The sequence below is a fragment of the Capra hircus genome, chromosome 13 (genome assembly GCF_001704415.2).
Source record: "Capra hircus breed San Clemente chromosome 13, ASM170441v1, whole genome shotgun sequence".
NCBI classification, from domain to species: Eukaryota; Metazoa; Chordata; class Mammalia; order Artiodactyla; family Bovidae; genus Capra; species Capra hircus.
In genome coordinates, this window is record NC_030820.1 from 6,760,241 (window position 1) to 7,204,591 (window position 444,351).

General features: G+C 40.5%; 3 protein-coding genes across 9 annotated transcripts; 1 reads left to right on the forward strand and 2 right to left on the reverse strand.

Annotated features, from left to right (window-relative positions):
- Positions 17,311–282,052, reverse strand: TASP1 (taspase 1). Of its 4 annotated transcripts, none has more exons than XM_018056930.1 (15): positions 282,005–282,047; positions 268,629–268,847; positions 264,194–264,261; positions 262,252–262,320; positions 256,826–257,092; positions 236,454–236,574; positions 227,748–227,832; positions 214,652–214,731; positions 193,741–193,847; positions 170,187–170,306; positions 162,760–162,838; positions 117,934–118,044; positions 65,576–65,686; positions 47,043–47,116; positions 17,311–18,350 (listed from the first exon to the last, which is right to left on the reverse strand). In XM_018056930.1, exons 6-15 carry the CDS (start codon positions 236,548–236,550, stop codon positions 18,258–18,260), a joined length of 957 nt encoding a protein of 318 aa, XP_017912419.1. In that variant the 5' UTR covers positions 236,551–236,574; positions 256,826–257,092; positions 262,252–262,320; positions 264,194–264,261; positions 268,629–268,847; positions 282,005–282,047; the 3' UTR covers positions 17,311–18,257. The 4 variants fall into 4 exon arrangements, 2 of the variants coding, with proteins under 2 accessions (XP_017912419.1, XP_005687876.1); XR_001918985.1 differs by lacking the exon at positions 256,826–257,092 and adding an exon at positions 39,629–39,696 and having other exon boundaries at positions 18,275–18,350; positions 282,005–282,052; XR_310467.3 differs by lacking the exon at positions 256,826–257,092 and having other exon boundaries at positions 162,773–162,838; positions 282,005–282,052.
- Positions 347,900–410,621, reverse strand: ESF1 (ESF1 nucleolar pre-rRNA processing protein homolog). 3 transcript variants are annotated; one of them, XM_005687820.3, is made up of 14 exons: positions 410,493–410,621; positions 408,787–409,471; positions 404,692–405,104; positions 404,005–404,118; positions 400,965–401,065; positions 399,810–399,962; positions 397,150–397,264; positions 395,368–395,512; positions 391,991–392,152; positions 370,218–370,339; positions 362,957–363,044; positions 353,478–353,560; positions 351,922–352,068; positions 347,900–350,004 (listed from the first exon to the last, which is right to left on the reverse strand). In XM_005687820.3, exons 2-14 carry the CDS (start codon positions 409,427–409,429, stop codon positions 349,711–349,713), a joined length of 2,580 nt encoding a protein of 859 aa, XP_005687877.2. In that variant the 5' UTR covers positions 409,430–409,471; positions 410,493–410,621; the 3' UTR covers positions 347,900–349,710. The 3 variants fall into 3 exon arrangements, with proteins under 3 accessions (XP_005687877.2, XP_005687879.2, XP_005687878.2); XM_005687822.3 differs by having other exon boundaries at positions 410,451–410,536; XM_005687821.3 differs by having other exon boundaries at positions 410,268–410,514.
- Positions 410,621–443,337, forward strand: NDUFAF5 (NADH:ubiquinone oxidoreductase complex assembly factor 5). 2 transcript variants are annotated; one of them, XM_005687824.2, is made up of 11 exons: positions 410,624–410,907; positions 413,712–413,752; positions 417,390–417,453; positions 419,339–419,386; positions 420,701–420,804; positions 421,464–421,503; positions 432,045–432,242; positions 435,741–435,801; positions 442,560–442,643; positions 442,979–443,061; positions 443,226–443,337. In XM_005687824.2, the coding sequence occupies exons 1-11, from the start codon at positions 410,686–410,688 to the stop codon at positions 443,316–443,318; spliced, it is 1,038 nt and encodes a 345-aa protein (XP_005687881.1). In that variant the 5' UTR covers positions 410,624–410,685; the 3' UTR covers positions 443,319–443,337. The 2 variants fall into 2 exon arrangements, with proteins under 2 accessions (XP_013823867.1, XP_005687881.1); XM_013968413.2 differs by lacking the exon at positions 442,979–443,061 and having other exon boundaries at positions 410,621–410,907.

Below are 444,351 nucleotides of genomic sequence, written 5' to 3' on the forward strand. Positions count from 1 at the left end.
TTTAAAAAATAATTTATCACAAATGCCAATTTCTTCTTATGAGAAGTTGTGCATATAATAACCCTCAAAAAACTTCCATTCCAGATAAGATTTGGGACAATATTTTATTTTAAATACAAATGCACTAAAAGTGATAGAGGGGAAAAAATGTTATGAATATTTCTCAGTGATGGGACTGTAAGGAAATTTAACTTTCTTTGTGTTTTTAAAATTTTCTAGTATATCAGTGCATTACTTTTGGAGTTCCTTTCATAAGAAAGAGATGCTTTCCCACTATCAATTAAACAAGGAATTCCATTTCTTCATTGTAAAATGTTTGATTATGAAAAATGAAGTAAGAAATATGAAAGTGTGGTCTGGGAGTCTGTGGAGGACAAGCTATGTCTTCTCAACAGCAATGAGCTGAAGAGTGAAGTGAGGTTAATAAAGGGAGACAATTCTTTGGGAGGAAAAGATGCCAGAGAATAAGGTGAATAGTGCCATGGCCCCTGGGGAAGGGTGAGTGCTGCTTCGGTCTCAGTAACGCTCCTACATCTTTTGTGCCCGCAATAAGCAAAGATGGGCAGATAGCAAAAGTCCACTTGAACGTACAACAGCCTGCCCTGTGAGCTTACATGACCTAGACTGACGCTCCTGGTCTTGAAAACAAAGACTCAGGATTTGAAGTCTACACATCTGAGCCCCAGGATGCGCCAATTTGCTGAAATACACTTTTGCTGAACACTCTTTTGAAGAGTGTTCTTCAAAAGAAAAAGGAATGTGGAGTGACCTAGCGTAGTCTGCGGTTCATCAGGTGCCCTAACTACTTCTTCTCCCAAGATCAAATTAGAATGCATCTTTCTAAGTCAGCCTACTCCTTATGCTGTGGTTCAGAACATATTTTGTGGAGGTAAGAAAAATAAGAAAAAAACAGACAACTTCTAGATTTTTAACATAGCAACTGAGAGTAAATGAGAACAGCATCAACTAACACGGTGGATTTTGAGGGAGGAGCAGGCTGAGGTCAGGGGACAGAGACATAGAAACTAAGGTTTGGCATGTTATGAAAATGCTTTATTGGATGTCACCATGGAGATGCAAGTCAACAGTCTGGAGTTCAGGTGCAGTTCAAGCCATCAGACTCAGTAAGATTGTCCATGGAGACAAGAGGGCTGGGAACCAAGCCCCAAGACCACCAGTGTTCAGAGGGTGGGAAGCAGAGAGAAACCATGAAAAGATATGGGGAAAGAGAAGCCGGGGAGGTCTGAAGAAAACCTTAAGGGTGAGCTGTGTCAGACTTTGAGTGAAGAAAGCTTTTAATTCTAAGTCTTCTGCTGCTCCAGCTTATCTTTAAACAATTCTTTAAGGAATGGCTACACTATTCTAGCCCTACAACCTACCTCTCCCAGAACTACTGAAAAGATATTCACCATGATTAAGTCTTTGGATCATGGCCCAATGTCCTCCCAGCCACCTATATGGTTGATTGTTTTCCTCCTGCTGCCCACAGAAAGGTCAGCCAAAACAAAGTCCCCCTGCAGGAGAGATTTATTCTCTGGCCTTTATGATATGAAATGAGTCTTCCTTCATTTAACCCACCATTGACTGCCCTGTGCTAAAAAACAGTGTGCCTTTAATAGACATTTTCTCCCCTCGAGAGATGGCTCCGAAGAGCATTCTTCTCCTGGGTGTGTACCAAAAAGCATTTTCCCTTTCCTTGCAGACTCAGAACTGCTCTTAGCGCCAGGAAGGTAGTGTCTTACTTGGCTCCACACACACAAAATGATCTAACTCAGATCAGGGATCAAAAACAGTGAGCAGCTCAGGAATTGGTTTTAGGAGCCGAAGTACCAACATTACCGCCACCTCAGTCTCACTGAGCCCTGGGCGTTGTAGCTAATCAGTTGGTAACATTGAAAGACTCCTTTTATGGAGGCTTCTCCACCATCAATGAACTCATTTTATATAAATATTTAGCCAGGCAATAAACTGGACAGCCTATATTACTCAACATCAGCCTCAAAAGACCCTCCCGATTTATATACACAAGCATCTTGGTGGAGCAATACATTTTACACGCATGACATGGTCAGCGATAAATATACCAGGGTAGGTCAAACCCTATTTGGTTCTCTGCTTTTAACTGTCTCGGGCTTTGTGTGTTTCTTTAATCAGTTGGATGATTTAGATAAACAATGTGTATTAGTCTTTGTAAGTATAACATGCCTTGAACTTTCTCCAGATATTCATTCCCATTCATCATCATAATAGTTGTTCCCCCTTGGCCATCATTAAGATTAGAAATGCCCTTGAACCATTTAATGATATTCCACAAGACTGGACAGACTTTTCATGCCTTGATGAATTGCGATCACTCAGCTTAGACCAATGAAATTGGATATCCTTTAATGCGCCTGATGACTCTAAGGAGTTTAGGGAAAGCAGTGCCTGGGAATCAAATGGTTTCAACAGAATAACCATTCATTTGAGGGAACATGCATGAATCGAGTAAAATTTGATTAATGAGTTAGTATCTAATTCATAGCTAACTACAATGGAGATTTTTTTTCTTTGTTTCTACTCCTGAATATGATTTTACCTGCAAATGTCCCTTTATTACAGAACTCATTAGAATGCACAAATTAGGTACAAAATGATTTTTTTAAGCCCAAATTAGAGTGTTAAAGAATGAGGTTCCTCCAAAGTGACAACCTAAGGGCTGGAGTAGGGAGGGAGTTTAGAGGGAGTTTCAAAAAGGAGGGGATATATGTATACCCATGGCTGGTTCATGTTAAGGTTTGACAGAAAACAGCAAAATTCTGTAAAGCAATTATCTTTAATAAAAAATAAATTAATTAAAAAAAGAAAGAATGAGGTTCCTCCAAGCAAAGTGACTTTAAGATGTTCACATTGCTGATGAGAAAAGCATAAAAACAAAGCTGGGCTAGGAGTGCTTTAACTAACTTGCAGCCAAAAAAGACTACTTGCCTCTATTTTATGGGGCCAGGCTGCTCCAGATGGTCACTACGGGAATGTGATCCCCAATGTCTGTGTGATACAAACAAACAGACTTGGCCATTCAAGTCATAAATGTCTTTAATACTTTTACTAACAGAGCAGTTCCACCAGTCCTGAAACCATTGACATCACTGTGGTTTAGAACTGGCCAATGATACTGGCATGCTTAAATTAACTATATATTCTTCCACAAACCACAATCTGAGACAAGAGGGTTGGGAACAGGACCCTGAGTGGAAAGTGGAGAGAGTACTGTGTTTGGAGTCCTGGTTCTCTCACTGGCAATTGGACCAAAGTACTTAAAGGAGCATCAGTTTCTTCCTTTATTCATCAATTATTTATTAAGCATCTATAGTATGCCAGGTGCTATTCTTGGGATACAGTTAAAAAAAAAAACAGAATATGGGGCCCACATTCCTTCACAGTTCTTGATTAATATAACTTTCTACCTTCCAGAATTGTTGTATGGGTCAAATGAGGTGTAATAAGTAAAAGTACTCTGAAATACTTTTCTTCCAGAAGTAAACCCTGAGATGAGAATTTGAGTGCAAGGATTTTCTTTGGGAGGTACAAGAAACGCTGAGAGTGGAAACACGTGGCAAGAAGGGAAATGCAGTCAATAAAGGATGAATTAGTGAGGAAGTCATCTCCATGGGAAACTGGAAATACCACATGAACATCCTGGGCAATGGTGCAAACACAGGCCTCATCGAAATCCCATTCCAAAGTGAGGCTAAAAACCTCAGCTCCTGAGGATCATGAGTTGAGGACTGCTCCAGGAAGTGTTCATTCCTTAGCACTCCTGGCCTGTCACAGGTCATTCTGGAGAGAACCCTTGGGCAGGGAGACGCAGATGCTGGTAGTAGGAAACCAGCTGGATCGTACTGGAAATGGTGGTGTCCAGGGACATGATGTGCAAAGAATAAACTTCTCATCATTCCTCCACTGGTCAGATGGTGCCCGCTGGTCCCTTTCCCCCATTCATGTGCCCCAGTGTTTAACAGACCTGCAGGCTAGCTTACACTACATTAAAAACTCCTCTCATTAACCAACTAGATTTGGAAATAGTAAGCCCTGAGTTTCTCAAACTGGAGTGTGTGGGCTCCTGTAAGTTTATAGATATTGCCTCCAGAACCCATGAATTCAAAGAATTTTGTAGTTAGAAATGTTTTCATTTTGATGACAAACAAAAATAAATTAAAACAAACATATTCAGGGTCACTTTGTAACTAACACACAAAAGGCAATTTTATTTGCATTTGCATTTGAAGTTGTAGTAATGGTGATGCCAGACAAAGATTTCAGGTAGCTGGAGAAGAAAGGCATGACCAGGCAAGTTGCATGGAAACAATAGCCTGAGTGGTATTATTTTCATTGTTCAGGGTTGACCAGAGATAGTACATATAGCAGTCTGTGTACCAATCTTTGTCAGTAGTAAGTGCAGAGGTCAACACTCAATTAGGAATTTTTCATGAAACAGCTGCATCACAATTTCCCAGGGTGTCTTTAAAGTGGATTGGCTAGAAAACTAATGGGTAGGTAGTTAAAGACTAGTTTATTATCCAAAAGGAAGTGTAACGCCAATCATGTCAGATGATGGCTATCAAGAGCAAAAGCAGGAGTCAAGTCAATGAGTTCAGTTTCCACATAACTACTTCTATAATAACAATCTGCCTCTGGAAAGATGGAGTAGTACTTTCCCCTATTCCTTCCACTAAGCACAGCTGAAAAAACATGGGACGTTATCTATAAAAAATAAGAAGAAAAGCTGGAAAGGTGGAGCAAAGAAGTCAGAACAGTTGGGCCCCTGAACAGGGCATGAGCAGGCTGAGTGTTCACTTCACCTTATGTGTCCAGACTGGGTGCTGCAGAAGCTAGTAGCCCAGGGACACCATCGGGCACAGACAAAACAAGCCCCAGAGAAAGACTACTCTCTCCATTCCAATGGACAGACAAGGGGCAGCCGAGCAAAACCAGAAACTTTTAGATAATAAGTACTCTATGTCAGCCAAACTTCACAGGCTAAAAGTGCATCTCCATCCCACCCCTTCTAGTGAAGGTCAAGGGGACAGCCTAGACTTCTCCCCACATCAGGTTGTGACAGGTGTCCCACACCATCTCTGCCAAGTGATGTCAGAGAAGGCCAAGTGGGTGCTAGAAACTTCCATCTCTTCTAGGGAGTAGAGACAACATGTCCTCCTCATGACCCCCAGCTGGCATGTTGTCCGCAAAAACTTTGTGGGATCCCACACTCACACCCCCACCAAGCAGTAATAAGAAGCCATTCCTCCATGAGTGTCAGTACAGCTGAGTGGGGCATGTTTTCCACTTTCATCTGGCAGGTAGTAAGGGAGCATTCCCCTTCTCCCACCAGAGTGTTTTCAGAAGAGTTCTGCTGAAAGATAAGGTTTAAATAAGATCCAGAGACTTCAAACACAATATCCTAAATATCCAAGTTTCAAACACCACTCATACCAAGAATCAGGAAGATCTCAACTTGAACGACAAATCAACAAGTGCCAACACCAAGATGTCAGGGCTGTCTGACAACGATTTTAAAGATGTCGTTATAAACATGCTTCAACAAACACTTAGGAACACACTTGAAACAAATAAAAAACAGAAAGTCTCAGCAAAGAAATATGAGATATAAAGAAAAACATATGGAAACTTTAGAACTATTAATAAAAAGCATAATGGCCAAAACTAAATGATGATTTGAGATAAAACAATAACAAAAATAATGTAATTATAATCCATGCTCTTATATCATTGTTAAAATGAACTTTATTAATTTTGGATTCTGTTGTATTCACTTGCAAATCTACTGGGATTACGACTATAAAAGAGCTATACACGTAAGACGTTTCTACCTAGTTTTATGTTTATACAAGTGGCATTATTTTTAAATAACTTATGTTAACACTTGGGAACTATGAATTTTTGTTTCCTTTACAAGGGGTCCTGATTCAAACAAGCAAATGTTTATTTATAAAATCTTATGTGTTGAATTAGGGACTTCTGTGGTGACTCGGATGGTAAAGAATTCACCTGCAATGCAGGAGACTGGGTTTGATCCCTGGGTCAAGAAGGTTCCCTGGAGAAGGGAATGGCCACCCACTCCAATATTCTTGCCTTGAGAATCCCATGGACAGAGGAGTCTGGTGGGCTACAGTCCATGGGGTTGCAAGGAGTTGAACATGGCTGAGTAACTAACACCTTCGCTTTTTTTTTTCACTTCGCATAGGTTGACTTGTTCCCCACAACATTCATACATATGTTGGAGCCTTTAACCCCAGTACCTCAGAAAGTGACCATATTTGGAGATATGGCCTTTAAAGAGTTGATTAAGGTAAAATGACATCATGTGGGAGGAGCTTCAGTTCAGTTCAGTTCAGTCATTCAGTCGTGTCAGACTCTTTGCGACCCCATGAATTGCAGCACGCCAGGCCTCCCTGTCCATCACCAACTCCTGGAGTTCACTCAGACTCATGTCCATCGAATCAGTGATGCCATCCAGCCATCTCATCCTCTGTCATCCCCTTCTCCTCTTGCAGCCAATCCCTCCCAGCATCAGAGTCTTTTCCAATGAGTCAACTCTTCACATGAGGTGGCCAAAGTACTGGAGCTTTAGCTTCAGCATCATTCCTTCCAAAGAAATCCCAGGGCTGATCTCCTTCAGAATGGACTGGTTGGATCTCCTTGTAGTCCAAGGGACTCTCAAGAGTCTTATCCAACACCTATAGATATTATTAATATTTTTCCTTATGTATACTTCCAGAATTTATGTATGCCTACAAGAAGATATTTGTACATAGTCATCCTCATCCTTATCCCAAAGACAGAATGTTATACACACCAATCTTTACTTTGCCCTTTTTGTCTAATATAGCCTAAAGATCTTTCCACATCATCAAAAAGATAAATGCATCTTCCTTTTCAGCAGCCTAACACTATTCCATTCCACGGATAAACTATAGTTCCTCTGACACCTTTGTCATAAGTGAGGGTTATTGCTAATGTGTGCCCTTAATTGTGCCCAACTCTTGTGCAATTCCATGGACTGTAGCCTACCAGGCTCCTCTGCCCATGGAAATTTCCAGGAAAGAATACAGTTTGCCATTTCCTACTCAAGGGCTTTTTCCTGACCCAGGGATTGAGCCCTTGTCTCTTCTATCTCCTGCACTGGCAGGTGGATTCTTTCCCACTACCACCACCTGAAAAGCCCTTCTGATTCCCAATAATCTGCCATTATAAACATGCTACAACAAATTTTCCTTGCACATTTGTCATTTTGGTATGTGTACAGATGTATCAATAAGATAGATTCCCAGAAGTATGGTTCTCTCTTAGAAGGCAAATGCATGTGCAATTTCGATAGATATTGCCAAACTGTCCTCAGAAGTGCTACATTACATACTTCTACCATCGATATTTGAGACTATTTCTATATGGTGTGCCAAAGTTTTGGACATTTGCTTAACAAACCAGCAGACAAAAACACAGTATTCAGAGTAGGTCATATAAAGGTGTGAAGGGGGCTGGAGGAACTGTGGCATCATAGGTCCACAATTTTTAAAAATATTTATTTACTTGACTGTGCCAAGTCTTAGTCACAGCATGGGAGATCTTTAGTTGTGATGTGTGAACTCTTAGTTGCAGCATGTGGGATCTAGTTCCCCAACCAGGGATCAAATCAAGGCCCCCTGCTTTGGGAGTGCAGAGTCTGAGCCACTATTGTTTTGTTTTTTTTTTGTTTTTTTTTTTGTTTTTTTCAATTGAAGGATAATTGCTTTACAGTATTGTGTTGGTTTCTGTCAAACCTCAACATGAATCATCCATAGGTACACCTACGTCCCCTCCCTCTTGAACCTGGCTCCCACCCCTCTAGTTTATCATAGAGCCTGTTTGAGTTCCCTGAGTCATACAGCAAATTCCCATTGGCTATCTATTCTACAAACAGTAACGTATGTTTCCATGTTCCTCTCTCCATAAATCCCACCCTCTCCTTCCTTCCCCCCAAATGGCCCATAAGTCTTTTATCTATGTCCATGTCTCCATTGCTGCCCTGCAAATAATTTCATCAGTACCGTCACTCTGGATTCCACATACGTGTGTCAGTATACAATATTTCTCTTTCTGACCTACCTCACTCTGTATAACCATGAGTCACTATTTTTAAGGAAGCTGAACTCTTATGGATCTTTAACTTCATTCAATTACCTTAGTTTAGCACAGGAGGAAATTGTGACCTCCAAGAACCTAAGCCACTTGTTCAAGATCACATAGGAGGTTAGCCTGGCAGGGCCAGCCTGTGTTCTCGTGACTCAGTTCACTGCACTACTGACGCTTCTGTAAGGGACAATAATGGCCCTCAAAGACGCCCAGGTCCCCACAACCTATAACATGCTTCTTGCATGGCAAAAGAGGCTTTGCAGATGTGATTACAGTATGGACCTTGAGATGGGGAGATTATCCCTGGCTTGATCAGCTGGGCCCAATCTAATCAGAAGAGCTCTTAAAAGTGGAGAACATTTCTTCGCAGTGGCCAAAAGAGATCTGTTGGAAAGGAGATTAGTCAGGGATTCAAAGCATGAGAGGGACTCAACCCAGCTGTCACTGGCTTTGAAGTAAGACAAAAGGGGCCAGGAACCAAGGAGTGTCAGTGAAAGCTGAAAATAATCCCCAGCCAGCAGCCAGCAGGGACATGGGAATCTCATTCTTACAGCCTCATGGAACAGAATCCTGCTCACAGCCTGAAAGAGCTAGAAGAACATTTTCCCATGGTACCTCTCACAAGGAATACAGCCCTGCCACCATCTTGATTATGACCCACAGGAGATGGAGAAGGCACCAGCCAGGGACTTGTGACTTACAGGACTGAGGGTGATAATCTTGTGTTGTTTCAAGCGGATAAGTTTGTGCTAATTTCCTAGGGGAGTACTACACCACTGCATACTGGCTCTTCCATGTCATCATGAGGAGCCTTCATTTACCCATTTAACAATATTTGTTGAAGACCTATTACATGCCAGGCAGTGTCTCAGGTGCTGGAGGGATAACATGAGTGACACAGAGATGCCCCATTTCCAGGGAGCTTACTTTCACACAGAGGGAGGCCTCTAAACCAAAGATGTCAGTTAGATGGTAGATTAGAAAGTGGTAAGTGCCAGAGGCAAATAAATAATGCAGAAAGATGATGGAGCAGGCTGGGGGGCGGGGAGTGTGGTGAAGAGGGTGCTCACTGAGAAGGTAATATTTGAACAAAGAGTTGAAGGAGCTGAGGAAGAAAGAAGCCATGTGAATCTATCTGGAAAGTGTTTTCCAAGGAGAGGTAAAGGCAGGCGCAGTGGTTCTGAGATAGGAGTGTGTCTACGCTGCTCCAAGAACAGCAAGGAGGCCGGGACGGTCAGAGCAGAGTGAGCAAGGGCAGGCAGCATGCTGGAGAACAACAGGGAGCAGAGCCTCGGGTCTCCTAAGGGCTCTGGGACAAGAGGTACTGGAAGGATTTGAGAAGAGGAGCACCCTGATTGCATTTCACCTGGCTGCCAGGTAGACAAGTACCTGAGGGGCAAGTGCAGACACAGGGGGCCAGTGCAGGGCCCTGCTGTGATGAGTCAGGTCAGAGATGATCTGGATGGCTGCAGTGGGCTGGTGAGAAGTGGTTGGCTTCCAGATATACTTTAAAGGAGCAGCAACAGGAGGGACTTTCTTAGTGGTCCGGTGGCTAAAACTCTGCACTACCAAGGCAAGGGGCCTGAGTTCGATTCCTGGTCAGGAAACTAGATCCCACATGCTGAAATTAAGAATTCACATGCCACAGCTTAAAAAAGATAACAAATGCAGCGATGAAGATTAAAGATCTTGTGTCCAGCAACTGAGTGCAGCCAAATAAATGTTTGAAAAAAAAAAAAAAGGAGGGCCAATAGAATTTTTTAATGGATTCACTGTAAAATAGGAGAGAAAGTAGATTCAAGGATGTTGGGTGAGTGGCCCCTGTACATTTTGACTCTGGATTCATGCCCTTATGCAGTCCCTTCCTCTTGAATCTGGACTGAGCCGGGGGACTTGGTGTAAGCAATAAATGTAGCAAATGTTGGGCCAGTCCTGGACTTAATCTTAAAAAGGCATGGCAAGCAAATTCCCTGGCAGTCCTGAGGTTAAGAATCCACCTTCCAATGCAGGGGACAAGGGCTCATCCCTTGGTTGGGGAAGCAAGATTCCCACATTCCACAGGCAGCAGCTTCTGTTTTTGTGTTGCTGGGAACCTGAAGGCACCACATCTTGTAGGAGAGATGGTGTGAAAGGACCATGTCAAGAAGCCTCGAACAGAGGGAGAGGCCCTGAGCCTTCATGGATTAAGGCTGCTCCATCAGCGCAGCCTCTATCTCACCCTCCAGCTCAGCTGAGCACCAGTGACTACCAGTGAAAGCACTGGAAAGCCACTGAGAGAGGCTGAGTCTCACTGACAGAGCTATGAGCAAATAAAAAAGCCACTGTCAAAGCTACTAGGGTTTGGGGGCAGTTTACTGTGCTGTGAAACATGAAAAAAAAAACAAACAAACACAAGGATTTGGGTCTGACCATCCAGAAGAATGGTGGGAGCATTAACCAGATGGAGTGGCAGCTAGTTAACAGGCTTAGGGGGAAATCTTGGGTGGAAAGATTCAAATCTTACTGCTTCTAAATGCAAAAGAAACATTCATTTCCCTTAATACAGTGGAAGAACGAGATCTTCTGTTAAGCACTGCTGGATTTCCCAAGCCCAGGAATGGCCGTTTTAGGAGCAACCCTTTGTATCTTCAGCATAATAGAGAAGCAGATGGTAAAAGAACTGTTTAGACTTTTTTCTTGGCAGCTTCTGAAGCTCTGTTGAGAATCAGCCAACCCTCCACAGCAGTTTCAGGCAGAGAGACCCTCACCCAGTTTTTTCCTCACTGACACTGTGGTTTCAGGGCTCTGGGGACACCAGCACCTAAAGGAGCATCCACCATGCTCGCTCTCCCTCTGGCTTCCACAGCTGGTCAGGAAGAATCATCCCGGGCTTGGTGGATGGGCTTCTGGAAGCTGAGTGTGCAGCCTTGGAGCAAGGGCCCTGCCAGTTCCCCCGTTAACCCTTCCTGCGGCCGTCCACCTCAGAGCTGGGTGGGGGGAAAAGAAACATGGCTTGGGCAATTCGGTCAGCCTGTGGGGCTCTGATGGCAGACATCTGGGTGGGTACATTGTTCAGTTCCCCCATATAAGTTTTGGGGAGAGGCGATGTGTTGCTTAAGAATTCTAACACCCCAGAATAAATATTAATATGAAAGGACTACTTTCTGTTGCCCACCACCACTCACTCACTCCCACCTGTAGCCCCAGAGGTGTGCCCACCCACACCTCCTTCCCCAGCTCATCCAGCTGTGGGGAAAGAGTTTCAGTTCAGTTCAGTTCGGTCGCTCAGTCATGTCTGACTCTTTTTAACTTCATGAATTGCAGCACACTAGGCCTCCCTGTCCATCACCAACTCCCAAAGTCCACCAAAACTCCTGTTCATTGAGTCAGTGATGCCATCCAACCATCTCATCCTCTGTCATCCCCTTCTCCTCCTGCTCTCAATCTTTCCCAGCATCAGGGTCTTTTCAAATGAATCAGCTCTTTGCCTCAGGTGGCCAAAGTATTGGAGTTTCAGCTTCAGCATCAGTCCTTAGAACACAGCTAAAGGCAAATGAAGTCATCGTCCACACAAAGGCTCATCTTCTGGGTTCAACTTTTTCTTGAACCAGTTAGCAGGGGACTTCCATTTATGGTCCCTCTGGAGATCCACACCCCACCACACCCCGCCATCACCTACCACTGCAGCCCTAAGTAGGGCAAAAAGACTGGGCTTCAGGGCACAGAGGGGTTCACACTGTTGAGCAATTAGAGGGCTTATTTCAGAGGAAAGTTGATGGGTTTGACTCAAGAAATATATTTTTTGTTGAAGATAAGATGTCCATAGGTGTGTGGATTTATCTCTGGGCTTTCTATTTTGTTCCATTGATCTAGATTTCTGTCTTTGTGCCAGTACCATACTGTCTTGATGACTGTGACTTTGTAGTAGAGCCTGAAGTCAGGCAGGTTGATTCTTCCAGTTCCATTCTGCTTTCTCAAGATTGCTTTGGCTATTCAAGTTTTTGTATTTCCATACAAATTGCAAAATTATTTGTTCTAGCTCTGTGAAAAATACCACTGGTAGCTTGATAGGGATTGCATTGAATCTATAAATTGCTTTGGGTAGTATACTCATTTTCACTATATTGATTCTTCTGATCCATGAACATGGTATATATATTTCTCCATCTATTAGTGTCCTCTTTTATTTCTTTCACCAGTGTTTTACAGTTTTCTATATATAGGTCTTTAGTTTCTTTAGGTAGATATATTCCTAAGTATTTTATTCTTTTCATTGCAATGGTGAATGGAATTGTTTCCTTAATTTCTCTATTTTCTCATTATTAGTGTATAGGAATGCAAGGGATTTCTGTGTGCTGATTTTATATCCTGCAACTTTACTGTATTCATTGATCAGCTCTAGTAATTTTCTGGTGGAGTCTTTAGGGTTTTCTGTGTAGAGGATCATGTCATATGCAAACAGTGAGAGTTTTACTTCTTCTTTTCCAATTTGGATTCCTTTTAATTCTTTTTCTGCTCTGATTGCTGTGGCCAAAACTTCCAGAACTATGTTGAATAGTAGTGGTGAAAGTGGGCACCCTTGTCTTGTTCCTGACTTTAGGGGAAATGCTTTCAATTTTTCACCACTGAGGATAATGTTTGCTGTGGGTTTGTCATATATAGCTTTTATTATGTTGAGGTATGTTCCTTCTATTCCTGCTTTCTGGAGAGTTTTTATCATAAATGGATGTTGAATTTTGTCAAAGGCTTTCTCTGTATCTATTAAGATAATCATATGGCTTTTATTTTTCAATTTGTTAATGCGATGTATTACATTGATTGATTTGCAGATATTGAAGAATCCTTGCATCCCTGGGATAAAGCCCACTTGGTCGTGGTGTATGATCTTTAAGGAGGCAAGAATATACAATGGATTAAAGACAATCTCTTTAATAAGTGGTGCTGGGAAAACTGGTCAACCACTTGTAAAAGAATGAAACTAGATCACCTTCTAACACCATACACAAAAATAAACTCAAAATGGATTAAAGATATAAACGTAAGACCAGAAACTATAAAACTCCTAGAGGAGAATATAGGCAAAACACTCTCTGACATAAATCACAGCAGGATCCTCTATGACCCACCTCCCAGAATACTGGAAATAAAAGCAAAAATAAACAAATGGGACCTAATTAAACTTAAAAGCTTCTGCACAGCAATGGAAACTATAAGCAAGGTGAAAAGACAGCCTTTGGAATGGGAGAAAATAATAGCAAATGAAGCAACTGACAAACAACTAATCTCAAAAATATACAAGCAACTCCTGCAGCTCAATTCCAGAAAAATAAACGACCCAATCAAAAAATGGGCCAAAGAACTAAACAGACATTTCTCCAAAGAGGACACACAGATGGCTAACAAACACATGAAAAGATGCTCAACATCACTCATTATCAGAGAAATGCAATTCAAAACCACAGTGAGGTACCATTTCACACCAGTCAGAATGGCTGAGATCCAAAAATCTACAAGCAATAAATGCTGGAGAAGGTGTGGAGAAAAGGGAACCCTCTTACACTGTTGGTGGGAATGCAAACAACTACAGCCACTATGGAGAACACTGTGGAGATTCTTAAAAAAAACTGGAAATATAACTGCCTTATGACCCAACAATACCACTGCTGGGCATACACACCAAGGAAACCAGAATTGAAAGAGACACGTGTACCCCAATGTTCATCACAGCACTGTTTATAATAGCCAGGACATGGAAGCAACCTAGATGTCCATCAGCAGATGAATGGATAAGAAAGCTGTGGTACATATACACAATGGAGTATTACTCAGCCATTAAAAAGAATACATTTGAATCAGTTCTAATGAGGTGGATGAAACTGGAGCCTATTATACAGAGTGAAGTAAGCCAGAAAGAAAAATACCAATACAGTATACTAACACATATATATGGAATTTAGAAAGATGGTAATGATAACCCTGTATGCAAGACAGCAAAAGAGACACAGATGTATAGAACAATCTTTTGGACTCTGTGGGAGAGGGAGAGGGTGAGATGATTTGGGAGAATGGCATTGAAACATGTATAATATCATATAAGAAACGAATTGCCAGTCTAGGTTCAATGCAGGATACAGGATGCTTGGGGCTGGTGCACTGGGATGACCCAGAGGGATGGTATGGGGAGGGAGGTGGGAGAGGGGTTCAGGATTGGGAACACGTGTACACCCGTGGTGGATTCATGTTAAAGTATGGCAAAACCAATACAATATTATAAAGTAAAAAATAATAATAATAATAATTAAAAAAAATAAATAAAAGATCCTTCAAATACTAAAAAGAAAAAGAAAGAAATATATATTTTTTAATGTTAGAAGGCATTGTTTAAGAATTTAACCATATACTAAAGGGAAAAGGAAGAGGAGGATTAACTGATACACTATATAAAATACAGATAACCAACAAGGACCTACTATACAGCAAATGAACTATACTCAATATTTTGCAATAATCTATAAGGGAAAATAATACCTTTTTAGCTAATACTTTATAGTACTTTATAGTACTTTTTCAGATTTTATCTTTATATATAATGGTCTCCAAGGGTATATAACAGTTTTCATATAAAATATATGTATTCATATACCTATGTGAATTAGCCAAATCAGCCTTGTTGTGGGGAAGTGGGTAATGAGGTATATGAGGTTTGGACAGCTTTCCATAATATTCAGTTCAGTTCAGTTCAGTCGCTCAGTCGTGTCCAACTCTTTGCGATCCCATGAATCGCAGCACACCAGGCCTCCCTGTTCATCACCATCTCCCGGAGATCACTCAGACTCACGTCCATTGAGTCCGTGATGCCATCCAGCCATCTCATCCTCGGTCGTCCCCTTCTCCTCCGGCCCCCAATTCCTCCCAGCATCAGAGTCTTTTCCAATGAATCAACTCTTCTCATGAGGTGGCAAAAGTACTGGAGTTTCAGCTTTAGCAACATTCCTTCCAAAGAAATCCCAGGGTTGATTATGGTGAAAACTGAAGGCTATATAACCCCATTTAGGGGTTTAATATAATCTGACTTCTGTGTTAAAAGCACAGGAAATTCATGATAAGAAGAATCTTTAAGAATAGAAACTAAAGGATATAAGCTAAAGTGTTATAAACCGTTGTCTCTAGGGAAATGGGGTTATGATTTAATTTTTTTCTTGCTTTTCTTTATTTTTATTATAGTAAGCATAGATCGCTTTTGTAACAATGATCAGATTTTTTTAAATTTCACAATAATTAATAATTCTAGCACTTTTCTAAATCTTCCCTTCTTCACTCCCTACTCCCCTCTCTCACACCCTCCATCTGTTACAACAGAGTAACCTTGTTCATCTCAGGTACCCGGCATGAACATCACCACTCTCGAACATGGGGCAAGATGACAAAAGGCTTCTGAGCAACCAAGAGATGTCCCCATGTCAATAAACTAAAACACATCAATTCCGCTCACAGACAAGCATCTCAGACTAGTACTGATGACTTGTTTACGTATACTTAATACACAGTTCTAATAGACACTGGTATCTGAGTTCAAGTGCACATTTAGAAGAGGCAGTTAGATGATGAGAAGGTACCCACTGCAGGCAGACACACAGGAAGCAGAGAGAGCTGGCAGAGGTGACACGCGAGGACAGAGCCCAGACAAGACTTCCACGTGGGTAGGTCCACACAAGGACTCCTCAGGATACAGTGCACACCCTCTGCCTCCTTGCCAAGGGCAGAAGAAATCCCAGTTTCTAAACTCAGAGAGGATCACAGGGATGGCTATATCCAAGAGAACCATTCATCAAATGCCCAGGCCTTAAAAAGACATAGAAAACAGGCCTGTAGTTAGGATCATCCACATTAAAAGTGGGCACCTTCAAACACAGCTTCAGAGTCTTGGTGACAGAGGCCAAACTTGGGAATGAGGTTATATTCTTGTTCATTTCTACCTTTCCTGCTTTTGAGTGAATCGATGTTGATCTTATATCTGTCAGAGTCTTCTTGTGCCACCATCTTTTCTTCAATATCTGATCTTATAATTAAGGCAGTTATACTACCCCCATTACTTTTTGCCTCCATGATCCTTGGTATCATTTTCCCCCCTCTTGGTTTCACCATAGTCCTTATATTAAAAAAAAACAACAACTAGAAAAACAGTCTTAATGAACTGTTTTTGGAGGGGCTGTGCCCTTTTATACTGACCAGTTTTTAAACTCTTCATAAAAATGGTGTTTAACAAGCCCAAACTTTCAAATGTGAATGGGATAAAGTCAAAAGGAGATGAAAGAAATGGCATTCCTGGTGAAATAGGTCAGATGATTTTCAGATTCCAAAGTGTCCTGATAGTTTTATGTGATCCAATCCAGTTCCTGAAAAAAACCCTGCCAACAGGTAACAGGTCTTTGAAAGCTTTTGAAGCCAAAGGCTCCCTACCAGCCAGCCGATCTCTTACAAAGTTCTTGGCCTCATTAAGAATGAGAAACAGATACCACGGCACCAACCTGTCTACAAGAACACAATGAGACAAATGTAATTGCTTGTATGAGGGATATAAGTCAGCAACTCCCAAATCATTCATATTTACACCCACTCCATTTTGGTTATCTTTCCTTTATAATTTGGCCATACATCGATGTCAAGTGTATAATTTCATCTGGGGCTTTATCAGTTACCACCCAGAGCCATGATTATATGGTGGGAACTTCCTCAGCAGGAGCAAGTCTATCTTTAGTATCTTCTTGATAGTTACCTCTTACATGTAAAATCAAAAGGAAAGTCTTGGTTTTCTTATGTGGCTCCAGAATCACTAAATATAACATTTAGGAGCAATTTATCAACTGAAACCATTGACTTTTCAGCTACCACTACCATTTCTCAAAGCAAAGTGTTCCTATTCCTTTCCTTCATTATATATATTTTTTTAATCAAATTACAGTGGAAATTTTAGGGACTTCTACATTGACCACACAATCATGCACTAAGTTCATCTTTCATCTTGCTGGTGTCAGAGTCATAGAGATAAACATAGAGATAAAACTGGATTTTGAACAATTAGAAGCACAGCTAGAGGCATACAGGTATGATTTCTGGAAAAAGTAACTTTTTACAAAAATAAAAAACAACTCTCCACTCTAGGATTCAAAAGATAATTTATTAGTCAGAGGAGAATCACACACTATATCCAGTAATATGCTTCTTTTATTTTTGTGCCTTTTATCTTAAAAATATATTTAAACAAGAAACAAAGATAATATTGAATTTTCCCATAAATTTTGCTTTCTTATTTACAGTGTTACATTGTAAATAACATTCCATTATACACAGATTAAGGACTGCATTACTGTATGTTCTCTTTAAATATTCTTTCATAATACAGTACACACAGCTCGAAACTATGCAGGATTTAAGCTTAGAAAAGCTTGAGGAAGGAAGTACAAACTTTATCAATAAGACTATTATTTAAAAAGGTTCTGACCTTAATTCTCTGCTAGATTGTTTCACTGAAACCATTCTTTGTTAAAGAAAAATGCCCCATATGAGGGATGAGAACAACAGTTTAAGTCACCACAGGATCCACTTAAACTGGCTAACAAATAAAAATACTTTGTTACTAGCACTGTTATCAGGAGCACTGCCACTGTCAATCATTGCAACACGTAGATTTACTCTGCAGTTTCAGACACATTACATGTTACAGCAACACAGTTGGTACTGCTTTGTGAAAGCAACCACTTCCTGCAACTTTAGGTTTTACCTGTAAACAGTTAAAGCACACATTTTGGGAAGATGATTTAATCATTCCTGGTCTGAGGTTACAGAGTCAGGAGGAGTTTCTAATTCATTGAAGAAGCGAGCACACACACACACACACACACACACACACACACACACACTCACACACACAGCATCCCGCTCCCCCGCCCAAGACCCGCGTGTTGCCAAGCGCTAACTACAGCGGCACTAGTGTGGCGAGGGACGCGCGAGGGACACGCGCGGCTGCGACAGAAGTTATGAAACGAGGAAGGTAAAACATCCCACTTCCGTTCGAACCCCGTGGAGCCTGGATTCCGCTGGAAGGCTCAGCTCACCGGGCTCTCCAGGCGGCAGACGCCTCCTTCAATCGCCACGGACTGTCCAGCCACCGCGCCGGGAGGGAGTCTGGAAATATGAGTCTGCGGAGGAGGAGACGAAGACCGTTAGAGCACCAGCTGTGTTCCCTCCCCTCCACATGCGACGAAGGGGTAGAGAACACCAGAGAATCTTAGAGAACACCAGAGAATCTTGGCTTCTCTTTGCTTCTGAGAATCTCCAGGCTGTGCTCGTGGGTAACTCAGGGGCAGACAGATCTTGTTTGTTCAAATCTTAGAGGATGTTAACTGAACACCTACTACATGCCAAGCACAGCACTGGCAGCGAGAAGATTCCGAGATCAGGACAGCACGGAGCTTAGGGTTTAGTCATACTCAGAACAAGAATGGTTTTCAGTCCAACTATACTGCGCATATTCCAGTTACCCAAAATTGGCAATATACATTATACATCTTGTCCTCTAAACATTCAAAAGTGAGGACACCTGATTCATGTTTATCCCCTCAGTTTACTTCTTAAAATAATTAAGCAGCTTACAAAAATCAGACCACTCAACAACCTCACCTCAGCGAGGGGATGAAAAAGAGAAAAAGACCTTACAAAATAAGTTAAAGACAGGCAGGAGTTCACACAAAATCGAGCCTGAGCTCTGCCCCCACACTGGAGGCAGAGGGCTGCCTGGTCTCTGAGCTTCACGGGGGCAACGAGCAGACAGGGGTCCATGCGGTAGAATGGGATCACACGGACCAACCACTCAAAGGAGAAAACTTCCTGGCATGGAGTCCAGGGAGCCACTCCTCTTGCAGGCTTTACACACAGCAGGTACCGCATACAGCGGATGGGTGAAGATAGCAACTGGAGAACAAGGAGCTTTGTAAGGCTGTGTATTACAGCATCACCAAAAGGAGGTCAGCAGGCAAATTTCTTCCATGAGGGGTCAGCCAGGAATTCCATTTTTTTTTTTAAAATGATCTCTCTTAATCCAGGGATAGATAAATGTCAGAGTTTCTAAGAAGAACAGAGGGATTGTATATCCTTCAGATAATCCTCTCTGATTCTGCTTCTCTACACAAGATTTTCCTAAGGACTGAACACAGGGGAGCTCAAGTCCCAGAGTGCAGTCACTCGATGCAGCTGGGGAGGTGGCCAAGCCTGGGGTAGGGGTGACATCCTCTTGTGCAACCAAAGATGATGCAAGCATGCGCGTTAGCTCGAACAACACGGAGGCTAACTGATTTTAATTCTTAGGTATCATTGCACAAGTCCTATGACAGCAACTGACATAGTCAGTAATTTGTAAAGTTCTGGAAAATAGAAAACCTAGTGTTTCTGTGTGCAAGGCAGGAAGCCACCTGTAACCTGCAGGACAGAGGTCTGTTAGCTCTTGGGTGGAGATCTGGGCACAGCAGGCCCTGTGGCATCTCCTGAGAGTGGGGTATCACTGAGCTCACCTGCCAGACCCATGCCTCTGGCACCATGTCCCAGAGTCTGGCCTCATTATTGCTTGCATCTGAGGGTCGTACCTGGAGGTATCTAATAAGCACGGATGTTTTATACTGGGAAGTCCACAGTAAGACACACTCATGGATCGTTGTTTCTTGTGACATCTCATTAACCTCAAGGGAGGAGTTTGAAGACAATGTGTCGTTTGAGTCTGCTGCCCAGCAGCCCTCATCACATCCAGCCGCCTAAGGCTCAAATCCACAATTCCCAGAGCTCCGTGTTGTGGGGCCTTTTATTCTTTTAGGAATTCATTAGCATGAAGTCAAATAATTTTTTCCTCAGGCATCATTCATCAATTAAAAAGAACATTCTAACCAAAAACAATCCCTGAGAGAGCAGAGGCCCCTTAGGCCCCTTCATCCTTCATCTCACCCTCTTCAGCTAGGAAATGGTCACGTGATTACAACAGGGATCAAGAAGGTGGAAAACTATACAGTGGTTCCTCAATAAATTAAACATAGAATTACCATATGATTTAACAATTCCACATCGCAGTATATACCCAAAACAAGTAAAAGCAGGGACTCAGATATTTGTACACAAAGCTCATAGCAGCTTTATTCACAATAGCCAAAGTGTAGAAGCAAGCAACCCAATGTCCATCAAGATATCAATGAGCAAAACATGGTCTTCACATACAATGGAATATTCAGCTTTAAAAAGAATTGACATTCTGACACATGGCACAACATGGGTCAGCTCTGAAGACACAAAGCTCCGTGAAATAAGCCAGACACAAAAGGACAATTATTGCACGATTCCACTTGTATGAGGCCCCTAGAAGTCAAAATTCAGAGACGGGGAGCAAGATGGTGGCTGCCAGGGGCTGGAGGGAGGCAGAATTTGGGAGTCATTACTTAATGGGCACAGAGTTTCAGTTTGAGAAGGTGAAAAGTTCTGGAGATGGAGGGGGGTGATGGTTGCACAACAAAGTAAACGTTCTAAGTGCCACTGCATAGTACACCTGAAATGGTTACAATGGTAAATTTTATGCTGTGTATGCATATGTGTGTGTGTGTGTTAAGTTGCTTCAGTCATGTCCAACTCTTTGCAACCCTATGAATGTTGTATATATTTTAGCATAATTTTAGCAAAAGAAGAAAGCAGAAATGATAATTTTCTTCCTGGTCTAGAACTGTATTTTATAAGATGGCATTAAAAGAAGGGATTAGCCGGAATGAATCCACAGTGCAGATCTCAAAGGAGAAATATTAACACCGCAGCCATGAAATTAAAAGACGCTTACTCCTTGGAAGAAAAGTTATGACCAACCTAGATAGCATATTCAAAAGCAGAGACATTACTTTACCAACAAAGGTCCGTCTAGTCAAGGCTATGGTTTTTCCAGTAGTCATGTATGGATATGAGAGTTGGACTGTGAAGAAAGCTGAGTGCCAAAGAATTGATGCTTTTTAACTGTGGTGTTGGAGAAGACTCTTGAGAGTCCCTTGGACTGCAAGGAGATCCAACCAGTCCATTCTAAAGGAGATCAGTCCTGGGTGTTCTTTGGAAGGACTGATGCTAAAGCTGAAACTCCAGTACTTTGGCTACTTCATGCGAAGAGTTGACTCATTGGAAAAGACTCTGACACTGGGAGGGATTGACGGCAGGAGGAGAAGGGGACGACAGAGGATGAGATGGCTGGATGGCATCACCGACTTGATGGACATGAATTTGGGTGAACTCCAGGAGATGGTGATGGACAGGGAGGCCTGGCGTGCTGCAATTCATGGGGTCGCAAAGAGTCGGACATGACTGAGCGACTGAACTGAACTGAACTGTTCACAAATAGGTTGAAAATTTCCAATCACATTACTTATGATATCTGTCCCAAAAAGAGAAGTCCAGAGGAAAATTTCTCCTCATGTTTCCTGGAGATACAGAGAGAATCCAATGAGACTTCCTGGCAGTCCAGGCACCAGAGGCAACAGAGAATAAATTAATTTTTAAAAGATCAAAGAGTGACCGTGTGTCCAACCAGACAGCCTGTAACTTGACCAATGGGATGTCTGTCTTAAAGCAATTGATTTTCTTTTGAGCACGAAAAAGACCCAGAATTAGAAGCAAGAAACCAGGAGGCCAGGGGACTTGATAACAATCCCTTGAGATCTACAAAAACACAAATGGCCAATCCAAACTCACTTCTAACACTTCCAGCCCCACCAAGTTTACGACAGAAAAGCATCTAAATAAACTGAACTAAACCACAAAGTATCAAGGAGAGTTAGGGAGGAAGATAAAAAAGAATCTGAAATGACAATGGTCTTGAGATATTTATTAATGGTACATGGGCAAAATACTTCAAAAATACATTGAGATTTGTATAAATTGAGCTGTATGCCTAACAGAGAAATGCTCACTCAGACAAACAAGTTGTTAAGATTAACTTTTCAGGATTATCTCTTCCCTAAATTATCACTGAGCCAATTACAAAACACACTGGGTATGATTTTGGTGTTGAGAGGAATAAAATGATTTATCGTCCAAATGTATGTCAACACTTCACCAGTTTCATCCATCAACATGATCTTCAAACTCATCAGAAAATATGACCTTGGCCTGGAAAAGTTTGAACCAAGATGTATTTGATGCTTTCTGTGGAGATTTCAACAGAGCATCAAATCATATTATAAACAGTGGGGGCTGTTTAAGAGAATATTTTATATGAGTGTTTATCTCTTAAGAGTTCTTCTGGAGAAGTGGGCTTGAATTCCGCGAGCCTAAAAATAGACCACCGTCTACAATGAACCTGCATGTCAGCATTTTAAAGTGCAATGAAGTGTTTCCACTGAGTGTATAAGGGCTGTGCAGATTCGAGCATGCCCTACAAGTGTAAGAACTTAACACGGTATCTTTAAAACCACAGTAGCAAAGTAGTGCACTGGAACTCAGAACTACGAGAAATAACACGTGAACACAGCAGATGCCAAAGCTGCAGCGTTTGGGGTCTTCTCCCACCATTCCCTGGGAACGTCCCACTCATACACCACTCTAACAAGGAGTCCGTGACTCATCGCTGCTTCGGTTCTTTCTCCAGGAAAGAGCACCTTTACTGGACCCTCCCCGCAGTCTAGCAGCTCTTCTTCTAGCTCCTACAACTCCCAGCTGAGCATTTCACGGTTTTCGATGCAACTGTTCAGGTTTTGGTTTGTTTGGAACTTTTGAGTCTCTGTAGTTGAAAACCCAGTGAAGGCAAAAGTTCATCATGCACACACTCCTCTGTGTTCCCTGCACTTGTCAGAGTGTCTGACACAAGCATATTCTAGAAATGCTCACTGAGTGGAGAAGTGACTAGAACAAACCCTTCGGGGCTACATTTATGTACAAAGAATCTCAAGCGTTTTCACTCATGTGACCAGTCAGTTTGGTTAAAAAGTCAATCATGCTAATTTGTTACAGTGAAGATTGTTTTTAAATAGATTTTTTAAGAAGCATGGACTGGTTCCATTTCCCCACTTTGCAAGTGATTATGGTGTTAGAATGGAGATAGAACCTTAGATTCTGAAGACGCTAATGTCTCCACACCAATGGAACCCAACGGCCTTGGAGTTAGAATTCTCTGCTTTCTTAATAATTCCCTGAATGACTAGACAGATCCTTGAGGTTAACACTCCTATAAGAACTATCACTTTATAAATTAAACTGTTTATTCAAAGCCAATAATCTTAGGTTTGTATTTTTTTTCTATTAAAACCAAAAGCATTGTATAATAACATATTTAGCCTGAAGACTTCAAAATGAGAAAAAGAAAAATATAATACAGAAATTATATAACTGTTTGATGTCCTAAGCACAATCTAAGTAGTAGCTGAGACTTCCTATCATTCATACTCATGTCTTTAAATCTTTTAAGACCACCTTAGGACTGCTTTTTTGTGGTTTCCAGGAAAACTACAAGCACACAATTTAATTTTGAAAGTCCCAAAGCCTTTATTTAGTGGTTATATTTTAATCCATCTTCCCACTTGCCAGAGAGTTGCTTGAGATCTGCCACAACAGTCAAGGGAGGAAGATTCTCTTAGACAAGTTATTATCCTCCTTTGGTGGGGTCAGGAATATAAAATATAGACAGACATATTAACAGCTTAAAAAAATAAAGCTCTTTGTAAATGTTTTATTCATGGGTTTCATAACTCTGAGAGTTTGGTTTGTTTTTTTTTTTTTTTAAGAAAACAAAACCAAGTTTTCTTCATCAATCACTGACTAGGAATCCAGAGCACCTTGGCTTCTGGGCCACTCTTCCACCTGGACACAATGCTGGACCACATTTCCCAGCCTTCTTTTGCAACTTCGTGTGTGGCTTCATGATTGCAATCAGGCTTATAAACCAATCAGGCTTCATCAATCTTATAAACCATTCCCTTGTGCTTTCTCTGATGACCTGAGGCCTACGTGAGGTAAGGAACCTGGGACCCTGAATTATAGTTTGGAAGAGAGACCTCTGCTAATCAGAAACTCCAAACTGTATTTTATGTGAATGAGAAACATGCTTCTCATTGCGTTTAAACAATTATACATATATATTCTGGGGTTTCTTGTTATAGCAGCTGGAGCCATCTTAACCAACAATGATTCTACCCAGGCTTCGGCACTTACATGCTGTGCAACTTCTGCTGGTCACTTAACTTCTTGGGCCCCCATCTCTAGAATGGGGGTAGTAACAGCTGCCATCAGGTCGACCAGGACTGAGTGAGACACTGACGCAATGAGAGCACATGCCAGTAGCTGTTAGGTTCTTATTATTCCAACACACACAGCACTGTCAGACACAAAACACCACGCAGGACAATCTGACAGGCTGTTTGACATCCCAGAATTAGGAAATTCTATTTGAAATGTTTGATATTCTTTAAAAACAGGATGAGATACTTTAGTGAAAAGTTAGCTGCATGATAAAAGGTAACACTGAAGAAAACGGACACTGTTTGGCCAACATTCTGATGCTGCTGTTATGCTGCCACCGATACAACAATTAAAAATTGCTGAGTATTTACTAACTACTCAAGGCTGTGTCTTGTCACCCTGCTTGTTTAACTTCTGTGCAGAGCACATCATGAGAAACGCTGGGCTGGAGGAGGCACAAGCTGGAATCAAGATTGCCGGGAGAAATATCAAGAACCTCAGATATGCAGATAATACCACCCTTATGGCAGAAAGTGAAGAGGAACTAAAAAGCCTCTTGATGAAAGTGAAAGAGGAGAGCGAAAAAGTTGGCTTAAAGCTCAACATTCAGAAAATGAAGATCATGGCATCCGGTCCCATCACTTCATGGGAAATAGATGGGGAAACATTGGAAACAGTGTCAGACTTTATTTTTTCGGGCTCCAAAATCACTGCAGATGGTGGTTGCAGCCATGAAATTAAAAGAAGCTTACTCCTTGGAAGAAAAGTTATGACCAACCTAGACAGCATATTCAAAAGCAGAGACGTTACTTTGCCAACAAAGGTCCGTCTAGTCAAGGCTATGGTTTTTCCAGTGGTCATGTATAGATGTGAGAGTTGGACTGTGAAGAAACCTGGGCGCCAAAGAATTGATGCTTTTGAACTGCTGTGTTGGAGAAGACTCTTGAGAGTCCCTTGGACTGCAAGGAGATCCAACAAGTCCATTCTAAAGGAGATCAGTCCTGGGATTTCTTTGGAAGGACTGATGCTAAAGCTGAAACTCCAATACTTTGGCTACCTTATGCAAAGAGTTGACTCACTGGAAAAGACTCTGATGCTGGGAGGGATTGGAGGCAGGAGAAGAAGGGGATGACAGAGGATGAGATGGCTGGATGGCATCACCGACTTGATGGACATGAGTTTGAGTGAACTCCAGGAGATGGTGATGGACAGGGAGGCCTGGTGTGCTGCGATTCATGGGGTCGCAAAGAGTCAGACACAACTGAGCAACTGAACTGAACTGAACTGAAGGGCTTTGTTATATACCAGTCTGCTGTATCACTAATCTTCTAAGGCTCAAAAACAATCAGCTCAACATGCTTGGGAGATACAGAGGAAACCAAAGTGATAGAATACTGAAAAGTTTCCTTTTATGAACATGCTATATTGTTGGGAAGACAAGTAAGGCCATATGAAATGATCAGAAAACCATTAACAAAGGCACATGATCATACAACAAGAGTTTACAATACTCCACTGTGCGTTTTGCAACACCAGCAAGCAATTAACTCAAGTCTGAGGATACTGGGGGCTTCCCAGGTGTTGAGAGGCTTCCCTGACAGCTCAGTTGGTAAAGAATATGCCTGCAATGCAGGAGACCCCAGTTCAGTTCCTAGGTCAAGAAGATCTGCTGGAGAAGGGATAGGCTATCCAGCAGATAGCTTGTTGGGCTTCCCTTGTAACTCAGCTGGTAAAGAATCCACCTGCATTGCAGGATACCAGGGTTCAATCCCTGGGTTGCAAAGATCCCCTGAAGAGGGAACAGCTACCCACTCCAGTATTATGGCCTGGAGAATTTCATGGACTGTATAGTCCATGGGGTCGCAAAGAGTCAGACACGACTGAGTGACTCTAACTTTCAGGTGGCGAGAGTGGTAAAGAATCTGTCTGCCAATGCAGGAGATGTAAAAGACACAGGTTCAATTCCTGGGTCGGGAAGATCCCCTGGAGGAGGGCATGGCTACCCACTTCAGTATTCTTGCCAGAGCCTGCTGGGCAACAGTCCATAGGGTTGCAAAGAGTTGGACACACCTGAAGTGACTTAGCACACATGCAAACTGTGGAAACTGTCTCAATCTTGACACTGCCTACCAGGAGATAATCAGTCCCCATGGGTTAAGAACTCAGTCACACAAGACTGCCTCCCCACAAGTCCAGATGCCAATACCAGGTCCAGATTATCACCTGCACTTCTGGCTCCCAGCTATAAATTGGCTATAAGTAGGAGATTCCCACCGCCCTATCCTCGGGTCTGATTAACCTGCTAGAGCAGTTGACAAAATTCAGGAAAATAGTTTACATTATTGCAAAAGGATATAATTCAGAAACAGCCAGATAAAAGAGATGCATAGGTAAGGAAGGTAGGCAGAGGCTTGGAGCCCCCATGCCTTCTCTAAAGACACCAGTCTCCCCAAATCTCCACATTCATATTCTCAGAAGCCCTGGGAACCTTGAAATTCTGGGATTTTTATGGAGACATCATTACATAGGTACGGTTAATTGAATTATTGGTCACTTGTGACTGAAGTCAACCTCCAGCCCCTCTCCTCTCCCCATAGGTCAGGGGGTGGGGCTGAAATTTCCAACTCTCTACCTATATGGTTGGTTCCCTTGGTAACTAGATCCCAATCTTAGGTTATCTTGGTGTTTTCCAAAAGTCACCTCATTAAAATAAACTCAGGTGTGGTTGAAAGGGTCTTGCTATGAATAACAAGATGCTAATTTCACCTTTATGTCTCTGAAGTGGGACTGAAGACTAAAGATCAAATATATATAACAAAAGATACTCCTATCACTGTTTTCACTTAGAAATTCCAAGGGTTTGGGGAGCTGTGAGTCAGGAACCACGGAGGAAGAACAAATATGTACTTTTTACAATAAATCACAGTATGACAGATATCCTGCCACAAACACCACACGAGGTGGAGAGAGGGGACGGATGTGGATCAAGGAGGTGGGGCAGACTCTCCAGAGGCCACGGCACAGAAGGCAAACAGGACAGGACAGCAGTAGGACATGAAAATGATGTCTTCTGCAGAAAGGACAGCTGACACATGTGTCTGGCTTGAGCCACGTGGTATTTCCAACTTTTTAAAACTTAATAGAAAATATTTTAAAATAGGGAAGTTACACACAAGCATCTTGATTTCTAGCTATTCTTGAAAACCTGGGCGACCCTTGCATTTCCTCACCAGAGTAAAGTCACAGCTACCTTCTTTAGAAGGACATTTCTGGTCGTAGTTTTCTGCTGTGTTCTGCCTATGGCGTGTGCTCAGATGGCCTGAACGTCTGTGGCTGTCTCTCAGCAAGCTTACTACTATTGGTCCACTGGGGTCAGACAGTGGCAGCCTGATCCTTCCATCATACGGCTCTCCCTTCAACCTTTGTCTAATGGTTTTACAACCACAGAACCAGCCCCAAACTGGCCCTGTCCTGCTTCTAACAAGATACAGAGTTATTTTCCAGGGACAACAGAATGAAACCTCAAGTCATGCAGCAGAAGCGTGCAGGAGATTTTTGATCTCAGACAACTTGGAACCAAAGTTGTCCCCGCTTCCCGATTCCATCCAAATGACCCAACCTGGTGAACTCTAGAGCCCTCTGAGAAGCGGAGGGTCTGCCGTCCAGGAAGATCCGGTCCTGAAGCCCCCCTCCCACCCCCTACCACAAATGGCCAGGTCCCAGAGCCCTCTTGATCACAACCTGCCCCACCAGGGCTTCTGCACACCAACCTCCTCCCCTCCCTAATAAAAGTGTGACCACATCCCAGATTGGGGGACAAATTTAAACCATGTTTTCTGGCCCCTTGCCTGTCAACCTTGCAACAAGCTTTTCTTTTCTCAGAGCTGGTGCCATAGCATTGACTTCTATGTGCTTCAGCAGTGAGTCCATTGCTTAGCCCATTTGAGTAGCCACTAACAATCACTGCCTAGGCTCCGTTATTTTGAGAGTTGCTAACAGGTGGTTTCCTGATTCTGTTACTGTCAATATAGAAATAGCTGGAATTCTTCTGTAAAGAACTTTCTCAACTTTTGGTATTCTAAAACAAAGTGCATGTAAGAAAGGGAGGATAAACACTAGATTCTTTTACTTCCTTTTCAGGGTTCAGAATAATAAACCTCCAGAAGCAGCCAAATATCGCCTCCTCCTCATGTCTGTGAATTTAAGAAGGCAGTTTGGTAAAGAAATACAGAAAGAGATTATAGCGGGAGGATGTCTTTGGGTGGGGGAAAAGGGAGGGAAATAGAAGGAACAGCATTTTCTCCATTCACACCAGCCAAAGGTCAACTCTTCTATGTTAGAGAAGAAAAAATCGGAGAATTGTAAGAGCTGCTTTTAAACTGTCAACGAGAATAAGACTGGCTGGACTGACTTGATAGTTGAGTTTCGGATGACTAACGTTTAGGTTCACCGGTTTTAGGTCAAAGATGGGATCTGCAGAATGAGTTAGCTCCTTCAGGGCTGACACAAAATGAATATTGTTGTCAGTTAACCTAGTAAAGTTTGCTCAAGATCAGTTTTACGGTTTAGCAGAATGTTCTCTTCATATAGATAACTGAGGGTGAGGACAGCGTATTAGTCTGCCAGGGCTTCTGTAACAAAATTACTTTCCTACAGTTCTGAAGGCTGGAAGCCCAAGACCAAGGCATCAGTAGGGCAGGTTTCCTCCGAGGCCTCTCTGCGTGGCTCACAAGGAGCTGTCTTCTCTCAGCATCGTCACCTGGCCTGTTCTCTGTGTGTGCAAATCTCTGGTATTTGTGCTTCTTATGAAGACATCCTGTTGGATTAGGGCCCCATCCTTAAAACTATGTTTGAGCTTAATCACTTCTTTAAAGGCCCTGTCTCCATGTATAATTGCAGTGGGGGGTAGAGCTTTCAGATAAGAATCTGGTGGGGACAGAATTCAATCCATAACAGACACAGACTAAATGAAACGATGCCCCATATGTTGCAGGCTGCATTTGTTCTCTGAGCTGAAATCCTCCTGCCCTTCCCTTGGCTCATCCTCTCTGTCTCCACTTGCCTCCTTGCTGTTCCTCAACCACACAGCATGTTTGTGCCCCGAGGTCACTGCATGTGCAGTTCTCACTACCCAGAAGGCTCTTCCCCCTAGTGCCCAAGTGGCTCCCTTGCTCACTTCTGCCAGATCTGTACTCAAAGCTGCCTTTTCAAGAAGGGTTACACTGGCCACTCATCAGCATTTCATGACCAACACCATCTCTGCCTCATGTTTCCTGTATTCTTACCATATATCTACACTTCCCTGATAGCTCAGCTGGTAAAGAATCCACCTGCAATTCAGGAGACTCCGGTTCGATTTCTGGGTTGGGAAGATCCGCTGGAGAAGGGAAAGGCTACCTACTCCCCAGTATTCTTGGGCTTCCCTGTTGGGTTAGCTGGTTAAAAATCTGCCTGCAATGCAGGATCCCTGGGTTGGGAAGATTCCTGGGAGAAGGAAAAGGCTACCCACTCCAGTATTCTGGCCTGGAGAATTCCATGGACTGTATAGTCCATGGGATCACAAAGAGTTGGACACGACTGAGTGACCCTCACTTTCACTTTACCATATCTACCTAGCCATCCACTTTGCTCCTCCATCTCGTTCATTGCCTGTCTCCTCCTTTGGAACAAAATCTCAGAAGGGCAAGGAGTTTTATCCGATCACTGCTCTTCCCTCAGGACCTAAAAGACAGCCAGGCTCATGGAGGGGGCTCTGTATATTTGCTAAGCAAATAGAGGATCTTTTTTTTTTTTTTAATGAGGATTTGGGAAATGAAAGAGAGCAAAGTGCAAATTAGACATTTTAAAGTTCTTAATTTTATGTTTTGTAGTTTTTGATTATAGCTTATAAGTTTGTTATACATTTTTTTGCAGAGATGTGCTAAGGGCTTTTGATTATAGCTTGTAAGTTTGTTACAGACATTTTGAAGAGATACATGTAAATAAAATGATCAAAATGACATTGAAGTTGTGAACCTTAAAAGTCTGAAAAGAAAAAAGTCTCTTTCAATTCTGGTTTCCTCAGTGTATATGCCCAGCAGTGGGATTGCTGGGTCATAAGGTAGTTCTATTTGCAATTTTTTAAGGAATCTCCACACTGTTCTCCATAGTGGCTGTACTAGTTTGCATTCCCACCAACAGTGTAGGAGGGTTCCCTTTTCTCCACACCCTCTCCAGCATTTATTGCTTGCAGATTTTTGGATCGCAGCCATTCTGACTGGTGTGAAGTGGTACCTCATTGTGGTTTTGATTTGCATTTCTCTAATAATGAGTGATGTTGAGCATCTTTTCATGTGTTTGTTAGCCATCCGTATGTCTTCTTTGGAGAAATGTCTATTTAGTTCTTTGGCCCATTTTTTGATTGGGTCGTTTATTTTTCTGGAATTGAGCTGCAGAAGTTGTTTGTATATTTTTGAGATTAGTTGTTTGTCAGTTGCTTCATTTGCTATTATTTTCTCCCATTCAGAAGGCTGTCTTTTCACCTTGCTTATATTTTCCTTTGTTGTGCAGAAGCTTTTAATTTTAATTAGATCCCATTTGTTTATTTTTGCTTTTATTTCCAGAATTCTGGGAGGTGGATCATAGAGGATCCTGCTGTGATTTATGTCTGAGAGTGTTTTGCCTATGTTCTCCTCTACGAGTTTTATAGTTTCTGGTCTTACATTTAGATCTTTAATCCATTTTGAGTTTATTTTTGTGTGGGGTGTTAGAAAGTGATATGTACCCCAATGTTCATCGCAGCACTGTTTATAATAGCTAGGACATGGAAACAACCTAGATGCCCATCAGCAGATGAATGGATAAGAAAGCTGTGGTACATATACACAATGGAGTATTACTCGGCCGTTAAAAAGAATTCATTTGAATCAGTTCTGATGAGATGGATGAAACTGGAGCCAATTATACAGAGTGAAGTAAGCCAGAAAGAAAAACACCAATACAGTATACTAACACATATATATGGAATTTAGGAAGATGGCAATGACGACCCTGTATGCAAGACAGGGAAAGAGACACAGATGTGTATAATGGACTTTTGGACTCAGAGGGAGAGGGAGAGGGTGGGATGATTTGGGAGAATGACATTCTAACATGTATACTATCATGTAAGAATTGAATCGCCAGTCTATGTCTGATGCAGGATACAGCATGCTTGGAGCTGGTGCATGGGGATGACCCAGAGAGATGTTATGGGGAGGGAGGTGGGAGGGGGGTTCATGTTTGGGAACGCATGTAAGAATTAAAGATTTTAAAATTAAAAAAAAAAAAGAAAAGAAAAGAAAAGAAAAAAGTCTATGTACTTCCCAAGATAGATACGGAATGTAGAAGTCACATGCCCTGACACCATCTGCACGCTCATCTTACACAACAACTGCACACACACCATCCTCTCCGGGAGAGAGGGCGGAGGCGGCGGCACCACAGTTGGGCGCGGGCTGCGGGCCTGGTGGGCCTGTCACGCCTGCTGCCCGAATGATACTAAGCAATTCAGCAGATGGTAGGAGGGCTACCTTGTTTGCAGGGCATTTTCCCTCCTCAAGGGCAGGACAAGGGTGTCTCACGTTCAATTTTATAACTTATCATGAAAATTTGAAGAGCCCGATATAACTTTCCCGCCCATTTTCCCTTACTAATTCTGCCTTATTTTTCAAATTGTTGAGTCCTAGGTAAAATATATTTTTCATTCTATTAACAGCATCACATGAACTTCCTTCATACAACCCAGGACAATGTGTATATTGTGTAGAATACACGATGGCTTAACTGCAGGCCCAGCCTGTCTTCTGCATCATCACCAGGCTACCAGGATGCGGGGAGCTGCGGCAGGAGCCGGCACACTGGCTGGGCACACCTTGTGCCCTTACACAGAGAATTCTTACCTGAGGTGATAATAGTCGCCTTTTGCTTCTTTTACTGGCACGAACGTGGCAGACCTTAAATGACCGATGCCCGGGAGGACAGCTGAGGAAGTGTGTTTGGTTGATTTTTGGTTTTTATTGCTTTGTTTCTATTATGGGCTTTTTTATTCCCCCCGTTAATGAGTAGAGTCAGGAGACGCTACTCCCACCCCTGTCCTTTTTCCCAGAAGTGCCCTCCCCATCGCTTTCAAGAGCTGTCTTTCAAGGAGCCACAATTTGTGAATAAGAATATTCTGTCTGAGCACTCTTTGTGTGAGGCATCAAAGCTTGGAATGTAGTTTAAGGCTCTAAAAATAGAGTTTGGTCTTCAGACTTCATCCTGAAAGCAGATGTACTCAACTAGTTGACAGTTTCACGTGAAACTGCCTAATGTAATCCAGAATAACGCGTATATTTTATAGAATAAAACCCCATGTAACTACAGGGCAAAAGATCTGGGTGCTCACTTCCCTAACCCATCTGATATCAGGAAAACCAGTGAAAATCTCAGGGCTGTAAAACAAGGACTCTGGGTTGGACAGTCTCTAGAGAAACCTTGCAAAGTTTTCACATTCTCTGACACTGACGTCCTTTAGGTCTTGTATACACTGTGAATGAATCTAAAAACAATGAATCCAATCACTCACTGTCTTAAACTAAAAGTAAGAAATATGCCAGAGCAATTTGAAGATGTAATTCTTAAGTTCAACCTAATCAGAAATATCGACAGATGGAGGAACCGATGCCATATGTTAATCATTTTAGTGTATGTTGCCCCCTACCTCATTTTCTATTTAGAACAAGGACGCCATAAAAGACCACTGACAAACATGGACAAAGCACAAAGACAGCATTATGGTAAATGTCATCATCAGTCCTGAGACGAGGCCACATAATGGGAAATGTTCTATTGTTCTCACATAGAAATATCATGTTCAAGGAACCTCCAAATAAGATGAAAATGCAGTCTTATGAAAACAGCATGTTGTTTCAGGCTCCTGGCAAAGTGTGTTACTTCTTTTACCACCGCCCGTCAGTGGCAACAGCACACAACACTGCCCCTTATGTTTAGCTTAAAAGCCCTGTGAAGGCATCCACATAAACACGGTAAGCCCATAGGACCTATCATATCACCACTCACATGGAGAATTATCATGGATATTCCATTCTGCTAAAGGTGATAAAAGCTCTACACTATATCACAAATATTTATTCTGTACTTATTAGGAGGGGACAGAAGAATGAAACACACATGGACCTCACTCTGAAGGCAATTAGGTCTTTGTAGGATGTGGAAGCTAGTTCCTTATGAAACTAGTTTCTTGTAAAATCTTAATAAAAATATGAAGTCCCTAGATTTGCATAATGCTTTAGTTTCCATAGTGCCTTTGCACTGATGAGACCACCTCAAAATAGGCTCTCAGGTAGAAAGATGTATAATATACATAATTTTCAGGTGGAAAGAAAGCTAGGCTCAGAATGGCTATGTGGTTTGCTTACGGTCCCAGAGGAAGTGGAAAAACTGAGCCTTGAATGAAAGCCTTTGGACTCCAAATTTAGGGCTCTCTTTACTCCCACAAAGTCTTACCATGAAGGATTCTAAATTAGGCTCTGTGAAGAGACACAAGTCTCACTACTTGAGGTTTATGACTAAGTAGTTTTTCAGGGTGAAATAGGGCTTGCTCAGAAAAGCTACTGCCACGCATTTTACCTACAAATTTCAGTTTGATTCTGGGATTCAGAGAACTGGATTTGAGCCTTAATTCTGCTGAGGATGGACTGGGGTAGGGGGTAGGCTCACTAGATCTCTGGGTTTCAGTATCTTTGTAGCCCAAAATGAAAATTTTTACTCAATTACATCGGGGGTTCTTTCTGATTTGAACATTTTAGACAGTTTTGCATTAGAACATCCCTCTAAAGGCTGTTTAATTTTTTTTTTTTTTTTTTTCAAAAAACCCACATGTTTAAATTTTCTTAGAATTTGGTTATCGTTTTTTTTTTTTTTTTTTTTTTTTAAACAGCGCTTTTAAGAAGTAATTGAAATCCCGATTGGTCCCAGGACTTGTATCACCTTTCTTTCAGACACAGCCTAACTTAAGAGTGGACCTCTTAGACAGTGGTGCTGGGCCATCTACATCAGAATATCTGCGGGTGGGGGCCAGGAAGCTAGATTTCCACACCTAGGGTTTGAACCCCCAAGTTTTCAGGAACAAAGCCTGCCTTAGGTTACCTCTTGGATAAAGGGAAGGCGGTCAGGGAAAAGGGACAGTAGACACATCATACAGACAACATGAAACCACTGCTGACACCATCATGTTAATCGTGCATTCTGAGACTCTAGAGACCTCTACTCTGATTTTTAAAATAGTCTTCATTCTTCTTTAAATGTTCAAATAGGAACATGACTACTTTTCTGTTAAAAATTCATTTTTAAAAAAGAAGAAATCAGAACGTATCATTCCAAGTAGTCCAAACGATCACAACTGTGTAAAAAAACACAATCACAGCTGCGGAAGCTGAAGGCAATATGCGAACACGCTGACAGTGGTTGATGTGGGGCAGCGCACTGCGCTCCAGGACTCACTCAGGGCCAGGGTCGCCTTGCTTTTTCTTCTGTCATTCTGTATTTTCTCAGTTATGTAGCAGAGTGATTTAGTTGGCGTTTAATACGGCAGCATAACCTATTGAGGAATTAATCTGTGTCCTTTCTTACTGTTGGAGACCCACTGCAGGAGGCATGACTGTGTCCCCAGTCCACTCCTGAGCATTGCCGAGAAAGAACGAACAAAATAACTGTGCTGTCCACACAGGACCCATCGACAGCATCTTCTCCTTGATATACCCCTCTCTCTGGTTTCCAGGACCCCAAACTCACCTGCTCTCCTCAGCCTCTGTGGCCACAACTTCTCAGCCTCCTTTGCAGGCCCCCCATGTCCCCGAGCTAACGGCACAGGAGCTCCCGAGGACTCAGGCCCCTTCTCTCCCATCTGTGCTCACTCCCTTAGTGATCTCATCCAGTCCTTCGTTCTATGAAAGCATTTCTATGCTGAGATTCCCAAATATACATCTCCAGCTTCGGCCTCTCCTGACAGTGACCTGTTTAGAAGCTTTGGTTCTGGGGTTCAGACCACCTGGCCTGAATCTTGGCTCGACCTCTGGTAGCTCTGTGGCCTCATATGAGTAACTTCGTATTTCAGATACTTCTTCCTGAAGGAAGAGGAGGAGGAGGTATTGAGCTGAGCTGAGGAGATGCAGCCACGCCTGACAGGCCCCTGGGCAGCATGGGGGCGGGGGGTTACCTCTGCTTCTGTCAGAGGAATCTCTGGGCCACCATTTCCTCGGTAAAAACCAGCAGGTGGCCTCTTCTTGGAGACCCTGAGGAGGAAGCCTCAGCACCTGAATGACATGTAGTGAGTGAAAGCCCAGAATGGCAGTTACAGTCTTCTGCTTGGTAAGCTGACAGATAACATGGATTTTTTTTTTTTTTTTTAACTATAGCTTGAAAAGACTATCTTGTATTTGAAAAGAAATGAAAGGCTAATGTTGAAACTATCATAAAGAGCGAAACTACTGTTTGTCTCATGGAACTATTTCCTGAGAATTTCAGTTGATCTGTCAGTGAGGAATTAGGGAGTGGCAAAAATAAAAACCACCAACAGACTTTTTGAAGAAAATTCTCCTCATCGAAACCATCTGCTCCCTGACTTATTGATCTGACCCATGTGACACCAAAGAACTGTGAAAATGTTGGAATGAGAGAGGGCAAGGCTTCCTGCACTGGCTTCTGCTGGTCCCAGGAGAGGCTCTCTGGAAAAAAGGGAGCCTGGCCGAATGTCAGCCCAGTCCATGCTTCTCAGAGTCGGGCAGGCACCTGAGCATGTGAAGGTCAGATACTCGCCAATAAAGGAAACTGTGGACGCCATAAACCAGCTCATCCTAGATGTCAATGGAAGCCACCCTTCAATTCCGGCTTCAATTCCTCCCTTCTCTTCTGCCCTAACACTGAGACCTCAGTTCCCTTTGCTGGTTGTCCCTCACCTCCCCAAACCACTCAGTGTTGGGGTACCCCACTTCTCAACTCATTCTGTAGAGAAACATCTGTGAAGTGCTCTGGACATGAAGTGAAGTCCCTGGTTACACTGGAGAAAGAGGACAGAGAATAATTCTCCAGACCCAACTCACCCTCCAGCTGCCACTTCATTTCTTTTCATTCACAGCAAAGCGGGGTTTTTGCCTTGACGACTGCACTGAAATGGCTTTTTCCCAAGGTGAGCCATGCCTTCCAAATGCTAAATCCAACGGTCTGTCCTCAGACCTAACTTCATGGGCCCAGACTGCAGGATCGGATAAAGCTGGAACGCTCTCTTCACCTTGAAATGTTGAGACTCTCCCTCCTTGGTTTCTGTGACACTGCCCTAGTTCTCCACCAATCTGTACAGCCATTCCTGTCTCCTGCGCTAGGTCCTTCACTCCTCTGACTTATGACCACGGGAACTCCTCAGAAGTCTTTTCTCCGACTCTGGTCTCTCTTAGTGATCTCGTCTATCCCTGCAGTTTTTTGTGTGTGTGTTTTTAGCATTTATATGCTGAGATTTCAGAGAGGCACCTCCAGTTTGGCCCTCGCTCCGGACACCCTCAGGCCTGCTTCCTCGCTCCTCACCGTCCTCCTCACCTTGGTAAACGGCAGCCCTATTCTCAGGGCTGTCTCCTCCGGTTCCCTCACACCTCCACCCAGCCCCGTGGCTGACCCTGCTGGCTTCACCTTAAAATGGGTGCAGAAGCCAGCTGGCGCTCAGCAACTGTGCACGGCTTATGTTCTAGCCCAGCTCATCACTCTTGCTCACACAAGTGGCAACAGGCTCCCCTGCTGGCTCCCTTTCAGAAAGCAGCGGGAGCCACCTCCTCCAACGTAGTCAGACACTTTCAGTCCTCCGCTCCCCAGCCTCCAGTGGCTCCCATCTCAGGGGAAGAGCCCAAATCCTAACTACGACCGATCACAACCCACAAGGTCTAGTCCCCCACTTTTCACTGTGACCCACTAAGACTGAGCTAGCCACTGTGCCTCCATCACATTGGGAACGCTCACTCCTGCCTGAAGGCCTCTGCTCTTGCTGCCCTTCATATCTGGAATGTTCTTGTCTTGCTCCCATAAACCTCCCAAGACTTTATTCAACTGACACTTTGTCAATGAGACCCACCTCACACTGGAAACCTCATACTTCTTAAAATCCTCCCAGCTTGACATGTCTTTCTAGCACTTACCACAAACATAGTCTGTGCCTTATTTATCTTGTTTAATATTTTCCCCACTCGTGTGTAAGTCCAGGAGTACAAGGATTCCTGGCTTTTTTGTTCACTACTATGTTCTCAGGAAAGAACCTGAATCTAATGGGCACTCGACAGTATTTGTTTAATAAATATTTCATTTTAAAAAATGAGCTGCTATATTTCATCAAAACTCTACTCCTAAGTAAACTGAGTTTTTTAATAGTTAAAATCTCAAAGCCAAAGAATCAAGGCTTCTTTCCTAGTTAATCATTATTAAATATGGTAATAAATCCCAGATTAGCTCTACTACTGGTTAACTGAGGTTAAGAAGGAATGGATTTTTGTCATCTTTCATGGTGAAAACCTTATAGATTGTATTTATTTCTTTTCTTCCCCAATTATGTATGGCCTAATGAACAAAAACATAAACTGCAAGACTCAGGAACTTGTACATAAGAGGTTATCACATTAAAGACCAGGTCCTTCCTGTCTGAACTGGCTTTGCAAGTTTATAGGAATTTGGGTTGGAAGCATGTTTTATTCAGGGGCTACTGGGGCTTATTACTAATGGCCTAGTAAGAGCTTGTTTTGCCAAGATCTTCCATTTTCAACAGAGCAGGTTCTAACTATTGGCAGGTTCTAACTGTTCAGAATTTTACCATAATATACAAAAGACCTATCAGTGGAAGAAGTCGGGGGATTATTGGGCTTTTCATCCCTTATAGGAAGCACGTTTAAAATATAATTAATTTTCAAGTGAAGAAAAAGCTGTTTCCAAGTACTTTGAGCATCTCCTAATAACAAAGCGTTAATACAACCCGCATTCTACATTTCGTTTCATCTCTTCAACACTGCAGCAGGAAGGGCAGCCCAAACATGCACAGCGCAGTGCTGACAGCTCATGAGCATGAGAGAAAGCCGCCATATGTGCCACAGAAGCGTCCGAAAGGAATGCAAACAGAAAGAGCAGCTCGACCATATCCAAATGTCTCAATGAGTTAGTACTAAAATGGTAAAATGTCACCAATTTACAGCACTGCTTTCCTTACAAGACATAAAAAATTAGACATAATAATCAGCAAAGAAGAATTTTAATCCTTAGAATTAGACAGAATGGACACTCCAAGTTGAAGACTTTAAAAAAAAAGACAGAAACTATATTATTTGAATGGATGGTACTAAAATAAAAATGTATTCTAGCAGTTAGACTTCACTTAGGGTTCAAAATCTACAGTACGGGTCAGTTTCCGATGTCTGTGAGTGAAGCAGGCCAGGCATAGGACTGGCAGAGTGGAATGTCCAGGCCCCACCAAATAGGAGGCCACCACTTGGGACCAGCTAATCATGGCTATGCAGGGAGTGGGTCCCAGTGTAGCCAAACGTACTCTTATGAGAAAACAAGTCAGGAGGAAGAAAACTGTGCTTTCACAGAAAACGTAAAACATTTAAATCTTGTATAAAATTTTATACAAAATTTCTATTTTGTATAAGTTCAAAAAAATTTTAGGTAATATTTTCAACTTTTTTTAAAAAGGGATGTGTTGCTGAAGCCAGCTTTTGAGCTCAACTCTGCAGGTTAAGGGGAAGGAGGGACAGTGAGGATAAAAAGTATATCCAAACAACCATCTGGCCTCAAAATTTCACCCTCAACTTCAACGTGGAGCCACTCACAGAAGACACCTCCTATGGAGTGAATGCCCATGTATGCAGGGCCCTGCAGGGCTGTTAGAAGCTCCAAGCACACTGCATGCCTGTAAATTCAGTTCCTCTCGCTACTCACCTTCTGAATAAAATAATGCAATGAGAGTTCTTACAACATCAAACCAATGGGTGACACTGAATGTTTACAATCAAAGAAACCAATGCCACGCTTTAAGTTAGGAAGGTGACATGAAATAAGAATGGCTTGACCAAAATTATGGCCTTTTTTGTTTTAGGCTAAAAAAAAACAGGAAAGGATTTCTTTCCTCATTTGTCCACTGCTTTCGAACCAAGAGAAAAAGACCATCCTGTAATCACTTCTTACTCACTGTGAGTAATCAGGCCAATAGTTCTCGTGAATGCCTGTTTCAGCTCCATCTCACAGGTGTGTGTTGTCCTGTGGGTAAACAGTAGGCATGTCTCTGCTTTCGGAAGGTACCCATTTACCTAAAATGTTGGGTACTAGAGGGTAACAAGGTGACATTCCAATGCTGCGTTCACACTTAATGTGAACTATGTAAGCTGATGACTATGCACGCACATAGAGGCAGGGAAATTAATGTTTTCATTATTTTCCATGCTGCTACAATAAAAAACAAAAAAGGTTTACTCACCACCTTGCAACTAACATAGAGTGTCTACAAGTCCAAGCAATAGACATATTTATCTTTGCAGAGATCCAACCCTACACCACGATTAAAATGAGATTTATTTGGATAAATATGGTTAATAACTCTGAGAAGATTTATGCTCTTGCCAACATGGTGAATTCCCTCTTTGTGTTTATTCTATTTATTGCTTTGGAGCTTTGTCAAATGAATCATTTGGAAGAAACTGATGGCATAAGGCTAATTAGGCAAGAAAAATAAAGCTAACAACAACTCTGAGAAGCAAACTTGAGGCTGAGGAAACTTCTGATTAAAGTTTGTTTTTCACATATTCAACCTTCTACAGTCTTCTCCTGTTTGTCTAAAGGACTTTCTAAATAGACCCAATGGGATCCTCCTGGCAGTCCTAAGAGCATGGAAAAGAAATACAACTTTCTATATTTGAAATTCTGGGCAAGCTCAGAAAGTACAAGTAAAATCACTGATTAGCCACTTTTCCTTCTGCTCCGTAAGCACACTTGCCAAATGTAGCTGTCTGGGATGTTTCCCTAGTACAGAGCTTGCTGGCGGCGCCTAACACCATCCCAGGGCAGATGGCCTCCTGCCAGGGATCAGACTCCTTCAGCTGTTGAGTAATATAGGGACTGGACTATCAAAAGAAGCTAATATTTGGCTTAGACCAAGGCCAACTTGTATCTAAGTGGTTCTTCATAAATCTAAAATATGGTCCAATAAATCCACCTAGTGGCTGAATGTCACTGGCCACTACCATGGAACTGAAGTCCCTTTTAAGAATTCATGGTCAACCCACCTAAAGACGCTCCACTGTCTAGAGCTCAAGGGAATCTGAGAAGGTTGCCTGTGCTGGCCCGAGATACACTCAACAGTAGCCAGTAAATAATCTTCTTCTCTCTTACTTTTAAAAGTAGAATTATTCAGTTAGGGGAGCTTAGCTGGAATGCTGCAGGCAACTTAGGTTCCATTTCAAAACCTGTTTGTAAGGCTGTCAAACTGGCAGACGTCCAGTCAGAAAGCTTTGTAAAAGGGCTCCATTACCACCATACTGGCCTGAATGGCAGAGCTGAGTGTGTGTGTACGTGTGTGTCCATTCTTGTAGCCTCAAACAAGTTTCTTTTTCCTCTTCTGGAATCTCTGAATTCACTTGTCAGTTGGTTTATAATAGACTTACGTTTTGGCAAAAAGGAATAAGCCTGACCATCTCCACCAGGGGATCAGCATGAAAACCTAGGAGGTGTCAGTCTTGTGGATGGTACCTTTGGAAGCACAGTTCGTGTGAACGAGGCTCCGGAGCTGCAAGGCGCTAGCCCTGAGAGACTCTCACTGCTTCTGCTATCACATGACCCTCCCAGCACCACCATTACCCATCACAACACATGTATAAACAGCTCTGTTATATGCCCTGTGGTTGTATTTTCGATTAATATTCAGAATACTATGAAAACATCAGTAATAGTCCCATTTTAAGGAAACCAACGGTTAGTGTTGTAACCTGTCCCAGGTTATAAAGCAGGAGGCTCAGGAGTGAAATTCGCCTCTGGCTAACTCCGAAGCCTGTTCTCTTATTATATCAGGTCACCTCTTTATACACAACCTTGCTGACATCTTTTAAAATCCCTCCTATTGCTCTGCCAGGAATGAAGCAGTCAGAATTTTTTTCTCTCCTAGGAAAAGTCTTATCTTTTTCTGAAGTTTAGTTCATTTAAGTTTTTCTACTAGATTCAGCTCTTTGGATAGTTTTTAAAATCCATGACTTTATAGTATATCCAGCTCACTCTCATTATTGGGAAGAGGGGCAACAGTCTCCTCTGCCTTTCTTCATCCTAACTGGAAGTGGAAGTCTCTTTCTCACTTCTCTTGGTAACTCCCTCTTGTGTTGTTTGGTCTTTAAGTCCTGTCTGACTATTGCAACCCTACAGACTGTAGCCCACCAAGCCCCTCTGTTCATGGGATTTCCCAGGCGAGAACACCGGAGTAGGTTGCCATTTCCTTCTCCAGAGGGTCTTCCTGACTCAGGGATCAAACCCGTGTCTCCTGCATTGGCAGGTGGATTCTTCACCACTGAGCCACCTAGAAGCCCCCCCTCTTGAGTACCTCACGTTTATATTTAAGTCTTCCTCCATACCTTTCCTTGAGAGGCAAGTTAAGCCTAGTAAAAAACTCTCAGAAACCTTATCTGTTCTATCCCTTCTACACAGACATTTACTGAGATTTTTTTAAAGGACTCAGAAACTATCTTCATAAAAACAAATCATAGTAGATACTACAGTTGGGGTTGCAAAAATCCTACCAAAAACTGAATAGCAACATATATGCTAATTAATCTGGAATGTAGAATTTAGAGTTTTGCAGATGGCAAACAAGTATCTAGGAATGAAGGGCCGTAATAAATACAACATCCATAATATACGAAGGACTTAACTCATCTGTATTCAGACATCAGATTTTGTTTCCTTGCTCCTATCAAGTCTGACCCAGGAAGGACTTAGGGCAGAGTCAGGTTTTCTTGCTCTCACTTCACTCGTGAGGCCTCTGAAATCCAGAGAGAGACAGTGGCCACGCAGAGTCATACAGCCTGCAGGAAGGGGAGGTGGACGCAGGCTCCGGCAGCCCAGTGCTGCACCCATTTCGATGCTTGCTCAACTGCAACACCAGGCGAATGTGCCATAATAGCCAAGGGTGATATTTTTTAAAAAACTTTTTATTTGAAAATAATCTCAAAAATATACAGACTAGTTCAAGGAGCACCCACACCTCCTTCACGCAGGGTCGCCCATTGCTAACATTTCACTTCATTTGCTTTGTGATCTACTACTGTCTGTCTGTTCAGGGCTTCCCAGGCGGCGCAGTGGTGAAGAACCCACCTGCTAGTACAAGAGATGTGCGTTTGACCCCTGCGTGGGGAAGATACCCTGGAGAAAGAAATGGCAATCCACTCCTGTATTCCTGCCTGGAAAAAGTCCCATGGACAGAGGGACCTAGTGAGCTGCAGTCAAGGGATCACATAAGAGTCGGAAACGACTGAGCGACGGAGCAACATACACACATCTGTCTGTCCAACCATCCACATAACAATATTTTCTGAGCCACTGAGAAGACATTGTATAATTATGGCCCTTTACCCTTAAATACTTGAATTTATATTCCCTAAGAGTAAGAATATTTCCCTACATACTACAGTACAAAGATATTTTAAAAAGATAACGTCTTCTACTACCTATATGCCCTTTTATTCACTGACCTAAGAATACATTTTTAGCATTTTCCCCCTACCATCCAGGGTCCAGCATGGGATCAGTTACCACATATGCTAGTGGTCACTGCCCTTTAAGAGTATTTAATCTGGAACATTTCCTCAGCCTTTGTCTTTTATGACGTTGACATTTTTGAAGAATATAATCCCCTTTTCTTTCTTCCAAGACTGATCTTCATTTTTTATTTCTCTAATGTTTCCTTGTGATTAGGTTCAGACGGTACGCTTCCAGACGGGATACTGCAAAAGAGATGCTGTGTCTTTCTCGGGTTCTCACATCCAGAGGCACATGATGTCCATCTGTCCCTCGCAGTGACATTAATTTTGATCACGTGGTCAAGTTGTTGCCTGGTTTTTCCATTATATACTTATTATTTTTCCCTGAAACTAATAAGAACCCTGGGGCAACACCTTAAGACCATAAAATAGCTTGCTCCTCCTCAAGGATGAATTTTTATAACAGTATTTTCACTATGTTATAAAAAAAAAATGACCTCTACATCGTAAAAGAAACCTAGGTTTTACTTATTATTCTTGAATAAGTTCCATGCCAATTTTAACATCTGTTTTTATTACAGTAGTCCATGTACACTGGGTGTTTATTAAAAACCATTCATTAACTGTCTGCTATCTTGGGTAGGATACTGGCAATTTGATTTTTAAACTTAGCTCGTATCAATGCCCTAATTTTGGTTCAATTAAAAAGAAATCTCTTTAACTTATGCAACAGTAGGGATTTAGAAATTAAATTAAGGTATATCACTGCAAAAACATTCTATTAAAAAAAGAAACTTATAAAAGAACTTACTCCTATTTGTTCAAATTACATACGGATTCTGGTTATAATGGTATTAGTTATTATCCAGCCTTTTCTAAATAGTACTATTTTGGGTGAACTTTAATTCAAGGTCTTAACTTGGATTAAATATAATTAGCTTATATAAAATGTTTGAATGGCCAAGTGATTTTAGTTTCTGAGTTTGGTAACAAGCAGAAAGGAGGCAATTTTTGGAAGGCAGAGTAAATTAAAAAAAAAAAAAAGTTTGTTTTTTTTTTTTTTCAGAAGTTGCTTTTAAATTAAAAAAAAAATACTATGGCTATTGTTTTAGTTTTTAAAGATGCCTCCTTTCTCATTTTGCAACCACAGTTTGCAACATACATGAGAGCATGTTTCACAAACTGTCATCATGCTGAGTGGGTATGCCACTAAGTCAATAATTCTTTCATAGAAATAAGGAAACCAGGGCCGGTAGGCCAAAAGCTTTCTCTCTTAAAAAGAATATAAACTTTGCTATAGCCCCTCTTTTCTCTTTTGAGCTCAATCTCTCATCTATAATTCTGCCATACTTGTAATACAATAAAATTCCAGGCTTTATGACAGAAGAGATATTTTTTGGTTTTGTTGGTTTCTTTCTTTGTTTTTTTGCTTCTTTTTTTTTTTTTTTTTAATCAATAGAATTCAACAACCAAAGCTTTAGTGTTTCGGGGATTTTTTGTTTGTTTGTTTTTCGCTCGGGGGTTGAGGGGAAGCATTTGTAGCCACGAGAGGAAGAAAGGGAGAGGCCTGAACTCTTAGCAAGGAAGCTCAAACCCACGACTGACAAGTGAGGCGAAAGCAGCAGCCCTGTCTGTTGGCCCATTGATACCACCAGAGGCAGAATTTACCAACATTATGGAAACCACGCCCACCAGAGGTCACGCAATACAACTGGAAGCCAAATATCTCTGGGCTCGAGGCACGAGTCTCCACGCTCTTTCCTCCTATGTTTCATGTTAAATAGCAAGGTGTCTTCAGGGGGCCACCAGCAGGGACAACAGGGACCTTATAACAGGATAACAGTCCAAGTACAGGGCTTAATGACATGATCGTCCCCACCAGACAGGCTTCAGTACTGAGGTCCACTTCTTCCAGGTCTTTTTGTTGATGTTGTTAAGAAGCGATCTTAGCTCAGATTCTGTGTCAGGGGCAGGAGAAACTTAACTGGCCGCAAGCCAGTTAAGGATTTTTGTGGCTTACCAGGCTTATTATAAAATAATAATAACAACTGTTTTTGCCATTGGGAAGAAAAGAATGTTTTCTTTTTGAATGTTTGAAAATATTTAAAGTCACTTTTCCACTCATTATTCTTTCCTTTATTTTTAATTGGAAGAGAACTGCTTTACAATGTTGTGCTAATTTCCACTCATTCTTTATACCCATTCTATTCAATATGGTAGCCACTAGCCACACATAGCTATTTACATAAAATTTTAAATTCTGTTCCTCAAGCACACCAGCCACATTCAAGTGCTCAAGGGCATCTGTATCTAGTGACTATCCTATTGGACAGCGCAATATAAATACAAAACATTTCCATCAACACAGAAAATTATTTTAGTGTTGCTCTAAACTCATTATCTTTTTTAAATGAGCCATTATAATTCAATTCTCCTTATACTATGGAACAAAACAATCTTCCTGCATACTCATACGAAATAAATATATGGATACAATACAAATACTGTATTAGGCAGGGATGAGACAAAGTTGTTCATTGGAAGGACTGATGCTGAAGCTGAAACTCCAATACTTTGGCCACCTCATGCAAAGAGTTGACTCATTGGAAAAGACTCTGATGCTGGGAGGGATTGGGGGCAGGAGGAGAAGGAGACAACAGAGGATGAGATGGCTGGATGGCATCACCAACTCGATGGACATGAGCTTGGGAAAACTCCGGGAGTTGGTGATGGACAGGGAGGCCTGGCATGCTGCGATTCATGGGGCTGCAAAGAGTTGGACACAACTGAGCGACTGAACTGAACTGAGACAAAGGTGGGGGTGATCTCTATAATACTGTCACAAACACACGCTGTCCTCACAAAGCCCTGTGATGCTACCAACTTGCTGGATAATATTCAAAGGCCTGCCTGGTATTCCATGACAAAGAAGCAAGAAACTATTCTTTCTTACGCGTCACCTTAATTTGTTAACGATGCCACCTATATCAAACAATTTACATCAGAAGTTTCCTTACTTGCATTTCCAAATGTGTAAAATAAATCATGTCCTTTGGAAAAGGGGCTGCCCAGCTTTGCAGCTTTGTAACTGAGGTACTTTAATGCCAAGTAACGCAAAGAGTCGGACACGACTGAATGCCAAGTAAACATCGGAGGCCACAGCTGTTTCTAAAAAATTTTATGAACAAGAACAGGGGGCCAGTATAATATAAATCCACAAATGATGTTCTGATTCCCAGGCTCACCCGCTATGAGGGCAGGGAGGCCGGGCAACTCAAGAGGAGTCGCATGGGCTTCTTTGCCATGCTGTAACCCCTGGGGGATGGCAGGGCACAGGGCACACGGGGTGCAGACCTTTGGCCCTGCCCTGAGGATGCCGTGTCAGACCACCCAGAGCACGAGACAGGCAGCCCTTGCACACACGTGGGTGCCTCTGCCCTCACACGTGCAGGGTGTGTCCAGGTGCTGGGCTAACTCTGCCTCAGCTTCCTTGAGGTCTTCCCATCCTCCCCGCAAAACCACCCCCAGCCCCGTCAACCCATTACCCACTTTCTCTTCCCCAGTCCCAGTTTCTTATTCATAACAGACAAAGAACAAGGTGAAAAAAAAAAAAAAAAAAGAAAAGGTTTTTTCTAATTTCCTCTGCTCCATCATCAAAAGCAAAAAAAGATCTGCTATTTTTCTTTGGGATTGGTAACTGTTCTTTATCAGATTCTCATAAAGATCACAGAGCTACCACCTAAGAGAAGCCAAAAAGAATTCCCTGTGTCCACCTAGCCAGTTAGAGGTTCCTGTGCTGTCTGTAAGACTCTGCTCATTCCCTTCCTGCCCCCTCCTACCCTCACCCACCCAGCTCTCCCCACGTACCTTGGCCTTCCCATCCTGGGCGGACATGTATCCAACACACATGCTCTCGGTCGTGTGGCTCCACAGAAATTCCACTGCCAGGGAAGGGAATACAAATAGGCACATTCAGATCACAGATGGAAAATAAATCTCTGCTTTTTAATAGAACAGTTAAAGATAGCTTTATATTTAACACACTCGGCTCCCGACTTTCCATTCGCTCCTTCATAAATGTCAAGATGATTTAGTACTCAAAACTGTGTAATGCCATTTACTGTGAAATGAAAAATGTATTTCTTTCTTGTCAAAACTTATGATTATTACATGTAAAATAAATGCTCCTCTGTTTGAAACTTGTAACATTAAACACACACACATGCACACACACTCATGCACACAGTATACAATGATTTAGTAAACGTAATATTCCATAACGTAGTTTCCTTTAAAACACACACACACACTCCGTAGGTCAAGGTTTTTTAAATACCATTCTCTATGAAAAGGAACCAGGGTTCCTTGGAGAAATGTTGATTCCAGGGCCTGGGCAGAGAAAATTTTAAATGAATCTGGAACATCTTTTTGTGCCAGAAGATGAGGAAGTCCTCGAAGAATGAGGAAAGCTTGGGAAAGGGCCCACGGATCAGCCTGAAGAGACCCCAACTGGCCATATCTGTGTCAATCTAAGTGTCAGAATAAATAATAACAGTAAAGAATTATCATCCCTGAACAAAATTAAAATCAACGAGCCCATACAAGACCTAGGTCCCAGGTCCCAGCCTGTCTAATACAAACAAATAGGAATAAGTAAAATGGGGGAGAAGAGAAAGCACTTCCTTGCAGCTGAATGCCAACAAATAAATACAGAAGAAATAATAGATGCTTTTCTTTTTTTAGAAAAGCATCACACTTTCAAAAACTAGGAAAATTTGGAAAGGAGTGTGCTTTTTACGCAGTCTCAATGGAATCTCTCCAGAAAATTCTTATGAAATACAAAGGGGCAAAGGGTAAGTTCACTGTGGAGAAATGCAACGGACCCCACTTTAATCAAGTGATGGAGCTAACATCACTGAGTAAGGGGCAAATCAACACAACGCGTCTCTGGATCAGACACCCTGAGACTCACTGCCACTTCTGCAGCGTTCCCACCAAAAACACAGACTCAGAATTGCAGGAGGAAACGCCACACAAATCTGACATAGGAATACTAAGAAATAACTGACTTGAACTCTTCAAAAGATGTCAAAGTCAAAAAATATAAAGAAAGTTGAGAAACTGTTCCCATGTAAAGGCAACAAATGCATCCCAGGGAATTTCCTGGTGGCCCAGGGGTTAAGACTCCGTGCTTTCACTGCTAAGGGCCCAGGTTCAATCCTGGTCAGGGAACAAAGATCCCATGAGCTGCGCAGCATGTCCAAAAAGTAAATAAAGAAAGAAAGAAGACAAAGACGATATGACAACTAGAGGTAATGTGTCCTTCTGGTATGGAGCCTGGGTAGGGGTGGGGGGTGTTTGAAGGGACATTCCTGAGATAAGTAATGGACTTTGAAAATGGACTATGGATTGGATAATAGTGTGATATCAACATTAAACTCTGTGATTTTGTTAACTATACTATGATTACTTAGAAGAACCTTGTTCTTAAGAAATATGCACTGAAGTATTTAGAGTAAAGACTCGATCTCTTCACCTTGCTCTCAAGTCATTCAGAAAAAAAGAGTACACATTTAAATGTGTATGTGTGTAAAGGGAAGAGGGATGAAAGGAAGAAGTAAAAATGGAAAAACAAACAGGGGAAATAAAAACAAAGAGCAAATGCACGTAAAGAAATCACAGGTGTCCCCTGTTCTGTTCTCAAAACATCTGCATAAATTTGAAATTATATCTAAAAGTTATAGAAAGAAAAATCCTGAGATACACACAAAACTCTGTCACCTTCAGGTACTTACTTGCAAAACTCTATGCTGTTTTAAATGCATTTTTAAAGCTTTGATGCACTTTTACAAAAATTTCACAAGTCCCGGGTAATAAAACTGCCTTGCTCAACTCCAAGCCTCCGGGTCCTGAGCCATCCATCTCTCTCTGAGCTAATTAGGCCTGAAGACAGTGTGTGGGCTGAGACACAGCTCTGGGCTCTGCCGTCCTGACTCTGAAGCCCTTGCCAGACACGTGGGGAAGGCAGAGGCCTGAGAGGCAGCTCTGCGCTCCTCACAGAGCAGCTCACTCTCTCATCATTAACTCATTTGCAAATGGGCGACCTGTTCTGTAGTGCTCTGCCTAGACTGCAAGAAAACAGCGTCAGGCAGTGAAGCAAGCTCTCTCCACCAGATGCTTTTTCTTCCTCACACATCTGCTTTGAACTTCAAAAAGCCTGACGTCCAGAGCAAGGTCTGGGATATTCTAAATTGCCTAATAGAGCAAAGGCATTCAAGTCTTACCAAACTTCCCTAGTGTGGTGCCAATGCAATTATATTTAAATACAAAATTCAGGTTATTTCCAACACTGTGACCTCTCTTTATTCCCCAAACGTTAAGGTGGTAACTGCTCATGAATTAGCCAAGAAAAAAATACATGGAAATATAGTCAATTTAATCATGAAAGTAAAGGATAAAAATACTGCGTGTTGTTTTTAAGGCAAAATTTTGATTATTTCAAACTGCATTATTCACCCTGAAAATATAGCCTGCTTTCAGGAAATATAACACACAAAAAAATTGAGACTTACAAAGCAAGATAAACTGGGTATAATGATTGACCACATTAAATATTTTTCTATTGAACAGTTATCAATAAAGTGTCTAGAGTTTGCTGCTGCTGGCTGCTAAGTCACTTCAGTCGTGTCCGACTCTGTGCGACCCCATAGACGGCAGCCCACCAGGCTCCGCCATCCCTGGGATTTTCCAGGCAAGAACACTGGAGTGGGTTGCCGTTTCCTTCTCCAATGCATAAAAGTGAAAAGTGAAAGTGAAGTCTCTCAGTCGTGTCTGACTCCTAGCGACCCCATGGACTGCAGCCCACCAGGCTCCTCCGTCCATGGGATTTTCCAGGCAAGAGTACTGGAGTGGGTTGCCATTGCCTTCTCCGAGATATAGAGTTTTGGAGTTCTTAAAGTAACTCAATGTCTAGAAATTCAGTCTTCCTTTACTCTTTTCACAAATAAACAAAAAAAGGAGGTGCATTTACTGACACTTTTTTTTTTTTTTGCCCAAACTCATGGCATATGGGATCTTAGTTACCCGACCAGGGATGGAATCTGTGCCCCATGCAGCAGGAGCATGGAGTCTTAACCACTGGACTGCCAGAGAAGCCCCTGACACACTCTTCTTAATAACAATTCAAATCAGTTATTAGTTCAGGATAGCTTGAGACACTCAGCAGGAATTGTCTACTATTTAAATTATAAAATGCTTTTGAAAAGAAATCTTATTTATTTTAGTGTATATCTTAACTCAGTAATTTAATACACTATTAATAATAATTTAACAAATTATTTCTTGTTGGAGGACTTCAGGGAGGCAGGAGAAAAACTCACAGTGGTAATTTTTCATCTGCCAAGCATTGCATTTCACGGCGGAATTCAGCAAAGCCTGGATGGGGATCTGGGGCTCAGAGAAGGGAGGTAACACTCTCATAATGGTGGGAGTATGACCATTTGGAAATACACTGCTGTAATTTGTGGTAGTTATGGTCTGCAAGTTTGCCATGAACACTGAATTAGCAAACACTGAGCCATTGCTCCCAAGGGAAATACAAGGTTAAGGTCCTGCAAGCCTCTGGTCACAAAATTTTCAAGAAGTAACCTTATTTGATGTGTATTTTCTGTTTAGAGACACCTTATATAACATACGGCGGTTTAGTCGCTAAGTCATGTCTGACTCTTGGGACCCCATGGACTGTAGCCTGCCAGGCTCCTCTGTCCATGGGATTCTCCAAGCAAGAATCTGGAGTGGGTTGCCATGCCCTCCTCCAGAGGATCCTCCGGACCCAGGAATCAAACCCGGCTCTCCTGCACTGCCGGCCGATTCCTGCACTGCAGGCATGTGCTTTACCAACTGAGCTATGAGTGAAGCCCCTGTAACATATATTTCTTATAGATAATTAACTTTGTCCAATATGCCTTTATAATAATATACTAGCCAAGAAGAGCTCAATACTTTCTTGACCCTGGATGACCTGGCCACAAGCTTCTTTGGCTTTCAGCCTCACAGCAACGCTTTCCCTTATGCTCTTTTTATCATTTGTCATCTACTGACTCCATGAGTTCTGCTACTTTTCCAGCTCAAATTTCCCCCCACTCTGCTCATGCCCACAAATGACTGGGAAAGTGCTGGGAGTCCTGGTCTTTCAATTACAAGTAAATTTCATCAAGCAAGAAGAGTCACAAATTTTCACAACTCTGAAAATAATGAGGATAGACTCCTTTTATCAAAATGACATACACTTTGACCTAGCAATTCTACTTTTAGGTAGAGTGTACAGATATGCCTTTGTATGTATAAAATAACAACTTTACACAGATATTCACTGAAGTAATTTTAATTAGGAAGAAACTGGAAATATTAACAGCACAGTTGCCTTTTGGTGGGAGCATATATGAACAACTATGGTACCCTATTCAGTGGAATACTATGCAGTAATTAAAAAAGAGAAAGCTCTATGGGGATGATATGGAACCATCCACACTAAGTGTTTTTTCAAACGTTTTGCCAGGAACCACAGTAAAACTAAAGCAAAACAAAAAAGCCCCCTACACTGTCACTGAGTATGTGGGTTCTTTCTATTCTGTGGGCTCTTTATAATCTATGTGCTACAGTGAAAAGATTCTGCTCTTGACTCACTAAATTAGACCTCATTAATGTGACATGCTACAGTTTGGAAAAAAACACTAATCTACAAAATACACAGTTTATCTAAAACAAAAGACAAGGTGAAGAAAGATGGAAAAAAATGACGCTGCTCATTTCTGTGAAGGAAAATAAAAGGGCACCATGGATGACTCATGTTTGTAAATACATGGGATCTCTCTGGAAGAACATCAGAGGAACCAGCAACAGTGGTTATCATGAGAGAGGCAACTGGTGATTTAGGAAGCTGAGTGGGGGGCAACCTACTTTTCACCACACATCCAGCAGCTAAGATGCTGCCTTCCAAGGCAGGCGGAGCAGGTTCGATCCCTGGTCAGGGAAATAAGATCCCACTTGCCTCGCAGCCAGAAGACCAAAACCTAAGACTGAAGCAGTATTGTAACAAACTCAATTACATAGAAGAAAAGCAAAGATGTAAGTCCTACTCAGTAAAGGAGCTGTATTTCTTACCACTTGGTGACACCAAGAAGTCTATAACGTATTTCTGGATTTTAGGGACTAAAATGTCTTCCATACTAAAAAATTGCATTTTATGGTAATAGTATTAAAATGATTCTAATAATAATACAATTAATTGGGCAGATGCTATATCCAAGTACCAGGAGTTTTCCATGTGTAATTATTACATGTAGGGGACCGCGAACTCCAGTAACATTCAGGGTTAATGAGTGGCCTAGAGTGGCGTATCTGAGCCTGAGAACGTGTTGTCTGAAACAGCATTTTGGTGTGGTCAAGCTCAAGCTGATTTCCATTTAAAGAAGCCTCTGGCCTCTTAGTAAGGATCATGCTCCTGTGGTTTTATACCTCAACTACTGATTTGAAAAAAGCTTTTGTGTTTTAGAAGGCCAAAGCCCAAGGGATGGTGGTGGTGTTCAGTCACTCAGCCACGTCTGACTCTTTGCAACCCCATGAACTGCAGCATGCCAGGATTCCCTGTCCTTCAGTATTTCCCAGAGTTTGCTCAAACTCACGTCCATTGAGTCGGTTATGCCATCCAACCATCTCATCCTCTGACGCCCCCTTTTCCTCCTGCCCCAAACCTTTCCCAGCATCAGGGTCCTATCCAGTGAGTCAGCTCTTCATATCCGAAGACTACTGGAAATGCCTAGGTGATGAAAAGACCTTCATGAGAAAACGCTAAGAACACCTAAAGCCAAGCTACCTTTCTGAAAGGGTTTAAGTTATGAAAGATGGACACAGGGATTCAGTAGGACTCTTCTCCACCAAATGACTTTAAACACATCCCAGCAAAGCAGCACGATGTGAAATAAGGTCAACACTACTGATCCTGTTCCAGTGCTGGAGAACGGATGAGGTTGGGATGTCCTGCTCACGTGTTCCTCAAGGAAGACAAACTAATGGCCTTCTGGGGACAGCTGGAATGGATTTGTACATAATCTCAGTGGCCAGACTATCTGAAAAGTTGTTCTGAATGCATTGGAACAGATGAATTCACCTGTGGTATAACATCCCAGAGCAGCTGGCCTACAGCTTAGGGCCCTCCACTGCATGAGACAGCCTTCAGCCCCGGTGCAGGACCTGCCTTCTAGTGACGGTTAAGTCAGCACCTTCCCTGGTTAATACAAGGAATATAAACCACCCCTTAAATGATGCTCCCCCTAGGATACCTCCTTCTCTTTCAAAATGATTCACATGTCATCCTGTTTAAGTAAAACGAAGTTTCCTTACCAGGGTTGCAAGCAAGTTTTTTCTATTCAAACAGATTCTCTTTTCTGACCAGAAAGAAGCCCTCAGCTACCTTTTTTTTTTTTAAGTTGTTCTCCAATTGTTGTTAACAACCCCCAGCTGCACTGGCTCCCACACCTACTTAAAACCCCTCTGCCTGGCTTCATATCCCAGACTTTCTTGCAAAGGAAACAGAACTCTAAAATCAGAACCGTCTTGGGCTGGGCAGTTGCCAAGTCAGCTGCCGCTCCTTAGCCTTAGGTCAAACGGCTTACCCCTAGGACATTTTGCACAGTGTTTAAGTTACTCCTTATTGAATAAAGATAAACTCATTTTTTTAAATGGGAAGGAAGAGGAACTGTAAATGGAATAATAATTTCCCCCCGGGTAGTGAGGTTCTTTATAACCTAGTCCGGAGTTCATTCAAGGATGCGTTCCTGTCCTGACACGGAATCCTTAAGATTCATAAAATGGATGTCCCATGATTACCATGAAGTAGCCTTGAGTTGGCTTGCTTCCTTGAAAACCTTTCACCACTGAACTGTCTTGGGAACTATGGGGCTGGAGTTCTATAGAACTCCCTCTACGCCAAGCCAAGAAAATAATTCCTCTCTCTTTTCCAGGCTCACTCCATTTGTTCAAGACTAAAGAAAGATGTTGACTGAAAAAGGAAGAGAAGGATGTGGGTCAAAGAGTAAAACAAGCCCTGAAGGATATTCTTCAATTCTCTTCCTGTTTTATCATTTTATTGTGTTAGAAACTACCAGAAATAAGGGGCCAATGGCTGGAACTTGGAAGTTCTCTGCTGAAAAGGAAAGAATTTGGCGAAACAAGTTATACTGAAACATGATTTCATTCATTCAACAAATATTTTTTTAGGCTTTATTTCATGCTAAAGGTGATCTCTATTACCCTGTGAGCGGATAAAAACTGACTATAAAAATCTTTCAGAATGTTTTTCTGAGAGTTTAAGGAGAACCAAAGTAATAAGAATTATATATTCACTAAAATTTTAAGTCTTTGTATTCTTTATTTCAGATGGAAAATTTTTGGTCAAAAGGAAAGACACTATATGTTTAGATTATAGCTAGAAGCACACTACTCATGATGGAGGAGAATATAACAGATGCAAATAAGTCTATTTGCACTTTTTTAAAGTAAATCAGCAATATTTAACCGTAGAAAAGTTCTGTGATAAAGCAAATGATAGCTATTGATGGTCAACATATCTGTCCTTTAAAAATGAAAGCCAGTTCTGAAAAAATACAAACTGTGGAGCACTACCTCCATAGATTAACGCAACTCAGTTGCTGAAGAGTTTTTAATATCATGTCTGCTTTATTCACTTTGCATATAGGAATAAGTTATTTAATTTTCTCCTTTCCATATGATCCTTAAATAAGACCCCAAATGCCAGCCTATCTCTTAAGACTACAGTGAAGATGAAATAATCCCCAAACATTGCGGAGGTGCCCAAGAAATAAGTTTCCAACCATGATACTGGACTTGCTTACAGAACAAAGTTTCAGTTACATTTTTAAGACAAGGTATTAACATCAGATAACCAGCCATAAGCACTTCTTTCCCCACTACCGGTCTAATAACTAATTTGCCTTCTTTTTGAGGGCTGTTTTTATGATCGCGTGAGCCCAGCAGACTGCCTGGTCACGAGTGCTCGTGGTGGCATGTGCCATGAAATGGAAATAAGTGACTCTGCCGGGCCCTGAGAATGAAGGTCCTTTGAAGTACGTGTGTTTATATGTGCTCACCAAAATTTTAATGCCAGTAAAACCAAAAGGCAGTTGGAATTTTAATTTACAGTAAAATGACCTTTTATCTTTTTAATGTTCCAGGAAGCATCAATCTAACATTTTTTAAGTCATGGCAAGCTTTCGTAACAGTGACAAGAAGAGTACTCAATAAAGAACATGGCCTGTTTTGGAAAGAAAGTGGGAGAGAATACCACATTTCAGTTCTAATTGGGAGCTGAAGCACAGTTGATTTCAGAGAGCAAAGTCTAAAGTGATAAAGCAACTCATTACCCTTTCAAGTAATCAGGTAAGAAACTTCAGAAATTCTCAGAGGAGAAAACACCTGCTGCACCATTATATAAAGTTCATATAGGCCCATTTGGGGGCTTCAAAGATAAGGGTAAATGGGCAGTTTCTTAGGCTGGGCGGTGGGTCCACAGGTGTTCATTTTATTATAATCTTTATAACTTACAAAGTTATTACATTCTTCTTTTAAAAATACGTAAAACATTTCACAATAAAGATGAAAAACAAGGGGGAAAAGTAGCTGGTCAAGCAGAAATAATATGTACAAAATTTAATCATCAGCACCATGAACATACTCTGGGACAGCAGAGAACCTGAAGTTATTACTCTCTGGGTAAGGCGAAGGCGACTTGATGGGAAAGGAACAATTATCACAGGTGCTCATCAGACGGCCAGCCTTACACTGAGCTGTGGGCCTTCCATCTGTTTAGGAAGAGGAACTCCAACAGATAGGCTTGGTGAAAAGATTGCTGGCTGAACAGGCAGCTTTTTCACCCCTACTAGCCCCTGTGCCTACTATCCTGAATTGCTTAAGGTTTTCCTCAAATATAAGGAGATTGCTTCACACTGTTCCTCACACTACTGCTTCCTATTAACTACTCTAAGGTAAGACCCCTGAACTCCACAGGATCTGCCAGGTTCCCATCAGCATGGAGAGGGTAGGCTACAAGGGAAAAAATGCACCCAAACAGTGTGATTGGTTGTTCAATTATATACTTGCATATATTCTAATTACTTCTATTGACTCAAGCTTAAAATGGAAAAGAACTAGTATTTTCCATTGGAAGGTTGATGTGCCTTTGTTTATACAATTATTAACCATATTATACTATACACAGCAGCCTCAATAAAGTATTTCTGTAGAGGCCTGGAAAACACATGGAATTGTACATTAGCAGGTAAAAATACATTGGTTTTTTTCCTCTAAAAGCAGAGAGAAAATTAATTATTCTCAGCTGTTTCATTCCAGGGACAAGCATTTGCTTTGTGTTAAAGCAGTGATTTGTAGGCTGGGCTTTGCCAGCATCTCCTGATCTGGGGGGTGGGAGGTGGTGGGATGGGTGTTGCAAACACATTCACGTCCAAACTGTCCTTTTACAAGGCTGTTTGCAGAGGCTGTCTTCTGGGATCCAATTAAACTGTCTCCAAATATCCTTGTTCCTGGACACTCGTCATTATCCAACATTTCCGACCCATCTTGTTTGGTTTTTAAGAGCATGGGAGGATGTTTTCTGTGACATTTCATTTTTCTGGAGGAGTGGTCAACTTCTTTAAAAATTTCTGCTATAGAATCAGTAAAGAAATTCCATGCGGCACTTAATTTATTCCTCCAATAGTTACTTGGAGCCTACAATGCAGGGTGGGTACAAAGCTGGATTTGACACAGTCCTTGTGACACTGTACAGGAGACAGAGATCAAGACCATCCCCATGGAAAAGAAATGCAAAAAAGCAAAATGGCTGTCTGGGGAGGCCTTACAAATAGCTGTGAAAAAAAGACAAGCAAAAAGTAAAGGATAAAAGGAAACATATAAGCATCTGAATGCAGAGTTCCAAAGAATAGCAAGAAGAGATAAGAAAGCCTTCCTCAGAGATCAATGCAAAGAAATAGAGGAAAACAACAGAATGGGAAAGACTAGAGAGCTCTTCAAGAAAATTAGAGATACCAAGGGAACATTTCATGCAAAGATGGGCTCGATAAAGGACAGAAATGGTATGGACCTAACAGAAGCAGAAGATATTCAGAAGAGGTGGCAAGCATACACAGAAGAACTATACAAAAAAGATCTTCACGACCAAGATAATCACGATGGTGTGATCACTCACCTAGAGCCAGACATCCTGGACTGTGAAGGCAAGTGGGCCTTAGAAAGCATCACTATGAACAAAGCTAGTGGAAGTGATGGAATTCCAGTTGAGCTATTTCTAATACTGGCATATGATGTTGTGAAAGTGCAGCACTCAATATGCCAGCAAATTTGGAAAACTCAGCAGTGGCCACAGGGCTGGAAAAGGTCAGTTTTCATTCCAATCCCAAAGAAAGGCAATGCCAAAGAATGCTCAATCTACCACACAATTGCACTCATCTCACAGGGTAGTAAAGTAATGGTCAAAATTCCCCAAGCCAGGCTTCAGCAATACGTGAACCATGAACTTCCAGATGTTCAAGCTGGTTTTAGAAAAGGCAGAGGAACCAGAGATCAAATTGCCAACATCCGCTGGATCATGGAAAAAGCAAGAGAGTTCCAGAAAAACATCTATTTCTGTTTTATTGACTATGCCAAAGCCTTTGACTGTGTGGATCACAATAAACTGTGGAAAATTCTGAAAGAGATGGGAATACCACACTAACCTGACCTGCCTTTTGAGAAACGTATACGCAGGTCAGGAAGCAACAGTTAGAACTGGACATGGAACAACAGACTGGTTCCAAATAGGAAAAGGAGTACGTCAAGGCTGTATATTGTCACCCTGCTTATTTAACTTATATGCAGAGTACATCATGAGAAAGGCTGGGCTGGAAGAAGCACAAGCTGGAATCAAGATTGCCAGGAGAAATATTAAGAACCTCAGATATGCAGATGACACCACCCTTATGGCAGAAAGTGAAGAACTAAAGAGCCTCTTGATGAAAGTGAAAGAGGAGAGTGAAAAAGTTGGCTTCAAGCTCAACATTCAGAAAACTAAGATCATGGCATCTGGTCCCATCACTTCATGGGAAATAGATGGGAAAACAGTGGAAACAGTGTTAGACTTTATTCCCTGCAGATGGTGACTGCAGCCATGAAATTAAAAGACACCTACTCCTTGGAAGAAAAGTTATGACCAACCTAGATAGCGTATTAAAAAGCAGAGACATTACTTTGTCATCCAAGGTCTGTCTAGTCAAGGCTTTGGTTTTTCCGGTGGTCATGTATGGATGTGAGAGTTGGACTGTGAAGAAAGCTGAGTGCCGAAGAATTGATGCTTTTGAGCTGTGGTGTTGGAGAAGACTCTTGAGAGTCCCTTGGACTGCAAGGAGATCCAACCAGTCCATACTATAGGAGATCAGTCCTGGGTGTTCTTTGGAAGGACCGATGCTAAAGCTGAAACTCCAATATTTTGGCCACCTCATGCAAAGAGGTGTCTCATTGGAAAAGACTCTGATGCTGGGAAGGATTGGGGCAGGTGGAAAAGGGGATGACAGAGGATGGGATGGCTGGATGGCATCACCGACTCGATGGACATGAGTTTGGGTGAGCCCCGGTAGTTGGTGATGGACAGGGAGGCCTGGCGTGCTGCAATTCATTGGGTCGCAAAGAGTCGGACATGACTGAGCAACTGGACTGAACTGAACTGAACTGAACTTGTCCTCAAACGACTCACAGTCTGGTGGTGTGATACTCATGTTAGGGGAAACACAGACCTAAACTTCCCATCCTGGCCAGGCAAGATAGTCACCACAAGCAGGAGTTGTCTTACTGGTAAGGAACATGAAACTAACAAGCGACCACCAACCAGAAGAATTCAGGAAAGGTAAGGAGAGAGGAGACCCAGTCCATTTGTCCTGCCATTCTTCCAGAACCCTCCTCACTGGAATCCATCTTGGCTGAGCGATGCACCTGCCACCAGGAAGGACCCTGAGTCAGAGCGACTGGCCAAAGACAACCTGGAAACTAACTCAACTGTCATAAAACCCAAGACTGCAAGCCACGTGGCAAAAGCAGTTCTCCTGGGTTCCCTTTCCTGCTGCTCTCCACCCTGGCGCCCTTTCCCAGTAAAGTCTCTTCTTTGTCAGCGCATGTCTCCTCAGACGATTCATTTCAGGAGTTAGACAAGAGCCCACTCAGGCCCTGGAAGGCGTCTCAGATGCAGTGGAACCTTCTTTAAGCTATTTCCAAGCCCTGTACCCTCCACATGAACCACTGGGGCTCAAAGACCTGTGCTCGATTCCACTCAAATAACTGAATTTAGAAAAAAAGATTAAGAAATGCTGGCCAAGCAGGAACGGCAGGCATTCCAGTACGTGTCTAGAATGTCACGGTGACTGCTACAAAGGTTGGAGATTACACACTGCAAAAAGCACACAGAGAAGGGACAAATCACCTGGGGAGAGGGCTTCCAAAAGATTCCAGGAGGTTCCTCTCTGGGCCGGGTTTTAAAGAAGGAGTTTCCTAACACAGGTAAGAACAGCATGTGAAAATTAATGGCAGAAAGATACGACCCTTGGAAGAAGACCAAGCAATCTTCAGTTGCCAGAACTGAGGTCAGTGGAGATGAGCAGAGGAGGAGGAGTGCGAGTAGGAGGTGACACTGAAAGCTGCTCCAGCACCAGATCAGGCTGGGCTTTCCCTGTCAAGTTACTTTCCATTTCCCATCTATCTTCTCAGGAAAGAGGATGGAGTGGGTGTGAGTGTGTGTGTCCTCATTTTGAAGAATTAAAAGTAGGAGCATGGGAGTAAGAGACACAGGTTTTGCTTTATTTTAGGATACATAGAAAGTTATTATATAACACAAAAAGTTATTTGAATGTTAAGCTTAAAACAAGCAGTACACCAGTCCCATATACTTCTGCGGTTCTTTTTTGACCACCATCTCTCTAATGCTGGAGTTGGTGTGGCTCTCTAAGACACAATTCAGTCAAGGTCTCATTTTTGCCCTTTCTGCTTCAGCACAGTCAGCTTCTGTGTTTCTGAGCCATGGTAAGGTTCCCTGTGTCATAGAGGGACAGAGGTCTAGAGGCAGGATGGAGGTGGGAGATGGATAGAGGTGGGGAGCCTAGAGGTTGCGGAGGCTTAAGAAACAGTCTGGGAAAGAGGGATTTGGGCATGCAAAGTAAGGGGGCACTGATCACCTTTATCCGAGCAGAGAAGTGGGATCCACTGATGCCCCTGGAAGTCCTGTGGCCTGAGCTGCCTAAAGACGCCACAGAACACCTGATTCATCCCTGTAGTTCTTTAGACAAACCAGAGGACCATTTGGCAGGGAGAGCATTTCAGAGGTTGATTTGTTATCTATCACTGCATAAATAGGGGCTTCCCTGGTGGCTCAGAGGTTAAAGCGTCTGCCTCCAATGCGGGAGACCCGGGTTCGATCCCTGGGTCGGGAAGGTCCCCTGGAGAAGGAAATGGTAACCCACTCCAGTATTCTTGCCTGGAGAATCCCATGGACAGAGAAGCCTGGTAGGCTACATGCACGGGGTCACAAAGAGTCGGACACGACTGACCGACTTCACTACTCACTGCATAAATTACCCCCAAATCTAGTGGTTTAAAATGACAAACATTTTATTATCTAAGTTTCTGCAGACTAGGAGTTCAGGAGTGTCTGTGCTGGGTGGTTCTTTTTCAGCATCTTTCATGAAAAGACCCTGATCCTGGGAAAGATTGGGGGCAAGAGGAGAATAGGGGACAACAGAAGATGAGATGGCTGGATATCATCACTGACTCAATGGACATGAGTTTGAGCAAACTCCAGGAGATGGTGAAGGACAGGGAAGACTGGCTTGCTGCAATCCATAGGGTCACAAAGTGTCGCACACGACTGAGCGACTGGACAACAACAACAACAACAACATGAGATTTCAGTCCAGAAACCTGCTAAGATCCTGTCATCTGCAGGCTCCCCCGGGACCAAGGCTGTTGGCGCGGAGCCCCAGTGCCTTGCTGGTAGTTGGAAGGCGGTCACAGTTTTTTTGCCACAGGGACCTTTCCGTGGTGCTGCTTGAGTGTCCTTGTGACATGGTAGCTGGTCTTTCCTGGAGTGAGTGAACAGCGCCTTTTCTGACTTCGCCTTGGAAGTCACAGACTGTCATCCTGACATATTCTTATGCATTGGAGAGAGTCACTGGGGAGGGAATTAAACTCCCTTTCTCTCAAACAGTTTATGGACAAAGCACACATAACAAAGTCATGCAAGAGGACTTTGAAAGTTACTCTATAGCTGGGATTTTCCAACTGTATTCCTGAATCAGTAACAAAGGCCAAACCTTGAAAGGGCCTGTTCTTTTTTTTTTTTTTTTTTTTTTTAATTTTTAAATTTTTTTTTATTTTTTAAATTTTAAAATCTTTAATTCTTACATGCGTTCCCAAACATGAACCCCCCTCCCACCTCCCTCCCCACAACATCTCTCTGGGTCATCCCCATGCACCAGCCCCAAGCATGCTGCACCCTACGTCAGACATGGACTGGCGATTCAATTCTTACATGACAGTATACATGTTAGAAAAAGGGCCTGTTCTTGAGCCATCCCACCCTTGAAGCAGCCCCTGGGGCTCTTGTAATTGATGCATTTGTCAAGAGGGGAAGCTGGGTAATGGCTTCCTGGAAACTCCATCAGGTGGCAATGGGGTTTGATTGAAATTGCGTTTGTGGTGTAAGGGAAATGCTATTGATGATTTTCAGAAAAGAGAGTCAATATGGAAAAAGCTGAAGTTTGAGATTATTTTGATTGTACTATAATCAAAAAATTATATATATTAGTATACAAATATACTAAAAAGTATATATATTATGCAAAATAATATATTGTATATATATTATACAAAAAAGTATATGTATATTGTATATAATCATATAAAAAAGTGATACATACAGCAGTTAAGTGGATTTTTTTTTTTAAATTTGGGTAATTGTTTTGTTTTGTTTGGATGTATAGGAAAGAAAGACTTCTGAGCCTTCCTGGTTACTTGATATTACCAAACATTAAGGAGCCATGAGTTGATGAAGTTATATTTTCATGAGAATTTTATAAAGTGACAAATGAGAAGTCATGGGCCAAACATGAAGCAAATTATGTTGCAGCCTGATCTGGAGCAATTAACGTGGTAAAGCATAGAAGAACCCACTTGAGTTTGATGTTTGAAACATTCTCCTTTTACAGGCAGGGGCTTATGGCAGATACTTCCTTTCTGATGGGTCTAATCTTCTACTCCTGGGATCTGCAGTGAATAATATTCACATAATCATGACACTACCAATGCTGGTTATTAATTGTCACTGTTTGGAATCAAATTCTAATCAGAGTGTAGAAAGCAAGTTGGCTGTAGAACAGAATGCAATGTTACTATGAGAACAATGGTGTGGTTGCTAGAGATTGAGGTGAGGGTTGGGAATCGTGGAGGAAGAAGAAAGAAGCTTACATAGTCCAAGGGGTGAGGGATGGTTGGAAGAGATGATAAAAGCTGATGAGTCAGGAAGTAGAGCATTAAAGTTGCAATAAAATTAAATATACAGCTTCAGATTAGAGTTCTCACAAAAGTCATGAGGAAAGGTGACGGGGAGTGGTACGAGCTCTGCTCTTAATTTCTTCCCCCAAGGGAGTCACAAGTTACTGACTAACGGAGAAACAGAACAGGAGCACATTCTACAGAATGAAGGTGAATCCCACGAGAACAACCAGAATCAGGGGCTGGCACTCTGGGAACTGGGTAGCAAAGGTGACCTTCACATCTTCTTTCTATCCTTCAGTACACATTTACTTTCTCACCACATACTGAACACATGTAAGTTTCTTAAAGCAAAATATGTAAAAACCCACATCACTGGTAGAAGCTGATAGGAGCCTACGTTCACCAGGTTTTAAACTTCACAAACAAATGGCAAGACTTCACTCATTCCATAAAGCAACACTTTACATTTTATTCTTCTCCTTGACATGGAGAGTAGGAACCAGTGTACGAATGACTACTTTAGTGATAAAAATCAACATGAGCTAAAATTCTATGACTTATCTTTAAATATACCTTTAACTCCAAAAATGAAAGGACAAGTAAAAAAATAAAATTCTTACAATTTCCAGAATTAACTTGAATGGGTGAAAGCCCAGGCTCAGTGAAGAACAGAAACTCCATTCTAGCAGCAGGCTATGAAACAGTTTCAATAACTGTCCCCTACCCTGCCTCCCAGGACTAAAGACTTATTCTGAGTTTTTATGGAATGCTCAGGAACATCCTCTGCATATTTTATTTGATCTTTTTAAAGGTCATTTTTAAATATTTACTTTTATTTATGTATTTATTTGGCTGCGCCAGGTCTTAGCTGTTGCACATCGGATCTCTGATCTTTGTTTCAGCATGTGGGATCTTTAGATGCAGCATGTGAACTCTTTAGCTGGGCCATGCCAACTCTTAGTTGCAGCATGTGGGATCTAGCTCCCCAACCAGGGCTGCAACCTGGACCCCCCTCCCCCCCTGCATTGTGAGCTCAGAGTCTTAGCCACTGGACCACCAGGGAAGTCTCTCTGTGCATATTGTAAAGACAAACTCCCTGCTACCTAACTGTGGAAGATATTCAAAGGTTTCAAAAATGATTAGGATACCAAAGAAGCAAGTAACTATTTGCCTCGGTTTAAATTTTTTTTTTTTGGCTAGGAACAACCTGGGTACTAAGTATAGTGGGTGGAAACAGGAAGAAAATAAATATAGCAAGAAAAATTATGAAGTTGGTGATCAGGTGGAGAAAGAATCATTTTCTATAAAAGTGTAGTGTTTCCCCACCCCCCACCTTTGGCAAATGAGAGGAAAGATTTTTATGGAAGTTCTTCAGGCTTCTAAAGAAAAAATAATTTTTATCCTCATAAGAAATGCTAGTTTTTCTATTTTATAGACTCATAAAACTTCAAAATAGGAAGGGACTTGTACTACAGCAATTCACAACAATCATACGATACAGATCAGGTGTCAACCATACTTGATAAAAGGAATTTTATACAAAGAGCTGAACTGCCACAGCCCTGAGAATGACTTGTAGTGCTTATTTAAAAAATTTTAAAAAACTTACAGAAGAATGGATAACCACTGAGTAGTATCACCATACATGACGGACTACTGTATAGCAATGAGAGTGAACAAGCCACCGTCACAAGTAACATGGATGAAGTTAACAGGCGTAACATTCACTGAAGACATCAGACACCTAGGAAACATATTCTATGATCCTACTTATACAAAATACAAAACCAAATAGAACTAATCAAGGTGTTGGAAGTTTGAATGGTTATTAACTTTGAAGGGGTAGAGACTGGGGAGGGTTACAAGGGAGCTTCTGGATTACAGCAAAGTTCTACTTTTTATCTACATGCTGGTCACATGGGTGGGCTCAGTTTGTAATATTTTCCAAGCAGTTGCAGTTACAATGATTTGTGCACTTTTCTGAATGAGCACACAATTCGATTAAAAAGTCAATTAAAGAAAAATAAGATATAGGAGCCCCTGCTAGCTTACGTGGCACATTCATGCAGACTTTTTAAATGCCCCTCACTCTGGATAAATGACTTAGGAAAAGGCACCTCTATGGGTAGAGGCTCCCCCACAAATCTGTGCCTTGTCAAATGGAGGGTGGGCTGGGCTCCATCCCCACTGGTGCACTTTGTTAGAGACAAAGCCACACATGTGGGTGGACATCTGCAAATCTGCAAAATATTCATGGGACCCTTCCTCACCACAGTATTATGAGCAGGCAGGGCGGATATCCTTCTAATGTGGAGGAGGAGGTGGCACAGAACAGTGAGACTGATGCGTGAAGGCATCACAGCTAATAAGCCATGAAGCCAGGGTGAACTAGGCCAGTACGTCTTCACATGATTCTGATTCCTTTCGGGGAGAAGAGGAAGAAGCTTCTCTCTGTGTTACTGTGTTTACTGCTATGGGTCATCTCAAATGCTATGTCAAATAAGGCAGGGGATAAATACAAGGTCCAATATTCTTAATATTGGGCTTTAGTAAAGGTGCTAGGTTCTCAGTCCATTTGGAAAACATGCTATAATCATATACCCTGAAATGAATATTCACCTTGTAGACGTTAACCTAGGCAGAGAGGTCAGTGGAATAGTGATATGTATACCTATCATTGGAACATCCTGGCCCACCCACAGGTTAAAATGATCAACATAAGGATATAAGTTTGTCCCTGGCTCGGAAAAAAAGGAAAGAGAAAGACACCCACATGATGTGTAAGTTAAACTTACCCAGAAGTGTCTGCTTATTTTGGGAGGCGTTAGGCTCTGCAGAGCATCGGCAGGACCGGAGGACAATCACCCCTCCGAGCACGCCGTCTTCACTGGCCAGGAAAGGCGAGCCTAGGCACAAACGACCGGTGGTCAGTTTTAGTTCATTTTACTCTTTTCACTCCCAATTTTCATTTGATTATGGGAACAAATGTGTGGGATGGGTAAGATTTTGAAAGATGCCTATTTTTTGATGCTCGCTGTTGTTCATATCTTGTCCAGGCTGGATTGTGAAGGCAGGCTTGAACCCTAACAGACAGAGACAGTACCAGATGCTGCCAAGGAGACATGAGCAGGGGTGGAGTGTGCATGACCATATTCAGAATGGAATTGGAAACACTGCCAGATTAAAGGCCCAAAACACAAATGCAGCAAAAAATGTTCAGCAGCTCCCTTTGATCAACTCTTCGGGATCACTTACCAGACTCTCCCTGCTGTCAGGGGCATGCCACCAAAAGCTTTCATTTACTACCTTAAATTCAATTTTCAACAAAAAGCCACAAAGTTTATGACAAACGTTTAAAAATGCTCCTGATGGTTTACACAAATAAGGGTGAAACTGTATTTCTATTATGAGAGTCTGGTGGTTAGGAACGACCGTGCTTCGGAGAGATCTCACACACTGAACCATTGTGAGCATTTCAGCAACACTGCGTTTTAAGGCCCCTCCTTTTTCCTCCCCAAGGACATCTTCTTCGAACATCTGGCACAGCAAGTGAGCACGTGGGGAACAAATGCAAAATTAACCCAAGTGCTATCAAAGAAAGTCATAAAAATAAAACCCAGCCAAATTGGATTTGGGGGGAGCTTCTGGTTAAACTTAGTAGATTAAATACATGCATTTATCTCCACTCCTTTCTCAAATCCCAGTAAACTGGGGGAAAGGGAAGGGGGAGAAAAAAAAGAGCCATGGCCCAATAAGGACAGAGAAAGAGACGAGGGAAAAACAGGAAAACAGACCTTCAGAAAAGAGAAAGAAGACAGACAAGTAGTTGCTCACCCAGCGGACCTGGGAAAGCCGCCATGGGGTGGAGCCGGGGAGGAGGCAGGAAAAAAGGCTGTTTGGAGTTGGGGGACACCTATAAGAGGCTGTTTGGAGTTGGGGGACACCCAGTTTTGTCATAAAATCAAAAAAGGACCAGAAATTGGAGGCTTCAAGTTCTGGAGGCAGGAATGCAGGGTGCACCTGAAATAAAAGTGGTTGGTTGAGAGTGTCCAAAAGGATCTTCTAGCCTAGGGTGGGTAAACTATGACCTGTCTAGTTTACAGTCTATTTTTGTACTGTCTGTAAGCAAAGAACGTTTATTTTATATTTTAAAGGTTTTTTTTTTATTTGTTTGCTTTGCTTTTTTAAGAGAGGAGAAGGAAGAGGAAGAGAAGAATCTGTGGTAGAGACCAAAGTGTTGCCCACAAAGTCTAAAATCTACTCTTTGGCCCTTTACAGAAAGTCTGCTGACACTTGATCTCAAGTCCCACATTCCTATCTAGAGAGGAAGTTACTTCTCCCCAGCCCTAGAGGAAGCAGGATATTTACTCTCTAGAAAGGCTGAACCAGAGGGACTGGAGGCTCGGGTCACTGGGCTCAGCCCAGGGCAGGAGGGAGGCTCCACACTGAAGTTAGGGGCTTTAGGGGAGCCTTTATGTGAAACAACCAGCTCCCTTCACCCACAGGCTCCACGGACACGAGAAGGCTGATACCTTCCAAGCAAGAGACTGGATCACTCCTTTTCAGTCTCAAGAGTATTTCCATTCTCAATTCAAACCAATTCAAGACTAAGAACCTACTTGAGAGAACCTAAAAACATCACTCGTCCTTACTTTATGGGGATGGCTTCAAGATGACAAGTGTGACTCACATACAAAGGGTTTTCAGCTCAGATTCTTGGTACTTAAAGAGCATAGCTCAGCTCAGCTCAGTTCAGTCGCTGAGTCGTGCCTAACTCTTTGAAACCCCATGGGCCACCACAAACCAGGCCTTCCTGTCCGTCACCAACTGCCAGAGCTTGCTCAAACTCATGTCCATTGAGTCAGTGATGCCATCCAACCATCTCATCCTCTGTCATCCCCTTCTCCTACTGCCTTCAATCTTTCCCAGCATCAGGGTCTTTTCCAATGAGTCAGCTCTTCCCATCAGGTGGCCAAAGTACTGGAGTTTCAGCTTCAGCATCAGTCCTTCCAATGAACACCTAGGACTGATCTCCTTTAGGATGGACTGGTTGGATCTCCTTGCAGTCCAGGGACTCTCAAGAGTCTTCTCCAACACCACAGTTCAAAAGCATCAATTCTTTAGCACTCGGCTTTCTTTATAGTCCAACTCTCACATCCATACATGACTACTGGAAAAACCACACCCTTGACTAGATGGACCTTTGTTGACAAAGTAATGTCTCTGCTTTTGAATATGCTGTCTAGGTTGGTCATAACTTTTCTTCCAAGGAGTAAGCGTCTTTGTATTTCATGGCTGCATTCATCATCTCCAGTGATTTTGGAGCCCCCAAAAATAAAGTCTACCATTGTTTCCACTGTTTCGTCATCTATTGCCATGAAGTGATGGGACTGGATGCCATGATCTTAGTTTTCTGAATGTTGAGCTTTAAGCCAGCTTTTTCACTCTCTTCTTTCACTTTCATCAAGAGGCTCTTTAGTTCTTCTTCGTTTTCTGCCATAAGGGTGGTATCATCTGCATATCTGAGGTTATTGATATTTCTCCCGGCAATCTTGATTCCAGCTTGTGCTTCATCCAGCCCAGCATTTCTCATGATGTACTCTGCATATACGCTAAATAAGCAGGGTGACAATTTACAGCTTTGATGTACTCCTTTTCTTATTGGGAACCAGTCTGTTGTTCCATGTCCAGTTCTAACTGTTGCTTCCCGACCTGCATAGAGATTTCTCAAGAGGCAGGACAGATGGTCTGGTATTCCCACCTCTTTCAGAATTTTCCAGTTTGTTGTGTTCCACACAGTCAAAGGCTTTGGCATAGTCAATAAAGCAGAAATAGATATTTTTCTGGAACTCTCTTGCTTTTTTGATGATCCAGTTCAGTTCAGTTGCTCAGTCGTGTCCGACTCATTGCGACCCCATGAATCACAGCACACCAAGCCTCCCCATCCATCACCAACTCCCAGAGTTCACTCAGACTTGCGTTCATCAAGTCAGTGATGCCATCCAGCCACCTCATCCTCGGTCGTCCCCTTCTTCTCCTGCCCTCAATCCCTCCCAGCATCAAAGTCTTTTCCAATGAGTCAACTCTTCGCATGAGGTGGCCAAAGTACTAGAGTTTCAGCTTTAGCATCAATCCTTCCAAAGAAATCCCAGGATTGATCTCCTTCAGAATGGACTGGTGGGATCTCCTTGCAGTCCAAGGGACTCTCAAGAGTCTTCTCCAACACCACAGTTCAAAAGCATCAATTCTTTGGCGCTCAGCTTTCTTCACAGTCCAACTCTCACATCCATACATGACTACTGGAAAAACCATAGCCTTGACTAGATGGACCTTAGTCAGCAAAGTAATGTCTCTGCTTTTGAATATACTATCTAGGTTGGTCATAACTTTTCTTCCAAGGAGTAAGCGTCTTTTAATTTCATGGCTGCAATCACCATCTGCAGTGATTTTGGAGCCCAAAAAAATAAAGTCTGACACTGTTTCCACTGTTTCTCCATCTATATCCCATGGAGTGATGGGACCGGATGCCATGATCTTCGTTTTCTGAATACTGACCTTTAAGCCAACCTTTTCTCTCTCCTCTTAGTGGATGTTGGCAATTTGATCTCTGGTTCCTCTGCCTTTTCTAAAACCAGCTTGAACATCTGGAATTTCATGGTTCACATACTGTTGAAGCCTGGCTTAGAGAATTTTGAGCATTACTTTACTAGTGTGTGAGATGAGTGCAATTGTGTGGTAGTTTGAGCATTCTTTCACATTGCCTTTCTTTGGGAATGAGTGACAATTGACCTTTTCCAGTCCTGTGGCCACTGCTGAGTTTTCCAAATTTGCTGCATACTGAGTGCAGCACTTTCAAAGCATCATCTTTTAGGATTTGAAAGAGCTCAACTGGAATTCCATCACTTCCACTAGCTTTGTTCGTAGTGATGCTTTCTAAGGCCCACTTGAATTCACACTCCAGGATGTCTGGCTCTAGGTGAGTGATCATATCATCATGATTATCTGGGTCATGAAGATCTTTTTTGTACAGTTCTGTGTATTCTTGCCACCTCTTCTTAATATCTTCCACTTCTTTAGGTCCATACCATTCCTGTCCTTTATTGAGCCCATCTTTGCATGAAATATTCCCTTGGTATCTAATGTTCTTGAAGAGATCTCTAGTCTTTCCCATTCTATTGTTTTCCTCTGTTTCTTTGCACTGATCTCTGAGGAGGGCTTTCTTATCTCTTCTTGCTGTTCTTGGAACTCTGCATTCAAATGGGTATATCTTTCCTTTTCTCCTCACAGACAACCTAGAATCACTAGCTGTTTCCATTAGGCCTCTGGGAAACACAGAGAGCAAAAAAGCAAAAAGGTAACAGAGGGAAAACTTAGGCAAATACTTTGAGCAGAAGAAAAAAAAAAAATTTAAAGGTGGGGGAAGGGGAAAGAGTCCCTGGCATTCCAGTGGTTAGGACTTGGCACTTTAACTGGGAGGGCCCAGGTTCAACCCCTGGTTGAAGAACCTTAGTTCTTCCTGTAAGTTGCAACCCCCAGAAACACAAGGAAAGAAAGACTGAGGTAAGACATGAGAGAGAAAAAAAAATTTTTAATCAGAACAGGCCAGAAGATCCAATAGTTGATTAAAAGGAGTTTCAAAGAGAACAAATTTTAAAAAATGAAAGGGAATAAATTTCAAAAGAAACAAAAAACAGTTCCAAGAATTGACGTATGAGCGTTCAGACTGAAAAGGCTCATAAACCTCCCAGCATAATTCATGGCGGGGGGGGGGGGGGAGATGTATCACTATGAAATATCAAAATACTGAGAAAAGAAAGGTCTAAAAAATTTCCAAATGGGAAAAAATGATCACCGAGAAGGCAAGGGGATTATAATGGCATTGGATTTCTCAACAGCAACTCTGGGATCTAGGTGATTAGGAGGTAATATTTTCAAAATGCAGAGAGAAAACTATTTCCAACCTAGAATTCTATCCTTGGCCAAAATGTCAATCAAGCATGAAAGGAGACTGAAGCTGGACAAAGTCTCAAAGAATTCACCTCCCGTGCACTCTTTCTCAGAAAGTTGTAGGACAAATGTACCTTGGCAAAATTAGGGAATAAGGGAAATAATGAGAAAGAAATGAAGATCTGGGAACAGGGGCTTCAAGACAAGAGAAAACAAAAGTATTCCTGGGTGACGCACAGGTACAAAACAGGGTTGGAGAGCCAATGAACCAAAACGACAAAGAGCCAGAGGAAGCTGGAATGGTATTTCCAAATGGGAAAAAATTTAAACTTATAAGGTACATGCTGAGTTTTAAATTATTGAGAGGAAATGTCTCACATTTTGAGGGAAGACAGAATAAAAGAGTGGTTTAAAAAAAAAAAGTGAGGCAGATATTAACTGCAGACAAAATACAAATTTCTACAGAAAATGAAACGAAACACAGCATACTATGTAGCTCAGATGTCAATGGCTGGAGTAAAAAATATAAACTTGTCCATATGGATGAACTAAAAAACAAGAATATAATACGTTAAGAAGAGAAAAAGCCTATGTGGGTGAGTGTAGGCTGGAAGCTGGAAATATAAAGGAACTAAATCCTTGCCTTCCCTGATCTGAAGATGATAACATCTTAATTTGATATCCAAATAGTATTTAAGATTGAAAAATCAAGAAATAGTAGTATAGACATGTTATGTTGAATTATAGATGTAAATTTTAGAAAAAATTAGTTAAGAGAGTTAAAAATAGGAGCTTCCGGGGAGAGAAACTCAGTGGGGTATGGAGGGTCAGGACAAGGAACTACCTATTTTCAGGATAAGCCTAGGGGCATCGCTTGTCTTTTTAATTCATGTGTGTGTGCCCATGCGTGTGCGTGTGCGTATGCGCGCACACGCGTGCACACACACACACACACATACACACACAGGTTTGCAATGAAAAGCAACACATATTTAAACTGCAGAACCAGAGTACAGTTTTTTCTCCTCAGCCCCTCAGAGAAGAGGGAAAGGAGATAGGGCATTCACAGCCACCAAGAAGGCATCCTAAGGCCCTAGATCCATACTGTCATGTTCTGTAGTTTTATTTCCAGAACCACCATGAGAAGGCTTTTTATGATCATTTTACAGATGAAGAACCTGAGGTTCAGAGTGGTTCCATGATGTGTTACGGCCATGCCAGAGCTGGGGAGGAAGGCTTCCTCCCGTGTTTCTCTGAGCTCATGATCGTGCCTGCTTTGCAGTAGAGCCTCTCAGGGAACAGGAAACTCGGGATAAGATTACATCCCACCACACCTGCCTGAAGGTTCTCGGCACCTCTACAGCTGTTCCTTTCTCAGCATATCCAGGAACTTCTCCTAGGGTCCCCATAACTTGTCTGTGTGTTTAGTCACTCAGTCATGTCCGACTGTTTGTGACCCCATGGGCCATAGCCTGCCAGCCTCCTCTGTCCATGGGATTTCCCAGGCAAGAATACTGCAATGGGTTTCCATGTCTTCCTCCAGGGGATCTACCTGACCCAGGGATGGAACCTGTGTCTTCTGCATCTCCTCATTGCAGGCAGATTCTTTACCACTTAAACACCAGGGAAGGTCCATCGCTTACCCAAGCATAAAACCTTCTACCTCTTCCCTCTCCAAGGACTCAACTCTTCAAACCACATCAAGTCCTGTGAGTTCCTTGTGGTTGCACCTGCTCCTGCCATGTCCTTCCCACCAACAGGACCCTTGTTCACTCTCCTTGTCCTTCCTGCTCCAATCATGCACCCCTTAATTAATCAATGAATGTGTATGATGTGCCAGGACTCATAGGGCACTGGGGATACCACAGTGAACAAACGAGGCTCCCTTTCGATATCCAGTTGAGCAGGTTGGGAGACAAGTAATAAACTCATACATCAACAAGGAACCATCCCAGTTGGTAGGAAGTGCTGTGAAGAAAATGTATCCTGGCAAATGTTGACAGGTATGATTGGGCTAACACTTTAAATCAAATGTCAGAGGAGGCATCTTTGATAAGGCACCAACCATGTGAAGGTCTGTCGAAAGAACATTCCAGGAGGATGAACCAGCAAACGCAGATACCCTGAGGTGGGGAGGAGCATGGATGTTCAGGAAATAAAAGGAGGCTGGAGTGGCCAAACTAGATGATGGAGGGGAAGGGAGGGCAGAAAGGCAAGGCCACCTCACATAAGGTTAAAGGGGTCTTGTGAGCCCAGCAAGAAGTTTGGATTTTACTCAAAGTGTGGTCAAAGATGACAAAGGGCTTTAACCAGGTCAGTTGTAGTTATCATTTACATTTGTATAAGGTTAGCTGCTGTGCAGAATAGATCAGCAGGGCAAGTGTGGAAGCAGGAAACCACTGAAAGAGCTTGGTTATGAGTTTCCAGAGGCTTGGGTGAGCCTGGTGGCAGTGGAGACAGTCAGCAGAGGGTGGGTCCAGGGTACATTCTGCAGGCGGAACCAATAGGGTTGTTCATAGAATAGATGTTGGCATGGAAAACAGACATCAAAGTTTACTCTAATAAGAAATATGCACCCCAGCTGTGATTACACCAGTAAACCATTCAGAAATGTTCAATGACTCCCAAGTGCTCTGGAATAATGTCTAAACTCCTTAGCCCAGACCTGCCTTCCAATCTCTTCCCAACCTTACATCCCTATTTATTTTCATACATCACTCCAGCCAAATTGGACTTCCTATATTCCATTTCTTCAAGATTTCCCCCTGGGCCCATTGTTATGAACTGTGCTTTCCAGCTCCTTTACCCCCATAAACTGAAATCTATTATTTTTTATTTCTTTCTTTTTAAATTTTGTTTACTTCTTGGCCAGGTCATGTGGCATGTGGGAATTTTAGTTCCCTGACCAGGGATCAAACGTGTGCCCTTGCAGTGGAAGTATGGAGTCCCCACCATGAGACCACCATGGAAGTCCCTGAAGCTTATTCTTTAGCTCCAATGCCGTTTATACAGAAGGTGAGTATACTCTCACCACTTTAGGGTGAGAGTATCTGACTCACCTTTGAGGCCCTCTTAGTGACTAACAAAGTATAAGAACTTATTCACCGCCTTCCCCTATCCCTAGCTCCCTGCCACACATACACACACGCCTGCCCACAGCACTGCCATGTGCCACGGGTGCTCGGAAAGAGTATTGGGTCCCCTGTGCACCATGGAAGCTCAAATCAGGGCTCCTCACCCTCAATGTGCATTCATTCAATGATTTAATGAAATAATGATTGAAGTGCTATATTTGAAGATTCTAAAATTTTTATGGAAGTACTCAGATTTCATATAATCACTGTGGTGTTTTAAAAAACAAAGCAAACCAATATTGACTCAGACAGAAGACCCTGTTTTGACTCTCAAGGTAGTAACTATGTGGTCTTAAGCAAGACATTTTTTTTTTTTTTTAATTCATATGCTTCAGTTTCTTCATCTGTAAATCATGGATATTATAAAACCCCTTTCTGAGTTGTGGTGAGGGTTGAATTTACATATATGAACTTTGTAACCCCAGAGGTGCTACTTAAACATTTGGTGGTAGAAATCTTAATGGTAAGAACAGACTTCAACATTTCGCTCATCCTCAAAGATTACCATGTTGAACAAGATCTATTTCCATACCTTCCTGATTAACCTTCTGCAACAGCTGCAACTAGTGCTCAACTGACATTCAGTGACTGTATGGTGGTGGTGACAGGGTATCGATTTTCCAAGCTAAAATATTAAACACTGTTGTATAAAAGGTAACAACATTCTTATCCTTCCCAGTAAGAAAAATTCACTTCAAGTGAATGTTGGGCTCTGTGATATGCTTTCTATAATCAAATAGGGAATTGGGAGGCAAAAATTAGCTAAGACAATTCAAAGTTCCATATGCAAGTAGCTGCATAAATTAAAGAAGATTAAAAGAAACAAAGAAATAATAAAAATTAAGATTCATTTACACGACTTAAATATCTCAAACACCCAAATCTATAACTACTATGTAATGAAATTATAATTACAGATGCTAAGAAAAACATTCACTCTGATCAAATGTGTATAATCTGTATATTCATTAAAGTTGTAAATCCAGACTGGACACAAATGAGACACCTGCTGATTGTATTTGTGCCATATCTTTAAGGATGAAAAATTTGAAGAAACTTGAGGAGAAAATCCCTGTAAATATGAAGGCAGAGAAGTTAACGGGAATGTAAATCCATATTCTTTTCACTGCTAGTGCCAGAATCCCAATTAGAATGATTTTAAGTAAAAAGGTGGGTTCACTGGCTCATAAAATCCAAGAGGAAGAACAAACAAACTCCTGGAAGTATAGGGATGTGAGAGGTGTCAGGGACAGCTGGAAACAGCTTCTCCTGTGCAGATGCAGTGGCCAGCTACAGAGAGCTCCAGAGCAGTATGCCTGACACTACCCTCGCCACCAGAGAGATCCCTCTCCTTGTCAGGTTTCCCATTCTCAGACACCACCAACCAGACCTCAGAAGACAGGAAATCCAACAGGCCTGGGTTGGTTAGGCAGTAAGCCTAGAGGAGTGGAGTCATGGACGGACAGACAAATCCACAGGCGTGCACAAAACACACATGGATAGAAGACTGGGCTACCAGGAGCCCAGCGCTGTCTACTTGAACTTGGACAAGCCACTTTATCTCTCTGAACCCTGCTTTCTTCCCTCATCAAAACACTGAGAGACTAGACTTGTAAGTCTAATGTCTTCATCAGTTCTAACAGACAGGAGTATTTTCGGTTTTAAAGATTCGTGTCTCCTCACCAGCAGCAACCAGGCATTATCTGAGATCAGTAAGCCAAAGCATTAGACCTCCTTTTGCAAAACTTGATATAACACTTCCTCTCCAACAGGTGAGAACTGATCAAGAGTCTATTCTGTAGCCAGAAGGCAGCTCCTAGTGTTCCACTCTCCTGTCGCATTTAACAAAGAAACCCCATCTTTTCAATACAATTCTGTGCATTGCTTTCTTCTTTTTAAAGTCTAGATGACAAACCACTTGAATGGCATTTTCTTTTCCAGGAATTACACATATATCAAGAAAAAGAGATATATTGATAAGGGTGCAGGGTGGTGGGGGTGAGCGAGAGGGTGAGAGAGAGGGAAGAATGAAGATGATGATTTGTTTGGCGGTCCAGTGAACAAGAAAATGGACTTGGAAATAAGCAATGCTCCCTACTGAAAACACACACCTCTAACTTAAAAGAACAAGAGAGATTATAAATACTCTCTAGACACAAAAACAGGCTGATAGTTCATACTTCCTGAAAGACCAAGGACTTCTCCTCTAAAGATGCATTTAAGTTAGTCAACATAACTTTCACAGATGTGAAGTATAGCTGAATGACACGAAGACCACATAACATAATGAGAGGATCTGGTCACTAAGTTCGGAGATGACAGCTCCATTCATGAAGAGCCATTCTATTCTTCTACCTTTGAGATGTCTTCAAGATTGCTGCCATCACCCTGAGACAGACAGTAACTGCCTTCTCACCTTTCCTGCTCCCACAAAAATCCCAATGGGAGGATCATTACTATGTTTGTTAGGCAGGCGAGAAACTGAAGGAAAGCAAGGCACAGGAAGGAAAGCGACCCACGGAAGCACTGAGTGGGGGGAGGCGAGCAAGGCACCGCATGACTGGTCCAGACCCTCTCATGTGCACCCTGGGGACACGCCTGCTCCTCAGAACCCCACCTCCACCACAGCTCCGCAGCGGCATCCTGATGTGTGGCTTTGTGGTGATAAGCATAGTTTTAGAGACTGCAACTGAACTCCTTAGAGAGGAGAGTCACAATGAGTCAGGTTGAGTTGAGCTGAGCTGAGTTGGGAGAGCTGATCTGGGTGGGGCGAAAGACTCTTCAAATCCTTTATCTAACAAAATTTGAAATACAGGAGAAGTCAATTTATATTACAACAGAAAACTCTACAATCAAAACAAAAATGTATCAGAGAGACATTCAATCTTTGGATGAATTTACTGATTCTGCCACAAAGATTAAGAGCAAGAAACCAAATTAAGGTTTCCACTAAAGCCTCTTTCTTGCCTTAACCAAACATTGAATGTATGTACCTGATACTATTCTAGAAATGACAGGAGACTTTTTTTAAAAATTGACAGAGGGCTTCTGACTATACCAGCCCAACATGCTACCTGCATGTGGGGGGATCCAGGATTCCACAAACTCACCCTAAAGCAATGACAACAGGATGAGAACGTGAATCCCTAACAGAGAACACTTCATGCAAGGATGGGTACAAAAAAGGACAGAAATGGTATGGACCTAACAGAAAAAGAAGATATTAAGAAGAGGTGGCAAGAATACACAGAAGAACTATACAAAAAAGATCTTAATGACCTAGATAACCACAATGGTGTGATCACTCACCTAGAGCCAGACATCCTGGAGTGTGAAGTCAAGTGGGCCTTAGGAAGCATCACTATGAACAAAGCTAGTGGAGGTGATGGAGTTCCAGCTGAGCTATTTCAAATCTTCAAAGATGATGCTGTGAAAGTGCAGCACTCAATATGCCAGCAAATTTCGAAAACTCAGCAGTGGCCACAGGACTGGAAAAGGTCAGCTATTGTCACTCCAATCTCAAAGAAGGGCAATGCCAAAGAATGTTCAAACTACCACACAATTGTACTCATTTCACATGCTAGCAAGTTCATGCTAAAAATCCTCCTAGCTAGCCATCAACAATACATGAACCAAGAACTTCCAGATGTTCAAACCGGATTTAGAAAAGGCAGAGGAATGAGAGATCAAATTGCCAACTTCCACTGGATCATCGAAAAAGCAAGAGAGTTCCAGAAAAGCATCTACTTCTGCTTCATTGACTATGCTAAAATGTTTGATTGTGTGGATCACAATAAACTGTGGAAAATTCTTAAAAGAGATGGGAATACCAGACCACCTTACCTACCTCCTGAGAAAGCTGTGTGCAAGTCAACAAGCAACAGTTAGAACTGAACACAGAACAACAGACTGGTTCAAAATGGGAAAGGAGTGTGTCAAGGCTGTATACTGTCACCCTGTTTATTTAACTTATACTCACAGTACATTGTGCCAAATGTTGGACTGGATGAATCACAAGCTGGAATCAAGACTGCCAGGAAAAATATCAATAACCTCAGATACACAGATGATACCACCTTTATGGCATAAAGTGAAGAGGAACTAAAGAGCCTATTGATGAAGGTGAAAGAGGAGTGAAAAAGCTGGCTTAAAACTCAGCACTTAAAATACTAAGATTATGGCATCTGATCCCATCACTTCATGGCGTATAGATGGGGAAACAATGGAAACACTTCAAGACTTTATTTTCCTAGGTCCCCAAATCACTGTAGACAGTGACTACAGACATGAAATTAAAGATGCTTGCTCACTGGAAGAAAAGCTCTGACAAACCTAGGCAGTGTATTAAAAAGCAAACACATCACTTTGCTGACAAAGGTCTGTATAGTCAAAGCTATGGTTTTTCCAGTAGTCATGTATGGATGTGAGAGTTGGATCATAAAGAAGGCTGACCACTGAAGAACTGATGCTTTTGAACTGTGGTATTTGAGAAGACTTTGAGAGTCCCCTGGACTGCAAGGAGATCAAACCAGTCAAAACAAAAGGAAATCAACCCTGAATATTCATTGGAAGGACTGATGCTGAAGTTGAAGCTCCAATACTGTTGCCACCTGATGCAAAGAGCTGACTCATTGGAAAAGATCCTGATGCTGGGAAAGACTGAAATCAGGAGGAGAAGGCAGCAACTGAGGATGAGATGGTTGGATGGCATCACTGACTAAATGGACATGAGTTTCAGCAAGCTCCAGGAGAAGATGAAGGACAGGGAAGCCTGTTGTGCTGTAGTCCATGGGTCACAAAGAGTCAGGCATGACTGAGTGACTGAACAACAACAACAGAGAAGAAGGTGAGAGTCACCTGTAGAGAACTGAAGACTCACTAGAGGGAAAGCCAAGGGGCCAGTTTTCCAGCCTTGGTCCTGGAACTTCCCATGTTCACTTTAACAGGTAAGACAAAGGTCTTCTGCCCTCAGACTCTGCAGGATCAGGGTTTGGGGAGAACACTGCATCTCCCATGACAACTGCCAGAACTTCTATCTCCAGGAGTGTCACAAGTCTGAAATGATGACATAACCTCAAGACACGGTCCAGAGTAGGGAAAACATCCTAGTAGGGTAGGATGGGTGTCACAGATTCATACTTCCCTACTAATGCTGGACTAACACCCATGAATTTGAAAAGTACAACATCCATTCAACAGTGGTTTCATATTTTATAAACATTCACTTTAAGATATTTAAGAATCAACTTTGTATCAAGCACTGTTTGGGGCCTTTGGTGGTGGTTGTTGTTCAGTCACTAAGTCCTGTCTGACTCTTTGAGACCCCATGGACTTCAGCACAGCAAGCTTCCCTGTCCTTCACTATCTCCCAGAATTTGCTCAAATTCATGTCCATTGAGTGAGTGATGCCATCAAACCATCTCACCCTCTGTTGCCCCCTTCTCCTCTTGCCCTCAATCTTTCCCTGCATCGGGGTTCAGCTCTTCATCAGGAGGCCAAAGTATTGGAGCTTCAGCATCAGTCCTTCCAATGCATATTCAGGACTGATTTCCTTTAGGATGGACTGGTTGGATCTCCTTGCAGTCCAAGGGACTCTCAAGAGCCTTTTCCAGCACCACAGTTCGAAAGCATCAATTATTCGGTGCTCAGCCTTCTTTATGATTCAACTCTCACATCCATACATGACTACGGCGAAAACCACAGCTTTGACTATATGGACCTTTGTTGGCAAAGTGATGTCTCTGCTTTTGAATACACTGTCTAGGTTTGTCATAGCTTTTCTTCCAAGGAGCAAGCATTTTTTAATTTTTCAGCTGCAGTCACCATCCACAGTGATTTTGGAGCCCAAGAAAATAAAATGTGTCATTTCCACTTTTTCCCCATCTATTTGCCATGAAGGCAAAATCGACATCCAACATGATCTGAACGTTGAAACTTTAATGCCTAAAGTAACGGCACTAGAAAGTGAGGCCTTTGGGGGATTTGCCGAAGATGGCAGAGGAATACGACAGGGAGACCACTTTCTCCCCAACAAATTCATCAAAAGAACATTTGAACACTGAGTAAATTCCACAAAATAACTTCTGAATGCCAGCAGAAGACATCAGGCACCCAGAAAAGCAGCCCATTCGAAAGGAGGTAGGAAAAAATATAAAAGATAAAAAGAGAGACAAAAGAGGTAGGGACAGAGATCCGTCCCAGGAAGGGAGTCTTAAAAAAGAGAGAAGTTTCCACACACCAGGAAACACTCTCCCTGGCGAGTCTGTGGTGAGCCTTGGAACCTCAGAGGACAACATAACTGGGAGGACAAATAAGCAAATAATTAAAACCCACAGATTCTGTGCCCAACGGTAACTCCCCCAGTGGAGAAGCAGCACAGACGCCTGCATCCGCCACTAGCAAGTGGCGGCTGGGCAGGGAGGCTTGGGCTGCATTGCTTAGAGTAAGGACTGGGCCTCAATGCCCCAAGGGCAATCAGAGGGAACTAACTTGAGATAGCACACCAGACTGTGAGATAGCTACCCCACGAAAAGCCTAACCCAAGACACCGCCAGACCCATTAACAGAACAAAGGACTAACTAGAGCTAGCTGCGGACTGGCCCATCCCCCTCCGGTGACAGGCAGGAGAGGACAGCCAAAGCCGAAAGGGGGCAATCGTGGCCCCAGAGAGGCATCATCTACCAAACTGCAAGCAGGCTTTGTTGCTAACCAAGACTTCTTGGGATTCTGGACGGTCACCATCCGCCTGAGAAGGTGCGCTGGTTGTACACCCAGAAAACTGAGCGGCAGGGACGGGGGAGGCGATAAGTCGCAGAGACCATGCTCGCCAAACACCTGCTCACCTGAGCTGCTTGGACCTGGGAAGGGCACAAAACACAGGCCCAACCGAGTCTGCACCTTTGAGAACTACCCGAGTGCCTGAACCTGAGCGGCTTAGACCTGGGAGGTACATGCAGCCCAGGGCCAGCCTCAGACAGTTCCCGGCAGAGCAACCTAGAGCCTAAGCAGTATATACAGGAAAGCACACATGCCGAGAGCGGGGGCAAACCCAGTGTGGCCGAGACACTGGGAGCACGTGCCAGCGTTATTTGTTTGCAGCGTCCGTCCCTCCCCACAGCACGACTGAACAAGTGAGCCTAAAAAAGTGTCCACCACTGCCCCCTTGGGTCAGGGTGGAAATCAGACACTGAAGGGAGCAGCAAACACAAGAAGCTAAAACAGAGGGAACCGCCTTGGAAGTGACAGGTGCAATAGATTAAACCCCTGTAGTTAGTACTGGCTACAGAGGAAGGGGCCTATAGATCTTGAGAAGTATAAGCTGGATCAAGGAACTATCTGAAAGTGAAGTACAGATGGAGAAGTCTTGAGGTTACTGTAAGAATAAGACTGAAAACCAGTAGCAGGAGGCTTAAGTCCAAATCCTGAAAACACCAGAGAACTCCTGACTCCAGGGAACATTAATTGATAGTAGCTCATCAAACGCCTCCATACCTGCACTGAAACAAAGCACCACCCAAGGGCCAACAAGTTCCAGAGCAACACATACCACGCAAATTCTCCAGAAACACAGGAACATAGCCCTAAGTTTCAATATACAGGCTGCCCAAAGTCACTCCAAACCCACTGACATCTCATAACCCATTACTGGACACTTCCTTGCACTCCAGAGAGAAGAAATCCAGCTCCACACACCAGAACACCAACACAAGCTTCCCTAAACAGGAAACCTTGACAAGCCACCTGTACAACTCCACCCACAGCGAGGAAACTCCACTGCCAGAACTAAAGAGAACTCCATAAACTGCGAGAATATGGAAAGGCCACGCCAAACACAGCAATATAAATAAGATGAAGAGGCAGAGAAATACCCAGCAGGTACAGGAACAGGATAAATGCCCACCAAACCAAACAAAAGAGGAAGAGATAGGGAATCTACCTGATAAAGAATTCCAAATAATGATAGTGAAAATGATCCAAAATCTTGAAATCAAAATGGAATCACAGATAAATAGCCTGGAGACAAGGATTGAGAGGATGCAAGAAAGGTTTAACAAGGACCTAGAAGAAATAAAAAAGAGTCAATATAAAATGAATAATGCAATAAAGGAGATCAAAGACACTCTGGAGGGAACCAACAGTAGAACAGAGGCAGAAGATAGGATTAGTGAAGTAGAAGATAGAATGGTAAAATAAATGAAACAGAGAAGAAAAAAGAAAAATGAATTAAAAGAAATGAGGACAATCTCAGGGACCTCTGGGACAATGTTAAATGCCCCAACATTCAAATCATAGGAGTCCCAGAAGAAGAAGACAAAAAGAAAGACTATGAGAAAATACTTGAGGAGATAATAGTTGAAAACTTCCCTAAAATGGGGAAGGAAATAATCACCCAAGTCCAAGAAACCCAGAGAGTCCCAAACAGGATAAACCCAACGCGAAACATCCCAAGACACATATTAATCAAATTAACAAAGATCAAACACAAAGAACAAATATTAAAAGCAGCAAGGGAAAAACAACAAATAACACACAAGGGGATTCCCATAAAGATAACAGCTGATCTTTCAATAGAAACTCTTCAGGCCAGGAGGGAATGGCAGGACATACTTAAATTGATGAAAGAAAATAACCTACAGCCCAGATTACTGTACCCAGTGAAGATCTCATTCAAATATGAAGGAGAAATCAAAAGCTTTACAGACAAGCAAAAGCTGAGAGAATTCAGCATCACCAAACCAGCTCTCCCACAAATGTGCTAAAGGATCTTCTCTAGACAGGAAACACAGAAAGGGTGTATAAACTCGAACCCAAAACAATAAAGTAAATGGCAACGGGATCATCCTTATCAATAATTACCTTAAATGTAAATGGGTTGAATGCCCCAACCAAAAGACAAAGACTGGCTGAATGGATACAAAAACAAGACTCATATATATGTTGTCTTTAAGAGACCCACCTCGAAACAAGGGACACATACAGACTGAAAGTGAAGGGCTGGAAAAAGATATTCCACGCAAACAGAGACCAAAAGAAAGCTGGAGTAGCAATACTCATATCAGATTAAGTAGACTTTAAAACAAAGGCTGTGAAAAGAGACAAAGAAGGCCACTACATAATGATCAAAGGATCAATCCAAGAAGATATAACAATTATAAAAATATATGCACCCAACATAGGAGCACTGCAATATGTAAGACAAATCCTAACAAGTATGAAAAGGGAAATTGACAATAACACAATAATAGTGGGAGACTTTAATACCCCAATCACACCTATGGATAGACCAACTAAACAGAAAATCAACAAGGAAACACAAACTTTAAATGATACAATAGATCAGTTAGACCTAATTGATATCTATAGGACATTTCACCCCAAAACAATGAATTTCACTTTTTTCTCAAGTGCACATGGAACCTTCTCCAGGATAGAGCACATCCTGGGCCATAAATCTAGCCTTGGTAAACTCAAAAAAAAAACCTGAAATCATTCCAAGCATCTTTTCTGACCACAATGCAGTAAGATTAGATCTCAATTACAGGAGAAAAACCATTAAAAATTCCAACATATGGAGGCTGAACACGCTACTGAATAACTAACAAATCACAGAAGAAATCAAAAAAGAAATCAAAAAATGCATAGAAATGAATGAAAATGAAAACACAACAACCCAAAACCTGTGGGACACTGTAAAACCAGTGCTAAGGGGAAGGATCATAGCACTACAGGCATACCTCAAGAAACAAGAAAAAAGTCAAATAAATAACCTAACTCTACACCTAAAGCAACTAGAAAAGGAAGAAATGAAGAACCCTAGGGTTAGTAGAAGGAAAGAAATCTTAAAAATTAGGGCAGAAATAAATGCAAAAGAAACGAACAAGACCATAGCAAAATTCAACAAAACCAAAAGCTGGTTCTTTGAGAGGATAAATAAAATTGACAAACCATTAGCCAGACTCACCAAGAAACAAAGGGAGAAAAATCAAATGAATAAAATTAGAAATGAAAATGGAGAGATCACAACAGACAACACAGAAATACAGAGGATCATGAGAGTACACTCAGCAATTATATGCCAATAAAATGGACAACTTGGAAGAAATGGACAAATTCTTAGAAAAGTACAACTTTCCAAAACTGAACCAGGAAGAAATAGAAAATCTTAACAGACCCATCACAAGCACGGAAATTGAAACTGTAATCAGAAATCTTCCAGGAAACAAAAGCCCAGGTCCAGATGGCTTCACAGCTGAATTCTACCAAAAATTCAGAGAAGAGCTAACACCTATCCTACTCAAACTCTTCCAGAAAACTGCAGAGGAAGGTAAACTTCCAAACTCATTCTATGAGGCCACCATCACCCTAATACCAAAACCTGACAAAGATGCCACAAAAAAAGAAAACTACTAGCCAATATCCCTGATGAACATAGATGTAAAAAATCCTTGAGAAAATTCTAGTGATCAGGATCCAACAACACATTAAAAAGATCATACATCATGACCAAGCGGGCTTTATCCCAGGGATGCAAGGATACTTCAATATCCGCAAATCAATCAATGTAATACACCATATTAACAAATTGAAAAATAAAAACCATATGATTATCTCAGATGCAGAGAAAGCCTTTGACAAAATTCAGCATCCATTTATGATAAAAACCCTCCAGAAAGCATGAATAGATAGAACATACCTCAACATAATAAAAACTATATATGACAAACCCACAGCAGACATTATCCTCAATGGTGAAAAATTGAAAGCATTTCCCCTAAAATCAGGAACAAGACAAGGGTGCCCACTCTCACCACTGCTATTCAACATAGCTTTGGATATTTTGGCCACAGCAATCAGAGCAGAAAAAGAAATAAAAGGAATCCAAATGGGAAAAGAAGTAAACCTCTCACTATTTGCAGATGACATGATCCTCTACATAAAAAACTGTAAAGACTCCAGAAGAAAATTACTAGAGCTAATCAATGAATATAGTAAAGTTGCAGGATATAAAATCAACACACAGAAGTCCTTTGCATTCCTGTACACTAATAATGAGAATATAGAAAGAGAAATTAAGGAAACAATTCCATTCACCATTGCAACAAAAAGAATAAAATACTTAGGAATATATCTAACTAAAGAAACAAAGGAGATCCAACCAGTCCATTCTAAAGGAGATCAGTCCTGGGTGTTCTTTGGGGGGGACTGATGCTAAAGCTGAAACTCCAGTACTTTGGCCACCTCATGCGAAGAGTTGACTCATTGGAAAAGACCCTGATGCTGGGAGGGACTGGGGGCAGGAGGAGAAGGGGATGGCAGAGAATGAGATGGCTGGATGGCATCACCGACTTGATGGACATGAGTCTGAGTGAACTCTGGGAGTTGGTGATGGACAGGGAGGCCTGGTGTGCTGCAATTCATGGGGTCGCAGAGTTCAGACATGACTGAACGACTGAACTGAACTGAACTCAAAGAAACAAAAGACATATATATAGAAGACTATAAAACAGTGGTGAAAGAAATCAAAGAGGACACTAATAGGTGGAGAAATATAAAATGTTCATGGATTGGAAGAATCAATATAGTGAAAATGAGTATACTACCCAAAGCAATTTATACATTCAATGCAATCCCTATCAAACTACCAATGGTATTTTTCACAGAGCTAGAACAAATAATTTCACAATTTGTATGGAAATACAAAAGACCTCGAATAGCCAAAGCAATCTTGAGAAAGAAGAATGGAACTGGAGGAATCAACCTGCCTGACTTCAGGCTCTACTACAAAGCCACAGTCATCAAGACACTATGGTACTGGCACAAAGACAGAAATCTAGATCAATGGAACAAAATAGAAAGCCCAGAGATAAATCCACACACCTATGGACACCTTATCTTTGACAAAGGAGGCAAGAATATACAATGGAAAAAAGACAATCTGTTTAACAAGTGGTGCTGGGAAAACTGGTCAACCACTTGTACAAGAATTAAACTAGAACGCTTTCTAACACCATACACAAAAATAAACTCAAAATGGATTAAAGATCTAAACGTAAGACCAGAAACTATAAAACTCCTAGAGGAGAACATAGGCAAAACAGTCTCTGACATAAATCACAGCAGGATCCTCTATGACACACCTCCCAGAATATTGGAAACAAAAGCAAAAATAAACAAATGGGACCTAATTACACTTAAAAGCTTCTGCACAACAAAGGAAACTATAAGCAAGGTGAAAAGACAGCCTTCAGAATGGGAGAAAAAAAGAGCAAATGAAGCAACTGACAAACAACTAACCTCAAAGATGTACAAGCAACTCCTGCAGCTCAATTCCAGAAAAATAAAAGACCCAATCAAAAAATGGGCCAAAGAACTAAACAGACATTTCTCCAAAGAAGACACACAGATGGCTAACAAACACATGAAAAGATGCTCAACATCACTCATTATCAGAGAAATGCAAATCAAAACCACAATGAGGTGCCATTTCATGCCAGTCAGAATGGCTGCCATGCAAAAGTCTACAAGCAATAAATGCTGGAGGGTGTGGAGAAAAGGGAACCCTCTTACACTGTTGGTGGGAATGCAAATTACTACAGCCACTATGGAGAACTGCGTGGAGATTCCTTCAAAAACTGGAAATAGAACTGCCTTATGACCCAGCAATCCCACTGCTGGGCATACACACCGAGGAAACCAGAACTGAAAGAGACACGTGTACCCCAATGTTCACTGCAGCACTGTTTATGATTGCCAGGACATGGAAGCAACCCAGATGTCCACCAGCAGATGAATGGATAAGAAAGCTGTGGTACATATACACAATGGAGTATTACTCAGCCATTAAAAAGAATACATTTGAATCAGTTCTAATGGGGTGGATGAAACTGGAGCCGATTATACAGAGTGAAGTAAGCCAGAAAGAAAAACACCAATACAGCATATATATGGAATTTAGAAAGATGGTAATGATAACCCTGTATGCGAGACTGCAAAAGAGACACAGATGTATAGAACAGTCTTTTGGACTCTGTGGGCGAGGGCGAGGGTGAGATGATTTGGGAGAATGGCATTGAAACATGTATATTATCATATGTGAAACAAATCGCCAGTCCAGGTTCGATGCAGGATACAGGATGCTTGGGGCTGGTGCACTGGGATGACCCAGAGGGATGGTACGGGGAGGGAGGTGGGAGGGGCTTCAGCATGGGGAACACATGTACTCCCGTGGCGGATTCATGTTGATGTATAGCAAAGCCAATGCAATATTGTAAAGTAAAAAAAATTAAAATATATAAATAAATAAATAATTTTTAAAGAAAATAAATAAATAAATTTTTTAATATTTAAAATGAAAAAAAATAAAATCAATGGATTAAAAAAAAAAAAAGAAAGAAAGTGAGGCCTTTGGGAGGTGAGCAGGACACAGCAGAGTTCTCATGAAGGTGATTAGTGTTCTTATAAAATAGGCCCAAGAAAGTTCTCTGTTCCTTCTGGCCATGTGAGGACACAATGAGATGTCTGCAACCTGGAAAAGGAACTTCACACGATAGTGCAGGCCACCCAATCTTCAACTCCCAACCTCCAGAACTGCAAGAAATAAATTCCTTTTGCTTATAAACCACTTAGACATTTTGTTAGAGCAGCACACCTGGACTAAGACATCAAGTCATCTATAACATAACAAACGATAGAAGCGGTAGAAAGGGAAACCAGGCAGCGTAGGGGAGACAGAGTAACGTGGGTGACACACAGTTTTAACCATGACGGTCAGGGATAGATTTTCTGCCCTATGATAATGATAAGTAAATGACAAATGAGACATTTGAGGGGGAAAAAAACCCAAGTAAGTGAGATAACAGCAATGCAGCTACTGGGGTCTGGGGGCAATGATGTTTCCAATGTAGTAAATAAACCCATCCCCACATAAAATCCTGCCTAACCACCGGGGTATTCCTCATCCCAAGTCAAGAGAAGGAACGGCTAGTATTCAGCTGATTGTTAATGGCTGGTGTCCCTACTGCTTTTTAACTCTCTTGACTCTCCCTCGACAAAAGGCACATTTTCATTACTGTACTTTTAAAACACGTACTATAAAAACCATACATACAGACCCTAAATACTAAAAAAAAAAAAAAAAAAAAAAACCCAAATAATAAACAGTCAGCTCTCTGTAGCTACAAGTCTCATATCCACAGATTCAACCCTCAATCAAAAGTATTTGAAAAAAATTCCAATAATTCAAAAAGCAAAACTTGAACTTGCTGTAACTCCAGCATTTATTTATATAGCATTTACACTATATCATGTATTATAAGTGATCTAGAGATGATTTAAAGTATATAGGAAGATGTGCATGAGCTTATATGCAAATACTAAAGGAAATCAGTCTTGAATATTCATTGAAAGGACTGAGCTGAAGCTAAAATTCCAATACTTTGGCTACCTGATGCAAAGAACTGACTCATTTCAAATGACCCTGATGCTGGGCAAGATTGAAGGTGGGAGGAGAAGGGGACGACAGAGGATAAGATGGTTGGATGGCATCACCGACTCAATGGACATGAGTTTGAGTAAACTCTGGGAGTTGGTGATGGACAGGGAGGCTTGGCATGGTGTAGTCCAGGGGGTCGCAAAGAGTTGGACACCACTGAGCGACAGAAATGAACTGAAATGGATAAGTAATAATTAATGTGTGTATTAGTTTTCTCTTGCTGCTATAACAAATCACCACAACATAGCCCCAGAAAAGAATACAAATTTATTATCTCAGTTTCTGTAGGTCAGAAGTCCAAGAACGACGGGGCTCAGCTGCTTCTTTGCTAAGAATCACCAAGGCTAAAATCTAGTAACTTGCTATCACTTCTTTAACTAGTTCCCTAGTGGTGCACATTTAGGTCATTTCTAGTTTTATTTGCTGCCATTACAAATAATGCTATAGTGGACATCTGGACATTTACCTTTGCATTTATTTAATTATGAATAACGTCAAATGTCTATGAGCCGTTTTTATTTCTTTCTATGCGAGTTGCCTCCATATCTGTGACACACACAACTTGTTTGCCTCCCCATCAGGCATTCTCCCTTTCAGGCAAACCTCGAATTCTGTTTCAACAGAAATTTGCCCAGCTTCCCAAACTCCTTTGCAACTGGCAGGCCAAATGGCAGTTTCTAGCAGAGCTTGTTAAGGGCAGACCTGATTAGCATGTATCTTACTGACTGCTGCCATGTGCCTAGAATGTGGTGCCTGGAAGTGGAGCAGTCGTTTTGTGGCCTCAAAGAATGAAGCCACCCATAAAGACAGCCAAACAGGAAGAGTAGAGACACCCCCGCCCCCCAGTGCACTGTGACATCACTTTGGGCTGTTAGACTTCTTAGGTGAGAAAAGGAAAGCCCTCCTTTTGTTAAGCCCCTGTAGTTGGGTTTCTGGCATATGAAACAAACAAAATCTCAAACTGAAAATTTGCTTTATCCATTTCTCAACTGGGTTCTTGGATTTTTTTTTCTTACTAATTTGCTGAACTTGGTCACATGTAGTATAAATATTTTTCCCTGGTTTGTCATGTATCTTTTGATTTTGTCTATATCTTTCTTTTTTGTATAGACAAGTTTTTAATGTTTATGTGGTCAAACCTATCAATCATTCTCCTTTATGGCTTCTGTGTTGGGAATTTTGCAGAACAGACTTAAGTCACCCAAAATTATGAAAATAAGTTATCCATGTTTTCTGTCAGTGCTTTTGTAATTTCAGTTTTTACATTTAAAACTTCAGTCTACCTGGAATTAATTTCAATGCAGTAGAGATCCTGCTTTACTAATATAAATTTTTTATAAAATTCATCTCTCACCCACTGATTTGAAATGCACTTGATCACATGTTACATTCTCATATGTATGTGCAAATAGATGGGAAAACAGTGGCTGACTTTATTTTTCTGGGCTCCAAAATCACTGCAGATGGTGATTGCAGCCATGAAATTAAAAGATGCTTACTCCTTGGTAGGAAAGTTATGACCAACCTAGATAGCATATTCAAAAGCAGAGACACTACTTTGTCAACAAAGGTCCATCTAGTCAAGGCTATGGTTTTTCCAGTGGTCATGTATGGATGTGACAGTGGGACTGTGAAGAAAGCTGAGCGCCGAAGAATTGATGCTTTTGAACTATGGTGTTGGAGAAGACTCTTGAGAGTCCCTTGGACTGCAAGGAGATCCAACCAGTCCATCCTAAAGGAGATCAGTCCTGGGTGTTTATTGAAAGGACTGATGTTAAAGCTGCAACTCCAATACTTTGGCCACCTGATGCAAAGAACTGACTCACTTGAAAAGATCCTGATGCTGGGAAAGATTGAGGGCAGGAGGAAAAGGGGATGACAGAGGACGAGCTGGTTGGATGACATCACCGACTCACTGGACATGGGTTTGGGTGGACTCCAGGAGTTGGTGATAGACAGGGAGGCCTGGCGTGCTATAGTCCATGGGGTTGCAAAGAGTTGGACACGACTGAGCGACTGAACTGAACTGAATATAATGATTCATGATTTTTAAAGTTTATACTCCATTCCTAGTTATTTTAAAATATTGGCTATATTCCCTGTGCTGTACAATATATCCTTGTAGCTTATTTATTTTTTACATATTAATGTACCTATTAATCTCCTGCTCCTATACTGTCCCTCCTCCCTTCCCACTCAGTAACCACTAGTTTATTCTCTATATCTGTGCGTCTGGGATTTTGACATTGTTGTTGTTACACTTACTAGTTTGTTTTATTTTTTAGATTCCACATATAAGTGATATCAAGATATTATCTCTCTCTGTCTTACTTATTTCAGTAGGCATAAAGCCTTCCAAGTCTATCCATGTTATTACAAATAGCAAAATTTTATTCTTCTTTATGGCTGATTAGTACTTGACTATGTGTTTATCATATCCTCTTCATCCATTTACCTACTAATGGACACTTAGGGTGCTTCTATATCTTGGCTGGTGTAAGTAATGCTGCTATGAACATTGGGGTGCATATATTTTTAATTAGTGTTCTCATTTTCTTTAGATATATACCCAGGAGAGAAACTGTTGGATCATATGGCAACCCTATTTTTAGTTTTTTGAGAAACCTCTATACTGTCTTCCTCAGCAGCTGTACCAATTTACACCCCCACCAGCAGTGTACAAGGGTTCCCTTTTCTCCACATACACACCAACATGTGTCATTTGTGATCTTTTTTGATAGTCATTCTGGCAGGTATGAAGTGACATCTCATGGTTTTGAGTTGCATTTCTCTTATGATTAACAATGTTGAGTATCTTTCCATGTGTCTGTTGGATATCTGCATGTCTTTTTAAGAAAAATATCTGTTCCGGTCTTTGCCCATTTTTTAATTTGGTTGTATGCTTTTTTGAAGTTGAATTGTATGAGCTATTCATATATTTAGGATATTAGCCCCTTACTGGTCATATCATTAGCAAATACTATTGTTTCCTCCCATTCAGTAGGCTGTCTTTTTGTTTGGTTGATGGTTTCCTTTGACATGCAAAAGCTTTTAAGTTTAATTAGATCCCATTTGCTTATTTTTGCTTTTGTTTCCTTTGCTTGAGGGATAAGATCCAAAAAAAAAAAAAAAACACTACAATTTATGTCAGAGAGTGTTCTGTTCTCTTCTATGAGTTTTATGGTTTCTGGTCTTATATTTAGGTCTTTAATTCATTTTGAATTTATTTTTGTATATGGTGTTAGAAAATATTCTAACTTGATTCTTTATGTGCAGCTGTTCAGTTTTCCCAGCACCACTTATAGAAGAGAGTATCTTTTCTTCCCTGTATATTCTTGCTTCCTCTGTCCTAGACTGTAAGTGTATGGGTTTATTTCTGGGCTTTCTATTCTGTATCATTGATTTTTGTGCCTTTTCTTGTGTCAGGAACATACTGTTTTGATTACTGTAACTTTGTAGTATAGTCAGAAGTCAGGGAATGTGATACTTCTAGCTCTGTTCCTCTTCCTAATGGTTGTTTTGGCTATTCAGGGTCTTCTGCGTTTCCATACAAATTTTTAATTTATCTGTTGTTGTTCTATGAAAAATACTACTGGTATTTTGATATGGTTGCACTGAATCTATAGATTGCCTTGGGTAGAACTGTTCATTTCAAGAATATTAATTCTTCCATTCCATGAAATGGTATACCTTTCCATCTTTTTGTGTCATCTTCAATTTTGTTCATCAGTGTCTTACAGTTTTCCAAATATCCCCACTTGATTTGGTAAACAAGTTCAGTTCAGTTCAGTCGCTCAGTCGTGTCCAACTCTTTGCGACCCCATGAATTGCAGCACGCCAGGCCTCCCTGTCCATCACCAACTCCCAGAGTTCACTCAGATTCACATCCATCAAGTCAGTGATGCCATCCAGCCATCTCATCCTCTGTTGAGGAGTTGACTCATTGCGAAGAGTTGACTCATTGGTAAACAAACACATGATCAAATAATGCAGATATTCATAGTGCAGATATGCACCTAGGAGTTTAGGGGACTGTCTCCACCGATTATCAGACACAGTTTAACAAAGTACAACAGACCTTTACAACTTTGCTTACTTTTATTCTGTAAGGTCAGATCTTGCTCACTGACTGTGCTGAGGCATATGACATTGAGGCTTCTGATCATGCTTCTGACTCAATCTCAGAGTTAGTTTAATGTAGCAACTACTTGCTGTGCTCTAGTCAACTTTACTTTTAAGGAAAGAAATCTGTCTTTTTGTGACAGAATGGCTTCATACAGTCTTTGTCTGGAAAGCTTGTAAAATGCTGATATTGTGATATAATAAGAAATATATATTTTGGTCTTTATTCAGGATTCCTGGCACAGAATTCCTAAAACCTTTGTGGTTTCCTATATAAGACCAATAGGTGCATCTTAATATTTAGTTTTGTTCCCAGTTCCTGAAAGAGCTCCAGAGCAATAAAAGTGAAATGAATGTCTCTGGTTAATCACAATAAATCCCTTTCAACCACACCAGAGTTTATGTTAATGTGGTGACTCTTGGAAAACCCCTAGGTAACCTAAGAATTGGGGGGGGGGGGGCCTGGTTGCCAGGGGGACCAACCATGTGATTAGAGGGTTGAAACTTTCAGCCCCATACCTTTCATCTCAGGGCAGGGAGAAGAGTTAGAGGTTGAACTAATCACCAATTGGCAATGATTTCATCTATCTTGCTTATGTAACAAGGTCTCCATAAAAAAACAAAAGGATGGTGTGTGGAGAACTTCCAGGTTGGCAAACACGTGGGGTGACTGGGAGAGCAGTGAAGCCAGAGAAGACGCAGACGTTCTACACCCTTTGCTCTCTCTCTCTCTCTTCCACCTGGCCGTTTATGAGTTATATCTTTTTATATATCAGAAGGTATGTCTAGTAACTGAGTAAGTAAACTGTTTTCTTGAGTTCCATGAGCCACACTATTAAATTAATAGATCCCAAGGAGGCAGTGTTAAGAACCTCAGAATTTTCAGCTGTGGGTCAGAAACTCAGGTGACAGTCTGGACTTGGATTAGCATGTGGGGGCGGGGGTTGATCTCATGGGACTGAACCCTTAACCTGTGGGATGAGATGTTATCTCCTGGTAGAGAGTGTCAACTGCGTCCTGAGAATCAGAGAATTGCCTGGTGTGGGAACCAACCCCCCAGTACATATGGAGATGAGAAGTGTTAAAAGTGAAGTCCTGAGAGCGGAGTAGACACACAGGAGGGTTTTTCCTTCATGGTGACGACTGACACTGAAGTTCCTATCAAGTTTCTGGATGCCCCAGTATTTTTTACATTTGTTACTGTATTAAGAGGGCATACAGTTAGATAATTATGAATGCATTTTATCAATATCATCTGTTAGTGCTTGGGTTCACAACTGCAGATCTAGAAACACTGCAGTGTTTATGCTGTGAACTCTAAGTGAAGTTGTCATGTATCCATAAACACTGAGTTACTACAGTTTGCACCCATAACAGGGAGACACTGGTTAATGCAGAGGGCATTTACAGAAAGGGCTAGACCACAATTAGAAACTGTACCAATGTAATCATGCAGGAGACTTTATATCCTGAAAATATTTGTCTGTGTATTACATTTTTAGTGAAGTCAACAAACGTTCTAAATACTAACTCTGTACTCAGCATTCACCCAAGCAATGTGGTACACAAAACAGTAAAAAATGAAAGCAGCTTCTGAAAAACTTACAATCCTGATGGCAAGATACAATTTATTTAGATAAGAGCTAGAGAACAACATGTATATATTAAATTTTATACACAGACTCATATATACAAATACACATACTATACTATATGCATACTATATATTTATTACCAATAGTGAAGTGAAGTCACTTAGTCGTGTCCGACTCTTTGCGACCCCATGGGCAGTAGCCTGCACCAGGCTCCTCCATCCATGGGATTTTCTAGGCAAGAGTACTGGAGTGGGTTGCCATTTCCTTCTCCAGGGAATCTTCCTGACCCAGGGATCGAACCAGGTCTCCCACATATATTACCAATATATGTGTATATATAGAAAATATACTATATAAAGTATATATATAATATATATTATATATAGTATATATATATATAAAGTATACTATATACATACTATAAATATGCACATCTGTCTACTAGAATGCAATGGCAACTAGAATATCTTGTTCACCACCCATGACTTAGAATAGTGCCTGACATAAAACAGGTGATCAATAAATACTTGTTAGATGGATGAATGAATAGTCCAGTAGAGGACCTCTTGTTAAATAGTTTAGAACTTGATAAGGGCACACTCACTATATTAGGGGAGGGCCTCAGGGTGGAGGAAAGAGGGGAAAATCTGGATTGAACTTGGACAATGGATTGAATCAGTATCATGTCACCAAGCAGGCGCTAGAATGAGCGGTCATAGCTCTTCACTAATTGGGCCTGATGAACCTTGAGAAAGGCCACAAGAACACAGAATATTCAGAAAATGGCAGGTCCTTGATATCTGCTAGATTTTCGAGGCCCAGAGAAAGGCTGAACGGCTGCCTGGCCGTGAGTTCGAGGCGGGATGCTGCCCTGCACAGGCCATATGCAGGAAGGGCAACTGAGTCTGGACACAGAGAGTGGTTCTGTCACACTAAATAGTTGAGGGCTTGTGAGAGGAGCAAAGAAAAGGACAGGAGCGGGGCCTGGTGATCCAAGGGACAATGTGCAGAGAAGGTCGAGGTGGGAGAACGACAGAGAAGAAACAAACCGAACTGGCTAAACTGAAGCAATGGGCAGGGTAGTGGGGGGAATGCCAAGGAACCAGCATCCAAAACTGGTCAACTTGCTGAAATGGGAACAGCAGAGGAAGAGAACGATCTGGGGGGTGGGCAACAAAAGAGAAGGCTGAAGCAACGCCTGTAAGAGTCAGCAGTGGGTCCCCAAGAATGTCAAGAAGCTGGTGTCATCTCTAAGAGCTTCAAGTTGATGACAGTGGTCACTACAGACAGAACTTTCACAGAACAGAGCCCTAATTATATTTTGGTTGTTGTTGTTCAGCAGCTAAGTTGCATCCGACTCTTTGCAACTCCATGGATCACAGCCCACCAGGCGGCTCTGTCCATGGGATTTCCCAGGCAAGAATACTGGAGTGGGTTGTCATTTCCTTCTCCAGAGGATCTTCCCAATCCAAGAATTGAACTCAGGTCTCCTGCACTGGCACACAAATTCTTGACCACTGAGCCACCAGGGAAGCAAAAATACTATTTTATTAATTGTTTCAAAAAGTCAAGCAAGCACTGCTCCATCCAGAGTTCCCACATCAAGAGCTGAGTAAGTGTTCCTTTTCTGCCGAGAGTGTTGCACATGGGAACAGACTTAAGGAAAAATTTTTAAATGCTCTACTGAAAAAGTGGGCTTCCCAGGTGATGCTAAGTGGTAAAGAACCCATCTGGCAACGAAGGAGACTTAAGAGATGTGGGTTCCATCCCTGGATCGGGAAGATGCCCTGGAGTAGGAAATGGCAACCCACTCCGGTATTCTTGCCTGGAGAAGCCCCTGGACAGAGGAGCCTGGTAGGCCACAGACTATAGGGTCACAAAGAGCTGGACACAACTGCAGCAACGTAGCATGCACACATACTGAAAAACAGGTGGGGGAGCAACAAAAAGGTGACCCATCATCTGTAAGGGTGTGTGGACACCACAGTGGCTTTACCTTCATTTGTCAACAAGGACCATGTACCCGTGAGTTATGTACTTGACCCTGTTCCGCTTGCTGGGTGTACACTGGGAAACAAGACTGACTTGGTCAAGGCTACGTGCTATAGCAGGAGGTGGTCAAACAAGGAAATAGACACCTGATATTACAGCCGCCACAGAGGAAACAGAGGAGACCAATGAGGACTAATGGGGACTGATGTTCAGGCCTTTCTCAGCAAGTGGCATTTTAATTCAGACTAAAAGTTGATGAGAAAGGAATCAGTTAAAGCTTGCCAATCCAGGAGACATAAGAGGTGCATGTAAGAGACATGGGTTCCATCCCTGGGTCGGGAAGATCCCCTAGAGGAGGGCGTGGCAACCCTCTCCAGTATTCTTGCCTGGAGAATCCCATGGACAGAGGAGCCTGGCGGCTACAGTCCCTAGGGTCACAAAGAGAAGGACCCGACTGAAGCACGCGCCTTAGCACACAAAGACAGGAAAGAGGAATAATCAAGAGGAGGAAACATTGTATGCGAAGGTCCTGGGGTATGAAAGAATGTGGAAAATCAGAAAAACAGAAAGAAAACAAAGGAGGGTAGCATAATGAGCAAGGGAGGAGAGTGAGTGGGCAGGCAGGACGCAAGAGGACAGGCAGGAGTCACATCGCAAGGCCATGAGGTCCTGTCTGCATTTTACCCTCTTTACTGCGGAGGACCGTCAAAGGGCTAGAGAAGAAACCAGAACAGGCTGCTCTGTGGAGCACAGACAGGCTTCGGGGAGGGTCAGGAGGAGAGGCAGGAATGTGTGGAGGACACTCGTGTGGTCCAGGTGAGAGCTCCTCCCTGTGTGTGCAGAGGCTCCTTGGCCGCTGGACCCAGAGAGGCAGCTGAGCGGACCACCGCCTCCCCGGCACATCGAGCACACGCTGCTCAGAGAAGCGGGACAGGAGGAAACGGTGCTGGGGACGGAAGGCGGGTGTCTGCCAAGGAGAGCATCCCGGTCACTGCTCCTGGGTGGGGCCCAGGTACCGCATCGGCACACGTGCCAGGGGTCCCCGTCCCTGATCTGTCGTTCCAGTCAGGTCATTCACCTGTCCTTTCATCATCACGCAGGATCCACAGCAGTGCCCTGAGGACAGCTGGCAGGGAACCCTGGGCACAGCGCAGTCAGCGCTTCCCTGGTCCAAGGCTCTGAGTCCTGCCCTAGGTTCGTCCATCACGGTCTTGTTCATCTGGGAGCGCCCTCCCTAGCGCCACTCAGCACAGCTCCCATGTGTTAACCTTAGTGGCTGGCAGGATCTATTTCTCAGCTTGTCTTTCTTTACTAAATAAACCCCTGAACATTTTTGTTTTCACCTTCAGTGTGGAGTTTGAGCTGCCCTGCTTGATTTAATTGTGAATTTTTACAGTCTACACATGCCTAGAAGCCGTGGGCTGTGGGTAACCTTTTACTAGAAGTCTAATAAATAAAACAAAAAAAGGGACTGCAGAAGTAAACCATAAATGGCCCAAAGACTGACTGACAGGCAAAAATGAGAGCTGTCAATTTTTTAATCTTTTAAAACAGTTTTTGGAGAGTGAGATCTTATCATAATAGAACAGCTAGAAAGAAAAAAAAGAAGGTAATGAAAAAACTTAACTCCTTTCCTTAATTTTTGTTTGTGAAAGTATCTCTACTGGAATTCATATGAAATCAATGGCATTGAAAGACCAAATTAATCTGTCAGTCACCTTTGTTTTAATTTATAGAAGGATGGCAGGAGACCATCAAACCCAAGAAACTCTTCAGGAAAAAAAAATACTTTTAATAAATAACAAAATAAGATTTAAAATTTTTTAAAGCTTTGTAATGAGACAAGGGCTAGAAACAAAAGTTAAGTACTTAGTAGGAAGAAATGAGCAACATAACCCATAAGGAAAACTTGTATTTTTGTCCTTAACATATGAGAAGAGGGATAAAAATTTAAAATGGAGTTCCATAAGTTTCTATCAAGAAATCGCACAATCTAAATAAATAAAATTTGAAAAACAGAATGGTGTATATATAATAGAATGGGTTTAGGAAATTATCAATCAATAAAAAAACTCTGTGTTCAAAAATGAGTTTTTAGTAAAACTTTTGTAAGGGGAAAAAAAACACATTGTGAGTCTACTTGAAGGGTTTAAACTAAAATTAAGAAAATGGTTTTTATATAATTTTTCTGTATAAATATACATAGATGAATATATAAAACTATCAACACTTCATAAACAGCCAATAATAATCTGGGATAAAGAGGAGATATTTTTCTTAAGGCTACTGGGAACTCCATCTACAGATCAGCAAGTTTGTCCAGAGCCACAGATACATGCTTATCTTTTCACAAAGACATTATGTTAATAAGCTGAGATAAATATGGAAATGTCACTCTAAGAATTGGGGGAATTCTACAGAACCAAGGTCTATTCTGGGCCTGTCTCTCAGAAGGAGAGCATTACTAAACAGGAAAAAGATCCTCTGCTCAAAAATTGTCCAACAACATGGAAATGGAGTGAAGCACCACCGTGAGACTCACGCAAAAAACGCTAAATTTACAGAGAGGCTCCAGGGATGTTTTCATTTGTACATTTTCAGTTAGGCATCTCCACCAAGACAGACAACTGAAGACAGCCTGGCCAGTGGTGGCACAAAACCTTCATCTAGCTGTACAGCCAAGAGGCTAATGTGGGAAACAGTGGTCAACCCAAGACACTGCAAAGCGGCACACCTATCTTAGAGCCGCTTTCAGCAGAGCACGATCTACGCCCACAGCTGAGTGAACAATGTTGTTTTGATGGTGAACACCCTAAAGGAAAGAAGGCAAAGCCAGTCATTCAGACTGTTCATTCCATAGCTAAGTTTGCACATCGAGTTCTGGGCCAAAGAGGAGACCTTAGCGCTGTGCCCACACAGCGGGGCTCCGACCCAGGACTCCTGAGCCCCATGGCTGTTTCATAGCCCTGTCAGTTGGTACCACAGCTCAGCAAAGAAACACCAGACCTGAGCATGTGCAGGTGGACTTGCCGACATACAACGCTCACGCTTGTGGATTCAGAGAACAGTGCATTTCTCGTCCTCTTTCCATCGTGACAAACAGCTGGCATTTCTCCACTTCTTAGGGGAATACAAGGTCTGAAATGGATGCGAATGTAAATGAGCTTCATGAAAAGAATCAAATATCATGCCGTGCCCAGACCGGCGGGGTGGGGTTGGGGGTCATCTTCCTTCGGGCTGTCCCTAGACCCTGAATTGGATGAGGTTCCTGTCATCAGATTCGCCCATGCAGCAGTTCATCTACTGGCCCCTAGAGGGCACTCCCCATCACTGCTCTAAGACTGATGTCCTGGGATCAGTGTTTCTCCGACATCCGTCCTGCCATGATTCCTAGTGACTTCATGGTGTGGAGGGTATGCCTCCAACTCCTTGGCCTCTCAATTCCTTGACCTGTTCTCGCCAGAGAATCTCGTCCTGCACTTGACGGCAGTCACCCACTCTTCCTGTCATACCCTCGTCCTTGTGACTGCCAAGCGAGCATGTCCCTAACCACTGCCCCTGACTTTCCAGCATGCACCCTCTAGTTCCCAGACTCCAGCGGTCTCTCAACCTGTCCCTGGCACCTCAATCTTCACTTTGCTTCCTAAGTGGGCTAACATCTGTGGTCTGCCACGATCATGAATTCCCTGCAGAATCTGCCAGCTCTTGTGGCTTACTCATGTCCAATACCAAATGCCAACCATAATTAAACCCTACCCTGTGCCTGCACCATAAGCTGAATTTGGCTGAAGAATCACATAATCATGTCAAGCGTTCTCTGTAAATTCATAAGCACTAACCAATTTGGGCTTTCCATGCTGCCCTGCAATCATCATACATTTCCTAAGCACAGACTTATACTTTCTCATTTCTCCTCCAATTTCTAATACTCCTTCTCCATCCTAACTCTGCAGCTGACCTGGCTTCCTAATTTCCTAGGAAACATGGGAACAACCAGAAAGAGCCTTGGCAAGCTCGCACAGCCCCTTGATCTGGCCACATGGACTTCTTCCTGGTCGCCACAGATAAACTGCTCATTGTTCTTTCAAGGTCATCAGCTCTGCCTATTCACAGGTCCCTTCCTTCTCACTCACCCCTGGATGCCACAATAGAGATTCACCACACCCTCCACCGTCACCCCTCTCCAAACACACGCAGCATTCTTTTGTCTATTAGATCATTCTCCTAGATCTCTTGCTCTTAATTTCTCCTATATAGAACAACAAAACGTGGACAAAATGAAACAAAACCCACCTTCCTCTATAGCTGCTACTCCATTCTCGTCTTCCTTTTCAGAAAGGAAGGATTTCTTCAAAGATTTGTCTGTGCTCACTGTCTTCTACCTCTCTCTCATTCTCTTTCCTTACCCGCTCAAATTGGGACTTTTATCCCCATCAGAGCACCCAAACCCTCCTTGCAAGGCCACCCACAACCTTCACAGGGGGCTACAGTCAAAGATCAATCCCTCAGCCTTCATGTTACTGACTACTCGTCAGCAGCATTTAACCTGCTGATCACTCTTTGCTGCTTGAAAGTTTTTAGTTCTTAGATTTCACAAACTACTAGACTTTCTCCAGGAAGAGCATCAGCTGCGCCTCCTCAATTTCCCTGCTGGCTCCTCTTCATCTTCTTGGCTTTAATTCTGGAAGGTTCCAGAGCCATTCATATTCATTCCTCTGGTGATCCGGTATTGTCCACCACTTTAACATATCATCAGCACACTCTTGATTCTCACGTTTATTTGAGCCCATGCCTCCCCCGCCAGCCTCTGAAATTGAGATTCAAATATGCAGCTGCCTAATCTACACTTCCACTTGCACGTTCAGTAAGTGTTAGAGGAAACACACTGACTGAAATCACCCACCCTGGCCAGGCACCATAGTAACTATTTGTGTGAATTATTTTACAACAGGAGGTCCTAGTAAGGAACAGGGAACTAATAAGCCACCACCAACTGGACGAGTTCAGGAAAGGTCAAAAGGTGATGCCAAGTGGTCTGCTGACCTCCCAGAATCCTCCTCATTGGAATCTATCTTGGCTGAGTAATGCATGCACCACCACCACGAAGGACTCTGAGTTAGAGTGATCGGCCAGAGAAAACCCAGAAACTAATCCCATCACCATAAAACCTGAGACTGTGAGCCACATGGCACAGCAGTCCTCCTGGGTTCCCTCAACCTCCCACTCTCTGCCCAGGCACCTTTTCCCACTAAAGTCTCTTGCTTTGTTAGCACGTGTGTCTCCTGGGACAGTTCGTTTCTAAGTATTAGACAAGAACTCCTTTTGGGGCCCTGGAAAGGGTCCCCCTTCCTGCAACATAAGCACCACCTGAAACTCTTGGTCTTTCCCCCAAGACTTCATCCTCCTAGAGGCATCCCCCACATTGACAAACAACAACTCCATTCCTTCAGTTGCCCAGGTCAAAACCCAAGTCATCTTTGACCCTCTTTATCCCTCGCCCTGTATCAACTGATTAGCAAATCATGTTCGCTCTGCCTATGAAAGCTACCAACACTCACCCTCTGCTTTCTCTTTGACCAGCATCATTCTAGTCTCAGCCACTACTGTCTGTTATTACTCAGGCCAGCCTCATAGCACCCAAGTGGTCTCCCACGTTCCACTCCTGCCCCCGCAGTCTACTGTCAGCACTGTGGCCAGAACGACGTGATAGAATGTCAATCAAGCCGTGCTGTTCCTCTTCTCAACACTCTCCATGGCTCCCATCTTACAGTGGCTTGTAAGTCCCAACAAGCTGGCCCAGGCCACCTCTGAGCTCATCCCCAACCCTTCTTCCCCTCGGCCACTCTGCTCAGATCACCCTGCTCCTCTCAACCTCTCCAGACATACTGTGGCCTCCTTTTCACCTGCTGTTTTGGAATGTTCTTCCCTTCATTTGCCACTCAGTTCTGTTCCTCACCTTTGGATTTTTGTTCAAAAGTCTCTTTAGAAACCACAAGCTCCTTTGCTGCACTTACTACCCACCTTTCCTACCTCATTGTCTCTGTAGCTCAGATTACTATAGTATACACTATATTTTTAACTATTTATTTGTCTGCCTGACATGATAAAATGGAAGTTCCATGACTGTATGGATTTTGTTTTATTCATTGCTATATGCCACACACCCAGAGCCTGGTCTAATGTCTAAAATGTCATGTATGCTCAAATATTCACTGAATATTCATTCATTAATAAATTAATGTCTTTAACTACCAAGATGGAAGGTCTCTTCTGAATCATCTAGGCCAGGGATTGGCAAACTTTCTCTATAAAAAGCCAGACAGTAAACAGTAAAAGCAGTCATAGACAGTATGGAAACCAATCAATGGGGCTGTGTTACAATAAAATTTTCTTTACAAAATCATGTAGCTAGCAAGATTTGACCTGTGAACCACAGTCTGCCAAACTTCGATCTAGGTTATTAGATCTGCTGCTGTGCATTAAAGTTTTAATCATCAATTCTCCCAGAATTTATTAAACAGACTTTATAACTACAAGAGCTAGAAAGGACCATCTAGACCAAGAATCATCTAATCCAACCCCTGTGGCAGACAGTAGATGTATACCTAGTATCCATTCTTTCTTTCCAACTAAAACAAGTCCAATTTTATTGAAGGGACAGCTCAGAAATTTCTCAGTCTCTCTGAAGCTAGAAGTGACCATAGGACACAGTTCTGACCAAAAAGACTCAAAGAGAAGTTGAGTGGGAGGCCTTTTTAGGAAAAGTCCTTTAAAAAGGTTTCACAGTTACCATATGATCCTGCAGTCCCACTCCTGATCATATATATGGAGAAAATTCTAATCTGAAAAGAAACATGCACTCCAAAGTTCACACTCAGTTCAGTTCAGTTGCTCAGTCATGTCTGACTCATTGTGACCCCATGAATCACAGCACGCCAGGCCTCCCTGTCCATCACCATCTCCCGGAGTTCACTTAAACTCATGTCCATCGAGACGATGATGCCATCCAGCCATCTCATCCTCTGTCATCCCCTTCTCTTCCTGCCCTCAATCCCTCCCAGCATCAGGGTCTTTTCCAATGAGCCAACTCTTCACATGAAGTGGCCAAAGTACTGGAGTTTCAGCTTTAGCATCATTCCTTCCAAAGAAATCCCAGGGCTGATCTCCTTCAGAATGGACTGGTTGGATCTCCTTGCAATCTAAGGGACTCTCAAGAGTCTTCTCCAACACCACAGTTCAAAAGCATCAATTCTTCAGCGCTCAGCCTTCTTCACAGTCCAACTCTCACATCCATACATGACCACAGGAAAAACCACAGCCTTCACTAGACAGACCTTTGTTGGCAAAGTAATGTCTCTGCTTTTGAATATGCTATCTAGGTTGGTCATAACATTTCTTCCAAGGAGTAAGCATCTTTTAATTTCATAGCTGCAGTCCCCATCTGCAGTGATTTTGGGGCCCAAAAAAATAAAGTCTGACACTGTTTCCACTGTTTCCACTGTTTCCCCATCTATTTCTCATGAAGTGATGGGACCAGATGCCATGATTGTCATTTTCTGAATGTTGAGCTTTAAGCCAACATTTTCACTCTCCTCTTTCACTTTCATCAAGAGGCTTTTTAGTTCCTCTTCACTTTCTGCCATAAGGGTGGTGTCATCTGCATATCTGAGGTTCTGGATATTTCTCCCGGCAATCTTGATTCCAGCTTGTGCTTCTTCCAGTCCAGCGTTTCTCATGATGTACTCTGCATAGAAGTTAAATAAGCAGGGTGACAATATACAGCCTTGACGTACTCCTTTTCCTCTTTGGAACCAGTCTGTTGTTCCATGTCCAGTTCTAACTGTTGCTTCCTGACCTGCATATAGGTTTCTCAAGAGGCAGGTCAGGTGGTGTGGTATTCCCATCTCTCTCAGAATTTTCCACAGTTTATTGTGGTCCACACAGTCAAAGGCTTTGGCATAGTCAATAAAGCAGAAATAGATGTTTTTCTGGAACTCTCTTGCTTTTTCCATGATCCAGTTGGCAATTTGATCTCTGGTTCCTCTCTGCCTTTTCTAAAACACTGGCCCTATTCAAAACAGCCAAGACATGGAAGCAACCTAGATGCCCATGGACAGATGAATGGATAAAGATGTGGTACATGCATACAGTGGAGTACTACTCAGTCATAAAAAAGAACAAAATAATGCCACTTGCAGCAACACAGACAGACCTAGAGTTTGTCATACTGAGCGTAGTAAGTCAGACAGCGAAAGACAAATGTCACATGACATCACTTACATGTGAAATCTTTAAAAAATGATACAGATGAACTTATTCACAAAAGAGAAATAGAATCAGAGACATAGGAAACAAGTTTGTGTTTACCAAGGAGGGTACGAGGGAGTGGGGAAGAAGAGATTAATTAGGAGTTTGGGGCTAACATATATACACTGGGAACTATACTCAGTATCTTATAATAACCTATAAGCAAAAGAATCTGAAAAAGAATGTATAACTGAATCACTTTGCTGTACACTTGAAACTAACACAACACTGTAAATTAACTATACTTCAACTTGAAAAGAAAAACTTTCTAAAAAGAAAAAGTGATTCACAGGTGGCACACTACTTTTGCTGTGACCTCGGGGAATGGTAAGAGCCATATGCTATGCGCAGCAGAGCCAGAGGAGAGGGCCAGGAACGGGGAGGAACTGTGGGGCTGGCACACAGGTTCTCTGGACGTCTTCTTAGGAGAGGAAAAATTAGTCTCCTGATAAGCCATGGTAAGTGGCTTTTAAAGAAGGAAGATAAGTCCTTGGTTAAGCCACTATAAGTAACTTTTAAAGAGAGAAAATGAATCATCAAAGATCCTAAAAGAGACTAGAGACTTGAACTGACCCTTTCACTTCAGTAGCCTTCCTCTCGCGCAGGTCCCTTCAGAGTAAATGCCTCCCACCACGAAAGACACAAAGTGCAACAACTGATGGAAACCCAGACCTGCTGTGACTTCAACAGCTTGGGGTTTACTTTTCCCACCAAACAAGCGGTCTAGAGCAAAGTGGATTTCACATTTGAGGCAACAGGTTTACAGTGTCAAGGCCATGATTTCTGAGTCTCCCATTTCCTCATGGCTACAACATGGTTGCTCTTACTCCACGTATCACATTCACATTCAGGACAGGAAGAGAGGAAAAGAGGTGATGTCAGTCCTTCTTATCAAGAAGACAAAAAGCTCACCCAGAAAACTTCAAGCAGACACTTGCTTGTATCTTGTTGGTGTGATGCATACTGTATGGCCTCCCAGCTGCCAGGGAGTCTTAAAATGTGAACAGTTTTTATAGTCTAAGGAGTAGAGGCATGGGAGGGCAAAGGACGTTGAGAACAACTACAGGACAGTCCAGCTCACAGTGTGTGCCTCTGTGTGTACACTCGGATACGGTGCAAAAGTTAGTATGCAGAAGCGATGAATAAAATGTGACCCCTGACAGTTTACATTTTTTTACTGCCTGCCTTAAGAATATTTTTAAATGTGACAATATAACGGATTTTAGATTTGAAGCATAAGCTGAAAAGCAGAAACACTGAGAGCTTTTCCCAATTCCAAAAATAAAGCATTAACCAAGTAGCTATATATTTATGTTTATATGCTTCCTATTAAAATTTAATCCTCCTGTCAAATAAATGCACATCCAAAACTTTAAAATATTTATTTCTTGTATATTTCTCCTTAAATATAAGTTTTCAACTGCTTAGCAAACTACATTACAATTTTAATTAATTTCTCAGGATCTACAAACCAGTTCTGTTCCCTCAGTTTTGCTAAATAGTAAACAGTTCAGTTATAACTTAAGTCTCAAAGATTTGCTACTTTTTTATCATAAGCTTTCCTACAAAGAAAGTCAATTGCCCTATAGAGTCACCATAAGCCTTCAGTGCAAAAGCATTACATTCACAAATACTTTTATCTGAGCCATTGGAATATGTGTTAAACATTAAAACTCTTCATCTTAAATACTCAGAAGATACCTCCTAAGAGCAAGGATATCTTCTTCCCTAACCACAATATATTATCATGTCTTTCTAAACAGAACTAGAGCAAATAATCCTAAAATTTAAAATGTATATGGAACCATAAAAGACCCAGAATTGCCAAAGTGATTCTGAGAGGAAAAAAGTAAAGCTGGAGGCATAATCTTTCCAGCCTTCAGACAATATTATAAAGCTATAGTAACCAAAACAGTGTGGTAATGGCACAAAAACAGACATATGAATTAATGGAACAGAACAGAGAGCCCAGAAATAAACCCCTACACGTATGGTCAATTAATCTAGGACAAAGGAGGCAAGAATGCATCAATACAATGGAGAAAAGACAATCTCTTTAGGAAGTGACATTGGGAAAGCTGAAGAGACACATGTAAATCAAAGAAGTCAGAACACATCCTCACTTCATACACAAACATGAACTCAAAATGGACTTAAAACATAAGAGATGAAACTCCTAGAAGAGAACATAGGCAAAACATTTTCTGACATAAACTGTACCAATGTTGTCTTAGGTCAGAGTCTCCCAAGGCAGTAGAAGTATAACCAAAAGTAAACAAATGGGACCTAATCAAATTTATCAGCTTTTTCAGAGAAAAGGAAACCATAAACAGAACAAAAAGACAGCCTACAGACTGGGAGAAAATATTTGCGAATGGGGAGACCAACAAGGGCTTTGTTGTTGTGGTTCAGTCACCAAGTTGTATCTGACTCTTTTGCAAATCCACGAACTGTAGCCTGGTAGGCTCCTCTGTCCATGAGATCTTCCAGGCAAGAATACTGGAGCGGGTTGCTATTTCCTTCTCCAGGGATCTTCCTGATTCAGGGATCAAAATCTCCTGCACAGGCAGGTGGATTCTTTACTGCTGAGCCACCAGGGAAGCCCACAGTCTGAGCTTAGCCTCACCTGAAACTGAAAAATCAACCCAGAAGTGAAGATAAATACCAGAAAGTCATCAGTGTCATTGAGCCTCAGATGGACCGTTTGAGAAGCTGCCAGTGTGAGCCGCCCACGATTAATGCTAATGAATGGACTGGGCTTTACCGCACTCACAGGAGGTTCAGAATATTGTTGTTTACACGTACTTCGGTCTTCACAAATATGTGGTTTCCACAGGCTCAAAAATCATGGTTACTCTCAAATATCTAATGGCTTTTAAAGAAAAATTAGGTTACGATGAGGAGAAGCAACTTCACAACCGTAAAAACAATTCTAAAATCTATTGTAAATATTATAATAATTATGGATTTCCTTATTTTACTCATATCCACCAAATGTAACTTAAGGCCTATTCAAACTAATCAGTCAGTTATGTGTACAAGTCAGCCTTCCGCTTCATATGACTGAACTTTCCTTTCCTTCTTGCAACATTACAATTATGTGCTCCAAGTTTACTGTAACTATTAATATTAGTGGCTTTTCTCCACACGCTCACAATGAAAGGAACAGACAAAACCCTTTTTTGGTCACCTAATCAGTATCCTTTGGAGGAAAAGAAAACAAAAGCTCTTAGTATGGAAACAAAAGCTCTTTATTTTTCTTTCTTTTTCAGCATGGGATGAAACACATTCTTTGAGTGGTTTTAATTAAATCCTAATACTTCACAAACATCTTTTAACAAAAATTCAAAATAAAGTACCTATTGTGAATGCTCAGCAGCTCTCAGTTCTGTGATGGCACCAATCTTTATAATCAAGTCCATGGTGCCTAAATCTGGCTAACTTTGAAAAGAAATATACCAGCAACAAAACTGGTAGGTTTTTTTTTTTTTAGAGTAACATGACACTGTTTACAGAGCTGTTTTGCTCTTTTCCTTTTTCAGTACTGTGCTTATTACTTGCTTTCTAACCAAATACTATTACCAAATTATTTCCAGTTATCAAAATGTGGTAGGAAATTTAAATGGTCTTTTGTTTTCCAAAAGGCTTGAGTAAGAACACATTTGCTGTTGTTGACATCGTCATCCTCTGCTATTTAAAAAGCACCAAGTGTCCAAAATAAATGGGGTTTCCAGGCTCTAAGAGAAGGCTAGAGCTCTTGTGTAAACAAGAAACCTAGGACACAGGGAAAAAACCAAGTTGGGTTGTGAATGCACAAAGCTCAACCAAGTCACAGCTCTGTTGCCAAATACCCACTTCCACTCATTCCAATAAGTTCATTTTGCTAATGTGCTGCTGTTCAATTGTTAGTAATTTAATGCAATCACAAGTTTTTCTTTTTTACTTATTTGTAACAGGAGAGGAAGAAGAGGAAAATGACTGAGCTCCCCAGGACAGGACGACCCAGCTTTCTCCAAGACTCCCCTTCAAGAGCAGCACATCAGCCACACCACAGGAAGCAACCTCTGGGCTTCCTGGAAATTGTGATGATATTGTTTCTGACTCTCAACATGCACTAAAAAAAAAACAAATCTGGGTGCTAATTTCAATTTAATAAGCAGATGAGCTATTTATTTTCAAATGATGATTACCTGGGTCAATAAATAGGCATTTTAACCACCCGCTCTAGCCACAGAAAGAAAGTACTGTGTCAAATTCTCACAACTTCCAACAATCCCACCGAGTATAATCTAACCAATCACGGTTCCTATTCCCCTTCCTCTCAGCCTTACAGCACGCGCTTTCTGCATCTTGTTTTAAGTGAGATATATGATTACTACTTAAGCCTCTTTCAATTCTGCCATCAGCTTCCTAAAGAATATTCCTGAAGGCCCTGAGAAAACCATATTAATTTCTAAAGTGACTGTCAATCTTGTAGTCACTTGCTATCTTTCTTCTGTTTTCCTTTGTCCCTATCCACCCGCTCACTTAAATTTATCCTGATTTGTAAAATTCCTATACACTTAAAGATATTCTGGGATTCTATATATGTATCTAAGGTCACTTGGGAAGACTAATCTGACTGATTTTGCAGCTCACTGATCCTCCATGAGATACACTCTAGTTAAAGGAGAAAGAAGATGAAAGGCCCTTGCCTTACTATTGAAGAGCATCACTCTTCAGTAAGTTTGTGGGCTACTGGTGCACAGCTGAAGTGCAAAGCTGTAGGCGGCAGTCCTCTACAGAACTCAACCATCCAGCTTATCACCAGACCTCGGCTGGAAGACCACCGTTTCTGGTCCTCTCGCTCTCCCACCTGTTGAGAGACATGTTTTTCTTACCCTGCCACTGCACATGCTTGAAAGTTGACTCATACCCTCCTACTGCCTTGGCCTACCAGCTTTTTCTTGATATATCTCTAAACACATGGAAACTCCTTGGTTATCTCAAAAAGTTAATGTCTCTGGCTTTAAGATGAGTGTCCTCCTTGTCATATCTTTGCTCCCTCTCTTTCCTGTCTCCTCACAGGTCACTCTTTCCACCCACTCTGAAGGCAGACACCTTAAAGGTTTTCACCCTCTGCTTCATCATTCCACAGATGTTCTCTTTGCTAGACACTCTTCTGGCTGCTGGGGAGACTGCAGTGCAGGAGGTGGGGGTAGAATAACTGTCAAAATCTTTGCTCTCAGAGTCTGTGCCATGCTTAAGAGAGACAATAATAATAAAGTACAGGATAAAGTGAGTGTCAAGAAGAAACACAAACCACAGTAGGAGGAGTTAAAATTGTAGCCAGGGTGGTTAGGAAAGACCTCTTTGAGGAAAGTACATACAAGCAGATCTGGCCTCCTCAGCTGATCATCCATTCTATGGAAGATGCCATAAATTCCCTAAATTCCAAGGACAAGTCCAGAGTCTCAACTTCCCTTGCAAGCTCCAGGCCCACATATCCAACTGACTGTCTTGTCTACAAACACCTCTATGCCAATACAACGGTCAAAATCAACCCCATTCTCTCTACATGTTCAATGTTCCAGGCATGACATTCTTATAATCTCTTGTTGCCCTTGTAAGTCCAAGTCCAAGAGGATCAAAACTCTAGTTACTTCGATGGTTCTTTCACTGCTTTTGTCCCATTCAGTCATCCATCAAGAATCTCACGGATTCTCTCGCTGAGAGTCTCTGGCTCCTGACTCTCCTTTCTATCCACTCGAGCTCTGTTTCTCTACTTGCCATGACGTTCACATTAGTAGTTTCACCTACAGAGCCTCCCTCCTCCAATCCATCCCACATCCTACCATCGCACTCCATTGCCAAAGCCTTATGTGGCTCTCTCCAATACAGTAAGTCCAATTTGGGGGCGTTCTTTTCCATTTGTAGTTACACCACTCTCCCTAATATACCCTAACCACTTGTTAAGTTAGATTACTTGCTGTTCACAAACCCAGTCCAAGAATCTCCCTCCTGAAGGAACCTCATTCATGACACTCCCCTAGATCTACTAGATATGACACCTCTTCCTCTGCTTCTTTTGAACTCTGCTTTTCCTACTTAACGTATTAAGCGTTTAATTATGAAGTTTTCCATAAAACATAAAAAGATACATGCAGCATATTAACAGAACACATTAAATAGAACAAATGTTGATTGATATACCAAACAACTAGAAAAATCCAACATTATTAATACTGTTTAGACTCCCCAGGTCTTCTCTTCCAAAGGAAACCACCATCCTGAATTATTTTTCCATAACTTCTTGCTCTTGTACATAGTTTTACCATGCATGCATGTCTTAATAGTGTCTGGTTTTGCAAAGTTATATTCATGGTGGCAACACTGACTGCAGTCCTTGGAAAACTGCATTTTTAACTTAGTATTATGATTTTAAGGTTCTTTCATAAGGATGTGTGTCTCTGAGATTCATTCATTTTCACTGCCACACAGCATCCTTCTGTTGATGGACACTGGCGTGGTTTCCATTTACTGCTGTTAAAAAAAAAAAAAATCCTATACATATTGCTGTGCGTGTCACCCAGGGCATGTGAATACAGGACTAGAATTTCTGGGTTGTGGGACACGCACATGTTCCACTTTTTATAAGACTGATAAATATGTTTCTAAAAATGACTGTATCTATTGAAAAACAGCAATGTCTAAAACTTTTACTTATTTCATATTTTCTACCTAGTGGCTCTAATACCTAAAGTCTTTGGAGGTCTGGTTAAAGTTTTTGTTAACATACTTTCTCTCTAGTAACTCTCCATCATGTGTGTTTCATTTTAATTTTACCTCTTATTTTGAATTCACAGTTGAGCACTTCTTTGAGACCTGAATAGAAAGAGCACTGCTTCAGGAAGGATTTTCATTTACTTCTGTTAAGCCCCTGGAAGCTTCATATAACTAGGAATATCTTAAACAAAGATTCTAACCCATTCATTTGAAAGTGTGATTTTGTCATTAATATTTTGTCCAACATTATTAGATTATTTGCAATCAAAATTTCTAGGATCTCCACTTGACAAAATTGCCAGGAATGAAGTCCCTATATTTCCTCTACTTTAGTATGAAACTTACATTTCACATTTAAACTGCATCTTACATTTTATTTACTGCACATTTGACTTTTTTCTCCTCTTAGAATGCAAGTTCCTTGACAGTAAGGCTGATCTGTTGTATTTATCTGTGAATCTTTCACAGTTTTCACAGCAGCCAGCAAAGTATATTCATGGCTTTGAATGAATATTTATTAAACAAAAATATGCCCCAAATTCTGCAGTATAAAAACCTAGGGCCCAACAATTAGTGGTAAATAATGCATTCAAAAAACTAAGATCATGGCATCCAGTCCCATCACTTCATGGCAAATAGATGGGGAAACAGAGGAAACAGTGTCAGACTTTATTTTGGGGGGATCCAAAATCACTGCAGATGGTGATTGCAGCCACGAAATTAAAAGACGCTTACTCCTTGGAAGGAAAGTTATGACCAACCTAGACAGCATATTGAAAAGCAGAGACATTACTTTGCCAAAAAAGGTCCGTCTAGTCAAGGCTATGGTTTTTCCTGTGGTCATGTATGGATGCGAGAGTTGGACTGTGAAGAAGGCTGAGTTCAAAGAATTGATGCTTTTGAACTGTGGTGTTGCAGAAGACTCTTGAGAGTCCCTTGGACTGCAAAGAGATCCAACCAGTCCATTCTGAAGGAGATCAGCCCTGGGTGTTCTTTGGAAGGAATGATGCTGAAGCTGAAGCTCCAGCACTTTGGCCACCTCATGCGAAGAGTTGAATCATTGGAAAAGACTCCGATGCTGGGAAAGATTGGGGGCAGGAGGAAAAGGGGACGACAGAGGATGAGATGGCTGGATGGCATCACTGACTCGATGGACGTGAGTCTGAGTGAACTCTGGGAGTTGGTGATGGACAGGGAGGCCTGGTGTGCTGCAATTCATGGGGTCGCAAAGAGTCGGACACAACTGAGCAACTGAACTGAGCTGAACTGAATGCTTTGGGGATGCCTAATTTATTGTTTTCTTTATTTTACAATTTGGACATGACAGTACAACAGGCTATATATCACAATGTTTATGACAATGAAGGAAAAACATCTTTTTAAATAGATTTCAAAAAATAAGTTCTCTGAGGAAGAAGATTTTAGGGCTTGAAAAGAAGAAACATGCATGAAGAATATGGAGAAAAGTCTTCTAAGAATCCAAAGATGCACTGGTAAAGAGACCAGTATATACTTTAAGTTTTCTAAATTATAAAGAAACTCATGAAATATCATATATGACCTCGGATAAGAAGTTAAAATGTATAATGACAATATACTTTTGCTCCTCCTATGAAAGCTACTGCTTATAAATTATCAAGGTTTTACCTAAGAAGCTGGTCATTAAAAGAAAATATATATCAAATATAATTTCTCGAGGTGGCAGAAAAATCACAAAAGTGGACTCCCTTCAAACCCAGTTATTGATGGCATTCTGGCATTATCATAGGGTGACAGCAAGCCTATGATGTCAAAAAGAGTGCAAGCACATTCCCCAAAGGAATAAAATAAAGGAACACAGAGCAAAACCCCTTCTTTAAAAAAAAATCATAATACTATACATCACATAGAATTTTTCAGTAATAAGTCACCTAGTCTGTATTTTTATGATATCAACAATTTAGCTTAGAAATTCAGAGAGAAATTTGATTCTTATAGATAACATTTTATCAATGATCATATTTAGCAGAGAGCCAAACCAACTAAAAAATGTACTATGACATTACTTAGGGCTTCCCTGATAGCTCAGTCGGTAAAGGATCCACCTGCAATGCAGGAGACTCCGGTTTGATTTCTGGGTCGGGAAGATCTCCTGGAGAAGGGATAGGCTACCCACTCCAGTATCCTTGGGCTTCCCTTGTGGCTCAGCTGGTAAAGAATCTGCCTGCAATGCGGGAGACCTGGGTTTGATCCCTGGGTTGACAAGATCCCCTGGAGAAAGGAAAGGCTACCCACTCCAGTATTTTGGCCCAGAGAATTTCATGAACTGTATAATTCATGGGGTTGCAAAGAGCTGAACACAACTGAGGGACTTTCACTTCACTTCATGACATCACTTGCAGAGAAATGGGCAGGAAGTTACAATGCCACCCTGAAGTTCACATACCACATGTGCAGCCGGAGTTTGCATGAAAAAAGAACAATTCATAAAATCAAGTTTGTTCAAAAATAACCATGAATAGGAAAAGTCACATCCAAACATTGTAAGAGTTTGTGTGTGTGTGTGTGTGTGTGTGTATGTGTGTGTGTATAATTTAAAAAGCACAACTAAAAAGGAAATCTATTTATTTCTTTTCCCTACTTAACTAAGCATTCAGTCTATAATCAACTGGTTAGTATGAAGTATTATTAAGGCACTATTTTTACAGCACCTTTTTTATGGGAGTATGTTATACAAACAGTGGTTTTTTGAAAAAGGGCACAAATTGGTTATTCTCTTTTATGTTTCCTATATTAAGTCAAACCAAAGCTCTGGATCTTTGCATTAAAGGTAACGTAAGTGGAAACAAAAACATTTTAATATTCAAAATGTCTTTTGATTTTACTCTATTCATTCTATCACAGTAAAAGTTTTATTTATCAAAAATCAATTTTCAAAGAACCCTACATTTTAAATAATTTCAGAGGTTTCACCTTGCAAAAAAGAAGGGGGTGGAGAATCTTTTAATAAGTTACTGACTTCTTGAGAAAAAATACATAAAAACAAATTATTTAATCATAATGTAAAATTACTTTTTAAAAAAATTCCTTATTATTTTGGAGGATCACAGATATCAAACATACCACTACTCAAAAAGACAGGGTTATTTTAAAATTCTGCACAGATGATTATTACTGTGTCATTTTAGAATATTTTATTTAAGGCAATTTTACCATTAATAAAAGTTAAATGTCAACTGAAAGAAAATCATCCAAACAGTACAACAGAAAAGTGGTCTAAAGTTGTGAGCAGATAATTCATAGACTAACATAAAAGGCCAAGCTATATTTAAAAATTTACTCATCAGAAAAGAGATAAATTAAAACTGGAAACCATCTTTTTAATCCATGATTATAGGGAAAAAAATTTTTTTTAATGTGATAATAACCATTGGGAAAAGAGTATGGAGGAGATGTCCAGTTTCTGGTCCAATATATACAGAGCTTAGAGGTCATCACTCTACACTAACAAGTAAAAAGCTGAACAAACTGAAAAACCAACAGCTCTTCTTAGATCCATCAGAAGAGTGAGGTCACACGATAAACAGCTACCTCTACAATTGGATAAACAGTCACATAGAAAGAACCATGGACTGGGGCAGCCCCATGAGCAGAAAGGGCCACAGAAACCAGTGCCTGGGTAGGAAGATCTGAACTGTAACTGAAGAACTACTGGGGTCTTAGACAAATGTGTCCTGAGCACTATATAAAATATTCCTATGTATACATTGTCATGAGAATCTCTAGATATATTATTTATGAAAAAAAAAATTTTTTTTAAGAGAAAACAAAGGAAGCAAGAAAGGAAGAGTATCACAATGCCTTTCCACAAAACCAAGTGGTGTCAAGCTTGCCACAAACATCACTAGAGTGGATTTTGACCAAATCACCTTGGACAGAAAGTTGCAACCCACCTATAATGGTTTCAATTTATAGTTTCAACTAAAGACTAAATTGACTTTCACACACACAGTTTAGGTTGGTTGGTGAACAAACCAGGAACCAAACAGAAATTTGGACCTAGGAAGGACTTTGGGGACCACTGAGCTAGACCCTTTTACACATGCGGAAACTAAGGACAAAGAGACTTATTTTAAAACAAACAACAAATTTCATAAAACAGTTAAGAACCTGACCCCCTTGCTTCTCATCCAGGCTTCTGGATATATATAACAATTTACTTTGTTATAACATTTCGTAAATATCATCTATGCATCTTGAAAATTCTCCAGTGGTCCTGGAAATTTTTTATTTTCCAATCCCATTTCCAACTCCAAATAAACTGATTAAAATTCATATTAAAATATGATTACACCTCATATTTACAAGTGTAATCTAGTAGAGAATTCATAAAATTTAGCATGGTGGAGGAATTTAGAAATTGTCTCTTGTTTAACTTTTTTTTCCCCTATAAGAAAACAAAACAGAACCTAAATAACTTGCTAGATCCAGTGAGTCAGACACACCGTTAAGAGCACAACCCAGCTGTCCTAACGCTAGGAATAGTCTTCTGTATTCCACATTATGTTTTACTTATAAAAGGAAGGGGCAGCATGTTTGCAAAACAAACACCCACTAACTAACCAGCTGAGCTTGGGCAAGTCACCAAACTCTTGTAAAACAGGTGCTTCAACGATTTAGTGAGCACAGGTGATAAACTGGGCTCTAAAGTTTCTTACTCCTTTCCAAGAGTCAGGAATTTTTAAGATGGAGTTCAATAGGCATGAGGTCATGGGATGAAATGGGAAAACAGAGTACTGCAACCTAACTCTCTGAGTAGTTTCAAAAGTTATACAAAAGGTGAGGGTAACAAAGTATCAGAAGAGAAAGGAGGGGAGCTCAAACCTGGAGATGGACAACTAGCTAGTGAATCTGTGGTTTCAGATGCAGTAAAGGGCTTCAGGTCACTCTCAACAGGGAGAAAATTGACATGCGCCATAACCACAGGGTTTCCAGGATGTGAACTTCTCCTAAGGACTGACTTTTCACCTCTTACCACTCCTTCCCATTGTTCTAAGAACACATCTGGTATAGCTGGACAACTAATAGCAAATTACATAAATTATATATGTTGTTAAGGCCAAGAATTTGGTTTTCTTTAAACCCAGCATTCCATGATGGTAACCGTTAAAGCAAAAGAACAAAAAGACGAGTCTGATGCTGATACATTTGAGGATGGAGTAACATGAGTATCATCAGCCTTTTTCTGAAAAATAAGGCAGACCTCAAAGGCCGTTGCTAACACATTCCTCAGCTCACAATTTGTTATCAGATGATTCTTACCAGCATGCATGTAGTTCATACCATTATTTACATTTTCATAACCTCAGGTCATATGACTGGAAGAAAGCACCTGTTACAAAATCTCTTCAAATTGAATTTTTTTCCCTATAGTTATTCATTCTCTTCTTCCTTCAGATAAATCCAGTTCTTTTTTGCCTATAATCTGTTTTTCTTTCTCTCTCTACCCTAAAATCTTCCCTAAAAGGGCATGATACTTACTAAGGGCTGAGCGACAATGCTTATAAATCTGAGGAAGTAATTCAGTTTTATCCCCATCCCTGGAACCCCTCATCTAGTGCATCAGTTGCATGCTTATATTATAAAACTTATATTTGGTCCTTTGAATGGACTTTCATAAATTCTAAGCGGAGATCGCTTTGAGATGAAAAGTGTTTTGAGTAGGTAAAGCCTAAATTCTGACAAGATAGCTCGGGGCAACCCTTGCTAGCCAGACCCACACCAGCACCCTAAAGGTAGGGCTGGGGAAGGGGTGTGACTAGACACTGGACACTGTATGCAAACTGGAAAAAAAGCCCTGAACCCTGGCTGATCCAGCCCTGCTGCCCATTGGGAACACGTTGCTCCACATAAGAGTTATGTAGGTGCCGAGCCCTCACCATGCCAACCCCACGGTCATATCTCTGTCTCTGTGCCCACATTCCCATCTTTCCCTCTTTTCTGGCTTCCTGGGGCCAGTTCTAGGAGTCTGCCATCAGTGAGTCCTTTCACAATGATTTTTTTTCCTAGACACTTGTCTGTGTTGTCCCCACCATACAATTCGCACCTCATATTATCCTCTTAATTCTCTACTTGGAGATACCCTCCAGATTAAACCCTGTGCTAGTCTTTCCCTAGTTTATGAGTTCATAGCTTCTTATTCTAACTTGTTTTTAAAATTTTATAGAAAGCGTAGAAGAAATATGGTTTATATTTCTTATACAATTTCATAAGCCTTTAATAGAGGTAAGTTCAATGTTAAAAAGATGGGGAAATCCAGAGTCAAATAGTTCTAATCAAAAGTAACAGTTATCTATAGGGAAACTGGTAGGCTATAGAAAAAATCTTTCCACAGATGAGACAAAGGCATCCCTTCTTCCAACCAGATGTAGCTACACAATGGCAAATGGAGCCAGGCTAATTTTCAACTCAACCCTAGACAACTATAAAAAGAGTCAAGTTGCATCACAGAAAAGATTTCAAGGGAGGCAGTCCTTTGAATTTTGTTTTAGTAGAATTTTATTCTATTGTGTATCATTCTAATCTTGGACAACGTTTCACAGCTTGGACATTCCATTGGTTAGACGGTAAATTTTATATAGTAGTAGCTATTTTGATGAAATTTCTTTTAACACTAATGTGAATTGAGTGTCTAAGTCCATGATAGGCCCTGGACTTCAGTCTAGCAATACAAACATGATACCTGACTCATGAAGCTTACAGCTCAGCAAAACAATCTCTGTTTAGAAGGAAATTATATATTTTTTGACAATATACTTACTGATGAACTTGTTTTGCATAGTCTCCAGCAGAGCCTGGTGGGCATCTTCAGCTTGTAGAGCGTGTGAACATTCTCTAGCCAGTATGGTGCGCACGAGATGCTCCCCACACCCTAGAAATCCAAGGAAACCAAGAACGGTTAAGCATAGGCAGTATTAAATATCCTTCTTGTCTTAGTAGCACTAAGATGCCCATATGCACCACTGAAGAAGTAGTTATGTTGGAAAATAATTCATTGATGGATGAAATGATTTCTATGTGTAATCTGTTCAGTAACTTTAGTAATGAGATTTGGCAGAAACTAAAGAAACATAGGACTGTCTAATCTTGAAAGGAAATGAAGAAAATAAAAATAATTCCCCTTTCTCATAGAAATTATTTCCATAAGACAGGAATTTAGATTCTCTACCTAGGAACTATTGAGGGTTCTGTTTCGTTTCCTTTGCTGAATAATCGCAAAAAACTGTTGTATAATTTCCACACAGTAGGTTCTTACTGGTTATCTATTTCATATGTAGTAGTATGTATATTTTAATCAAAAGTTCTTAAGTTCACGAAATTTAAACCAGTACAAACTGATGTAACACACGGTTCTGTTTGGCTAGTATGTACTCTAACAGACATTAGACAATAAATCTACTGTGAAAATATAATCTGCAATTTTTAAAATAGTTCCATTCATTTCAGAAGTTTTCTTTCCATATGTAGACCTCTTCTCCTCTCCCTCCTCCCTGTGTCCCCATATACACATGCACATATGCATATACACATGCGTGTATATTATGTATACACGTACATTACACACTCATTGTCAAAAATACAAACTGTTCAAAACCTGTCAATGCTTTTCTTTTTAAATCACTTATATTTTGTCAGAAATCTTTGTTGTTGTTCAGTCATTGTGTCCAACTCTTGGCGACCCCATGGACTGCAGCACGCCAGCCTCCTCTGTCCTTCACTATCTCCCAGAGTTTACTCAGATTCATGTCCATTGAGCTAGTGATGCTTTCTAACTATCTCATCCTCTGCTGCTCCCTTCTCATTTTGCCTTCCATCTTTCCCAGCATCAGGGTCTTTTCCAATAAGTCAGCTGTTCACATCAGGAGGCCAAAGTATTGGAGTTTTAGTCTGACTGCCAGAAATACCTTTCCCATATTTTTTGGTAAAGTAAATGTAAATCTCTTTCAAGATCTCAATATCTCTTTGAGAATATCTATACTGAAGACCTTCATCTAGGTATGCAATTTAATATATAACTTGTGGATAGGATTATGGTGATCCCTATTTTGTTAAAGCTTTGTACTATTATTTTTATAACTGAGGAAAAATTAAAATAAAGCTAATAGAAAAGAAACCATTTTGACACTTATTAAAACTCCATAAAATTTAATTCCCTTTGTATACATATTTGCTGTTGAACAGTGAAATGTTATACTTTAGAACAATAATAATTATTAGGAAATTGGCATATTATAAGCTAAATGGGTGTTCAGAAGGTTATGTACACATGACTCAAGTCAAACAGCTAAACCACATGAAGTTAACATTACATCAAAAATATACAGTATGTGGCAGAGAAATTCTTTCCTCTGTTGTTATACAGGAATATATAGGGGTTTTCCAAGAAACTTAACATTATGACTTCTTTTCTGACATATATCACCTTTAACATAAGAGCCTTGACACCAAAAGCTTGTTCTCCTGCACTTTCCAATCAAAGAAACTCTGACTTCTGTGGTTTTATGCACAGATTTCTAAGGTTTCTTATAACATGCTACCATACAGCTGAGGGCTTCCCTGGCGGCTCAGCTGGTAAAGAATCTGCCTGCAATGTGGGAAACCTGGGTTCAATCCCTGGGTTGAGAAGATCCCCTGGAGAAGGGAATGGCTACACACTCCAGTATTCTGGCCTGCAGGATTCTGTCCATGGGGTCACAAAGAGTCAGACACGACTGACTAACTTTCACATTCATACAGCTGAAGTGTGATTCAGAGCCTAATAGGTCCATTCTTTATTCATTAATAGTAGAAATAAATCTTTCAATACACCTTCCTTTTGTTCTTAATAATGCAAGCAAGAGTGTATTTATTTCCTCAGATTTTAGCAGAAAACATGGGTTATACACAGAATGAAGACCTAACAACAAACCAAGAGGAAACGGGATAAATAACAAATTCTAAAAGAGCTTAAAATGGTACACACTTACTTAGCATCAATAAGAAAGACAGCTAAATGAACTGAAACAAACAGTGAATTCACAGCCTATGTTTTAAAAAAAACACTTTGAAGATGCTGTGGAATCAATTAACTATTCTGAAACGAATAAATGAAAGAAAACAATCAAGCATTTCTCTGGCGTTCCTATAGGAACTCCATAGCAGGGTAGTCAGAATGCTTATAAAGGATAATTCTCTCCACAGCACTATCCTGGCTAATAAACGAAGAAGTTAACAAAATTAGAATAAAATAATTTGTAATCCATAATGTAATAATTGATATAAGCAACAATCATCAATGGCTGCTAATATCACAAAAAGATATAATCAGGTATATGTCCCTTGATAAAATTACACATTTATAGTCTTCCCTACAACAAAAAAATTACACCTCAACCTAATCAACTGCAGATGGTGACTGCAGCCATGAAATTAAGAGACGCTTACTCCTTGGAAGAAAAGTTATGACCAACCTAGGTAGCATATTCAAAAGCAGAGACTTACTTTGCCAACTAAGTTTCGTCTAGTCAAGGCTATGGTTTTTCCAGCGGTCATGTATGGATGTGAGAGTTGGACTGTGAAGAAGGCTGAGTGCCGAAGAATTGATGCTTTTGAACTGTGGTGTTGGTGAAGACTCTTGAGAGTCCCTTGGACTGCAAGGAGATCCAACCAGTCCATTCTGAAGGAGATCAGAACTGGGTGTTCTTTGGAAGGAATGATGCTAAAGCTGAAACTCTAGCACTTTGGCCACCTCATACAAAGAGTTGACTCATTGGAAAAGATTCTGATGCTGGGAGGGATTGGGGGCAGGAGGAGAAGGGGACAACCGAGGATGAGATGGCTGGATGGCATCACTGACTCGATGAGCGTGAGTCTGAGTAAACTCCGGGAGTTGGTGAAGGACAGGGAGGCTTCGCGTGCTGCAATTCACGGGGTCGCAAAGAGTCGGACACGACTGAGCGACTGAACTGAACTGAACTGAACCTGATCAAGGCTCTAAATTCAATTATTAATTTCAAGGAATAAAAAACATCTGCAAAAACTATAGCTAACTTCATATTTAGTTGTGAAACACTGAACTGTTTCTCCCTAATATCAAGTTCTATGAAGACCTACAAGACCTTTTAGAACTAACACCCAAAAAAGATGTCCTTTTCATGATAGGGGACTGGAATGCAAAAGTAGGAAGTCAAGAAACACCTGGGGTAACAGGCAAATTTGGCCTTCGAATACGGAATGAAGCAGGGCAAAGGCTAATAGAGTTTTGCCAAGAGGATGCACTGGTCATAGCAAACATCCTCTTCCAATAACACAAGAGAACACTCTACATATGGACATCACCAGATGGTCAACACTGAAATCAAACTGATTATATTCTTTGCAGCCAGAGATGGAGAAGCCCTATACAGTCAGCAAAAACAAGACCAGGAGCTGACTGTAGCTCAGATCATGAACTCCTTATTGTCAAATTCAGACTTAAACTGAAGAAAGTAGGGAAAACCACTAGACCATTCAGGTATGACCTAAATCAAATCTCTTATGATTATACAGTAGAAGTGAGAAATAGATTTAACGGACTAAATCTGATAGAGTGCCTGATGAACTATGGATGGAGGTTCGTGACATTGTACAGGAGACAGGGATCAAGACCATCCCCATGGAAAAGAAATGTCAAAAAGCAAACTGGCTGTCTAAGGAGGCTTTACAAATAGCTGTGAAAAGAAGAGAAGTGAAAAGCAAAGGAGAAATGAAAAGATATAAGTATCTGAATGCATAGTTCCAAAGAATAGCAAGGACAGATAAGAAAGCCTTCCTCAGTGATCAGTGCATAGAAACAGAGGAAAACAACAGAAAGGCAAGGACTAGAGATCTCTTCAAGAAAATCAGAGATACCAAGGGAACATTTCATGCAAAGATGGGCTCGATAAAGGACAGAAATGGTATGGATCTAACAGAAGCAGAAGATACTAAGAAGAGGTGGCAAGAATACACAGAAGAACTGTACAAAAAAGATCTTCATGACCAAGATAATCATGATGGTGTGATCACTCACCTAGAGCCAGACATCCTGGAATGTGAAGTCAAGTGGGCCTTAGAAACCATTACTATGAACAAAGCTAGAGGAGGTGATGGAATTCCAGTAGAGGTATTTCAAATCCTGAAAGATGATGTTGTGAAAGTGCTGCACTCAGTATGCCAGCAGCGGCCACAGGGCTGGAAAAGGTCAGTTTTCATTCCGATCCCAAAGAAAGGCAATGTTAAAGAATGCTCAAACTACCACACAATTGCACTCATCTCACATTCTAGTAAAGTAATGCTCAAAATTCTCCAAGCCAGGCTTCAGCAATATGTGAACCGTGAACATCCAGATGTTCAAGCTGGTTTTAGAAAAGGCAGAGGAACCACAGATCAAAAGGCCAACATCCGCTGGATCATCAAAAAAGCAAGAGAGTTCCAGAAAAACATCTATTTCTGCTTTATTGACTACGCCACAGCCTTTGACTATGTGGATCACAATAAACTGTGGAAAATTCTGAAAGAGATGGGAATACCACACCACCTGACCTGCCTCTTGAGAAACCTATATGCAGGTCAGGAAGCAACAGTTAGAACTGGACATGGAACAATAGACTGATTCTAAATAGGAAAAGGAGTACGTCAAGGCTGTATATTGTCACCCTGCTTATTTAACTTATATGCAGATTACATCATGAGAAATGCTGGGCTGGAAGAAGCACAAGCTGAAATCAAGATCTCTGGGAGAAATATCAAGAACCTCAGATATGCAGATGACACCACCCTTATGGCAGAAAGTGAAGAGGAACTAAAAAGCCTCTTGATGAAAGTGAAAGAGGAGAGTGAAAAAGTTGGCTTTTAAAGCTCAACATTCAGAAAACTAAGATCATGGCATCTGGTCCCATCACTTCATGGGAAATAGATGGGGAAACAGTGGAAACAGTGTCAGACTTTATTTTGGGGGGCTCCAAAATCACTGCAGATGGTGATTGCAGCCATGAAATTAAAAGACATTTACTCCTTGGAAGGAAAGCTATGACCAACCTAGATAGCATATTCAAAAGCAGAAACATTACTTTGCCGACTAAGGTCCGTCTAGTCAAGGCTGTGGTTTTTCCTGTGGTCATGTACAGATGTGAAAGTTGGACTGTGAAGAAAGCTGAGTGCTGAAGAATTGATGCTTTTGAGCTGTGGTGTTGGAGAAGACTCTTGAGAGTCCCCTGGACTGCAAGGAGATCCAACCAGTCCATCCTAAAGGAGATCAGTCCTGGGTGTTCATTGGAAGGACTGATGTTGAAGCTGAAACTCCAGTACTTTGGCCACCTCACGTGAAGAGTTGACTCATTGGAAAAGACTTTGATGCTGGGAGGGATTGGGGGCAGGAGGAGAAGGGGATGACAGAGGATGAGATGGCTGGATGGCATCACCAACTCGGTGCACGTGAGGTTGAGTGAACTCCGGGAGTTGGTGATGGACAGGGAGGCCTGGCATGCTGCAATTCATGGGGCTGCAAGGATTCGGACACGACTGAGTGACTGAACTGAACTGAACTGAACTGAATATCACGAAAAAGGCAATGATGTCTGCTTTTATCACTTTCATTCAACAATACGCTGGAGGTTCAATCCACTGCACTCAGTCAAAATGAAATAGAAAGCATAAAGATCAGAAAGGGAAGGTAAAACTGCTTCTTCTGTAGATGATATAATTGTTTACACAGAAAATCCCAAAGGAATCTACCAAACCACCACTAGTGTTATCTCTCCAGATTCTTCCTATCTAGCTAGGAGTCTAAGGCAAATGTTGGCAGCCGACTCCTGTCTGGTACTTATCAGTCCCCAAAATATGAACTTGATTTCCACTTCTTCCCCATCCATGCACACAACAGATTGCTACTGAGCACCTACTTGGTGCTACTGCCAGAGCACACAGCAGTAGGCAGAGGTGCTGCTACTGTTTTCAGATCTGCCCAGAGGTGCTGGACCCTTGACTGTCTACTGGATACTCAGTGAATGGCCGCCCTAGCCAGTCCAGATGCCTGTGCCTCGACTGTGTGTTTTCCAGACCAACCCTGGGGATCTGGATGGAAATCCTGGACGCAGGAGGCCCCTGGACATCCCAACAGCCCGCCGAGAGCCAGTCTCCATGGCCAGGTCTCTCCCATTAATCCCAACTTTTAGACCAGTTCCAGTTCACTCTTCACTGTATTCCGGAGACTCCCACACTCAAAGACATCAGAATTATAACACATTTCCTCTCTCGTGGGGATCCTCAGCCTTTAACAACCCACACTAAAGATGAATGGGGTCGCAAAGAGTCGGACATGATTGAGCGATTGAACGGAACTGAAACATTTTAGGCTTTGAAGGCTATGTATGATTTCTGTTAAATACTGTTTTATTTTTATTAACAACCCTTTTAAAAATTAAATATCATTCTTTGCTCATTGGGCCTGCAAATGCAGGCCATGGCCAGATTTGGCCCACTGACCTTAGTTTGACAAGGCTCATAATGGAAAAACCTGTAATACAAAGATGGAAAAGGAGATTAAAAAAAAAAAAATAGGGCAATCTGGGAGCCAGAGATTGGGAGAGGTGAGCAGATTTTCCAATGAATCAAATAAAACTTTACAGATTAAAAAAAAAACACTGTTTAAAACTCAATGCATGAGAGAGAATTAGAATATACACCAATGGGAAAAAACTTAAAAGCAGCCTAGAATGATAGAGAGAAGGAAAATGAGTTAACAAGCCTAAAGTGTAAAATGAGAAAATCCAACATATTAATAGGCATTTTGAAAGAGAAGAGGAAAAAATGAGCAAAGGGCATTAATATTTGAAAAAATAATAAATAAGAAATTCAGGAATTTACATTATAAGGAAATCCTTGAATCGAAGATACATACAGAGTTCCAAAGAAGATGAATAAAAACAAATCTATCATTAGTATACTATAGTGAAACTCTGGACCAAAGACAAAGAGAAAATATTAAAAACTAATCAAAGAAAATTAGCTCAGTTGGTAAAGAATCTGCCTGCAATGCAGGAGACCCCAGTTCAATTCCTCGGTCAGGAAGATATGCTGGAGAAGGGATAGGCTACCCACTCCAATATTCCTGGGCTTCCCTTGTGGCTCAGCTGGTAAAGAATCTGCCTGCAATGCGGGAGACCTGGGTTTGATCCCTGGGTTGGCAAGATCCCCTGAAGAAGGGAAAGGCTACTCACTCCAGTATTCCAGCCTGAAGAATATAGTCCATGGGGTTGCAAAGAGTCAGACACAACTGAGCAACTCTCACTTTCACTTTCAATCAAAGAAAAAAGATCTATAAAAAAATTTTAACTTAACAGGTAAATTACATATTCCCAAGCAACAGAAGAGGCCAGAAGAATAATATCTTACAGCTAAAGATGATAAGGCAGTAAACAAAACAACTTGTCAACCTAGAATTAGTTACACTATCATTCAAGACTGAGGATCAACACAGTTTCAAATTGACAAACTCATTCCTTTGAGATTTAAGCTCCAGCTTACTTCTACTCTGCCCGACAGCATACTTCTCATTATTCTTTCTGATTTTAGCATCTACCTAGATAAATCTCTCAATATCTTAGCTTCTGGATTTTCTGATATCCTCTCTTCAGATTAACCACACTATCATATGGTCACTCCTATGACAATGCCATAATCAGTAATATTAATTCCTCCACAGTCTCAGTTGCAATCACCCCACCCCTCCTATTTTTCCAACTCATCTCTTGACCACTATAATTGCAACATTCCCTCCACTTCACCAAAAAGTGCCATTCCATTACTTCCGCAGCTTTATAACTATTCCTCACTGCTTTCAGGTACTCACCCCCACCTTATCCAACTAAAATCCCATGCTTCATTAACGTGTATCTATTCTCGTACTCCTGAAAGTCTTTAAGTCTCGCTCACGCATCAAACTTAACTGGCAAAAACCTACGCTGGAGTATCAGCCAGAATAACTACACGAGGCTGCAAAAACAAACCACCCCCACATCTCAGTAGCTTAACAACAAAAATATTTGTCATTAATGTTGTAAGTTATACCTGGGTCACCAGAGAGTGTGCTTCAGATAATCACCCGGGAACAAACCCAGGCTGATGGAGGCTCCATCATCTATAACTGCACCTCCTGGATCATATTCCCACCAGGAGAATGAGAGGGCTACTAAAGGCCATCTTACAGCTTTAGCCTGGAGGTCACACATATCATTTCCACTCTAGTCCACTGGCCAGAAATAGCCACAACGTCTCAGCAATTGCAACAGGGCTGTGAAATACAGAGGAGCATACGGATATTCAGGAAGTGCTACATTAAATGTCTCTGGGACATTGGAGTAAACCCAACTTCCCAAGCTTGCACCTGCACAGCTAAACGAGGCACAGCCCTCATCCTGTGACCATGGGGTGACATTCGTGAGCAAGAAGGCCCACCCGCTGAGAAAGGTGGGAGAGAAAAGACAGCCCCAGGCACCACACAGCATTGCTGAGTAATGCAGTCAGCCCTGGCTCCTCTGAGGCTTTGTGTTATGTGGATTTAATACAGAAGCAAAAAAAAAAAAAAGGGCAAACTGTTTAAACCTCTATAATTGAGTTCTCTTCTTTAAGCCCAAATTCATTCTTCTTTTTTTTTCTTTATTTTGGTTTTATATATAAATATATAACATGAAATTTACCATTTAATCATTGTTTAAGTGTAGAATTCAGTGGCATTCTTATTCAGACTGTATAACTATCACAACCATCCATCTCCAGCACTTTTCCATCTTCCAAACTAAAACTCTGCACCCATTCAACAACCCCTCATCCCCCACTTCTCCCCAACCCTGGCAACCACCATTCTACTTTCCATTTCTATGAATTTGACTACTCTAGGTATTTCACGTAAGTGGAATCATACACTTTTGTCCTTTTGACTGATTTAGTTTGCTTAATATAATGTCCCCAAGGCTCATTTCTTACTGAAACAGGTTTCAGAATTCCCTTCCTTTTCAAGGCTGAATAACATTCCACCATATGCACATACCACATTTGGCTTATCTGTTCATCTGCCAATGGACATTCGGGATAAAATGCACTCAATCTACATAGAGAGCCATTTACTGGTGAAAGAAAATGGCTTGGCAAACTTTACACCAAAAGAAGGCCACTTCTTTCACCCAATTATATACAACTTTGCATTGAGTCAAATACAATTTCTGATAAGTTTATACAGATGTATTTATCAGACATCATTAGAAGACATGAAAAAAAGCTATTTATTAACTGAGCTATTTTGGAAAATTCATGATATATTTAATTTCTACCATCAACCAAATTTTTTTAATTTGCTTGAATAAATATGAGTAATTTGATTAAAATAAATCCTTACGGTGCCTGAAAATGGAGTCTTAGATAATTAAGAGCCCCTTTTATCTGAGTAAAGGACGAGCCACGTGAAACCACTTCCAGGAAGCCATTGTTAGAGTGCTTATGTGTGGGTTTGTTTGGAATCTAGGAGAATTAATGAAGTATTTTTATTTTTTCCTCATCTTGACATTTCCATCAATGTCATCATTTCTCTCGTTAACCCTGGCCAAGTTACAAAAGAACTTCTCTGTATCTTTACTAAAGGAAAGACCTGAGAACTGTGGTCTTGTTCAGAGACCTTCTGTATTCCATGTATCCAATTTTCTCATTCTCTCCCTCTCCCTCTGTCTCTCTCAGCCACACACACACACCTACCTTAGGGCCACAAGTTCCTGCAAAGTAGGAGCTCAGTATTTTTCTATTCTACTGTCAGACTGATGTCTGAATCCAGATGAATGAATCTGGGACTCTTCACTTAAACCTGTTTCCTCAACAGTAAAAATGGAAGATAGGAGTCATAACTACCTCACAAGAACAAAATGAGACAATACACATAGAACATTTAGTGTGAGGCTGGGCACTGAATAAGCACTTCATGCTGCAGTGAGGATACCGACTGCCTTAAGAGAAACCATTAGCTATCATTTTCTGTCTCTCCTCATCCTATTCTCTGTGTTTTGTTTCTGTTAGAACAAGGTGATTCCCAGCTGGCCTGACAACCATCACTGAGAGCCTAGAATATAGTTCAAAATGAGTTTAGCCTTTAACTTGCAATTCTGAAGTCTGCTGTTTCCAAGAAAGCTGAGCCCTCACCAAGGGTCAAAATGATCGTGTGGTTAAACCTTGAATTATCAGAACAAAACAAATAAAATGAGGAAGATTTCACTCAGCTTGGTAGGAAGCATTCTAACCGTGGTTCTCCAGGGACTATGGATCATGCATGATCTCTCACTCAATATGTATTCCTTCTCTTATTTTCCCCATTTCTGTAATAACCGCCTATCGCTTTTTTCCAAGAAGTTCAATGCCCACCATCAATGTTACACTCCTGCATTCACCATACTTTCTCTTCAGGTAAGATAGTAAAGGGCAAGGCAGGGTCTCCTGTGATGAGGTTTGGTCTCATACACCTCACTGTCCCGTATATGAGTTCATGAATGAATGCTACAGGTATTTTATTTTATCCAACCTCCATCCAGGCGTTTTATTTTATCCATTTGGTATTTCTACCTCAGCATTAGTGATAGATGTATCCTTCAAATTAGTAATAAGATAATTAAAAACATGTAACGTAATAGCCCAATAGCCATATTGTCAAACCATGTTTTACTTCCAAAAGGTTAAGTAGCAAACTGAAAGGCATTTGCATTAAGGACAGAGACACATAAAAACTTACCAGCTCTTGGCTGACACTCAAGACACATCTTCATTGCATCTCAAGATAATTTTTAGTTGTTTTATCTTTGTCTCATTTAGTGGTGGCAGCAGTGGTAGGAATGGAGCCAGATTATTACAAAATGAAAGCTGAAAGGCCCTTATGTGTCAAGTGTGTAAAGTAGTGCTCAGATTCAGGGTTTTAATGCAGCGTTTACACAGTAAAGGATTAGGATATAATTCCCCCAGAGGACCTCAACAGGAGATTAGGATTTTTAAGTATAACTCCTAATCTTACAGACCTTCTCACCTTCTGGAGACTCTCGATTTCTTCCAAACAACTCTAACCTCAGTACTGATCGCAAGAGTCCCCAGAAGGGGTGAGTGAAGCTGCATTCACAGGAGAGAATAACCCACATTCCCAGGCTGTCTGCACCCCAGAGCAGGCTCATGGGCCACAAAAGCTCACAGTCACTGCTCCTGGCGCACCACGCATCTCCGAGGCTTGCTGATGACTTTCAAAGTATTTATGTCATCTTATAAATGCTGCTGTTCACTCTCGCTGTGGTGAGAGGGCATCTGAAAATCTTTCAACACATCCCCTGTTAGAAGTCCACAGGGACAGAGAGGTAATGAGGAAAGGTCTTTCCAAATTTAAAAGGAAACATTTGGGACTTCAGTTTCCACTATTATTGCAACATCTCTTTTTCAACAAAGGAATTTATTACGCGGTACGTCACCTTTTCCCTGTCAGAGGATTTACGGCCAATTTTGGAGTTGGGTTACTTCTGGTTTTCAAGCCTGTCTTGTGAAATTAAAGAGAGGGCTGCCTTAAAAATGATAGAACATGCATGATTTCACTGTTCACAGTGTCCCCATAGTTATCAAACCTGGAACCTATTATATACAAGAAGCAAACATAAGGAGCTTTATAAAGAGATGGAGTAAGTAGTGAAGATGTGTAGCCCAGTCTAGCCCAGAGGGCATGTGCACCTACACACCCTTAGTGTCTCCCCGGTATGCAGTTCTCTCTGACCTCCAACCCATCAGCAGTCGCTGGGTATCTACAGTAATCTACCAAAAACAACTCGGGTTTTTTCTTATAAACAATAAACAACCAACAGAAAAAGCAATTTTACAATTATCTCTTAAAGACCTCATCTCCTACAAACTAGGATGCAGTTTATATGTGCTTTAACCTTTCATAATTATTTAAAATACAGAAAAATACACGAGAACAATGACAAACAGGAAAATCTCTTATCTAGAGCACAGTGCTAAATATACTTAATGCATATGCTAAATATACTTAGTGTGAATGCTAAATATATTTAATCTTTGATATTTATTAGTTATTATATTCATGTCTATATTATTGAGAAGGTATAACCAAACCACAGAAGATCTATCTACTGCATAAATGGAAAGAATTCTAGTTTTGTGAATGTAAATATCTGCACACAAAAACAGAGCTTTCAAAAAAAAAAAAAAAAGAGTGAAAAGCCTTTATCCAGTCTGCCATATCAGAGAGCCAGGGGTCTGTGGCTAACAACGCAGAGGTGCCCACCCTGAAGTTTGAGGTGCTCCATCTTTCTCTGGGCCCTGCTCTTCAGCAGTGTCCCATTTCAACGTGAGGACATATCTGACACTTACTGTTAGCCTCAGTACAGATGATGAAACAGGATCTTGCTTCCTCCTCTAAGTTTTCCCAATTTAGTTATCGAAACACAACATGCTCATCAGGGCACTGGGGACAAATGGTGCCAGGCAGCAGAAAGATTCAAATAAAACCACCTCACAGAAGTGGTGTCCCTTGGCTTATGTTGGAGCCTATAAAATTCTATCACTACTGCATATGTCTGGGAAACATTCTACATGTGTGAAGGGCAGACTACTCTCCAGGAGAGAACTTCATTAGAGCAGTGGCTGCCACAGGAGCAGCAAGCAGCGATTCCATGTCTGGCTGATGCTTCTGTACATCTCCCCTGTGGACTTCTGTTCCACTGGGGAAATGAGGGGAACCACCTCTGCCCATGGAACCTGAAATGAACCACTTAAGACCTCTGTATCTCAGGTTCCTCACTGCAAAACATAAATGGCTTAGACTTAAATGGTTTCAAATTCCTTGGGACAAAACTTTATAGCTGGAAATACTTCTGGAATGTTGATAACTTTCTGGTTAAAATTAAGTTAAGAGGCTCATAATGAACAGACCATTTAAAAAAAAAACCCTTTTTAAAAAGCTGTTAATTCATGAAATAGTGTATTTAGATTGCTTTTTCTAACCTATTTGTTTTTAAGGGGGAGGATAAAAAGTGACTGATTCACTGGTAACTGATCAACTACTGCGCACCTGGCATTGTCAGAATATCATCAGTTTAAAGCCCTACAATTCACTTGCAAAAGGAAGGTACTGTCATCCCAATTTGACAAATAAGAAACATTAAGTGGAAGAACTAAGATTCTAAAATCCAAGTCTTAAAACTCCAAGTAAAATGCTTATTCCAAGAGAGTACACCACTACAGAAATAAGGCTAATATCACCCCCAAAAAAAGAAGATATAAGCAAAGAAAGCTCAAAAGCCTGAATCCATGATTAAGATCAAAGTAGTAATTAGCTGCAGATAAGCAGGACAACAAATTCTGCCACCAATACTTAGGACTGGAGATAGCCCCCAATTTTAACTATGACATTCTAAAAACGATCACTAAATTAACCTCAAGGGAATTAATGTCAAAATTGGAGATTTCATTTTGCATCAAACCAGAGAGTGCATTTTATGAGTTAAAAAAAGCCCAAGACGTAGCTGTAAACAATCTACAACAATGTAGATGTGATGTAATGTAAAATAAATTTTAGCACACATATAGAGAAGATGGAAAAGCTCTATACTGTGAGCAAAAACAAGACTGGGAACTGACTGTGGCTCAGATCATGAAATCTTTATTGCCAAATTCAGACTAAAATTGAAGAAAGTAGGGAAAACCAATAGACCATTCAGGTATGAACTAAATCAAATCCCTTACAATTATACAGTGGAAGTGACAAATAGATTCAAGGGACTAGATTTGATAGACAGAGTACCTGAAGAACTACAGACGGAGGTTTGTGACAATGTACACGAAGCAGTGATCAAGACCATCCCCAAGAAAAAGAAATGCAAAAAGGCAAAATGGTTGTCTGAGGAGGCCTTACAAATAGCTATGAAAAGAAGAGAAGCAAAAGGCAAAGGAGAAATGAAAAGATATATCTATTTGAATGCACAGTTTCCAAAGAATAGCAAGGAGTGCAAAGAAATAGTGGAGAAGGCAACGGCACCCCACTCCAGTACTCTTGCCTGGAAAATACCATGGATGGAGAAGCCTGGTGGGCTGCAGTCCATGGGGTCGCTGAAGGTCGGACACGACTGAGCGACTTCAGTTTGACTTTTCACTTTCGTGCATTGGAGAAGGAAATGGCAACCCACTCCAGTGTTCTCGTCTAGAGAATCCCAGGGACAGGGGAGCCTGGTGGGCTGCCATCTAGGGGGTCGCACAGAGTCGGACACAACTGAAGTGACGTAGTAGGAGCAGCAGCAGCAAAGAAATAGAGGAAAACAATAGAATGGGAAAGATAGAGACCTCTTCAAGAAAATGAGAGATACCAAGGGAACACTTCATTCAAAGATAGGCACAAGAAAGGACAGAAACAGTATTGGACCTAACAGAAGCAGAAGATATTAAGAAGAAGTGGCAAGAATACACAGAAGAACTATACAAAAAACATCTTCATGATCCAGATAATCATGATGGCATGATCACTCATCCTGGAATGTGAAGTCAAGTGGGCCTTAGGAAGCATCACTACGAACAAAGCTAGTGGAGGTCATGGAATTCCAGTTGAGCTATTTCAAATCCTAAAAGATGATGCTGTGAAAGTGCTGTGTTCAATATGCTAGCAAATTTGGAAAACTCAGCAGTGCCCACAGGACTGGAAAAGGTCAATTTTCATTTCAATCCCAAAGAAAGGCAATGCCTAACAATCTTCAAACCACCGCAAAATTGCACTGATCTCACACGCTAGGAAAGCAATGCTCAAAATTCTCCAAGCCAGGCTTCAACAGTATGTGAACCGTGAACTTACAGATGTTCAGGCTGGATTTAGAAAAGGAAGAAGAACCAGAGATCAAATTGCCAACATCCACTGGATTATCAAAAAAGCAAGAGTTCCACAAAAACATCTACTTCTGCTTTGTTGATTATGCCAAAGCCTTTGACTGTGTGGATCACAACAAACTGTGGAAAATTCTAAAAGAAATGGGAATACATGACCTGCCTCTTGAGAAATCTGTATGCAGGTCAAGAAGCAACAGTTAGAACTGGACATGGAACAACAGACTGGCTCCAAATCAGGAAAGGAGTACATCAAGGCTATATATTGTCACCCTGATTATTTAACTTATATGCAGAGCACATCAAGAGAAACGCTGGAGCCAATTATACAGAGTGAAGTAAGCCAGAAAGAAAAATACCAATACAGTATACTAACACATATATATGGAATTTAGGAAGATGGCAATGATGACCCTGTATGCAAGACAGGAAAAAAGACACAGATGTGTATAACGGACTTTTGGACTCAGAGGGAGAGGGAGAGGGTGGGATGATTTGGGAGAATGGCAATCTAACATGTATACTATCATGTAAGAATTGAATCACCAGTCTATGTCTGACGCAGGGTGCAGCATGCTTGGGGCTGGTGCATGGGGATGACCCAGAGAGATGTTGTGGGGAGGGAGGTGGGAGGGGGGTTCATGTTTGGGAACGCATGTAAGAATTAAAGATTTTAAAATTTTAAAAATTTTAAAAAAAACAAAACAAAACAGAAAATGTAAAAAAATAAAAATTTAAAAAAAATAATAAAAAAAAAACAACTGGAAATAGAACTGCCTTATGACCCAGCAATCCCACTGCTGGGCATACACACCGAAGAAACCAGAACTGAAGGAGACACGTGTATACCAATGTTCATCGCAGCACTGTTTATAATAGCCAGGACATGGAAGCAACCTAGATGTCCATCAGCAAATGAATGGATAAGAAAGCTGTGGTACATATACACAATGGAGTATTACTCAGCCATTAAAAAGAATACATTTGAATCAGTTCTAATGAGGTGGATGAAACTGGAGCCTATTATACAGAGTGAAGCAAGCCAGAAAGAAAAACACCAATACAGTATACTGATGCATATATATGGAATTTAGAAAGATGGTAACGATAACCCTGTAAGTGATACAGCAAAAGAGACACAGACGTATAGAACAGTCTTTTGGACTCTGTGGAGAGGGCAGGATGATTTGGGAGAATGGCATTGAAACATGTATAATATCATGTATGAAATGAATACACAGTCCAGGTTCGATGCATGATACTGGATGCATGGGGCTGGTGCACTGAGATGACCCAGAGGGATGGTACAGGGAGGGGAGTTCAAGTTGGGGAACACGTGTATACCTGTGTATACCTGTGGCAGATTCATGTTGATGTATGGCAAAACCAATACAATATTGTAAAGTAATTAACTTCCAGTTAAAATAAATAAATTTATTTTTTAAGAAAGAGCCTCTTGATGAAAGTGAAAGAGGAGAGTGAAAACGCTGGATTAAAATTCAACATTCAGAAAACTAAGACCATGGCATTCACGTCCCATCACTTCATAGCAAATATATGGGGAAACGATGGAAACTGTGACAGACTTTACTCTCTTGGGCTCAAAATCACCATAAGTGGTGACTGCAGCCAAGAAATTAAAAGATGCTTGCTCCTTAGAAGAAAAGCTATGACCAACCTAGACAGCATATTAAAAAGCAGACATTACTTTGGTGACAAAGGTCCATCTAGTCAAAGCTATGGATTTTCCAGTAATCATGTATGGATGTAAGAGTTGGACTAGAAAGAAAGCTGAGCACTGAAGAATTGATACTTTTGAACTGTGGTGTTGGAGTAGACTTTTGAGAGTCCCTTGGGCTGCAAGGAGATCCAACCAGTCCATCTTAAATGAAATCAGTCCTGAATATTCATTGGAAGGACTGATGCTAAAGCTGAAACTCACTTTGGCCACCTGATGCGAAGAGCTGACTCATCTGAAATTCAGGGCAGGAGGAGAAGGGGTCGACAGAGGACAAGATGGTTGGATGGCATCACCAACTCAATGGACATGAGTTTGAGCAAGTTCCAGGACAGGGAGGCCTGGTGTGCTGCAATTCATGGGGTTGCAAAAAGTCAGACATGACTGAGCAACTGAACTAAACATTATAATATATGCCCGCTCTCAAAGCCTGGGAAACAAACAATGGATTTATACTGTTAGAAGAATCTCACATTTGTGAAGTAATATATTATTATTCTACACACACTATGGTAAATTAATGATGCATGTGTAATATCTAGAGCAACCACAAAAAACATAATACACAAAAGTATAATAAAATGTTAATAGAGGAAAAGAAAATGAAATATTAAAAAAAATAATCAAACCAAAGGATATAGGAAAAGAAGAACCGAGAAACCAAAGAGCAAACAGAAAACAAAAAGCAGGATGGTAGATTTAGTCCAAGCATATCTATAATTACATTAAGTGTAAATGGACTAAACACTCTTTATATAAAAGGCTCAGATTATCAATGTGGATTTACTTTAAAAGGGTATTGACCCAGTTTGTTTATAAGAAACATACATTAATATAAAGACAAGATAGGCTAAAAGTAAAATGGGTAGAACATAATATACCAGACCAGCAGTAAGTGTAAGAAAGCTGATTTGACTATATTAATGTTAAGCAAAGTAAACACCAAAACAAATATTATCTAGAGATAAAGAATATTTTGTAATCATAAAAACATCAATTTGTCAACATACAAAGTATTAAAAGTTAAAATATATTTTTATTTTACAGAACAACTCTATGGACAAATACTATGGAAACATAACATTTAGTGACAAAAGCAAGTCACAGAGGATGACATGTCACATAACACCATATTCCTATGGCTCAATAAAAATCATAAAACTAAAGAATATACTGGTTAGAGATATACACACATGTGATTAAACTTTTTTTTAAGCTAAAAAATGATACACAGAATTAGGATAATAGTTTTACTTCTGGAAGACAGGCAGGGGTTTAGGAAAGAGTAGACGTGGATTCTATTACTAATGTTTACTTGTAACCTAATGGTAAGTTCAATGAATTCAATTTCCTTTTGTTTCATAACTTACTTATGTAATATAGTATTTTATATGTAGCCAATATTGCCATTTTTAAAACCTTAGTTCTTAATAAGAAAAGATACCATTAGTCAATACTCACCAATATCCTTAAAAATAATCATTCCTTTTGAGTCTTAAGGAGTATTTCTAGCAATTTTGGTAAGGAAATACACAAATATACAACAGTTAAACACAAGAAAATCACTGTTTTTAGAACAGCAAAAAGCAAACAATAAAAAACAGGAATTAAACAACTCATTCATCATTCTAAGAAACCAAAACAACCATAGGATAGAATTTTATTATATGAAGCTATTTAATATAATTAAGTTACTATTTAGATCACTAGCTTAGGAGTTAGTGAATTTCTAAACTTTATAAGTTAAACTAGGGGTACTTACATGGACATTATGGATTCTCCAACTAGGAATTCCATGCAATTTTTCTAGAATTGTATGTATACTTATGCAGGTAACTATAGTCACAAGCATGCTTCTAGGGAGAAGGTCTACAGTTTTTATGTTCTCAAAAGAAGAATGGTTATTCAAAAAAAAAGTTACTAAGGTAGCTAATCGTCAAAGATGGCTACCAATGAACAAAGCTGCCCAGGATTCATACCCATATGTAATCCCCTTGCACAATCAATCTGGATTATGACCCTGTAATTAACTTTACCTAATGCAATGCAAGTTCCAGGCCTAAACCATAAAGAGGACTGATAGCTTTTGCACTTTGAGTGTCCTGAGCGACCATGTAAGAATCCAGCTGTCTTGTGGAAGAGGCCATGTTAGACCAGAATTAGTCCTGATATGACATGGGCAGACAGCAAAGCCCAAGCACCTGAGCACACCAGCTGAGCCCATCAAACCGGCTGTGCCCGCCAAGGCACCAGCCACGTGAGGAAGGCACCAGGGACACCTAGGTAAACCACCATCTAACCCTACCCACATGAGAACCCCCAAACAAGCCAACAAAAGGATGATCCACTTGAGATCTAGTTAACACACATAATCATAAGAAGAGGATTATTTTTCTAAGTCCCAAAGTTTGGGAGTGATTTGTTAAGCAGCAAATAGGTAGCTAAACAACTACAGACTACTAGTTCAGACTGAGTAACCTCACCTAATTAAGGACCAAATATTTTATATGGTGGCTGAAACGAAAATCAGAAGCTATCCATCAGAACAAACTGTGGAAAATTCTTAAAGAGATTGGGATACCAGACAACTGTATCTGCCTCCAGAGAAACCTGTATGCAGGTTGAGAAGCAACACTTAGAACAAGACATGGAATAATGGACTGGTTCAGAATCAGGAAAGGAGTACATCAAAGCTTATCGTCACCCTGCTTATTTAACTTGTACAGTGTACATCATGCGATATGCTGGGCTGGATGAATTAAAAGATGGAATCAAGATTTCCAGGAGAAACATCAACGACCTCAGATATGCAGATGATAATATCCTAATGGCAGAAAATGAAAACGAACTAAAGAACCTCTTGATGACAGTGAAAGAGGAGAGTGAAAAAGCTGGCTTAATCACTTCTTGGCAAATAGATGTTGAAAAAGTGGAAATGGGGACAGATTTTATTTTCCTGGACTCCAAAATCACTGTCAACAGTGACTGCAGACATGAAATTAAAGGACAGCTGCTCCTTGGAAGGAAAGCTATGACAAACCTAGACAGCGTATTAAAAAGCAGAGACAGCACTTTACTGACAAAGGTCTGTCTAGTCAAAGCTATGGTTTTTCCAGTAGTCATGTATGGATGTGAGAATTGGACCATAAAGAAGGCTGAGCACCAGAGAATCGATGCTTTCGAACTGTGGTGTTAGAGACGACTCTTGAGAGTCCCTTGGACTGCAAGAAGATGAGATCAAACCAGTCCATCCTAAAGGAAATCAGTCCTGACTATTCATTAGAAGGACTGATGCTGAAATTGAAGCTCTAAAACTTTGGCCACCTGCTGGGAAATACTGAGGGCAACAGTAGAACAGGATGACAGAGGATGAGGTGGTTGGACAACATCACCAACTCCAGGAGACAGTGAGGGACAGGGAAGCCTGGTGTGCTGTAGTCCATGGGTTGTGAAGAGTCGGACATGACTTAACAGCTGAACAGCAATCCATCAGAGGACACAACATCACTCCCCAGTCCTCTATGCAATAATCCCTGTTGCTGCACATGCACACACGCACACAGACACAGTCACACGGCCCCCCAACACACACACACACATCTATGCCATTTATATAATAGTTTCACTGAGTAAAACCAACTTCACCTTGATTTCATGTACTTTATTCACATAGGTTCTTTTATTATACATAAATGAAACATAGATCAAGCATACACTTTGCCCTTATATTAAATTAAGTGAAAAGAAGTGAGACCCTCACATGACCCTTCATTTAAAATATTACTGTGGTTACTTATGTAAATCACTTTCCTTCCCTCTGGACTAAAAAAGAACAAAGTAGACCGAGGTTCAGGGAACACACACTGAAAGGTATTTTATAATGCTAATAAAACAGCATTGTATTATGTCACAGTAGTACAATTACAATGCTTACTGCACAGAAATACTTTCTCTTTATTAATTTCCACAATCATCTTGTAAATGATATTTGAGAAGGAAATAAATTCAAGCAGAACCAGCAATCCTGCCCCAGAACCAAGAAGCAAAGCAGAACATAAACAATATGAAACAGCCAGATCCCATTTCATCTATTCAATTTGAATGAAATGAAGATGTAAACAAACTCTGTGGTGGTGTGGGTTTTGTTTTTTATCTACTGCATTTGATTTTTCAAAAAAAAAAAAATCCATTTCCACAGCCAAATTTCTGTTAGCCAAAAATAATGGCAAGAGGCATGGCTTTGGTAAGGACAGATTTAAATGATAAGTATATGTTTTTAACTCTCTAAACACCTACACCTCACCATTTCTAGTAGGACAGTGGATGACTATATTTCAGTTTGGCCTCTATTTTTTCACATTTCTCTACTGTCACTAAGTAAAGATTGTTTAGATTCTTTCAGCACTCAGGCACTGTTTGACTTTTCTGAACCTCAGTTTTCTCATTTGAAAATTGTAATCATTATGCATGAAGTACTTAGCACAGTGTCTGATCATAGCAAGTGGTAAACAGAGGATAGCTGCTGTTATCATCCTTATTGATAATCACCAAATGATATCAAGTATCAGTTTAGCAGGATCCTGGCATTAGCCCACACAACTGTGTGATTTCCTACTGTGCTAAGAGAATCCTGACTTTGTTCATGCTGCTCTGGTCACCTGTTGTTGTTCAGTCATTCAGTCATGTCAAAACCTGTGCAACCCCATGGACTGAAGCACTCCAGGCCTTCACTATCACCTGGAGTTTGCAGGACTCAGGTCCACTGAGTCAGTGATGCCATCCAAGCATCTTATTCTCTACCTCCCTCTTCTCTTTCTGCCTTTAATCTTTCCCAGCATCAGGGTCTTGGTCAAAGTATTGGAGCTTCAGCTTCATCATCAGTCCTTCCAATGAATATTCAGAACTGATTACTCCTTTAGGATTGACTGGTTTGATCTCTTTGCAGTCCAAGGGACTCTCAAGAGTCTTCTCCAGCACCACAGTTTGAAGACATCAATTCTTTGGTGCTCAACCTTCTTTCTGGAGAATAAAATTTGGTGACCCACTCCAGTAATCTTGCCTGGAAAATCCCATGGACAGAGGAGCCTGGTAGGCTACAGTCCATAGCGTCACAAACAGTCGGACATGACTGAGCGACTTTACTCACTCACTCACTCAACCTTCTTTATGGTCGAACTCTCACATCCGTACCTGGCTACTGGAAAAACCATAGCTTTGACTAAACAGATTTTTGTCACAAAATGATGTCTCTGCTTTTCAAGAAGTTGTCTAGGTTTTGTCATAGCTTTTCTTCCTAGGAGCAAGTGGTTTAATTTCATGGCTGCAGTCATCATCTGCAGTGATTTTGGAGCCCAAGAAATAAAATCTGTCACTGTTTCCATGTTTCCCCCATCTATTTGCCATGAAATGATGGAAACAGATGCCATAATCTTAGGTTTTTGAATGCTGAGTTTTAAGCCAACTTTTTCACTCTCCCTTTCACCCTCATCAAGAGGTTCTTTGCTCCTCTTCACTTTCTGCCACTACAGTGGTATCATCTGCATACTTGAGGTCATTGATATTTCTCCTGGCAATCTTGATTCCAGCTTGTGGTTCATCCAGCCTGGCATACACATGCTGTACTCTGCAAATAAGTTAAACAAGTAGGGTGACAATATACAGCCTTGATGCACTCCTTTCCCAAATTGGAACCAATCAATAAAAAAGAAGCAGATGTTTTTCTAGTATTCTCTTGCTTTTTTTGATGATCCAGTGGATGTTGGCAATTTGATCTCTGGTTCCCCTGCCTTTTCTAAATCCAGCTTGAACATCTGGAAGTTCACAGTTCATGTATTGTTGAAGTCTCACTTGGAAAATTTTGAGCATTACTTTGCTAGTGTGTGAGAGGAGTGCAATTGTGCATTAGTTTGAACATTCTTTGGCATTGCCTTTCTTTGGGATTGGAATGAAAACTGATCTTTTCCAATCCTGTGGCCACTGCTGAGTTTTCCAAATTTTCTGGCATATTGAGTGCAGCACTATCACAGCATTCAGTTCAGTTTCAGTTTATTCGCTCAGTCATGTCCAACGCTTTGTGACGCCATGAACCGCAGCACGCCAGGCCTCCTTGTCCATCACCAATGGCCACAGTCCACCCAAACCCATGTCCATCAAGTCGATGATGCCATCCAACCATCTCATCCTCTGTTGCCCTCAATCCCGCCCAGCATCAGGGTCTTTTTTCCAATGAGTCAGCTCTTCACATGAGGGGGCCAAAGTATTGGATTTTCAGCCTTAACATCAATCCTTCCAATGAACACCCAGGACTGACCTCCTTTAGGATGGACCAGTTGGATCTCCTTGCAGTACAAGGGACCCTCAAGAGTCTTCTCCAACACCACAGTTCAAAAGCATCAATTCTTTGGTGCTCAGCTTTCTTCACAGTCCAACTCTCACATCCATACATGACCACCAGAAAAACCATAGCCTTGACTAGACAGACCTTAGTCAGCAAAGTAATGTCTCTGCTTTTGAATATGCTATCTAGGTTGGTCATAACCTTCCTTCCAAGGAGTAAGCATCTTTTCATTTCATGGCTGCAACTGCCATCTGCAGTGATTTTGGAGCCCCAAAAAATAAAGTCTGACACTGTTTCCACATCTATTTCCCATGAAGTGATGGGACCAGATGCCATGATCTTCGTTTTCTGAATGTTGAATTTTAATCCAGCATTTTCACTCTCCTCTTTCACTTTCATCAAAAGGCTCTTTAGTTCTTCACTTTCTGCCACAAGGGTGGTGTCATCTGCCTATCTGAGGTTATGGATATTTCTCCCAGCAATCTTGATTCCAGCTTGTGCTTCCTCCAGCCCAGCTTTTCTCATGATGTACTCTGCACAGAAGTTAAATAAGCAGGGTGACAATATACAGCCTTGACATACTCCTTTTCCTATTTGGAACCAGTCTGTTGTTCCATGTCCAGTTCTAACTCTTTCTTCCTAATCTGCATATAGGTTTCTCAAGAGGCAGGTAAGGTGGTCTGGTGTGCAAATCTGTTTCAGAATTTTCCAGTTTATTGTGATCCACACAGTCAAAGGCTTTGGCATAGTCAATAAAGCAGAAATAGATATTTTTCTGGAACTCTCTTGCTTTTTTCCATGATCCAGCAGATGTTGGCAACTTGATCTCCGGTTCCTCTGCCTTTTCTAAAACGAGCTTGAATATCTGGAAGTTCACAGTTCACATATTGCTGAAGCCTGGCTTGGAGAATTTTGAGCATTACTTTCCTAGAGTGTGAGATGAGTGCAATTGTGCGGTAGTTTGAGCATTCTTTGGCATTGCCTTTCTTTGAGATTGGAATGAAAACTGACCTTTTCCAGTCCTGTGGTCACTGCTGAGTTTTCCATATTTGCTGGCATATTGAGTGCAGAACTTTCAAAGCATCATCCCTCAGCATTATCTTTCAGTATTTGAAACAGCACAACTGGAATTCCATCACCTCTACTAGCTTTGTTCGTAGTGATGCTTCCTAAGGCCCACTTTACTTCACAGTCCAGGATGTCTGGTTCTAGGTGAGTGACCACACCATCATGGTTATTTGGGTCATTAAGACCTTTTTTGGTATAGTTCTTCTATACAAACAAGTTATTCTTGCTACTTCTTCTTAATTTCTTCTGCTATTGTTAGGTATTTATTGTTTCTGTCCTTTATCATGCCCATCCTTGCATGAAATGTTCTCTTGATATCTCCAATTTTCTTGAAGAGATCTCTAGTCTTTTCCATTCTATTGTTTTTCTCTATTTCTTTGCACTGTTTATTTAAGAAGCCCTTCTTATCACTCCTTGCTATTCTCTGGAACTCCGCATTCAGTTGGGTATATCTTTCCCTTTCTCCCTTGCCTTTTGCTTATCTTCTTTTCTCAGTTATTTGTAAAGCTTCCACAGACAACTACTTTGCCTTCTTGTATGTCTTTATCTTTGGGATGTTTTTGGTTACTTACTCTTGTAAAACCTCCATCACAGTTCTTCAGGTACTCTGTCAGCCCCATCTAATCCCTTGAATATCCACTGTATAATCATAAGGGATATGATTTAGGTCATTCATGAATGGTTTACTGGTTTTCCCTTCTTTCCTCAATTTCAGCCTGGATTTTGCCATAAGAAGCTCACGATCTGAGCCACAGTAGCTCCAGGTCTAATTTTTTGCTGACTGTATAGAGCTTCTCCATCTTCAGCTGCAAAGAATCAATCTGATTTTGGTATTGACCACTTGGTAAAGTCCATGTGTAGAGTTATCTCTTGTGTTGTTGGAAAGGGGTGTTTGCTATGACCAGTGTGTCCTTGACAAAATTGCTAGCCTTTGCCCTGCTTCATTTTGTACTCCAAGGCAAAACTTTCCTATTACGCTATCTCCTGACTTTCTACTTTACCATTCCAATCCCCAATGATGAAAAGGACATCTTTTTTTTTTTTTTTTTTTTTTTGGTGTTTGTTCTAGAAGACCTTGTAGGTCTTCATAGAACCATTCAACTTCAGCTTTTTCGGCATTACTGGTTGGGGCACAGGCTCATGAACGTAACCTAAGGGTATGTTGTGTGCTTATGACAGGTTCATGGGTAATCCCCTTTGTCGGCAATTAGCTCAGGAATGGGCTAGTGACTCAACATTATTCAACCAACAAAATGTGAAAAGTCAGCTGGGAAGCATCTAAAACATGTTCCTCACACCTAGAAGAGAGCTACACAGAGAAATTGTTTTTTTATTTTTCTTCTAGCGATTTTTACATCATGAGTTTTTCTAGCAACAAAGTAGCTATTCTGCCATCAGACTGATGAAGAGGTCAGTGATGACAGCTGCAGAATAAGTAAGAGACAGAGAGAACTGGATACTTGATGTCAGCAACAAAACCTTGAAGCAACCAACCCTGCAGTCCACCTACCTCCTCTGTGAAATCATTGCACTCCTTGTTGGTGAAGCTAGTTTGAGAAGTGACTATCTCACCTATAGCTCAGAGTACTCTAAATTACCACAGTCATGGAAGGGTGTGAAAACTGCAATGAATTTTATCGAAACTAAATTACACTAAAATTAAACCACCCTTATTTTCAGAGCCCTCAGCATAAATGTCTAAAGCTCTTAAACTGGCAGGAGCACTAAGCCCTGGTTTTTCCATGAGGAACAATTAAGTCAGTTTGCCAAACAGAATCTGTTTGGCAGTGCTTTAAAATACGCAGTGGGTTACAGAGTTCAATTCAATAGATGTTCACTTATCCAGTACCAACCACATGTTTAGGGCACCAGCTTCTTCCTCAAGGAGCTCCATGTACCATAAGGTGGTACATGCACCACTGACCATGAAGGGTGTAACCTTTGGACTGAGCAAGGGAAGAAGGCAGGGTGGGAGGGAGGCTACAGGAAAAACATTTAAGCCCAACCTTGAAGGATGAGCCAGGCTTCACCAGGCGTGAGAAGGAGGGAAGGCATTCTAAATAGGAGCAGAAATAGAAATGTGCACTCTTTTCACATGATATTGTGCTAAACTGTTTATATTACATTGACAGACATAAAGAAATGAAGTAAATGATGATATCTAGGACTTGCTAAGGAGAGTTGCCCCAGACATGAAGATCAAAATAAAACTTACCTCTGCAAAGCACATGGTGAGTTCTGAAAAATATCCATGAATTTGATGACAGGGGCAGGGTTTAACTATCAAAGTTGTTCTGAGGAAAGCCCAGGGCCGTACAGAAACTCAAGTCTGCTGTGCGTGTGCCTATTCCAGGTACAAACAGGCTATAACATTAAAGTGAAAGGCTCCAAAGAAGGAACTCTTACTAAGATGTGAAATGAAACTGAAACTACTCAGACAACTCAGATGAATGAAGACATGAAAGGCAAATATATGGAAAAATATTTCCATTAATATTGCATCTCTCTCAAGAGGGAGGGGATGTATGTATACTTGTTGCTGATTCACATTGTTGTACAGCAGAAACCAACATAACACTGAAAAGCAATTATCCTCCAATTTAAAAAAAGAGTATTATATCTCTATATCCTACTAAATTTACACTAACATTAAAAAGAAAGCCTAACAAGAAAAGCAGAGGCAAATCTAAACTTTAAGGAAGAACTCAGATAAAAGAAATTTCAGTAAATCTTAAATCGTTACTATCCTCTGATGTAAATTTTACTATCTGTCTTAGCTACATGGGGCAAATATTCCATATTTCCAGGAACACACCATCACATCATCCTAGCAGAATTCAATAAGGAACTTATGGTTCTTTCATCAATATTAGTAAACAGTGACTATTATGATAGATTACAACACATATAATTTACCAGGAAATTATGAAGAACCAGGAAAGCACCGTCACTTAAGGCTAGAATATAGAGAAATAGATGCAGAAAACAGTATTACAAAACATACAACACTGAACCGCAAGTAACCGGAGGCGCAATGACAGAAAGTGATAACATCGATGGCAATTAACGTATCTGTACGTCTCTCCTCCATAAAGAAGATGCTCCAGTCCCGGTGGGAATAGGCAGACACACCCTTCCAACCTGCTCCCTCCATTATGATTCCAACCTAAGTCTGCTTTCCAAGCCCATGACATCCTTCAGAGCACACCTTCTCTTCCAGTCAATGTGGGTCCATGTAGACCTGAAATGCCAATGAGGAATTTCAAAAAAAATCTCTAATTCTTTTCTGTCTAACTCAGATTTTTTTAAATGATTATCTATGTTTTCTACTAGCCAATGCTAGTAAAAAAATTTTTTTCATCAAAGCCAAAGACAAATACAGTAGTCTTTGGCTACAAATACAAATGTAGTCTTTCTTGATATGAATAAAAATATTCTGAAAATTAAAATGTAAGGTATCCTTCAGTCATGATGTGTTATACTGTAGGCTCAATCATGCTGTTATTCACTAACAAGGACCAAGACATGAATACAAAAGCAAGCTAATAAAAACGCAAACAACAGTTCCTGCATTTTACACTTAAGTGTTTCCACTTTTTCCTCCATGATTCGCCAATAAATCTTTTGGCCCAAATTAACCAGCCACCATGGATAGAGCTGGTTAAATGGAAATACATCTGATTCAGGATTATATCTTTCTAACCTCTCGGCTGCTGCTGCTGCTGCTGCTAAGTCACTTCAGTCGCGTCTGACTCTGTGCGACCCCATAGGCGGCAGCCCACCAGGCTCTTCCATCCCTGGGATTCTCCAGGCAAGAACACTGGAGTGGGTTGCCATTTCCTTCTCCAATGCATGCATGCATGCTAAGTCGCTTCAGTCGTATCCGACTCTGTGTGACTCCAAAGATGGCAGCCCACCAGGCTCCTCTGTCCCTGGGATTGTCCAGGCAAGAATACTGGAGTGAGCTGCCATTTTCTTCTCCATCTAACCCCTCTAGCCACACCTTTTAGAGCTGGCGGGTTGTTTTATCCACGTCTGCTTGCAACAAGAACCTTAGTAAATTTGTATCAAGGTTAGGAGTATCCCAGATGAGTCAGAAAACATAAATATTATTTCTGCCAGCACTATAATCCCTCCTCAGTAGTCCTATCCATGCAGGCCCATATCGTCACATGTTGACAATCAGTTAAAGCTCTCAGAGATACCAAAGGTCAAGGATATCCACCACATTGCCTTAGCTTTAGAACCACCAAAACATGATGCGACATAAATTGTATGGGATGAGTGTTACAGCTGGGAACAGCACCACTTTGCCTATCAAAATGGACCAGCAGGGTTGGTATCACCTGGGAGCATATGAAAAACGCAGACTCACAGGCCTCTCCCAGAGCCACTGGATCATAGTCTGCATTTTTCTTTTGGTCATGCTGCACGGCATGTGGAATCCTAGTTTCCCTAGTTCTTAACCACTGGACCACCAAGGAAGTCCCATACTCTGGATTTTAACAGGTGATTCATACATGCTAAACTGTGGGAAGAATGGATGTTAAAAAAAAAAAAGAACCTGAGAAACTGTTTCTGAAGACACATCATTAAAATATCCCTTCTATTTCTCAGAAGTAGAAAGCCTAAACCAAGTTTGGGTCTAAAGAACCATGTGCCTCACACTGAAAATGTCCAGGGAATCCTTAAGAGGAACCAAAGATCCAACTTCAAGCATCTGAGAGCGCTAGGCCTGAATTCCCGAGCATCGTTTTTTCAAACACTAACAGCTTCCAACATCAGACATACTATGTACCTTCAGAAAGTGATGAGTTATACCATGTACAACCTTCATAGCAACAAATTATCAATTTACAAACTCAAAGTCAACATATTGTGCCTCACAGTCATTTAAGCTGGCAAGACTTTAAAGTACACACAAATCTGAAGTAATGCTTTGGAAATATTTGATTTATGTTAAACAGTGCTCTGGAATTTAAACATTTGTATGCTCCACCAAGCCCTTTTCCTGGCCAATTGGTTCACTGGTCGACTTACATAGATGCTTCCAACATAAGACACTGCCCAGCCAAATTTAATATTTAAAAATGTTTAAGACCTTTCTGTGTATTTTTTAAAATCAATCTTAGTTCAAGTAAATTTCCTGTGCAGCAAAAGAACACTGCCACCACCACAACAAAATCATACCCCAAACGGCCCTGTGCTATAAAAGGCGCTGCCGGCATCGACTGAACTCTGCCTCTAACGAGAACCTTCTACAGAGGGAACCAAGATGGCAAAGCTGCGAAGGCCTTCGGTTCAATAGGGAACACAGAGCAGCGTGTCAGAAAGAAATTGTTTTTCTGCTCCTTTTGATGGGTTGTGCTTTCAAGTCAGGAAATGAGAAACAGGTGTGCCAGAGGGCACACACATCCTCGCTCCACACTGCAAAACACGCGTTTTCAATTTGCAAACATGAAAGGGACTCCTGTTGAATGAAAGAAGAAATGAAAACCCAGCTCTGTCTCTGCGAACCATATGAAGGCGGCTCAGAAAGGCTCTGACAAGCTGCTCGACTTCCTCCCTCTCCGACTGACAGCAGGTAGTGCTCGACAATGGGAAGGAAAAGGCATTCTTTCAAGTGAGAACAATCAAAGGGAGAATTACACGAAGGATCAGAGCGCTGGCACTTTAACCCATCACTTGATCTCATGCTTCTGTTTCTACCACTGCTTTACCTTGCCGCTTCAAATTACAAGTCTGTTCTTTCAGCAAACAACAAACGATCCAAAATAAGTCTCTGGCCCACCCACTCTCCCCCCACGCCCCAAAAAAAAAATCTGAGATAGTGCAAACATTAAAAGAACATCTTGGGCGTTCACTTGATCTACTATCACCTAAGTCTACAGTCTATTTCAGAAAGACCTACTTTTCTTCATGAAGTCCTGAGCTCTCCTGCAGCACTGGAGACATTTTAGGGGCTTATATGAATGTCATGGTGGGGCTGAGCTTAAAAGCAACTGGTTTTGGTGGGCCTTTGGGGAGAGGCTGTATGGCAAGAAGGAAGAGGTACTAATGGCAGCAAAAGGAGTCAGGTGGCCAGGTGTGCCCAGGTCCATTTGGGAGGCTCTGCAGGGAGCATCCCTCAGCTCTGTGGACACAGCAGAGCCTGGTTCAGCGCAGCAAGCTTTTATTTTATTGTATTTCTAGGCTAGCACGAAACTTCCCTGTATTAACAAGAAAGGCCATAGATTTCATGCCCTTTGAGGATGGGGACTGTCTTCTCTTGTATCACAGCCAAACACTACACAGCACAGGATAAGAGCCTATAAAACAGCTGCTGTGTTATAGCTTGAGGGCAGCTACAAGTCTTCTAACATAAGAGAAAAATGCCTGAGCTCATGTATGTGGGAAACACACCCTTCACATCTAAAATTAAGTTTTGAAGAACATCTATAGTATCATAAAAATATTCATTATAGAATATTAAATGGACAAAGACTAACAAGCTAAACGACACTGTCGTTTGTTTTATCTACCAAAAATCTACCCAAAACATTGACACACTATCACAGCATAGCAATGTTAAAATTTCATTTTCCAAATTCTTTTCAATGACCAAGTGTTATTTCACAATCAGGGAAAGGTCCACTCATTTATTAATAAAACATACAAAATACATGATACCAAAGCTGTCACACGAAGCTGGTTTCCTAAGAAATAACCTAGCAAAATTCAGAACCAAAAGCAGGAAATAACATATTAATAGTTCATCAGATATGAAGTGACCTAATTAGAGTAAACACTGGTCCTGGAATAGAATTCTCATCCCACATAACTACTTTAGTTTTGGGAAATGTGCTGGGAATTTATCGACTCTGTCATCTGTAAATGAACAATATTTCTTCCCTACCCAGACTAACCAATCAGTCCAAAGAGTCAAGCGGTTTTAAGATGACGATGTTTACAAACATATTACGGTTTTATCTATGCTCACATCTAGAAGTCATAAATCACACAAAAAGATTTCTCAAGATATTTACATATTAAATCCCAAATTACTTCAGCTTAAGTGTCTGCCCTCTAAGAATCGTGAGGGCAAAAGATTCAGTTCAGTTCAGTCCAGTCGCTCAGTCATGTCTGACTCCTTGTGATCTCATGGACTGCAGCACGCCAGGCTTCCCTGTCATCACCAACTCCCAGAGCTTGCTCAAATTCATGTCCATTGAGTCAGTGATGCCACCCAACCATCTTCTCCTCTGTTGTCCCCTTCTCCTCCCGCCCTCAATCGTTCCCAGAATCAAGGTCTTTTCCAAGGAGTCAGTTCTTCACATCAGGTGGCCAAAGTATTGCAGCTTCAGCTCCAGCATCAGTCCTTCCAAAGAATATTCAGGACTGATTTCCTTTAAGATGGACTGGTTTAATCTTGAAGTCCAAGGGACTCTCAAGAGTCTTCTCCAACACCATAGTTCAAAAGCATCAATTCTTCAGCACTCAGCTTTCTTAATGGTCCAACCTTTACATCCATACATGACTACTGGAAAAACCACAGCTTTCACTAGATGGACCTCTGTCAGCAAAGTAATGTCTCTGCTTTTTAATTTTTTATTATGCTTTCATAGTAACAGTTTATGAAAGTTTATTTCATACAGACAAGAAGCTTCCAAGAAGCCACACTGTCAGCCACATAAGTGAGAAAGAGCACTGCCTAGCAAGGCAGATAAAGAAGCTAGAATGGGCTGAAGAGCCCGGACGCCACCCAGAAGAACCAGCCCCCTCTGTCTGAAATATCGCTCATCATCCTAGAGCAACCTCAAAGATAAAAGTTCTGTCTTCACCTCTTTTGCAAAAGAATGAGCATCTCCCTCTTCAAAGGGTCCCCCTCTTCATACAAAACAAAACTTCAATACTTAGTCAAGACCATCCAGAGATCACCCAATAAGACCCCAGGTTAAGATCCACACACCTTGCACTCACCCCTCTTCTTCAGGGATCTTCTGTTCTCATCAGAACACACCGCTTTCAACTCTGTACTTACCTCCCCTCAGCCCTAACTCAGCTGAGCATGACCTAACCCACCCCATCTGTTGTGCCCCCAGAAAGGTGATGTTGAAGCCCTAACCCTAAGGTGGTGGTGGTGTCTTTCAGGAGGTAATTAGGGTTTTATGAGGTCATGAGGGTGGGCACCGCCAGGATGGGATTAGTATCCCAGATAAAGGCAATTCCAAAGAATGCTCAAACTACCACACAATTGCACCCATCTCACACGCTAGTAAAGTAATGCTCAAAATTCTCCAAGCCAGGCTTCAGCAATACATGAACCATGAACTCCCTGATGTTCAAGCTGGTTTTAGAAAAGGCAGAGGAACCAGAGATCCAATTGCCAACATCCACTGGATCATTGAAAAAGCAAGAGAGTTCCAGAAAAACATCTATTTCTGCTTTATTGACTATGCCAAAGCCTTTGACTGTGTGGATCAAAATAAACTGTGGAAAATTCTTCAAGAGATGGGAATACCAGACCACCTGACCTGCCTCTTGAGGAATCTGTATGCAGGTCAAGAAGCAACAGTTAGAACTGGACATGGAACCACAGACTGGTTTCAAATAGGAAAAGGAATATGTCAAGGCTGTATATTGTCACCCCGCTTATTTAACTTATATGCAGAGTACATCATGAGAAACACTGGGCTGGATGAAGCACAAGCTGGAATCACAATTGCCAGGAGAAATATCAATAACCTCAGATATGCAGATGACACCATTCTTATGGCCGAAAGTGAAGAGGAACTAAAAAGCCTCTTGATGAAAGTAAAAGTGGAGAGCGAAAAAGTTGGCTTAAAGCTTAACATTCAGAAAATGAAGATCATGGCATCTGGTCCCATCACTTCATGGGAAATAGATGGGGAAACAGTGGAAACAGTGTCAGACTTTATTTTTGGGGGCTCCAAAATCACTGCAGATGGTGACTGTAGCCATGAAATTAAAAGACGCTTACTCCTTGGAAGAAAAGTTATGACCAACCTAGATAGCAAATTCAAAAGCAGAGACATTACTTTGCTGACTAAGGTCTGTCTAGTCAAGACTATGGTTTTTCCAGTGGTCATGTATGGATGTGAGAGTTGGACTGTGAAGAAGGCTGAGTGCTGAAGAACTGATGCTTTTGAACTGTGGTGTTGGAGAAGACTCTTGAGAGTCCCTTGGACTGCAAGGAGATCCAAACAGTCCATTCTGAAGGAGATCAGCCCTGGGATTTCTTTGGAAGGAATGATGCTAAAGCTGAAACTCCAGTACTTTGGCCACCTCATGCGAAGAGTTGACTCATTGGAAAAGACTCTGAAGCTGGGAGGGATTGGGGGCAGGAGGAGAAGGAGACGACAGAGGATGAGATGGCTGGATGGCATCATTGACTCGATGGACGTGAGTCTGAGTGAACTCTGGGAGTTGGTGATGGACAGGGAAGCCTGGCGTGGTGCGATTCATGGGGTCGCAAAGAGTCGGACACGACTGAGCGACTGAACTGAACTGAAGAAGAGGAAGAGAGATGGTAGCTCACTCGTGTCCATTCTTCCCCTCTCTGTCTTTCCCTCCCTCCCTCTTCTCCTCTGTCCTTGCCTCAATCTCTCTCTCTCTCTTTCCACCATGTGATGACACAGCAAAAAACTGGCCAGCAGCAAGCCAGAAGGAACTGAATCTGCTGGCACCATGATCCTGGACTTCCTAGTCTCCAGAACTTGGAGAAATAAATGTGTAAGCCACGCAGCCTATGGTATTTTGTTATAGCTGTATGAGCTAAGACACACCCCAGTATATCTGTTTGTTCATATCAATTCACATCAAGTCATTCAAAAAGCATCAGAGACTCTGGAGCACCATGCAGACATCAGGGAACAAAGCTGAGGAAAATCCCTACCTTCATGGAGTTTCATATAGCAGAGAGAAGACTATAAAGATAACAGAAAGACACAAAAGATACGTTAGACATGATACATTCTATGGGAAAAAATTAAATGTGGGAGGGGGCTGGGGGATGTTACTGAGGGAAGATTTACATGTTTAAAACGGAGTGGTTGAGGAAGACGAGCTGATGAGGTGGAGGCAGGGGTGTAAATACTCAGGTGCATGCGTGCGAGCTAAGTTGCTTCAGTTGTGTCTGACTCTTTATGACCCTATGGACCATCAGCCTGCCAGGCTCTCCTGTCAAAATCCACATCTCTTTGCGTGTGTGTGTTGTATTTTTTAAATTAATTTATTTATTTTAATTGGAGGTGAATTACTTTACAATATTGTGGTGGTTTTTGCCAAACACTGACATGAATCAGCTACGGGTGCACGTGTCCCCATCCTGAACCCCCTCCCATCTCCCTCCCCATCCCATCCCTCTGTGCACTGGCTTTGAGAGCCCTGTTTCATGCATCAAACTTGGACTGGCAATCTATTTCACATATGGTAATATACACGTTTCAATGCTATTCTCTCAAATCATCCCACCCTCGCCTTCTCCTATAGAGTCCAAAAGTCTGTTCTTTATCTCTGTGTCTCTTTAGCTGTCTCGCATATAGGGTCGTTGTTACCATCTTTCTAAATTCCATATATATACATTATTATACTATATTGGTGTTTTTCTTTCTGACTTACTTCACTCTGTATAATACGCTCCAGTTTCATCCACCTCATTAGAACTGATTCAAATGTGTTCTTTTTAATAGCTGAATAATATTCCATTGTGTATATGTACCACAGCTTTCTTATCCGTTCATCTGCCAATGGACATCTAGGTTGCTTCCATGTCCTAGCTATTGTAAACAGTGCTGCAATGAACATTGGGGTACATGTGTCTCTTCCAATTCTGGTTTCCTTGGTGTGTATGCCCAGCAGTGGGACTGCTGGGTCATAAGGCAGTTCTACTTCCAGGTTTTTAAGGACTCTCCACACTGTTCTCCATAGTGGCTGCACTAGTCTGCATTCCCAACAGTGATGGAGAAAATCCTCATCTCTTACGTCTCCCGCATTGGCAGGTGGGTTCTTTATCAGTAGTGCCACCTGGGTAGCCCAAGACTCCCAGGGTAGAGATTTAAAGGGAAAGGAAGGATGCAGGCCGAGTGGGAGTGTCCCTGGCAAGTCCGAGCACAGAGAAGCGGCTGAGTGAGCAGACAGGAAAAGCCAGAGCTGCAGCCTGAGGGGAAGGTGGGCAGCACCTCACAGGCCCTGAGTAAAGGCTGTGGCCCTCAAGAGGAGGAATGACACACGATTTGAGTTAGGTTTAAACATCAACTGCTTGAGGAGTTGCTGAGAACTGAATAAAGGGGAAAAGGAGCAGAAAACAAGGGGCCAGCTGGGCCTCCTGCAACAACCCAGATCAGAGACGACAGCATCTGAAGCTGCTGATGGCAGCCAGCGTGTTATGAAGTGGCTGGATTTTAAATACACTTAGAGAGGAGAGTCGGAGAAGGCAATGGCACCCCACTCCAGTACTCCTGCCTGGAAAATCCCACGGATGGAGGAGCCTGGAAGGCTGCAGTCCATGGGGTAGCTGAGGGTTGGACACAACTGAGCGACTTCACTTTCCCTTTTCACTTTCATGCATTGGAGAAAGAAATGGCAACCCACTCCAGTGTTCTTGCCTGGGGAATCTCAGGGATGGGGGAGCCTGGTGGGCTGCCGTCTATGTGGTCGCACAAAGTCGGACACAACTGAAGTGACTTAGCAGCAGCAGAAAGGAGAGTAGAGAGGGTTTGTTGCTGGAGTGGACATGGGTGAGATAAAAGAAGAGAGGGTCAGACATGACTCCAAGATTTTGGCCTAACATAATGGGAGGCTACAGGTGCCCTTAGCTGTGTGGAGAAGCAGGTAGGGGAGGGAAGGGCAACATCAAGAGCTCATAGTTGGATGAGCTATTCATTGGGAGGACCAATGCTGAAGCTGAAGCTCCACTAATTTGGCCACCTGATGTGAAGAGCTGACTCATTGGAAAAGACCCTGATGCTGGGAAAGACTGAAGGCAGGAGAAGGGGACGACTGAGGATGAGATGGTCAGATGGCATCACTGACTCAATGGACATGAGTTTGGATAAAGTCTGGGAGTTGGTAATGGATAGGGAGGCCTGGCGTGCTGCAGTTCATGGGGTCGCAAGAGTCAGACATGACTGAGCGACTGAACTGAACTGAGTTGCCTATTTACACACACAGGTGGGGGCTTTGAGAAGCAGTTAAAAAACCAAGTTCTGGGAAGAGGCCCAAGGTAGAGATTAAAAGGTGGGAGTCAGCATATATATGGTACTTAGCCATTGGACTGGATGAGAACACCGAGGCAGCGAGTATTCAAAGACACAGAAAAGGTAGAGGGCTAGGCCCCGGGTCACTGAGAGGTCAGGGAGATGAGAAACAGTAACGAAGGAGGCGGAGAATAGCAGCCAGTGAGGTGGGAAGAAAACCATTAGTGTTGGGTGCTCTGGAAGTCTATCAAAAATAGGATTTTCCAGGGAGCAAGTCATTCAAGCAACTCTGTGACACACTGCTACAAGACTAACGGATGACTACTGGGCTTTGGAGGGGACTAAAAATCTTGACAAGAGCAGACTGGTAGAAGGGAGGAAGAGGCCCAACTAAAGTATATACGAGAGTCAATGAGTGGACTTCCCTGCTGGCTCAGTGGCGGAGAATTCACCTGCCAACGCAGGAGACACGGCTTCCATCCCTGATCCGAGCAGATCCCACATGCCATGCAACAACATAGCCCATGAGCCACAACTACTGAGCCTGTGCTCCACAGTGAGAGAAGCCACCGCAATGAGAAGCCTGCACACCGCAAGTAGAGAGGAGCCCTCGTTTACTGCAACTAAAGAAAAGCCTGCTCAGCAGTGAAGACTCAGTACAGCCAAAAAGAAAGAAATAGTTACCAAAAAAAAAAAAAGGTTCAGTGAGTGGAAAAGACTAAGTAAAATAACAGACATGAAATTCAGGCAACTCCTTGAAGATTCACCTTTAAAGGCTGCTACAAAATAGGGGAAAGAGTTGGAAAGGAGGCTGGACCCCTAGGTGATCTGCACCCAGGGTCCAGAGTAGAACAGAGCTTTTATTCATGATAATCAAGAGACTGAGCCGCCAAAACCGCTTGTGACAGACAGAGCACGAAAGAGAAATAACAGATACTCCTGAGAAGGAAACAGAAGCATGGACTCCTGCCTGCCTCCCCATCCCTCCTGGGCCACAGAAACCACAAACTCCAGGACACACGTAGATGTCTCAGCAGTAAGGTCCCACTGGCTCTTGGGGCTCCACCCTCAGAGAGAAGCCAGCCCTGTGCCCTCCTGACAAAGGTATCTGGGAAGCACAGACGCACAGGAAACCTCCCGCAGAGGCCAGAGGCAGACCTGCGGCTGCTGGTTAGGAGAAAGAGTCGAGAAGAGGTGACATGCTGACGTATGTCCCCACCCTTGCAGAAGAGGCTCCAATCACTGGCTGAGAAATATTAATACCAAAGCAGCAGCCTGGTCTCATTCTTCACATTTTTTTATCCCATCCATCTTTGAACCTACTCTTAACAAGCCAGGGCCACACCCTCACCACCCTCTGATTTCTGAAATAGCTAAGACCAGGAAAATCGAAGAACCCAGAAAGAAATCACCAGCAGACTGTTCTTCGTGACAGAAGACCAGAAAAGGGAGACTGCAGCTGCTGTCTCCTGATCGCTAGTCAGCTGCCACAAAACCCCCAGACTTGCTATTTCTCTTTAAGAAAAAAACCAGACGGCACAGACAAGTAACAGAAGACCAATGTTAAGGTCAGCCAGAGCATAAACTTAATCTCTTGCTTTTTCCCTCCTTCTGATCTTCTAATCCTCGATCTGCTCTTCCTTTCCATAGCCAGAGAAAGACCACAGATGTATCTTATATTACACATCTGATGTGTTACTGAAAAATTATGTGTGAATCCGATTCTGGCAAATTAAATCAAATTTTAAAATGCTATTTAAGGAAATTTCATGGTGGATAATCTTAGAATCCTTCTACGAGAGGGAAGAATCACATACACATTTCTCTCTTTTTCAGTGAAATATACTTGACATGTAACATTGTATACATTTAAGGTGTACAACATGTTAATTTCATACATTTATTTCCTGTAATATGATTGCCATCATGCAATAATTAGCACCTCTACCACATTACATAATTATCCTTTCTTTTTATTGGCTGGAATAATTATGTTCCAGTCTCTTAACAAGGCTGATGATTATAATATTGTTGCCCATACACACACATATTTTAATTTTGTCTACGAAGCATTTACTAAGTGCAAAGCCCTGTGCCAGGCACTCAGGAAACACAAATATACTCACAGAGCCCCTTCTCAAGAGCTTATGCCACTGCTTAAAGAAAGCTTCAAACTATTTATTTTCACAAAAAAATGCTGAGAATAAAAGAAGGGCACACTCTTTTTTCCCATCTAAAATTTTCAGAAATCAGGAGGTACACTGCAGTTGACGGCATCTTCCCACGGCTCTGCTGCAGGCAGCAGCTGGGACACAGCCAGCTCTGCCTCTGGAGGTCAGCTGCTCCCATCTGCTAACCCTTGCTGACCCTTCTGCTGAGTTGCATTCCATGTTGGAACTCCATGTGTTGAGTTTAACTGCCATTTTCAATGTCTTCAAAAGGATTACAGTCTGATACAGAATTCAAACAAAAAGTGATTACATAAATAGGAATGCATGGAAATGGCAAAGAAGCACGACCTTGTTATCAGGGAAGCAAATATTTCTTGTTGGGAGAACACCCCCAATTCAATACTTGCGAAGTAATAGATAGCCGTTGTGTTAAGTGGTGACAAAGCCGTGTGTCATAATATAACTGGCAGTCTTCTCCCCTCTAGTGTAAGTGTCTTACATGGGCATATTTTGTTCTAGGATATTATGGTAAACATACAGGCAACAAAAGCAAAAACAGACAAGGAGGTCTATGTCAATCTAAAAAGCTTCAACACAGCTAAGACAATAAGCAACAGTACGAAGAGGACACTTATGGAATGGGAGGAAATACTTACAAACCACATAACTGACAAGGTATTAATATCCAAAATAGACAAGGATCTCCTACAACTCAACAGCAGGGGGAAAAAAAACACACAAGATCAATATCAAAACATGGGCAAAGGACTTTGACATTTCTCCAAAGACACAGAAATGGTCAATAGGTACATGAAAAAGTGTTCAACATCATTAATCGTCTGGGAAGTGCAACAGAAAACCACAAGATATCACCTCACACTTGTTAAAATGGATATTACCAAAAAGACAAGAGACAAATGTTGGTGAGGATGCAGAGATATGTGAACTCTCACATACAGGAGGTAGGAACGTAAAATGGTTCAGCTGCTATAGAAAACAGTATGGAGGTTCCTCAAAAAGCTAAATGGGACTATCACAGGACCCAGCAGTTCCACTTCTGGGTATTTATCCAAAAGAATTGAAATCAAGATCTCAAAGAGGTATGCGCACGCCCACATTAGCTGCATCATTATTCACAACAGCCAGGATGTGAAAACAACCTAAATGTCCTTGGAGCAAGTAAAGAAAATGTGGTTTATTCATATAAGAATATTATTCAGCCTTTAAAAAGAAGGAAATCCTGCGACACACAACAACACTGATGAACCCAGAAGACATTATGCTCAGTGAAATAAGCCAGTCACAGAAGGACAGACTTTGCACGATTCCACTTAGATAAGGTACCTAAAATAGTCAGACTCACAGAAGCAGAGAGTAAGACAGTGACCGCCAGAGCTCATGGAAGAGGAAAATGGAGAGTTGCCATTCAAAATTCACAAGGTTCAGTTATGCAAGATGAATAAGTTCTAGAGCTCATAGGTCAGCTCATTAAATCCTCATGGATATTAAGATAATACTATTCGTGTTGTATAAATAACTACTTGCTAGGATGTCTCAGCCAGTGAATCAAGAATCTGAACAAGAACCTACATATTTCCTTTCCTCCCTCTCAAGCTCAGCAAATTTCCAAGATGCCAGAACGTTAGTCAGGGTTTGCAAGGTGAGCTCCTGCCCTCTAACTTCTTCCCCACAAGATGCTGGAGTTTATCCCTCAGGCTAATAACCACATCACCTGTCTGGCCTTAGGAGAGTCCTACTTTAACCATAACTAGCTATCTTCCCTCTGTCTTTCAATAATCATCTACCAAGAACTATAAAACAAAAATGTAGGCCAGGTCTCTGGATTTTCTGCAATAGCCTAAGGCATATGTCCTTTTTTTTTTTTTTTGGACCAAAAATATTGCAAAATTCTGTGTTCCACCTTTCTTCCGACTTACTCAGCCAACTCTGCCATGTGTTTCCGTTGTCAACCTCATAGCAGCAGCCCCAGGAGAAACAAGAGTGAAGCAATCACAGATGGAAAGAACTGGAGACCTGCTCTATTATCCTCATGTTCTCTTGGCTGATGACTTGTTGTTCAGTCCCTCAGTCGTGTCTGATTCTTTGTGACCCCACTGACTGCACTACTCCAGGCTTCCCTGTCCACCATCCCCTGGAGCTTGCTCATACTCATGTCCATTGAGTCAGTGATGCCATTCAACCATCTCATTCTCAGTCGTCCCTTTCTCCTCCTGCCCTCAATCTTTCCCAGAATCAGGGTCTTTTCTAATGAGTCAGCTCTTTGCATCAAGTGGCCAAAGTACTGGAGCTTCAACTTCAGCATCAGTCCTTCCAATGAATATGCAGGACTGATTTCCTTTAGGACTGACTGATTTGATCTCCTTGCAGTCCAAGGGACTCTCAGGAGTCTTCTCCAATACTACAGTTCAAAAGCATCAATTCTTCGGCACTCAGCTTTCTTCATGGTCCAACTCTCACATCCATACATGATTACTGGAAAAACCATAGCTTTGACTAAACAGACCCTTGTCAGCAAAGTAATGTCTCTGCTTTTTAATATGCTATCTAGGTTGGTCATAGCTTTTCTTCCAAGGAGCAAGTGTCATTCAATTTCATGGCTGCAGTCACCATCTGCAGTGATTTTGGAGCCCAAAAAAATAAGGTCTGTCACTGTTTCCACTGTTTCCCCATCTATTTGCCAAGAAGTGATGGGACTGAATGCCATGATCTTTATTTTTTGAATGTTGAGTTTTAAGCCAGCTTTTTTACTCTCCTCTTTCACTTTCATCAAGAGGCTCTTTAGTTCCTCTTCGCTTTCTGCCATAAGGGTGGTGTCATCTACATATCCGAGGTTATTGATACTTCTTCTGGCAATCTTGATTCCAGCATGTGCTTCATCACCTGACATTTCACATGATGTACTCTGCATAGAACTTAAATAAGTAGAGTGACAATATACAGCCTGACTTATTCCTTTCCCAATTTGGAACCAGCCCATTGTTCCATATCTGGTTCTACCTGTTGCTTCTTGACCTGCATACAGGTTTCTCAGGAGGCAAGTAAGGTGGTCTGGTATTCCCATCTCTTAAAGAGTTTTCCACAGTTTGTTGTGATCCACACAGTCAAAGGATTTAGTGTAGTCAATGAAGCAGAAGAAGATGTTTTTCTGGAACTCTCTTGCTTTTTCGACGATCCAACAGATGTTGGCAATTTGATCTCTGGTTCTTCTGCCTTTTCTAAATTCACCTTGAACATCTGGAAATACTTATTTCACATACTGTTGGCTTGGAGAATTTTAAGCATTACTTTGCTAGCGTGTGAAATGAGTGCAATTGTGTGGTAGTTTGAACATTCTTTGGCATTGTTGTTCTTTGGGATTGAAATGAAAACCGACCTTTTCCAGTCCTGTGCCACTGCTGAGTTTTCCAAATTTGTTAGCATGTTGAGTGTGGCACTTTAACAGCATCATCTTTTAGGATTTGAGATAGCTCAGTGGGAATTCCATCAAGTCCACTAGCTTTGTTCATAGTGATGCTTCCTAAGACCCACTTGACTTCACATTCCAGGATGTCTGGCTCTAGATGAATAACCATAACATCATGGTTATCTGGGTCATTAAGATCTTAGTCCTTAAACTTAAGAAGACTATAACATGATAGCCTGGGCATCAAAGCTAAACATCTACACTAGATATCTTGGACTAGAAACCTAAAGTTATCTTTAATCATATAAAACTATCTCCAGTGGATATGAGATGGGCAAATAAGGAAATATTCAAGGGGAAGGGTGAAAGACCTTATTTTTACAATTTAAGCTTACCCCCCTACTGCATTCTAGTTAATAGAATGAAACCCATAAAGTACACTCCTATTCCAACTTTCACATCACCAATTCAAAAAAGAAGGGAGATGGACAACCCCAAGGAGACTGAATTTCTTTTCCAAAGCGACACAGTCAAGCAGGCTCTCAGAATTCCAGCTTAAAGTAGAATTCAGGTCTCCTAACATGCTGGGAGGGATTGGGGGCAGGAGGAGAAGGGGACAACAGAAGATGAGATGGCTGGATGGCATCACTGACTCGATGGTCTGAGTGAACTCCGGGAGTTGGTGATAGACAGGGAGGCCTGGTGTGCTGCGATTCATGGGGTCGCAAAGAGTCGGACACAACTGAGCAACTGAACTGAACTGAACATGCAGACATAGGAGTAACATTTAAAAAGCAACAGACCAACTTGTTGAACTACATATTGACCAAAAATAAAGTCAACACCACACATGATACCAACTGATACTTCTTTAGGAAAATGAAACAATGAATCATCTGTTTTAGACTTTTATTTATTCAAATACCACAATTTTCCATAGACATGGGCCATATTTAATTATGCATATATAATTATGCATTAATTCAGTTTACTAATTCCTAAGTACTATGTGTAAAGATTTTCATGTGCCAGCAATATTAAATTAAAAATTAACTCATATTATTACCTTGTGCTCATCTTTTCAAATTAGAAAACAATTTTTGGTCTATTATATTAGCATGATTCAGATTCAACATTAATTTGTGTTTGGACTTCACCTCAGTGGCTCAAAATCAAATATTTCCACCAATGCAAGAAAAGGATCAAGGTCATGAAGCTGCTACAACAGGTAGGCAGTTGAGGGGTCTGAACTAACAGGGTCAGGTCAGAAGAAATGGAAAGAAGATACAAGTTTGAGAATGGTGCCAAGAATTCAAGTCTGACTAAATAGGTTACGGAAAGTGAAAGTCACTCAGTCACGTCTAACTCTTTGCCACCCTGTGACCTATACAGTCCATGGAATTCTCCAGGCCAGAATACTGGAGTGGGGAGCCATTCTCTTCTCTAGGGGATGTTCCCAACTCAGGGATTGAACCCAGGTCTCCCGTACTGCAGGTGGATTCTTTACCAGCTGAGCCACCAGGGAAGCCCAAAATAGTGATGGCAATAAGAGAGGCAGAGAATACAGGAGAAAGGTGGCCACAGTGTGGGAATAAGGAAAAAAAGGTGTTTATTTGTGCTGCTGAACCTCATGTGCATACATGATACCCACAGGGATTTATCCAACAGGAAGGCAGAAAGAACTAAGGCAGACTTCAAGCATGAAGCCCAGAGTGGGGATGGACATGGAAACCAGCACTCTAAGAGATAACCACTGAGACAGCACCAGATCACCGAGAGGAAGCCCACAGTGAGACGAGGAAAGGCTGGCAGAGGCCCCCGCCTAGGGCTACTAGCAGTGGGAAGAAGACAGAGCAGGCCAAGGGAGTGGGACAAACCAAGAGAGGTCCAGGATCTACACTAGCAGTAGGCACCCCAGAGAGGCAGGAATAAGCAGGAGAGGACGGCGACTGGACTGGGTGGCTGGGCAGTGTGGCGGGGCAGAAAACAATGCGGAAGAAACCAGAGAGAGAAAGGAAGGAAGGGCGGCCATACCCACCCACCCTCCTGAGAAAGCCTGAGGATATCCGGCACAAAGTCCTAGGATTCGGACTTGAGAGATGACACGGCAAAGCGGGTGAACCAATAATATTATGTCAACCACACATATCAACCACATCATGAGCTTCAAGTACATCTGGCACAAGCATATGAAAACCTGGATCTAGACAACTATTCTGCCCACCCAAATCCACTCTCCCAAGACAAACACACACACACACACACACACACACACACACACACACTTCTGAATGATAAAGACTCTTCTAATACAAATACAAAAAGAGGACCTACCTTTTATCAAAAGTATATGCCATGGTATACATTTTGAAATACACCTTGTAAGATTTATGTCAACATTTTACTCAAGAAACGACCTTTTAGTCTTTTAAATGCCTTGCTACTTTTATATCATTTTGACCCAAATTTGGCACTATCATGAGTCATTAGGGGAAAAAAATCCATGAAAAATATAATTAAATTTTAGTTAACCCCAAAGTTGTATTGAAAATGTTAGCAAACCATTTACACTGTGATACTTATGTTGTAAAACAATTCTCAAAAATTCCTAAGTACTGAAGATCTTTCAAGCATCAATTTTCTGGTTCATGAGGTGTCTTAGTACATACTTTGTGTTTACATAAAAACACTGTTTTCAATCAATAAATGACCTACGAGGTTGAGGTAATGAAAAATGGTCATGAAAGCAGCAAATACCTGAGGTACTCACAGCTGTGGAGTAGGGATTATGAGCTCCAGTATTTTCAGCCCAGCAGCCACATCCATAAAGAGCAGCCTGGGGGAAAAAAGGTAGATAAATATAAATACAGCATTTTAAGAATATTATACATAATTGCTAGCTTTCAACAGAAGACAGAAATCATACCCATCTAATAAAGCTTCATCTAATAATGATGCATAGCACACACGTGATAACCAGAGGTTGAGTAAGACCTACCCAGACAATGGTCCTAACACTATCAAAACTGTTTTCAGCTAAGGATTAATCTAAAATTTTCAGAAAAGAGAAAAAAAAATTCTTAATCTTATCAACAGTAATTTCTTCCTTCCCAGAAAAAATCTTCCCTCTGCTGTAGGCTTGTCGATTGTGGCCCTTCTGGACCTTTGAAATAACCTCTCAGACTAGGTGTGTGTCAGTCAGATTACTTGGGGAGCATAATAACCGTGGGTCCCCAGCTATATCCCTGATAGTCTGGAGGCTGGCGCGGGAATCAGCATTGTTAACCAGGACGCTAGGGGCCTGGAATTCAGGTGGTCTCCCTGCCACCCTCCAGCAAACCCTGCTTCAGGCTTTAGTGCCTTTTCCCTCCTCCTTCAGGATAGAACAAGAGGAAATCCAACTGTTATGCACCAAAGGGCCCAGTATATGCTCACCACTGTTCTAGATTCTGCCAGATAGAAAGAGGGGCGACAAAAAGGCCTGCTCAAGCTAATCGCTCTGCGAGGTGGCAGAATAAATTTATGTGTCTGAAACCACCAGGAACACAATAAGCTACCGTGGTTTTATAAAAGTGTGTGATAATCATTCCTATTTTGTTTCCAAGTGTGCCACCCAGAATGTCTGGAGTCACCTTTTCAATATCTACTATGATTTCTCTGCCTTTGCAAGGGGGAATCATAATTGATAACTTTTCCACTCCTTAGTTAGAAGCAGAATTCAAAAAACCCTTAGATGGTTATTGCAGAGAAATACAAGGAGGGGTGGTCAAGAATGTTTATGATTACCTGTTTGATAAGAACAAAATACTAGTGGTAAAAGAAATGGCTAAATAAACATTGGCACAGCAACACGTGGAATTTACTGCAAAGGTTAGAAAGAAAGAATTTTTTAAAAAAAGATAAGAACTATTACAGAAAAAAACTCCAAAACACTGAATTTTAAGAACTATTACAGAAAAACTCTGAAATATTCAGTCTTAAAAAAAAAAAATCCCACAATATATTCAGTATTCTCAGTGAACTGATGAAGGAAAAAGGTACTCCCACAAAAATAGGACTGCTATATTCTAGGAGCTTATTTGTGAGGAGTGGAAGCTAACACAGAGAATGGTAACCAGACAGATTTCAATTTTCTATGATGGTTTATTCCTTTTACAAGGACTTCAGAATTAATTTGCTCCAATATTCTGCATAGAACAGGGGTTTTCAGGAAACAGTCCAGGCACTTCTGATACTGAGAACTTCACGACTTCATGTGGGAACATATACCCCTTTTGGACCCTTTTCATTGGTGAGCAGCTCTTCCTTTGATTGCTTTAAGGAATATCCACCTTCTTATAACTTCCACCCACCAATCCTCGGTCTACTCTCTGGAAATACTTTAACCTCCCCCTAAGAGTTCTCCAAATTTGCCTTTTCTAATGCCCTGATTCCTCTTTTCTCTCTCAAAGAATCTGCGAAAGTGAAAGTCTCTCAGTCGTGGCTAACTCTATGCGACCTCATCGACTATACAGTCCATGGAATTCTCCAGGCCAGAATACTTAAGTGGGTTAGCAGTTCCCATCTCCAGGGGATCTTCCCAACCCAGGGATCAAACCCAGGTCTCCTGCATTGCCGGCGGATTCTTTACCAGCTGAGCCACCAGGGAATCCGTGAACTGTTCCCAAGATGTTGAGATGCACACACCCACTCCACTTCCCTAATGACCCTCCTTGAGAACTGACTCTAAGTCCAGAATAAGGGAGATGAAATCTGACCATGTTCGTGTGATCCAGTTGCCACCCGTCACTGTCACTGACAAGACCCCTCTTAAAAGCAAAAACAAGAACTGAACGCAACACCCCTCATATGGCAGACAGTAGAAAACCTATTACTGCCTTTGAAAACACCATGCTTCTGAAATAAACAAGACAGCTGGGTGAGGGTGGCAACGTAAAGTCCTTCAGAAGTGATTCAACTCATAGATTTCAGGGAAAAATGGCAAACCTGTAGGCTAAAGCCATGCAACTGGTCCTACCTAGGATGGGTGCTGGGTCAGCCAGAGCCTCAGAGAACATGCGGCCTCAGGGAAAGGGCCCAACCTTCCTTCACTGAAAACCCCGGATATTGGTCCACTGCCCTTTCCATTTCCCACAAGTATCTTGACCTGGAGTTCTGCACCCAAAAAATAGTAAATAAGACCACAAGGACACTCCCAGTGGAGGTCATGAAAAGAACGCTTATTCTTACTCTTGGTCTCCTTTCTCAGCAAATTTCCTTTATGCTACCTCTCCTCAATTTCATGACCTAAAGTTATCTCCCTTCTTCATTTTCTGAAACAGGCTGGGCTGAGACAGTGACAGGTAAGAGAAGAGAATCAGAGACTGTCCCTCTCCTATCCACTCTGTTAGACAAAACACAACAAACTTAAGCAGACCTTTAAAAACAAAAAGCTTCCTTCATTTTAGTAGTAAAATGTTATCAAAGCTACTATCATGCAGTAAAAGCAGGTCATGCAAATGATGATATATAATGATATATAATTAAATAATTATCATTTACTCTTCTCTGGGTCTTTGTTTCCTTTTTTACAAAATAAGGATATAGTAACACGTACTTCACAGTGCTGTAGGATCACGGGAATTAACACACTTCCTCCACACCGCCAGCAATTAACAAATAGCAACTGCCACATTATTAGGAGGGACTGTGATAAGCGACTGAAATGCACGGTGTCATTTAATCTTCTAGAAGTTTGTGAGGTAGCTATTTATCCCCATTTTACAATTGTGGAAAATAGAACTTCAGGTGTTGAGTAACCTGTCCACGTGAGGGGACTGGTAAGTGGAGAGGTGAGGTTAGAATAAAGTTTACACTTTATTCCCAAATCCATACTCGACCCCTAAACTCAACCGCCTGTTTTCATGTGGGTCAGGTAGAGTTTGGAGGACAGTAGAACAGAATAATTCCATTTTCATGTCACATGTGCAAATTCTAATTATCGTAAGATAAGGAAGCAAATAGCTGTGAAAAGAAGAGAAGCGAAAAACAAAGGAGAAAAGGAAAGAGATAAGCATCTGAATGCAGAGTTCCAAAGAGTAGCAAGAAGAGATAAGAAAGCCATCCTCAGCCATCAATGCAAAGAAATAGGCAAACAACAGAATACGAAAGACTAGAGATCTCTTCAAGAAAATTAGAGACACCAAGGGAACATTTCACGCAAAGATGGGCTCGATAAAGGACAGAAATGGTATGGACCTAACAGAACCAAAAGATATTAAGAAGAGGTGGCAAGCATACACAGAACTATACAAAAAAGATCTTCACGACCAAGATAATCATGATGGTGTGATCACTCACCTAGAGCCAGACATCCTAGAATGTGAAGTCAAGTGGGCTTTAGAAAGCATCACCACGAACAAAGCTAGTTGAGGTGATAGAATTCCACCTGAGCTATTTCAAATCCTGAAAGATGATGCTGTGAAAGTGCTGCACTCAATATGCCAGCAAATTTGGAAAACTCAGCAGTGGCCACAGGACTGGAAAATGTCACTTTTCATTCCAATCCCAAAGAAAGGCAATGCCAAAGAATGCTCAAACTGCACTCATCTCACACGCTAGTAAAGTAATGCTCAAAATTCTCCAAGCCAGGCTTCAGCAATACGTGAACCATGAACTTACAGATGTTCAAGGTGGTTTTAGAAAAGGCAGAGGAACCAGAGATCAAATTGCCAACATCCACTGGATCATGGAAAAAGCAAGAGAGTTCCAGAAAAACATCTATTTCTGCTTTATTGACTATGCCAAAGCCTTTGACTGTGTGGATCACAATAAACTGTGGAAAATTCTGAAGAGACAGGAATACCAGACCACCTGACCTGCCTCTTGAGAAACCTATATGCAGGTCAGGAAGCAAGAGTTAGAACTGGACATGGAACAACCGACTGGTTCCAAATAGGAAAAGGAATATGTCAAGGCTGTATATTGTCACCCTGCTTATTTAACTTAAATGCAGAGTACATCATGAGAAATGCTGGGCTGGAAGAAGCACAAGCTGGAATCAAGATTGCCGGGAGAAATATCAATCACCTCAGATATACAGATGACACCACCTTTATGGCAGAAAGTGAAGAGGAGCTAAAAAGCCTCTTGATGAAAGTGAAAGAGGAGAGTGAAAAAGTTGGCTTAAAGCTCAACATTCAGAAAACGAAGATCATGGCATCTGGTCCCATCACTTCATGGGAAATAGATGGGGAAACAGTGTCAGACTTTATTTTGGGGGGCTTCAAAATCACTGCAGATGGTGATTGCAGCCATGAGATTAAAAGATGCTTACTCCTTGGAAGAAAAGTTATGACCAACCTAGATAGCATATTCAAAAGCAAAGACATTACTTTGCCAACAAAGGTCTGTCTAGTCAAGGCTATGTTTTTTCCAGTGGTCATGTATGGATTTGAGAGTTGGACTATAGAGAAAGCTGAGCACCAAAGAACTGATGCTTTTGAACTGTGGTGTTGGAGAAGACTCTTGAGAGTCCCTTGGACTGCAAGGAGATCCAACCAGTCCATTCTGAAGGAGATCAGTCCTGGGATTTCTTTGGAAGGAATGACGCTAAAGCTGAAACCCCAGTACTTTGGCCTTCTCATGCGAAGAGTTGACTCATTGGAAAAGACTCTGATGCTGGGAGGGATTGGGGGCAGGAGGAGAACGGGACGACAGAGGATGAGATGGCTGGATGGCATCACTGACTCGATGGATGCGAGTCTGAGTGAACTCCGGGAGTTGGTGATGGACAGGGAGACCTGGCGTGGTGCGATTCATGGGGTCGCAAGGAGTCGGACACGACTGAGTGACTGAACTGAACAGAACTGAACTGAAGGAAGCAAATGAAGTTTTCTTTCAAATTGCCACTTCAGCATCTGAACTGTTATATCTAGAGCAGGGAAAAATGTGTAATATGCTAAAATTTAAAAGTTTTTTGTGCATTTAAAATGTATATAGGAATACCTAGTTTTAGCACATTTTTTAAAATATGAGTCTTTCCTTTTCAAAGACAGTTTGCTTATGTATTTTGTTTCATTCTATTGTGCTTGTCTAGAAGGACAGCCCTCTACCTCTCATAAGATCCTTCCATGTTTCCAGGCTTGTTGCCTCTCTTCTATCTAAGTAATATAACCCGATAAAGCAACTGCTTTCCATGTAAGCAACTTTACCCTCTCCTTCACACCATTTCCTGATTTTTCAGCCCTCATAAACTGTACATTCATAAACCAGTCAGGTGGGGCAAATTAATATGTAAGGTTTTTTTTTTTAAACTGAGGTACAACTGACACATATTTTATTAGTTTCAGGTATACAGACTAATAATATTTGCATAGAATGCAAAATGATCAGTTAACATCCATTAACTTCTGTCAGCATACACAGTCACAGAATTGTTTTTCTTGTGATGAGAACTTTTAAGATTTACTCTCTTAGCAGTTTTCAAGTGTGTACGTGTAAGCTTTACAGTATTTCTTTTTCCAAGACAACCCCATGTGCAGTGTGGCAGAATAGCTTCAAGATTGCTGGGTGTAATGTCCTGCTAACGTAGTCCAGAACTATCCTTGGTTCTCTTGTTGCTATTTTGCTAACCAAAACAAACAAAAACCAGTGAAAAAGTCATGGGAATGGCAATGTGATGAAGGCGGCTCTGCTGGCTTTTCTCTCTCTTTCTCCACCAAGGCATCCAGATCTGATATGCCAAGCTTGGTTTTCCTATTCCAAACTTGACAAATACACAAGACTTTATTATGTGGAAAAACATCATGACCAGACAAAGACTTTTTATACTGAGTTCAAAGCATTTACACATGTTGAGTAATCATGTCCCATAAATCCCCTTGCACGGCAGGCAAAGAGTAGCACAAAATTAATTATTCCTCCCTTCCCCTTCCCACCATAGCACTATGAGTGCTTTGTCCACAAAGGGCAGGTCACAGAACATCACTAGGGGCTTTGTGAAGATGTCCTCCATGAACCAGATCACTGTGCTCCAGGCACTCGCTACCCACTGTGTCCAAAGCAACTGTGACGTGGACTCTTCTTCAAACACGAGATACAAAGCATAAAGGGTATGCCAAGCGGTGCTCCAGAGGCAAGGTGAGATCCCAGCACTGAGCTTACACACGCCCCACGCAACGGTCACACTTTAACAGACTGTGCTGTGCCGCCGTGCTGTGCTGTGTACTCAGTCGTGTTCAGCTCTTTGCAACTCATGGTCTGTAGCCCGCCAGGCTCCTCCGCCCATGGCGTTCTCCAGGCAAGAATACAGGAGCAGGTTGCCATCTCCTTCTCCAGGAGACCTTCCTGACCCAGGGATCAAACCCGCATCTCTCGCATCTCCTGCATTGGCAGGCGGGTTCTTTACCACTAGCGCCACTTGGGAAGCCAGCAGACTCTGTGAGGGCGTCCGATTCATTTGTTCGCTCAACAAATATTTGTTAAGCCAGTAAGTAATGTGCCAAATTGGTATATACTCAGAAAGATTATTAGATCAAATGGATTGTTAAATTTCATTCTCAATTTAGTGCTAAAGGCCGGAGATGGGGAGTTGGGAGTAAAGAAGATGTACAAGTGAGCTCACAAAAAAGCCAGTTGCACATAAATTCAGCCTCCCTCATACCTCGATTTCTTGAGTAGTATCATGGTTCGGTAACTTGAAATACCAGTTAGTATATAACAGCTGAAATGCTTAATCAGAGAAAGGATTAGGGTCAAAATGCTACTGTTCCTTGAATAGAGGAAATATAAAATGCAACTCTGAAACCATTTTCCCACCTGAAAAGCAAGCAGTCATATAGTCAGGTGCTCACTTCTACAGAGAATGACATTTACAAAGAATGAACATGGGACTCACTGCACATTTATTACATGTCTGATAAATACCCAGGCCAGGACCCAGCCTATTGAAAGTAGTCAAACACAGGATTATGCTTGTTTGGTTATAAAGATCAGTAAGAACCCTAGTATTCTGAGGTAGGTTTTCATTTTAGAAAAGATCCTAAATAGGCAGTTGATGATTCATACTACTTAAGTTGTTAAGAACAATATCATTTGTTTTTTCTAAAGAAAAAAAAAATGTCTCTACTGGTTCAAAAACTTGTGAGCTAGAAAATTCTACGTTCAACTTGTGAGGCTAGTTTAAAAACCTCAGCGTTCCTTACCTGCCCAACTCTCCCTGGATGTTTCAAGGCCAGGCCTCCACTAGAGACGGCAGCTGCCACATTCCCTTCGTGGTCCACAACCACAGCACCCACTGTGTCCAAAGGGCCTGAGTCGTTCTCCTGTGGAGCAAAAGGGGCCAGAGCATTCACTAAGCACAGTGCGCAACAGTGATGTGACCACACAGCACTTCAAGGCCAATCATGATACGGCAAATTCTGAGCTTATCCTTAGCTGGAACATTCGGCAGTCTCCTGAAATTATGTATTATCAAGTTGACGCTTAAATCCGGTTCAAGTCAAAACTTCTTTTCCAGTGAAAGATCCTGAGCCAAGGGTGTCTGGTTGCTTTTCTCTAATAAGAAGCCTAACATGCCTTTCAAAAGGAGGAAGAAAACAACAATATAAATTGTAGTATATCACTCTATCACCTTAATCTCAAGAATTCAGTTCACGCCTGAGAATCTGTAGAGGAAAAGCTCTATGGTATAAGTGAACTAATAAATGTCCTTATTTGTATTTGTTTAATACTATGCAAAAATTTCTAAAAGTAATATATTCACCACAATAAATGAAGAGAGTGACATTCAGTCTTGAACTAGATCATGCTACAGTTTTCTTTAAAATTTCTTCCTTGTGAGACACTTGATGGCAAACTCCCTTCTCTGCTATGTTAATAATATGGTTGCCACTCATATGGCAGAAAACTGCACATTCCTGGGAGCCATCTTTGTGTTTCTGGGTCTTGTTCCAGGCCTCACATGCTTAAGGCATTTCACACATATTGACCACAAGCAGCTGTCTCTTGCCTTGAAGATGTCTGGATCACCTGTGCAAGGCAGACAAACTTTACACTGCTGGATAAAAATCAGAAGTAAAGGAAGTGGGAAGAAAATTTCATGAAAAATTACCTTTTTAGTATACTAAAGGAGGGCTATTATAGGTCTTCAGGTTCATTGTGGTCATGGTGGTATGTATTTTTAAATTTGGGCACTGGTGCCTTAGCACCTGAGAACACCATCCTCACCCATACCCCCAAGTCTGTATCAGAGTCAGGGACAACCCCATGTTCAAAGAGACATCTGGTCCATGGACTCTACTTTGAGAAACAAGGTCTGATACTATCCCATAGGTCATGACCAGCCAAATGTCTGCTGTACTCATTCTAAGCCAAATAATTTTATAGGCACAAGTCTGCTGAACGAGAAACTTAAACTACCTAAGACCAACATTATGTCAGCATAAAAGATTTCAGCTCTGTCTTGTTCCATTACCAATTGGCAGCATATCGCCATGACCATACCACCATGAACATACTACAAAGTATTTTAAAACATGATCTTATCCATCTTACTGGTTCTTTTAGAAACAGACTGTTGCTGCTGCTGCTAAGTCACTTCAGTCGTGTCCGACTCTGTGCGACCCCATAGATGGCAGCCCACCAGGCTCCCCTGTCCCTGGGATTCTCCAGGCAAGAACACTGGAGTGAGTTGCCATTTCCTTCTCTAATGCATGAAAGTGAAAAGTGAAAGTGAAGTAGCTCAGTCGTGTCCAACTCTTAGAGACCTCATGGACTGCAGCCTACCAGGCTCTACTCTCATACAAATAAAAAGGCACTGTAGAATAACCTTCCTCAAAAACAGCAACAACAAAGTCAGGAAAAGGTATTCTTTATTAGTTCTTTTTTATTAACTGTGACTGCTGATCCTACTCAAACATTCTATGAAACAGAATTTTACTGAGGGGACACATAACATATACACAACGATATGAATTATCTGTAAAAACAATTCTCAGCATTTCAACCAGGATATCATGACTTTAACTTTTATCCCTTGAACCTTACTGTACAAAGACATGGAAGGATTATACATCGATGGATTTACTATAACCTGTTTTTCAAAAATGAAAAATCAAGCAAAAGATAGAGAATTCTGTTCCAAATTAAGCTAAATATTCCTAATGGCTTGCAACACCTGCAAAAATCAGAATTACTTCATAAAATATTCAAGAATTAGTTTATAGATTTCACATACTGAAATGGAAACTGAAAGATGATGAAGTAATATTTAAGCATTTTTATGAAGTGCAGGTAAATTGAATGAAAGACAAACAGTGGTATTTTGGCTATAATAATTTCACTGAGCTCGTTTGTATAGAAAAGAAATCTTAGAAAGTTTAAAAAACATACAATGACTGTCATTATATAGAGCTACTATTATATTCTTACACTCCATAAATACTCAGAAATATATGCATCACATAGATACACACAGACAAGTATTTCCTTGACTGAAATACACTAGTTGCATTAATTTTTTGATAAAATTGTTATTTAAAACCAATGGCTTAAATTATAGGTCTTGTTCAGAAATAAACACGTGTATAAAGTTGACACGGAGAGTCCATATGTCATGGAAAAGACAAATAAAACTTTCTACAAGTAACCAATGATCCAGTCATCTCTGTTGAACTTAATGTCAAAAGTTTTCATTCTTCTCACTCCAAATTGGAGATGGCTATTAGATAGTTTTTGTAAGAATTAAATAAAGTACCACATATAAACTAATAAATCCCTTAGAACAAAACGTAGATACTTTCCACATGAAAACAAAGTCTCTAACCTGCACTTTAACTCTGAAACCTGCCAAGAGACACCATCTATCAGTTACTTATCTCATTAACATGGTCTTTCTTCTGTACATGCACAAGTGCGTGCATGCTAAGCCGCTTCAGTCACGTCCGACTCTGTGTGACCCTATGGACCATAGCCTACCAAGCTCCTCCGTCCATGGGGTTCTTGGACAGAATCCTATGAATACTGGAGTGGGTTGCCATTTCCTCCCCCAGGGTTTCTTCTGTACAGAATTACTCAAGTATCAAACAGATAAAATACAAGAATAATATCTCAAGTGTAAAAGTGCATCCTGAATCTGATGTATGGTGAGATTATCCTAATATAATAATAAAGACAGAAAGACACTTTATTTTTAAGATATCAAGTCTTCCCAAGGCACCCTTGTTAGGCTGCTGAGTAGCATTATAATCGGCCTGAGCTTCCACTTGAAAAGCACAGCTGACTTAACACCTTCCGCACAGTAAGTGCAACATAAAGCTTTCCCACCTTCAAGCATCCTAAAGATGCAATGACAGATCTGGGCCTAGGAACCTAGACCGGGCTCCACATCTGGCTCCTAAAACCAGTCCCCTGCAATAGTGGGGCCTCCGTGGGCTCCGAGTATATCAGCCTTGTGTATAAACAAAGGAGAACTTAGCCAGAATTATCTGCTTTCATGTGTCTGGCTTGGCTGAAACCAAGGAAAATTTGGATATAAGAATACCCAATGACTTTTCTCTTCTCTCTTAAGAAAATCCCCCTTCTGATGTCCAATACTACAAATGATGTTTCTGTAAAGCTACAGTCAAGATGTCTATTTTTAAATAATCCTTTATTCTTTGCTTAATAAATATACATTAAAATCTTTGCAGCACTATACAGATTAGTGCCAAACATATCTACAACAGAGAAAAAAAGTTTATTTTGTAGAAATCTTTGCTATTAATTCCCTAAATCATTCACCAAAAGTAAACAGAAACATTTTCAGCTCAAAATAAAAATAAAGTGTGTTTACCATGCTCTTAAGGGGCTTTAATATATCTGAATTATAGCTTTAATTATAAATTCATATCATAACAAAGTTCCAGAGGATTACCTAAAAATTCCAGTCTCTCAAAAGTAGCAAAGGACAATGTTTTCCAACTGGCAGAACTCCTACACAGAGTTCCGGGGCTGCAACATTTAAGGTGGAAAATGCATTGGCTCTAATCTCAGTGTTTTGTTTTGTTTTTTTAATCATCTTACATATAACGTACTGTGGGATTGTTTTCTTCAGCCTCAGTGTACATGCTGAATGAGCATGTATAAGTGACGGTAGCGATCAGACAAACATGTTCATGACTTAGATTATTACACGACTGAACTACAATGGAAGCATTGCTGTTGCTGCTGTTGTTTAGTCGCTAAGCTGTGTCCAACTCTTTGCGAACCCCATGGACTGTAGCCCACCAGGCTCTGCTGTCTATGGGCTCTCCCAGGCAAGAACAGTGGAGACAGTTGCCACTTCCTTCTCCAGGGGGTCTTCCTGACCCCAGGATCAAACCCACATCTCCAGCACTGGCAGCAGGTGGGTTCTTTACCACTGAGCCATCTGGAAGCCACAATGGATGCTTCACAAAGCTTTAACACATTTTCATTCTTATTCATATGTTGTCTAGTTAATAGTATTTAATTTGAACTCATAATGAACGACTGGTTAAGAATAGCAACCTAAGATATACTGGAGTTGAAATCAAAATTGAGGAATTTAAGAAAGATGATAATCCTGACAAGTTCCTTAAAATAATATTAACTAGATTATTAAATTGCATTCATTTGATCAAAGTACTTATAGCATACATCTCAATGACAAAATCAGTTTAAAAATATAATGATGAATATATCTAATTTGGTTTCTTGTGTTTCTGTAATAAATATTAATCACAATTTAAAAATTCTAACTCAAAAAAAATTTAGCTCTAAATTAAATATACACTCCTAGCTATGACTCAGCAACTATATCCCTAAGTGTTTACCCCAAACTGAGAAACTGAAACTGCTAGTCGTTCAGTCGTGCCCGACTCCTTGTGACTCCATGAGCTGTAGCCCGCCAGGCTCCTCTGCCCATGGGATTTCTCAGGCAAGAATACTGGAGTGGGTTGCCGTTTCCTTCTCCAGGGGATCTTCCCGACCCAGGGACCAAACCCAGGTCTCCTGTATTGCAGGCAGATTCTTTACCAACTGAGCTACGAGGGAAGCTTATTTACCCTAAGAGAAAGCAAAATAAAACACATCTGTATTTATATAACATTTAATGTACATCTGATTGCAACTGTAAAGGGGGGGGGGTGATGGAAAATAAGGAAGAGATGGTAAAATGAATGAAAATCTAATGTACTCCCAACTGGCAAGAATAGAGAAGTGAAAATATTTAAAGGGAAAATGGCTCAAATTTCCCCACAATGGATGAAAAATAAGATCTACATCTCCAGGAATCCTGAGAAGAAGGAAAGGAGCCAGAGAGAAAGGACAGCTTAAGACGGTGGAGCGGCAGCAGAATTTCCAACAGTCCGGGGGGGCCAGAAGGCAGTGGCATATTTTCACAGAAAAATAACTATAAACCTAGAACCTAACAAAATTACCTTTTAGGAACAAAAATAAGACAAATACATTTATAAATCAATAAAATGTGTTCATCACCAAGAGACCTACACTTACTGAAGTCCTAAAGGGTCACTGTAGTGAATGCTGCAAACTAACCTCCTTCTAATACTCCCTACCACCTAGTCATGAGCACACCGAATATTCTTTTCTTAGCTCTACTTCATCTTTTTTCCACAATATGTATCTTCTAAAATATAAAATTTATCTTCATAATATTTAAACTGCCAAACTCCTCCAAAAGACTAGAAGTTCCACAAAGGCAGTAGTCTTTATATGTTTTACTCACTAGCATAAGCAAAGCACCCAGAAAAGGACTTGACACCTCTTAAGTACTCAAAAAATATTTGTTGAATGGATGAACAAATAAACAAATGAATAATACACTTTAAGAAAAAGGAAAATGACTGCTGTGATCTAAATGTGCCCTTCCAAAATTTCACCTATTGCAATCCTAACCCCCACAGTGGTGGTATTGGAGGTAGGGTATCAAAAAATGATTAGGTCATGAAGGCAGAGCCTGCATGCGTGAGATATGCCATTATAGAAGAAGCCTGAGAAGTTTCCATGCCCCTTCTGGCACGTAAGGCTATAGCAAAAAGATGGCCATCTAGGAAGGAGGTCCTCATCAGACCCCAAATCCGCCTGCGCCTTGATGTTGGACTTCCCAGCCTCCAGAACTATGATAAATACATTCCTATTGTTTGTAAGCCATCCGGTCTCTTGTATTTTGTTACAGCAGTCTGAAAGGACTAAGACAATAATCCAAGAAGGAAAAGGACACTCAGGAATGAAAAAGGAATGGGCAAGCAAATACAATGGCAAACATGCATGTAAATCAAAATTAATATTGTCTTCAAAACTAATAATAGTGTATTGTTGGGCTTCCTTGGTGGCTCAACGGTAAAGAATCTGCCTGTCAATGCAGGAGACATGGGTTCAATTCCTGGTCCGGGAAGATCTTACATTGCAAGGAGCAACTAAGTCCACGCGCCACAACCACTGAGCCTGCACTCTAGAGCCTGGGAGCTGCAAGCAGCGAAGCCACAGTGACTGCAATGAGAAACCTGCGCATCGTGACTGAAGAGTAGCCCCGCTCTCCACAACTAGAGGAAAGCTCGAGTGACGGTGAAGACCAGCACAACCAAAAAAGCGCAACTATTAAAAAAAAAAAAAAAAACAGCACATTATTAGAAGATCAAGATGGGGTTTTAAAATCTGGCTATATGTTATCACAAATACACCTGAAAAATAAGGATGTGAAAAAGCTGAGAGCAAAAGGACAAGGGAGAAGAAGAGAGACACCCAGTAGGGACCGACCCAAACAATGTGACTACGTTAACATTAAGAACATCAGTTTTAAGACAAAACCTTAATAGGATTAAAGGATGTGGTAAATACTGAAAGTTTAGATAAACCAGGGCGATATAGTAATTCTAAATCCATATGTACCTAAAATTAAAAATAGCCTCAAATGTACATAAAGCAAAAACAGAGCAACATAACGAGATAGTTTAACACACTTTTCTTAACCATGAATAAGGAAAATGACTAAAAGCAAACAAACAAACAAAAATCCAGTAAGAAATGAAAGATCTGGGGACTTCCCTGGTAGAGCAGTGGGTAGGAATCCACTGGCCACTGCACGAGTTCAATGCCTGGTCCAGGAAGATTCCACACGCCGCAGAACTAAGTCAGTCTGACACTACTACTGAGAGCCCACTCTAGCGACTGCAAGCTGCAATTCCTGAGCTCACGCTCTAGAGCCCAGGCTCCGCAACAAGAGGAACCGTTGCAACGAGGGGCCCATGCACCATGAGGCAGAATAACCACTGCTCGTGGCAACTAGAGAAAGCCCACGTGCAGCCGCAAAGACACAGCACAGCCATAAATAAACATAATTTTTAAAAAAAGAAAAGGTCTGAATAGCACAGTAAAAGGCTTAAGGCATTCACAGAATTTTGCTCCAATTGGAGAGAAAGCATTGTTTTCAAATACAAATAAGTATTTTTAAAAATTGACCACACATTAATCCATAAACTAAATCACAACAAATTTCAAGAAACAATATCAAGCAGAAAACACTCTCTGACTACAATACAATTAAGTTAGGTATCAATAAAAGTAAATAAAATTTTTTAAAAAAGAAAAAAGCACTGCTAAATAACTCATGGATCAAATAAGAAATCTAAATAGAAACAAAAATACTTATTAACCAGTGATAATAAAATATATTACATTTCAAGGAATTCCCTGGAAGTCCAGGGGTTAGGACTCTGCACTTTCACTGCCAAGAGTGCAGGTTCAATCCCTGGTCAGGGAACTAAGATCTCTCACAAGCTACATGACCAAAAAGAAATAGACATAAAACACTACATTTTAAAACCTGTGAGGGATAAAAGTGGCACTGAGAGGGAAATTAATACCCAAAGTATTGATATTAAAAGAGAAACAAAATAGTAACCTAATTGTCCAGCTAAACAAATTAGAAAAGGAACAAGATAAACACAAGGAGAAAAAACAGAAGATGAAGCTGGTACACGGCGATGACCCAGAGAGATGATATGGGGTGGGAGGTGGGAGTGGGGTTCATGTTTGGGAACTCATGTACACCCGTGGTGGATTCATGTCAATGTATGGCAAAACCAATACAGTATTGTAAAGTAAAATAAAGTAAAAATAAAAATTTTAAAAATAAAGAAAAAAAAGAAAAATCAATGAAAGAGGAATGAACACTAAATGAAAAGATCCAAAAGGGAAATAAAATAAATAAACAGGAGAAAGAAGGGCAAAATCAGTTCTGTGACTGAACAACTTGTTGAATGGACAAACTGAATGAATGAAATTGAACAGGCAATGATTTTCTCCAGGCACTAAAGCTCAGCAGGGCCCAAGCCTCCTGCCTTCTCCTCCGGGGGGAGGCTTGGCTCTTGGCAGTAACAAAAGACACTATCAGATGTCACGGTACAAGTGGCGTTCCTGACTCACTCTGCATCCCCTATCCCTGCCCCACAGAGAAATACTACGCTTCTCCAAGTCCCAAGGTCTCGGAAACCCCAGAAGAGGTCTCCTGAATCGCCTCCCAAACACACAGGGGCCCTGGCGCTAAGAGCACAACCTAAGCCCAGCCGCTCTCCTCTCTCTGGAAGCCTCTTTATGCACTGGCTTGTTCTAGGTTCCTCTGCGGCTTGTCTTGCCCCTCATCCACCTGTAGGCAGCAACAAACCAAGTGGCATGACACTTTTTAATTGCACCTCATCAATAACTCAAACTTTCTGTCCTCTGAAACTGCCTTTTGCTCAGTTTTTTATGCATGATCCAGGCTCAGCCTCTCCAAAGCAGTTTTCCTCTAACTTCTTGTATTTCTCTGATCATTTCATATTTCAATCTTCCCTAAATATAATGCTTTTGCACATCACTCTTAAATGAGTTCTGTCCCAAGAGCACATCCTTAACAGCTGCTGAGAAATCTTTCTCCGGTCCCATAATAACCAAACTGAAGCCCAGACTCGTTTCTCACAATGTGGAAGTGATCTTTATTTCAGGAGGCTATGCGTGCCCTTTGGTCCACTGTTCAAAACAAACTTCTAAGGCTTTTCCTATGAAACACGAAGCCTCTCACTTTATCCACAAAGAGATGATATATCTTTATATTGGACACACACCCCACCATTCGATGTTTTCTTCCAGTAACACTTCTTTACCGCCTTCTCATCCCCTAGATCAACCATCTGGCACCAGATCACACTCCTCGCATTTGACTAACCAGTTCGGTTTCTTTAATTCCAGATTGCTTTCCTAAAAGCTCTAAATAATTAGTATTCATATAATATTTTAGCTTTAACTATTTTAGCTTTTACTTTTTCTACTGGAGAGCTGGTCATCCTTCACTGTCTTAAACTCAATCATTGCTGTCTGGGAAACAAGTTCAAGGGAGGAGGAAATCAAGATTATTTGGCAGTTTCACCTCCAAGAGGCACATATATGAAAGGACTTCAACCACAGAGATGGTGCAACGTGCTACCAGCACACACACTAATAGGCTATGAATGTCATTACCTGGGCAGATTAAAAAACACATAAATAAATGAGCTAAGGCTTTGCTAATTAAATAGACAGCAACAAAGTCTCTTTAATAAGAGCAGGCAACCTTTTTCAATTTAGTTGTCCAATTTGGCTCTTTCCAGGAACACCTGGCCGTGGTCTGGACCTCTGGTCTCTCTTTCATTTCGGAACTTACATGTACCTTCTCTGGATAAAATTACACTTTTTCTTTTAAATACCAGCGCTCCACTGGCCTTTGAACTGACTCTTAAAGCAGTGGGGAATAACAGATAAAGGACTCAAAGGTAACTTGGACAATCTGGAGTCTATTCCTGCCAATGAAACACCATGACAATTGGGATGGGTCATTTAACCTGGATTTAAATTCCACCCTCTTCAGACTTCAGAACAATATTTGACACTGACTTTAGTAACAAAGTAACAAGTTACTTCATGTGTTGTGAAATTTTTTTAAGTACAGCAGTATTCATTTGAACATATGAGTATACTCACAAAAATAGACTATTATTTAAAATCATAAATACATAACAACTAAAGATCAGCATATTAAAAAGCAAAAGGGAGGCAAAAATGCCCGTATACTTATTTTCCTTTTGTTCCTCAATAGATTAAAATCTTATTAGAAATTAGAGATAAATCAAAGAATTACAAAGAATAAGGAGTTAAGTATAGTTTAGAATGTAAAATACAATCTAACTAATTATGATAGTACTAAATCTCAGAAATTCTGAAACCATTTAAATTAACTCCAATGATGTTTTCAGAGACTTTCAACACTTCAAAGCCTGTTTAATGCAAATAGCCGCAGGACAGGCCCCACTCACACATATTTCAAAATATTCTCATTTGCTTCCAAGTACAGTCAGTGCAAATAGATGTTAGGGGGACTCTCTTTGGACTTATTTCCCCTGTGGCCTATTTCACTTTGCCAAATTCTGTGAACATTTGAATCCTTTCAACTGCCGTGCCCCCATGGGGCATTACAGAATGCCAAAACCAGAGTTTGGTTTGACCAGAAACGTTTGTCAGAAGTTGGTGCATTGTAGTTTGGTTTCTGCATACCAAAAATTGGATCATGTACTGATCCACGCCACCTCTCTGGATGGTCTCACATGTTCACACTACCTGCCCAGCCCCTGTGAGCACTTGGGTTTGAAAACACTGTTCTACAGAAACTCTGTAGTGTAACCTGCTTATCCTCTCACAGGCTTCTTCTAAACCTGGGACTTTCACTTTCTCTCTACAATTACATAAGCCCTAATCTTTACCCAAGACATTAGACCCAAAGACTAAAGTATTAGTCACTCAGTCATATCCAGCTCTTTACGACCCCATGGAGTGTAGCCTGCCAGGCTCCTCTGTCCATGGGATTTCCCAGACAAGAATACTGGAATGGGCAGCCATTCCTTTCTCCAAGGGATCTTCTCACCCCAGGGACTGAACCCAGATCTCCCACATTGCAGGCAAATTCTTTACCATCTAAGCCACCAGGGAAGGCCCGGCTTAAACTCTAGCTCGGCATAAAGCCTACCATGTGCTCAGAGTGACTTTCTCCATCCTGCTAATTCCTGCAGCTCTCATGGATGATTTCATTCTTCTGCCACATACCAAATGAGTTTGATATGAGTTTCCTTTATTGCTTAACTCCTCTGGATCACATAAAATGGTCAGGGCCTCTCAATGTATTCCCCAAAACCTACTTGAAAACCTGTGTATAAAAAGTACTCAATAAATGTTTGCTGGTGATAATGATGAAGTCAAGGTAAAATAGGTACTGCAAAGAACAACTAAAGATCCCAAGAGGCCATGACCTCCGGTGGAAACGCCACTCAAAGCCTGTGCTCCAGGTCACTCACTGGTGAGTTCCTCAAAGTTTTAGATGATACAAATCGGTGAAGCAGTGAAAATGGAGCACTGCCTATCCCTTGACTGAAAAACATAAAATGACCACAGAAGAGATGACAATGCTTGTACAATGAAAATGCTCTCAATGTGGGGGGTAGGGGGAAAGCACAACCACAAGCTTCATAGACCGTCTTAGCTTGCAAGGCAATCCCCATTTCCATTCCATCCCCTATCGCTCCTTGGAAAATCACACAACCAAAATAAACAAGTGCTAGGAAATGGGTAGGAATTTTTGCGGTGGTGAAGGTTCATTCTTTTTCCTAGGGGGAGAAAAGAAAAAGATGTGTTTTAAGAGTACATTTGTAAAACAGGCATTTTTACCTGCATAACAGTTGGAGAAGGAAATGGCAACCCACTCCAGTGTTCTTGCCTGGAGAATCCCAGGGACGGGGGAGCCTGGTGGGCTGCCGTCTGTGGGGTCGCACAGAGTCGGACACGACAGAAGCGCCTTAGCAGCAGCAGCAGAAGTGGGAATTGGTCACATTTCTCTAGATGGCTAGATGGGCACGCCCCCTTGTGGACACTTCCTGACTCAACTCTGGAGTGGTCGGTTGCTTCTGAGATATTAGTTCCCTACAATCATTTCCTTCACTTACTGAATAATATTATTAGTACTATTTCCAGACAACCTAACTTTTCTTTCATTACATCCCCAAACACAAGCTTACTGTTAAAAGTGAGGTATAGTTTTGGACTAACAGTATGCTTGAAACATTAGAAAGAAGATTCAAACTTATAAGACTTACAATTAAAGAAAATAACAGATGCATTACTCTCTCAAAATTTATAGTAGAATCATTGATTGTAGATGTTTAAATTAGTAATGTTAATTGGGTAAAGGTATTTTTCAAGGCACTGTGATAGGAATTAAAAACAAATGCTTATGCTTCTATATGCCTACATGAATAAGATAAAATAACCACACACATCAATCTCAAAATGGCAAAGTGCTTCAACAAGCACTTATTGAGTGCCCATTACATGTACTAAATAGAAAAAAGGAATTTGTTTTAATCTGGGTAGCATTTGAGCTGGTTCTTAAAGAAGGGCTTGGATTACAATTTCAGTAGGCAAAGTGGCAGGTATTCCATTATTAATTATCATTTATTCCACAAAGAGAAAGAGACATGAGCCAAACTTAGAAATGAGAACTTTCAGCAAATTCATAAAAAACCAAATGCAGAGATGTAAATGGTAGTGGGGGGCGGGGGGGAGATTATTCCTGGAGAGAAATAATGGAAAAGTAGGTTGGATACAAGTTTGAAGAGGGTTTATAAAGTCAAGCTAAAGACACTGGGTTTTAATCTACAGATAGCAAAGATTCTATTAAAGTTTCTCCCAAGAGAAGGATAAGACCAGTGCAGGTATTTTTAAGGAAATGTATATTGGGATAACACACAGACTTAAAGAGGAATGGGGAGAGTCTAGAAGTAGGCAGGCCAGTTAGAAAGATACTGCAACCATCCAGTCATCAAGGAAAAAAAATGGTATAGATTTAAGAGCGGTAGGCATGTCAAAAAGAAGCAACCAAAATAAAACAAACAAAACAAAAAATAATACCTATATTTATCATCAATTGTTTAATGAGCACTTATTATATGCTTGCTCCCTGGAAGGAAAGCTATGAGAAATCTAGACAGCATATTAAAAAGCAAAGACATCATTTTGCCAACAAAGGTTCATATGGTCAAAGCTCTGGTTTTTCCAGCAGACATGCATACGGATGTGAGAGTTGGACCATCCTTTAAGAAGGCTAAGTGCTGAAAAACTGATGCTTTTGAATTGCGGTGCTAGAGAAGAGTCTTGAGAGTTTCTTGGACAAGAAGGAGATCAAACCAATCAATCCTAAAGGATATCAATCCTGAATATGTCTTGGAAGGACTGATGCTGAAGCTGAAGCTCCAATACTTTGGCCACCTGCAAAGAGCCGACTCACTGGAAAAGACCCTGATGCTGGGAAATATTAAGGGCAGGAGGAGAAGGGGGTGACAGAGAACGAGCTGCTTGGACAGCATCACCAACTCAGTGGACATGAGTTTGAACAAACATCAAGAAATAGTGAAGGACAGGGAAGCCTGGTTGCTGCAGCCCATGGGGTGGCAAAGAGTCGGACACCACTCAGCGACTGAGCAACCATGGCAACCAAAACAGATAGAGTCCCTGTCCTGCTGGAACCTGCACTATAGTGGAAGAGAAAGACAGCAAGCAGGCACCCTCAGAGAGGCAGCTGGAGATGCATGACCGCTTGAACGACAGGTGGGAGGGGGAAAGCAGAACTTCCAGGATCTGGAATCATAGGACAAAGGCCCAGCCTCCTGCAGCATCTTGACAGTGTGACCTCCTGAGAGTAAAGAACAAAAGACTGGAAAGGAAGACAGCCACCTGCTCCTATCAAGTCCTGTGGGATCTGTTAAGGGGCTGCACTTTATTTCTAAGTACAGCTGGAAGTGACTCAAGAGTTTAAACAGGGTCATGACAAAATCAAATTGCACTTTTAAGTGATTCCATGAATGCTGTGTATAGAACTGACTGGAAGGGGCAGCAGCAGATGGATTGGGATGCTACCACAGTCATGCAGGAGACAGTGATGAACCTTGACTCTAGACTTGCTGAGCTAAGCTAGACATGAGACGTGTAATCATCAACTGGCAGAGTCGGGGCATGAAAGTGGGATGGAAATAAAAATTTGGACTCATTCACTCAAACAGTTTCATGGGCACTGTGTCTGGTGCCTGTTGAAAAATAGACAATGACCTGGAGACAAATTCTGGAATCAGGTAAAAGGAGAAAAGAATTCTAGTCTTCCTGGAGGAGAGCTAAATGAGGAGGAATGGACATGAACCTAACTGAATGCAGTCATGTAACTACCAACTCCTCTAAAACATTCTATGTTCACTGAAGAAATGATTACTGAGCAGGTGCTTTTCCAGGCCCACTGTGACATATTAGGCAGAAAAAGCAATGAGTCTCAAATTCTGCCCCAATACCTTACACATCCCTGCAGATTTTCATTTAGTAAATTGAAAGTAGAGCCTAAGAACCTCCTACCAGTAGATTTAAAACTACCCAGATGTGGATTTCCCTGGTGGTCCAGAGGTTAAGACTGCATGCCCCCAGTGCAGGGGGCAAGGGTTCAATCCCTGGGCAGGGACACGCTACACAGATGAAGATAACAGTTAGCCAGGCTGAGCATACACTAGAATAAAGAGTCTCTCAATGAGAGGATCAAGAGGTTTGGACAAGCGCTGTTTTGCCAGTGAGAATATGTTAGAGAAGCGTCACATGGAAAGACAGCAGTCAGCTAGTACCACACGCTGACTCTGTGGCTGAGGAATCTGATGTCCAGAGCGGCTCCCCGTCTGCCCCGGGCCTCTGGACTGGCCCAGGTCAGACCTTGACCAGATCTTCTCTGGTCAGACCTCTCCTGGTCTTCTGTACCCATCTCAGCCGGCACCACTCCCTCCACTCCTTGAGTAATCCCAGCCTCGGCTCTTGAATAGTTTCTGGCCTGCGACTTTTTATTCGGAATGTTCTAGGCTGATTACAGAAGATGTGGGCCAGTCAGGACTTTGAAAACTCCAGTTTTCCTTCATCTTAATTAAGCAGTGGGTCTTATCTTCAGATCTTAAAGCATCCCTGTTATTGACTATGTGTGTGTATGTGTGCCAGTGTATACACCTTTGTCTTTTCATGTGCTGGTTTATTCTGCTGGCCTTAACACATGTGTGTATTGGCTACACACGTGTTAACACCACTACATCTGTGACAGGTCAACTCAGGTCATTAACACATGGGGATACAGTATGAGGACATATTTAGAAATTCTGACTTAGAATCTCATGCTGTTAACATCATGATCTGAACCGATTCCCAGACAGGAAGACGTCTGTGAAAGTCCATTCACTGGAGGAATTTCCATTTAGGAAAGCTATAATATGACAATTTGATCAGTATATACAAGGTCAGCTAAGATTATCCCAATGACAATGAAGGAATACCTTCATTTTCCCCTCCTACGATTCTGGTTAAATATCAAAATGTACAGGAGGCTCGACAGAGCTTATGGATACTCAAAACAGAGGGCAGATTTACAAGTCTAACAACATCTGATGTCAACCTATAATAAGCCTCCTGGAAAACCACATTCCCTTACAAAATAAAAACAGCAGTTACGGTCTGTTAACACTGATTTCTTGCCTCACTAATCTCACTTATAATTTTAAAACTCAGTGTAAATTTAAGGCATAGTTTCATGAGGGTTTAAGGAAGATTTGGGAAGAAATCCAACCTACTAGGTACTGAATCTTTATACAAGAACTTAGAAACTTTTTCTGAAATATTGCCCGGCTATCAAGGGTTGAAAGTTCTGGATATGGATAATTCATGAATTGGCATAAACTGCTACAAACCGTAAATATTTAAAGAAACTCCATCAATTTACATTGAAAAGGAATACTGCTCATCAGACTATATAACCTATGTCAATGAATGAGGTGGTAGTAATCTAGTAATAGAAGCAGTTAAGTTACTGACCTACTTTCTGATTCACATGTAAGTCCTATATGCTTAATCAGTAATCAAGATAATCTTAGGACAAGAAAATATAAATTTTAATGTATTACTTACAATTCAAAGAAATAATTTCAAATGGAAGATAATCACTCCACAGGATGAATTTATAGGTTTATAGAAAAAAATTAAATATATGAAGTATACCTATTTATGTAAAAGAGAAGGCAAAGGAGTTTCTTACTTCTGTTTACTCATATATCTACACATTAACCGTCTTCTTGAGAGACAGCATAGGACTCCAGATTAAGCAAATTTCTGCAAAAGACTAATTACTCCTTCCCTACACACATAATACACAGACATGTACACAAGTACAAATAGAACAATCTGAGGAAAATATGTTGTTTTTCATGCATTTATTTTCTTTGATCTTAACCTACCTCTCACCCAAAAAATACAGTGATTTAGTATGATACAGTTAAGCGTTTACATAATAATTTCAAGATGGTGGATAAAAGGGAAAAATGTTACCCACAATATACTTCAAAAGAATAGAATATATTTATATGAAGCGCACAAAGCAAGGCCCAACATTTCCTTTCTGAAACATGTGGCCAATTTGATGTCCCTATGTGGTGGCTAAAGAACACAAAATTAAAAGTTGTAGCATCTCTTTAGAGTGGTTTTGAACATACAACACTGTACAAAAGCATTCAAGCCTTTCTAAACTCATTCATTAGAAACAGAAGAATGAAGGATACTCACATAATGGAAAAGGTCTGATTGTCTATCATTTCCCCACCCTATACAAGTACTGCTATACCTAAAAATCTATGAAATTAATTGAAAACTTAAATTATTTGTAAAAGTGATGGGAGGAGGCAAAGAATTCCATGTACATTCAACTGTAAAATCTATTAAAGGAAAAGACATGGAAACTATTTTGACAATATGCTTGTGAAAAATAAAGGGGGAAAAAAAAGGCTTGAAACATCAAAAATGTTGAGATCAAACAATACCCCCAACCTCTTTTAATACTCTAAGAATGAAAGCCCCTTCTAGTAACATCCAGGGCTAGCTGTTTGAAACTGATATTTATGAAATCTAGACTATCCTGGGCATTGAGTCTGTTTTCCCAACCTATGGATCTCTCCTCTTGGTAACACCTCCTTCCTTTATATAACAAGGTTATGTAACAATTCAGTCAGTCCGGTAGCTCCAGCTAAGAGCTGCTATTGGTCAATGAGTTAAGCACTTCGTTCCAAAACAAAGTTTCCTTTCTCAAAAATGCTAAGATTGATGCTAACACAACTACCTTTTATTTTTTTGTATCAAAACAAAAGATAAATTTAAAACATGTCATCACTTCATCACATATACCACAAGAATTCTGGATCCGCATTCTAACAACGAGTCCAAGGCAACATTGCCAGGGGAGAGCGCAGACGCCAGTGTGTGGGAGTCACAAAGGGCAGAGGACCGCACTCAACCGCACCACGAGTATTGAACTGAGACTGAAGGAAACCCCACAGGACCAACAGTTCTGGTTTTGACACAGACAAATGTGTTATCACAGCTCAGTTAAATAATATGTCACTCAACAACATGGTTCAAATTTCAATTACATGGTACAGTAACTGTGAGTAATTGCATAAAGTATGAACTCCACTACTAGCTCTTCAGTCCAAAGATCAGTTAACTGCACAGACGTCCATCATTGTCAGTAGCCAATCACGTCACTGTATTCAAAGTCTGTCACTGACAGATGCCTGCACTGATAGATGCCTGCACTGCAAGTACGCAGCTGTGCTGCCTCCTTGTCTCCCAGTGACAAATCCACATGCCACTTTGTAAAAATTGACAATCTACAAAGGACACTATACAACCGAGATGAAAGTGGACCAAAGAAGCAGTGATAATGCTGGAAGTGAAATTCCAGTAAAAAATAAATGAAGTTACAGGAGAAATAGTTGACCATCGGAATTTTTGACACTGTCACCATTCAAGAGACTTTAGATCTACAGTCAGAGGAACTCAGTGAAGACAAATTGGTCAATATAAATAAGGAATGTAGTTGTGACAAAAAGGATGAGGATGTCACAGAGGAAGTAACACTTGGAAAAACTTTGACATTAAAGGAACTGAGGGATCACTTATAACATGGAAACAGCAAAAGATAAAATGGTGAAAGCAGATCCAAAATTTAAAGGGAGTTTGACAATTCACCATGACATAATCAGATACTTACTCCACATTGTAAGTTATATGACAGGAAGGCAAGCACTGTTTAAACTACTCTTGATAAGGAATTTTTTATACAGAAAAAAAAACAAACACTAATTCTGATGTTTTAAATTAGTGTACTAAAAAAATATTCATTTTAATTTTTTGCTTGTTTCTCTATGCATTTATAACCAACAATAAAAGAATTTTTAATGTTTTGACAAAAATGTTTAAAGGTCATGGAACAAGTTTAACTTTTGCTATTAAGATCCCTTTGTACGATTTTGGTGTGCATGGTCATTTTCATGGTCCAGCACTATCATGCAAAATGTGGACTGCCTATATACACTGCAAGGGAAAGAAGGGGGTAAAAGAAAATCCAGAACAGCTGGGTCTACCCAGAGAGGGGAGTGGAACAGAGAGCAAACAACTACTACCTCTGTATCACACAGCACTATAGGTAAATAATAATATTTTCCTTCTCCATCATGTTTCCTCTGCTAAGTCATACACAAAAAAGTATGGATGAAACAGAGACACCAATTATTAAGAACAGACAATTACTCAGAATTTATTCCTCATTTTTGAATATTATATCATAAACCCATGTATTCTGAAAGTGAAAACAAAATGGGTTTTATTTGATTTATGGGTAGATTAGCTGTTTACGATGGTATTGGTTTGAAGCAACAAGGGACATATTAATTGAGGGGAGAAAAATGACAAAAATAAGTTCTCCGTTCACACTATGCACTATAAATTACCTACCTAATAACCACTCTCCTCCCTTTCCTTTGACAAGGAAAGAACTATTTTGTTGGGAAGACAAGTCATGAGCTGAGAGAGAGTAATTAGGAAAATCCACTCAATTTCTTAGGCTCTTTTGCAGCTGGGAATAGTCATGTGACCAAAATAAATAACTAAAGAGGACTCCATTGAGAGGGAGCCTGGAAAACCTTTGCATCCCAGATAAAAAGGTGACAGACACATCTGGCACTAGTCTCCCCTTCCCCACCCTCCATGGTCTCACTTTCTCACCTTCAGTGCAGATGTGACACCTCAAATTAAAGAAACCATACTCCACCCATAAGGCAAAAGGTGTGAGAGGAAAGGCCCAAGAGAAATCCCAGATATGCTGGCTCCAGCATCACTAGAACCTGAGCTCACAAAAGCTTGCAACCCTCCCACTTCCAAATTTTTTATATGCCAGGGAGCAGGGGGACAAATATGCATTTCCTAAGTCACTGTCAGGTTTGCTGTTGTTTGCAGTCAAAAGCATCCCATTGATTAACCATTCTTATTTTAAACTAAGTCAAATCTAAGTGTAGACGGTCAGAGACTAAGGAAAATAAAAATACTCTGATTGAGGTAGCAAGCTGATGAAATAGTCTTCTTGCTTCAACTCTGACTTCTATTAGTACTGTCCATGCAGTCGCAAAGAATCAGACACGACTGACTAAACAACAACAAAATTAGTACTGTGACAAGGTCTGGACAATCGGTTTACCTTTTTGAGAAAAAAGAGAAATATCAAAGCAACAAAAATCGCCAAATTTATTTCCTTTATTATCAGGCTTAAAAATATTTATTCTACTGTATACTCCTTTCAAGACAATATTTATGTCCTCCAACACTGAATAACCAAAGAAGGGAACATTAGCAAAGTTACCAGAAACCCTATTCTTTTCATTATGTTTATATACCCAACTCACAGCTTCTTTTATGTAGCCACAACACACAGTAGTACTGGGCCTTAGTCAATGCTGGCTGACCAAAACTATGTGGGAACTATACACACAGGGCAGGGAGTAATAAACCAAATACAGGTTGATTTAGAAAACAGCGATTTGCCCTTTCCCATCACATCTCTAGAAAGTTGCTATGCTTCCTCTCAAAAATTGTAATTTTCTGCTCCAATGGCTCCTTATCTGGTAGCCTGTTCTTCCTGGGAGCATTTTTATCACCTCTGCCAAGGTTATGCAGCAAACATCTGTAAGACAAAATCTGTGGCCAGCACCCTTCCCTAAAGACAGAAGCTCGATCAGAGTCATTTTTGTAGGTCAACGTCAAAACACAGTGCTTCTTACACAATAAAGTTCAAACATTCTGAATACTAAAAACATTTTCCTGTCATTTCAGGTGTCTAAACCACGCCATTTGAATCATGCCTCAACTCCAGCTCTGTACCCACCACGGCCAGCATCCCTTACCACCCTCCCCTTCTCCACTGCAAGACTCCACCTGGAGGAGGAGCTTCTTTCTCTTCCGGCTGAGCGACATTAAAGACGAAGGCAAAAAACAGGAAAGGCAAGATGATGGGGCTTCCGTGAGTGACAGTCGCCAAGCACGTGATCATCTCTCGACACTTCTGTTTTTCCTAACAGCCATAGAAGCAGAATATCACTATTTTCTATTTTTAAATATCGCTATTTTAAAAATAAGGAAACGGAGACTTCATAGGTTAAATTATCACTGAATTCACAGAAGGTCACTGAAAACAGTAAGGTATCTCGACCCCGCTTCCAACTCCCCAGCAACACTTCTTGAAAGCATTATCTCTACCGTGTTCTCCTGATGGCGCCTCAGCAGCAGGTCTACAGTCCTCCGTCAGGGAGACCGTCCTCACCCGGGTCCGCAGTCACCAGGTCCTGAGACCAGAGGTCCAGCCTCTGCCCGCCTCCTGTTTCTCAGCAGCATCTGACCCGGTGACGACTGGCTCTGAGCTGCTCTCTGCTTCCTGGCCGCTCTCTCCTGGGGGGCCCTCTATCCCACTGGCTGCTCCATCTTTTTCTTTCATTGGTTTTTCCTCCTCCCAACGTAGACATGTCGGCCTGGCCCCGGGTTCAGTTTTCAGACCTCTAACTTCACTCACTCCTCAGTGAGCTCATCTGGCCACATGGATTTATATTCCTTTCAATGCCAATAATTTCCGATTGAGAAATTCCCTCCTGACCTACCCCTAAGCTTCAAATGCATAAAACCAACTCCACAGTCAATGTCTCCTGCTGCCACATCAAGCTTATCATTGGAAATCCTCTTAACCAGGTTGATGAGTGGCTGTTCAAAGTTTTCAAAAATTGATTATCCTCTGGGTGAAGTAGAGAATCACAAAAAAGGACATATTATAAGTATGTCCTTCCTTAATTAAAACACAAAACCAATTCATTCATTCACTAGCCAATTTTTTTAATATAAGACCAAAGCCTTTTCTCTGAATGTAAGCCCACATATAAATGTTCCATATCATCTTTCTAGAACATCCTGGATTGTCCTATGATTTCAAATTTTATCTAAAATAGAACAGGAATATAAAGACACTTAACAACACGCTCTGAATACAGAATGCTTCCAGATTTTTATGATTTTTCTCAATCTTTTATAACTGACTTGCCCCAACTTAATTCTATGGCAAAAATAATTCTATTTTAACAGACCTACTCTGCTTTTTCAAATTAGTTATCAAACAAACAACGCTTTTGATTCTCAAGCAGACAACTCTCTTTTTAAGCTCAATGACCAACCTAGATAGCATATTGAAAAGCAGAGATATGACTTTGCCAACAAAGGTCCGTCTAGTCAAGGCTATGGTTTTTCCAATGGTCATGTATGGATGTGAGAGTTGGACTGTGAAGAAAGCTGAGTGCCGAAGAACTGATGCTTTTGAACTGTGGTGTTGGAGAAGACTCTTGAGAGTCCCTTGGACTGCAAGGAGATCCAACCAGTCCATTCTAAAGGACATCAGTCCTGGGTGTTCATTGGAAGGACTGATGCTGAAGCTGAAACTCCAATACTTTGGCCACTTCATGCGAAGAGTTGACTCACTGGAAAAGACTCTGATGCTGGGAGGGATTGGAGGCAGGATGAGAAGGGGACGACAGAGGATGAGATGGCTGGATGGCATCACTGACTCGATGGGCGTGAGTCTGAGTGAACTCCGGGAGTTGGTGATGGACAGGGAGACCTGGCATGCTGCAATTCATGGGGTCGCAAAGAGTCAGACACGACTGAGTGACTGAACTGAACTGAACTGAACTGATTCATCAGTTTACAGGAGACTTGAAGAACTATGTAACTAGAGCAATAGAAAACAAGAGCATAATGAGACTCTTACTGGCACAAAATTCAACTGAAAAGGGTAGAGAAACAATGCACACTAAAAGTGGTCTATTAGCTTCAGGGGCTTAGGGTACTTTGGCATCCAATAAAATGTTTATGGTGAAAATAAAAAGTATTGGTTAATCTGAGTCTGTTAAGGGGATATGGACTAAGAAAGTTCTTTTTCTCCACTTCCCACTTCTATCACCATGAAATCATACTTTCTCCAGCTCCCCTCACCTTAAGAAATGTCAATACTCAAATGACTAAAACTAAAACCTTTAAGCCCCTTTCTATCTCACCAGTCTTGTAGACACCGGTAATTTCTGCCCTTTATAGGAACCCTTACAATATATCCTGGATGTAGTCACTTCTCTCCATCTCCATCATCCATGGTCCAAGTCGCCATCATCTCCCAACTGTAAAAACTGTGCAACTAGTCTCCTCACTTCTGTTCTGGCCTCCCCCTGTTCTCCACATAGCAGCCCGAAGGAACTCGGCAAAACATCTCTCTCACTACGAGAGACGATTTCATACGCATTCATACGTGAGTAAACCACACACAGCTATGACAGAAAGTGTAAGTCAGTATATAAGCAATTACAGAAGGGCTAATCAAAAAAGAATACTGGGATTCCAAGTTTATCAAATGCTGATGTGACATGAGATCAGGAACTGAGTGCTGACTGACCTTGAAGCCATAGGTGGGGAAGACTGTTACAGCTCTTAACTTGTTTCCATTCCCTAAAACGCCTAATAAATGCCACACACGGACTCATGATGGCACACAAATGCGTGAAATGCAAACAAAGAATGTTTAAGAACAAGAAAGATACATGCAATTAGAATATGCAAAGAAACCTACATGAATCCAATATATACATTTCCCTCTAACACTCCATCCCCTGAACAGCCATTTTCACCCAGAGCTGCAATGACCAAAACAGCAGCCAGGAGCCACACAGAGCTACTGAGTGCTTAAAAATATGGTGAGGACAAATAAGAAGTTAGATTTTTAGTTTTATTACATTTTAATTAACTTTAATTTTAGAACAGATATTCAATTCAATTATTGGAAAGTTTTAAGTATGCTTGTAATGTAACCTGTTATGTAAACCTACCTTATCAACTATTAATTTTATGATATTAAATACAGATCAAATATTTTGAATGGAAATTTAGTGTCATAATTGAGACGTGCTGTAAGTGTGACATATACACTACTTTTGAAGACAATACGGAAAAAAGAGAATAGCTCGCTAATAATTTTCTCATTGGTTGACTTTTGGGTTCATTAGTTTAAATAAAATAAATATTGAAATTAATTTTACCTGTTTCTTTTTACTTTTTTAAATGTAGCTGTGGAAAACTTGAAAAGTACATATGTGGCATGCATTATATTTCTACTGGGTCATACTATTCTGAAACTTATATATCTAAATGCAAACTAAATATATCATTATGATACATTAATTATTAATATTTCAAACACCTCCTGACCTTTTCACTTGATTGTCTTCTTTTCTTTAGTTGAATGAAATCTGTTTCCACCCTTTCTGCCAGCTCTAGTTTCCTCTTGTTTCTTTTAAAAGCAGCTAAACTGAATCCTATAAAAGAAACATTAAAAATAACATTTGAAAAATATTAGGGCAGTGGGGTAGACAAGGTATCCTGAAGAGCCTCCTCAGGACAAAATCCTTAAGAATGTTGGATAAAGGGTTTTATAAGTCTTTTCAAGGTACATTGAGGTGAGAGGAGAATAAAAAAAATAATAACCTAAGATTAAAAATTAAGGAAAAGGTCAAATCCAGAGAGAGAAGTGCGTTCTGAAGGTAGATGCTCTCCAGCAGTGTCTGCTAATGCATGCCACAGCCAACTCTGATTTTGAAGGGCTCTGTGTATAAGAGACAAAAGACACTGGGACAGTGCAGCAGGAGAAACCATATCACAGATCATCCACATGAGAAGCGGGAACCCAAAGGGCGATACACCTGATAAAAGGAAAAACTAGAAAACACAACAATACACAAAGAATTAGGAAACTTGTAAGTTGACTTGGCTATAACCATAAGCAGACGTGGCTATAAATACGAGAAGAAAAGTCATGTTACACTTGGCTGGTTCGAGATGGGGAGATCTAGTGTGTGGGTGTGTGTGTGTGTGTGCGCGCGCAGGCACACATGCACACAGGGTGGGCATGGGCTTCTTCTTAGAGAAGAACAACTGGAATTATAAGAAAAAATACAGATACATATAACATTAAAATATTTTAAAAATCTTAAAGTTCAGATAGAATTAGGAGATTTCATATTACTTATGTGTCCTGGAAGAAACAAATTTTAAAAAAAACAAAACAAAAAACCAAATGATTTTGGTGAGGTAATGCCTCAAAGACTCATTAAACACAAATGCAAATAGTCCCTGGAAAAACCTGCATTTTTCCTCAAAGAATTTCCATGTTCCAAATAACATGAGCCTATAGTTTAAAAAAAAATCATAAAATGAAAGGGAAATAAATCATCCCATATGGAAAATAAAAATCAGCCAAACATTAGAAAGCATAATCCAACCTGCAAAGACTTCATATACTGGAATAATCAGTCATACACAGAGTATAAAATATGTTTATGCTCATAGACATAAGAAGATATTGAATGTATAACTAAGGAAAAATAGATGATAAAATGTCCAGACAGACTTGAAGAAGAACCAAACAGAACTTCTTAAAAAAATAATACAATAGTTGGAATTTTAAAATTTAACATACAGATTTAAACAATTAGATTCACCTGATGAGAGAATTACAAACTAGAATATAACACTGGAAAGAATACAAAGTTTTCTGATAATAGCAGACTAAATTATTAAGAGAATTTCTCCCACCAAATATTATCAAAAATACTGGACGAAACATGAAAATTACCACCTTAAAGCATTAAAACAAAAACTTATTAAAAATATCAAGCTTTTCTGGGGATAAACTAAGGGCTAAAGCTATTATTATTGCACTGTGAACATTGGACAAAACTAGCGCAGTTGAATTTGATTCTACAACATGAATGACAGCCATAAGTCCAATCCAGAAGAAGGATCCCCCACAGGAAGACTAGGCTAGAACCAAGCAAACCCACCACTACCCTCTAACCCAAGAGCAAGTGCATTTAGGCAAAATGGTTCTCCTCAATGTGCTGAAATACCTGCTCACCCAGAACACCATATCCAATAAAATTCACTTTCAAAAATTAAAGTGAAATAAAAATAGCTTCAGGTGAACAAGAATGAACAAATTCATCACTGGCCAGACCCTATACTAATGAAAATACTAAAGGGTGTGCTTCAGTAACAGACAAAATAATACAAAGTGAAAGCTCAAAGACAAAAAGAAAGGTAAGCAGAGGGGTGGGGGATTACATGCAAAGGAAAGGGTATATGTGCAGGTAAATATAAACGAAAATTGACTAATTAAAAAATGATTAAAGTTTCATTGTACTTTTAAGTACATATTAATTGATGTAAATTAATCATAACAACAGTGGAAAAATAACAAAGATCCTCTAACATATCACTTTTAAGATTAAACAAGAGAATGTTAAATATGGAAAAATAAATGTTAGGAAAATTAGGGGGAAAAAGAACCAGAGCTGCCATCAAAACAAAGTCTAAGAACAATACTGTAATAATGGATACACCCCCTCCAAAAAAAAAAAGGGTAATGGAACTGACCAATAAGTTTACAAACACACTCATGTATATTCTAAGAGAATTTGTGAATAACACTGATATTTCATACCAGTTGGAAATCTACATGTTATTCAGTAAACTTTCTTGGCGCAATATGTTACCTATTTGGGGGAAATAGTACAAATAAATTCCTACCTCACACTACACACAAAACTGAAATCATATAATAACAATTTAAACATATAAAATCTAAACAAAGAAGTCCAAACAGATTAAACCATCACACATGAGACATAAATATCAGTCTTTTTATATCAGCCTTTTTGAGAAAGACTTTAATTTTATTGTTTTTAACTTTGGAGTATTTTACATTGAATGTGATCAAAGCCAGAATCCATCAAAAAGATGGTTCATTGATGGGCTTCCGGTTCAAGATGGCGGAGAAGAAGAACAAACACATATCTCCCCCTCAAAGAGCACCAAAATTTCAACTAGCTGTTGAACAGCAGGAGGATGCTGGAACCCACTGAAAAAGATGCCCCAAATCAAAAGACAAAGAAGAAGCCACAGAGAGAAGGCTGCAATCAAGATAAAATCAAATCCCATACCCGCTGGGTGGGTGATCCACAGACTGGAGAACAATAGTACCAAAGAAGTTGTTGCACTAAGGTGACGGTTCTGAACCCCACATCAGGCTTCCTAGCCGGGGGATCCAACAAAGGGACTGAAACTCCCAAAGGAATCTGACCTTGAGGGCCAGCAGGGTTTTGATTATAGGCCTTCCAGAGGACTGACAGAAACAGAGATTTCAGTCTTGGGGGGCACAAACAAATTTTGCATGCACTGAGACCAAGAGGACAGGAGCAGTAACCCAAAGCAGACTGAACAAAACTGCTCGTAGTGTTGGAGGGCCTCCTGTGGAGGTGTGGGTTGGCAAGGGCTCACCACAGGGATAGAGGTACTGGAAAGAACCCCTGGGCATAAACTGTCTTGGACTTTACCATTCATTTCAGTTCAATCGCTCAGTCATGTCTGACTCTTGGCGATCCCATGAATAACAGCATGCCAGGCATCCCTGTCCATCACTAACTCCTGGAGTTCACTAAAACTCACATCCATCAAGCAGGTGATGCCATTCAGCCATCTCATCCTCTGTCGTCCCCTTCTCCTCCTGCCCCCATCCCTCCCAGCGTCAGAGTCTTTTCCAATAAATCACCTCTTCGCATGAGGTGGCCAAAGTACTGGAGTTTCAGCTTTAGCATCAGTTCTTCCAAAGAACACCCAGGACGGATCTCCTTTAGAATGGACTGGTTGGATCTCCTTGCAGTCCAAGGGACTCTCAAGAGTCTTCTCCAACACCACAGCTCAAAAGCCTCAACACTTTGGCATTCAGCTTTCTTCATAGTCCAACTGTCACATCCATACATGACCACTGGAAAAAACATAGCCTTGACTAGACGGACCTTTGTTGGCAAAGTAATGACTCTACCTTTTAATATGCTGTCTAGGTTGGTCATAACTTTCCTTCCAAGTAAATATCTTTTAATTTAACGGCTGTAATCACCATCTGCAGTGATTTTGGAGTCCCAAAAAATAAAGTCAGTCACAGTTTCCACTGTTTCCCCATCTATTTCCCATGAGGTGATGGGACCGGATGCCATGATCTTCATTTTCTGAATGTTGAGCTTTAAGCCAACTTTTTCACTCTCCTCTTTCACTTTGATCAAGAGGCTTTTTAGTTCCTCTTCATTTTCTGCCATAAGGGTGGTGTCATTTGCATATCTGAGGTTATTGATATTTCTCCCGGCAATCTTGATTCCAGCTTGTGCTTCTTCCATTCTTCCAGCATTTCTCATGATGTACTCTGCATAGAAGTTAAATAAGCAGGGTGACAATATACAGCCTTGACGTACTGCTTTTCCTATTTGGAACCAGACTGTTGTTCCATGTCCAGTTCTAACTGTTGCTTCCTAACCTTCATACAGGTTTCTCAAGAGGCAGGTCAGGCAGTCTGGTATTCCCAGAAATTCTTCCAGAATTTTCCACAGTTTATTGTGATCCACATAGTCAAAGGCTTTGGCATAGTCAATAAAGCAGAAATAGATCTTTTTCTGGAATTCTCTTGCTTTTTCCATGATCCAGTGGATGTTGGCAATTTGATCTCTAGTTCCTCTGCCTTTTCTAAAACCAGCTTGAACATCTGGAAGTTCACGGTTCACATACTGCTGAAGCCTGGCTTGGAGAATTTTGAGCATTACTTTATGAGCGTATGAGATGAGTGCAATTGTGCGGTAGTTTGAGCATTCTTTGGCATTGCCTTTCTTTTGGGATTGGAATGAAAACTGACCTTTTCCAGTCCTGTGGCCACTGCTGAGTTTTCCAAATTTGCTGGCATATTGAATGCAGCACTTTCACAGCATCATCTTTTAGATCTGAAATAGCTCAGGTGGAATTCCATCACCTCCACTAGCTTTGTTCGTAGTGATGCTTCGTAAGACCCACTTGACTTCACATTCCAGGATCTGGCTCTAGGTGAGTGATCACACCATCGTGATTATCTGGGTCGTGAAACTCTTTTTTGTACAGTTCTTCCGTGTATTCTTGCCACCTCTTCTTAATATCTTCTGCTTCTGTTAGGTCCATACCATTTCTGTCCTTTATCGAGCCCATCTTTGCATGAAATGTTCCCTTGGTACCTCTAATTTTCTTGAAGAGATCGCTAGTCTTTCCCATTCTGTTCTTTGCCTCTATTTCTTTGCATTGATCGCTGAGGAAGGTTTCTTATCTCTTCTTGCTATTCTTTGGAACTCTGCATTCAGATGCTTATATTTTTCCTTTTCTCCTTTGCTTTTCACTTCTCTTCTTTTCACAGCTATTTGTAAGGCGTCCCCAGACAGCCATTTTGCTTTTTGGCATTTCTTTTCCATGGGGATGGTCTTGATCCCTGTCTCCTGTACAATGTCATGAACCTCATTCCATAGTTCATCAGGCACTCTATCTATCAGATCTAGACCCTTAAATCTATTTCTCACTTCCACTGTATAATCATAAGGGATTTGATTGAGGTCATTCCTGAATGGTCTAGCGGTTTTCCCTACTTTCTTCAATTTAAGCCTGAATTTGGCAATAAGGAGTTCATGATCTGAGCCACAGTCAGTTACTGGTCTTGTTTTTGTTGACTGTATAGAGCTTCTCCATCTTTGGCTTCAAAGAATATAATCAATCTGATTTCAGTGTTGACCATCTGGTGATGTCCATGTGTAGAGTCTTCTCTTGTGTTGTTGGAAGAGGATGTTTGCTATGATCAGTGCATTCTCTTGGCAAAACTCAACTAGCCTTTGCCCTGCTTCATTCCGTATTCCAAGGCCAAATTTGTCTGTTACTCCAGGTGTTTCTTGACTTCCTACTTTTGCATTCCAGTCTTCTATAAGGAAAAGGACATCTTTTATGGGTATTAGTTCTAAGAGGTCTTGTAGGTCTTCATAGAACCATTCAACTTCAGCTTCTTCAGCATTACTGGTTGGGGCATAGACTTGGATAACTGTGATATTTAATGGTTTGGCTTGGAAACAAACAGATATCATTCTGTCGTTTTTGAGACGGCATCCAAGTACTGCATTTCGGACTCTTTTGCTGACCATGATGGCTACTCCATTTCTTCTGAGGGATTCCTGCCTGCAGTAGTAGATATAATGGTCATCTGAGTTCAATTCACCCATTTCAGTCCATTTTAGTTTGCTGATTCCTAGAATGTCGATGTTCACTCTTGCCATCTCCTGTTTGACCACTTCCAATTGGCCTTGATTCATGGACCTGACATTCCAGGTTCCTATGCAATATTGCTCTTTACAGCATCAGACCTTGCTTCTATCACCAGTCACATCCACAACTGGGTACTATTTTTGCTTTCGCTCCATCCCTTCATTCTTTCTGGAGTTATTTCTCCACTGATCTCCAGCAGCATACTGGGCACCTACTGACCTGGGGAGTTCCTCTTTCAGTATCCTATCATTTTGCCTTTTCATACCCGCAGACCCCAGGGCTATGTCACCTCAGATCAAACAACTACCAGGGAGGGAGAGTAACCCCACTAATCTATAGATAACTGGATTAAAGCTTTACTGAGCAAGGCCCTGCCCACCAGAACAAGACCCAGTTTTTCCCATTGCCAACCCCTCCCATCAAGAAGGTTACACAAGCCTCTTAGCCTCAGCCATCAGAGGGCAGACAGAAGAAGCAAGAAGAAGCACAGTCTCACGAAACATATTACAGAAAGTTAACCATAATGAAAAAGTAGAATGTTATGTCCCAGATGAAGGGACAAGTTAAAATCCCAGAGAAATAACTAAATGAAGTAGAGACAGGCAACTTTCCAGAAAAATAATTCAGAATAATGATAGTGAAGATGATCCAGGATCTTGAAAACAGAATGGAGGCAAAGACAGAGAAGATGCAAGAAATGTTTACCAAAGACCAGAAGAGCTAAAAAACAGAGATGAATAATACACTAGAAGGAATCAACAACAGAATAACTGAGGCAGATGAGTGGATAAATGACCTGGAGGACAAAATGGTGGAAAGCACTGCTGCAGAACAAAATACAGAAAAAAGAATGAAAAGAAGTGAAGCCAGCCTAAGAGACCTCTGGGACAACATTATACACACAAACATTCGCATTATAGGGGTTCCAGAAGGAGAAGAGAAAAAGGACCTGAAAAAATACTTGAAGAGACACAGCTGAAAACTTCTCAAACATGGGAAAGGAAATAGTCGACCCAGTCCAAGAAGCTGTGAGTCCCAGGAAGGGTAAATCCAAGAAGGAACACATCAAGACACACAGTAATCAAACTGACAAAATTAAAGACAGAGGTAAAACGTTAAAAGCAACAAGGGAAAAATAACAAATAACATACAAGGGAATTCCCATCAGGCTATCAGCTGGTTTCTCAACAGAAACTCTACAAGCCCGAAGGGAATGGCATGACATATTTAAAGTGATAAAAGGGAAGAACCTATAACCAAGAACATTCTACTCAGCAAGACTGCTTCAGATGTGATGGAGAAATCAAAAGCTTTCCAGATAAGCACAAGTTAAGAGTAATTCAGCACCACCAAATCAGCTTTACAACACATGCTAAAGGAACTAGAGAAGTTCCTGCCTTCAAGGAAAAGACCTACAGAAAGTAAACCCAAATCAATTAAGAGAATGGTAATAGGATCATACATATCGATCATTAACTTAAATGTAAATGGATTAAATGCACCAGCCAAAAGACATAGACTGACTGAGTGTATGAAAACATGTGCATGTATGCACTTCCACTTACCACATCACTCTGCTTGGCCACTCCCCCAAACTGTATGTAATTATTTCATATCATTAAGTTAATCATGTTGCCATTATAGCTTGCAATTGCAATTATCTTTCATTTTTTGTCTGGCTATTGATTGTGAAAACTGATAAACATCCTCTACTATTTTAATTATGTAACTACTACTCACAATACCACTCATGAATACCATTGTATTAATCATGACTGGTCAACAGAAAAATAATAGAACTCTATATCACCAGAACTAGGATTAATAGAAAAACCTGTAATCACTTTTTAAAATCCAGATGCATATCAGAATTATCTTGAAATTTTTTGAAAAATACAAATGCTCAGGTTTTGCTTTTTTCCTCCAGAGGTCCAGATGTTTCTAATGAGCAGTCATGCTTAAAAACAACTGGAGTATATGATGATCTTTCACTTTTATCTAGTTTGTTTCATTTCTTTCTATTTTATATTCAGTGTTCCCATTTTATTTAGTTTATGTTCTCTAATTTCTCCATCTCTTTTTAATGTTCTTTTTCAAGCCTCTATCTAGTAGAAAAACTTTTGTATACATATATATAAATATGTATATGTTTTTTGAAAACTAATGAATTTTTGCCTAACTAAAAAATTATGACATTTTGATTCTACTTGTTTGACTTAGTATGACTAGAATGCTAGATTTCTAATTAAAAATAGATATGAAACTTTGTGACCCCAATTCTCAAGGCCAAAATACTGGATTGCGTAGGCTTTCCCTTCTCCAGGAGATCTTCCCAACTCAGGGATCAAACCCAGGTCTCCTGAATTGCAGGCAGATTCTTTACCAGCTGAGCCACAACGGAAGTCCAAGAATTCAGGAGTGGGTAGCCTATTCCTTTTCCAGTGGATTTTCCTGACCCAGGAATTGAACCGGGGTCTCCTGCATTGCAGGCGGATTCTTTACCAACTGAGCTATCAGGGAAGCCAAATTAAAAAACAGATATGAAACAAACAACAAAGGTTTACTGTATAGCATGGGGAACTATAGTCAATACCTTGTAATAACTTATGGTGGAAAATAATTTCAAAAATAATATATGTGTATTTGTATAACTGAATCACTTTGCTGTGTACCTGAAACATTGTAAGTGAACTATACTTCAATAAATATATATATTTAAAACATTTTTAAAAGATGGTTCATTGATAAAAACCACATAAAATTTTAAATGTCTTAAGGCAAAAGATATCATATGCAAAAGTAAATGATAAATGATATTTAAAAAAATTTAAGGTATATGCAAATAGTTATGAAATAAGATTAATACCCCTAAATCAGAATGGTCTAATATAAAATTAATAAGCTCGAGATAGAATTAAGATGGCAGAGTAGGAAGCACCAGGAATCTGTCCCCACACCGAGACAACAACTGGAATCTGTCTAATGTAAGTATTATGGAACTCTGGAGTCTATTAAAGAGGAAGGTTTCCAGGGGAAGGCATGGATATAAACTGTGGTTAATTTGGGTGAATTTCAGCTTATAGCCTCTACCAACTCCCCACTCCCAACCCTGTGGCAGGCAGCCAGACACACATTCCTACAGCAGCTTTCACATAGCTTGTGAGAGCCAGGTGAGCAATAGAGACCCTATCCTCCAAATACCAGAACCTATACTCTGATTGCCAGTTCTGGGCTGAGGTACAGACTCAGAGACAGACAGCCATTGTTGCAGTGCCTCTCCCTCCAGCTAAAGTGACCTCCAGGGAATTTAAAAGGCTACTGCTTTTTCCTCTTTGCAGAGACAGACATTTAAGGAGATATACAAATGGCCAACAAGCACAGAAAAAGATATTCAACCGCATAATCATTAGGCAAATGCAAGTAAAAATCATGAGATACCATCTCATACCCATTAGGATGACTGTTAACAAAACAAACAAATGCAGAAAATAAAAAGGGTTGATGAGGCTGTTAAGGGCTTCCCAGGTGGTGCTAGCGGTAAAGAACCCGCCTGCCAATTCAGGAGACTTAAGAGAGACACGGGTTCAACCCCTGAGTTGGAAAGATCTCCTGGAGAAGGGTATGGCAACCCACTTCAGTATTCTGGCCTGAAGAATCCCATGGACAGAGGAGCCTGGCGGGCTGCAGGGGGTCACAAAGAGTTGAACACAACTAGTGACTTAGCACTGACGAGGCTGTGGAGAAACTGGAATCCTTGTACACTATTACTGAGAATTTTAAATGGTGGAGCTGCAGTGAAAAAGAGTACAATGGTTCTTTGAAAAGCTAAAAACAGAATTACCAAATAACCTGGCAATTTCACTTTTGGGTACCCAAAAGAATCGAAAGCAGATATTTATACACCTCTGTCCACAGCAGCAATTATGCATAATAGCCAAACACCGGAAGCAACCCAAGTTGTTTCAACCCATTCAGTGTATAAATGGATATACTAAATGTAGTGTATACATAAAACGGAATATTATTCAGCCTTAAAAAGAAATTCTGACATGTGCTACAACATGGCTGAACCTTGAGGACATGATGTAAGTGAAATAGTCCTGTCACACGACGGAAAATGTATAATTCCACTTATAAAAGGTACCTAGAGGAGTCAAATTCATAGGGACAGAACTCAGAAAGTTGGGTGCCAAGGGCCAGGGGGAAGGACACGAGGGAGGAGTTAGCATTTAATGAAAACAGTTTCAGTTTTTCAGATGAAAAGCATTTTGTAGACAGATGGTAATCACAGTTGTACAGTGTAGATATAATTAAAGCCACTGAAATGTACCACTAAAAATGTTTAAGATGGTAAATTTTACATTGTGTATTTTACCAAAATTTAAAAAAAGATTTACAAAAAAATGTACATGAATTTTTATTCATAACAGCATTATTTATAATAGCCCTGAACTGGAGACACCCAAATGCCTTTCAGTAGATAAAGGATTAAACAAACAGTGGTACATCCTCTGTTTAGCAATTAAGATGGTACAAGCTATTGATAAGCACAATCATCTGGATGAATTGCAAGAAAATTATACTAAGTGATAAAAAAGCCAGTTCCCAAAAACTCATATCCTGTAGGACACCATTTATATAATATTCTTGAAATGACAAAATTATACAAATGGAGAAAGATTAGTAACTGCCAGGTGTCAAGGAAAGGGATGAAGGTGGGAGGCAAGTGGGTGAGACTATAAAAGAGCAACATGCGTGATCCCTGTAGTGACGAAAGTGCTGTGCATCTTGACTGTCAATATCTTGAATGTGATATTATACTATTAGTTTGGCAAGATGTTCCCATGGGAGGAAACTGGGCAAAAGGAACATGGAATTTCTCTGTATTATTTCTTAGGATTGCATGTGAATTTATAAGTACTTCAAAATAAAAAATTTGAAACTGGCCATATTAACTAGCCATATGGAATTAAGTGTTTATACATCTATGCTAAAACTCTGCAACTATAGAATATGTTAACACATGCTATCTTTCAAAGTATCCTAAACAGAGGCAGAAAAATTACTGAAATATAAGAACACAGCCTAGCCACAGAAAAGAAGAAAACAGGATCCTCTGTGGCAGAATCATGCCCGTAAACTGATAGAATAGGAGGTCCTAATCTACTCTTTACTTAATTTAAAGATGCACCACAGGACCTATCAAAGCAAAACATAGCTTAAAATTAAGGAATAGATGTTAGCAACTTTGTAGCACAAACTAAGGTTGTCCTTTACCAAAGGAAAACAAAATCACATCCCTTTCAACTTCAACCTTAATGAACTTTATAGAAGAATCCAAAAGGATGTACATATTCTATCCCAGACATTCTGAAAACTGAATGCACTGAAATTACCTCCAAAACTTTAAAAATGGCAGATGCCTGGGTCCCATCTAAAAGCTGCTGTTTTAATTGATTTTGAGTGCAGCCAGGCCTTCAGGATATTTCAAAGCTCCCCAGTGACTGATGTACAGTCAGAGCTGAAAACCACTGCTCTAATGGATACGCCTAACTCCAGATACGATCAATCACTAAAATCATCATATCAGTCAATGCTACAGAGCTAAGCCTAATCAATTCTGGTAGAATCACATCACCAAGATCATCTCCATATCCAGCATATGGTGAGGGTGATATTAAGAGTCAACATCTGAGTATTGCTATGGACCAGAAATTGGAGTAGAAATTCTTTACAATTTACATTATTTCAAGGAATCACAACATCTCCATGAGAAAAGTTTCTAGGAGGTAACTTGCCCCTGATCATAAAGGCCTACAAAGTATGTGGTCATAGTATGAGCTACTATGTGGTCATCAAAGGTATCAACTGTAAACAGCCGGGTTCCTCAAAAGTACACAGTAAACCACTTAAGAATCTGGCAATAGCCAGCAAAACGGTAAATGCACGTCCTGTATGAGTCTAGTAAGTCAGTAAGTCTACTTCCAACTATTTAGCACAATAAAACATATATATATATATTAAGTGATGTGTATAAGAATATTCATGAAATCATCAATGTTAATGGCAAAAACTAGAAACAACCTGAATGCCTATCAATAAAGAAACTAAATAAATTGGCAAAATGCTATTCAGCAGTTTAAACTTAATTCATCTCTCTATATATCAGCATGGACAGATTTCAAAATACTTCTTGCTGACTGACAAAAAGATATTTTTAAAAATCATATTATGCTACTACTTACCTAAAAACTAACTAAAGATACTGCAGTATGATACCATTTATCTACTTATAAAAATACTACTACTAAACATTTCAACATTTCTGTTGGAACAGAGAAAAGCAAATCAAAGAGGTAACTGTGCTTAACAGACTGGGCTGCTGCTGCTGCTGCTAAGTCGCTTCAGTCGTGTCCGACTCTGTGCGACCCCATAGATGGCAGCCCACCAGGCTCCCCCGTCCCTGGGATTCTCCAGGCAAGAACACTGGAGTGGGTTGCCATTTCCTTCTCCAGTGCATGAAAGTGAAAAGTGAAAGTGAAGTCACTCAGTTGTGTCCAACTCTTAGCGACCCCATGGACAGTAGCCCACCAGGGATTTTCCAGGCAAGTGTACTGGAGTGGGGTGCCATAGCCTTCTCCGATCAGACTGGGCAGGAGACTGCAAATGGGAATGGAAGTATAAAGGAAGACCAGGTTTACAGAGAATGCTCCAATATTTAAGAAAACAACATATTCCGATGCCATGCAATTAAAAAGTAATAATACAATGTTTAGATACATTTATTTATATTATTTTATTATTATAGGGCTTCCCTGATAGCCCAGTTGGTAAAGAATCCACCTGCAATGCAGGAGACCCCAGTTCGATTCCTGGGTCAGGAAGATCCCCTGGAGAAGGGAAAGGCTACCCACTCCAGTATTCTGGCCTAGAGAATTCCATGCACCATATAGTTCGTAGGGTAGCAAAGAGTCAGACATGACTGAGCGACTTTCACACATTTACAAAACAAATAGCTTATATCAGATTAACTCACAGATCAATTGTTATAAACTCTGGACAGAATTTTTAAATTAAAAAAAAACACACACCTATTTGAAGGCAAGCAATCAAAAGCTGACAAAAATAGGAGAGGATTCAATCACTGAAAGAAAAGAAACATACTGGGTGAGATCTAAATTCAAACAGCTTTCCCCATGAGGCACTCCCTACTCTATGAGATGCATAAAAAATAGAGCTCAGGTGGAAAACTACAGTCTTAACAGGTCAGAAATGAAGGAGTGTGGGGCTACTGAAGTCATTGGAAAGGAGGGAGGAATCCTGCAAAGGAGAAACCCACAAAAGGAAGCCCAAAATCTATGTATGTGTCTGTCCTTCAGTCGTGTCTGACTCTTTGTGACCCCATGGACCATAGTATGGCAGGCTCCTCTGTCCATGGAGTTCTCCAGGCAAGAATACATGAGTGGGTAGCCTCTCCCTTCTCTAAAGGATCTTCCCAACCCAGGGATTGAACCCTGGTCTCCTGCACTCCAACAGAGCCACCATGGAAGCCCAAATCTATGTAAAAGTCCCCTCAAATCTTGAATGAGAGCTTAACTGTTCATACAGGATGCAAGATTCCATGAGAGAAGGGACTTCCCTGATGGTCCAGCTGGTAAGACTCTGCACTCCCAAAGCAGGGGGCCCAGGTCTGCCGCCTGGTCAGGAGACTAGATACCGCATGCCACAACAAAGATCCTGCAAGCGGCAACGGAGGAGCCCACATGCTACAATTAAGACCTGGTGCAGTCAAATTCAAAAAAAAAAAAACAGTTCACTGAGGAAAATAATGGCTGAAAAGCGGACAGATGTTTTAGTAAATACCCACTGTACGAAAGACAAAGTTTGAGACTTTCCAATGTAAACCCCAGAAAGACTGTATCTTAGGAATGAAGACCACAGCTGGTACTAAGGGACAACTCTAGGATTAAGAACAAAATTGAAACAGATTCACTTCAGCAAAGTGAATGTTTTAAATCATAACAAAAGATTAATATCAAATTAGATACTGCAGGAGGAAAGATAAACAAGCTCGAAGACAATTCAACAGAAACCACAAATAGAAGAAGCGTGATGGTTAGTTTTATTTGTCAAAGTGACTGAGCCAGAGTGCCCAGATATTGATCAAACACTATTCCAGGCGTGTCTGTGAGGCTGTGCTTGCTGAGGATGAGATTTACACTGAAGTTGATAGAGTAAAGCAGATTACCCTCCCTAAAATGGTTCAGTTCAGTTCAGTTCAGTCACTCAATCGTGTCCGACTCTTTCTGACCCCATGAATCACAGCACGCCAGGCCTCCCTGTCCATCACCAACTCCCGGAGTTCACTCAGACTCACATCCATCAAGTCCGTGATGCCATCCAGCCATCTCATCCTCTATCGTCCCCTTCTCCTCCTGTCCCCAATCCCTCCCAGCATCAGAGTCTTTTCCAATGAGTCAACTCTTCTCATGAGGTGGTCAAAGAACTGGAGTTTCAGCTTTAGCATCATTCCTTCCAAAGAAATCCCAGGGCTGATCTCCTTCCAAATGGACTGGTGGGATCTCCTTGCAGTCCAAGGGACTCTCAAGAGTCTTCTCCAACACCACAGTTCGAAAGCATCAATTCTTCAGCACTCAGCCTTCTTCACAGTCCAACTCTCACATCCATACATGACCACTGGAAAAACCATAGCCTTCACTAGACAGACCTTAGTCGGCAAAGTAATGTCTCTGCTTTTGAATATGCTATCTAAGTTGGTCATAACTTTTCTTCCAAGGAGTAAGCGTCTTTTAATTTCATGGCTGCAATCACCATCTGCAGTGATTTTGGAGCCCAAAAAAATAGTCTGACAGTTTCCACTGTTTCCCCATCTATTTCCCGTGAAGTGATGGGACCAGATGCCATGATCTTCATTTTCTGAATGTTGAGCTTTAAGCCAACTTTTTCGCTCTCCTCTTTCACTTTCATCAAGAGGCTTTTTAGTTCCTCTTCACTTTCTGCCATAAGGGTGGTGTCATCTGCATATCTGAGGTTATTGGTATTTCTCCTGGCAATCTTGATTCCAACTTGTGTTTCTTCCAGCCTGGTGTTTCTCATGATGTATTCTGCATATAAGTTAAATAAGCAGGGTGACAATATACAGCCTTGACGTGCTCCTTTTCCTATTTGAAACCAGTCTATTGTTCCATGTCCAGTTCTAACTGTTGCTTCCTGACCTGCATATAGACTTCTCAAGAGGCAGTCAGGTGGTCTGGTAGTCCCATCTCTTTCAGAATTTTCCACAGTTTCTTGTGATCCAGACAGTCAAAGGCTTTGGCATAGTCAATAAAGCAGAAATAGATGTTTTTCTGCTCTTGCTTTTTCCATGATCCAGACCTCATCTAATCAGCTCAGTGTCTTAACAGGACAAAAAGGCAGAGACTCTCCCCTGAGTAACAGAGAAATCTTCTTGCCTGACTGCCTTTGAACTAGAAGGTCAACTTTTTCCTGCTTTCAGACTTGAACTGAAACATTATCTCTTCCTGGTTTTGAGCATGCCAGCCTTCACACTGAAACTACACAGTCCAGTTGACCTGGTTTTCAGGCCTTTGAACTTAGACTGAAATTACTCTATTGACTCTCCTGGTCTCTAGCATGGTGTCTGATCCTGCAGATCTTGGGACTTGTCAACTTCCACAACTACATGAGCCAATTCTTTATAATATCTCATAGATAGACAGATCCTGGTTCTGTTTCTATGGGAATCTTGATTATCACAGAAAGCAGAGAACAAACACTGGGGAAAAAAAATTAGAGCTTGAGTAATACATGAAAGTGTCAAAGGTTTACTATAGGCGAAATGGAAGTTCTAGAAACAGAAGAGGGAGAGCAGGAATATGAGGGAGAGCAACTGTTTAAAAACTGGGTCCATAACAAAACCAGCACAAAGAAAACCACACTTTGGCAAAAACAAACATAAAGAACAATTCTTAAAAACAGTCAAAGAAAAAGAAGACACATTATACGCAGGAAAGCAATACCAATCATGTCTGACTTCCTAACAGAAACAATGGAATCCAGAAGATAATGGAATAACATCTTTAAAAATGTTCAAAGGATACAATGGAATATTATTCAGCTATAAGAAGAAAATCCTGATATATACAGATATATCATCTGCAATATAGATGAACTTTGGAAACATACTAAGGAAATAACCCAGACACAAAAGGACAAATATTATGTGATTCCACTTAGAGAAGGAACCTAGGATAGGCAAACTCATAGACAAAGTAAGTAGAAGAGGCGTTACCAGGCGCAGGGAAGAGGGGGGATGGGCAATCACTGCTTACTAGACAGAGTTTCCGTCTGAGTGAAGGAGACAATAGGAATGGACAATGGTAACAGTTAATCAACACTGTGAATGTACTTAGCACCACTGAGTCATACTCTTAAAAATGGTAAATTTTACATTATGAGTATTTTACCACAATTTTTTGAAAGTGCAAAAGAAAAAAACAAAAAAACAAAAAACCTGCCAACCTAGAAGTCTATATCCAACAAAAAATATCTTTTCAAAGCAAAAGCTTTTTTTTTCCCCCCAGATAATGAAAGCTGAGAAAATTTTCCACTACCACATCTACCACATTACCAGAAAAGTTTTAGCATTCCAGGCTAAAGGAAATGATGCCAGAAAGAAATTCAAATCTACATACAGGAATGAAACAAGTAAATATATGTGAAAATGTGTAAGAAATTTCAGATAAACCTTAGAAAGACATTCTGAAAGTTGAAGGAGAATAAAATCCTACAAATTATGCCCCCTAAAGGTAATCAAGTATAAAGCATTATCATTAACCAGCACCAAAACACCATTTTATTTCTACTGAGGAGTAAACAAATGGCTAAATGTCGAATGGTATTTAAAATTTCTTTAATCTAAATAATAGTTATAGCTTCTCCTTTTAAATTTGTAAGTCAAATCCATTCTTTTTTGCCAAAATAAAAAATGAATATGTCACTTAGCTTTCAAACACCTTTTTTATTCAGAGATTTCTTGTTGATTGGGTATATGTCATTAAAAAAAAAAACAACCTATGACACCTCATGTTTTTCTTATTCCAAGTATAAAATACTAATATATGGTCAAAAATAATTTTGCCATCTTGCAAAAGTCTAGTACTATTTTATGTTTTTATATAAATGTTCTGAAGTAAAATTGGCAGGCTGAATGCATGAATTCATCTCCATGCCCTACTAAAAATTTACCAGAAAGAAATGTAAGTGGGGAGGAAGACTGGCATACCCAAGCGGTGAGAATAAGAGAAGAGTGGTATCAGCAGTTTTAGAAAATAGAAAACAAGTAACTAATTGAGCAGAAGAAGATGAATCGCAATGCCCACTAGCCAGCACATCACAAATCAAACTAATCTCAGCCAAACTAAACTAATTTCTGCCAAAGAAACATCAAGAGAACTTGAAACAGAAGGCACCTGGTGTGTCTGAAAGCCAGGCCAGGACTAAAACCAGGAGAACAGGCAGATGGAGATGCCCAGATCCTCACCTTGTGCTTGCAGAAAACATGAAGTTAACTCCTGGAGGGACTGAACCAGATGGGCCCCAATTTAGCTGACGTGGGGCACAGCTGGGAGCAGGCAAGGACTCTACCTAAAAAAACTGACGTAAAAGTCTGAGGAAGGCAAAGGAACACCTCCAGCCCTTCCCATGTTCTATCCCCAAATACTGGCTACTGCCCTGCCAGAGGTGGGAAGATGTCTCTCCCTAACCCAAGAGAAAAACTGCATAGAGAAATGACCACGCCTCCTCTCTTGAGGTCAAACAAACCTGCCCTCTCACACACCAAGCTGCCAACAGGCCTTTAGGTGCCTCACTCGGGAATATGAAACTGCAGAGGGTCACTAGATAGTTGAGGAAATTAGCAAACATGTATTAGTGTCCAAAACACACAAACACAAAGTAAGACAGAGGAAGCAGAAATAGCAGGTAAGAGCACGTTTTAAACCATAATATCCCAAGAGAGAGAGCAAAAATGCTGAGTTCATGAAATAAGAACAAGGATATCATGTTTTAAAAGTGTTAATCATAGATCCATGGATCGGAGCCCCCAGGCTCCTCTGTAAAGCCATGGGATTTCCCAGACAAGAGTACTGGAGTGGGTTTCTATGCACTCCTCCGAGGGATCTTCCCAACCCAGGGATCAAACCCACATCTCCTGCATCTTGGGAGTCTTTACCTGCTGAGCCATCAGTAAAGCCCAAAAACACTAAAATCAAAATTACAAATTCATTAGAAGTAGAAGACTTGGAAGATAAAATTGAAGAAACTTCCCAGACAATAGGATGAAAGATAGAGATTTTTAAAAGGAGAAAAAAAAGTAATTGTTGAAAAGGATACATAGGATTAGAGCACAAGATCCAACCTCTAATTCACAGATATGAGAAAAATATAGAAAAGTAGGTGGAGATCATTATCACAAGATCTTCTTAAAAAATCTCCCCAAAACAGAAGCAGATGGATTTCCAGATGGAAAGTCCAAAAGTGGACTCAGTAACCATAAATAGAAAAACAGACTTATCCCAAAGTATCATTGTCATAATAAGAACATGGAATTAAGAACTTCCTTTGAAAGAGGAAAAATACACCACAAAGAACTGGGAACCAAAATGCCAATGGACTGAATAATAGCAAGACTGGAAGTTAGAAGATACAGCAATTTCTTCAGAAACCTACGTGTAAGTGATTTCCCATTTTACATATACTAAATGTGGGAGTCAAGAAAAAAAAAGAAAAAACCCCCACATGCCATTCAGGAAGCACACGTTGACACTGGAGAGAGGAAAAGGCAACTCCAGAGTGATGGGGTGGGAAGGAGCAGACGACAGCTGCACGGCAGGCCTAGGGGCGCCCAGGCAGACCCAGGCTGCCAAGGGGCCTGTGTCCAAGGAAAAGCAAAACCAACTGGCAGAGCGGCTCTACCCCAAGATCCGCTGGAGAAGAGCTTAAAGCAGAATTAGTGAGAGGGAGTGTGAGAACACAGAGTCTCATCCTCCCTGCCTCCCTGCACACACGCTTCTCCCACCAGCCTCCCGTTAGTCCAAATTTCAGTGACATTAAACTCATTTTGTGAATATGTTACTAACAGCTGGTCCTTGCTAGACACTTGCTGTGATAGATAATTATCTCTTTTTTCTACAACTTGGTTTCCTTGGAGCCAATGAGTCCTCATTTTTTCTTTTGATTATTTAAATTATACTCCAATTACTCGGAGAAGGCAATGGCACCCCACGCCAATACTCTTGCCTGGAAAATCCCATGGACGGAGGAGCCTGGTAGGCTGTAATCCATGGGGTCACTAAGAGTCGGACACGACTGAGCGACTTCACTTTCACTTTTTATTTTCATGCGTTGGAGAAGGAAATGGCAACCCACTCCAGTGTTCTTACCTGGAGGATCCCAGGGACGGGGGAGCCTGGTGGGCTGCCATCTATGGGGTCGCACAGAGTCAGACATGACTGAAGCGACTTAGCAGCAGCAGCATAGATTACTTATTTTTTTTCAGTTGTCTATGTTTTTAAACAATTTCTTTGTTTTATGCATAAATATGCAGTCATGACTTCTTTCTCAAGATAGACATATGAAACACACAAATATAAATATCCATTTTTTACTTTTTAAAGTCATTATTAGATTTAATAATGTCTTTATTAATCATTTGGGTGCCCTAGTGACTCAGAAGTTAAAGCGTCTGCCTCCAATGTGGGAGACCTGGGTTCGATCCCTGGGTCAGGAAGACCCCCTGGAGAAGGAAATGGCAACCCACTCCATTATTCTTGCCTGGAGAATACATGGACAGAGGAGCCTAGTAGGCTACAGTCCACCGGGTCGCAAAGAGTCAGACACAACTGAGCGACTTCACTTTCTTTTCTTTATTAATCATTATGTCTTTATAACAATTTCTAGTTACTTTATAACATTTTATTATAATAATATGTGACAGTTTATTCACTTACATTCTTCTGGGTTGGATATAAGAGTTTTTCAAAATTTTTTATATAATTGTTTATGTTTTTCTTTCTCTTTTTCTTAACTGAAGTATAGCTGAGTTACAATGTAAGTAGCAGATGTACAGCATAGTGATTCACAATTTTTAAAGCTTATACTCCATTTATAGTTATTAGCTATATTCCCTGTGTTGTACAATATATCCTTGTAGTTTATTTTATACATAATTGAATTTCTTTTACATTTTTAATAATGTTCACTGAGCACCCTTCTACATAAATTTGTCTATATCTCCAATGACAAATTCAGAGAAGCAGAATGGGTTTAAGGCTTTTGATTTATATTACTCAACAACATCCTCCAAAATTTCTGCCAATCTACATTTGTACCTACAATGTATTATGTTCATTTGATCACACACTTGCCACCAGTAATATTTTTTTTAACTCCTTCACCAAGTAAGAGGGATTTAACAAGTAAGATTTAACATGTACTCACCTTAATTTAAATGTCCCTGTTAATTATGTTGTATTATCTATTTATGACTTTTGACCTTTTTTCTATTTTTTTTTGTTTTTCCTTCTGCTACACTTGGTACCTAGAAAGGGCTTCTTCAGCTCAAGGATTGGAAAATGTTGACCTATGTTTTCTTCTCTCTCTTTAAGTGGGTGGTATTATGGTTTTACTGTCTGTAATTATTTTAAGTAGCCTACAAAAGATCCTTTAACAATACTTCTATAAAAGCATGAGAAAGCAGGAGTGGGGGGGGACCTCAGGAAGATAAAGTTGACTGAACATCAACTAACTTTCTACATATCTTTTAACTAAAATATTTCAACATACAAGCTTTCTTCCTTAAATACAGGTGCTACATGGATCAAAAGCAATGTAATCACTTTCAGGTATATATGCTAATACAGCTTAATTTTGAAAAGTTTTTACTCACTTGTGGTCATGATGCTAGGAGGGCAGGAGGGTATTCCATGATCTACTGCCCATCTGTAGGCTCCTTCTCCAACTAAAAAGCTAACAACAGAAAGATTATTCTTTAAAAAATTCAGTGTCATCTTCTCCTACATGTATATAGGCAATAAATATATATAGTTATTTGTATACATATATTATTTATATACACATAAAGTAAGATAAGCAATATAACAAGACAACTAAAAATTTTGCAATACCTCAAAATGGCTATATACCAAAAGAATTCATTTAATTTTTCCCTAAGTTAGAAATTTTACAATTAGAAACAGTAAATGGTATGATATCATTTATAATACCTAATAAGTAAAAATAGGCAAAATGTAACATAAGAAGTAAAAATAGTTGATTTCCCAGTAGAAAATATAAAGATTTATCTTAGAACAAAGTGGTTCTCAGTTTATGTACAAGAACTATTTTAATCATGTTAAGAGTTAAAGCTTAAGCAAGTGTCTTCAGACTTGGTATTCTTGCCTAGCATAATAGCTGGATCTATCCATAATGAGTGGGGTACATCCACAGATGCCCAAACACAATGATATGCACTTACATTTCTAAACCTCGATGCTATATATATATATATATATATATATATATATATAAATAAAAATACACACACACACATATATATACACACACACACACATATATGACTCAGAACCACATTTTCACTGTGGTAAGGTCTTGCGGTGTGTCCCAGAGGTCATTTTTTAAGCCCCAACTGCAGGTTTTAGCATAACAGTAAGTGAATAAAAGGATACTGTTAGCTAACTGTAAAAGACTTCCTTTCAAAGATTTCAAATAGCATGCAGGATAATTAACCACTCCATTCCCTAACACAGTAATAGCAAGCAGTTACCATAATAATCAATCACTTCATCTCCTTCCACAGCCAACTTCTTAAAGATCTCAGCCAGCCAGTAATGGATTCCTTGAACTAGAGCCTACTCATTAGTTTCCTGCTCCCTATTTTTTGTTTCTGTTCCTCTAATCATCCAACAATAAAAACTCAAAGTAATACATATTGAAGTCTTTAGATTTGATTGCTAATAGGATCAATGACAGATTAGAAGAAAGTCAAAGTAGATACTTAGAAATATATTCAAACAGTTCCAAAGAGAAACTAGATTGTTAGGCCCAATAACTTTTCCCAATATATACAGAGCTTGGAGCTGAGGGAGCTTTTAAAAAAAAAAAGAAAAGAGGAGGGAGAGAGTCCACAAGAATAAACAACTTCACCTCTTCAAACTTTCATTTTCTTAAAAAATTCTAAAGGACTCCAAAAATAGAAAACAGTTCTCCTATTCTTGTATCAAATGAAGACCACTGCAAAGAAACAGCCAAGAAAAGCTGTCACATAAAGGAAAACGGAAGAATAATTCAAGTAGGAACTTGGATGCAAACTGAACTACCCTGATGGCATCTGTAGCACTTTCTCCTGCTCAAAAAAGACTTTGATATAAGAAATAACTTCTATTCATGTGAAAATGCAAAGGAGATGCTGAAGTAGTGCATAAAATGATCAAGACAGAAGTTTGCAGCTGAATCTAATATTCTCAGCACATCCACTAGTCATTTAGAGTTCGATCCCAGTATCTGGGATCAAAAGCATTTTATAAAATATGCTTAGTGTTATTTTTCATTTCTCAATCATTCATAGATTTGATTCTAAATGGAATCAGTTTGCCACCGTCTGCAATGAAAGTTTTTAAATATGTTAGGTGTTTTATAATATTTACCAAGAAAGTGAGCATCTTGGATGCTTGTCTTATGGATAAGAATTCTGAATACCTGACTTACCTTACTATCCAAAATTACGTGTCCAGTAGTGCAACATCACAAAAAGTGGCATATAACTGCTTTTGAAATCATTTAAAAACGCTATAAAGTTATGTGAGCTTGGTTAAAAACTATACAATCAAAAGGGCTTCCCAGGTGGTGCTGGTGGTAAAGAATCCACCAGCAATGCAGGAGATACAAGAGATGCGGGTTTGATCTCTGAGTTAGGAAGATTCCCTGGAGGAGGAAATGGCGACCCACTGCAGTATACTTGCCTGGAAAATCCCATGGACAGAGGAGACTGGTGGGCTACAGTCCATGGCGTTTCAGAGTCGGACACGACTGAAGCAGCAGAGCACATTCTATCAAAAGCAAAAAATCACTTCCCAGAACACTAACTGCAGCACCAACTCAAATTTTTCCCAAATATTCATGATTCTCCAAGGAGAAAGCTTTCATAGAAGTTTCACCTCAATTAACCAGGAAACCCACCGACCCCACCTTGTTAACACACCCAGAATCTGGCCACTTCTCACCACTCCCCTGCACCACCTGGGTCTGAGCCGTCTCCGTCGCTCTCCTGGATTGCTGCAACAGCTGCAATAGCCCCATCACTCCCATGCTTGCCTTGCTCAGTTCCCTGCCTTGGTCCAGTCTCAACACACCAGCCACTGACATCCTTGGGAAATGCAGGTCAGGTAATGACACTCCTCAAAATCCTGAGAAGCCCCTTGGGACGACACTAGCCTGCACACTGGAGCGGTGGGCAGAATCTCCAGGCGCCCACGTGATCGGGTCCTCTCTCCCCCTCCTCCCCTCATCTCCCCCTCCTCCTAGTAACGCTACTCCAGCACCCTGTAAAAACATAAACATGCCAAGGGAGCTCTGGCCTCAGGGCCTTCGCCCTGACTCTGCCCAGTCAGGATATTCCTTATTTCCCAAATGGCAAATTTCTCCATCTGTTTAAACATATCTCCTTGATGACGCCTGAAACTCAAGACTTTAAAACTACTCAACACTCTATACTCCTCTACCCAGTACTCCTAATCTCTCTCATTCTGCCCTTTTTACAGTTTTTCCACCTTATCACGTTCTATATACTGTGGGTGTGTGTGCTCAGTAGCTCAGTTGTGTCTGACTCTTTGTGACTCCATGGACCAACCCAGGCATTGAACCCAGGTCTCCTGCATTGGAGGTAAATTCTTTACCATCTGAGCCACCAGGGAAGCCCACATACTGTATAGCTTACATATTATCCCTATTGTTTACACGTCTCCCTCAAATAAACTGTAAGCTTCATTAACAGCAGGGACCTTTGTTTTTCGTTGATATCCACATAGCCACTCAGAACAATGCCTAAAACACACTAATCATTAAACAAACAACTGCAAGATACTCAACAAAATAATAAATGAGGGTGTCAAAATTCTCTAAAAGACAGCATTGTCCTTGTGTTATGCTCTCCTTAATCTACACTAAAGCAAGTCTAAGGTGTCATGAAACAAAAGCAACAGTGTACTGAGACCAGCACTGACTGGGGTGATTAAGACCATCAGCAAGCTGAGATACTGAAGGGCCAGCACAACCAAACATGCAGAAATGCACCAAGGTCAACTAGAATTTTATGGATAGGAACTATTTTCAAAAGTCATGACGCTATTGTCAGTCTGCTGCTGCTGCTGCTGCTAAGTCGCTTCAGTCGTGTCCGACTCTGTGTGACCCCATACACGGCAGCCCAGCAGGCTCCCCCATCCCTGGGATCCTCCAGGCAAGAACACTGGAGTGGGTTGCCATTTCCTTCTCCAATGCATGAAAGTGAAAAGTGAAAGAGAAGTCGCTCAGTAAGTGTCCGACTCTTAGCGACCCCATGGACTACAGCCTACCAGGCTCCTTCATCCATGGGATTTTCCAGGCAAGAGTAAAAATGTGTAATTTAGTGATTTTAGAAAGTTCTCAAAACTGCTTAAAATGCACTATGCTAGATAAGGAAGATAGAGGAGAAAATGATAGCTGCTTCTTTGGACTTCAAAAAAGATTTCTGCCTATTTTACCTATGACTTCTTTGTTTATCACAAATACACAGAATTGAAGAAAGACCATCAATTTGGTGGCTACTGCTTATTTAAAGCTTACAAACACAGAAAGTTCAAATAAAGGAGAATGAGCTATATGTGGAAAAAAAAATAATGAACATATTAAATAACAAGGATTTAACCCTTCTCAAAATTTTATTGTAAAAATTTTCAAACACATACATTACAGTGAATAGTATATAGTGAATCCAAAAGGATCATCACCCTATTTCATCAAAGATTAATACATTGCTAATCTTCATTTTCACTCCCATCCAGACTATTTTGAAGCAAATCTCAGATATCACATAACTTCAAATATAAATATTTTAACATCTCTAAAAAAGCAACTTTAAGAAAAAATACATAACCACAACATAACAAACTGACACCTTAAAAAATTTAACAATAAATCCTTGGAATCAAAAGTTTATTCAATCGATGGACATTTCCCTGATTTTTTCCTAAAAGTTGTACTATTATTGTTATTTCGCCTTTTAAACTATTTTATTTGAGGGGAAACCCAACTAATCCATCCATATTTTCTGATTGGTTGATAGGTCTTCTTCAGTTCAGTTCAGTTCAGTTCAGTCGCTCAGTCATGTCCAACTCTTTGCGACCCCATGAACTGCAGCACGCCAGGCCTCCCTGTCCATCACCAACTCCTGAAGTTCACTCAAACTCACATCCATCAAGTCGGTGATGCCATCCAGCCATCTCATCCTCTGTCATCCCCTTTTCCTCATTCCTTCCAAAGAAATCCCAGGGCTGATCTCCTTTAGAATGGACTGGTTGGATCTCTTTGCAGTCCAAGGGACTTCTTAAGTTTCTTTTAATCTATAGGTTTTTGAATATTTCTTTTCCCATTCATATAAAAGTACTAAAATCTGAATGAATTTATGAAATACAATAAGTTTAATTGCATTTTCAAATAAACAATGTACCAAAAACTAAATTCGCATCTCAAAAAATCTGAGGGTCTAAGGGCTAGAGGAAGCAAAAGCTGGAATCAAGACTGCCGGGAGAAATATCAATAACCTCAGATATGCAGATGACACCACCCTTATGGCAGAAAGTGAAACACTAAAGAGCCTCTTGATGAAAGTGAAAGTAGAGAGTGAAAAAGTTGGCTTAACGCTCAACATTCAGAAAACGAAGGTCATGGCATCCAGTCCCATCACTTCATGGCAAATAGATGGGGAAACAGTGGAAACAGTGGCTGACTTTATTTTTCTGGGCTCCAAAATCACTGCAGATGATGATTGCAGCCATGAAATTAAAAGATATTTACTCCTTGGAAGGAAAGTTATGACCAACCTAGACAGCATATGAAAAGCAGAGACATTACTTTGCCAACAAAGGTCTGTCTAGTCAAGGCTATGGTTTTTCCAGTGGTCATGTATAGATGTGAGAGTTGGACTGTGGAGAAAGCTGAGCGCCGAAGAATTGATGCTTTTGAACTGTGGTGTTGGGGAAGACTCTTGAGAGTCCCTTGGACTGCAAGGAGATCCAACCAGTCCATCCTAAAGGAGATCAGGCCTGGGTGTTCATTGGAAGGACTGATGTGGCCAACACTTTGGCCACCTGATGCAAAGAGCTGACTCATTTGAAAAGACCCTGATGCTGGGAGGGATTGGGGGCAGGTGGAGAAGGGGACGACAGAGGATGAGATGGCTGGATGGCACCGACTCAATACACATGAGTTTGGGTGAACTCCGGGAGTTGGTGATGGACAGGGAGGCCTGGCGTGCTGCGATTCACGGGGTTGCAAAGAGTCGGACACGACTGAGCGACTGAACTGAACTGAACTGAATGAGCACTTTAGGTTAACTCATATTAATCATGAAGCAACAATGTTTTCCAAGCTTTCCCTTTTTCACCAAAAGAAACAAAATTTCCGAAAATTATAACTTGGACTTCCCCAGTGGTTCAATGGATAAGAATCTGCCCACCAATGCAGGAGACACAGGTTCAACCCTTGATCCAGGAAGATTCCACATGCCAAGGAGCAACTCATCTGCGCACCACGCCTCCTGAGCCCACACGCCACAGCTGCTGAAGGCCGGATGCCCAGAGCCCGTGCTCCGCAGTGAGAGGCCACCGCAACAAGGAGCCCACGCACGGCAACTGGAGAGCGGAGCCCGCCTGCCACAACTAGAGAAAACCCACACGCAGCGACAAAGACGCAGCACAGCCAAAATAAATAAATGAATGAAATGAACTATACAGTGAGAAAAGAAAATGCCAAGTCAAACAAAACTATTAAAGTTTACACTTTTAAAAAAATTATAACTTTTTCTATAATAGGTTAGGAGTTAGCAATGTTTTCAGCTAGAGGGCCAGACAGCAAATAATCTAGGCTTTGTACCCAGCTGTCTTGGATGCAACAGCTCCTTTGCAGAGCACAAGCAGCCACAGACAATATGTACACAAACAGGCGCGGCTGTGTTCCCAAAAAACGCTACTGACAAAAACAGGCAGCAGACCAGATTTGTCCCATAGGCCGTAGTTTGACAACCTTTGTTCTAGATGGTAAGGCCTATCAAAGTTACACCATATCACCATGGAGGAGAAAAGAGTGAAAATATACTTTTATAAATAAAATCAACTTGGGGAAACATGGCACAGTTTATGATAATAGTTCCACCAAATTTATGAAGATATCAAATATTCAGCTAGTCTGACCAAGTACCAATACTTAAGTAATGCATCATGTCATGCTGACTATAACCAGAAAATTAAAATATAAAAGATTATCAGGTAATAGAAATACCATTCCTCCTAAAATTCTGCTGAGGGACTTTTTTGTTAAGCAAGCAATAACAGTTTACAAAATTCTAACAACTTTAGATGCAGCTGAAACAGATACACTCCCTGTCTTCCTCAGTGAGGTATACAGACAGATGAACTTTTTATTTGAAGACTTCTTAGGAAACACCCAATGCTTTCCTGCCCCCATAGTTACCTGCCTCTTCAGTAAATGACAACAGAAGACCATGGTTTCTAAGTCTTCCATCTGCTTTTGATAGTTTTTATATCCCTATATCTAGCACACAGGAATTAAACAATAAATATTTGCTGAATGAAGGAATGGTAAGTGAATGAATAGCTAAATGGATGTAAACAGCTATTTCTTACTCTTTTATGAAAGAATTTTACTGCCTTGTTATGAGTTCTAGTCTGCTGCTGCTAATGTGATAAGGAAGGACTCCATAAAATTTTAATAGTATAACAAGTCAAGTAAGGTACTCAGTTTCTTTGTCTACAAAATGAATGTTATTCTTATAAATCATTTTATGATATTATGAGATAATGCATACGAATCACATAAAACAGTGCCTCTCACAGTGTACGAATGCATAAGTGTCAACTATCATCATTACAGAAATTAGACAGCTAGACTTATTAGGGTTGTGTGTAAACAAACTTACAGTAAAAACATGATGAATTTGATTTCATTTATTTGGGACACTCAGGAGGCTTCCCTGGTGGCTCAGGCGGTCAAGAATCTTCCTGTGATGCAGGAGGCCCAGGTTAGTCCCTGGGTCAGGAAGATGCCAGGGAGGGGGAAATGGCAACCCACTCCAGGATTCCTGCCTGGAGAATCCCAGGGATGGGGGAGCCTGGTGGGCTAAAGTCCATGGGGCTGCAAAGAATCAGACACCATTGAGCAGCTAACACATACACAGAATCCTCAGGGAATCTGGGTTTTTTCCAACTACTGCAGGTACCCAGTACAGGTATTTGAGAGATTTCTGCTTTTGGACAAGATGGAGTAACAAGGAATACATTTACACTCTTGCTTGAACCAATGGGGAAAAAAATCAGACAAATAAAGAAGACAACAGTTTTCACACATTAGCCAGCAGGCAGCGTAGGACAGTGATCCTTGAGAGAAAGGAAACAAACGGGGTAAACCTTATGATGGCCCTGCTTACTGCCTGGAGAGTTTCCTGCCATGCCACAGGAACAGGAACTCAGAACAGGAACCCTGCAGTCTCTGAGTTGAAGACAGAGACCTGGGCATCCAGAGACACCCAGGTGGCCAGAGTTCACAGGGCAGAAACCCAGGGAAGAGAGTTGCACAGAGAAAAGACTCCGGAAATCTGCAGAGTCCCCCCAGTCTTCAGCTGAGAACAGATCAGTGTGTGTATAAAAGGAAATTATCGAAGTCTGGGAAAGAATAACATGCAAGTTTTACAGGAAACAATCCCCAAGTTCACAAAGGGCCAGAACAGCTCCTGTTCCCACTAGTCACACTGAAAAAATAAAACCTTATTCTGGTTGCATCTGTTATAGTACTCAGAAGGGTTTTGCCTAGCAGCAAAGCAAAGTTAGCTCAAGGCTAAATGCTTCTCTAGTTCGTGTAACAAAGTATGAAGCAAGGCCTGAAAGGATGACGCTGTCTCTAAATAAGTTAACCACATCCTAGAATTGAAGTACAAAACTATCCAACACCAAATAAGGCGAAACTCACAATGCATGGAATCTAATAAAAAAAAATCACCAAACGTGAAGAAGCAGGAAAACGTAACCTATAGTGAGAAAAATCATTCCACTGAAAACCCAGAAATGACAAAGATGATAGAATTAGTAAACAAAGACATTAAAAGTTACTATAATTGTATTCATATGCTCAAGAAGTTACAGGAAATATTAAATATGTTAAGTAGATACACAGAAGACATTTTTTTAAAAATTACAAATTGAACTTCTGGAGATTAAAAACTACAATGTCAGAAATGAAAAATAAACTGGATAGGATTAACAGGTAACTAGGTATTGCCAAAAAATAATTAGTTAACTTGAAAACAGTAGTAGAAATTATTCAAAATGAAACAAAGAGAAAAATGGATGGGAAAAATAAAAAAATTATCAGTACCACTGCTGCTGCTACTGCCGCTAAGTCGCTTCAGTCACGTCTGACTCTGTGTGACCCCATAGACGGCAGCCCACCAGGCTCCCCGGTCCCTGGGATGCTCCAGGCAAGAACACTGGAGTGGGTTGCCATTTCCTTCTCCAATGCATGAAAGTGAAAAGTGAAAGTGAAGTCACTCAGTCGTGTTTGACTCCTAGCGACCCCATGGACTGCAGCCTTCCAGGCTCCTCCATCCATGGGATTTTCCAGGCAGGAGTACTGGAGTGGGGTGCCATCAGTACCACTATGAGAGGTCAAATACACATGTAACTGGAATCCTAGAAGACATAAGAGGAGTGATCAAGAAAGATACATCTGAAGAAACAGCCAAAAATTTTTCCAAATTTATGAAATATATTGCTATATATCCAGGAAGCAAAATGAACACAAACCAAAGACATTACAAGAAAACTACAGACCAAAGTCTCTCATAAACACAGATACAAAAAGTATTTACAAAAGTTACTAAATTGGATCCAGTAACATACAAAAGGATAATACATTGTAACCAAGTGGAATTTATTCCAGGAATGCAACTTTAAGAGTCAAAAATCACCCAATCACTGTATCAACTGACTAAATAAGAAAGATCATCACAAATAAATGCAGAGAAGTATTTGAAAAAGTACAATGCCCATTCCTATTAAAAATTCTCAGCACATTAGGAAAAGAAGGGAACTTTCACAACATGATAGAGAGCATCTAAGATAAACCTACAGCAGCCATAATGTGTGTGAAAGTGTTAGTCATTCAGTCATGTCCGACTCTTTGCAACCCCATGGACTGTAGCCTGCCAGGCTCCTCTGTCTATGGAATTTTCCAGGCAAGAATACTGGAATTGGTTGCCCCTTACTCCAGAGGATCTTGCTGACCCAGGGATCAAACCCATGTCTCGCACAGTGCAGGCAGATGCTTTACCATCTGAGCCCTGAGGGAAGCCCGTCATATCTAAGGGTAAAGAACAAACTCATCCTCCCTAAGATTACAAATAAAGCAAGGGTGTTCACTCTCACATTTCTATTTCACATTGCACAGGAGATGCTAGCCAGTGCAATAACAAAAAAGAAATTAATTAAAGGAATGCACATTAAAAAGGAGGAAATAAAACTTTTTATTCCCAGAAGACAGAAATATCTATGTAGAAAACTTTATGGGATCTATAAAAACAAAGTGAGAACAAATGAAGTTAGCAAATTTCCAAGCCAGAATATCCATATAAGGAAATCAATTATATGTCTATACTGGTAAGGAACAACTGGTATTTAACTTTTTAAAATATGTAATTTATCACAGCATCAAAAAGAAACACTTAAGTATAAATTTTTTAAAAGCTGTGCAAAATCTGTACACTGAACACTGTTCGGAGAAGTTAAAGAAGACCTTAAAAAAAAATGAATTAAGTTAAAAACCTAATCAAAATTCTAGCAGGTTATTCAAAGAAACTGACAGGATAATTATAAAATTCACATGAAAGTGCAAAATGCCTAAAATGGTCAAAGCAATTTTGAAAACAAAAAATAAAGCTGAAGAACAATGTGAGAAAATTAGATCACTAATTCCAAACAACTATAGGATCACCTTATGACATTATTTTAATACAGAGATGGCCATTGCTTTTTCACATATATTTCATCTTTGTAAAACATAAAAATATTATACATATCCCCTTTGACAACTGCCTCATCTTGTTCCTTCCTTCCTCCTTCCTAGAGGTAATTATGGTGTGTCTCACGACCTTTCCAGAACTTTTTTGCACATCTATGTCCATGTCTATGTAGACTTAGAAAATCAGAATTCTAGCATACCTTGGAGATACTGCAGGTTCAGTTGCAGACCACCACAATTAAGTGAACATCACAATAAAGCAAGTCACACAAATTTTCTGATTTCCCAATTCATATGTTTACACTACACTGTATTCTATTAAGACCGTGACAGCACTATGCCTAAAATAATACTGGACACACCTTAATCTAAAAACAGGATATTGCTAAAAAATGCTAAGCATCATCTGAGCCTTCAGCAAGTCACAATAGTAAACAACACTAAACATCACTGATCACAGAGCACCATAACAACTATAATAATGAAAATGTTTGAAATACTGTGAGAATTACCAAAATGTAACACAGAGACATCAAGTGACTACATGCAGTTGGGAAAAAGGCTCAAGGCACAACTACCACAAACCTTCAATTTGTAAAGAAAAATACAGGATCTGAAAAGCACAATAAAATGAGGTATGCTTGTGTTGTATGTGTTTAACACCATAAAGGAGTAGATGAGAATGAGAAAAGCTTAAATTCTGGACAGCTGTTACCTAGGGCAGGGCCAGAGATGGGGTCAGGGTATGAGTATGGGTCAGCAGAAGGATAAGGATGCCTTTAGCAAGGATTGCATCTACACAGCTTCGAGTCTCTTGGTAATGTTTTGTTTTCTTAACCTGGCTGGTAGGAAACAGGGATACCTTGAATATATTTGGGTAAAAAGATTTCAAGATTTTTCAAAACTATATTATTTTCTATTACTTGAAATTCAAATACAGTGATTCCTATAGTACCACTGTCACAACTTTCAATACAGGATATTAATGTAACCTTAACAGCCAGGCATACTGAACATGTATGGTACTGAAGACAGCTGAGTATAAGACAATCTTGAGGCATAATTGTTAATATCATTATCCATGTTATTGTGAAGAACAGTATGGAGGCTCCCTAAAAAACTAAAAACAGAGCTCTCATATGACCAGGTAATCCCACTCCTAGGCACATATCCAGAGAAAAAGATGAGCCAAAAGGACACAGGCACCCCAGTGTTCACTGCAGCACTGTTCACAACAGCCAGGACATGGAGCAACCTACATGTCCATGCATATTTCACTTCAACAGGGGAACTATAAAACATTACATATATTTTATATGCACTGATGTTGAAAAAATCTCTAAGACGTCCTATTTAAAGAAAAAAAGAAAGTTTCAAACTAATATGTACGTTGATTTTTTAAAATATGCATAACTCTGTTTACAATGGCTAAGGCATGGAAACAACCTAAATGTCCACTGACAGAAGAATGGGTAAATAAGATGTGTGGTGTGTGCGTGTGTGTGTGATGGAATATTACTCAGCCATTAAAAATAATGAAACAATGCCATCTGCAGCAACATGGATGGACCTAGAGAGTGTCATTCTGAGTGAAGTCAGACAGAGAAGGAGAAATATTGTGTGACATCCCTTATATGTGGAATCTAAAAGGAAATGATATAAATAAACTTACTTACAAAGCAAGAAGAGACTCACAGACTTAGAAACTGAACCTATGGTTGCCAGGGAGAAGGAATAGTTAGAGAGTTTGGGATGGTCATGTGCACACTGCGACATTTAAAATGGATAACCAACAAGGACCTACTGCATAGTCCATGGAACTTGGCTCAATTTTATCAGGCAGCCTGGATGGGAGGGGACTTTGGGGAAGAACTGATACATGTATATGTACGGCTGAGTCCCTTCGCTGTTCACCTGAAACTACCACAACGTTGTGAGTTGGCTATACTCCAATACAAAATAAAAAGTTCAAAATAAAAAAAATTTAAAAGTGGATTAAATGTATCATTAGGCATGTTAACAGGATGTGATTACATTTTGCAGAGAAATTTACAAAACTATATATGGGTGAAATACAATGGTAAGGATTTGCTTTAAAATACTATAGGAAAGAGATAGGTACATGAGACAGATGTAGGGCAAAAATATTAATTATTGGAGCTAGATGATAGGTTTGTGCAGGCTCTTTACAACATTCAAGTTCAAAGTTTTTTTAAGGAAAAATATACATTAATGCTGCAGAAAAGATGTATTCTTACTAATGTTAGTGTCAAAATGTGTTTCTGCAGAAGAGTAAAATTAAGTACTTTTATTCTGAGAACTTCTCAATAAAATGAGTTTAGACTCTGGACTCAAACATGTAACATATTTTTAAAGTCCTATAATAAAAAGACCCCAGTTAAGCACTTATTAACAGCAAAAGCATCTCTACAATCAACTACAAAACCTAAATTAACTCTGATCTCTTCTGCACATTAATCCATAATATTCTCTTCCATCCGGAGCTCTCCCTCAAAACAAAATGTTTCGAGATCACAGAACAAAGAGTGTCATCCTCTCAAAGGCAAGCTACTGCTGATGTGTAACCAACAGCGTCAGCCTTCCGTGGATGAAAATAGCCTTACACACTGCATGCACCAAAGACCAGAGTCCTGGAGACAGAGGAAGAAGAGCAGAGCAGTTACCAGGGAGGGATTCGGCCGGCTGAGAGCTTGCCCTTCTGCCCTTCACACAAGAGTCTGTTTGCAACTGAGACTGGGTTCTTGATTCCTATAAAATAAAATCAGCAGAAAGTGAAATCAGAAAGTCTTCAAGTTTCCCACTCAGTTTTGTGGTTGTTTCAATAAGACAACTTTTAAGTATCAATATCTTGGAAAACTTTCTATAAATATACTAATGAAAACCATTATTTATCATGAACAATAAGGAGCAAATCAAATATATGAATACCTACAGGTGTAAGAACAGAACAAATATAAAAACATACATTCTCATTTTATCATGTGCTATAGCAGAAAAGACCGAAATAACACAAATTTAAATTAGGTTCCTTTTTAATAGATTTTAGGATAGAATTAAGAATTTAACTGGAAATTTGCCATCTATTATCAAAACCATGAACTTCCTCTAAGGAATACACCTGAGTACAAACAGCTTCATATTTCTCCTTAGGGAGAAAAATTAATGGACAAAAATTTTAAATCTCACCTGCAAGAAAGAATAAAGTCCTACAAATGGGGAGAGAGTGGGGAGAAGAGGCCAAAGGCATACAAGACTGAGACTGATATGGCTAGGATTGCTTCCAGGAGGGAAAACAAAATGAAAAGGGAGAAAAGGGTGCTTCTCCAGAGGAAAAATAGGATAGGAGGTATTAGCGTAAAAAAGAACTGCCAGGGTGACAATAACAATGGCAAGCATGACAATGATTATGACAGAAGATGGGGACAGCAACTTAGGATCCAGTATGAGCCAGGCTCAGTGCCAAACCTTAACCAGTATCAGATTATTTAATGGACACTTCACCTCTATCACATAAGTGCAGTTATAAACCCTATATGATTACTGAGCAAACATTTGCAAAGGTTAAGTTACCTGCCCAGGATCACATGCTGAGATTTTAACAGAGGCAGCTAATGACCACACACCCTTGACCACTGACTTATAGTCTCAGGACACTATTAATACAAAAATTAAAAAAAAAAAAAAAAAGGATATAAAGAGACTGAAAAACCTCAGATTAAACAACAGACTGACTTAAAACTAGATATTTAGCTAAACACCAAAAACTACTGTCCCCCACTAAAAAAAGATAAACTATCAAAAGAAGAAACTCAGATCTCTGTACGAAGCTCTTAAAATAAATTTATTTCTGTGTATGAGGATTCAGTGGCATAAAGACTTTAATTAACTGATAAATTAACATAAATTCAAAGCTATAAATTCACCATCAAAGCTTCAAAAGGACATCTATGATGTATGAAAAACTGACTCTGAAATTTACCAGGTAAACTTTGTAAAAAAAAAAAAACAAATGAACAGGCACTCATCTTACAAAATACCATTTCTTATTCAAAGCTACTGTAACTGAGTGTGGTTTGTGTACAAAATAGACAAATATATCAATGGAACAGAATAAAGCTAAAGTTGAGATACACACATGTGTGAATGAGGATACTTAATACGTAATATGGGCAGTATTGCAAATGTAGGAAAGGATGGATTGTCTATGAGAGGTGGACAGAACAGAGCGATGGGGGTCAGACTGCTTTATAACTGTACCACCTATCAGTGGGTTGCTTTGCGGCTATAAATGCACCCTTGGTTGCCTGATGGGTAAAAGTGGGCATGGGCCATCTAAGCACGCAGCCGAGGCCAGCTGGCACACGGGTCAGCTTTGTCAGGAGAGGGCACTGGAGACACGACGCAGAGGCCGGGCTCCTGGAGCACAGAGGCATTCACACTATGCGGCCCACGAGGCTCTCTCCAATGCCAAGCTGCGGGGTGCAGCTTCCTCCAGCATTCACCCACCACATGTCTTCCCTACTCCCGATTCAGGCCACAGCAGCACAGTGGACAGCCCCAGAAAGAAGCAGACCATAGTCACGGATCCCACACCTTCTCCCCAGTTCCACACATAACAAAGGATCCTGTGGGGCTGGCTGCCTAGGGAGCCAAAACACCAGTCCTCATCCCAGGAACAGAGGTTTACCTCCCACAGCTCCCTGAGCTCTGTGTGCCCACCTGCCAGTCTGAGCCCCACAAGACAGTTTCTGCTCCCACCGGAATACGACTTGGGTAACCCAACAACTTCTCTGCCAGACAGCAGGCTGCAGCCACACCTTGTTCAGTGAGGTTTGAACTTCCTTCCACATTTTCCTTACATGGGCATTTCCCCTTTGCTCTTTACATTAAGCTTCTCCAGTTTAAACTCCTGTGTGGTTTCTGTCTCCTAGCTGGACCCAGTCTGATACAATAAACTTGGACAAATTACTAAATCTCTCCCGTGTCTCAGATTCCTCAATTACAAAATGGGGATAAAAGTATTGATCTCAGAAAGTTTTCCTGAGCACTAAATGATTTAACACACATGAACTACTGGAGAACAATCCATGGTAAAGTCACCCAATAAATGGTTGTTGTTATTATCCTTACTATTATTACTCAATAACTATACAGGGACAATTTGTTGATCATTTCAGATACTGATCAACAAACAATGCATTCAAGAAGCCAGTGAAAAATAAATTACACATATATTTGAAGAATATGTAAGTGACTGCACGTACAGTTATGACTGGGAGCTGACTGTGGCACAGATCATGAACTCCTTATTGCCAAATTCAGACTTAAATTGAAAAAAGTAGGTAAAACCACTAGACCATTCAGGTATGAACCAAATCAAATCCCTTATGATTATACGGTGGAAGTGACAAACAGATTCAAAGGATTAGATCTGACAGACAGAGTGCCTGAACAACTATGGACAGAGGTTTGTGACATTATATAGGATACAGTGATCAAGACCATCCCCAAGAAAAAGAAAGGTAAAAAGGCAAAATGGTTGTCTGAGGAGGCCTTAGAAATAGCTATGAAAAGAAGAGAAGCAAAAGGCAAAGGAGAAAAAGAAAGATATACCCATTTGAATGCAGAGTTCCAAAGAATAGCAAGGAGAGATAAAAATGCCTTCCTTGGTGATCAGTGCAAAGAAATAGAGGAAAACAATAGAATGGAAAAGACTAGAGATCTCTTCAAGAAAATTAGAGATACCAAGGGAACATTTCATGCAAAGATGGGCTCAATAAAGGACAGAAATGGTATGGACCTAACAGAAGCAGAAGATATTAAGAGGTGACAAGAATACACAGAATTATACAAAAAAAGATCTTCACAACCCAGTTAATTACGATGGTGTGATCACTCACCTAGAGCCAGACATCCTGGAGTGTGAAGTCAAGTGGGCCTTAGGAAGCATCACTATGAACAAAGCTAGTGGAGGGGATGGAATTCTAGTTGAGTTAATTCAAATCCAGAAAGATGATGCTGTGAAAGTGGGGCACTCAATATGCCAGCAAATTTGGAAAACTCAGCAGTGGCCACAGGACTGAAAAAGGTCAGTTTTCATTCCGATCCCAAAGAAAGGCAATGCCAAAGAATGCTCAAACTACCGCACAATTGCACTTATCTCACACACTAGCAAAGTAATGATCAAAATTCTCAAAAGTCAGTACTTGACTTCAATAGTACTTGAACCATGAATTTCCAGATGCTCAAGCTGGATTTAGAAAGGCAGAGGAACCAGAGGTCAAATTGCCAACATCCGCTGGATCATGGAAAAAGCAAGAGAGTTCCAGAAAAGCATCTACTTCTGCTTTATTGACTATGCCAAAGCCTTTGACTGTGTGGATCACAAGAAACTGTGGAAAATTCTGAGAGAGATGGGAATACCACACCACCTGACCTGCCTCTAGAGAAACCTGTATGCAAGTCAGGAAGCAATAGTTAGAACTGGACATGGAACAACAGACTGGTTTCAAATAGGAAAAGGAGTACGTCAAGGCTGTATATTGTCACCCTGCTTATTTAACTTCTATGCAGAGTACATCATGAGAAATGCTGGGCTGGATGAAGCACAAGCTGGAATCAAGATTGCCAGGAGAAATATCAGTAACCTCAGATATGCAGATGACACCTCCCTTATGGCAGAAAGTGAAGAAGAACTAAAGAGCCTCTTGATGACAGTGAAAGAGGAGAGTGAAAAAGTTGACTTAAAGCTCAACATTCAGAAAACGAAGATCATGGCATCCAGTCCCATCACTTCATGGCAAATAGGTGGGGAAACAGTGGCAGGCTTTATTTTTGGGGGGCTCCAAAATCACTGTAGATTTGACTGCAGCCATGAAATTAAAAGACACTTGCTCCTTGGAAGAAAAGTTATAACCAACCTAGATAGCACATTAAAAAGCAGAGACATTACTTTCCAACAAAGGTCTGTCTAATCAAAGCTATGGTTTTTCCAGTAGTCACGTATGGATGTGAGAGTTGGAGTACAAAGAAAGCTGAGCACCGAAGAATTGATGCTTTTGAACTGTGGTGTTGGAGAAGACTCTTGAGAGTCCCTTGGACTGCAAGGAGATCCAACCAGTCCATCCTAAAGGAAATCAGCCCTGTATATTCATTGGAAGGACTGATGCTGAAGCTGAAACTCCAATGCTTTGGCCACCTGATGTGAAAAACTGACTCCTTCGAAAAGACCCTGATGCTGGGAAAGATAGAAGGTGGGAGGAGAAGGACGTGACAGACGATGAGATGGTTGGATGGCATTACCGACTCAATGGACATGAGTTTGAGTGAACTCCAGGAGTTGGTGATGGACAGGGAGGCCTGGCGTGCTGCAGTCCATGGGGTCACAACGAGTCAGACACAACTGAGCGACTGAAGTGAAGTGAAGTGAAGTGAATTTACTCAGTCGTGTCCGACTCTTTGCGACCCCAAGGACTCTAGCCCACCAGGTTCCTCCCTCCACAGGATTCTCCAGGCAAGAGTACTGGAGTGAGTTGCCATTTCCTTCTCCAGGGGATCTTCCCGACCCAGGGATCGAACCCGGTTCTCCTGCATTCCAGGCAGACGCTTTAACCTCTGAGCCACCAGGGAATCCCAACTGAACTGAACTGAAAACCTTAAGAAATGGAAAAGCCATAAAAAGGAGAATAATAAGTTTAACAAATAAAAATTTAAGTTCCAATATGATAAAGCACATTATAAACAGGGTTAAATGGCAAGCCACATATGAAGGGTGAGCAGAGAAATGCTAATGGCCTTGAAAAATATGAAATTTCATTAAATGCTAATAATATCTCAGAATAAAAGAAATTAAAACTAATTGAAATGTTCTTCATGCTGTCACAAAAGTCAGAAAAGATATAGAAGATTACAACAAATGTGTAAGTAAACTGACCTAATTGATATATACAGAAAACACACCCAACAACTACATAATACTCTTTGGAAGTTCACATGGAACAGTCATTAAAATACACCATAAGCAGAGCCACAAAGTAAGTCTCAAGAAGTTTCAAGGGGTTGGAATCTTTCAGACTATGTTCTCTGATGACAGTAACATTAAACTGGAAGCCAATAAAATGTTTAGGCAAATAAATCTGACAACTCATTTAAAAAAGACAAATTCCTTGGAAAATACACATAAGAAAAATATAGATAGTCATATAACTGGTAAGAAAATTGAAACCCATGTATTTAAAACTTTCCACAAAGAAAATTCCAGTAATTCAAAATAACCAATGAATGCTTCCAAATAATTTTTAGAAACCATTCCAATTGTATGCATACCCTTTCAAAGAACAGGGGAGAAAAAAAAAAAAAACAACTCATTTTATAAAGCCAGCCAAACATGATTCCAAAATCTAAAGAGAATATTTTAAGTTAAGTAAAATTAAAGCTGATCCTTACATGAACATAGATGTCAAAATCTTAAACATTGGAAATCAAATCCAGTGGATGTAAAAAACAAGATTCAATCAAGAAGACTTTATGCCAGGAATGAAAAGTTGGTTTAGCATTCAAAACAAAAAAATCATAAATTTTATCATATCTACAAAATAAAGAATAAGAGTCAAAGATGCAGACAAGCACTTAATATCAGTAAACTAAAACTAGAAAGAAACGTGCTCAGTCTGATAAAGAGCATTTATGAAAATCGTATAGCTGGCAGCACACAGTATGGTGAAATATCTGAGTCCCCCTCTGCAGTCAGGAACAAAATCAGGATGTACACTATCATCACTTGTATTCTATACTGCACTGAGTCTGAGCCAGAAAAATAATGCAAGGTAAAAAACAAAAATGTTAAATATTGGAACGGAAAAAGCAAAACTGTCATGATTCAAAGATGGTGTGACTGTGTAAGTAGAAATTATAAAAGAAATTTATTTTTCTAACTGCTTGAATTAACAAAGTTATCAAGACCACTGAATACAAGCCCAATACACAAACCTCAACTGTCTCTCTAAATACAAAAATAATTGGATACTAATATTTTTAAAATATACTTAGTCATAAAAAATTATCTGGAATAAATCTAATAGCAGATATATAAGATATCTATATTAAAAACCATAAGATATTGCTGAGGAAAGTAAACATTACTTATATAGATGTACACATCCCATGTTCACAACAGAAAGACACAATATTATGAAGATGTCAGTTGTCCACATATGGTTCTATATATATATTCAACGCAATACCAATCACAATCTCAGCAGGGTTTTACTATGAACACTGACAAGTTGATCCTAACAATTTGGTGAAAATGTCATAAATTGAAAAATAGCCAATACAACTGTAAAGGGGGGAAAAGGAAGCTGGAAATCTTATAAAACCAGACTATCAAGACACAATGTCAAGCTATAGCAATCAAGACAGTATGGCACTGGCAATAGCATAATAGAACAATGGAATAGAAGGTACAGAAACAAACTACTACACATACAGTTACCTGATCTGCTAACACTCTTCGGAGGAAAGGATTCTCCTTTCTATTGACAATGGCAATAAGCCATCTGGATATTCATAAGAGGGAAAAAAATCAATGTTGGTTCCGACTTCACCTACTCTAAACTGAATCTGAACTTCATAAGAAAGCTAACTATGAAGGGTTAAAAACAATAGAACTGCTATCTTCAATAGGAAGCTATCCTCAAATTTTTGGGTAGGCAAAGATTTCTTAAAATACAAAAAAAAAAATATTAGCCATAACAAAAACAGCTGATAACTTAAACCTCATTAAAAGACTGAAAAGCTGGACCAGAGACTGGGAGTAGATATTCCCAATACACGCATCTGACAAAGGATTTATATCAAATACATAAAAAGTAATCCAACAAATCTATTCTAAAAATCCAATAAAAAGTACACAAAAAACAAAAACATAGTACACAAGGATATCTCAATGGCCATGACACATGAAAATGTTCTCAATGTCATTAGTCTCCAGGGAAACATATTAAAACAGTAATACCACTACAAACATATCAATTGACTAAATTTTAAGAAGAGTGACAATACCAAACATTGCCAAAGATGTCAAGTAACTGAAATGCTCATAGATCATGGGAGTATAAAGGTAACAGCTACTTTTGAAAACTGGGCAGTTTCAGCTGTAGCCAAACACATATGTATCTAAACTTACCATTCTAAATCCTAGGTTTATACTCAAAGGAAGTAAGTGCATATGTCTACCAAAAAACTTGTACAAAAATATGCACTGGAGTTTTTTTATTATTATTATTCATAAGAGTCAAAAACTAGAAATTATTCAAATATACACCAAGGAGAACAAATAAGTTATTATATACTCATGCAACAAAATGCTGCTACCACAAAATTAAAAAGCTATTGTGATACAAATCAGACATCAATCTCACAGGCATAAAAGTAAGCAAAAGAAACCAGACACAGAGGGGTATGATTCCATTCATATGAATTTGAGCCAAGGGCAAATTAATCTATAGTGCCTAAAGTCAGAATTAGGGGAGAAGGAGAAGCAGGTGGGATGGGAATACTGGTGATATAAACTAAGAAGAGGCATAAAGAACCTGTCTGGGAGTTTGGAAAGGTTTTCTCTTTTGACATGGAAATCTTTTATGTCTGGATTTTGGGTGGTGGTTTACAAGGCTATATACATGTAGGAATTCATGAATCTTTATATTTAAAATCTGTGCCCTTCATGTATATTTCACTTCAATAAGTGAACTACCATACATTATATACATTTTATATGTAGTGATGTTTAAAAAATCTCTAAGACATCCTGTTTAAAGAAAACAAGAAAGTTTCATAATAACTGATATCATTATTTTTATCTACCATTAAAGCTTCAAAATACATTTTTTTAAAATATGTGCAAAACTGTATTTCTATTACATAGAAATATAGATAAATGAATTTTATTTTACTGGTTAAACCCTCCAGGGAGAGTTTTGGAAGGAAAGATTTGGAAGATCAAAGGTAAATTTTATTTATATCATTTGAATTTCTTAACAATAAAAATATATTATTAGTATATTCAAATAATTGCAAAATTAATGGAATATGCCAATTCCAATTTTAAAAGTCTGTAATCTCTTGTGGGACAAAGGAGAATCATCACACTCTAAGCAAAGACTTGGACATATGCTGTTTCACTGTTTTCTTTAAAACTATCTATAGGTAAGACTTTATGTTTTAAATCCAATAAAAGAAAAAAATGTTTGTTTTCAACATTATTACAAGCAAGAATGATGAAAACAACTGGTCTGCCTTTAGGAGGAATGAAATGGTAATATTCAGTTTTTTGTTAAGAGTAGAGATAATGTGCTTTAATGTTTACATACCACTCAGTGCCCCAACAGCTCCAAAATTCAAGGATTTTCCATCCATTATACTGGCATCACATTCAATTTCACCCAAGAGATTTAGATTAGACCCCATTCCTGCATTTGTAAAAGGAGAATCCTAAAAGATAAAAGCAAAAATTAAAATACCATTAGTCTTTTTTTTATTTACCATTAGTCTTAAAGAAAAATTGCCAATGCTTAAAAAACTCTTCTAAACACGAGGAAGGTAAAGAACACTTCCCAACTCACTGTATGATATCAATACAACACTGACTCCAAAACAAGACAAAGACAAGGAACAAAAACTACAGATCAACATACTCGTGAATAGTGACACCAAAATCCTCAAGGAAACAAAATGCAGCAAAATATGAAAGCATTATATACCATGAACAAGTGGGATTCCGGGAAAACAAGTTTGGTTTAATAGCTTAAACTCATTATAATACATCATGTTAATACAGAACAAAACCAAAACAACAACAAAAAAAACATATTAATAGACCAATAAAAAGTATTTGACAAAATTCAATACGCTTTCATGAGAAAAACACTCAACAAACTAGAAATAGAAGGGAATATACTTAACATGATAAAGGGCATCTAAAGTAAGTCTAGAGCTAACATCATAATTAATGGTGAAAGACTCCTTCCCCTAGCATCAGGAACAGCACAGCAATGCTTGCCTCATGACTTCTACTCAAAATTATAGCGTGTATTCTGGACAGGATAATTAGGCAAGAAAAAGAAACAAAGAGCATCCAGATTAGAAAGGGAGAAGTAAAATTACCTCTTTTGGAAGGTGACATGAACTTGTACACACAAAAAAATCATAAATCTCCATTAAAAAACTACTAGAACTAACAAAAAAGTTCAATGGGGTTGTAGGATATAAGCTCAACATGCAAACACCAATTGTATTTCAGTACATCAGCAATGAAAAATCTGAAAATGAAATTAAGAAAACAATTCAACTTATAATCACATCAAAAAGAATAAAATACTTAGGAATAAATTTAACAAAAGAAGTGTTAAGATTTGTACATGTACATAAAACATGTTTTTAAAAAATTAAAGCCCTGAATCAAAAGAAGGACCCATGTACATAGAACAGAAGACTTAGTATCTTTAAGATGACCCAGAGAGATGGTATGGGGAGGGAGATGGGAGGGGAGTTCAGGATTGGGAACACGTGTACACCTGTGGGGGATTCATGTTGATGTATGGCAAAACCAATACAGTATTGTGAAGTAAAATAAAGTTAAAAATAAAAAAAAAAAGATGGTAATACTCCCCAACTTGGGCTGATTCAATACAATCCCATATCAAATCCTCACTGCTATTTTTTTGCAGAATTTGATAAACCAATTTTACAATTCATATATAACTACAAGGAATTAAGAACAGTCAAGACATTCAGTTCAGTTCAGTTCAGTCGCTCAGTTGAGTCCGACTCTTCACAACCTCATGAATCGCAGCACGCCAGGCCTCCCTCCATGTCCATCACCATCTCCCGGAGTTCACTCAGACTCACGTCCATCGAGTCTGTGATGCCATCCAGCCACCTCATCCTCTGTCATCCCCTTCTCCTCCTGCCCCCAATCCCTCCCAGCATCAGAGTCTTTTCCAATGAGTCAACTCTTCGCATGACGTTAGTGTTGTGTAAAGTTCTAGGAAGTTTTTCTCACGTGCCAGAAAGGGGCTGGGTTGATGGCAGTTTTAAACTTTCAGCTTCCTTAGCGTCCTCTCACATGAGGACCCTCACTGAGACAGATACTAGGAGTTGGACTGGGGCAGGGGGGAAAGAGGGTGTCATCTCATTGTCTCTGGGGATCCCCATGCCTCTAGCCCGTTTCTCTTTTCTCAATATTGATTAAAGGTGAGCTTTCAAAGGCTGCCCAACCACAAGTTGCGCTTTAGCCCAAGCCATTGTGCCTTCTGATGTTTATGGATTCATGGAAATAGAAGCTAAGAGGAGTGTGGACGGGCTAGTGGGTAGCAGAAAACATCAGGGAAAATGAATGTTTGCTTGGTTAGGGTCCCTGAAATGGCCCAGGCCTGGTGGGTAACAATTAAACTTTGCAAGGCCTAGAAGTCCTAGGCTATCTATCCAGTGTTCCATGCTGTATCACACAAGCCCCTTTGCCAGGGTGGGCCCAGATGCTTTTGAGCTGGACCGCATGTGGACAGTCTGGCCCTTGCTGACTGGTAGGACAACTCCTAGGAAATGTCTTAGTGCACAGTCAGAAGTCACCAGATGATGCTGAGTTTCTGTCCCTGAAAAACTAAGAATGGGGTTTAAGGAAAAACTGGGGCTTCTTTCTAAAATTAAAACAAAACAGATAACAACAACAAAAGAATAGTCAAAACAATCTTTCAAATAAAACAACAAAATTGGAGGGCTCACACTTCGAGGTTTTATAACTACTACAAATTACAGTAATCAAGACAGTGTGACAGGGACATACAGCTAAGGACAGATATATAGATCAATGCACTAGAAATGTCCAGAAATAAGCCTTATGCTTATGGTCAATCCATCAAGGCTCTCACGGAAGAATAGTGGAGTAGTTTGTCATGACAAAGGTCTGTATAGTCAAAGCTAGGGTTTTTCCAGTAATCATGTACAGATTTGAGACTGGACCATAAAGAATTCTGAGCAGCAAAGAACTGATGCTTTCAAACCATGGTGCTAGGGAAGATTCTTGAGAGTCCTCTGGACAGAAGGGAGATCAAACCTGGAAATCAACCCTGAATATTCACTGGAAGGACTGATGCTGAAGCTGAAGCTCCAATACTTTGGCCACCTGATGCAAAGAGGGCGACTCATTGGAAAAGATCCTGATGCTGGGAAAGATTGAAGGCAACAGGAGAAGGGGATGACAGATGATGAGATGGACGTGATTGATTCAACTGATATGAATTTGAGCAAACTCTGGGAGATAGTGAAGGACAGGGGAACTTGGTGTGCTACAGTCTATGGGGTAACAAAGAGTTGAACATGACTTAGTGACTAAACAACAAGTCTTTTCCAAAAATGGTGATGGATCAACTGGACATCCAATGCAAGAGAATATCTGAGTCAGAAATCTCAGCAAATCCAGAAAATTAACTCTGTTCTAAGCTAACACAAATACTATCCAGGAAACCAGGGCAATTCTTTATCCATAGACCACCAAATGTACAAAATCATCTACAAATGTCCCCAGTTTCTTGAATTTCTGCCAGACCCAAGGAAAACTGACCACAACATGAAGATCTCCATCGTATGTGTTAACACCTGTAACTTGAGCAAAGGGGTCAGGGATTTGAGACCAGGCCTTTTGTCCTAATGCAAATAGAAAACCTAATTGTCCATAGGATTTTACAAATATGATCACAGGGGAAAAAGCCACAAAAGGATTGTAAAATTAAATAGAAAATGAGTGATACAGACAATAAGTATTTTGAGAACTCAAAGGGAAGTGGGCCAGTATGAGATGAAGAAGTTAACAGCAGTCTTCCTGAAGAATGTATAGCACAAAAGCAAAGACTGGTCAGAAAATTCCACTTGGTGGTTATGCTGTAAGCAACAGGTAGGCAGCCATAAAGTGTCAGAGTCACAGAAGACACATTTAGGAAATATGGTTGGCTGGAGCCAAATAGATTGCTCCATGTCACTCATCAGAATCTGGATTTGACTGGGAAAATGATGAGAAGCTCTTCAAGCTTTCTATAGAAACAAAAGTCAAGTATATTGATCAAGGAAACATAAACTGATATTCACATATTATTTGAAAAGGAAGAGGAGGAAACTGAAATGAGAGAGACCAAATGGAAGGCCTTTTCACAACGTAGGTCTCAGATGATTCCAACAGGGAAAAGGAAGAAGAAAGAGAAGGAAAGGACCATAACTTCCAAACTTGGGAGACAAATAAAACCATTATTAAGAGAAAGCACTTTCTAAGATGAAGGGAAGAAAGTGGATAATTAGGTGTAACAAGTTTGAATCAGGCCTTCCAAGCAAATATTCTTAAATATTTATCTTAAATATTTATATCTTAATATATTTATTCTTAAATATTATTTATTCTTAAATAAATCATTTCACAACTTGATCTTGGGAAAGAGAGCCAACTTAGGATAGACTATGGTTTAGAACAGATAAAGACTGAATTTTTACCCTAGATTACTTCCCTTTTCTTTTTTCTTTTTTTTTTTTTTGAGCAGAGAAAGGGTTTACGGCAGGGTCAAGCAAGGAAAACAGGTGGCTTGTGCTCAAAAACCTGAACCCATATATTAAAAAATATAAAAACCTAAGTCAGAAACCTCTATGACATTGAAGACAGAAACTGTACAAGTAACACAAATTACCACTGTGCGTGTGTGTGTTAGTTGCTCAGTCATGTCCAACTCTTTGTGACCCCATGGTTGCATTCCTTCTCCAGAATTACCACCGTATTTCAAGGTTGCTTTTCACTCTACATAGCTTCCCTTGCCAATCACATATATCTTTCATAATATGTGAGAAAGGAATTGAAATGTGAGAAAACTTTAAATTTAAATTTATGGATGCTTCAGTAATTCCCAAAATACACATACAACAATATAACAGTATACATACAAGCTCAACAATCTTTAAAATGAATAAGCACTATAAAATTAGGGTTTTCCAGGTGACTCAGTGGTAAAGAATCCGCTTTGGAAGATCCCCAGGAGTAGGAAATGGCAACCCACTCCAGTATTCTTGCCCAGAGAATTCCATGGACAGAGGAGCCTGGGGAGTCACAAAGAGTAGGACATAACAGAGCACAGATGCACATGAACGCTACACAATTATTTTGAATATAATATCGAATACAGTATAAAAATATAAATACAAATACAATGCAGGAGACACAGGAGGAGAGGATTCAACCTCAGGGCTGGGAAGACCCCCTGGAGGAGGAAATGGGAACCCACTGCAGAATTCTTGCCTGGAAAATTTCATGGACAGAGGAGCCTGGTGGGCTACAGTCCATGGGATTATAAAGAGTTGGACACGACTGAGAGACTGAGCAAGGATACAAAGTTAGAAATCACTAAGTGAACAAAACCAAATTATTCTAAAAATGACTCTTGCCTGATGGCTTAAATTTGATATCTTAAAAATATGTAAGAAAAAAGGGTATAAGCAATTTTTTTTCAAAAATATTTCTCCTACTTCAAAATACATTTATAATGTTAAAAGTGTGTCTATTAAACCTCTACTTCTGACCCTGAAGCCAAAATAGGGATCATATGTGTCCTCCTAACTAGAAAATCAGACAACACATATGAAATAAACAGACTCCATTCAATAGCTGGCACAGGACTGTAATCCTGAGAAAAAGACACAAATCAGGTGCCTCCAATTAATCCCTAGAGATACTCTTTAGGCCACAGCAGAAAGAGGAACCCAAAAAAGAACCAAAATTCTTTCCAAGTTGTGGAGACAAAGTTAGAGGTTCATGGAGGCCAGGATAGCTTGACTATGCAAAAAGGAGAGAGACACAGAGAGAATGCCAGAGGCCCATAGGGCCCTGACCCTACAGGCGCACCAGCCTACAGTGCCTGAGAGGGCTTCCAAGGGCACCGAAAGAACCTCAGAAAGGAGGAAGCCACATAGTTCCTGGCACTCACAGAGGGGAGAGTAAGTCAGCTCCCGCCAGCCAGAGTGAGGACATCAGGAATGTCTCAGACGGCAACGTCAAGAGTTGGGCCAAATCAGCCCTAGAAAGAAGGCAACTCTAACCTTGCACTAGCGAGGTTGTAGCGATGCCACAGAAGGATCAAAACAATCGAAACTAACAGTGTCCCAGAACAAAGTCCTACAATATTTGAAGAAATACTACAATATCCAACTTCCAAAGATGCAAAACTCAAGTGTTTAAAAAAAAACAAAGATGACCAGCACGCAAATAAGCATAAAGCTATGGCTCATAACCAGAAGAAATTACCAAACAATAAAAACAGATCTAGAGATGACAGTTGACAGAATTAGCAAACGACTCTGATGTTAGCTAACAATGTTAAACTGTACGTTCAAGCAGATACAGGAAAACATGAAGAAGGAAAAAAAAGGAAGCCATAAAAAAAAAAAACCAACTTCTAGAAATGAAAAATATAATAATCAAAGGTAAAAACTTTGATGCGAAGAAAGAGTTTCACATTAGGTAAAAAGGAAATCTGAATAAAGTATGGACTTTAGTTAAACATAACGTGTCAATACAGGTTCATTAATTGTTAGAAATATATCATACTAATGTAGACGCTAATCAGGTATTGGGTATACTGAAATTCTCTGAACTATTTTCTCAGTTTTTCTGTAAATCTAAAACTGTTCTAAAACTAAAGATTTATTTTAAAAATAGCAAGCCACAGTCTGGGAGAAAAACTTTATAAAACATAAAGGTAAAGGACTTGTATCCAGTACATAAAAAAAATCATACCACACAGTAAGACAATCCGAAGTTTTTAATGGGCAAACAGTTTCACGTACAGATTGCAAATAATACATGAAAAGATGCATAATAGCATTAGTCATTAGGGAATGCAAACTAAAACCACAAAATACCACTAAAACGGTTAAATTTAAAAGGCCAACAATAGTGAGTTTTGGCAAGAATGTAGAGCAACGGTAACCCTCATACACTGCTAGTGAGAATAAAAATAGCACAGAGTTTGGCAGTTTCTTTAAAGTTGAGCATACATTTACCATAGATCCAGCAATTCTACTCCTAACTATTTATCCAAGAAAAATGAAAGCATATGTCCACATAAAGACTTAAATGAAAATGTTCATATAAGCTTTAATCAGAACAGCCAAACACAGGACAACACAAATGCTCATAATTCCTTTTATTATTATTATTATTAGTTATTATTATTATTCCTTTATACAGCCAACAATATGGAGGAATCTCAAAAGCATTAAACTAAATGAAAGAAGCCAATCACAAAAGGCTACCTAATGTATGATTCTATTTATACCAAATCCTAGAAAAGGCCAAACTGGGATTAAAAGGAGAGATAGTAATTGCCAGGGGTAATTGCCACTGACAGGAGGGGAATCCACTGTAGATAAACATTATGAGAAAACTTTACGGGCAATGAAGATGTTTTATGTCAAGACTGTATTGGTAGTTACATTGGTAGCTACTTTTGTCAAAACTCATCAAACTGTACACTTAAAAAATTGGTGAGTTTTGTTGTATGCAAATTACAATGAAACTGACCAAAAACGTGCACCTATCATTCAGTATAAACTGATCACCCCATATACTAACCTTCCCCTTATAATGTACATGGTCATTTGTTGTTGATTTTCTGAGCTGAATCACTTTATACAACTAGAAATCATTATATCCAATCAGTAGCTAGAGATCTTTTTAAAATCCTGTTATTCCCCTATTCAGAAACCTACAATGTCCTGTCACATTTGAGAATAAAATCTGAAGTCTCAAGTTCCAAGATTCACAGGGACCTGCATGGCCCAGGCTCTCCCCCTCTCCTCTCACTGTGCGCCACACAACCACAGGATCTCCTTGCACCTCCCGGGGCACAGGAGGAACACTTGCACCTGCAGGCTTTTGCATTCTGAAACGCTGAGCTTAGTGAGGAAAAGACCCTGATGCTGGGAGGGACTGGGGGCAGGAGAAGGGGACGACAGAGGATGAGATGGCTGGATGGCATCACGGACTCGATACACATGAGTCTGAGTGAACTCCGGGAATTGATGATGGACAGGGAGGCCTGGCGTGCTGTGATTCATGGGGTTGCAAACAGTCGGACATGACTGAGCGACTGAACTGAACTGATAGCAAGGGAAGAATCAACAAATAAAGACTGCATACATGTGTGTATAGAAACGTGTGCAGGTACCATTTGTACGCATGTATAAATAGCTGATATCCCATGTGATAAGTACTAGAAAGAAGAATAAAATGGGGTGCAGTACTTTCCCTTCAAACTCAAGAATCTGTTCCCCAACTTCTCTACATGGTTTTCTCCCCTGTTTCATTTATGAGACATCTTAAGAGCAGGTGAAGTCGCTCAGTCATGTCCAACTCTTTGCAACCCCATGGACTGTAGCCTATCAGGTTCCTCAGTGCATGGAATTTTCCAGGCGAGAGTACTGGACTGGGTTGCCATTTCCTTCTCCAGGGGATCTTCCCAACCCGGAGACTGAACCCAGGTCTCCAACACTGCTTTGCCGTCTGAGCCACCAGGGAAGCCATGCAAATCTGGGCAGGTAAGTCCCTGTAAATCTGGCTTAGTGTTTCCCTAACCTGACCCAACAATTTTTCCTCTGATTTTTCTTTATGGCACTTTTTACTTCTTGACATTATACATAATTGTCTAATTCTCCCCATAGAATGGAAGCCCCGTAAATACAATAGTTTGTCTTTTTATCTATTTTATCCCAATGTCAAAAGTAATACTTGGCACACAGTAGGTACTCAATAAATATTTGCAGAATGAATAGGAGTTAATTACAAACATAAATAAATAGAATAACTGATCACTGTGAACTATAATCCCTTAAGGAAGCTGATACTGACTCATTTTTGCAGGTTACTCTATAGAGAAATGCCACAAAAAAATGTCATAGAGTGTTAAGAATCCAACCTTTTCACAGTTGAAACAAGAGAAGTGAAATAACTTCAGGAAATAGAATTTCACCTTCTAAAAGATAACATTTAAAAGCAAAATAGTTTTCAAACTTACTTCTAACTTTCAAAGGAGACAAAGCTATAAAAAGCAAGATCCCTCTGACTGCTTAACCCAGAAGAGAGAGGACAAGAAGGCCAAGAGGCAAGTCAGGAGCTACACCCCACCATGACATGGAAACCCTTTCTGAGTAATGAAATTTGGAAACACCAAGCCAAGGCAAAGATCTGCAAAGCATTACTCTTTCACTATAAACCACAACCTGTATTACCCATTTAATGTCCTTTGCTGAAAGCATAAAATAAGAACTGTTTGCAAGACTATGGGGTACACTCGACCTCTGGGGATCTATTATAAGACCTTTATTAACAGTTCTCACAGATGCAAACAATTTAGTTTTCAAATGCTGTACAAAAACTAGACTGGAACATCATAAAATAATTTTTATATAAAATGATTTATGTTTGTCCAATCTCCAATCTTCCTTTAAGGAGAAGTTAGACATTTACAGGAAATTACTAATATGTTAGTATTCATACCCTGTAATCCAAGGGCAAATTCAACAGCAGAATGAAACTATATGATAATACACTGTCTTATTCAAAATTAAGTTATGCTAAGACATCAAAATCATTTTTATTACAATCTTCATTAGTAAACAGGTAGCATTATTAGTCTAATGCTGATGAGAAAGAGAAAAAAGATGAAACAGCTTTTTAAACAAACTATTTCTTGAATCTTTTTTAAATCAAATAGTAAAAGCAGGATGTCTACTGTGTTATTACAGTGTTTTTCAAACTAACACTAGTAAAATTTGTACAATAAGCCTACCCTACCTGACACTATCCTAAAAATTACAAATTCCTTGGTATTTCATCATCAGTTCTCATTATTTACAGAATGAATGGAAGCCAATGAAAAATGTATTACAAAAAAATCATTTGGGGATATTTTTATTAAGCAGCCAATTAAGCTCAAATTTTCAAGACTGATTGTTGAAAGATTTCCAATTTGGATTCCTCTGTGGTGGTATAGGCTAAGATTCATTCATTCATCCAACAAATATTTATTGTTCCTTTATGTGCCAGGCAAATCTTGCTGTAAAGAATCAGCTCTGTTATACAGTTCAGGCTTTGCAGGCCACACAGACAACTCTACGACTACTCAACTCTGCCTCTAGAGCATGAAAAGCAGCCAGAGAAAATATACAAACGAATGAACTTGGCTGTGTTCCAGTAAAACTTCATTATAAACATTGAAATTTGAATTTCATATAATTTTCTGGTGTCAGGAAATATTATTCTTCTTCTGACTTCATTTCAACCATTAAAAAAAAAAAAAAAACATTCTCAGTTTTCAGACCATTCGAAAACAGGCAACAGTCCAGATTTGGCTTTCAGGTCATGGTTTATTAATCCTTGCCCTAACCCACGGTGATACGGCAGTGAGCATAACAGAAAAATATCCTTGCCCAGATGGAACCGCATTCTAGCTGAGACAGACAATAAGAAACGAAATAAATTAGATGGCATATGAGCAGTAAACACAATGAAGAAAAACAAAACAGGACAGGAGATAGGAAATACTTGGTGGAGCAATTACAATTTATTTTTCAAGTGTTCATTTTGATGTAATTTCAGACTGACAAACCAGCAACAGCAGTACAGTATCAAGAATATATGAAAAACTCCTATAATTTTCAATAACATTAACCAAAAAACAACCAAATTATAAAATGTGCAAAGGATTTAAATAGACTTCAATAGACATTTATATGAAGATATACAAATGGTCGGCAAGCACATAAAAAGATGTTCAACGTCATTATTCATAGAGAAAAAAAATGATAATCACAATGAGGTACCACTTTGTACCCATGAGGATTGTTATACTCACAAAAACAAAAACTACAGTACATTTGCTGTGGGCAGTGTAAAATGGTTCCGCTGTCATGGAAACAGTTTGGTGACTTCACAAAAAGCTAAATACAGAATTGCCATATGACTCGATACCTTGACAAACACACACTTGTATGGGAATGTTCACAGTAACACTGTTCACTATTCACAACACCTTTTACAGCAGAAGAGTGGAAACCAATCAAATGTCCATATATGGATAAACGAATAAACAAATCGCGGTATATGCATGAACAGTGTTGAGTAATACTGCACGAAGATGAATGGCATGCTGATATGATGCATGCCATGATGTGGAAGAACCTTGAAAACATTATGCCAAGTGAAAGAAGATCCAAAGAGTCCCACATTGTACGACTCCATTTACATGAAATATCCAGAACAGGGAAATCCAGAGAGTTAATGGAGATTGGTGGTTGCCAGAGGATGGGGAGGAGGGAATACAGAGCAACTGTTTAATGGGTACAAAATTCCCTTTGGGGAGACAAAAATATTTCGAAACAAGACAGACGTGGTGGTAGCACAATATTATGAATGTTTTAATGCCACTGAATTATTTACTTTGAAATGACCAATTTTGTGTTCTATGAATTTCACCTCAATTAAACAAAAAAGCAGACACAACAGGATACTTACTGCATGATTCCATTTCAGAAAAGGTTTTACCCTACAGTTCTCCATGAGAGAGCAGATAGAAAACCACAATCACAAAAATCTAACCAATCTAATCACATGGACCACAGCCTTCCTTAACTCAATGAAACTGTGAGCAGTGCCATGTAGGGCCACCCAAGACGGGCGGGTCATGGTGGAGAGGTCTGACAAAATGTGGTCCACTGGAGAAGGGAATGGCAAACCACTTCAGTATTCTTGCCTTGAGAACCCCATGAACAGCATGAAAAGGCAAAATAATAGGATAATGAAAGAGGAACTCCCCAGGTCGGTAGGTGCCCAATATGCTACTGGAGATCAGTGAAGAAATAACTCCAGAAAGAATGAAGAGATGGGAGCCAAAGCAAAAACACACTCCACTGTGGATGTGACTGGTGATGGAAGCAAGGTCCAATGATATAAAGAGCAATATTGCATAGGAACCTGCGATGTTAGGTCCATGAAATCAAGGCAAAGTGGAAGTGGTCAAACAGGAGATGGCAAGAGTGAATATTGACATTTTAGGAATCAGTGAACTAAAATGGACTGGAATGGGTGAATTTAACGCAGATGACCATTTTATTTACTACTGTGGGCAAGAATCCCTTAGAAGAAATGGAGTAGCCATCATAGTCAACAAAAGGTCCAAAATGCAGCACTTGTATGCAATCTCAAAAATGACAGAATGATCTCTGTTCGTTTCCAAAGGCAAACCATTCAATATCATGGTAATCCAAATATATGCCCCAACCAGTAATGCTGAAGAAGCTGAAGCTGAATGGTTCTATGAAGACCTACAAGACCTTTTAGAACTAACACCCATAAAAGATGTCCTTTTCCTTATAGAGGACTGGAATGCAAAAGTAGGAAGTCAAGAAACACCTGGAGTAACAGACAAATTTGGCCTTGGAGTACAGAATGAAGCAGGGCAAAGGCTAATAGAGGTTTGCCAAGAGAATGCACTGGTCATAGCAAACACTCTCTTCCAACAACACAAGAGAAGACTCTACACATGGACATCACCAGATGGTCAACCAGATGGTCATCACCAGATGGTCAACCCATCACCAGAAATCAGATTGATTATATTCTTTGCAGCCAAAGATGGAGAAGCTCTATACAGTCAGCAAAAACAAGACCGGGAGCTGACTGTGGCTCAGATCATGAACTCCTTATTACAAAATTCAGATTTAAACTGAAGAAAGTAGGGAAAACCATCAGACCATTCCAATATGACCTAAATCAAATCCCTTATGATTATACAGTGGAAGTGAGAAAGAGATTTAAGGGATTGGATCTGAAAGACAGAGTGCCTGATAAACTATGGATGGAGGTTCATGACATCGTACAGGAGACAGGGATCAAGACCATCCCCAAGAAAAAGATATGCAAAAAAGCAAAATGGCTGTCTGAGGAGGCCTTACAAATAGCTATGAAAAGGAGAGAAGTGAAGCACATAGGAGAAAAGGAAAGATATACCGAACTGAATGCAGAGTTCTAAAGAATAGCAAGGAGAGATAAGAAAGCTTTCCCCAGTGATCAATGCAAAGAAATAGAGGAAAACAACAGAAAGGCAAAGACTAGAGATCTCTTCAAGAAAATCAGAGATACCAAAGGAACTCATGTAAAGATGGGCTCGATAAAGGACAGAAATGGTATGGACCTAACAGAAGCAGAAGAAGAAGAGGTGGCAAGAATATACAGAACTCTACAAAAAAGATTTTCACAACCCAGATAATCATGATGGGGTGATCACTCACCTAGAGCCAGACATCCTGGAATGCGAAGTCAAGCGGGCCTTAGGAAGTATCACTATGAACAGTTAGGTGAAGTGATGGAATTCCAGTTGCTGCCAAGTCATGTCCAACTCTGTGTGACCCCATAGAGAGCAGCCCACCAGGCTCCTCTGTCCCCGGGATTCTCCAGGCAAGAATACTGGAATGGGTTGCCATTTCCTTCTCCCAGGAATTCCAGTTGAGCTATTTCAAATTCTAAAAGATGATGTTGTGAAAGTGCTGCACTCAATATGTCAGCAAATTTGGAAAACTCAGCAGTGGCCACAGGACTGAAAAGGGTCAGTTTTCGTTCCAATCGCAAAGAAAGGCAATGCCAAAGAATGCTCAAACTACCACACAATTGCACTCATCTCACATGCTAGTAAAGTAACACTCAAAATTTCCCAAGTCAGACTTCAACAGTACATGAATTGTGAACTTCCAGATGTTCAAGCTGATTTTAGAAAAGGCAGAGGAACCAGAGATCAAGTTGCCAACATCCACTGGATCATCAAAAAAGCAAGAGAGTTCCAGAAAAAGATCTATTTCTGCTTTATTGACTATGCCAAAGCCTTTGACTGTGTGGATCACAAGAAACTGGAAAATTCTGAAAGAGATAGGAATAGCAGACCACCTGACCTGCCTCTTGAGAAACCTATATGCAAGTCAGGAAGCAACAGTTAGAACTGGACATGGAACAACAGACTGGTTCCAAATAGGAAAAGGAGTACGTCAAGGCTGTATATTGTCACCCTGCTTATTTAACTTCTACGCAGAGTACATCATGAGAAACGCGGGGCTGGAAGAAGCACAAGCTGGAATCAAGATTGCTGGGGAAATATCCATAACCTCAGATATGCGGATGACACCTCCCTTATGGCAGAAAGTGAAGAGGAACTAAAGGCCTCTTCTTGACAGTGAAAGAGGAGAGTGAAAAAGTTGGCCTTAGTTCAAACTAAGATCATAGCATCTGGTCCCATCACTTCATGGTAAATAGATGGGGAAACAATGGAAATGATGGCAGACTTTATTTTGGGGCTCCAAAATCACTGCAGATGGTGTTTGCAGCCATGAAATTAAGAAACGCTTACTCTTTGGAAGGAAAGTTATGACCAACCTAGATAGCATATTCAAAAGCAGAGACATGACTTTGCCAACAAAAGTCCATCTAGTCAAGGCTATGGTTTTTCCAGTAGTCATGTATGGATGCGAGAGTTGGACTATAAAGAAACCTGAGTGCTGAAGAATTGATGTTTTTGAACAGTGGTTTTGGAGAAGACTCTTGAGTCTCTTGGACTGCAAGGAGATCCAACCAGTCCATCCTAAAGGAGATTAGTCCTGAATATTCACTGGAAGGACTGAGGCTGAAGCTGAAACTCCAATACTTTGGCCACCTCATGTGAAGAGCTGACTCATTGGAAAAGACCCTGATCCTGGGAAGGATCGGGAGCAGGAGGAGAAGGGGACGACAGAGGATGAGATGGCTGGATGGCATCACCAACTTGATGTACATCGGTTTGGGTGGACTCCAGGAGTTGGTGATGGACAGGGAGGCCTGGCGTGCTGCGATTCATGGGGTCTCAAAGAGTCAGATATAACTGAGCGATTGAACTGAACTGACTGGAAGGGGCAGAAGGGGCTCTCTGAAGGGCTGCAAATGTGGTTCTTGACCTGGGTGCTGGTTCCCTCTGAAAATTCAAGGAGCTGCTCCTGTACCATAAATATGTATGCTTTTCTATACGTACACTACAGTGCAATGTCTTAAAATAAAAGATTAAGAGCAGCTTTTCTAGAAGCAGTCATCACTGTGGGCAGGGCTCCAAGGGCTCTCTCCATGTTGTTTCTTACAGCTGCATGTGAACCTACAATTATTTCAAGAGTAATTTTTTTGTTTAATTCAGAAAAATGAACATTTCCAGAGTCCTATCCCCAAAGATTCTGACTTAGGTCACGTAAGGTGAAGGGAGAAACTGCTCTTTTTTTAACAAGCTACCTCAAGTGAATCTGATCCAGTCAGAGCATGGCCCTCACCTTGAGAAACTCTCACCTGGATGAACTGCTTATCTTCACTTTCTCCTTGAACCCCACGTTGAAGAGGTTTGTAAAGGTATCTATGAGCAACAGAACAGAGAACGTGGAGAGAAAGAAAGTAAAACTGAATCGTGAGAGGCTACAAGAGCTAACCACTCTGGGAAGCGGGATTCAACCTCTACTGGAGAGAAATGAAATGAATCAGGAAAAGATTAATAAAATGTGACAGAGTCCCTGATAAAAAGGATGTACAAAGGCTTCTGGGTAATCATCACAGATGCAACCACAAATATTATGCACAAACTAGTGATTTATCTTAGTGTGCTTTCCATCCAGAAGTAGTGGAATCAAGATTGGAAGCTAATTATCCTTTGGGTTCAGAATTGGGTGTAATATGCTTGCACTTATGGTCACTTCTGGTGCATTCTTCACTACGAACACTGAAAATAATATTTTACTTCAGGGACTAGAAATAAATGAAGGATTTAGCCAGGTCACAGAGTATTTTTACCTGCTTCAGCTCCAGCTCAAAGTCTTTGGAGTGATGTATTAATACTTTGGTTCTGGTTCAAACTGCTTCTATGGGAAATTTTTTGAAAAGTCTTTAGCTTGAAGTTCATTTTCAAAGTAATAAGTTAATACCTTAGTCCAATTCCAATTTTAAAAAATCAAATCAAAGCTCATTCCAGTCTTATTGTTGGTAGAAATCCCTGTTGTAACAATTTGCAACCTGGAGCAAAAAACTTAGGCCAATTAAACCATCAGTTCATTTCCTCAGGCCTTCCAACAAGATAAAAGTTGGCATATCTGTCCAGGCCTTATTTTCAGCTGTACCTTGAGCTGAAATATAGTCTTAGTTACACAGCTTCCTATACTGAAAAAGGGGCAGCTGTCACTCTGTTTTGGTAGACTGCAACCCTGAAAGAATACATGTCCCATGAGACCAGATCTCATTTTTCTTTCGAAAGAAATCAGAAATCCAGATTTTTATGAGTCTCCCGATTTTAAATGTTTGCAACAAATTCCAGTTTTTAAGAACTAGTCTATGGAACAATCAACATACATCTGTAAACCATCTCTTCTGGACCCTCACTTTGTAAAGGTTAATAAGGCCTCATGCTTCTCCAGATGCAAATTCAAAGTCTTCAGTTTTGCCCACAATAGAGATTTCAGGCAAAGCAGCTCTTTGACACAAATGCCAGTCCCGACAACAAATCATGATTTCATTCCCATGCCTCATTGGATATTGAAAATACTGAATATATGTACTTCTTGCTACTTACAAATGATAAACACAGTAGTTGTTGTTCAGTTGCTCAGTCGCATCCAACTCTTTGCGACCCCATGGACTGCAGCACGCCAGGCTTCCCTGTCCTTCACCATCTCCTAGTTTGTGCTCAAACTCATGTCCATTGAATCCGTGAAATACAGAAGTAGGCTATTTAATCTGTGCTGCAGACTAATTAACCCTGCATCAAAGTACTCTACTAAGAGCTAGGTTAGAAGTCAGAAATGCCACGTATCTTCTGATTGTGATAATTAGAATCTGTAATGCTTTTTTGCATCTCCAAAATGAGACATAAGCTTTCTACCCAGAATCCACAAGAATGATGAGATATCATAAAATTTTTCTCAAGACTATCTTGATCACCATCAGTATAGACAACTTCATCTACACCTTTACACAATGGTGAACTGTCATTGCCAAAATGATGAAAGAAAACATGGTATTCTCTTTGGAATTAGTAATTTGGAGCAAAGCAAACTAAAAAACTCCAAGTGAAAGTATTAGTCATTCAGTCATGTTCAACTCTATGCGACTCCATGAACTGTAGCCCACCAGGCTCCTCAGTTCATGGAATTCTCCAAGTAAGAATATTGGAGCGAGTTGCTATTCTCTTTTCCACGGGATCTTCCCAACACAGGGATCGAACCCAGGTCTCCTGCATTGCAGGCAGATTCTTTACCATCTGAGCCAGCAGGGAAGCCCCATAGAAATCAACAGACATATTTGCAAATTCATTTTCAGGTCACTGAAAATAAAACCCAGAAAAATCTATTTTGCTTAATGTGTTGAAAACAAAGAGATTACTCCGGTAGTGGTGTGCCTGTTCTGAGAATTACTCTCTAAAACAGGGTCATATAAGAATATTTTCATCTAAATACCAGCCATAAACAATTAAGACATGATTTACTGAGATACATGCTCTTGTTTATATTTAGGTTTTTGGCCAATTAATACTAAATACATTAATAAAGACTGGAAAGTTTAAGAATTAATGAACTCTAACCATTACATTTCAGCAGAGTTAGTCGGGAAAGCATTTTTACTAGGCCCAAACGAAGTATCTTTCATTCATTAATACAGAACCACAGGGCATACTTAGACATCAGAGGCTCAATTATCTAAAAAGAGCTCCTAGGGAAACAAAAAAACTTTCCATTTTCATTCTGTAACTGTTCCTTTACAACAGAAAGTATTCTTTCCTTTTTGGCATTCTCTCTTTTCTCTCTACCTCAGGACATATTTACAGATGGACTGGCTGCTTTACAGACATGCTAAAAGTTCGTGCTGTGGTTGATCAAAGTTGGAATGCCTGAGGAAATTACTCAACCGAGACAGCCTGGAATTGTATCTAGCCAAAGAGGTACAGTGCTCCACTTTTAACATGTGTTAAAGTAATACTTTAGCCATCTTGGATGTAAGTTAAGAGAACATTTGTTTGCATCACACTCTGTGAACAGTTGAGTCAAAGATACTATGCTGAATACCCAGTTTGAGTATCTGTGACAGTTCATTTTTTTAACTGCTCAATTACACACACAAAAACACATACTTTATATTTCTTTAAAAAACTAATTCACAACAGCCTATGTATTAGGAACTAAGACTTTTAAATGATCTTCTTGAAGCATCTAAGTTCTTCTAGGAAAGTCAGAATAAATGCATCAAATACTTCTTTTGTTCATCTGAGCATTTGTTGACCCGGCACACAATATTCTGTCAAAAATAGAACCAGGTTTTTTCTCTAATTTATTACTAACAGTATCTTAATAAAAAAGCACTGCCCATCTGTATTCACCTTCTTTCCATTATTAATCTGCCTAATTTGTAAATAAACAGATAACATAATTAAGCAGAAAAATTACATCACAGCAGTTTATTTTCATGGGTTTTTTTAATTGCAAGCCACCAAATTCTGGTACAAAGAGTTACTTGTCAAACATAACACAAATCTCTAAAAACTATTGGCTTCAACAGACCTGCACATCTGAAATAGTTTTAAACTTTGTTTTAGTTGGAGTCTTTATGATGTCCAGGAAGAGGTTAGCACACCCGGTACCTGAAATTGTCTTTTCCACTTGAGCTACAATAGAAAAGACAAACGAAGCTGTTTCTCTGGTAAAGCCAACTTTGGCATCTCCTTATACTTCCCTATAACCTAAACAACAATACCTTTCAACCATGTTGATGATAATGTGAAAATATCGCTCAAAAAGAACCTAACAGACCACAAAATTATAATAATGTAAACCATCCTTCTGTCAAATGTGAAGTGAGGACATGGCAGACTGGAGGGGCGAGGAAGCACCACTAACTTGTAAGTAGGAACTGATAACTATGCTTTTAATTTAAAAGATGTCCAGCCCACTAGGAAATGTTAACATCTGCACACACTTCCAAAAGAGGAAAACAAAAATAAGTTCCCCACTCGGAATTTTCTGAGAAGCCTAGTAAGTGCAGTAGTGTTGATACCCAGCATTATATGCATGTCATAAACTATCAGGAAATGTGATTACCATGCAGGATGCTGGACCCTGAGCGGGAATGACTGCCAGTAAGAACTCCCTGGCAGTCGGAATAGCCAAAGCACTGCTCTCAACTGGGATGCCTAGGACTCAGTTTTAAGCTCTTTGCTGTGCTACAGTGAGGTGCAATCCTTCATTAGTCTAACAGGTAAAGTCTGCTATACATATAAAAATTAGATGGCAGCTATATACCGAGAATGAATGGGAGGAAGAAACAGAAGTAACGCTTTGTTCTGCTTTGTAGCAGGGTTTAGGACATGATCTTGATGAGACTCTTAAAAATTATATAACAAATTTCTTTCTCATGCCTTTCCAGAGTCTGAATAAAGTCTCTTTGAGAGATAGATTAAAAACTTAAAATCAAAGGCAGTCTTTCAGACTGACCTTCATGATTATCAGCCTGTGACTTTGCTGAACACAGAAAAACCTTCTTAAGCCTAGCCCTTCACTACCAAAAGCAAAAAACAATAGATGTTAAATAATAAAATTGATGTCCCCAAATCATACAGATCCAAACACACACACATACCACACACGCACATCACACACACATACAAAATGATTCAATAATCACAGTACTATAAATGCAAGGGCCAATGAATCTAATATCTCTATTAATTTAACGGAAGATATTTTATACTCAACCCAAAAGTCTAAATTGCTGCTCATAACCAAAACACAAATTATCACCAATTCCATCATATTACCAAATGTAGCTTTTAGTAGTTCAAAACTGAATTCTAAAATGTAGCATATTCTTAGAGAGTAATAACTCCCAGAGGAAAACAAGGACTTATATATAAAGCTACAAGCTCCTTGACAGTGAAGTCGCTCAGTCGTGTCCGACTCTTTGCGACCCCATAGACTGTAGCCTATGGGGCTCCTCTGTCCATGGGATTTTCCAGGCAATAGTACTGGATTGGGTTGCCATTTCCTTCTCCAGGGGAGCTTCCCAACCCAGGGCTCGAACCTGAGTCTCCTGCATTGTAGACAGACGCTTTACCATCTGAGCCACCAGGGAAGTCCACAAGCTCCTTAGACACTGCTAAGTCTGGTCTTGGACCGTATTTTCTACCACATTCAGTCAAGATGAATTCATGTGATAAGGTGCACACAGCTCATCAAGAAATGGCTAGAAAAAGGTGAAACTGTTTTCATGTTCCCATCAGTAAAAAGCTCTGTAACACAACAAGCACTGTACTTAAAAGTTTTGACTCAGTCGAAACTAATACACAGTTTTGATGCTGTATAAAAATTAACCTGGAATGTAATCATTGATTCAGTTTTCTTTTTTATTCTGAAAAAATTAAAAGAAGAAAAAAAATCACTGCTTTTCCTTAATTAAGCAGATACTTTGTGCTAAAGAGCACATTTAATGTCTAGGGTCTTAGAAAAAGAACAGATGCACCTAATGTGTAAACACAAACAGTAAGTTACAAGTTGCCCCTTACTACTAAAGGCAAGAATCAGCATCGATACTCAAAAAAAGTGTTTTAGAAAGAGTGTAACTTACTTTTACTGTCCCAGGCTAACTGGGCTGTGTCTGGTGCTTCTTTGTCTGCACTTGGCCACCCACAGCCTGTCTTCTAATTAAATCAATGCTCTAGCAGCAGAACAAGCAAACAAGTTGCCTCCCATCTGTGTACAGCTCTTCAGCACACATATGCCTTGGTCAGAAGGTGGAAATTCTTGGGAGAGGTGATTTTCTCTGCCTCTTCACAAGAAGAACATGGACACTTGGCTGGATGCAACTCCATGAAGTGTAACTGTGTGTGTACACCTCAAAAAATAAAACAAAAAATGCAGAGAAACATAAAGACTCTATAATCAGATGGAATACACAGAAATACTGAAGCACCCCTGGAAATACTGCTAAACAGACAGCAAAGTAGAGTCTTTGACGAAATAATCAATGATAACCAAGTTGAAAAAAAATAAAGGTACAAAGAGCATCTGAAGGCAAAATCCAAGTTTCATGCAATGAAAACATTTGAAGTACTACAAAGCAGAAAAGGCAAAACTCCTTGCTTCGCATACATAAAAACAGGACCTCCCCCACTCCTCATTACAGACAATAAAATATATGGCCAATGGAAGAGAAAAATGAGACTTTCGGGAGTTGTGGGTCTAAAATTGGAGTCCTCAGTCACACAGTTGAGGGCATTTGTTGTATCTGTGAGCTAGATGCATGGAGCTATCTGTCCAGCGTGTTCAGCCCCATAGGGGAGTGAGGTGGGGGCAGGAAGCAAGGAACTACTGAACTCCTCAGCTCCCTTCTGCTTATGAGAAGATCATTTCTTCAAAACAAAAACTGTGCAGAAGAACAGAGATGCTCACTTATTTTAAATAATTGTTGACCTCAAAAATAAACATTAATGACAGTAAAGCAGCTATGTTTTTGCAACAAAGACTAAATACCGAAGTGGGATAGGGAGCAGGTGTGGTTAGGCTTCTAACCATAAAGAAACCCTAAAAGTGAATTTGCTACAGGCTTGGTGAGAGAAAGGGGGTTATAACAGACCTTCCCAGTATTCCCTCCCATCCAAGATATGCCCGTGCACCAGCAGCAAGCCACACCGTCTTCATGACCACAAAGCAGCCCAAAGACTCACAGGCCTTTGGGGCTCTCTCTCCCTTTGAAGCACACACACAATTCCAGCTAGAAGAATAAGGCCAAAGGAAGGACGTATGGCCTAATCCTATAGCTGCACAGAGCCCTGGGCTGTGGTCCACCAACCACAGGGAGGACATTCTGGAGATCCTTGCTTTTTAGGCATGCATGCAGAGCTGGCTCTACGGCTCAGGATGTAGAGGTCAGATAAATGCATAAAGCATTATATATACTCATATAAACGTACAATAATGCAAACATCTCCTTTTTTTCCCTCGCACCCCAAACTACCAGCCGTCTGGATAAGAAGTTACTTCTATAAAGGATTTACCAAGATTTACAAGTAAGTACTACATTGGATTATATAGAGATCCAAAGACAATGGTCCATTTTTAGCAGACAGCTGTGCGCAATATAATCTGCTCTTTAAATGCTAAAGGATCTGGACAATCAACAAGCTTCGACCATGAAGTATCATCTCCTCTGACCATACGAAGACACAAAGAATGAATCAACTCAACAAAAGATGGCAAGGTCCAATAATCTAAGTTCAGCAAAACATTTTTAACATGGAGGCCTGTACAATTTACCTTTCACCATATGAAATTCAAAGGCTATACTTATCACTATTGTTAATACTTAGTATTCTGCTTACCAAAATAATCAGTTTTCAAAACAAATTAACCAAAATCTCTCAAAGGATACACCCAGCCAGCCAGATTCATTAGTTTCCTCACAAGACGACAAGTAACCTTTCATCAGTTTGTCAAGTCATATTTCACCTATTATTCCTTATCAGAACTTTTCAAACCTCATCTTAATACTTTCAAAAGAAATTTTTTCATGTGCAAAGAGCACTTCAGTAAGCATTTTATGAGCTCATTTTCTATCAGAATCTATGAAACACTCTTTACTTAAGCAGAGGCATCATGACTCACCCAGATCTAAATCCAATTTTCTCACAGAAAAAATTCGTATCAGAAGCTGTACATGTGAAATGTACAAATTATGTACAAACTATGGTCTAAAATTTAAAATCCACTGTCACTATCCAAACCAAAACTATTTCAAAAGCAGGCATGAAAGCAACTGTCTTCCAAATGCACAGGCCAGACATGACAATCAAGTTGCTGCACAAATTTATCTTCTCTGCTGGGAGGGAAATCAGAAGTGTACTACCCAATGGGTAGGAGTCACTTTCCCATCAGTTACAAAAAGAATCTCTAAAAAACAATGAATAATGAAATAATAGGACCAAATCACTGTAACAATAAATTATTAAAATATGATCTATAAAACCGACCTTTCCATTTTCTTCACCACATTGTGAAAACAAGCAAATGCACACTGTCATCCACATCTCATCTTCACCCTCACACTACAGAACACCTCTCATACGAGTGGCCACCTTCCCTCCCAAAACCCCGAAGGGAGGAGCTAGTCAGTTTCATAGGCAGGAACTTATACACTCACCATCCCAGCCCTCTGGTGCTTTGCAGTTGTCTGTCTTGGTGGGTGAGAAAAATGAAACCACACAAGGGAATAAGATTCTAAGAAAAGCTCAAAAATGATTTGTTGAGGTGGCCTGTATAAATTATAGAGGTCACCAAAACCCAACGTTTTTTATTATAAATTTTATTTCACATTCTCCCTTTCCCCTCTGTGGCATCAGGTTGAGGTCAATGTACTTTTCACTATTTAGGTAAGTGCAAATTTTCATATTTTTCAAAATACAAGGCAAGACATCCCTTCTGGCCAATAAGGACCATTAAACCCATTAAACCATTTCAATCCACAGTTAGCAAAGCCCTCAAGGAACTCAAACCCAGTGTAGCCACCTGCCTAAGTAATAATGTAAAAAGCAAGTTTAAAAGGTATGGTTTTCTCGAATTCAAAAAGTATATCCCAAAGTCAAAAGACAAAGGTATGATGGTTGCCCATATTTATTTGATAATGAAGACAAAACTCAGCTCTGCTAAATAGATTGACCAAAAAAGTAAGGATAAGTGGTTACTCTCAAACATAACAGTATAAGTGATATTCTGGAACTTTTCAGTTGACTGAAAGGACTTAATATTGTTACTCTCATTTTTTCTAAGTACAGAAAATATAAGAATCCAATTTTTATATATCCTTCCATTGATTCAAACTATTAGAATATGTCTTCAGTTAAACTCTTTATTTGAAGACCACCGGGTTCAAAGATGACAAATCACAATTATGCAAGCTGACAGCAATGGTAGGAGGCCGTATATGCATGACTTCCAGCATAATCCTTAAGATTCGGGAAAATTCTTCCGGTTAGTGGAGCCTTAACCTTTAAACTACTAACATATATTTCGATCAAAGATTCCACATAAAAAAGAATTTTTAAAGATAAGCCACTGAAATTCTTCCCCAAACTTAATAATTAAAGGGAGGAAAATACACTAAACTCATTCAGGCCACGGTCCAATCAAAATAATAGAACACATTTATTTTTTAAAAAACCTTCATATCCACACTCTTAAAAACCACAGGTCATCATTCAAAACTATAAAGTTCGTTCACATGTAACTCATTCCAAAATGTATTTTAAATCATTTTTAAGTATACATAAGTAAACTCTTTTAAAGTAGGATTGATTCATCATGGGGGAAAAATGTAACGAAATAGTCAGCATAAGTAGGACTTGAGAAAATTAAAGTTATTCTAAGATGAAAAGAAAAAGGAAAACTTAATTTTACTCAATTTTGTATTCATAGTTGCCCTTAAGGTATACACCCAGCTATGCATTAATCTCTCCCCAGACCCACACTGGCTCCATGTACCTGTAACCTCAGGACATTGTCTTCTACACAAAGAAGTCATTTGCAATTAATAATTGAATTAAGTTAGATGAAGCTTTCTTTGTGTATGTGTTTTGAGTAAAGGTAAGATTTGGTGGTAACCACATCAACCTTCTTTCTGGCATCACTTTTCTCCTTTTATCCACAACATAGAATTAACTTTCCACAAATATTCACTTCACATATATCCTCACAATAGTCATTATTGATAACAGTTATGAGTAGCTTACCACATGCCTCATAGTGTTCTAAGTGATTATCATACATTAAGTCAGTTAACCTTCACAACTCTGTAAAGTAGAAATTATCGTCCTCATATCATAAATGTGTAAACTGAGCCAAGGAGAGGCTAGGAGGTGCCCAGCGCTTTGTGGCTGCCAAGTGGTACAGAACTGGTGCAGGATCGATCAGTCTCAATAGAAAGGGACCACATGCCCCAGTCAGATGCCTCAGGCACCAAACTACATGCCCACCATCTATATTCCCCTTCCTTGACCACACACCCTAGGACCAAGCTCAAAGTGTTAGCAAGAGAGTGTGCAATCCACAGAGCATGATCCAAAGCTCAACTCTGCAATGAATCAGGGAAACAAGGCTAGCACTTTTGGTAAACTCTGGGCAATCTTCACAGGTAAAAAGCAAGGCCTGGCATGTCAGAGGAGGTGCCCTGCTAGTAGGAACCTAATCTAGTCAACTGGAGACAGTCTTCTCTATCACCTCCTCCCTCAAACTCTTTGTTTTATCTCTAAGTCTTATTTGATTCCCCTGGCAATCTTTTCAAGCAAAAAACTATTCACTCACTGCCCTCTAAACTGACTTACACTAATCTACCTTCTAAAAATTTGAGAAAAATAAGTCAGGCTTCTGAAGTCCTCAATATCTCCTGGACAAACTTATCCTCAGGGTCTACATTAAGAGAATTGAGAGACCCTCATACTGAAGTAGCAAGGATTACAGCAAACTTGAGAACCTCTTCACTGAATTCCTCAATGCCCACAGTTAACTGGAGACCAACCTAACAATCACACTGGACAAGACACACCTAACAGAGCACAGCTTCAGTATATATATATATATCCCACTGATACATTTGTGAGGAAACTTCTCCTTAAACTTGGGATACTTCTAGACAGTTGGAATTTTTTGTTTTCTCAACAACAGAATATATATTACTTTGAGAAGGTGTGAACTTCAGGAATTTTTCTTCTGAAAATATTAAGGAAATTCAAGCATCAAGCCACCAGTAACTTGTATTCATGGATCTCGCAAAACCAGGGGAAAAATTGAAATTTAACCAACTTCTTTATATTAGTCAGAGAAGTCTCCAATAAGACAACCTAACAAGATCATCGACTGCTTCTTCATTCTTCATTGTTAATACTGTTGGGAAACACTAGTCGTGTCATTGATGGCTGACTAAACAACAGTTTCATGTCATTTAAGAATAACAAACACAAACTCACAACTACTTTAAATGAAACAAATAGAGAAAAGAAATACCTCAAGCTCCACCAGGGCTGCAGTCACTGCATCTGTTGCAAGAGCACCAGCCTGTAGCTTTTCAATTGCCTATGAAACCAAGGGGCAAGGTTATTTGCTGTAAAACCACAGCTTCTCAAACACACCCAGAAGCTTTTCAAAGGCTTAAAGAAGTGTAAGAGACATTTAGAGTTAACAAAAATTGATCACTACAGTTCCATTTCATACTTTAAGAAATAAACTACTTAGAGTAAACAATTATTCAGGATAGCTTATGATATACCTAAACACAAAGTGCAAGGAATTTAGTAAGTGAAAGGGCTTCATTCATCACAGGGCAACTCACATAGCCTAAGAAATTATATGAATTCCACTTTGAAATCTGAATTCATATTTTATATAGACTAAGCTAATAATTTCTTATTCCACCGTTACTACTCTCCCTGTGTGTGTTAAGTGGTCAGTTGTGGCCAACCATTTGCAACCCCATCGACTGAGGCCCACCAGGCTCCCCTGTCCATGGAATTCTGCAGGCAAGAATACTGGAGTGGGTAGCCATTCCCTTCTCCACAGGAACTGCCTGACCCAGGGATCGAACCCAGGACTCCCTCACTGCAGACAGATTCTTTACTGTCTGAGCTGCCAGGGAAGTCCCTGCTCCTCTCTCTACTCCAGCTATAAAAAACAGTGACTCAGTCACAGAAGCATTTCAGAATTTTTAGATGGAAGCATACTTTTGACAACAGTATTTGTGATTCTATAAGGTACTTTACATTGAGATTAAACATATAATATTATTTTGTAATATAATCTATAGAGAGTAAAGGTCACAAAATCACCTTGCTTCTTAAGTATAAATAAGACAGGCAAGAAAGAGAAGAAAAACTGATTTTTAAGTGAATTATTGAAACTCCAACTTAGTCAACAAAAAGATCAAAAACTAAGAACTGTATTCCTCAGGAAACTTTTGAGAAGTTCATTTATTGTATACATTGAGGAGTCTGGTTACACACTCTAAATGTGTTATATACAGAACTATATTCCTATAAAGGTAATCCATTTCTTTTCAGATAACAAAAAGATTTCACACTTTGAAAAATAAGATTAAAAATATAAAATAGCTTAAAGAATATTTACCTTTATTATAATTTTTTAAAAGACAATGCAATCACTGTAACAAAATATTCTCATCCATTTATGAGATTTCATTCATAAGAAAAACCTTGGATCTCTAACTAAACATAATCTTCTTTAAATGGTAATAAATATAAATGAAAAGAGTGAGGAAGACCCCTATTTACTTGATACGCAATGTCCAATTAACATTCTATTTGCATAAAAGGTAATGGAAGGTTTGCCCACAAGAGTACATAGCCAGGATCAAAATAAAAGCAAACAATATTTCTTCCGAGTCCATTCCTGCCTCCACATTTAGCATTCAACAATTTAGCAAAACCTCGAAATCCAAAGATGAAAAAAAAGCACAACTGAGTCCACAGGCAAAGCTAAACTTCAGAATGACAATGAATTTGCTACGATACAAACTACGCGATGAGAAACAAAGAAAAACATAATCTCCCTAAGAAAAACACTCATTTTAATTTTTTTATTATTTTTTTCTTCCCTTCATAGAAAGCCACATTGGCTGCCTTTGACCTGTTTGCCCTACTCCTCCTATAGAGCTGAAACCGCTGCAAAGATTAAAAGGTATATGATTATGTGCCCACAATTCCAAAAATACAGACTTTGATCTGGGAAAGGAAAGAAAAGATCTAAACATGATTTGGAGAATAAAAAACACAAATCAAAACAAAAGACTCCACAAATATGAGCAAAATTATTTTGTGGTCCAAGCCAAAGTCTGTCTTATAAATCAAACCTTAAAATTTTGAATTTCAAGGTAAAGCTGCTTTATGGTCAAAACTAAAATGTTTCAATCAGACAGAATGCATTCTCTCCATACCTTCTGACAAGCTCTTTTGCATACATGCTTATATTCCTTGGCTTTGGATTCAGAATGATAACCTGCACCTGTAGTGGAGGAAAAAAAAATCAATGGTTAACTATCATTAAGATATCAGAGACCTTGCTAACATTATATAAATAGTTCATACAAACTGATGCTTTCTGAGTGACAAAAAAACTACTGTCCTAAGTGTATGGACTCTTAATAATCTAATCTTAAAAATCTTTCTGCACCGTAAGTGTTTTTAATACCATGCCTTATCTCCTTTTTGAAAAGCTATTTTCCTACCAGAGGCACCAGAAATAGCTTATGTTCCCAAAGAGGCTTCACCAAGGTGACCTCTCCTCCTTTTGAAAACGTACCCAAAGTCAAGAGTGTTTTTTAGAGGGAGTTGATAACCTATGCCTACAAATTTGGAAAACTCAGCAGTGGCCACAGGACTGGAAAAGGTCAGTTTTCATTCCAATCCTAAAGAAAGGCAATGCCAAAGAATGGTCAAACTACCACACAATTGCACTCATCTCATACGCTCGTAAAGTAATGCTCAAAATTCTCCAAGCCAGGTTTCAGCAAAACGTGAACCGTGAACTCCAGATGTTCGAGCTGGTTTTAGAAAAGGCAGAGGAAGCAGAGATCAAATTGCCAACATCCACTGGATCATCGAAAAAGCTAGAGTTCCAGGAAAACATCTATTTCTGCTTTATTGACTATGCCAAAGCCTTTGACTGTGTAGATCACAATAAACTGTGGAAAATTCTGAAAGAGATGGGAATACCAGACCACCTGATCTGCCTCTTGAGAAACCTATATACAGGTCAGGAAGCAAGAGTTAGAACTGGACATAACAATAGACTGGTTCCAAATAGGAAAAAGAGTACGTCAAGGCTGTATATTGTCACCCTGCTTATTTAACTTATATGCAGAGTACATCATGAGAATCGTTGGACTGGAAGAAGCACAAGCTGGAATCAAGACTGCCAGGAAAAATATCAATAACCTCAGATATGCAGATGACACCACCCTTATGGCAGAAAATGGAGAGGAACTAAAAAGCCTCTTAATGAAAGTGAAAGAGAAGGGTGAAAAAGCTGGCTTCAAGCTCAACATTCAGAAAACGAAGATCATGGCATCTGGTCCCATCACTTCATGGTAAATAGATGGGGAAACAATGGAAACGATGGCAGACTTTACTTTGGGGGGCTCCAAAATCACTGCAGATGGTGACTGTAGCCATGAAATTAAAAGATGCTTACTCCTTGGAAGAAAAGTTATGACCAACCTAGACAGCATATTCAAAAGCTGAGACATTACTTTGCCAACTAAGGTCCATCCAGTCAAGGCTATGGTGTTTCCAGTGGTCATGTATGGATGTGAGAGTTGGACTGTGAAGAAAGCTGAGTGCCGAAGAACTGATGCTTTTGAACTATGGTGTTGGAGAAGACTCTTGAGAGTCCCTTGAACTGCAAGGAGATGCAACCAGTCCATTCAAAAGGAGATCAGTCCTGGGTGTTCTTTGGAAGGAATGATGCTAAAGCTGAAACTCCAATACTTTGGCCACCTCATGCGAAGAGTTGACTCATTGGAAAAGACTCTGATGCTGGGAGGGATTGGGGGCAGGAGGAGAAGGGGACGATAGAGGATGAGATGGCTGGATGGCATCACCGACTCGACAGACGTGAGTCTGAGTGAACTCCGGGAGATGGTGATGGACAGGGAGGCCTGGCGTGCTGCGATTCATGGGGTGGCAAAAAGTCGGACACGACTGAGCGAATGAACTGAACTGAACTCATAACCTAGGCAGTGTCAAGGGCAGAGTGCCTTTAATTTCCTCCCTGTTGAACTTTGGAAAGTCCTTGTCAGAATTCTCAAGAGTAACTTCAGAAAACTAGGTAGTTTTATTTAAAACTTGAAATGGACAGCTGTTACATCCTTTCCACAACAACCGCCAATATCACCTCTCCTACTCTAACTTCTTTCTTTCACCCCTGGAATGTAGCTCAGAGTCTCTGAAACATCAGGAATGGTATATTCACCACTCCCTATCCTAATCACTCAGCAACTTCAAAAGAAAGGCTCTGAAATTTATTTCCCTAAAAGGATTAATACTTGCTTAGTTAGGGATCTGAGAATAAACTAGAAAGAAACCAAGAAAAGGCCTTTCATCAAAGTTCCTTAAATTGCTCTGAATCTCCCCTCAGACCTCACTCCCAGTCCCTTTCTGGGCCCCAGAGAGGTCCAACACAGGCAAGGTTAAAGAACTACATCTCTCATCTTCAGGCCTCACAACACAAACTTAACCCATCTTTCCTCAATGCAGACAAAGAATGGGCCCAAGAAGCTATAGTTAATGGACTCGAGGGAGTAGAAAAGAAGTCCAAACAACAAGAATCCATAATATATACAAATTCTAGTCACATTTCTCAAAAGAACTCAGACTTCACAGAACCTGTGCCAATGTTTACGAGGACTCTCTTCATGTTCTCTAATAAATGCCATCTTAGGTCTCAGACCTTGCAGCAGGATTTCCCACATGGGATACTGCAGCCAAATAGATAACTTTAGTGTGTGGATAGCAGCACTAATGAACTTCCCTGACGGCTCAGTGGTAAAGAATCTGCCTGCCAATGCAAGAGACACAAGAGACATGGGTTCAGTCCCTGGGTTGGGAAGATCCTCTGGAGGAGGAAATGGCAACCCACTTCGGTATTCTTGCCTGGAAAATTCCATGGACAGAGGAGCCTGATGGGCAACAGTTCATAGGGTCACAAAGAGACAAAACTAAGCGATGAGCACAAACATGAAAAATATAGGTAGTATACAGATCTAGGGAAAAAGCAAGAATCAACTGCTATTCAAATGACTAAAACTTGGGCAAGTCTCCTCTAATATGAAAAAAAAGTTTTAAAATCTCTACACTGGAACTGAAATTTTGTCCCTTAAATGTGGAAGGTATATAATGCTGCATAATCAATCGTTCTATTTTGACCTTCTAAGAAGTTTGAAGGGGAAAGTCATCCTTAATCCACACAAGTTCCTGCCATAACCCAGACTTCCTCCTATTACAGCTGGTCCCAGCACCAGCTATAAGAGTCATTGCCTTCAGGTATGTGTCTGAGACAGGAGGGAGTCTGCAATGACTACCACCGAAGGCAACCCTTTCCAAGTCATCAAATGTTCCATGTTGTTACTGCTTACATATCTCAGGGCTTTCTTGCACATTTTTCACATACTCGTTATGAATAAAATAACTCACTGGGTCCTACTGCACCACCAGCATGGTGCAGTAGAAGGAACACTGGCTTGGGAATTTCAGTTGTTTCTATAAATTTACCTCATTTCTTCGAGAAGTCAGTTGAAAGAAAAGAAAATTGAACCTTTTGTTTGTTCACTGTTTGATTTTCCCAGATTCAATTCTGTAAGACTTCCCAACTTGTCTGTTCAGTTTAGCTATAGCCAAAGGTTAATGATCAGGCAGAATGCCAGTCTGACAAAAAGAAACAATGCCACTCACCCCACATCAAAGAAAAAGGGAGAGGAAAAAAGACCAGGGCAGAGCTGCAGTGCTTGGAAACCCTCGCTGTATCAATAATGGGGACTCATGGGCTGAACTTCACTGTATCTGTCTTCAAGATCCTCTGAAGCAGAAATCAGAGGCTGACGGAGTGCCAGAAGCACTAGAATGGGACTTTCAGGCCCACTTAATGGTTTCTCAGCCTGGCACTACCGATTAGCTGGGTGCCTGAAGCCACTTAACCACTCTGCGTTTAAGGTTCCTCATTTATAATATTAAGAAGGCAAAAACTACCTTTAAGATTGTATAAATTACACTCTACAACGGACAAAGTCAAATATGAGGTGAGTAAAATTTTTTTCAACAACTTTATTTTTAAAAACACAAACCAGAGTTTAAACAATTACTTTGTCCGGTTTTAACAACATCTAAATATATCTACTATATGGAGTAAAGAGCTTCCCAAGTGGCACTAGTGGTAACAGAATCTATTTGTCAATGCAGGTAAATGAAAAGATACAGGTTTGATCTGTGGGTCACGAAGATCCCCTGGCTGATGGCACGGCCACCCACTCCAGTTATGCTTGCCTGGAGAATCCCCAAGGACAGAGGAGCCTGGCAGGCTACAAGTCCACAGAACAGCGAACAGTCAGACATGACTTGAAGCGACTTAACAGGCACACACACGTGGAGTAAAAGTACTAGAGGAGGTGAATGAAGGGGACAAAGGAAGTGCCATCACTGTAAGACCCTCCATGTGGGGAGCTCAGGGGAGGCCTTCACTCTATGCAAGTCAACCGTGGTTCCAACTCCTCCTGCAGGGTCCCTCCCCCAGATAGGAAACTCAGTTCCTGGTGTACTTCAAGGCGAAGGGAAGGAAACCATTATTTTCACCTTCCTACTCAGCTACTCAGAGCTTACCTGCATGCACCAACACAAAGCCCCCTCGCTTCTCTTTATGGGACTGCTTCGTTTCCAACTCTTTCGCTGTTGTTTTAACAGCCGAAACTTGAGATGATCTGGAAGGCAGCCCTTCTCCAGAACTCATCCCCTTCTCCATGGTCATTCTCCAAGATTACCATCTTCTATTGGGAAAAGTGCATACTTCCATCCAAAAGTAATTGCAGAAGAGGAATTACCCTAAAGGAAAACAGGCAAAGATGGCATGCATTTCTTTCCACTAACACACACGTATACAAATTTGTGGGAAAAACCCTTAATTTTAAAGTTATTTAACTGGGTAATACAAAGAATATAAAAAGGTTAGAATTTAAATCCCTTTATACACTGACAGTCCTTGAAGTTGTATAAACAAAGAACTGTTGTGAAAAGACTTCATGTTGAGTCCAAAAGATATTTTATCTTTCATTTTATCTACATTGAAGAAAACCTCATCTTAAATATCACTTTCTACTTCCTCCAAACCAAACGCTAATAACCTCTGGGACATTCTAGAACCATAGGCAGTGCTGGCAACATCACTAAGCCTTGATTTAAAGCCTAGATTGCTGTTAATTTTTTCCTCCAGCTTTACTGAAGTATAATTGACATATACCAGTGGACAAGTTCAAGCAGTACAACCTGAGGATTTGATACATATATACACTGCAAAATGATTGCCACAAGGTTAGTTAACACATCGATCACCTCACATAAGTACAATCTTTTGTGTGTGGTAAGAACATGTAAGAGCTCAAGATTGCTGCTTGCTTAAAAAAATGAACCAACAAACAGATTAACTTCTGCCTATGGAGAACTTTTTATGAAAAACAGTTTAATGCTTCAGAGCTCAATGTAAAACAAATGCTATCAAATTTATAAGACTAAAGCACAAAATTAAAATAATACCTGTGCAAATACTTATTCATTTTCATAAAGGCATTATTTCTGAGGTTCTCAAAAGATAAACAATAAAACAAATTACAAGCAACATATACCACAAAGCTTCTAATTTTTCTCACAAGCTCACAAGCTTCTAGCAATCTTGACTTAGTAACAATAATGATGGTAAAACATACTTCAGACTGGGGAAAAATGGATCATTTAAAAAATCAACAGAGACTTGAAAAAAAAAAATCCCAAAGTCACATGATTGAAACAACTTAAACACCTAGATTCACACTATAAGGTAAGAATCTGTACCTTATTCTAAATTGAGAAATGGGGAGGGACACAAGGCTTTAAAGAGTGACAGCCAACTAGTTCAAAAGAATAGTGTCACACAGAGTGTGGTCTACAGACTAGTGCTGGTTATCAGTCTGCAAGAGATTACTTTTTATTCTTATACAAACTGTCTTACATCCAAGTTTTCAATAAACAATGACAGTTTTTGTAATTCTTTTCTATTTCCCCAAGTTTTGTTTATAATTATATATTTTTATAATGTATTTAATAAAACAGAATTAAAACCATCTATAAAAACTGGAAATTCACAAGGAAAAGACTTGGAGTACAAAAGGCACATTAATTCACTCTAAAACTTATATTTTCCAGTGGTATAATTATATTTTGGAAAAAATTTTATCTGCTACATCAGATAAAAATATGAGCTTTTACTTTTATCTTTCTTTCATAGTTTTCTCTTGAGGTTTTTGTGGTATTCTGTTTTGTTTTTGCATTTTATGAAAGTAATGGTCAACAATGGATTGAAAAAATTTTAACGTGGTCCTTCACACCAGAGACGGTCTGGAAGCACTGCAATATGGTACTCTGTGTGCATGCATGCATGGTGAGTCACGTCAGTCATGTGCGACTCTTTGCAAGCCCATGGACTGTAGCCCGCCAGGCTCCTCTGTCCACGGGATTCTCCAGGCAAGACTCCTGGAGTGGGTTGCCATGCCCTCCTCCAGGGGATCTTCCCGACCCAGGGACTGAACCCACATCTCTCATGTCTCCTGTATTGGCAGGCAGGTTCCATACCACTAATGCCACCTGAGAAGCCCAATATCGTATTTTAACTTCCTTTAATTCCTGGTTTAAAAGAACCCATTTAATTATTATTATGTATCACTTATTTTAAAGGACAAATAATTTAAAATCATATATATATAATTTGCTGTTATATTAAAATGTTTACATATATCATAAATTTTGATTACAAAAGAGTGCTGAAGTTTATTAAATAACAGTAAGTTAAAATGTCTGCTTTTGTTTTGTAGTGATAAGTATCTCTCTGAGGATGGATTTTCTTCCAACTGCTTCACAAGGGTCTGCCTCAATTACCTTTATTTGACTTTGGTTATTTCTCTGAAATAGGTTACTATTTATTTCTGTGTCAGTTGACAAAGTCAGTTTAAATGATTAGCAGTTTATCTTCCAGTCTATATAGGCCATGATGTCTGACCAAGTCATGAAATGAGCTTGGGCCCACTAGACCCACAAAATAGCTGTGTGGAAACTCAGGCTTTGGAAAATTCAAAGCTTCAATTCAAATGAAAACACATCCAAGCAGTATGAGTTATAAAACTTTCTCTGACTCACTGTCATCAGATGCATTTTTTTTTCATGAATAACAAATTAGAACATCTACATATTACAACAAATAAGGTTTGATGTAATAGGCATTTTTAATGTATGTGAGAGATTTGCTTGCTTCTCAAGCTTGCCTGAAAATAATTAAATGTGGAAGATGAATACATATGCTGTTTCTTGAGCAATCTACCATCTCTCAGAAACTAGTTGAAATTTATTTATTTAGCAAACCATGTCATCTCTCTGAACTCCTCCGAAACTGCTGGCCCCAAAGTTCTGCATAGTGGGACAGGCACTCAAGGAGACAGGCTAGCCAATGTGCAGCTCTGGCCTCCAGCTTCCAGTGGTTACTGGAATATTTTTAATTCAATTAGAAATGAAGCAACTTCTACTCCAACATCAGTTTTTGTTTAACTCAGAACCCATTGAAAGTCTGACATTCATAATAGAACTCCAACAAATGTCCCAAAAAAAGACACAAAAGGCGGAAGGGGGCAAGTGAGCAAATCCTAGTTTACAGAAGAACCATATAACAACTTAAACAGATCAAAAGATGCTAAACCTCACTCAAAAGAAAAAGGCAAAATAAAACTACACTCACATATCAGCTGGACTGGCCAAGTTAAAGAGTCATTCTCACATGTTCCAAGGAGCAGCACAGATTAATACAAGGCAACAAGGTCAATTTGGCAAAATCAACCAAAATTATAAACCTACACTGAAGGGTACTCTGTAATGGTAAAGATATAGACTAATAGTATATCTTGATAAAAAAAGTAGCTAACAATAAAAGCAGCTCTTGGAAAAAATGAGAACTTTCTTGATACACAAATATGAAACAACCAATGTTGAAGATATTTTGGTAAGTAAAAAAGGCATGGTACAGAAACGTATGCAGTACCGTATTTTGAGGGAGACAAGAAAAAATAATACAGCTAAATACATATGCAAAGTGCAATCTGGAAGAATATATCAAAAATTAGCCCAATAGTAGTTACCAAAAGATTTGGGTGACTGGTGCACAAAGGTGAAATGGAAATTCCACTAGTCACCATTGTGCATCTTTTCATTTTGAACAATCTGAATGCATTACTTAAAAACAAAAAATGTTTTTATTCATTTATTTCTTTATGAGAACAAGATAACTAGCCAAGTTCAGGGCTCAAAATAGGGCAAGCCGATGAGATCTCACTTGAATAAGAGGAGAAATGTCATATTCTGAAGGTTCCCAACACTCAACCCACCCAGAGAAGGAACAGACAAAAACGTGGCCAGTCAACAATACTGCTGAGAGGTCTCTTTTGGTTTTGTTTTTCTGGATCTTGAACTTCTAGGGCCACACAAACTACAGATAATCCTAAATTTTTAAAAAATAAAATTATTATTTGATCTCTACAGTTGAAACTAAGGAGTAAAAAATAAATCACGTAGACTGACTTTAGATATCCCTGTGACATTTTTATCACATTTGTAGTCATTATTACAAACAATTATTTGAAATGGATGAATCATATTCACATCAATACATTGATCCATAAGGAAAATGTTTAACTCTTCAGCTAAGTCTTTGAGATAACAGTCAACACAAAAGGTTTCCAATCAAAGATACATAAGCATGTTACAGCTTTACACAACAGAGAACAATTTTGTACATCATTTTTATAATGCCTGTGTTCCTGAATGATAAGTTTGAATATGGACATTTTGCGACTTCCTATCAGCGATGGTACTAAAGTTCATTTTATTATATCTAAAAAACACTGGCATCATATGTGAAACGAATTGCCAGCCCAGGTTTGATGCATGATACAGGATGCTCAGGGCTGGTGCACTGGGATGACCCAGAGGGATGGTATGGGGAAGGAGGTGGGAGGGGGGTTCAGGATGGGGAACACGTGCACACCCATGGCAGATTCATGTTGATGTATGGCAAAACCACTACAACACTGTAAAGTAATTAGCCTCCAACTAAAATAAATAAATTTATATTAAACAAATAAATAAATAACACTGGCAATGTGTCCATCGTCTGCAACAGTAGCTTGAAAAGGTCAACATAAAGTTACTGTGTGTGTGTGTGTGTGTGTGTGTGTGTGTGTGTGTGTGTAAAGTCGCTTCAGTTGTGTCTGACTCCTTGTGACCCCATGGACTGTAGCCCACAAGGCTCCTCTGTCCAGGGGATTCTCCAGGCAAGAATGCTGGAGTGGGCTTCCATGACCTCCTCCAGGGGATCTTCCCGACCCAAGGGCTGAACCTCTCCTATGTCTCCTGCATTGGAAGGCAAGTTCCTTACCACCAGCACCACCTGGGAAGCCCAGAGTTTCCATATGACCCAGCAATTCCACTCCTCGGTATATATTCACTAGAACTGAAAATACATCCACATAAAAACTTGTACATGGATGTTTACAGCAGAACTATTCACCTTGCTTATAGTTTCCTTTGTTGTGCAGAAGCTTTTAATTTTAATTAGATCCCATTTGTTTATTTTTGCTTTGATTTCCAGTATTCTGGGAGGTGGGTCATAGAGGATCCTGCTGTGATTTATGTCGGAGAGTGTTTTGCCTATGTTCTCCTCTAGGAGTTTTATAGTTTCTGGTCTTACGTTTAGATCTTTAATCCATTTTGAGTTTATTTTTGTGTATGGTGTTAGAAAGTGTTCTAGTTTCATTCTTTTACAAGTGGTTGACCAGTTTTCCCAGCACCACTTGTTAAAGAGGTTGTCTTTAATCCATTGTATATTCTTGCCTACTTTGTGGAAGATAAGTACAGTATACTAACACATATATATGGAATTTAGAAAGATGGTAACAATAACCATGTATGCGAGACAGCAAAAGAAACACAGATGTATACGGACACTATGGGAGAGGGAGAGGGTGGGATGATTTGGGAGAATGGCATTGAAATATGTGTATTATCATATGTGAAATGAATCGCCAGTCTAGGTTTGATGCAGGATACAGGATGCTTGGGGCTGGTGAACTGGGATGACCCAGAGGGATGGGATGGGGAGTGAGGGGGGAAGGGAGTCCAGGATTGGGAACACATGTACACCCGTGGCAGACTCAGTTGATGTATGGCAAAACCAATACAGTATTGTAAAGTAAAATAAAGTTAAAAAAAAAAAAAAAGAACTATTCATAATAGTCAAAAAGTGGGAACAACTCAAATGTCCATGAGCAGACCTTGGTTAAACAAAATGTGGTATATTTAGACAATGGAGCATTATAGAGCCATAAAAAGGAATGGAGGGTTGATACACACTATGGCATGAATGAACCATGAAAACAATGAAAGAAGTCAGACACAACAGGCCACATACGTTTCACAATGAAAGAAGTCAGACACAAAAGGCCACATATGTTTCCATTTATATGAAATGTCCAGAGTAGGCATATCTAAAAAGATAGAAAGTAGATTAGTGGTTGCCTTGGGCTGGAAGGACAGAGGGGAATCGAGGAGTGAGAGCTAATGGGGGCAGGATTTCTTTGGGAGGGGGCAATAAAAATGTTCTAAAATTGGCTGTGGTCATGGTTGCATGGTATTTAGTCTGAGTAACTACCAATGAATTGTACACTTTACATGGGTAATGATATGATAAATGAATTTTATCTTAATAAAACTGTTGCAGGGGGAGGGTGTATTTTTTTCTTACCAATAAATTGTATCTTTACTTGTAAGATGTATCTTCTCCAAGTGACCAAATCTAATGGTGCCTTTGAACATAGTCTTCGGTTTGCAACCTTTGATTCTCTAAATGTCCTGCTCTCCTTGGCAAGCATGCCAATCGACTATCCTAGCTCTTCAAGGGCCCTCTGACCCCTCCCAGCTTTGTTCTCTTGCCTGACTTTCAAACAGAATGTCCAAAGGCTGAAGTCTCAAATGCCTCCTTCAGTAACTTCATTCAGTATCAAGCTTTCAAAACGATCCCCTCAGTAAACCAGATGATTCCTAACTCTGCCTCTTAAGCTCTAGCCGTAAGTCTAATGGAGAGCTCAACCTGGATCCTCAAAACTCTTCGCCTACCCAAAACAAATTCACTTTGCCCCAGAAATCTAATTCTGTCTACATTACACCTTACTTTTAATAGCCCAATCCTTCCTAACTCACCTTATTGTCATCTTGGACTCTGCCCAGTTTCCAAATCCTATAGATTTCTTCTGGAGCTTTTAACTTCCTTTTTCCTACTGCCTTGACCTTCGCTCAGCTCACATATCTCTTAGCATACGTGTTACAGAAAGCATATTAACTTTTCTCCCCAAATCCATGCTGTCGTAAAACAATCATCTAAAAAAGGCTGCCAAAGTAAATCTCATAAAGGACAATGCCAATCAAGACAAATAGCATGCCAAAAGACACGAGCAGGCAACACATAAGAGGAAATATAAACTGGATAGCCAATATTAAAGAAAGAATATTCAAAGAGCTACGAAAAAAGAAAAAAAACTAGCACTGTACTGCCATCATAAACTGATGTAACCATTTTGAAATGGAATGTGTCAGACAGTATCAAGAGCCTTAAAATGTATAATGTTCTATATACCCTCTCCAGAGATACTTCAATATGAACTAGCCTACACAGACACAAACAATAGTCCCACAAATTCCTCTCAAGAGTACTGGGAGACTAGAGAAGAGGGAGGGGCAAGGAAGAAAGGGAAACTTGATTTTTCTCTATCTAATAACCTTCTGTATTTGATTTTTTTCTTTTAACTGGTTAACAGTAATGCTGAAGAAGCTGAAGTTGAACAGATTTATGAAGACCTACAAGACCTTTTAGAACTAACACCCAAAAAAAGAAGTCCTTTTCATTATAGGGGACTGGAATGCAAAAGTTGGAAGTCAAGAAACACCTGGATTAACAGGCAAATTTGGCCTTGGAGTACAGAATGAAGCAGGGCAAAGGCTAATAGTTTTGCCAAGAGGATGCACTCATAGCAAACACCCTCTTCCAACAACACAAGAGAAACCTCTACACATGGACATCACCAGACGGTCAACACCGAAATCAGATTGATTATATTCTTTGCAGCCACAGATGAAGAAGCTCTATATAGTCCGCAAAAACAAGACCAGGAGCTGACTGTGGCTCAGATCATGAACTCCTTATTGCCAAATTCAGACTTAAATCGAAGAAGTTAGGGAAAACCACTAAACCATTCAGGTAGGAACTAAATCAAATCCTTTAAGATTCTAAAGTGGAAGTGAGAATTAGATTTAAGGGACTAGATCTGATAGATAGAGTGCCTGATGAACTATGGACAGTGGTTCATGACATTGTACAGGAGACAGAAAACAAGACCATTCCTGTGGAAGAGAAATGCAAAAAAGCAAAATAGCTGTCTGGGGAGGCCTTACAAATAGCTGTGAAAAGAAGAGAGGTGAAAAGCAAAGGAGAAAAGGAATGATATAAGCATCTGAATGCAGAGTTCCAAAAAATAGCAAGGAGAGAAAAGAAAGCCTTCCTCAGTGGTCAATGCAAAGAAATAGAGGAAAACAGACTGCGAAAGACTAGAGATCTCTTCAAGAAAATTAGAGATAACAAGGGAACATTTCATGCAAAGATGGGCTCAATAAAGGACAGAAATGGTATGGACCTAACAGAAGCAAAAGATATTAAGAAGAGGTGGCAAGAATATATGGAAGAACTGTACAAGAAGGATCTTCACGATCTGGATAATCATGATGGTGTGATCACTCATCTAGAGCCAGACATCCTGGAATGTGAAGTTAAGTGGGCCTTAGAAAGCATCACTATGAACAAAGCTGGTGGAAGTGATGGAATTCCAGTTGAGCTATTTCAAATCCTGAAAGATGATGTTGTGAAAGTTCTGTACTCAATATGCCAGCAAATTTGGAAAATTCAGCACTGGCCACAGGACTGGAAAAGGTCAGTTTTCATTCCAATCCAAAGAAAGGTAATGCCAAAGAATGCTCAAACTACTGCACAATTGCACTCATCTCACCAACCTAGATAGCATATTCAAAAGCAGAGACATTACTTTGCCAACAAAAGTCCATCTAGTCAAGGCTATGGTTTTTCCAGTGGTCATGTATGGATGTGAGAGTTGGACTATGAAGAAAGCTGAGCGCCGAAGAATTGATGCTTTTGAACTGTGGTGTTGGAGAAGACTCTTGAGAGTCCCTTGGACTGCAAGGAGATCCAACAAGTCCATTCTAAAGGAGATCAGTCCTGGGTGTTCTTTGGAAGGTCTGATGCTAAAGCTGAAACTCCAATACTTTGGCCACCTCATGCAAAGAGTTGACTCATTGGAAAAGACTCTGATACTGGGAGGGATTGGGGGCAGGAAGAGAAGGGGACGACAGAGGATGAGTTGGCTGGATGGCATCACCGACTTGATAGACGTGAGTCTGAATGAACTTCAGGAGCTGGTGATAGACAGGGAGGCCTGGTGTGCTGCGATTCATGGGGTCGCAAAGAGTTGGACACGACTGAGCGACTGAACTGAACTGAAGTGTACTGCACTCATCTTACACGCTAGTAAAGTAATGCTTAAAATTCTCCAAGCCAGGCTTTAGCAATACGTGAACTGTGAACTTCCAGACGTTCAAGCTGGTTTTAGAAAAGGCAGAGGAACCAGAGATCAAATTGCCAACATCCACTGGAACATCGAAAAAGCAAGAGAGTTCCAGAAAAACATCTATTTCTGCTTTATTGACTATGCCAAAGCCTTTGACTGTGTGGATCACAAGAAACTGTGGAAAATTCTGAGAGAGATGGGAATACCACACCACCTGACCTGCCTCTTGAGAAACCTATATGCAGGTCAGGAAGCAACAGTTAGAACTGGACATGAAACAACAGACTGGTTCCAAATAGGAAAAGGAGTACATCAACACTGTATATTGTCACCCTGCTTATTTAACTTATATGCAGAGTACATCATGAGAAACGCTGGGCTGGAGGAAGAACAACCTGGAGTCAAGATTGCCAGGAGAAATATCAATAACCTCAGATATGCAGATGACACCACCCTTATGGCAGAAAGTGAAGAAGAACCAAAGGGCCTTGATGAAAGTGAAAGAGGAGAGTGAAAATGTTGGCTTAAAGCTCAACATTCAGAAAATGAAGATCATGGCATCTGGTCCCATCACTTCATGGGAAATAGATAGGGAAACAGTGGAAACATTGTCAGACTCTTTTGCGGGGGGGGTTCCAAAATCACTGCAGATGGTGATTGTAGCCATGAAATTAAAAGATGCTTACTCCTTGAAAGGAAAGTTATGACCAACCTAGATAGCATATTCAAAAGCAGATACATTACTTTGCCAACAAAGGTCTGTCTAGTCAAGGCTATGGTTTTTCCAGTAGTCATGAATGGATGTGAGAGGTGGACTGTGAAGAAAGCTGAGCGCCAAAGAATTGATGCTTTTGAACTGTGGTGTTGGAGAAGACTCTTGAGAGTCCCTTGGACTGCAAGAAGACCCAACCAGTCCTTCCTAAAGGAGATCAGTCCTGGGTGTTTATTGAAAGGACTGATGTTAAAGCTGCAACTCCAATACTTTGGCCACCTCATGTGAAGAGTTGACTCATTGGAAATGACCCTGATGCTGGGAAAGATTGGGGGCAGGAGGAGAAGGGGACGACAGAGGATGAAATGGCTGGATGGCATCACTGACTTGATGGACATGAGTTTGGGTGAACTCTGGGAGTTGGTGACGGACAGGGAGGCCTGGTGCACTGCAATTCCTGGGGTAGCAAAGAGTCAGACACGACTGCGTGACTGATCTGAACTGATTTACTAAAAGGAGAAGATTTAAGTTTGCTGTCTCTGTGACCAAGATGAATGTAAATTAACTTGATTATCAAGACCAGAAGAGAAATTCAGAATAAAACACTGTTTTTGCTTCAGGGACTTTCATGGCACTGATTTAAGGTCTAAATCTTGACTCCATTTCTCTCAAATATTGTTTCATATTCCTGCGGCATGTGATGACACTATTTCTTTTTTTTTTTTAAGCCATTTAGAAGACTACCACATGTCGTGTTTGCCTCTGGTGTTGAAGGTTTTCACTCTAGGTTTACTGAGCCTTTTAGAAGCAGTTGAAGGAGGAAGTCATGGAATCCATTTATTACAGCAAAGGCTTTTAGAGAAATCCAGCCCTTAAGCTACAGCAGCTAATGAAGCTTGTTGCTCTTATCATGAGACTGAAGCTTTAATGCCTCATTAAATAAGCTCCAAATTATACTTATTTCATCTTTGACCCAGTAATTCCACTTCTGAGGATGCTTTCTACCAAAATAATTTTAAATATAGAAAAAGCTTTATGCCTTTTAAGCTGTGTTTAACATAGGATAATTTAGAAAAACAAAAATCTTGGAGTGACCTAAATACCTAACTTAAAGAATCTATGTATTTATGGTCAACTTGTTTTTCTTAAGGTGCCAAAGGTCATTCAATGGGGAAAAGACAGTCTTTTCAACAAATGGTGCTAGGAAAACTGGAGAGTCACATGCACAAAAATAAAGTTGGACTCCTACCTCACACCATATACAAAAATTAACTCTACATAGATCAAGACCTAAATGTAAGAGCTAAAACTACATAAAACTTATGGAAAAAAAAAAAAGTAAACCTTCATGAACCTGGATTTGGTAATGATTTTACACATAACACCAAAAGCACAAACATAAACAAAACTCACATATAAATGGGACTTCACCAAAATTTTTAACATTTGCACTTCAAGGAACACCATTCAAGGAAGTGAAGATACTCCACAAAATGGTGGGGGGTGGGAGTATGGAATGGAAGAAATATTGCAAATCTGAAAGGGGATTTGTGTCCAGACTGTATAAAGAACTCATACAACTTAAAATTTTCTTTAAAAAAAATTTTTTTTAATGGGCAAAGGAATTGAATAGACATTTCTCCAAAGACATACAAAGGGCCAATAAGCACAAAGAAAAGACACTCAACATTATCAGACATCAAGGATATGCAAATCAAAACTACAAGATGCCATTTCACAACCAATGGAAGGCTATAATCAAAAAGACAGAATAAATGCCAGCAAGGATAAGCAGAAATCAGAACCCTTATATCCTGCTTATGCAGGCCACTCTGGAAGACACCTGGCAGTTCTCAAAAAGATAAACAGTTCCCACATGACCCAGCAATTTCATTCCTAGGTACATAGCTAGGAAAACTGAAGATACATGTTCACACAAAAACTTGTACATGGATGTTTATAGCAGAATTATTAATAACAATCAAGAAGTGGAAACAATCCAAATGTTCATCAACTGATGATGGATAAACAAAATGTGGCATATTTATATAATGGAATATTATTCGACCATAAAATGAAGGCTAAGTCCTGATACATAATACAAGTGGATGTACCTTGAAAACACTGCGCTGGGTGAAAGGAGGCAAGACAACAAAAAGCCCCATACTGTATGATTCCATTTACATGAAATGTCCAGAACAGGAAGATCCATAGACACAAAGTAGACTACTGGTTGCCAAAAGATGGAGGAACAAGGGGAAAGGAGATCTAAGGAGGAGCAACTGTAATGGGTAGAGTGTTTTGGAGGTGATGAAAACGTCATGGAATTAGATACTGATGATGCGTGCACAACTTTGTGAATATACTAAAAGTCGCTGAAATTTAAATTTAAAAGGGTGGAATTTTATGACTATCTCAAAAAATGCATGCAACAGATGCAATGTACAAAACATATGCTTCTTAGTTAAAATCATATTTTATACACACTGTAATCCTAAGTGGGCTTCCCTTGTGGCTCAGCTGGTAAAGAATCCACCTGCAATGCGGGAGACCTGGGTTCATCCTGGGTTGGGAAGATCCCCTGGAGAAGGGAAATGCTACCCACTCCAGTATTCTGGCCTGGAGAATTACATGGACTGGAGAGTCCATGGGGTTGCAAAGAGTCGGACAGGACTGAGCGACTTTCACTTTCATAATCCTATGTAGGTTAAGAATCTGCAATTTTTTAAAACGTAGAAAGATCAAAATGCTGGGCTGGTGGAATCACAGATGATCTCTTCTTAAATATTTCTGCATTTTCCAAATATTCGTTAATAAGCATGCACTGCTTTTTTTATAAGCGCGGGGGGTAGGGTGAACTTTATTCAAACACAAAAGCAAATTATTAAACTCCCAAGTGTATAAAAATTCCTTAGTTTCGTGTACAGTGATCGCAGTCACACGGTCCCCAAAAATACTTTGCATTCCCCTCCCCTCCCCTCCAGAGGCGAATGAAGCTGAACTCCCTCCTCCCGGAAACACGATGCCCTCTATTTGCAAGGCGCCTCCAATTCCTGTTCCCCACCCTCCTCTCAGGTTACTCCTGCTCCATCCTCTCGGTCCTCTCCTCTCCCTTTCCCAGCTGAGCAGTAAACGCTAACTTCCCGCGGGGCTCAAACACACTACGGGGCTGCTCCGCCCCGACCGGCCACACAGGACCGGGGCGCACACTCCCTGCTCTCGGGGAACCTGGAACTCGGAGAAACCGCAGCGCGAGACCGCGCTGAGCGTGAGGGACTGCCAGGACCCCCTCCCCAAACACAGGCGGCCCCTTCCCCGCAGAGGGGAGGAGGCCGCCGGGCCGCAGCCGCTGGGAGCGGGCGCCGGGACGGGCCCCACGCGCGACCAGGGCTCCGGGAAGAGGGACGCCTCGGGTCCCGTTCCTCCGGCACCGCCCTCGGCGAGGAGCATCCTGCGCGCCGCCCGCCCCCGGCCCAGAGAGCACGTCCTGGAGAGCGCGCGGCGCCAGGGCAGAGCGAGCGCGCGGCGACCGCAGCCGCGCGGACAGCGTGAGAAGGAGGGACACTCACCCGCATCAGCCCAGAGCCCTCAGAGCACCGGAAGTAGCCACCCTCCCGTTGCCAGGGTGAGGAAGCGGGGATGACGTCAAGCTCCCCCATTGGGCTCGAGCCCAGCCACGTGTCCGGAAGCAGCCGCCCACAGGCGGCTCTGCCCCCGCCCCCTACTCTGGCGCGGTTCACCTGGCCGCCGAGGTGCCGGGAAGACCCCACCTAGAGCCGCGTTGTGAGCTGCGCAAGCGCTCTCGCCTCCCTCCCAGCCCCTTAATGAGCCAGAAGGCTGTGATCTTCTGATCAGAGTGGTCGGTATCCTAGCAACGTGATGTCAAGTTAAACCAGTCACCACTTAGTGAGGTGTCACTGACAAGCTTAATTTCATCCACTCCTTGCAGCCCTCCCCTCCCCACTACACCGTAGGGATAACTAGAGTTCTGACTGAATTACACGTGGGAGATAGGGACTAGCCTTGCTCTGGGGAGGAGGAAAATGGGAGTGGCCTTTCTTTTACCAGCTAGCATCTAAGACCAAGATCTATTGATAGTAACACGTAATCTCTTTCATGTTTCCTTGTGACTATTAACATGAATCATCTGCCATGTAACCACCATTAAACCTATTCTGTACTTAATAGTTTTCAAAATGTGGTCCTCAACGTGAGCAGCTTCAGCATCACCTGGAATCTTACCAAAAATATGAATTCTTGGGCCACACCTCAGACTTCCTCAGTCAGAAACTTTGGGTTTTCTGCTAGCATAACAGGGCCCTGCGGGGCTCCTGGGCATGGAGGTCTTTTTGTCACCCATTCGGTAGCTGAGACTCACCTCCACGACCTTCTCTGAGTTCCAAAGGGCAGGATAGTTGCTGATCAAAGGAGAAACAGCAAGGAAACCACCTGAAGCAAGGTTAAAGAGACCAGAGTGGTTCTTCAAGATTAGGAGAGGACCACCCAGGACCCTGCACACACCCTAATCTTGTCAGCAACACCACCCTTTTGAAACAGCAGAAGGAAAGAAGACTCTAATCTCTTGATCCTTATCACATGCTCTTTCCTGACATTATGACCTCTCCCTGCTCACCAGTGAGGTGGACACAGTTCGTGAGACCTACTGTGTTTCCCCTTTGCCTGATGATGTAATAAAACCACTCTTTCCTTCCCCTGGATGACTCTGTTTCTATATTTCTGTTTGGTATTGATGCACAGAGAGCCAAGATTTGGGCAATAGTTTTGGACCCAAATATCTGTTTTAACAAGCCATTCAAGTGATTCAGATGCACCTAAAATTTGAGAATCACTGAAACAGAGGGCAATGCCAAAGAATGCTCAAACTACTGCACAATTGCACTCACTAGTAAAGTAATGCTCAAAATTCTCCAAGCAAGGCTTCAGCAATACGTGAACCATGAACTTCCAGATGTTCAAGCTGGTTTTAGAAAAGGCAAAGAAACAAGAGATCAAATTGCCAACATCTGCGGGATAATGGAAAAAGCAAGAGAGTTCCAGAAAAACATATATTTCTGCTTTATTGACTATGCCAAAGCCTTTGACTGTGCGGATCACAATAAACTGTGGAAAATTCTTCAAGAGATGGGAATACCAGACGCCTGAACTGCCTCTTGAGAAACCAATATGCAGGTCAGGAAGCAACAGCTAGAACTGGACATGGAACAACAGACTGGTTCCAAATAGGAAAAGGAGTACGTCAAGGCTGTATATTGTCACCCTGCTTATTTAACTTCTATGCAGAGTACATCATGAGAAATGCTGGACTGGAAGAAGCACAAGCTGGTATCAAGATTGCCGAGAGAAATATCAATAACCTCAGATATGCAGATGACACCACCCTTATGGCAGAAAGTGAAGAGGAACTGAAAAGTGTTATGCACCGAGCCCACATCTCCAAACCAACCGAGAGAGTGAACAAGTCCACCGTGGTAATGCAAAGGCAAGAAGGGAATTTTTATTTCTAGCGCGCTGGGGCTCAAGCCTCATCCGACGCAGCGGAATCAGATGAGAGCCTCGAACAAAGCAGTATGGTGGTTTATATACAGTCAGTTCTTTGTCTCAGTTACAGGGTACTTAGCGATACCTGATTGGACAGGCAGAATGAGCGCATGCAACGCCTTCCTTATGCTATTGCATATAGAAAATTTTCCTTATTTGGTTAAGGAATGTTCTTCAAGAAAACAGGAAACATGACTCAGGTCCCCAGCGCTGTTATGCACCTCATTGAGCCGACCACCCTGCCTAACAAAAAGCCTCTTGATGAAATGAAAGAGGAGAGTGAAAAAGTTGGCTTAAAGCTCAACATTCAGAAAACGAAGATCATGGCATTTGGTCCCATCACTTCATGGGAAATAGATGGGGAAACAGTGGAAACAGTGTCAGACTTCATTTTTTGGAGCTCCAAATCACTGCAGATAGTGACTGCAGCCATGAAATTAAAAGACGCTTACTCCTTGGAAGAAAAGTTATGACCAACCTAGATAGCATATTCAAAAGCAGACACATGACTTTGCCAACAAAGGTCCGTCTAGTCAAGGCTGTGGTTTTTCCAGTGGTCATGTATGGATGTGAGAGTTGGACTGTGAAGAAAGCTGAGCACCAAAGAATTGATGCTTTTAAACTGCGATGTTGGAGAAGACTCTTGAGAGTCCATTGGATTGCAAGGAGATCCAACCAGTCCGTTCTGAAGGAAATCAGCCCTGGGATTTCTTTGGAGGGAATGATACCGAAGTACTTTGGCCACCACATGCGAAGAGTTGACTCATTGGAAAAGACTCTGATACTGGGAGGGATTGGGGGCAGGAGGAGAAGAGGACAACAGAGGATGAGATGGCTGGATGGCATCACTGACTCGATGGACGCAAGTCTGAGTGAACTCCGGGAGTTGATGATGGACAGGGAGGCCTGGCGTGCTGCGATTCATGGGGTCTCAAAGAGTCAGACACAACTGAGTAACTGAACTGACTGACTGAACCAGAGGGACTTTCTCTTTAGCCTAACTGCAGAGGTGGAATGGGGAGGGTGATGGAAGGAGTACCTCTGGAGAGGGGAGCCATCAATAGATGTACTGCCAGCAATCAAGAATGGAAGTCGGAAAGGCAGTTTGGGGCTAGTATGGGAGTGAGACAGCAGAACTAATTCCCCTGGGATTCCTAGATGAAAGTGTGTACAGTTAAATGTACAGGAAAGACTTCTCAACTTCCAGTAATTCCAAATCCATTTTACTAACTTTTGTATTCTCCAACATATTTTTCTGCTGATATTCTTCTCTACAAACAAAAATAAAATAGTATTTAAAAGGTCTATTGTGAAAGTTATCTATAAAAACAGAATTCTGGACTGAAAAAGAAATGTAGGGCCCTATATTAAATGGTTTAAATAAGAAGAAAAAGAGTGTTTAATGCAGAGTAGACAGTGGTAGTGCAGTGCTTAAGAACAAGGATTCTAGAACCAAGAGACTCTGAGTTGGTATCTCAACCCTACCACCTACCAATTAAGTCACCTTGAACAATTTACTTTATCTTTCTGTGACTCTGTTTCCACAGATGTAAAATGAGGATAATAATCAAATCTCTCATAGAGTTGTTCTGTGGAATAAATTAAGCTACATGAAGTACTTAGGAAAGTAATAAGTAAGTAATAGCAAGATCCATAAATGATACTTGGAAAAAAAAATTACACTTAGCTTGTTACCTGAAAATATGTGAAGACTCAAACTTCTTTCTCAAATAAATGACACATGGTATGAAATAAACCAAAAATGTCCAGTTTGCTCTTGGAGAAACTGTTATTAAAATTTAGAAAATTAGTGCTGTATAGTAAGTCAGTCAGTCAGTTCAGTCGCTCAGTCGTGTCCGACTCTTTGCGACCCCATGAATCGCAGCACGCCAGGCCTCCACATCCATCACCAACTCCTGGAGTTCACTCAGACTCATGTCCATCGAATCCGTGATGCCATCCAGCCATCTCATCCTCGGTCGCCCCCTTCTCCACCTGCCCCCTATCCTTCCCAGCATCAGAGTCTTTTCCAATGAATCAACTCTTCGCATGAGGTGGCCAAAGTACTGGAGTTTCAGCTTTAGCATCATTCCTTCCAAAGAACACCTAGGACTGATCTCCTTTAAATGGACTGGTTGGATCTCCTTGCAGTCCAAGGGACTCTCAAGAGTCTTCTCCAACATCGCAGTTTAAAAGCATCAATTCTTTGGTGCTCAGCTTTCTTCACAGTCCAACTCTCACATCCATACATGACCACTGGAAAAACCATAGCCTTGACTAGATGGACCTTTGTTGGCAAAGTCATGTCTCTGCTTTTGAATATGCTATCTAGGTTGGTCATAACTTTTCTTCCAAGGAGTAAGCGTCTTTTAATTTCATGGCTGCAGTCACCATCTGTAGTGATTTGGAGCCCCAATAAATGAAGTCTGACACTGTTTCCACTGTTTCCCCATTTATTTCCCATGAAGTGATGGGACCGGATGCCATGATCTTCGTTTTCTGAATGTTGAGCTTGAAGCCAACTTTTTCACTCTCCTCTTTCACTTTCATCAAGAGGCTTTTTAGCTCCTCTTCACTTTTTGCCATAAGGGTGGTGTCATCTGCATATCTGAGGTTATTGATATTTCTCCTGGCAATCTTGATTCCAGCTTGTGTTTCTTCCAGTCCAGCATTTCTCATGATGTACTCTGCATAGAAGTTAAATAAGCAGGGTGACAATATACAGCCTTGACGTACTCCTTTTCCTATTTGGAACCAGTCTGTTGTTCCATGTCCAGTTCTAACCGTTGCTTCCTGACCTGAATACAGATTTCTCAAGAGGCTGGTCAGGTGGTTTGGTATTCCCATCTCTCTCAGAATTTTCCACAGTTTATTGTGATCCACACAGTCAAAGGCTTTGGCATAGTCAATAAAGCAGAAATAGATGTTTTTCTGGAACTCATGCTTTTTCGATGTTCCAGTGGATGTTGGCAATTTGATCTCTGCTTCCTCTGCCTTTTCTAAAACCAGCTTGAACATCAGGGAGTTCACGATTCACGTTTTGCTAAAGCCTTGCTTGGAGAATTTTAAGCATTACTTTACTAGCAAGTGAGATGAGTGCAATTGTGAGGTAGTTTGAGCATTCTTTGGCATTGCCTTTCTTTTGGGATTGGAATGAAAACTGACCTTTTCCAGTCCTGTGGCCACTGCTGAGTTTTCCAAATTTGCTGGCATATTGAGTGCAGCACTTTCACAGCATCACCTTTCAGGATTTGAAACAGCTCAACTGAAATTCCATCACCTCCACTAGCTTTATTTGTAGAGATGCTTCCTAAGGCCCAGTTGACTTTACGTTCCAGGATGTCTGGCTCTAGGTGAGTGATCACACCATTGTGATTATCTGGGTGGTGAAGCTCTTTTTTGTACAGTTCTTCTGTGTATTCTTGCCACTTCTTCTTAATATCTTCTGCTTCTGTTTGGTCCATACCATTTCTGTCCTTTATCGAGCCCATCCTTGCATGAAATGTTCCCTTGGTATCTCCAATTTTCTTGAAGAGATCTCTAGTCTTTCCCATTCTGTTGTTTTCCTCTATTTCTTTGCATGGATCACTGAGGAAGGCTTTCTTATCTGTCCTTATATTCTTTGGAACTCTGCATTCAGATGCTTATCTCTTTCCTTTTCTCGTTTGCTTTTTGCTTCTCTCCTTTTCACAGCTATCTGTAAGGCCTCCCCAGACAGCCATTTTGCTTTTTTGCATTTCTTCTCCATGGGGATGGTCTTGATAACTAGACGGTAAATCCTGTATAATATAGACATTCATGTATTAAACATATAAGTAGGTCCTATGCATTATACATCAGAGGTTCTGAGTGTGTGAAGGCTTGGAAGGAGGGTTGGAGGACTAGAGAGGTCAGTGACATGAGCTAAGCACACCCATCCCTGAAGGCAGCACATTGAGAAACAGCTGTACCAGCTACAGGTGAACACATAGAAAGACAAAAGAACTCAACTTAAATGTTCAATGGAGATCATATGCATACACAGACATGTATGTGTACATATGTGTTGGGTCCACACACCATGTCAAGGGATCATTACCATGAAATTGTTGTTTTATAATAATACTAAAATGCTTATTTATCTTTCTATTCTTATTCTCTTATGAGCATGAAATGTACAAAAAGTTTATAGATAGGATTTCAAATTTCATACTGCCATTGACTTTTAAATGCCCACCAGTTGTCCAGTTTTGGTGTACTCTCACAGTATATACACAATTATCTGACAAGGCTATTAAAATATCCTTTCCTTTTCCAGCTACAGTCTGTGGGAGGCTGAGTTTTCTTTATGTACTTCAGCCAGTACAACATATAGCATCAAATTGAATGCAGAGGCAATAAGGAGAATAGAGCTGGCTTTTTTTAGCCAGACAAAACAATTTGCAGTAATGCAAAAATAACACTTTTCTACCATGTTTGTTTTCAACAAATATACTTACTAAAAATATGTCATTTATATAACATGCAATGGATTTATTTTTAAATAAATATATTATTTTACATTTTAGGTATATCTTTAGTATAATAAATATTAATAAATATAACTCACATTAACAAATATGTGGAGTATTCTCAATTATTTTTAGGAGCACAAAAGTGTCCTTAGACCAAAAAGCTGAATAACCACTGATACAATTATTATAAATTTAGTCTGTATACCATAGTAATATTTAGAGGGACTTTGAAATCAAATAAACCTGGGTCTATCTCCTAGGTGTGCTACTTACTAGATGCCTAATATTGAACAAGTTACATAATCTTTTCTAACTTTCTTTTACTTATCCAGAAAATGGGAATAACAATACCTAATTCATGGAATTGTTCAAGAATAATTAATGTAATGCATGTAAAATATTTAGCATATTGGCATTGTAGTAACTACAATGAGTAAGCACTTAGCACTTGGCTATAAAAAATGTAACATATAAGAGTGTTTGGGAAAGCACAAGAATAGAGAAGGAAAAGGCTAGAAAGAAGAAACAAACATTTCAAGCTGAGAGAACGGAATATGGAAAACCACAGAAACCTGCAAAAGACTGAATTCTGGGAACTCTAAACAGCTCATTCCTGGGAGCATAAAGCAGAAGGAAGTGCTGGATATTACGTGAGGAATCACTTATGGAAGGCTCACACCATCCTGCAGAGTCTGACTTTTAGCCTGTAGTTTGAGGCCAGCTATGGTATCACTTTTTAACTCAGTAGTGATGATGATCATATTTGCCTATTGATATCTCTCCCCTCTAAAGCTATGTCCATGTTTCTCATTTTGAATCCAGGCTGGCTTCTGACTTGTAGGAAAAGTGACTCTAGGAGAGGTCACAAAAGCAATGCAGCTTCTTTGTGGTTCTCTCTTAGAATGCTTTACCCTTGAATCCCAGCCACCATGCTCTGAGGAAGCCCAAGAGGCCCCATGAGGAAATAGGACCAACAGCCCCGGGTAAGGGTCCAGCCAGCAGCCAGCACCAACTGCCAGTCCAGCAAGGGAACGGGCCTTTGGAAGATTTCAGAGCCTAATCCAGCCTCTGTTCTTACTGAAGGTGGTTTGTGTACTTCCCAGTGTAGATTTTAGACATCAGAGACAACTCTTCTTCACAAGTCCTTTCCAAATCCCGACCCATGGGACCCATGAGTATAATCAAATGGTTTTTGTTTTACACTCCTGGGTTTTTATACTTCCACCAGTACTTGATCACAGGCTCCAACAACAGTGCCACAGTTTACAGCTCCTGAAGAGCTTTTTTTCTTACTTTTCTACCACTGACTTCTAGGAATAGGAGGGAAAGTTTATTACATAGTAATAGTAACAGTTTATTACACTGCAGTAGTAACTGTTACAGATTTTGTTACTTGGAAGTGAAATCTGTCCTAATAAAATAACATAATAACAAAACAAATGGAATCTGTCCTAATAAAGTAACACAATAACATAACAAAAGTAAAGCACATGGCCTAGGCTTTGAGACTCCATGAAGACCAAAGGTGGGAGAGGATCCTACCAGAGAATGTTAGCAAAAGCCTGTAAGGCCTTGATCCTCTGGAGAACGGAATATCTTGCACTCTTCAAAAGGCCTTGAGGATGCTGCTGCTGCTGCTGCTGCTAAGTCGCTTCAGTCGTGTCCAACCCTGTGCGACCCCATAGACGGCAGTAGGGCTCAAAAAAGACTACAGAGAATATTGTTGAAAGACAGAGGAAAGGCTCTCTCATTCATAGTGTCAGAAAATTGGCCCAGGCTTCACAGACAGGAGGAGCAACCACCACATAACAACAGAGCCGAAGATTGGAGTGATGATGGAGCTGCAAGCCAAGAAATGCCAGAAATCAAAAACAAACACCAGAAGTTAGCAAGGATGGGATCTACGTGTTGTGGCAGTCCAAGTGCAGATTGGAAAATAATTTCCAGGCACAGAGTATTTTAGAAGAGAGAGAGTTTATTGAGAACAAAGGACTGAAGTGGTGAGGGCCACTGCAAAGACAGCAGGCCACCATCCTGATAGACCAGGGAGAACCAACCCCTTTCGTGGGCTTGGGGCCAATTTTTATAGTCTCAGGACAAAGAAACTTCCTATGGGGAGGGGTGGGATTAAGTAATTGATTGGAGGTCTTTTGGTGCCCACCTTGCCATAATATGGAGACAAGAACTGGCTGGTTAGAGGGGCTGGATGGCTCATGACAGACAGGATGGATCATGACAATGGTTGCCACGGAACTTGGCTAATTCTGGATTATTGCCCTGTGACCTCTGCCTAGAGCTCCACACTACCCAAGGTCTTAAAATGAATATGGCTCTGCTGACACCTCAATTTTGAATTTCTATCCTCTAGAACTATGAGAAAATAGATTTTTCTTGTTTTAAACCACCCAATTCATGGAACTTTGTTACAGCAGTCCTAGGGAACTAGTGCAAACAGTGTTGCTAAGATCACTGTAGTCTGTGCCTGTTTAAAAAATATTGATTTATTTATTTGACTTGTCAAGTCTTAGTTGCATCATGTGGGATTTTCCTTGTGGCACACAGACTCTCTAGTTGAGTCACGCAGTCATAGTTACTCCACGACATGTGGGATATTAGTTCCCCAGCCAGGGACTGAACCTGATTCCTCTGCATTGCAAGGTGTATTCTTAAACACTGAATCACCAGGGAACTCTCTAGTATGTGTCTTTTGTTGAGTTACGTTGGGGCCAGTGTGAAGAAAGCAGGAGAGACCCCATCTTGAAGCCTGTCATCCGTCTTAAAGACAGGATGTAAACCAGGCTTGAACCCTGCCCAAGAGTGAGGAAACCATTGCTAGTGAAAACCAGGTCTTCTGGAGACTTCCCTCCCTACAGATGACAAATGGAGGTTATAGTTGAGGTCATGCTGCCCCTGTTAGATTAACCATGGAGACATCCCCCCTTGATATATAATCATTGTCCCCCCCCCCCCTTTAACCTTAATTGTTGGTTCTCCTAGCACCTACTTGTAAAATTCAGTCATATACAACAAAGAGGTTGCTAGCATGTAACCAGTCATGTAGTGGGGGGTATAAAACTGGGCCTCTCAGAAACATCAGGGGCCTTGTTGGGAACTGATTCCCCTTGGACCCACTGGCATAATAAACTGTACTCCACTGTCTTGAGTGCCCTCCGAGGTGTGTTTTGTGACTCCAGATTCCACAACATTTCCACCCACATTTTTTATGCTCACAGTACTAGAGGGTGACTGGGATCAGTGAGCAGTTTTCACTTGGGGGTCTCTTGTGCTATTGTAGTTACAGGGCATCTAAAGCTAGAGTCATCTGAAGGCTTCTGCACTCACCTCTGATGCCTGGGCTGGTGTAACCCAAACAGCTGGGCACGAGTGAGGCCTCTCTCCATCTGCAGCCTCTCCATAGGACTCAGGCTCTCTTGCAACGTGGAGGTCACAGTGCAGTTGGACCTCATACACTGCAGCTGACTGAGCCCTTGCATAAACATTCTAAGCATAAGTGAACACCGCCAGTCCTCTTAAACTAGACCCAGAACTAACAGAGTGCCATTTAACACCATACAGAAGGCCAGTCAAAGGGGAGATCCAGTTTGAAGGAGTATGTCCAGAGGAAGAGAAATAGCACATGACATCCCTTGTATGTGGAATCTAAAAAGATACAAATGAACTTATTTATAAAACAAACTCACAGACTTAGAGAATGAACTTATGGTTGCTGAGGGGAAGGATGGGGGAAAGTGATAGTTAGGGAGTTTGGGATGGACATGTACACTCTACTATAGTTCAAATGGATAACCAGCAAGGACCTACTGTCTAGCATAGGGAACTCTGCTCAATGTTATATGGCAACGTGGATGGGAGGGGAGTTTAGGAGAGAATGGATACACATATACATATATGGCTGAGTCTCTTTGCTGTTCACCTGAAACTATCACAATATTGTTAATCAGCTATACACCGATGCAAACTAAAAAGTTTAAAAAAAGGAGTGTGCCATTCCCTCCACATGTTGATGGGGACAATGGCCCATGCCAGTACAGAGGGCTGGAGGACTGAGGACAGCATTCTTGGAGACAAGCTGCCATGCTCAGTAATGGCTCAGTGGCTGCATATGACCAAGATCTCCTTTGCTAAGTAAAGCCAAAATATGAATGTATAGAATGAATGGGATAACTCACAGAAACAAAGGGAAAACTTTCAGAAAAGAGAAGATCCAGAGAAGTTCTAAGTACCTTGTAAGAGCTGATGGACAAGATTTTCCAGATGCAATCATGGGATGAATTGATTTGATCTGTTTCTGCTACTTGTATCTCTTTGTTCAATATTTAAACTCCAAGATTAAAAATAATAATTATTATATATATATACACATTATATATATGTATGAACACTAGGCTATGAAAATAACAGATGGTCACTGTCCAGGAAGCTTTGAGTGTAACTTTGCCTAAAATAGGGGTTTCCCTGGTGGCGCATATGGTGAAGAATCTGCTTACAATGCAGAAGACATGGGTTTGACCCCTGGGTCAGGAAGATCCCTGCCTAAAATAAGAGGATCGGTCAGGATCTTCCCCTCCCTATGATTTTCCCTTCTGACTACCTACCTATGCAATATTGCCTGTTGTTGTGAATTCAATGCTATTTCAGCAAACTTAAAGCATATCGTTTGTTTGGAACTGTTAACCCTTATACTTCCATATAGTCTAGAACTGAGACCATTTCTCCTTCCTTATAATCTTTACAAAGAAGAGTGTACCTGATGGTGTGCGGGGAAGGGTGGGGTGTGGAATGAATGTATCTAGCGTCTATTTCAATGTTTCTTTTAAGAGTGAGGATGACATTGAAAGAAAGTTGTATATTAAGCTATAACTTTTTAAACTTATTATAGAAATTTTCGAAGATTTTTTTTTTAAGTAGCGGGGATAATATCATTGCATCCCATATCCCAATCACTAATCAATCTGTAGTTTTTCTGGATTTGTTCTGCCTGCCCACACTTTATAAGCTTGTGTCTGTTTCTGGTGTCTGTGCCTCACCCCTTGGCTGCTTTGGATCCCATCCCTGGTAGGCAGCTCCCACTTGCACCGTCAGCGTTCTGGCCCAGCGTCGCTTCTGACACTACAGTTGCCTGCTCTGCCTCAACACCCAAGCCTTGCCCAGAAGTGCCTGGGTAGTAACACCCCCTCGGGTGCTCCAGCCTCGGCCCTTCAGGCCAGTCTGAAAGGCGTTCTGTAAGCTTTCCAGAGTTCTCAGGGTCGCCCACCGCAGCAGCTGATGAAGCATCCTCTTCTTCTTCCCTGCCTCACTCTTCACAGTCCCTTACTTCTGCTTCCTTAAACCACCTGCCAAAAGCTTCCTGCACCTGATTCTTTCTCAGGGTCTGTTTACAGGGGAATGCAAGTGAAGACTGGCTGCCTTCATTCAGTTATATCTTTTGGTTACCATCAAAATCTAACATACATTCCTATGAAGCTCATTTTACAGACAGGACTCAAGATATTTTTTAGGACACCGGCCAAGGTGACTAATTGCTGGAGGGAAAATTATCAGCAACATAATTCTGCTTTTCTACAAAAAAAAATTAAGGGTAGTCTCTTTCAATATTCCTGCTTAGCTAAAAAAGTGGAAGGAAGGAAGGAAGAGAAGGGACGAGAACGGAAGGGAAAGAAATAGATAACCTGTTCTTTCTGACAGTTTCCTACTACAGAATTAAAATGTGCTTTAAAGCTGAATATAAATAATTTGACCCATCCAACCTGAATTCTGAGCTTTCCTTCCAAATCCCAGACCAGAACCTTCTAACCCACGAGTGCCCTTCGGATGTGTTAGCAAGTGAATTGGCTGTCAGCACCTTGAGACGTGGGAACACACCCAGGCCTCCAGGGAAGCAAGGCCCAGGGGTCAGGGGACAGAACTGTCATAGCCTAGGGTCTCTGATGGGAAACAGATGCTTCCAGCTGTCGCTTGCCATCAGCCTGCTCACTGACTGTTTTCAGCCCTGGCTCCTTCTGGATAGATCCAGCTGTACAAACACACTTTTATCCACAAGCTGACTGTGGGGGCAGCCAATGAATCTGTCTTCTTTTCTATTGCGGGAGTCTGCCTGTGTTGAATCCAAGGCTTAACTCATCAGAATAGCAATTAAACAAAGGTGGATTTTTTTTTTTTCTTTTCTTTGTAATATTTAGCCCCTATTTTCTTTGCTTTCAGGATGCCTGGGTGGTATTTGTTGATGCTTAATCTATTAAGAGTTGAAGGCAAAGGAATCTGTTTGAAATAAGAATTCTTTAAAGAGGCAGGGTGGAGGCTCAGAATGCTTGAGTATTAGCTGTAACCATATGTCCCTGTGAATAGCGCTTAACCTTTAAGTGATATTAAAGTGTCTCATTTCCCTTTATCTGTGAAATGAATGCATTAAACTAGCTGAGATTTCCCATTACTAACATTTTAAATAATTTGTGATTTTTCTGCTTTTTTTCTTCTGATTTTATTTATTTCTTAATTGAAGGATAATTGTTTTACAGAATTTTGTTGTTTTCTGCCAAATATCACCATGAATCAGCCATAAATTCTTTCACTTAACAAATGTTTTCTGAATAGTCCAGTCCAGTCAGCACTTACAAAATATTAGCATGATAAGATTCCTTAGAGAACCCAGGCTGTAGTAGGCATTTCTTTTCTTCTCTCTGTCTAGCATCCCTTCCTTTTTCTCTCAGTAACAACATCCCTTGGACTATGGAAAGTGACCCCCACCCCACTTTAGGTAGCTTTGCTGGGTGTCCCAATCAGTCTCCTGGCAGCGTGGCCCAGGTATGAGCAGGTGACCCAGGTCTAGCTAACTGCGCACCATCCCTGGGGCTGTTAAGTCTGGGCTCATGATTCATTTCAGGCCAATCCAAATTCTCCCCTAGAATTGTATAGTATTGAAGAGAGAATCCTCTTTACACGTTGGGTTATCCGATTGAGGGAGGTAAAATCTGTGGTCATTCCCTTTTACTGTTGCATGGAGAAAATCCATTGAAGTCAGAAAAGCTGAGAGCAGCACCCGGAGAGAAGAAGAGTGAAGAGACTGGGAGAGATTTCAAAAGGTCTGGTGTGAAGCCCCTCCCTCCCAGTTATACATGCCTCTCTCTCTCTCTCTCTCTCTCTCTCTCTCTCTCTCTCTCTCTCTCTCTCTCTCTCTCAATTTGAGATAGCTTACTGTCACTTCCAACCAAAAGAGTCCTAACAAATACATAGTCAATTTTTAAAATATAATTCGCATAGTGTCTGGGATGTGTCTAAGGCACTGGGGCCCAATCACCTTCTGACTTCTGATTTCCAAGCCAGTTCTTTTATTCTTTATGTTTCTTCCAACTTTGTATGATGAAAATTTCCAAACACACAAAAAACTTGAAAAATGAAAAAAGCAAGCACCTGTATATCTACCATCTAGATTCTGCCATTTACACTTCACAGGACTTGCTTTATCACATATCTAGCCATTTCTCTATCTGGGCATAAACCTGTCTATTTTTTCAAAATAAAATACATTTCAGGGATGTGCCCAGTGCTCCAGTGGTTCAGACTCCATGCTCCTAAAAATTAGTAAATAAATAGATTTCCAGGTGCACTGCAACCAGTTCTCTTTTTGTTGTGCCCTACCTCAGCCTTTACAGGCATGGTGGTGTCTTGGGTGGGGATTAGATGGGCAAGCTGCTTTGTCCACTTCCTTGCACAGTGGTCCCTTGTGGTGCAGGATGGAGCCAAGGATGGGAAAGGATGTAGCTGTTTTGTGAGCCAGAAGCCTCCCTAAATGAGAGTGGTAAGCCTGGAGTACATCATGAGAAACGCTGGGCTGGAAGAAGCACAAGCTGGAATCAAGATTGCCGGGAGAAATATCAATCACCTCAGATATGCAGATAACACCACCCTTATGGCAGAAAGTGAAGAGGAACTAAAGAGCCTCTTGATGAAAGTGAAAGAGAAGGGTGAAAAAGTTGGCTTAAAGCTCAACATTCAGAAAATGAAGATCGTGGCATCCGGTCCCATCACTTCATGGGAAATAGATGGGAAAACAGTGGAAACAGTGTCAGACTTTATTTTGGGGGGCTCCAAAGTCACTGAAGATGGTGACTGCAGCCATGAAATTAAAAGATGCTTACTCCTTGGAAGAAAAACTGTGATCAACCTAGATAGCATATTCAAAGGCAGAGACATTACTTTGCCAACAAAGGTCCGTCTAGTCAAGGCTATCGTTTTCCCAGTGGTCATGTATGGATGTGAGAGTTGGACTGTGAAGAAAGCTGAGCACTGAAGAATTGATGCTTTTGAACTGTGGTGCTGGAGAAGACTCTTGAGAGTCCCTTGGACTGCAAGGAGATCCAAACAGTCCATTCTAAAGGAGATCAGCCCTGGGATTTCTTTGGAAGGAATGATGCTAAAGCTGAAACTCCAGTACTTTGGCCACCTCATGCGAAGAGTTGACTCATTGGAAAAGACTCTGATGCTGGGAGGGATTGGGGGGAGGAGGAGAAGGGGACGACAGAGGATGAGATGGCTAGATGGCATCACTGACTCGATGGACGTGAGTCTAAGTGAACTCCGGGAGTTGGTGATGGACAGGGAAGCCTGGCGTGCTGTGATTTATGGGGTCGCAAAGAGTCAGACACGACTGAGTGACTGAACTGAACTGAACTGAAGCCTGGAGGAGACCCACAATAAGTAAAAACACAAGTGGACAATATAATATCGTTAGCAAAAAGCACTGTGAAGGAAATAAAGCAGAGATTGTCATAGTGCCTGTCTGTGTGTCAGGGAATACAATACAAGATCAACCCTAGGAAAGCCTCCTGGAGGAACTGACTTAGCTTATACCTCAAGGAAGAAAGGAACCAACCATGACGTGAGATTGGAGGAACAAGATTCAGGCAGAAGCCAGAGCCAGCACAAAGGCCATGAGGTACTCCAGCATCAGAAAGAAGCCAGGCAAAAGTACTTCCCATCTCCTCCTCTTCATTGTCTTTATCATCAGCAGCATCTTCAACAGGACTGGCAGTACTGGTGATCTGTGTATTTGCTAGGTCATGTCCGAGTCTTTGCAACCCCATGGACTGTAGCCTGCCAGGCTCCCCTATCCATGGGATTCTCCAGGCAAGAATACTGGAGTGAGTTGCCATTTCTTCCTCCAGGGGATCTTCCTGACCCAGGATCGAACTCACATCTCCTGTGTTGGCAGGCAGGTTCTTCACCAGTGAGCCACCAGTGAAGCCCCTAAACCTGAATTTGTTTCTGTTTTGCTTGTGTATTCATTCATATTGTTTTTAAATTGCATGTTAGAGATATCATACAGTGCCATACAGGTCTCTTCTCCGCTCTTGGCTGCCCTAAACCCAGTGAAATGCTGTGGCATGGAGGTGGTGGGGACAGAGCCTCACCACATAGGTGATGGGGTCATTCACAGGAGAGCCATGGATGCTGCTTCCCAGTGGATACTCGTGACCACTGAGCAGGCAGTGCAGTGTATGAGCGGGACTCTGAAGGGGTGGGGTGGGGGCGAGGGGACAGAGGGTGGACTAGGCATTCTTTGAGTTCCCAAAGCTGGGTTGGAAGGGAAAAAGGATTACAGTAACCAGACTCCCCCTGCCCTTATCATCATCAGCATCTTCAATAGGACTGGCAGTACTGATGATATATTTATTTAATAATCAGTCATTGCCATTTCTAGGTGAATTGAATTATTACATGTCATTGTAACTGTTAGCCAAATGGTATCTCTGTAACCCTGCCTGTCACTTTCAAGACAAAGATAAACAGCTCCAGGAGTAGTTTTGACACACAGAAGCCCCATAAGCCTACAGAAACAAGCTGGTCCTAAAGCCGAACATGCTGGTCTTTCACAATTTTGCTAGTCCAGAGAACTGTCTCAAATTACATCCCAAACAGCTCGAGGTTTCTTGGGCTTGCTCTTTTAACATCAAAATGTGCAGGCCCTTGGCCAAAAAATTGTTAGTTTATCTAGTGTAAATGGCTTAAATATGTCTTTTAGCATTAAAATGGTCCAAAACCAGCACTTTGCATTGCTTTCAAGTGCCTTTTTGACCTGCCTTCAGTGGAAACCAGATTAATTTAAAGCTTTGTAGGTGAAATATCAATCTGCTGGGGGACTGATCTGCCCTCAGTGGTTCCAGGTCGTGAGGAGATAGGCCTCTTTCGTTTCTTTTATTTTCAGTATTTGTTTTTCTTTAATTGTGGAGATATTTGTTCAGAACATATGCTTCAAGTTTTATTTTTATGGCTTTTTAACCATGCTGTGAATAATGTCCAAAACATCAATATTAAACCGAATTAATACCATAACCAATCAGGAGGACATTTGGATCGAGCGTGTAGTCAGCTGCATTTTTCTAGCCCAATTCTACAAGTATAGCATAGTAAAACTGGAATAGGAAAGTCCAAATATCCCTAGAAACAACTGTGTGGAATTTCTTAAATGCAGAAATTATATATACCATGGTCATTGAAAGGCAGATTTACCACTGGAAAAATTTATTTCCTGGGAGCAAAGCCATACTTACTAAAGACAAATGTATGACAAGGGTGCCCCTCAGGATTCTCAAAATGTGAATTTTTGCATGGGCAAACGTGGACACACGGTCACATTTCTACAGCTGCGGAGCTGGAAGATGCTGGATGCTGTTGGTGCCCTCAGATATGTGTAGCCGTTTCTGGGCCTCTCTCCTGGTTTCTGTGTTCTTGCTCTTTTACCACTCAGCGTGCCCCACTCTCTTCAGGGCCTGGCAGCTGGAGCCACTGCTGAGAGTGCCAAGTGCTGGGGACCATAGCCCCCGGGGGCGCCCTTGGCCGACGAGGACTGGTACAGAAATGCGAAAGCCCAGCTTCTTCCCCTGAAAAAGTACAAACGCAGGGGTGTGGTTTCGACCGAGCAGAAGCTGGGGCTCTGCTGGAAATCACTCCTTCACTTAGTTCCCCCCTTCCCCAGCCTGTCTCCTCCACTCCTCCACCTGTTTCTTTGGGAAATCCTTCCTTCACATACTGTGGGCCCGAGAGCTGAATCATTCAGTCCTGTCCTGCTCTTTGTGACCCTCTGGACTATAGCCCACCAGGCTCCTCTGTCGATGGGATTCTCCAGGCAAGGATACGGGAGTGGGTTGCATGCCCTCCTCTGGCGGATCTTCCTGACCCAGCGCCTGAACCCGTCTCCTGCGTCTCCTGCACTGCGGGTGAATTCTGTGCCACTCTGCCACCAGGGAGGCCCCTTTCACATATTAATTGCATGCAAATCCTCAACTCAGGGTCTACTTCCTAAGAGCCACAGCTACCTGATAGGAAGTTCATCAGCTCCAGTCCACTCAGTTCACAGATGGTTAACCCCATCCATCAGCCCGCAGATATTTGTGGAAGGCCCACCATGTGCTGGACCCATGGTAGGCATGGAGAAGGGGCCCTCTGGCTAAGTGTAAATCACCAAGTCTTCTGACCAGGGCCCACATTATTTTCCGTCAGGTCTGGTGTGAGAGTCCAGCGGAGGGTGCCACCAAGGACACATGCATGAATTCTCTCCTGCACGTCAGTGCTTACTGAGTCACTGAAAAATGTTCATGGAAGCTGGGAAAGAAAAACCTAATGATGATGGCTTGGAAAGTTACGTAAATCAGTAACACCCATGGAAAATAGCCCTGTAGAAAGCTAAACTATAAATTTCCCCGAGTCCAACAACATTCACTAAGAAGCTGAAACACTGTGATCTGACTACTGAATCATTTTCTTCTAGTCTCTATTACTTGTCTTTAAAGTTTGCAAATATTAAACATAATGACAGATAGGAAATTGTAGGAAGTGGTCTTATTTCACCCAAAAGATCCTAAACACTTCTATGAGAAACTGCCTGTAAAAGTACTTCTAATCTCACCCTGCTTCCTAGTCATTCATCCAATAAATATTACTGAGAAACTGGGATAAAGAGCATCTGTCCAGGCTGGCCTTTGTTTTTTTTTCCTAGGCAAAACAAAGGCCTAGAAATTTATTAGTCATTTCTAATCAAACAAACAAAAAAAAACTGTTGTGATTCAGATACCATCTGTGGTAGGCAGAATGCCTAATGTACTATTGCCAGGAAGCTGCGAAGATGTTCTTTTATAAGATGAAGTGGTCTACACCCCCAGTTCCCACATGTAAGTGTAGGGAGGTATGTTTCCCCCACACCAACAACCAGAGCTCCAGACACCAGCTGGATCCTATCACTGAACTCAGTTCTGGAGACACAGTCTACCTGGAGACTGCATCGAATCCCACAGGTTACGGGCTCAGTGCAAGACTGCCCCCAACGTTAGATGCCCAACGCAAGCCCAGGTTGTCGCCTGTGCTTCTGACCAACCTGCTATCCACAGGAGGTCCCTATGACCCCTCCTCAAGCTCCATTAACTTGCTAGAGTAGCTCACAGAACCCAGGAAACACTTTACTTACTAGGTGACTGGTTTATTGTGAAAGGCTATAACTGAGGAACAGCCAGATGGAAGAGATGCCCAGGGCGAGGTATGGGGAAAGAGCCCAGAGCATCCATGCCCTCTCCAGACAGACAGCGGGCCCCAGACCTCCATGTGCTCACCAACCCGGAAGCTCTCCGAGAACTTCCCTTTTGAATTTTTATGGAGGCTTCACTCCATAGTCATGATTGACTAAATCATTAGCCACTGGCCTTCCAGAGGCCTAGGGGGCAGGAGACGGGTGGAACTGACAGTTCCCGCTGTCTAGCTTCTGGCTACCAGTCCCATCCTCTGTAGCGGTCCAAAAGTTGCCTCATTAACATAACAAAAGACACCTTTGGAGCTCTTATCCTTTAGGAAATTCCAAGGGTTTTGGGGTTCTGTGCCAGGAATAGTATCCAAGATCAAATGAATGTTTCCTATTAAAAATCATAATATCACACAAGGCAAAGGGGAAATAAGATTAGAGATAGAACTAAGATTGCCAATCAACCAATTTTAAAATATCTAATGGCGGAAAGTGAAGAGGAACTAAAGAGCCTCTTGATGAGGGTGAAAGAGAAGGGTGAAAAAAAGGAGGCTTAAAATTCAACATTCAAAAAACTCAAGATCATGGAATCTGGTCCCAACACTTCACGGCAAATAGGTGGGGAAAAGTGGAAATAGTGATGGATTTTATTTTCTTGGGCTCCAAAATCACCACAGACGGTGCCTGCAGCCAGGAAATTGAAAAACGCTCCTTGGAAGAAGAGCTATGATAGCATGTTAAACCTAGACAGCATGGACTGACAGTTCCAACCATCTAGTACACAGTTGGCAGAGACAACATTCTGCTGACAAAGGTCCATAGCGTCAAAGCTATGGTTTTTCCAGTAGTTATATACGGATGTGAGAGTTGGACCATAAAGAAGGCTGAGTGCCAAAAAATTTGTGCTTTTAAACTATGGTGCTGGAGAAGACTCTTGAGGGTTCCTTAGACTGCAAGATCAAAGCAGTCAATCCTAAAAGATATCAACCCTGAATATTCACAGAATGGACTGATGTTGAAGCCGAAGCTCCAATACTTTGGCTACTTGATGTGAAGAGCCAACTCACTGGAAAAGAATCTGAGGCTGGGAAAGATTGAGGATAGGAGGAGAAGGGGGAAACAGAGGATGAGATGGTTTGATGGCATCATTAACTCAATGGATATGACTTTGAGCAAATTCCGGGAGACAGTGAAGGACAGGGAAGCCTGGCTTGCTGTAGTCCATGGGGTTGCAAAGAGTCAGACACGACTTAGCAACTGAACAATGAACAAAAATCATATGTTGCTCTAATGGGATCAATGTCATCAGTGTATGGGTGCTAAGTCATTTCAGGCATGTCCAATTCTTTCCGATGCTCTGGACCATAGCCTTCCAGGCTCCTCTGTCCATGGGATTCTCCAGGCAAGAATATTGGAATGAGTTGCCAGGCTCTCCTTCAGGGGATCTTCCCCAAATGTCATCAGAAGAGTCCTTAAATATGGAAAAGGGAATCAAAAGCATTAGAATAATGCTATGTGAGAAAGGCTTGAATGATCATTGCTGGCTTTGAAGATGGAAAAGGGAATGGGGCTCGGGAATGAACCAAAGAGCGTGAGTTACCTCTAGAAGCAGGAAAAGGCAGGAAAACTGATTCTCCTTTAGAGCCCCCAAAACTGAACACTGCCCTGCTGACACCTTGATTTTAGCCCAGTGAGACCCATTTCATACAACAGAATTGTAAGATTACCAATGTTGTTGCTTAAAGCTAGTAAGTTATGGGAATTTGTCACAGCAACAATAGGAAGCTGATAGACCATCTGCCTTCCAGGTTAAAGACGGCTTCTGAAGAAACTGCAGAAGCTACTCAAGGGTCACAGCCATAATTCTTTTCTTATTCACTCAGTTTTTACTCCGCTGGCCTGTCTTTGAAATGTCCTGCCATTCCTTCTGGCTGTCACCGGGGTACTCTGTGTTTTCCCTGACCCTCTTTTTACTCAGATCAACTGCAGTCAGATCTCAAGTGCCTTCACGTTCTTCTGGATTCAATACAAAACTCACACCAACCACAGAGAATATTTTCAAGCTTAGAAGTGTTCGTTTCCCTTGCAGTTTACAGTTTGCTATGTCCAGCTTCCTTTTTTGGCTTCCCCTTCCATTTTTATATTCTGTTTAATTTGAGATTTCGCAGACATGATGTTCCGTGATGATAGCAATAAAAAATGAAATCCAGATGGCTTTATGACGATTGGAAGAAAATTTCCAACTTCTCTGGACAAGATACATTAAGATCAAAGGCACAGAGTGATGACATCAGTATCACCAAGGCCCCAAATAACTCCACATGCATTTACTCACAGACTCATTTATTCATTTAACTGCACATTAACAAATCCTGAGTGCTGACCATGTGCCAAGAACTGCTCTAGGAGCTGGGGCTTCATCTGTGATGGAGATCTCGGCCCTGTAAAACTTATACTCTGGTTCAGGGAGGCAAGCAGTAAACTAGATAAGTAGATAATATGATGTGATGAAGATGGGATAATCAATGAGAAAAAAAGAGCAGGATATTTGGGATAGAGTAGGGATGTGTGTGTGTGTGCCCAGTCGTGTCTGACTCTGTGACCCTGTGGACTGTGGCCCACCAAGCTCCTCTGTCCATGGGATCTTCCAGGCAAGAATACTGGAGTGGGTTGTCATTTCTTTCTTCAAGGGATCTTCCCAACCCAGGGACTGAACTGTGTCTCTTGTGTCTTCTGCATTGGCAGGCAGATTCTTTACTATAAGAACCACTGAGGAAGCAGGAAGGTAGGCACTAAACTATATAAGTAAATAATATAATATGTTGAAGATGGAATAATCAAGGAGAAAAAAAGAGCAGGATATTTGTGATGGAGTATGGATGCTGTGCTTAGTTGCTCAGTCATGTCTGACTCTTTGCAACCCCATGGACTGTAGCCCATCAAGCTCCTCTCTTGACGGGATTCTCCAGGCAACAAGACTAGAGTGGGTTGCCATGACCTCCTCCAGGGGATCTTCCCAACCCCCGGGACCGCCCAGGTCTCCTGCACTGCAGGCAGATTCTTCAGCACCTGAGCCGCCAGAGAAGCCCTGGCGTAGGGATGATACCATTTAAATTGGTGGACAAAGTCAGCTGCACTTTAAAAAGTGGCATTTGATAAAAGACCTGAATGGGACTTCCCTGGTGGTCTAGTGGTTACGAGTCAACACTTTCACTGTCATGGCCCCATATTCAATCCCCAGTCGGGGGACTAAGATTCCCCCAAGCCCCACAGCATGGCCAAAGAAAGAAAAGGGTCTGAAATGACTGAGAAGCAACCAGTCCAGCGGCCAAGAGGTGAGAAGAAGCTTGAGAGCTCAGGGAGTTGCCAGAGGAGCGTAGCTGGAACAGAAGCGCGAGTGGGGAGGAGAGAGAGGCACAGAGGCACTGGAGGGGAGGATTTTGATTCTGAATGAAACGGAGACCTAGAATTCTGCACTCAGTTACAATGTGTGTGTGTGTTTCCTCCCTTCACACCCAACAATTCTCTGACAACAGCTGGGTGTCCTACCATTCAACCCAGTTCTGACCAGAAAGAGTGTCGGATCCCCCACGTTGAAGGCTCCATCCCACAACACTGCCCTCCCCTCACGTCAAACCCCAGCTGCAAGACCTGATTGCCCCCTGTGCTTCTGACCCGCTGCTTACAGATCAGAGGCTCCAATGATCCCCTCCTCCGGTTTGAGTAATCTTCTGCAGCAGCTCACAAAGCTCAGAGAAATATCTCACTGTTGCCAGTCTGGTATGAGAAGACAGAACCGAAGAACAGTCAGGCATAAGAGATGTACAGGGGAAGGTGCATGGGAAAGGAAGCGAAGCTTCCAGGGCCCCTCTGGGGATGCTTCTCTCTGCAGTGAGCGCTCACCCACCCAGAAGCTCTCCCAGCCCTGTCCTTTCGGGTTTTTATTGGGGCTGCTTTACGCGATCACCTTTAACTCTTCTCCCTGGTGATTGCACTCCCTCTCCAAGCCCTCACCCCTCCACAGAGGCTGAGGAGTAGGACTAAAATTTCTAACCCTCTAATCACTAAGTTGGCTCTCCTGAAAATCTGCTGCCATCTTCAGATGCTTCCAAAAGTCTCCTCACTGATATCACAAAAATTACCTACAGGGACTCCTTTCGGTGATAGCTGCTACTGTTCAGTCCCCAAGTCCTGCTGGGCTCCTCTGGGACCCCATGGACCACAGCCGGCCAGACTCCTCTGTCCATGCGACTCTCCAGGCAAGAATACCGGAGTGGGTTGCCATTTTCTTATCCAGAGGCTCTTCCCGACCCAAGAATTAAACCCACCTGTCCTGCATTAGCACGCGGATTCTTCATCGCGGAAGCACCAGGGAAGCCAAAGGACTGTTTTTATCACTTAGGAAATTCCAAGTGTTTTAGGGGCTCTGTTCAGGAAGAGGACACAGACCAAGTATATATTTCTTATTCAAACTCACCATATCACAGGAGCCGTTACATGGCTTTAAGACCGAGAGTGACAGGACCTTACAATGTTTTAAATGGACTGTTTTAGTTGCTGAGACTCAACTACGGAGCAGCGGTGGCGGTGGAGCAGAGACATATTGATGAGGCGATTTCACAAACTGCAATGAGCGCTGACGGCCACTGGTGCCAGGGTGGTGGCAGCGGGCATGGTAAAAGGCGGTCAGATTCCAGTTATATTTTGAAGGTGGGGCCAACACAACTTCATATGAGAACGCATGTGTGTTTTGTGAGAAAAAGAAGGGTAAAAGAGGATGCCAAACTTCCTTGGAAGGATGGCATTTTCAGTCATTGACTGTGGAAGGAAGACTCCCTAGGGGAGAGGAAGATCAGAAGGTCAAGTTGGGAGGGATTAGCTTTGCTCTGTCCAGTAGATATCCTGCCTTACCAGGTGGTGCTAGTGGTAAAGAACCCACCTGCCAACGCAGGAGGCATAAGAGACACAAGTTCGATCCCTGGATTGGGAAGATCCCCTGGAGGAGGAAATGGCAACCCACTCCTGCCATTCTTGCCTGAAGAATCCCATGGACAGAGAGCCTGGCAGGGTACAGTCCGTGGGGTCACAAATAGTAGGGTGTGACTGAAGTGATTTAGCACAGCACAGTAGATATCCAAGAGACGTTACCAGCTTGGCAGTAGGATTCATGAGTCTAGAATTCAGGAGACATTTCTGAGTTGGAAATACATCATGAAGAGTCAAAAATATAGTTCCTGCTTCAAGTCATGAGAATAAAGATGAGACCACCTACGAGAGAGGGTGAAGATAAAGGAAGCTGTCAAAACCTGAGCTTGATGGCATTCGGCATTAAAGAAGGCAAGGAGATGAGGAAGAACCCATGAAGAAGACTGAGGAGCTGATGGGCTAGGAGGAAAACCAGGAGAGTGCAGAGACCTAAAAGCCAAGTGAGGAAAAGTTCCCGGATAGATTTAGCAGCCCTGGAGGTCCTTGGTTCACCCTGACTGGGGCAGTTTCTTGGAACACTCAAGGCAAAGCCTAATGTGAATTGGTTTAAAGGACACTGGGAGGAAAACATGGCCAGTTCTTTAGAAAGAGCTTTGTTTACCCAAACTCAAGTGAAGCAAAAAAGAAGCTATAGCAAGAGACGTGAGGTCAATAAGATGTTTGTTTTACAGCAGGAAAAATACCAACATGAGGAAGTGTGCTGATGGGAGAGATCCATTGGACAGGGAGAAATTGCTGGTGTCGGAGCAGAGGGCAGAATTGACGGAGCTCTGTTCTTGAACAGGAGATGCTATAGACCAGTATTTCCCAAGTTTTGGTGTGTGTCAGGATCCCCCAGAGGGCCTGTGACAACATGCATTGCTGATTCTCTCCCCACCCTCACAGTTTCTGATTCTGAGATGCAACCAGAGAGTTTGCGTTTCTAAGTTCCCAGGTCACACTGATGCCGCAGTTTTACGGGCCACCCTTTTGGAACTAGGGTTATCGGGAAGGGGGTTGTTGACTCTAAACAGGAGTCCCTCTGTTAGTCTGCAGTAACAGATCCAGTCATTAAAGTATCTCTATAGGAGGGCTTATGCTGGAAAGATGCAGTCAAGAAGATAAAAACAGTTAACACAGCCAACCTCTGTCTTAGGCTGTGTGATCTACCAAGAGGAGAAGTCACTTCTCCTTGCTTCCAAGAAGTCACTCAGCCTAAGTCTACCTTTGCAGGCACACTACCTTCACCGCCGTTTTTCAGAGGTCCCGCCAAGTAGAAACGGTTGGTTCACATGACCATCGCCTTGACGTGATTGGCACGCCCAGGCGGCCTTTTCTGGCTGAGCTTCTGCAGTATTCTTGGGAGTCCCAGGTGCCTCACGCCCCCAACAGCTCTTTTCCGATGCGTGTTCCATAACATCGCAAAGCAGCTTAACTCGGTTTGATTGCGTTGTTTTGCCGGCCAGCATTTGGAATTGCAATTAGCTGGGGGCCAAGCCAAAAACTCTCAAGATGCCAAGTCTTGAATCTTTTGTTTCTTTTTGTTCTGCAGTTTCATCAATTGCCAGAAACAGCCACTAGCAATCGACATTTCCATAGCTTTTTTCCTCTTTTCTTTTCTCATTGAGGAGATGAGTGTAGCAATATATGTTTAGAATGTGACAATGACAACTTCCTTCTGTGTATCTGTCTGGGGTTTAAAACCCTTCCATATCCAATTTATTATGCCCATTATAAACATGAGGAAATTGAGGCTCACAGAGAGTAAGCCAGGACTCCAGGTCTTTGAATTCTAATTTTTTTTTAAATATACAGCCTTTTATAAGTTTAAGATGCACAACATAATGATTTGACTTACTTATATTGCAAAATTATTATCATGATAAACTTAGTTTACATCCATCATCTCATAAATACAAAAGGAAAAAAGAGAGAAAGGAGAGGGGAAAAAAAGTTGTTTTCCTTAGATGAGAACTTTTAGGATTTATTCTGTTAGCCATACAACAGTGTTAACTGTAGTTGTCATCTTGTTCATTATATAATCTTTCTTACAATTAGATATCTGTACCACTTCCGCCACCCATCACCTTGTACCTCTGGTAACCAAAAATCTGATCTCTTTTCCTACAGCTTAGTGTTTGGGAGTGTGTGTGTGTGTGTGTGTATGTGTGTGTGTGTGTGTTTTATAGATTCCACAAGTATTTATCTTTGAGTTATTTCACTTAGCATAATGCCCTCAAGATGCAGCCAGGATTTTGCAAGTGGCAGGATTTCCTTCTTTTTTGATGGCTGAATAAGAACATTTTCTTTATCCATTCGCCCCTAGATGAACACTTAGGTTGTTCTTATGTCTTGGCTATTGTAAACAATGCTGCAATGAACATAGAGGTGCAGATAGCTCTTTGACTGTGATTTCATTCCTTCAGATAAATATACAGAAGTGGAACTCTGGATGTTATGATAGCTCTATTTAAAAATATAAAAACCTTATCATTTGAATCATTAATTTTTTGAAAATTAAAAACACAAAAACCTTATCGTTTGAATCATTCCCCTGAATACCAGTGCTGATTTTCATATAGTTAAGCCAAAGAGCCCCTTATGAAGGCATACTAAACTTTTATTGAAAAATTTGGTCCCTTCTAGAGAGATAGTGCTAATATAGGTCTACAGGAAGAAAGATTTTTTTCCCCCAAATTATGAATCTGATTAACACTCTGTTAATATAGCTTGATATAGTTTAATGGAATTTTATCATTTTCAGAGGCAAAAAAGCTCCCATACCTTACAGGTTATAAAGCCTTAGAAATAAATTTAAAAGTTTGCTGTGTTTGAGAGTGACTGTATTTCGAATGAGTTGTTTGTACCAGTCAGATATTTTGGATGCAAACAACAGAAAGATTGTGGCTAACTGAAAGCAGAAAGGAAATTCATTAGAAATTAGTTGATTGTTCATAGAATTGACAAAAAATTAGAAAATGAGCAATAGTCGATGGAGGCTAGGCTTGCAAAATTGCAACCAAAATCTTCCTGCAGGAAGAGTCTGTGGTTATGATGTCACTCTCACTGGTCACTCCTTGCTACCACCAAAGACGTTAAATTTAAACTGTCCCTTCTCTGTATCACTGACTCCAGATTCAAGAGTCTGAGAGAAGGACAGCATCTGATTGCCTGAATCGGATCACGTGGCTTTGTTATTGCTGTTGGGAAGGGGAGTGGTCAGACAGGAATTGCCTCCCACCAAAATCCACACAGAGGCAAATTTTAGAGGTAAAGCTTAAGAATGCATTCATTACTAGGAAGAAAAGAGGCCCCCTGTGTCAATGAGCTATTGTTGAAATAATGCTGTGTAACAATAACAAACCAGTCAGTACTAAAGAAATCAACTCTGAATATTCATTGGAAGGACTGATGTCAAAGCTGAAGCTCCAATACTTTGGCCACCTGATGTGAAGAGCTTATCGAAAAGACCCTGGTGCTGGGAAACACTGAGGGCAGGAGGAGAAGGGGATGACAGAGGACGAGATGGTTGGATGGTGTCACTGACTCAATGGACATGAATTTGAGCAAACTCTGGGAGATAGTGAAGGACAGGGAAGCCTGGCATGCTGCAGTTCATGGGGTTACAAAGAGTCAGACATGACTCAGCCACTGAACAACATAGCAGCAACAAAAATTCAACAACCAAAAAATACATGATGAATACTTATTTTTCACACTCTTGGTCTGCTGATTGGGCTGGGGAAATTCTGATCCAGGTTGTGAATTTGCTTACTGTGGCCCCAGATTGCAGGTCAGGTTCAGGACTTCTCCACATGTTTTTCATTCTAGAAACAATACCTACCTGGGATGCCCCCATGGAGATGGCAAAAGAGCAAGAGACCAAGTCAAACTATGGAAGCACATTTAAAGTCTCTGCTTGTACAAAAACAAACATATAGATCAATGAACAGAATAAAGAACCCAGAAATAAACCCACACACTTAGGACTAATTAATCTATGACAAAGGGGGCAAAAATATACAATGGAGAAGAAGCAGTGTCTTCAAAAAATAGTGTTGCGAGAGTTGGACAGCTACCAGTAAATCAATGAAATTAGAACATTCTCTCACACTATATACAAAAATAAACTCAAAATGGATTAAAGACCTAAATACAAGACATGACACCATAAAACTCCTGGAAGAGAACAAAGACAAAACATTCTCAGACATGAATTGTAGCAATACTTTCTTAGATCAATCTCCCAAGGCAAAAGAAATAAAAGCAAAAATAAGCAAATGGGACCTAATCAAAGTTAAAAGCTTTTGTACAGCAAGGGAAACCATTGGCAAAACAAAAAGGCAATCTATTGAATGGGGGAAAATATTTGCATATGATGCTACCGGCTAGGGGTTAAAATCCAAAATACACAAACAGCCCATACAACTCAATACTGAAAAAGCAAACAACCCAATCAAAAACTGGTCAGAAAACCTAAATAGACATTTCTCTAAGGAAAACATACAGATGGTCAACAGGCACATGAAAAGATGGTCAACACACAGAAACTAAAACAACTTTGAAAGCAATTATATTCCAATTAAAAATAAGGAAAGATGATCAACATTACTGATTATAAGAGAATTTAAATCAAAATCACGATGAGGTAGCATGTTACCCTGGTCAGAATGGCTATTATCAAAAAATCCACAAATAACAAATATTGGAGAGGATGTGCAAAAACAGGAAACTTTGTATGCTGTTGATGTGATATAAATTGGTCAACTTGGAAATCAGTATAGAGGTTCCTTGAAAAACTAAAAATGGAGTTACCATGTGATTCAGCAATCCCACTCCTGGGTATATATCAAGAAAAAAAAATTTTAATAGGAAAACATATGTGTGTGCATACTAAGTCACTTCAGTTGTGTCTGACTCTTTGAGACTCTATGGACCATACCAGTCTTCTCTGTCCACGGGATTTTCCAGGCAAGAATACTGGAGAGGATTGCAATGTCGTCCTCCAGGGGATCTTCCCGACCCAGGGATTGAACCCACGTCTCCTGTGGCTCCTGCACTGCAGGCAGATTCTTTACCACTGAGCCACCAGGGAAGCTCCAGTTTGAAAACATACATGCACCACAATGTAAATAGCAGCACTATTTACAATTGCCAAGACAGGGAAACAACCCATGTCCATCAACAGACGATTAGCTTAAGAAGATGTGGTATTTACAAATACATTGGAATACTGCTCAGCCATAAAAAAGAATGAACTGTCGCCATGCGCAGTGACACTGATGGACCTAGAGAATAGTGTAATTAGTGAAGTAAGTCAGATGCGCTAAATTGCTTCAGTGACATCTGACTGTTGTGCAACCCTATGGACTGCAGTCCTCCAAGCTCCTCTGTCCATGGGATTGTCCAGGCAAAGATACTGGCGTGGGTTGCCACACCCTCCTCCAGGGGATTTTCCCAACCCAGCAACCAAACTCACATCTCCTACATCTTCTTCATTAGCAGGCAAATTCTTTACCGCTAGTGTCACATGGGTAGCCCAGGAAGTCAGACAGAGAAAGAAAAATACCAAATTATGTCACTTTTTGTGGTTCAGTCGCTCAATCATGTCCACCTCTTTGTAACCCCATGGACTGCAGCACTCCAGGCTTCCCTGTCCTTCACCATCTCCCAGACCTTGCTCAAACTCAATGCATTGAGTCCGTGACGCCATCCAACCATCTCATCCTCTGTCATCCCCTTCTCCTCCTGCCTTCAATCTTTCCCAGCATCAGGGTCTTTCCTAATGAGTTGGCTCTTCACATCATGTGGCCAAAGTATTGGAGCTTCAGCTTCAGCATCATATATATCACTTATATGTGGAATCCTAAAAAATAATATAAGTGAATCTATATATAAAACAGAAGCTCAGAGACACAAAAAACAAACTTGTGGTTGCCAGAAGGGGAGTGGGGAGGAAGGATAAATTAGGAGTATAGAATTAATCAATACAAACTACTATTCATAAAATAAATAAGCAATAAGAACTTATTGTATAGCACAAGGAGTTATATTCAGTATTTCATGATAACATATAATGGAATAGAACCATAAAAAACTGAATCACTGTGCTGTACACCTGAAATTAATATAATATTTTAAGTCAACTATACTTCAATAAAAAGTTTTTTAATACCTCTGTGCCAACCTACTCCAGTATTCTTTCCTGGAAAATTCCATGAACTGAGGAACCTGGTGGGCTATAATCCATGAGGTCTCAAAGAGTCAGACACGACTGAGCAACTGAGCACACACACACACACTGCAGGTATGATATCTGTTAACACTTCATTGGCCAAAGTAAGTCTCATGGCCAAGTTCAAAGCTGATGGATGGGGGGTATACTTTGTCTGTTCTGATGGGAAGCATTCGAAATTTGCCTGGCAAATGCATCAATATAAAAAAAACTTATTATAAACAGTAAAGAATGAAGAATAATGATATGATCAATCCCAGGCCCTCCAGGCTATAAAAGAAGGATCAAGACTGGGGAGGCTTTGACTTAAGCAAAGGATGGGGCCATGTTAGAAACCATCAGGGCCTTTCAAGGGAATGTTACAAATGATAATGTTTTTAGGTTACAGGTTACACCAAACCCTGGATGGGACCTGGAGTTGGAGTATCCAGGAAGCCTCAGTGGGAAGAAGACTTTGAAGACTAGTTGGTTGTCTTTTCTTTTTTTTTCCTATTTCCAACATCTTTCTTATTCCCTAAAATCAGCGAAATGAAAGTCTACCGATGATGGCAAAGAAGACTGAGGTCATGGACCTGAATCAAGAGGTCACAGACGGAAAAGAGAAGAGAGAGGAAGAAGGGGAGAGAATACAAGGACTAGAAGAGGAAATTTAAGGGAATTTACTATCAGAAGGTAGAAAAAAGGTAAAAGCAGAGATGATCCATAGCATTGCCCGCTGCTGGTGGGCAATTCATGTAGAGGCTTCACACACAAAGCTTGCATCACTCTCCTGTAAATGTCCGGAGGGTATCTTACCCTCCACTCCTGTCAATGCCCCATTCTAGAACAGGAAGTCCTCCAAATGAGTTTCTGAATTCAAGCTTTTGATTGAGCTCATTTCCCAGAATTTGCTCCTGGCCGCCTTTTCCAGTTGCGCAGTATGAATCAGAATCATAGTTAATGGTTCTGAAAAACAGAACTTCAGATACTTCTTTTACTTGGAGAAAGAAAGAAAGAAACTGTGCAGTGATTCTTCTGATGCATTTCAGAGTAATCTTCATGTTAACTCAGTGAGAAAGTAATCTGATTTTCTCTGAAAGAGAGGAGAACATTATCTTCCATATTGAAGGCAAGGGGTAGGGGGCGGGGACCACCAAGATCAATCGATTCCAGGGCCGGGAGCTACTACAAATGTTCCCATTTTTAAAAAGATTTTGTTCTGACCTCACCTCTAAGGGTGTCTTAGGCTGATTTTCCATTTGCTAATTAAAAGTTCCTTGTCAGCAGTATTTATCATTATTATTATTGGTGAGTGAATCACCATCTTTCTCTACCAAATCTATTTTCCATGCTCACCCATTCTAAATGCTGGCTTACAGCTCCCTCGTGGGTGCCAAAACAACCCACTTAGATGCGCCATCTCTGCATTTCTTTGTCAAATCTTTTTGCTCTCCAAGCTGACTTAAAGTCTTATTTGAATAACTGCCTGCTTTTAAAATTTTCTGGATTGACATCTGTCTTACTCTCAAACCAAAACATTTTTTGCGTTCTTCCAAGACCAGCTCAGAGACCCTTAATGAGGCATCAGAAAAGAAATAGATCTGCCTTCACTCTGGCATCTTCTACAGTAGAATTGTGAATTTCAAGTTTGCAAATGCATGAATTTCCAAGGCTGTGCTGTAGATCTATACCCTCTCTGTATTCATGAAATATCATGACAGTGTAAATTCTAATCAATGCATTAATAAAGCACCACTCCAAACCTCTTATTCATTTTTTAACTGGAGAAATTTTAACACTTTTCATTTTGAAATAATTTCTAACTTTCAAAAACATTGTAGAAATACTTCAAAAATGTTTGTATACCTTTCATCCAGCTTCCTCAAATGCTGACAATTTATGTGACCACAGAGCAATGATCAAAATCAGAAAATCAGCATTGATTCAGTACTATAATGTATCTTATTCAGTTTTTTCTTTTTAATTTATTTTTTTAATTGAAGGATAATTGCTTTTCAGAATTTTGTTGTTTTCTGTCAAACCTCAGCATCAATCAGCCATAGGTATACCTATATCCCCTCCCTTTGAACCTCCCTCCCATCTCTCTCCCCATCCCACCCCTCTAGGTTGACACAGAGCCCCTGTTTGAGTTTCCTGAGCCATGCAGCAAGTTCCTGTTGGCTATCTATTTTACATATGGTAATGTAAGTTTCCATGTTGCTCTTTCCATACATCTCAGCCTCTCCTCCCCTCCCCCCATGTCTATAAGTCTACTCTCTATGTTCGTTTCTCCATTACTGCCCTGGAAATAAATTCTTCAGTACCCTATTTCTAGATTCCATATATATGCATTGCTGCTGCTGCTGCTGCTGCTGCTGCTGCGTCACTTCAGTCGTGTCCGACTCCGTGCGACCCCACAGACGGCAGCCCACCAGGCTCCCCCGTCCCTGGGATTCTCCAGGCAAGAACACTGGAGTGGGTTGCCATTTCCTTCTCCAATGCATGAAAGTGAAAAGTGAAAAGGAAGTCACTGAGTCATGTCTGACTCTTAGCGACCCCATGGACTGCAGCCTACCATAGTATTTATCTTTCTCTTTCTGACCCACTTCACTCTGAGTAATAGGTTCTAGGTTCATCCACCTCATCAGAACTGACTCAAATGCATTCCTTTTCATGGCTGAGTAATATTCCTTTGTGTATACATATCACAGCTTCCTTATCCATTCATCTGTCTGTGGGCCTCTAGGTTGCTTCATGTTCCAGCTGTTGTAAACAGTGCTGCAGTGAACACTGGGATACATGTGTCTTTTCCAATTTTGGTTTCCTCAGGATATATGCCTAAGAGTGGGATTGCTGGGTCATATGGCAGTTTTCTTCCTAGTTTTTTAAGGAATCTCCATACTGTCTTCCATAGTGTCTGTATTAATTTACATTCCCACAAACAGTGCAGGAGCATTCCCTTTTTTCCACACCCTCTCCAGCATTTATTGTTTGTAAACTTTTTGATGATGGCCATCTTGACCAGTGTGAAGTGATATCTCATTGTCGTTTTGATTTGGATTTCTCTAATAATTCATGATGTTGAGCATCTTTTCATGTGTTTGTTAGCCATCTGTATGTCTTCTTTGGAGAAATGTCTGTTTAGGTCTTTTCCCCACTCTTTGATTGAGTTATTTGTTTTTCTGGCTTTGAGTTATATGAGCTGCTTGTATATTTTGGAAATTAATCCTTTGTCGGCTGTTTCATTTGCTATTGTTTTCTCCCATTCTGAGGGTTGTCTTTTCACCTTGCTTATAGTTTCCTTTGCTGTGCAAAAGCTTTTAAGTTTAATCAGGCCCCACTTGTTTACTTTTGTTCTTATCTCCGTATAATGTATCTTATTCAGTTTTGCTAACTGTCCCCCTCATCTCCGTTTTCTGGTTCGAGTTCCAGTCCAGGGTCATATTTGCCTTCAGTTGTCATGTCATGTCTCTTTAGTATGCTTCAATTTGGAACAGTTACTGAATCTTTCTTTATCTTTCAGGACTTCAGCAATTTTGAAGAGTCAGTTATTTGGGGGCCAGTTATTTTGTAGAATACCCCTCAAATTAGGAAATCTATTTTTAATAAATTAATCTGACAGACATTTATTGAGTGTTAGCTGGGGAACCAGCAAACACTATCCTGACCTTCAGGAGATCTGTGGAGTGATTTATTTATTTATTATTATTTTATTTATTTATTTTTTTGGTTGTACAGGGTCTTTGTTGCTGCTCGGGCTTTTCTCTAGTTGCAGTGAGTGGGGGCTACTCTCTACTGGTGGTGCACGAGCTTCTCATTTCTGTCGCTTCTCTTGTTGCGGAGCACAGGCTTCAGAGCACGGGCTTAGTTGCTCCAAGGTATGTGGGATCTTTCCGGATCAGGGATTGAACCCATGTCTCCTGTATTGGTAGGCGGATTCTTTACCGCTGAGCCATCAGGGAAGCCTAGGAAATCTTTTTTTGTTGTTTCGCTTTTTGCTTTTTTGGCTGTGCTGGGTCTTCACTGCTGCACACAGGCTGTCTCTAGTTGTGGTGTGCGGCGTCTCACTGTGGCGGTTTCTGTTGCTGTGCAGCACAGGCTTCTGGGTGCTTGGGCTTCAGTAGTTGCACCATGTGGGTTCAGTAGTTGTGGTACACAGGCTTAGTTGCCCTGGGGCATGTGGAATCTTCCCGGACCAGGCATTGAACCCATGTCCCCTGCATTGGCAAGTGGATTCTTAATCAGTGGACCATCAGGGAAGTCTTTAAATCTAATCTTAAAGTACGGCCTCTCCCTTTCATACTTCTTCAACCCAAATTCTGGAAGGGTATTAGGGTTCTGCTCCTGTGAGCAAACATGGTGAAACTATGCCAAACAAATATTTATTTCTTCTACACATTAGGGACATCCTGAAATATGAGGCCTCATGCTACTGATTTCATAAAGCTTATATGATTGAGTCTGAAATTTGGTCATCATTTTCAAAGAAGCCATCAAGTAGAATTTAATTAGTTGCAAACAAAAGAAGAGGCAAACTCAAGTTTTTAAGGCCATAGAGAAGATGTATTGGCCCACTGAGAAGATGTATTGGCCCATTGGTAACTGAGAAATCTGGAGCTAGGCTGAGCTTCAGGCAAGAGCTTCCTGACCCAGGACTTCTAGGTTCTTTTTACCTAAACTCTATCTCCCTCTGTTCGGTTTCATCCCAAGGCTGATTCTCCCTTTGATCAAAGCAACTGGTGTGACATGCTCTTTTATCTACACCCAGAAAATTACTGAAAGTTGTCTCTAGCTCAGTCACTCAGGCTAGATTATGGAATGCGCTGATTGCCTTAAGCCAATCACAGTTCACCTCTGGAGCTGAGAGTTAAACTGCTGTCACCAGCTCATATGTGGGGTGCTGTTAGGGAGATGGAGAAATGGGCTCTGCATATGCAGGTGACTATGTCCACCCCAAGCTGGACTCCTTAGAAGCAGAAGTGCAGTTTAGTGTATTTATGGGGAAGGGAAACTCTGCACAGGTGTGTTCCAATAGATGCTCCATCAATGCTAAGATAGTCTCAGTGAGAATGTCAGAAAGAATATTATGGAAGAAATCAGGCATGGTAACTGAGTGATAGTGGTTTTTATTGCTGCTTGTATATAGCCCTGTTGGCTCATTCAGTAAAGAATCCACCTGCACTGCAGGAGACCTGGGTTCCATCTCTGGGTTGGAAAGATCCCCTGGAGGAGGGCATGGCAACCCACTCCAGGGTGCTTAATTGGAGAATCCCCTTGGGCAGAAGCGACTGTCAGGCTGCAGTTCATGGGATCACAAAGAGTCAGACATGACTAAACAGTTAAGAACACATGCACACACACATATAACACTCTTTAGTAGCTATTTCAACCCATGCAAGCTCAGGTGTGTTCTGCACATGGCATACGGGATAATGGCGGTCACCAAGTAAAAAATGGGATCCTTAGGCAGATAGGTTTGAGAGATGTTATCTATATCAAACATACCTATGTCTCTGCTTACATCTTCTTGGCCCACTGTTGTATTCCAGCCATTGCCATGGCAACTCCACTGTGGGCAGGTAACTCACTTCAATCACATCATGTGTTTTCTGCTCCATAGTTCTTTCCACCACCTGGCATAACACATGTTATTTATTTGTTTGTTTATGCCCTCTCCTTCCAGTAGCAGTAAGTCCTATGATTATTTCCATGTATGTAAGAATGTGAGTTCTGTGAATATTTATTTGAACGTAGCTGTGTGTTAGTCACTGTTGTAATTAAATGTTTCATTCACTGCACCCCCTGTACCTACAACAGTGATTAATGAATAGCAGTGCTCAAGAAATATTTGTTAACTTAATTAAAACTATGCAGAGAAGAGAGTGATCAGATTATGGACAAGAGATAGTGAACCATAGTGCTATCCCTGGACTTTGCAGTTGCATGCTTTCATTATAAATAACTTTCATTTTTGATTGGTCTAGGAATTGGGTTTTTAAGAGGAACTTGCAACTGAAAGAATCCCAATACACTATGGAACTAAATGTCTAAATGTTATTCCCTTGTAACAAAATGGGAAATCTCTTACTATCTGCCCAGCCTACCTTACAGACCTGTTAACATTTGTGAAGCTCAATTGAACTACTACGTATGGAAGCACCTGGCTGACTTCAACATAAATCTGCCATGTGTGATATTGTGATTCACTACTAGGTAAATAATGGAATCCTAGCATTAAAAGGAAATTTAGACTGGGAAACTGTATTACTTACAAGTTATCAGAAAAGCTGTTCTGGCAGCCCAAAGTTCTCATCTGGAGACAGGATTCTACCTAGCTCTGCTGAGTAAACTTACAGGGATAAAGGAGAACCAAGAAGAAAACTGTTCAACAAGTTAAAAAAGAAAAGAAAAAGAGCAAGTGGTGGGGGTTAGGGGATTTGCAGATAACCATGCCCAGACCCCTTCTTTTTATAGATGAGGCCAAGAAAACATCAATGTTTTATTCAAGGTTACATAGCTACTTCAGTGGCGGGATCAAGACCAGAAACCTAAGTCTCTTGGCTTCCAATCCCATACTCTTTCCAATACCACAAATTCACAATTTTCTACTTCTGAAGTTTTTCTCTGTGTTTTTCATTCTTCTAAATTTTTGGAGATAAAGCCTAGTTTTGAGGATCAAACTTGAAGTCTTCTCCATTTCAATATTTGACCAATGGAAGAATTTTCAGACAGAAGGAGGAGAGAGAGAGGAGGAAATTATTCTTCCAGTATTCCAGAGCATTCCTGCCCAAGAAAATCTCAATAGCTGAAGCCGTTGGCTGCCACCTCTGTTCAAAGGCCTAAGACTCTTTCTTCCAAAGTCTCTTGGCTCTGAGAGCTTTAAATTACACTGGTCTTGTATTAATTCCTGCAGGTCTTTTCACAAACATTGAACTAGGTAATAAAAGAAGATCGACTTTCAAAGAGAAAGGAGAAAACATCCACATAACTATATGAAATGTGAGGAGTACACGAACAGGAGTGGAATGTTTGAAGACGGGGTCCACTCTTTATGGAGCCATTTCTAAGATCATGATTAGCCCTTGATATAATGATGCAAGGGCTGCACAATCATTGGCACCTGGCCTGTCTCCTGTGACCTTTCTACAGCCACCATCACGGTCTTGCTCTCTCTATTCCTACTCCTGGCTCTCAATCTCATCATACATCTTGAGATGGGAAAGAAATGTCAAGTTGGGACTTCCCTTGTGGTCCAGCAGTTAGGAATTTGCCTGCCAACACACGGGGCACAGGTTCGATCCCTGCTCTGGGAGGATCCCACATGCCTCAGTTCGACTAAGCCTGAGGGCCACAACTACTGACTTCGCTTGCTGTAACTATTGAAGCTCTCGTGAGCTAGAGCCTGGTGCTCTGCAACAAGGGAAGCCACTGCAAGAAAAAAAGAGAGAGAGAGAGAGAGAGAGAGAGAGAAACCACCTCAATGAGAACCTGCACACTGCAAAGACGAGTAGCCCCTGCTCACTGCCACTAGAGAAAGCCCTAGCATAGCAACAAAGACCCAGCACAACCAAAAATTAACAAATTTCTAAAATAATAAAATTTAGAAATGTCATGTTGGCAGTGGCATGCAGAGATCTGAAGCTCAGAGATATATTTTGGGGTCACTCAAGCCTTACAGATTTTCCCAGTAGAGGAAGCTAGCTCACAAACAGCACAAAGGACAGGCCATCTCAGCTTGACTCAGGACAACTCTGAAGACCTGCTCTGACTTCTGCTCTGCCTCTGGCCTGGCTGAGTCTGTCCTTAGCCCCACACTGTTCAACTTCTCCCTCTGTCCACATATGCTTCTTTACCTCCCTTTCCTCAGGTGTTGATACCCAGGACACTCCCCAGTCAACCTCCTGCCCATCAAACTACATCTGAGTCTGCTCTCCAGGGAATCCAACTTGCAGAACAGTCCCTTGCCCTGTTGTTTCATCTGTGCTTCTGGGTTCCCTATTTCTTGACTTGCTGATGGCACCTCTTCCCAATTTTTCAAGAATTAACTTGACCATGTGTTCTTCTGTTCTGGGTTTCCCAGAACCTGCCAGTCCAGCTGTTCTCTGTTGGCCTCAGCACTAGGAAACACCATCCAGTCACTCGCTAAATCCTACTAGCTGAGGCTCTATTTGAGGGGACCCTGATGGTCATGCCTTGGGACAGGGTGAAGATCAAACCTTCTGTTTGGGATGGATGAGCAGAGAAAGCACAGTGCTAGCATCCTAAAAGAGCCATTGGGTCTGCTGACTTGGGATAAAAATAACCACAATCCAAGACAGGAGATGTGACAGCCATCCAAGCACACAGGCACCGCTTGGAATCCTGAGATGAGACTGAACCGCAAAGCCAGCGCTGAAATACCAGGGGAGGCCCGAAAATTGTGAGGTCTCGGATGGAACTTGATAGAAAATAAAATTTTCTATTTATCCCCAATTGTCTGCTTTTTGCCTAAATTCATTTGAATTTCTGAGCTTATCACCATTCCTCAGCTTGTGGAGATATATATATATACTCATGCTGCTGCTGCTGCTAAGTCGCTTCAGTCGTGTCTGACTCTGTGCGACCCCATAGGCGGCAGCCCACCAGGCTCCCCAGTCCCTGGGATTCTCTAGGCAAGAACACTGGAGTGGGTCGCCATTTCCTTCTCCAATGCATGAAAGTGAAAAGTGAAAGTGAAGTCGCTCAGTCGTGTCTGACTCTTAGCGACCCCATGGACTGCAGCCTACCAGACTCCTCCGTCCATGGGATTTTCCAGGCAAGAGTACTGGAGTGGGGTGCCATTGCCTTCTCCAATATATCATAGTGTTGTACTATTATTTATTTATTATTTTTAACATTTAATTATTTTAAATTAACTTAAAATTTGTCCACAGGTAATTTACTTTCTCAGCTGAGTTACAGTGTCCTGTCTTGCACTTCTGTGGATTCGTTTCTGGAAATAAATATTTAATGTACTTAATGAATAAATGTATACACGGAAGAGAATGGCCAGATCACCATGCCAACAGCATGGTTTGAGTTTCGGGATCCGGCTGAACCTGAAGGCCTCCCCCAAAGCCTTTTAGTTACAGGCATCAATATGTCCCCTGTTTCGCTTGTGCCAGTTGGAGGTGAGTTTTCAATCAAAGAACCTGTAGTTAGAACTCTGGCATACCACGTGACTTTGGGGAACGTCATTAAATGTCCTTGAACTTGTTTCCCAAGTAGCAAAAGGGTAAAACCCTGCCTACCTCAAAGGGAACAGATGTTGTTATATTCCCTCAAGTATTACAGGTTCCCTCAAGCTACAGGTTCACCTGAATTCCAACTGCTAGCATTTCAGTATCTTTGCCAGAAGTCTTCTTAGCTAGACCAGTTTCTGCCCCATCTACTCACCCCGAGCAGCAAGTATACAGTTTCCCCAACTCCCTCAGTCCTGGCGTGGGGCGGGGGCATTGTGGGGTGGGGGGTCACTCTAAGGTAGTCTCCTGTGCTGTCCTCAAAAGTTCCCCAGTGAGGTTAAGCTTTAGCTGTCCACAGTGGTAACCCTCCTAGCCACGGACTCACCCTTTCCCTGTCTCCCTTCTCTGCACGCCCATCAGCATTTCCTGTAATCTCATCCCGAATAGACTGCTGACACTCAGATTCCTGTCCCAATGTTACTTTTCATTCGTGTCCGACTCTTTGTGACCCCATGGACTGTAGCCTGCCAGGCTCCTCTGTCCATGGAATTCTCCAGGCAAGAATACTGGAGTGGGTTGCCTTTCCCTTCTCCAGGGGATCTTCCTGACCCAGGGATTGGACCTGGCTCTCCTGAATTTCGGGCAGATTCTTTACCATCTGAGCCACCAGGGATGTGGTTTAAACTCAAGTAAACAATGAAGCATAAATGCAAACCGAAAGCTGTGATAAGCAGTCTCACCTTGAAGCCATGCTGTTAAGCTCTTCATTTTATTCTATACACAATGATGTGTATTTTAAAGATAACACTCCCAGGGAACTTCCCTTGAGGTCCAGGAGTTAAGATTTCATGCTTCCAATGAAGGGGACGCGGGTTCAACCTCTGGTGGGGGAACTAAGATCCCATATGCTGTGTGGCGTGGCCAAAAAAGATATGTCTGTCTCCTAAATATAACTCTCCAAAAGTGTCCTCTTCAATGGAGTCTTCAGATAAAAGGATAAGGGGAATTCTACACACGCTGTCTTACTTTAAAAACAGCTGAAAGTATGTGTACATTTATAGAATCAATTACATGCACCACATTAATGTGACTGAAGCTGGGATATATTCCCACATGACAACCAAGAATCCCACAGAACTGTGCTGGGTGAAAAAGTATTTACTGTGGCTTGGAGAGGCTCTTGCACAAGGTTCTCATCTTGGGAGGATGAGAAGTGAGACGTCTCTTAATAAGCCAGTCCGCAAGTTTAAAAACGAACTGCGCCTACCATGAGACTGTGAGTAGCAACCGCAGCCCTCAAAGAGGACTCGCCGTGTGTTCCCAGTGTGGGAAGACTGCCGGGCCCCGCTGGTCTTATCAGCGACACCTGCTGCCCCAGCTGGGGAGCATTACTGGTGGCATCATCTTCAAAAGCAGAGGACAGGGAACACAGTCCAAAGAAGAACCAGAAATGCGGGCAGATGGGGCTGGTGGCTTGATTAGCAGGTTCCTCCACTTGGGGAGCTGGAGCAGAGCCATCACATCCTGTTTCCTGTGCTGGTGGTCCCCAGCACTCATCTTGGCAGTGACCCATCACTTGCAAAGCTGTTTCAGATGGCTGGGAATTTCCCTCTCTTCCCACAACCTTCTCACCCTTCCCCATTCCATTACTCGTACCCCAAACCACATCATCGAGTGTCCACTTAACCTCTGCGTTACAATTTATGAATTATTTCAGACCTACTTTCGCTCCTACCCCAGTTTCCACTATTATTCAGAGAATCGTAGACTATCATAGTTGCAGGCCTCCTTAAAAATAAAATCATACTGTGAATGCATATGTGTTTACATTTATAAACACACACACAGGACTTCCCTGGAGGTCCAGTGATTAAGAATCGCCTGCCAATTTCCAGCACACAGGTTCGATCCCTGGTGTGGGACAATCCCACACACCTTGGAGCAACTAAGCCCACGTGCCACAACTACTGAGAACCCGCTCTAGAGCTCGTCCTCTGCAACAAGAGAAGCCACTGCAATGAGAAGCACATGCACCACAGCAAGGAGCAGTCCCTGCTGGCCTCAACTACAGAAAGCCCGCCTGCAGCAACAAAGACACGGCACAGCCAGAAACAAGTAAACACACACACGTTTACCAGGTAGGCACACAGATGACAGATGCAAATAGATGATGGTCGATAGGCAGAAAATAAGCAAATGTGGGAAGAACTTCAAAGATTTTATTTTGCTTTTGTCCAATGGTATTGAGAGGTGATTGACATATAACTTGCATAAGTTCAGGTGTTACAATGAGTTGCTTTGATACACTTATATGCTGCAAGATGATTACCACCAAAACTTTAGCCAACATATCCATCACATCACATAATTACCTTTTTTGTGTAAAATGGTGAGGACATTTAAGATCTGTAGTAACTTTCCATTACACAATGCAGAATTACTAACTATAGTCACCATGCTGCAGTTTAGATCCCTAGGACTTATTCACCTTGTAACTGGAAGTCTGTACCCTTTGACCAACATTTCCCCATTTTCCCAGCCCCTGGTAATGACCACTCTACTCTCTGAGTTCACAAATGCAGTAACATTTAAACCACTGGGGAATGTTTGTATGTGAAAGTTGTTTTCATTATTCTTGCAACCTTACTCTGACATTATTTCAAAGCTAAAAATTTTTTCTGAAAGAAGGCAAACCAACAATAAGCACAATACTATCATAATCATAATCATGATTCCAGTAAGTAGTAATTTGTAATTATTTAAAACTTAATTTTTAAAGCAGAACACCCAAAAGCTATTTTCAAAGGCTTTCTTAAAAAAAAAGTTTCCTTATTTGCTTTTGGCTGTGCTGGATCTGTGTTGCTTTGAAGGGCTTTCTCTAGCGCAAGGAGCAGGGGTACTCTCTGTTGCAGTGTACGGGCGTCTCATCGCAGTGGTTTTTCTTCTTGCAGAGCATGGGCTTTAGGCACAAGTAGTTGTGCTGCACGGACTTAGTTGTTCCTAGGCATGTGGGATCTTCCTGGACCGGAATCCAGACGGTGTCCCCTGCATTGGCAGATAGATTCTTATCCACTGCACCACCAGGGAAGTCCCTTAAAAGGTTTTCTTCTCCCCTCCCCCCACCTTTTTTTAAATTTTTACTGAGGTGAAAGTCACATAACATGAACATAACCATTGTGAAGTGAATAACTCAGGCATTTTGTGCTTCGACTGTTGCACCAGGACCACCTCTGTACAGTTCAGAATGCTTCATCATCCCTAAAGGAAACCCAGGAACTACTAAGCAGTAACTCTTCATCTCATCCTTCTCTTGGCCTCTGGCTGCCTCTATAAATTTGCCTATTCTGGATATTTCATATAAATGAAATAATTCAATGTGTGTCCTCTTATGTCTGGCTTACTTCATTTAGCATAATGGTTTTGAGGTTCATCCATGTTGTGGCATGTACCAATAGGTCATTTTTTATGGCTAAACAATATTCCATTGTATAGTTATATCACAATTTGTTTATCCATTCATCTGTTGAGAAATCTTTGGGCTCTTTCCACCTTTTGGCAATTGAATGGTGCTGTTATGAACATGGATATGTATGTATTAATAATAGAACACCTAAATTCTTCTTGTTTTTAATGTTTATTGATAGACATTATAAGTTCATGCCTGGCTTAAAGCTCAACATTCAGAAAACAAGGATCATGGCATCCGGTCCCATCACTTCATGGGAAATAGATGGGGAAACAGTGGAAACAGTGTCAGACTTTATTTTTGGGGGCTCCAAAATCACTGCAGATGGTGACTGCAGCCATGAAATTAAAGGATGCTTACTCCTTGGAAGAAAAGTTATGACCAAACTAGATAGCATATTCAAAAGCAGAGACATTACTTTGCCGACTAAGGTCCGTCTAGTCAAGGCTATGGTTTTTCCAGTGATCATGTATGGATGTGAGAGTTGGACCGTGAAGAAAGCTGAGCGCTGAAGAATTGATGCTTTTGAACTGTGGTGTTGGAGAAGACTCTTGAGAGTCCCTTGGACTGCAAGGAGATCCAACCAGTCCATTCTGAAGGAGATCAGTCCTGGGTGTTCTTTGGAAGGAATGATGCTAAAGCTGAAACTCCAGTACTTTGGCCACCTCATGCGAAGAGTTGACTCATTGGAAAAGACTCTAATGCTGGGAGGGATTGGGGGCAGGAGGAGAAGGGGACGACAGAGGATGAGATGGCTGGATGGCATCACGGACTCAATGGACGTGAGTCTGAGTGAACTCTAGGAGTTGGTGATGGACAGGGAGGCCTGGCGTGCTGCGATTCAAAGGGTCGCAGAGAGTCAGACACGACTGAGCGACTGAACTGAACTGAACTGAAGTATATCTAAGCTTAGACTTCTTGGATATACAAGTCAATTCTCTTTTGTGTGTGAGTTGGATTGGGTTTGGTTTCTGTCAACTTGGAAGAATCCTGACTGCTACAAACTTTAAAATAGCTCTCAAAATGTTGTTTTTTGGATCTATGTGGTTAGGGGGAAATCTGTTCATTAAGAATACCTTTTTGAAACATAGCCAAGTAAAATTTTCTGAAGTTCAACACTCTTCTGTACCCAAGAAACTTAAGAATCCGAAATATTTCTGAACCAGAAGAATGATTTCAGTTTAGCACAAAACATTCCTGAACTGTATCTGCCACCGCAACAGGATAATCATAACACAGAGCTTTTGAATCAGAAGCTTTTTGCATGTGCCAGGTTTAAAGAAATTCATAGCACTGTGTTCGTGAAAGAATTAGAACTTTAAAAACCATCTCTCTCCTAAATCACTGGATAATCATTTTTAGCAACCCATCTGAACAGAAGACCTTAAACACAAATACTGTTCTTTATTTCTTCTCTCAACATTTGCTTCCTGCCATCCATCTTTCAGGTCTTGCGGTCAAAGGAACTTCAGATTTTCTTTTCAAAAGTCTTCTAGGAATTGCCTTCGGCTTACTTGATAAAATCCTCACTGCATACATTTCTTCAGAAGAACATGGTTTCATCTGATTTCTGTTGAAGAAAAATCAAGCAATTGGAGAATTTATCTGCTGACAACCTTAAAAGGAGGTCTCATCACCTTCAGTCCATTTTGATCTTGGGGTTCTTGACTCACTTGGTTTATGAGGATTCAAATATGGTGTGAGTTCTGTCCAGGTTCCCTCCATGACATGGTGGATCAGCAGTGGAGTTTGTATTTCCTTCTGCCCCTTGAATCTCTTTCCTCTCTTGTTCTTCCCTCAAGGCTACTATGGATTGAGCCAATCAAATACCCAATTCCCAGGAACATGATCACGGTAGAAGACGTTCTAATTCAGTCTGACTTGTTCACTTGAACTGAGGTGGGTTGAGGAATCATCAGTCATTTGGGAAAAACACATTTGGATATGGTCAGTGAACATAACCTGAAAAGTAAAAGGAGAAGAGAGGACAGAAAGGATGGGGGGAGTTACAGAGACAAAGAGAAAGAAAGGGAGGGGAGGAAGGGAGAGAGATTTTCTTGGTTTATATGACTGAAAAGACAGAGGAATCTATCTTCAGGTAAGGCTTGATCAAGTGGATCAATGGCCTCCCCAAGGACCAGGCTTTTCTGCATCTCTTCTCTATGTATGACAAGATCAAGATGATCACCACAAGCCCTCGGGGCTATACACTTTTTTTCTTTCACCCAAAAGGAAATAGATCCAGAATTTCCACTTGAAAATCCCCCAAGTCTTGCTGATTGGATGGACACAGGTCACATGCTCATCTCTGCAGCAGTTACTGTGGCAAGCAGGGAGATGAGCAGGATAGACTACGCTCATTGGATGAGTCAAGGTCATGGGCCCCACCCCTAGAAACAGAGCAGAGATCAGCACCCCCAGACCCACGTAGATCCCCAGTAGAAACTTGGGACTACAGGCGAGTGGGCAAGAGGGAAGTGGGAACGGAATCAAATAATGTACACCATATTCATCTTCCTGTTTGGCCAGACAACTTCACATTTTGATAATTCCTCCTTTTTCATCTCCATTGGCTTCTGCTACTTATAGCCAAAGAATGTTAACTAAAGGCATCCTCTTGGAATAGTGACGAGAGGAAAACCAGTGGCCTGACCTTCAGGGAGAGGTTTGACACTTAGCTTATACAAGAGGACAGTAACAGAGCCAGGGTGGCACTGCCCACCAATCCACTCACCACTGGAGATGCCAAAGTAAGCAGCTCTTCCCCCAGCCCATCTCTGTTCTGTCTTTCCTCCCAAAGTGTGACTATATCACCAAGAATTATGTGATTCTAGTGTGCCTTTCATTAAGATGGCCCCACACCAGCCCCTGCTATAACCTGTACTCAACAAAAGGATCAGAATGGCTGGAGAAAGAACTGGCACAGCAGCACTCACTGCACAGGTCAGGCTCCAGTGTGGCTTGTTTCTGGAGGCTTTTCAAAGGTAACTTTCCTAAAGGACTTTCAAGGAACATTTTTGCAAAAAACACTTTTTCAAGAGACGTTTCGCTGGTTTATTAAATTGGACTCCATTGTACCCAGACAGATAACTATCACCCACGAGAAGCTAATGAAGCTGACCAGTGGGAGGGATAGAATATCACTGTGTCTACAAACATGACAGTTTGATGGTTTGGATCATATTGAGCAGTTATTAAAATGGGTCTCAGTACTTTGCACACGGTTAGACCTTAATGAATATTGTGACATGGTATGGCCGATTTAGACAAAACAGTCATGCCTGGTAATGTATCTTGGTGAGATAGTCTAGACCCTGCATGCTTGAATGCTGTTTGGGGCATTTCATGGTGGTTTAGTGCACAGAGAGAGGTGTCCTAACTTCTAATACCACTTCTGCCATGAACTATTTGTGTGATCTGGGGAAAATTACATAAGTTCTCTGAGTCTCAGGTTTCCCCCATGGTGAAATGGGAAGAAAAATGCTTACTCGACTTGTTTTTCAGAGTTATTAAAAATCAGTGGCCTGTGCTCTCTTGGGCAGCAGCTCGATGTCTTTTAGGGCAGAATGGATGCTATACAAAAGGAAAATTATTCAGACGGAAAAAAATTTTGGTGCCTCCAGAGACATTCAGTGAACAGTTTATCCTGCCTAATGCACCCTTGGATGTTGAAATAGAACCCAGTACAAAAGTATAACCCACCGGTAAGCATGAAGTCTCCAGAACTCCACAGAAATCCTAATGAAGATGGTATTTCTACTTCTGTGTTGCCAACCCCCAACTTATGGTCTTTGACCCAAAAAGCTCAGGAAAGGTATAAATTAAGAAAAATAGTCTCTGCTTTCCAGAGCAAAGCCTAATGCTAAATCAAACAATGAAAAAGAGACTTTGAGAGCCAAACACCCAGCTCCAGATTTCCCAAGCAGAAAAAGTAAATATAATGGGACCTACTTATGGTAAATTTGGACCTTGTGATATATAGTGTCGTGGAATGAGGCTTAGGTTGTTCCAAGCAGGGATCAGGTCTGTGGTTATTGAATCCCTTCTCCTGATAAAGTTGTTTCACAGTTTAAACATTGGGAAGTATCTTTTCTGCATCAGCCTAAATCCTGTCCTCAGGTTGCTTCTCTCAAGGGTCTGGCAAGGCTTGTGAAGCTACAGACTTGTCTTCTGTTCATTATTGTCATTGCTTTATCACTGTCCATTCTTTTGAAGGATGTAGCTAAAAAAAAACAAAAAAAAAATGTATCTCCAGGAACCTAACATATCCCCTCTTGGTACCTACCTAGCAGAAAGACATTCAGGGACATCTCTGGCAGTCCAGTGGTTGAGACTCCGAGCTTTGAATGCAAGGAGAGCAGATTCAATCCCTGGTTGGGGAACTAGGATCCCACAGGCCATGGGGCGTGACCAAGAAAATACAAAAAGAGAAAGATACTGTCATGCATGTCCACCATGCTGCTGCTGCTGCTGCTAAGTCGCTTCAGTCGTGTCCGACTCTGTGTGACCCCATAGACGGCAGCCCACCAGGCTCCGCCATCCCTGGGATTTTCCAGGCAAGAACACTGGAGTGGGTTGCCATTGCCTTAAAAAGTGCTTAGAGCTGGACTGTTTGTAATAGCCCTAAAGTGGAAACAGGTAGGTATTTAAATTAACTTTCCAACTTTCTTCATTATTATTTCAACATCTGAAAACTATAGGAAATTAGATTGGTTTTACCGAATCCAAGGAGACTGAGAATTCTGTCAAAGGGAAAGTTTTATCCCTTCCTAGAATGACTAACAATTTGTGTGTGTGTGTGAAAATGGGGTATTTTCAGTAAACCCGCATGTGACCGGTGAATTACCAGCAAAGTTGTTAAGAAGTGACACAAGGACTTTCCAGACTGTCCAGCGGTTAAGACTCTGCACTTCCCCTGCAGGGAGTGTGGGTTTGATCCCTGGTCCGGGAACTAAGATCCCACATGCTTTGAGGTCCACCTTCAAAAAATTATGGCAGGACAAAAATAAAATATATTTTTTTAAAAAGAAGTGACACCACTCAGCTGTCTCACGACACAGGGAGTAGGAAGGAACAGAAATCTCCCCAAGCTAGCTCAAGGAAAGATGGAGTTAGGTAAGGATCCCAGGGAAACTTGAGGGGCTCAACTAGAGGAAAGACAGTTGGCAGCCACATTCTCCTTGTCTCCAGAGTTCCATGGTGTCTCATCGTTGTCACTTTCTGCCTGTTCTGTTCCGTCTCATTTCTCTCCAATGCTTACTTCTCTCCAATTGCTTGTTAGGTAGCCTGGTGCCAATCAACCCACTCGATGGCTTTGGGCTGAGTCTATGTGACCCTCCAGTCTGGCTAATTGACTTTATTTCTCTCTCCCTGGAGATGCTTTTTTAGACACTCAATAAATATTAACTGACTTGGTAGACACTCAATAAAAGTAAATACCCATGAATTACTTGGTAGACACTTAATAAATATTAATTTTTTTCCCCCTTCAGAGAATGAACACCATTGGAGTAGAAAAGAATGTTTGTTTGATAGTGGGTTCATGAAGCAATATTCTTTTCCCTGCCCTCCACATATGTAAGGTAGAGAAAATACTTCCAGTTGGGTAAGGCACCCTTCTGGAAAGACCTCAGAAATTCTGACCAATTTGGCAAATCTACAAGATTGAACCAGGTCACTATTGTTTCTTAAAGCAACATACTTTGTGGCCATGAGAAGGTGTTTATTTTCATATCCCCAAGTTGCAATTTATGATTTTATTATATAGTAAAAGAGAGAATAAAAAACCCATTCAACCTCCACCTAGGTGAGGGCTGTGGATGACTTTTGTGTTAACTCTGCTATAAATAAGTCTGAATCTTGATTGGGAGTTGAAGTGACACATAACCTAAATGCTCAGCTCTCTTGTGACAAAGCATGAAATAGGATCAGATCAGTGACCTTTAACATACACTCCAGAGGTGACATGTATGACAGTTTCCACTGGCCCACAGACTCGCTCTACAGGGTAAATGCCTATAGAACAGTCTGTGTTTGTCCGCACCACACCCGCTCCCACCCCATCCATTCTCCACCCTTCCCTCTCCTGTTCTACGGCAATCTGGCCCCTGCCTACCAGAGCTCTTTGTAAGTGACTCTTCTGGTTGGGTTTTGACAGAGGGAGTCCCTGGTAATGCTGCCCTTAGACCCAGGCAACAGGGGCCAGCCCTGGGCCCGATGTTTTATATAGCAACATAGGCTATAGACACATGCAATGAATAAATAAGTAAATATATATATGTATAAAGATTAAAAGACACATGGGGGACACATGGGACCACTGCACATGGTGGTCTAGTGGCTAAGACTTTGTCCTCCCACTGCAGGGGACCTGGGTTTGATCCGTGGTCAGGGAACTAAGATCCCGCATGCCTCAGAGCAACTAGGCCCGCCGTCCACAAGATGCAACGAAAGATCCTGTATGCTACCACTGAGACCAGATGCAGCCAAACAAATACATAAATAATTATTATTCTTAAAAAAAGACACATGGGCACTTTTGTTTCTTGGGAGAGAGCACTACCATCAGAGCGAACAATGCTCAGTGGGCAGGTGAACTTAATGGCTGAGACCTTAGATGAGAAAAAAACATTAGCTTGCTAAATTTGTCCCCTTTCAGAAGCACGACAGGTTTTAGAATAATGAAGTATTGTTTTCTGGTGGTGCTAGGTACCCATTTTCTTGCTTCTCTTTGGTTGTTTTAATTCAAGCTCTGTGGATGTAATATTTACAACACTGTCACCTGTTGGCCAAGGAAGGCTGTGTGTGTGCAGTCCAGCTGTCACCTGTGTGAGGCGTTAAACGGATTCTCTACATTTGGCAACTGGGTGAACATCCAATGCTAAGATGGTAAATAGATTTGTGTTATAAAACTATTTTTAAAGGTTCTATTAAACTTGAAAATGCTTAGATTTTGAAAAGGAATAATTTTTGAAGGGTCTAGAACAAAAAGTTTTTGAAGGAAAATATGAAAAATAATTTAAAAGTTTTTATATTTACTTTGCCAGTTTTATGAAACTTTGCTGAAATGCCAAGTACAACACAATGGTATTTTAGCTTTAATCTTTTCACCTTTATTATCAACAAAATATAAATTATATGAAATCTAGATTATAGAACACAGTGATTTTCCTGAAATTAAGATAGCAATTAATTTTATGGACTATATATAGGGAATACTTTATAAATTGATTATGTCTTTATTACTCATCCAAACATTGCTGGCCATAAAAAGCCAATCATATGTCATCATAATTAAATGTCGTTTTCTTTAATATTTTGTTGACTTTCAATTACATAAAAAACACAGGTTTGCATATGTTTTCAATTTTGTGGTTATGAAGGTATATTTGTTGTTTTGGAGCAAGTTGTAAACTTTGGTGTTATGAGCCAGACAGTTTCTGTTACAGCTCTTACTTGGTGGAATGTTAAGTGGCCATAGATAACATGTGAAAGAGTGGGCAGAGGTGTGTTCCAAAAACACCAAAGAAGGCAGTGGGCTGGGTTGGGTCTGCAGACGGTAATTTGCTGATCCCTGTGTTTTGCCAGTAGTCATATATGGATGTGAGAGTTGGAACATAAAGAAAATTCAGTGCCAAAGAAGCAAGGAGATCAAACCAGTCAATCCTAAAGAAAACCAGTCCTGAATATTCATTTGAAGGACTGATGCTGAAGCTGAAGTTCCAATACTTTGGCCACCTGATGTGAAGAGCGGACTCATTGGAAAAGACTCTGATGCTGGGAAAGATTGAAGGCAAGAGAAAGGAATGCCAGAAAATGAGATGGTTGGATGGCATCACTGACCCAATGGACATGAGTTGGAGCATGCTCTGGGAGTTGGTGACGGACAGGGAACTGAACTGAACTATGTTAGAGGAAGTAGACCGTGTGAGACTCTGAAATGGAAGTTTGTGTGCAGAAAACACTGCAGGAGGGTAGGACTCGGCGGGAAGAGAGCTTGAACTGGGTGTAGCCACAGTAGACACCTCAGCTGACCCATCGGGGAGCCGGCCCTCAGGGTTGGCCTTTTAGTCTTGCCCCAGCTCAGGGCAAAGGGGCCTGGCCTTTATACCTCCACCTGCCCTGGACAGGGACTGCAAGGTGTGACCCTAGACAGGGCATCTCCCTTCAACAGAGGGAAGTGCCCAGAGGGGGACCCCGCTGGGAACTGTCAGTCCCTCAACCTCCCAGAATCAGTGCCTCCATCTTAAGGAGAGATGTGAGGGTTAGTTTCCTGTGTTATATGCTGGGTCACAGTGCCCACATACTTCCTCATGGAATGTTTTGTTTTGTTGGCCCCAGTACATGGCATGTGAGATCTCAGTTCCCCAACCAGGGATCAAACCCACACCCCCTGCACTGGAAGGTGAAGTCTTCACCACTGGACCGTCGGGTCCAGATACTAGGTCAACCATTGTTCTGGATGTTTCTGTGAAAATGTTTGTGGATGAGGCTAACACTTAAATTGCTGGACTTCGAGTAAAGCACATAACCCCCTCCCCCTCACACCATAATGTAGGTGGGCCTCATGCAATCAGGTGAAGGCTTGAACAGAAGAAAAGGCTGACTCACCTGAGCAAGGGGGAATCCTGCCAGCAGACAGCCTTCACACTGGAGTCGCAGCTGTTCCTTGGGTCTCCTACCTGATGGCCTGCCCTGCAGACTGTGGGCTTGTCAACCTCCACAGTCAAATGACTAATTCCTTAATGTACATTTCTCTGTTATACATCCTATTGGTTCTGGAGAACCCTGGCTAAAAGAAGAGCTTTTGGTGACGCACCAGGATGTTTACTACGACTGTCAAAACAGGAGGACGGAACACGCACAGTGTGTAATCTTGCTTTGCAACTTTTAAATATTCAAGTGTATGGGACATGGGCTCTGAGAAATGAAGTATTTCCTGCCATATCAGTAAACAAGGGATGTCACAGTCAGCAGCGACTGCAGCCGCCATGGAGGGTGAGTGAAGTGGTGAGCCCGGCCGGGACTCAGGAAGGAAAGAATACCCGGCGTCCAGGGGCCCTCAGACGGCAGCTATTCCCCACAGTGAGCCCCAAGGGGAGTCAACATGTGAAAACCCAAGATACTGGTCCCAGATAGATTAGGTACATATCAAAGGAAGGATTTCAGTGAGCCCAGAGTCTTGCATTTTCCCATACATAAAACAGCGCTAAATTCCTTAACTTGGCATATCAAGTTTTCCTTTAATTAACCATCATCTTTTGGCATTCAGACTACCTGCCCTTTGTTGCAAAACTTCTGTATAATCTGGCTTCCCCCTGGACTTCTCAGAGCAGTTATCTCAGACTTACTTGAGATTCTGCCTCCCAAACTGAAAGTCCTAAAAATTCCTGCCAAATAAAACATAACTCTCAACTTTTAGGTCATGAATATTTTTTAAGTCTACAGCCCCATGGCACGCTCCCCTGTCCGATGGCGCTCTTGAGCAGTTCACCAGGATCTGTAACCGATTGTAGGTATCTCTTTTGAATTTGATGTTCTCTGGTATCAGTTTGGTAGCTTGAAATCATCATGGTGAGTGTATTTCCAGTAGAGAAGTCAGCAAACCCTACACATCCAGGCTGGTCATGTAAATGGTGGTTAAACATGAACCTGTCTGTAAGGGGCTGGGTTCCGCAAGTGTTAGGAGCAGGCTTGCCTCTACACTAGCAGTTCACCAAAGACAGAAAGTCCCCGCTGCACGGCTTCCTCTGTCCTGAGTTCCTGTAGCTCCATTTCCTTCCCACAACCGTCCAGAAAATAGCAGGTCACAGCTCCCCACAGTTGCTCTGCTCCGAGTGCATTCCTGCTTCTGACTGGCCCTTGGTGAGGAGACCCTGCCCTGAAGCCTCCTCTTTGAACCATCTGAGACGGATCGTTTCCTCCTGGGACCCTGGTGGCACAAAGCGGGGCCAGCAACTCCGCCTCTGGCTCTATGCTCACCCTAAGGCTCAGTGTCATCTCTCCCGCCGTTTCCAGTTTCCATCATTTTCACCAGCAGCTGATAATCTGTTTCATTTCTTATCTTCGCTCCTTTATACCTTGTCTGTTCTCTATGCCTTCCAAAAGATACAGGCAATAGGGTGAAATCCCAAAATCAGTCTCCAAGTCACATGTCAAGGGATGTTCCACAGCCAGGAGTTTTGTCCTTCAGTCACCTTGGTTATTAAAAATGTGTGTCGGTGATGCTCTGCTGCTGCTGCTGAGTCGCTTCAGTCATGTCCGACTCTGTGCGACCCCATAGACGGCAGCCCACCAGGCTCCCCCTTCCCTGGGATTCTCCAGGCAAGAACACTGAAGCGGGTTGCCATTTCCTTCTCCAATGCATGAAAGTGAAAAGTGAAAGTGAAGTCGCTCAGTTGTGTCCAACTCTTAGCGACCCCATGGACTGCAGCCTACCAGGCTCCTCTGTCCATGGGATTTTCCAGGCAAGAGTACTGGAGTGGGGTGCCATCACCTAGGTTAATTTTGAAATCCCCAACTGTGTGTAAGGAAGACAAAAGCCAACTGTCAAAATTAATTGGAAACAATGTGTTTCATTTCAGAAGGCGAGAGTGATAGAAATCACATGGAGCTGTTCATCTCTGGCTCATCTCCTTGAATTATTTTAAGAATCAAAACCTCTTATGGTTTTGACTCATAATCTCATATTTCTGCATGTCTGATGTAAACGTTCAGCAATAGGTCTGGGATTAGGGCAAGAGCCAGGGGCTGTGGGTGGGGAGTGGGCCTGTAGACCCTGCACCCCACCTGGATCATGGAGCTGGTGGAGAGGCCTCTGTCTGGAACACACCACATCAAGGTGTTCTTGACCTTTTAAAAATATATATATAATTTTTATTATATTTTGACCAGACCATGTGACATGCGATATCTTTGTTCCCTAACCAAGGATTAAACTCGCACCTCTGCACTGGAAGTGCAGAGTCTTAACCATTAAATAACCAGGGAAGTCCCTGTTCTTGAACTTTTTTCCTGTTATGGCCTCCTGAAGCTTATGGACCTATCCCAGAAGAGTGGTTTTAAATATACAACCACATTAAACTATATTTAAGTAAAAAAGGAGCGGGCGGGGCTTCCCTGGTAACTCAGGTGGTAAAGAATATGCTTGCAATGCAGGAAACCCAGGTTTGATCCTTAGGTAGGGAAGATCCCCTAGAGAAGGGAATGGCAACCCACTCCAGTATTTCTCCTTGGAGAATTCTAGGGACAGAGGAGCCAGGTGGGCTACAGTCCATGGGGTTGCAAAGAGTCAGACACGACTGAGCGACTAACACACAGACACACACAAGTACAAAAAATATCACCGCACGATAGCTGTGGAGTTTGGGAAGGTTTTCAGGTTGCCTCTGCTCTTCCAGCCCCTCTGGTCACAGTGCTTCCCTAAGTTTGCATCAGCGACTCTAGACACAACACAGTGTTGGTGAGCTTTAATCAAAAACAACAAAGAATAACACTGCTGTCTTCTTTTTCAATTTTTTTTTAAAATGACCTGTGCTTTTTCGCTTGGAAGGAAGGAAAGGGGGGAAACAGAAAGAAACAAAGAAGGAAAGAAAGAAAACCAGGGGTTATTGGCTGGTTTGCTCAGCCCTTCTTTCTTCTCCTGCTGGAAATAGACCCAAACTTCACTCACCTGCCCTCAGCCCCAGTGAGTGACGGGCAGAGTCCGAGAGAGTGAAATAAATGGACCCACCTGACCCAAGCTGAACCAATGATATATTCTATTCCAGAAAATTGCCCATTGAGTAGAGTTGTCAAGATGCAAAACAGTTGCTTCTGCGACAACTAGGAGTAGCATTCTTGGGATAAATTTCCAAGCCACTGCTGATGAAGATTCCTGGAAGCACCTGGGTCCATCATTTGGAAAGTTTAGCTCTTCCTTTGAATCCACGAGCTAAGCATTATTCTGTCAATAAACCTCTTCCTTTGCTTGTAACCCAGGAACCCTAACTGACCCAGAAACGACTTCTGGCTTTGCTGAACACTAATGTGGAGGAAATCAGCATAATCTGAAGAAGGAGAAGACCAGTGGAGCTTCTCTCCAGGGTATCAAAGTGGAAAGACAGATCTCAGGACTCTATAATATGCTATTAATACTCTGTATAAAATGGATGGGCTTCCCAGGTCGTGCTAGTGGTAAAGAACCTGCCTGCCACTGCAGGAGACATGAGAGGTTTGATCCCTGGGCAGGGAAGATCCTCTGGAGGGGGGCATAGCAACCCACTCCAGTATTCTTGCCTGGAGAGCCCCACGCACAGAGGAGTCTGGTGGGCTCTAGTCCACATGAATGAAGCGATTTAGCATGCACGCATGCACACATAAAAACAGATAACTAAAGAGAACCTACATATAGCTCAAGGAACTCTACTTGATGCTCTGTGATGACCTAAATGGGAAGGAGATCCAAATAGGAGGGGATATGTGCATATGTATAGCTGATTCACTTTGCTATACAGCAGAAACTAACACAACATTGTAAAGCAACTATATGCCAATAAAAAATTAATTAAAAAATACATCCTATACTCTTAACTAGCAAGTTAGTTCCCACATATTTGTTGCTGTGGACACCCTCATTATTTGTCTTGGGTCCTAAAGGTAACTGCTGGCCTGGTCAGAGTCCCGTTTTTCCCAGCCTTTGTATACCGCACAGCAATGATGTAGTGCTGGGAGCCCACCATAGTGTAACAAAGCCCCTCATTCAGGACTGTCCCAACAGGAAGGATACAGTCTGATGTGACAGCAGTAAACATCCTACAAGAAGGCCATCAAAAGAAAAATAATTAACACAAACGATAATAATCAATTATGCATAATTTTAACATTAATCAAGTTCAGGAGGAGGGATACATTGGGAGATTGAGGTTGGCATATACACACTACTATAAACAAAATGTATAACTAATAAAGACCTACTGTATAGCACAGGGAACTCTGTTCAGTGCTCTGTAATGACCTATATGGGAATAGACTCTTAAAAAGACTGGATTTATGTATATATATAACTGATTCATTTTGCTGTACAGAAGAAACTAACACAGCATTGTAAATCAACTATACTCCAATAAATTTTTTTTTAATTAATTTTTATTGCAGTAGAATTGCTTTGAAATCAAGAAATTTTTTTAATTAAATAGGCAATGCCAATAAAGTTAATTAAGTTCTCAGGGGAGGAAGAGAGTTTCCTTGCAGATACATACAAAAAGACCGGGATGAGGAAGGGTACTGAAAGGTTGTTGTTGAATCACGATGCTGGGATTCTTGGCCCCCAGAGGAGAAGAATTCAATCCTGGGCCAGAGATGAGGCTTGACCGCTCAGAGCTTTTGTGTAATAAAGTTTTATAAAAGTATAAAGGAGAGAGAGAAAGCTTCTGACATAGACATCAGAAGGGGGTAGAAAGAGTACCGGCTTGTTAGTATTAGCAATGAAGTTATATACTCTCCAGTAAATCCAAAGAATGTCTGGAGGTTGTAAAGACCTCATCAGACCTACTCCCATAATTTACAATTTAAGATAACAGAATTAGCCAGAAGGTTTAATCCAGAGACTGTCCTTAGGAAGAATACATTGTTGTTATATAATCCTTGTAAAGAGCAGGTCTATTCCCATAATTTACAGAATTAGCCAGAAGCTTTAATCCAGAGACTGTCCTCAGGCAGAATACATTGTTGTTATATAATCCTAAGGAATGTAGAGAAGAAAAAAGTTTGTCCTTTCTTCCTCCTTGAGAATTCCAGACCCCTCTCTCCTTGGGGACCCCTAGACTTCTTATCAACCTGCCTAGGAAATGACTCTCTCAGTACTGAGTCCCAAAGGGCAGATGTTGGGGCAACGAAGCATCTCAGTCCAAATGGATGGGCTAGGTCACTGCAAAACAGTTAATTCCCAGCTGAGTGGCTTAAAATAAGGTTTCTTTTTTACATGAACCCTAGACATCTAAGTGGTATCAATCAATGAAGAAACATTGGTGACTTTCTCATTTTGTATTTCAATTCAGTTCAGTTTAGTCGCTCAGTCGTGTCCGACTCTTTGCGACTCCATGAATCGCAGCACGACAGGCCTCCCTGTCCATCACCAACTTCGGAGTTCACTCAGACTCATGTCCATCAAGTTGGTGATGCCATCCAGCCATCTCATCCTCTGTCGTTCCCTTCTCCTCCTGTCCCCAATCCCTCCCAGCATCAGGGTTTTTTCCAATGAGTCAACTCTTCGCATGAGGTGGCCAAAGTACTGGAGTTCCAGCTTCAGCATCAGTCCTTCCAATGAACACCCAGGACTGATCTCCTTTAGAATGGACTGGTTGGATCTCCTTGCAGGCCAAGGGACTCTCAAGAGTCTTCTCCAACACCACAGTTCAAAAGCATCAATTCTCTGGTGCTCAGCTTTCTTCACAGTCCAACTCTCACATCCATACATGACTACTGGAAAAACCATAGCCTTGACTAGACAGACCTTTGCTGGCAAAGTAATACCTCTGCTTTTCAATATACTATCTAGTTTGGTCATAATTTTCCTTCCAAGGAATAAGCGTCTTTTAATTTAATGGCTGCAATCACCATCTGCAGTGATTTTAGAGCCCCCCAAAATAAAGGCTGACACTGTTTCCCCATCTATTTCCCATGAAGTGATGGGATCGGATGCCATGATCTTTGTTTTCTGAATGTTGAGCTTTAAGCCAACTTTTTCACTCTCCTCTTTCACTTTCATCAAGAGGCTTTTTAGTTCCTCTTCACTTTCTGCCATAAGGGTGGTGTCACCTGAATATCTGAGGTTGTTAATATTTCTCCCAGCAATCTTGATTCCAGCTTGTGCTTCTTCCAGCCCAGCGTTTCTCATGATGTACTCTGCATATAAGTTAAATAAGCAGGGTGACAATATACATAGCTGGATAATAATAGCCATGCTCTGTAGCCATGTCCCTGTTTGGGCGCCACTTGTTGCTGTCCTTTAATGGATCGGAACCTGGTGGTCTGGAGTCGAAGATAAGAAAGTGAAAGAGAGAGAGAGAGAAAGAAAGAAAGAAAGATACAGGGACCCAAGCTCTGATGGAGCAAGGGTATTTTATTAGCAGAAATGCAGGCTTATATATCTTCAGTAAGATGATTACTCAGCTATTACACAGGATGAAATTTTATCAGTAGCCACAATCTGGATTGTCTAATACATACAAGGTCGCTGATGCTGAAAATAGTCACTGAAGGGAGTTACTGAAAAGAATCCAAGCAGATACCCTTTCTCATGATCTCAGTCCTGAGAACTGCGTGCAGCTTTACTTGTTCTTGGAATAGGAGCTGATAAGGAACAGAGAATCCTTGAGAAATAGAAAGCAGCATGCAGGAATCCTCCTGTTAAGTCTTCCGACTGGGAAATGCTGTCTACGATCATTGGAGTGGGATTTTTCTGGAGTGCAGCAATCATTACATTGTCTGCAGCCTAGGGTTCCATGTTGGATACCTCTTTGAAGCTAGTCTTGTATTCTTGTTGTATTTCACATATATAGTCCCTGGCCCTCTCCACTTCCCCAAAGAGGAAAAGAGACAAAGAACTAAAAGGGTTAATTAATACTGATGGGTTACTAAAAAAATCCAACAGTTCAAAATCAGTGACCCATGATGTGGTTGGTACAGCGGGCATCCACTGAAGCAATTCCTTAACTCTGTTTTTGGAAACTAGTTCTCATTGACCATAGTTGATGGGTGAGCAGGGAACACAAGCTGGGCCAATCACATTGTCTCTCTGGAAATTTAGAACTTAGACTATTTAAAAAATAATTTTGAAAAAAAATCTTTATTTGAACCAATCTCAAACTTACAGAAAATTTACAAGACAGTACAAAGATATTTGTTGCTTCCTGAATATTGTGAAGGCAAGCTCCTGGCATGATGCCTCATCATGCCACATCATGCTCTTCACTGAATTTCAGTCATCAAAAGCAGGAAATTAACAGTGATAACGGCTACCAGTTCATCCTCAGGCCATTCAAGTTCTTCCAGCATTCCATGTTCTTTATAGTTAAAGGGTCCAGTTAAGAATTATGACATTTCCCTTTTTAGAGCTTGGAATTTTAAAAGTGATATATGGCCTTCCCAGGTGGCTCAGTGGTAAAGAATCCATCTGCCATGCAGGAGACCCAGGTTCAATCCTTGAGTCAGGAAAATTCCCTGGAGAAGGAAATGGCTACCCACTCTAGTATTCTTGCCTGGGAAATCCCATGGACAGAGGAGCTTGGCGGGCTACACTTCCTGGGGATGCAAAAGAGTTGGAAAGACTGAATGACTAAAGAACAACAGAAGTGACATATAGTAAAACAAACCCATATACAAAGGTTTCCAGAGGAAAGTCTTCCCCAGAGCTACTCCCTGTTATCAGCATCTTGTGCGGACTTCTTTCAGTCTAAGTTCCTCTCAGCTCCTGGAAAACTAAGATCAGGTGTTGAAGTTCCTCCATTGAGAATGTTATTTGTTTGTTTTTGGCCTTGCCTCATGCCTTGTGGGATCTTACTATCCTAACCATGGACTGAACCTGGGTTCCCTGCAGAGGAAGTGCAGAGCTCTAACCACCAGACTGCCAGGGAATGTTGAATATCTTTACATCAAGACAAAGGTTAAAGAAAAGAAGATTTCCGTTTTCCTTCCCTCTTTATAGACAGTAAGGATCCTTTGTTGTTTAGTGCTTTCAAATGCCTAGAACATTTTTAGATTATCATGTAAGTCATAATTGTGTAAAATTGCTTCTGTCTTCAGTTCAGTTCAGTTCAGTCACTTAGTCACATCTGACTCTCTGCAACCCCATAGACTGCAGCACTCCAGGCCTCCCTGTCCATCACCATTACCCAGAGCTTGCTCAAACTCACGTCCATCAAGTGGGTGATGCCATCCAACCATCTCATCCTCTGTCATCCTACTGACTTCAGACTTTCCCAGCATTAGATTCTTTTCCAGTGAGTCAGTCCTTTGCATCAGGTGGCCAGAGTATTGGAGTTTCAGCTTCAGCATCAGTCCTTCCAATGAATATTCAGGACTGATTTCCTTTAGGATGGACTGGTTGGATCTCCTTGCTGTCCAAGGAACTCTCAAGAGTCTTCTCCAACACCACAGTAAAAGCATCAATTCTTCGGCACTCAGTTTTTTTTATAGTCCAACTCTCACATCCATACATGACTACTGGAAAAACCATAGCCTTGACTAGATGGACCTTTGTTGGCAAAGTACTGTCTCTGCTTTTTAGTATGCTGTCTAGGCTGGCCATAGCTTTTCTTCTAAGGAGCAAGTGGTTTAATTTCATGGCTGCAGTCACCATCTGAGGTGATTTTGGAGCTCAAGAAAACAAAATTTGTCAGTATTTCCACTGTTTCCCCATCTATTTACCATGAGGTGAAGGGACCAGATGCCATGATCTTTTTTGTTTTTTTTAATGATCATAGTTTTTTGAATGTTGAGGTTTAAGCCAACTTTTTCACTCTCCTCTTTCACTTTCAACAAGAGGCTCTTTAGTTCCTCTTCACTTTCTGCCAAAAGGGTGGTGTTATCTGCATATCTGAGGCTGTTGATATTTCTCCAGGCGATCTTGATTCCAGCTTGTGCTTCATCCAGCCCAGCATTTCACATGATGTATTCTGCATATAAGTTAAATATTCCTCATAGTTTCATTGAGTTACACAAGGCTGTGGTCCATGTGATCAGTATGATTAGTTTTCTGTGATTGTGATTAGTTTTGATTGTTTAGTTATATACCTTGGTTGGTATATAATATTCACAAGGAAATTTACCAAGCTGTTCTTAATCGTTTACCTTACATAACTGTATATATTTTTAAAATTATATTTATAATTATATAAATTGTATATAACCAGGGCTTCCCTGGTGGCTCAGAATCTGCCAGCAACCCTGGTTTGATCTCTAGATTGGGAAGATCCCCTGGAGGAGGGCATGACAACCAGCTCCAGTCTTCTTACCTGGAAAATCCCATGGACAGAGGAGCATGGTGGGGTACAATACATAGGGTCACGAAGAGTTGGACACAACTGAGCTCTAACACTTTCACTTTTCATATAATCGAACAGACAAGTTATCTTCATTTTAATAGTATCAGGACAAAAAGTTCCAAATTCATTCCTGAATCTTAAACAGAAGGCAAAAATCTCTTCTTCTAATAACATAAAAAGTGGACCTATAACTTAAAATGTGGAAACGCTGATGGTGTCATCTTACTCCTCTTGTTCAGTGGGCTAAGGAGATTGGCCTATTGGTGTCGATGTGAGTAAAACAAGGCTAATAGAAGACAGAGGAGTAAAGCAGAGTTTCTGAGGACATTGCGTAGTTCCGGCTCTCAGCCTCTTCCTGAGAACTGACTGCCTTTTGCTTTGGATTCAGTGCTGTGAGATCCCACAGGGCCTTTATCATAAAAATCCACCCTCACATCTTTTAAAGTTTTTGCTTGAGGTAGTTTGAATTGTTTTATGTTTCTTGCAACATTCCTAAGGCAATGGTCAGGGGATTGAGGGTCATTTGAATCCAAAGAAATATGAAGGATCACAATACCTAGGTGGTTTCTGATACTGCTGGGGCCCTCCGGAAGAACCGTAAAATTGTTCTAAACAAAGCTTTATAACAGATCCAAATAGAAGAACATACACAAACCCAATTGTTTTTCAGAGTTTTTCTTTCATCAAATAATGAGCTGCTGCCAGATGAAACTTTTTTTTTTAGAGTCATTCCACTGTAACTTAAATGTCTTTCCTAACTAATTCTTGGTTTAATGATCTTTCCAAAAGGATTTTAAAAATTTAATGTACTTTATTGGCCATTTCTTGCCTTATTCATCAGAGGAGCTTCTTGAAACATGATAGAGTACATTATTTCTTACTAGTCTGAGAGAAAAGATACTTCTGATTAATTTCAGATTTTAGTAAAAAGAGTTAAAAAACTCACGACCGGCTACTCAAGACAAGATCATGTGTAGTATGAAGGATAATGACTCAGTTTTAATTTTAAAAAATTCATGGAAACAGCTCATAACCCCAAAGCTGGCATTTCTCACAACTTGCCTCAACACAATATAATCTTAGTCTATTTGCTTTGGCATTGTCATATAGCATGAAGTTCTCATCTCTACATTTTTGCAAATTTGGGGTAATGCAAAATCCATACTTTAGGCTGAGCACAGACTCTCATTCACACTCTTTCATTTTCCCATGTGCCTGATTCTGGTTACTCTTGGCAACTCCTTTTTCATAAACTTTTCAAGGAAGTGATAATGTGAACCCAGAGATGCTGAATATAGACTTTATAACTCTAATGTCAGTGGGGTTTGTGGAACAAATGTTCTCAGTTGCCGTCCAAGAGGTTTGTCTAACTTCTCTTGACTCATGTCCATATCCAGAAATCTTGGAAACTTACATGATTGAGCATCCTGTTTTGGCCCTCTCAAGCTGCAAGTACTCTGACTATAATTTAATATCAAGTTTCCTTAAGAATATGGAGAAATGATCTGCAAAGCAGGGCAAAATATTCCATAAAGACTATGGCCCAGGACTGCTTATTGTTCTGTTAAGATATAGGTAGAACTGCAAGTAATAGACTTGAGAAAATAGTGGCTTAAACAGTATTTTCTTTTTCTGTCACATTATTATTTAATTGATCAGTCATGTCTGACTCTTTGGGAGCCCATGGACTGCAACATATTGGCTTCCCTGTCCTTAACTCTCTCCCAGAGTTTGCTCAAACTCACGTCCATTGAGTTGATGATGCCATCTCATCCTCTGCTGTCCCCTTCTCTCTCCTTCAATCTTTCCCAGCATCAGGGTCTTCTCCAATGAGTTGGCTCTTCACATCAGGTGGCCAAAGTATTGGAGCTTCAGCTTCAGCATCATCCTTTCAATGAATATTCAGGACTGATTTCCTTTAGGATTGACTGGTTTGATCTCCTTGCTGTCCAAAAGATTCTCAAGAGGCTTCTCCAGCACCACAGTTCGAAAGTGTCAATTCTTCATCACTCAGACTTCTTTATGGTCCAACTCTCACATCCATTCTGTCACATAATTATCTCAAGAAAGACAGTCCATGGATGATATGGTGGCTGTGCGCCACAAAGTCCTCAGGGATCCTGGCTCCTTCCAGACAACTATCCAGTAATCATCAGTCTACATAATGAAATTACTAGTAGTACATAATTTTATTATTATGATTACATTATTTCTACATAATCAATTTAATATTATTTCTACAAAATGGAGTTTTGTACTCAGGATCCAATATGGCTGCTGGAACTTAAGGCATTACATCTGCATTCCAGGCAATCAGGTAGAAGGAGAGAAGAGGCTAAATTTACTAGTGTGCTAACATCAAAGGAAGGTTCCTAGAAGCTGTCATCTGCTTCCACAAAAAGCTGTGAAGAAGGTTGGGTAAAATTGCTTTATTCTGGAAAGTCCTATGTTTAACATGGAAGATGGAAAGAACACATACTGAGAAATAACCATTAGTTTCACCCACAGTCACTGAAAGTCCCTTGAGGAGCATGTATAACCTTTTTTATTGGTCTGATCTTCTTAATGATCCTATCAACTATGGTCTAACTACTGGTATAGAGTTTTCTTCACTGATATGGGCTGTTGCTTATACTTACGATTGCAAAGACTACAGACTCAGGTGACCTCAAATAAGGGAGCACTTACTATAATTGTAATATAGATTACAATTAATACAATTATATATTACAATTAATGTGCAGGGGAAGATTTTCATGAAGTGGCTGGTGAGGCAAGCCTCATTTTCCAAAAATGGCTGCAACCATATTTTTGGACATGCATATTCTTCAAGGACTTTGCCCCTCTCTTCTTTAAGAGGTGGAGTTTATATCCTCTCATGTGGGAAGACCTTTTCAACCACCTCAGTGAGTTAAGTATGGATGGCAGGAGTGACATTGGAGTCTAGATAAAAAAAAGTGAGAGCTTCCATCTTGATCACCTTTGGAATCCAGCTTCCACGCTCCTAATCAACAGCTGGCACTAACTTGCAAGTCACTGAAGGAGGCATTTTGGAAGCAAATCCTCTAGTTCTCAGCTAAGGCCAAGTGGAGAATACATCAGCCTTCTCCACTGAGCCCTCTGGAAACTGAGTATTTTTAAGAAAACAAATGATTATGGTTGTTTTAAATTGCAAAGTTTGAGGGTGGTTTGTTATAAAGCAATAGGTCACCAGAATGGTCAGGATCTTCCCTTGTAGCTTAGTTGGTAAAGAATCTGCCTGCAATGCAGGAGACCCAGGTTCGATTCCTGGGTTGGGAAGATCCCCTGGAGAGGAAATGGCAACTCACTCCAGTATTCTTGCCTGGAGAATCCCATGGACAGAGGAGCCTGGCAGGCTACAGTCCATGGGGTCACAAGAGTCGGACATGACTTGGTGACTAAACCACCACCACCATGGTCAGGAATCAAGGAAACTTGCATGATCTTGGAGAGTGAAAGTTAGGCCTCATGAGCATGGGAATGTAGATTTAGGAATGGGAGGACTGGGAATTCCCTGGTGGTCCAATGATTTCAATTTTGCTTTCACTGCCAAGGGTGAGGCTTCAACCAATGGTCATGGAACTGAGATCCCACAAATTGCGATTAAAAAAAAAGGAATAGAAGGATCATTCAGGACCCAACATTGTCCAGGTGAGATTATCTTTGTATCCTTGAGTGTCAGCATCCAACCAGGAGAAAGAAAAAGTTTGAAGAAGGAAAGTTTAATCATTTTAACAGGGCATTAGAGGAACCAGTTGTTGTTGTTTAGTTGTAAGTCGTTTGACTCTTTTGCAACTCCATGGACTGCGGCCACCAGGCTCCTCTGTCCATAGGATTTCCCAGGCAAGAATACTGGAGTGGGTTGCATTTTCCTTCTCCAGGGGATCTTCCCATCCTGGGGATTGAACACTTGGCTCCTGCTTGACAGTGATTTCAGTTCAGTTCAGTTGCTCAGTCGTGTCCGATTCTTTGTGACCCCATGAACTTCAATACGCTGGGCTACCCTGTTCATCACCAACTCCTGGAGTTTGCTCAAACTCATGTCCGTCAAGTTAGTGATGCTATCCAACCATCTCATCCTCTGTCATCCCCTTCTCCTCCTGCCTTCAATCTTTCCCAGCATCAGGGTCTTTTCCAATGAGTTAGTTCTTTTCATCAGGTGGCCAAAGTATTGGAGTTTCAGCTTTGGCATCAGTCCTTCCAATGAATATTCAGGACTGATTTCCTTTAGGATGAGCTGGTTGCATCATCTTGAGGTCCAAGGGACTCTGAAGAGTCTCTTTCCCTCTATTCCAAACTTCTTTTTAATGAATGAGTATTCAGTTCAGTTGCTCAGTCTTGTCTGACTCTCTGTGACCCCATGAATCACAGCATGCCAGGCCTCCCTGTTCATCACCAACTCCCAGAGTTTACTCAAACTCATGTCCATCGAGTCGAATGAGTATTAAATTTTGTCAAATACTTTCTCTCTTCTTAAACCTGTTAATACAGTGGATTACTTTGGTTGGCTGTGAAAGAACAAGTTTTGCATACCTGGAATTAAACCTCCTAGGCCATATAATTGGAGAAGGCGATGGCACCCCACTCCAGTACTCTTGCCTGGAAAATCCCATGGATGGAGGCGCCTGGTAGGCTGCAGTCCATGGAATCGCCAAGAGTCGGACACGACTGAGCGACTTCACTTTCACTTTTCACTTTCCTGCATTGGAGAAGGAAATGGCAACCCACTCCAGTGTCCTTGCCTGGAGAATCCCAGGGACGGGGGAGCCTGGTGGGCTGCCGTCTATGAGGTCACAGAGTCAGACACTACTGAAGCAACTTAGCAGCAGCAGCAGGCCATATAATTAAACCCCCGTGTATAATTCTTTTTATACATTGTTAGATTTAATATGCTAATACTTTGTTGAGGATTTTTATGCTTAAGTTTTAGAGACAGATGGATTCTCCAGAAGCAATCTCATTTCTACATATTAACAATAAACACCAGTGTGCAGGTATTATTTGCACTGTCTTTTGTCTTTATTAAGGATACCACAAACAACAATCAAAATAAATGTGACCTTAAGAGTCACCCAAACTACCCTCACATTTTGTACTGAAGTGACAGTGGCCATTTTATATCCTGAGTTCTACTACCAGGAATTATTGAGAACCTAATATTTTTGGTGTAGAATGTTTAACAAAGTACCTGATAATGCTATTCTTTTTTTTCTACTTAAAAAAAAAATCAACTTTCTGAGAAAATGAGCCAGGGCTGTGCACGTGTTCCATTTATTTGTTATAATCAAGTGTGTGCCTGACTAGTAAAATGAGACTTACAATCAATTAGTGACTTAGCAACAAAGGGCTCAAAAACAAAAATCCAAACCAAACCAATTAAAAAACCAAAGGGCTAAAAAACACCCCCCCCCCAAACCAAAGAGCTAAATTTCACAGTAATTTAAAAATCAAACTGAGTAATCCCCATACTATGATTAAAGTTTAAAGGAAAAAAGTCTTTTTCCTTGCATAATGAAATATATACAACTGTTTATAGACAATATTCAAAAATACATTAAGATTCATGATCTTTTAGTGATGAGTATGTAAATACTGCTTTATTTGGCTGAACTACCTAACAATGTCAGCACTTTATGGTAAGAATATCATGCCCTGCACATACTCTGCATTTTTCTGTTATTATGAGCAATTTTAGATATCTTCTTCTTTCCTTCCCCTTCCAGAGATTGTTTATATGCCCTTATTATCTTGACATCATTCTGTGTCTTATATCCTTTTATTCTCGAAAATATATAGTACATTGGCGGGCTTGAGTTTTTGTACCGATAATGTCAAGTTTACCGTTAATCAAAAACTTGGCCAAATTCCTACTGCCTTTTTTTTCCTCAAGTGATCACTTTGGGTTTTTAAATTTTCATTTACCTATACAGCACACCTACTTCTTCTAAGTGGTCAGTTAACAGTTTATAAAATCTAGACCAGATGAGATCCAGGAGTATTAAGGCCTCAAAGGTGTGTTTTAATTTAATTAAAAATTAAGATTCCTTAAACTCTACAGCAGCATATCTACCATTCCAGGCATTCCAAAAATCTGAAGGGTAGACAGAAAGATTTCCTGTTACTATAATTAGAAAAACCATCAAAGAGTTCACAAATATTTCAAATACAATTATGAGTAATGCAAACCTGGAACTGCCTTTTCATGGGGATGTACGCTTAAAGAGTTAGTTAGGTTTTTAGATAGTTTTCTAGGGAGTAGTTTATTTGAGGTAAATAAGATGAAATATATCAGTGTACTCAAAATAATAAAAACTTTTATTTATAAATTAATAAGCAAACTATAATAAACATGACCAAACAGCAAAGAAAGTTACTGGCTTCTATTCATTATGACTAGAAAAATAAATTATTTAAACAAGTAACTAAATCTGCCTCCTGCTTCCAGAGAAATTAATGTATTGCATGTACATATTTTCAAATTGTTCCCAACTCTTATTCCAACTCAAGATTTGGGCAGTACTCTATTTTTTGTATAGGAATTGTAAACAGTCTTTAAAAAAGCTAAAAGAGTAAAAAATATTAAAACTTTATAAACCTTATAGTCTGGATTGATTATGATTAATTTGTGGAAATATACAGTACAAATCTTTCAACCATTCATAATTTGGTCTGTTATACATGGAAAATAAATTATATGACTGTCAGATTTTACTTATATTCTTGAAAAGTTGACTATTCCCAATAAGTAATCCTTCCACCACTTCTGTATACTTTCTACATTCTCAATTCAAAAAGAAACAACATACAATTATTTGACTTTTTGTTTTTTTCTTGCTTGAAACTGCTCTGTTTTGTTTTTTACAGATTTAATCAACATTGACAAGGCAGGATCAATGGACCTCTTGTGTGATTCCTTCTGAACCTCACCCTCCTTTTCACTCGTTGCCTGAGTCAGCCCCTGTTCTTTTTGTTCTCTCTGACGGGCTTTCTCCTCAAGGATTCTTTCCATAGCTTTTGTTTTCTTGAAATTAGGATCTGAAGGATCCAAATTGAACAAGTGGGAAGTATACATTGCCTGAAACCTTGCATCCTTCACATTGACCTGCAAACCCAAAAGGAAAGTATAGATACATAAAATTAGTAAACCAAAAGGCCTAGAAATGAGACCAGAGTTCAAAAAGTCAGTGAGTTGATGATAAAAAATACAAATGTATTTTGCATTGACTCATTAGAAAGCCATTCCTCCACAGACCTTCAATGAAGTTTTTAGCTTTATTCTTGAACCACATGTGCAGGGCACACTGTTCTTATCACACAATGACAATATCCTTGGAAGGGAATTATCACAGTCTATATGTTACACAGTGGCCTGTTACTACATCAGCCTCTTAGACTGTCTGCAGGAGTTACCACAGGAGTTGCAAGCTCACCTATGCTTACAGTGTGAAATCTCTTTCTGGCTGAGATAATTAAGCCAGTGATGGTATCTCCTGTTGGAATTTCAGGCGAAGTCACTGCCTTCTTTGCACAATAAATTTTTTTTTTTCAACCTTGGTGCGAAAATGAGCAGCTATTGAGAGTGACTCATACAGCAGATTTAAAGACCATAATGGGAAAGATGGTACCCCCAAGACTAAGATCTGATCAGATACAAGCTCCAAATTTATCCTTTATTGTTCTACAGAAACACTGCGTTCCCACATTTTAAGAGCATACTCTTAGTTCCAGCCAGGCCTTCAAGTATTGCCGGGCACAGGAGTGACCAGACAGAAAGTGAGCATGACTCCCTCACTGCCACTCATCATTGCCCTGTGAAAAAGAGCCCACCCAGAGATGGACTGTAGAGTTATTTGTAATAAGGACCACAGACGTGATACTACTACCACACTCACAAAAAAATGTTTTTATACGTGATGGTCATCATGCATAAGATATCATTTTCTGCATGATGATTAATTATCATAATAGAAGATTTGACTATAAATCATTCTCTGCTTTTAACTTTTTCTAACAAAACTAATTTAACAAAAATTGATTCAGTGGAACAGCACCATACTTGGAGCTGACTTACAGAAACCAGAGTTATACAGTGGTCTCAAAGTCCCTCTCAATGCTGCTTATAAGTTATTTGTATGCTTCTCTCAATTCTCTAAACAAATTCAAAATCTCTCCCATTTTCTTCTGAGTCTGTTCTTCCATGCTAATGGATGGAAGTCATCAAATAGTTCCTGATAGCTGTCTGTACGTTTTCTGTACAGGACTCAAACTCATGCGTGGGGACTGTGTGGCCACTAGAAATATGTACTTAGCAAAAAAAGAGGGAAAAGAGGGAACAGTGGAAACAAGAAACAGAGCAATTAAAAAAGTGTGGCCTGGGACTTTCCCGGTGGTCCAGTGGTTAAGAAACTGACTGCCAATGCAGGGGATGTGGGTTTGATCCCTGGTCCAGGAAGACTTCACAAACTGGACAACTAAGCCTACGTGCCTCAACTGCCGAGCCCATGCACCCTAGAGTTCATATTCCTCAAGAGAACCCACCACAACGAGAAGCCTGAGTACCACAGCTACAGGGCAGCCCCTGCTCACCAGAGCTAGAGAAAGCCTGTGCAGAGCAACAAAGAGCCCATGCACCGAAACACAGACCCCGCGCAGCCAAAAAAAAAAAATCGCGCCTACTGCACTGGCCCTTGCACACAGTGTGATGTGAATCTGCTTCTTCGCAGTCAGGCTTAACAATGTAGAACTTCCCCAGTGTGAGCATCACACTGCATGTGATTCTAACACTAAAAGCTACATATTTTGGTGCAGCATAGCTACCAGAATAGAAGCCTACTACTTCACCCGATGCTCAAAGAACCACCCTGGGATGAACTGGTTACACTGGACTGAAAGATGGTAGCTTTGGCTACACAATGGGTCGTTCCTGAGATCAAGGGGCCAAGCTCAATTTTTATCTACAGAGCTGACTTTAGATTCAATGCCAGCTTTTAACAGAATAATGACTTTTGTCACTGGTTACCTCAAAGTCATCCTCCAATAATTCCTTCTTCTTCATGAGCTGTTTTTTCTTCTTTTTGCTCAGATTCTGGTGCTCCACAATCTTGTTGTAATTGAAGTGTTTCTTGCTCTCTTCCTCCTCATCCATCACAAGCAAAGCCATTTCAGCCTGCGGAGAGAAAAAAACAGTTCAAATATACGACAGTGTTTTTCTTTCCTCAGACAGGAGTATGGAGCACAGAAATCCCCTCAGAAAAGGAGAAGCCAGTCATCAGTGCTCTGGGATGACACCTGTCTACCATCATAGACTGTGGCTCACTAAACTCATAAAGAAATCCACAGACCGCTGTACAGTAACAGGTGTAATTTTTTGGAGCAACATCACTGACAACAGGAGAGGGGTGAACACTTTATCTAAAAACCAGACCATATTTCACATTATGTAACTGATCTGTAGGTGGTAGAAACAAAAGTCCTCAAGTTTCCCAAATAAAAATTCCTCATTTTCACTTTGGTCTTTTTAAGCAGACACTAAATCTAGTAAACATGTAGTAGTTTTTGATACAGACTAGGCTTTCCAAATATGTGCTTTAGGAACAATGAATTCCGTTTTTCTTTTGCTGATTTTGCCTCTACTTTTCCAATATTGATATACTTCTATGAAGGCAAGATCTTAATATTTGCTTCTGAAATCTAATATAATGCCTGTTTCCACTCAACAGGTATTTTCTACTGACCATGGGATTAAATGTAAATCTTCAAGAATCAAGTAAACAACCATGCATGCTAAAGAAAATACAATCTTCCTCCACTGCCCACTTAGACTGCTTTAATTTCCTCTCCTTTCCATGACTGGTACCTACAGTTGGCTTTCTTTTTAGAATGATTTCCTACAAACAAAGATTTTCTTTGTGTTCCTTAACTCTATAAACACTATTGCATGTGCAGTAAAAGATGCATTAAGATGCAGAGTTTAGGTGACCAGTCTGGCTCCCTCCTAGACAGTGCTGTGAACATCAGACTCAGGAATGCTGCTGACTCCAACTCCTGTCTCAGCAAAAACACATGCTACTTTGTGCCATAGATTATGTGGAGGTGCTTAAGGATAATATTCACTACACTTCCAAGAAAGGCTTTAATTCTGCACATTAACTTTCAATAATAAAAGGAGAGAAAGGAGCATTTAACAAGCCATAAAGCAAACTCTGTATTACAGGACAGATTCAGACTGAATTAAAACCATGTCAATATTATTTTGAGGTTTTTTAATATTAGTATTTTTATCTCTTATTGTCAGTTTTGTCCTTTATTGTCAGTTATAATCAGGCTTTTAAAAGATAAGATATTTTCCTCTTAATCACAAAGGGGCACGCCTTGGGTGTGAACTAAACTTTAACTCTGTACTTGGAGAAATGTTTGGTGAAAGGGAGGTATTTTAAAATTATGCTGCTAAAATATTTATAAATTTCATTGTTAAAATCAGTTATTTTTTATTAGACATATTGGAAACTCATATGGACACCTTCACTTGAAGTGTACATATCACTTGTCCATTAAAAATGTAAACATGACCATTACCTTTTGTCTTTCTATTTCAGCTTCTTCCTCTGGAGATATGTCATCTTTTGCAGACTTTGTTGATTTTTTCTTTTCTTTTATACCTGGCACAACAAATCAACATAGAAGGGTTAAAAATTATGACTATCACAACAACAATTTGCTTACACTATTTATTTTAAAAATTTTGTTCATAACAAAAATGCAAGGTATCTAGAAATAATCTTACCAATAAACATATAGAAACTAAAGAAACTAAAAAAAAAGTATTACTGAGATGACTATGGGTATGAATAGAATAATAGTCTGGACATGATGAGTGAATATTATAAAAAAGGAATTTCTTCTGAAAGTAATGTACATCAATTAAAAAGAAAACTTGCAAGATCATTTTAGCAGAAACAGAATAAACACTAGATAGAATTCAGTATCCTCTCATAATATATATACATTTAATAAAATTCTAAATAAAATTCTATTCAAGGAAATCTTTGCAAAGAATGAGAGATCTGATTTACTAGTGATACAGTATGCTACAGTGTACTACAAAGTGAAAAAAAGAAAAAATGCTGTAACTATACAATGAGAAAAATAGAACAGTATGGCTTAGTATTTAATAAAATGTAGCATCATACATCACTGGCAAAAGAAGGGATTATTCAATAACTGGTGCTGGGCAATTTGTTCTATTCTGCAAAATAATCCTTGAGCTATAGCTGTGTGCATGTGCTCAGTCACTCATTCATGTCTGAGTCTTTGCAACCCCATCGACTATAGCCCACCAGGCTCCTCTGTTCACGGGATTTCCCAGGCAAGAATACTGGAGTGAGCTGCCATTTCCTATTCCAAGGGATCTTCCCAACCTAGGAGCCATACTGAATAATGTACAGAAGAACAAAATGCAGATGTATTAAAGAGTTAAACACTAAAAAACCTATGAGAAAATACAGGGGAACAGCTACCTGATATTAAGTAGAAGAAACATTTTCTTAGCATAAGAACAGTAGAAGAGATCAAAGGAAAAAAAAGTAATTTAAATTTATAAACTCTTAAAACTCATCAGCAAAATGAAAAATTCATCTGTTTAGTGACAATTTGACAATAACTACCTGGAAGTAAAAGTTTAACAAAACCCTTTCTCCTTCTCAAAGACAAAGTTGATCTTTGTTTAACTTCCTGTGTCTCTATTATTAGACAAAATTACTTATGGTAAAAGTGGCTCCTGATGAGAAAAACTTCCAAGGATGCAGGGACTTCTGAAGACCACAAGATGCTAGATGAGATGTTCCTGAAGGAGAGGTAGTAACCAATGGCAGTTAAGAGCACTTGAGTCTGGAGTGCCTGGCTTGGGTTTAAGCTCTGGCTCAACTCTACTCAAGCTACAGCATTCGTGTTTGTGCCCTTCTTTGTGAAGTGGTGATTATAACAACTAATTTCACCTAGCATCTAGGGTTACTGTGAGGACTAAAGAGCAAGAAGGTTCAGAATCCACAAAGCCACCTTCTAGAATGTTATTATACCACGTCAACCTTCTCTGAGCTACTGCTGCTGCTGCTGCTGCTGCTGCTGCTAAGTTGCTTCAGTTGTGTCCGACTCTGTGCAACCCCGTAGACGGCAGCTCACCAGGCTCCCCCATCCCTGGGATTCTCCAGGCAAGAACACTGGAGTGGGTTGCCATTCCCTTCCTCCAATGCATGAAAGTGAAAAGTGAAAGTGAAGTCGCTCTCTGAGCTACTGGACACTGTCTTATTTGCATTTGGATGAGCTCAGTTTTGTCCTTCCAATGCAGAGAAACCAATGGTTACTACTTTAGAAAATAGTAACAATTTAATACTGCTACAGCACTTACCATGCATCTGGAAATAGTGCTATTTCCTTCCTTTTATATATGAACTACTTCGATCCTCACAAAAACCCTATGACGTAGATTCTATTGTTTATTACAATTTTTACTCTGTTGCTGACGAAACTGAAACAGAGAGAGACTGAGTGATTGTCTCAAGCTGAGTAAGCAAAGGAACCGTGAGTACAAACCCTAGCACTCCAGTTCAGGCTCTGGGCACCCCCACACTCTACCCTTCACTACCAAATGTCACTCTCCCTTGAGTAGTTCTTTCCTTTTAAAAAGCACTTTGTTGTGAAATAATAAATTTCAGAGAACATATAATGATGGCTGAATAACCCATCTAGTGGGGGATAACAAGAAGTCAAGAGAAGCTTCCTTTTTTAAAAATTTATTTATTGTTAATTGGAGGATAGTCGCTTTATAATAGTTGTAAATATTGTTACATTGTTTGGTTTCTGCCATACATCAACATAATCCAGCCACAGGAATACATATGTCCCCTCCCTCTTGAACCACTTTAGAAGCTGCCTTGTGGGCACTAGCCCTCTGCATGGGGGCAGCCCTGCCCAGCTGAGAGAAGATGACAGTGTATAAAGTGTGGCCAGGTTCACCGCTCACTGCCACCAAGGCATCTATCTGTCTGCACTTTCAAGAAGAAACACTATTGTATGCAGTCCTTTCTCTAAGTGAGACTGTGCTCCTTATCACAAATGTTTTTCAGGGAATGATCTATCTGTTTTGAGATTATAGCCTTTTCTCTGCTGTGAAGTACTTGCACGTACGTGTGTGTATATACACACACACACACACACATAAAAGCATCCTCAAGGTTCCACTCTCCTAGCGTCTGACTCCCACAGCCTCATTCTGCCTCTGCTCCTGTCCTCGTAAGGCCAGGGCTCCTTTTGAAGTGAATAGACAAGTGGCACACGCAGAAGATCTCCCTGCGGCGCGGGAGAATATCAGGCTGTGCCTGATTAACACATGAAGGAGATAAAGATCTTCACACACAGCTGTGGGAAATCATTTCAAAGAGCCCACAATGAACTGTTTCAGATTTTTATAACAACCTGGTGAAAAGCCATAAAAATAAACTTGAAAGGAAGACTTCAGTAAAGGAGGAAAAAAATCTCCAAGATGGTTGGGACTAAAAATGATATCTAATTTTACTGTGATGAAAATTTCTTTGCTCAAGAAGAATTTACTGTGTGCTAAACTGAACTGTTTAGTCTGAAGATAAATAACGTGTAGAGACCCTTTCTGCACTGTTAACAAGATTGTAGTAGCGGGCACATCTTTATTTATTTATTAAAAAAAAAAAAAAAAGCATTTTCCCTTTGGAAAGTTTTCAGACCTAATTTAGATGAAGACTACAGGGGAAATGAAAGTCCCTGTTCTGAAATGTTATCTTAATAATTTCATTTTCCATTACTTGTAATGTCAGAGAACTGTTCCTGTAAAAAAGTTCTTTCAGAGTGTTCAGTTGAGCACTTCTTGTGGGACAGCAGTTAAGAGAACTCACTGGAGGGCAGACTGGTCTCCGTACTGACCAGATGGGAGTGGTAAGTCCCCTAATGATTCACACTTAGCAGCAAGCTCCTGCACCCAAGAGTGCTGATTCACAATCAGATACAATATACAGTCTGTGTATCTTCCTCTGAACCAAGGCATTCGGCCTTGCCTGGAAAGCCAGCAAGTCCTTGTGTCCAGCTCTGACACATATGGATCCTGGCTCTGGTCTTTACAATGCACTTGAGGAGTTACAAAATGCTTCTAAAAGCATTTGTAAACTATGAAACAATATATGAGTAGTATACTGTAAGTACTCACCATACTGGCTGAATGAACCAAATACATATACTTTACCAGATTTTGTTTTTTTCCGTCATGTTGTGCGGTCTGTGAGATCTTAGTTCCCCCTTAGTTCCCATTTAGGGACTGAACCTGCGCCCCCTGCGCTGGAAGTATGACGTCTTAACCAACGGACTGCCAGGAAGTCTCACCTTATTAGATTTTCTTGGTATTTTATCAAATTAGATAATCTAAAGTTGTCAAGACAAAAGATACACTCTAATAGGGTATATTTACATGTGATATACTTTAATTCACTTCTACTTCTTAAAAAACAAAATCTTATTAGAGTTTATGCAGTTAAGATAGCAATAAGCACATTATCCCACCATCTCATTTCTACAAAAAAAAAAAAAATGTTTTAACTCATTCTAGAAGTACATTTTCAAAACTTTCATCTAATATTGAGTTTGCATCTTCAAATAAAATAGAAAGAACAGCAAATTTACAGTGTATGGGGAAGAAACAGAAGGAAGAACTAAAAAAGATTTCTGGTACTCATGTTGGCTCCTAACCCGAGCCAAATACCAGGTCTGGCATCAGTCAGTGAGCTCGATTTCTCCATTTTTTGAACAGTGTGTAAGTTAGCTCTGGGACTGCCTAGGGTAAAGGTGTTATAAACACACTCAAGTCTATCTGGCTTAAAATGTCTCTGTCCCGCTCAACTGTGGGAACTAAACTATATACCCTTCCAAACACAAACACTTTTCCTATTTCACAGCTGTTCCTTCTCAGTTTCTTAAACTTTCCTACCTTCCAGGTATACCTTTCTCCAGGATAGGGTACTTTATGCAGGCTCTTGACTTCAGTGCCCAAACCTGCATCCTCCTCTCTCACCAATGCTTCCTACCTCTCATTCCGTGGTTTGAAATACTATTTACAAGCTAAAAATTCCTAAGTATATATTTGCAATCTGACTTTTCAGCTGATCTCCAAGGCTCATAAATAAATGTTAACCTAATACCTCATGTAGATATCTGACTGACATCTCAGACCAATTACATACTACTGATCCTTTCGTAAGATTCTCCTTAACTCAGTAAATAGAAGAACATTATCGCAGCCACAGGACTGGAAAAGGTCAGTTTTCATTCCAATCCCAAAGAATGGCAATGCCAAAGAACGTTCAAACTACTACACAATTGCACTCATTTCACATGCTAGAAAACATCATTGCTCAAAATCCTCCAAGCTAGGCTCCAACAGTACATGAACCAAGAACTTCCAGATGTTCAAGGTGAATTTAGAAAAGGCAGAGGAACTAGAGATCAAATTGCCAACATCCGTTGGATCACAGGAAAAAGCAACAGAGTTCCAGAGAAACACCTACTTCTGCTTCATTGATTATGAGAAAGCCTTTGACTGTGTGGATCACAACAAACTGTGGAAAATTCTTAGAGATGGGAATACCAGACCACCTTACCTGCCTCCTGAGAAACCTGTATGCAGGTCAACAACCAACAGTTAGAACCAGACATGGGACAACAAACTGGTTCCAAATTGGGAAAGGAGTGCCTCAAGGCTGTATGTTGTCACCCTGCTTATTCCCCTTATATGCAAAGTACATCACAAGAAATACTGGGCTGGATGAAGCACAAGTTAAAATCAAAGATTGCTGGGAAAAATATCAATAACCTCAGATATGCAGATGACACCACTCTTATGGCAGAAAGCAAAGAGGGACTAAAGAGCCTCTGGATGAAGGTAAAAGCGGAGAGTGAAAAAGCTGTATTAAAACTCAGCATTCAAAAAACTAAGATCATGGCATCGGTCCCATCACTTCATGGCAAACAGATGGGGAGACAATGGAAATCGTGACAGACTTTATTTTATTGGGCTCCAAAATCACTGAGGATGGTGACTGAAGCCACGAAATTAAAAGATGTTTGCTCCTTGGAAGAAAAGCTACGACAAACCTAGACAGCATATTAAAAAGCAGAGATATCACTTTACTGACAAAGGTGGGTTTAGTCAAAGCTATGGTTTTTCCAGTAGTCATGTATGGATGTGAGAGTTGGACTATAAAGGCTGAGTGCCAAAGAACTGATGCTTTTGAACTGTGGTGTTGGAGAAAACTCATGAGTCTCTTGGACTGTAAGATCAAACCAGTCAATCCTAAAGGAAATCAACCCTGAAAATTCACTGGATGGACTGATGCTGAAGCTGAAGCTCCAAAGCTTTGGCCACCTGATGTGAAGAGCTGATTCACTGGAAAAGACCCTGATGTTGGGAAAGATTGAAGGTGGGAGGAGAAGGGGACAACAGAGGACGAAATAGTTGGAAGGTATCACCAACTCAATAAACATGACCTTGAGCAAGCTCTGGGAGATGGTGAAAGACAGGGAAGCCTGGCATGCTGCAGTCCATGGGGTCACAAATAGTCAGACATGACTGAGTGACTGAACAACAACAACAACTGCAGAGATTCAAAACAAGAATCTAGGAGTTATGCTAAATTTCTTCCTTACCCAAATAAAAAATTGGTAAGTCTACCTCCAAAATATATCTAGAATCCCATTCAGTTTCCTTCTTCCAATATTATTACTAGTAAGCTGTCTAGACTAACCATCACCTCTTGTCTAGACCTCTGCAAAAGCCTGGTCTCTCAGCTCTCACCATGCTTTCTTCAGTCTGTTCTCTTTGCAGGACTCAGAGCAGTAGGCTTACATACACACCAGACCATGTCACATCCTTGTTTTAAGACCCTTTCAGTTCAGTTCAGTCGTTCAGTCATGTCCGACTCTTTGCAACCCCATGAACAGTAGCACGCCAGGCCTTCCTGTCCATCACCAACTCCTAGAGTCCACCCAAACCCATGTCCATTGTGTCAGTGATGCCATCCAGCCATCTCATCCTCTGTCGTCCCCTTCTCCTCCTGCTCTCAATCTTTTCCAGCATCAGGGTCTTTTCAAAGGAGTCGGCTCTCAGGTGGCCAAAATACTGGAGTTTCAGCTTCAACATCAGTCCCTCCAATCAACACCCAGGACTGATCTCCTTTAGGATGGACTGGTTGGATCTCCTTGCAGTCCAAGAGACTCTCAAGAGTCTTCTCCAACACCACAGTTCAAAAGCATCAATTGTTCTGTGCTCAGCTTTCTTTATAGTCCAACTCTCACATCCATCCATGACTACTGGAAAAACCATAGCCTTGACTAGACAGACCTTTGCTGACAAAGTAATGTCTCTGCTTTTTAATATGCTGTCTAGGTTGGTCATAACTTTCCTTCCAAGGAGCGTCTTTTAAGATCCTTTAGTGGCCCTCCCATTGTCAATGAGTAAAATCCAAATTTGTTGCTGTGACACAAGGCCCTGCCTCATACTGAACTGCCCTTCCGCACAGATTCCAGCCACAATGGTGTCCTTCAATTCCACCACACATTCTTTCTCACCTCACAGCTGTCTACCCACTTTCCCCTGATTTGCAATGCTCCTTCCCCCAGCTCTCCATGCCTGACTCCTCCTCATTCTGCAGGTCTCAGCTCAAATGTTACCGTCTCCAAGAAGCTTGCTTCACCCACCCTATATAAGAAAGCCTCTCTCTTTCTTCTTCCCAGGTACATGCTCTGTATTATCCTATTGATTAGTTCCTTTACAACACTGATCATATTCTCATAACATTCTTATTTGTTTACCTGTAAAGAATCTGCCTGCAGTGCAAGAGACCCAGGTTCAATCCTGGGTTGGGAAGATCCCCTAGAGAAGGAAATGGCAACCCAGTAGCCTTACCTGGAAAATGCTATGGATAGAGGAGCCTGGTGGGTTACAGTCCATGAGGTTACAAGAGTTGGACATGACTTCATGACTAAACTATCACTTCATGTCTTCCCTTCCCTAAAACCATAAACTCTGAGGGATGCAACTTTGCTTGTATTATTAGTACTGTATCTCTAGCATACCAGAGTGCTTAGCGCCTGGCAGGCACTCAAAAATATTTATTGACAGAATGAATAAACAAACATATGGTGAGACCATTTCTTGGTCTAATTTTTACGTAAATTTTTAAAAAAAAACACTTTTTCCTTAAAAGAAAACAAGATATAAATTATTATTTCTAGGAAGTATTCTGAAATCAAAAGTATGTTGAAAATAAGCAAACTATCTGTATTTTCCTTTGGAACTTCTGATACTAACTTTCAAGGAAACTATTCACATTTATTTTAATTAATTAAATTAATTTAAATTAATTTATTTTAATTGGAGGCTAATTACTTTACAATATTGTATTGGTTTTGCCATACATCAGCATGACTCTGCCATGGGTATACATGTGTTCTCCATCCTGAACCCCCCTCCCAACTCCCTCCCCGTACCACCCCTCTGGGTCATCCCAGTGCACCAGCCCCAAGCATCCTGTACCCTGCATCAAACCTGGACTGGTGATTCATTTCTTATATGATATTATACATGTTTCAATGCCATTCTCCAAAATCATCCCACCCTTGCCCTCTCCCACTATTCACAATTTAAATGTGCTGATTCCAAGAAACAAGCTACCCTAAGCCACCAAGCTACATAACTTACTCTTTGAATTCTACTCTGAGTTCTGCAGTTTGACCAGATTTCACAAGCCAAATGAAGCCCTTTGGAATGAGAACAAGGAAACGATAATGCTTCACATTTCTCCATTATAAACTTGGTTTCCTGAAATGCGAGGATAAGGCTAAAATCCATCATCTTCTAGAAATGACTGCTCAGGTATGATAAGAAGAAGAATATGCTAAGTTTCCATTTCCCTTTCCAATTCCTAAGAATCTCACATCCTATAATAGACTTTATTCATCTTGATCCCCCTTTTCATCAATAAAACATCAGTACTAAAAGGCTGTAACAACCAGGAAATAATTTTGAGCAATTCTGACTTTCCTGTAGAGAACTATTCTGGCCCACTAGTCACAAGGGACGAGAAGGAGGGAAACTTCATAAAATCCTTCTCTTTACAATGCCAGCTTGGCGTTGTTCCAGGAGCAAGCCTTTGGGGTTCATGTGTGTGGTATGCAGAGCAGGGAAGGGCAAAATGCATGAGAACAAATGGAAAAAGCTTCCAGTGTTCCCGTACTGACTTGTCCAAGTATGGTCTGAGCCTTACCACACGTATTTATACACACACACATTTACACGTACGAAAAAGGTAAGAATGAATGCATTCAGGAGAATTGACTGGTGCATGTGCAATGGAAACAAGGCTCCTTGGAAATTGGAAATCAGATACCTGAGAGTTTATTTAGGGATTCAAGGGAAAAGAGGAGGAAGCTGGCTTTTCAGCTACATGAAAGCTAATCATGAAGCAGAATAAATGAAATGGGATAAAATGAAACATAGATGCTGGGTCAACTGGAGCCAAAAAGTTTTCACACTGTGTACACATGTTTCACACATGCAAGCCACGTAAAAAATTTAACATATCCACATAAACACAAATGGATTTATTCCATACTTTCAATTCTTCACAGACTTCGCAAAGAGAGACCTGGAGTGGATGTGTTTATATGACTTCCTTCATTTCCTCATCCTTTTATAATCAATCTACCTAGAATCCAGAAAGGAATCCCTAGAAAACTATGAAATTAATCATGTTCACCCAAAGCTTCCTATAATGAAATTACTTCTTGTATGTACAGGGGACATGCTGACCCTCCTATCTGATCAGTGGTTACACCTAACAGGACAAACTTGCTTATAAGCCACTAGGGAGCTACACAAATTCTAGGGATTTTGAAAGAATGCATAGTTTACATTGTTTCTACCCATGTTACCCTTTTCACTTTAGATTCCAACTGAAAATTACAACTATGGGTTGGCTTACCTATTTTTTTAGCTTCTTCAGCAAAGTATGGGTCATTCATATCTACATCAGAGGGAACATCATCTTCACTGGCCTCTTCAGCAAGAGCCTTAAAAATGAATATAAAAATAAATACAGTTTATTGTAAGGACCAAAACAAATGTGAAGAAAAACCTAATTTCTTTTAAATCAAGTAGTTCAATCTAAAGTTAAACCAGTTTTTAAAAATGGCTAAGCATACAAAATAACTTCTGATTAACTCTTTTGTTTGTTCAACAAATACTTATGGAATACTTTATAAGTGCAGTAACTATATAGGGCTTTTGAGAGGGACAACAGTTATCAGATATATGGTTTCTGTCTTCAAAAATTTTATGATCTATTAAAAGAAATTAGCCACATAAACAAAGGTATGGTGGTGGTATAGTCGTTAAGTTGTGTCCAACTCTTTGCAATCCCGCGGACTGTAGCCCGCCAGCCTCCTCTGTCCATGGGATTCTCCAGGAAAGCACACTGGAGTGGGTTGCCATTTCCATCTCCAGGGGATCTTCTTGACTCAGGGATTGAACCTGGGTCTCCTGCATTGCAGGCAGGTTCTTTACCGACTGGGCTGTGAGGGAAGCCCTACACAACAAAGGTATATATTAATAATAATTAAAGATAGGAAGTCCCAGAAGAGACAAAAATAAAACACATTCAAGGAAAAGAATACTTTTAGATGGGTGATCAGTGAAGAGAGGGAGCCTTAATCTCCAACAAAATTGAGAAATGGCAGTGATTAACAATAGCATGAAGTAGTTCACTGTGGAAGTCTGGCAGGCTGCAGTCCATGGGGTCACAAAGAATCAGACATGACTTAATGACTGAACAAGTGCATTGTGGGTTATCTTTCAAATCATTATTTAATGCAATTTATCTGCTGGTTAATTAAAGAAAATGATTCTTTGTTTTGAACTTCAAAAATACAAAAGCAGTAAGGAAGGTATAATGAACCTCCTGTTCTCATCACACAATTTCAACAATTACTTTGTTTTATCTATAATCCATTCACAAAAACTTCTGTACTAATTTTAGGCACATCAATTGGTTACATTTTCCTTAATCAAATTTGAACAGTTTACTAAATTAGTATATTTAAATTAAAAAAAGAATCAAGTCTATAAAGTAAACAGAATATACGCAAACTAAGATCACACTAACCAAATGGAGTTTATCCCCAGGAATCTACAATATCTGTTATTTTAAGAAAAATATTTAGATAAATCCATGCACCTATGGACACTTGTCTTCAACAAAGGAGGCAACAATATACAATGGAGAAAAGACAATCTCTTTAACAAGTGGTACTTGGAAAACTGATCAATCATTTATAAAAGAATGAAACTAGAACACTTTCTAATACCATACACAAAAATAAACTCAAAATGGATTAAAGATCTAAACATAAGACCAGAAACTATAAAACTCCTAGAGGAAAACACAGGCAAAACACTCTCTGACATGCATCACAGCAGGATCCTCTACGACACACCTCCCAGAATACTGGAAATAAAAGCAAAAATAAACAAATGGGACCTAATTAAAATTAAAAGCTTCTGCACAACAAAGGAAACTATAAGCAAGGGGAAAAGACAGCCTTCGGAATGGGAGAAAATAAGAGCAAATGAAGCAATTGACAAAGAATTAATCTCAAAAATATACAAGCAACTCCTGCAGCTCAATTCCAGAAAAATAAAAGACCCAATCAAAAAATGGGCCAAAGAACTAAACAGACATTTCTCCAAAGAAGACATACAGATGGCTAACAAACACATGAAAAGATGCTCAACATCACTCATTATCAGAGAAACGCAAATCAAAACCACAATGAGGTACCATTTCACGCCAGTCAGAATGGCTGCGATCCAAAAGTCTACAAGCAATAAATGCTGGAGAGGGTGTGGAGAAAAGGGAACCCTCTTACACTGTTGGTGGGAATGCAAACTAGTACAGCCACTATGGAGAACAGTGTGGAGATTCCTTAAAAAACTGGAAATAGAACTGCCACACAACCCAGCAATCCCACTGCTGGGCATACACACCAAGGAAACCAGAATTGAAAGAGACACGTGTACCCCAATGTTCGTCACAGCACTGTTTATAATAGCCAGGACATGGAAGCAACCTAGATGCCCATCAGCAGATGAACGGATAAGAAAGCTATGGTACATATATACACAATGGAGTATTACGCAGCCATTAAAAAGAATACATTTGAATCAGTTCTAATGAGGTGGATGAAACTGGAGCCAGTTATACAGAGTGAAGTGAGTCAAAGAAAAACTTTAATACAGTATATGCATATATGTGGAATTTAGAAAGATGGTAATGATAACTCTGTATGCAAGTCAGCAAAAGAGACATAGATGTATAGAACAGTCTTTTGGACTCTGTGGGAGAGGGAGAGGGTGGGATGATTTGGGAGATGGCATTGAAACATGTATATTATATGTGAAATGGATCACCAGTCAAGGTTCAATGCATGAGACAGGGTGTCAAAGACGGGTGCACTGGGATGACCCTGAGGGATGGGATGGGGAGGGAGGTGGGAAGGGGGGTTCAGGATGGGCAACACATGTACACCCGTGGTGGATTCATGTCAATGTATGGCAAAGTCAATACAATACTGTAAAGTAATTAGCCTCCAATTAAAATGAATCAATTTATATTAAAAAAAAAGAAAAACATTTAGAATGCACATTGCTAAACATTATCCTACATGCTGAAGAAGACCTGCCAAACCCTAAAGAATGTTCATTTTGGTATTACTATCCTTTTAAGGATGTGACTGGTGAGAGAAGCAAGATCCGATGCTGTAAAGAGCAATATTGCATAGGAACCTGGAATGTCAGGTCCATGAATCAAGGCAAATTGGAAGTGGTAAAACAAGAGATGGCAAGGGTGAACGTCGACATTCTAGGAATCAGCGAACTAAAATGGACTGGAATGGGTGAATTTAACTCAGATGACCATTATATCTACTACTGCAGGCAGGAATCCTCAGAAGAAATGGAGTAGCCATCATGGTCAACAAAAGAGTCCGAAATGCAGTACTTGGATGCAACCTCAAAAATGACAGAATGATCTCTGTTCGTCTCCAAGGCAAACCATTCAATATCACAGTAATCCAAGTCTATGCCCCAACCAGTAACACTGAAGAAACTGAAGCTGAACGGTTTTATGAAGACCTACAAGACCTTTTAGAACACCCCAAAAAAGAGTCCTTTTCATTACAGGAGATTGGAATGCAGAAGTAGGAAGTCAAGAAACACCTGGAGTAACAGGCAAATTTGGCCTTGGAATGCAGAATGAAGCAGGGCAAAGACTAATAGAGTTTTGCCAAGAGAATGCACTGGTCATAGCAAACACCTTCTTCCAACAACACAAGAGAAGACTCTACACATGGACATCACCAGATGGTCAACACCGAAATCAGATTGATTATATTCTTTGCAGCCAAAGATGGAGAAGCTCTATACAGTCAACAAAAACAAGACCAGGAGCTGACTGTGGCTCAGATCATGAACTCCTTATTACCAAATTCAGACTCAAATTGAAGAAAGTAGGGAAAACTGCTAGACCATTCAGGTATGACCTAAATCAAATCCCTTATGATTATACAGTGGAAGTGAGAAATAGATTTAAGGGCCTAGATCTGATAGATAGAGTGCCTGATGAACTATGGAATGAGGTTCGTGACATTGTACAGGAGACAGGAATCAAGACCATCCCCATGGAAAAGAAATGCAAAAAAGCAAAATGGCTGTCTGGGGAGGCCTTACAAATAGCTGTGTAAAGAAGAGAGGCGAAAAGCAAAGGAAAAAAGGAAAGATATAAGCATATGAATGCAGAGTTCCAAAGAATAGCAAGAAGAGATAAGAAATCCTTCCTCAGCGATCAGTGCAAAGAAATAGAGGAAAACGACAGAATGGGAAAGACTAGAGATCTCTTCAAGAAAATCGAAGATACCAAGGGAACATTTCATGCAAAGATGGGCTCAATAAAGGACAAAAGTGGTATGGACCTAACAGAAGCAGAAAATATTAAGAAGAGGTGGCAAGAATACACAGAAGAACTATACAAAAAAGAGCTTCACCACCCAGATAATCATGATGATGTGATCACTCATCTAGAGCCAGACATCTTGGAATGTGAAGTCAAGTGGGCTTTAGAAAGCATCACTACGAACAAAGCTAGTGGAGGTGATGGAATTCCAGTTGAACTCTTTAAAATCCTGAAAGATGATGCTGTGAAAGTGCTGCATTCAATATGCCAGCAAATTTGGAAAACTCAGCAGTGGCCACAGGACTGGAAAAGGTCAGTTTTCATTCCAATCCCAAAGAAAGGCAATGCCAAAGAATGCTCAAACTACCTCACAATTGCACTCATCTCACATGCTAGTAAAGTAATGCTCAAAATTCTCCAAGCCAGGCTTTAGCAATACGTGAACCGTGAACTCCCTGATGTTCAAGCTGGTTTTAGAAAAGGCAGAGGAACCAGAGATCAAATTGCCAACATCCGCTGGATCATGGAAAAAGCAAGAGAGTTCCAGAAAAACATCTATTTCTGCTTTATTGACTATGCCAAAGCCTTTGACTGTGTGGATCACAATAAACTGTGGAAAATTCTTCAAGAGATGGGAATACCAGACCACCTGACCAGCCTCTTGAGAAATCTGTATTCAGGTAAGGAAGCAACGGTTAGAACTGGACATGAAACAACAGACTGGTTCCAAATAGGAAAAGGAGTACGTCAAGGCTGTATATTGTCACCCTGCTTATTTAATTTCTATGCAGAGTACATCATGAGAAACGCTGGGCTGGAAGAAGCACAAGCTGGAATCAAGATTGCTAGGAGAAATATCAATAACCTCAGATATGCAGATGACACCACCCTTATGGCAGAAAGTGAAGAGGAACTAAAAAGCCTCTTGATGAAAGTGAAAGAGGAGAGCGAAAAAGTTGGCTTAAAGCTCAACATTCAGAAAACGAAGATGATGGCATCTGGTCCCATCACTTCATGGGAAATAGATGGGGAAACAGTGGAAACAGTGTCAGACTTTATTTTTTGGGCTCCAGAATCACTGCAGATGGTGACTGCAGCCATGAAATTAAAAGACGGTTACTCCTTGGAAGAAAACTTATGACCAACCTAGATAGTATATTCAAAAGCAGAGACATTACTTTGCTGACTAAGGTCCGTCTAGTCAAGGCTATGGTTTTTCCTGTGGTCGTGTATGGATGTGAGAGTTGGACTGTGAAGAAGGCTGAGCGCTGAAGAATTGATGCTTTTGAACTGTGGTGTTGGAGAAGACTCTTGAGAGTCCCTTGGACTGCAAGGAGATCCAACCAGTCCATTCTGAAGGAGATCAACCCTGGGATTTCTTTGGAAGGAATGATGCTAAAGCTGAAACTCCAGTACTTTGGCTACCTCATGCGAAGAGTTGACTCATCGGAAAAGACTCTGATGCTGGGAGGGGTTGGGGGCAGGAGGAGAAGGGGACTACTGAGGATGAGATGGCTGGATGACATCACGGATTCGATGGACGTGATTTTGAGTGAACTCCGGGAGATGGTGATGGACAGGGAGGCCTGGCGTGCTGCGATTCATGGGGTCACAAAGAGTCGGACACGACTGAGCGACTGAACTGAACTGATCCTTTTAAGAACAAGGACTTTTAAGAATTTTTCACCAAATTATTATAATAGGTTTAGCAGTAATATGATGTTTATAGCAAAGATTCTAAAATATTTAGATATCTAATTACATATTTGTTTACATTTTTAAAAATTGTTCTTTTAGATCCAAATTACAGCTGTATCAACTATGGCAAATAAACATGTATTCATTTCTTCAGTAATAATCTCTCAGTATCAAACTGAAGTGACAAAGAGTTGGGCGAAAAATATTTTTAACCTGAGTTCTTCAGATTTCCCTGTACGTGGAGAATCTCATGAGACGGAAGAGATCTGCTGAATCACCAAGGCCAGCACTCAGTCTAGAACAAACTGAGCACTCAGCAAACCTATTTTTAATATCATTGATACAACTAGTCCAGTCTAAGCTCAATAAAAGGAAAAGCAAAAAGCACAAGATAATATCAAAGAACCAATCAAACGAAAATCAAAGCAAACAGCTGCTAAATGTCTCACAGAAGAGTGACTACTTTACTGACCCCATGAAGACCCACTTGGAAGTCTTCCATTAAACTGATGGCTTAATAACTTGTGGAATTATTCCATTTTAAAGATATTTTACTGCCTGAGAGAGGCAGAATATCAATACAGGCAGGGCTCTGACCTCATTTCCTCATTTTTCTATCCATTTCCAGAGACACGGAGTATAAAAGGAGTACAAAAATCACTCCGCTGCATCATTCAGTTCTGAAGCCCTCTTTCAATACTGCAGTTCTTGTAGAGCAGAGAAACAATACAGTGCATAGAAAGAGCACTGGAGCACGAGATCTGGAGTCTGGCATCAGCCTGGCAATTAATGAGGTGCATATTCTTAGATGAATCACTTCATTTTCTACAACTATCAATATAAAACATCAGGGTTGGACTAAAAGTAATCATTTAAGATTCCTCAGGTTGTAAAATTCTCTGAGTAGTGATATAATGTTAAGATAATGAACGAACTGCTAGGATGCTGCATTTCATTGACAAGACAGAATATTTTTATCGGCAGGAACCCTAAATGTGTCTGTTATTACTAAGGACTCTAACTCTGGAAAGATATTATTTCTGAACCATGTGAGTCAAATCAGATTTAACACAGACAACATATTAGCACAGACAAAATATCTTCAAAAAAGGGATCTAATGACAATATGTTAAAAGATCTATATACAAATATTGAAAAATTATAGAAATAGTGAAAAAAGCATCTTGAGAAATATACAGAAAAAATTTCATTCATTCTGAAACTGACTGTCTCTATATATGCTCAAGTAAAAATGTCTGTATCTCTCTCACAGACACAGAACAGAATCAAACTGTCTTACATCTAGAAATCTACTAAACTATGCATTTTATTGAGGTAGCACATAAATGCAAAATATTAGAGCACAGCATTTACAGTGGCTCTGGGCTTTTACAGGTTTCATGCATCACTGTGTAGCCTTGCAGAGAACACTTAACCAACCCCAGTGAGTGGTTATGTTATGAGACAATGGGTGCCAAGCACTGGTACCTTCTGATACTTAGTGGCTGCTCAATAATTATTCAATCACAATTATTGATACCTTCTGTTTCTTTTTCAGTCTTTTTTTCTCTTTCTTCTTCTCTAAAAATTGTTCCCAAGGGGTCAGTTTATCCTTTCCTTCCAATTTGTTTTTGACCATCTCTTCTGCACTTTCTTTAAGGCCTATAAGGGAAAATACAAATAGTTTAGTTTAAAATGTTATATCTTCACTCACTTAACGATGTAATTAACCAAAAAGGATTATTTTAATATATTTACTAGAGAAACAAGAAAAAATGCAATACTCCAATGTCACAGGGTAATGTAGTATCAACTTACATCAGAGCTATTTACTAAAAACAAACAACTATAAATCTAACCAAACCAAAATAGATAAACAAACCAACCCAGCAGCTAAATATATGGTCAAGCTACTAAAGAAAACTCCTTTACTTAGGCTCAAACTGTATTTCTTGGTATGTAATTTAACCACTTGAGACTCTAAAGGCAACTGTCTTTAACACAGTTATTTCTACTTGCTTCTGTTGCCCAAGTAAAAGCTTATATTCCCTGGAAACTATAGGTGAGTAACAAAAATTGATTACTAAGGCAATCTCTGTGGAAATACCCCAGGAGGAAAGAATTCTTGTAATTTCTTATCAAGCACTCATTCAGTGAGTACACATCTTTAAGATCAAAAGGGCCATCAAGTTCAGATTCCACTTTGTATGGTTTAAGTTCTTTCAGTGATGTTATTTGCTTGTATAGGGTCCTTGCTCCTTATATTCTGCGGTTCCTGAAATGTTTCTCAGTGGCTAATGCAATAGCTAGAGAGGGATGAGAAGAAAGAAAAAGCCCCAAGGCCAATCTATCAGTTCATGAAAACCTTACTACTGCCACAGTAAAGGAAATATGATGACTGTGTGACCTTTGATAAAACAAATGTTTATTTTGGAGTATTTTTGGAAGATCATCTTCAGTTTGGAAAGAGGGGTCTTTAATATTTGGAGAACACAAAATCCATTACAAAATTAATGGAATGATTCGAGAGACAAGGTCAATCCAGATCATCTTCCCAGATACATTCTAAATTCTAAGAAAGTGAAAACCATTCTAAGGATATAATTCCCTTCTTCCCTGATGAGTATACTGAGACTGAGGATATTCAGCAACCTGCCTAAGAACACAGAATAAGGAAGCTATATACAGCTAGACTTTTAACTCCTAATTATCCTCTGTACTATTACCAGATCCATCTAAAATGCTCGTTTGATCGAGAATAAAGAAATGTATAGTCCATGAGTAAAATCTAAAGCTTTGGGTCTCAGGTTCCTTATCTGCAAAGTGCAGCTAGGCTGGATCAGAAGCATACAACTTCCTCCTCCCACATACACTGTTTTTCCTCTTAAAGAAAATATCTGGTAAAAGTCCAAATGCACAAAAGAACTGAAAGCCATACTTTGGGTCCTAAGCCCCAAAGAATAGCATGAAACAGCTGGAACAGATGATTTCAAAGATCCCCTCTTTGGCTTATAAACCAAGACTTAATCTCTAAATTTCTATAACTTAGAAAAGCATTAAGGTATATGCATACTCCTTGGAAGGAAAGTTATGGCCAACCTAGATAGCATATTAAAAAGCAGAGACATTACTTTGCCAACAAAGGTCCGTCTAGTCAAGGCTATGGTTTTTCCAGTAGTCATGTATGGATGTGAGAGTTGGACTGTGAAGAAAGCTGAGTGCCAAAGAATTGATGCTTTTGAACTGTGGTGTTGAAGACTCTTGAGAGTCCCTTGGACTGCAAGGAGATCCAACCAGTTCATTCTAAAGGAGATCAGTCCTGGGTGTTCTTTGGAAGGAATGATGCTTAAAGCTGAAACTCCAGTACTTTGGCCACCTCATGTGAAGAGTTGACTCACTGGAAAAGACTGATGCTGGGAGGGATTAGGGGCAGGAAGAAAAGGAGACGACAGCGGATGAGATGGCTGGATGGCATCACCGACTCGATGGACGTGAGTCTGAGTGAACTCCGGGAGTTGGTGATGGACAGGGAAGCCTGGCGTGCTGCGATTCATGGGGTCGCAAAGAGTCAGACACGAATGAGCGACTGAACTGAACTGATACTCAAGGTTACTTAGATTAGTTTTTACGACACACTACTGCTACATGTCTGATTTATGAGAATACTCTGATTTATGGGATGCCAAATTAGAAACAACTCTCAATTCAAAAATGTTTCTTGTAAGAAAAACATAGTTCACTTTACTAAGCAGTTTTCAGGAGAAATGTGAACTGTAGAAAACATGTCCAGATCTCTGGGTGAAGCAACAGATACAAAGCACCTTAGGAAATGTAAACACTGGTACTCACTTGGGAGAAAGCAACAAATCCTGACAAAACAAGTTGGTTTCAAATAGGAAATAAAATAATTTATATATTATGCCTGTGGGTCAGCACACAGTCCAGTCAAATTCTAAATGCATAGCACTGTTATATGTTTAAATAATAATCTTTAAGGTATTCTACTACAGTTTCCTCAAACATGAAGCCAGATTTTACTATTCCAAAATACTAAATTAAGCAATACATTTAGAGTCCCCCACCCCACCAAAATGTCTTCTATGGTTAATTTTAATCCTCGAAACATAAACTTTATTCCTATCTAGGCATGATGTTAAGAAAGGTGTTTCTTTCACATGACCAGACCACTGGTTTAATGGGTCTCAATCTCTAAGAACTACTCCAACGTGACGACTGGGTCCTGACATTTTTGGGGGGACGTGCATGGATATCCTTATAATTTGATAAGAACTATGGAATCTCTCTCTGAAACACTGTACTAGAAAAACTTGTCTACAATATTCAAAAGTTTATAGATCTTCAACGCTCATTTCTGTGGAAGGACCCAAAGGGCCTCAGGCAAACAGCATTACGGGACAACAGAGGTCTCGAGGAAGGCGGGAGTCTGTCTCCCAACTTCAAGACTTACTGGTCCTGACATTTGTAGGCGCTACACGAAGGTTTCTTATTTCAGTATGACTGTCATTTTGGACCAGATAATTCTGTTGTGAAGGACTATCCTGTGCATTGTAGGATGTTAATCAATGTATCTGGTCTATCACACTAGTTGCCAGTAGCTCCAGTCACGAAAATCAAAAATTTCTCCAGAATTGCCAGTGTCCTCTTGGGGAGAAAAATCTCAACTCAGTGGTTCTGAGTTGAGAACCACTGTTCTTGACAATGATTAGAAGTCACTTCTGAAAAGAAGGGCTGTATTTCAATATTTGTCTCACATAAACTACGTATTATTTTATTTGGTACTTGATTATAACAATGTCTTTCCTACTTTAGCAATTTCAACTGAGTATGCCTTTTCTTTCAACCAGAACAAAGGCAGCTAAAGTCACCTTCTTTTGTATTCCATAATATTTAGCACAGCGCCAGACACATAGTAAGTACTTAATAAGCACTTAATTGATCTGTCTTGAAGAAAGAATTCTTATTGTAAGCCAAGTGTTTGATCTTTCATGTTTGGAACATAGTCTTTCCAACAGAAAATGAATCAAAACTTTAGGATCTAAATAAATGGCCTTCATCCCCAAGTTGTTCATGAAAAGGAACTAAAGCTCTAGAATAATTCATGAAATATCATTCTTGGGAAATATTTTTCTGGTATTTAGTTTGTTTATAACAATAAAGAAATAGCATCTTCGGTTAAATCCAGTCTGAAATTTTTTGCTTGGCTCTCACTTAATACACCAAAATAGTAGAATGACAAACACATTGCAATGAATTAATACACCACCACGATAACTTAAAAATGCTTTGTTCTTGCTGTCATCATGAGGTCATTTAAATCTCTTTGCCACAGATCACAGCTGTTTATATTCTAAATTCTTAAAAATATGCCCATCCCAGAAGCTTCTTGGCATAAGCACAAGAACATTCTTCAAACAGTTTTAGCCTCATTTGAGAGCAGCCACTATGACTGAAAAACAACTTCATTATAAATGTCTAGTTTTGTGCAAGTTTGTTTTTTAAAAATTTTAAGCATATAGTCAAGGGCTGTTGAATTAGTTAAAAATAACATTAATAATCCTACAAATAAGAGGTCAGAAACTCTTTAAAACCAACCATGAACACAGATGACTCAATTTTAACGATAATAATTCAAGTGTAATTTATTCAGAATTATTTTGGCAGTTTGCATACACACAAAAATACTTTCAAAAGCCACTAAAATAAGAATATACATTTCTTTTGACCTAGCTCAATTATGAAAAGTCTTCAAAGGGCAGGACATGAATAATAACTTATAACAACTCAACTAAGTACTATAGTTGGTTTTATTTATAAAAATAAAATATTTTAAGATTTCTGATATAGGCTGAAACTGGCACTTTAAAAAAATGTATGTGAGAACTCAGGATCCACTGAAAATATTTATGAACACTTATGGTTCAATCTTTATTTATGTATGTTGTATGTTTAAATGAGGCCATGGTAATATTCAATTCCAAAAGTACCTTCTAAAATGTAACTAACTACCATCACCAACTGAACTTCCAACAAGGAATTCACTCTGGGTGTAAGGGTTTTCAGAGGAAAATAACCAACAATGCCCTGAGGAACACTGACATCAAAAATACCCCTTCAAACTGGTCAGTTTTCTCCAATGGTGGGGGGAGAGAGAGATTTACTTATCCTTTAAGTATATCGTATATGCAAAACTACAAATCTTTATAATGAGAAAGATGAAGATTTGAAGTGTTTTCAACTTGGTTCAAGATTTCTTTTAGTTGTTTAGAACATTGTTCACAATTTGGTTCATAATCTGAACTTCTGTAACTTTTTTTTCCTAAACTCTTACAGTATATATTCTTTTATTCTGCTCTATTTAACACAGTTGCAACTTTATGTTTATTTGTGTGAACTATTATTAATGGCTATCTCCCTTACTAGGTTGCAAGCTCCATGATGGCAGAGGCTGCAGCTTGCTTTTTTTTTAACCCCAACAAAGGTAACCCTATGCTAGTGGAGGGCCTACAACACAGCACATGCTCTGGTGAATGAATGCAAGCGCAACTGAAGGGATACATAAGTCAAATTTGTTCCCAACCATACAGACAGGGAGCAGTAATTCATGAAATTAGAAAGTAAAATAACAACTAGCTCTGGGAACAATAGTAAATAACAGAATTTAACAATCAGCCAGACAGAGCCAACAAAAGCTCTCTGTATGAACTTAACACTGTCAGAATACCGTTACATCTACTACATGGAAACAACACAGACAGTCATAACGAAGAGAAGAGAGTAGTAGAGGTAAGCTACTTCGACTGGGAAGGCTTCTCACGTAACACTCGATTTTTCTGTTTCTCCTAAAAACAGTCAATGAGGTATTCAAAGAAGACATTTCAAAATATGCACTAAATGAATAGATGTTAAGGCTTTTCATTGTTGTTCACTGTCCAGAAGCCATTTCAGTGGGTAGCAACTGGTTTACATTTGCCTTGAATTTGAGTTTATCATCCTCTACCCTCTTCTGAAACCCCTTCTACTCTCCCATAAGAAGGATGTCTTCCATTTGCAAGTATATTCATTTCACTGTGAACTGAGCTGTCCCTGCTTCTTAGAATCAAATGTTCTTACAAAGCTGACTTCAAATACAAGACATTTGGGCTTCATTAGGAAGCTATTGTTTCCTGTATTTGTCTGTACTTTATGTGTATGCTGTCTTTGCCTTTCAAGTAGCTTGTGATCATAATGTACATAATAGCAAGCTGTCCTTAATACTCACAGAGTAAAACTCTGGCCAAGTCTGATGAAGCCATTCTGTTCTTTAATTTGTGGCAAAGAAGACTGAAGAACTACTTTTCTATTGTCACTTTTTATACATAATGTTTACAGACAAGGTAGAAAATAAATGAAAACTTAAATGAATGGCTAAGACATAAGGAAGCTAAGGGAATTTTTTGGAATCTAGTCAAAATAAGAAAGCTCAAAGAGAAATGTTTAACTAGCTTAGAAGTAGGGATTTTCCTTGGGGACATACACTAATCTGCTCTGGTTCAGCATGGATCTTGGGTTTTAATGGGCTGCTAGCCAAGGAGGCAGGGGACTGAGTTTGGAACTCAAACTGATTGCAGGTCTCAGCAGAGACCACCACCATGAGGCCAGGGTCCTTTAGGAGATGATGCTCCTCCTCCAACGGTTTAGAAGGAATACACGCCTTTCTTGGCTTTGGCCACAGGCAGAACAAAAGAAGTAGAAACATATTTTCTCCCTCAGAGAATTTATAACCACAGGCCCACAGATCCATGGGTTTGTGGCTAGGATTCACACTATTTGTGTGGCTCCAAAACCCTAATCCAAAAATTTGGTTTCAATTGGTCCAGGATTGGGAGTGCCCTTAGGTACCTGGCAAATACTCTCTAAAAGAAGCATGTTTTTTTGACTCAGGCCTCTGAGAATTCCCATAGGTAAAGAAAGATCCAAGAACAATGAGATCATAATCAAAATTCAATACGAACCAGAGTAAACTGAGACAAAATAAGTCAGACCTACAAAGACTAAAGATTTTGGAATTATAAAAAATAAAATGTCAGCACATTTTAGAGAAACAAAAGAAATTAAAAGGTAAGATTATTAAAGGTATAAGACAGATTAGAGGAAGGAAAAAACTTCCAGAAATGAAAAACAACTAAAATTATAAAGTCAACCAAGATAAACAGCAGACCGAGGTAAAGAAAAAATTAATGAACTGAAAGAAAGAACTGAAGAAATTACCTAGCAAGCTGCACAGCAGACTCAAAGGTATGGAAGCCATGAGTTCGATTCAGAATGAGAACGCACCACACAAATCAAGTGGGATTCTCAGAAGGAGAAAATAAAGATGACGGATAGGTAATATTTTAAGAGAAAAGGGCTAAGAAGTTTTTGGAATGTTTAAATGAATGGGGAGTTATTGATCTTCAGAATTCTGGTTATCCAATTCATTCTAAGCAAGATTAAAGCTACCAAGCAAAAAATGACCTAGATATATACCATAGTGAAACTCTAGAATATGAAAGTATTTTAAAAGCCAGGGACAAAGACAGCATTGTGGAATAAGGTCAACTCTTTCCATGACAGGGTTCAGAAGTGGGCCCCTGGGCTCTGGGATTAAAACAGTATATTCTTTAGTTACACTGGCCTCACTTGTAAAGGCCTCCTCACATCAAGAGGAGTCAAGGCGAAGCCTTGAATGTAAGGTAAATATGCCCCTCCCTAGAAAAGGATTAAGAGGTTGGCATATAGTCAAAGCTATGATTTTTCCAGTAATCATGTATGGATGTGAGAGCTGGACAATAAAAAAGGCTAAGCACTGAAGAATTGATGCCTTCAAACTGTGGTGTTGGAGAAGACTCTTGAGAGTCCCTTAGACTGCAAGGACATCAAACCAGTCAATCCTAAAGGAAATCAACCCTGAATATTCACTGGAAGGCCTGATGCTGAAGCTTCACCACCTGATGCAAAGAGCCGACTCATTGGAAAAAGCCCTGATGATGGGAAAGATTGAAGGCAGGAGAAGGGGACAACAGAGGATGAGATGTTTGGATGGCATCACTGACTTGATGGACATGAGTTTGAGCAGACTCCAGGAGATGGTGAAGGACAGGGAAGCCTGGCCTGCTGCAGTCCAAGGGGTTGCAAACAGTCAGACAAGACTGAGCAATAGAACAACAAGGCTGGTGCATCCATGGCAACAGCAGATACTCTTCCCTCCCTAATTCTCATCACTCACAGCCTCACCACAGTCTAATTCTCAGAAGTTATCCACACACCCACTCGTCTGTCACATCTGCCTCTCCCTTCAGTTCTCTATCACCGAGTTCTCCGGAATTCATGGTACATCATCAGCAAAAACCCAACCACTGTATCTCTGAACGCTTTCCGCATCTTCTTGCTCTAACTGAAACCTGGCTCTCTCCTGAAGGGTCTGCACAAGGCAGCACTTTCAAGCACTTGCTGCTTATGGTGGTGGGGGCATCTGGTTTCTTCACAGAGCAGTCAGCCTAGGGCAAGGGTGGGTGTATGAATCAGTAAAGCTCTCTATCCAGTTTTAGAAAGTGTTAGTGGCCCAGGGTTAGGTAGAGTAACTTACTGACCAATAAATCAGGGACCCAATCAATAGATCCTTACAGGTTTGAAACTCTGGTACCTGACAGAGGTGGTGTGTCTGAGTTCTGGGGGTAAGGAGAGATTTATTCTATAAAAAAAATTAAAAGGATCTGCTATGCTGAAGAAGTTGAAATTGAATTCCTACCTTATATCATAAAAAAAAAACTCTTGATAAATCAAGCACTTAAAAGCCAAAAATCAGTCCCAAATGATACAAATCCACTCTTCACACCAATGTTAATACACCTAAGAGCTTTACCACAGAGTTCAGTCATTTAAAGAATCTAATTCAATGGTTTTTAGTCCATTCAAAGTTATATGCAACCATCACCACAACCAATTTTAGAACATTTAATTCTTCTCAAAAAGGAACCTTTCTTTCTTCAGGTTCCATCAGGTTGAAGTGTTCAAGTCCCTCCCTTCAGGTTGAGGCGTTCAAGACACTTCAACACTGCCCACCCCTCAACCACTTATCTCTATGGTTTGTGCTGGATATTTAATATAAAATCTGTGCCATTTTGTGACTGGCTTCTTTCACTTAGCATAATACTTTCAAGGTTCATTCACTTTATAGCACGCATCAGTACTTCATTCTTTATATGTACCCATACTTTTTAGAAATATTTAATAAATGAGACGAAAACATACACAACAGAGAGCAAAGGAGTGAATGCTGAAATCTGGACGATGGTTATTCTTAGGCAATGAGAAGCAGGAGAGAGCAAATGGATGGGTTTAAGTTGTTGCACAATTCTAGTTTTCGTAGTGTTTTCACTCATTATTTACTAAAAATAAATAAAAGAGAGTCATGCTGGATCAATGATAAGACTGTCCTAATCCAAAGACTGTAATTAATGAACTCACATGAACTAGAGATTCATAAGAATAAAAGAACACATTTAGTACATTTGCCTATACCACTTTTGTTCTGCAAAGAACTTTATAGAGGAAATAAAAAGGAAAATCACCAACTAGAAAAAGTTATGTGCAAAATATGCCACTGATAAAAGATGAGCCCAAAATATACGAGAACGCCAAATACAGGAAGAACTCCTAAGAATCACTAAAGCACCAAGAACACTACACTAAAAATGGTATCAAAAGATATGAATAGGTATTTCACAGGTAAGAAAGCAAGAAAAAAATGTTTTTTTCATTAGTAATTAGGCAAATGGCTGAGCAATCCTTTAAAAACATGTCAGGCCACATCATCTCCATTTCCCATTGTCTTTCTAGTACAAGCTAAAGATCATCAGAGGCCCTTTGTGATCTGGCCACCTCTCTGCCCTCACCTTCTACTACTATCCACTCCCTGGCTCATTCTGCCTCATTATTCCTGAACAAATCAGAAATGCGTTCCCCTCAGGGTTTTTGCATTTATTGCTTCCTCTGCCTGAAATGTCCTTTCCCAGGATAACACATAAGGTACAACATACTTCCCACTAGCTCTTTGTACAAATGTCATTTTCTCAATGAAGCCTTCCCTGACTGTCCTGTTCACATTGCTACCCACTCCCACCCCTGAACTTTCTATGCCCTATCCAGGTCTTATCCTTTTGCTTCCACAGCCCTTAACCATCATCTGATTATTTTACCCATTTATCAGTTTACTAATTCCGTTCCTCCCCGCTCTCCCTCAATGCACACACTAAAATGGAGGACTCCACAAAGGCCTCGATCTTTGTCTGTTTTGTTCAGTGCTATTAGAGAAGAGTTTGGCACACACAGCAAGAGCTCAACTAATTTTTGAGCCTAACACACAAATTAAAACCATAATGAAACACCATTACTTATATACTCAACTGAAAAAAAATCACCCGACAATTACCATTTAACAGTGAGGATACAGAGCTGTGCAAACTCACACTACCAGTTAGAGTAAAATGCTACAAGCACCTATGAAAGCAATCTAGCATGACCTTGTTAAGGTAATTGTGAGTATGCTATACAACCAAGAAATCTGACACATATCCAAGAAGTTCTATATATACCTTGGTGACAAGTCCAAGAATATTCATAAAGACACTGCTTATAAGAGCAAAATACCACAATAGCCAGCAACAGAACAGATGTGATATATCCATAAAGGAATTCTATGCAGCAGTGAAAATTAATGGACCATGTCCTCACATATGGATTATTGGTAACTCTCAAAAATAAAATGTTAACAGCAAAAAGAAACAACAGAAGAATACACAGAGGATGCTTTCATAAACTTCAAAATTAATAAAACTAAATAAAGACTTTAGGATACATGCATGAGTGGTAAAGCTATCATATAGAAAAGGGGAATGGTTAACATGGAATGTAGTTTCACATTTTCTTCTGGGAGAAGGAGGAGGGTGTAACAGGGACTGCAGACATTGGTGATGTTCTTTCTTAAGCTAGATACACAGGTATTCATTTACTTTTTTTCCTTTAAACTGTATACATACACTGTGTTTACCTTTTGTGTCTATGTTCTTCTTCCCCATAATAAAGTGTAAAAAAAAAGGGTGTGTGTGTGTGAATGTTCACTCTTTGACAACTATGTGCTAATAAACTGGCTTTCACTAACCTTTGTCATTTAATTCCCATCAAAATTATAGGTCCTTAAACTCAGATCTTCTGATGTAAGCCCTCTGTGCTCCTTCCACGATCACAGTAAACTACTGACGTTATCCTAAACTTCATTATAAGAAGGTCCCTATCCATACACTTTTTAAAAAATTCCACCTATAAACTAATGGCCTGAAACTCAGCTGTCTGTTTTCCTCCCTGGGAGAGACTAGAGAAGCTACTAACATAATGGCATTTTCAGGCTGCAGTACAACCAAAATAGCATTTCTAAATCAATTAAACCAAAAAACCCCGTCTTTAAGAAAAATGAAAAGAAATGAAAAGCACTTTGGCCTCACTAGCATTTAACTAGCTAGATTTTTCTTGCTGCTGCACTCTTAAGAATTTTCTTCTACCTTTACTGGGATAAGTTTATATAAGTAAACTGTAATTCGGACCAGACTACTGCTAAAAAGACTTCCCAAATAACTATTAGTAAAGCAGGGTATTGCCAACCTTTTTCCTATGATGATAGATACATAAAATAATGCTGTACGGCACAATGGAGTAAACAGGAGAGACAACCAGAGGAGGAAACACACCTGGAGTCTCTGGCTGGCCTCAAGGAGAAAGGGATCAATCCTTGGGCAAATCAGAAACTCACAGGTGGTATGCTGGGTGGGAATCTCTGAAGCAGAGTATCATTTAAGATTTACTCTTTCAACGTTTCTAATATTTGCAATTACCCCGGATCTTATTTCACTGGCAATGTCCTCTACTGCAACACTGAAAAAATTATAGAATAAGAGTTAACAGAGAATGAAAGTAACATTACAATTTAGAAAATTTAGGACTTCGATTTATATCCATGGCTGCTTTTATAAGCGAGCATTGTTGCAATTCTTAGGGATTCTCTATTGACAGAAATCTACTGATTTAAGACAGGTCAAGCATTCTTTGTGTCCAAAAAGATATCAGAATTTTGGAACACTAACAACACGTATGCCTAGAAACCTGTAGTATTCAACAGCAAATACGCAAAAGCTTTCCCTTGCCCTTTTTTTTGTTTTTTGAAACCTTCAGAACAGGTCACTAAACAGAAGAAGGCTTCTTAGACATTGTCATACATGTGATCCTGGCCATGGACCAAAATGTTCCCTCATGCTGAGAAGTCTGTGCTTCTGGCTGAAAATTATGCATCCAAATAAATTACTTTAAAAATATTTTTAAATCTCTCTATGCCTCCACAGAAAGAAGGAGTAACAGTAACCTACAGTGAAATATACTTTATGACAATCTAAGCTGACGATGCTTAGGTCTTGGTGAATTGTGGTGGAGAAGACCGTCGAGAGTCCCTTGGATTGCAAGGAGATCAAATCAGTCAATCCTAAAGGAAATCAACCCTAAATATTCATTGGAAGGACTGATGCTGAAGTTCCAATATTCTGACCACCTGACGTGAAGAGCTGATGCATTGGACAAGATTCTCATGCTGGGAAAGATTGACGGCAGGAGGAAGAAGGGGTGACAGAGGACGAGACGGCTGGACGGCATCCAGTCCATCAGTGGACGAACTGGATAAGCAAAGTGTATGCACACACACACACACACACGCCATGGGGTATTATTCAGCCTTAAGAAGGAAGGAAATTCAGACTTATACCACGGCACGGATGAACCTTGAGGACATTCTGCTAACCGAAATAAGCCAGTGACAGAAAGATAAATACTTTAGGATTCCATTTATATGAGATATTTACAGGAGCCAAAATCAGAGAGACAGAAAGTAGAATGGTGGTTTTCAGGGGTTGGGGGATGGCCAATGAAGAGTTGTTTAATGGATATAGAGATGTAGTTTCATAAATGCTTCTGGAAATGGATGGTCATGATGGCTGCACAACAGTATGAATGTTCTTAATACCACTGAACTATACCCTTAAAATGCACCTAAGATGGTAAAGCTTATGCTATGTGTATTTTATCACAAAAAAATTGGGGAAAAAAACCAAATGTGTTAAAGTAGTGTAAGGATATATGGCTTTTCAATTTTAGGGGGACAAAAAAAAAAAGATGAGCAATAATGAAACTGCTGAAAGCAGTCTGAGTGAATTCTGTCAAAATAACATATGGAACATGTGTGAGAAAAATGACAGTTTGCTAGCCAGGCAGTTAGGATATAGAATGATGATGTGGGACAGCCTCAAACAGAAAAAGCAAAAGCTCTGCTTTCAAGACCAAAGAATTCACAACTTCAAACAAATCAGCATAGCTGTGGGAAAACAATACATGAAACACACTCTCTGCTCTTGAATCAACTTCAGGCAGATTGTAAATCTAAGGCAAAGTCCAAAAAAGTACTACTGCCTGGAAGCTGTGGCTGTAGATGCAAATGGCGCAACTGACGTGATACACATGCAGAGTCGGAAGGACCACATGAAGAGCAACGGCCTAGGCGCTGGCAACCAGAGGCCCTTATTGATTTACATACTTAACTGGGATCCTAAAACAGCAGACCAGTTCACCTAAAACTTCTAAACGTATGAGAATCTTGAGCACTTTCTGAAAACAGTGTTATTATAAAAATATCTTCAGTTTTGCTTTAGATTTTTTTTTAAAACTGGAAAACTTAAAAAAAAATTAAATCTCAACAGAGAAAATTATCTTTAAAATAATCCAGGAAATTCTAAGAAATTTACTGGCAACTCTATGGAGAAAATGTGCTAGCATTGTTCTTTTAGATAACTCTAGCTGCTTCTCATTTTTACGACACATTCCACAAATGATTCAAATGTTTATTGTTTTTTTTTTTCTCTTTTTGCACAGTAAGAAGTTTCAGCTTATTACCTTACAAGGCCCTTACAGTCAATCTGTTGACTGGATGATTTACAGAAGGAGTGTACACCTAAGTTTTAAAGTCTGAGCCATCAACTAGCTGTGGCCAAGTAACAACAGTGCACTGCAAACTGGCTTCCTCCCCCTGACCAAAATGTGAAGCAAAATGCAAACTCTTTTCAGCTTATTTGAAGTTCAGTTTTCCATCTAATGCTCTCCTCTACAATGAACTCAAAATTTTACACATCTGATTATTTTAAAAGTTTTGACCAAAAAACCATTTTTTTGTGACTATCTCAAATAATGGATATACACATAGCCAAAAGTAAATAGTGAACAGATTTTGAGAAGTCTGAAATTAAACTGTTTGAAGCCGGGCTGCCTAGTAAAATGGATGCCCAACTAATTCAAAAACATTTTATTTCTAAATAAAGAATGAATAATACCATAGTCACAGTCTGTTTACGCTTCCCATTCGGTCACTGAATACAAAAAGGGAGACACCATAAAGATGGGGAAAAGGAAATACAAGGGATAAAGAACAGATACCAGAAACAAACATTTATGCTGTACACCTTAAACTCACAAAGTAACATATGTCTATTATATCTCAATAAAGTTGGGAAAAAACCCAAGTCAGGTCTCACTGCTCCTTAGCTCAAACACTCCAATCGCTTCTCATCTCACTCGGTGAAGACATCAAGGCCTAAAACTGGCCTGCAAGCCCTTCTGACTTGGCCCTGTCACCTCTCTGACTGCATCCACTGTTCTCTCCTTCACGCCCTCCCTGCGGTCACACTGCTCTCGCTGTGCTCCTCAAACACAATATATAAGCCACAGCTTCAAAGCCAGTCACTTGTCACCCCTCTGCTTGCACACTCTCCCCTCATGGTTCACCCTCTGACCTCTACTTCCTTTTGCTGCTGTTCAGTTGCTCAGTCATTCTTGACTCTCTGTGACCCCATGGTATGTAGCCCACCAGGCTCCTCTGTCTATGGAATTTTCCAGGCAAGAAATATTGGAGTGGGTTGCCATTTCCTTCTCCAAAGGATCTTCCCAACCAAAGGATCAAACCTGTGTCTCCTGCACTGGCCAGCGGATTCTTCACTGCGGAACCACCTGGGAAGGCTTCTGCTTTCTAAATATTTTCCTACTAAAGACTTATCTGTCTCCCCTTAACCAGAATATAAGCTTTAAGAAGTCAAGGATTTGTTATGTTTTGCTCATACAAATGGTATCTAGAATGGTTCTTGGCATAAGTATTTGAAGGAAAGCTTAGGCACTGAAAGATGCTGAATAGAAAAAAGACTAGATGTCCTTTCACCAGTGTCCATTAATCAGCAGGTAACTAAGAAACAGAGGACATTTAATCATACTAATCTCCTTTAGGGATTCCCAGGTGGCTCAGTGGTAAAGACTCCCCCTGTCAATGCAAGAGATGCAGAAACACAGGCTCCATCCCTTGTTTGGGAAGACTGAAGGATGAAATGTCAACCCACTTCACTATTTCTTGCCTAGAAAATTCCGTAGACAGAGGCGCCTGGCGGGCTACAGTCCATGGGGCTGCAAAGAGTCGGACATGACTCGTGACTGAGCACACACACACGCCTAGTCTTGCAAACATCTATTTCCCTGTCAATCTAGGCCAAATAAAAGTGAATGCTTAGCAACAGGTGAGCTATATACTGGCTTCCCAGGTGGCTCGGTGGTAAAGAAGCTGCCTGCCAATGCAACATACATGAGTTTGATCCCTGGGTCACGAAGATACCTTGGAGAAGGAAATGGCACCTGGGACTCGCCAGTATTCTTGCCTGGGAAATCCCATGGACAGAGGTGCCTGGCAGGCTACAGGCACCTGGGGTTGCAAAAAAGTTGGACATGACTCAGCAATTAAACAACAGTAACAATCTCCTTTAAGATGACAGAGAAAGAAACATGTCATTATGAACACGTCTGTTCATATTCTGGATGAAATGTTAAAGGTCAAAATACACAGCTTGCATTATCTACAGCAAAAAATTATCACACAGATTAACTGAACTATTAATACAGGAGAGGTTATTATGTATTTATGAGATAAAACTCATTATGCTTCACTTTTACGTATATCACAAATTCCCCAATGAGGCAAGTTCATTAATGAAGGCTCAATATGCTAATTACATGTGTCACCTTCTCTGCTCATCAAAATGAGTCAGATAGGATACTTTTCTATTAATAGCAACACAAGGAGATGGGAAACAACACCCCACATCAAAACAATGAATTACAGCTTTCCTTAAAAATCGTATAATTTAACATTTTAAATTATTTATAACATTAATAACATCCTCTCACATCCATGAGGAACTAAAATATCAACAGAAAGAATAGTTCATTCTAGTTATTACACCCATGTACCTGTTATTTGCCTCTCGTTATACTTACTCTTAAGGAATTAAAACTCCTAATGTTACTATACTGTATGCATGCTAAGTCAACTCAGTTGTGTCCAACTCTTTGCAACCCTATGCACCGTAGCCCACCATGCTCCTCTGTCCATGGGATTCTCCAGGCAAGAATACTGGAGGGGGATGCCATGCCCTACTCCAGGGGACCTTCCTGACCTAGGGGTTGAACCTGCATGTCTTACGTCCCCTGCACTGACATGTAGGTTCTTTACCACTAGCGCTACCTGGGAAGCCCACTATATTGTGCAATCCAATGTAAAAAGACAGGAAGTTTAAACAGTCTAAATTTTTTTTTAAGTCAAGCTAAGATATCACCAGATGGTCAACACCGAAATCAGATTGATTATATTCTCTGCAGCAAAAGATGGAGAAGCTCTATACAGTCAACAAAAACAAGACCAGGAGCTGACTGTGGCTCAGATCATGAACTCCTTATTACCAAATTCAGACTCAAATTGAAGAAAGTAGGGAAAACCGCTAGACCATTCAGGTAAGACCTCAATCAAATCCCTTATGATTATACAGTGGAAGCGAGAAATAGATTTAAGGGCCTAGATCTGATAGATAGAGTACCTGATCAACTATGGAATGAGGTTCGTGACATTGTACAGGAGACAGGGATCAAGACCATCCCCATGGAAAAGAAATGCAAAAAAGCAAAATGGCTGTCTGGGGAGGCCTTACAAATAGCTGTGAAAAGAAGAGAAGCAAAAAGCAAAGGAGAAAAGGAAATACATAAGCATCTGAATGCAGAGTTTCAAAGAATAGCAAGAAGAGATAAGAAAGCGTTCTTCAGCGATCAATGCAAAGAAATAGAGGAAAACAACAGAATGGGAAAGACTAGAGATCTCTTCAAGAAAATTGGAGATACCAAGGGAACATTTCATGCAAGGATGGGCTTGATAAAGGACAGAAATGGTCTGGACCTAACAGAAGCAGAAGATATTAAGAAGAGGTGGCAAGAACACACAAAAGAACTGTACAAGAAGCATCTTCACAACCTGGATAATCACGATGGTATGATCACTCACCTAGAGCCAGACATCCTAGAATGTGAAGTCAAGTGGGCCTTAGAAAGCATCACTATGAACAAAGCTAGTGGAGGTGATGGCATTCCAGTGGAGCTATTTCAAATCCTAAAAGAGGATGCTGTGAAAGTGCTGCATTCAATATGCCAGCAAATTTGGAAAACTCAGCAGTGGCCACAGGACTGGAAAAGGTCAGTTTTCATTCCAATCCCAAAGAAAGGCAATGCCAAAGAATGCTCAAACTACCTCACAATTGCACTCATCTCACATGCTAGTAAAGTAATGCTCAAAATTCTCCAAGCCAGGCTTCAGCAATACGTGAACTGTGAACTCCCTGATGTTCAAGCTGGTTTTAGAAAAGGCAAAGAAACAAGAGATCAAATTGCCAACATCCGCTGGATCATGGAAAAAGCAAGAGAGTTCCAGAAAAACATCTATTTCTGCTTTATTGACTATGCCAAAACCCTTGACTGTGTGGATCACAATAAACTGTGGAAAATTCTGAGAGAGATGGGAATACCACACCACCTGACCTGCCTCTTGAGAAATCTGTATGCAGGCCAGGAAGCAACGGTTAGAACTGGACATGAAACAACAGACTGGTTCCAAATAGGAAAAGGAGTACGTCAAGGCTGTATATTGTCATCCTGCTTATTTAACTTCTATGCAGAGTACACCATGAGAAACGCTGGACTGGAAGAAACACAAGCTGGAATCAAGATTGCCAGGAGAAATATCAAGAACCTCAGATATGCAGATGATACCACCCTTATGGCAGAAAGTGGAGAGGAGCTAAAAAGCCTCTTGATGAAAGTGAAAGAGGAGAGTGAAAAAGTTGGCTTAAAGCTCAACATTCAGAAAACAAACATTATGGCATCTGGTCCCATCACTTCATGGGAAATAGATGGGGAAACAGTGTCAGACTTTATTTTTGGGGGCTCCAAAATCACTGCAGATGGTGACTGCAGCCATGAAATTAAAAGACGCTTACTCCTCGGAAGAAAAGTTATGACCAACATGGATAGCATATTCAAAAGCAGAGACATTACTTTGCCGACTAAGGTCTGGCTAGTCAAGGCTATGGTTTTTCCTGTGGTCATGTATGGATGTGAGAGTTGGACTGTGAAGAAAGCTGAGCGCCGAAGAATTGATGCTTTTGAACTGTGGTGTTTGAGAAGACTCTTGGGAGTTCCTTGGACTGCAAGGAGATCCAACCAGTCCATTCTGAAGGAGATCAACCCTGGGATTTCTTTGAAGGAATGATGCTAAAGCTGAAACTCCAGTACTTTGGCCACCTCATGAGAAGAGTTGACTCATTGGAAAAAACTCTGATGCTGGGAGGGATTCGGGGCAGGAGGAGAAGGGGACGACAGAGGATGAGATGGCTGGATGGCATCACTGACTCAATGGACACGACTCTGAGTGAACTCCAGGATTTGGTGATGGACAGGGAGGCCTGGCGTGCTGCGATTCATGGGGTCACAAAGAGTCGGACACAACTGAGCGACTGAACTGAACTGAAGCCATAGTTCAACAAGTGTTAATGATTATTAAGAGTACTTGTTATTTTTCTAAAGAGTTTAACACTTGGGAAATTCAAGTCACAGAAAAACTGATGTGTGATAAAGTACAATCTTATACTGACCCTCTGTGGTTTACTGAAGTATAACATCAAAAAAGTTCCGTGGTTTAGGGTAATTGTTACCGGGAACATACATTCCTTAAAACACAAATTCAACAAAATACACCTATGACATGAATAGTACTCTGTACTATGAAAGTACATTTATAATACCTCGTTAAGCCAGAAAGGTATTATTAGCCCCACTTTCCAAATAAGTAAACCGAGATCCTGAAAGAGAAGTTCATTTATCTCATCTAACATGTCAGTGAGTAACAGACCCCTTACATTCACACACACACAGAAAGTGCACACACTTACTCGTGTGCACAACCACACCAAGCATCTACAGGTTAATAATACCCTATATGGGGCCTTCAAAAAATACTGTGGTTAAAGACTTTAAAAAAATGCATTATATAGCAGAATATCAATTTTCCTTCGTTCAACTAAGAGCAAAAATTATATTGTGAACGTTGATGATAATTCCATGAACCTGGCACTTTCATCATTGTTGAAGGCACTAAAAACTGGTACAACCCCTTTGGAAAGCATTTGGTAATAATCTCAAGACACAAAAAGTGTCTGTGTCCTTTCCTAGTAATTCTATTTCTGGGAAGCTATCCTATGAAAACAATTCAAAATATGGAAAAAGCTATAGATTATTTATAACATTCTAGATCCTTGGCATCTGAGATTTAAATTTTGAGGCTTGGACACTGGTAGTTCCAGCAGCTTGTGAGAGAACCACAGGTTGATCCACAGCATATGTCAAGTTGCTATGTGAGTGAGGAAGTCATGTTACTGTGTGGCGAGTGAGCCTGACTGCCAGCATTAGCTTCTCTCCTTGTGGTCTCTGCAGGTTCTCACATGCACTGACATTTCTAAAACAGGGGGCTGGGGAGGGAGGAGGAGCATCTTTGTTAAAAAACTTGTTTTTATAAGTAAAAGACCCTAAAAGAGTAATGGTGATGAAAGTGAAGAGATCTAAGAAAGTACTGATATTTTTGGCTTTGGGATTTGTAACAGCCTTAGATCACATTTCTTTTCAATGCCATGGACCTACTGAAGTGAAAGATTAGAAATATGATTAAAATATGATTAATATTAGAAATATTATTTAATATTCACCAATAGAGAAATGATAAATTAAACCACAATCTACCTAATCACTCAGTGGCTGAATAAGGGAAATGGAATTACAGATGATAATTTTTCATTTTATATTTCAAAATATTTTACATGACATTAATATCACATCCACAAATAGCAAAGTCAAGATAAAAATGTACTGCTAAATATCAGACGGAACAGTTGCTAATTTATTACATGAGGTCAGCATTACCCTGATAACAAAAGCCAAGGACATTGCAAGAAATGGAAACTATAGGCAAGTATTCCTCATTAACACAAGTGCAAAAATCTTTAACAAAACATTATTAAACTGAGCCTAGGAATCAAAAGAAGGATAATGCACCATGACTAAGTAAGGTTTATCCTAGGAAAACTGTACTGCTTAAATATTCCTACACATCACTTTTTGGTATTTTTCACTATATAAACTATATTAATAAACACAAAAGCTATATCTGGTCCACTCAATATCTCTCTAAAATATTTAATAGAAAACTTTTCAATCAATTTATTTTAAATCTTCTTTCTTATATTATCACCTGAATATCTCAATTTAAAGTACATTCATTTAAAATATCTTCATTCAATAAGCTCATCCTAAGATTTGAATTAAGCTACAATTCCAACATATTTGATTTAAAAGATAGACTCCAACATTTCTTAGAATCATTAACCCAAGGACCTCAAGTAAAAAATTTCTTCACACACCTCTGAGTGGTAGGTTCAAACTGCCTTACTGCGAAACTTACTGACAATCCCTTAATGCAGCCTCTGTGCTCTTTTACTGAACAATTTTAACACAGAGAATTCCTCTTTATACTACATTGAAACCTTTCATTCAACTTTTATCCACTGGTGAAACACTGACTTCAGAGGTAGTAACTGAGATTAAGTCTTCATTTACATACTTATCATGCGAGTACTTGAAAATATTAAGTCATTTTAGATTTTTCCTCTCCAGGCTACACTAATTGTGTTCCCTTAGCCACTGCTCATATGCTAATACTACTAAACTTCATTTTTTCTTTCCACCACTTCTTGCAAAAGCCAAACATTTAAAACAAACGAGTTAAAACACAGCACCGAATTCTTACAGAACATGTAGGAGACATATGGACATCCTGATAAATTTACTCTAAGGATCTATCCTCAAATATCGATGAAATCTATGAAATCTATGAAAACAGATATTTTACTCTCAGTGCAAAAACAAATGAGTTGTAAGAAACAGAATTAAATGAATACAGAACACTTAACTTTTAAGCAATGGTGTTATTAACAGTATTCTTTCATCTAGAGACAAACTGAGGCTAAAATAATTGAATCATTGCCCAAAATTGTATTTATCTTTAAGATATACATAAAAAGCAGTAATTTGCAAAAACAGTATTATTCACAAAGATACAGGCTGATTTGCCCAGGATTGTTAAGAAAAAATACCTATGTTAGAAAATACCCCTCATTTATCCTCTTACCTTGGTTTAGCTTTGACAAGGTTTTAATTATTATCGTAGTAGTATTTTACTACTCTAAAAAGTTCCTGAATCCTTCAAGGCAGTTATAAAAATCATAATGTTATATATACTTCTTGGACTATCCAAGAATATTTTAAAATTGCATTAACTGAGATGGAAAACTACGTATTACATATTTTGTGTTAGTGAATCCTCACTAAGTAAAGTCTACTAGTGGTTACTAGAGAAAAATCCACTTATGAATTACATATTTGGAAAAGAAGTTTAATGACTTTAGAATACATGGTGCCTGGAATCAAGTTTCTATATTCTGCGAACACTGGAATCAAGCCTAGGAAAGGGCTACTTTCATAAATCGGTAATTTATAGTGAGTAAATTAAAGAAACCAAGAATAAGCCAGTAAGAGTCTAAAACAGTAGTCCCGAAGTAAATTAAATGATGTATGCAAATATCATATTAACTTCCTCATGAAAACATTCCTGAAAATGTGATTTTTTTTAAGTTAATGTTTCCAAAGAGTTGACCTTCTTTTCTATCTGATGTCCCCAAATGAAGGAAAACAGTGAACATTTGGTTAGTATCTAATTCTTACCTGGAACCCACTTAATTTCCATTTCCATATCATTTTCTTTGCCTTTTTTTTCTTTGTCTTGAATAACTTGCAAGAGTTGCCTATATTTAGCAATTTGTTCTTCATCATCCTTCTGACTTTTTTTTGTTTTCTCATCTTCTTCTACACTGACTCCATCATCACCTAACAAAAAAATCAATTTCACTTAATATACAGAAATAATGTCACTTCTAACTTCACTGTTCAATTTCAGTCACTGTAGCACTTTTCTCAAAGCTGTCAGATACACTATAACAACAGAATATAAAAATCAGACTTAAACAACACAAAATGAATTAAATGACTTAAATCTTATTTACAATAAAAATCAGCTGCAATATAAGTTAGTACGGTGATAACAGTATACTTGAGAATCACTGTTTTTATTAAAATTCATATCTCAAAATAATCCTGTAGTCATGTAACATCCTTGAACTTCTCCACCCTATAAGCAAGATAGCAGGGATGGCATGTTTTCCCCCTTTGTCTCCTACCATCTAACACATGTATGGTCAATAAAAGGAGTCTGAATAGTGTTGGGATGCATCTGATACATGGACTTAGCTGTTCAATGACACAGATAAAGGAAGCTGCCTTTTATCTAAAACAAAGAATAACGAGTCCTTTCCACCTGATAATCAGCAAGCATGCTTACTCTCAGGGTCTCATTAGCACATAAAGAATAAAAATGAAGAAATTATAAGCTTGTGCATTTAATTTTCCCATGTAGAAAAGCGTCACATTTCCATTTCCCAATTTTATAAAAATAATCATAATACAAAGGAATAGTATAAAATTCATGGGCAACAAATACCAAAGAAAACTAATACATGAAAAGTTTGTTTGCTCTGTATTTCCACTGTAATTCTCCACATCAAAACATAAATTAAGAACCTAGGTTTTAATGCAAAACATACAGACTAACTGAATTGAGTAAATGTCCTCAGTAAAGGGAAACTTTACAGAAGACTCTCTCGTCTATGAGCTATAGCTAACTGGTCACTAAATACGTCTGATATTATTAAGCATTTAGCTGTGAAACATCAATGTTAACAGATTGTCCTTATATTTTCAAAAGGTGATGTGAAAAAAATTGGTTAAATAAATGTTTTATAGTTTTTTTTTTCCTCTGAATGAATAAAAAATAGTCCACAACATTCTTTCCATCCTATCACACTTTTACATTTTCACTTGAACAGCTGAAATTCATTTTTTCCCTGTTTGTGCTTTATGCCACAATAATAATCTTGGATGGAATTCTGTCATGTATCCCGTAATTCAATGGATAAAACATCAGGAACGCATTAACAAAATGGCAATGTATTTCTTTCTATTAAAAGCTTACTTCTGAAAACATAATTAGAAGCGAGCTGCTTCCAGGTTGAAATTTTAGTGGTAAGTCTCTGATGGCCTACTTTAAATTGATTTTTTCCAGTACTAAAATTTTACTTTCTGAAGCTCTAAAATGTGGGTTAACTCATGTAAGTCTGTTTTCTCCCAATTCAAGGATAATACTTTGTGAAAGACTTATTTCTATACAAGGAGTGAAAAAAAATTGTAACAGTAAGAAGCCCTGGTATGATCTCTTATAAACTACAACAGGAACATCCAGTAACTTCAAAGCATTCAAATATACTAATGTATCTATCAGAGGTACTAAATTATAGATTATGGTAAGCTTGCAATCAATTAAAATACTAAAGAAAAACGCATGTTTTTAAAAACTTAATTAGTACATTTCAAACAAAAAGCCATTAATCCTTAAAGTTTTAGAAGTAAAAATCTATGATATGAGGTAGTATGCTAAGACTATATATATTATCTCAATCTTTTCAACCATGAGCAGGTACTATTATGATCCCCATTTCATAGCTATGAAAAGAAAGGCACTGGGGCAAAGAAAATCTAACCCAAGCCTCAAAGTTATTTCAAAAAGAAAGAAGAAAACTTCAAAGAACTGACAAGTTAGTGAAGAATTACCAAATCAAAATTAAGGAGAAGATGATCATTATTGAGAGGGCACCACTGCCCTGAATGCATGTACTGGTCCACCAAACAAATAGCCGAGACTAACCAACAGTTTTGGCAGTCTCGCAGGCCAGTAAGACAAAAGTTAAAAAACCAACTAGTACCCCATATTTAGTAGGGACCCGAAAGATATACTCCAGGGCAAGGATCAACCAGAAGTAGACTAGCACAGAAATAAAAAGACAGTGGATTAAAAAAATATAGGAGAGAAACAACATGGAAGTTACAGTGAAAAGATATAATATATATTTAATTGGAGTCCCAGGGAAGGGGGAAGAAATACCTGAATAGATAATGGCTGAAAACATTTCAAAATTGATTAAAAGATACCATGCCACAAATTCAAGGAACCCAATAAACCCCAAGCATAATAAATTTAAAAAATCTATTCTTAGTTCATATTAAAACTGCAGAAAGACAAAAGGAAAGAGAAAACTTTTAAATGCAAAGAATAAAATCCAGACAACCTTCAAAAGACTGAAGAAAGTACAACAAAATCAGAAGCCAGCAGAATATCATCATCAATGTGGGAACAAGAGGAATGTCCACCTATAATTTTTTTTTAATCATGAAAATATATTCACAAATAAAGGCCAAATAAGGACATTTTTAGACTAAACTAAAACTCAATTTTGGAAATTACCACAGATATACTTAAGGTAGAAAGAAAATGATCCCAAACAGAAGTATGAGATTTAGAAAAGAACAAGGAGCAAAAGAAGCAGGGAAAATGTGAGAAAATGCAAACCAAACAGCAATATTAATGTCCTGCGGTACTTAAGAAGCAAAGTGCACGGCACAGCGTGAGAGTTCTTTTAAGAGTCCTTGTCTTCTCTAGGAGGGTAAAAATATTAATTAGTCTTCAACTTTAATAAGGATGCAAGCCACGATTTCTATGATAATCACTAAATGAACAAGAAGAGTCTACTTTGTAAACTAACTAAGCGGAAAAATGGTATGTAAAAAATAATCCAAAAGCTCTTAGTTTAAAAAAGGGATGGTAATAAAGCATTTTACTTGTTTAGGTGATTGCATAACTGTAAGAATCATGTGTCGTCTAAAAGACCAGACCCTTTTTTTTGTTGAGGTTAGGGTTTTAAAAAAAGTGTCTTTGGTTGGAGAAATTCAGGCTAAGAAAATATCTCTAAATAAAAAACTTCAATTACTATCTACAAGTATATATAATACTGTACATGTGAGCATACTTCACAGACAATTTAAGGATTAGATATTCTCTTTCAAGCTACTGCCAAAGACATATTGTCATTAGTAAGTCTAGATTAAGTATTCAAATGCTTACAAAAGTAGAACACTAAAAGACAAACAAATACCTTGTGGTTCTTCTATTTCCTCTTCATCTTCACTAGAAGAAGCTAAATAGGCTTGAAAATCCATATCCAAAAGTTCTTCCTTTTTAAATTTCCTGTTGAGTGTTGTAATCCTTTCATGATCAGTCTCATCCCAAGTGATCTCCACCTTCCACCAACGAATAAGAAAAAATAAACATATAAAAATGGAAATGTCAGCAACCCAAACTTGTAAGGAATACTTATTGTTAACGTGGATGTTTAACAGTAAACTAATAAAGACATACTAAAATCAATAATATATAACATGCTTAAAGCAAAAGTTTCTACCTGTGGAAAGGGAAGCATTTCAGTTAACCTGTGCCTGTATCCTAACTCTCTACTATATGCAAGGCACTTCATTACTGGAAGTAAAAATTCATCAGTATATGGACTGACTGTGGTGAAAATAAGAAACTGCACTAGTGAAAGTTAACATTATTATGAACGAGTCAAAACACGTTTTTCACCTGGAGTTCTAGGCATTTCAAGAGGTCTACAAACTGAAATTTACTGATAAAGCTTTTAGAACAATCTCAGTGTGGTCCTTTTTCCAAAAGAGATTAAAAGCCACTGATTAGAAAGGCATTTACTGGTTCAAAGTACAGGAAACCCTCATGACACAGGAATTTATCTATAACACGATCGGTCTGGGGACATGCTCCCGTCCTCTACGAAGCCCCCATTCTGAGTCTTGTTAGAGATTTAATCTCCATCACAGGGCGGGTTCCACATCCTTACTTTTTTTTCCCCCTCAGGCTAATCTCCCCAGATTAACTAAGAGATCCAATCCTTAGAATAACTGCCATTGTTGGAGAAATTACTGCTAGTTCCACAATTCAGAATTATTCCATTCTGATTATTAAGACTAAGCTGATGACCACAAAATCACTTCTAAACTGAGACAGACGTGGATGACACAGCCAGACCATAGCAACTCACGACTGGCTGACTGGATAGGCCTGCCTAGTCTTTAGGCTTGAAAATAACACGATCTTAGGTTTTATGTGACTGAATCTTTCAGACTTCACTTACTGCACACTGGTGGGGTTTCCCTATACTCAGTAACTAATCAAGGCCACACAGCATCCGCAGGCTGTGGGTGGCAGGTACAGCAGCTCTCTGCCACCAGGCTGGCCTCAGAAGAGCATGGTAGTTTGTCACAAGAAAGGCAATGAGAAGCCTGTGTGGCTGCTGCAGAGTTCAGCTGTGGGTAAAAGGTACATGGGGCAGGAGAGCAGATAAGCTAGGCAGCTAAGTAACAAACTAATTCAATAAAAATCTTTTGGCTGTTTATTATTAAGCATGAATGTGACACTGAGTAGTCCAGAATTATTCTACTTCAATTGTTTTTACAATTTGGGGTCATATCTGCAGAAAAAAATGTGTTCCTATTTTAAATTTGCACTGCTTCTAACTGTGATTTGAAGGAGGGTTAGCTCCTCCCCCTACTCCCTAGGATACTAATAACTGACATATTACTTATTAAAGAATCTAGGTAAGTAAGACTGTATGGGAAAGATAGAAGAGGAAAAAGAAACATTTGCAGGTAACTGACTCAGGCTTAAAGGCATAACAAAAATCTGGAAACAGGTTCAAATAGATGGGGTAAATAAAAATGCAAATACACTTGTGTTTCATTTCTATTTGTACTTATGCATTAAAACTTTGAATACTTTCCATTTCTAAAGATGATGTAAGTAAATAACAAAGTCTTTTCTGAAAGCAACAGAGTCCAGCTATATACTTTCTAAAGTGAAGAAATACCGTTGATGTTCCCATTGCAGCAGATGTGAAATATTTTGGTTTATATGCTGTTAAATCCACTTCTGAGGCTACATCCTTGGGCTCATCATCAAAAGTAATATCATCTGGTATAAACCTAAGAAACAAAGGAAAAAAATGAATTCATTTAAACATATGCTGCAGTGATAAACAACCAGAGTTTAGATTGTCTTCTAATTAAGTATAGTTTATACATATATATCACATAGAGGTTCTACAGAACACACATGCAGATGAAGTAAACAATGTTAGAAATAATCTTGGCACAAAACTTTTGAAATTCGTAAGCTATAAATCTGTAATTCCACTAAATCTAAGTGAACTCTGTAGGTAGAAACCCTGCATTAGGAGTCAGTTAATGCGAGTCTGGTGTAAACACACATGAGCCCCTCGTGCTTCAAAAAGACCTAGATTCCTGATAACATAGTCAGTGACTTGCTTCATGATATTCTGAAGATCAGACAAAATTATTAAAGGGGAAGTACTCTGAAAATAAAGTATCATACGAACAAGATATCACTAAAATAATGACAAGCTTAAGGCTGATTCTTCAACACTAAAAATTTTAATATTATCTTATAATTTCTATCACAAACAACAGCAGTTAAATGTAAATCAGCTACTGTAACTGTTTGACAATTCTTAGCCATCAGGCTAATGAATGGGAGGAAAAAAGCAAAGAGAAATGATCCGTGATTATTATATTTAGGTTCTATCATTTTTATAAATTTTATTTTCACACACACAAAAAAGCATGAGCTATATATTATACCAAAAATGATATTTGAGGGAAGGAATGAAAAATTAAGGTTTATTAGGTCTACAGAATATCCTCCACCACATACACTTTTGCATAGATTTAGTAGAAGAAACATAACCATCTGAGACCAATATTTTAAACACTGTCAATAGGCATGATTTTGAGGTAGATGAATAAAGAGTTCCCTAGATAGTAGGATAGCAGCAGAAAACTCTATTTTCTAGGTACTGCCAGAGGTTATTCTAACACTGCACAGAAATGTCCCAAAAAGGAAAAGAACAAAATGATCCTGAGAACATGTAAACATGAACTCATGACAGGCAGTCTGACATTCTAATGTTTAGTAACTACAATTAATACATTTAAAACAAGCACCTCCTTTTGAAATTAGTAAAAAGGAAACAGCTTGTTTGATGAGATAGGTCCTTCTTGCTATATACTTAAGCATGCTAAAATCTTACCCCAAACTTTCAAAAAATTTTATTTATATTTTTCTATGAGTCAGAATGCTTTTGAAGTATGAAAGCCAGTGACTATCAACTGATGCAGTTTTTTCTTCCCCTAAAATATTTCATCTTGACAAGAAAGCCTCTAACAAACTTAGATACAAAGAAGTGATTTCTAGCAGGAGGGAGGTTCAAGAGGTAGAACAAAGAACAAAAAAGAAAAAAAAAAGAATCAATGATTGTGAAGCACGCTCTTAATATATGGATGTGTCTATGTATTAGTCGCTTGCTGCTGCTAAGTCGCTTCAGCCGTGTCCGACTCTGTGCGACCCCATAGATGGCAGCCCACCAGGCTCCCCCGTCCCTGGGATTCTCCAGGCAAGAACACTGGGGTGGGGTGCCATTGCCTTCTCCAGTATTAGTTGCTTAGTCGTGTCCAACTCTTTGTGACCCCATGGGCTGTAAGCTGCCAGGATCTTCTGTCCATGCACTTCTCCAGGCAAGAATACTGGAGTGGGTTGCCATTTCCTACTCCAGGGGATCTTCCCGATGCAGGGATTAAACTCAGGTCTCCTGCACTGCAAGCAGACTCTTTACTGTCTGAGCCACCAGAGAAGCCTTAGTATACTGATAATTTAAAATTAAAAATCTTAAAAAAAAAGTGATTTCTATTGACAGTGTCACAGTAGAATGGTTTACTGGGTTCAAGGAACTAGGCTAATGATAAAATGATACAACAGTTTAGCTTCCTGGTTTCCTTAGAACAGACATTTCCAACCATGTAAGGTTTTTCAGCTTGGGTCAGTGAATCCTGAGCACATGGTGGAAATAATGCCCAAGTCTGAAGACAAGGCCAGCAAGACCATCTACTCATCAGCATTGTCCAATAGAACTTTCTATGATGATGTCATCAAAGTTCTGTTTCTGTTCTGCCCAACATGGGGCCGTTAAATACTTGAAATGTGTCCAGTGTGACTAAGCAGATGAATTTAAAATTTTTTAAGTTTTTAATTAAATGTAAATAAGCCAGATATGATTACTGGCTACTGTACTAGACAGCACAGATCGAGAGACACTAAGACACTAGTCTGTTAGCAAATTCCTTTGCCTCCACCTCAATGCTTTTGATACTTCACTCTGGTTCCCTAGTTTTAAAAGACAGCTGCCAAGAAATACCATTACATAAAACCTGCCATCCTAAAAATACATCTGACAGATCTGAAAGCACATAAATGTGAGGTGACTTCTATCTGACACTTTAGCACTTTCTCATTTCAGTTTTCTTTCTTGAGAGTGATTTCTACAAGAGCATTCTACTAAAAGGGAGAAATCCTCTTAGAAAATGAAACAACAGACAGCATTGCCAATTCTCATACCTCAGTTCTTACAGTTACATTGTGCCACAAGATTAAACTGGTACCACACACACTAATTACCTTAGATCTACAAATGAACAACTACTTTCGAATTCCAGGCCATCACAATCCTCATAAATTTTAGCAGCTGTTTCAGGAGAATCACAGTCTACTACTGCATAATAGTATTTCAGTCGTTTGAATTGATAATCTCTCAGTTTTTCTCTAGAGGCCCTGAAAAGGGGGAAAAACTCATTAGGCTTACTTAGACAGGAACACAAATACCTCTCTCCTTGTAAAAAAAGAAATGTAACTGTTCCAAGAAAGACATATTACAAACTGGCTTTTATTATAATCCATCTTCCTTTATGAATAGCCTTCTTGCCTAACATTAAATACTTAAGTGCAATTTATTATTTTGACAAGGCACAGACTAGGGATTTTGACTGGAATATTGTATTTAGAAAAGGAAAGCAAGAATTACATGCGGCTACCTATAACTTTAATTTTTAGAATAGATTATTTTTTGTTTTATTACCATATACAGCTTTCTCAAGTAAATCCACTGAAGAGGATCACTGTGGTGTAACAGATGCTAGGAAAGCACTAGCTTTTATTATAAACAAATACCTGATCTTGTAAAACTTTATTCATGTCAACACTAAATGGTATTTAAGTTCAACTTACTTAACTATAGCATATTCTTTGAGGGTCTTCATCTGGCAAATAAAAATTAGCCACCAATTTTTATTAAGTGCACATATAGCTCCACCTAGTGGATTCAAAAGTACTTAAAATTTATTTCTCTACATTATGATTAAGAACTTCATTATTCTTGCATTCTTATATTTTTCTATTTAACTAAGAAAAATTATATAATTTGGAGGTAAACAGTTTCAATGCCCTTTACATAGAAATCAACATCTAAGAAAAAAAGCAAAACTTACTGATTCAGGTAACCATGATTCAGCTAACTGATTCAGCTAACCCTAACCATGAAATGTTTTTCAAAACTGCAATAATTACTTTCATGAATACAGAAATATATATTTATACAGAAAATGTGTTTAGAATAGTGTGCCACTTCTGGGAGACTTTAACTTTCTTTGCAACCTGTTTTAACCATGAATGGCACAAATATAAACTTTAGTTCCAACTATGAAAGTGACCAGAATTTGGAATTAGTGACACAAACTCATATGAGGTTTAGTTTTATTTTCCAGAGTGTTTTAATACCAGTCCTTTTCAGGAGCATCTTCAGGAATGCTTAATAACTCCACTGGTCCTTGAATGTGCTCTTCCTTCATCCTCTCCTTTCCAAACTCTGAAGGATATATCTAAACACAAAAAAACAAGATCAAATAATTTATACTTCCCTCTTCTCAAAATATACAGACCTTTGAAGGTCAGGAGCTAAACAACTGGACAGAATGCAAACAGCAAGAATGGCACATACACACATGCTCCCATGTGTGAACAATGACTGGATAAAATAATTTGCATTAAATCTTTGGTATTTTTTTAATCCCGGCTACTTTTGAGAGGAAATATAATCTTATTAACCTGCAGTGTTTTACTACCAGGCTTAATATTCATTTATTAACTAATATATGCTTTTTTCAGTTGTCTGAAATATGTAATTTATCGACTAGGGAATCCAAGTTTTTCTCACTAATCTAAGTTGCATAAAACAAGTCTGGTTTTGTTTTTTTCTATGAAGCCAAGCCAGGTTTATTCTAATATGTCTATAAATAATAATACTATATAAATAATAGTACTATATTTAAAAATAATTAATCCACAATGCATGTGAGACAAGATGATGCAGGGCAACAGATGTAAACCATAACGGGTTTCAATGTACAAGTTTTTGGCATATATGCAGTCACATGTTGATTCTTTGTGGTTTTTCCTCTTTATAAGTCCAGTGATTCCTACTACTCATCTCCTAAAATATAAAATTTAACAAAAACACCATTCTATTTTGTTTCTGCCTACAGTTTGATTTTTAATTTTTTTCCTTATTTCATCTGACTATCATTTGGGAGAAGTGAAAGTGAAAGTCGCTCAGTCGTGTCCAACTCTTTGTAACCCCATGGACTATACCGTCCATGGAATTCTCCAGGCCAGAATAGCAGTAGGTAGTCTTTCCCTTCTCCATGGGACCTTCCCAACCCAGGGATCGAACCCAAGTCTCCCACATTGCAGGCGGATTCTTTACCAGCTGAGCCAAAAGGGACGCACAAGAATACTGGAGTGGGTAGCCTATCCCTTCTCAAGGGGATCTTCCCAACCCAGGAATCGAACCGGGGTCTCCTATATTGCAGGTGGATTCTTTACCAACTGAGCTATGAGGGAAGCCTCAGTTGTCCCTATGCTCTACCCAAACCTGAAAACTTCTGCAACATTATAAAATGTTGTGATGCTGTAACTGGTAGGGTAAATCCTTTTATACTGGTATGATTTCTCAAAGACTTATGAGTCCTTCTCACTTGTTTATTCTTTTAGATAACTAAGGGCAACCTTTTTCTTAACTTTAATTTGCACTGAGATTTTGACTGAAATTGTACTAAAACTGGAGAAAGCAATGGCACCCCACTCCAGTACTCTTGCCTAGAAAATCCCATGGACAGAGGAGCCTGGTAGGCTGCAGTCCATGGGGTCGCTGAGTCGGACACGACTGAGTGACTTCACTTTCACTTTTCACTTTGATGCACTGGAGGAGGAAATGGCAATCCACTCCAGTATTCTTGCTTGGAGAATCCCAGGGATGGGGGAGCCTGATGGACTGCCATCTCTGGGGTTGCACAGGGTCGGACACGACTGAAGTGACTTAGCATACTAAAACTACAGAACTGATATCTTAAATATTTAAACTGAACAACAGTAATTTAGAGTTGCTTCACGCACTGTAGTAAATACTTCATATGATCTGCTTTTCATTGAATCCTTACCACTACCTTAAGAAATACTACTGTTATATCTACTTAGAGGAGAAAATACGTTTAAGAAATAATCAATAAAATGCACAAGATCATATAGCATGTGTCAGAATCAAGATTTGAATACAGGTCTGTCATACCGCAAAGTCTAGAGCCTAAATCACTATGTGGGCTTTCTAGAAATCAGTATCTCAAAATTTTTCATATATTATTCATCAAGTGTTATAGCTAAAAAGCTTCTTGATGAAAGTGAAAGAGGAGAATGAAAAAGTTGGCTCAAAGCTCAACATTCAGAAAACGAAGATCATGGCATCCGGTCCCATCACTTCATGGGAAATAGATGGGGAAACAGTGGAAACAGTGCCAGACTTTATATTTGGGGGCTCCAAAATCACTGCAGATGGTGACTGCACCCATGAAATTAAAAGACACTTACTCCTTGGATGAACACTTATGACCAACCTAGATAGCATATTCAAAAGCAGAGACATTACTTTGCCGACTAAGGTTCGTCTAGTCAAGGCTATGGTTTTTCCAGTGGTCATGTATGGATGTGAGAGTTGGACTGTGAAGAAAGCTGAGCGCCGAAGAATTGATGCTTTTGAACTGTGGTGTTGGAGAAGACTCTTGAGAGTCCCTTGGACTGCAAGGAGAGCCAACCAGTCCATTCTGAAGGAGATCAACCCTGGGATTTCTTTGGAAGAAATGACGCTAAAGCTGAAGCTCCAGTACTTTGGACACCTCATGCGAAGAGTTGACTCATTGGAAAAGACTCTGATGCTGGGAGGGATTGGGGGCAGGAGGAGAAGGGGACGACAGAGGATGAGATGGCTGGATGGCATCACTGACTCGATGGATGTGAGTCTGAGTGAACTCCGGGAGATGGTGATGGACAGGGAGGCCTGGCGTGCTGTGATTCATGGGGTCGCAAAGAGTTGGACATGACTGAGCAACTGAACTGATAGCTTACTTCACATAGGTTGTGTTTATAAGATAATTTGTAAGATTTTTATATATTTCTGCTGTTAGTAAAAATAGAATGTTACTTGTTAATGTTAGTAATGAATTATACCCTGTCCCTTTACTGAGCTTTATTATAATAGCTTTTCAACTGATTACTTTGGTTTTCAAAATTAAACACAATCATATAACCGATCAATAATTTTACCTGTTCCTTTCTTACCTTCATACTTGTTTCATCAGTTTTGTGTCTAACTGTATTGGAACAACTTTCAGATTAATTATTTTCCTTAAAAGGAAAACTATGACTATTAAAAAAAGGGATTTAACTTAGAACGCTTAGAAATACTTCAAAATTTGAAGTAAATTCTCACCTTTACAGAAAATATAACACCTCCTTTAGGTTTAAATGAATTGAACAAAGCCAGCAAATCTTTTGCCTTCAATCTATCCCAGTCCATGTTGCAAACTGCTAATCGACACGTAATCTAAAAAATGACAAAAATTACTTATTATGTAATCTATATCATTTCCAATGCTTGCAAAATTAAGATAGTAAATATAATGCCTATCCTGAAATCATTAATATAGCATTTATCTAAGTGATTTCAGTATGTAAAAGGAAACTTCAGATGAGCAACACTAACAGAAAAGCACTCTTATTTGGTTCTTAGTTCTTGAATCAGAACATAAGGATGAGCTGATTCTTTAACTACCAAGTTTATTAAGCTATTTTGCCACCCATGAGGGAGTAGGAAAGTTTAATATATTAATCTATAGCATTTCTAATAGGTACAGTAGGAACTGATACACACTTCTAGTTAAAACAATTTTCTAAAAATTTCACGACTTCTAATTATTTATATAGAAATTCACCCCTAACTGCTGGAACAGACATTTATATAGGTACATTCTGTATCAAGAAGTTTTAACCAGAATCACCATCAAGAGTATTATTTATCAATAAAGCTTTTCCTTATTATTTTAATTACATTAATACTACCACACATAACAGCTACTTGTACTCTTGACAAAATAATCTTATTTATTCAAAAGGTTACCTCATCAGCCCGAGGAGCATCTTTATCTAATTCTCTCCAAGCATGCTCAAAACCAGATTCCTCTGGAAGTAAATCTGCCATATCGTCTTCATCTTCAGAACTGGTTTCTATATTTCCTTTGCCCCTCGCAAGATCAGGGCCACTGTCACTTTCATCATCATCCTCACTATCATCTTCCTCCTCATTTTCAATTCCTCCTCCATCATCATCATCATCATCATCATCATCTTCTTCATCATGAAGATCAGCAGCAGCAGCCCTACAAATGCCTGTAATTTCATCTTCAGATTCTTCATCACTTCCTGTTTCACTAGCACTTTCTGAATCTTCCTCCAGAGCATCTTTGTCAAACATTTTACCACCTGTTGAGTCTTCATGACCATCACTGTCTCTTGCCATTATGAATGGAACCACTGCAAAAAGGTCAAAGGAGAAATTAAGAAAATGTAAACGATGAGTTATATTAAATCCAAGTTATTTTGACCTCAAATCCAGTAAAAATATAATTTCCATGAAGCAGACTAAAGGAAAATATAAATTCAGCAAAATTCATGCCTAACCAAATGAAGTTTTGTTAGGAGAAAGAGTAGGAACTAAGCTTTATTTCAGTATCACAAGAGTGGGGCATCATAAAAGATAACCAGCAGATGTGAAAAAGCCAAAAAAGGGCATTAACCTAAGTTCTAGAAATAGGATCAGAAAACTACCACAATTATGAAAGTAAATTAGTAAGAGATAAGCATCAGAATTCATTTTTAAACAACTTGCTTAAAATAACACCTTGGGAACACATTTCTATCTAGTATTGCAGTATCTCTTAAGCATCAGTTATCATCATGTAATTTTCATGATTTTTGCCTATCACTGACATTTTTCATGAAGCTGAATTTTTTTAAAATTAAAATGAGCAGCTTGTTCTAAACAATATCCTTGAAGTCACAGATTTCATGTATTTGTGATGTGGTGGTTACTTTTCCCCCCTAAGATGTTGAACCACGTAACTATTAATATAAAAAAAGTTTAAATACCACCTGATAAGATATCGTCTCACATTTAACAGTGGTACACATATATCACATTTGGGGTCGTATAACAAACTGAACAAATTAAATGATCTAGTATTTTAATATTTTTGACAATATCAAGTATACTCATATAACATTTGTTCATTCACTAAATATTTGTTCAAGGCCCACTGTGTACAAAATCTTATTTTAAATAATGAGGGGATATAAAGAAACAAACAAAAATAAGCTATTAAATAAACAATGAGGGAATACAAAAATAAGTTAACTGCCTCTGTTTCTAGATGGCACTGCTCTGGTAGCGACTGCAAATACTACTTACTTACCTATTTTTTTTAAATGCTTATATTATTTTTCCTCTGATTACAAAAGAAAAACAAAAAAATATGGTTTAATGAAGAAAATAAGGATGACTAGTAACTTTTCATTTAGAAGTAACTGGCTGGTTATTTTGGTATGTAACTCTGTAAATTTGTTTTCTATAATATGCTCACTAATTTAAGTAGCTGGTCATACTATCTACTCAATTTTGTAACCTATTTTGTAAATGGTCATATGCTACATTTGTGAGCTATGTTCATTTGTCACAGACATATTTGGATGTATCATAACTCATTTAAGGGATTCCTTGACAGCTCAGTTGGATAGGCTACCCACTCCAGTATTCTTGGGCTTCCCTTGTGGCTCAGCTGGTAAAGAATCTGCCTACAGTGTGGGAGACCTGGGTTCTATCCCTGGGTTGGGAAGATCTGTGGAGAAGGGAATGGCTACCCACTCCAGTATTCTGGCCTGGAGAATTATACAGTCCATGGTGTCACAAAGAGTCAGACATGACTGAGAGACTCTCACTTGCATGTTCTTTCACTAATGACTTACGTTACCATTTTTAAAATTTCAAAACAGGGCTACAGTCCACGTTCTTTGCACACGTCTAATTATTTACTTAAATTCTTAAGCACACAAGTGCTGGGGAACATTTTAAAATGACATGTAATATCAAACTGAAGCTCCTCACATCACCTTTACCTCACAGCACTTAAAAAAGCCCCTTGTATATAGCAGTTGCTGGAATGGTAAGTGATGAATAATAATGAGCAAAAGATGGTGATATGTGGAGTCACTTAATCTCTACTTAGAGATAATGCTTTTTCTGGATTGAGGACCCAATGAAAATTACAGCAAGCAACAAGGTGGGGCAGAAAGACTCAAAGACTTGAGTTACAGGTCTGTGTATCCTCACATAAATCACTTTAACCTTGTTTCCTAAGTAATGTAACCTAATTTCTCATGGTTATTGAGAAACTTAAGATAACGTAAAATAATATTAACCCAGTACCCTAAATCTACTGAAATTTAAAGCAAGCTAGACTAACATAGCTCACAAATGTAGCATCAGGCCAACCTTGCTACTATTTCCAATCTGATTTTATTTTCCATTTTCAGTAACCAGACTTGCATCCTTTCTCCCTATACCTCAGTTTGCTGCCTGGTTCCTCTACAAATGGAATGAGATCTCACTCCTAACCCCTCAGTCCCTGTTATTTCAAATTCTGTCCACTGCCTGATACTTCCTACCTTCCCCATGTGACCATGGCCTGTCAAGACGTTTCTGTCTCTTCTCGATGCCTACCCTGCTAGGGTACTGACACCATAACCACCCTTTGTCTGCATTATCTGAACATCACCAGTTTTCAATTACAACACCAATGATCAGCAATACCAATACTCAAAATTTTCTGCTGCCAGACAGGATAATTCTAATTAGCTTAGAAAACTTGTAAACATGAACTAGAATCAGACATTTCTTACTTCGCATCAAATAATCATTTCTAGCTTTATTATTCACTCATCCCTTCAGACATCTTATTATCTCATCAAATAGGAATACTCATCTCTTCTCAACAAGCCCAATCAAACGTCTGCTCAAAAAGTTCTTTCCATTTAGGCTACTCTGGATTCCAAATGTAATTCTTCTAAACTCCAACCAAAATAGCACTTCACCTATGAATTTTACCAATTACTGTTATCTTGAGTGACCTCTTTCTCCAAAGTCTGAGGCCTTTTCTTCTACGGTACTTAAAATTATTATGTATTATGGTTTTGATTTCCTCCACTTTATATCTGCATTATCCAATATGGTAGCCAGCAACCACATATGGTAACAGCACCCAAAAAAGTTCATCCAACTAGATATAGTAAGAAAACAGAATGTAAAATATCCTATTACATTTTCATATTGATTACATATTGAAATAGTGTTTGATATATTAGGTTAAATAGAATATATTCATGTATCTATTAATCACCGGTTTCTTTTTAATGGGTCCAATAGAATATCCAAAGTTATAGACTTCTATTGGACAGTACTGCTTCAGATCAGGGCTATTGCATAGTGTTGCAAGCAGTTATTTGCAAAAGCTGATTTTCAAAGGGTCAAGAAGGGCTACAATCAAAGCCAAACTCCAATCACCAAGCCACACAACCTGCAGCAACAGCGTGTCTTTTCAAGGAAAAGAGCCTGTGCTTCCCTCACAGGTACTGTCCTCACCATGCTGTGAGCACTGGAAGCTCTGTGGGTCTAGAAGGGTGTATGTTTCTCTAATTTTTGCACAGGCATCACTTAAACTAGCAGTAGCCCTAAGATGGGAGGAATCATGTCTTGATGTTCTATCTGCCACATATTTGCTACTAAAAGTAGTTGAATAAATGAAGCAATGCCTGAGTACCCCACTCTACTTTCTTTCTTCAGATACATCTCTTCTTACCCCATCATGAGATCATGTGACACTTTTTCTAGTTAGCGAACACAGCTGTCACTAGTGCTCACCACAAATCAAAATCACTGGTTTAGCCTCAAGACTCATACTTTTGTCTCTCTTCTAGCCATTATGGCATCAAATAAAAAATTATCTTATGGTGTATTATCTTTCATAGCTTTATACTTCCAAATAAGTATCTGACCACTCCTATGATGCTATGAAAATACTTATTACACATATTTCCTTTTTAAAAGACCAGCATAAGAATAAACAATACAAAAACAAAGATTCCTTAGTTCTTTCAAACCAACCTGATTGCATTTTTCTTCTTTTTGTCTCAGAATACTTGACCTTGGGAGACGGAACAATCTCAGAGGTGCCTGAGTCTACCGTTCTTAGCTGTTCTTTGGGAAACGAGTCTGTGCTACGTTGAACAGTGTTTTTTTCCCCTTTTGTACCTTTTTGTGTAAATTCTTTGCTATCTTTCTCAGGACTTACTGAGTCTATCTTCTTAGATTTGCATGATGTTTTCATTTTCTGAATTTTCTCAGAGTTATCCAAATCATTGTTATTTCCAGAATCCTTTTGATGAATTTTCTTGGTTTTTTTCTTTTTATCTTCAACAAGATTTTTTGATTCTACTTCATTTATAGTCTGGGGTTTTTTCTTCTTCATTTTCTTTTGACTCAATGGTTTATTATTCTCATCAGAGAGATCGGAATCAGAATCTGAAAGGTCGTAAAAACGTTTCAAGTCCTCTGTAGTGCTGTGGTTGATGGGACGTCCTCTTTTATCCACAGCATAATTCAATTTGAACTTTTTGTCATGAAACATTGCTCGAAATCTCTTGTCAATTTTGACTTTTCGATCCTTTTCTGGCATTTCCCAAAATCTTGGGTCCTTTGCAACCCGCCTAAACCGTTGGTCACTCATGATTTCTTGTTTAGATGCCATTTTTAAATGTGTAACTGGACAAATGCCTGAAGAAATCAAATACTAAAAAATAAAATCATAATGAAAGGTCAGTAACAGAATTAAGTAAGATGCTTTGGGAAAATATTAATTCACAATACTATATTCTAAGCTACATTAAGTAAAATAAAAGAGCTCTAATTTCATTTCCTAACAAATCTTGAGTCACATGCAGAAAAGAAAAACTATCAGAAAATCTTCTTTTGAGTACAGCATTTGAAGAAATAAACTTAAGGCAAAACCAAGCAGAATTTCAGGTCTTTATGGAGGGAGGCAAATGATTACTAGCCAACTGCTCTCCTTTAGATATCCCATATTTCCACTTTATATGTGTATGTGTTACAAGTAAAAGCTAATATAATTAAAATATCCTTAAGTCTCAGTCGGTCTTATTTGTTTTTTTCACATTCTGGTCCCATTCTCTCCGTTAATCCTGACTTCGTTTTATTCCGAACAGCCTTTACTTCGACCAGGCTGTTAACAGAACCAAATGAATTCAGGTTTAGTTCACAAAGTTCCCCCTCTTTGTATATGACCACCCTTTGTGAACCAGGTAAAGCCTCTCTCTAGTTAACAAATACAAAGTAGCAGTGTTTTGTTCCAAAAGCAAGGCTTGACTATGACGCACCATTAAACATTTGACCCTCAGAACAGCCTTGTGGGGTAAACAATATTTCATTCAACTATCAGAGATAAAGCGTATAGATGTTGAGAACGAAAGCACTTGATCTACGGCAAATATTCGGAGACAGGAAGGCGACCTGACCTCATCTCGGTCGCCCGCCCTCATCTCCGGTGCCCACCTGCCCCTCCTACCCACCCGGTAACGCCGGGAACACCAGGCAACTAGGACCTCCTTCCCAGCTCCCAAACCTCAGAGAGACGCTTCGGGGCTCAAGTCCCTCAACACGATCTGGAGGAGGAGCAAAGAAGCTTGAGGAGAGGGGTCGTGAAGGCAAGGAGGAAAAGCGCTGGGCTCGTAAACCCGGAGAACCTGTCGTACACTGGCTCTGTCCCTCTTCTCCTGGAGCCCGACTCCACTCACCGACTCCGAATCCTCTCACGGCGTCACATGGGGCCCCCACACCCACAATCCTCTGCGAGACACACCGCCGTGATGGCACGCGAACTGGGCCAAACTTCCTCCGCTTTCCCTCCGCGAAGTGCTCCGGCGTCCTTGCCGTAGCCTTGGCGCATGCGCTCGATAACCGAGCCGGCTAGGGGTGTAGGCGCTGGAGATGCCTCTGCTCACCCCGCTTCGGTTCTCGTGGCGGCGGCTGCCGGCGGCCGGGGTCCCCGTGAAGAACCTCGGCCTCAGGACGGTGGCCTCTGGCGCCTCTTCCCCGAGTGGTGCCTCGCCCAAAGCCTTCAACATCTTCGATCGGGATTTGAAGAGGAAGCAAAAGAACTGGGCGGCCCGGCAGCCGGAGCCGATGAAGTTCGACTACTTGAAGGAGGAGGTGAGTCTGCGAGACGGCGCGGAGGGTGGCTCAGCGCCTTGACTTCGGGTCCCGGAGCTCCGGCCAGGACCTGAACGCCCCCACCTCGCCGTGTGACCTTGAGAGGCCGCCCTGCCTGTCTGGGCCTCTGCTGTAATCGCGCAGGGGCAGGGCGCCCGTGTTTGCAAGGTGCGATTCATTCATTCATTCATGTCCTCGGCAGATAGTATTAATACTTGAGTTACAGGTGTACCTGGGGCAAAGCAAGACCGCTGCCCTCAAGAGATTTCATTCTTGTGAGAGACGAGACAGTGAACCGGAAACGTAATTTCAGTTAATGAAGTAAAGCCAGGTAGTGAAGTAAAGAAGTAAAGCGACTTCGCTGGTCGGGGGCACACGACGAGGCAAGAAATTAATTAGGCTGGGATCTGGGAGATGTCGGGGGAAAGCTTTGCAGGTAAAGGGGAAGACGAACCCAGAGGCCCTTAAGCCAAAAGGGCCTTGTCAAGGCCTCCAGGAAAGCTCCAGTGGGAGGTAAGGGAGTGTCCAGGTCAGGAGGGCCTTAATGGGTAAGAACTTTGGATTTTCTTCTCTATCTCAGCTGTACATTCCATGTGGTAATTTCTGGCCACATGCAGCTTTTGAGCACTTGAAATGTTCCTTTGAGATGTGCTGCTGCTGCTGCTGCTAAGTCGCTTCAGTCGTGTCCGACTTTGTGCGATCCCATAGAGGGCAGCCCATGAGGCTCCACCGTCCCTGGGATTCTCCAGGCAAGAACACTGGAGTGGGTTGCCATTTCCTTCTGCAATGCATGAAAGTGAAAAGCGAAAGTGAAGTTGCTCAGTCGTGTCCGACTCTTAGCGACCTGATGGACTGCAGCCTACCAGGCTCCTCCGTCCAGTAAGTGTAAAATACAGTGGGTTTCAGTGAATTAATATGGAAAAAGGATGTAAAATATTTCCTTAATATATTTTTATATTAATTACACGTTGAAACTCTTGATATTTTGGGTGAAAATCAACTTCTTTACTCTTTTTAAGATGGCTACTAGAAAATCTTTGGAGAAGGGCATAGCAATCCACTTGCCTGGAGAAATCCATGGACAGAGGAGCCTGGTGAGCTACAGTCCATGGGGTCACAAAGAATCGGACACAACTGAGTGACACTTTCAGCACTTTCACTGGAAAATCTTAAGTTGCTCATGTGGCTCTGATTGTTTTTCTCTTGGCCAGCTCTCTCTAGCTCTGGAGTCTAGAGGAATGGGAGGCTGTTGAATGGTTTTCAGCAATGAAGTGATGGAATCTGATTCATCTTTTAGGAAGATGAATTAAGATCTCTGATTTATCTGTGCTGGTTTGAGAGACCTCTTCCTCTTTACTCAGGTGAACTAGGAACTTGAGCCAGTTTCTACTCTCTGAACAGGCAGCACAGAGCTCAGGCCTATGTAAGTGCTTCTTCAGGGATAGACCAAAATTGAAATCAAGTGTGATGCGCCCTTTGAAGCCATTGCAGCCAACACTTACTGAGCTCTTGTTTTGGACAGAACTTTGTGCAGGTCCTGGCCAGATCGGATGACTGACTCTGTTCTCAGGATGACACATATAAATATTTAGAAGATGTGAGTTTCCAGACCCTCTCTTTCAGGAAGGGCACCTGGATTACAACTTGACTGAGCCCTCAGCATTGTTTAGGACTAGAATAAATGAGAGAAAGTATACGAGAGTCTTTTAAAATCATAAACAAAAGGTATTCATATCAGTAATGATGCACAAAGTGGACTCATCTGGGAAAAGACTTCTGCTGTCCCTTCTCCCTTACCCTTCCTCCCCACCTCACCTCCCAAAGAAAATACACATATATTCTGTTCTGAACTTTCAAGTCCCTGTAGAAACTGTGATGTTTACCAGGGAATGAGTGGAATGTGGGGAATATTAGTCTCCCACATCTTTATTCCTGCTGCATGAAGCTAGCCGAGCAAAAGGAGGCACCTGCCTTATGACCTTTTTTAAATTGGGTTGGGATTGAGGAGGTTTCTTTAAATGTGGCTGATTTCTAATTTGTAGATGTTGCTCAGAAAAGTTATTTATTCATTTAGGAATTCCACAAAATTTGTTAATAGTTAACAAATAATTAGTTGTATTAAATGATCACTTATACATTGATCTGTAATAGTCCTCAGCTAATTTTTCACTTTCACGCACCTCACACTAATATCTGTGGATGATATGCTTGTTATGTTTCTGTTGCTTTTTTTTTTTAAGTTAGGGTATCCTGTTGCTTTTTGTCTTTGCACTCGTGCAGCACATGAAATATAAAGTCATAGATATACAGAATTTAGTCTTCTTTCCTTGAATTGACTTCTGAGGTAATTAACTCAATGTGTTTCCTTGGTTATTTTTATTTATATGTTCCTATTCAGAATTCCTATTCAAAATTTGGGGCTTCCCTGGTGGCTCAGATGGTAAAGCGTCTGCCTGCATTGCGGGAGACCTGGGTTCAATCCCTGGGTCGGGAAGATCCCCTGGAGAGGAAAGTGACAACCCACTTCAGTACTCTTGCCTGGAAAATTCCATGGACAGAGGAGCCTTGTAGGCTATAGTCCATGGGGTCGCAAAGAGTCGGACACGACTGGGCGACTTCACTTCACTTCACTTCATTCAGAATTTTAAAAGTTGCTGAGGTCAAATTGAAAAAGGGATAAAGGGAACTCAGCATGTTGAAATATAAGTAACTTATGGCTTGTTGATTACTGGGAAAAGTGTTATTTCTCTGTTAAACATACTCATCTTTCCTTTTGTACATCATTCCCTCTTGTAATCTGTCAGGTTGGAAGTCGGATTGCAGATCGAGTATATGACATAGCCAGGTAAGTGATGGCTGTCATAATAAAATACAGTCAATTTCCCTGGCGGCTCAAATGGTAAAAAATCTGCCTGTAGTGTGGGAGACCGGGGTTGGATCCCTGGGTTGGGAAGATCCCTCAGAGAAAGGCATGGCAACCCACTCCAGTGTTCTTGCCAGGAGAATCCCATGGGCAGTAGAGCCTGTCAGATTGCAGCCCATGGGGTCACAAAGAGTCTGACAAGACTGAGCGATTAACGCTTTAACTTTCAACACAACTTTAGGAGACTTAAATGCTTTCACTTTCACAGGTAGCAGGAACCCCAGTTAAATAATGGTTTTGCTATAGAATTGCTCTGTGATATTAGCAAATCACTTTTTGTGCTCTTCTGTGTAAAAGACACCCATTAAATTAGACCAATATGGGATGAATTTATTACATTTGTCTATGTTAAAAAAGAGAAATTTTGTAAAATCACAAACTCTTGCACTCATATTTTAGATATATCCTGGCTACTTGAAAGAGTCATGAGGTGAATCAGTTTCATAAAATTAAAGAAAATTCTTCATTGTTGCAAAAGCCACCTTCATTTCATCTGCTTCATTAGTTTCATTATTTTAAAAATCCGAAAAGTAGCTAATTCTTTGTGATGTAGTCATTCATTTGCCTGGATTTTAGGTCATTTGTGATTTAATAAATGAAACATTACATTTTCCAAATCAGATTGAATTTTGTAATCTTTCTATGTCATAATACTCAGCAAAACACAAGTCTGTGGAGAAAACTGTGATTGCAGCTAAAAAAGCATGTCTTAAAATAACAGTTAACTCTTTGGTATTAAATTATTAAAAATACCAATCTAAAATGTCTTACACTGACCTTCTATTATTAGCAAGAATAGCTTATTGTCAATACTGATCTTATGTTTATATTTTAAAACTAACACAATAGATTATTAAATGTCTTATTTGTGCTATCTGAGGCTCACTTAATACTGTTAGAATCCATGATAATAATATTAATAACTCCTAACTATTGTTGAACATTTATACTGTGCTAAATACTTCACATGCTGGATAAAATTCTCATACCAACCCATTTTTTAGATGGGGAAACTGAGATCCAGCAAGATTAAATCTCTTGTCTGTGGTCACAGAGCCAGTAAATTGCAAGCCTAGAATTCTAACTCATGTCTTTCTGATTGCAAAGGCTGTATGCTTTCCCAGGCCACACTGCCTGTGTTCACAGTCAAGACACAGGGCATTAGGTACATTAGACATTCTCTCACCAGTGGTTCTCCAGCTGTGTACTGGTGTTCTATATTTGTAACATAGGTTTTTAATAGAAATTACAAAGGGATTCTCAGTTCCAATAGGAAAAAATTTATTAGTGCATGAAGTTTCTTTAAAAATTGTCACAAATTTTTCCTAAACCTGTGATCCACAATTGGATATGTAAAGTGATTTAGTATGAGACGATATGTTTGGAGGAGACAGCATAGCGTAGTGGATAAGAATTCTGGTCAGGATTCTTTCTGACTGAATTCAAGTCTGACTGCTGCTTATTAGCTGAATGACCTTGGATTGACATACTTAACTGTACACTTAGCCCACTGATTTGAACCTGATAAGATTTCAGTAAAAGCTGTTATTTAGTTGATGGTTTATTTGGGTTTTAGTTAATCGTGTTATATTTCATAGTATTTCACATAGTAATTTCTAAGTTATCTGCTGCCACAACAAATTTGAGAAATAGGGATAAGTAGTAAGTTCCTGATAGGTATGCCACATATTTTCATGTTAATTACATTAACTTCTCTTCATTCTTTGTCTGAGTATATTATCGTATTAAAATTGTTGTTCAGTCGCTCAGTCATGTCCAACTCTTTGCAACCCCATGGACTGCAGCACGCCAGTCACTTCCCTTTTCATCATCTCCCGGAGCTTACTCAAACTCATGTCCACTGAGTCAGTGATGCCGTCCAACCATCTCATCCTCTGTTGTTCCCTTCTCCTCCTGCCTTCAGGCTTTCCCAGCATCCGGGTCTTTTCCAGTGAGTCAGCTCTTCACATCAGATGGCCAAAGTATTGGAGCTTTAGCTTCAGCGTCAGTCCTTATAACGAATATTCAGGATTGATTTCCTTTAGGATTGACTGGTTTTATCTTTTTGCAGTCCAAGGGACTCTCAAGAGTCTTTCTCCAACACCACAGCTCAAAAGCATCAGTTCTTGAGCATTCAGCCTTCTTTATGGTCCAACTCTCACATCCATACATGACCACTGGAAAAACCATAGCTTTGACTAGACGGACCTTTGTTGGCAAAGTACTGTCTCTGCTTTTGAATATGCTGTCTAGGGTGGTCATAGCTTTTCTTCTAAGGAGGCAGCGTCTTTGAATTTCATGGCTGCAGTCACCACCTGCAGTGATTTTGGAGCCCCCCAAAATGAAGTGCTGGAGTCCAGCTCCAGAGCCAGGGGTCCACCCTGAAGGGATGGGTGGTGTCAGCGAGAGAGAAGCTGAGGCAGCCTCTCGGGTTTCTTGGACTGCCTGTTCATTTCAAGCTTATGATTCTCTTTTATACTTTTACAAAAGCATTAGGTCAGAGGTTTGATATTTTTAGTTCCCATTGATCCAGATTTATTTGTCTCCAAAAATCATTGTTGCCTCTCAAAAGGAGTTCCTTCCTCAGCGATTCTCTTACCTACTTTTTCTCATGTGTTCTTGTGAATATACTGTAACTCAGGCTAATGTCTAGGCTGCACACCACATTCCTCAGTTTACTTCTCATCTTTCTAAGTCCTGTTTTCCCCTAGTATCCTAAGTTCACTATTTCTTAGAAAGGGCTTCTAGCTAACAATATCTCTAAAGTCCCTAATTTTTATAAGCTATAGTAGAATATTGTAACATTACAGCAATCCTTAAATCTTTAGTTTCTAACTCTTAATTATTCCTAAGCCCTAAATTCAGCAAACTCCTTTGCCATAAACACTTTTCTCACAAATAGGCTTCAGATAGGAATCCCTCCCATGGTCTCAAGCTGCGGCCTTTGTGCTCACCCTGGAACACTCTTTTGTAAAGGTCCTTGAACAACTGTCAGTGATTAACTTTATGAATTATTCTTTGAGCAGAGCTGCAGAAGGCTTTATGCCTTCCCTGCTCCTCTCAAAAACAATAAGCACCTTAATATTCTCTTCAATCAACTCAGTCGAGGAAAGGAAAAAACAAGTCAGAACCACAAAGCCTAACTTCTTCATTCCGGGTCCGTGCCTATGGAACAAAGGGAGGGGGTTTAGGGCCATGCCTGTATTTTGTCAGTAATGCCTAACGTAGCTCCTGACGATAAAGTGTGTCACTGTTTCCATTGTTTCCCCATCTGTTTAAGTACCTGCACTAAATCAGTTCTTCAGATCCATGTCGTGGAGCAACCTTGTGGAAAGCCATTGGTTGGGAGGCCCTAAGAGCAGCTTGGCCGGACAGCCTTGCCATGCCCAGTGTATTCTCTGCTGGAGACATCTGGGATGTGAGGGAGCAGGCAGATGCTAGGGCTTGTTTGACAGTTGTGTTCACAAGAATCTTTTTTAAGAAAAATTTGTTTTTAATAATTACTTTATGGGGGCTATATTATTATAGTCAAAGCGTAACTTCTGTGTCTGTTTTTCAGAGATTTCCATCTTGCTTTGGATGTTGGTTGTGGACGAGGTTATATAGCAGAACACTTGAATAAGGTATATTTATTGAATGATTTAACTTAGAGAAATAAAATTGGCCAATTTTAAGGAAAAACTTTCTTAATAAAATATTAAGTTTGTATCATATTTATATTTTGATGACATCAGAATTGCTCATTTGTTATTTTTTAAGTGATAGAACCAAAGGTTGTTTTCTGTCTACTCTTGTGTTTTTTCTTAAATGATTTTTCTTTGAATCCATTTTATACAGCATTCCCACTGGTAGTTTCTCTAAGTCTATATACGATACATTGCGTGTGATTCCCAGTTTGTTCAAATATTTTTTATAAATCACAATAAAAATCACATTGACATTCATTTGGGACAAGTGATTAAGCTTATTTTTTTTTTAGCTATGAAAAATAGTCACTTTATCATTTGGTTAGAAATTTTTGTGTGTGATTAAGTATAAATAGTCTTTATTAATATGTATACTATTTTATTTTTCATTTTGTAATTCAGACCGAAAAACATTCATTAATTGTTTTAGCCTCTCTAAATAGACACTATGGTGGACACAGATCAAAGTGGGATTTCTATATCAAATCTACTTAACGAAAAAGTGTACACTTGCACCAAGACAGGGGAGGGCTATGTGATAGGTCTCTGAAAACACTGTCATTGATAATAATAAATGCCGTGGAATTGGTACAGTCATTAAACTGCAACAGGAGTTAAGGGAAAGGAAAATCAGTGGAGTTCATATGACCGAGACTTCTGAAAGGCACAGCATCTGACCCGAGGTTTGATAGAATCTGGGATGGTGCTCATAGCGACTGGAATGTAAGGCATGGCTGGAGGGAAGGCAGAAGTGGCAAGCTGTAGGGTGTGATCAGTGATGCTTTAGGAAGGTTGGTTTGGGCATGGTGTGTAGGAGGGATTGAAGAAGACAGAGTGTAGAGAAACAGACCAATTAGAGGGCTGTGTCAAAGGCAAGTGTAGGCGTGAGAGAGAAAGGCCAGCCGCCAGTGTGGAGACAGCAGGATATAAAGGCAGCAATGTAGAGGAGGCCAGGTAGAACTACAGACCTTGGTGATAGGTAAGTGTATCTTGGGGCCAGTGTATAGAAAGGAATCTTCCACAAAGCATGTGAGTAGAGCAGTGAGGGTAGAAACAGATCACCAAGAACCGAGGGGAACTCAGCGAGAAGTAGTACGGTGGAGTACAAACAAGACAGCCGTAAGGTGGGTCGAGGTGAGGAGTTTGCAAGCTTGGGAAGCTTATTCCTGTTGTAAGGTGAGGCAAGAAGCAGCAGAAGATAGAGACTGAAGATTGGAGAGGCAGTGGAGGGAAGAGTAGGCTCCTGGAGAAGAGAGGGCATGGTGGAAAGTGGCCAGCTGGGCAAGAAGTATTGTGATGCCCTTTGCTTTGGGAAGGAAGAAAGGATGCGTGAAACAGAGGGGAGAGTGAAACCACTGAGGCCTTCCCAAGCATCTGTGTTAGTTAGGTCTTTCTTTACTCTTTGCAGTCTCTTGCAATAACAACTAAAGGCAGGAAAACCATTCCAGATCTTCTGTGTCACAAGAATGAGGACTAGCTCTTAGTGTATTATGGAAAAGTTAACATGTAAAACCTTATCCCAGTGGAGTAAACTGAAGATGCTGATTATTCACACCTATGTTCTCTATTTTATTAAATACTGTTAAATATAGTACATATACGGTTGGCTGCATACATTTAATTCTGTGTAACATAATATGTGTTATTAAAGGTGTTTGTGTACCATACTAATTATATGCAGAAAAATACCCTTACAGAGGTGAAAATTAATCAAATTAATCACTTTTTCCTTCAGCAGTTTCAACAGTTGTTTTGTTTTGTTACTGGGTTCTCTTGTTTGCTTGTCTTTTTGTATTATCTGATCAACTTTATTGCATTGCAGGAAACTGTTGGAAAGTTTTTCCAAACAGACATTGCAGAAAATGCTTTGGTAGGTAGCTTTTCAGTGCTACTGGTTTCTGATCTCCTAGTTTGGTTTTTAGTTCTGTACTTTTTATTATTATTTCCTTCAGAATGAAATGAGCTCTTTTTTTTTTTCTGATTATACTACAAATAAAGAAGAATTAAACAGTGTGGGAAATCTAAAGGGAAAGGAAAAATCACCATTAATCCCACCACTCAGAGGCAACTGCTGGTGACATTTTCATCTGTGTCTTTGTGGACAAATAGCTGTCTCCCATCACAGCTTTATACAAACAGTATTACGCTAACACGTCATTCTTTTGTATCAGTGAGTGATGGATGCACACACACATGTAGTATTCCAGTGTAGGAATATTCCATGCTTTATTTACTAAATTTGTAGCTTCTCAATAACCAACACTGTGGTGAGCATCTTCATATAAAGCAACTTTCTGTGTTTGATTTATTTTTCTCCCTGGGAATAAATTCCCAAGAGTGGAGTATATGGATTCATTGATGTTCACCTTTCAGTTTTTAATATCCACCTCTAGACTGCCCTTTGAAGACTGAACAACAGTATTAAATGAAAGCCCTCTTTCCTCCTCCTCGTTGGCAACCATAGGCCAGTTATTTTGTCTTTGTCAGTCTAATAGGTGAAAAGTAGAGTTTTGTCCTTTTTATTTGCATTTCTCCAATTGCTAGAGCAACCAAGTAGCTGTTGATATCTTTTGGCTATGAGTACTTTTTAATTTGTGAGTTTTGTCAGTAATTTTGTGATGTGCCTGTCCCTTGGTCCTCTCTCTACTTGGCTGTTCTTATTCTAGGTGGTTTGTAAGAACGTGTCTTCTAGGGATATTAATTTTTCTTCATGTATTTTGTAAATTTTTTCCCAAACATGTTGTTTACATTGTTTATTGCTTTTTAGAAGTTTTTGATCAGTTTATCATTAAGTGTATCCATGTTTCCTTTTATAGTTTCTGGTTTTTGAGTCATGTTTACTTTGGCATTTTCGTTTGAGAGTCTAAAGTGTGCACCCATATTTTCCTAGTACTTTTTTTGGCTTTGATTATTACACTGAGACTTTCAGCTTTCTGAGATTTGGTTTGGTGTGATGTAGTTATCCCATTTGTTTTTCCAACCAGATAGCCATTTTTTCTGGCCAGTCTTAAGTGTCATTCAAGATATATTTTTTTAGTGCTTTCTCTTTGGCTGCTTTTTCAATTTTTAAGAACTAGAAACTGTCAAGTAAATATAACATGACTTATGTCTAACAAACAATGATTGTGTTAATAATTAAGATGTTGTATAAATGTGTTTATGAACTTTTATTTTTAACCTTTAGAAAAATGCCCTAGAAACAGAAATTCCTACTGTCAGTGTTTTAGCTGATGAAGAATTTCTTCCCTTCAGAGAAAATACATTTGACCTGGTGGTTAGCAGTTTAAGGTTGGTAATCCATTTGTACTTTTAAAAAATATATGTATGTTAAAATAGATATGCATGTGTGTGTGCCAAGTCATCTCAGTCATGTCTGACTCTGTGGGACCCCATGGACAGTAGCCCACCAGGATCCTCTGTCCATGGGATTCTCCAGGCAAGGATACTGGAGTGGGCTGCCATGCCCTCCTCCAGGAGTTCTGACTCAGGGATCGAACCCGCATCTCTTAAGTCTCCTGCATTGGCAGGTGGGTTCTTTACCACTAGTGCCACCTGGGAAGCCCCCAAAATAGGTATGTTATGCTCTAAAGTTATAAGGTAATATTAAAGGTTTCTCCTGTGACAAAAGGAAGGTCATCCTGTAATATTTTTATTTTAAAACTTACCTGAAAACAGTCAGTGAATTTTTTTTCTTAAGGAATTCATTTTTTGGCCACTGCATTCAGGATCTTAGTTCCCTGACCAGAGATTGAACCCAGGCCCCCTGCGTGGGAAGTATAGAGCCGTAGCCACTGGACTGCCAGGGAAGTCCCAACAGTCCGTGAATTTTGATGAGCACTTTCAATCATCCAAGCTTACACCTTTTCTGTGGCTTGCTGTATTAGTGATTCTTGTACTAATTAATTATACAGATTAAGCTAAAACAGATATGTGCTTTCGTATTTTAGTTTGCACTGGGTGAATGACCTTCCTAGAGCACTTGAACAGGTAAGAAACTTAGTGCTGTTTCTAATAGCCTGTGTTATTTTGTTTATCATTAGCAAATTATAGATGTGCCTGTTTTTACACAGAAACTTATAGATGGTTTCTATTTCACATTTTTGACAATTGGAAATGGAAGCAAATAAAAAATGTATTATCTTCTGTGGGCTGGCACCCTTTGCCGTATTAGGAAGTATATGAGTGACTCCCCACTCCCAGAGAATTCTATAAATATAATTATGGAGATGTTACTAAGGTTTTCATAAATGTTTAAAACTTATTCAAAATACTATTGCTATCATAAGAAATTTTATGTATGGGTTTCTTTTCTTCCTTAATTGTCTATAAATTTTCTGTAGGTAGGAACCCATTTGTACTTCGCCCATGCTTTATACTAAGACAGTGCTGATAAATGTTTGTTGGTTGATATTTATCAGCAATCAGGTAAGGAAGGGATGGGTAAAAGCATTATGTTCAGAGGAGAGAAGGAGATCACTGTGGCTTGGAGTTGCCTAGGAAAGCTTCAAGAGGAAGAAGTTTCTTGAACAGGGCCTAAAAGGACAGGTCGTATTTGGAGTGGGCATGCATTCCAGGAAGGCCGGATCCTGGGATAGATGGGACGTGTGAGTGACTGGGAAGCCCAAAAGGACAGAGAGGAAGCCTGGGGGAGGAGAGTATAGTGCCAGGTGTAGATGAGGAATATCGGGACCAAAGTCAGAGGACTTGGTGACAGGGTAAGCAACTGGGAGTTTATTCTTTATGTGGTCCAGAGCCACTAGCACATTTTGAAGAGGAAAGTGACATGATTAAAAAGCCGCTAGGCAGAAGAATAACTACCGTATCTTACGCATGTACTGTTTGCCAGTCACTCTGCTTTGTTTTATGTATGTGAAATAACTCTGCAAGATGGATTCATCTTGCTAAATAGAAAACTGATGCAGAAAGTCAGTTAAGTTGAAGAGAGACTGTTTCCGTGGTCCAAGCATGAAATAAACTGAACCTAGGTGGCAGTTGTTGTTCAGTTGCTCAGTTGTGCCTGACTCCCTGCGACCCCATGGACTGTGGATATAAAAGGAAGAGAGAGGTCTTCAGGACTCTGCAAAGTAAGAATCAACAGTCTGGTGGCTGGTTAGCACTGAAGATTGAAGAGTCAGGAGTGAAAGCTTGCCTTCAAATTTTAAGTCTGGATGACTGGAGATAATTAGTAAGAGTAGGGGAAAGAATGGTAATGATCAGATAAAGGGACTAGAAGATGGTAACTAACAGAAATATAGCAGTTGGAAAGGGAAGTTGGTTTGAGAATATGTGTTCTGTATGTGGGATGCTGAGGGGAGGGGCAGGGGGTATGTTTGCCAAGAGACAAATCTCTATGGCACCAGCAGCCAAAAGATAAATATAGGATCCTGGGAAGCTGTCCAGACTCAAGGTAGAGATTGGGAAGTCATTCTTGTGAAATCCACGGGAACTGATAAGCCTTCTGAGGTAGAAACAAACTGATAATTTTAGGTACTTTAGTTCTATGAGAGTTTGGTGGCAAGAGAAGGAAGTAACACTGAAGGGACAGAAGGAAAAAGGTTTTTACAGTCAGTTTGTTTATATACTGTTTTATATAAAATTGCTTCAGAATATTTTAAATACGCATTCAAGATATATATTTGGGGTGGGCGGTCCTAAGATGGTGGAGGAATAGGACAGGGAGACCACTTTCTCCCTCACAAATCCATCAAAAGAACATTTCATCGCTGAGTAAATTTTACAAAACAACTTCTGAATGCTGGCAGAGGACATCAGGCACCGAGAAAAGCAGATCATTGTCTTCAAAAACAGGTAGGAAAAAATATGAAAGATGACAAAAGAGACAAAAGAGGTAGGGAGGGAGCTCCGTCTCGGGAAGAGAGTCTTAAAAAGAGAGGAGTTTCCAAACACCAGGAAAGACTCTTGCTGCTGAGTCTGTGGCGAGCCTTGGAAGCACAGAGGGCAACATAACAGGGAGGAAAAATAAATAATTAAAACCAACAGATTACCAGCCCAACGGTAACCCCCCCAGCGGAGAAGCAGCTCAGATGCCTGCATCCGCCACTAGCAAGCGGGGGCTGGGCAGGGAGGTGCAGTGTTTTTTAAGAATTGGGCCGGAATGCCCCGAGTGTAACCAGAGTGAACTAACTTGGGCTAGCAAACCAGACTGTGGGATAGCTACCACACGAAAAGCTCTAACATGAGACACCACCAGGACCGTGCACAGAACAAAGGACTGAACAGAACTAGCCAGCTTCAGACCATCCCCCTCCGGTGACAGGCAGCCAGGGCTGGAAGGGGGCAATCACAGCCCCAGAGAGACATTAGCTACCAAACTGCAAGCAGGCTTCTTTGCTAACTGAGACTTCTCGGGGCTCTGGACGGTCACCATCCGCCTGAGAAGGGGCGCCAGCTGTACACCCAGAAAACTGAGCTGCAGGGACGGGAGAGGCGATAAGTCACAGCGACCGCGCTCGCCAAACACCCGAGCTGCTCGGACCTGGGAAGGGCACAAAACGCAGGCCCAACCGAGTCTGTGCCTCAGGGCTACCTGAGTGCCTGAGCCTGAGCAGCTTAGACCGGGGAGGTGCATGCAGCCCAGGGCTGGCCTCAGACGGTTCCTGGCAGAGCAACTTAGAGCCTGAGCGGTGTGCACCATGAGCGGGGGCAGGCCCAGCATGGCTGCGATACTGCGAGCACACGCCAGTGTTATTTGTTTGCAGCAGCCCTCCCTCCCCACAGCGCAACTGAACAAGTGAGGCTAAAAAAAAAATGTGTCCACCACCACCCCCCTTGTGTCAGGGCAGAAAACAGACACTGAAGAGACCAGCAAACAGAAGAAGCTAAAACAGAGGGAACCGCCTTGGAAGTGACACGTGCAATAGATTAAAACCCTGTCGTTAGTACCAACTACATAGGAAGGGGCCTATAGATCTTGGGAAATATAAGCTGGACCAAGGAACTATCCGAAAATGAACTGACCCCACACTGCCCACAACAACACCAGAGAAAGTCCCAGATATACCTTTACTATTTTTACGATCATTCTTTTTGTTTCTTTGTTTGTTTTTTCTTCTTTTTTCTTAACATTTAAAAATTTTTAAGTCCTCTGTTTCTCCTTTAATTTTTATTTTTATAACCTACAATTACTTTAAAAAAAAGACCCTATTTTTAAAGCAAACACCATATATATATATTTTTTGTGGTTGTTGTTGTTTTTTAATAATTCTTGTGACCTTTTTCCTTTCTTCTTCTTCTTTTAATATTGTATTTTTGAAAATCCAACCTCTACTCTAGATTTTTAATCTTTGCTTTTTGGTATTTGTTATCAATTTTGTACCTTTAAAAATCCAATCTTCAGTACCCATTTTTACTTGAGAGCAAGATTACTGGCTTGACCACTCTCTCGTCCTTTGGACTCTCCTTTTTCTCCACCAGGTGGCCTCTGTCTCCTCCCTCCCCCTTCTCTTCTCTACCCAATTCTGTGAATCTCTGTGTGTTCCAGACGGTGGAGAACACTTAGAGAACTGGTTACTGGCTGGATCTGTCTCTCTCCTTTTCATTTCCCTCTTTTTTCCTCCTGGCCACCTCTGTCTCCTTCCTCCCTCTCCTCTTCTCTGTATAACTCCGTGAACATCTCTGAGTGGTCCAAACTGTGGAGCACACATCAGGAAGTGATTACTGGCTAGCTTGCTGTCTCCTCTTTTGATCCCACCTCATCTCATTCCAGTCACCTCTAACACCCCTCTCTTTTCTTCTCCATGTAACTCAGTGAAGCTCTCTGGGTGTCCCTCAATGTGGAGAAACTTTTCATCTTTAACCTAGATGTTTTATCATTGGTGCTGTATAGATGGAGAAGTCCTGAGGCTACTGTAAAAATAAAACTGAAAACCAGAAGCAGAAGGCTTAAGTCCAAATCCTGAGAAAACCAGAGAACTCCTGACTCCAGGGAACATTAATTGATAGGAGCTCATAAAATGCCTCCTACACTGAAACCAAGCACCACCCAAGGGCCAACAAGTTCCAGAGCAAGACATATCACGCAAATTCTCCAGCAACACAGAAACACAGCCCTGAGCTTCAATATACAGGCAGCTCAAGTTACTCCAAAACCATTGACATCTCATAATTCATTACTGGACACTTCATTGCACTCCAGAGAGAAGAAATCCAGCTCCAGCCACCAGAACTCCAACACAAGCTTCTCTAACCAAGAAACCTTGACAAGCCACTGATACAACTCCACCCACAGTGAGGAAACTCCATAATAAAGAGAACTCCACAAACTGCCAGAATACAGAAAGGCCACCCCAAACACAGCAATATAACCAAGATGAAGAGACAGAGGAGTACCCAGCAGGTAAAGGAACAGGATAAATGCCCACCAAATCAAACAAAAGAAGAGATAGGGAATCTACCTGATAAAGAATTCCAAATAATGATAGTGAAAATGATCCAAAATCTTGAAATCAAAATGGAATCACAGATAAAATAGCCTGGAGACAAGGATTGAGAAGATGCAAGAAAGGTTTAACAAGGACCTAGAAGCAATAAAAAAGAGTCAATATATAATGAATAATGCAATAAATGAGATAACAAACACTCTGGAGGCAACAAATAGTAGAATAACAGAGGCAGAAGATAGGATTAGTGAAATAGAAGACAGAATGGTAGAAATAAATGAATCAGAGAGGAAAAAAGAAAAACAAATTAAAAGAAATGAGGACAGTCTCAGAGACCTCCAGGACAATATGAAACGCCCCAACATTCGAATTATAGGAGTCCCAGAAGAAGAAGACAAAAAGAAAGACCATGAGAAAATCCTTGAGGAGATAATAGTTGAAAACTTCCCTAAAATGGGGAAGGAAATAATCACCCAAGTCCAAGAAACCCAGAGAGTCCCAAACAGGATAAACCCAAGGCGAGACACCCCAAGACACATGTTAATCAAATTAACAAAGATCAAACACAAAGAACAAATATTAAAAGCAGCAAGGGAAAAACAACAAATAACACACAAGGGGATTCCCATAAGGATAACAGTTGATCTTTCAGTAGAAACTCTTCAGGCCAGGAGGGAATGGCAAGACATACTTAAAGTGATGAAAGAAAATAACCTACAGCCCAGATTACTGTACCCAGCAAGGATCTCATTCAAATACGAAGGAGAAATTAAAAGCTTTACAGACAAGCAAAAGCTGAGAGAATTCAGCACCACCAAACCAGCTCTCCAACAAATGCTAAAGGATAGTCTCTAGACAGGAAACACAAAAAGGGTGTATAAACCCGAACCCAAAACAATAAAGTAAATGGCAACGGGATCATACATATCAATAATTACCTTAAACATAAATGGGTTGAATGCCCCAACCAAAAGACAAAGACTGGCTGAATGGATACAAAAACAAGACCCCTATATATGTTGTCTACAAGAGACCCACCTCAAAACAAGGGACACATACAGACTGAAAGTGAAGGGCTGGAAAAAGATATTCCATGCAAATAGAAAGCAAAAGAAAGCAGGAGTAGCAATACTCATATCAGATAAAATAGACTTTGAAACAAAGGCTGTGAAAAGAGACAAAGAAGGCCACTACATAATGATCAAAGGATCAATCCAAGAAGAAGATATAACAATTATAAATATATATGCACCCAACATAGGAGCACCACAATATGTAAGACAAATGCTTATAAGTATGAAAGGGGAAATTAACAATAACACAATAATAGTGGGAGACTTTAATACCCCACTCACACCTATGGACAGATCAACTAAACAGAAAATTAAAGAAATGCAAACTTTAAATGATACAATAGACCAGTTAGACCTAATTGATACTATAGGACATTTCACCCCAAAACAGTGAATTTCATCTTTTTCTCAAGTGCTCATGGAACCTTCTCCAGGATAGATCACATCCTGGGCCATAAATCTAGCCTTGATAAATTCAAAAAAATTGAAATAATTCCAAGCATCTTTTCTGACCATAATGCATTAAGATTAGATCTCAGTTACAGGAGAAAACCTATTAAAAATTCCAACATATGGAGGCTGAACAACACGCTTCTGAGTAACCCACAAATCACAGAAGAAATTAAAAAAGAAATCAAAATATGCATAGAAATGAATGAAAATGAAAACACAATAACCCAAAACCTGTGGGACACTATAAAAGCAGTGCTAAGGGGAAAGTTCATAGCAATACAGGCATACCTCAAGAAACAAGAAAAAAGTCAAATAAATAACCTAACTCTACACCTAAAGCAACTAGAAAAGGAAGAAATGGAGAAGCCTAGGGTTAGTAGAAGGAAAGATCTTAAAAATTAAGGCAGAAATAAATGCAAAAGAAACAAAAGAGACCATAGCAAAAATCAACAAACCAAAAGGTGGTTCTTTGAAAGGATAAAAAAAATTGACAAACCATTAGCCAGATTCATCAAGAAACAAAGGGAGAAAAATGAAATCAATAAAATTAGAAATGAAAATGGAGAGATCACAGCAGACAACACAGAAATACAAAGGATCATAAGAGACTACTATCAGCAATTATATGCCAATAAAATGGACAACTTGGAAGAAATGGACAAATTCTTAGAAAAGTACAATTTTCCAAAACTGAACCAGGAAGAAATAGAAAATCTTAACAGACCCATCACAAGCACAGAAATTGAAACTGTAATCAGAAATCTTCCAGCAAACAAAAGCCCAGGTCCAGATGGCTTCACAGCTGAATTCTACCAAAAATTTAGAGAAGAGCTAACAGCTATCCTACTCAAACTCTTCCAGAAAATTTCAGAGGAAGGTAAACTTCCAAACTCATTCTATGAGGCCACCATCACCCTAATCCCAAAACCTGACAAAGATGCCACAAAAAAAGAAAACTACAGGCCAATATCACTGATGAACATAGATGCAAAAATCCTTAACAAAATTCTAGCAATCAGAATCCAACAACACATTAAAAAGATCATACACCACGACCAAGTGGGCTTTATCTCAGGGATGCAAGGATTCTTCAATATCTGCAAATCAATCAATGTAATTCACCACATTAACAAATTGAAAAATAAAAGCCATATGATTATCTCAATAGATGCAGAGAAAGCCTTTGACAAAATTCAATATCCATTTATGGTAAAAACTCTCCAGAAAGCAGGAATAGAAGGAACATACCTCAACATAATAAAAGCTATATATGACAAACCCACAGCAAACATTATCCTCAATGGTGAAAAATTGAAAGCATTTCCCCTAAAGTCAGGAACAAGACAAGGGTGCCCACTTTCACTGCTGCTATTCAACATAGTTCTGAAAGTTTTGGCCACAGCAGTCAGAGCAGAAAAAGAAAGAAAAGGAATCCAAATTGGGTAAGAAGAAGTAAAACTCTCACTGTTTGCAGATGACATGATCCTCTACATAGAAAACCCTAAAGACACCACCAGAAAATTACTAGACCTAATCAATGAATATAGTAAAGTTGCGGGATATAAAATCAACACACAGAAATCCCTTGCATTCCTATACACTAATAATGAGAAAGTAGAAAAAGAAACTAAGGAAACAATTCCATTCACCATTGCAATGTAAAGAATAAAATACTTAGGAGTATATCTACCTAAAGAAACTAAAGACCTATATATAGAAAACTATAAAACACTGATGAAAGAAATCAAATAGGACGCTAATAGATGGAGAAATATACCATGTTCATGGATTGGAAGAATCAATATAGTGAAAATGAGTATACTACCCAAATCAATCTACAGATTCAGTGCAATCCCTATCAAGCTACCAGCAGTATTTTTCATAGAGCTAGAACAAATAACAATTTGTATGGTAATATGAAAAACCTCGAATAACCAAAGCAATCTTGAGAAAGAAGAATGGAACCTAAGGAATCAGCCTGCCTGACTTCATGCTTCACTACAAAGCCACAGTCATCAAGACAGTATGGTACTGGCACAAAGACAGAAATATAGATCAATGGAACAAAATAGAAAACCCAGAGATAAATCCACACACCTATGGACACCTGATCTTTGACAAAGGAGGCAAGAATATACAATGGATTAAAGACAAGCTCTTTAACAAGTGGTGCTGGGAAAACTGGTCAACCACTTGTAAAAGAATGAAACTAGAACACTTTCTAATACCACACACAAAAATAAACTCAAAATGGATTAAGGATCTAAATGTAAGACCAGAAACTATAAAACTCCTAGAGGAGAACATAGGCAAAACACTCTCCGACATAAATCACAGCAGGGTCCTCTATGATCCACCTCCCAGAATACTGGAAATAAAAGCAAAAATAAACAAATGGGATCTAATTAAAATTAAAAGCTTCTGCACAACAAAGGAAACTATAAGCAAGGGGAAAAGACAGCCTTCGGAATGGGAGAAAATAATAGCAAATGGAGCAACTGACAAAGAATTAATCTCAAAAATATACAAGCAACTTACGCAGCTCAATTCCAGAAAAATAAATGACCCAATCAAAAAATGGGCCAAAGAACTAAATAGACATTTCTCCAAAGAAGACATATGGTTGGCTAGCAAACAGATGCTCCACATCACTCATTATCAGAGAAATGCAAATCAAGACCACAATGAGGTACCATTTCACACCAGTCAGAATGGCTGCGATCCAAAAGTCTACAGGCAATAAATGCTGGAGAGGGTGTGGAAAAAAGAGAACCCTCTTACACTGTTGGTGGGAATGCAAACTACTACAGCCACTATGGAGAAGAGTTGTGGAGATTCCTTGAAAAACTGGAAATAGAACTGCCTTATGACCCAGCAATCTCACTGCTGGGCATACACACCGAGGAAACCAGAATTGAAAGAGGCATGTGTACCCCAATATTCATTGCAGCACTGTTTATAATGGCCAGGACATGGAAGCAATCTAGATGTCCATCAGCAGACGAATGAATAAGAAAGCTGTGGTACATATACACAATGGAGTATTACTCAGACATTAAAAAGAATACATCTGAATCAGTTCTAATGAGGTGGATGAAACGAGCTGATTATACAGAGTGAAGTAAGCCAGAAAGAAAAACACCAATGCAGTATACTAACACATATATATGGAATTTAGAAAGATGGTAATGATAACCCTGTGTGCAAGACAGCAATAGATACACAGATGTATAGAACAGACTTTTGGACTCAGAGGGAGAGGGAGAGGGTGGGACGATTTGGGAGAATGGCATTGAAACATGTGTACTATCATGTAAGAAATGAATCACCAGTCTAGGTTCAATACGGGATACAGGATGCTTGGGGCTGGTGCACGGGGATGACCCAGAGAGATGGTATAGGGAGGGAGGGTTCAGGATTGGGAACTCATGTACACCCGTGGTGGATTCATGTCAATGTATGGCAAAACAATACAGTATTGTAAAGTAAAAAAAAAAGAAAGAAAAACAATTTTTTAAAAAAGATATATACTTGAATTAGAGTAGCCTACCGTGATGTGGGTTCAGATTTACTTCAGAGTTCACCTTGCCCTATATGAAAGTAGAGTCAAAACGAGTTACAGACTGTAGTTCCAAGAGTCATTGAGTAAACATTTATGATTCTGGAATTGATCGTTGCTACTGTTTTAAGTTACCAATTAAAACTGGTTTTTGTTTTACAGCTGAAAAATAAGTTGGTTACTTTTCCTTAATTCTGTGTGTAACTAAATTAACTGATATGTTAATATTTAACTAAAATGTTACTAGACATTTTAGTTGTGAATCATAATGGCTGCCCTATAAATTAGCTTTTTCTGCTTAATAAGCCACCTCAACTTTGTGTTTTAAAAAAGTAAGTCACGATTTTGTGAGTTAGGGATTTGGGCCAGACTTAGGAGATTCTTCTGGGTCTGGCTTGGTTCACCCATGTGTCTGACCTGGGGGTGGCTTGCCCCAGAGCTGTCAGATGGCTTCAGCTGGACTCCTGGCTGATTCCCATGTCTCTTGCTGTCATCCTTCAGCAGGCCGGCTCAGCCTTGTTCACAGCATGGCCCATACACGGGGCTCCTAAAGAGCAGGTGAAAGCAGCAAGGGCATCGAGCCCTCGGCTTGGCACTGCCATTCTTTGCATTCTTTGGGTCAGAGCAAGTCGTGGGGCTGGTCCAGATTCTCCCAATGGGGGCTGATACAAAGTGACATGTCTGAGGGCACAGATACAGGGAGGACAGTGATTTCTGTAACCTACCACATCAAAAATCTTGTTCTTTTAATATTTTACTGATTGAAAAAGTAAGTTTTGTCTATTATTAGAAAATTTGGAAGCATATAACGTATCTTATAGATATTAACACCATCAGTAAATGTTTATCTTTCTTTAGAATAATATCCTGCAGAGTCTTTCTGATAGTTGGTTGTCTAAGTATTATTTATTAAATTATCTGGTTTTTAACTTGACAGAATAAGAATGGTAATCATGAAATACTGATCTAGATTCCATGTAGTTATTCTTTTAACACTTTTGTGTCTGAAATTTTGAATCGTGTTGTTGTTTGTATTTATTACAGATTCATTATGTTTTAAAACCAGATGGAGTGTTCATTGGTGCAATGTTTGGAGGTGACACGCTCTTTGAACTCCGGTGTTCCTTACAATTAGCGGAAACAGAAAGGGAAGGGGGCTTTTCTCCACACGTCTCCCCTTTCACTGCTGTCAATGACTTGGGACATCTGCTTGGGAGAGCTGGCTTTAATACTCTGACTGTGGTAACTATCAAGAGAATCGAGTAACCCATTAATCACACTGTTCAGAAATAATCTTTTTATCTTGATTGACACAAGGTAGGAATGTAAAATTTTTAGTTATTTGTTCCCGAAATAAGTAACTCAAAAAGAAAAGGACCTCAGTTAGCAGGGAGGCTATTTTCTAAGACCTGCTTGTCCATCAGACCCTTCAAATTCAGAGCTGGGTGTACCACGAGAGACAGAGCATCCCCGATGGGGAGGAAGGTGGTGTCAGGAGTGCTCACGGCACGGCCTCCCGCTCTCAAGGAAAGTGATGTCATGTGAGGCGGAAGTGAGAGATTGTGCCTTCATGAGGCCCAGGGTTAGATTAGGTTAGACAGGCTTAAAATTAAAATAACTTTTTAAGGAGGTGTAGTGTGAGTATTGGAGAAGGAACCGGCAACCCACTCCAGCGTTCTTGCCTGGAGAATCCCAGGGACGGGGGATCTGGTGGGCTGCCGTCTCTGGGGTCGCAGAGTCGGACACGACTGAAGCAACTTAGCAGTGTGAGTATATGTCATAAAATCAGCCCACTAAAATGGCTGGTCATGTCCGTCCATGCTCTGACAGAAAGCAAGGGGCGCAGACTGCAGGGCCTCTGATGTTGGGAAGGGGCTGAGAGGGAAGGGAAGAGATGCTAGACTGGAGGTGACACAGCCCTCATGGGCCAATGTGAGGAGCGCGTGCCTGGTCAGACAGCTCAGCAGGAATATTAGGGGACTCAAAGGTGTCGCCTGTGAGGAAAAAGATGAAACCTCTATCCTGAGTCATCAAAAGAAAGCTAAATTATGTTAACAACATGCAGTTTTCTAAGTTGTAAAGTGGGTTATGTGTTCCAGAAAGATTCCCTTTGGTATATGATCCTCTCTATAGTTTTAAAATTAGAGGGTAATTTAATAATAAATTTATGCAGATTTATTCATGGAGACATATACATTGTCTCCAGAGTGCTATTTTACATTGCATCCTGACTAATTTTCAAAAACTCCTATGCAAAAAAGCTTTTATATAATCAATTATGCAGGTTTATGTTGCATATAACATTAGATATATTTCTTCTATATTGCAATGGATTTTTATCTTTAAAGTGAAATCAAGTTAAATTAATATCATATAATTATATTTACACATATGACCCTCTTAATGAATTATTTTTTTTAATTAGTTGGCATTCTAAGTGAAACTCATCTCCTTTCAGAATCATTTCCAGACTAGTATATTAGGAGAAAACTGAATATTATCCTTCATCTTGATTTGAATAAGACCTTTGACAAGGCTATTTTGGTACTCTTTTGATTGAGAAGGAGATGGTGCTTTTAGTTGGTTTCATTGAAATGTTTTCACAGGGTATTGTTTAATGGTAGGCATCAGCCTAGAAGGAATTCTTTTTTTTTTCATCTTAAAATCTCTTTTTAAAAATAGTTTCCCTATGTAGGAAAATACATAGAAAAAGTGGACTATCCAGAGATGGTCTTATTAAAAAGTGCACATACAACTTAATCCATGCATGTGTCTAAAAAGAAAAGAAAAAACAGACAAAGAGAGAGTAGCACAGCAGGTCGAAAATGAGTGGAGGTCTCCTGCCTTCTGACACCTCCCCCCGCCCCCCGCCGCCGTCCCTCTCCACGTGGATGCCTTTTGTCGACTGTCGTGTGTGTCCTTTCCGACGTTCTTCCTCACAGAGTGGAGTGCAGTTACATTGTTTAAACATACATATACAACAATATATATACCCTTTTTCTTTTTTCTATATAAAGTCTTTTTTTCCCCGAGTCAATAACTTGTCTTGGAGATCTTCCGCTACAAACGTATACCTACCATGTTCTCTTTTTTTTTTGACAGCTATATAGTATTTCGGACTTCCCTTGTGGCTCAGCTGGTAAAGAATCCACCTGCAATGCAGGAGACCTGGGTTCGATCCCTGAGTTGGGAAGATCCCCTGGAGAAGGGAAAGGCTACCCACTCCAGTATCCTGGCCTGGGGAATCCCATGGACTGTGTAGTCCATGGCGTTGCAAAGAGTCAGATATGACTGAGTGACTTTCACTTTCACTTTTCATGTAGTATTTCATTGAACAGGTACACTTTGTTTAACCTTTTCTCTGTTAATGGACATTTAGATTGTTTTCAGTTTGTTTGTTTTTTATATTCTTTCAAACAGTGTTGCCATGAATTTTCTTTTACACATAATCTCTGCACATCTGTCAAACTGCTGAGTCAAAGAATCTATGCATTTCAGATTTTGACATGTAAAATCACTGTCTATAAGGTAGCATTAATTGACATGCCTCATCAACAGTATATGTAAATTTCCTGCTTCTAAGTAATTTTGTGTCTCTAATGTTTAAAAAAAATGGTAATTGGTCATTTTGTTGTATGTTTCTTTAGGAATTAAAATGGGTATTTTTGATAACTGCTCTTTAGGGTTTTGTACTTGATTCTGTGCAACATTAAGTCCAAAATTGGACAGATATTAGATAAAGCTACAGAACACAAAAAGATCTGGATGCTTCAAAATAGTGCCAATATGATGAAATTTGACTTACGTGCAGCATTTTGATAGCACAGGGGAAAAAAGGAAGTGTTTTATATTTAGTTTCCATCATAGACAGACTCCTGCATCTGAGTGGCTAACACACAATTTTTATCAATCCCAGCCATTCTGGTTGGGCAGCTCATCTCCATCCTATGGTTGTGCCATCTGGGCCTTGTGTCCCATAAGGTCACTGCCCCAGACATGCCCTGGAAAAGGCTCCCTAGCTATTTATTACCTGCCTCCACCTCACTTTTCTTTTGCCAGAAGACATGTGTGGGGCTGTGACATGTCCAGGAGTACCTGGATATTTGGGGAGCATCAGTGCTCTCTGCCACTGTCCCAACAGTGAACTCCTGTATCGAACTTGAGAAAGAGCGGGACACATTGCTCACCACGTCACTCAAGAAATAAACTGTGTCTGTCAAGCTGTATGTCCGTTCCTAAACTAGTCCATGCGGTTTTGCTGCAGCACTGGGAGGAGGATGGAAGCATCTTAGGAGATGACCCTGTTTGACTCTGGGTGTCACATTTAGAGAGAGATTAGTATTGACTATGTAGAGAAAAATGAAGTTGGCATGTGTAAAGATTTTGTCTAGAAGCCTAACCCTCCCCCTAAAAAGTTATAGTGTCCTAGAAGACTTTTCAAAGACTGGAAGAAAAGGATCGTTTACAGAGTACAGAACAGACTTTGTGTGAATCCCAAGGAGAGAATTAGAAGCAGTTGATGACGTTATAGGAAGGTTACTGTTAAAATAGCAAGCATGTACCCTGCAATTTGAAATCTTTGTAAATCAAGTGTAAGCGAGATAATACCTGCAAAGAGGATTGCAAAGAAGATTCCTGCTTACTGTGAGAGATCGGTCTGGGGAATTTCTGCGACTTCTTCTCTGATCTAGATCCTTGGTAATGAATGCCAAATGAAGATTCTGCTTTCTTTTTAAATAGGACACTGATGAAATTCAAGTTAACTATCCTGGAATGTTTGAATTGATGGAAGACTTACAAGGTAAGACACTTTAAGGAATTTTTAGGCCCCTTTTGAGAGTCGTATTTTGCGAGCTGACTGTGCAGGCACTGGGGCCAAGCCCTGGAGATACACTGGGTAAGGAGAAAGTGGACTGGCTTGATGGAGTTTTTAATACAAGCTGGGTGCAGCCAACCTGAGGCAGCGGCCACAACGATAAATGTTAAACTAGACTTGTGGTAGGTGCTGTGCAGTAGGGGAATTTGGTGACTGCCCACGAAAGGCAGGCAGAACTTTCTTGAAGGAGTGTGTGAGGATGGCAGGACACCTCAGTGACTTTCTCGAGCAGTGCTTGGCAGCTCGGATCCAGGCACAAGGGTTGCCAGAGGGTTAGGTGGGCTAGGTCCTGGTCTGGGAGAGTCAGTGAAGTCCTTCTGAGGAAGCGATGGCTGTACCCTGAAAAATGAAGTGAGGCCACTGGGCGAAGCAGGAAGGACATGTGCAAAGGCCCTGTTGCAGGAGAGAACATGGCGAGAACCGAAAGAGGGGCATTGTGGCCGGAATATAGGGAGTGAAAAGAGAGGACTGATTAAATTGGGAGGCAAATGGGGGCCTTGTAGCCTTTGTTAAGATTGTTTGTCTTTTTCTTAAAATGCCCCTTGAGATATTTTAATGGGGGAGGGGTCACGATGTCAGATTTGTATTTTTAGGTGGATTGGCAGATAAATTAGTAGGGAGACATTGCTGTAAAGCTTACTGAGAAATGACGGTGGTTTGGACTAAGGTGGTGACAGTAGAGATGGGGAGAAGTGAATGAATTGGATTCAGGAAACATTTAGGAGATAAACGTGACAGTTCCTGCTGGTGGATTACATGTGGGCTGATAAGGAGAGAGTCATTTCCAACCTGGCACTGAGTTTCTAGTTCTCGCAGCCAGATAGATGGTGCCCTTCACTGATAGAGAAACAGTAGAAGACAGCCAAGTGTGAGCAGGCACAGCTCTTGAATTCACACCTGGGCATGTTGGGTGGGAAATGCTTCTGAAAACCCTGAGGTGAGACATCAGGTAGGGGTTGAGTGCGTGGCTGTGTAGCTCAGAGGAGGCAAGTGGCCCAGGTAAACATTGTGAGTCACTGTCAATAGGTGGTATGAGAAGCAGCTGCCTGACGTGAGAAGAGAAAGCGGCCTGGTCCAGAGCCTTTAGGAACCTAACGGGCAGTGAGTGCATAAGAAGAGGAGGAGCCTGCAGAGACTGAGGATGTGTAGCTAGCAAGGTGCTAAGGAGAAACAGCAGAAAGGGATCGTATTACCTAGACTAAGAGACCCTAAAGAGTTCAAAGCAAAGGGAGTGTCAAATGCTGCTTGGAAGCACGATGTGGACTGAAAGGAAAGCCCACTGATGGAGGATGAGGAAGCTTTGGTGACCACAGGGAGCGCTCTGCTGTTGGCATGGGCTTGGTGGGAGAGGCGGAGGTAAGGGGAGTAGGTTGACACCTATGGAGGGGGTGGCTAGGGCAGCAGGCATCCATCTTCTCAAGAAACTTGATTATGAAGAAGAGGGGAGAGAGGGCAGGGTTACAGATGTGAGAGGGGGAGAGGGATGGGAGATGGGCTGAAGTTTTTTGTATTATGTTTCGTCTTAAGACTTGAATTTATTGAACAGTTGATTAGAAGAACCTAAGTGCTTCCATAGAAGAAGTGACTCTAGAAGAGAGAGAGAGGACAATTAATTAGGTCAGGTACCCGAGAAGGTGGAAGGGGATGAGATAAGAGGAGGAGGGTTGCCCTTGTACAAGACGGGACAGGCCCACATGGAAGGGAAGAGGGACAGTGCAGTGGTCACGGGTGTTTGGTTTGATAGCAGGAGGTTCCCATCTGATGGATCGACACTCTCCTTCAAGCAGAGTGTAAAGTCATATGCTGCTGCTGCTGCTGCTAAGTCGCTTCAGTCGTGTTCGACTCTGTGTGACCCCATAGACGGCAGCCCACCAGGCTCCCCCATCCCTGGGATTCTCTAGGCAAGAATACTGGAGTGGGTTGCCATTTCCTTGTCCAATGCATGAAAGTGAAAAGTCAAAGTGAAGTCACTTAGTCGTGTCTGACTCTGAGCGACCCCATGGACTACAGCACGCCAGGCTCCTCCGTCCATGGGATTTTCCAGGCAAGAGTACTGGAGTGGGGTGCCATTGCCTTCTCTGTAAAGTCATATACTGAGACTCAAAGGGTCAGAGGTTTGCAAATGAGTAGAGATTTTATATAGTCACTGTAGAGAATAGGAAGGTGAATGGATCAGGGAGAGTTGTCAGATTTGAAGGACGCATTTGAAGTTGGTCAGATGCATCTGTGACATTCTCTGACAATAGCTGGCAGCTGGGGACCTGGCACAAAACAGAGTCGTATCAGTCTGGCTTGGGGCTTTATTAATTGAGAATAACAAGAAGACAAAGGCAAAAAAGAATTCCAAAAATGTAACCGAGATAATAGGGCAAAATCTAAGCTGGAAGAAAAAGGAAGTAATAAAAAAAAGAAGGGGGAGGAGGAGCTGATGAACTGGGAGAAAGTAGAGGAGGTCAGAGGATGATCGTAGTTGAAAGACATGAACACACTTGAAGGAAAGAGGATATGGTCAGAAAATAGGACGTTTGGATTGGTGATTTTAGAAGTGCTGACTCGTCCAGGACACGTTACAGGTGTGATGGCAGAGGTGGTGTAATGGAGAATCCCATGGGTGGTAAAGAGCCTCAGAAGTCTTAGAGGCCCTGGTGTTTGCCAGTTATTAACCTTGAAGTCCTCCAGGGTGGTGGCACCACGTGGGGTACAGAGGGAAGCTGAGCCAGGTGCCAGACCCTTTGCTGAATCAGAGGAGGGCCTGGGAGCCTGATGTCTGACAGCCGGAGTGGAAGAGGGTTCCAGCCAAATGGTCTGGGTCTTCACAGAGCATAAGGGTTAGCCTAGGTGTTCAGTAAAATGCACTAATTGTAACTATACAGCTGCTTGTATTTTCAAGTATTATATAAACCACAGACTAGTACCTTTTCAGCCCCTCGAAGATTGCATCATGCCCCTTTCCAGTTGATAACCCCGCCTTCCCTCCCCCTGCTGGTTTCAGTCAGTCATATATTTTGAGGACCTGTTGCCTAATATTCACCTTTAAGCGGCTTTGCCAGTTTTTCTCTTGACTATAAAGCCTTTTACACAAATCGTGTCTTTTAGTCTTTAATGTTTCTTATTCTTAAGAGGATTAAGAGGAATTAGCTAAAGATAACTTGTAAAAATAATGTTTATCAACATTGATAGAAAGATTAACTGGTTGATTTTATATTCGTTCACTTACTGTTTATTGAGCATCTACCATGAGCCAGTGTGGAAATAACAGTTTCTGATCATAGGGAACATATGCTGTAGTAGAGAAAGAGACACGCAGAGATAGACATATGCTTTTAACTGTAAAGTGGGATAATTCTTTTTAAAAAGTGCAGGGAGAAACACAGAAAAATCCCTAAGTCTGCTTAGGGAATCAGGGATGCTTCTGCAGAAGAGGCAGCACCTAAGCTGAAGCGAGTTCATGCTGGAAGAAGGAAGGGGTGGGTGCCCCTCTGGGGGTCAGGCCTTGCATTCCAGGCCAAGGGAAAGGCCTGTGTAAACTCACGGAGACTCCAGAGGGGACACTCAGCCTCTACTTTCCTATCTGGGAAACTGCATCGTAATTCAGCATTGCTCAGATAGGTAGAATGGGAGGATGATGGAAAGTGATGTAGGCGAGTCCTTCAGAGGCTTTTCTAGACTTTATCAGGGGAGCCCTGCAGTCTGTGGGGAGAATTCCGTGTGGAGGAGGGACAGTCAGATTGACGAGAGAGCAAGCTCACCCTCCAGCGCCGTTTATGAGGCCTGTTCGTGAGGAAGAGAAGACTGGCTGGCATGGTTACCCTCTCCTGTTTTGCGTGAGGAGACTGGGCACAGAGGAGTGACTAGCCCAAGGTGCAGTGCTTGGTTAAGTGCTTGAGCCAGGGCTTAAGCCCAGGGTCGCAGCCTCAGTCACATCCTGAGACGTTGGCCACTGTCCCCCGGAGAGCCCCGAGGCAGCTGGCGTGGCAAGAAGGGTGGTTGAGGGGCGAGCACCGGAGCGGGGCGCTCAGCAGACGAGGGGCGAGCGCCGGAAGGGCATGCTCGGCAGACTCCCAGGGGTGCTGCTCTGCGGACCAGAAGACGGTGCTACCGTCCCGTGGGTTTTCGGCATTTTACATCATGTTACACTTTTTTCTTGATGGTGGTGATGTTTCTCATTTAAGCTGCTGGTGCTGATGTTTCTCATTTAAGTTGCTATTATTCATTCACAGAAGAAAGTCCAGAACATTGACCTAATTTTGCAAAACAAGTTGTGTATCAGCTGAGGAACACATGAGAAGTTTTGGAGGCTTTCACAGTAGTTTTAAGGTAAGTTCAGTTGTTATTTTTTTAGACAATACTCAGTATTGTTCCTAATAAACCATAATTAATCAAACCTTTTTTTTAAATAAGCAATTGAACTTAACCTTAAAAACACTGTGAGAGTCTTAAACAGTTACCCAAATCCTTCCGTTATCCCAAAGCCCAGAGCTGGTCAGAAGTCCCCAGATGTGTTTCCCAGGTGGTCTCCAGGAAAGGTCAACCAGGCTGTGTTATACAGGTGTTAAAACTTGAGTTTAATAGAGCTAAGCCCCAGGTTATTTAAGGGCCAGAGCTGGAATTATGATCCCAAAGTCTAGACTTTGTGTGCCATATGACACTGCTTCTCTAAGAAGATTCTCATGTGAGGGAAGGGTAGGTGTCCCTAGCAACAGTTAGTAACACATTAGTGTCTTTGAGTTTCTGTATCAGAAATCAATGTACCTAATAATCTTAATTAGTATATCCGTATATCGGTTCTTCGAGCTTCCCAGGTGGCGCTAGTAGTCAAGAACCCACCTGCCAATGCCAGAGACGTAAGGGACATGGGTTTGATCGCTGGGTCAGGAAGATCCCCTGGAGGAGGGCATGGCAACTCACTCCAGTATTCCTGGGCTTCCCTGGTGTCTCAGACAGTAAAGAATCCGCCTGCAGTGCGAGAGACCTGGGTTCTATCCCTGGGTTTGGAAGATTCCCTGGAGGAAGGCAGAGCAACCCACTCCTGTATTCTTGCCTGGAGAATCCCCATGGACAGAGGAGCCTGGCAGGCTACAGTCCATAGTGTCACAAAGAGGTCGGGCGTGACTGAAGTGACTTAGCATAGCACAATACCAGTTATGTAGAAGGCATTTAGAATTTCTGGTGCATTAAGTATTTCCAGTAAAAAAATTACACCTTTTTTTCACTGGTGTTGCCTCTACTGTGTAAGTCATAGCAAGTGGGAAGTTAAATGAAAGCACCGCTGAGCCATTTATTGTCGTCAGCAATAAATCCTTCCAATACGAGTCCCAGTTTGCCTCTGGCCTCTTGTTGCCGTTGATAGTCATTATGTGGGATAATCTTTTTATATTGGATTGTGTAATGCATTAAAATTTTAGTGTTGGAAGCCTTTAGAGATCATCTAGCCTGGCCACCTTGAGGCCCCAGAGCGATGGATCTAAGGTCATCTAGCTACTTCATGACTGCAAGAGTAAGATCCACCCTCTTCATAGCGATTCATCTCTTGATACTAGTTTGTATAATATTTCTCTTGTTCTTAATGAATTGGGACTGCTTTACTCACAGGATATGGCACATTGCTTTTAGTATCAGAGTTTTATTATTTTAGGGAATAATAAGGACCTTTTGGGGATTGGAGAAACCAAACAGATTTACTCATTCCACCTAATTTGTTGATTGTTTTTCATAAGGCCATTGGAAACCTGGGAGATTATTACTTTTAAATAACTAAAGAACATTGACATTGGGAATTTTATCGGTATCTCTTCTAGAAGTAGAAAAACAAAACTAAGAAACTGATTTTTGATCATATAATATATAGAGAATAAATGTAAAGGGTTTTTAATTTTGATTCTTTTAATTTTGCAAGCTAGTTTAAAATGTGGGCTTTCAAAGTAATTTCATTTGACTGTATGCATTAAAAATATTAAATATATAACATTAGATTTTAGTGAACAAGAAGATAACATAATCCTAGCTTTTAGCTATCAATTTGAAGGAAAGAAATCTAAAAATTTCTTTTTTAAAAACATTAAGAAAAGTGCCCCTGAAGAGAATGTACATAATTGTTTCTTAATCTGGGATCAGTAAAATGTAAAATCTGAGAACACGCAGTTTTGGTACGACCTAATGAGTCTCCAGGCTTGCTTGGTAGCTCAGCTGGAAAAGAATCCACCTGCAACGCAGGAGACCCCAGTTCAATGAGTCTTCAAACCCTCTTGCAGATTTCACATTCATACTTAGATTTATGGCTTAGAAGGAGTGATGTGTTGCACCAATGTCCTATCCTTCAAAGAGCCGCTGAAAAGGGCATGAAACGTGGCATCACTAGAAAGACACTTGCCAGCTCCTGATGACTCACGTGGAGGGCCTGTGGCCTTGCTTTGGTCCAGCTGGCTTACCATAGTCCATTGCTGCCAAATAAAGTGTGCTTATGGGGCTTGCCTCCTGGAATTTGACTTGTCTCACTACCCAGAAGCTTCAAGTAGCTTTGCCTGAGGGTCACTACCTATGATCTGAGAGCAAAAGGAGATTATCTTACGTGACTGTCAGAGGTGGGGAAACGGGTATTCCGTTGGATGAGAGAAGATTAAATCTGGGCTATAGAGCTGCTCAGGTGTTTGCTGAATCATCTCAAACCTCTAGTGTGTTTTTAGGGATGGGTGAGAGTAACTGTGCTTGGAATAGAAGAGCCCTCCTGCACCGAGACACGATGCTGGCAGCTGCAGCAGTGTACCGAGGTAAGGAGGCTGCCCGTTCTCCCAGCCAGGCTCACTACTGTCCCGTGCCCTGTCATCCTTATCCCCTAAAATCACATTGTCCTTTCTAGGCCACCTTCAGATTTCTTGTCCTTTTCTCAAAACACAGATCCTGTGACTGTGTATCCTTTTCCCCCAAAGCCCTATTTCTTCACTGTCAGCTTCTCAGTGTTGAGGATTTTTTCACAAGAGCCTTTCTCAGAAACCCATGAGTATTCTAATATTCATTTCTCTTTTGGAGGACATACTTTTTTTGAACAGATTTTTTTTTCCTACTTGCATTTTTTAAAAAATTTAACCATGATTTGTTTTTATAGAAATGTACAGAAATGAGGATGGTTCTGTGCCTGCCACATATCAGATCTATTACATGATAGGATGGAAATATCATGATTCACAGGTATTAATATTGATCACTTTTCTTCCTGTGTTGATGTTTCCATTTTCTTTTTATTTATTTACTTACAGTGGGGGATTTTTTTTTTTAATATAAGCTAGCATTAAAGGGTTTAATTAGAGCTATAGATATTTATTCATAACATCCTTCCTGTTTATTATTTTCAGGCGAAACCAGCTGAAAGAGGTTCGGCAACAGTATCATTTGGAGAGCTCGGAAAAATAAACGATCTTATGTCACAGGGGAAGAAGTCACAATAAATCTTTTATTCAGTGTTAATGTAGTCCAGATTTCTCATCAGTGATTGGTAACTCTCACATCTAAAATTACTGCATTCTGAAGCAAGAAGCAATATATAAGCTATTTACCACCAGACTTTTCTAATAATTAGAATCGCCTAATACTCCATCTATGTTTAGTAGTGATTTCAATTTCACATGTTTTCTATTTTAATATGGATATTATTATCTAGTAATTTGAGAGACTAGTTTGCAGAATCAACCTAAAAGCAAGAAGGTATTTCTCTGAAAAATCCAAAGATGTTCATGTATATAAATGAACATTTTCCTCTGTCTGAGCTTTTGTTATTTCTTTGAGAGGACATTAGCAGTGGAGAAGAGGGGATAAGGGGAAGGACAAGTTGGTAGATTCTTTAGTTTTCTGGTTCTTTGGCATAAAATTGTAGACTTTTATTAACAACTACTCTAAGATACTTAAGCCAGAATTATTTGTGATACTGTCTTCCTTGCTCTTTAAAGAGGAACAGAGGATGATGAACCTCTTTAGAGCTATTGAGTAGTTTTGTACTTTGGAATAGCATCTTCTTGAATCCTTCCTCGCCTTTTTACAACCATCAGAATTCTGATCTTGTTTGTTTTTCACCTCCACCATGTGAGAGTCCCATCGTTTCACACTCTACCTTAGTTAAGAGGAGAACTTAACTAAGTCCTTTTTTAGAGGATTTTGAAGGATTACAAAGGCACATGTCAGGCACCTGCGCAGTGATGAACAGTGCTGTCTGACTTTGCCGTTTCAGGCCTCTGGCACTGCTCTGCTAATCTAAGTCCACCGTCCTGTCGTCATGATCCAAGTGATCCGGAAGCAGCGTAGAACAGGAGGAGGAAGGCGGTTGCAAGGCCGCGGGGCAGGTGGGGGCAATGCTGGGAGGCACCCGGGAGTGACTTCAGGTGTGTTCTCACCAGGTAGTGCCAAGTCATTTGCTGCGCTTTTCATTCCGGGGCCACGGCCCACTGCTTCCTCAGCCTTAGGGGGTTATTACAGGCTTTGCTTCTC

Coding starts and splice junctions, on each gene's coding strand:
- TASP1 (XM_005687819.3), bottom strand. CDS start 268,773: ATGACCATGGAGAAGGGGATGAGTTCTGGAGAAGGGCTGCCTTCCAGA. Junction 264,262..268,628: donor CTTTGTGTTGGTGCATGCAG/GTAAGCTCTGAG, acceptor CCTCCACTACAG/GTGCAGGTTATCATTCTGAA. Junction 170,307..193,740: donor GAAGACAATCAAGTGAAAAG/GTCAGGAGGTGT, acceptor TTTGCTCCACAG/GAGAACGACTCAGGCCCTTT.
- ESF1 (XM_005687820.3), bottom strand. CDS start 409,429: ATGGCATCTAAACAAGAAATCATGAGTGACCAACGGTTTAGGCGGGTT. Junction 401,066..404,004: donor GTGTTATATTTTCTGTAAAG/GTGAGAATTTAC, acceptor TTTTGTGTTTAG/ATATATCCTTCAGAGTTTGG. Junction 353,561..362,956: donor TGAAGAAGCTAAAAAAATAG/GTAAGCCAACCC, acceptor TTGTTGTGCCAG/GTATAAAAGAAAAGAAAAAA.
- NDUFAF5 (XM_005687824.2), top strand. CDS start 410,686: ATGCCTCTGCTCACCCCGCTTCGGTTCTCGTGGCGGCGGCTGCCGGCG. Junction 417,454..419,338: donor TAGCAGAACACTTGAATAAG/GTATATTTATTG, acceptor ATTGCATTGCAG/GAAACTGTTGGAAAGTTTTT. Junction 443,062..443,225: donor GGAAATATCATGATTCACAG/GTATTAATATTG, acceptor TATTATTTTCAG/GCGAAACCAGCTGAAAGAGG.